Source organism: Tachypleus tridentatus, chromosome 8 (genome assembly GCF_004210375.1).
Source record: "Tachypleus tridentatus isolate NWPU-2018 chromosome 8, ASM421037v1, whole genome shotgun sequence".
Lineage (NCBI taxonomy): Eukaryota > Metazoa > Arthropoda > Merostomata > Xiphosura > Limulidae > Tachypleus > Tachypleus tridentatus.
The window spans coordinates 23,081,636-23,658,351 of record NC_134832.1 but is presented as its reverse complement, the minus strand read 5'-3'; the positions used below and the strand labels follow the sequence as shown (position 1 = coordinate 23,658,351).

Here is a 576,716-nt window from a genome sequence, read left to right as displayed (position 1 = left end):
TATGTATTTACCAAGATTGTAATTAAATGATTAATTTGTGGACATAATTGGTCGTAATCTACAATCTGGTTTATGAGGTTTGGGGATGCCGTATATTTGTGGTGTGCGTGAGTCGGTTTTACGTTGGTAGGAATAAAGTGTTTGTGAAATTGTGTTGGCTTTTTTCATTTTTAGTAGTATTTTGTCTAGTTGCGTTTCGTGTGTCTTTGTTAGATTTGTGTGTATTGGTTTAAATTTGTTCGTGTCTGATAGGATGTTCTTCATTTTTTGGATGTATTCATTTGTGTTCATTATGACTATAGCGTTACCTTTATCTGATTTTAGAATTTTTATGTTTTTGTCTTGTTTTAGGTTTTTAATGGAATTAATGTCTCTTTTTTTAAGATTGTTTTTTAGCTTTCTGTTTTGTGAAATTATGTTGATGATTTTGTGAGAAAATTCTTTGAAAAAATCGTTTAAGATGTTTTTAGGTGTTTCTGGAAAATATAAATTTTTAATTTTTTCTGGGAAGTATTGCTGTTGATGTCAATAAAATTGTCTAAGTTGTCTTCTTTCTGTTGGTTGTTTTCAGTAGACTTGTGATACTTTCTAGTTTGTTTGTTTTTTTACAATATTACATATAAGGGAAGTAACTTTTCATGCCCTATGATATCCTTTCATTAATCACGAATTTACATACTTTTCATCCAGCTAGTATTTATGTAAATATAATAGCACTGTCTGTTGTATATCTGTCTAACCACTTCGCAGGGTGAGGATGGATCTTTACCAAATTTGATATGGAGGTTCAGTGGGTCCATGAGGAGATACATAATATCAGTTTTACATTTTGTGGTTTTAATGACGTTTTTTACCACTACTTCCTTGTTTTGGCACAGTGAAAGAAAACATCTTTATTATCGGCTGGTGATGGTAACTTTGTTACTGAAGCTAGTCAGCTGTAACCTATAATAAAGGTTTTACCTTTCATTGTGCCAAAAATTTTTTGTTTTTTTCTCTTAGAATAACCTCAATTCAAATATTACTGTTGAAATAGCACAAAATTATTACGTGTTGTAGTTGAATGTTTATCAAAACAGCATAACTGTGTTATTTTGAATACCAAATATCAGTGGTTCCCAAATTGGGCGGGATAGTTCAAATTTTCAAGGGAAATACAGTAGTATTGACATCTGTCGAACACCGCGCGAACTATTAGCTCGAGGTACTTCACAGTTTTAACATTAGATCGCGCTACGTTCCTTTCGATGATGTTTGCGAAAGTTTGAGATATGTTTTTGTTTATTTGGACTTTCGGCTACGCCAGTAACTTCTCGAACTTTCTCTTTTCTTAGATTTCTTATAAATATCTGCCGACTCTCTGGGTCCGTCAGTAATCAAAAGAACTGAACGGTGTTGTGATCAATTGTTTGCGAGGTCTAGCGAAGTTTATTGATTTATTTTGCTAAATTTTAGTTCTTGTGCATAAAAATAGAAAGCGTTTTGAACATTAATAAGAAGTGTGGCAGTGAAGGAAAGGATGGCGAACTGCAAACCAGTGGCAAAGTTGTGAAGATACGGAAATATGACAATAGTTATCTGGATTTTGGTTTAACTTTGGTAGATGTCAATCATGAAGAGTGTCTGCAGCGTATATTATGCCCAAAAGTTTGGCATTTAGAGTGCATGCTTTCAAGTAAACTAAAACGCCACTTAAAGACCAATCATCCTAACATGGCTAGTAAATTCGGTAATTATTTTACCAGAAAGTTAAAAGAACTGAAAGAACAAAAAGGTACATTTTTGAAAGAAGCATCAACACGAAGCAATGCTTTGCTTGCATCCTACAAGATGGTATATAGAGTCGCAAAATGTAAAAAGCCTCACACCATCGCAAAACTGATTTTACCAGCTGTAGTGGATATGATGAACATTTTGGTTGGTAAATCTGTGGGAAGACTGCTTTCTAAGGTGCCTTTATCCAACAATGCTATCAGTCGTAAAATCCAATACATGGCCGAAGACTTCAACGATAAGCAAATTGAGAAAATGGAAAGGAAGGAATTCGGGTAATAACTAGATGCTCATTTGATTTGCTACATACGGTTCATGAATGGTGACAAAATTGTGGAAGACCTCCTCTTTAGTAAAATAGTACAAAGGCTCAAGACTTGTTTGAGATCTTTGACACTTTTACGTGTGAAAACAACTTACATTGGACTAAGTGCGTTGGCGTCCGTACCAATAGTGGTCACTTTATATCCAGCTGTTATGGAGAATTGCAAGCATTCATACGAAGCAAAGCTTGATGCATTGTGGACCCCCTGCATAATTCACAGGGAATCTCTTGCGTCAAAGCACCCGAGACCTCCACTGAATCTAGTCCTGGAAAGTATGCTGAAAGTGGTGAACTTTATAAACATTCGGCTACAGTTGGCGAGGTTTTTTAGAAACTGTGAGAATATGGGATCTGAGAACATTGTAAGAATATGATTTTGTCATAGTATATCACCTATGCCTGCAATGTGGGAATGAGGATGAATTATTTGCCTATATGAAATGGCTTGATTTTAGACTGTGTGTAGGAGTTTAAATCATTCCCACTAAAACAAGATCAAACTTTGCAGTAGAACATTTCGCTAGTTCATGAATGTCACAATTAACATTTAGGAAGATTCAGAAAGAGCAACTGAAGGACCCAGGTCTGGCATGAGTGCTCATTGCCATTCAACAAGGCAAAGCCTGGCCAGCACAAACAGAATAGTGTACTTTGTTGCTCTTTTATCATCGCCCCAGTGACACAGCAGTATGTCTGCAAACTCACACTGCTAGAAATCGTGCTTCGATACCCGTAGTGGGTAGAGCACATATATTCCATTATGTAGCTTTGTGCTGAATTCTTTTATCATCACTTACAAGTGTAGAAAGATGCACTGCATCATTGTTAAGAAACCATCAAGTCATGACTTTTATACTATGCTGCATAACAGAAACTGGATGTTATTAAGATATTGCCATATCCGCGCTAACAATAAATCATGGATATCCTGCTTACATTTAAGTTGAAATGTTTGGCTCTGTTATAGATACTGTACAGTCTATGTTAACCAGAAAAGAAACTGGCTAAGTTAAAGTAAACTCCAACAAAGTATTGTTGAATCACTTCTACAGAATATTGCCCTGGATATCACTGATCCACTCCTGGAGACAACAAGAAGTCTTTGATTCATTTTTTTTTTCTGAATTTCGCACAAAGTTACAGGAGGGCTATTTCGCTAGTTATTCCTAATTTAGAGTGTAAGACTAGAAAGAAGGTAGCTAGTCAACACCACCCACCGCCAACTCTTGGACCACTCTTTTACCAACGAATAGTCGGATTGACCCTCACTTTATAACGCCCCCACGGCTGAAAGGGCGAGCATGTTTGGTGCGACGGTGATTCAAACTCGCGACGAGTCGAGCGCCCTAATCACCTGGCCATGCTGGGGCTGCACTGATTCATATTCATTGGTTTGGGCTAATTTAAGAAGCATCTTTATTCCATGTAGCAGTCCTAAAAAAGTATCACACTCAAGATGATGTTGGATACAATGAAAATGTTCTATGAAACAGTTGATAACATCGTAACCCTCATTGAGAGTTACTCCTAAGGTTAATTTTACACTTAACTTGAATAGGACTTATGGTGCTCTGACATGAAAAAAGTGGAAAAATGAAATTATTGCTACGTTAATTATATGAAATATGAAAGGGAGTGGAATACGTTACAGAACACAAATGAGGAGAAATCCAAAGTTTTGTGATATTTGTGATAATTTTAAACAAATGTATACATGGTACAAGGTCAAGATGGGGTCTAGAAATATTTTGAGCTTGGTTAGAAGATTCCTAAGAATGAATTTAGAAACGTTAGGATAAACTATAGCAAAATGTATAAAAATTGGTACAGAATTAAAGTGACATGAATCTTGTGCTTCTTGAAAGATAAAACATTAGTTCCCTGGTAGGGTAGCAGTAAAGTTATTTACAGAATTACAATGCTAAAATCCATGATTCGATTCCTTGTGGTGGACAAAGCAGATAGCTTAAAGTGACCTTGCTCAAGAGAGAGAGAGAAAAAATGTAGTTATTAACCATATTATTGACGGTATCACATTCATAATTTTCAGTTATAAGATTTATATATTGCTGTAAACTATATTTTTAATGTTTTGATTTAGTTGATTGTTGTAGGAAAGTGCTGACATAATGATGACACTCGATTCTGAAACTAGTACTAGAATACTTAGAATGTTCGTTAACATTACAGATGGAGAGAAATATCTAGAAACAAGGATACATTATAAACACGATGATCAGTAAAGCATTAAATCAGATTTTAATTTATTGAATTATTGTTTGTTTGTTTGTTTGTTTTTAATTTCGCGCAAAGCTGCACAAGGGCTATCCGCGCTAGCCGTCCCTAATTTAGTAATGTAAGGCTAGAGAGAAGGCAGCTAGTCATCACCACCCACCGCCAAATCTTGGACTACTCTTTTACCAACAAATAGTGAGATTGATCGTAATATTATAACGCCCCCACGGCTGAAAGGGCGAGCATGTTTGGTGCGACGGGGATTCGAACCCGCGACCCTCAGATTACGAGTCAAACGCCTTAACCCACCTAGCCATGCCGGGCCCGTTGAATTATTAAATATTCTGATCAATGCGAGTTGTCGTGTATTTTTTTTTTCTCTCTATCAATTAGCCACGAAATTGCACAATTAACTTATTTTGAACATTAGTCGTTGTATCACTACCAACTAAATTTCTTTTGAAAGTGAAAACATTATTTGTGAACTTAGGCCTACAATTGTGTACTTGTGACAATAGCTGCAGCAAGCCTTAAAGAAGAAATAAACTAAGCTTTTTTTATGTTGATTGGGCTTTGCATTATTTTTATCATTTTTTATTTTATTTCGCGCAAAGCCAAACGATGGTTATCTGCGCTAGCCGTCCCTAATTTAGCGGTGTAAGATTAGAGGGAAGGTAGTTAGTCATCACCACCCACCACCAACTCTGAGATTACGAGTCAAACGCCCTAACCCACCTGGCCATGCTGCGTCCCAATGAAAAAACACGTTATGGCAACATCTTTCTATGTACCTAAGATTCAACTAATTTGTTGCTACTAAACTAGATCTTTTGAAGTATTGCGATCTGTGCTCGTGCTCCTTCCACTAGTTTAGATAAGGCATTTTCTCATCAGCTGTTCGCTTGTTTAAAAATACAAAATAAAATTTAAGTTCATTAATTTATGTATGTGAACAATGCATATCAAATTTTTAGGAAAAATAATTATTCAGTTATAAAATTGGGTTATTTTCAACAATATTATACATATTCACTGTGTGCTTCAGTACAAAATATTATTAGTAGAATCACAAAAAAATGCACGTTAAACACATTCATTTTCGCTTTAGATTGAATTCCAATTTTTAAGGTTTTCTTGCACGTAACAAAATTAGTAAGAAAGTACAATGCAATATATTCAATCAAAAGCAAAGTTTGGTAAATTGAAATATACTGTTAAAAACAATATTCTTAATATTGTAGTATAGATTTTTTCTAGAGGGCGCTTTACGATAGTCCTCGATATTCATGAATATTTGAGAACAAGCGGATGTGATATATATCGAGAATAAGGACTAGATTAGAGACAGAAATTGTATTTTTAGCGTTATAAGTATAAGGCTTAAGACTTACCGTTGAACCATCAAAGGCAAGTTAAAAGTGTGTATTTCGAATATTTGCTATGTTTTGCAATAATAAAAAATAATAAAATCAATGTTATTACTTATAAAATCTGCTCTCCTTTTCCAGTCAATATAAATGTTTGTTTGTTTTTAGAAAATCCCGTTATATTTGTATCTGACGTTTTATCAAGCTTTTTTTCTTTTATTTCATTTAATACTAAACGTGAATAAACATAGTTGTTTAGATATTTAGATTAGAAATGAAAAATTGATCCGTGATTATGTTCTTTTACTTCTCAGCGGCTTCTAGATCTGATAATACGGTGCTTGTTTCGAGAGCGAAGTCGTACGTATCACTGTGTAATACGGAACACTGGTGAGTAGTGTTAAATAACCTGGTACTTTACAGATAATTATGTTGAACTTGTGCTTCAGCGGGTGATTCTGTGTTGCTTATGAATTGTGTCTTCGCTGGAAAGTAGAAAGTCGAGGCGTTCAAATATACCCAAAGTTAACGTATCAATTCCACGATATAGAGATTAACGGTACTATTACTAGCAGTAGGTTTAGTCTTAACGAGTTTGGTGCGGAAGTAACTAAACAACAAAAACAAACGAACAGCATCAGGAAGGGGGTACAAAAGGTAAGTAAACATCGTAACGTCTAATGTTGAAAATAATATTTACTTTTTGCCAAAGTATGTGGCTTTACAGCCATCCCAAGTACATTTATTTATAACCAGAAGTGTTACTAGGTGCGTAAGTGATTAAGGACTCAGTTCCATTTTTAGCGATTCAGTATGATATCGATTAGGCTTTTTATCCTGATTTTTTCAAGATACCAACTTCTTGTTTGTTTTTTGAGTTTCGCACAAAGCTACTTGAGGGCTATCTGTGCTAGCCGTCCCTAATTTAGCAGTGTCTAGACTAGAGGGAAGGCAACTAGTCATCACCACCCACCTCCAACTCTTGGGCTACTCTTTTACCAACGAATAGTGGGATTGACCGTGACATTATAACGCACCCACGGCTAAAAGGGGCGAGCATGTTTGGTGCGACCGGGATTCGAAACCACGACCCTCAGATTTCACGTCGAACGCCTTATGCCACCAACTTCTAACAAATTCTCGACCTTTGGATATGGGAAGAACGTTCGCCAGTCTGCCTTTTCAATATTTAATATTTTTTCAGCAATTTTAACATCCAGGCGAACACTTCCTTTATATAAGATACTTAAATTTTGTTTGTTTGTTTTTGAATTTCGCACAAAGCTACTCGAGGGCTATCTGTGCTAGCCGTCCCTAATTTAGCAGTGTAAGACTAGAGGGAAGGCAGCTAGTCATCACCACCCACCGCCAACTCTTGGGCTACTCTTTTACCAACGAATAGTGGGATTGACCGTCACATTATAACGCCCCCACGGCTGGGAGGGCGAGCATGTTTGGCGCGACTCGGGCGCGAACCCGCGACCCTCAGATTACGAAGCGCACGCCTTAACGCGCTAGGCCATGCCAGGCCCAGATACTTAAATAGTAACCAGATTTCTCCAAGTCTCTTTGGTAGCAATGATTCGTAATTTTCTGAAAGAAACATCTCGATTTAATTCCATGTTTCCTTTATGGCCAGGTGGGTAGGGCTATGGTCTTGTAATCTTAAGGTCGCGAGTTCGAATCTCGTCACTCAAACATGTTCGCCCTCTCAGGCGTAAGGTCGTTATAAAGTTACGATCAATCCCATTATTCGTTGGTAAAAGAGTAGCCCAAGAGTTGGCGGTGGGTGGTGATGACTAGCTGCCTTCCGTCTAACCTTACACTGCTAACTTGTGGGAAGATAACGCAAATAACCCTCGTGGAGTTGAGTCCAAACATGTCTTGATTATTACAGATTCATTACGAGGTCGGTAAGCTCGACTGATCTCGTAACCTTTTTGCAATCGTGTATTTTATATCGTTAGTTCTTAAAACGTAAACAGAACTTTTAGTGAGATAATAATGAATACTGTAATAATATTCTTCTTTTACATTTACAAAATGTTTTTTCTTACTTGTTATAATTGTTTAGGCTTACTTGTTAAAGTGTCAATAAAAAGAACACTAGAATTATAAATAAAATAGTTTTCACTAGATTATAAAATAAAACATTCTGTTGTTTTGATAATTTGGATAGCTCAAACACCAGTGTAATATTTACGTTGTACTTTAACATTTTTAGTAAATATATGCACGGTTATTTTTATGTGTTTTTTATAGCACAGGTACTATAAAGATGAAGTGAATTTTTAATGTTTATGTTCGATAATGTCATGAGATTTTGTCAGTCTTGCTTTTTTTTTTTACCGCCCTCGGTGGCTCAGCAGAGAGTTTGTGGACTTATAACACTGATGTTAATGTCAACAAAAAATTCCAAATATGCAATTAAGGCTGTATTGTCATTCAGTCAGATCATCATATTAGGGATGATATGGTTAAATTTCCATTTTGACCACAACCAGCATTTAAAATGATAGCATAGTTGCTTTGTGCTATAAAACACCACCAGCTGTCTACTAATTTGGCTACTTTAATCGTTTTGATTTTTCCAGATGTTCCGAATGATGTCATCGATCGTTCAGTTTAGACAGTCTACATTAATGTATTGGCGAGTGGATAGTTCTGGTTCACTTGAAGAAGTAATAACAATGAACTTTTAGCATCAGCCAGAAGACCAGTTATATCAACAGTGACTTTTCCGCTACAATGTTTCTCTGGTTGTTTCACGAGCAACAATTTCCACACATCTTTCAAAGTCTTCATACAGATTTAGCTGAGAAAATTTCTTCATATTTGTTACAGTATATGACACCCTCTAGCAACCTTCAGTCTTTACCTTAGAGTATGGGGGATAGTGTATGAAGGTCAGGTTCAGCATCTTGATGGTTCATAATTATATTGGGCAGTATACTCATGATGGGCTACAGATAGTTGAATGGATTATATTAAAGTTATTTTAAAGCATCACCAGGTGGTAACGGCTAATGTTGTAATGCCCACTTATGCTCTATCTTTACAATAGCCCTAGAGCTTAGTTTCCATTACAGAAGCTCGGTTGTAAAGCTGAAATGGCCAAAGGAAGCAAGTCTTTTTCTCCATGCTTTCCATAATCTCAGTAGTACCCACCTCAACTTTTTGGTCGTGCAGCTACTCAGGTAATGTGGTTGCTTATTTGACTAGTACGTCTTCTTATTGTATAGCGTGAATACCTGTTTCATTCTCCAACCAGTTGAGGTATGCAATGATTGATTGGAAAGTAAAATTGGAATCCTAATCTTGTTGAAATCGTACACTTTTGGCTTTGTTTCCTTATAAAGTTGGTATTCTGTTTGGTAGAGAAAGTCTACATCATCGAGTTCACCTTCATATCTGTCTGTTGTCCTGTCTTGTCTCTTGTTCAGTATCTTGTGTTGCTCATAAATGTTTTCGAAAAAATTTTGAAACATGTTGTGTTCTATTTACTTGTCAAATATAGAACTTGTTTTATCAAACAATCCAAAATAGATACGTGAAAACTAAAAACAAAATGACTAAGAAAACTTGGTCAAAGCAAAATTCTATCAGATATATGTAGATAATAAAAATAAATTGTTAATTCAAATATATTTTGTGTAGAATAAAATTCAGTGTTGATCTATAAAACTTAAACATTTATTATGCATATATTTGTTATTAAAGAATAATAGAGAAGTATGTTTTACGTGACTGTATTTATAAATAGGAAGTTTAGTAGAAATGATTTGCAGTGCAGTTAGTTTAACCTTTGAACGTAAAGTTTTATATATCATATATTTTACGAAATCTTTTTGTTTTCCTTGTGTACATTGAACACAGGATAACCGTCGATAATCATTATTTGGGATTTGCTTAAACTTATCTGAAATAATAAGGTTGACATTTGAAGCTATTTATAAAAGTGAATCTAATATGTTTTTGCAAATTAATTTTCATATAGCTTTCCAAGTGACCAGTGACATAGAAGCAGTACCAGTTATACAAAATGGCAGAAAATGATTCCTCTCCTGTTGGTGAATTTTTTCCAGGATCGTTGCGTTCTGATCAACTGGCTTCATGGGAAAGGTAATTTTCTTTTATAATTGCCAAGTATTAAACGTCTCGAATTAATGTACAAATTAAAGCAGAGAAGATTCAGGAGAAGGTAAAATAAGAAGTGCCTACATGATCTTATGTAAAATGTTATCATTGTTGTTAAATTTTATAGAAAATTCTGTTATTCTGTAAGATATGCATTTTCCTTCATTTCTTTGATTATGTCGTTATACGCTTTACATAAAAACATACAACACAACTATAAATTGTAGCAGTTGTTGTACAATAAGACGACTTAGTCAAAGTAGCATATATATATATATATATTCAAATACTGTGTAAACATAACCTTGATAAGTATCCGTTGTAGTTAATTCAAATAAACAAATTTGGTATGTTTTAAAATAACATTGAGTACAATGTTTGAAAATATACTCACTCATTCCTCTTTTTTTCGCTTCCAGCGCAGTTAGCTTCATATATATGTATATGTATGTAGATAGGGTTAATCATTCGCGTAATTCCTGCGTGCTGCTATGGTTATTTTGAAATAAATACATAATCATATTTAATAAAGACAATATTCCTATCTATTGTGATACCAGAAAAAAACTCCACTGTATATAATCTACTTACAATTTTCCATCTATTCTGAAAAGTAAACACTTTGAATTTTAAAAACAGAAAAGAAAAAGCGTTGACAGAGAAAGGATGTCAATTGATGTGACAGTAAGGAAGTATCTCGTGATTGCAAAATGTACTTATAGCAGCTATATACGGAAATTCAATAACTATAGATCTTAAATTGAGGCATGCAATGGCCATTTGTTAAAATATGTGACCAAAACACCAACCTGTTCATCTTTCTTCTTGTTTCAGTCAACTACACATCTCTAAATGCTCTTGGGCCCGACATGGCCAAGTGGTTAAGACACTCGACTCGTACTCTGAGGGTCGTGGGTTCGAGTCCCCGTTACACCAAACATGCTTGCCCTTTCAGCTATAGGGGCGTTATAATGTTTCGGTCAATCCCACTATTTGTTGGTAAAAAAGTAGCCCAAGAGTTGACGGTGAGTGGTGATGACTAGCTGCCTTTGCTCTAGTCTTACACTGCTAAATTAGGGACGGTTAGCCCAGATAGCCCTCGTGTAGCTTTGTGCGAAATTAAAAAAAACAAAACAAAAACATGTTATCTAAATACTCATAACAAAATGTATCTGGCGGAACTCACAATTTAAAACAAGTTTAGTGAAACCATTAACTGCTATTCCCCCCAAAATCTCTTGAACTAGCTCTGTACACAGGTTGATTGTAGATTCTCTACCAAATATTATGTTTAGTATGAATAGAGGAACATTTGTGTAGGATCACAGTATAGTTACACTCACTAATACTTTCAATACATTCTCTCTCTCCATTTGAAGCACAAGCAGGGGCGTAGAATTCGTTTCCCCCCGACACAACAAAATTTATCTGAGGGACAACCAGTTTTACCATTATACTTCGCTCTACTTTGTCCATTGGACAAGTAGTTTTATGGTTAGTTTTGTTGTTACAAAAAATACTTATATTAGGTACCTAATGAACCACGTGTATTCCTGAAAATTCTGAACTGCAGAAGTCTAGTAGGTATTTAAGAACATGCACAAATGTGTACCTCTACACCGTATACCAAAAACATAAATGTTTATATACGTGTTTGTTAAATTAAAAAAAAAAATCGTCATTTATATACAAAGTAACAAACGTTTTTAAAGTGATACATAAATATTATCACAGTACTATGGAAGCCTAATAACGTTTGACTGCTGGCTCTATTATGAACCAAGATAAGTGTCAAAATATTTAGAAGCCTTACTGGATAAAGTGTTGGTCTGTAGACCTAAAGTTCCGTGGTTTGCGCCTTATTACCGTTTGAGAAAAAAAGATCGGGCTGTATGAGCAGTGGATGTGTTATGATAATGGCGGTAGAATCCCAGTAGTTTGACATGAGTAGCCCAGCAGTTGGGTGTGGGTGATGTTGCAATACATCTAGGTTATCACTTTCAAAATTAGGGATGGCTAGCGCAGTAGCGCACGAAAAGCGTTTCACGAAATACAAAGAACCGAATGAAAAGTACAAAAGTTCGAGTTATTGTCTTGATCGAAAATTAGAAAAACCAAGAAATGACAAGCATATTACTTTTCAGTTTTGTATATAATTAACTCATTTAGTATCACTTAATAAAATAAAATAAAAACTTCTATGAACGCTATTACATTTAATTTATTTTAATGACCATTTTATTACAAATTAAGTAAATTTTAGTTTTTTAATTTATTTCCCCCCACAAAATTTTCTCTCCTCTCTGCGTGGAATACCTGGCTTCGCCACTGAAAATTGGACTCAACTAATACTATTCTAAAAAAAAATAATCTTAATGTGAAAATCGAAAATATATATGTGTATATAAAAACTCAGTATTTTTATCGTGTTTCATTGTCACATCATTGAAAGGGTCAAATGTGAAATGAATTAATTCTTTCCCTTTTGAGAATTACACTTGACCTGGTAAAAGTATAATATAACGACACATCGAAATCTCAGATACACTGACAAGATAATTACGGTCTTCTTCTCACACAAATTTATAGACCACTCCATTTATTTGTGCGTGTAAAATAGATTCCTTACTTTGCGCATTAGATTATAGTTTGGGATTTATAAGAACAAATTTTCGATTTGGAGAAAGACTTGAGAATGGGTGCCAGTTTACAAGGGGTTTTAGTTAACAAATACCTTTTCTTTTATTGGCTGCTCACAGAGAAATGACATTTAGTCGAGTCTAACAGAAAGAGAATACGACTGTTGCTTCCATGTCACTGGTGACTGACAGAGAGACATAATAATTGGATAAGTTTATAAAGTGCAACAAATATCGGGCTATGTCTCAGTTGATCCAATTCATAACTCGTACCACTCAGTGAGGGCATAAATAAATCTCGCATAGTAACTTAAAACCAGCCAAAAAATTGGTTATCCCAGTTGCAAACAGTAAGTCATAAAATATGCTAAATGAATCTGTAGAAACACGTGATAAGATCTGATGCCATATCTAGTTCATTCAAATAATCATGCCAAAGGAATGTTCCAACTCATTATTAGGTGAGTGCATAATAAAGTTTATTTCAAAAATTTAATTTGTGATATTGCAAACACTACAACATAGAATAAAATTATGTTTATAACTTAGCTGTAAATACGAAAATCTAAAACGACTTAAGATTCTTAAAGACATTCAAATTGGGTATGAAAGCCTTATGGAATGGCTCACTAGATCTGCCTCTATGCAGTCAACATAGAGAAGAACTATACAGATAGCTAATAAGCACAATCTGCATTTGTCGTAATAATTCACTGTATAGAGTTACTATCATTATTATGACAGATCATTCTGGGTCCGTACTAGATTGACATTATCCCAATTCTTCACATAGGGCCTTCGAATCCCTCAGAGCTGTTTCTTGAGTTTCACACTTTTTGGCGTTAAGATCAATATCATCGCTAAACAACTTCCTTCTACAGTTGCAACTAACTTTCATATCTCCTGTTAATCACCAAATAAATTTATTGAGTGGCAATTCAGTCTGCTCTTTCTTGTTTATCTGAGTGGAATATAGCACTTGATTTCTCATTCTCGCTATCAAACACCATTTGTGTATATTTTTGCATCATGTCTTGATATTTACTTAGAAGGTGTCATAATTTCCATGGTGACTAAGACAAATTTCTTGGGGCTTCTATTTGCCCATAAGCTGACATTCAACCCACCACATTAAGCAGCTTCGCAAAAGCACTGAACATTCTCTGCATATTCTCTTCTACTTCTCAAAGAAAGAATAAACAAGTGTTCTTTGTTGGAGATCTGTCGTTCCCGTATTTGATCTAAACTGGACTATAAACCTATGGTCTATAATTCAGCCAGAAACTCAACTGTGAATCTTTTGAACCCTGTACATCATCAAGGGCTTCAGCTTTGCACAATTTTCCACTCCATAGTTTGGGTATAGAATTTTAGGAACTCGCATTTCACTTCAGACATTTCCAACTTTCTTTACAGCACATTGCGAATCTCCAGTGCTTACCAAAGCATTCCACCTTGCATTTGTATTCATACCTTGGTGAGCTGTGCTTTATGCAAACAGATGGTCTGCTATTCTTATCTTTGACCTTCAACTTCTGAATTAGTTAATTGACATTTAGTCTAACCATGGATGATGTTACAGAATTTGATTATTAGCTAATTCAGTGATGGCTAGTTACCATCCCGACTTATGACTTTTTGTTGAGTCATCTGATGAAGAACCAACTTTTCTGGAAACCTTTTGAACCATTCTTTTATTCCACTTTATGAGTGATTTAAAAATCATGTGACTTTTTGAATACTCATTGAATACTCTAGAATTATTTAATGTAAATTCCCTCTGACTATCAGAAAAGATTGGACCATTTTTCTTATTCTTTCATCTTTTAAGTTTTTTTTTTAATTCCTGGCTGTGTTGGTGTTTGTTGGAACGAGCTCACTGACAACACAGCAAAATCTGTCTGTTATGGGGAGATCACAGTCTTGCCTATTCCTCATATGGACTTCAGATCTTTCGTTAAAGCCAGTTGGCGGTCAATTTGGAGTTAGCGACATCACGCCAAGATATTCCAGATAAAACCTACTCTTGTTGTTTGGCAGTCTAGTTGACGTAGGAGGGAAGCTGTCTTCTCAAGGCTTCACATTGGCCATTGTCTCTGTACTTATTGGGTTTGTTTGTTTTACAAGAGACTGATCCACCATTGTATGGTCTTTGTGTTACTCAAGTAACAATTGACTAAGTTTTTCTTTCGTTCCGTCACTACAGCTGTCAGCGGCGGCATCATTTTAAATATATTTTATCTCGGATATTGTCTAATATTGGACTTTACCATTGGCAATGGTGACACAGTCTTGATTTATCGTGTTTCTAGCTATATACGAATCACTGGGCATTTTAATTAGTTTTTTATCCTTGTTTCAACAACAAAATCAAGGAAATTCTTGATGTATATTTAACTTTGTACTTAATTCTCTTCTTTACCTTTTTTCATCAATTTCTGCTTCTCTTGCAACACAGCCCCGTCACATTCACTCATTAAATGCTTAAAAATAGATCAGATGGCAGCAAAATATAGATGTCTTTTTTTAGAAATCCTAATCCACAAAATAAATGTAATAATATAGAAAATGGCCGAGCAATACAAAACGAAGTACACATTTAGTACATTCAGTCTGTGATGTGCATTTATTATATCAGAATTACAGTACTAGATATGTACACGTTTAACTTTATTTGTTCTTAATATCGCCTACTTATAACATTTTTCCTCTTAGGAATTTTTCTTTTAGGCCTTCACATATTTCCTTATTTTTCTTAAGTATTAATATTTTAGTTTCACTCTTCAATTTCGTTAAAGTCAAACCTCAATTTAAAATTTTGTTTCCTTGACAATTTAACTCTGTAATACTTTCACATTTTGTTCTTTGCGAACACTATTTAATTATAGTACATAATAAAAACATGCAGGTGGATATACATGGATGAGATTAACTTTGAGAAGATTTACCCGGTTAAACAAGCTCAGCAGAAAATGCTTCTACTGAGTAATTTAATATTTTATTAAATCTGTTTTGGGTTAAAATGAAAACAAATTAATTGCAAAGCTTTCAGTCACATTAATTAATGATAGTCTCACATAATTACATGTTGGCCTGGCGCGTTAAGGCGTGCGCTTCGTAATCTGAGGGTCGCGGGTTCGCGCCTGAGTCGCGCCAAACATGCTCGCCCTCCCAGCCGTGGGGGCGTTATAATGTTACGGTCAATCCCACTATTCGTTGGTAAAAGAGTAGCCCAAGAGTTGGCGGTGGATGGTGATGACTAGCCGCCTTCCCTCTAGTCTTACACTGCTAAATTAGGGACGGCTAGCACAGATAGCCCTCGAGTAGCTTTGTGCGAAATTTCAAAACAAACAAACAAAATAATTACATGTCAAATAACAAAGCTAGTATAAGATTACGGTTCTTTCTGCATAATTATATCTAAGTCGGTTAAAATGGCGAAGTTGTTTGGCACCAGGCATCGACTGTGTGGCCCTCAGTGTACGAGGCAACCACCCTAACCACCAGGCTAGGCTGACCCGCGGCTTATGAATTAATTCTATCCTTTAATAAATAGTAATCTAAAGAGTTGGTTATTGATACTGACAGTTGGTTGTGTTGCATCTGATTAGCAGTTCAGAACTAGGGATGGTAGCAGATAGATGATAGGGCAAACATATTTGGTGACAAGTGGAATGGAACCTGCGGGTCACAATAAATTATATATACATAAATGCACCAATCAGTTTTAGTAAACAATAATAAAATTGATCAATTTTTATACATTGGTCGTTTTATTTAGAGTAACAATAAAACAAATAATTTATAAAGTTATATATAAGTAGAGTGCAATTGCAACTAAAGCATTTTACCGATTCAAAATATGCTCCTGAGTAACTTAATTTTAAACTGTTTACCTGAAGATGTCAATCGTATTAAAGGACAAATATATATGCAAAAACGTCTTGTTTGGGTTGAGAAAATATTTTACATAGAAGAGCGAACGTTGTTTGTTTTTGCATATATATTTCTCTACAAGTGGGTTTTCTCGACATCACGTATTAAAGGACAGTAAAATTGCAAAATGTCTATAAGAAACACACAACTAGCTAAAAGTAAGACGGTTTGTCTCCTGTAATAACGATCACTTAGTTAAATGTAATTGATTAATGATCGCGATGATTAATTACTTAGCAGATCCGCTAATGCATACATTGGTGTTGAAAGTCATCAGCATAAATGGCCAAGTTTTTGTTGGCTTCTAACTGTCGAGTTTCGAACTGGGGATCGTACGTCGAATTTTTAGCACAACTGTATTCCATTAATTGCTCGTCACCCAAGTGTTCTACTCTTTCGAATGCTGAACCATCCAGTCTCAGAATAAGTTGTTGCATTCTTTTTCTCAGTGTTCAGCCCCGAAATACTTTATCAAATTGTTAAGGTTCTTCTTTGTAATACTCCTTAATATTGGAGGTCTGATTTCTTTTTACAGCACGGCCATTAGGCAGTAGCAGCAAATAAAAATTCGTGTGTGTGACTTTTCTTATTTTGAACAGTTACACAGCTGACAATGCACATGGAAACTTCAGCTGTCACTCTTTAGCTGCTATAAAATACAGAGTTCGTTAATGTATCAATATAAATGTAATTGTTTGAGATAAGCTGATAAAATTTTTTTGTACTCATTCAAAACTGGAAGAATAATTTCTCCATGAAATTGAAACCGTCGATCGCGCTATCTGTAGTAAAAAAATTAAGTAAAAAATTAATGTATTTATCCATTGAATCTCAATGAATTGGAACGTTGTCTCTATTGCCCCTTTGCAATAAAAATTAACAATGATTCTGAGTTTTAATAGTAATTTCAAATACACCATTAGGGTTCAGTAAATAGTTGTTGTTTGTTTGTTGCAGCTCAAAACTTACTAGAAAAGTGCCCAAAGGTATAAGGCAAAAAAATATAATTTTTTTATCATAAGGTAATGACGTTTTCTAAAGTGAATGCTTGAAAGAAAAAATATTGCAATTAACAAATATAATAAATTAAAACTGTAAAAAAAAATTCCGTTACGTTATCTTAAGTCCCTCTCAAAAAAATAGCCTTTCTTGATTAGTGCTGTCCTATATCGGAGCAAATATTCAACGCAAGTCACTGGCCTTACACTTCTTGATGGCGAGAAACCCACTTGAAATATAAATTTATCTCAGAACGGCTTGTATGGGTATTAACACTTTTGCTAATAAAACAGCGAACAACGTTTTGAGATACATCTTTAGCCTTACACTTGCTGTTTCTGCATTTCTTCATGTATGTTATTATACAGCACCTGCCAACCAATAGGATTGGTTTGAATTTTGTGCAAAGCTACATGATAGCTATCTGCACTCCACCAATAGGAACGCTACACAACTACTATCGTAACAGATCGCTCTTCCCACATTTATACTCATTAATTAATTTTTTCTCGATTGGCGTTAATATTCTATAGACGTGATTGTTTTTGCTCGCAAATCTCTTGACGTTTTTTTTTAAATCGTAAATACTTCGTTTTTTTTTATTTTTCGCGCTAATGAACCGTGAAAAGTTTATTTTTCCAACTTTTCATACATTTCATAAATTGTATTTTTGCATAAGGTTTGGAATTTTCACTATGTGCTTGCAGTTTTAGGTAGTTACAGCTCTTCCACATCATCGAACATATTGTCATCTTTTTACAGATGTATCCCTTTCTGCTTGAGGTGCATATCTCAATACTAATGATGTTTTGGGTCATTTTAACTGGCTGAATCGTCCTTACATATTAATATCTTGGTGTTGCTGGCAGTTCATCATGCACTGAGTCACTTCTTGTCAGATGTTTAGGGGACATTTGGTGATGGTCCACTGACAATTTCATAGTAGTGTATTATAACATCAGTCAAGGGGGTACCTTGCCATGAGACCTTCATTTCTGAATGTTGGATTTCTACTAATGGAGCCACAATAATCGCATTGACTTGCTAGCATGTGATATTCTAGACACTTCAAATCTGGTCATAAACCAGATTACATTGGTTCAACAAGATTCTCCAGACATCAATTCTCTCCAGAGTTTTTACCACACATCACAATATTTCCATTTTTAGTCTACTATTCCTTGTCCTTTGGCAGAAGTTGTACATGCTCTTCATCAGAACTGAAAAGGATTTTCTTGCCTGTTATATTCTTTTTCTTTGGCAGGTTATCAGCATAAATGGTATACTTTTCTCTGCTTGTCATTTCACCAATGATATAATCCTTCACAACCTATTCAACCACAGCTAACAACATTGTTCACTGATCTCTTTGTTAGAGGACTGTGTGTTTCCTCAATTACCAGTATTTGAGCAGAATTATTTTGCACATTAAGATTTAGTGCGTTTGTCTCTGTTTTCCAATATTCCACGTTGTCTTTGTTTCATTCGTTTTACCTTTCCTGCCTTCCTCAACCTGTGTCTTCTTTAGATTACACTCTGAACATTGCCCTTCATTCTCTCACTTTTCCTCCATTTGAACCTTCGCCTTCATGTTCCTATATCAACTTCTTTAAAATCACTATTCGTCATTAGCTTGTGGCCAGCAGTGATCTGAGATTTTTGGATTGATGCTTGTCGTTTGCTGTTCCACTGTTTCTATGTTCTCCTCTTTCCTGACCCTTCATTTTTGCCAAAGATGTCTGCTTCTAGGGAGGTTAATTCCACTTTTTCTCCAATTTTATTATCCTCCATTTCCATATTTATGATTATTCTGATCCTGAGCATTCTGTATACTTTTTTAAAGATTTATCTTGTGAACATGCCCAGTGTCAATTCATACTGCATACCCGATAAACAATTTCAGATCTCACCAGGTGTTGGTTGTGTGTCTGTTCAATTGTCATTTATACTGAAACAATTACATTATTGGATTAGATTACACACACCATAGAGATGGGGTGTTCTATAGGACTGCTAGTAATTCTCTGTATTGGTTTTTTGTTTCAAAAATATATTGATCTTAGACTGTACCCTCATGGACACACATGAATAAGGCAGACAGAGATTGCTACTCATCTCTGATGCTCCATGGCATTGCAACTCTTCATACTACTGACCTGCTGTGCAGTTCCAGATGTTGCTGGGTGTTAGTTGATTGATTCCATCGACATGGTGGCTGTGCTTTTCAAAATAGGTCACCTGCTACATTGTCTCTGGTAATGCAATCCTTTGCACTCTCTTTTCTTCTAGTGGAGTATGGGAGTCCTTGCCACTTACTATTTTTTAGCCACCAGGATGGCAGACTATGGAGGCCTGTCCTCCTGAGGGAGGCATAATATCATTCAATTGAGAGTAGGATGGTAGCATTCTGTGGGTGTTGAAGGTGTATAGCACTTCCTACTGCAGAACCAATGTGCAATTCCAGATGCAAGTAGTTTTTGGTTGTAGCACTATGCTGTATTAATATACATCTGGCAGATTGCTTTTTCCCATTGTGGCATTTCTTCTTTCTACCATCATCTGGATCTACATTTCTGGTGGGTCTGTTGTTAGTTGGAGATGGTCTGGTCATGATTAGAATTGTGTGTCAATGGCATGATGCTCTTCCTACTACTGACCTGATGTACAATTTCAGATATTGCCAGGTTTTGATTGAAGCACTCCACCATGTCATAGTGATATTAATTGCAGTTTGTCACTCAGGCTGAAACATTCCTTCTACCTATGTACTATCTGGGTGTCAGTTGTTGGTTGGAGATGATCGAGCAAAGCAAGTCCTCACATGTTTTCTGGCTGGTATTCCTCCTCCTGTTGTGGACTGGACAACAGATGCACAGTGCTACCAGGTTTTGGACTGGTGATAATGTAGTCCAGATTTGTAATCCCTCTTCCTAGTATCTGCTGGATGTCAGTTCCTGGCAGATCTAGTGTTCATTATAGTTTGGATGCAGCACATGCATTCCTACTTGTGTACAGTCAAGTAACCTCCTTCTACTACACACTGGAAGAAACATACTCAATGCCATTAGGCTAGGACCAAATATATTCTCTCACTGAAGTCTTAGACCTCCCTACCATCCACTGTATGTTGGTTCATGGTGGATAAGTTGTTGGTTGGGTTGAAAATGCATGTAACTGGAGGCAGATTTTAGTATGGGAGCTTGGCTTCCTTACCAGCTTCTGTTTTGAGGTAAAGAGGTAACTATTGTACAATAACAGATATCGCAAGGTGTTGGATGAGGTCAAACCACCACTATGGTCTGTTATGCTCTATGGATCTAGTTAATAGGTAATGCATATTATGGGATTTCTTCAAGTTTTTTTTTTACCTTCTATGTTGGTGACAGAGTCATAGGAGGTCTAAGAATATAACTGGATCAAATGTAGTGTGATAATTTATTCTTTGGTTCCACACCTTTTGAAGCTTCCTAAAGGGGAATATTTTATGACTGGCCATTTGCCAGTATAATGTATTATTCTAGGTATTCTGTAAGGATGATATTTTATTGTAAATTAAAATTTTCCTAAACTGAATATAGTTTTTTTGACAGGTACTTATCTCCCATCACATTTTCAACCCAGCCTCCCTACTTCCAGTGATATGTAGTGTAAGTCATATGACCATTCTTGAAATGACTAATGAGTGCAAATCTGAAGAGGGCACTGGTTACAGTACGGGTTGTGTTGCACTCCTATTGGTGGAGAATTGCTGCATAATTATTAACATGTGGATATGCATAATACAGTGGAAGGCTAGTGGTGAGTATTGAAAATTTGTGCTCGTAATGAGAGGATGCAAGTATTTATCGGAAATATACTCTTCAAAAAGAGAAACGCAAAAGGGATATTTTTGTTATTTTAAAGAGAAATATATGTAATAACGTTACAAACTCAGAGTATTGTCAGACCAAAATGACAATAAAAGTTGTGCACTTTGAAAACGGAGGAAAACATCAGATTTTTCGCCAAAACGCATGCGTGTCCAATAAAATTGTTTGGCAGATCTGCATGTTTTGCAAGTGCAACATGTGCAAAATACCTATGAAAGTGAAGGGTTCTCGGTTTCCATAGCTTAGTGTTAAGCCACCAACATGCAATACAGTTACGCCAAGACAGACTGAAGCACAATGCAACAACGCTGTTGGTCGCTTGGAAGCAGGCGAATCTCGATCAAATGTTGCCAGAGTTGTGAATGTCCACCCAAGCACCATCACAAGGCTATGGAATCGTCACCAACAACATGGATCAACTCGTGATTGTCCACGATCTGGCAGACCTCGTGTGACCACGCCCGCACAAGATCGCAACATCCGGTTACGTTACTTTCGAGATAGGACCACCACTGCGACGTCTACTGCTTCAACCATACCAGGGCTGCATAGGATTTCCGATCAGATCGTACGCAACCGTCTACGAGATTCTTAGGCCCCATGTGCAACCCATCATGGTGAACGTCAACGACGTTTTACAACATGACAATGCCCGTCCTCACACAGCCCGACTCACCACTGTCTTCTTGAGACACCACAACATCAACGTTCTTCCTTGGCCCTTCAGATCACCAGATTTAAACCCCATCGAACATCTTTGGAACAAGTTGGACCGACGTCTGCGACGGCGACAACCTCAACCGCAGACTCTACCTCAGCTTGCAGCAGCTTTGCAGGCTGAGTGGACAGCCATTCCACAGGATGTGATTCGTCATCTCATCGCTTCCATGGGCAGGAGATTCCACGCAGTTATTGATGCTCACGGGGGGCATACTCGTTATTGACGTTGAGTGACATTAAACTTCACCTAGTGAGGGTGGACTTCGCCTTTGCAGACTTTGGATGTTCAGCAGTGAATGTGCAAAGTTTCACACATGTCATACAGAACTACCCGGAATAAACTTGTTAACAATTTGTCTCATATTTTGCCTTTTGCGTTTTTTTTTTTGAAGAGTATATATTTTCAGGTTAGCAAAATGATGATTTTCATATTATTTATGTTTTCACTTGGGTATGGTAACTTATAGGCTTAATTGTAAGATTTTTTAATACAGTGTTTTGTAATTACCTGAGTTGTGAATTTTTGTGGTTGATTAGTTGAACTTCTATGAATTTTATTAACTTGTATTATATACATACAGACAAAAACATATATGTTTTTGTTTAGTTGCCATGAGATTTGTGGTACATTGTATGTTTAACAGTGCTTTAAATATTTAATTAAACTTGGCAGATCATAACTGAGTTACTATACAATAAGGTGACTAAGTAATAAGCCAGTTTAGTTTCTTTAATTATATTACTAACTTGTAACTATTTGTGAAATGTTTACATTGGACATTATACGGCCTGGCATGGCCAAGCGCGTAAGGCGCGTGGCTCATAATCCGAGGGTCGCGGGTTCGAGCCCGCGTCGCGCTAAACATGCTCGCCCTCCCAGCCGTGGGGGCGTATAATGTGACGGTCAATCCCACTATTCGTTGGTAAAAGAGTAGCCCAAGAGTTGGCGGTGGGTGGTGATGACTAGCTGCCTTCCCTCTAGTCTTACACTGCTAAATTAGGGACGGCTAGCACAGATAGCCCTGGAGTAGCTTTGTGTGAAATTCCAAAAATATACTGGACATTAGAGAAATAGTATTTATTATCTTATGTTGTGTGACTATAGGTATTAGTGGAGAAGCTACTAAGTTGCTATAGTGGAGTAAAGACTATATACCTTTTGTTAAGGTCTAAAGGAGGCATAACTGCAGGATGCGTCTTGAAGAACTTCTGAATGCTGAGGTAAGTCATCTGATTTTTGGCTTTTGTACTGTACTTATATGAACCAAAAATGTTTTAACTTAATGTGATCCAGAAACATGTCGCTCACTAAAAGACAGATGTTTGTAAATAGCAGCAGCAATACACGTTTCTGTTGGGCAAAGAAAAAAAATTTAAGTGCAGTACACCCACAGTGTGTATGACTTGAGAAAGATACTAGAGCAACAGTGTTATGTAGTGGGAGAGTGTATTAGAACGTGCTTCATTGGTGTTGTTTTTCCTTTTTGGGAACAATGAAATTAGTATTTTTCATGGTAGATGGTGAGGAGGGCTCAGAAATATTCCTGTGGGTTAGCACCATTCTTTGTCAAAGACAAAAAGGTATATACATGTATATGTTTTCACTTTTTATAAGTGAGGTCATGTATTATCTGGAAGAAATGCTTAACTATAGCTTGTGTTATTTTATTATTTTTATATAAATACCTATTTATGTATACTTTTATATATATTTGCATTTAAAGTGGTTTAAAATTTTGTTTTTAAACATACTAAAATACATTTGTGTATATAAATGTTCTTGTTGTTTTAAACACTATTTTTTGATAAAGATGAAAACACAAACACAATGATTACATTCTGTTTTGCCTTTTTTTAACTGAGACATGATTGATATATTTTAACTGATCATAATTTTGATATCGTTTCTATTCATGGATTAAATTGGGGCAGAATGATCCATAATGGAGTCTGTCTCTTGATAATTCAAACATTTAGTGTTTCTGGTCTTCTGACTGGAATGTCAAAATGGATCATAAATGGATCTCCTCAAAATCCCAATTAATCCACTATTTTTATTGCTGATTAATAAATCTTTTATTATGATGTTTACAGATTTTTCATAACATTAGGAAAAAACAATCTCGCTTGCTATTGAAATTGGTTGCTGTTCATGGAGATATTATTCTTCCTGGACTTGGTTTATGACCTACAGATATAACACGTATTGCAAATGAAGTTTCTGTAGTTTTTTCATTCTGCAGCTACTGTGAAATTTCATGAGCCTCTTTAAGTGAGTGCTTTGAATTTGTATCAGAATTAAAATAACAACTGTGTGAAACAGTTCCATATAAGTATGTAGCAGAAAGAACAATCAAAAGTTTCATGACCTCTTCAGTTCTCTTTTAAGTTATGTATATCCTTAATTGCAAGTAACTTGTAAAGTAAAGTATTTTATTTAGGATAAATACATTAATGATATTTAGTATTTTTATAATGTTTGTGTAAATAATATACAGAATATTATAAAATTATATAAACATATTATATCATGTGCCATGTACTATTACAGATCTTATAAGTAAATGAGGCTGTGATTTATTGCGTGAGTTTTGTGGAAACGTATTATGTACGACTTTACTGGGAGTAAAAGCATAGAAATAATGTAGTTTTTCAACTTCACAGTGACTTCTTTTATAGATAAAAATTCAACTTTTTATAGTCATTTTGTTTTACAGGCATTCTGTAGAGATGAATATAATAGGAACCCATAGGCTTGGGCAGAAGTCTGCCACAAAATGCCACATCTAGTGGTGAGTTTTACTGTTATATCCTGCAGTTTTAAGATTTTTAGAATTATTGGTTTCAGTATTATCTTTAAATCATTTGAAATATAAGCTTTTGAATGTAGCCTGTTTTCATGATTAGAAAGAAAAAAGTTATGCAACTCGGGGATTATGTGAAAGAAAAATTACCTTAAGCTTATGCACACATTTCTTAACATTTGTGTCATTCATATTAAAGTGATATATTTCAGTGTTCTGTACTATATCATGGTGAACTTCAGAAGTTGGTATTTTTGTTTACTTCTTGTTTGTCAGTTAACGGGTATTTTTAGTTTACAATAATAACTATATCACTATGCATGAACATGAGAAATTTGATATTTGGTATAATACTCTGATATAATATGTATAACAAATTCTGCTTGTTTAATATAGGTTGAGTATGGTCATTGTAAGTTTTGTATCTTTTAAAGTATACCTCTATTATTTATTATTCTAATTGCTTTGCAACCGAATTAAGTTTCTATTATAATATCTGCAACTGTAGAGAATTTTGCTTTGATATAATTTGTATTTAGATAGATCCAGTTTGGAAACATCTCAACTATAGTATGTTTTTTATTGTTTATACATTTCTTATGTTCATATCTAAGTTTACTAATGATAATTCTAATCAGAAGTTATATCAATCAAACTCAAACAAAATTTTGACATCAGAATTTCGTTTTTGTTTAGGTTGGATAAGTAATTATATTTAAGAAGCAATAACACTTGAAATCATAGCTTTCTTGTGTTTAAAACAGTGACAAGAAACCTTTTTCTATGCAAAACTTATTCATTGTGTATAATTTGAAATTACTTAAAGTCTATTGTGTTTAAGCTCTGAAGAAATCATTTTTTGAAAGAAAATGTAATTGGAAATTAGTTACAAATGTGTCGTGTGTCAATATATTATTTCTTGTAGAGAACTTTGTATTCATAACTACAAAGTTAAAAACTCTCTTCTATTGGGAAATGGCTCACAATATAAATCTTGATATTACTAACAAGTAACTTGTATTTAAACTATAGAGTTTCTTAAAGACAATATATTCAATGTTTACATTGACCTGTCTAAAAACATATAATATTATCCTTGTCCTGAGTAATTACTCTTTAACTTGCAGAACATGCTTAACCTCTGGAATATATTAATTTAAAATTTCAAAATGTTCACAAGCACTATGACAATCAAACACTTTATAAATGAATTCCATGCTAAACAAACAGAGTGTAGTTCACATTTTGAAAACTTGCTCAATAATTTACCAAGCACATCACAGACCTAAACCGGACCATCAAAGCTGTGTGAAGCAGCTCTCATCTTTCTATAGTATCTGTGATAAATTCTCAGCATTTCAGTCTTGAACAACAGATGACTCATAGAGTTGATGTTCAGAGTTTGTTTTCTAGTATCGCAACCTTTCCAAAACATTTCCATTCTTGGAAAGAATATGGCACACACTATATAATATTATACTCCTCCAGCATCACATGCAACTCTTTGGATGCAGTAAGTTACTGAAAATGTGTTGCAAAAGTAATTTCAGACATGTTTTCACAGTTCCATTTTGTGAAGATATGTCATATCCTGGCAGCACTTCTGGTTATCCTGAATGTTTCTACATGTACTGTCAGTTGTTCTTCATATTGTTGGATGGGCTCAGGTTAAGGTTCAATAAATCTTGTATGACTAGATATTGCTGTTACTTCAAGTATATACATTTCCACACTCCAAGCAGTTAATTATCATTACTTTCTCAAATTCACATAAAACGCAAAATAAAAGCATTTTGCACTTCCTTACATGAACTTGTTATAACCTGCATATTTTATGTGTCTTTGTATTTACTTTTACATACAAGAGTAATAGTAACTTTCTGTGCTGGTACAACAACTAAATGGCAATAAATATATGGCCTTTGAATTGTACATGCACAAGTAGGCTGCACTTGGAGCATTGAATTTGTTTACAATTACAGTCAGTTAACAGTCAAGACTATAATCTGGTGGCATATCCAAGTCATCAAAATATTAATGATATATTGCTTGCAGTTTATGATGCAGAGATGCTATGTAACTTGTAATTCTTTTCTGAGAAAAAAAAAGTGCAGGAGAAGCACTTCAGTCTGACCTGGCCCTACTTTATCATGATTCTCACTGAATGCTCTTGTAAAATGTATGGGGTATGTCAGCCACATGATCAAGGTTGTTAGAATACTTTTGGTTTGGAAGTATGTGTGCTGCCATTATTTACAAGTCTATTGAGTTTCTTCCATACATACATATTAATTCTGCAAGAGAATTATCTATGTATATTGGGAAGTCATTTATAAACAAGTTGATTTTAAACTATGGAGGATACTGTGTGTTTTTTCAGAACTGATTTAGAATGTATACTCTAGGGTTGTTTCTCTGTGTTATTGGATTTTCAACAAGGAAACTATTTCTTACAGGCACTGATTCATGTTTCCACAACTTATTGCAACTGTGACATTGATGAAGTGGATGAGATAGTTTATCCACCACCAGCAAACCCCCAGAAAATTATTGATGCCATAGAGTAAGTAAAACAATAAGATACCAACAATATTAACAATTTTGGTATATAGTACTGGAATGAAGAAGGAGGAGTACCGACTCTGTGGCTAAAATGAGTGAGAATTATAAAGTAGGCTGAAACTAAATGTAGGTGTGACTCTAGAATAAACATTATCATAAGAAATATTCAAAGAATGTTGTAATTTAATCCACAATATATGTATACACAAGCAAAAATGTATTTTTGTTTTTCTTAGAAAGATATTTACATTTTGTAGCATTTAAAATGGCATGTACAAGTCTAAAAATCAGTTAATGTAATTAGAAACAATAATTTTTTGATATTGGCACTATTATGTACTGAATATGGTATGTTAAATGTTTTTCTATCAAAGCAAAGTGGTTATACAATGAAATACCAACTTTAGTTTGTGCACCTCTAATAAGAATTAGATACAAGAATATTTTGGAACTTTCAGTTACATTACTTTTTTTGCTGTCTATTTCACTTAGATGGATGGATGAAGATCTGATAACATCAATCACTGCAAAACTTCTCAGAAATCATCTTAATACATATGCATATACCAAAGCACTAGCTGAAAACATCTTTGTTGTTGCCTGTTGCCATTATTTGACCCTCTATTGTAACAGCAGCATGGAAAGATCCACTTCCAGTATGATAAAAAAAAAATCTTTCCATTAATTTTTTGTTTTGGAGAATTAATGTTTTGATTGCTAGACCAAATGTAAACTGTTTCTGAAATTATTCAATTGGCTTTTTTTTTAAAAAAAAGCTTTTATGGCAAAAGTTTCTACCTATTTGCAATGTACTTTATAAATTACTTTGATGTCTTACATGTACACTGCTGGCCAAAATCTTAAGGTCAATGAACATAAAGAAAAAATATGCATTTTGCATTGTGAGACTCAACCACTTATTTGAGTAGAGCTTTGAAAGATGAAAATAAGAAAATGGAAAATAAAAATAAATTTTTTTAATATTTAATAGGGAAAATGTGAACACTATGAAATTAGCCTAAATCCTAGCTGCTCAAAAGTTTAAGACCATACTGAAATAAAGTGTTAATCGGTAAACATGTAACGAAATTTAGTCATTTGTGTTCAAGCATTAGCATTGTGAACATTTCCCACTGACATCTCCTGTGTTACATTGGGTAAAAATATGGCAAAGGCTAAAAAGTTAACAGAGTTTGAACATGGCAGAATTGTTGAGCTGCAAAAGCAAGGTGTCTTTCAACGTGCCATTGCTGGTGAGATTGGGCATAGCAAAACTGCTGTTTTAAATTTCTTAAAAGACCCTGAGTGATACAGAACAAGAATGTCAAGTGGTTGGCCCAAGAAAATTTCATTGACGTTGAGCAGGAAGATTCTACGGGTTGTCCAGCAAGACATCAGCCAATTGTCCAACCAGATTAAGGCCCTTACAGATGCAGAATGCAGCTCAAGAACAATAAGATAACATCTACAAGAGAAAAGCTTTAAAAACCATAAATGTCTTCAAAGGCCACCCCTCCTTCCACATCACTAAACAGCTCGGTTAAACTTTGCTGAGAAGCACCAAACATGGGACATAGAAAAGTGGAAGAATGTTTTGTTCTCTGATGAGAAACAAATTAACCTGAATGGTCCAGATGGCTTCCAACGTTACTGGCATGATAAGGATATCCCACTGGAGACATTTTCTACACAACACAGTGAAGGAGGTTCCATCATGATCTGGGGTGCTTTCTCCTTCTATGAAACAATGGAGCTTCAGGTTATACAGGGGTGTCAAACAGCAGCTGGCTACAATGGCATGTTGGAGAGAGCATTCTTATTAACTGAAGGCCCTCGCTTGTTTGGAAATGACTGAATCTTTCAGCAGGACAATGCTGCAATCAACAATGCCCACAGTACAAAGGACTTTTTCATGGTGAATAACGTGATTCTTTTGGACCATCCAGCATGTTTGCTTGAAAATGTTTGGGGGTGGATGGCAAGGGAAGTCTATAGAAATGGACATCAATTCCAAACAGTGCATGATCTTCGTGAAGCCACTTTCACCATTTGGAATAACATTCCAGCCAGCCTTCTGCAAACGCTTATATCGACCATGCCAAAGCAAATGTTTGAAGTTATTCACAATGATGGCCATGCAACTCACTACTGAGACCTCTTGTAGGTATGTTTTACTCTGTTTAGGACTTGTTTTTGGTATGGTCTTAAACTTTTGACCAGTATTTAGGCTAATTTCATAGTGTTCACATTTTCCCCCATTAAATGCTAAAAAAGGTTTTTATTTTTCCTTTTCTTATTTTTATCTTTTGAAGCACTACTCAAATAAATGGTTGAGTCTGACAATGCAAAATGCATATTTTTTCTTTATGTTCATTGGCCTTAAGATTTTGGCCAGCAGTGTATATTACATGAATTTTAGGTTCTTAACAGCTTGATAATTTAAAATATTGATTTGATTATACATTAATATAATAATTATTTAATTAAAAATAAGATGTTCTGCAAGTGTCAGTCAGAGCATTATTAACACAGAACTGCCTTGGTGAAATACAAAGCAAATTGAAATGAAATTTTCCTTCTTGGAAAAATGCATTTAAGACTTGTTTGAGGTACTTAGTTAGGTCACTTTTAAGTCATCAGTGTCTTGCTTAGAATACAGTTTTGTTTGCAGTGCTCATAACTGGTGATTATCTTAATTTGATGTTACCTATCCAGCCAAAATATTGATATGGAAATTTTATTTAATTTAGGGATGGATTGACAATTTTAATGGACCTTCAGGCTTCATTGTAGCAGTAAGTGGGATGATTATTTTTCATTTTGTTCTGTAATGTCTTGATTTCTACACTTCATGCAGGTGTAGTCCATGAAAGTTTTCAATTGAATACAAGAATGGTTAATATTTTGACCTCTTTTGCTTACACCTTCATGTGATCTAAAATAACAAAATTACTTTTACAGAATAAGAAATCTTGATGTTTCCATAAAATGTATATGATATGAATTTTCTACAAATGTAATGAAGGTTGATTTAGACAGAATTATGATTTAGGTAATTTAATTATTTATAAATTGTATTGAAACATGCTTTCCTAAATTGAATATTTGTAAAAAAAAATTTAAAAATGCCCATTCAGAAATTCAAATTTATTTCTTATGAGTGATATCAGAACAAAAACAAGCATTTGTAAGCAAGTTAAAACAGATAATGGAGCTAACATTTGTTGATGTTCAAAATTAAAATATTTTATAGATTAATTAACTAATTCAAAACACACACTCAAGAAATAAAGAATGAAAATTGGTTAGTTCTAGTGTGAAATCAATGAATTTCAAGTTGCCCTATTGTACATAATATACCTTGAAGAAATAACTAATAAATTATGTCAGTTTAAGTTTAAGAAATTTTCATATTTTTCTTGTACAAAATTGTGTTTGATAATACAGTGAAAGTTGTTTTATACTTTTAACCAATGGATAAAGAAACTATGGTTGTTTCAAATGTAAGAAGTACTTTCACTTATTGCATTCTAAACAAGTTTATATTTCTTGATACAGACAGGAAAGGGTGTGTTAAGATCAATGTTGTGTCAACCATGTGGAACGGCTGACCTTATACCTGTTGATGTGGTTATTAAGCTTGTAATTAGTGTTGCATGGTATACAGCTACAAAAAAGTAATATCATTCTAAACATGGCTGCCAGTATTGTGCCTTGACTATCTTTTCCATGTGTTTTTCACATTCAGGTAAAATATAATTGAAATAATATCTGTATATAACTGTACTGAACTGTAAATTTTACTTTAGATGAAGTAACTAGTATCACCACGTAGTATAAGTTAATTCTGTATGCCAAACATGGTATGTATATACATATATCTAGCTGGCATGGTCTAGTGGTGTGAGCATTTGATTTGCATCTACAGGTTATGAGTTTAAGTACCTCCACTGCATTTGCTTACCTTTTCAGTCATTGGGGCATTATGATGTAATGGTCATTCCCACTTTTCATTGGTTAAAGGGTACCTTTCCTCCTAGCCTATCAGTGTTAAATTGGAGATAGCTAGGGCATATAGACCTTGAGTAGATTTGTGTGAAATTTCAAAAACCAGCAATCTTCTGTGTTAGACCAGTCATCACAGAGTTCATAACTATACAATTGTTACCAGTCTATTGTCATAATAGTTGAGGTGACAGTTCTTACACTATATGGATATTGTTTCTTACATTGTGTGTGTGCATGTATATACACATACATAGAGGGAAAGAGAGAGAGTCTACTCAAATATCGCTCTATTATTTTTGTTCTGTACTTAACTGACATCAAAGGTGACTGTTTCTGTTGTTTATCAGTCCTACCTCTGTATATTCCTTTTAGAGTTCCTACATTATGATCTACAATTGCTCTCTCATTTTGTTTGCTTTATAACTTAACTAGCTTTATTTCTTATTTATAAATCTGTTGTTATTCTTCTTTAGTTTTGTATACTTTTTATCCATACTTTTATTCAATTAATAGTGAGTACTCACTATTTTTTAGTTTATTGTTGAATAGCATCATGATTTACAACTATTTTTCTTCTCCATAAATAAATGTATAAATTAAGGAGAACAGAAGACCTTTTGATCCATCTAGGTCTTCCCATAAATTAAACCTTAAAAGTAATTTTAAATATTTATAAAACCTTCCCTTAAACTCACTTAAATTGACTGCATCTACCAAATTTGAAGATAATGAATTCCAAAGGTTAAACATTCTGTTTATAAAAATAAAGTTTTCATAGCTGAAGATGACTTCAGCTCTGCTAAAATTTATATTTTTGTCATCTAGTGTTATCATTATCACCATTAAGTACAAAAAAAGATGAGACATCAACAGTATCACAATCTTGAACACTTCAATCAAATCCTTTTTAACTCATCCCTTTTAAAGAGAAAATAATTTCAGAGATCTTAACCTGCCCTTTTATGACCTTTCCATCCAAGGTATTATCCTAGTAGTCCTCATTTGAACCCTTTTCAACAATTTAATGTCCTTCGTGAGGTAAGGATCCCAAGATTGAACACAATACTCTAAATATGGCCCAAACAATGACATATACAATGAAATTGTAACCATTTTAGACTTGTATTAAGTATTTGTGTAAATACATTTTTAAATTATATTTGCCCTGACATTACCAATACCATATTGCTTCAGTGGCTTAACAAACAGATCAGTTAGAACACCAAGATCCTCTTCTTCTCTAACAATGTTAAACTTATTTCCATCAAAAGTATATTCAAAATTTAAGTTATGATATTCTACATGCATTACCTTACATGTGTTATAAATAAAAGCCACTCTGCCATTTATATGCTCAATGCATGGGTGTGGGAAAAAGTCAGGGGTATCTGGAGGTGGCTCTTAAAATGTTTTCAGACAGACAAAACGTCTTTTTCATGCACCTATGAATTCTACACATAACAGGACAAATATTTTCAGCAAAGTTTTGTATAAAACTGTACCCTGAGCCAAGTTTGGGCTCTCCAAGGTTTTGGGTTTCTCTGGAAACACTTTAAAAGCTACCTCCAGCTACTTTTATATTTTATCAATTTCTCTAACTCACAGCCAGCAACACCCAAAACCTTAATATCATCAGAAAATTTAATAATTTATAGATCATTCCTTCATCTGTCTCATTTATGTAATTCTAAAAGAGTAAAGGTACTAACAAGGAGCCTTGAAATATCCCATTTATAACATTAATCCAGTTTGACTGAACTCAGTTTATAACAACTCTGCTTTCTTCATTCCACTTACTTTTTTATCCAATGAGCCAACTTGTCCTTTAGAGATAATTTTTGTAACAAGTCTTTATGTGACACCTTCTCAAATGTTTTCTGAAAATTCTGATGCATGATCCAAATTCCTACCTTTATCTACTAATGGTTCCCAAAAGAAAAATAGTTGCAAGTGACTCGCATGCCCAGTCTAACCAGTCCTTAACTTTCTTTAGAACACTTGGAGAAATATTTTCTGGCCTAGAAGCTTTATCATTCTTTAAACTTCTAAATTGTTTCTTAATAAATTCAAAATTAGTATTATCATCTTGTTAATTCTTGATTTCATCCAGTAACAGTCTGTATGAGGATTATTACATAAATCTTCATTAGTAAAAACTGAAGAAAAAGTAGAACTTAATAAACAAGCCATGTCATATACATTAAATATTAGCTTTCTTGTATTATCTCTCATAAGCCCTACTCCCATCTTAAAATTCAGTTTACCCCTAATCTATTTTAAAGAAAGCCTTACTGTTAACTTTTTACATTTTTAGTCAACCTTTTGTCATATAGTTTTTTTTATTTCCTAATTTCCTGTTTGACCAATCCTCATAATCTTTCATAATTCCTCCTATTGCAAAGCAGATCTACCTAAGTCCTTCAACAGTTTCGTAGCAAGATTATGAGGCCCACTGAGGTGGTTTCAGTAATGACCACGTATGAAGGGGTAACTTCAAGCCAGCTTCTGGAAAAAGCCTGGAGAGATAACTATTGTAACTACAATTCATGTGACTTGTACTATTTGGTTACCTTCACTATGTTGATATTGAGGTATGCTGAGAACTAAGCAGTCACCCACCTGATTGAATGGATAGGGTATTCCCAGTCTACCCATGGTTTACATATTGATGATGACTCTGCATGGATGTCATCCAGAAAGGGAAGACTGAAGCATCTGCTTTGTTTGTGGTATGTTGGGCTGCTGATAAGTGAACTGTCTGCATCTTGCTTAGCAAAAAAAATCATCTAAGAGGTTATAAGTTTTAACTGATGGTTCAGAAAGTTCCAGAAAGCAAACAGCTACCATACTTTGTTGAACAACAAGGTGAACAGTTGTACTGCTTTTTACCAATGGCTCAATAGGTTCAGGAGATCCAGCATGTCATAAATGCTACTGCTACAACTCTAGAAAATTAACAGAGCTTAAATGTAATACTGTGAAATTTCCTGTCAGTTTCATCTCTACAATTGGTGAATTGATGTTCTGTAGAGGAGCTATCCAACATTAATGAAACCAGGCCCAGGAACAATGGACTGCATGAGTTATGTAGTTGAGTGAGTGCAGTACCTATATATAAGTAGTGTCTTGTGGTTTACTACAAACAAAGTATTGGGCATTGATACTGTGTAAAACAGTTATAGAAACAATACATGAAATGAACAAATTCCTGTCTAGAAACCAGGCAGGATTAGAGTAGACACTTATTTGAACAAAAAGGAATGAAGTGCTAGTGTTGTTTTACAATAAAGTGCAACTGGCTATCCAGCTGCATTCTGGAATAGTTATAGATATGGTAGACAAATTAAAGTAACTGAGACTATTGGCAGTTTTAGAATTGGATCTGTTGCACTGTGGCCAAAGGATTGTAATTGGCTACAAACACATCTGAGATTGTCGATTGAGGACTGTGAAAACAATTTCAACCATATGCAGTGAAAGTGACTTAGTGATAGAATATGCCAGTCTGTTTGTGAGACAGATGGTTTACTGAGTTGAGAAACAGATCTGTATTAGTTTGGCCTTATGCCATTTAATCTATGTAATGCACTTGCCACTTTCGAGAAGCTAAAAGAGCTTAAATTGAAAAGACTGCAATGGGAGAGATTCCTTGTTTACACTGACATTATTTTGATGTTTAGTCACACATTTATTTCTTTGACTTAGAATTTAAGAAAGGCATTCAAGTAGATAAATAAAGCAGGCTTCCTAGTGGAACAAGGAAAATATTCACTTAACTGCACAGAAGTAGAGTTTCTTAGTTATACTATTGGTGCATATGGAGTCTCTACAGACTTTGCTATGGCAACAGTAGTATGAAACAATTTTTCACTTCAGTTTTCTTAGTTTTACATCATATCACTGACAGTTCATGCCTAGCTTCTCCAAGACACCAGCACCTTGGATTTGAGCAAAGAATATAAGAAGTATTGTAATCTATAAAACTTGGTTAGTAGATTACCTGATGCTGGCATATTAGTGACAAGACAGCAAATTCCTATTAGATACCAGTGGCAGTGATAATGAAATTGAGGTGGTGATATCAGTTGCAGGACTGAGTGGAACATGTAATTATTTACACTGCTTTTAAAAGCAGATACTGTATGAAAAAGAATGACTTGCAGTTTTGGCCTTTATAAAACAATGTTGCTGCTACTTATGTGGTAGGAGATTCACCATATGAGTAATCATGCTTTGCTGAAATAGTTAGTAAACTTGAAAAATCCAGAAAGAATAACAGGGCATAAGAAAACAAAGTTGCAAGATAATGGCTTTGTTATAATGTATTGTCCAGGTCAGCAACATGGAAACATGAATAGATTATCTAGTCGCATGGAATATTCTGATCTTGAACACTGTGAAGAAGTTGAAACTATAAGAGTATGGGAGTGGTAAAAGTCTGACAATCAATAATTTGGAAAGGATGTTTGATGATAGAAGTGTTGTGACAAGATGGTAAGGGAACAGACATACTGGACTGAGTCTAGATGCGGTATGTACCAACAGCATGGAAACAGCTTGAATGTGACTAACCAGGTTTGTACATCATACTCCAATAGATTAGGCCATCTACATAAGAGTTACAGCAGACATGAGTTGTGTGAAAGCACATGGAGTAAATCCACAAGTTGTGCTTTTTCATCACAGAAGACACTCTTGTGCACTGACTTGGTCAGAAGTCTGAAGTTGAAATCAATAAGTCCCAAGAGGATAAGGATGCTATCTCAAAGAGTTGGACATATTTGTTTAGCCGTAAATGACAAACCAGATGAGGAAAAGCTGAAGCTGAAGCAAAAGATAACTCTAGTAGTCAGTGAAGCCAGTAACATCAGCCTCCTGATGAAAAATCTTAAAGGATGTAGCACTTCTTGCTTTTCAAGTTAAGTGATATTCACAAGACAAAGTGTGTTCTATACTGTCTATTTATATGATTATTATATCTACATATGTAGTTCAAAGAAAATCATTGACTGAAAAGCCACTATGACCTTTCTTTCTCAGTCTCTGAGTGAATTGTCTGACATTGTGAAAGAATCATTCTCTTTTTTTTTTCTAAGTGGTGAGAACTGGATAGAGTATGCTGTTTGGTACTCATTAGATTCTCTTCTCCCATATACTTGGAAAATATGCAGATTCTACTTGCAATGAGAGAATCAAGTTGAAAATAATTTTAGTCAAAAACCATAGCTATCAAAATCTTGTTTTTATAATTATAAGCCTACAGGTTTTCCACTAACCCATTTGGGGGCCATAGGATTTTTGAACATTACATAAAGTCATTAATTAGCATGAGTGGATCAGTTACACAAATAAAACTACAGTAAGTAACATGTACCTGGACACAAAGGATTTGCACGATCTGAGAGACGTTAAGACTTAGTAATAAAAAATTAATTGTGATTACTGATTTAATATATTTGGAAGGTATTATTTGAAAATTGAAATACTCAGCAGGCAGTAAATTTTCTTGAAAGATCCAGATGACTTGAGTCCAGTGAAAAATAACCATCCAGTGTCCTAGAGCAAGTACACACACCATGCTTCTTGTCTGTTGTCACACATCTTACCCATTCTCTTTATTTCTTACTTTAAAACTAAATCAGTGTAGAAATTCGTCATCATTTCATAATTCATCCTGCCTAATCTCCCATTATAAAGTGGATCTATCTAATACAGCTTGTCAAAAATAAGCGTATCATGAAAATAATATACCTGTATAATGATTTACCATGGTTTACAAATGTTTTTGAATTCTTTGTCAGCTTTATTTCTTCTTTGTAGGTTTGATACTTTGGTATATAAATATTTTATACCTTACCTTCCTATAGTGCATACATTTCATATCTACAAAATTTTCTTAACTTTCAAGTTGGAACATTTTAAATACAGTTGAGGTCAAGTGTTACATTTAGTTCAAGGTGAATTACTTTCTGTATTAGACTGTGTACTGTTTCATGAGATAGCCATATTATATCCTACTTTATCTTGCATATAAATAATTTCTTTACAGTTGTCGGCCTGGCATGGATAGGTGAGTTAAGGCATGTGACTCATAATCTGAGGGTTGCAGGCTCGCATCCCTGTAGTGCTAAACGTGCTCGCCCTTTTAGCCGTGGGGGCGTTATAATGTGACAGTCAATCCCACTATTCGTTGGTAAAAGAGTAGCCCAAGAGTTGGCAGTAGGTGGTGATAACTAGCTGCCTTCCCTCTCGTCTTACACTGCTAAATTAGGGACGGCTAGTGCAGATAGCCCTTGAGTGGTTTTGCATGAAATTCAAAAAACAAACAGACTTTACAGTTATCATACACAACATAGATACTTCCAGATTCTTGCAGTCTAGTTTTTTGATCAGTCAGCTACAAAGACAATGTGATTTTGGTTGTGCAATTTGGTGTTTTTAAGGCAATTCATTTTTACTTTGGCGTGCAAAGACTTAATTGTGAATTAAGTTCCATTTATGTTTACAGTCTTACAATTATTTCTTCTGTTGACTGAATTTATTTTTTGGCTTCTAGATTTTAACTTCTCCTGTTATTATAACACTATATAACAAATTTTGTTCCTGAATAGTATGTGTTATTTCTTAATTGCTTATGTTGTGAAAGTACAGAAAATGGCCATTATTCCCTTCAAACTTTGCTTTTGTGACCTTGTTAATGAAATTTAGAAATTAACCTACCTTGTATGTAAAAGAAGGCAAATTTGCACATTTTCATTTACATAAGGTCTGAATAAGACAACATATGAATCAAGATTTACATCTATTTATACTAAAATTATACAAAAATGAACAAAAATGTTCAGAAGTGAGTAATTTTTTGACATTTGCAACTGTAATGTGATTCACTTTCACATATCACATATCAACCCCCAAATATAGTCTCCCATCATGTTTTCATTATATGCTCCTTGGTAGCAGCGTTCAAAGTCCAGTATATCTTGATGGAGGTGCTCGCCTTGCTCCTCTGAGTATGCTTCCATGTTCTCCTTGAATTTATCAAGATGAGCATCAAGGATATGGAGTTTCATGGGCATCCTGCAGCCCATTTTGCCATTATTCTTCACCAAAGCCTCAACCAGTTCCACATAATTTTTGGCCTTGTGATTGCCCAAGAAGCCCCAAACCACTACGACAAAGCTGCTCCAAGCTTTCTTTTCCTTCCAACTGAGCTTCTTGGGGAATTCTGTGCACTCCAGAATCTTCTTTGACCTTTGCCTCAGACAGCTTAGGGAAGAAGTCTTGAAGATAGTTGAAGGCTGCAGACTCCTTATCAAAAGCTGTGAAAAATTGTTTCATAAGACCCAATTTTATGTGCAATGGTGGGAACAACATCTTCTGGAGGTCCACTAGTGGCTCACACGTGACATTGTGCCTCCCCACAGAGAGCTTGGTCATTTGTGGCCAGTGCTACCTGTTGTAGTGTGCTGTGGTGTCACTGCTGTCCCAAAGGCAAAGATAACAGGGAAACTTGGTAAAGCCTCCTTAGATACTCATCAGGAATGCCACCATTTTGAAGTCTCTGATAATTTCCCAGCCATACTCATCATACTTCATACCTGTATATGTATATTACTATGGAATGTTCTTGAAAATTCTCATAAGTTCTACAACATTCTAGAAAGTTCTTGAAAATTCTTGTAAGTTCAAGAAAATTCTATATCATCTACTCAACACTGAATCTATCTGGAATGTTCTGTAAAATGGATAAATTTGAAAATTTCATTAACCAGGTCACAAAAGCAAAGTTTGAAGAGAAAAATGTGTCTTTTCCATTTACTTTAGGCATAAGCAATTGGGAAATAACACTTTCTGCCAAGCAACAAGAGAAAGTAAAAATTTTGTTACATAGTGTAATTGGTTTTCATTTTCCATTAAAATGAAATGTTTTCTCTTTTTATTGTCTTCAGCATTGTGTCTTGTCTTTTTCAATATGTTATCCTGAATCAAACAAACTTCTACATTTGTCTTTTAGTAGAACTTCAAATCTATAGTTGTTGCTAAGATTGGATAATTGTGTTCTAGGCTTATCCTTGGAATTACCATAATGTTATGGTCCACATCTTTATATAGTATAGTTTTAATTTGTTTTTTCTTGCTGAGCATGCAACATCATGGTCTATTTATGTATTATGCTTCTTTCCTGTTTATGTGTTATTTTTATGTAAACTGATTTCCTCAAAGAGTATTATAAAGATCCACTATGTTACAAAAGGATCAGGAAGTGATACTGAATTTAGCTAAACTAGCTGAGATTGTGCAAAGAAATGAATAGACCAAATACAACATGTAGTATTCAACAAAATCTCTCTTTACTTAAACACACAATGAACATAAAGTGTGTGCACTTTCTCACAAATGGTGGATGGTCTCCTTTTACTACATTCATAAGTTGATTAGACTGTCTTTCTTCCCTCAATTTGTATTCCTGTAACCAATTCACTGACAAGTACATGCTTCTTACAACCTAATGCTTCTTACTGAATGGTAAATATCTAGTTTACCCATAGCAGTTACTACTGACCACATGACTGGTCATTCTCATTCAGATACAAGGGAGGCCATATTCTCAATATATTATCTGGTCTACCACTGGAGGATACTAGCTGTCAACATTTCTACACCACATGAATAATTACGGCAGTAACTCTCATAGAACATGAGTCTACCATTGGAGGATACTAGTTGTCAACATTTTTACATCACATGCAGCATTACAGCCATACCACTCATAGAACATGAGTTCTTTTTAAAGAATAACAAAGAAAGAAAGGCAGCTAGAATGAAGTCAACTTAATGACTTACTTAACCATCTTTTGTGCAAAAACTTAGAGTAAACAGAAAATTTTGAAAATTATACATTAAAATGATAAACAAGCAAATGCTTGCTTATCACTTTTTTGTAACCCAAAGGTTATCAAATGTATTTACATTATTTATCCATTTTTTAAACTGTTATTACTCTGTTTATTACATTCCTTTTTTTTCTCTTTAGGCCCAACAATATTATGGTTTACTATTGTACTTCTGGCTTCCAAAATCAGCTAACATGGGGAGAGCTGGAATTTCTTATTTTTCCTCTTATATATGCACATCCCAGCAAAGAAGTATTTCAATATCCTGGTGGTAGTTTTAAAAGTAATCGCTTGTGGAATGAAATTTCAGTATTCATCAATCATCAGGTTCCAGCCCAAATACTTGACTTTATGGCTAAAATTCTGGGACGAAAGCCAAAGTAAGATGATGTTATAGGTTTTAAAAAAATATTTACCTTTTTTTATATTAGTGTATAATATAACATATAAATAGAAAGTTTATTATTCCACAACTGTAAATTACTTTTTTCTGCAAAAATAAGGACATGCCTGTGTTAAATATTAAATTTCTTAGAAATTCCTGTTACTTTTTTCAGTTATCTAATTGTAATTAGTTGTTTGAAACTTTCTGAATAATAAAACATTTAAGTATGTTCAAGATCAATTAAAGAATTTTTTCAAACTGAAGTTTACACAAACTAGATAATATCAATCTTTATATAATATGTTTAAAAGTAGTTATGCAGGTCCATAAAATAGGTTACTACAACTGAAATAATCCCTGTAGCATATTCATATTGTGGCATTCCCTGTTACATGGCTTTCCTGTACAGTAGACATGGAGTGCTTACCAATTGAATGAATGTTAACTGAAATCAAAAAAGTTAAACACTTAACTTTTTACCAGGCTAAACCAAATGGCAGTGTTTGAACTTTGGAAGGTTCAATTTAAACATACTCTTACTAATGATAAATTATCAACAGTTAAAGCTCATGTTAAATGTTATTAAATAGAAAACTGGGCTTCTGTATAAATACATCTCACAAACACACACGATTCTTATCAGTTTTGAATAAAGCTCATTATCCAATTCATTGACAGAATTTGTTTTGAATTTGGTGCAAAGCTTCACTAGCCATCCCTAGTTTAGCAGTGCAAGACTGGAGGGAAGGCAACTAGTCACCACCACCCACCATTAACTGTTGGGCTACTGTTTTACCAACAAATAGTGTCATTGACTAAACATTATAATGCCCCCAAAGCAGAAAGGGCAAGTACTATTGGTGGAACAGGGTCACTGACAGAGAACATACTTTTTTTCAATTGTGGACATCATATGCTATCTTCCCTTTGGTATATACAAGCTTATGTCTTGTATTAACCAAAACAAGGTAAGTTGAAATGCATACTTGAGTGACACTCTGCTTTTAAACTGGAAAATGGAAAACACATCTTGACTAAGATGTGGAAATCACAATATTAAATAGTGAAAAGAGAGCAATACAATTTTAAAATCACATGCCTACTCTGATTTCCAAAATCAATTAATGTTGCTAAATCAATCTTGAGTAGTATACCAGATTAAAAGATAATGTATTGAAAGTTACAAAAGTTTCCCTTTAAATTTATCATGTTAAATGTTGAAAAGTTGTGAAGCATTGCAAATCAATAGGCTTAATATTTGTGTTGAAGAATCTAGCGAAACAAAATTTTTTCTACACTCATAATTTATTTTTAATGAGTTTTTACACTGAATGAAAGCAATTTTGGAAATGACTCGTGGCAAACAAATAGTTACAGATTGCATATACTTTTACACACCTTTGTTTTGAAATCCATAATGGACTAACTAAGGGAAATATGATAGAAAAATCTGCAGTCTAGTTTCATTTGTACCATAAATATCATAGCCATTTATTTCCAATTGATTTGCAAACATTTAACATTCATTGTTGTAGCATTAAATGGTTTGAGCTGTATATATATAAATACTGTCACAATCCAACCTATCTGATTAGTTCTAGTATGAGACAAAGGTCTCCTGGATGGTGACATTTGACAGACAAAAAAATAGACACAAAATGCTACTTTTTCAATGTTTAATTTGCAGTCCACGTTTTAGAAAGCAGGATAAAATAAAAAAAATGTTTGCAGTTCACATGTATTTTTTATCTTAAATATTAAGTTAATCTTAATTCAGCAGTAACTTAACATCAAGAATAAATAACATTTCAAATAGCAATTTTACCTTTTATTCATTTCAGCATGTAGGTTTTGGTTTTCTAAAATATATTATTTATTTTGAATATTATAGTTCAATTAGCTTTTCAAAATATTTTAGAAAGAAAACATTATTAAAATTGTGATTCCAAAGACTTCATAAAGCTATTGAAATAAAGAAGATTAAGTGGAAAATGAGATAAAACTCAAAACAGAACAGTAGAGCATACTTGAGTCAGCTAGTGTTTAGGGGCACATAACTGAAAGATTAAAACAAAAGCTATATAAACCTTCTCTTTTTTTTTTTTTGCTTAAAAAAACTATAGTATGGAAATTTTCATATGATTTTTATTTTTCAGTAAGGTTTGAAGTCATTTTTACAATAAAGATGTATTATAAAAAATTATTGTGTGTTAAAATTAAAACATTTTGCTATTTTAATTCTTTTTATAACCACTATTAATCAATTAAAAAAAAAAACAGGTTCATATATTGTAAACCATAGTCTTTTAAGCCTTTTCCATCAGTTTGCATGGCCCAGTTTTTGTTCCATCATTTTTTATTCTTATCATCAGTTGACTTATATTTTGTCAGTAAATATAGATCTATTGGTTTTTGTAGTTGTTCCTACAGTTTCTTAAGGATTTTGAATACATCTTATTAAGGTTTTTCTTTGTCTTGAAACTTTTTATTATCTCCCAAACAATTGCAGCCTGGGATTAGAAAGGTATGTATATTAATCGTTTTGACATCTGAAGGTCTCTTAATTTACATGTTAAGGAATTTGGTAACTAAAAACCATAGCTACATCTGTAGCTATGTTAATTATTATGTTAATTTTTACCTTATTTTTAATTATATATAAGTATCAACACTTAAGAATGGAGTATACTTTGCTGGTTACAAGTAGTTTGTTAATTTTTGAAGTTTATATATTTATCAACAAAACTCAACTTTTATTGAAATATTTGTATACATGAGTCATATATTGTTACTGGTAAAAATTAGGATTAACTATGAGTTAAGTGACAGGAAACACGCTCCATAAACTGTAAAGAAAAAAAAAAAGGTTTAAAAATCAACAAGTGTCCAGTACTTTAAAAAATGACTTATTCACATAGCTATTATAATTAGTTTGTATGTTGGAAATTCCTTTGTAAATATCTAAGATTATTTAATTACATAAAGATATTAAAAACTCTTATCAGCAACAGAAATGTTAAGTAATATTATTAATTTAAATTACAATACAAGTAACTTTGGTGTAAAAGACAAAATTTATTTAAACATTATGTAATTGATATTTAGTGAAATACTTTTGTGTTGTAACTTTTAGTGAACTTCAAGGATAAAAGTTTCCAATTCTTGGGTTGTTTCATTTTCAGAATTAATAGTTAATAAATTATATTGATGTACAATTACTTCAGTCAAAATCTAGAATTACCTACTACAAATACTGGAATCATCCAAATTCATCAAAATTTGTATCAGTATTTGTAGTGGGTGAGACTTTTTATAGTTTTTTTTGTCTCTTTTTTGTGAATCTTGAATGCATTTTAATAAATTATTCAAGAGATAAGTACTTCTGTTTTTCTGTATTTGAAATGTTTCTTCTAGTGAACTGTTTGAAAAATAAATTTGTAGTGTTAGAAGCTCTCACCCTGATAGGTGTAATTAACATCTTAGGTTGATTTTTGTTTGACTGTAATGATTTGAAAATGTTACTAATTATCATTTGCTTGTTTTTTTATATCTGTTCACAGCACTTTTAGTAAATGAAAATTAACTATTTTGTCTAGGCATTCTAGAGATATATACTTGAAAATGGTCTAGTGAATGATTACACTGGGGAACACTTTTTCAGTAACTTTGAGTTGCATTGGATATTTTAACTGATTCTGAAGGAGTTTTAGGCGCTGATTTCAAATCTGAAATTAGTTTTTCTCTACAAGCTCTAGTTTGTATGCAATTTGAGGTTAATGAAATTGTACAAATGTGAACTTGCATAAACCATGTATAAGCATTTTCACATCCATATATATAGATAGCTTCTAATATTTTGATCATTCTTCTTTTGTTTCAGATCAAACATGGCTTCCAAAAATAGATATCATTGCAGAAACAAGCCTGATGCCTTCTGCTACATATGTGGATGCTACACACTCAATCGTCAGAATGCTCCTCGTTTTTCGTGATCTCGGGTGCAACATGAGCATCAAGCTTCATTTTTTGAACAACCACCTTGATAAGTTCCCTGACAACCTGGGGGCTGTGAGTGATGAACAAGGAGAACGATTCCACCAAGACCTAAATGTCATGGAAGAACGCTGGAGCATTAAACGAGATTGTCCAGATGAAGTGTACAAACACAAATTCCTACCTGAATAAAATACACAAACAAATTGATAAGCTATTCGTATAATTTCCTATAATAACGAAAAATTAAAAAATAAATAAAAATGTCAAATTGCATAAAATCTGTAGCTTGCAGACAAAAACCGACTTCAGATTTGAAATCAACACACTCAAATTGACTATAGAAAGGTCTTTTTTTAAATGCAACAAAATGAGTGTTCCCCAGTGTTATTGGGGTCCCATGTACATTTTTGAGAAAGGAGGAATAAGTACAGAAAGCAATAATTACATTTTGTCATAAAGTTTAATTTATGTCTAGGAGTGAGCTGTGAGCAATTTTTTTTTTTTACATTTTTAAAAATTATTTTCATTTTTAGAAATTTGTATCTAAATGAAGTGCAGAAGGTGGAAAGATAATTTTGTTAAATTATGTTTTAACAAAATATTGAGGTGATAATTATTGCTACTTTTGCAGAATGGTTCAGCTGTATTCTCGAATCAACCGAGCTGTAAGTTGTTTAGAGTTCACAACACATGAGTGAACATTCCATAATAGCAATGCTGTGACATTATATGAACAGCTAGTAGGAGAAGACAAAAAAGTGAGTACTGCCTTTGTGATATTTAAATATACTGATTTCTGACAGCAAGGTAGAAGCATCTGCAATACACTATAGACTCTGGAAATGTTAAGCAGAAAATAAAATGAACATGGAGAGCAATGGAAAAGAAAACCCAATGTTAACAAATAAACACAGTTTATATTAATGAGTACATAAATGCTGAGATTTTCAACAAATTAGTTAGATTCAGTATTCATTATTGTGATTTCTATGGCTGCTGGAGTAGGCTGGAAGCACATCTATACAAGACAAAGACAAGAGCAAGTAACATGTTGATACCATACTTAATATTAGATAAGAACCCAAGTGTAATCCTACAATCCTAAATTAATTATGCCAGTGTTCATTCCCATCAACTCATGCTAACTTGTTTACATTTCCATACCACTCTTTGTAAGGAATGTGACCTCACTTTAGGAGACCATGACACAGAACAAGTGTTGTGGTATGTAACATTTATCTAAACTAGAGGATAAATACTTGTTTATGTCCAGTCCATATTCCGTTTTCAGACATATTACTTCTGTGTTTTGGGCAGGGACCAATTACATTTAGGGAAATTCTCTCAAAGAGAAAATTGTGACTTTCTGCTACACTTTTTCCTAGCTAGACATAATGGGTTTTCTCTCTGAGCAGTGAATGTGGTACAATTTCTACACAATCATATGACATCTTTGTACAACCAGAAAACTGATTTTAATAAAGCTTGGCACCGTGCAGTCCTTGCATTATGGAAAATCTGAAGTATCTGAAGTAGCTATGGAAATCATTAGTTACGTTACAGCGGCTCAGTGTTGTATAATAATGATACAAAATATCATCCTGTATTCAAATCCCTCTGAGCAAGTGCCAGATTTTTTGTGTCAGTACTACATTTTGCCATTTTGTGACAGATGCACTTCACACAGTGATACGTGGCAAGCAGCAACCAAGCTATGAATAATACCTTCACTTGTTCCTTCCGGACATACTAACTGTTCAGACACCTTTGGTATCCACTCTAAACCAGAATTTTTGCTGCTTTTATGATTGTTATCACAAATGCAATAACAACTTTGAATGCTTCATATGTTTTTTAGGATCTTCACTTTCAACTAATGCACATGATATTCCTGATGGCAAGAATATTTTGTGCATTTCCCTGTTGCTTGCCCAGATAGGGTTGCTTTCCATTATACAATCACATCTTTTAGATTTTTTAAATTCACCAGTCATTTTAATGCTTGTTCTATGTTGTAACAGATTTACAATTATACATTTATTTTAATACCTACGTTTGTTTCAGTTTGATTCAAGATGTTTCCCAACTTTAGAAGAACACCTCAGTCATGAGATTATTGATTGTATTAAGCCAAAAAGATAACATTTGTGTTTAAGCATTTTCACGTGCAATGTAATTTTGTTATTATAGGGTTATTTATATTAATTGTGTTATAAATTGTCAAGAGTTTGGAAATCGTATAATTCTTTAACATTGTATATATAATATATTAGCTAAAAATTGTCTAATGCCAATTTTTAATTCTCTAAGAAGGAAGGTGTAACAGGTTTTACCATTATGTGTTTATTTTAATATTTACACGTTTCAGTTTGATGCATGTGCAACATACATTGTTGAATGTGTATTATGCAAGTTCTACCAGTACTCTAAATTTGTAGACGATTCTCAAGAGCAAGAATCAACAATGTGGTTTATGAAAATACTAGCATGTTTTCGAACATTTGAGAATCTCGCACGATGAGTATATAAAAGTAAGCCATCACAAGAAGCCATGAGACAGAATATTGTTTTGCCAGCTTTCAAGAATCTTGCATGATTGGTATATAAAACTGATGAGCCAAAAGACAGACTACTATTGTTTTTCAGCTACAGTTAGTATACTATAATTCTTGGAAACTATAATTGTGATTAATGCTTATTAATCTGAAAACTGCAAAATTTAACAAGAAACTTTTATGAATTTTAAACATCATAAACTGTTTCACTTCAGTGAATTATTTCAGATGTTAGTATTTCTATGAGGACATTAGATACTGTAGTTGAGGAAAACTTACAGATGCTTCAAGCTAGTTAGCCATCAACACAAGTGTACAGGTGAATCAACAGAGTATTAATTTGCTCCCTCTGAGTGTTGATAAAAGATTCGGTTCTTGACCAGATATAAGACTCAGTGTTGTTTGTAAGCTTGTGAAACTCTTGCATATAAACCATTATCTGTAATAACTATTAGTAATAACCATTATTTTAAATTGTTGTTGTATATTAAAATATATTTGTGTTGAAAAATAAAACTGTGTGTATCAATATTGTTGGCAAATATCATAAATTTAATATTTATCAACATTTAATTAAATTCAAATTAAATTTCTGGTTATTTGAAATAGTAATATGTTAATATGTGTAACATAATAAATTAGAGATTAATTATAATACATAACAGAGTAAATGATGATGAACTTTGTATCATAATAGTTATAGCAACAATGTTGAACAAATATTATAACTACAATAACTTTCTTATTTGTTCTATAGTATTTACATGCTCCATAATATCCTGTAACTGAGATAAACCTGCTCCAGTTGCTCTGTTCCTGGCATCAGTAACCAGGATGAATCTTTAGCCATATTCATGATAAGCTAGCATCAGTGATTCAACCAAACCATGTTTCAAAAACTGGAAAATGTTTTCACATTTATGGATCTACACAAATTATGTGTCAGTCAGTGCAGGTAGTGGTGTGGTTACCTTGGGGAAATTGATCATAAGTCAGTAGTAATATGATGCAAATCCTTATTTAGAAACAAATTATTTCATTTTATAGTACTTTTCTCTTCCTAGGGTGTTTTAATAGACTTTGCTTGTGTCAGTAAGATATGTCATCAAAGCACATTCAGTGTTACCTAAGTTGTGATAGGTTTATTTCATAGCTTCTGTTAGTTGGTTATTGTTTCTGAAAATGCTCTTCTTGCTAATCACTTTATTTATAATTTTAGGCAGACATGTGTCTTAATGATTTACTACTTTTTGTTTGAAACAAACCGGACTTCCTAATGGTCAAGGAGATTCTTTTGCATTCTAGATAAAATGTTGTGATTCTGTTTTCTTCAACATATCAAACTATACATTTTCTTTTTAACATCTCAAAGTGTTCAAGGACATTTTTTTTTTCCTGCTTAGCATTAGATTTTAATTTTGCAGAAACATTATTAGTTGGAAAATTGTTACACTTTTACCAACAATAATCAATTTTTAAAGGGAATTATCAATAAGGATATATTTACTTGAACCAATATCACTACTATGCTTCTAGAGACATGTTTCTTAACTCAGTAATATATTTAGGTGAAGGCAGGCAATTTCAACTTATATTTGTTACCACATTTTCATTCTTTGACAATATTAAAGAATCAGAAGCTTTTATAACCCATGCATAGCAAATGTTTTAGAGCTTAAAACGTTTTGATTGCCTAACTGATAAACTAGAAACAAAGTAGTCACTGGTTAAATATTATAATTAAAAGAAGGAAAAACTTTATATTAATATTTATTATGCTATTAAAATATATTATTAATGCATATTAATATTGTCATACACTTGTGGTGTAGCTTTATTAAATATTAGTATTGTTTCTATAGAATATGTTTAATTACAAATGTTTATTTTATCACAATATTTTATTTCTCTTATCTGTTTCATTCTGTTTTATCCTCAGAATTTTGACTTTTCCATCAAAAGTCTTAACTGGCCATCATATTTTGAAGGTTATGTTCTAGGGACCAGGAAATACTTGCTGAAGGAAGACCCATCTACACTTCCAGCTGCCCAAAAGAATCTCAGAAGGTAATCTGGTCTCTTAAGTGTGTAATATTTTTAAAGCATTAATCATCATATAAATGTCATGCAAAGATATATGTATTTTAAACAGCTAATATTTATAACACAGGGACAATAGAATTTTATGATATACTAGTAAATATGTTGATTTAATAGATAGTTATTTTTTGGAAGAAAAAATTTACAAGGGCATGTGAAATTAACAACAAGGATATTTGAGAAGTTGTAGATGAAGCTGTTCTTGCAGAAGTTTCAAGTTTTTATGAAAGTAGATCAGGTGAACTGATATTGCACCTCAGTCTTAAAACCCACTTTTTTAAAAATTTCAATTTGGAAGATACTTGTGCCACCTGTGAACAACACAAATTCAACGCACCATCTTGGAGAAAATTGCGATGTAAGAACAAACTTATTTCAGTGCTGGTAAATTTTTTCTTCTATGTGGCTGCTTTGTTTGGATAGAGATAGTGTTCAGATGTTCTTGAATTTTGCTGAGGAACATTTTGTTCATGAATTTTCTGTGTTGAGCTGTGTACAAGATACAGTGTTGATCGTAGTTCATGATGTTGCTAGTCTAGTAATTGTATTTGGCTAAGGCAGGTGTTTGAGATGTAGCTGTGTTATATCTATGTGTTTATAAAGTCGTTGTCTCATGGTTCTGTCAGATACCAATTGAATACTGAAAAAACAAAACCTTAATTAACACTAATACCACTCTGTCTATACCATAAACTGGGATTAATTCTAATTTATGGGTACAGCTCAATATTGGGAAATCAAGAAAAAATAAATGTTTTCTTTTAGTTTTTAGCATTCATTTGGTTAACTGGAATGTGCACATTTCTTTAATTCCTTTTTGTAACTGCCTAAGTTAGTCCATCTTAAGATTGCTATATTATGATAAGAGCAAAATCATAATGTTTATTACAGATTTTCACTGTCCACCAAATACACAATTTCTTTGCATGTGTGAAACATAAAACAAAATTTTATCCCAATTTCAATAATTTTTTAAACAAACTATTTTAGGATGTACCTGTATAGTCAGCTGACAAACATTCTCTTCCTACTGGGCATCTGGAGACTTTTGATGATCTGGTCAAATATTACTAGACGTCTGTGGTGGTTCTTCCTGTCAGTATCAGTTCATTTCTACAGGCTACTTCCTGTGTCCTTTAGCTAATAAATGTTTCTAATGGCCCAGAGTGTAAAAGTTTTAGTACCTAAATTGAGAGCTGGTTATAAGCACTTTGTATTTACAAAAACTGTAGTAGTAAAAAAAAACTGAGATGTAGAAGTTAATCCACATACAACTTATATATTTTTTTAAAATCAACTTGTGCAGTTCTTTCTGAAAATTACACATTTTTTTCTTTCTTAAGAAGGATGAATAATTAGTGCCATTTTGTGATCTTTTAAAACAATGATGGTGGAAGGTAAGGAATAAATGGGTCAAAACCTTCTTTGTAAATTTTAGTCTTCAAATAGCACAAGCAAACAAATTATTAATGTTAATTAGTGGCTGCTATGTTAAACTACATGGTCTTAAACTAAATCAAACTTAATCCACTCTTTTGTGGTATCAATCTGTATTTTTAAAAATTGAAAAGAAATGTTGTAATACTTTCTTCAAATGGTGCCTGTGTTTTTGTTAGTTTCTTGACATCCTATTATTAACAAATACTATTCATCTGTTGGTGAATCTGTAATATTCTGGTTTGAAATGTCTAACACAAATATCTCTCTCTCTCTTATTATGGTAGAAATGCACTGACTGTCAACTGAAAGGTTGCAGTTGAAGAGAGACTTATGTATTCACACCTCTGTAGATGGAGCTACCTCTTATTATTTTCTAATACTGTAAATTGCAGTGTTGGTTTTAATGTTTGGGTGTCACCATATAAATGCAATTATTAATCATTAATTTAACACCTATCCTAAAAATAGTGAACTGAGAATAATACAAAAAACAGTAGGGGACCATCCCAAAATGTTTACATGATCACTGAAGTAACATTTCTTTACAGCTTTGTCCTACTGCCTTCAATATGATGACATTGATTATAAAGTTTAATGCTAAATATTTCCCAACATTACACACATCATTCAAACAAAATTTGTTTCATAAAATAAATTCATGCAGTTTATTTTAGCTTTACTTGCACCTATTACTGTATGAGTATACTTAATATATAACCTATAGAACATAATCCATGTAGAAAAAAATATTAAGTGTTAATGTTACAGTTAATTCTAAATTTTGTTTAAACTGAATTAAGTTCCTTATCTTTCCAAATGATAATTTTCTGCAGGAGAAGGATGACATACTTTATCTTATGGCACTTGAAGGCTAATTGCTTTGTAAAAATATTTTGATAAAGAAGTAACTATTAAAATAAAAAAAACAAACTGCTTTTTTCAGCTAATCAGAATTATTGGCATTTTGATAAACTTAAATTTTCCTATGCATGATTTTCATTTTTATATCTCTAGGATCTTTATTAAATCATTTTACAACAAGAAAAAAATTCTTGGAATTACTTAAAAAAATAAAATTAATACATTTTACTGTATTGTTAAAGTTCAACATAAAAATTTGGGCTAATAATATCATAGCCTTAGTTAACTGATTTCATGAGAGATTAATACAGAAATTTATGATGGACTTAAATCACTTTCAATGGAGTTTATCAAATAGGAACCATTCAATCAATGAAAAATCAGGCATTAATACTGTAACATTTTGAGAAGTACAATGTATTACATTTCTTAAAATACTTAAACACTAAATATTTCTACTTCTCATTATCAAAAATTGTTTTAAAGCTTACTTCTTTAGAAATTGGAAAAAGTAGTTTATATGGGAATTTCTTTTTTTTATATTAGCATTGGGAACAGGACCTTGAGAAAACCTGTATCAATTTCTGCCATTTTAGATTTTTTTTACAGGTACTTTGACAAACCTAATGTTTTATGTTAGTGTTTTTGCATTTGCATTAAGTCCAACAAATTTAAACTATATATTGTTTATAATTTTTTAACACTTGTGTTTAAGTAAAACAATATGCTATTAGACACTGAGTTTGAGTTAATATTGATAGTCTGTACTAGTCTCATATTCTTCAGTTTTTTTTAGTTATCTATCTGTATAATGAATTCATCCTTCTTGCATTTGTTTAGCCATTAACTATTTCACATCAGCTAAATAAACAAGACAGGAAAAAAAGGACAACATTCATTGAAAAATGAAAATATTTTGTATCATTTTGTCGGTATTACACTATCACTTTCTAACAAATCAGTTACAAGTAGAGGTCTTGAACATGCTACCATTTTTGTAGCACAGGCAGTAAAAAAATGCAAAAGTCTTAAACATATTACCCAATATTTTGTAGTATGTCAGCTATCAGAAACCAATACAGATTCTGTATAAGTTATCCGAAATAATGTTTTGTAAATGTCAGATTGAACTCCTGTATTAATATTACTAGAATTATTTCAGGAATTATGAAAATTAAAATTTCTTTTTTGGTTTTCATTTAATAAAACTATTGCAAATTCTCTGCTAGGTTAACATACTGTCAATATTTATTTTTTGTGTGTGTGTGAGAGCTTCTCAGAAGTCCTATTTTTAAATTTCAATAACTATAACAATGTTATAAAAAGAATGAGTTACACACAGAGTAGAAAGGTATGATTAAGATATGTTTTTAAGAGGTAAATATAATATGGTTACTCAGTAATGCAAAACTTCTATCGTACTTAAAATAATCATAATGAAATCAGAAAACTTTCATAGCTTATCAATAAAGTCTGAGTAATTTTGTGTAGTTTATTGTTGCTACACAAGGGGCATTGTGCCCACTACAAATATTTAAACCCAATTTGTACAATCACCACTAACTCATTGAAGAGCAATCTGTAGAGTAATGACAAACATAAAATAACCAACATTACTACTATTTTTTTACAGCATATTTATTTGTAAGGCACAAATTTCAAGCTGTTCTCCACCTGCAGGGTTATGTGAAATAACTTACAAACTTTCATAATTACAATAACTTTCTAAAAGTAGCTTTTATTCTATCATACAAAAAATCAAAATTTCATAACCATTTATCTTTTGAGCATGATTGGCTCCATGATTACTGTGAAAAAAATATTGATATATTCCATCAGCACATATGGTCAATAGCAAAAAATGTGCATAACTGAGTATATAAACATACATATGTATATATACCTCAAACTCATATTACTCCCTTTTCACTGGAGATAAAAGTTAATTCTATTTTAGTAAGTCCTTTATTTCTTGTTTTTCAGCTGCATCAAGATAACTGGTGCCATCTGGTGTGGTTCCACATTTGTTGGCACCCTATAAAAAATTAAAGGATAATAAACTTATTTCTGAAGCAATAAGAACTTTTTTAATATATAGTTACTGAAAATAAACTATGAATGGATATTAACACTGCTTGCATTAGGTAGTATGAATGTGATTAGAGAAATAAGTAAATCCTCTATAATGAAGTAAAAAACTCAGTTATTAAAGATAGCTTCTTCAAAGAAAACTAGTATTGGTTTGAGTTTATGAGGCATAGAACTGATACGAACAAAGTAATAGATAAGGAAATGGTTGCCAAATATTGCATTGTAAATGTTTATCTACAGAAACTAGTTGTTAAGTAATGTTGAATCATGGATGAGAAAGACTACTGGAAATTTAAAATCCACTTCAAATTCTGTGGTTGTTTTAAAGTTGTTACATTGTAAATGATTTTGATGATCACAACATGGTTCATAGATTTCATATTAAAATTTACAGTATTTTAAAATTTATCATTTACAACAAATTTTGTAAGGGTATGTAAACACATGCACGCACACACACCGATTTTGTATTTTTTCAAATACATCATTTGTATTATATTGAAACTCAAATATTAAAACAAATTCCGTAAGTTAACATTTATAGAACATAACACATTACACATATTTTGCACTCTCTGAAGTTATGTCACATTTCTGTGGTGCATTCATGTTTTAGTTACTAACAGCCCAAAATATAGCCAATCAAAAATTTTTTAATTCTAGATTAGATCTCACTAAAACTGAAAAGTGTGAAATACAGTGAACCACAATATATATTTACTGTAACTGAAATGTTTGTTCATATCCTTTGGCAACACCAATTCATTCACCTCATTCTTCCTAAAGACAAACAATAGTATTCCTGAAAGACTGAGACATGATGAGATGCAAGTAACTTTTCAACTTCCTTAGGGCAGGAAGCAATCTTTCAGCTGCACATGTAGTCACTGGAGCCACTATATATATTTTGATCAGGATGAAAACTGATGGACAAATGCCCTCTGGAATGTGATGTTTGTGCACTGCTTCACAAAAACAATATATGGAAATATTTGATGAATCTGGAAAGCTTTTGGAGATGACACTGTGAACTTGTTCAGTTTCATATTTCAATCACTCCTTTGATTTTAAAGTCAGCAGGTCATCTTGATAAATGTACATTTCATCAATATTAGTTGCAAATTGCTTGCACTGTAGTTTGTGCAAATCATCTGTATGTTATCTCACAGAAGCTGATGAAAAGTAGCTGCAAACACTGATTGGTATATACTTCCAAATTCAGCCTCTACAATTTGTATGTTTGGACCTCTGTGTAATGCAGGCTCTTCTGTGTCTATATAACTGAAAGTGGATAAAATGGATTTGCAAAACTGTGTTGCAATGCCAGCATCATTAGCATCCTGCAGAAACTAAGCCATGCATTTATTTTTTGAATGGACAAACTGCACTGAAACTTTAGATGACTATATCAGAATGTGCACTGAGTTATTATAAACAGCTTCAGACTAAGAAACACACAACTTGTGCATGCTAATAATAAACTCATGAGCTCTCATATGCATATTTAATGGCAATGCAGCATCATTACACGCATCTTCCGTCCAATCTAACAAACTGCCATACTGAGCTATAAATGACATTACAGCATTGCCTTTCAGAATACAGCATGTTGGACATAGATCTAAAATGCCAGAAGGGGCATTATCCATTGTAATGGTTTTGTATGGTGCTTTTCTACAATGGGGGTAGCTAATAAATGCAACCACCTGCCATAAAACTTCTTATGATTCCACCAAGTACAAATAAGAACTTGGATTATATTGGACTATCAAGTTCAATCCATGACCAAAACAGTAGCTGAGGGTGTTTGTGGATGTTCATTTAAAATAAATGTTGATACTCCACTTCAATCTTTTATTCTACTGGCTCCATCATTACTCTGTGCACAAGCTTTAGTAGTATCTAATCCATAGGATAATAGTCCTTGTTTGGATATATTTGTTACATTTTCAGCTGTCACATTACTGAGAAGAATAGGATATCCATTTCTCATACATATTCAAATCATCAATGACATATCTCACACACAAGCTCAATTACTTCTGATATGTAGTTACAAACTTCATTACAAATGATCCCAAAAATGATTGTTTTTAACAGTTTCCACAATATTACAGAGTACATTATGAGTTCCATGATTTCATTCTGCAAGACCTAACTGCATAATTTATTACACTATGTAACAAAATTTTTACTTTTTCTTGTTCCTGGGCAGAAAGTGTTATTTCCCAATTACTTATACCTAAAGTACATGGAAAAGACCTATTTTTCTCTTCAAACTTTGCTTTTGTGACCTGGGAGAATATAATGAAAATATAATGGGAGACTACATATGGGGGCTGATACATGAAAGTGATTTACATTAGTCTCAAATCTCGAAAAACTACTCACTTCTAAATATTTGTGTATAACTTTAGTATAAGTACATGTAAATTTTGATTTATATGCAATTTTAATAGGTAAATTTCTAAATTTCATTATGCAGGTCACAAAAGGAAAGTTTGAAGGGAATAATGGCCATTTTTTGTACTTTTACAACACAAGCAATTAAGAAATAACACATACTATGCAGGAACAAAATTTGTGTTACATAGTGTTATGGAAACTTCTTTTGTTGTCGTTTACCTTTGGGTATAAATAAATGCTTATTATCTCCAACCAACTGCAGCCTGGGATAAGAAAGGTATGTATATCAACCATTTTGACATCTGAAGGTCTTCTAAGCTATCATTTAAGTAATTTGGTAGCTAAGAACCATAGCTATATCTGTTTTGATGCTATTATATTAATTTTTACCTTATTTTTAATTATATACAAGTAACAACACTTAAGAATGGAATATGTTCTGCTGGTTACAAGTAATTTGTTAGTTAATGAAGTTTACATATTTATCAACAAAACTTTTATTGAAATATTTGTTCACATGAGTCATATTGTTACTGGTAAAATCTATGATTAACTGTAAAGAAAAAAAGTTTAAAAATCAACAAATGTTTCATGTGGTTTTGCAGTTTATATAGAACATTGCAGTACTTTTAAAAATATGACATTTCCACAGCAATCATAATTAGTTTTTATGTTGAAAATATCCTTTGTAAATGTCTAATTTGCTAAATGTGAAACTTAATGTAAATTACTATAATAATATAATCATTCAGAAAATGCAAATTTTTATCCTCTTTTTTTCAGGATTTGTCAGTAGTTCTCTCTTATGTTATATAAGTTATATTAGTTATAATCAATAAGAAGCCAAAGGTTTTCATCTATCAAATGACATATTATACTACTGTTTTCTGCACATAAAAATGTAAACTACTTTGAGATAATGTTTCGGTTCCCATGGGACTGCTGTTAGTAACTGGATAAAGTTTTAGATTTTTTTTTCTTCCAGAGATAGAAAAGCCTGAAAAATTATGATAGTTATGGGACATTCTTTTTTTCACATATTATTCTATGCCCTTTATTGCATTATTTTATTAAATAAAAATTTAGTGCACTATTGTCAAATTTTGTGGACATAATATATTAAAAGTTCAGAGTATCTGAACTATATGATTAACCCATGTGGAGAGAGATAATGTGATCAATAATTATATTTGTATGTATTTATTAGGTATAAATGAGGATATGCTGTAGCTGTATGTGTAACATTATATGTACACATAAATCAATTGTGTGTATACATGTCAGTAAGTGACCAATTAAATATTCAAAATGACACTGTTTCGTTGCATGATTCATATGGGGGATACATATATACACAATGTACATACTAATTCCTAAACATATAGCAGTGTTCACAAATGAATCATGATAATCATCCTGTCAAACATTCCATTTATAGGCACTACATTACATTTGCAACTGATTACACTATGCAACACAAATTTTGTTCCTGGAGAGTATGTTATTTCTTAATTGCTTATGTTTTAAAGTACAGAAAATGGCCATTATTCCCTTCAAACGTTGTATTTGTGACCTTGTTAATGAAATTAACCTACCTTGTATGTAAAAGCAGGCAAATTTGCACATTTTCATTTACATAAGGTCTGAATAAGACAACATATGAATCAAAATTTACATGTACTTATACTAAAGTTATACAAAAATGTTTACAAGTGAGTAGTTTTTCGAGATGGCTGCTTTCTCTCTGGCAGAGTAGGTACAGGGAGCTCAGGGCAGTGTGGCAGTGGGGTGATGGAAGGTCTGGATACATGATAACAGATGCATTCTTGCCAGCCCGACATTTGGAAGGAACCATCATGTAGAAGTAACAATTGCTTAAGTGGTCAGTGGGTTCCCACCAACTTCTTGGAATAGCAAACTTCATGGCTCTCTTTTCCCCTCTGTACCATCCTGCAAAAGAGCAAAATAAAAGTATTATGAAGAATAAATTTATTTCATCCACAACTAATGTGTAAGAGGTTCATGCAAAATATTATGATATTTTTTCTATACTATTGGTAATAAAAGAAATAAATTAAATCTACATTTTAAAAGGTCTAAAATTTGTGTAATATAAAATTTTACTATTCACACAAGCAAAAATTGTCTGTCTTACCTTCTAGTCTTTTTTTTTGCATTGCTTGCAGGTAAAATGAGGTGCCCAGGGTTTGTCTTGATCCCTGACAAGCATGCCAAAATATGGCTTGTAGGCTTCATACATTTTAGCAGATGCTGTCACAGAGTACTTTTTTGCTCTCGTTTTGATAGCAGAATACATCTGGAGAATGCTTGCAACTTCTTATGTCATCTCTGATAAAATCAGATAGGTCTACATATTCAATTAGGCAGCTAGAACTAAATTGAAGTGGTGGGTGGTTAGCCCTATATATATATATATATATATATATATATATATTACTATGGTAAGTTCTAGAAACTTCTAAAAAGTTCTTGAAAATTCTCTATCAGCTACTCAGCACTAAATCTACCTAGAATGTTCTGGAAAATGGGTAAATTTGAAAATTTCATTACCCAGGTCACAAAAGCAAAGTTTGAAGAGAAAAATAGGTCTTTTCCATTTACTTTAGGCATAAGCAGTTGGGAAATAACACTTTCTGCCCAGGAAAAGAAAAAGTAAAAATTTTGTTACATAGTGTTATCTGTATAGTATTGGTAACTTGCATCTCATATAAATAATGAATTAAACTGTCAAACCCATATTACACAAATGTTATAAATTAAATGCACACAGATGGTACTATTCTGACTTTTGTTTAGTTCATTACAATATTTGATTATTTGTTCATTATTCTGTGTGATTGTGGTATAAAAATATAAACAGATAAAATTTGTCAATAATAATGATTTACCATTCATTTCTCATAAAGCTGTTTAAATTCTATAAATTGTACTTTGAGCACAGGAAAGAAGTATTACACTTGGGTGTGCTATAAACATGCATGGACACAAGTAATTATATAAATGTTTATTGAAATATATTTTTTGTTGTAAAAATCACTTTCATATCTGAAAATTAATTGTCTGTATGAAGAAATTTTATTCAAATCAAAATAATCAGATGAATCAAATAAAACCTACAAATATTTGTTTAAAATAAATATCCATAGTTGTACATTGTCTTGTGTGATAAATAATGTTAAATTTGCACACTGAAGGTTAGTGATCAGAATATCTTAAGCCAATAAAGAAGTTTTTTATACAAATATCTAACTTAATCAGAAAAAAAAATTAAACTTTTCTTATAGACTAGACTAGACTAGACTACCCAGGTGCAGATTAATGGTATTTCCAGTGTGGATTACCACATACTGTGATATAATGCACATTGTGTATATTATGACAATACTAAATGCTACAATAATATAGTGGTACCAATGAATTTCTGATCACAAAATCTATAAAGATCACCATCTGAAGAATTGCAGAAATGGTGAACTGTTGTAAATTTTGATCAAATCAAAGACAACTTAGATGTGAAGTAAAGGAACACAAGAAAAGGATTCAGCAGGCAACTCAAAGGAATTAAATCAAAATTGGTAGGTGGCTGCATTTTTGTGTGTTCAACTTGGGGCAAGATGGTTGGTAAAATATAATATGTATCTTAGCTAACTATTGAATGAATATTTTCTACAAAATTCTTAACAATGCTACAAGAGTAGCTACCAGTTTTTATTTCATTCCTTCGAGTCACTTAATCATTTTTTTTTGGATGCACCTTTTCTTCACACATCTTTGTGTTTTTTTATTAGATGACTTTTTCAAAGCATACTAACAAACTATAACAAGTAAGAAAGTGAGTCATGATAGTAACTAATATTAGCTTTAGGATAACAACCCCTTTTTTTCAGAACACTTATTCTCCACAGAACCAACCAAATTTTATAAAATATGGTGATAGTCTCTCCTTTCTAAGAGTGTTAATAACTTTCTTTATAGTAATACCGTGGAAACTAGATTAATAGTTTGTTGTCGTCACTAGCACGCACTTGGTATGACTGTATGAAGCAAATTATTTACAATAATTGCTTAAGCTAACATCACATGATGCTAAATGCTCTTTAATTAGGAGACTTTCATGAGAGTTAGCAAATCTGTGCTTAAAAGTTGGCAATGAACAGTAAATAATAACCATCCACCTACACAATTCTTTTGAAAACTTGTATTAGAAACAGCTAATCGAGTTTGCTTGGCCTAACCAATGCAAGCAATTTCACCCTATAGTTTGCAATTCTCCATCAACCATCTTTAATCCAAATAAAAATATAAAATCCTTACATCTTTTACTCTTAGGTCAAGCTGTAGTAAAAATTGGAGACTAAAGGCTCATGTGATTTTTTAAATAGGTGTGTGCAAACATTTTGATCAAACCTGAGCTGTTTTTGTTGAATAACTTTACATGTCTGGCTTATATTTAGAGCAAATTTTACATCATAGGTGTCAAAGATCTATCAGTGTACTCTATAAAAAAAATTTTTTTCTACCAAATAAAATTTCTGTATTTTTTGTATGAAGAAAAAAAGAGAGAGAAAATGAAAATTGAAGATGTTATATCTTGTGTATTCCTTAATGGATTGCTTTAAAATCTAGTATATAAAGTAAAGGTCCAGTAGAGCTATAGAAAGTGGAAAACTGCAAAACTATCACTCCTGTGTGTCTTAATGGTATGGGATGTAACTTGTATAGTATTTTTAAGCTTTTTTTTTTAAGATCTTGAAGGCACTTATACACGTTAAACTCTTTCATTACGAGCAACTTTATGTTGTGATAAGCCATGCAGTTCTAGCATTATGAACTTTTAAAGCAGTAGAGCCACTTATTTTTTTCAGAAGCACAATTTTTTTTAGAGAACACTTTCCTACTAAAGCTAACTGCCTACCACATAACTGAACTAATGTATCTGCTTGTGTATGTATAATTTACTTGATCACATTAGATTCAAGATATTGTTAAATACTAAATTAGATTAACTTGTATTTACATATTTTCTTTAATCTAAATATTCTTAGTTGAAATTACAATGTAAGAAAGGAAAATTATTTTTGTTAATTGTTATAATTGGAATATTCAGAAAATTTGTATGTAAATAAAGTACAGAACCTGTGTCTGTCTGTTCATTTCCTAACTAATCCTATGTTGCTGGGCCAATCTCAATCAAACTTTATGGAATGTTAGTTTGGAACAAGGGGCATGTTACTGGGGAGGTTTCAAAATCCCCCAATTGCCCGTTATTGTTGTTATTTTAAAAATAAGTTAATGTTAACTCCATTAATAGATTCCACCACATTCTTATAACAGAAAAAAATTAAATTTACTATAAAACAACATGCATAATGTGGGAGGTCACACAAACATCTTATGTATCTCATAGACTGCGCTAGCAGTGTCTATATACACACAGGCAATGAAATAAAATAGCCAACACTATTGCAAAAGCTGAAGTTTCTACCTCAATAACCACAATAAGGCTGATAATGAAGAGCCATTTGTTCTTACTGTGGCCCATGACCTTTCAGTTTCAGCCAATGACCAACAATTAATTAATCACGTGAAACATTGTAAAAGGACATCAAGAGCTGGGTGTTAAAAGTGGGTAAGAGAAAGCACATCTACCACCATTAATTTAGCCACTACCTCTTCATACAAAGTCACCTTGACCATCACACAATGTATACCACATTTGAATATGTTCAGAGTTGTTAAAGTTTATACAAAACTTTTGATGAGGTAATAATGAAACTCTAAGGTTTTCTCATAAATAAGTTGTGTGAAAGTCAGGAATTTTGTGTTATTTATCATAATATCCATCCACACATTTTTAAAGTTCATAACAAGGACAAAGGATGGGTTTATCTTGGATTGTTGAATATTAAAATGAAAACCCAAATTATGAAAAATAATATTACATCAAATTGCTTAAATTATTTCTTTTTGTTTGTATTCCAAACAAAAGACAAGACAAAACTATTACAAACCTTTTCTAACATGAGCTTCACACAAGAAGTATGACCTTCCCATATAGCTGCTAACAAAGCACTGATACCATGCTTGTCAGTGGCCTAAGGCAAAACAATAAAAAAAGTTCAACTACCATCTCTTAATCCATCAACTTAGTTATAATTTGTTCTTCAACCTTTCATAAGTTATAACATTACACTGAACATGATGTTTGATACAAATTTAAAAAAAAACTAATATTGGAAAAACATCTCTTACAGTTGACCATTAGCTTTCAAATATACATGGTCATATTTATTTTGTAAAAACACAATAAAAAGAAGACAATATAAATCTTTTTAAAATATTTCCATTAAAGAGGAAGAGTTTTGAGACATTATTTCAAGCTAGATAATCAGGAATAAACCAAAAAAGTTAAAGTCGTTCAAGAGAAAATGCAAATTGTTAATGCTACTCCTATTTCTAAATGGCATGATGAAAGCTGTTCTGGAAACTGTAGATGAGTTACTATTTATTTCGTAATTGGAAATAAATTATATATAAAAAAAAAACTGATAAAAGAAGCTTTACATGATAAATTAGCAAATGTGAGCCACCATACGTTCATTACAGGAAACTCTTGACTTGCTAATATTTTACCTCTTTCATTTTTTAGGTTGTTATTTGTTAAGTGGATGATTGAAAGAGTGAGACCTTTATGTAATTTATAAGGTGACACTAAATTATCTTAGAAAATTTTACTGTTAGGACAGCAGTGAAAGACTACAAGACAATTTTTAGATTTGGAAAAAACAGGCTAGATTCCAGTTAAGATGTTTTCTTTTTCTTTTTTTTACACCAGGGCCATTGGCAGTACTGAAGTACAGTAACTTAAAGAATTTACTAGATGAATCAGTTATGTCGCCCCCCCCACCACCACAAAAAAAAAAAAAACCTTTGAAATTTAATACTTTTCTTCTCTGGGGTGGGTATGTATGGTCAGCCCCAAATACCAAAATTTGTGTGCTGTCCATGTATTGGGTGATCTTTAACATGAATTCTTTGGGAACTTTGGAAGTTTTAAATTACACTTTTATTTCAATATTTGACTTGCACATTATCTGTCAAAGTGTTTTCTATGTAAAATTAGTAAAATATTCATTGATTTGCACAAATTGTTCTTTAAATTATTTAAGTGGTATATTGTAATCCCTAAATAAGGTGTCTTTTTAAACATCTGGCTCCCTTGTATGCTTTTTTAAACAATATTTTTATAGTGTAGTTCAAGGATTTTAACTCCTTCCCAGCTTTTTAAATATTTTAAAAAAGTTATAATTTGTGACAAATTCTGAATTCAGGTATCCTGCACATTTAACAATTACAGACTTATTTAGGTTTACAGTTACCTAAAGTACATATATCCTCAAGTATTTGTATCTAAAACTATTAACTCTCACACAGCTACAGGGTTAATACCACACCTATGCATTTGCTGTGGTACATGTATGAACTTCCTACCCCATACTTCATCAATATATGATAGTACATCCCAAAAATTAGTCAATTGATACTTTATATTTTTGAAACTTTCAAACAAATAAGCATTTAAAATCAGACTAAATGTTTAAATTATGTACAAAACCAATGTTAGTCTTCCCTTAAAGAGTATTCATGTAACAAACAAATAGAAAATATCACTCACGTTTACATTAGCACCATTTTTCAAAAGGTAACATACCACTTCAGTTTGACCATAATCAGCTGCATAATGGATAGGTGGACGTCCATCTATAACCTGGTTGATGTCTACCCTCTGTATAAAAAATATGAAAAATCTAGTATCCACAAGTTAAATATTACCAAAGTATATTTTGTATAAAACATATTCCTACTCTATATAGTAAATAGTATGTTTGACTATTTAAGGGATTATACAAATACAAATCTGGCAGTTATTCTCAAGTTTGTCAGAAACACTGGTGGATTAGCAAAAATCCTCATTTCTTCATGTAGACAGTAAAGCTTTTAACAAGGACTTTGAAAGATAAGTTTAATAAATTTAAATAAATTCAACATCATTTTCAGATATAAATTTAGTTTTGAGAATTATCTTCCAGAAAAAAACAAGAGTACAAACTTAGAATATAAAGAAAAATGATTCTGTCATGCATATTTTTTACTTTATTCTGACCTCCTTTTCAGGGTAAGGATACAGCCAAAATTAGATTAACGTGCATTGTACGCTCATTTCAAACACTTCAAATGTGAAATAAAAGTTATTCTGTTATGAATCATTTTTTAAACATTCACTATCAGGAAGTATAATGAATCTTAAGTTAACATCTACAGATAATACTACAAAGCTCTAAATCTTTGAAAAACAATCCATCTAACTGTAAACTAGTCACAGGGAACCTAACATTTTATAAACCATATCATAATAAATCATATTCAGTGAATAACCTCTTCATATTAGAACCTTACTCAAAATAAATTGTTTATTTTTAAAAACACTTAACTATTTATACAGTTTCTAAGTTTTAGTAATCATAAACTAAATTATGGAATATCAAAAGGTGTTTTGGCCTATCAAGGATGTCCTAATTCCCATCTTCCCTGAGCACAAAGAAAAACAACCAACCAATCACTAGATCAAAATCTGATCTCCCTAATATTTATCAGCCCTTTTCTAACCTCTGTAAAGTTTCATGCCTCTACTACTCCAGATGGTAATTTGTGATGATGAGAAAACCCACTTGTAGAGAAAATTATATATGTAAACATAAGTAGAGAAAGTAGTGCTTTCTCTACCCATACCATCCATTTGTTACATATATAGATGGTTATTTGTTCTACAAATTTACTACCCTATTGAAGGAAAAATGTTGACTTAAATCTTAAATTTATGAATATTTGTCCTAATACTCTCAAAGCTAAAAATGTCTAAATCTTGACAATTCCACCAATAATTTTTATTATTCAATGAGATCACCTCTCATCCTTCTCAAGAGAAAGGGAGAGATTGTTAAAAGATCTCAAACTATCATCATTTGACAATCTATCCATCCCCCAAATCATTCTGGTAGCCCTTTCCTGAATCTTCTATAACTCAAAGTCCTTCCTAATATAAAGAATGCAATTTTGCACATAATATTCCAAGAGCCTTATGCAACAAAACAATAGCCTTTTAAACTTGTAACCAATATTTCTATATACACAACTCAAAACTGTTAGGTTTTCCTCTTGCATTAGAACACCTTCTTGAAAGGCTTAAGAATTATATTGCTCAATACCCTAATACCTCTTTCTTCATTCATATAAACAAGGATTCTTATTTAAATTATACAAGTAATAATATTATCATAATTTAATGCTGTCTGTCATGAGTTTGTCCATCTAGTTAAATGATGAGGGCAAGGGCTGTTAACTTTCTTTTATCTATATCAAATTAAATTAACAAAACATGCTTATATGACAAGGGATTAGTTCACTTATAATTCACATTATATCTTATTACTATCATAATTACAAAATTAATAAACCAAAATGCAAAAATAAGAGCACAATTATAATCCACACCATCATTAATGTTATATTGACAAATATTTAAACACCATTAAAAATAATCAATTCAGCAAGGAAGGTTATGTAGGTGAAACTTGGATAAATGTTCACACAAGTTCTGAACATACAATAAGAAAAAAAAAAGAATTATATGGAAACACAAACAATGACATTTTTCATCATATAAAAGATTCTCACTATTCAATTAGTTGGTTGGTTGATTTGGTGTTTTATGGCATAAAGCAGCTAGGCTATCTGTGACAAACATCCAGTAAAAAGTTAAAATTAAAGTATACTTAGGAAATTTATAAAAGGAATTTAAGGTAAAATGAAACAAAGTAAAAAAAAGCATAAAACCTATGTTTACATCTCGTCTACAGCATTAAGAAAAAAACTACAGTAATATAAGTGGTAGAGGACTTTCTGTAGCATAACTGTAATTATCTGAACTTGCCAGGAAGACTAACAGGTAAGTACAACAACCACTGTCAGTCACCTCAAGTTAGCCTTTCCAGTCCTGATTCTAAGTTATTTGATGCTATAACCATTTTCAAAAAGTAAAGTAATAAAAATTTTAAAAGGTTTGTTGCAAAATTTTAATAACTCACCAGGATGACTAACAGGTAGTTCGAACAACAGCGTTAGTCACCTGAAGTTGGCCTTTCCAGTCCTGCTTCAGAGTTATTTGACTTAACAGCCATTTTCTAATTTCAAATCAAACTAGATGGGCTGCGATTCCTAAAAGGGAATCTCATTAAAAAGGGTATAATGTAAAAATTAAAAAACTTACATAGCATTAAAAAGATTGATGGCCTTTAAAAAACTAAAAACATTTCCAAGGTGGACAGTGTCACAATCACCAATAACACTGTCTAATGTTATGGACAAACCTTGGGACAGAATATGGTGAAAATGGCACCATTGTTCAGAATCATAACGATGGCAAGAAAGTAAAATGTGGTTTACTGTGACCTGAGTGTCACAAAATAAAAATAAAAATTCTGGGTAAACTGAACACTTCCCAATGTTAGCTTACGTTAAACAGCTTTCTGACCTTATGTATCTTTCAGGAAATTCAAAGTTTTGAGATCACCCACGTACTGTTAATCAGTTTAACTGTCAAAAGGTTGTGCAAATGTGTCAAGACTAGTTCCCAACCAGGGGTGCAAGATAACATTTGTTTTGGCCACCTTCACCTTTATTCTTAAATAAATAATTACTGTGAGGGGTGTAAGAACATATTAAAATTTTTAGGGGTGCAGGGCAAAAAAGAAGGTTGGGAACCACTGCTCTAATAGAAAGACTTCCAACTGTTTCCTTTACTGTAGTTTTTCACTACCCATGCTGCTGTTTGAATCATATGACCACACTGTGCATGCATTACAGTTATTTGTGGAAGCTGAGGTCAAGATGATACAACAACTATTAGATCGGTTCAGTAGCCTACAATATAAGCACATATTGTAAAATTTATTTTGAGGATTCTGTATCCACCCCCAAAAACATTCCGAGTGCAAATACCCATTTGCCATCATTTCTATATCCAGCCAGACATAAAATATTTTTATGGCTAGCAATCTTAAAATTTTTGAGTTATGTTCCAATGAATGCCATCAATTTAAAAATAAATAGCTGTTTGTTTATTTTGAATTTCATGCAAAGTTGCATGAGGGCTATCTGTGTCAGCCATTCCTAATTTAGCAGTGTAATACCAGAGGGAAGACAGCTAGTCATCACCACTCACTGCCAACTCTCAGGTTACTCTTTTACAATAGTGTGATTGATGTTACATTATAATACCCAATGGCCAAAAGGGAGAGCATATTTGGTGTGGTGAGGATTTCAACCCCATGATCCTTGGATTGTGAGTTGAGCACTCTAACCATCTGGCCATAAAAAAATGAATAGCAGTAATTTCAGCACAGATCCCTGAAGCACAAAATTTGTAACATTAGTCCATTTAGACTAAATTTTATTAATACCAACTTCCTGCCAACCTTCAAACCATTTCACTTTATCTCCTATTCCACATGAGGTAATTTATGCACTATTATTTTCTGAGACATCCTTTATATATAAGGTTTTCTGAAAACTAAATTAAACCAAATTCACTTCCATCCAGATATGAAGTGACATCCTCACAAGAAAGTTAAGTTAATAAGGCAGAATTACCCCTTAGTAAAGGGATTACTTGTCTGAAAAAATAAATAAAAAAATTATCAAATTATCTTTGTAAAGTATCTTCTATCATGACTCTGAAGTTTCCCCCATCATCTTTCAGTATTTACAAATATCTTTATATAATGATATCTTCAACATATATGATATTGCAAAATGTTAAAGGACAGTTGTAGTATATGTCATTATATTTATACTATATGTAGGGCACTTAAATGACATCACAACATTCTCTGTAGTATCATGCTGTAAAATATTTTACTCTGATATAGAAAAAAAACTTTTGTATGTGGTAATAAGTTCTTGCAGCAACAAACTTAAACTAAAAAAACAACACAATTTTACTATTTCTGTACTCTAATACATTGCTACAAATCCTTGGCTGCTGAAGGAGTCATTTTTTATACTGTGTAAAACAAATCTTTATCTAAAGAAGTTTCAGAGATCTCTAAACTATTAATGTATCCAAAGCAAAACTTCAGTAAAAGAACTCACACAAAATGTTCTTTAAGAACAAGCATCAAATTATAAAAAATATAAAACCATCACTAATGTGTCCAACTGTTATGATTAAGTAAGTTATTTACTAATCAGATATTCCTGCGTAGAATGTAAATTTTCTTAAAACACTACTGAGAAAATTGTATGCGTAAATTAATTTACCTTGTTTTCAACATGGTCTTTCACCTGTTCTATATCTCCGTTTTTCAAACTCCAAATGAAATCACTCATTTCTAAAAATACACACACACATATATATATATATATTATTCAACAGTATTAAAATAATACTTTTAAAGTATTTAAACTAGAGACACTGGTACGTTCACTGAGTTCTCTAAGTTTTAAAAATAATTTCCATCAACTTGCTAAATATTGCAAACACTCTCTGTTAACGCCGCCCAAACGAGAAAGGGAGATAGAATGCCTATATAACTCTAGTGGCTTTAGGAATAACTAAACAATAATTGATTTAAATCTTAAAAAAAAAAAAAAATTCAGCTGAGTGGTATTGGGATGATTCCAATCCCTAAAGTGATATTTCATAGGCATAGGTTAAAATCCCTTAACCATCGAGAATTAACTCTTAACCAGAATTTAGATATTATTTTCTCTTGAGAAAAGAAGGCTAATAGGTGATCTAACCGGAGCTTATAAGATTATCATGAGCTTTACTAGGGTAAAATACTGCTAATGTTTTGTTCTGTATTTTAAAGACAATACTTTAAGATGATATAAGTTTCCTATTCAGAAAGTACAAGCTAGATTTCAGCGACGAAAGTTTTTCCCTCTCTTAAAAAATACAAAAAAAACAGTGTCAGTGTAATTGACTTATGAAATGTACTTTGTGTTTTCGATGCCTTCATTAAAAAAATAAATAAATTATGCTGTAAAGAATTAGGATAAGTGAGGATCAAATGAAATCGTCCTTGATCTTCGCTCCATGTCGGCTAGCTGGTCTAATAAAAACCAATAACTATTTTCTTGAATCAGGAACTTGAGATATATTTAAGGTAAACCTAAAGCCTGGAGGAGAAACTTTTCATAGATTTTACACAACTTTTTGTAAGCTTCAAGGTATTTTCGCACAGTTTCCAGATTCCCTTATGTTTTTCTGCTGTTTCTAGAGTTACATTTCTATTGACATTTAGTAAAAAACCTTCAATTTATGCCACATTTTTACTTTCACGTGAAGAGTCTTAGCGACTTGTAAGTATATTTTGTTTAAAGATATTGTTATTGTCACAACTGTCTCAAATCAGCAAGATTTAAAGTATTGTTATTGTGTTTATACACGGTAACTTGGAACTACTTTTGTACGTTTGTGCTAAGGGTGAATATATTTAAATTTTAGAATGTAACATTTAGCTCCACTATATAAAATTCAAAGCGTTTTTGAAGCTTTATTGGTGAAATACAAGTAAAAACTTAGACTACTCAAATAGTATTTACATAGTTTAACATAACATGATATTTAAATTAACTTGGGTACATTTTCTGTTAGAATTGTTTTCCCTTTATCTTTGTTCTTTTTTCTTATAAGCATATTTCATCTTTAGAGTTGTTGTAGTTCTGGGGCTTGCCTTGAGAGAACATTTGTAGTATTCTTAAAGTATTTAATTACATTAATCGCGAGCATCACTAGGATTTGGGGTGTTTGTTCACATCGAGAGTGACAAATTTAGTGCATCTTTGGCTCCACTAGTTAGGTTTAAAGGTAAAGTGTTCCTGAAGCTCTATTGGTGAAATAAAAGAAAATCTTGGAACTTAACTTGAGACACATTTTCTGTTAGCATTTTCTTGGGCCTTGCATGGCCTAGCGCGTTAAGGCGTGCGCTTCGTAATCTGAGGGGCGCTGGTTCGCGCCCGAGTCGCGCCAAACATGCTCGCCCTCCCAGCCGTGGGGGCGTTATAATGTTACGGTCAATCCCACTATTCGTTGGTAAAAGAGTAGCCCAAGAGTTGGCGGTGGGTGGTGATGACTAGCTGCCTTCCCTCTAGTCTTACACTGCTAAATTAGGGACGGCTAGCACAGATAGCCCTCGAATAGCTTTGTGCGAAATTCCAAAAACCAAACCAAGCATTTTCTTTCCTCTTCTCTCGTTCGCTTTAACTCACATGAACTGGTAAAATTTCACTGTTTTTCTAGTCTTCTTCAGTTCTTGTCAATCACACACAGAAACATGCTTAACATTAACACATGAGGCCCATGTTCTGATTCTGTTTGATATTGCTGCGAATCCCCCAGTTGGTGTCTTGAAAAAATATATTAGAAAAGCATGATCGATGTCATACTGAAAAACTGAAAGTTCATCGCTTATAAGCCCGAGCCCTAAATCATTTAAGTACCTAGTGATGCCTCTGATCAAACACTTACACATATACGATCACTGTAAGTGTATAATTGAGTATTGTTTATTGTAAAATTTGAGAAAGAAATACTAATTTTTGTGAATCATTGTCTTACCTCGTTATTTGTGACCTAACTATCGCAACCTATTGGAAAGTACACAGCCATGCCCGTGAACCCTCTGTTATTACTTGGCGTCACTTCTCTGCTCTGCTGGTTATCCGAGAGATACCACAGATGTCATATGAGCATTTAACCATATGTTAGTTAGTTGTTATGCTTATTCGTAGGTTAAAAATGTGTGTGATCGTTTGTAAGTGTATATAAATTAGTTGCAGATGTATTTTTAGGTACACAATGATTATTGTGATGCTACTTGTCAGCATAATAACGGGACAAAACGTGAATATTGTCCAAGTAGAAAATAAGGTAGGAATTGTACTTGCTGAATAAGGCAACTTCATTGTGTCAGGAGATAAATGGGTAATTGTAAAGATATTCTATTTCCACCATGCGTAAGATTATTGACACGTTTACAAGAAGAATTAGTAATATTCGACAAATTGTTTAATCGAGAATCTTGTATAAATTTTAAACGAAATGTGCACGAATAAATTACAATGTTTACAAATAAAGGAGTAGCTATGATGCGGATATTATGGATAATTCTTATAGGGTTGATAATTAATTATTCTACTTTAAATATTATGCTGGAACTGATGAATTGTTGAGCACAATAAACGATATCAAAAATAGTGTTTCAATTTCAGACCAACGTGGATAGAAACGTGTACTGATTAATTCAGGTAGAAGTATTTTAAGGTTAGCTTTTGGAACAGCAGCGACAAATAACTTGACAGAATTAAATAAGACAGTAGATGCCCAAAGACGAGTTTCTAAAGAAACAATACATTTAATAGGTAAGCAGGCGACTATAATGAGCTATGTGAATCAGACAGTTGAGAAACATGATGAATAAATCAAACAAGTGTCAATAGCTTTAGTAAATATTGCCAATGAACTAATTCCTGCAAAACTCGAGTAAGGATAAGTTCACAAAGTAGGAGTAGAAATGCTAGTTTTTAACGTTAGGGTTCAGATGATGTTTTTAACAAGATCAAAGAGCTATCTGCGCTCTGTCTACCATAGGGAATCAAATTTTAAATGGAATAACTTTAAAAAAGTACTTGCATTACATATTTATGCAAAACTACTAAGGATATTTGTCGCTATCCCTAATTTTGAACTACTTAACCAGTCTGCAAAACCTTACAATCTGCAATAATGGACTGGCTAGAACTCTTTAAATGTACTCACAGCTCAAAGTGCGTAGAATACCTGATGTTATCGCAAGGTTTCTAACCCTGCTGGTTATCTTTGAAATCTAGAGTTCTAATACAACACACATCCATAAAAACTTCTTAACAATGAGTTAGTAGCTGAAGAATAAGATGACCACTTTGAAAGCTGATTACCTGCATGTTTGTGTACTACACATACACCTAACATATGCAAATGCGAAAATTTAAGATAATTTTGGAAAAAAAACAAAAAAACGTTTCCCTTTTAAAGTCAAAATGAAAAGAAACATCTGGTAATTTCATGCAACACACATACAATAGGAAGAAATACAGTAGTAGTTTTCAATTAATTAATAAGTTTCATGCTTCTTTCTCTCAACGTCACAAAATAAACAGCAGTGCAACCATAGGAAAATTATATGATAGTGTTTTATAATAGGGTTCGCTCATGAATTTCACAACAATTCTCATAGAACAAAAGAGGAAAAAACATCTTAAGAAGTAGACTTGTTCTTGAAATAACACTTAAGACTTATGACCTTTTATCTCAATGGCTAAGGCTGCTAAAATATTGATAGTAGTCAAAACGTTGATTTTCCAATTGTTTGACAAAATTCGAAATTCATTCAATTGTTTTTCGTAATATTATTAATGATATTTGTTATTATTCTTTAAAAAGGTTAGAGTAAAACGCCTATGAATATTCTATTTAAATATGGGCAAACCTATTAAAATTTCCTACACAGGTCATAGTGTTACTTTCATGGTGATTCTTGAAAAAGAAGATGGTATTTTATTTTTCATCGTCCAAGAACCGAAGCTTACAGTAATAAAAGTTAAGTACTTTGTGCCAAAAGCCCTGGCCCGGCATGGCCTAGCGCGTAAGGCGTGCGACTCGTAATCCGAGGGTCGCGGGTTCGCGCCCGAGTCGCGCTAAACATGCTCGCCCTCCCAGCCGTGGGGGTGTATAATGTGACGGTCAATCCCACTATTCGTTGGTAAAAGAGTAGCCCAAGAGTTGGCGGTGGGTGGTGATGACTAGCTGCCTTCCCTCTAGTCTTACACTGCTAAATTAGGGACGGCTAGCACAGATAGCCCTCGAGTAGCTTTGTGCGAAATTCCCAAACAAAAAAAAAAAAAGTGCCAAAAGCCATGCACAATTACTAAAAAAAAAACTCCTGAGAAGGTTGTAAAGCTGTTTTGAAGTTGATTTTTAAAAGTACAGGTTTCCACTTTCTAAAATTTTCTAAGCATGGCAGAAATGTATAAACAGTTTAAGCACATTATAATAGTCGGACACACTTCGTTTTATTAGACTGAACAATGTGTATATTTATAACAATGTCTCCAGACTTATACAAAAAAGCAGCTACGAATATTTGAATGAAAATTGGACAGTAATAATGAATGCAGTATTGAGTATATAATAGAGTAACTTTTAAATTAATTAAAGCACTTTTATTGTTTTCGCCTTGAGGAATTTTTCTAAGTCCTTTATTTCTGCCATTGACAAAATCCAGTGTTTTACTAATGTACATTAATGTGAAAGTAATTTGTGTAACTTAAAGCGCATTAATTGGAACTGCCACATTGAGGAATCATCATTTCTTGAGTTCACTGTTCTTTTTTGTGGTTTTCGAGTTTGCGCTTCTACGTTATCTCTATGTGGTTTTATGTGACTATGTCAAAGAGTTTTTAACAGTAGAGAATTACAATAGTAGATTTCTCTACTTATCTGCACAAAGCTACACAAAGAGCTATCTATGCTCTGCTCACCATAGGTATCAAAACCTGGCTCCTAGCACTGGAAGTCCGCAGATATGCTGCTGTGCCAAGGGGAGAGGGACAAACTTGAGAAGCATCATGGACTATGGCCCCCATATTCAAGTACTCGGCTCCAGTCGACTTGAAGTGAGCAACGTGAAAATAAGATTTTCGAGATAAAACCCTCTATTAGACTTTAGCCATCTTGTTTCCGTAAGAATCGGAAAGAAGAAGTTGTCCTAACTAGACTAAGCATTGGACACAATTTTTTAACTCGCAGTTTTCTTTTATCTGTGGCGGTTTGCGTGACACTCAGGTCACAGTAGTCCATATTTTACTGTAATGCCATAGTTACGACTCTCAACGCTGGGTTTTACCTTTTTAACGCGATTTAAGTTTTTAATTCAAAAATTGGACTTTGTTTTCCTTTTTACGAATTTTAATAATTTTACTTTACTTTTAATTTTTTTACCTGTTGTTTGGCGCATATGACCTAGTTGCTTTGCGCCATAAAACGCCAGCCAACCAACCATATTTTCAAGCCTGCAACTAAGCAACGTAAACAAACTTGGCTGGAGATAAGTGTTTTCATTATTTTCTCAACATATAGATCCTTATTTTGAATCCACTAAAATAGCTATCTAATAAACCAAATGTTCCATGTTTTGGGGTATGTATAATTTAGTTGTTGATTATTTCTTTATTTAATTTCGCTTTGTTGTATAAAACATCCAGTAATTTACTATGTTAGAAAAACACGTAGGTTGAAGAAGTCTGGAGAGAAATAAATAAAACCCCTATAACTTGAGCGCTTCGAAGGTCGGACCTTTCTTCTTCATGGGCAAACTGAAAACGAAAGGTCCACCTTTTGAAAACGCTCGGGTTATAAGGTATTTATCGATTTGATTTTGCAGTGGTTTTATTAGATAAAATTCAAAAGTTCTACATGAAGCAAACAGAAAATCGTGATTTAAGCATTTTTTAAAAAAATACCCCAAAAATTTATTAAGAAGGGAAATTACTTATTGAGCATGATATTTATTAATGAATTGTGCAAAAACAGTTAGTGACTCACGTGAAAAGAAGTCATATTACAAGAACTGATACCTTAGTTTTTGGACTTTTAGATCTTTCATTACATTTTAGTATACTTAATGATATTATGAGGGAAAAAAAGGCAAAGATGAATTGTAATAATCACAAATACTGGATGTTGGTGATGTCATCGTGCACGTGTTTTAATGATGCGAATTATAGAAGATTTTCTGATATCAGCACATGTTGCTTTTTTCTTTTGTTTTCTCACTGTAATAGAAATGAATCTACTTCATAAAACTAGATGGTTACAAGTAACACTATAAACAATATATTGTTATTATAGTTTGCCGTGACTCTCAAAATTAAAGTGCATTTGTTAAATCATTTTATTTTACGATGTCTGTGTTCCATTAAAATGAATATTGCCTACTGAGTCTCAGCATGTACAAATTCACAATAATATTTTTATAGTACAATAACTAAAACTATTTTCTGTTTAGCGAACTATTTTTAGCAAAAAATACAATCTTAACTTTCATCAATGTATTTAATTAATGAAATCTCCTTTCATTTATACAGATTACTGATAAACGATATTAACTTGTATAACTATTGTAACTATTACATGTTCTCCTAACAAGCCAGAACAAGAGAATCATTCTTATAGGTTTCCGACTAAAATCCAATATAAGTACCATAAAACTTAAAAGAATAATCCAACGAGCTGAAAAACCCATACTTCATGAAAGGTTGTCCTTTTATAAAAAGAAAACTCAATATTTAAAAATAAAATCCTTAACTTCTTTTAAAGATTTTTGTAGTACTGACAGAATTATACATACAACAACTAAGTATGAACTTAACACCATGAAAGAGAGAAAAGTCAAGAAATTGAAAACCCTAATAAGTTTGTTTTTGAATTTCGCGCAAAGCTACACAAGGGCAGTCTGCGCTAGCTATTCCAAATTTTGCGGTGTAAGGCTAGAGGGAAGGCATCTAGTCATCACTACCCATCGACAACTCTTTTACAAACGCATAATGGGATTGATCGTATCATTATAACGTCCCCACGGCTGAAAGGACAAGCACGTTTGATGTAGATTCGATCCCAACATTCTCAGATTGCGAATCGTGTCCCCTAAGCACCTAAAACCTTTATAATAGCAAACCATCATAAAACGTTATATTATTCTACACTAAAAAAACAACAAAAACAGTTCGTTGTCAATGTGTTAACACTTTGCCACTCCTGTTAATTTGACACCGCCTACACATATTTCCGTGATCATCATTATCATTATTAAATTACTGTTTTATCATTTTTCGAAATTGTTATTGCTATTTTTTTGTGTTATTTTAATTTCTAAAATCCAATTTTTACCACTTTAATACTCTTTCCATTTTTAAAATGTTTATAGAATTACTTCAACAATGTTCCTTCGAGTAATATTGTTGGTCATGTTCTCCACGTGCTATGTACGTAACTTAGAATCTCTATATTCCTTTCAACGGTCCTAACTTCACTCATTCTAATCCTTTTTCTTCTATGTAAAACAGGCCTGGCATGGCCTTATTTCTCAATAAGAAATTATAGCCAGTGAAACTGTTTTGTTTTATCTTTTACTGCGTTATATAGTAACAGCTACAGAAAAATAAGACCACAGAAACGGTGACAGATGTGTACAGAGACGTGCCTAGTTTTGTTTTTTCGGCTTCTGTTTTCATACGTTATATTTGTGTTATTGTCTTGTTTGTTTTAGTTTTATTTGCGTTAGTATTACATTATTCACGTGTATTTTGTAATATTTTGTAAGTGTATTTCTCACTGAAGCTTTTCTGAGCCGTATTTATTTTTTTTAGCTTCAAACAACTTGCTGTAAAAAACAACAACTTCCTTTGTGTGTGAGTACGTGTTTTGAAATTTATCATACAAAGAAAAATTTAGAAAGGAATGCCACTGTAGCAATGCCACCGTTCATAGATTACATGTAACCTATAAGAGTATTTGGGCATGTATGTATTCCCTTGTGATTATGTAATAATATAAACAGATCTGAAGGTGATATTTACTTAGGGGATAAAAACAAGGCTTCTCGGTTTTAAATGTGATTTAAGACCAGTCACCCTTGTTTTTAGCCCCATTCATAAATAGCCAACAAAATTTTCTCAAATATGCCATTTTTATATACAAAAATGGAGATTATAATTATAGTCTCCTTACTTCTTTCTTGATCCTATCCTGACGTCATAACACCCCGACCCGGCCCTCTGGTGATATGTTTTATGAGACGAAGGAACAATTCGGGACAGAAACACAGAGACAACGAACAAACTTATAGGAGTAATTCAACTATTTTGCGACTATAAATTCAGATCAGTATGTGTTATATTACATTTCTGAAAAGCTAGGAAAACAACTAACTGATCGGAGCAGTCTAAAGGCGATAATTCGACCTTTTAGGATGGCCTAGCGCGTTAAGGCGTGTGCTTCGTAATCTGAGGGTCGCGGGTTCGCGCCCGAGTCGCGCCAAATACGCTCGCCCTCCCAGCCGTGGGGGCGTTATAATGTTACGGTCAATCCCACTATTCATTGGTAAAAGAGTAGCCCAAGAGTTGGCGGTGGGTGGTGATGACTAGCTGTCTTCCCTCTAGTCTTACACTGCTAAATTAGGGACGGCTAGCACAGATAGCCCTCGAGTTGCTTTGTGCGAAATATCAAAACAAACAAACAAAAAATCGACCTTTTAGGACAAATTGCCTAAGACTTCGACATGCACGACAACATAAATCTTAACGTTGTTATGTATACACTATACTACTAGTAGTAGTACAGTACTGTGGCATTGTGGTCATACAATTTAGGATTGTCTGAAAAAGTGCATGAATTGAACAAGTTCATGTGAGCAAAGCTAGTACTGAGTACTAGGCTTAACGTTAGTGGCCTCAGTTGCAATGTATTAGCATTAGGCCTAACGTTAGTGTTGTTATCTGAGAACTGAGTGACAATAATGTTAAGCCTACATACTGTAACTAGTTTAGAGTAAGTACACTGGAAACGCTACTGTAGCCTGAAAAAATGATGTGGACTATTTCCAATTAAGGCTGTCGTTTTGAATTTGCCTTCGCATCCAGGCATGTAGATAAAATTACAGACATATGCCTATTTTGTTGATGTATGGTTTGTTGGCTCGTCTAAAATCTTCATATCAAAACTGAGCTCTTCAGATAGCTGATTAAGATTAAGGCACTCTAGCCTAGGCCTAACTCAATATTTAGTAGTTCAATGTGCTGTAGAGTTTACAGTTTATTATGTTATGTATGTGTACCAGTATAGAATGATCACTGTGTTTATAGGCTACTACAGCATGTGTTGTTGATCACAAATTGTTTTGGAATACTTTTTGGCTCACAATGAATTTGCATATTACCATTGACATTGCTTCTTGTATACAGCTACCATAGCAACAACCTTAATGAAACTTTTGCAATGACTGAAAACCAGTTCTCCTAAAATGGATTGAAACCAGTTTCGAATGTTTTTCAACCAATCAGAATGCAGCAAATCAATAAAGGTATTTATGAATTCACCTTCATGTGCTGATGGACCTAGGTTCTGGGATAACATTCTGACAATCTTTGTCTAAATGTATATCTAGAGTTTAGTATGTTTGACTATCTTACCAACGTTTTTCGTTATGAATTTCAGTGTCTTTCTAATCATTATAACTATATATAATCCATATTCTTTTGTGTTTTTTATTTATGTTTCTGTATTTTTCAGACGTCAAGATGAAACGTGTTCAATTAAGTGGTATACAAAAGAGAAAACTGGCAAAAAAGAACCAAAAAAGGCTTTGGATTTAGTGGCCAAGTGTGGAAAACGGACTACTTTTTTCACTCAACTTACAAAACATGATCTTTCAAGTCAAAACCCATGCTCGCCATCAGAAATCACTTGTACTGCATCTGACTCTGACAAGATTGAAGCTGAACCAAGCTCCACATCTACAAGTAACCCTATGCCCACTTCAAGGTCAGAACATCATGATGACATTAAGGTGTCACAGGTTGGTTCAAGTCTCACAACTGATCTCACTTTGCCTCTAAATTCTCCTGATTACCTCTAGTGTTAATGTTGATGCAAGTTGCTCTTCAAGACAGTCTGAAGTTGAAATAATTGCTGGAAATGAAAATCGACTGGACTATGGTTAAATGCTTCAGTTTACAAAAGATGAAGAACTAAAGCAAAAAATCCAGGGTTGTGGCTCGATTTCTTTGATGATTATGTGGGTTATTGGATTGCTTGTGGATCCACTGACTGTCAACACCACAATGGGCCATTTGGAAATATCTTGCCGAACTTTCAATAGTGGCAAACCAACGAGATACTGCTCGCAAAAACTTTTCTTTGGGGTAAAAGCTAATGGTGAGCAATACAAAAGAGAGTGGCTATTGTATTCACCATCAACTTTATCAGTTTACTGCTTTGTTTGAAAACTTTTTGCCTCTAAAATTTCCTCGCGTTTTTTCGAAAGAGAATGGTTCAGTGACTGGCGAAATACTATTGTAATTGATCATCATGAAAGAAGCACTACTCACCGAGACTATGCTAACACACTTAACTCGCAGACAAGGTTTATGCTTTCAACAAGAGTTGGAAAAACAAATTAAAGAATAGTGCAATTAATGGGAACATGTCTTGGAGCGTGTAATAGCTGTTATTCGTACGTTAGTTGAACGTGGCCTGGCTTTTCGAAGAACAGATGAAAAATTTGGTTCACTGCAAAATGTGAATTTTTTTAGGGCTGCTTGAGCTCATAACTCAGTTTGACCCATTTTCAGCAGGGCACATTTCGAAATATGGAAATTCTGGAAAAGGAAATCCCTCTTACTTGTCCAAAAGCACCTGTGAACTCATTGAACCTACTTATTGTCGGGCCTGGCATGGCCTAGCGCGTTAAGGCGTGCGCTTCGTAATCTGAGGGTTGCGGGTTCGCGCCCGAGTCGCGCTAAACATGCTCGCCCTCCCAGCCGTGGGGGCGTTATAATGTGACGGTCAATCCCACTATTCGTTGGTAAAAGAGTAGCCCAAGAGTTGGCGGTGGGTGGTGATGACTAGCTGCCTTCCCTCTAGTCTTACACTACTAAATTAGGGACGGCTAGCACAGATAGCCCTCGAGTAGCTTTGTACGAAATTCCAAAACAAACAAACAAACAAATACTTATTGTCGATGAAGTAACTTCTTCTGGTTATTTTAGCTTGTCAGTTGACTCGACGACAGATCTATCACATATAGATCAGTTAAGTGTTGTACTTCGATACTTAAAGATGGGCAACCTATTGAATAGTTTTTAACCTTTCTGAAACTGAAAAGCCATACCGGTGAGGAAATGGCAAACTAGGTATTGCAGTACTTACATGAAGTTTGCAAACTTAATTTTTCAAAATGTAGGGGTCAGTCTTACGACAATACTGCTAACATGTCTGGGTGTTATAAGGGGATGCAGCAAAAGATTTTAGAAGAAAATACGTTTGCCATGTATGTGCCCTATGCAGCCCTTTCACTAAATCTGATAGGCCGAAATGCTGTTGACTGCTGTCAAGTGATAAAATTTTAATTTTATCTACAATGCATTTGCTCTATACATTTTTTTTCAGCCTCAACTAGCCGGTGGAAAATTCTTAAAACGGGTCTTGGAAATGAAAGTGTGTTAAAATCCCTCTTTGATACCAGATGGGAAGCACATGCTATGGCAACAACAGCAATTTTGAAGTCTTACTTTAAGATTTTGGAAGCTCTAGAATGTCTAGTCGAAGCCCAGTCACAAAAAGGAGACACTAAAAGAGAAGCAGACAATATTGTAAATAAGATGCAAGAGCTAGAATTTGTTTTTATGTTGATCATGTTGGATGAGATTTTGCAAAAGTTTTATAAAGCAAGTCAAGTTCTGCAAAATGAAAATGTGAACTTAAAAACATGTGCAGATCTGTATGGGTCATTAGCTGACCAACTACGCACTTTAAGGGATGACTTTGAAATATTTGAAGCAGTTGCAAAGGAATAACTACCAAATGTTGATTACAATGTGGCCCAAACTTACAAACGTTTCAGAAAGAAGGTACTCAATGACAGAGATACACTAGAAGTAGATCTAAATGCCAGAGATAAATTTTGTATCATCACCTTCAACACAATTGTTGACAAACAAGAAACCCAGATGAGAAGAAGAGGAGAGGTGTACAAAGAAATAGCAAACAGATTTTCTTTCCTAAATGATGTCACTTCATCTGCTGAAACTGAAAGGTGCTCTCAGTGTTCCCAAAAGCTTATTGATGCTCACCCAGAGCACTAATCTCTCTGCCGAGCTTCAGCAGTTTCACTCGTATGTACGCCATAAGTTCAGTGCAACAAAAACTGTAAAAATCAGATTCAGTCATGCTGAACTTCATAAAATAATTTCAGAAGACAAAATTGAGTGTGCGTCTCCAAACGTAGCCATTGCATTGCGCATATTTTTAACATTAATGGTCACAAATTGCACTGCTGAGTATTCATTTCTTAACTCAAGCATATTAAAAATCCCAACAGAACAACTTTCCGACAAGACAGGCTGGATGTCTTGTCTCTGCTAAGTACAGAAGCAGATTCGTTACGCCAAATTAGTTTTGAGGTCTTGACCAAATACTTTGCAATTAAAAAATCTAGAAGAAAACTTTTTAAAATTTAAATAAATATTAAGGTATAAGTAAATAATTTGATTACAGGGTTTTAACTTCAAAATAAGAAATTGTTAGCATCAAAGTGAAAATTTTTTAAATAAAAAGGTTTTAAGTAACTTTTTCATTTTTGTGAACATCAAAGTGAGAATTTTTAACATTAAAGTGTGAATTTGTTAACACGAAAGTGAGAATTGTTAACTCAGAGGGAAAACAAATATACAGTAAAAATAAATCTTTTTAATAATCATTAATCAAATAAGTGATTTCCTTCATCATTTCTAAATAAAAGGCCTCAGTAATTGCTTGATTTTGATCCATGTCCAATCTGTTAAATAAATAAAATAAAAAAGGTTTTATTTATTATAGTTTTGGGGTCTGACCTGGAAGAAAACTGAAGAAGAGTTATAAATTTTCAAACTTTTATTTCACTTTCAGCACTTATTGAGTCTTAATGTCTTGTCAGTTAAACAATGGAGGGGCTATGCTTAGGGCATCAGTTGTCCTTAATCCGTCTCTGTATAAAACTGTGTTGGAAATTACGCGTAGAGGTTGTTGAAAGAAATAAAGGAAAACGTTGTAGGTCAAACCACCTATAAGTTAACTATATATGTATGTGTGTGTGTATTATAGTCAATACAAAGTTTCGGGCAATGCTTTTCTTCAGTTACCACTAACTGAACAATAAATTTATTAATTTGAAAATATTTGAAATCGAAGGTTGCGTGACAATGTAACAAATGAACGTATATAACAATGCTACAAACATTCGAAACAAGAGGAAGTGGTACATATATATATATTTAAACTCACACACACACTTTTTCCCTATAAGTTGTTACTTATTATGATTTCTCTCGAACTAGTTTCCAACTTATATGTTACATAGGTTATATATTACGATTTCAAATAGCCGGAAATTTAAATTTAGTAGTTATCCGACTTTTCATGTGTATCAGATTTATGATATATGCCAAGAAAATTGATACCCACAGTTTTATTTTCTAACACAAATATATTTTAATACACAAAACACAATAAATTTATAATAACGGTTATTACAAATAATGATTTATATAAAACAATTTTACAAACTTTTTATACTGTCTTATATCCGATCTAGAACTGAAAATTTTATCGACGATTCATGTCCATGACGAGCACATTAATTGTGAGTTGATATTGTTACACCTCGTTCAAGCTTGCTACCTTGTTTGGCCTCACGCCACTGACTTTTTGCTGATGAAGATATTTAATATCCGCGAAGAAATACTGACATCCGAAGTTAATTGAAGTTCAACGGTTTGTAAAGTTCGAAATCTATCAATGTTCCTCGTGCAATTCCGTGTTTTTCCGATGAATAGGCTTTAATCACAGTTATAGCTTCCGAGGTATATAGCACACTGACTGTAGCTAACAACATTCTATTATTGTCTCTGGGCTAGCTGCTTTTGAACGAATCATGCGAGATTCTAAAATGTTCAACACTGTTCGAACATGCTAGCGTTCTCGTAAAACAAATATTGTTGATTCTTACAAGAATTTTCTACAAATTTACAGAACAGGCGGGACTTACGCAATACACATCCAACAATATACGTCATATGCATCAAACTTTGTTACATCAAATTTTTACCAAATGTAGGTAGTTCCTCAGCATAATCAGTTCGTTGATAGTGTCGGTGATAACTTTATGATACTTCAGTAGTAGGTCATCCCGAAGCAGTTTGTTCGACAGTAAGTCATTCAAATGACGTGAGCTTCCTAAAAGTAAATATCTTTACGTCATATGGCCACAGTTTCTCCTTTATCTGACAAAAATATCATTACCTGAACGAATAATTTGCAAGGCTTTGCGTTCTTCATAGGCAAGGTTGCACTTATAGTTCCATGCTTTGAAGTTAACACTATGTAATACAAATTTTGTTTCTGGATAGTATGTATTATTTCTTAATTGCTTATGTTGTAAAAGTACATAAAATGGCCATTATTCCCTTCAAACTTTGCTTTTGTGACCTGGATAATGAAATTTGGAAATTAACGTATTTTCTATGTAAAAACGGGCAAATTTGCACATTTTCATTTACATAAGGTCTCAATAAAACAACACATGAATCAAGATTTACATGTATTTATACTAAAGTTATACAAAAATGTCTAGAAGTGAGTAGTTTTTCGATATTTGCGACTGTAATATAAATCATTTTCTGGCTGCTTTCTCTCTGGCGGAGTGGGTAAAGGGAGCTCAGGACAGTGTGGCACTGGGGCGATGGATGATGATAGGTTCGGATATATGATAGCAGATGCATTCTTTCCAGCCCGACGTTTGGAAGGGCCCACCATGCAGAAGTAGCAATTGCTTGAGTGGTCAGTGGGTTCACGCCAAATTCTTGGAATAGCGAACTTCATGGCTCTCTTTTCCATTCTGTACCATCCCGCAGAAGACAAAATAAAATTATTGTAAAGAATAAATTTATTTTATCCACAACTAATGTATAAGAGGTTCATGCAAAATATTTTATATGTGATATTTTTTCTATACTATTGAAAATTAAAAAGTATTTAAATTTTAAAAGGTCTAAAATTTGTATAATATAAAATCTTACTATTCACGCAAGCAAAAATTGCCCGTCTTACCTTTTAGAGTTTTTTTTTTTTTTTTTTGCAGTGCTCGCAGGTAAAATGAGGTGCCCAGGGTTTGTCTTGATCCCCGACAAACATGTCGAAATATGGCTTGTAGGCTTCACACATTTTAGCAGATACTGTCACAGAGTAATTTTTCGCTCTTTTCTTAATAAATTGGCCATATACATAGCAGAATGCGTTTGGAGAATGCTTGCAGCTTGATGCTATCTCTGATAAAATCAGATATATCTCTATGTTCACTTAGGCAGTTAGAACTAAACTGAAGTGGTGAGCCCCTGTTTATATATTACTATGGAAAGTTCTAGAAACTTCTAAAAGGTTCTTGAAAATTCTCGTAAGTTTTACAACATTCTAAAAAGCTCTTGAAAATTCTTGTATGTTCGAGAGGATTCTCTACGATATATTTTTGTATATACGCATTAGTTTGTGTACTCACATTCACATAAATATACATCCGATATTTAATAGCGAGTATACATTATACGCATATAAATACTTAAATTTCAATAAATTTAAATTTATACATATATAATTTATCTAACTTTTGGATTAATTTATACGGCTGCTAGGGCCTACGAAGAAGTGTTACGATCGTCTAGATCCGGCACTGGAAATAGTTACATTAGTTTTAGTGGCGTCTTTCTCTCTGTGGAATTATTTAACATGCTATCTTCTATCAGTTGTGGCTGCAAATTATTTGAATACACAACACTCAGATTCATGATTTTTTTTGTCTTTGTGTCATAAAGAGCAGAGTAACATTATCTGCACTTGTTTTGCGATACTTATATCGTTTAGTTCATACAAACTCTGACAGTAGTAACATGTAATATTAGATTCGATGTTCGATAGTAGCATTTGAGTTAAAATGTTTTTGTTTACCGATTTACTGTCTGGACTATCATCAATATCTTTTAGTTTTTAATGCACAAGCTTTAGGTTTAATCACCTAAGTCGTTTACAGGTGCCCCCCGCTAGTACAGCGGTGATCTACGGATTCACAACACTAAAATTAGGGTTTCGATCCCCTCGGTGGGCTCAGCAGATAGACCGATGTGGCTTTGCCATAAACACACACTTTTACAGGTGTGAGTAAACATCTAATGGAACAATCCGAGTTAGACGTTGCCAAACAACAACTGAAATCAAGAATGTGTTTTATACCTCTTTACAACGATAAGCCTAAAAGAAAATTGTATCGACAATAGTATATATGTGTATATAATTTTTTATAGTTAACTTATTGGTGGGCCTCCATTGGCACAGCGGTATGTCTGCGGACTTACAACGATAAAACCGGGTTTCGATACCCGTGGTAGGCAGATCACAGAGAGTCCGTTGTATAGCTTTGTACTTAATTGAAATCAATAACCTTTTAGTGGTTTTACTTGCAACATTTTTCTTTTTTATTTCAGGCTTATCGTTATAAAGAGGTATAGAATACATTCTTGACTTCAGTTGTTTGGCAACGTCTAACTCGGATTGTTCCGTTAGACGTTTATTCACACCTGTAAACGACTTAGGTAATTGGGCCTAAAGCTTGTAATTAAAAATTGAAATAAATTGATAATAGTCCAAATATGAGTGTTCATGTTAAAAATTTGAAAAAATTACTTATCGAAACTTCAATTAACTTTAACCTACTTAAATATATTAGTTCATATTCCATTGATAATAGTTGCATGAAAATAAGCACGTGATTGAAAAAGAACTGCATGATGCTGTTTACAGTTAAATTGTAATTTATATGTTAAGACTGTAGATCAGTGTTAAACAGCCTCTTCATCTATTCCAAAATTTAAGTTTAATGTACAAAATATAAATCAAGTTTCCTTTTCTAAAATATAACGTCAGTCACTTTCAAAATGTCAAAAAATTATGAATACAAGAAAAAAAATGATATCAAGCCTAAGTGTTCGTTTAAAGTTTATTTAACTGAAGGAAATGTTCTATTCAGAGAAGGGAAATTTCAAAAGTCTCTTGGAAAATATAACTTGGTGAGATTCCAATTTCAGCTCATTATATTTTAATTTAAAAATAATCTTATACACTACTAATAGTATTACTATTACCAATCCAAGGCTTAACAAAGTTCATCAAACAGTTATGAAGTAGGCTAGATAATAATACCAATAGTATTGAAACGTAATGGAAAAAAAAATAACTTCATAAGTGAATGCCTACCTTAAGCCTATAAGTATAAACTAAAGTTTATATTTGAGGTATAAGCAAATTATTTTCAAACGGCAGGGTAACGTAAGCGAAATAAATTGAACTAGGTTAACGATATAGTAGTCTATATTTAAATACAAAGGAAATCCTTGTTGGGAAATAAGATGGGGATTGTACGCATGCGTGGAAAACGGTCATCGAGACTCGTTTCATTAAACAAAGTGGCCGCGTACGCATAATATACCTAAATAACTTGATCATCTGGATATAGTAGCTTTAAAAGGATATCATAAAAAGTTTTACAAGCTCGTATTCCGTGTTATCTGATTCATATAGTATTTTTTGATGGTAAGGAGATATGTTCAATTGGATTAATATCGATTATGGTGCAATTTTGCAGGCATCTTATCGAAAGTTAAAAATTTACACTAGACACTAATAAAAATTATTCTTTCTTGGAATAATTTACCATATTTTCAATACGTGTTGTTACATATTATAATTTATCCCGGACGAGCCCCCAGTTTATTTTATTACGTATTATAATTTATCTCAAACGAGTTTCTGATTTATTATGTTATGCACGTTATGTATTACGATTTCAAAATTTAAATTTAGATTTAAAAGTTAATTGAATGTCGAAGTGTATCAAAATTATGATATTTGCCAATTTCGATACACACAATTTTCTCTCTTAAAACAAATGCATTTTAATATATAAACAACATAATAACGGTTATAACAAATAATGACTTACATACAGAAGTTTTACAAACTTATATACAATACTGAGTCTTCTGTCTGGTCTGGGGCCCGGCATGGCCAAGCGTGTTAAGGCGTGCGACTCGTAATCTGAGGGTCGCGGGTTCGCATCCCCGTCGCACCAAACATGCTCGCCCTTTCAGCCGTGGGGGGTTATGATGTGACGGTCAATCCCACTATTCGTTGGTAAAAGAGTAGCCTAAGAGTTGTCGGTGGATGGTGATGACTAGTTGCCTTCCCTCTAGTCTTACACTGCTAAATTAGGGACGGCTAGCACAGATAGCCCTCGAGTAGCTTTGTGCGAAGCTAAAAAAAAACTGTCTGGTCTGTAACAAAATCTTTTATTGACGGTTCACGAAGAGCGAATCAATTTTATGTTGATACCCAGGTACATTTTTCTTGACGGGAAATGTAGCTAGCTCTATTCTTGGCTGGCCTCACGCGGTTTACAAGCTCGTTTTTCACCGACTAAGATAGCTAATGTCCTCGTAGAAATACTAACGTCCGAAATTAACCATCTGAAGTTGAACAATTTGCAATGTTCGAAATCTATAAACATTTCTGGTCAAATGTCTGAATTTTTCCTATTTATAAGTGTTCATCACAGTTATAGCTTCTGAAGTTTATCGTATATTAACTGTGTCAAACCAAAAGTATTAAATTGTCTCTCCGCATTGCATTGGTTACCTTTTATAAGCTTGAAAGAAGACTTTTTAGAAATTTCAGTTAAAGTAACAGTACTGGTATTTCTCATATACACATTGTACATTTTTAATTCTTACCCTCGATAATCTTCAACAAATTTTAATAATAGGTGGGACTTTCGCAATACACATTTAACAATATAAGCTACATGCACTTCTAAATATATATTTACATAAAACAAACATCGATATTAAGATAAATATACATACATATTAAACATTGAGTAAGCATTAGTGATTATCGAAAACAGTGTGAATGAATACTGCTAATAAAAATACCACATTATTGTGTCGCTCGAATGTGCTAGTTTATAGTTATTTCTAACTTCTGAATATATTATAAAAAGTCATAGATCTGAAAGTAACATAGATAAGCATAAGAACAGAAAATCGATTTATGAGCACATGGTACAATATAAAATTATAATCTGTCTTCTCACATTTATGTTCAGTGTCCGATTTCGCTCATCTAGTGAAGGTTGACACTGGAGGTGAAGGATAAGTTAACATCATATTTTAAAGTTTTTGTTATTTTACACCATAAAACGTAGTTTCTTTTTACCCCACATTTTTAGTACAAATTATTACGGATCTTTATGGATCTGTTAGAACTTTGAAGAATTGAAGTTTTTAACTTTTTTCGTAAATTTTCGAGTAGAACAATTCTCAGGCATGAGGATATTTACAGTAATATACAACTGAATATCTGTAAACCGGTGTTCTTGTGTAGGCAATTGGAAATGATGTCTGTGCAGTGTTTCGGTGCTTATATAAATATTTGATTATTTTCAGTCAACCTTAACCCTTTTTATTCTTTCAAGGCTGTCCAGGACTGTGTTATTAATATTAATAATTGATATATGTAATTTTTGGTTATTGATTAGTGTTTAGATACCTTACCTTACAATGTAAAATTCTAAGTCATCCAACGTACTTCAGATACTTACATATAAAATAGAAAAAGTAGCGACAAAAATAGTTTTAATTATGACAATGCTTTTTTTAAAAATTAAATTGTGTTTTCATAGAAGTAAAATCAGAAAATATCTATAAATTTAGTTAATTGTTCTTTGAATTTTCAAATATTATATTTTTATTGTGAAAAATAAATTTATAAGTGCATAGTTTTCGATTTTACTCCTGACTGACTGTACGATAAATAATATATATAAAATGGAGTGTGAAAATAATAATATTAATTCGATTAGTTCTTCATCAGTGATTCCAAACCTTTTTTACAATTGAGAACCACCTGATTTCGATCCCAAAAGTTTATGGATCGCTTTGTACCATATTAAATTATTTAAGGTAGTTTTAAGTTATACTGTTAAACATTACTTAAAATAAAAATTAGAGAATAGCTATATTTGTAAGCATACAGTTTGTTTTTAAATCGTCTTCATGTGTGTCAGATTTTAGGTATGTGTGGGATCGGTTCTTTACACTAGATAGCTATGACTTTTTGGCGATAAATTTTAACGATAAACAAACAGTACGCTGTCTACTTCTTTTAAAATAATACATATTAAAACAAATCAAACTTTCATTAAACTGTTAATCACCACAATTGACTCTAGAGTTTTAAATAACTCATTTTTTCATCAAAAGTCCACACAGGCCGGTTCAGTTATTTTAGAACCTAAATGAAGAGAAAAACCAACGAAAAACGAATTATTATTTTCTATTCTCTTATTACAAAACAATATGCGATCACCACTATATAAGCTTTACAGCTTAACTTACTATCATCCAGGTTATATCTATCTCCATATTTTATTTTTTTATTTTTCCTTAAATCTCTATTATATTTTGCTTGGATATTTATAAATATTTCAACTAAGACCTAGGATTTTCTACACACTATTAGATAATACTTATTTACAGCAAAGAGAAATATTCAGAGGTTTATAGCAACATGACATCAATTTAGAGTAACTGAGCCTCATAACAAGTGATCTATAAACATTTGTTTAAGCAAAATTACCATAACTATTACTTATAAAAATACCTTTAACGTTTGCATTGTATAAACTAGATAATATTATCATATTAAACGTAAAATAAACAATTATGTATGTATAACAATGTGAATCAGTTTAAATCTACTTATAGGCAACGCTATTGTCAACCACTAGTCTAGATTGAATTCATTATGGTTAGATTGTTCATAAATAAATGAATTAAATAAATAAGGCTTTGATGGCCTAGTCATCTTATCTGAAAAAATATTTGCTTTAGCTTATGCACAATTTCTTTTTCTACTGTGAAAGCATTCCAGCAAAGTTGTCATGTTTTTATTCTCTTATGATTTTGCAAAAATGAGGTGAATGCTGAACTTAGCTTCCCATTGAATAATCATAAATGGTTTTAAATATTTTGCAATAATTTTATGTTACTTATCATATTACAGCCATTTCCATTGCACACATTTCTTGAAATTCAAGATTATGTACCTTATATCTTACTATTTTCTGCAGTATATATATTTTTTATTTACAAAATTAAAAAAAAAATTAAGTTAGTTTTTGGAAAGCACTAAATTTGGTGAATATCATTTAATAAATTCAACTCAAAGTGGTATTTCGTATCTCAACTGGTCAAGACATACATCTACTGTATTGTGGGATAGTTGCATTGTGTCCATCTTGACGGTGTCGTTGGGAAATAGTTTGCATTTTTTATATGAGGCAGAGGTATTTCTACATCTCTCTTTTTTGTGGTTGGTCAGATGCAATGAATATTTTGTAATGAGTATGAAGTTTTGGCACTTTTAGGGTTTAGAGGAGACTGACTTCTGGCCCTAAAGAACTTAACACGTGCTATAGAAAATTTGTTCTTGTACACAACACTCTCCAGACTACTAACCATGTGTGCTTCCTTTTCTTGAGTTCACTTTACAGTTTATCTTTCCTTCGTACTTGTGTTTTAGAAAAGAATTTTAGTTTTTTTGTTCCAAATTCAACAAGGTATCTTGTCTTATATATTCCACCTATCACAAATCACTACACATTAGATCTGTGTTAACGCCTCTCATTAGATAATGTATTTAAAGGTAGCTGGAAACAAGTTTGCCAGCCCACTGATACTTGCTTTCTAGAGGCACGGTAACACTCATGGCAAGTATATAACTCACTCTCATGACCTGTACTCTGGAGGAGTCAGGACCTTTCCCATTACAAGAGAAACAACACTGACAGTCCGAATTTCATTTTGACAGACATATGTAGAGACAAAATTGCCATGAGAATCTCTAGCTTCAGCAGGTCACAAGGAGAAATTTGACTTGCAGTAAGATATGAGAATCCTGACCTCTAGACAGGAAACGATACCCATTTGACACCAACTGTAGCATCATTTTAACAAAGTGACGTATACGCTTTTAGGTTACCCTTGGTACAACCAGTAGAAAGCAGTGAGAAGAAACACATTATATCTCTATCTTTTAAGTATATGGCAAAGAAAGATTTGGATGACTTTACGAGTAGTTTAATAGGGTGGACTGAGAATAAATGATTAAACATCTGCAGCTTAGTTTAGATGCTCCAATTCTAGACACTGTTAAATACCCTCTGCAGCTGGTAAAACGTATTTGTTAAGTTGGATCAGTAATTGACCCAGTATAAAAACAAACGCTTTGCTGAGTAGAATTGTAGTCCTACAAATGTGGCGCCCACAAAAATCTTAACTACATAATACATTAAGTTGCATCATACATACATACAGTAAAGTGAAGAATGGGGAAACAGATGTAGAGGATGCCTTCGCTAATAAACTTGTAGAGGGATTCCTTTGTGAGTCTCTGTGATATCAGTTGGGTTTTAGACATCATGACTCCAAATTATGCTATTTTTTGGCAGTATGGTATGAAATTTTAACTCCAACCAAGTTACATAAGAGAAAGTAATCTGCAGCAGTGGCTGTACTGGAAACATAACACAAAAGTGTGATAGTCCCACATTAAAGATATCTGAAAGAGAAGACACCACATCAGGAAATGCAGCTCAATAATTTGGTTGGTCAACGGGGCCATTGATTGAGAAGGAAAGGTACCTCAAACTTGCCCTTGTTATTGCATTGGAGTTGTGTATTTGAAGGAAGAAATGATAGAAGGAATACATGCTATAGCTGTGAATAGTTTGGTTACCTCTGGCATGGTTATTCTTTCCCTGTGCCTATACAAGAGTCAAAATATTTGCAGAATAAGCCAAATAATCAACATTAATCTCGGGAAAGAAGACAGAAAGTAAATACTGTCAGATCCACTAACTGAAACTAGCAGATATTAGACCAAGTCTAAACACTGATGTGGGATTAATCAGCTATTGTGTTTGGTACAACATCTTTAGGGCCAAGTGTGGTTTGATTTGTACCTGTTAAATTACACAAATGTGAGGCAGAATTTTTAGATAATACTATTTCAGCTAAAATTCTGTTTGATTTCACAAGGCATCAGCCAGTAACATGTAAATTACCACCTTGGCCAATAACTATATACTTTTCCCTTGCAAATAATGATCAGTTGGCAGTAAATTCAGAGGCTCGATCCTGCATCACTATTGGTATCATTATCAAGCATACATAAATTATGATAGCATGTGCTTTTTACATTTTGGATTTACATTTTTCTTACATACTTTATCTGCTAAGAAATTGTGTATCAGGTGAACTACAGCTCTATCGTTAAACCATGAAATGCTGACTACAGTTTATTCAGAAACACTGACATATAGCAAGTAACGAAAAAGTGTAACTAAGAAAGAAAGCCGAAGATTTTCCAGCAGTACTATTTTCAGTAATAACGTTAGCTGAATCGCGTTTTAGATCTACTGAAGATTACTACAATTATTATGTGTCTCTTGATTAGTGCACTGTTTTGAAGGACCTTTACATGCAGAGTGCCAGGGAGTGGTAAGAACATATATTTTAGATGCAACTTGGGAACTTTTTCTTGATTTTTGAGCAGGCACTCTAATGTTCCCCAATCATTACAGTAGCTCAATCACAGCCGATGCCAATGCAGTCAGAGAGAGGGAGAGTTTCCATTCTCAAAAAGACTATCCTTGATGATTTGGAATAGGGCCTCATCAGTAGCTTGGATCAGTGAATAAAGCTCCTAGAAGTCAGGTACTATTTTTTCAAATTTATCGCTGAACTATCAGGTGCAGCTTGCTCGCAACTTTTCGACTGTCACATCTGTAGTCTCGTCCAGCATCAGAGAGAACATTTTTGCTTTGACATTCATCAGTCACTTCATCTCTGAGAGAAGAAACCAAGATGGAGTTGATCAGAGCTTGTGCATTTAGTATGACGAAAATGGAAATTTTTAGATGTTTCCTGTACCATTCTTGTTGATCGCTTCTCCTGCAATAATTAATAGTCAGGGTGGAACAGTGGCAGCATTTTAAAAGAGCCAACTCCGTATCTGCCCATTTTAACTCATCCATGAATTTTGGCTTCTTTGGGAAATTCAGTGTTTGAGATATTGGTGCAGAGTTGACAACTTTCTTATGCTGATTTCCCTGTACATGATTTATCAATGTCCTCCAATGTATTTATAGAGATTTCCGACAAAACGTGCAGAAGGCAAGCTTAGTATCCTTTTCTGTTCCTCTAGTAAGCCATTTGAATTATTTCTTCCAGGATTATATCGTATAACGTTTTCGCTCTTTTTCGTCATGATGCCTCTCCATTTTGCTTTCTTTCTTCATTGTCAGTATGTTCTGAATTCCCTTCTTTCTCCAAAGTTCTCGAATTGTTTTCAAACTTATTTTGACTGTTCATGGTGAGAAATCGTCCAGCCTGCAAGAAAAATAACAAATATGTTAATCAGTTTGAAAAATAGAGCAATTAGTTATTTCCCCCAGACTTCTTCAGATTTTGTCTGATGTCACAGTTGATCCCTTCTGTCACCAGGAGCTATGACATTTCACCAACCTTCCCAAATTTATAGCGAATTTAGCCATCTGTCAACATTGTTTAGATTCCAGACATAGTACTACCATGTAGTCCAAGCTCTCACCTCTTACAATAAACTATACGATTGATTCAGAATCTTACTAAGAAAAAAAAGTGCAAGAATAACAATTAAAAGATTTGGAATTAGTTGGGTGCTATTTGCCATGAAGGAAGGAAAAGTAGAACCATCACATGTATGTGTATGTAATATGGAGGCACGTAATCCATGAAAATTGCTTGATGAAGTTTAGATGCGGATGAGAGTACTGTACTGTCACTACAACCTACACAGATATAGTACCTAATTTTTGATGTACTTTTTAGTCTCAACATCTTTAAAAGCCAGATGTCTCCAATACCTGTATAACACACAAATTGAGGGACAAAAGGGAGAATTTCACACTATAATAAGCTTCCTAAGGTAATTTTTGTGGACACATTTCTGCAAAGATGTACGTCATCAGAGTAAATATATATAGCGATCAAGAAATATACTTCAACAGTCGACGTTTGTAAGGTAGTAGGTGTGGAAAATTCAAACCTCACTTGACCACTATAAGTCTGATGGTTTATCTGGGTGTCTCATCTAAACTGTGAAGTAAGTTTTGTACTTTGTGAGCTCAGATCAAACCAGTTGAGATTGTCATTTACTTCTCCTAATAATGGTATGCACACACCACTGTACATTAGACCCACAAACTTCTGGTTTTTAGAAGATAAAGTGACTGTGTGCAGTTGAGGTCGTTACTACCTCACAGTTATAGTACAACATCATATTAAAATTAATGTACCTCACAAAAGTGCCACAGATTTTTCTAAATTTCGTAGACTTTTTAAGCAACTTTAAAATTTCTAATATCACCAAATTTTAATGAGGAGGCTTGAACAAGATCACTGTAATTTCAGCAAACCTCATGAAAGGCTTTTTAATATAGAATATTTCACAATACAGCACAAGTGCTAACTTACATTTTTGTTCTCATCATCTCCATTCAATGCACAATACCTACATACATACGCATATGTACACACATTAGGCCAGCATAAGATGAATTAAATATATTAAAATCTGACCTTATAAAATACAAACACGAGTCTAATAAAACATATGCTGAACTGATGTATCTATTGTTCTGTGTGACAATCAAAAATCAGTTTTGGTATCACAATTTGAATTATTACAAGATATTTGAAATGTCAGAGATGCTCTATGAAGTATTAACCTTCACTGCAAACTCAAGCAGTATGCAAATCTGTGTTATGAATAGAAAATATGCTTTAAAATGCAAAATTTTAAGAATAGCAAGTTACTTTAGCTATTTGTCTTATGAAAAATCACTGTTATTTTGAGGTGTAGCTGGATTTTTGTGAAATTTCGGCCTGTGAGCACTTGCCAACATCAGATCTTTGTTACTTTAACCCAGTTTTATTGTTTCTTTTTAAAACACAGTTTTCATTCTCCAGGTGACAGTATTACTTTGGATTGGTTTATATCGTGATTCTGGAGTTTGCTGCTACTGTAAGTACATTGTTGTACAAATGTTTCTGTTTTCATGGAAAACATTGAAATGCTGTGTCCTTTAGCTGTACATTACTTAAATATTTAGGGAATTCAAATGAATTCCCACAAATAAATATTAATTCTATGAGTCATTTTATATTTATTTGCACTATAACAGCAAAATCGATATTCACAATTATAATTCACCAAAACGTAATGAGTGGTCAGTGTTCCATTTCTCAATAACATTGAATGGGCTATTATCAAATCGTTGTATGCAACACTGACCAGGCAAATACCTTATTGTAAAGTCATGTTTTAACTATGATAGAATTTTCATATTACTATTTACACTGATGTAAAGCGTATTTCGGAAGGCTTTAGCTGTTTGTTCACATTCACACATTTTTATACAGTTCAATGCAATACAATACAGTGTTTAAACAGTGCATCGCACTTATATATATAATAAGATGAAAAATACTTATTAAAACGGATTTCCATGTGTTTAATACTGACGTATAGAAAACTTCAATTAAATAATGAATACATAATTCAATTTTTTTTAAAAACTTACACAAACCATTATATCTACATAGCTTGTTTGTCATTTGTTTTTCAATACAATACATCCATATATAAGAAAAGAACTATGCACTATGAACAGAAACAGACTCTCATTAGAAGATCCTGGAGATGCCCAAGACATCATTCTAAACAATATTATTTCCAAGGAAGATTCTGAGACGTTGATCAAATCCTTTGTGTACTCGAGTGGTAATTCACTGGGAAACGGTAAGGAATTTCCTAGAAGCCAAACATGTAACTGCTGCAGTGTTGCTGTTGTTCACTTCTGCATTAAACCATTATATTAGTTTATCTGAATCATATACAAGTAAAGAAAAACACTTTTCAAAAAATGAAGTAAATATAATGGTGGCTAATATCAATCCTTCAAATAACACCACCCCATAGGCACAGTAGCACGTTTGCGGACTCACACCATTAGAGCCCGGGTTGTGATACCTGTGGTGGGCAGAGCAAAGATAATCCATTGTGTTTAAATCCAAACAATCATTCAATCAACCTTCAATAAACGGCGCAAACAAGATAGTAGGAATGGCATATGGATCATCCCTACATAAAAGCACAGACAAGATATAATATATAGCAATATATACAACTGCTAGCTGGAATACTCTTCCTCTAGATGGAAGTCATGTAAAATCATGGTTAATGAGATTTTACATTAGGAGACGTAAAGTTGCTTCTCTTATATGTAATTGCAAAAAAAAATGCCCATAAAAATAGCAAAACACAAAACGTGAAACCGAAAATTTGTATGTATCTCTGCATGGAACCAACAGACGTTTCTGCAAAATTTAGTAAAGATCCATCAGCAGGAGGCGAAATAGTTGTAAAAAACTAAAAAAACACTAATAGAAACCGCAAAACAGAACAGTTGTATGTCTATTAATTCAATGAGCCTCCATATCAAATTTGGTGAAGATTCATCTGCAGGTGGCGAAGTAGTGGTAAAAAACGCAAAAGCACCTATAAAACCCCAAAATTAAAAATGTATATGTACCATCACATGCATCTAATGAACCGCCATACCAGTTTTGTTGGAGGTCCATTTACTCCCTAGTAGGTAGTTAGTTAAATGACATAGGACATATAACAGACAGTACTATTGTATTTATATAGATTCAATCATGATTCAGCTCATTCATTCTGTTTTTGCCTGCTAACATTTAATCACACTCTGTGCCTGTGCTATTGCGTAGGGATGAGATAATTGCTATCTCTACTGTTTTGTTTGAAAGTCTTTGAAGGATTGTTGTTACCCACGTTTCATGCAATTACTTTTTGAATAGTGTTTTTCTTTACTTGTTTGCTTGTTTTTTAATACAGTGTTTCAATAGATATAGGAAGTTTGCATTTATAACCGAGTCCTAAATATAATGAGGTTCCAATTGTAATATTTATTCTTTATTTTTTATAAACTGGTAATTCCTGTTTCACTTTGTACTTAAGCTTTTTAAAGGAACACTAAATTTCTGTAAAAATAGCTAACTTCAAGGGGTAATGATAACATAATTTACACCAGCATTATGATTTAAAAATTAATATTATTTAATAGCATTTATAAAAGCGGATGCTCCGTTTAAAACTCTGTCGTATCAATGAAACTGGTTGACCCCGTTGTTTTTGGGGGGTTGTCATGTGATAAAAAAGAAGCAGTAGAAAGAAGAACAAGAAATTCAAACTTTTTGCAGGCCTGGCATGACCACGTGGTTAGGGTGATCGACTCGTAGTATGAGAGTTGCATATTCGAATCCTCGTCACACAAAAGATGCTCGCCCCTTTTAGCCATAAGGGCGTTATATGTGACGGTCAATCCCACTTTTCGTGAGTAAAAGAGTAAATCAAGGGCTGACGCGAAATTAAAGAACAACAACAAAATTTTTGCTATGATACGTGTAGTGTCTACAGTAACATTTAAAAGTAGTGTTCACAAAAGTTAAGGAAGGGAGAAGAGGTCGAATGAACCTGACCCTCCATGGTTTAACCACTACTCAAACACCAACAAAGAGACGAAAGATATTTAGTATTGTAAAGTTTTGATGACTTTGCCACGATATAAAAGACTCTTTAATGTAAATATTATTAATTTTATGAGTGAATGTTTTATGATTGTGTTTTTCGTAACAAGAGCGTTAGAGGAAACGAGAAACATAGTAAAGTCACGTAAAAGAGACTTTCGGACAGAGAAAGAAGCCTAATGGTTGGTGTATATTAGAGTGAGACTAAGGGCATTGAAAGATATAAGAAAAATAGTTTATTTCGTCAAAAAGAGTTCTAAAGTAATTGAACGTGCCTGTGTGGACTTTGACAAAAGTAGACTTTTATTTGAAGTAGGCCTAAATAAGAAAAAAAGGATAAGACGATTTTAGAAGTATAGGATACAACTATTGAAACTCGACGAAACGTAAGTGAACTATGCTCGGATAATTTGGCAAGAGAAATAGAGCAAAACAGTTTGGCTTGCCAACTGAAACTCTAAGGCCTAAGTGGACTTTTCACAAGAAGTGTTTATGACACGTCTATAATCGTCTATACTCTATAGTGTGAAGAATTTGTTGTACGTACATTTCACTAGTTCTGAACGTATATATATTATTTTAAGAACAAGTGAAGTGAGTGGTGTTCGTTTATTTGTTTCGAATTTACCGTCATGAAGTCACAGAAACGTACTATAGGAGAACTATAAGCGAACAACAACGACACTAAATATACTTATACTATTAAGAACAATAAGTAAAAGCCCTTTAATTGACAGACCTATTGATGAGATATTTAAAATTTGATTTCGATGAACAATTTGCACCATCCCTCCGTAGCCAGTGTTTATATCTGCGGTATAAATTGTAATTGTTCCCTGGGTAAAAAAAATCTTAACAATATTATATTTATAATACGTTATCGGAGTATTTCCACAAACACAACAAAAACTATGCCATACGATAATTACAATAAAATATTTTCTACCCTTAATGAACTTCTCGTGAGAAAAAGTAATATACTTCAGAGATAATACAAGCTTATGAATATCAACCACCTAATTTATGGTTTGCAGTTGTTTTGATAGAGAAATTTTGATCAACTTTGTAAACACTGTTGTGTGAAATTGATGGAAGAAGACGTGAAGTGGTATTTCAATGTAACTTCATCTGAGTGGTATATACAAGTCTTTAAGGTTATCTGGGTATCATCAAGGCATGCTTACTTGTAGGTGACACGTTGGTATGATCCGTTGTATGTATGTACTACAAATATCATGATTATTCAATTACCTGGTTACTAGTTAATTAAATGTTCTAACTGATTGTGAGTCCCCAACTTCTTTCAAGCTATTATTTCATGTTTTATTTATTTTGCCACATGTGTCGGGTATCACTTGGCCATTCCAAATGTGGTAAATGGTAGATAGAAAAGTTTATAACTTTAAGTGTTTTACAGTACAAGATGAAATATATAACACATGTTATATTAAAAGTCAAGTTAGCTGGCTCCCTTACTATGAGTTAAATTAATGTTGGAAAACAGGAGAAGAAACTTCATGACCATGCAAAGAAAGAATAGATTGTGTTAATATCATAGTTTTTATCAATCCAGTTCTCGTGTTGTACCTCGCAATTATAGATTACCAATGTTAGTGGCCACTCTCACTACACGTTTATGGAGAGCTCACATAATACCTCACACCAATTTGTACAAATATCCGTTTCACAACTAAGTGTGCTTGGCCAGGTAAGTAACCATTGTATGTAACCTTAACCTTAGGTAACGATTAAGCAAGCTTAAGACTCTTATCCTGCTTTAATTAAAAGCAGAAAATGTACATGAAACATTAAAAAATACGTGAGTGCACTAAATAACATTTTGTTATTTTAATTATGAAAGTATAACTTGGCTGTTTTTCTTCTTTTTGAGTCTCAACATTTCCATTACAAATGTTCTTGGTCGTACAATAGCATTTCAATTTAATTCTCATTTGTTATATTTAATTAGGATTTTGCATATACCATTGAAGTGTGTCAAAGGTATAATGTATGTGTGTATATGTTCTAAAACTTTCAATGAATAAGTTGGTGGGTCAATATCATACTTAACTGATGAATAACAATATCATAGAAGTTGGTTTCAGTACAAAACTATACAATAGACTATCTGCACTCTGTCCATTGTGAGGAATCAAACTTCCGATTTTAAAGTTGGTGGGTCAATATATGTTTCTGGAATTCCAACTTTAAAATCGGAAGTTTGATTCCTCACAATGGACAGAGTGCAGATAGTCTATTGTATAGTTTTGTACTGAAATCAACTTCTATGATATTGTTATTCATCAGTTAAGTATGATAGTTGCCTCTTGAATACATAGTTTTTATTGTTTTGTATGTCTTTTTTAAGTTACCTCTTTCCATAAAATGAGAGTTAACGATTCTATTCAGTTTCTCACCTGCATCAACAACCCAGTTCACATTGCAATGTGCCATGGTCTCTATCTACCGTAATATTCGCAGGATTTGAAAATAACTCAACTATACAACTCAAATTCATTTCTTAATATATATTACTAGAAACAATTAGGTACACTGTAAGTAAACCAATAATTCTTATTTTACTTAAAGAAAATATCGTGAAAACTATATACATGCTACTTGCCACAAATGTAAAATATTCGTACAAGAAAGCCAAATAAAATAAATGGCACACCCTGTTTTTACTTGTTTTGTTTTTGAATTTCGCGCAAAGCTACACGAGGGCTATCTGTGCTATCATCCCTAATTTTGCAGTGTAAGACTAGAGGGAAGGCAGTTAGTCATCACCAACGAATAGTGGGATTGACTGTCACATTATAACGCCCCCACGGCTGAAAGGGCGAACATGTTTGGTGTGACAAGGATTCGAACCCACGACCTTCAAATTACGAGTCGAATGCCTTAACCACCTGGCTATACTAGGCCTTTTTACTTGTTATGGTGCACTCTTTGTGATCCTTTGCCTTTCTGTCATACTTACGAATGTTTCAGTATAAGACCAAAAACAAACATGTTCTTTACAAGCGAAGAATATACCACGTTTTTCTCTCACTTTGGTTTATTTGATCTAGCAACAGCAGTCTTATTTAATATATATACATATCTCGTATTGAAGTTAATTCCTTTATTTTCTTTGGCAGTTGTAGTATTACTTTTATTTAAATCTATGTACATAAATGTACAAGCGCAGAATCCAATACTAACAGTCCTGACATCGTCATTGATCAGTAATCTAATAGTAATAACAACTAAAGCCAATACTTGTCAGTGTTTGCATGTTCTAAACCGTACTTAGCACTTTCACGTACCGTTTATTAAGTACGGACAAATACAACTTAAATGGCATCCTAAAAAATAAAAGTAATCGTGTTGAATCAACAGAAATACCTGTTCTTGTCATAATTTATTATTCAGATCATATTAATTTTTCTTAACCACGAATTAATGCCTGCATACAAGGTCTAATGCTGTGCAACAGAAGCATCAAGGGAAATAGGAACATTACTTTCTGCATCATTTCATAACAACTAACCTTTCCCAGAATGATTTTCACCCTACTTCAACCATTTAGGATGGGAAAACCTAGTACATCAGATCACGTGAACTATAACACAGAAAATGTAACAAAATGACACACGTTCTACTACATATCTTTATTGTCTATATCGTCCATAAGATCATTCACTGGTACTACACGGTACGTCTGCGGACTTAGAATGCTATAAACAGGATATCGATACTCTTGGGAACTGAGCACATATAGCCCATTGTGTAGCTTTGTTTTTAACCACAAACAAACCATACCAATTTTTTCACTTCAAGAAAACTGATATAAGCCTACTAGATCTACAGGTAAAACTTTGTACTACAACACAGTACAACACAACTATGTGCAAATGTACAAGTTACTTAGACAGTGGATGGTGATGACTAGCTGCCTTCCCTCTAGTCTTACTCTGCTAAATTTGGGACGGCTAGCGCAGGTAACCCTCGTGTAGCTTTGCGCGAATTTTAAACAAACGTTTATGTGTGGTTTACTAGTTGATCAACGGTAAGTTTACCGACTTTCAACACTATCATTCAAGGTTCAATTCCCCACAGTGGACACAACAGGTAACGCAATGTGACTGTGCTATAAAACAAAACAACATTTAATTATGTGACACATTTTTATCACAAAGTGTTATTCTGTATGGAATTATAGATCCAATGATTCAAAAATGTACTTATTTTTTGCGAGTTAATTGTTATATTTACAGAATTCTGTGATAAAGTGGATGAGCTAGGAATGGTATGCTAATGTGGAGAACGTGAAAAAGATTATTAAAAGAAACTTGCAGTCACTTAAATGTTGGTCTTAATTTTAAATATCAAAACACGAGTGTTTTAGAAGATCTGTTTACATATACATATCAGTACAGCAATTTGCGAAAGTGCTTACAGATGTTTTTGTAAGTGTTTTCGTGGAGGTGATAAAATTTCATGATCCTGTCTCTTAGGCATATTTCGTATCAGATAACGACAAACTAATGAAATATTATTGTTGTTATTTATGGCATAAACACACCGGCGGACGGGCACAAATGCAAAAGCGTGGCTTAAAGTGTAGCTTAGTGCTACTATCCTTAAAAGCGAATCCCTTGGATTTTAGCATTGTGGAAACATCGCTGCATATGGCTTTTTAAGGAGTGCCATAAGAAAGCAAAAACATATTTGTAGATTTTTTACTTACAATGTACAGTCCTATCACTGCAGCAGAACCATCACTTAAATGGGCAAACTGTATCTAGGGTACAGTGCCACTTACACTATTACCAGGCTTTTCGGCAACTTGAACAAGCTGTACTTAGGGTACGGTGTCACTTAGCTTTTCGGCGGCTTTAATAGCTGCCAACCCTTGTGGCATAGCATTCACCAGTGTTTTCACACTATACGTGTATGACTAGAAAGGGAAAGACAGAACTGAAGCTGAACTAATATGTGGAGCTTTTGTCAACCAATAAAAGAGAATATTTATTTTGTTATGTTGTTTTAACGTTATGAGTTTTTAAACTTTGACCAGAACAAAAATGCTACTACTTAAGTTTGCCTTATTTCTTTGTTACATGCTGCAGCTGCCAAGTCCCACGGTAAGTTTTCGAATTTACAATACCAAAACCAGGAGTTTGATTACCCTTGGTGGAAACTAAAGATAGCCCCATGTGGCTCTGCTATAACAAACACATACACACACATACACGCAACTGCCAAAGACCGCTTTCAGTAGTTTGCTCCCCAGTGGCACTGCGACATGTCCGTGGACTTATAACGCTAGAGATCGGCTTTTGATACCCATGGTTGGTAGAGCCTAGAAAGCCCATTGTATAGTTTTGCGCTTAACTTCAAACAAACAAACAAACAAACAAACAAACAAACAAACAAACAAACAAACAAACAAACAAATAAACAAACAAACAAACAAACAAACAAACAAACAAACAAACAAACAAAATCACTACAGAAGTACGTAGCCAACACAAACAGAACTGAAATTACTTCATGAAATAACATATGCATGTACAGTATACCCTCACCTATTCGCGGTTCCCATTCGCGGGTTGGGCTCTTAACCCTATCGCATCGTATGCGGACTAGCGTCATAACGTCATAAAAACGAATGCTCGGTAAACCGGGTTTTTGTAGGTCATAGAGACTAAAAGCGCTTTTCGAGGGTATGTCTGTATTTACTCTCTCAAGCAGTTTTATCGATTGACGTCTTTATCGAACAATTATTACTGAATTGTACTGTACTGTATTATTATTACCTGAACTGTGCATACTGTATTTATCTGTCTAAGTTTGCCTTTAAATTTGTTCCACTTTCTGTCAATTTTAATACATGTGTTGTACGCATAGAAAATGACTTTACGGTACAGTAATACAGTATGGGTAACTATACTATGTACGTTTCTTTTTGATTAAAATATTGTTGCAGTACAAAATTAAAATGTGTTTACATTATCATTACTACATTAGTGAAATACATGACTGCATGCAATATTACTACATTATTACTGTATTAATGAGTAAGAGTGTCTTTAGAAAGTGTCTGGGAAGCATTTAGTACCGTATATAATCTCATACATAGAAGTTTTAAAACTGCATCCAATATTCGCGGTTTTTCGCTATTCGCGGAGGTTACGTTCTTTAGCCCTCCGCGAATAGCGAGGGAATACTGTATATTGAAGATAATATGTTATAAATTTAGATTTATAAGTATACCTGAAATTATCGACTGTCTGCTAGCTATCATTTCAGGTTCTTTATGTCATTTCCACAACCTAAAATGAAGTGAATAACACAAAATATATTACAAATATTTCAATGTAGAATTCTACCCGACAGCTCGAAAAATAAAGGTCGCAACCCTCTTTCAAACTTTAGGTGTTTTTGAATCTCTGGAAATAATTTTCAGTCATCTCATACAAACTGTTGCTGTTCTAAGCATTATATCTACTAATATCAGGTTTACTAAGTGTTGAAACCTAGTTTAACTTTCTAAATTGTTTTTCTTATCATTAAAACTTTAACCCATATCTATTATGGCCACGAAGATCATGACCATAGAAAAACATGCAATTAAAAAACAATAGCAAATTTAACCAAACAGAAAGCAAGGTTAGCATAAACAAACACATTTTTTTGCAAATAAAGTGAACGCATAAATTAAACATATAAAAGCAACATTAGAATAAGGCTCTGTTTTAGATCTCTGGATTTCGAAATTGAGGAATTGTTATGAAGCCGTGCGATATCACAAAATATTCTCCCCCTTCCCCAATTTCAGCTGTGGGTGCGCTATAAAATTAACACTCAATTCCTTAATATGGATGTTAAGGCAACTGACTGCCTTTCTTTTAGTAAGTAGTTCGAGATTAGAGATAAGAACAAAGAGCTTTAGTAGCTTTGTCATATATCCAAAATACGAATTTAAATATATCTTACAATTTGGTATTCTGAATATGAAAAGTAATTTTTTGCGACACATAGGGCAGATATCCAGATAAGATATTACAGTTTTCAGGCATAGCGACCCATAATTGAGAATTCCTGAAAAGAGGGAAAACAATCATTTAATAACATCTACTGATAACAAAAGAATAGTGGGATTAATTGTCACTGTTATATTGTATTCGTAAGTTAAAATATAAAGATTGTTTAGTGGAATACCGTAGTATGCAGGCCTAACATGCTTTTGCTACTTTCTCATTTCAATGGAAAAAGTTTCCAAAAGTTTCGATTGTTCTTAGTAAATAAGTTTTTATATAATACTTACTAAGAAGGTTGTTAAGTAGATGTAGTTCTAGCTACTATTGTTCTTTGCTATTTCCGTGGAGATAATATGTGGTCTGCCCATAAGGATATAGCTGTAAACCAGCATCTTATAGACGAAGGTCAACAACAGTGTTTTCCAATGGGAGGTCAGGTGATATCGCGAGGTTGCAACCTCTCTTATACTTAATGGGGAATAACCATCACGTAAGCAGCACTAGTCACTATAGGTAAGTCTGCGTTATGACATAACCTATGTAACACGAGATTTAGTCTCTCTCGTACAACATCTCTACTCTGTGAGTGTGAAATATAATCTTAAGTGAGTCGATAAGTTTAAAAATAACTCTTGAGAGTAGAGCTAGCTTAATCAGTTCACAACTTCAATAAAGGCAACTGCCTATCGTATTTAATGTGACGTACATATGGTAATGAATTGTGTTGTGATACAATGCTTTTCATTGTTTATCATATTATGCCAGTCCATTTATTTCATAGCAAAGAGTTTTAGCACAATTCGTTACGTTTTTACAATTCTTCTTGTCAAACCTCCTGTTATATAATAGACCTATCTAATTTATCCTTTTAGGAAGTCAGTTTACCCAGAAATATTGCATATTGAAATCTACAATATACAGCCCTGTATGCTTAACCACCCAGTCATACTTAACCTAAGTTTAAAAATAAACAAGAATCAAAATTACATGAAATAAAAAATAAGTACATTTTAAGCATGGAAATTAAAACCAAAGCAGTGCTTTAAACTTATTTTTAATTAAAAATATAGAATGCATACAATGAAATTAGATACTACTGAAATGTAATTATGTACATAAATTTTAAAAAAAATCATACTCGGGATAAAATTTAAACTGTCATTTAACATAAACTATTAAAAAAAATGGAAGTACTTCTCTAGGGGTAATTCTGATTTATGTTTATATCTTGTTGAGCAGTAATCCAGGTTGTAACAACTAATAGCACCACTTAGGAATACGATACCAGTTAAATACACGGATTGATCATTAATACACATTTGTCTGTAATATTACTAGAATAAACTATTTGGAGAGTGAGTAATTTTCCAGTTCTCTGACGGTCTAGCTATAACTCATTGTGCCATCTGCAGAGCTGAATTTTCCTAGCAGAGACCTATCGTATAAGTTTGTTGTAGATTGTAATTCGAAATAGATCAAAGATATATTTACTGCTGATTCAAATTTAGCTCCTGACCTTGAAGGCATATCTAAATACACCGCTGTCATCCCTAAAATGTAAAATAAATCGGCATTTTGTTGAAGATTAAATTGAGGTTTGCTTATTTTATGGAACTAAAAGAATACGTTTGATTCGAAAAGATGAGACTATTCTTGAATACTTCATTGTCATTTTATTCTAGCGCTTAGAAACCAAATTCAAGGATTTCCTTTTGACTTTTAAGGCTTGTACTATCCCAGCTGCTATGCCACTCACTGAAGTAGTGCCATCTACAGTTAGTTGGTGATTGTTTAGTTCAACTTGATCATTTTAGCTGTTATCGAAGCCTAAACAGTAGTTGAAACATTTGTTGAAATAGTCTATGGCTTCTCTTGCTACTCTTTAAAATGCTGGTGGGCTTAAGTGTTTCCTAGTGTACTCCAAAGTTAACAGTGACAAGGTAGAATCCTCTGTTTTGATAATGACAGCTACTCCTTTAGGTAAGTCAGTTTGGGTACTGTACACTTGTTAACGTGGAAATTTTAATAATTGTGTTTCAGTGGAGCTAACAACAGTGTCACAGTAGTGGGTACATTATAACTTAGTCTTATGTGGGCTAAGTCTACTCACCAGCGCTCAGTCAGGCTGATGACTCGCTTTTCACGTAAGGTCTATCAATTGGACCAACTATATTCATGCCCATATGGAATATCAACTACTGTAAATGGCAGTAAGCTGGGAAAGATAGCTGATGTTTGGCAGATGCTTGAATCTTATCATCACATGTTGCGTCTTGCTTGTTTGCCAATATTTGAATTAAACTCTGGGAATGGAATCTTGAAGACGCCTTTGTTAAACTATATTTGACCAGTTCACGTTGTAACTCTGAGAATGACATTTGCAGTTTGCTTCCAACTCAAAACCTGTTGAAATGGTTGACTTGTGTTAATGGATGTAGTTACTATTTTCCCATATGGACAGGAGGTCAGACTGCTATGAGTTAGGTTCTTACAAACGTGCTATTTTGCACAGAAGTTCCCCTTGTCAAGTTTCTATATGCATCTTCTTTCCTAGTGTTTTTCATTAATCCTTCTGTGTCCAAATATCGTGTTAGATGGAGCTGTAGAATGGCTTAAACTAAAAGATAGAGACATCTAGAGAGCCATTACACTCATACTCAGATCAAATCTTTCTCTTGATGCCAAATTTACTTTTTCTTTATCTCTGTGGTATATTGGCTGGGTAAACTAATTATCATAACATAAGAAGTTTCTGAGATTTTTTTAGTGAGTGTTGAAGGAACATGACAATCAACCATTGGGTGGGATATCATAAACATGATTGTAATAAAAATGATATAAGATAAAACAAGTCATTCTGCAATTTTGAAGAGAAGGCTTAGTTTGTCTTTAAAGTTCTTACTAACTTGATTTGTACAATTTCCTCTGCTACACGAATCAATCATAGTTAGGGAATCTACTTAGTGACAGCTCTATCTTTTCCCACGACTGTCGGACCAGCAGTCGCAGAGTCAAATTTCTTGACACCAATCTTGACGGACCAATGAGAGATAGACCAGAGTTTTAACAACAAGATATTATAATTTTAGGATCAAGTTTACAGGTAGGCAACACAGAGTTTCTGAATAAGTGAATTTAGTGGTAAGAATGTATGGAAGAAGGTAGTTTGTGGTCTTAGATTTCACATCATGAGTATTTTTAATTCGAAAGACTTGAGCAACAGAATTACAAGTTAATGTGTGAACTGGGTTTAATAAGGTCAAGCGTAATTTCCTCAGACATATTCAAATAATCATTTTTCTGCGTTCCTCAAGTTGATTATTCAATACATATTGAACTGTTCATATGTATATGTGTGTGCGTATAATATAGCATCTTCAGCGTGAACTTGAATAACATCTTATTTCAGAAATATTAGTTGTAATTTACAAATTATTAGTTTGGTAGTGAGTGTGTTGTGAGCTGTTGCTATGGCAACGTTCTTCAGGTTAAAGAAAATCAATTGGCTTGCATGTGTGGATATTCCACCAAGTACGTGTTTTGTACAAGTATGAATGACCTGATCTGTTAGTTTATTGAAGTGAGATTTTCTAGTGACACCTGATTGAAATATAGTAAGTTCAGAGTAAGTTTTATTATAATCTTCAAACAAGATGTCTCTGTTATTTTTTGTTACTTTAAAACTGAAATATTCGTTTCGACTTATATGAGATTAAGAATCAAATCTATCCTAAAAAAACCTTTATGGAAAAGTAGATTTCCAGTGCATTTTAGTTTTTTTTAAATGTTTCTCTGTTTGGGTAAAATATAAATTATGAATTAAGAATGGAATGCACCTTCTGTCGAAAACATATTTTCTTGCTTTTTGCAAAAGTTGCAGGAATTTTAACGAAAATTAAACATAAATAGTTTTAAGACGAAGTAAAGATGTAGCTTCGAACAGCAAAAGATAAAAGTTTAGCTACGTTCACAATTGATATTTGATTTTTTTACTTAAAATCATACCGTTTTTTTCTGATCAATATGCTGCCAGAACCTCCTCGAATTAATGTTCAGAATTCCAATGGATGCAATTCAACGAACGTATTGTTTGTAGCAAATCCAAGTGTAAGAGACAACAGTAAATCGAAACTTGTAAAATGTTCTCGTACTCTCGAACCTTGTCCAAATGTTGAAACGCCAGTCAAAGAGCGAGTTTCAATGTTGAATATTGAAAAAGACAACCAAAAAATAAAAAAACGACTGAATTTGAAAGACCTTCAGTCCGAGAATCCTACATCAGAATCTACATTCTCTTCTCTCAGTATAGACTTTAATGGCGAAGAAAAGCGAAGAGAATCGATTTCGTCGGAACCACGCTCCCCACGTTCACCAAGATCACCTACAACTAAGCAACGAGCAGTTTTTAAAAAGTCTTCGTTGTTCATTTCTCAGCAGAGAGAGGGCGATTTAAATTCTGATAAGAACGAAAGAACCCCCATAGAGGGCGGGACTTGTGCATTAGAAGATTTCAAGAAAAATTTTTCAATGAAAGACGAATTTTATACTGACAAGGACCGTGCGGCTAGCGTGGCGTTTGGATCAAAGGACATCAAAGCCAGTTTACAAGACAAAGAGGAACGAGAAATTCGTAAGATGAAACCGGGCGAAAAGAAGTCAATAATCTGTCTAACCCAAGGAGAACATGAAATTCGACAAGGAAATGCAAAAAGTGCCGTTCAATTTTTTAACAAGGTAATAATTTGGTACTGTATTTTTTTATATTTTCGTGTGATTACTTAGGAATTTTTCGGGAATATTTTGTGAGAAATACTATATGGTATATTACTAATTTATAAGTGGTTAGTAACTGCTTTGTTATTTCAAATGCACAAATATTGCAGTGGGAGATAGCTTAAGAGATATTGGCCATAATTACCAGCTATTATATTTTTATTTCGAAAAAAGTAATTATATTCCTAGTTAGCATCTATTAACTTCAAAGACACTGTGGTTTTTATGTACTGAAATCTAAAGAGGTGTGAGATCAGGTGGAAAACGAAACATCAAGTGACTGACATTTTTGTTCGAGAGTCGAAGCAGGTGACATTTCTTCTGTGGCTCTTGAGAACTGATAAATTTTGTTCTTATATAATTAGAAAAAAGAACATATTTTTCTTCATTCAGGCGTACTCAAGAATATTTTTTTTAAAAACTTATGCAAATGTATTGAGCTCAGTGTAATCCCTTGAAAATAGAATGTAAGTAACAAATGTGATATATCTCTCTGATGGATCAGTGGTAAGTTTACGAGCTTATGTTGCTGAAATTCTGAGTTTTGTCCAAGACTTAACTAAGCTTTAGGACTGCCTACCCTTTGAGTTTGTACAAGTTAGTAGTAGCTGGAAGCTAATCTCCCCATATGTAATAAGAATGATTACTGACGCAAGTAACCTAGGATAGTGGGACATCATGATAGGATTTTCATCTGACTTAAATAAATACTCTTGCGTCTTCGTTGAATGGAAAAACTATCTAATTGCTTTATCAGCCAATGAAGTTAACTTATAATTATATAAACCAGACAACAATGTAGCAAGATCCAAACACGTTTTGTATATGTGTGTATGTATAAGAAATCAAGATTTTTGTTCTTTGTTTTACACTTGCGTTTGCATTTTTCGGCTCCTATCAGTACTTATACAAGCAAATACTTTCGATCCTTGTTCATTGCCAAGTTTGTTGACTCTAATTTTACCTGAATGCCACATATTGTGAGACTCTCTAAATATATAAACTACTTGTATTGATAATTACAAATATCTCAGTAAATAGAACAATTTAAGTATTCGTTTGAGCAAAGAAACGTTATTTATGTAATTTGATAAAAACAACAACAGAACCTGCCTCCTTTATATATCATTAAAAATTTATTTTTTTCCGTCGGAAAGTTTGTATTGAGATGAAAATGAATTGCACTATTGTTTAATTGTTATTGGATAAAAGCTTGAAAAGTAAAATATATTATTTCTTATATCATACACTCATGCGATTATTTCTAAACAATAATTGAGGTTGATATGAAGTATTTCTGTAGTTATGAAACAGGAAATATTATAATTTAATTTTATTCTCACAAACACTTAATGAAATGAAAAGAGAAAAACAAAACACTTAAATAGTCGCTGGATTCTCTGTTTATAGAGACACATTTAAAGAATTCTTAGCTCAAGGCATGAAAACTAATTGAATTATAATAGAATGGAAGTTTTTGAATAATTATAAATATAAAGTTATAAAGATATTTTTAATTATTTTGTATTATAAACACACCAATGTTCTCTATCGAATTAAGATAACGACAGGATCCGTGCTAGGAACCACTGGAAAATGAATTGCTCTACTGAAGTATGAATTATATAATAACAAGTCTGTGGCATAATAATATATTGATTTCGAGTGCCTTTAAATTATATATTTTTTAGGTAAATCTTTATTTGTATAACGAAAGGGGCATGATATTTGAGTGAATAAGAGTAAATGTAGATTAACACATAAAAACGAGACGTTTCTTTCACGTTTAAATATTTATTTCTTGCAAGATTTCGGTTACAATTTCAGCAGTAGTCTTTTAAATTTGGTGCACCTTTATTAAAAATGAAGGTAATGACACGTTAATACTTATGAACGAAATATCTTATAACTGCAAGGTATTTGGAATTTTTAACCTGAATGTTGTTTTTTCCTCTCATTATTCGATCTTTCATTTAGCTCTCCGCGTAAAAAGAAAAAAAAAAGAAGAGAAGAAGGCATGTCTCGTTATATTATTACTTTTCATCAGGATTTAATCCCTGAATAATCATCTTAAAATTGTAATTGTTCGTTGAATGAATCTATATACAAGCTGTGGAGTAACTTTTACATAAAAAGAAGTTTTTTGAAGGCATCTCAGAATTTTGTTCATTTTAATGTAAAAAACACTCATGAAAAACATTTTGGCGAAACAAAATGAACATTAGGGGTTGCTACCAGCTATTAACTTTTGTTTCTCTGCCATTTTAACCACTTCAACAATTCAGTGTTAGGGTTACAGAAACACAAATGATGAAACACAAACAAACTTTATTTCTAAAATTCTTAAAAACCTAAATCGATGTATCTTACAAAGTGTTCAGTTTGATCACTTCACTAACATATCTTTCTGTCCGTCTGGATATTTTTTTTGGAATTTCTTAACTTATAGAATGTATTTTTGTTAACCTGAAGATGACCTAAGAAGGTCGAAACGTTGTTTTGTACTTTATTTTAATTAAAGTCTTAATATCTATACCAGGTGTCTTGAGAATACATTGCAGAAGGTATTGTTTTTTTGTTCCTCATTATTTGTTAAAATCTTGTTACATTCTTCTATTAGTGCTATTCCTCGTTCATTAGTATCATTCACGACGTTCATAAAATGAACAGTGCGTTTAACACTAACAGAATTATGTTTCCTCTCTTTAGGTCACTCTTTTGCATCTTTTTCTAAATATAGTGTAGATAACTTAGTAACTGGTAGTCGCCAGAGCACAGATATCCCTTTGTGTTTCTTTGTGCTTAACTACAAACAAACAATTAGAGTGTAAGAGTGTACTCATTATTCAAACATTTGGACGTTAAACTGTAAGTTTGTTTTTTATACAAGGGTGATCAGGTAAAAGTAACTAAATAGTTACATTTATAACATAAGTGTAATTTCTCGTGTCTTACTCCGAAATAAACGTTAATTAAATTGGTTTCTTTTGTTTTCTAATATTTTCACTATTATCTACCGTGTACTACCAACTTGTCCAATCATACAGTACCAGCTGTATAGTGGTTTCTGCACCGCCCTGTATAATCTTCACTTCTTACATAACTGCGTTATTCTGTTGAATGAATATGGTTTGGGGCAAAAGTACATAGTTGTACAAAAAGGCTGTTCGTTAGTCATTTAACAGGTAGGACTAACATTTTAAACACTGTATATTTAATCTTCAAAAACTGTATAGTATACATTTTTATGAATTGATTTATAGCGACAGAGGGTTAATCACATTTTATAAGGACGGCTTGCATTCAGCACAAGTATTTGCTCCAAGGCAATTTCTGAACATTCATTATTGCAATGCCGCCATAGATAGATTTGTGTCTAAATAGATATGTCATAGCCTTCTTCGAAATTTTGTACATTTTAGTTCTAACTTGTTTCAACGAACATTACTCATTTAATTATGATGAAGCTGGACAAATATTTGAAGCTGGTGAAGGTTCACAGGTTTCCAGCCATTTTCATAAGAATTACAGCAATTCCATTCGACCACTTAGCTATCAAGACCTTAGATGTAGCTCTAATGGAGTTTTGTGACTTAGAATTGCTAAAGTGTGTTCCTTGAAATTGATGTCTACGTATGGTAAAATTTATAAAGATGACCTGGCCATCTTGTGCAGAGGCTTGCTATAGTGGATATTCTGATGTCAGATAATAGAACGATATCATGTTTAGTCAGCCTGTAGATCAAAGGGCAGCGAGGGACCTATAACATTGCAATTATAGTGCGATTAACCCTCACTGATAATTTTCAAATATCGAACATAAACTAATATTTGTCTCATTTAACTTATTCTAATACCGTATGAGAACACTTGAAACTGTTTTATTCATCGAAAGTATGAAATGGTTTATAAATAACTAATGTCTATTGAAACCTTCCTTTTCCTCTTTCCTTTAGATATTATCAAGGTCGAATAATTTAGCTCATTTCATACTAATTTATTTTTTTCCGTCGGAAGGTTTGTATTGAGATTTATAACAGGAAGTGTTCTCATTTTAACTGGGAATGACGAACATAATACGATCGGACTATTCCAGTCGTTGTAATGGATTAGGGTGTGTACACACTTGAGACAGAGGGGAACAATAAAAAAATAAGAACGCAAAAACAGTATGGATAACATATGCTATATCCTTCCATATGAAGAAACATTCCATATTTCAGAAGCAGTATCATGATATCACAATAATATAAAAAAATATTTTTATCGCGGTAAAAATATAGAAACGACGAAACAAAGCAAAAAACAACTGAGTATTTTATTTAATATACCACAGTCATCGAATACAAATTAAATGATAAAAGGAAATATTCATCTTTGTAAATGCAGGGAAGAATCTATATGAATATTAGCCATTTCGGTACTGCATATTGAAAATATGTATATATATAAAAAAATAAATATGTGTTGAAGTGAGTCCGCCCAACTTGCGTGATGTTAACAATGTTTCTACTGAACAGAAATAATGGTCTGCCCCAGTTATCGTAGTTAAAGGTAGTTTCGTACGAACTGCACGAAATCCCCTTATCACAGTATCACTTCGTCTTGAACTTTATTTTTGTACACATTGTGTTTATAGGAATAATGTCATCATTAATAACATGGACTTAAGAAGGTAAAACAGTTTGTTTAAAAAGGAAATACCTATAGAAACTTGACTGATGGTAAGTCAATAAAAGGTATTCTTAATGTTTTTATATGATGAGCATACCAAATAAACCTGGGCTTTGTATATCAATTTGTTGAAATTGTTTCCAGCAGCAGACAAACTCATACACTTGACTGAAAAATTAAGGTAGGTTATGTTATAGGGAACTAGGGGTAGTTTTTTCTAAAGGGTGGGTACCAAGAAATTCACAGTTTATAAGATTATAACATTTTTCAGTTGCGTCGTCAAAGGATCATTGATTATACTCACAATACTACGTTTAAATGCAACATAGGAAATAACATATAGTTCAAACTTTATCTTTTGGTAAAAACAATTCATTTAAGCGATTATTAAGCTATATAAATAAGTTTGAATACGTAGAATATATATCATATTACTTTAAAATAATATCATTATTTGGATTTGTTAAATAAAACCATTAGGATACATTTTAAAGGTAATATCTTAGAAGATTTTCAATTTTTCAAAAGACAGTTCTTGAGAAAATACGTTATTCATAATACATAATATAAAATAAACATTCAATAGTAGCTTGGTTTTATAAATAACACAAATGAATAACTTTATGTTTCAATAGGATGAAATTTAGTGCATATTGTTGTATGTGAATTAGACCACCTATAATATTTTCTTGGCTTTATAATATCGACACAATAATTATATAAATGTTTAATTATATGTTTTACATAGCCAGTTGGTTAGAAATTATTGGGGAGGCACGTGTTCCCCTATCTCCCATTCCCAGCTTCTATGCCCTTGTGTAACTGATAATTAAATATAACATTATGCAATGGATTTGGGTTGTTTTGAATTTCGTGCAGAGCTACACGAGGGCTATCTCGCTAGCCGTCCCTAATTTGCAGTGTAAGACTAGAGGGAAGGCAACTAGTCATCACCACCCACCGCCAACTCTTGGGCTACTCTTTTACCAACGAATAGTCGTATTGACCGTAACGTTATAACGCCCCCCCGGATGAAAAAGCGAGCATGTTTAGTCTGAGAGGGTTTGAACCCTTGACCCTCGGATTACAAGTCGAGTTCCTTAACCACTTGGTCATGTCGGGCTTTATGCAATGGAAGCCAGCTTTCAAGTTTTGCCTAATGATAAAAAATTAGATAATTTGTTGGCAGTATCTAAGTATTGCTAAATTTTAAGGTGTTGTTTCTTGTATTTAAATTAAAAGAGTGCATTTGGCTTAAAATAGTCGCATTTCCATATAAACATGTTTTTACATGGTTTAATAACGTACTTCTATGGAAGTAAATATCCTTCTTACTTCTTGTTCTTGACTTGTGATTCTGAGAATCATTAACTTTCTTAGACGTGTCTGAGCGCTTGAATAGACACAATTCCATTTATAGACAAAACAACTGCTAAAAGAAGGTGGAATCCTGACGCCTTCTCTCTGACCTCCCCCTCTCGCTGAAAATCGAGTTTTTAATACCCACAGTGGGTAGAGCACAGGTTAACTATCACGTAGCTTTGTGCTAAACAGTAAACAAACAAAAGAGAGATTCCACTCTAGTCAGTGTCACAAGTTGTTTGGTTGAGTTACATGACTTCAGTGGTGTTCCGTTACTTATTGAAGACCCTAATGGCTAAGTGCTAAAACCATAATGACAGTAAAGTGCATTGCTAACAAACAAGCCATACACTGGGCTATCTGTGCCGTGCCTATCACGAGTATTGAAACTCTGTATTTAGCAACAAACAGACAGTGCTTATTTAAAAACGTCCACTGCTTAATTAAAAAAATCTGAGGTTTACTAAGCTGCTTATGAACCGTCTGTTGACTGTTTTTGTAACCCCAAAGTATGATATACGTAAGGTTTAACTTTTACATCTGTACTTTACGATTTCTCAAAAACTAAAAGGATCAGAATCAGTGATATGATTGTAACTAGAGTTATAAACATAAGCATTCTTTTTATTGGTTTTACATTGTAAAAGTATATTGCTAGATATTTATTTTAGTTTAAACACATTAATAAGTAATTGGAACTCTGAGAAGTTTTAGTGGTCTAAGTGAAACCCTATAGTATAGTATGAATTCACCCAGGATACGACAACTTTATTTCCGATTTTTTTATATTTGAAGACATGTAACTACATGAAATTGTCACTTTACTGTGGCCCGGCATGGCCTAGCGCGTAAGGCGCGCGACTCCTAATCCGAGGGTCGCGGGATCGCGCCCGCGTCGCGCTAAACGTGCTCGCCCTCCCAGCCGTGGGGGCGTTATAATGTGACGGTCAATCCCACTATTCGTTGGTAAAAGAGTAGCCCAAGAGTTGGCGGTGGGTGGTGATGACTAGCTGCCTTCCCTCTAGTCTTACACTGCTAAATTAGGGACGGCTAGCACAGATAGCCCTCGAGTAGCTTTGTGCGAAATTCCAAAACAAACACTTTACTGTATGTCATATTTTTATAAGTATGTTTGATAACACACCTATTAGAATGTTCCAAACGTAAACAGGTATCACGAAAATATCATCTTTACATTTGACGGATGTCCAAACGAGATAAGAATAATATTACATCAATTATAAACTCAGTATATATATGTGTGTGCTATTATTTTCAGGCCCTAGACCTCCATCCCACTAACAAGGACTGTTTGATAGCACGTTCCAAATGTTACTTACAACTAGGAAACAGTGAAGCTGCTCTCCGAGATGCTGAGACAGCACTTGGTGAAGATAAGGACTGTGTTCGAGTAAGACCACTAGTTTAGTACGATCAATTTTTTATTTTATATTTTGCGGTGCATAAACAATCATCGAGCTATATATATACTTTATAGCTTTAAGGGGATGGGCCTATAGTAAGAGCGGCTTCTCAATAAACCACATATCAGTATTCGTATTTTTTCACTATTTTCAGATCTGATAGTTTTGTAAGCCTTGTTCGTTTACTATCCTCTATGGTAATTTGAAACACGAAACTACGTTTCAAGATTTACTCTGATAAAAATGAAAAATTAAATTCGGTTTTGTATTATACATATATTTGTTCACTGAGATTTGGCAGTTTGCCATTCACACACACACGCACACAAAAGAACAAAACGGCAAAATTTGTGCTTTGTTAATTTTAGATTTATCGTTGAACTAGATAAATAAAAAAAAGTATTTTATTTTTCTCAATATTCAACTTTAAACATGCATTTATTTTCATTCAGCTTAAAATTAAATTAAACTTTAAAGCTACAAATGAATCACGTGAGTTTTATAAAGGAAACGTAGAACTTAAATTTAAAGTTCGGTAGCTACAAATACAGTTAATACAACTAACATAATGGATACTTAAGAGTTATTGTATGTTGTCAGAAAGAAAATTATTATAATTAAGTGATACACCTAGCACTGTGGAAACTTGGGCGTTTATATACAGACAGAAAGGGAATGATAAGAACAAAACTAATATTGATCGAACGTGACCAGCTGTGAATTCGAGAGTTCATGGTTTACGACCTGACGCTATTCGGTCAAAGAAGAGTAGCCTAAGATTTGGCGGTGGGTGTTGTCCGTTAGCTGTATTACGTATAGACTATCAGTTCGAAAATAAGCACGGCTATCACAGATGGTCTTTATATAATTTTGAGAGAAATTCTGAAACGAACGTGTTAAAATTATCCTCAACACCAGCTCCGTGCTGTCATTCATCACATGTACAGAAATACAGAATTGGTTCAAATTTGAACAGCTGATGTTGTACTAGAAAAAGTAGAATGTATAAGCGTTAAAGATTTCAAGATTTCTTTTCATTAACGGTTGTTTGGTTCATTACACTGAATTCGTTTATTTTAGTTTAATCCACTGTGGAATAGTTAATTAATTAATTAATATATCGGATGTTGAATTTATTTTCCTCTTTGAAATACTTTTTAGTTTTTAATATTTCAGTTATAGAGTAACCGAACTGATCATTTAATTGTAAAATTTCGAAATTATTAAAATTACGATAGATTATTAAGTGTTATAATAAATTGTATTTCCTGAATAATGATAAAATTATATAAAAAGTAATTTGTTGTTATTGTGTTTATGTAGGCGCTTTATCAAAAAGCTGAAGCTTTGTTTACAATGGGAAATTTTGAATACGCATTGGTGTTTTATCACCGAGGGCACAAACTACGGCCTGAAATAGAGGAGTTCAAACTTGGCATTCAAAAATCTCAAAAAGCCATAGACAATTCCATCGGAAGTAGGTTCAAGTATGGGCAAATATAAAAGAATAAAGTAGAATCTATGTTTTTTCTGTTCCTTGTTGGTTCTGTGTTAAGCTTTAGGGCTTACGAGCCCTAAATATAATAATATTTAATACTATTAATATTAATAGTATAATACTAAAATTCAGGAAATTGTACTTTTGGTGGGCAAAGCACAAAAAACCTATTACAACGTTTATTCTGGTGGCGATGATTGAATGAAATCTGTGTTAAGCTTTAGGGCTTACGAGCCCTAAATATAATAATATTTAATACTATTAATATTAATAGTATAATACTAAAATTCAGGAAATTGTACTTTTGGTGGGCAAAGCACAAAAAACCTATTACAACGTTTATTCTGGTGGCGATGATTGAATGAAATTTGTGGTGGAATTTTGAACTAGGGATGAAGAATACAAAATAAGTTATATATTACAATAAAAATAACCGTATAAGATAAAGTCGAATTTCTTTCAGTGTATAAATATTGGAATTTGTCATTGTTTTAAATTTTTTCAAATTATTTATGTGTTTTTGTCAAGCGTAAAGTTACAGAATGAGCTCTCTGTGTTCACCAGAGATATCGAATCTAGTTTTAAGCGTTACAAGCATTCAGATTTGCAGTTGAGTCACTAGAGGGCTTCCCAGATGAAAGTTAATTATTTCAGTTTCAAGAAACAATCTTATCTATTTTTATTTTAACTTTTCTCAAGTGAAAATACTTGCTGCTAAACGTAATTAATCATATGGTTTGTCCCCAGTGGCTCAGCGGTATGTCTTTGGACTTACAAAGTTAAAAACCGGGTTTCGATACCCGTGGTGGGCAGAGCACAGATAGCCCATTGTGTAGCTTTGTGCTTAATTCAAAAAACAACAAAACATCATATGGTTTAAGGACTTGGTGCTCTTGTTTCCGTTACATTATAGGAATCGCATCCTTTACGATATTAATGGAGAATTTCTGAGAATGAGTTCATTAAAACTATAATATTCTTGTTAAGAAAAACAATTTGTGTCAAAACGTTTTACTGGTATACCAGTGGTTATTAAATACATTGCTGGCAATCTTAAGGCCAATAAACATAAAGAAAAAAATATGCATCTTGCGTTGTTATACTCAACCACTTATTTAAGTAGAGCTTCGAAAGATGAAAATAAGAAAAAGGAAAATAAAAGTAAAAAACGTTTTCAGCACTCAATAGGGAAAATAAAAATAAAAAACGTTTTCAGCACTCAATAGGGAAAATAAAAATTAAAAACGTTTTCAGCACTCAATAGGGAAAATATGAACAATATGAAATTAGACTAAATCCTAACTTGTCAAAAGATTAAGACCATTTCAAAAAGAAGTCTTAAACAGGGTAGGAAATGTCCAACAACAGGTCTCAGTAGTGAGTTGCACAGCCGTCATTGCGAATAACTTCAAACATTCGCTTTGGCATGGTCGATATAAGCATTTGCAGAAAGCTTGCTGAAATGCTTTTCAAGTGATGAAGATGGCTTCACGAAGATCTTGCACTGTTTGGAATTTACGTCCATTTCTATAGACTTCTCTTGCCATCCATCCAGAAAACATTTTCAATGGGGTTCAGTTCGGAGGAACACGCTGAATGGTCCAAAAGAATCACGTTATTTGCCATGACAAAGTCCTTTGTACTGCGGGCATTGTGGATTGCAACGTTATCCTGCTGAAAGATCCAGTCATTTCTACACAAGCGATAGCCTTCAGTCAATAAGGACGCTCTCTCCAACATGCCAATGTAGCCAGCTGCTGTTTGACGCCCCTGTATAACCTGAAGCTCCATTGTTCCATGGAAGGAGAAAGCACTTTAGATCATGATGGAACCTCCTCCACTATGTCGTGTAGAAAATGTCTCCGGTGGGATATCCTTATCATGCCAGTAACGATGGAAGCCATCTGGACCATCCAGGTTAATTTGTTTCTCATCAGAGAACAAAACCTTCGTCCACTTTTCTACGTCCCATGTTTGGTGCTTTTCAGCAAAGTTTAACCGAGCTGTTTAGTGATGTGGAAGGAGGCGTGGCCTTTGGAGACGTTTACGGTTTTTAAAGCATTTCTCTTGTAGATGCCGTTTTATTCTTCTTGAGCTGCATTCTGTGTCGGTAAAGGCCTTAATCTGGTTCGACGATAAGCTGGTGTCTGTCGGACAACCAGTCGAATCCTCCTGCTCAACGTCAGCGAAATTTTCTTGGGCCAACCACTTAAAATTCCTGTTCTGTATCCCTCAGGGTCTTTTAAGAAATTTGCAACAGCAGTTTTGCTACGCTCAGTCTCACCAGCAAATTGAGAGATACCTTGCTTTTGCAGCTCGACAATTCTGCCACGTTCAGACTCTGTCAACGTTTTTACCCAATGTAACACAGGAGATGTCAGTGGGAGATGTTGAGAACACTAATGCTTAAACACAAATGACTAAATTTCGTTACGTGTTTACCGATAAACGCTTCGTTTCAGTATAGTCTTAAACTTTTGACCAGCTGGTATTTAGGCTAATTTCATGTTGTTCACATTTTCCCTATTAAATGCTAAAAAGTTTTCTATTTTTATTTTTCCTTTACTTATTTTCATCTTTCGAAGCTCTACTCAAATAAGTGGTTGAGTCTGACAACGCAAAATGCATAATTTTTCTTTATGTTCATTGGCCTTAAGATTTTGGCCAGCAGTGTATATTGTTCGGCTTAGATCAAAAGGAAGTAACTTGCGTGAAGAAGGGCTTTTAATATATTAAGATTTATTATGATCTTTGCACATATATATAATTGTGTCTTTTATTTTATTTAATAATCTTAATTTATATTTCTATCGTCGAATGTTGTCATTGACATAGTTTCAAAATAAACGTGTCATTAAGGAGACTTAATGTCAGCCATGCAAGAAAACAGTTCTTAAGATACAGGAAAGAGAGCTTTTCGTGCAGCATACGTTAAAAACTTATTATATATGCATCCTGTAATCGATAACGTGTTTTCCATGTTAAATATTTCTAAATATAATTTTAGTGGAAACTCTTTTTACTTCAAATTTTTAGTAATGTTAAAATCCGTAAGACCTGATTATCGTTATTACTTTAGTAACAATACAACTTTATCATAATATACAATTTTATGTTGCTATCAGAAGAAGCGAGAATAAAACTTGGGACCAAGAGAGAGTCATCGAGCAAGGTGAGCAAAGAATCGTTTGTAAAGTTATTTCTTCTCACTTCTTTTGTTTCTGTTGTTTTTTTATTTATTATTACATAAAAGTGCGATACTTATCACTCGCTCTCATTCTGCAAATAAATAAGCAAATATCTTCGGCATAACCAAACAAAAGTAATTTTGAAGAATTTAAACTTCCTCTACTGCATATAAAGATATTCAAAATAATATGAATGTAAAAACACGTAACAGAGTAAATACAAAGTAAAACTTTACTGTAAGCTGTTATCATCATCCTTTTATTGTTCTGTATACAGGAGATTTCAGACTCATCTCTTGTACTGTTTTAAGGTTAAAATATGTTAGGAGTACTATTCGGTGTCTACTTCAAATGCGCTGTTAGTGGTTGTAAAAGTTTGTTTTCTTTTTTCGAAAAGTTGCAGCATAGCTTTATTTATTAGGTCAGAGATTTCAGTGGTTAAAAACTGGCTAAGTATTTTGTACCAAAACCAAGACAGATATACTATATGAAATACTGCGAATTGTTATGATCTATTTAAAAAGTTGATTATTTTTCACTGAAAATTGATTTAATTGGTTACAAATACGTAATATATGCACCCCCCCCAATGACACAGTATATCTGAGGACTCACAACGCTAAAAATCGGATTTCGATACCCATGGTGGGCAGAATATAGATAGCCCATTGTGTAGCTTTGTGTTTAAATTTAAATAAACGTACAAAACAATATAAGCGATGTTGTTGTCTGCAGCTTCTTTTCTACTCGACGCTTGTTAAACCCATGTTTGCATGAAACCTTAGCATAGAACTATTTGGCTCACTAAATAATGGTTGGAAAGAAAATAAAACAGCTAAAGTGAAAACACATGTAACATTCAACTGAATGCATATGTACGTATGTAGCTTAAAATTTATACTCCATGAATGGACATAAAAAAGTTTCGAATAAAGCTACACGAGGGCTGCCTGTGATAACCGTCGCTAATTTAGCAGATAAAAATTACAAGGAAGGCAGCTAGTCATCACCACCAAGCACCAACTTTTAGGTTATTCTTTTATCACCGTCACATTATAATGCCCTCACATTTAAAAGGGCGAGCATATTTGGTGAGACAGGGATTTCAACCCACAATTCTCAGATTGCGAATCAAGCCCCTTAACCACATTGCTATGCCTAAAAACAAAAAAAAACACCACAATTAAAAATTAATTTAAAAACGGACGATCGTTAAAAAGTGCAGAAACAAGTTATATCAAAATACAAATATTGTATTTTGAGGCCTACAACTAGCGACTGCAAAAAAGTGTAAACAAACTGGGCTGGAAATACAGTCTGCATTATTTTCTCAAGCTACAATTCCGTATTTTGACACAAGAGGAAGTGCGTATGAGTACTGTATAGCCAATTGACTTGCTTTTAAAAGAAAGTCAAACATCCAGCGGACTCAATAATTTTTCAGTATGAATTAGCCTCAATGTAATGTAATTTAGAATAGTTCGACATAAACTTTTATTACTTTTTTAATATTTGCATGTCTTTGTGAATTTTGGATGTCAGAGAGGAAAAGCATCAAGGTGTCATGGCAACTTACATACTTCTTTACTGACAGAAGAACATAAAAATACCAAACTACTTCTTGGTGAGCTCTCTGTGGATAAGATGTTTATTGAGAAATTACTCAAAAATAAAGGTGAGATATAGCAATGAAGAGTTAAATTTTTCTTTAAATGGTATATTATTATAAATCTATTACTAAACGTAACGTATTGTAGCGTAAGGTACAATACAATAACACTGAGGATTGTCTTCATACAGTAGAATCTAATCCTAGATAATTTTGTTCTTGTATATTGTAATGTAAATGCGAATAAAATATAAGACTTTTCGAATTTCATTAGACTTATCTAATTTCATTATCGGATTTTTTAGTTTTATAGATTTTCAGACCTGAACTGTCGTAAGAATTATGAGTTATCGCTAATTGTCGGTAACAGTTGTTGATTTTTATAGCTAAATTCTAGTAAGTTTTTTTGCTTATTCACCTGGTCTACTCTTTATGTACAATGTACTTAATGGCCAGGTCAGAGACCCCTGGTTTTGAACTGTGAATCGGAGAGAGAAGACAGCAGTCGGCAGCACTCTTTTCCTCAATTAGCTACTTTGAATCGTTGGGAGACTGGTTGTCACATTTCGTTGAGGCCAGTCTTGGGCTGACGTTTGCAAAACTTACAGTTTCGTGTTTAAATTTTAGCAAGACGTACAGGCTTGCGCAATATTTGTTGTATATTTTAGAAATTATGAATTTACAGACATAATGTTTTTCATTAGTAAAAGATATGCATTACACTTTTGTTAAATGTCTCCAGATCTGACTCGTACTGTACAACCTAAAAGTAAAGAAGTGTGTGAACATGCCCAGGATGCCTTTGATTTCCTTCAGTCGAGGCAAATTTTTTGGCACCAACAAAAACCTCTCTACGCTAGGGAACACCACCGTCGCTTTCTTCGAACACATGCGCAATCAGGAGGTAACAGAAGAGGAAATATAGTCAGTCAGCATGATAGGTTTGGAAAAGCTGAAGAGAAACGAAAACAACAAAAAGATCAGGAAGCGAGAAAGAAAGTAATAAAACAGGTTATGAAAATGTTGGAAGAGATAGACAGTGGTAAGTTTAATCAAGACTCGCTGTTAAGCTACTATAGTGTTTCGAATTTTGCACAAACTACAGGTAATCTGCACTAGCCATCCCTAATTTAGCAGTGAAAGACTAGATGGAAGGCACCCACCGTCAACTTTAGGCAATTCTTTTACCAACGAATAGTGGGATTAATCGCAAACATTATAACGCTCCCCATGGCTAAAAGGGCAAGCATATTTGGTGGGATAGAGATTCGAACTCGCGATCCTCAGACTGCGATTAGAGTGCCTTAACTATCTGGCCATACTGGGCCTGGAGGAAAAACAGAACTTGATAACAAAGGTAATTTGGTCAGCAGCACCTTTCACTTAAGGGTAACTAATCGACCTTAATCTGATAAATCAGCTGTAAAATTTAATGTCGATTTAACGTAATGCCATAAAAAACCAACAACAGCGCTTATAGAGAGTGTGAAACAAACGAACTAGGACCAATTAGTTAAATTCATTTTCCCTATTAAATGCTAAATTTTTTTTTATTTTCCCTTTTCTTATCTTCATCTTTCGAAGCTCTACTCAAATAAGTGGTTGAGTCTAACAACGCAAAATGCATATTTTTTCTTCATGTTCATTGGCCTTAAGATTTTGGCCAGTAGTGTATATACTTATTTTCTCTATTGAAGGTATTGTATATATATACCGAAACAGTGTACAGCAGTTATAGTTGTTACTTACAAAAAAATGTATTTCATTTATAATTTCTAGTGTTGTACAGTGAACAGTACCAGAAGTGCCTTGATAGGGGTAAGGCTCTAACAAAATTTCTTGACAAGTGTCCAGAGGAACATCTTCCCAATAAAGCCGAGATTTTAGCCTCAGTTTACAGCAACATAGGTTCTGCACACATGGAATCAGGTGATCTGGAGTCAGCCCTGCAGTTTCATCAGAAAGACTTGGAGTTGGGAGAGCAATAGTAAGTTCACTACATTCTACAACAAGCGTTTTATGAAAATTTTAATTTCATTTTCATAAGTTTTCTCAAAATATTTTCTGTTAAAATACGAAACATTTCATATTTACACTTAATTTAAATTGAAGCCACCAAATACTTCCACTTTCAAAGTACACTTTACATGTACAATATTTCGACGTTGTCACTAGTAGTTATCTCCAAGCCATTAATTTATACATTTTTCCCTTCCTCCTGTGAGCCCCATAGTGGCACAGGGGTATGTCGGCGGACTTATACCGCTAGAAACCTGGTTTTGATACCCGTGGTGAGCACAGCACAGATAGCCGTTTTGTGCATGATAAAAAATAAAACAAATCTTCCTACTGTCACGTGATATTGCTTTTACTTTTTAAAGAGAAAGAAGTATTAATCAGATATGAAGGGTCGTCAAGTCAAACGATTGATATTTTGCGTGAAATTTGACTAAGAAATAACGAAAACACTTCCAAGGTGTTTAACGCACGCTGATACGCTGAACTATCTTTGCCTCATAAATCACCAAAGACGACACATAATCAGTGCTCGCACATTTACTGCGGTTAACGATGGCTATATCTCGTGTAAGTAACATTTTGTCACGGCGTTTTCAAAACTGTAGAAATTATATATTTTTGATAGTAATGGATGAGACTCAAATATTTTTATATTGGCTAAAACACTATTTTTTAATCTCCCGAGGCTGGTTTACCTCTGGTAAACGTGGTAACAATGAAAATATGCCAGTATTTTGAATATGCAAACCGCTAATCATAGCTGATATAAAGTTGTAATTTCTACTTTGCTTAGCATTTTGTAGGTAGTTTGATTTAATCGATGTTGGGAAGAATATGTAACAACCTTTTCAATGCAAAATATTCTTACACTCAAATCATACTGATGTGCTCAGATTTAGATTAATAATTAATAAAACAGGGATATCCCTCGTACTTAAGGACATTAAAAAAAAAAGGAATATGTATGATCTTGTTACAGCAAGACCATCTAGAAAGAGATCTGCAGCAAGTCGTACCCCAGCCGTCGTAAACAAAGTTTAACGCCTTATAATACGTGACAATCCACCAAACACTGAGTTCAGTGACAAAAGCCGTCCACGTATCTCAAGTAGCAGTACGCAATATAATCAAGGATCTCCCTTTGGAAAAGCGATAGTTCTCACGTGTGAATACGTTGCTTCCATGACATATCTGTTTAACCATGTATACCTCAAGCACCTGGATAATGAAACGGATATTGAAACTAATACATAGGAAGACGTGCCGGTAAATTTACAGGACGCAACACCTGTGGATCACTGTGCGATCGGACTGTTAAAAGGGACGCTGTGATCCATAGTACTCGTACCTTGATGAATTATACATATCACAGACTAATAACGGAATGTTTTGCAATGAAAACTACGCTGCAGGATTATTTCTAATATGCACGGTCATCGAGTTAAGTATGACCGGACATGGTGACATAGACTGTAACGACATGATGAGACTCCAAAACAATTTTTATTTAACATACTTAGCCTTTGTAGGTGCGTATATATATAAAGAAAGAAAGAAGTAAATTAGCATAAGCTTTGTATTTCCTTTGTACTTAATAGTTAAAATGTTATTGCTTTTAAAAAAAAATCACTAGCTTTTCAAATCATCACACGTTATAATCCTCAGACTGGTACATTACTTTATGAAACGTTTTTCTTTTTTACTATGTAGTTCAGTTTTAACTTTTTCACGAGTTTCCTCTAAACATGTTCAATCGAGGTAGAATGAAAGACTTGCTTTTCGAAATAATCGGGAGCTTGTCTTCACAGGTGTTAAATTATTGTTTGTTCTTAGAAACTTTGTATTTTCTTTTTAGTAACCTTGAAGAAAGTCGATCTAGAGCTATGGACAACATTGGTCGAATATTTGCTTTGAGACATGAGCTTGACAAGGCCATTGAAGTGTGAGTTAAACAAAAAGTTTTATAAGTTCATTTTCTAAAAAAAAATTCTTCCAACTTCTTGTAGTTTGAAGGAACTTTCAATTTAGACATTTTTTCCATAGGCTCGCACTTAAGTACGATGCCCATGATATATCATTTAGTAAATATATCATTATGTTTTTTTCTCGAGTTTCTTTTCTTGTTTTAAGTCAATATAATGTTGCAAAAGTAAATCATTGTTTGTGTAGAGGTAATGAAATAAAATTACATTCACTCCAGGGAAATATAGCAGGAAGATTACATTTCCTCATGTAAAGTTGCATTCTGCATTCTCTCTTGAATATGTTTGTGTGTGTGTGTGTTCCCTTATAGCAAAGTAACATCGGGCTATTTACTGTGTCTACAAAGTGGAATTACCCCCCTCCTTTTAATAGTTTTTTATCATTAGTTAATTCACCCAATATGTTCACTTGCATTGGTCATAACTAAAGGAATATAAGTGGACCATGCATTCTTGATTACATCTTTACATGGGGAATGTAATTTTCCTGACAGCTTTCCCTTGAGTGAATGTAGTTCAATTTCATTACTTTTATCCCTGGTAAGCAACAATAGTGCATATTGTTTGTATATGCTGACTTAGAATAAATAACTATTTGTATAGATACGAATATGATAGTAACCTCTGAACTATAGTAAACGTTGAACGACAGGAGCAAAAACCATTAAGAATTTTATTCATCTAGGGAAGAAAAGCAGATGGTGAATTACGCTCCATGCAATATGAACTTTAAAAAGTATAACACAGCACTTAAAGAATTCCACTACGTCGGGTTGAGTTAAACTAAAAATACAATTACCCGTAGTTTATAAATACTGAATTATCATTATTTGATTTACTGATCAATACGTTATGCTCCTCGTACTATATAATGATGTTTAGTTCTTGTTTGTTTCACAGGTGGGAAATGAAAATCCCACTGTGTAGTTTGGCTATCGAGAAAACATGGCTACACCACGAGCTCGGACGGTGCTATCTGGAGCTAAACGAACACATAAAAGCAAAGGAGTATGGTAAAAAATCACTGGAATATGCTTCAGAAGCGAAAGATGTAGTCTGGCAGTTGAATTCAAGCGTGCTAATTGGACAAGCTGAAGGTGTGATCTGGTGTCTTCTGTCACTTTATTATCGTTAAAAAATGTGTAAATCAAGAGTACATTCTAAATTAATCTATGCAGAAAAATAAATCAAGGTTAAACTTCACCATTAGTTAAACTATTCCATAAGAACAGATAAATCTAGTTTATTTTTTACTAAACTGTTCCATGGAGAATAAACCACGGTTGGGCTTCACCATTAGATAAGCTATTGCATAACGAAAGATATATCGACTTTTTTTCTACTAAACTGTTCCATACAGAAGAATAACTCGAGGTTAAATTCTCCCATCGATTAAATCGTTTCATAGGAAGGATAACCTATAAATTACGGACAGCTAGCGAACATATAACTCGAGTAGCTTCTCGAGAAATTAAATAATACGTCTTTATTTTACAAAGTATATGGGTACACAACGTCTTTTAATCGGCTTAATTTTTCCATAAAATCGACACTAGTACTGAATGTTTGAGCTAATTAAGATTTGAAGGGTTTATTACATATGGCGCACTTTAGAAGTGCAGGTCACGTGTAACATCTTATGATAAATACATCTTACTGATGGTGGCGCTGAGTGATATATTTTCTGTGCGAGTAGTTTATGTTTATGTTTTTTCTTATAGCAAAACCACAACAAGCTATCTGCTTTGTCACCGAGAGAAATCGAGCCCCTGGTTTTAGCATCGTAAATACGAAGACTTACCGTTGTCCCAGCGGGGAACACGCGAGTAGTTAATCAAATTACTTGATTTTTAATAAAACTATGTTTACATTTGGATCTTTCAATATGTAATTAAATTTTGGTCTTAGAATCGCTTTTACTTTAATAAAAATTATAATTTTGCATAACTATGTGTCAGTTGTTAAAGTATATTACTTGGAGTATAGGATTCGTTTTAATTATTTTATAATTGATATATAAATTTCAATGTTAATAGATTGTATTTCAATATTCTTGTACTAAAATTAAGAAATTTTACTTTTTTACTGTTAGTTAACACACTTTAGGTATATATGAAAGATTTAGGCGCAAAACATTTCAGTGTAACTCTTGATTAAATGGTTATTGCTTTTAAAAGTACTTGGTATTTTGCGTCAGCGAATTGACCAATATATTTTTTTTAATTCACACATTTAGCCTTATTTCTACACAAGTTTAACGTTTTACTGGTTAAGGTTCAAGAAAGCAAAAATATAGATATCGTTTTACTTTAAACTTCCATTATTCTTTAAGAGCGTTATGGCTTTTAGTCTACGTATGCACTTGCCAGACGTAACTTGACTGGATATGGAGATTGTTACAACCTTTCTATTGATTAGTTGAAGTTCACATGCTTTGAAGAATTTATAATATTTTACTTTAAGCGTTGTATATAACGCCTATAATAATATATTTGTTTTATATTAATAATTATAATCAAACGGATAAAATATTTTTATTTCAATCGCGAGATATTATCGATGATTGGTTCAGATAAAATTGAACCCCGAAAACTTTCAACATGTACTTATTAGGATCCATCGCTCACCATTGGCAGTATCCATTACTAACTGATAAGAGTGAAGTTTGAGTGGTTCAGTTATGTAGAAATTGTTAAAATACTATGAACATTATTGTGATTAATACTGTATTATTTCTATAAAATAACTAGTAATTAGTTTTGACCAAATTATTCATTCATGTTGCAGTTCTGGGAGGGAACTTAGAGAAGGCATTAGAAGCTTTCGACGTGGCTTTGAGATTTGCCAGACAACATAAAGACGGTAGCATCCAGAGAGCCGTCAAGCTGGCACAAAGTAAAATTTTAAAACAGATAGAAGAATTTAAAGAAGGTATAATATACAATATTATACAATATATAATTAATTAGATTGTTACTTCGTGATATAATTAATATTTCACTTTATCTTAGAGAATAAATGCTAGACGTAGAAAAATTACTTACTTTGTATTTGTAATTAAAATTATCAGAACAAATTAGAACCATTGCAAGGATTAAATATTCATTAAATTCAAATACAAAATTAAATCATTTTTTTTAATTTCCGTTATTTTTACACTTTCATTATTTTTTCAAAAACGTATAAATTACTTTTGTATCTGACTAGGAAAAAGACTGTTTTTACACACTCAATATTATAATTGATTAGTTGTATTGTAACTCTAGAAAAATAACCTAAATATTCTAAGTATGTGCTTTTGATACCTTCATTCTACTAGAAATGCTTAATAATTGTTACGATATTGAAGTACAAATTATCTTGATTATTTTATCAACTGTTGTTAGTCCAAGAAAACATGTTTTAAACTTCAAGGTGATCAAATTTCCAAATACCCAAAACAACAACAGAAAAGTGCATGTATATATCCAGCCTTTGATAGAAGCTCCGACATCGTTAACAGGTTTCTGCTTACCATAAATATATATAAATGTATTGCGTGTGAGTGTGTGTGCATGTATGCGCGTTAAATATGCACGGCTGTTTCATTTCAATTTACTATGAGTATTAAATTTAGTATTTTTAAAGCGATAATTTAGCGAAGTTTGCTTATATAACTATTTACAAATTATCTGCTGTATATTTCATTTGTTGTGAATTGACGTCACGTTACTCGCACCTTTTGATTTTTTTTTGTTGCCTTAAGTGATTATTATTACATTATAATGCTTCAAAGTGTGTAGAAAGTTCTAGATCTCAGTCAGGCAATATATAAATTTGTAAGTAATCAAATTAGTAAAAGTTAAATGACTAAATTATCAAAGTGAAGTTAAAGTTAAGGTCAGTTTAGTCTCAATAAACGATTTCTAAAGTGAGTTTCACAGCTTATTTTGTAATTGTCTTGTCAAAGGATGTCCTAAAGAAAGCGAACCCACTTAATTAAAGCTCTGGATACAACTGTGATAATCGTAATGCGAAGGTTGCGGATTCAAATCCCCGTCACACCAAACATGCTCGCCCTTTCAGCCGTGGAGGCGTCATAATGCGACGGTCAATCTCACTATTCGTTGGTAAAAGAGTAGCCCAAGAGTTGGCGGTGGGTGGTGATGACTATCTACCTTCCCTCTAGTCTTAGTCTTACACTGCTAAATTAGGGACGGCTAACGCTGATAGCCTTCATGTTGCTTTGTGCAAAATTCAAAGCAAACAAACTTTCTGCCAAAGATTCACAAACTTCAAACCAGACAACTGTGATAAACAACAGAGTAACAAATTTTTAAACTTGGTTTTGATATATTATTTAAAAAAAATGGATTGTGTGTGCTGTATGTTTTTGTTGAACTTTATTATCAACAAGTTACAGAAACCTATTATATAAAAACCTTACATTTGGCGAGTCAGCCAAGAATAAACAGTGATAACCAACGGCAAAGGAAGATGTGAAAGACAGCGGAAGTAAGACTATATATCTACAAATGTAATGGTTTCGAAAATGAAATCACACTTTAAACTCAAGTCAAATGATTTTGATAAATGGATATGAAAGATAACGCCTTGGCTAAAAGATGGTAATTTATGAAAGTTTGATAAAACAACAACAACAAAATGATCTAGAGAGGGAAGAGTATGGGCAGAGAAGAGAGAAAGAAGGACTAAAAATAACAGGAAAGAGAAATATTGAAAAAAAAAGAAGTAAATGAAAGGTTAAAAAAGAGAGAGAGAATAAAAATATAAATCGAGAATGATGAAAATAAGAGAGAGGATTGACTAGAAATATAGAGAACAAGAACACAAATTAGGATTGCCAAGCTCACCCAACAGAAAGATGAAGGGCTCAAAAATGACAATGAAGTCAAGGTTAGCCGACACAAACTGCCCAAATTTAATGAACAGAAAGATGGCATGGATGTTTTCCTAGAGATGTATGAAAGATTCGCCTAAAGTCAGAACTGAGAAAGGTGACTGGGATGTATGTCTCAGCTCACAAGAAAATAGCTACAAGTGTATGCAAGCATGATGTCAGAAGATGCTACGGACTGTGACAAGTTAAAAGTTGTCTTGTTGAAAAGTTATGATTTACTGAGGAAGGTTTTCGTCAGAAGTTCAGAGAAATCAAATCTAACATTGGATAAACTGTATTTCAGCTTATGAGATATTACGGAGATATTATCTGAGATAGATTAATATAGCCAAGTATGAAAATAATTTTGAGGGACTGGCACATTTACTAATACGTGTACAGTTCGTTATCACTCGTTTCACCGATATGTCCCTATTTCTAAAGAAACTAGCGCCAAAAGACGTGAATGAGATGATTAACCTTGTAGAATAGTATAAGGAAGCCTATAGAGGGGATATAACTGGCAAGTTCAAGAATAACCAGTTAAATTTGAAATTAGGGTGGCTGACCAGAACTAGGATATTTATCAAAGGTGACAATAATTCAGTGGATAAAAAGGAAAAGACGTGTTATATTTGTAATAATGCAGGGCATATATGAATTAGTGCAAGTCTACCACCAACCAGCTACAGCAGAAACTTTAACATAAAGCAGCTGGGGCTACCTATAACGATAGGGCTGACAAGAAACAAGAAAAGAGAGACTACCACCATGGATGCTGTCAGCCCAAGTTAGCAAATGGATCAAAAGAGCTTGTAGTATTTGGATATGTCCAACAAATCACAACAGCAGGTGAAGGCTATATTGGGGATAAGTAAGTAAACGTTCTATAAGACACTAGATGCAATAGTGCAGCAGTGAGAACCAATCTAATCGATGGGACAGTAAGAAAGTTTCCTATAGCAAGAATAAAGGTGGAACCATGAGACCATGTGTATGAAGGTACACATCTAAGACTTGGTGATTGACAATATACTAGACAGTATAAGTTTGAAGGAACGAGACAGATAAGTCACACAGTGATGGCACATCTGCAATCACCACAAGAGTTTGAGGAAAAAAGAGCAAGAAAGCAAATAAGCCCTTTCAAGTCTCCAAAAGTAATATTTAAAATGTAGATTTACAGAAATTGAAGTAAACATAGAAAAAAAGATCTTTCGCTGAAGAATCTTTGGAACTGTGCCCAGAAGAAAGTCGAGCACAAGACCATGGAGTAAGGGACTTATAAAATAGAGGAACAGAAAGGAGTATTGTACCGGATCTATCAAAGCAGTTCTACAGGAGAAGTTAACACATCAAAGGTAGTCAGAAATACTTCCATGACAAAACGACCAAGAGTCGATGTTCCAAAGTTGGAAAGAAAATCTTGTTTCTGCTACATACAGAAACAACAACATCAACCTGCAATGGAAGGGACTTTTTGAAGTACAGGAAGGGGTAAACAGAAAGGACTGTAAAAGTGTGCAGTAATACCAAGACTTATCATGTCAACCTGTTGAAGAAGTACTTCGAGAGGAAAGAATACCTAATGAATGCAACTATTAAGGCACAGGTGGACATGACAAGTATAGCTCTCCTAGATGCAGAACCAGAAGACAATGATTTCGTCATAGAAAATGAAGACCTACTAGACCTAAGACCACTAGGTGGAGATGAGACACACACACAAGATGTAACATTGGTGAAGAACTGACTGATAAGCAGAAGAAGGAGCTACGAGACGAGATCTATTGTATCAATATGCGAATATCTTCACAGATAGACCAGACAAGACAGTTGTTTTATGTTGAATTTCGCACAAAGCTACTCGAGGGCTATCTGCGCTAGCCGCCCTTAATTTAGCAGTGTAAGACTAGAGGGAAGGCAGCTAGTCATCACCACCCACCGACAACTTTTGGGCTACTCTTTTTACTAACGAATAGTGGGATTGACCGTAATATTATAACACCCCCACGGCTGGGAAGGCGAGCATGTGTGATGCGACTGGGATTCGAACCCGCGACCCTCGGATTACGAGTCGAACGCCTTAACACGCTTGGCTATGCCGGGCCAGACAAGACAGACATTATGCAACAGAAGATCGAGGCTACAACCAGAAATCCTATCAGGGTTAAACCCTATCGGATGCCTTATGTGATGAGACCATCAAATGTATCTCAGAACAGCTGGTATGGGTATAAACACTTTTACTGTTAAGCAGAGAACAATGTGTCGACCTTCCTAGGTTATCTTCAGGTTAACAATAAAAGATTATCAACAAAAGTGTTAATACCCATACCAGCTGTTCTAAGATACATTTTTATTTCAAGTGAGTTTCTCGTCATCAAGAACATCAAATGTTGATACACACAGTATGAATAAACTTTGTGTAAGAACTGAAAACAATCTTTGTATATAGTGTGAAAATATAAATATTTTTCTTGAATAGAGGCTTATTGCTAGATATACACGATTGTTTTATTTAAATTTAATACCAGAGTTGCAATTTAGGTAGTTGTAAAGAGCGAGTGTTAAATTTAGTATTTATAGAAGCGATAATTTATCACACGTTTGTTTACATAACTGTTAACGAATTATTTGCTGTGTAGTTCAATTATTGTGAATTAACTTTCTGAATTTTTCTCGTTGCTTTAAGTGAGTATTGTTACATCATGACATCTAGTAGTTTATAGAAAGTTTTAGGCCTAAATTGGGTAATATATTTTTATATAGGTAATCAAACTATCGAAGTTAAGTAAATGAATAAAAGTTACATAAGTAAGTGAAAGTAAAAGTGAAGTTACACTGTTTGTTTGTTTTGCCATAATGGGCGATTTCTAAAGTGATTTGTACAGCTTGTTTTGTTATAACGGAGATGGAGGAGGATAACTTGTTTTATCAAAGGGTGCTCTCAAGTAAGTGAACCGTCTATATGGACTTTGACGAAAAAGAGACAGTCATTTAAAGCTCTGGATACAATTGTGATAACCAATAGAGTAACGACTTGTTGAACAACTTTGACTTGTTTTGAATATGTTATTTTTACAAGAAGTAGATTGAATGCAGTCTGTTTATTGTTGAAATTTATTGCCAACTGTTAAGAATCCACTATTACGAATTGTGCATTTCTAACTTGGCAAATTAATTTATTTGAAGTTTGTAATGGTCTAAGTTTATTAACCTAAGTTTTGATTAAAACTGTGTTTTGACTAGTTTCAAAGAGTAGATGAAACTTCAATCTTTTGAATTATTTTGTTAATTAATCTTATGCTGTATTAATTGAATAAGGAGATGTAAATCTAAAAGAGAATTTTTAAAAAACTTAAACGTATAACTAATTTCTGCTTTTCAAAGTGACAAGTTTGCATAGCAAAAGTCACTGCAAAAGTAAAGTATAGCGCAGCTCTGCTAGACGGTTATTTTATACATTCTGTGTATGTTGTTCTTAACTTAGTATTGGTTTCTACTAATAATATTCAGAAAGAATAACATTCCATTTTATGCAAGTCATATTAGTCGGCACATCACGTTACTTTTAAACAAATGCCACTTGCAGTTGTCCTTTTGTAGATGTTGACAACATCATTTGTCAACCGCAATTTATTTACAGCTAATACAAAATATTCTGTTTTTTTTAAAAATGTATGTCTAATAAAGTATTATTTGAAAATGTGTACTTACTGTATAAATAAAAACACTACGTGGACAAACTCTCTCTCACCCTTTAGAAAAGAGTTATCGAAATCTGAAACTACTTCTTTCGTATTTTCGCTGTTCACCGTTAAGCTTTTTTAACTTTTGTCTTCTGATATAAACACATCGTATTTTATTGTCAGTAATTAACCAGAGTACTTGATCCCATAACAGCAAAAACCCCACCTATGTCTGAGAAAAAAATGGAGTCGTCTTCAAATATATCAAAACCAGGTAAAGACAACTATGGCATAGACAACATCAAAACAAGTCGAGATGTTTGTAACAAAAAACTAAATAAAAAGGAAGACAAAGTTTTTGTCTAAGACATGATTGTAAAATATCTCACTAATGTATCACTGAGGTATGTATGTTTATATGTGGATATAATGAAGAACCTACATAAAAATCTGAATGTATTTTATTAAAAGATAATATGTATATCAAAAAAAAAAATTGTTTGGTTGAATATCAACTATGCATATTAATTTACTGAAATAGGTAAATAAATGCTTTTAATTTTTTCTCATTGGGGCTATAATAATTTATCTGAATTGTATTTATTTTTGTTTTTTGTTGTTAAGCACAATGAGCTATCTATGTTCTGCTCACTGCGGGTATTGAAACCTGGCTTATAGCTATGAAAGTTCCCCCAAGCTGGAAAGCTTAATGTGTTCCAAACTGTTCCGTCAGTCTATCATGGATATTTCTCTCAATAGTAACACTATTGGAAAGTTAATGTACTTACAACATACTGTGATACTTTAACGTTTTGATATAGTGCTCAGTTGCCAAATTAAATATTTAAAAAAAAAAGAATATTTTCTGTATATTTCACTGCAAGTAAATTTCTTGAAATTTAAATCGAATATAAAAAAATTCCCTATTAGGTAAAAGGATAAGTTTAAGTATCTTTTGTTTCAAATTCATCTTTACTGAAATTATTACATAACCTCAAGCATTTCAACGATGCAAAACCAGAACTAAAGCATTTAAGTATGGTATAAGGTGAAGATTTTAAATAGCATTTACAATTAACTATAACTATTAGTAAACAAATGTTTAGTATTCGCTAAGTCATTAATTTCTACAATCTGATTCGAAGTTTTAATGCCCCTCCCGGTAGCTCTAAAGTGAGGTTGAGAGTTTGTAACGCCAAAAATCAGGTTTTGATACAGATAGCTCCTTGTGCTTAATAACAATAGCAACATTAAAGTCTTAACATGTTATTTGTACAAATTTAAGGCTTAAATACAGCCACAGTCATTAATTTAATTGAAACTTTGTAAAGACTACCAAGTAACAAAATTATCTAAAAAAACGTAGAGGTAGCCTTGTTGACACATTACATACATATTAACATAGGGTATCTTGATAATCTAATATTTGATTGTTGTAAAAGTAGAGGTAGCCTTGTTGACACATTACATATGTTGTAAGGTAAAGTATCTTGGTAATCTAATGTTTGGTTACTGAAAACGAAGAGGTAGCCCAATTGATACAATATGTACCTAGTAACATAGGGTATTTTGTTAACCTAATGTTTATTTACTGAAAACGTAGCAGTAAATCTGTCTACACATCACATACATAATAACACAGGATATCTTGGACGCCTACGGCTTGTTTATTAATGTGGTGATATCAATGCAATTTAAACCCCTTAAAAATCCTATTTTTTAATCTCAAACTTGAAAAAATAAACTGATACTATGGGTTTTCTTTCCCTATTGTAAAGCGTAATAAAATCCAATGTAATTTCACAGTAAATATTTATTTTTATAATAATGTGATATACAAAATAAGAACAACTAAAAGCAAATAAAATGTTGAAGGTGTCCAAAAATAGAAACTATGAAAATTCAAAGGACGTATTTCAAGCCGTATATGAATATCAAAAGTATTTGTTACTCCTAAAGGGGCAAAAGTACAAAGTTAATCCTTAATAAGGTTTGCTTACTTAACAGATTTTCGAAGACATCTGTTTATTAATTATAATTAACTGCATACCCATTTCGTTCTGAATAATTTGAACTGAATGCAATTACTAATAAATGACAGATGAACTTTTGTTACGTTAAATTGTATTATTAATGGAAGAAACATTTCTCAGTATTAATGACAAATCTAAACATTTTTTCGTGTTCTTGAATTTTTATATATCGTTATTATTTGTTTTTTTGTGTGTGTGTGTGTGTGTGTTTAAGCGCATAGCTGCACAACTGACTGTAAGCGTTGTGCCAATCGTAGTGATTGAACTAACCTTTGAGTTTGTATTTTTGTTTACTTGAATAAACTTGAGCTGTGATTTATAATATTGTAGTTACGAATTACTACCGCTAGATGGCAACGTTCTGAAATGTTTAATCAACGTTTAAGTGGTTGGAAGTGTAGCATTTTTGATGTTTTCATTGAAATTCTAATACTAGATCAAATATTTATTTAACGATAACAATCCTTTCGATTATTGTCATTTAATTATATTAATATCATTACTAGTTTAAAAAAAAATTTTGCCAACCAGATTGTCAGCTAGTCATTGTTCGTTCCTGTACTTCAAATGCAGCAGACCTGTGAGTTGTGAAAGAAGCGTCTGCTATCTATTACTTAGATAACTGCTGTTTCAAATTTAAATTGTTCTCTAGTGTGACTTTCTGTACTGAAATTGAGAAACTATTAGTTTGTTTCATGTGGTAGAAACATTATCTTGAAAGTACAAAAATGCTTTGTCCACCTTTGTTCAATCTAATGTCACTGTCAGACATGTTTTTCATGGTACTACCTGTTATCAGCTTGACCTTGGAAGAAAAAGGTAAGACAAAAATAACGAATCTTTAGTTTACAACCTCAGCTATATCTGATGGAACTTACTAGCTTCATCTGTAGCCAATAATTTAGCTTGTGTTGGTAGGACATGACGTTGCATGTAGTACATTCAACCTTTGGTGATTATGAATGTCTTGATAGACAGTGTATTATATTTGTTTGTATAAATTTAAAGTAAAAACATTTTAATATTAATTGACTTAATGTATTTTAAAAATAATACTGATTCTATTGAATGATTGAGCTTAAAACAAATTAACATTGCTGAATAGTATTTATATAATAATGTAAATAGTTCTAATAATATTTGAAGAAAGATCACTTTCGACTTCACAATCTTAATATGAGCAAACAATATTAAAATAATCCAATTTGTTGTCTGGAGTTTATAATGACATTTTAGAGAGTAATTAAACTAAAAAGGTAACAAGTATATCTGTCAAGGACTGCAACATCACATTAAATTATTTGAGCAAACGTTAAATTTAAAAACTTCTTTTCTTTTCATGTAAGTTATGAGAAACATGAAAACTTAAATAACTAAGTCTGGGTGCTGTTTAAGATACTGTCTTTATCTATTTAAGATTATTATAAAAATGTCTATTATTTTTCTTAAGTTGATTGCTGCTCTATTTGTTGTCTAAATGGATACACTTTTGACTTGCTATGTAGCTTGTCTTAAGCCTCTTATTAAGAGGAACTTTATCTAATAGTACGCTCAATATTTTCTTACCTTACGCTGTTGCTGTTTAGTTTTTATGCTGCGTACTGTATTTTATTGCGGCATTCTTCATGAGTATATCGCTCTCAACCTTTATTCCTCAAACACTGCTTCAAATTTAAGTAGTGTATTTTTTAAATTCCTGAAGCATTATATACCTAATGTGCTCCTCAGACACATCCATCTTCATAAGGGTTTATTTGATTAATGATTTGTAAAAGTGTAGTTGGGTTAGTTTCTTTTATTTGTCCGAACATTTTTATACACGTCCTACTACATATTTTAGTCATTAAAACCTTCTACAAAGACATAAATGATGATGCACTTTCTGTATTAAACTTTCGATCATTACTTGTGGGATGATCTGATACATAGAGTATATCTAAATTTGTGTGTATGATGAGGTGACGCTGGTCAGGTAGACGTGTAGATTTCATATTGTATGCATAGACGAAGAAGAGATTGAGTTCTTTATTGTAATTCATGATTAAAATGATTTCCTGTAGGTTATAAATAATAAATATATCATAACCTAAATAATGGACATTGTGTGTTTCTATCGTCATCTAGAAATTCTAAATACATAAAATGTATTTGTGGCTGAGGTTGTGCTCAAGACTGCGCTGGGGTAACTTACAGGTCACTGTCACCTACAGAAACATTAGCTGGAAAGGGAGAGATATTCCCCCTACAGCGCCAGCGGCGCTTAGCTTCGATCTACATATTAAAATTGATTTTGTCAAACACAAAACAACATAAAAAACTCCGCCACTGGCTTTTCATATGCTTAGAGAATGCCTCATATAGCTACATATTCCTGTCAAATATTTGTGGACGTATTTCATTTAACTGATACAAATAAAGTGAGTTACGACAGTTGCATTCTATGAAGATTATGTTACAATCTAGATAGAAAGTGTAATAAAAATAAAATTATTATAGAAATATGCTGATAATGTGGTCTATTCAATCGCAATTGTGTCAGTGTGTTACACAGCTAATAAGTCTGCTAGTGCACAGCCAAAGATCATAACTGTCATATGTATATATAAGTATATATATATATATATTTCCTGAAAGTAGTTATGAATAATAAAAAAAACGTGAAGTCAATCCAGTGCTTTGGATGAGGACGTATGTATGATATTATTGTTTGACGTGCCAATTACAACCGTATTTTGCCATTTCACGCATTATTTCAATAATGAAAATTACACTGAATTTGTTTTTAAGCAAAGAAGAGAGACTGCAATACACTCCTGACAAAAATATTTAGATTGCAATACAAGGGGTGCGCCCATCACAACAGAGCGCTCACGTTCGTAAAGTAATTTCCGCTGAATGCCGTCGTACTTTGTCATTTTACCAAGCACAAGAAAAGCGGGTGCTTTTTGACAATTGCCATTTCGATAAAAAATTTCAAAAATATATATATATTCAATTAAATTCATACAGTTTATTCGACATAGTGTAATAAAATCATGCATGTATATAATGCAGGCATGAATATATGTGTATAAATATATAATATAAACCAAACAACAACAAAAACGAACTCAAACACGTTTTCTTATGTTTTTGTTCGGTTCACAATCCAATTGTGGAAATATTTATTCCAATAATTCAACGGAGGAAGTATATTTTTTTTAGTGAAATTCCCTCACAAAATATAAATATTTTTATTTTCAGATTGACCGTTCAGCAGATACGAAAAATGACGGCTCGTTGTTGATACCGTAATGAAATGTTAGGAATTTCAAAAAATGAATATGTTTAATATAATATACATTTGAAACAAAGTATTATGATTGAAGATTTTTTTTCCTACCATTGACTGTGCAGGAAATATAGGGCAAAAAAAAACATTTGTTTTAGGTTGTTTCAGAACAAATCCACATAGGGATATCTGCTGTGTCCACTGCGGAGAATCGAAACGCATATTTTAGCTTTGTAAATCCATAGACTGACTGCTGTTCCAACGGGAGACAACAAAACATTTGAAAGTTATATATATTTATATGTTTTCTAATTTGGCTGAATTATGTATACCAGTAATGAAATTAAAGTTCGTTATAGTATCTGAAATATTAAACAATCTTGTAGTGCAAAACAGTAAGAGTGATAATTTTAAATTACAAACTATTATACAATTAAACTTGTATTGTTATAATGAGATCAACTTGAAATATAAAGTGGAAATGTTAATATAAAACGTTAAATGATGAGATAATCTTGCAGTATAAAATGGCGAGACTGACAAATTTGTCAGATAAAACATTGATAATAATGTACACAAGGTAGTGAGACTAACAAATTTGTGTGTGTGTGTTTTTCTTTCTTATAGCAAAGCCACACCGGGCTATCTGCTGTGTTCACTGAGGGGAATCAAACCCCTCATTTTAGTGTTATAAATCCGTAGACTTACTGCTGTCCCTGCGAGGGACTACAATTTTTAGGGCAAAACATTGATAATGAACATAAAGTAGTGAGACTAACAAATTTGTAATATAAACTTTCAGAGTAATTAGCTTGTATATAAACTAGTGTAAAAAGCGTGAATAGTAAATTTACATTGCAAAGCAATGAGTTAAACTTGAAACACGATAAACAGTTGTACAAATGAACGTGTAGTTTAAAAATAAGATTAATTAAGCTATTGGTTTAAAGCAGTAAGATTAATTATCTTTTTATACAAAATGATGAGATTGACAAGCTGGTAGTATAAAGCAGGTTGTTAAACAAACCTTTAACCAAACATCGTGAGGCTCATATTTTCAGACAAATGATAATCTAGAATTAATAATTGAATTAACGAACTTTCAGCATATAACAATCAACTTGTTGAACTACAAATACCGTAATGCTAGTGAACGTTTAATACAGTACTTGTGCTATGAAGCAGCGAAACAACTAAACCTTTAGTGTGAAATACGTAGACCATTGAACGTGAAATTATAAAGCAGATAGGTAAACTTGAATGCCGCTCGACTGGGAACTCATAAAATAAAATCGATATTAAATGGGTTTTTATAAGACAGGCTATGACGAAGACATTGTTGTAAAGAAGTTGTATGAAAACATATAAAAAACGTAGAAAAATGATGATAAATATAGGAAGCAATAGAAAATAGTTTTATTCGTTTATTTTTCTAGTGTATATAATTTCTTGTTCTAGAAAAACTTGCTAGGAATAAGATATGTTTTGCTCAATAAGGAGTTAGTGAATATGTAATTTTACATGTTAGTGAACATATAATTAATTCCTTGACTTCCTGATAGGACTACCCCACCCCCAACCTCTAAGAGTACAAAAATTATGTGTTTCGGCCAGAACTGTGATAGGCGAGTAGCAGGTGAGAAGTTGTAGAAATACGGTTAATCTTGAATCGCCTTAAAAGTCGTTTTCTCCCATGAAAGTTATGCGGCTTAGCATTTTTCTTTGAAGCTGCAGAACTATTTACTAGTTAATTTAATATATATATATATATAAGGAAAGAAAGATAAACATCATTTACACTTTCAGATTAGAGTCAGGGTAGATTACCTTTGAACTTTGTGTTCAAGATAACTGCTCGAGATAAGTAAAAATTATTAAAATAGTTATTTGTGTAGAAATAGAGTCCATGAATAAAATAGAAATATATAATTTATAAAGACTCCCAGTGGTACAACGGTATGTCTACAGATTTGCAACGCTAGAAATTGGGTTTCGATACCTTTGGTAGGCAGAGCATAGCTAGCCCATTGTGTAGCTTTGTGCTTAATTGAAAACAACAACTACTACTTTTTGAATATCCAGTCTCCAACAATTAGATACTAAAAATAATTATATGTGAAGATCCTGTTTCCAATAAGTTAAATAAAAACATGAACTAATTGTCTATTAAGATTCAGTATTTCAACACTGAGAGACAAAGTTAAGTAAAAATATAAGTAAATTATCTATAAATATTTGGTCTTTAACTAAAGATCAAGTAAAGTAAAAATATGACTAAATTTTCGTAAAGGTTCAGTAACCAACACTGAGAGTCCACGATAAATAAAACATGACTAACTTATACTTAAAGATTTAGTTATTAACAACTAGAGACCAAGTTACGTAAAAGCATGACTAATTTATCTATGAGGATCTGGCCTTAACAAAGAGGGACGAAGTTAGGTAAAACTATGTGAAAATTGTTTATAAAGATTCGTTTCCAGCAACAGGAGCTCATATTAACTAGAAACATAACGACACTACCTTTGTCTAATTTGTCTATGAATAAAAGGTCTCGAACACTAATAGCCGAAGTTAATTAAAATCATGGCTAAATTCCATGTGAATACTTAGTTACAACAGCGACAGCTTAAAATAGGAGAAAACTCGGGTAAAAATATATTTTGCATATAACGCAAAGAACCCAAGATAATTTGCATCACAGTTGAATTAACTGAGTATTCTATTTATAGCAACGATAGACTAACTTAATTAAATAGTGGTAAAGTGAACATTATGGTTATAATAAGCGATAAAAAATATTTTCTAAATATAAAATGATGTAGGGATAATAATGCCATAAAGATGGCAAACAAAAATATCAGATAATAAAGCTATACAAATATCATTCCTGCGTGACTTTTAATATTAAAGTTTAACGTTTCACTGTAAACGGCATACGTAAATTAATGTTACTGCAGTTGAAGATATATATTTTTTATGTTAATATGCAGTTTTTTATCACAATATCTAGGTTATGTCAGGCATCAATGTAGTGTGACTAGGAGCTTAGGACTTATATACAAGGAAAATCAAGTTGAGTAAAAACATGTCTTGATCGTTCCAGACTATTACAGATTCGTTACAAGTCCGGTCAAATTGACCAACTTCGTAACCAGTTTGCATTACTCGTGCATTATGCCGTGTAAAATGAAATTTAAGTATTGAAAATATTGTAGAGATGATCTATATATAGCTGTGTCATTCCTGTATTCCTGTTTGCATTCTTCTTGGCATTGCCATCCTTACATTATTTTGCATTTACAAAATGTCTAAATACTTGTTTTGTGACGTTTTTTTCCTTTGATTTAAAGCAAGTGTACTTTATGAATGTGTGTGAAGCAAAATTTAATATTATGTGTATTGATTTTTCACTCCATCACTTCACCTATGTTCATTGATTATTGCAGATGGTTAAGATGCTCGACTCTCAATAAGAGGATCGCATGCTTATATCCTCGTCCCACCAAACATGTTTCCATTTCAGCTGTAGGGGCATCATAATGTAAAAGCAATCCCACTATTCTTTGGTAAAAGAGTAGTCCAAAAATTTACGATGGTTAGTGATGATTAACTATCTTCCCTCTAATCTTTCACTGCTAACTTAGAGAGGGTTTGCTCATATGAATCTGTGTAACTTTGCGCGAAATTTAAAACAAACCAAATCATTTATTATTGGTTGGCAATTCCTGTTTCACCCTGTACTTAAGCGTTTTTAAAAAACCCACCAAGAAACCTAACTTCAAGGAATAATGATAACATCGTTTATTCTAGAATTATGTTTCTTTTGAAAAATTACTTCTAGTTCTTACGACTAACTAATGGCATCGTATACTGCCTAGGAGCAGATATAGTGGATTTAGGTTTAAATTGACGTTAATGACAAAGAGTTGTAGAGTTATCTCTATTGAAAGATGAATGAAAAAGGTGAACAATTTGGTAACGTTATTGTTTGACATTTTAGTTTTTGGTTTGTTGGGTATAGAAACAAATAAAATGGGGTGGCAATCATCGTTTAATGTAAAAATCTATGTTAGTTTTTATTTTTAGTGAGCATATTTGTATTATGCTTATTAAATACCTTGATCATCCTTACATATACTGTCTACGGACTATATCATATTTATTTTAGAGTTGTCGCAATACTTGGATATGTGCATGCAATTTTGACAGAAATAAAAAGAATACGTTTTCTCATCAAAAGTAATTGAACCCACCTAATTGGGCATTGACAAAAAGCAGACGATTATATATATATATATAATTATTGGAAGTACAGGATAGATCTGCAGCAACTCGCTCAACAGTGTAAGTTGTAACAGTGTAACGGATAATACTGTTATATATATAATAGAAAAATAGTTCGGCTAGTCAACTGAAATATAAAGCAATTGGATTGGCTTAAGTGGACTTCTAAGAAAAAGAAAATAACTGTATAGTGTTTAAGATGCAGCTACGATCTCCATTGTGTAAATAATTTTGTATATACGTTTACATTTGGTAAATCCAAAATTAACTTATTATATACATACTATTAAAAGTTAGTTTTTAACAAATTATAACTTTATTTCATTTGTAAAGAACACGAAAATCCAGTTTTATGTATTGTACTGTTTATTGTCTAGGTCAATTTCATTTTTCTAGTGTAGTTACTTATCATCATCAATGACTTTAGAGCAGTTTCGCGTACATTGAGACCAGTAAGTCTTTGGGATAGCGTGTATCTTACTGTTGTCGAGATAATATTCACACATATTTTTACAACAAGGTCGTTTGTAAGATCTGTACTTGATCATTGTCTGTATCGTAAAGAACACGATTTTAGATATTTAACATCACTTTTGAGTGTTTTTGTTGTTGTTTTTATTCACAACTAATTATTTTATTACCATTATCCTCTTCAGACTTTTGAATACTCAAATTTTTGCATGAGATATCCTTGAACAACCAAAAATATTTATTTGTACACATTTGTCATACAGTTTTCCATCCGGAAGACCATAATAATGAGACTTACACTACTGTTGCTAGTCTTAGAACAAACAAAATACTGGCAGGTATTTCTGCTTGAGGTCTTCCGAGGAAAACTAAGGAAGACAGCCAGGTGTGTTTGGAAAGAGCTGTCATCCCCTACTTGAGGTTAAATTATGGGCTGGATCTTGGTTGTGAATTGATAATGTAAGTGGTAGGATTGATTTTAAGGGTTGGGGACTCGAAACTTAAATAAAATTAAATAAACGGCCAACCTCAGACTTATCACTCTTCAGGGTGGCGAGTATTTGTAAATTCCATGCCATATAATTTGATATAGGAGGAAACGGGAGTAGCTCAAGAAAACCCTCTGGTGAGGGGCTAGTTATAGTATGATGGCCTACCCTTTTATGAGTTGTATACTGGCCTAGCCTTTTGTGATTGGTTGGTCGGTAGTCAGTCTATAGACATGTGATTTTGATCTGGTACAGTCCATTTTCACATGATTAAAGGACATTCTAATTATACTTGTTTTTTTTTCTTATATCTCAAAACATTCTTCAGTAAAAACTATCCACCCATGAAATATATTCACAGTCATGTTCTCTAACAAGGAGTCATTAAAATGAGCTCCTGCCGTTTTACATCCTTGCGTCATGTGTACAACATACCATATTGTGAAGCCTGTAGTTAGTTCTTCGACGACTCAGTGCAGCCGACTAAAGTTAAAAGAAACTATCAAATAAAAGGCCTCTCTGTACTGCATGTCACAAATTCTTTACCAGAAGACATCTTTCACTTCCAGCTATGGTGGTAGCGATACGTTTTTCGTTATTTCTTTATAGAATACACATCTTGTACTTCAAGAACGAGCTTTTTATGGAGTTTTAAAATATTTAATTCATTTAATCGACTTGTCTTTTATGTTAATCAAAGTTAAACTTTCTGTTTTAAAAAGATGTTGTAACTACACCAGTTTAACTCATGTATACAGTTATACGATAAAAAGTCGAAACAATGTTTAAAATGCACAATAAAAACTTTCTCCCCTAATGTTTCATGTTTCGAGAGATTTGCATTACTATAATCAGAAGTACTAAACACACGCTAAGCAAGGAGGTTCACAAGTATGAGGGATAACTTATAAATTTTAAAAGAGTGGGGCGACTATGTATTGTGTTCCATAACAAATTAATATTTCTTCCCAAAACTGTATATTAACACCATCTGCTCCTTCCTCTGTCTTTTGGATTACTTAACTTACGACATAAAACATATATTATCTCTCTGGTATTATCTTCAATATTAGGTTATTTTATAATTATTCTTTAATTCCAACTGATGGAATAAGCAGTTTTAATAGTGTGTTTAACAAATGGAAAATTAACATATTTTTATCGTTTATTCAACTTTTCAGTTCATTAAGAGCCTTTGACGATGTTTTGAACTAAGTTTAGTGTCACGAATATTTTACTGTATTCATACCAAATTTCACATATAACCTTTGTGTCTTTAGTTTGTGGTTCTAGCTTCAATAACTTGTTTAAAGTAGAAATAAAGCTATGTTTGATAAATACATACGTAACTCGGGTAACGTATGTGGTAATATTACAATAATTACAATTTTGTATCATAGGCACTGGTTAATATTTTACATTGAATTACTGTACATGAATTATAATTTTTGTTCCATATTATACATTCAATGATGTAGACATTAAAACGTCTGTCATCAGCAATATTTTTATGTAATCCAATTTGTTTTTCAAATTCGTTGTACAGAAATAATTTTAAATGTTATGTCATTGGAAATATGAAAAGTCTCTAGCCTTTGAGAAAATGAATGACATGATCTTTCACGTGGTGGCGTATCTTGAAATTGCCCCCCTTGAGATTTGTAATAATTTAAAACTTCTTAAAAAGCTTCCCGCTTACCGTATATGTCTTTTATATCTTTATATAAACTTATATTTTAGTAATTTCCATCTAGACACATAATAGCTAAAAGCAGAGTATGTTTGTCTGTATTTTACAAATGCAATCCGAGTGCATCCAAATCCATATCTTAGCATGTTAACCAATAGGCCACGTCCGACCTAGAATAAATTAATGCTGCGTTATAATTCACAAACGTCTATTATATGAGTGTAAGTTATGAACCACTCATCCACCTGTAACCATCCGTTAACTTCGCAAATATAACTCAAACTTTTCATATGAATTCTTTCATAACTTCATATTGTTTTCACGCCTTTCAATTTTTTTGTTTATCTGACTATTCTACCAATTTCTTATCTGTCTGTGCTCGTCAGTAAGATAATCTGTCTAGCTATTTTTATAAAAAAACACCTTAGATGTAAAAAAAGGAATGAAATCAAAACTAGCGGACAAACTGATAGCTACACTTATAGCATTTTTATGCATTTCACAGATTTATTATATAGCCAGGCTGCATTTTTTGTTCAACTTGGGGCATGATGATTTGTAAGATAAAACATGCGACCTGAGTAATTATGAATGAAAATTTGTTGTAAAATTATTAGCAATGCTACAATTGTAGCTACCAATTTGACCAACAATTTTCGTTTCATACGCTCCCTTTCTTTGGCCGCACCTTTTTTACAAAACTAAGGTGTTTCTGATTAAATATTATGATTTTGTTTGTCAGTACACATCAACAAATCACAGCAAGTATAAAAGTAACACCTATTTGAAACCCATGTTAGCTTTTGCATCACAATCCTATTATTCGAAATAGACTTATGCTTTAAAGATGCAACAAGACTTTAAAATATATAGTGGTAGCTTTCCTCTGTAAAACAGTTTTAATAACTGTCTTTACAGAAACGCCATGAAATCTAGATTAACAGTTTTTTATCATCGCCCCCATGCATTCGGCATAGCGGTATCAAGCAGTTATTTACCTTAATTGCTTAAGCTAATATCATGAGACTATGAACATTCTTTAATTAGATGAATTTCATAAAATTTAGCAAATTTGTACTTAAAAGTTGATAATAACCGTCCACCCGTGTGATTCTTTTGAAAACTTGAGCTAAAGACAGCTAATCTAGTTTGCTTGGCCTAACCGATACTTGTGTATCTATTCACCCTATAGTTTTGCAGCTCTAAATCAGCCGATTCACTTTATACGTGTGTATACTTATAGTCAAACTGATTTTCTCTGAATTTTGAACTTGCTCTGAATGTTGTAATTAGAGACTGATCAATATGGTTATTAAATTAACGTTAAATTTAGGAGCAACTGTAGTTATAATTACACCAGTTTACAACGTCCAGTATCTTAACCACTTTTAATTGTGGGAAAGTTGTTTTTATTATATGAAAAATGAAAATGAGAAAGCGAAATAAGCTATGAGAAACTGTTCTCTAGAATGATATGTAAATCTTATTAGCAGAAATGGCGTCCTGCCCTTACGCTGGTCAAAACATATGTAAATATCATAATATAACTTTAGATGACAAAGTAGAAGCATGTATATATATTATTTCGATGTTTATTTTAAATGTAATAGCGCTTAATGGACTATCAGTATTGTGCATATAGTAGGGATTGTACTCTGCACTTTGGCGCTATAATCCGTTGAACTTACCTAGCTACCCGTGATGGAGGCTTATTATATGTTTTAAAAAAATAAATCCATGTAAACAAAATGTTGTTAGGGTAACGCTTAGAGTTATAAATGAAGGATCATAAAACGAGTAGACTGTGTAAGTTAACGTATGTGCAAACGCTTATGATTAATTTGGTATACATATTTGAGGTTAAAACAACCTATACTCTTAATAAGAGTTTTGTTATGGATGGATTTACCTGTAACTTAAACTGCAGTTAAAATACCAGTTTCATTTTATTCGACAGCCAAATAACACTTTAATCATGAAATATGAATTATTATTAACATGTCAATTTTTGGATTCCCGCTTAACGTTTAAACATGTCAAAACAATTGAAATTTAAACTATTAAGTTATCCAGAAAAAAATATGTCAGAATTCTCACAATTACATTTAGAAGCTGTATATTGAGTAAATTATCGTTGGTTGGTTGGTTTAATCCAACGCTTGTCGCTTACAAGGTGTCTTAATTATCTACTGTTTCAACTATACCCAGAGTAATTTTCGCAACCGTCAAGGCAGCATGGACAAGAAAAACTTTCGTTGGATTTTCCTCTACGACTTAAAACTTGGAAGAAAAGCTACCAAAACTACATGGAACATCAACCAGGCATTCGGTCATGGATCTGTTACTGAACGTACAGATTTCGACATGGAGATGAAAGTCTTGAAGACCTTGAAGGTCGTAGAAGGAAGCGACCTAATGTGAAGACACATTAAGGGAAGCAGCTGAGACAAATCCTCGCACAACAGTACTTGAGCTTGCAGAAAAGCTAGGCACAAGCAAATCAAGCATTGCCAACTACCTGAGTACGATTGAAAAGACGAAAAAGTTAGATAAGTGGGTTCCATATGAGCTGACTAAAGATCAACAAAATCGGCATTATGAGGCCTGTCAAGAATGACACTCCAAATTTTGAACGAACTTTGAATCGAGGTTCTGCCTCATCCACCTTATTACCCAGACCTTTCTCCTACAGATATTTATTTTTTCAAGTACTTTGACAACTTTTTGAACAATAAACGCTTTCAAAACCAGACAGATGCAGAAAAAGCTTTCAGGTAGTTTATTGACCTAGAAATGAAACTCTAATTTCTACAGCAGGGACATAAATAGCATCGTTACACGTTGGCAAAAGTGTGTTGAAGCAAATGGTGCTTAATTTGATTAAAGCATGTTTTAAAACACTGGTTCATATTTTTCCAAACCTGGCAGTTCAAAAACGACAATTATTTCTGGAGAACTTTATAATTAAACTTCTTCCAGATACACTTGAAGCTATTTGGAACATTGCTATTTATTTACTAAAATGGTTTAGCAGCAACACATTCGAATGTGTGTATTGATGCAATGATTGCTACATCTGTTGAGAGTTTTTGAAAGTATACATTGATTACTACCCATCTGAAGCATATCACAGGGTTGGACACACACAAACAAGTATTATAGAAAGGGATGTTGCATGTAATTTTCAAGAAGTTGTAAAATAATTTGTAAAAGTTATAATTAAAAAGTACTTTTGCCACTTTAGTAGATTTAGTAGAACGGGAGGGGCAGTTGTCCAGGGCGCAGCTGGAAGGAAGGCGCTGTCTGAGTGCTAAGCTTGTTATTCAATAATTTTGCAGAACTATACAGACTGGAGGGCAAATTGAAAACCTATCATTTGAACTTATCGTCCGAATTACAGAAGATAACTTGTTTTCTCTAACATTGTGTGGTTTTTAAGTTCCCGGCTTCATTTCTTATTCTTCAACTACGTCCTCTCGTTCTTAAGTTATAGTATATATCAAATAGTATATATAACATATAGTGTGTGTATCATATAGTATATTTTATATAGTATATAACATAAAGTAATACTTTGACCATAGATTAGCATAAAACATCAGCAAACAAGATAAATAAAAAATTATGAATTTAGAAACCTTTGCAGGGATAGTAGAAATATAAGAAAACAAGCTTAGAGATAATACTGTAAACATGATTTACTCAAACTGCAAACTCCTATTTTGGCTCCTTGCTGTTGCCTAAAATTACATTTCTTTACGATCCATATTTACAGATTTTAAGATTGCCAGTTTTTATTCATTTTCTATCAGTCAGAAAAATTTCGTTACTGCTGGGAACGGTTACGTAATTAGAGAAATTTTAAAGTTTTTCTTAATATAAATGAAACTCGTAGGATTATGACTAGGAATGTACTACACTGTCTTTTTACATTACTTATTGTTTGTTCGTTACTCATTCCATGCAGTGATGTGACTGTCAACGCCTTAAGAATTTGTTTTTTTAGAAGACGTTTTGTAGCACGTGGAATAAAAAAAACACAACCATTCCTTGGATTTTGTGTCAGTTATTAATTGGTGAGCTGTTCGTGCTTTTAAAGCTGCCTAAACACAGTTTCCATTGGCTCTCACATGTTGACATATTGATATTTTGAATGATTATTAGCATTGCGTGTCTTTCATGATAGCTTTGGGATTTAAGTGTACGTTTCATACTGAAATGTAAAAGACTACATCGTTTATTTATATTTTGAAATTGATATCACATGTGCTATCTGTTAAACTATACACGTATTTTGAATAAAAACAGGATGTTGGAAATAAAATGTATAAGTTGATCACCATATCTTTATTATGCTTATTTGTATATTTATGAAGATATTTGTTAAAAAGAAACGCTATACTGTGAAAATATGTAAACCTTTCACTTTCGGCTTGTGGATTTTTACCAAGCGTACGAGAGCTTTTAACCATAGTTGAATGTTTAATAGGCTAGTTTTATAATGCATGTCAGAATTAAAAAAAAAATCGTGCACATGTTAATTTAAATGTACATTATAAACCGATACGTCTGGCCGAACATTTTTCAATTTGGCGTTGAAAAGCTCCGCACGCAGGCAAAGCTCAACACTAACTTTTGAAATGATTGAAGAACACGCGTGAATAATGTTGAAGGCAAATTTAATTACGCAAACATGATGTTCTACACTAAACTATTAGGAATTAATCACCCAATCATTCACTGTTCAAAATATGATGTAACTTAAAGAATAAAAATGTAGGTTTACCGTGCGTTATTGTTGAGTGGCTTTTAACATGACTGAAATGATCAACAATTACTTTTTGCAATGGGCTGTATAAGCAGCTCAAAGTTTTGGTTCTGTGAAACCTAGAGTGCAACATAACTAACCTTTGTTAAGTCCAAGTGCCCGGCATGGCCAGATGGTTGAACGCTTGACTCGTAATCTGAGGGTGACGTGATTCGAATCCTCGTCACATCAAACATGCTCGACATTTCAACATTGAGGGCGTTGTAATGTCACGGTTAATCTTAATATTCTTTGGTAAAAAGTAACCCACTTTTGGCAGTGGGCGGTGATGACTAGATGCCTTCCCTCTAGTCTCATACTACTAAATCTGGGACGGCTAGCGCAGAGAGCCCTCGTGTAACTTTGCGCGAAATTCAGAATAAACAAACAAAGCCCAAGAAATAGCTTAAATTGGTAAATTAACTTAAAACTTTTATCGTTAGTGGAGACGAGTACTTTTACTTGTTTTAGATATATGTATATAAAACGTAGAACGTATATTCCTGACACCAAACTTAAAGTTTTATTGTTCTACGATTAATACAACTGTACAATCAAGTTACAAGCATTTATATATGTATTACATGCTACAGACAACGTTAAATCTTCAAAATAGCTAAACAATAATGATTTAAGATCATTGTAAATTTGCATATCCCCTTCACTTGGGTATATGTAAGTAATCAGTTCTCAGTATTTAATTTAAAAATAAAAAACGAAAAATATGCATATATTATAATCATACATTTTGCTGGAAGTACATTCAGATCTGTTTCGTAGAGTAAAAGATGTTCTTCCACTTAAAACTGTCGTTTTATATCTAATACACACACGGATATGTAAAACATTTTAATTATTTCCTGTTGAGGACTGAGCATGTTATTTTCTTGTTATATCGTTCACTCTTCACGAGAGTAACTCACCACATAAGTAATTTAAATTCATCATAAATAGGATCATAATAAGTCACGATACTAGTCTATCATCAGTATAGTCACATGTGTTAAGTGGCTGGTGCATAATGTTGGATTTAACTCAAATGTTAGTAGCACGTTGAAAACTTAATTTTATAATAAAATATTACGGATGTAGAGACGTTTGCCTTCTAAGTAATACGAATGGTTTATGTTAATAAACGAGTACAGGATTGTGATGTGGTTGTTTTCATAATATAACGTCTGTAGTGACGTATAAAACCTGTGTTATGCTAAAGTCAACGTATTTGACAGTAATATCATCAAAACTAATTTTAAGTCTGAAATAACAACAGTGAACATAAAACACCCTATTTACGTTTTACGTGTTGCTCTAAACCTAAATAGAATGGTTATTTATGGCTTCACGGCTAATTTTTAATTGGTTTACGTGTTGTACTAGACCTTAATAAAAAGGTTATTTATGGTTTCGCATCTAATTTCCCTCAAATGGTTTACGTGTTGCGTATAATATGATATTTAAACACTGGTATTTTCAGCTTAAATGACTTATTTTGTGACATGTGAATTAAAAGGCCAGGTCTGAGAATCCAAGATTTAGGCACACCCATCTCTAACTTATAACTACCGATTACAATAAATAAGTAGCACCTGCTTCCTATGCCATAGTTCTCAAGTGAATAGGGTGATTGACTGACGCATAAATAACACGCCCTCAAGACTAAAAGTGTTTTTTGATTTTTTTTTGGAATTTCGCACAAAGCTACTCGAGAGCTATCTGTGCTAGCCGTCCCTAATTTAGCAGTGTTAGACTAGATGGAAGGCAGCTAGTCATCACCACCCACCGCCAACTCTTGGGCTACTCTTTTACCAACGAATAGTGGGATTGACCGTCACGGCTGGGAGGGCGAGCAAGTTTGGCGCGACGCGGGCGCGAACCCGCGACCCTCGGTTTACGAGTCGCACGCCTTACGCGCTAGGCCATGCCAGGCCTCAGAAAGTACGACCAATCAAGAATTACATTTGGCCTCTATGTCACAGATTCTCTTTCCAAGTCCACCATTGCTGAAAAAGAAAAAAAGTAACATATATACATTAGAGTTGAATTCTTTTTTCTTTATAATTTGTTGCCAGTCCTAAAAATCGGCTTACAATATATTTTATCGTATTATTTGAAAAAATATTTATAGTATTTGTTAAAGCGAGAATAATTGTATTCGTACGTGACTTGAAAGCAAATTATTTAGTAAGTTCATGGTAGAAATTGGTGCTAGAGGGCCTAACAATGTAAAGTATTTGGATACTTCAGACCTCCTCCTCACTGAACATAATTTTCATGTAACACTGAGGTTAAGGTTACTTCAGGATATCTTTAAGTTGGAAACCTGTTTTAATCTTCAAATGTTTTTACAGCGTAAAGCGTCTAAAACACAACGAAAATTTCTCACGCAATCAACTGTAATTCTTCTTTGAAAAAATATATTTTAATCAAATAAATCTTGCTGACAAAACCCTGTTCTCCCGTCCGAGTTTATTAGCCATCATAGAATTGCGTAGGTTTCTTCTTTGAATATATAAGTACAGCAAAAGAAAAAAAAAAACAAAGAGAAAGAGAGGGAGAGCTCCAGTAACATAAAAAGAAAACAGTATCACGTGAAAACCTTAAAAATCTGGTTATTAAAAGTGTATTTACCTTTTTCGAAATTCAGTATGTGTTTAGTAAAAAGTATATTTGCTAATCTTTTGGGCAAACGTTTTATCGCTTAAATTTAAATTTTTTTCAATAATTTGATAAAGATAAATTGCTTTCAAAAAGGTATAATTATCAAACTTAGTGAAGCATAATGTGGTGGGAAAGATGTGTAATTCTTTTGTTAAAGTATTTGTAGTCATTCTGGTCACGTTTTTGCTCACTAAAAGAAACTCCGTTTTGATGGAAGGGAAGCTCCTTAAATGCTGTTTTATTTGGCCTGGCATGGCCAAGCGCGTGAGGCGTGCGGCTCGTAATCCGAGGGTCGCGGGTTCGCGCCCGCGTCGCGCTAAACATGCTCGCCCTCCCAGCCGTGGGGGCGTTATAATGTGCGGTCAATCCCACTATTCGTTGGTAAAAGAGTAGCCCAAGAGTTGGCGGTGGGTGGTGATGATTAGGTGCCTTCCCTCTAGTCTTACACTGCTAAATTAGGGACGGCTAGCACAAATAGCCCTCGAGTAGCTTTGTGCGAAATTCCAAAAAACAAACTGTTTTGTTTAGTTTTTATCTTACATTCTAAGAATCTTTGACTTAAACTCGTTTTCTTTCTTGGGTGGACTTATAACACTAGAAATTGAGGTTCGATACCCGTGGTTGGCAGAGCTTTGGCTTAACTTCAAACAAGGTTCTTTCTTGAGTTGTACTTTTAGTGACAGTGATGTTGACAATTAAGTTTATTTCTCTGTCTTTACTATCTGTGGAGATAGCCCTCGTGTAGTTTTGCACGAAATTGAAAACAAATAAACAGGTTTGGTATCTTGGGTGATACACTGCTGGCCAAAATCTTAAGGCCAATGAACATAAAGAAAAAATATGCATTTTGCGTTGTTAGACTCAACCACTTATTTGAGTAGAGCTTCGAAAGATTGTTTGTTTGTTTGTTTTTGAATTTCGCACAAAGCTACTCGAGGGCTATCTGTGCTAGCCGTCCTTAATTTAGCAGTGTAAGACTAGAGGGAAGGCATTTAGTCATCACCACCCACCGCCGACTCTTGGGCTACTCTTTTACCAACGAATAGTGGGATTGACCGTAACATTATAACGCCCCCACGGCTGAAAAGGCAAGCATGTTTGGCGCGACGGGGATGCGAACCCACGACCCTCAGATTACGAGTCGCACGCCTTAACATGCTTGGCCATGCCGGGCCTGCTTCGAAAGATGAAAATAAGAAAAGGGAAAATAATTATTTTTTTTTTAGCATTTAATAGGGAAAATGTAAACACTATGAAATTAGCCTAAATCCTAGCTGGTCAAAAATTTAAGACCATACTGAAATGAAGTGTTAATCGGTAAACATGTAACGAAATTTAGTCATTTGTGTTCAAGCATTAGCGTTGTGAACATCTCCCACTGGCATCTCCTGTGTTACATTGGGTAAAAACATGGCAAAGGCTAAAAAGTTGACAGAGTTTGAACGTGGCAGAATTGTCGAGCTGCAAAAGTAAGGTCTCTCTCAACGTGTCATCGCTGGTGAGATTGGGCGTAGTAAAACTGTTGTTGCAAATTTCTTAAAAGACCCTGAGGGATACGGAACGAGAATTTCAAGTGGTCGGCCCAAAAAATTTCTCCGGCGTTGAGCAGGAGGATTTGACGGGTTGTCCACTCGTCGAACCAGATTAAAGCCCTTACGGACGCCGAATGCAGCTCAAGAACAATAAAACGGCATCTACGAGAAAAAGGCTTTAAAATTTGTAAACATCTTCAAAGGCCACGCCTTCTTTCACACCACGAAACAGCTCGGTTAAACTTTGCTGAGAAACATCAAACATGGGACGTAGAAAAGTGGAAGAAAGTTTTGTTCCCTGATGAGAAAAAATTTAACCTGAATGGTCCAGATGGCTTCCAACGTTACTGGCACGGTAAGGATATTCCACTGGACACATTTTCTACACGACACAGTGGAGGAGGTTCCATCATGATCCGGGATGCTTTCTCCTTCCATGGAACAATGGAGCTTCAGATTATACAGGGGTGCCAAACAGCAATTATTCGCAATGACGGCAGTGCAACTCACTACTGAGACCTCTTATTGGGCATTTTCTACCCTGTTTAGGACTTTTTTTTGGTATGGTCTTAAACTTTTGACTAGCTAGGATTTGGGTTAATTTCATAGTGTTCACATTTTCCCTATTAAATGCTAAAAAAAATATTTTTATTTTCCCTTTTCTTATTTTCATCTTTCGAAGCTCTACTCAAATAAGTGGTTGAGTCTAGCAACGCAAAATGCATATTTTTTCTTTATGTTCATTGGCCTTAAGAATTTGGCCAGCAGTGTATGTACAGCAAATGGGAATGTTTAATGAGGCAAGGAATAAAATGGGTATAAAATGAAGATAGTATGGGATTAATCCCTTCTTTAGCACACACACACACACACAAAGAGTCACTTTTGATATTTTCCACCGTGATTGGCTGTCACACCAGCATGATACTTATAAAGGCAGAGGAAGTCACACTCTGCTGAAAGGCAATGGTATAATACATTTATGGCCCCTGGGACGTAAATGTCACATGATAAACTTATGAAAATCGAAACTGTACCTCAGAAGTTGCCATATGAAAACTTTGAAGAGAGTGGTAGTATCTTTTATGATAGAAGTATTAGAGGTAGCAATCCCAAACTTTTCAAAATTATGTTAAGTAACTCAGCTTAAGTTCTTTGAGTGATACACGACGACTTAATGGATATATCAATGATCTGGTTGTAAGTAGGTTAAGTTACACATTAGCACGAAGCAAAGAGAAAGGTTGAAATAAACCTCCGGCTTGAAACAACGGATTGCAGTGTTTTTCACAGATGAATCCAAAGTTAAAGTGTTTACCAAGAGTAAAAGACAGTTTATTCGGTGCGATAGAGGACAGTATTTCTATCAGTAATTTAGGAAATCTACACAGTATTGATGAGATTTTGACTGCAGACAGGTAAAGTACATTCGTAATTTTTTTAGCCTTTCACCAAAAAGAGAGCCTATTGAGCAGAAGTTCATCTTCCAGCATAACAGTAATCTACTTTACCCTCCACTCTTACCCTGCTAAATTAGGCACAGTTAGTGCAAATAACCCTTTAATAGCTTTGCGAGAAAATCAAAATAAACAAACAAACGAATTATTTGTGGAAAGTTACTGTTTTCAAGAATTCGGCCAAAAATTCGCAGCTGCTTGTGTGATGTCTTCAAGACTCGGCTAGAAAATAAATCTTTCAAGCACTGAAAAGGTAAAAATAATAATGGAAAACTAACTGATATAGAATTGGCAATTTTGTATTGTTCTTACTCGGCCATAACAATCGAATTTGTGAAATTGAAAACAAATATGGTGACATAATATTTCATGGCAAGGCTGGTGGAACTTTACAGTGAAAAACATAAAGAATAAAAAGTTGTTTCTGTTTTGTTTTTCACTAAGTATAGTTAACATATTTATTAAGAAGATGCCTCGCCCAAAATCTCTGTCACTGCTACCATTAAATATCCTTCAATGGCTGGAAGTAGAGGAATTATGACTGATATAACTGTTAACTCTCATGGAAAAGCTGAGAGAGATCATAAAATACGAAGGATTTTCATTTTTTCCGTGTTAATCCAACCTCGAATTTGATGCTTATATTCTTTAAACAGGCTGTAAAAGCAGTGATTTTCTACGACGTCTCAGTTTTCCCAAACAAACGCTCAACACTAAAATCTGTTGAACTAATTAACAGATAAAAATAATGGCAGTCGATTGCGAATATACACTGGTGAAATATGAAATGTACAGTTAATGAAAGCCGGTAGCAACAGACTATTCAAATTGAAATGTAAATAGAATGATAAAGGTTTACCTAGGATATTCCATATCATTACTTGAAATGCTATTCCAGTTACATTGCCCACCTCCTTAGCGTTTTAGCACATAAGTCTGAGAGATTATGACGGTAGAAAATCGGGTTTCGATATCCGCGATGGGTAGATAATAGATAACCCATTGTGTAGTTTTCTGTTTTAACAACAAAAACACAATACATTCTAACAAATTAAAGAAATATTTAGCGAATACGGTGGAACAAAAACTTTGAATTATAATGGATGAATAATTAAAGCATGGGAAATAATCCTAACGTCAGGCTCAAATTTAACAGGCTCGGCATGGCCAGGTGGTTAAGGCATTCGACTCGTATTCCGAGGGTCGCGGGTTTGATCCCCAGTCGCACCACACATGATCGTCCTTTCAGCTGTGGGAGCGTTATAATATAACTGTCAATTCCACTATTCGTTGGTAAAAGAGTAGCCCAAGAAGTAGCGGTGGGTGGTAATGAGTAGTTGCCTTTCCTCTAGTCTTGCACTGTTAAATTAGGGACGGCTAGCGCAGATAGCCCTCATGTAGCTTTGTGCAAAATTCAAAACAAACCAAATTTAATGATTTTGTTTTCGTTTATATTAGCTAGCTCTAGATATCGTTGCTTAAGGTACTAGACCATTTCTTTGTAAACACACTAAAGAAACATCTCCTCTCCTCCCACCCACACTGTATAAATGAGCGTAACCTAACGATTACCGTGCAGGGATGCGGATCAGAAGGTCCTGCGCTCGAGTTTCGATAAACCACTGAGCACACTCATCACTTTTATTTGAGGGAATGTGGTGATAGTAGGAGTAAATCCCATTATTCAGCTATTAACAACCGCATAGGCGGAAAGTATTATTGCTCTGTCTCTGGTCAGCAGTTAAAAATTAGTGATGGCTTGGTCATTAAGTCCATACGTCGCTTAATTCACCGCTCATATTGAACCACTACAGGTACTCCTAACCATGTTTCAACTCTTTAACAGCGAATATGGAATTTTAAGCTCATCGTGAGGACAAATCAGTACACATCAAAAGTAGTGAAGTTGTGTATTAGACATCTAACATCTAGAATTATAACCAAATATAATTTAATTCTGAAGTAATGTAAAATAACTACTCATCTAATGTTGTGAAGTTAGTTGTAGATTAGATATCTCATACTTAGAATACAAACAAACATAGTTTAATCCTGAAGTAACGCATAATCATTGTTTATCCAAAATTGTAAAGTTAATTGTAGATTAAATATCTGCCATCTATAATACAAACAAACAATGGAGTGTATTCCTGAATTGTTGTTTTTATTTATAGACCTGTTTCAAACTAATCACTTCTCCAAACAAAATCAGAAGTAGTTTTAAACTATATTTTAACCGTAAAGACGTTTAAAGTCTGTTTGCTTTTTTAACTGTGTTACTTAATACTCTTATAAATTATCTTTAATGTCAAGCCTAAGGTTAGTCAAGTTTCGGGGTGGCTTCGTGTGAATGCTTTAGGTTTACAATCAAAAGGTTCTAGGTTAGAACCTCGCTCGTGCCTAGTGCGTTCTGTCCTTGGAACTAAATAGCTGGTTAGTAAAAACGTGTCACCATTCTATTCCGCAAATACCACTTGAATCGAAATTAAATGAGCTCCAACTGTCGGTCTATTAATCTTAGCACAAAGCTAGACTTTGGGCAATCTGTGGAAAATCGAACTTCAAATTATATCGTTCATTTATCGCTGACCATCGAGAGAAATGGCTCTTCGTACCTTTAAGTTAAGGATGGGTTAACATTTTTTAAGGTTAAGAATGTCATGAATGAGCGTTATTTTTTCACGCAATACTTTTACCTCATCTTGGGAAGTTCAAACATTGCAGTAAATAGTAATAAAGTTAATCAAATGTAACTTCATTTGAAGTTGTATAACTTACAATACTAGTTTTTAACTATTTTACAGTTTTATGGAAAACTATCATGCGTAAAAACATAGCTGAAAAACTTAAAAAAACATCTAACTTGTGTGTTAACATTCTAGTTAATCTGTATAAACGTCTGAATCTACAACAAAAAGTTGGCTTTACACGAGAAAACATCTAGCTCGTGTGTAAACGTGCTGGTTAATCTGTTAATTTGGATCTGAAATAAGAAAGCTAGCTTTATGCTATGTGGTTTTGAGATGTGATATCGGCTTTAGATCAGTTTAATTTATTTTTAAAGTTGTGACTTTATTTCATTGCTTTTGACTTTCTCAGGTTCATTTGTAAATGACTAATTTAGGCCAACTTTCATTAACAGGAGTCCAGTGGCTCAGCGGGAAGTCTGAGGGCTTGTAACGCTAAAAATCAAATTTCATCACTCGTGATAGACTCACCGTTTACTCCTTGTCAAATCTCTTTTTCAACATTACTTTCGGGGAAGTTTCCCCCTTCTTAGAAGGGATTTGGATATTATTTTATCAGTTATTTATTTTATTTCACTGTTTCCTTATTTTGAGAACTTATGTTTGTGGTTTTTACATTTATATATTTAATCTAATTTAAGTTATTCTATTTACTTGCTTTCTATTTCTTTGCAAGTTTTAGTACAGTACACGATAAAACATCACGAGTACTTTTATCAAACAATAGTTTATGTACCCGTGCTCCACATGAACGTGTGTAATTAGAAACTCTGTATGTTCTAACCCTTCTTTCTTAGCCTAATTTCAGTGTAACAAGGTATTTACTGCCTGACAAAGAACGTCTGTCCGAAATGTTTCCCAAAATAAAATTTAAAAGTTTTTTATTGAGACGTATCAAGTTACCCTTTATTATCTTTTATCAGAGTACGGATAGGCTATTGTGTATCTTTTTGCTTCACAACAAACAATGACCATTTGTATCTATATATACATATGTTAAAAATGATTACATTCAATAAATAAAATATAACAAAGACTTCAATAACCATCAGACTGATTTAATCAGCTACTGGTCCATATGAAAAGTAGATTGTACTCTTAAACTACGCTACTTACTGCTGGATTTGTCATTACAAGATGTATTACTATTATATTGCAGCTTATCAGGTGATTTAACTCACTTAAGATGACCCTTTTACTAAGGTTGTTGTTTATCTCCGCTCTATCCGGCGCAAGTGATTAAAGCCCGAATCACAGCGTTGTAAGCCTATGAGATTACTGCTGACCCAGCACTGGACATCTGAAAAGGAAAGAATTTGACGAAATATCCTTTTCTTTTGGATATGAAACGATGTTGTTATTATAGAGCCGACACTAAGCTTACTTCAATTAATAAATTGACAGCATTACTCTGCTCATTTAACTCAGGTTTTCCTGTTGAATAATAGGCTCACTTTTATTCTCAAATCCTGTTAATTTTGGCCCTGGCAATCTATCTTAAATTATTCTCTATGAGTTAGTTATACCATTACAATACATATATCTTCGTACGAGAGTATGAACTGTTGTTTGGTGTAAACACCTTGTTCTGCTTTTCGCTGCAGCAACCAATTTGTAAAACATTGAAGTCTCTCTGTAAACTACAACATTCGTTATTGTATCACTAAACACTGTTTTGTTTGTACACTTGTAGTTGCCTGTATTTTCTTTGTTGTCTATATATTGAATTATTATTTGCTTGCTTCCAGAACCGTGGGACATGAGTATGCCTGAATCCCATAGGCCACTTGAGTTTTTAACTGGGTGGATTGGATAATAGAGGAAGTTTTGTGAGAGATGTTGTTAGCTTCTGAGATAGGAAGAAATGTCGAGTTTGGACAGGAAAGGGTAGAAGAAATATTCGAAGTAGGAACAGAAGATGATTGAGTGACTTAGAATAGGAAAACAATAGTGGGAGAAAGATACAGTAAATAATGTACTTGATGTTTGAGGTCAGGGTAAAAATACCAGAAACCTTGAGGTCAAGACCATCTTGTGCAAGAAAATTAGTGAGTGATATTAGGTTTGTTTGGTTAGTGAAGTTAAGTTTGATGTTAACTCTACGTAGGTGTTTGGTTAATTCATTAAAACGTTGAATTTTATTGTTAACTTGTTTAATTACTGTGCTGTTTCGTATGTTGTAATCAGTGAAAGCGTGTCTGTTCACATGTCTATATATTACAATAGAGATTTAACGTGAGGTCTGAGGCTGAAGATATATGCTATTGTGTTTTCAAGTTCTTCAGCTGTGTTATCAGATTGTTTAAGGTCGTTAGTACTAAAGTAATTTATAATAACTCTGTCATAGCTATGGTAACGTTTATTTTAACTCCAGTGATTGATTTTGACAGGATTTCATGTCTATTATAAATGTGGCTTTAGGAAGAGTATGTAAGATCACAAATCGAAAACTTTTAATTCATTTATTCATCAATTGGGTACCCTCGCTGTTGACAATATTTTTGGTCGTAATCCCAAGAACACCTTCTTAAGTTTTTCAATCTTCAAAATGCGTAAATTACACAGTTTTAATATCCCTGACAATTATTTAGTATTGTATTGCAAGCGTGTAATACATATTTTTAAAAACTGTTTCCTTCCTGCAGTAACGTATGTGCCATTATTCTTTCTTGCACTTACATAGTTTATTAATTAATTCAACCGTTAAGTGAAAACCAAAACTGTCGCCACATGTTGAAAACAACGCACATACATGTTTATATGTATATTTGTGTTAACATGTTATTTATTCCACGAGCTATCTAGATCAATTTAGAGCAGTTGGAAGCAATTTTATGCGAAGGCGTGCGCCAGCTGGGCGTTTTGAACCTGGATATTGGAGTAAACCAGTTTCTTGCCATTTTACTCGTTCACTGTTACACAGTTGTCACGAGTAGTTGATAACAGCTAATTACACGCTGTTCAATAACCTGCTTATAATTAGGAAGCAGGTCAATGGTACTCTCAGAAGCACATTAATTAAATTTATTACACAAGACAGGTGAACTTCTAATCTCGGCGGCACCTCGTGCTTTTAGGACTAATAATACAACTTACATGTTTTTACTTGCCTTTCTTAAATAATTCAGTAAGCTACTTTATATGTTTATTAAAAGTTTAGTTGATTAAGTTATTGCTTCTTTTGGTGGTTACTATAAAAAATAACGTAACTTTTCGAAACGTTCTATGTTTGCCTGGTCGTAATCACATTTATAGGTCTCTAACCGTGCTCTCTCTCTTACAACCGTGGTGATGTTATAATGTGACGGTCAATCTTACTATCCGTTGGTAAAAGAGCAGCCTAAGAGTTGACGGTTGCTGGTGATGGGTAACTCTAGTCTTACACTGCTATTTAGGGACGGCTAACGCAGATAGCCCTTGTGTAGTTTTCGCAAAATTCAAAAACAAACAAACCTAGTAAAGCCGGATAAATTCTAACGATCTGCTTGCTAAACTACAGGTTAGAAAATTCAAAGTTTGTGCTGCGATGTTACCAAACACTCTCCGTACTTTCAACTATTAGTGCATTATACAAGTGGCAGTTAGTCCCGTTAGTCATTTTAAAGCCTTGTGACATTGCTAATTATCTACCATCTATCTGTTAACCCTAGAGATCCCGATATGATCTGACCGTTTAGCCCATGTGCGCATAAGGTGTGGTCGAATATACAAGATAAAACTGAAATAAAATTATATTGATGTTATAGCATATATCATCTGGTTGGTATTACAGTAGATATCCTGTGGCTCATATTATAGCAGATATAGTGTGGTTGATATTATTGTATATATCGTGTGGTTGGTATTATTCTAAATATCATGTGGTTCATGATGTAATGAATTACTCCTCTTCAGTTTACTTTTATCATTGGTTGTAATGTTTAAAATATTTTATCATTGGTTGTAATGTTTAAAATATTTTTGAAATTATTTTTTACATTTGTGAATTTTATTTTGCGGTATTAATTTAATACAGGGGTTTAGTATGCTATATCAAAATAATTTTGCCTATGCAAGTCAGTAAGTCACGTTACAACCACAGCCTATATAAAATGGCGGTGAAACGAAATGTATCAAACTACATTTTGGTATTTTCATAAGTAATGCGATTGAAACAAAAAACTTATTACTTTGGAGAAGAGTGTGTGACAGTTTCTTCCAATGCAAAATGTCTTTATAGTCGTGGAAATCACTTGTACCAAATGGTATTCAAAAATAAAGGAACACGGACCATTTAGAAAGAGGCTTACAATGTGTTGTGACCTAGACGTAATGAGTAAAGTGTGACATCGTGTAGCAGATGAGAATCCATGAACACAAAGATTAGTAATAAAAGCCATCCACGAACCCCAGGCAACAACGTGCAGCATAATGATTTGGATTCTTGTCTGAAAAAGGGACACAAGTTGCTTTCAGTTTGGTATTTCTGTTATTTAATAAGAAGACATATGGATCAAGTCGTTCGCGCATTCACCTATGAAGTTTTGTGTGATTGAACTCTGAAACAGGCACTGGGAAACCATCGTCCTCGTATCAGATCATCCTATTAGTAATGCCCGAAAATTTAATACAAAAAGTGCATCATCATTTATGTCTCTGTAGAAGGCTTTAATGACTAAAATATATAGTAGGACGTGTACATAAATGTTCAGACAAATAAAAGAAACTAACCAAACTCCACTTTTACAAATCTTTAATCATATATACCCTTGTGAAAATGGATGTGTCTGAGGAGCACATTAGGCATATAATGAGTTTAAAAAAAGCAATAGTGTAGCAGAAACCACACGAAACATTCAAGGTGTTTATTATGCAGAGTCTCTCAATAAAAGAAAATGTCGAAGGTGGTTTCAGAATTTCAGATCAGGTGACTACAGCTTAAGTGATGCGCCACGTTCAGGTCGTCCTGTTGAGTTTATATGATGAGTAAGTGCTGGCTGCACTTGATAAAGATTGTGCTGTAACAGTTAAAGAACTACCACAGAAGCTTAATTCAACCCATTCGACAGTTCACCGTCATCTGCAACAGCTTGGAAAGGTGTCAAAACTTGGAAAATGGGTCCCACATGATTTGACAGAAGCCAACCTTTTTTGGACAGATTAGTGACTGGAGATGAAAAATGGACATTTTATAAAACTGTTACGTGCCGCAGACAATGGCTCAGTGCAGATAAATTGGCTAAAGCACAGCCCCAAATGGACTTCCACCCCAGGAAAGTCTTGTTAAGCACTTGGCAGAGTATTGTTGGTGTGAACCACTTTGAGTTGTTGCCACTCAATGTAACAATTACACCAGACTTCTATTGTCAACAGTTAGAGTGTGTGAATGTTGTACTGAAAGAAAAGAGGCTTAATCATAAAGTTGTTGTGTTACATCAGGATAATGCACGGCTCCATACAGCAAGGATCACATCTGCAAAAATTGAAGAGATAGACTGGGAAAAACTTCCACAAACTCATTATTCTCCAGACCTTGGTCCATCTGATCATCATATATTCCAAAGTTGGCAGAACTATATTGATGGAAAAGAGCTTGGAACACATGAAGATGTCAAAATTACCCTCTCTACATTCTTTCGTTCCAAACCCCAAGAAGTTTATAAAAGTGGGATTCAGAAGCTTGTGAATCGTTCACAGGAAGTAATTAATAATAATGAAACATACATTATTGATTAAATAGCATTAAAAATGTTTGAAATCCTTTCTCGCTTTTTGAATAGTGACACAGCAGAATGTCTGCGGACTCACACCGCTAAAACCCGGGTTTTGATGCACGTGACGGGCAGAGCATAGATAGTCCTTTGTGTAGGTTTGTGCTCAATTACAAACAAACAAATCATTATTAAATTCCCACTAATTAAAATGCAAACCTATAATGACAGAATAGTTATGTTAAAAAATTGATTATTTATTATGAGAAAAGAAAAATATAGGAGATACGTGAGTGTATAGATTTTAACAAAGGAACTAGGAACACTCACTGCATCAGCTATATGGCTATAAATAGTGTGGTTTTACTGGCTATTTAGTAAAGGTATCGCAGACTAAATAACCACTTAAAACATCGCAGTTTTAAAAAAAATCAGAAACAAATTAACACTTCTGATGTTTGCGTATAACTTAAGGGAGTGAAGCCTATTACTAATTACACAAAACTTATTATCAGTATAATACAAACGTTGGTGATAAAATAAAACTATTATTCACTTAAGACTACCTAAGCGTTAGCTTGTCGCTGCTTATGGAATTTCGCGAAAAACTATTCGAGGCAACCTGTGCTAGCTATCTATAATTTTAAATGATAAATTAGAAGAAAGACAGCTAATAAGCATCACTCACCGCCATCTCATGGACTACTCCAAATGAATAGTGAGTAGTAATCAGTGATGACAAGAAAACCCAGTTTTAGAGTTTTAGAGAAAAACGGCTGGTCTGGGTTGAGAATATTTTTATGTAGAGGAGCGAACAACGTTTCGACCTTCTTCGGTCATCGTCAGATGGAGAATAAGGATCAGTAAAGATATAAGCAATAAATTTTTACATCTAAAAGTATTTCGTGGTCTTTCTTTAAAATCCGGCCCGGCTTGGCTAGGTTGTTAGGGCGCTCGACTCGTAATCTGAGAGTTGCGGGTTTGAATCCCCGTTACACCAAACATGCTCGCCATTTCAGCCGTGGGAGCATCATAATGTGACAGTCAATCCTATTATTTGTTGGTAAAAGAGTAGCCCAAGAGTTGGCGGTGGGTGGTCATGACTAGCTGCCTTCCCTCTAGTCTTACACTATTAAATTAGGGACGGCTAGCGCAGATAGCCCTCGTCTAGCTTAGCGCCAAATTCAAAACAAGAAAACAGATAATTTAAATACCTTGCAAAAATATTATTCGCTCATATTTTTGTCTTTACGCTTTACTACACTGCAATTCATCATGATTCAGGTGGAAATGTTTAAGACATTGTGCGCGAGGAACATCTCTAGGAATGCCCCATTATTCATTTACGGTATTACAGTATATAATTCTGGCTTTCTCTGCTCATAACTAGTCAGAAATTCTTTGTATTGCTTTTGCTTCACACTTATTCATGCACTCTATAAACTAGTAGATTGATGATTATATACAAACTCATTAGGTTTCATTTACCTCTAACTGTGATCTAATGACTTTAACAGCTCCAGATGAAGCACCGAGCTGTGAGACAGTTAAACCTGTCATTCACTTTTGAAGCAAAGTGTATTAGATTTCACCTAAAAGTCGTATCGACAAGTGTATATCCTCTTCATACAAGGTTGAATGAAATGAATGAACGTAACGATAGTATTCGATTACTGTCAATAACAGTACTTTAAAAATCTAACGTCATACATTACTGCCATAAAAGAAAAGTATAAAGTTCTAGTTTTATGTGTTTAAAAACGGCTGGTATGGATAGAGAAATCACTAGTAGAGGAGCGAACAACGTCTCGAGTGTGAACCTGACGATGATCGAAGAAGGTAGAAACGTTATTCGCTCCTCTATACTTATCGAATATGTACAATATGTAGAATATTCTCGATTGTAAAAATCAGCAATATATGTGTGTACATAAGCAGTAGTGTATCGTCTCTATTATTGTGCGGGCTAAAATTTGTTGAAACTCGCCTCACGTCGATAAATGTAACCAACGCGACGCGCCAAGAGACAGTATATATTATTTGTTTGCTATTCTTAGTATACTATAAACCATGGAAGCTATAACTGTGATTAACGCTTATTAATAAGGAACTTCAGATATTTGACCAGGATTTGTTTGTTCGTTTTGGAATTTCGCACAAAGCTACTAGAGGTCTATCTGTGCTAGCCGTCCCTAATTTAGCAGTGTAAGACTAGAGGGAAGGCAGCTAGTCATCACCACTCACCGCCAACTCTTGGGCTACTCTTTTACCAACGAATAGTGGGATTGACCGTCACATTATACGCCCCCACGGCTGGGAGGGCGAGCATGTTTGGCGCGACGCGGATGCGAACCCGCGACCCTCGGATTACGAGTCGCACGCCTTACGCGCTTGGCCATGCCAGGCCTTATTTGACCAGGAACATTTATAGATTTAGAACATTACAAACCAGTTAACTTTATTTGATTCAAAGCGGACATCAGTGTTTTTAAGAAGACATTAAATAACTTCAGCGGTGAAAAACTCAACGTGTGATCAACGAGGAATACAGCTCCCTGTTAAATGAATTGTATCTACATCAGCTCGAAATTAAATCGCTCATCGTGAATACTCGATAAGATATTAAGGAAGTTCCAGACAACATAAAAGACTCAATATTGTTTCTAAGTTTGTAAAAGCTTTATACTTATATCATTATTTGTAATAACCGTTACTGTAAATTGTGTCATCATTTGTATATTAAACTATATTTATATTAAGAAAGGAAACTATGTATCAATCTTGTTAGCAAATATCATAAATTTGAGACATATCAACACCTATTTAACTTCTAAACTTAAATTATCATTTAATTCAGTTTCAAGATATTTGAATACCTAACTAATATCACAACTAAGAGGAAAGTTGGAGTCATAAAAACTTTTAACAATTTTTTAAACCTTAAATTACAGTTATGAACCTAAACCTGACATCCTCAGTTTATATCCTTAGTCCACAAGCAAGAAGACGAAATTATTTCATGAGAATTGACGGTTTGGTCCAAAATGTTTACTTTGTATTTTTCTTTTTATTATGTATTTTACCAAATTATAAGTTTAGTCTTCATGAGATTTAACATTCAAATAGAGAGCTAACCTGGAACGTGCACTTAACACCTACCCCTCAGTGGCTCATCGGTAAGTATACAAGGTTAACGACGGGTTTCAATATCTATGATGGACAGATAGCTCTGAGTACAACATCTAACAACTTTCGGAGAACGTCGACTCTTGCAGATGTAGCAACTAACAATCCAGAGTATTCACTGAATATTATCCGCAGATGACAGTGCATGCTAATATCTTGTTCAGGATATCTCTGATCTTCAGAATGGTTGTTATGTAGGTTGACTTCGTTTTGTTCAGATTGTAATAACTAACATCTACAAATCTTACAAATAGCGTTCGGTCCGACATGGCCAGGTGGTTAGGACACTCGACTGATAATCTGAGGGTCGCGTCACACCAAACATGCTCGCCCCTTTTGAGCCGTGAGGGCGTTATAATAAAATGGTCAATCCTACTATTCGTCAGACAAGAATAGCCAAAGAGTTGGGGTGGGTAGTAATGACCAACTGCATTCCCTTTAATATTACACTGCTAAAATAAGAATGGTTAGCGCAGATAACCCTCGTGTAGCTTTGCGTGAAATTAAAAACAACGACAGTGTTTCATTGGAAACCAGATTCAAAGAACACAAAAAGTCACCTCCACACGTTTTCGAACACTGCAAATCAAATGAACACAACATAACCATAAAAAACACCTAAATACTAAATAAAGAAACAAACATAAACAAACGCAAAATTAAAGAAGCCTTACTTATACAACAACTCAAGCCCAAAATAAAACAATACAAAGGAACAACTTTATACCTATATTAATAGATATATCCAACATCTAAACACGCCCTCTACATTCCTACACTCAATTACACAACCGCCTTCAAACATGTGGTCAGCTACCGGTCAATAACCCTTTTTTTCTTTGTGAACCTGACGATAACCGAAGAAAGTTGAAACGTTGCCTTCTCTACCCATACCAGCCGTTTTTAAATATATAATTTTCTCTACAAGTGGGTTTTCTCGTCATCAAGGATTATTATTTCATCACAGTTCTAGTTTTAATTCCTTGTCCAGCAAATTATAATCAATATTGTAATCTTCACAAGCTGTGGATAAATTCTGATAATAATTATTCAAATACGTTTTACGTAATCATTCATTTTAAAACGTCTTAATTTTAAAGATATTCCCCAAAATAATTAATTAGTATCTATCCCTTACATTCTTCAGCGTTTTTAAGACTTTCTACGGAATAAATGCACGTTTTTGACTTCCGTCTGGATCTCGTTCTCTGGGCTAGACTGGTTTTCAAAATACCACAATTATTCTCTAACTTAGGCTAGGCATAGACAGAAAATTTATTCTTTCTTTTAGCACGAGAAAGTGCTACTATGCAATATATGTGTGTGTATGCGTGTGCGAGTGTGTATATGTATATATATATATAATTGAAAGTATGGATTCACTATGAATTTTGACGCCAGGAGGCGTTCGTGACCTCAAAGTTGGAGGAAGTGTTTTGGGTGTAGTTTACAAGATGCCCTTTAATTAACAGTGTACAATGAACGATTTAAAGACGTGAGAAAACTGAGTATTATGGAAGAGTCTAGAAGAAAGTTACACCTGTTGAACTTCCATTAACACATCTTGAGTTAAATATTTTTCTAGACTAATGAATATATGTTTCATTTTCGAAAGTTCATATGACTTTTAACAAGACTGGGCTATTATAGCAGTGTAGGTGTCTAGTTTATTAACTGCTGTGTATCTGTGAACAGTAACTTTCACTAACATTAAAAAAAACGCACTTATTCACTCTTGTTAATATAATATTATTCCAGTAGTATGATCCATTTATACAGTACCACGTCAATTACAATATTTATCTTGTACAACACTGTGTGTATTTCATTAGTTACAATATGAAAATAACATGTTTATATTACTGTAAATCCAAGACATTATGAGAAAGATTAATCTGTAGCGTGTGCTATAACGATTTACAAGCAAATATATCGTTATAAAATGTATTCTAATGCTGAAATTTAAATGCTAACAAGAGAACGCTTTACGTTAAGAATCAACAAATTCTAGAATATATGGAAATATTAGTGATCGAGAGACTTTGCGGAGTGTCAAGAAACAAGACTGCAAATATAAATATGCAAATAAAAAGTAACAACGCTCTTTATTTACCCAGTAGTTTTTGGACTAAGAAACTGTCTTCGTTGAGGGTTTGAACTTGCGCTATTCAAATATAAACATATTTTTGGTGGTAGTGGTGGTCTAAGCAAATTTACATAAACTGCTCAGTTTCTGCTTTCAGATTTTATTTTATATAGGTTGTGGTTGTCACATGATTTGCTGAGTTGCATATGCGAAGTCGTTTTAATATAGTATACTAAACCCCTGTATTAAACCCCTGTATGTATACTTTTAATAGTGTCTTAGAGTAACTGAGTCAGTAATTATTTTATGATAGAATAAAAACAATAGCATAAGAGCTAAAACAACTTGTTCATAGTGTTGAAAACCTACATAATTGGCCAAAGAACTTCCAAAGCATAAACGTTATTTCATTACAAACAAACATGTTATTAGATGATCTTGTTCTTTCTTACTAGTTACTAACTTATTAGAACTCATTTATTAAGCTCTCCTTTTTTTTCACATTTGCAAAATAAACTCATTGTCGCTTGAATCCTGAAAATGTTGATGATTAGTATTGATAATAATAGTTATTTAAAATTAATTAATGAGCTTCATAGGTCAGGCTGAATTTTAAGTTGAATTTTTTTCTTGACTGAAAACATTATAAGACTTATAACGTGATTTCATTATTTTGACTAGCTTAAGAACTGCGCCATTTATTCACTGAAATGTGAGGTTTAAACAAATTAGACTTTTAACGTGATTTTCATTATATTTTTGGTTACTTTTTATTATTTTGTTTAGGAGCAGCGTGTCATTTCATTTTTTCGCTATTATAAACCTTATTAAACTAATGCTATTTATACACAGGTACACTTTCGGGTTTTCTGAAAGGTAAATTTTTATTGAAAGGATTTCTATAATGAAACTTTGTTGAATGGACGGCAACTGCTTGTTGTGAAGACACAAGTGTAGAGGACGACGTTTTAAAAGTCTTCCGCCTCTCGTCTTCAGGTCTATTTTATAAAGTTTCATCATGAATACTCTGCCTAAACAATGTATCAAAGGTTTTCCACAATTTTTAATTTAACCACTACTTCTCTCTTTTTTTTTTTTTACTTTTGCGAATTGGTTCATACTTTCTGTTGCTTCAATCATTTTACTTTACGCATATTTTTTACAATTATGTATGTTGCAATGATAGATAAAAAGTAAAATGTGATGAATCATATTTTTGAATGTCTTAAAAATCGACCAAAAGTTTTCTTTTTCTCTCTAAAAGAAAATGATTTGTTGTTTTAAAAATGCTAGTGAACATAATTTTGTCAGTGTATCACCACTGTATTACATTATCTGATAACTTTGAAAGGTAACATATGCTTCGTTTTAATAATTAACAAATTACGAAATTAGTGTTTTGGATTTAAACATATATATGAATAATATATGATACTAATGTATAACAGAAATACTGTTTAACTGTAAATGAAAATAAACTATAGAATATAAAGTTAACACAGGATTTATTATTTTGCATTTGTACAAATATATATAAATATGTATATAAAACTACCACAAATCAAGACAGAAACAATTAACACTTATGTTCCTAAAAAGCTCGTAGCGAACGAAACTTAGTGTATCTATAACCCCCTAGATGGCAGCATTATTAGAAATCGGCTTTAGTGAATTTGTATCGGTAACAATATATAAGACAAAGAATTGAAAGTCAGTCGACTATTTTTAAGTGTACTGATAAAAGACCAATAAATAACAATTTATTAAAGTTTCCCTTTAATTAAACACAAAGCTACTCGATGAGATATCTGAACACTATAGGTGTCGAAACCCTGTTTATGGTGTTGTAATTCCGCAAACACAAGATATAAAACCAAGTAGCTCGTCAATTCAAGTTCATAAATTTTGCATAAAATATGTTTATCTGTGAAACATATAAGTATTATATTTTATCGAGCAAAAGTACTTTGTGCTACATTTCTGTGATGTGATATTATATGTTTTTTGTTAACTTTCCATGCTGTGTATAAATCTGTTGCATGGAAAAATAAACATCTCTCATGGAAAACTGTATTACATTTCTGCGAGGAAAAAACATTGTTAATGATTTTCGATTTTTAGAAATATAACAAGCTGGTAGCTCTTGAGTATTGTATTGGGGTTGACAAGTATTTTTTTTTAAATATATATTATACATACACTGTTGTGTAAACACACAAGCGTTACACATACAGAATGCAAAAATAAAGTATAATAGCAACTACACAGTGAATTAATTAATGGTCCAAATATTATCCCAGAAAATAGAAATAAACAATTACGATTTGTACAACACACTAATATTTTGTATGTGAGCTCTTTGCTTATTTTGGGCCATTAAAGCTTGTTTTCATGCTACCACACAAATTTTCAATGATTACTTGTGAATATCGTATATTACCGATCACCCTATGATCTTCTTAATTTTTGCTCTAGTCTATACTGCATCAAGAATGTTTTTACATTGGAGCTTTGTGCAGGCCAAGCTGTGGTTGTGAATGGCCCATCGGCTCTTTCGCTTTAAAAATTAATTCTACAATGCTTGAGCTCATTTCCTTGCAAAAATATGTTTGTTTTGAATTTTGCGCAAAGATACACGAGGGTTATCTGCGCTAGTCGTCTCTAATTTAGCAGTATAAAACTAGATGGAAGGCAGTTAGCCATCACTACCCACCGCCAACTCTTGGATTACTCTTTTACCAACAAATAGGGGGATTGACTGTCACATTAATACGCCTCCACAGTTAAAAGATCGAGCATGTTTGGTGCGACGGGGAAAGAATATGAGAGAATATCACGATGGATTAGAATTTGCCTGTACTTATCAGTAGTCATAGTGCCATTAGTTTTGTGTAGATCACCGAAGACATTGGTTTAGATGCCGTCACATATTTGTTTTGATCTCTCACCGCACTTCATTGTAGATTTTGTCCACTGACTATCATGTCGTCATTCTCTCTGCTGTTGAATGAACTAATGAGCTGCCGGTAATTTTTGCACAGTATTCGATCTTTATTTCACCTATAAAGTACGTGCATCTTCAGCTTTGCTCATTCTACTGTTTGTGGTCTAAAGCGCATTTCACCCTTTTGGTTTGGTGACCCTTACTCAGAAGTAGTTTCGAGTATCTTTACTTAGATTAAAATCAGTTCTAGAAAATTTGTAACTTTCTGTTCTCGAAGTAGACCTCACGGTTACATTTACTGCAAAGTCGTTGGGAAGATGTGTATCTCGTACTGAACGTACTCTGATACTCATTGTCGCTTTGGATACTTTCGATTTAAAGCATATATTATTATTATCAGTGTCAGTTTCACGTACCCTCTGCAGGGTCTTGCATACAACTCTTACTGAAAAATGGAATCTTGCCAAAATTATTTGCGTCTAATAATGTTAAACAGTCATACTTTGATTTTTACACATTGTTATGCGGTATTTCAGTCCCAGGAACTGTAAATGGAATTACGCCACCATCACTACCACTTGAAGTGGTAGGAATTTTTGTATTGTGATATACTGGTTAACGAACTCTTATGCAATTCATTTTCACATTATAGTAAGAGTATTTGTCTATAGTTATTTACATTTTGGGATCAAAAATATCTGTGCTATATTTATGCTAAATAAAATTAAACACAAGTCATTCCGATCGAAATCGCTTTTTATTTCTCTCTTTATATTGATGAATACGAACATATTAATAGATATGGCCTTCCTAGGTGGGATTGTCTGAAATCGTTTCTTTAAGTGACTATGAAAGTTTACCTTTGACATTAATGTTCAATAGAATCGTGAAAAAGCAGATGTAATTTCCTCTCTAATTTTATTTTTTTATCAAAAGGTACATACCATTTACTACTCTGAACAAGTAAAAAAAAAAGACACGAAAACCGTGACATTAGGGCAGTTGAAGGAAATGAGAAATAATTAGTATCATCTTTATGAAATGACATCTGACACTATTCTATTGGATTGTTTGTTGGTTTCTATGTGCATATCAAATACAGAAGAAAACACGTTTTCAACCCCTTGACTAAATTGCCAGCAAAAAAAAAAAAAAACAATCACTTATAATACGTAGTCTTATAGAGCAAATTTTGGTAAGAAAGTTGTGAAACATTCATTACATGCTCTGTAGGTATGTTTTTTCAACATTCAAACTTCAAAAACCTTATTAAAATCCAACGAGATATAAAACGTTAACATAAGCGTCGTAATGCTTAAATACATATCAGAAATTAAGGAATTTTGTTTTTGTCCATGTGATCTGAAACCTCATTCATGTCTACTGTTTTGCAGTTTTCACGGGTAACCATTAAGGTCCCTTCTCACCATGATTTCGAAAGCAGATCGTATTAACATCAACTTGACTAGTCTGCTTTTTTGATAAACAGGTATACATTAGTAATTATATTTCCTGTTACTGATCCAAAACGCTATATCCTTCTTCCTCTTAATCACTACGGTGAAACTTGAACATCTTGCTTCTGATGTCATACCGTTTCTAGCTGACCTCAGCTTCTCATTGGCATTGCTGGAGAATAATTTTTAGCTTCATGAATTATTGTTGCACAGTTCAACCGTTTTTAGTGGGAGATTTTAGCCTCACATACTCCGCCATTTATTTAACAACATACAGTTCTTCTTAGAGTGGCAGGCTTTGACCTCAGGTCTTCCGTCATTCACTGAATGACATACAGTTCTCCCTAATCCTTTTTAATATCCAGTATTTTACATATTTCCTGAAACAGCTAAGTTCCGTCTTATCAGAATGAGATATCACGAGTATTCGAACACTCGAGTACAAGCAACTCTTTGACCATTTCTTGTATGAGTGGTTCAGCTGCTACTGCGTATTTATTGGGTTATTTAACGTATTTTATTACTTAGATAAACACGTTTATACTGATAGAATAGTTTTAACAGATAAAAACAATCTCTTTGTGAACTGGCCTGCAGTGAATGTGGTAGATGTGGTGTTGTTAACATATTTTTTTTTGCTTTCTTTTATAAGTTTTGAGTATTACGTTAAAATAACAGCGAACTCCTTGAGACCAAACAGTATATGTTAGAACAGTAAAGACAAACAGAATAATAATGATACTTTGGTAAGACTATTGTGTTGGTTCGATGAGTCGTTCCTACATTTCTTAAATTATACCCCTAAGTGGCTCAGAGTTAATGCTTATAACGCTAAATACCAGGTTTCAATACCCGTGGTGGGCACAGTACAGGTAGCCCATCGTGTTTAAAAACAGACAAATAAACAAAATAAGCTGTTAATTACATAGCTTTAAATTTCTTTTAAAATTCCATGGAACACTTTTTAGAATTTATGGTATGTCTAACGCTCTTTCTCAGAAATAAAAAAGCAATGGTTGGACAATCAAAACAACACAAAAAGACAGGCCTGTCAACTTTTTACGAAGAATAAAGAAAACACATTTTTGTATGTCTTAAAATAATTACCATAGAAAGCAATTGTTCAGAGTCTAGTTCGGAGACAACATTTCTTATTTTTTTAAATTAAAAAGCATCTTTTAAAATCAGTGATTCTCAACCTGTGTGCCGCGAGAGATTGGCAAGTGTGCGATGGTGTTTCTGAAACACATTCAACTTTCTTGAGATTTTACAAGCAAGTCGAACACATCAGTTAATAAAAACTACTATAGAGACACTCTGAAACCTTCCAAAACATTCGATGGTTTTCATTGAACTCGAGCACTGAGAAGTTCAAACTTAAATTTCATTCTCAACTGCAACGGTTTGACTTTTAGTTTAATTGTGGCGCAACAAGCGCTTCGTACGTCATAAATGATGCATCAAACTGCTTTCTGGAACACGTTCTCATTCTGCGGTAAGCTACAGCTACTACGTTGTAGGTAGGAATTTTATATCAACTGCAGGACTTCGTGCTTATCGTGTATGAATTAGCTTTATCATTTATCCATGGAAAAATATTTAAGTAAGTCTGGTGCTGCAAAGGAGAATGTGTTGAATCAAAAGAAAGGAATCAAACAAACAAACAAAAACGAATACATCGAATACGGTTTTATCGCTTTGGAATCGAAACATTCTCAATTACCATTCTGCCTACTCTGCAATGCAGCTTTATCGAACGAGGCGCTTGTTCCTAGCAAACTGAGGAGACACTTGGAAACAAAACATTCAGCTGTGAAGGATAAACCAAAAGAATACTTCAAGAATCTTGCGGTTCAACAACATGAACAATCAAGGAAGCTTGTGAACTACATGAAGCTGCCCGAAAAAGGATTGATTGCAAGTTATAAGGTTGCTCAATTGTTGGCAAAATGCAAGAAAGCGCATACGGAGGCCGAATCAGTCATTGCGCCAGCGTTAGCAATCATTGTTGAAACTATGCTTAGAACGGATGTCGCCAAAAATGTTAAGCATGTTCCACTGTCCAATGACACAATTTCGCGCAGAATTGTAGACTTGTCGTCGGATTTGAAGGATCAAGTTTGCGAATACTTCGTAGCGCCTGAAGATGAATTGTCTCTGTTATGGTCTCTTCAAGTTGCTGAATCTACTGACATTAGTGGAAAAGCTTAAGTTCTGGCTTTTGTTCGATTCATAAAAGATGGAAAAATCGAAAACGAATACTTATTTTGCAAAGATTTAAAAAGTACAGGAAAAGGCCAAGACATTATCGAGTAGGTGAATAAGAACATTTTGCTCTTCAAATTACAATGGAATAACTGTGTCAGCGTTTGCACCGATGGCTGTCCTTCAATGCAAGGAAAAAAGAAAAGATTCGTCACTCTGGTGCGCCAACAAAATTCAAACATTGGGATTGTTCACTGCATAATTTACAGAGAGGCTCTCGCCTCCAAATCTTTACCGAAAGATTTGCAGTCTGTTATGAATCAAGTTATTCAAGTGGTGAATTTCATCAAGTCTCGGCCACTCCAATCTCGACCTTTCTCTCTTTTCTGTAAGGCGATGGATTCAGACTAAAAAAGTTACTGTATCACACTGAAGTTCGATGGATTTCGAAAGGAAAGGTGTTAAAGCGCCTTGTCCAACTAAAAACTGAAGTAATTTCTTTCTTGGAGGTTGAGGAAGCAGGTTTTGAATTTTCTTTTCATGATGAGATCTGGTGGCTGAAGGTTCAATTTCTCTCCGACTTGTTGGACAAATTAAATTCTCTGAACTTAAGTCTCAAAGAACCATCTGAAAACATTAATACTACAACGTCCAAACTGAAGGCCTTCGATGAAAAGTTGACGCTGTGGAAGAATAAGATCTCAAAAGGAGTGCTTGATTGTTTTCCTTCTGTTAACGAATGTCCGTCAAAGAAGAAAACTGTCCCTCACATTTTGAACACATTAAGCGACCTACAGTTCGCACTAAAACATTACTTCCCGTCACTTGCTATCGACGAATGTAACTGGGTGAAATATCCATTCGGAATCAACGAGACAACAAATCTTACAACTGAGGAGGAAGAACAGCTCATTGATTTACGAAACGACAAATTTTATTAGTCATTGTTTCCCGAAAAGAGCTTGGATGAGTTTTGGGTCTCCATTAAAAATTCATATCCTGCAATCAGTTCAAAAGCAGTAGAAGTTCTGCTTTCATTTGCATCTTCGTGGTTTTGCGAAATTGGATTTTCAGCATTGACTGAAATTAAAGCGAGTAAGAGAGAGAGGCTTCTTACAGTCGATAATGAAATGCGAGCTTGTTTGTCTACGTTAGAGCCTCGCTTCAATTTTATTTACTCTCGGAAGCAGGCACAAGTGTCACATTGAAAACATATGTAAAAATTAAAAGTTTGGATTTTTCTGCTATACCACAAAATCATTAAAAAGCCTTAGAACGACACGCACGGCCAAACCAAGCGATCGTATTGTCAATGTGCAGATGGCATTAATACCTCTTGCTTTGGTCGTGATTTTCGTTTTAAGGCTTTTTAAGTTATATTTTCTGTGTTACGTGTATTTAAACGTGATGCACAATGACATTATTATCGCTTACTTTGGCCTTTATTTTCGTTCTAAGGCTTTCAACGCTTGCCGTATAACGTGTACATAAAAAAAATCGTTAAGGCTTTCCAGGTGTGCCGCAGGTCAGAAAAGGTTGAGAACCACTGTTTTAAATAATAAAGCGAGGGACAATACCAAACTAATTATAAACTGTACTTTAGACATACGAGTAAATAAAAATAAGTTAGTGCAAATTATCACAAGTAAAAGTGCAGATTAGTGGCATTACAAAAGTGGGTAAAATGACCGCCTGATATCCTAAAATACCTAAAGTTTCACTATTTTCTCATTATTCTAAAATAAACAGGACTTTTGTGTGAATTAATTAATATTTTTATTAAAAGAAAAGGTCCATATTTGTTTTTGAGAAAAAGATCTAGCGCTGATGTGTGGTCTACAAATAAAAATAAACTCTCAGTTCGTAATAGATTTTCTTTTTAAAGCTCTTGTTATACACTTTAAATGTCTTATCTTAAACGTTTTACAGGCTATTTTAAGAATAATGTACTCTGCTTTTTTCTCCTTGAAAACATTACAAACATGTACAAATTGGTTAAAAATGAATAAAATAAAAGGTAAAGTTCGTTCTAAAAAAATCGTTATAAGACAGGAGAAGTGTATCGATTTTGTTAGTTCTGTTCCTTTTTTTTTTAATTTTGCGCAAATCTGCACGAGGGTTATCTGCATTAACCATCCCTAATTAAGTGTGAAAGACTAGAGGAAAGACAGCTAGTCATTACCACCCACCCTTTTACCATAGAATAGTGGGATTGACTGTAACATTATAACGCCCTCACGGCTGAATGAGCAAGCGTGTTTGGTGTGACTGGGATTCGAACCCGCGACCTTCATATTACGAGTCGAGTGCCCTAACCACCTTGCCATACCGGCCCGAAGTGGATTGGAAGTGAGGAGGTGTGGCAGTCGAGTCGAGAAACTTGGCAAAAATGGCAAATCATTTGCATTACTTATTGTTTAAAGAAGTCCATTTCACATTTGAGATGTGGTCAAGATCTCTACTGTTCTGAATTAGGCACAGTTAATAGAATTTAATAATAACCTTGAATTTTGCATCAACTGAAAATTCTATTCTACATCAAGAAGTAATAAATATTCTAAAAAGTATTTCAATAGTGAAATACTCCTATAATTCAAGTTTAAGCTCTTATTATAATCCCAGTGTATATTGAAAGTTAAATGGTGTGAATCATAAAAGAGCAGGGAATGTAAACAGCGGCATTTAGAAAAAAAACCAAAAAAACTTATCTCTAAAAATATGATACATACTAATCGCTTGGAAACAGGCCGATGTTCTTATGTTCCAGAAGGAAGAAAAACAAGAGAATAACCCTGCAGATTGAGGCCCATAAGTCTAACAAACAATCTAGGAAAATTACTTGAAAGAATCATAAACAGTGGACTCATAAGTTACCTTGAAATTAAATCAATACTCCTAGAAATACAAAATGGGTTCCGAAAAACTACACTCCATTAAAGTAAAATACACTCTATAGGTAACTAACTATTTTAAAGTAAAGTAAAATACGGTCTTAGAAGTAGCTAACTAGATTCCATAAAAGTAAAATATAATCTAGATGTAATTACATTACACTAAAGTAAAATACGGTCTAGACGTAGCTACGTTCCATCTCATGAGCGAGTAATAAATATTTTAGCTGAATCGACAGCGATTTTCTTGGTGGTTGTTTTATACCAGCTCATGTTATTTTATGGTTCCTACAAACACATTGCTTATAACAAATTTGTAATTTAATTTTACTTCCAATATCTTTATTATATAGATCTATATTGTTTTAAGCTTTTCACGAATTATACAGAGTATGAAAAACTAGTTCAGGCAGCTATCAGAATTTTTAATATTTAATTCTTTTTTCGAAGGAGGGGCAACAGAGGTGAAGTTCAGCAAGTCACGAGAGAGAAAAAACAAAGATAAGAAACGTTACATAAATCCAATCACGACCTAACATTGCTCAAACTCGACGCCTCGGGTTCACCTGTGTGATCGTGGTTGGCTGTGGTATTCTCCCTGCAGCCATTCCCCGAACGGCTTGTCGCCCGCGTTCGCCGCCTTGGAGCCGGTATTATAACTAAACCAGTCATTAACAGCCATCGTTAATATCACCTTAGTTTTCATGTACGAAGGTTATATATCATTCTATCGTGTGAGATAGCACTTGTGGGCTTTTCAGCTCATAACAACAGATATTTCAGACTCCTCTCCTCTACCCGCTTTGACTTTCTAGAAGCTTCTTGCTTCTTTATGAATAGATTTTCCGGGTCGTGACTTTCGTCCTCATGAAAATCTTCTTAAGAAATGAATTTTAAACAGTAGCACAGCTGAAGGCTCAGTGAACACAACCACATACAAACACACTGGATACAGGTTAGACAAATGGAGTGTAAGAGTAGTTCGTTAGATAATAATTTTCAATGTTCTATATTTTAGCGAATTTAAAACGTATCCACGATGTGATCTTTTATTATTACCATAAATATAACAAAATGAGTTAAAATTTGTTTTAGAAACGAAAATAACATATTTTTTAAGAACGACACTTTTTCTTTTTTTTACTTACTCTGCTGAGTGGTAAACTTTAGCGTTTATAACGTTAAATTCGAGATTCGATCCGACATCGAGATTATTCCAGAACCACATCTTTTTTTTTTTTTTTTTTTTTTACTTACTTTGCTCAGTGGGCAGCTCTAAGATTTATAACACTAAAATTCGAGATTGGACCCCATACCGGACACAACATTGTGTAGCTTAGCGTTAGAACAAACAAGAGTGAATAACAGCTGTTAGCACTAACATTCATCGTGGATGAAGAAATGTTTTATAATTTAAACAATACTTAATTAATTACCATAATTTTTAAAGCATATACAAGGCTCACTTAACACCTATAGCTACTAAGTAACGCAGGTTTCTGGAGCCCAGACCAACTACTGTATTGATATAAATATTTAGTTATAATTAATAATATTTCGAGCTATATTTCTATTTTGTTTGTTATGACTCGTATTTACATTATTATTTTAGATTCATGAGCAGATAGGTGGTACCCTTGAAATTTCTTATTAAGCGAACTATAGTTACGAGTAAGTCACGCATGTGTAAGTACTACAAAAGGTTTAAATATTTACAGCAAAGATAATTTGTTTAAGAAATAATAGTAACATATTTAGATACTTTCATTAATATATATGTGTACAAAAACCAACGTTAAACAAAGCAAAAATTAGCTATTAACAAAATAAATCCACTTGTACCCTACCCTAGAAGCTGATTAACTATTAACTACCTGTCGATATGACATTTAAAACTTACTTAAAAATGTTTTTGTTGACACCATATTTTGTTGACAGCATTTTTTCTAGCTGGTAAAGATATTAAAGGTTGTAGCTGAAGTTACAATACTCATGTAAGACTGTATTGTGCTATAGAGGCTAAGTTTAGCGAATTAAACCTATAAGTGATAAAAGATTTGCCAGGCTTAGGGAGGACTAAAAGTATAAAGGTTAAGTTAAATATTTAGAGGGTAAGACAAGTAAGTAATCTAGAACTATAAAAACGAATATAGTTAAGGCAGAAATATAGAAATTAAAACAGATTAGATCTGCGGGGGTTAAAACTTACCAGTTACGTCTATAATATTCAGATAGATAATGCAAATCGACGGAGATTATGATAGGCAAATTAGATCAATACTTCTTAAACGATGTAGAAAGAAATTAACAAGGAGTTTGCATATGATACTGGTATAGGATAGAAGAAATTAATTTAATAGCACTCCACAAATAAATTTTGATAAAAACGGCGTTTAACACTATATATTAAGTTTTGTTGTCATGCCATAGTCAAGAAGTGTAGATAATTTTCAGTAGAGCTGAAAGTCCACATAAATGTTTTACATTGTGCTGGTTGGACTTTCTGACAAATTACTGCAGGCGTAAAATGCTCCTCGGACACTGTCAAGTATACCCTAGCTCTCGAGACTAGACAGGTAAATTGGAAAATAGGAAAGAAAGAGATAGAACACCTAAACTTAATGATACTGATGTTAAGTATCTTCATTTATACAGCTTTCGGGACAGAAGAAAAACTGCCACTGATCCCAAGCATGAGATAAATGACCATGTACCAAATGACAGAAAAGTGTTCAAATATACAGTATCAACGAGAATGGAATATTTTGGTCGTGTAACATTTATAAAAACCTTTACTTCGGTCTCCAAATGTTGTCAAGAAAATGAAGTTTGCTAAAAACTACAAAAACTTGACTACGAAAAGGGTGTTATGGATGGATGACTCTAAGATTGAAGTATTTGGTTCAAAGTGTAGATTGCACGTCAGGCATAAGAAAGGAAGATAAGTACTTCAATGCCTAAAACCTACCATGTAAGAAGACAGTGTGACAGTTTGTGGTGTTTTTGTTTTTTTTCTGCTGAGGAGACAAGAGATATTTGTAAAATATATGGAATAATGGACAAGCGCAAGTACCATCAGATACTGATCCCTCATGGTATACCCAGTGGTTTGCGTATTATTGGTAAAGGTTTCTATTACCAAGAAGATAATAACCCTAAATACTCGTCCAACTTATTTAGAAATTTCTTACTCAAGAAAGAAGCTGCTGGAGTCATTTAAACGATGCAATGACCCCCACAGAACCTCAACCTAATTGAGCAGCTCAGGCATCTGATAGATCAAAAACTTGACAAATCAAAAGCTACTTCCAAAGAAACTTTTATGGAAATGTGTTAGAGACATTTGGAGTAAAATCCCAAAGGACACTTTAATTAAATATGTTGCAACAATGCCTGAAAAACTGTCTGTAGTTATTAAAACAAAAGGGGACACACAAAATATTAACGGTTTACTGAACTTAAGCACTTCATCTGAGTATCTGTTGTACTAACTATGAAGACTAATACAATTTTAATGTTTTACATGTGATTTACTTTCCATCGTTTTGTGAAAGTAACCTGAAATCTACTTTTTGACTTTGTCTTAATACTTTTGTACAGTACTATATATTAATGTGCATTGACAACTGTGACCATTTAAATTCTGACATTGCTTGTACATGCAAAATTAGACATTAATTTTAAGTAAGTGCTTACCAATATATTCATGCCTAAATGATTAAAACTGGTTACTTAAGCGTTAGACAGAAGGCCAAAGTATTCTAGTTTATAATTTAGCTTTTAAAATAGAAATTAAATCATGAAAAGCCAAAAGCAAATCATGCGAACATCTTTTGTAAATATTACTGTATGTTATACTTTTTTTCTAAAGGTGTGAGAAGTCGTGTAAAATATAAGTAAATTAAGAAAAAAACTAGATACTTTCAACTACTAACTGGCCCGGCATAGAAAAGTGGTTAGGACGCTCGACTAGTAGTTTGAGGATTGCGGGTTCGAATCCCCATTACACCAAACATGCTCGCCCTTTCAACCGTGGGGGCATTATAAATTGACGGTCAATCCCACTATTCGTTGGTAAAAGAGTAGCCCAAGGTGTTGGTGGTGGATGGTGATGACTAGCTGCCTTCCCTCTAGTCTTACACTGGCAAATTACAAAAAACACTGAATAATAAACGTTATAAGCTGAAGTTACAGACTTTCTTATAAAACAATGTCTTAGACTCTTCACAATAGATACGAATATTGAGAACTTTCGTGCTGAGTATTCTACAGTTTTGTCTGGGATAATTGTTAACTGGAATGTATAATCTTTATATCTATCCAGGGGAGCCATTTTACAAAAGACATGAGGGAGGGTGGAGGCAAAGGAGGCTCACTTCTCCTGGCCTCCTCAATTCGGCTGGGAGCCCTATGCTCTACGGTAATTTGTGTATTTGGGCTAATCCGGTATGACTGGAAATGTCTCTGGGAATCGTTTTTTTTTAGGGGGGGGGGACAAATAGAAGTTTTCCCGAGGCATTTGCCTGTGTTTATATATAGAATAAAGTGCCTATTTTGTCTTTTGGAATACTTTTTACGCTTTTACTTAATAAAGAAAACCTTTAACATCATTCATACTTTAAAAAAACATTTAAGTTACACAATCGTTTAGAATCATTCTTGATGTGAAGTATATTTTAACTGTCTTAATGGCTGACGCTCAGGAATGCTTTCAAAGCTACCGTTGTTTATTATTTCCTTCTAATCTACTCTATTATACTTAGGTCGTTATTTTATTGTATTTTTTATGACCATTCCTCTGGTGTCAAAGCTGCGCGTGACTGATACCTTGTTGAGATAAAAGAAGAAATGCGATTGGATGAAGGTTTTAACGAATGGAATGCAGTCTTAGCCCAAGCCGCAACACGCGCGTGTCGATGTTTAATATCGCCCGAGGACATCCAAGAAAGGTAAAGCCGTGGAAAACATAACAATCCATTTTGAACATTTCATAACATTTTAACTTACTGGAACAAAATTATTTTCAGATAATATAATAATAATATTATCTTTCCACGTGTAAAATGAGTAATGAAAACGATCTTCTATGCAAGTCGCTTTTCTTTTTCAAAAACTGGAATGTGATAATTGTTTCTGCTGTTGGGAGGATTCATTTGGATTATTCTGTTAAATAATGATTCAAAGTCCAATTTGTTTAACAACAACAAATAATATATATTTCTTCCACTTCAAGTCCACGATAAGCGTAACAAACTTCCACCCATAAGTCTAGTTTTACAAATAAATTAACTTCTATTTCCTTGTTAACTTTATATCTTTTATTCGTGGAAATACAAACTCAATATTAGCACTTTTTAAACTTTTCGACTGACATGAGCGTCCACAGAAATATTTCCAAGGAGGAGCAAAACGTGTATGTAGAAGATCGGCATTCCCCGCTTTTACAACGCTAAAATCAGGAGTTCGATTTCCCTCGGTGGACACACCAGATAGCCAGATTTTCATTATTATAAGAAACACACACACTTATAGTTTAGGTCAACAGATTAAAGGAATATGTTTATGTGTACTTAAACACAAATTTACAGGTTTAATGAAAATTAACAAAAACGTTTAGTTTAACTACGATGTTAGTTTACATCATAATACACATATTTTTTTGTGAAATAAAGGCAGGACAAATGACCCCTTTTGCCCCTTCCACCTGTAAGAGGAGAGAGTAACATATAATAATTGCCATACTCCACCGAGTTTGTTTGTTCGAAATTTTCAGCAAAGCTACACAAGGGTTATCTGCTTTAGCTATCCCTAATTTAGTAGTATAAGACTAGAGGAGAAGCAGCTAGTCATTACCATCCACCGCCAACTCTTGGGCTACTCTTTTACCAACGAATAGTGGGATTGGACGACACGTTATAACGCCCCCTCGGATGAAAGGGCGAGCATGTGTGGTGTAACGAGGATTCGAACCCGCGACCCTCCGATTACATACGTAGTGAGTTTAGCTTCCAGGTAGGTATTCGTGCGCTATATTTACGTAAAGTATATTAGTAGGTTAAAGGTTAGTAGAACATATTTTGACGGGTTTTGTTTCCAGAAACCGATGCTTATAAATAAATAAATAAGTGTAATCATGTGTCCAGAATCGAAAGGATTATGTTAACTTTAATGAGTTTCATTTTCCAGATATTTACTAATTATATACAGTTTATATCCTTTTTTCAAGAAATTTGTGGATCTTATTTATTAAAATTCTGCTCCCAAGTACTACTGAATCATATTTAGCGAGTTTGTATTACTCAAATATGGTGGGACACACCGAGTGCGTTTCGGTTTCGAGAGACTGGTGGTTGGTAAGTAATATGTCTGTTATTGGCCAGGTGGTTAGGGTACTCGACTCGCATTCTGAGAGTCGAGAGTCGCGGGTTCGAATCCCCGTCATATCAAACATGCTCGCCCTTTTAGCCGTGGGGGCGTTATTATGTGATAGTCAATTTCACTATTATTTTGTAAAAAGTAATCCAAGAGTTGGCGGTGAGAGGTGATTCTAAATTAGAGACGGCTAGCACAGATAGCCCTCGTGTAGCTTTGTATGAAGTAAAATCAACAACAGACATACATATTTACACGATCTGAGATAAAATCGTATTTCCAGTTTTTTAAGTTGATGAAGAATTAATTTATAGAGACTCGATATCTTAATTTGTATATATAAAAAGAAACTCTGCATTTTAGACAAATGGATAGCTTCGTCTGCTGTAAAGGAAGCAAATTATATTCAGGCGAAATTCCAAAAGGATGAGTGACGGAGATGATACATCACGTGTTGATGGAAAGATATAAGTCATGAGTTGGGTTACTGTCACATGTTTCATTTTTCTGTTCTTTTCGCGTGCCTCATAAGCATTAGATTATAAAGAAACATTCTGCGAAATTCTTCCCCTTCGTGTCAAATAGAAATTATATATATATGTATCTGTTTCTCAGGTATAACTCATGACGATCCACCAAATATAAACAAAGTGTGTTACGTCTTATGTCTTCCACTCAAACTCTCCCCCCCCCCATCGTCGTCTCTCCAAGACGATTATACTTTTTTCCAACTAGTAATTCTCCTCCAGTAGTAAAATAGATGTAATAAAATTAAAATAATATGAAAATGAATGATAAAATATTTAATATTAACGTTTTATTAAGCACATTTTAGAGTTAAAAACATAAAGACATACCTTTGAGCTAGTGGGAAGGATGCTTAACTTCTTGACAAGACAAGTAGTCTATTTGTTTGTTTGTTTTGGAATTTCGCACAAAGCTACTCGAGGGCTATCTGTGCTAGCCGTCCCTAATTTAGCAGTGTAAGACTAGAGGGAAGGCAGCTAGTCATCACCACCCACCGCCAACTCTTGGGCTACTCTTTTACCAACGAATAGTGGGATTGATCGTTACGTTATAACGCCCCCACGGCTGGGAGGGCGAGCATGTTTAGCGCGACGCGGGCGCGAACCCGCGACCCTCGAATTACGAATCGCTAGGCCACGCCGGGCCCACAAGTACTCTATAAAGATCATTTCTGAACATCCACTCTGTAATGAGTAAATATATTTTCCTTAAATTCTTACTTATAAAAACTAGAATTAACAGTTTCATTGTTATGTTTCCTCGCTGTTAGCGATATTTTCGGCCGAAACTCCATTAATATCTCAAGAAGTTCTGTTAGCTTAGGTTAGTCCTAAATTCATATGGTGAGCTACAAACATGTAAATAGAACAATATGTCAATAGAAATGAATAGCAGATGTTTTTATCTCACAGATTCCCTCTAATTTTGAAGACAAATATTTTATCATATTTAGCGTGGTAGTTTAAACTTTGTTATTAACATATCATGCATGATGTAAGCATACAAATGTAAATATATGTTTTACACAGTTCACTTCAATTACAAATATATATTTTAACATGATACAGGTAAAAAGAACATTTCAAAAAGGAATATAAATGTAGGGATAGTTAATATAAATTTTTCAAAAACAATGTAAATAAAATAGTAGTGATAGATTTGCCACACCCCTACATTGCATTATATAGGGATGATGCAAATGCCATCCCTACTATCTTATTTACATTGTTTATGAAGGATTTATATTAGCTATCCCTATAGTTACCTTCTTTTTGAAAAGTTATTCCTTACTTGTTTGCTTATTTATTTTTTTGAATGGAGTGTTTCAATAAATATAGGGAGATTGCATTTATCACCAAGTATTAAATACAATAAGGTTCCAACGGTAACATTTATTGTTTATCCATGTTTAGCTGGTGATTCTTGTTTCACCCTATAAAAGGAAAAATAAGAAATAAGACAGTTAACATATTTGTTAACTTGAAGATGACCTAGTGTTATCACCCATACCAGCCGCTCTGAAATACAATTTTATTTCAAGTGGATTTCTAGTCATCAAGAAATTGAAATTTTTTTTTTCTACGTATGATATTTACAGATATTCCCAGAACTTGTGGCTCAGATATTGTTGTAAAAGAAAACACTGTACACTATTATAAAGTTCTGATTGCTTATTGATGAGATGTTTAAAATACTATTTCGATGATGAATCCGAACCATTTCCATCTAGACAGTGCTACCGCCTGCCAGAAAATTTATAGTTCTCATATGAATATATACTATCGTACAGACTCTACTCGCTGTTCATTCTTACTCTCTGCCAGTAGACACGTGTTAGTTTGGAATATGTTACCACTCTATTATAACGTACACTTATGTGATAGCCTTCTTTGTTGTTGAGGTTTGAAGCTGTTAACATGAACAAAATAGCGTGAGTGAAATTGACACGTAAACAGATGTTAACAAACCTGAAAGTTTTTCTTCTAAATAAGAGGGCAAAAACGCTAGTTGTCTCTGTTATTTAGTTATTGTCTGTATTTGTGTTTTATCTGATAATTCCTCGGCGATGTCGAGAATATTATGAAGAAATAGCTTCAGGCTGTTTACTCAGAGATAAATAAGACAGTTTAACTTGTGTGATTTTTTTTTGTAAACCCATTAAACACTGCATAAAATGTTGAAAACCTTTGAGTTATCTTTAGAAAAAAATTATTTGGTTAACTGGTAGCATTTCATGAAAACAGAAGATCACTAACTGGGTTCGCTGTTTTGATATCCCTCTTCCTATTGGCTAACCAACAAATAGTTCCAATAAGCAAGAATTTCAGGCCAAGGTACAAGGGTGAATGGCCACTATAACATATAATCACAAATAATAAATACTTATTCTGACGTAGGATCATCAACCGTAAAAGAATCGCAAACAGAAATAAAAATAAGAGGAGCGGGTTCGGTTTCTAATATAGTGTCGTCTGATCTTCATTATGGGTAGACTATGTTTAATTAAGCCTTTTGTGTTTCAAAGACAAAGTTTCGATGATCATTTTAGTTTTCTCTAAAGTCAGCAGAACAACTGAACAAATTTTTATATGTGTTGTCAATAGTGACCTTTTGTTTTCGTCATATTTTATAGTCAGTAGCTATTCCTTTAACATTTAGAGTTACGTATTTATATTTGTATACATCTAACTATCAACCCTCTCCAGAAAGTAAAGTAACTGTTGATATTTGTACAAAATTCATTTCCCAGTATCCCTGTAACTACGTATTTCCTAACAAACTTCTGTAAATCAGTCTGTTTACTAGAAAGCGCTGTTACTGAAGGACAAAATTTTAAAGAGATAAATCGATTTTTTTCACTTACGCTCATGTTTTATTGAAGAGCGACAATTATACCGTAACGTTTAGACAAAACTAGGTACATGTGGATATCCAGAAAGTAGGACTTACCGTAATATTTTGATAGAAAAACCTAACTATATGTAGATATGTAAAAAGTACGACTTTTTGAAACTGGACATTTGTGTCTCATGAAAGAAGATCAGCTTTCTAAAAACATTTTAAAAGTGATTAATTTTGAAGGATTTTTCTTGATAAAATGATTTCTGCTTAGATAACGTGTATTCTCTTGAAGTTCTTTTTTAGGGGGGAGCGAAAAAAGCAGCTTGTTTCCTTAAATTATCCGGTTTTAGCTTGTAGCTGCTCTGTATTTGTAATCGGTAGTCTGCGCATGACAGGCTTAGTGTGCTATATTGTCAGCGAAAGTTTTATATTAACCTGAATTTTGCAATGACTAAGCATTCTGAGGCTGGATCTTTCCACAAAGAAATCTGAAGTGGTTTTCTAAGATCACATGATAATTTACCTTTACATCACTCAGTATTTATATCTCATTTTCACATTTGGGTTTGCTTGAAACAAAAGCTGTTTAACGTTACACTTGCTGTGAGTCTGAAGTTATAAATCTCAAGAACAAAAGATTGTTGAACGTGATAGAATATTTCGCAACTGTTTCGTTGGAACCTTTATGCATACCACATACTGAAGAAACGTGAGTTGTCTGAATGCTACAGTTCGAAGGCGGATCGTTTCTCACGCTCTGTGGCGAAAACTCAGACAGAGATTGTTATTATCATTAAATAATTGCTTGATTCATGCCAAGGCTTTTAATGATTATCAGGATAACTAGCATTTTTCCTGTAAACTCATGGATACAGTCATCAACTAATGTGTCACATGTATAAAAGCGTCCTCAGTTTATTTCAAAACGCTAGTGTGGATAAATTTGAACTTGAAACCGTTTTTAATTTCTTGATGTTTCCAAACCACGGAAATTTAACAAAATTACAGCGGGGAATTTACGCTTCCACTTTTTTATTTCTTCAGGAAGCTAAGCTATTTTCAAGTCTACAAATTGTATTGCCTCTACATACTGGCTTCGTAAATGCTAGAAAAACTGATTGATTGATTGTTTGGAATTAAGCACAAAGCTACACAATGGGCTATTTGTGCTCTGCCCACCACGGGTATCGAAATCCGGTTTCTAGCGGCGTGAATCCGCAAACATACCGCTGTGCCACTGGAGAGCGCTAGGAAAACCATTTTCAAATACTTACAAAACTGTTTTCAGTGTGCTGGAGTGCCTTTTATTATTTCTCGTTAGACGGTGATTTGAAGAAATCGTACTGAGATCAGCTATAGTTGATACTATACACAAAGATGGCGCGCCTCATTTGTCTAGAGTATGTAATTACTTTACTGGCTCAAGAATTAGAATCAGCAGTAAAATAATGATCGATGGATCATACCTGATTGCCCGTAAGCATTTTTTCACGCCTTTACTGAAAATTACACAGTAAACAAGCCAGGGGTATCACGATCTGACATCCGACATTTCTGGAATGTTTACTATTGTGTTGACTCATCACTTTACTATTGTGTTGACTTGCAGATTAATGGCGATAATAATCACAAACAAAGACTTCATTAAAGCTGAGTCTGGCTTCAAATATAAATCGATGAACAACCGAAATTTTTTAAGCGCAAATAATACTAACCTTGACGACAGTATTCAGATTTTGTGTAACTGAAGGGTTTTGGTTCTCCAGTGTACAGAAAAAAAAAGAAACAATAGACTAGGTTATTTGAGACACGATGATGTTGTAGGAACGTTAAATAGCTGATGGATGCGTACCGAAGTCATCATTATGAAGATCAAAACGTCGCTACTACTTATAAGCAACGACTCTGAAAAACTGAAATGATTGTAATCCGAGGGTCGCGGGTTCGAATCTCCGTTACATCAAACATGTTTGCCCTTTCAGCCGTGGGGGCGTTATAATGGTACAGTCAATTCCACTATTTTTTGGTAAAAGAATAGCCCAAGAGTTGGCGGTGGGTGATGATGCCTTTCCTCTAGTCTTACACTGCTAAATTACGGACGGCTAGCGCAGACATCCCTGTTGTAGCTTTGTTCGAAATTCAAAACAAACACACAAAACGGAAATGATGTTTAACACAGGAACAAACGCTTCGTTTTCTTTAAATATATTTACTTCACTTTGTAATGATTAGTGGTTTGTTGAGGTAGGTATCAACAATTTTAAGGAAACGATGATCATCTAAGTTCCGATTTATATGGGACAGTCCTCATGTTGACGGCATTGTCTTATTGTCCCAAACGAAGTAGTAGGAATGCTCCAATGTTTCTAAATAATGTAAAGGGGTCAATTTACAGAAGAACATAAAAAACATTAAAGAAAACATCACTTACGTAATAGAACAATTACTACTAATTTTATTCAATTAATTCAAGATGAATTACAAATGTAATATGCAAAGCAATACTATTCAGTTTTATATAACACTATTTGATAGTCCGATATCGAACTTGGCTATTTCCTTTACTTAATATTTTAATCTAGACCTAATTGAAAGATGCATATGAGAAAATTAGGTAAGCTCTTTCTTTCCACGACGTACTAACGTCTTACTGCAGCTAATGACCTAAGGCCTGTTTTTCATCTTTGACTAAATATGGTTGCATTGATAGTACACCAAACATAATTGGCTGTAATGACTGTCTCAGCATTTGTTGAATGCTTTATTTGCTTTTCTTTTCTGGATACTTTTCCCTGAATATTATTATTCTATTTAAAAACCTTTTCATTGGATACATCGTTTTTTTCTCTCTGTTGTTTCAGACGGACATTTTATTATTAGAAACTTTAGTAGTGGCCCGCCTTTAAGTTGCTAAAACTTGTTCATTGTATTTATAAAACTGCTAAACCATGTTCGTTGTATTTATAAAACTGCGAAAGTAATAAAAAGATAAAAAATCAGACCGCAGATGACCGTAAACGTTTCTTTTTTTTTTTTATTATCAATGTATCCGGCTGAGGATCAGTAGTTTGATACGAAGTGTTACAAAACACACTTAACACTTACAGCTGTGGATAGATTTATAAGAGGGATAGTCATCCTGCTATTCCACTGAGAGTTGTCTCTATGGGCGTTTGATGCTACTGATTGGTTGGTTGTCTTACGTCTGATCCACAGCTCAAATTTCGGAACGGCTGTACTTGAATCATATAGGTTTGGTTTGGCTTGTTTTGAATTTTGAGCAAAGCTACATGAAGGCTATCTGCGCTAGCTGTCCTTAATTTAGCAGTGTAAGACTAGAGGGAAAGCAGCTAGTCAACACCATCCACCGCCAACTCTTGCGCTACTCTTTTAACAACGGATAGTAGGATTGACCGTAACATTATAACGCCCCCACGGCTGGAAGGGCGAGCATGTTTGGTGCGACCGGGATCCGAACCCGCGACTCTCGGATTACAAGTCGAGTGCCTTAACCACCTGGCCATGCATGTTCGGCCGAACCATATAAAGGGCTCTGACTTCGTTGTCTAACCATTTGTGGGGACAAGGTGGACAAATCAACAAAATGTAAGAAAATAATTGTTAAATTTCTTATTCTTTGCTGTATTATTTTGAAACTTAAACGCGTGGTAAAATTTATGTTTTATTATTTAAATCTACTGAAAACACTCAAAAGTGAAGGTAACGGAAAAGTGTAACAGTTTGAAAATGTCCAGGTCAAGGTAATGAAAGTTCATAAACAAGACTGGATAGTATAACGGCTTGTTTCTCAAAAAGACTAAACCCGATATGGCTAGGTGGTTAGGGCGCTCGACTCGTAATCTGATGATCTGGTGTTCGAATCCTCGTCACCTCAAACATCCTCGCCCTTTCAGCCGTGGGGACGTTAAAATTTGATGTTCAATCCCACTATTCGTTGGTAAAAGAGTAGCCTAAAGCCTGGCGGTGGGTGGTGATGACTAGTTGCCTTTTCTCTAGTCTTACACTGCTAATTTAGGGACGGCCAGCACAGATAGCCCTCGCGTAGTTTCGCGCGAAATTGAAAAACAAACACAAAAAGACGACACCTGATGTTCATTTTCCGTCCAAGATTTTTATAAACGGTTTTCGCTGAACTAAGTTGTTCTTTAAGTGTCTTCTTGAACACTGGCGGACTTTGTCTGATGTCTCCTCTTAATAACTTAAGCAGTGTTCAAACCTCGTCACTTGTGATGAAGCTAGGCCTTCCGGGGTTCACGAGTAATACTGATAATACATGTACATATTTAATTTATGACTCAAGAATTTTTTGAGCTCTATAACCCCTTTGGGGTAATAATTTTTACCCAGTGGCACTCATGTTATTAATGTGAGCATCAACCACACCTGTTAGTTGGGTAGAGGACCCAAAACTCGACAAATGATGTCATTTGTATGCAAGGATGGTAAGGAACTAGTATCATTAGCCGGCAACGAGTATGGTAAGGTCATTCGTGACTTCATTATTAGAGACGCGATATTCTTGTTAGTCGTCACCGCGTAGTTTAAAAAAAAAAGATAATCAACTGTTCTGACTTCCGAAAATCATTACAACGGTGAGGTACTGATCATAAGCTATACTTTAAGGTGTTAGATTATTACAACGGTATAGTATTTATTATAACCCATACGTAAAGATCAAAGTACGCTTTGGTACTGATTATAGCCTACACTTCCTTAGATTATTACAACAGTATGGTACCAATAATTACAATAATATAGTACCAATTATAACCCACGCTTAAAGTTTTTAAGTCATTACAACGGTGAAGTATGGATTATAATCCATGTTTAACATTTTTAGATCATCACAATGATAAGATACCGATATTACCCTATATCTGAGGACTATAGCGTCACAACGGTGAGGTAGCGATTAACAAGTTTTAAATAAATTTTAATACCGTGCGTCCTTCATGGGAAGAATGAAGTATATCATATTTGTATTTCTTAAATTGATTTAACGCTTTCATAATATCAGTCATGAACTTAAAGCTCTTAAAAAAAAAGGAGAAAGCATGTGGCAAGTATTATTAAAATAGTTTATGCACTGTTTATATCACAAATTTTTTTCGCTGAATTAGTTCAAGTTCAAATTTAATAAAGTCTTTGTGTTTCAATTAATATTTTTAATTTTTATGTAGAATTTGGAGGCCTGTCTTAGATTTAATTGTTATCTTAGAATCGGTTCGTCGAGGTTGTTGCTTGTAAGTTAAGATTGTTTTTGGTAAATCCTTTCTCCTTAGTCTTGCCAGATGGTTAGGGCGCTTGACTCTCAATCTGAGTGTCACCGGTTCAAATCCCTGTTCTACTAAATATACTCGCCCTTTCAGCCGTGGAGGTGTTGTTATTTGATGGTCAATTTTACTATTCTTTGATAAAAGAGTAGCCCAAGAGTTGGTAGTTGGTGATGATCAGTAGTAGCCTTTTCTTTAGTTTTCTACTGGTAAAGTAGGGATGGCTCTTGCAGATAGCCATCGTGCAGCTTTGCATGAAATTCAAAACCAACAAATTTTAGTATTGCTAAACATTTTAATTTTTCTTTTCTGATGTCTGGTGGTTATGTAAGTTTTATGATTGCTGGTTACTGTAAAAGCCAATAACCTGAACGTGGGCATCACTTAAGCTGTAATTACCTGGTCTAAACTTCTGAAACCACCTCCGACATTTTCTTTCATTGAGAGACTCCGCATAATAAACATCTTGAATGTTTCGTGTAGTTTCTGCTGCACTATTGCTTTTTTTTAAACTCATTAAGTATTATATGCCTAATGTGCTCCTCAGACACATCCATTTTCACAAGGGTTTATTTGATTAAAGATTTGTAAAAATGAAGTTGGGTTAGTTTCTTTTATTTGTCTGAATATTTTTATACACGTCCTACTATATATTTTAGTCATTAAAACCTTCTACAAAGACAGAAATAATGATGCATTTTCTATATTAAATTTTCAGACATTACTTATGAGATGACCTGACAGAAAGAAGATGAGAAAAAGAGCTATGCAAAAAACTATAATATTTGGGGTGTAAAGTCTATTAAGATTAAGATAGACTATAATATTTGGGGTGTAAAGTCTATTAAGATTAAGATAGACTTACAGATAAATCTTGATTTCTGTTAGTTTATGTTGTTAAAAACTTAACAAAAATTTAAAGCACCTTTTTAAGTTTTAAGAAATTTTAAGATTATATTTGTTTTAGATTAGCTCGTCTGTCCTCATAGCAGGAGGAATAATTAGTTTGACTTCACTTTAAATTTAGGGTATTTTCATATATATTGCAGACACTTTAACTAATTTCTGATCATGTTTAACCTAGCATATCTGTTTGTGTAGCTGGACTTAAAGTGAAATCTCCTTGTGATTCTGTGCGGTAATAGTTATCACCTTATACTGATATGAGCGTATTTCACATACTTAATTCCATACCACCATTGTAGGAGAAACCTTGTCATGCAACAACGAGAAATATTTTAAATCAAAAGGCTTAAGATGCTATTCAATCTCTATCAAACACTAATCTTTAATACTTAGACCATCAAGTAAAAGTGAAAAATTTTGCTCTTAAGGTCGCATGATTTATAAACAAATATTATGAATGAACTCATACTGGCACTAGAAGTCAGTTTTTCGAGAGTATACTATTTATATAGCTATAAAGCCTGCTCAAAGATCAAGGACATTCCCTAGTCCCAGCGAACAAAGTGCAGTTTAGTTGTTAGGTATTCTACTTACCCAGCCATGCACTGAGTCATATCAGTATATTATCAGCTAAACTAACCATAAAAGCTGATAAATTCATCCCAGGCTAACTAGATTCTGGGAAAACTGTGATATTCTCATATGCACCGATTTCCGGCAGAGAAGAATTGCAACCACTATAAAAATGGCATAAGATATAGTTCTAGGTAACTTGAATTCTGACCTAACTGAATATACGAAAGAGACAAACTTTACGTAAAACAAAACACTTTATTTCTATAGAGAAACAACCAATTTATGTAATTACACTTTACAAAAAAGAAGATGGAGGTGTAAGAAAAGAAATGGATGAAAAGTGAGAGTAGAAACCACAAGAAACTTGTTTGGATAAGGTTAAATTACTCTAAGTTAGTCACTTTCATTAACAAGAAAGTAATTAGATTGACAGAATTTTTAGGTGTTTCTAAACCTTTGCACAACTGAATTAATCAGAGAACACATTAGTACAAATCAAAAGGAATTCTACAATAGCACAATTTGTGAGAAGACACAGAAATACCGGGGAGGGCGTGATATTTGGGAATATGTTAATATTCCTATCAACATGTGTGTAAGAGAAAGATTGAAGATTTGATGAGAAAGATATGTTCACATCTCTAAACTAAAAGAGAAAGACACACCTATTATATTTCAAAACCACATTATTCCTTCGTTTCAATTTGCATCAGAACCTCCAGATATAATTTCTACTCACTGCAAACGCCAATGTTTTATGCATTGTATTTATATCATCTGCCATATTTGTATTATATTCATGCAGTCATAAGAGATTATGTGTAGACATCTTACCATTAATTGCCCTGTGACACCTCAGGAAGCAAGGAATGCCGCTTTCTTTCAGTAAGTCAACCATCATAAGTGTGCAACAACCAAAATGTTTATCAGTGTAATGTGGCTTTGGCTTTTCAACATACTAAACAATCTCTTATGCATCATGTGACCACTACAGACCAGTTTACTGGACTGAACTATTTTAGAACAAGAAGATAACCAAACTGACCAGCAATAGCTGCTTCCTTGCTACAGTTACGCATCCAAGCCACTCGAACATCTTTATTTCACATTCTTGCCATAGCACCTCTTCTACTACAAAGTGGTCTTAACTACTTAATAATGTGCCAATTCGTGCACATCAACTAATGCAGTGTTCAACCACTGCACCAATATTTGACATATCTGCACTAGCAGATGGAACTTACTTCTCTTTTACTCGTATCCTTATTTCTAGGAACATGACATGGCCAGGTGGGTTAAGGTGTTCGACTCGTAATGTGAGGGTCGCGGGTTCAAATCCCCGTCGCACGAAACATGCTCGCCCTTTCAACTGTGAGGGCGTTATAATGTGACGGTCAATCCCACTATTCGTTGGTAAAAAAAGTAGCCCAAGAGTTGGCGGTGGGTGGTGATGACTAGTTGCCTTCCCTCTAGTCTTACACTACTAAATTAAGGACGGCTAGCGCAGATAATCCTCGTGTAACTTTGCGCGAAATTCAAAAACAAATAAAACAAACTTAGTTCTAGGCCACAAATAAAAAAGCTTGACTCGCATCCGAAAGACTAAGCTCCATAGTATCTTGTTATGTTATATGACAGGTGTTCGTCCTATTCAGTTTGGCCAAATTCATAAATTTCGTAAGCATATACTTGATGGTCTGTGTTACCTGTTCTACAAAACTACTAACCTGTGGGAGATATGGAGATGTATGAGTCATCATCATACCCAATATTGTATAACTCGGAAGACAGTTAGGTACTCTGAATCTTGTGTTTCGCCAACGCATCAGTTAACAGCTGCACTAACATGTGAAGCAATGAATAACTTTTGGATCACTTTGTGAAATTATCAATAGTAAGTAGAACACGAGAATTACCCGTTTTGTTTTTTTTAAGTAGAGGATCAGCTGTATCTTTAATGATTTTCTGTAAAGAACAATATACTACAGTTTTCTCATAAGTGGACAGTACAGCATAACTACCCTGGAATGACCAGTACAGTATATAGCCCTACCTCAGGCAGTTATTAGAGGAAGATAGAGCCGAAATCGTCCTTGAGTTGGCTGTGTAGAAATATATTGGTGAGTGTAAAATCTACTTATAAAACTCAAAACTGGAAGACGACGTTTTGAAACTCTACGAAAGGTAAACGACTCTTGAAAGATCGTCCTCTCTCTATATATATATATATTCCTATATGTTTCATTAACAGGTAATATCCACCCATTTCAAGTCACTCAGTTCCAATACTCTACCTAACCTACCTATCAGATGATACCGTTCTTTGTAGAAGGGCGTTAACCAAAAGCAAGAACACTTGTATTCATTTTCTAAAAAAATATTTCTACCTGAAGAAAGAAATATTCCCATTTTAGCTGAGGAAACAACAACAACAAAAAAAAGCTGGAAGGTTTGAACTAGCGCATTTGTAAAAAAACAAAGTACATTTGTACAATAAACAAATAAAGATGTTTATAAGCAAAAAACGATGAAAATTGAAATTCTGTAATTGAACGAAATAAACTTGATGTCGATAGAATAGAATTTTACATTTCTTTCCCAATATCAAATTATGATTTAATCAAGGAGGAAAAGTGAAATTCAGTCCAACATTTTATTTTCCACATGTCACTGAAATTGACTAATTATCAATAATTACATCTTTTGTAAGTAATTCTTGCCAAGAGAAATCGAAACTCCTTGTCTGAAAGTTGTAATATTTAGAAGAGTGAAAGCAGAGATTTGTAGCTTAAGGAAATAATGTGAACACTATGTCTCAAACTTAAAGATTGTTTCTTTACTTTTTTGAGTGATTACATTTTCACTTTAAGCTATCTATCTTGTTTCTGTCCTTTTTAAAGTTTCCACACTTTTTAAATTAACAATTTTTAATAACCTTCTTTCTCTAATTATTTTATGTCCATCATGGACACAAATCTGTATAAAGCTACAATATGATGCTTTCTTGGTTAAAAATGACAACATTTGGATTGGCTTCATGCAGATTGGATACCTATTGCTTCTGATATATTTGCTACAATATTATCATTGATAGTGATACTGTATGCATGATAAATATGACATATGGCGATCAACATACCGGACGTTTATGCTTATGAAATATATGTAGCTACTGTATTTGGAGCCTGTAAACACTGGATTGGAAGGACCACTGAACTATACTGCAATAGTGCCTGAGCAGAGTTTTGTAACCGCATGAGTTATTTAGTTACAAAATTTCTGCTTCACTTTCGCCTAGAATCGCCATCTCATGCTTGCACGATTCTTAGTACTTCTTATGGTTCGGCCTGGCATGGCCAGATGATTGGGGCGCTAGACTCGCAATCTGAGAGTTGCGAGTTCAAATTCCCGTCCCACCAAACATGTTTACTCTTCCAGCCGTGGGGGCGTTATCCATCCCATTATTCGTTGTTAAAAGAGTGGTCCTAGAGCTGATTGTGGATGGTGATGAGTAGTTGCCTTCCCTCTTGTTTTCATTGCTGACCCCAGTGGCAGCGGTATGTCTTCGGACTTACAACGCTAAAAACCGGGTTTGATACCCGTGGTGGGCAGAGCACAAATAGCCCTTTGTGTAGCTTTGTGCTTAATTACAAACAAATAAATACCAATTTTCACTGCTAAGTTAGGGACGGCTAGCGCAGATAGCCCTCGTGTAGCTTTGAGCGAAATTTGAGACAAAGAAACAATTCTTATGATCAGCATTATTTATAAAATTTGCAGTCACGTACTGTTTGTTATAATTAAACACTTCCCATCAATCATCACCGTGACTGCGAATCCGTTGCTCAAAATTGAGCTTGTTATTATCTTTTAAATTATTCGGCTTAAAGATTTTTGTTGTCGGAGACAACCTAGATGTTAGTATAACATGGTCGAAATCAATCATGCAGTGGTTAAAACCCAAACTGTAATCCTGTCAGAAGTGTCGTGTCAAAAAAGGCAGAGACGCTATACATGAATAAATGATATACGACATCAAAATAGTTGCAAAAATAAGTTAATAATCGCTACGGTACATGTGTCATGTCTGTCACAAAATTCAACTACGTCCACGACCTGCACACAGTTATGTACGTAGGCATGTAGTAGATTATGAGGCTTTATGTAAACCACAGACTACATTACATTAAAACAATTGTGGTTCCGAGCATGGCCAGGTGGTCAAAGCACTCGACTCGTATACGAGTTTTTGTCAATAAACACATACACACACACACACAAACTACAACAAGTACGAAAGTAACATTTGATAGTAACGAAAATTCGCTTTAGGATAACTACGTTATTATTCGGAACAGACCTTTATTTTACAGAACCAACTGGTTTCTTTAAAATCTGCGGTGGTAGTTTACCCTCACTAAAACAGCATTAATAACTTTCTCTATGAGGCCCAGCATGGCCAGATGGTTAAGGCACTCGACTTGTAATTCGACGGTCGCAGATTCGAATCCCCGTTACACCAAACATGCTTGCCCTTCCAGCCGTGGAAGTGTTATATCGTTACGGTTAACCCCACTATTCGTTGGTAAAAGAGTAGCCCAAGAGTTCGCGGTGGATGGTAATGACTAGCTGCCTTTCCCCTAGTCTTACACTGCTAAATTAGGGACGGCTAGCGAAGATAGCCCTCGTGTAGCTTTGCGCGAAATTCAAAAACAAAACAACTTCCTTCATAGTAAAGCCATGTAATCTAGATTAACAGTTTTTTGTCATCATCTGCGTGCACTGGGTACAGATATCAAGCAAGATTTTTTACGCTAATTGCTTAAACTAATATCACATGACGCTAAACTCTATAATTAGAATAATCTCATAACATTTAGCAAATATGTGCTTTAAAGTTGGAAATGAATAATAACCATCCATCTGTATGATTCTTTTGAAAACGTGAACTATAAACTGCTAATCCAGTTTGCTTGGCATAATAAATACTTATTTATGTATTTGCTCGTTCTTTCAAATGTTGCTCTGTATTAGCCGTATTTAATCTGAATGACAAAAACTAAATATGTTCCACTTCTACTCTTCACTTAGGTGAAGCTGTAGCAATTGTTTTATACCGATAACTCGCATGACTCTTTGAGTTGGCGTGCGCAAAAAAATTCGTCAAAACTGAACGGTTTTTGTTGAATAATTTTACACATCTGGCTTATATTTATACCAAACCTGACACCTAGTGATGTGTGAACTATTCTTTGAAATACATAACACAAAACTATTTTTGCGATCAGTGATGTAAACACTGTTCTATGATTTGAACATAACGTTATTTCTTCGGATACATTTATGAAAGTTTTAAAGTAATTTAATTTTTATAATTAATTTAGTCTCAAACTACTGACATATATTCTTAGGTCTTTAGCTCTCGACCGTATGTTATTTGAACTGCGCGGTTGTTATTAAATTGTGTAAAAGTAATTTCACAACATGAAATTTACCAGTATAAATTTTCTCCTCACCCCCAACCCGTCTCCGCACTTACTCAGCGGTAAGTGTAAGAGCTGATGACGCTAAAAAGCGGATTTCGATACCCGTGATGGACACAGCCCAGATAACCCATTCTTTGGCTTTGCGCTTAACAACAAACCAACTCTTGTCACGAGAGCTTTTATTGATAAAAGATATTTTGTTTAATTGTTTCAGATATTTTGCAAAACTACAAAACTGTTATCTGCACTAACCATTCCTAACTTAGAAAATGATAAATTAGAGAGAAAGTAGCCACTCAATAGTAGTTAACGCTAATTCTTGGAAATTATAATCAAATGGTAAGGTTTTTAGGCACCTAAACGTTTGTTGCAGTAATTGGACGTGAATCATAGAACTCCGAAGTCGTAGTTAGGCACTCTAACTATTAGGCCACGCAATATGTCTAACTCGCCTAGAACTATTTATTATTAAAAGCTTTAATTACTTCATGGCTGGTCCCTTAATCCTGTTCTTCTTGAATACCGACATCTGTTTGGAGCCAGAGAGTATTTTAAACCCGTCTGTATATGTGTGTGTGCATTTGTCTCAGCTGATCGGCATCAAATGAAGAACTATTCTCTGTTTTTCCTTTCACACGGTGTCTTTTAATTTTTTGTATGCAAATTCCGTCTTTTATTTCCAACTTTTTACAATCACCCAGATGTGTACGTGAACAGATCAATAATAATAGAGACGAGTACCAAATGGGGAGAAAATCAAAAAAGGAGGAAATTACATAGGTTTGTTACTAGCTCTTCCAGGTGGGTATGTCTCTGAAAATCTTTCTATAGAATGATGAACTAAGATCCTACACAAACACATTGAGACACACAGATACCAAAAACAAAACTGAAACCAGACAGTCTGCGTTTTATTTATGTAGATCTGTCTGTTTCAATAACTTCTTCAGAATACCCGTCGCACCAAACATGCTCGACATTTTATAGTGGGGGCATTATAAAATGTAATGGTCAATCCCAATATTCGTTGGTAAAAGAATAGCCCAAGATTTGGCGGTGGGTGGTGATGACTAGCTGCTTTCCCTCTAGTCTCACATTGCTAAATTATGGACGGCTAGCGCAGATAGCCCTCGTGTAGCTTTGTACAAAATTCAAAAACAAGCAAACAATCTTCAGTTACGGCCATATAAGTAACATTTTGCTTTATTTTGCAAGAGCAAACAATACATTCTGAAATAATAATAGTAAAATTTTAAAATGTTGTTATAATAATTAAATTGTAAAACCATATATATAACTTGTTTATTCGATATTTTCTGAGAGAAATCCGCATGCTGAATGCTTAAAAAGGATTTTATCTGGAAATCTTTAAACATTTTACTTGTGATTTAGAAAAAAGCACCAATAGCGAAAAAATTCCCATTGAAAGTAGAGACTTTACGGAAATTCGAAGCAAAACAATTAGCTAACATCTAACAAGAAATTTCTCTTCCAAGGTTTGTTTGAATTTGCACCAAGCGTCCTGAGGTTATCTGTTGAAATAATAATGTTCTAATGTTGAAGTAATGGACTAGAGGGAAAGCAACTAGTTAAAAACACCCACCAACAACTCTTTGGCTGTTCTTGTCGGTTCAAATACAGAAATTTCACTGTCACTATTATAACGCACTCACGGCACCAAAATGCAAAGTGCAAATTTATTTCTTCATGATAATAGAACTGATCCTCAGCTCCACAGTCAGGCACATTAAATACTAGGCAATGCTCTGCCCTTTTTTTTTCCCAAGAAAACGGTACATTGGAAGTAGTAATGAAATCATCTAACATAATCTACCGTGATCTGATATCTACATGTTAACAATAATTATATAACAAAATATACAGTGATGTGTATCTATATGTTAACAGAATCTACAGTGGTTTGATATCTGCAAATTAACAGAAACCTCTCAACAGAATATTCTGTGAAGTGAAAAGTCTACAAGCTAACAGAAACTGCCTAAGAGAATATTTATGGAAATGATGTCTGAAACCTAATAGAAACCATCCATTTTATAATATCTAAGAAAATATTGTTTTTATTTAAAATTAACCAGCTTTAACATGTAACACTCATTCTCTGTTAGTGGTGGTTTACAATAAAGGTAGCACTTTTTACAGATCATGACTTCTAAAAGAAGTCATCTGATGCAAGTTAAATAATACACAATCAGCCTAATATCTCCATTTTCTGTATTTAAATTACATCTATAAACGTTAAAATATTGTACAACAGTTACAAAGATGCTAACAGCTCAAGAGATATTAATTTTCATCCGAAATAGATATGTATAATAAGATCTTAACTCGGGTGAGCAGGGTGTTTCGGATTTTCTCTTACACCCACTTTACACTTTTTAGTATCTGATGAGATTCACATAGCCCTCTGGGTCGTCTTAACAGAAACTGGCGCCATTCATTTGCTTTGTGTGTTCCCTGAAGACGAATGTACCTTTGAAAAGGGGAAGTTTTTTACACCCTCTTTGAATAGTCATGTGGTTTTACCTGACCAATGAAAAGGCTAGATAGAATTCTGAAATTCTCAACTCATGGACAATGGGAGCAGAAGACAGAAACGGACTTCGTGCGACAGAAGCAACGATACAGACGCCATTGAATCACTTTTAGTTATAAAAACAAGTTACACTTCTCTGCATATTCCGAATGATATTTAATAACATATCTTTACAATTTTTCCTTGTTCAATTACACAGTATAGAAAGTTACGAATAAATATAATTATTTAATATTACAATTCTGTATGAAATTTTAAATATTTTAACAATAACAATAATAGTATTATTTAAATAAAGTAGATTTTTATATTGGGCTACATTCTCTAGTAACAATATATATCTACGATGTAACATAAATAATATAGAATCTCCAGTAATGTAATATCTACAAGCTAACAAAAATAGGTAAACAGGATTTTCACTTATATATTATCTGCAACTTTGAAATCACATAACAGAATTTACAGTGATGTGATATTTACAAGTTAACAGAAACCACATAACAGAATATACAGTGATATGATATTTACAAGCTAACAGAAATCATCTAGCAGAATCTACCAAGACGAAATGTGAACAGTTTTGTTGTCTACTTTTTGTATTATCTTCAAGAGCTGTAGTTTGAAAGTTTAAACAATGCAAGAAGAACGTATTGCAAACATACATTGTCCATTAAAGCTGAGCGTATTACAGTGGTAAACAAGATGTGAGGACGCAGTGACCTTTGCAGCTGCAGAGATATAGATATAGAGACGCAGTAACCATTGTAGTTAAGCATCTTACAACAGTAAATAAGATGTTGTGACGCGGTAACCATTGTAGTTAAGTATCTTACAACATTAAACAAGATGTAGGGACTTAGTAACCTCTTTCTCTATGTACCGTATAGAAACAGGATGTTAGTAACTATGATCACAGATTTCTTCTCCTTGAAACACCAAGAATTTCCAATGTTCATACATTCATTAATTTCGACAGACTCTTGACATAAGTTGATCTCTGTCTTTAGCGATACAGCTATGACCAGAATTTCAATTTCTTTTTTCTCTCACAAAGTTCCGAGAAACTCCTACTGTCTTTTTTTATGTTAATCAGTCGCTTTCTCCTGAAACTTACTCTTCACAAAATATTTTTATTTACGGTGAGACTTGTCCAACACACCTTAAATATGCGTCTTAAGAACCACAACTCAACTGCTCCAATTTTGTTTCCCATTCTTCTCGATATTGTCCAACATACTGATGCATACGCGAGAACTGGTTTAAAATAGCAAGCCAACAATCCTAATTTCTTCTCTATAGAATGTTTATTATTTATCAGCAGCTGTTTAATTTTCTGAAATGCGTCTTTTGCCATCCCTATTCTTTGTTATATTTCATCTGATGTTTATCCAGCTTTCCAGGTAGTTGAATTTATTGACTTGACTCTCCTGTTCCTTATTTACTTTGACAATGGATACAGGAATGATCTTCTTTGTATTTAACAAGCATTTTATTTTCCTAAATAAATCGTCCTCGTATCTTATTAAAGATATTAATTTTACAAAAAAAGAAAACTTTGCAGCCAAAAGAACTACCCATACTGATTAATTTTGCAGGTTCACTTTTTTTATAAAACATAGTTGCTAATAAATGAAACATAGAACTTGGTGCAGAAAGAGCCCTTTCCAAGCGGCAGTCCGAACGTTTTAGTTTTTACGTTTGCCGCTAGGAAAGTACTCTGACGTAATAGTTGCCAAACAAACCGCCAACGCTAGCGCGTTGAATGTAAATAAACATGGCCAGTGCATACTGAGAAACAGAGGCGGAGTCTGTTTTGGCTTTGTGTTCTGAACAGTGTCGAGTAGCGCCATATCAATTCGAACCTACTCTGAACGAACCTAGAACAGTTACTTTTGACACAGATCTGACAAGTTATATTGATAAGGACAGTTCCACGAGCGAGAGTAGTGGAACTGTGAGTGATACTGATAGCGCCCAGGCCGGTTGCGAGTCGGTCATATCTCCATGAAAGAATGGTAAGCCTAAGTCATGACAACAAATATGGTCTGTATTATTTTACGTGCAATTTTAAGCATCTCGAAACCTGTCTGGTGTTTATAAATTATTGGTATCACAGACTGGGTTTTATTTGTCTATACTTTGCCGACTATGGTAACTAATACTCGGCCCTTCCACAATCATTGTTTCGGGTATTTATGACTCGTAACAAAATGAATTTCAATTATACGTCATAATTCTCTCTATAAAATCAAACTAGATGTAGCAGTCCAAATAGTTAATTTATCTTGAAATGTTAAATTTGAAAAATGGAATTCTTCAAACTTTTCCATATTTAAAAATGATAAAAAAAAAACATCTACAGAATGATCTACCAGCTTTTAAACTTGGAATAAACTCTATTTGGGATAGATTTGTCCACTGTCTAGACTAGGAAATCAAGATTTTACTGACTTTCAGGTGCCACAAATGCAAAACACGCTCATGAATGTGAAATGTGTATGTCTAGTTACATTCTTCAAAAACTTGTACTTTTCAAATTATTATATTATACTAGTTATTGTTTATCGCTTTATACTGCACACATACCTTTAAGTTTGTTCTTTTCGTGATGGGAAGGGATGGTTTCAGAGGGGTAAAACCTGTACGCTGCAGGCTGAGATCAGTCCTCAGCTCTACACGAGGAAAGATGGTGGGGACGATCCTGTCTACTGCCGATGGTTTTTTTATTCTCAACCTGCCTGGCTTGAAATCCACGGAATCCAAAACAGTGGGATCCGACACAAAACATAAGCGTTCAAAGTGATCTTTACAAAGCTTTGCATGGTGTGAAGGAGTCCAGTTTTTCCTATTGACCATCCGCACCCACTGTCGTCACCTTGCCGGTTCCTTCTCCTTGTACGGAAACGAAAAGAAGCTTTTGCCCGATGCCGAACCGTTTTTACAACCATAAGCAACGCAGTAAACCGTGTTATCATGAAACAAACATAAAGTAGCAATATCAAGGCAAAAAATAGTCTCACAAAGTATGTAATCCGAAAAAAGCACCGATAGATTTACATAAAACACCAGCACTGAAAGGAACACAATGGTCGGCGCGCAACGAAGCATGTTTGGCAACTATTATGTCATTGTTGTAAAACGTCACGGAAACAGCCGAATGACAGAGAGGAACTTGAGTTCGAGGACCCGCATATTTTGTTTCATTTTTTACTCAAAAACTAATGTGTTTAAAAATATGGCAACCACACAGGAATTATACCTAACCAAAGTACAGTTTCTAAGGCAATTATTAAATTTGTTGAAAATTCACCTTTAAAGGTTATTCCCAGCATCCTTTCAGCATGTTTTGTACAGATCTATAGTATAGATCTTTAGCTCCTCATCTCATACTTGAAATTAGTTTTTCAACATTCCACGCTGCCATTTTGACTGTTCTCTTCCGGTTGCAGACAGTAGCATGCTGATAGTTGTACACAGCTCTCCTTATCGGGCGAGGTGTTCTTCCCATTATTATCAGGGGCCTCTTTACGCCTTTATGAAGTTTATTTCCTTGATTTATGAAATACCATAAATTATGTTTGGGAAAATACTGAAATTGGTTGCCATTTCTTGCTCCATGTTGCAGTGCTTAACTAACTTGAGCAGGTCACTTCTATTGTCCCAGTTGCACCAGGGATCCGTCTGACATTTGACTGTCCTACTAGTGAAGGCAGTTTAACGTCATACCAAGAACACACTTACCAGATGTAGTGACGTAGTGATTATTGTCGTTAAGTTTCTTACTGCAGTAGTATATTGCACAAAGCGCTGTATACTGTTTGAACACTGGTGTGCAGCTCGTCAAACAGTGACGGGACAAAAACTATTACATTTCATCACTAGCTGAAATAAATACATTTTACCAATTCTAGGTTTACAAATAAAAAACAGAAGAGTGCAGTCAAAGCAGTAAAACGTCGCTAAATCCCTTTGTGAGACAATCAAATTTAAGATCATTCATAAAATGAGATCGTGGCGTATTCATAGAATAACTATTGGCAAAATTCATTTAACTTAAAAGCTTCTAACATGTACAAAAGCCAAAGCATTTTGGTAACACTGCGTTTCAACAATAACTTTTATGTCATGTTAATCTACACAATGATAAAATGAAATTTATAGATAGCAAGACTGGAAAAATGTTTTTTAATTTCTTAGTTTAAAGTTTCCGTTGATTAAATAAGTTTATTTTTGTTTAGAAGGTTGGTGATATAATAAAACATAATTTTATTCAGAAATGATTTAAGTTACGATATTTTTACTTTCCTGATAAATTTTATGCGCTTGGCTGGGTGATCCCACACTACGTCTTTACTTGAGGCTTATTTTACAAAAACTCACTACACTTACAAGGTTTCACAGCACCCAATCCTCCTAATCGCTCCATTGCACCACCGTCACTGAAATCGTAATGAGCAGACAATGATCGAACTATATTATCTGGATAAATGCATTTTGCTTTTATGACTCCCCCTACTTCGAGAAATCATGAGTGACGTGACATGCACTGGCTTTTTTTATATTGAAATAAGCAATGATGATAATTCATAATAATATGGTAATTGTCACTGACTGGTGACTTTTTTTACTTATTTTCACAGTTCTGATGGGTGGAATTGCATCAAAGTAGCCGGTACTGATGGGTGGGGCCGCTTCATACAGTAGCACCAGTAATTAGATCTAACAAGCGTCTTATTTCTTTTTATGTAATACGGCTTTGATAACTGTCCCCTACTTTTGGTGTTATCCGTAGCTTACAAGGGCGTGATGGGTGGTAATTATAAACAAGTGTCACTTTTCCACCCACAGTTGCACTGATATCCTCTGCGTCAAATATCTGTTGGCACGTGACATGATGATATATTGGCTTGCCAGAATCTTCGATTAAACTTTTAACACTGCCTGTTTGTTTTTGTTGTTGTTTATTGCCTCGTAAGAACTATGATTTATTTCCTATTTTAATTTGCTTAATTGTTATGATATATTATTTTATAAAATGGTCTTTATTGCAAGATGTTAGGTAGTATATTTATTGTGTTTTATGAAGTCGTGTTTAAAGATGTACGGTAATATATAAACAAGGTGAAACTTAAACATTTTTATGTATTGTATTACTATATTTTTGTTGCACGATAAAACGTATCGTAAATTATTAATAACATATTTATGACGGTGTATAAAGACATGTTGTAAGACATTACATATATGTGAGACAAAATGTGAATGTTTGTCATATATTGTAGAACCACAAGTTTATACACGATATAAAAGTGTTGTGAGATACACAATAATATAGATTTTGCAAAATATAAGCATTTAACTACATATACCAATGCTTCTGGTTATTGAGAGAAAATAATAACAATAGTAAGGAGTGAAGGAAAAAATCCCTTATCGTCTCATTCCGTACGGAAGAAATATCGTACGGACAACAAAGCATCCCGTTATTTATTACGGATTAGAGGATAACACACAACATAGGCAAGTTAGTCAGTATTTTGCTGTGGTATTTCAATCCTATTTTGTGGATTCACAGTGAGAGTAGAAATTTAAACCTTTATCACCCCTCCCCCCCCTTTTTTGTCTTTCTTACTAGTTTGGCTTTTTTTTTTTTTTTTCATCCTTAGACAAGTTTTAATGTTGTGATGAATTGGTAAAAAACATGTCACAATAAACACAAGTTGAAAGTTGTTAACCACGGAATTTATAGCCGAGCTTGATTTATGAAGTATCTTAACTATCAAGAGTATATGTTTACTTTACCTTCCACGTGACACATAGATTCGTTTCCTTGAGCTATAGCTGTTCTATAAAATAATGATAACAATAAAACTGTTTTTGCAGCTTACAGAATTTACGCGGGCAACTCAGAAGTAAATCATGAAATGAACAAATAGCTCTGGGAGATTACTTTCACATCAGAAGTCATTGTTATTACGGTCTAATTATGGAAATCATGTACATATTTCGATTTTGGTCTTGCACTAGTTAGTTCAAGCAAGATTGCTTTTTCTTTTTTTAATTATTGTAACAATAAAATTAAAATAAAGATAACACTGCACAACAATTTCTTTGAAAAGTTTTGCTTCCTGAAAAGTTTTTTGGGTGGTATGCACAAATATAGTTTTGGTTTTGCTTCATCACGTAGGAACTCTGAGAAATAGACAGTTAACTGTTTAACGGCAATAACGTATTTAACTGCGTTTATGTTTCTAATACGCTGTTAAGTTCAATATAATTAAAAGTGTTTTGCTCCTAATTTTCGTTTGTATTCAATGTCCGGTGCATCACGTTGCAGTGTCCAACAGTAGTTAGCAAGCATTGACAGATTCCAGTTGCCCTAATATCGTTTTTTCATTGTAGCAATGTTCTGGTGAAATCTTTCACCGTGTTCGTCACTGACAGCACCGAGATTCTGGGAAGAAGTCCAAGTGTGAGTGGAGGAAATGAATCTTGAGTGTCATGTTGCACTTCATTGTTTTGTATGCTTTGAGAAGTTTGTCTACCAGCTGAATGTAATGTGGGGCTCTGTAATTACCAAGAATATTGTCAACAACGTCTTTGAAGGCTTTCCAGGCAATCTTTACTGGCCCAACTAACAGATCTTCGAATCGTTTGTCACTCATAACATGTATGATCTGAGGGCCAACAAAAATGCCCTCTTCGATCTTGGCCTCAGTTATTCTTGGGAACATCTGTCTTAAATAACGAATACCTTCGCCTTCTTTGTTCATTGCTTTCACGAAATTCTTCATAAGTCCCAATTTTAAGTAAAGAGGAGGCAAAAAATCTTTGCCGGGTCGACAAGCGGTTTATGCGCCACATTTTTCTGTCCTAGAGCTAACCTTTTTATGGAGTGGCCAGCTCTGTCTAGGATAATGCGACTCTTTGGCTCGACTGTCCCATTCACAGATGAAACAACAGTGCTTTCTGCCGAGCTGCAGTCCTAGTAACAGAGCAACGACTTTCAGATCTCCACAGATATTCCAGTTGTACTTGCTGTACTGGATGTGCTTCAGCAACATTTCCATGTTCTCGTAGGTTTCTTTCATGTGTGCTGCATAGCCAACAGGTATTGAAGGGTGAACGTCGTCATTGTGTAACAGAACAGCTTTGAGGCTTAACATTGATGAATCAATAAAGAGACGCCACTCTTGCGGGTCATGGTCACAACCCAAAGCAGAGAACAATCCTTCGATGTCAACACAGAAACAGAGACTATCAACTTGTGCAAAGAAGGTTGTGCGTCTAAGGTTCATTCCTCTGGTGGTTTCGGAATTGGAAGATTGTCGTCTTGTGGCACGGTTCTCATTGCTAAAGACAGATTAGGGTATTCAACTGACTTCTTGTTTTGGGCAGAGAAACCAGACACATTAGTCAAACAGAAATAACAGTCCGTCACATGGTCTTTCTGTTCTCGCCATATCATAACGGCATTGTCCTTCGGGTGCCTCTGAGCTAAGCTCTCAGACAGACAGCACATGTTGCACAATAAATGTGAGGCGCCCATTTCTGGCCTTGATCACCAATTTTACAGCCGAAACACAGATATGCTTTCTTCACAAGAGCAGTCATTGAGCGTCTCTGATGGACAAGCGTATACTCGCCAAAAATATAGCAGAATGTATCGCGGTTGTTACGACATTGACGAGACATTCTGACCGACACCAATCGTCCTGTAAAACGTCTATAACAACTAACTTACTTCTTACAGTGCTACTGAGGCAATACTATATTCTGAAACAATACGTATACGCTATAAGGTCTATATTAATCCAATGAGCAGCATCTGTGTATGCAAACCATTTTTATAGCCTGCTGAGACAGTGTCAAGCTGGCTCCGGCCTGCACAGGCATGCCGGGGCTGCATACTTCCAGAGAACAGCTTCCAACCTGGCCTAATTTCATGCCTGGACATGCCCAGACTGCAAAAACATTGTTCGTAAGTCTCTTACAGAAACGAAAATTTTTGAACACAAATTATAAGAAAAAACATGAGAAAACTGAAGATTTCGATGAAACGGTACGTGATGGGCAAATTTGGATGTAATTTTCGTGATCAGCAGCCAAAAATCTATTTGAATAAATAATGCATTATGCTTTTATAAATACAAACATATGTATATATATAATCTTATCTCAGATTCATTTTTACTACATTGATATATGTACATATATTTTTCACGCATCCATTTCTATTACGATAATTTGTCTTTCACCACTAAAAGAAAGCGATATTACAGTGAGCTTTCCTGATGTTATTCTATAAGATTCCCCATATTACAATATATTGTGTTTACTTAAAGCATAAAGTTTATATATATATATATGTGTGTGTGTGTGTGTGTGTGTGTGTGTGTATTACTTACATATAAAACTAAGATTAAGACGGTTAAATGAATTCTTGAAGTTACTTTTGTTTATTCTTTTAGGTGCTAAAAAGCCCTTATGTTATTTATTTGATTGTACGAATTTATCTTAAATCATAAGAAAATTTTAAGAGAAGACGTCTCTAGAAAGGTTAAAAAGTTTTAATATTACGTTATTTAACATCTAAATGAACATAGAACAGTACCTTACACAAATCAGTTGTTGTAGACTACGTTAATTAAACAAAAATATTTTAAATACTTTTCACTTAATACTTTTATAATATAACAACATTTTATTTATATCACTATTTTATAGGTAAGCGATATAATCAGTCGGAATGTAGCGAAGGCCTGACGAGGTAAGTTAATAAAATGTATTTTCTGTGTTTCGCTCTCGATGAGAAATTCCAAGAATAAGAACAGGTATTTAGACTGAGATTACTACATAATAAATCAGGTAAGCTGCTGGTCTCTTGTTTGTGTATTAATTTTTCATTGTGGACTGCACTTCTTACGCAAAGGAATATAGCCACAAACAACAAAAACAAAAACGACACCGTTTCATGAAACTTATGATCTCACGAAGATTAGTTACTGTCTGAGTACTTCAGGTAGAATTACGAAATCACATCTCCAGAAATGATTAAACGGGAAAGGAGTTATGAAGATGGCAACCAAAATATGCATGTCTAGTTACGTCTGACATGAAACAAACTTAGTAAAGTTTATCCAGGATACAAACTCTCTTGAAAATGAAAACACTACGTTTGGAAAGGTACTTAACCTTTTTCTTCTTATCTAGTGGAAGCACTTAAAAAAAAGAAAAAATAACCACGAAGATCGATGAAAAGATGACACAAACATATACGTGTTCATGTATTGGCTTCAGACGACACAAACATTTACATGTTCACGTATTGGCTTCAGATGACACAAACATTTACATGTTCACATATTGGCTTCAGATGAGAAAACATTTACATGTTTACAAATTGGCTTCATAGCTAATAGAGTAACCGAAGCTTAAAAATACGAAACAAAACCAACAATAAATTTGACAGGTCCTAAAAAAATTACACATTGGTGGACATTTTGTTAATAAATAGTAGTTATAGACCAGTTATTCACAGAAAGTAAGAGGGAAGTTTCCAAAAATACAAAACTTATAGTGTAAATCGTTATAATTAGCCAAGAAATACTATTTAAGACAAAAAAAGCAATGCTGAATATAATCCAATACACGTATATGTATTGTACATATCTCATGGAACTACTATGTAGTAAATAAAACACTCTTGGAAGTCACTATCAACTTTCAATACATAATAACAAAAGTTAAATTAATTTTGAAACATTCCTGACATCTGACAATAATATTTCTGCTAATTATTTAGAAATGAATAATAAAACTACTTCTTAAACAGTCTTAATAATTTCAGTTAGTAAGTCAGTGAATATTCAGTTTAATATTTGAAAACTATTTCAGCTCTAAGATAATTAAAAGTGTACATAAATGAATTTAATAAAATATTGGTTTACAACAATTGTTATACTATGCCATTGGATTGAAGATGAAAAATACTAATATATTTTCTATGTATAAATTAGCGATTGTACTCACGTCTCGTGCATCATTTATTTTGTTGGTATTGAATGCTTCTTGCATCTGGTGTGACTATTAAGTGAAATAATAAAAAACAAAAATAACATAATCTTGAGCAGTTCATCCAATTGATCATTTTAAGCTCCATATTTAGAGGTCCAACCTCTAAGTTGTTGCTTCTTGAACACTGTTGGGTGTTCCTTATAGAATTTTGGCTGATGATCACGAAAATCACATCCAAATTTGCCCATCACGTATCGTTTCTTCGAAATATTCAGTTTCACCAGGACATTGCTACAATGGAAAAACGATATCAGGGCAACTAGAATCTGTCAATGCTTGCTGACTACTGTTGAACACTGCAACGTGATGCACCGGACATTGAATACAAATAAAAATCAGGAGCAAAATACTTTTCAATATGTTGAACTAAATAGCGTATTAGAAACATAAACGCAATTAAATACGTTATTGCCGGTAAACAGTTAACTGTCTACTTCTCAGAGTTCCTATGTGATGAAGCAAAACCAAAACTATATTTGTGCATACCCACCAGGTACCTGTCATAATCAGCAAAAACTTTTAAAAAAAATTATTGTGTAGAGTAATTTTAATATCAGCAAATAAGACTTAGAATCATGAAACAAAAGGACGCGTTAGTTAACACTGTAAAAACATAGTAAATCAATTAAATCATTTAAAGAGAGAGAGTATTGTTGACAATTCTACTCAGTATGAATATTTATGTCCAAAGTTGAGTGTATTTCAGGTTTTTACGTTTCTTTTATGCGTAGTAAATATTTGCGTTTAAACACTAGGGTTAAACGTTAACTCTGTACATCCTGAACTAATGTTCTAACTTCATTTTCAAAGTTTATTTTACACAGTGTGAATCTGTATTTTTAACTCTACTTTTATTGTTAATTCTATATAGTACACATATTTATGGTTTATGTTTATTTCCTTTGTGCTAACTTATAATACAAGCATACTTTCTCAATTTTTAGCTCTTCAGCTTATCACAAATATTCTGTATATTTCTCTAGTTTTGGTTTTATTCGGAAAACTTGCCCTTGCTTCTATGCAAACGTTGCTATGTTAAGTTGTTGCCAACCTAGGTTTTATTTGTTTTCCTACTGGTCTTTTGAGGCATCAAACTGACCTTTTGCGAACAATCATGTAGGATGATAGAGCCCCATTTTGTGATTGGTGTTCTTAGCAGTGACCATGGGTGAACTATGTTTCAGTTGTAGCGTGTTCTGACAACACTGCTAACGTTGTGAATTGTGCCCTTGTAAAATTATAATTTCGTTTTGACCTAGCCTTGTGTATAAGTATGTGATGTTGCCTTATTACTCTAGTTTTGTTTGATAATGTATAAATTTATTTTATATCATTATTAGTAAATCTGGTGTCCATTTGGGGTACTAGTATTCCCTACATTCCATAATCAACTGACTCCCCAGTCCTGCAAATCTTTCGTTAACTAGAATAATGATAGTGATGTAACACATACGAATCATTATATTTTCTATGTGATATATATTGCTGTATTTAAATCGATATTTGTTTTGCGTCTTCACAAGTTCCATTCTGTGGCGAGCCCCACAATAAATATGAAACTGTTTTTTGTGGTGGTATTTTTAAATAAGATCAAAGTTGTGTGTGTGAGTATTCACACAAAAATGATTATTTTGCTCTGTTTGAGTTTAGGTTTATTCCTGCACCGACACGACTTATTCAAATAACTTACCATCCACGCTACAACTCTGGAATGTGTTGCAGGAAATCTATTGTTAATAAATGTTTTAATATGATTATTAGTTAACCATGAAGAGGATTTCCACTGTGAAATAATTGTGTTAGTACAGGAATAAACCTAAACTCAAACAGAGTAAGATTACAGTTTAAAAAAATAGGTTTTCTCTTCATTACTTTTAACATAATATTTTTCCTACATCACTTATTTTCTTCTATCTAGACACCAGAGTAAGACGTCTTAAACAAATGAGTATTCACTTGCTAATTGTCTCCTGTTGGGACATCCGTAAGTTTAAGGACTTACGACGCTAAAATCTGAGGCTCGATTCGCCATGGTGGACACAACAGATATTTCAATGTGGCTCAATTGTAAAACAAGCACACAAAGAGACTTAGTGAATTATGTGTGGAGTTGTGAAACAGACACGCTGACGGCTAGTATAACAGTTAGCCCTGCCTCCTACTCGTCATCTAGTCACGGAACATCCATCTCGGGTGAATGTACATGCGTTTGACTCAACACCTGACCCAGTATGGGATGTAGCAGCAGACACACTGTTCACCAACTGCCTACCTTTTCTTTACATTACATTGCTGTCAAACAAAGATAAATGTCTGATGCAGGACAGCGGTAGTTGTTGTTTTTTTTTATCGCCAAACTATGTGACAACACGCATGCATTTCAGTACTACTATGAAAAGACAATTCTTGAACATAACTCGCCTTTACAACGTGCCCTTCACCTGTCTCTTTTACTTTGAGATGGTTTCTTTTGAAAGCTACTGGCCTGTATCAAAGAAAAAAAAAACACAAAAGAAGTATCCAATAGCCTGAACATATACACATATAAAGTAAGGACGTCATTCGTTCATTTTACGTTGATTTGACCAGAGTGCAAGGAAATTTATTTCCGTACTTGAAGTTGTTCAATAAACTTGTTTCTTATTTTCGAAGTTCTAAAATAATTTACACACAAAGGGAAATTATTCGGACATTCACTTAAAATAGGATTGTCCCATGAAGTTATATTCAGTACTGTTGAGCAAACTTCTTGCTCCACAGACTTATTGTTGGGCATGGCATGGCCAGATGATTGGAGCACTCAAGTCGAAATTTGAGGTTCGCGGAGTCTAATACCCATCGCACCACACATGCTAGCCATTTCAGCCATGAAAGCGTTATAATGTGACGGCCAATTCCATTATTTGTTGGTAAAAGAGTAGCCCAAGAGTTGGCGGTGGGTGGTGATGATTAGCTGCCTTCTCTCTAGTCTTACACTGCTAAATTAGGGATGGCTAGCACAGGTAGCCCTCTTGTAGCTTTGCGCAAAATATAAAAAAACAAACAAAACTTATGGTTGAGGTCATAATCAACGCTGAACTACAAACACTTCAAAACATATTCACAATTGAATTTATTAAAGGACAAATTATGGATCGCTTGATATAACTTCTCACATACACGTTAGCTATTACAGTTGAACATGGTTTTAAAAATAAAACACTGTTCAGGTTGTTCGTGCCGTCTGATGCATTTCAATGTATTTTAGTAAATGGCTGTGATCTTACACCACTAAAAACCAGGTTTCGATACCCATAGTGAGCAGAACACAGATAACCCTTGTGTAGCTTTGTGCTTAACTACAAATAAACAAACAAACCCTTTAAGGGTACCAAAATCAATTTCTATCGAGTTTCTGAAAATGAAGGTAGTTGTTGTCTTTACAGTAAAAATAGAAAGTAATATAAAATAATACTCCGTCCAACTAGATTTCAAAACAAAAAACAACCGGTCAAAGCCCAGCTATGTTCTGGCTCATGTTGAGGTTAAAGAAGATTAAAATATGATTATCGAAGAATAATTGTTTATATTATATACTTATATCGTATTACCCTAAATAAGAAGTTTGCTCTATAACATTCTTTGCACTCATTTTTGTTTGTTCGTTTTTTTAATTTCGCGCAAAGATACTCAAGGGCTATCTGCGCTAGCCATCCCTAATTTAACAGTGTAAGACTAGAGGGAAGACAGGTAGTCATCACCACCCACCGCTAACTCTTGGGCTACTCTTTTACCAACGAATAATGGGATTGGCCATTACATTATGACGTCCCCACGGCTGAAAGGACGAGCATGTGTTTGGTGTGACGGGGACTCGAAACCGCGACCCTCAAATTCTGTTTGTAAAGCTCTTTTCTCATTATATTGAAATATCATGGCAAGAAGCGGCTTCTGTAGATTAACCAGTAAGTGGATGGTTTTCTATTAAACATAAGTTGATCCTAGCCTATTCTATGATGTTCTACATTTCAGTAACAAATCAGTTATGCATTTTCCTGTCAATAACAACGAGCGTTCTTTTTCACTGAATATAGAGCGTGGTGATAAATTAATATGGCCTCCTAATTTTCCAGAGCAGTTTATTTCCAGCAGACCTATCAAATGATAACAGTATTCAAGCTTTCGTGACGAAATCTTTTTCACATTAAAACTCTTAAATCAATGATTGTCAAGCACATGTTTGGAAAGGTAATTGACATAAATATAATTTTATGCTATAAGTTTAAATTATTTAGTGTCAAACGCTACTTTTTATGATCACCTACCCCGAATCTCGAGAATCGTTACTTAACTTCGGAAACTCCGTATGATTCATAGGTATGTGAGCATTTAAGTTAATACATAAGAGACTAGCATGAGGCCTATGAAACAAGAAAATATAACTTCTCTTAGATGTGGCCTTGAGAATGCCTCCTAGTTACAGTAGGCGTATGTGTATTCATAAGTGAGTAAAATAGACTTCATAAACAAAGATAAACTCGGAACTTTTAAAGCAAATTTCTAGTTGATATATTTAATGCCTATTATGATCTTGTTTTAACTCGCACAAAGATTTTGGTTAATTTTTATTCTTTAATTGTGTGTACTGATTTTAAAATCGTATGTAATAAGAGAAAAGGAAGAAACTTTTCATGATGATACATCTTAAGTTTTAATCTTCCTTTTTAACATATCCTTATAAGGTTCCAAGTGAATGGCGAGATCCAGACATCTTATTTCACTATTTTTTTAGTATTCTGCAGTTTTACTACTTGACTAATTACATTCTAACGTTTTTTTTGTATATAGCTAAAACCGTGACAACGAACTGCCTTCAGGACCAAACACGGTAATTCGTTGAAAGTTTTAGAATTTAGTACAAAGCTAATAAACTAAAGGAAAAGCAACTAGCCAACAACACTGACCATTAACTCTTGGGCTACTCTTAGTTGATGGAATATTAGGTTTTTGACCGTTACTTTTATTGTTATTTTATAGCGCACTCATAACCCTAAAAGCACAGTACACTTTTGCGGCAATAGGACAAGAGCTGAGAGTTCAATGATTCACAGCCCAGATACCATGCCTACAAAAAATCTTACATTTATTAACAGAAAGTTTCATAATTTCCAGATTGGAAATATTAAGAAATTAAAAGTTTTTTTTTTAAATACTGATTCGAACTGATAGTAATAAAATAAAAAAATGTTTTACTGATTATTTTTACTTACTATTTCGCCTGTTTAAATATAATTTAGTTGGGTATAGAATATTACTTTGAAAATTACCTTTCTGTATAAAAGAGTTAGTCATGATATTTGTAAATTGATTGACTCAGAATGTATTAGTTCTTTATAATTTCTTGCATAATTTTATAGTAAGCGTTTCTTCTAAAGTATTCTATTTTGTGGTGTTTTATTTTTCTAAGTATATTTCTATTGAGGAATATATCTTTGACTTTCATAGTCTGTAAAAATGATTTTTAATTTAATTTCTTTTTTACTAATGTTAATCTCTTTATATTTTGAGTTTTAAATTGTATAAATTATAGTTATCTGCGTTTCTTTGTTTAATACGAGTTTCGAAGCATTACAATCCTGGTTCTACCCTAATTGAGTCTAAGTTCGGCCCCATCGACAACTGAGTGCGTGAAGTAATAATTAAAGTTATTGTATTGTAGTGTTTTTGCTTTTTTATTTATTGATCAGTGTGAAAATAGTGTAAATATTGTCATAAGCGTGAATTGAATGTTACGGGCTTTATGACAGTGAGGAAGTAAAGAGTGATAATTTTGTTCAGTTGTGAATTTTGATGTCCCTGTTTCCCTTATGTCTACTGTACAACTGCAACTACATCCACTCCTTTTTCTTAACTCTTTCATTGCCTGTCAAGTAAATCATTTAATTTTTTTTTGTTATGAAAGAATTTATAGAAATAAGAATACGACACTAGTACAAGTTTTCTACTAGAATAGATAATACTAAGTTACATGTATGTCATAAAACACAGTAGTATTTCGCAAAAAGAAATGGAAAACTCACCAGAAGCACAACTGACATCACTGCTTGTTACCTACCCCTAGAAATCAGAATAAGTTGTAGAACGATATTCCACAGTGGTACAACGGTATGTCTGCGGACTCCTATTGCTGAGTACCAGATTTCGATAACCGTGGTGGACAGAGTACCAATAGTCCATTGTGTAGCTTTGTGCTTATTTTTAAACAAACAAGTGAAAAGATAAAAAGAAAGCAAAAATGTATGTTGATTAAATCTGTTGCCGTGAAATAGGCTTGATTAAAGTATTTTATTTTTGTTCTGGCGTTGTTCAGAACTGTGCGTAGTCAATCTAACAGCCTTTTAAAAATATTTTATCCCATTTAAACCTAATGGAATTTTGTTCTTGAGTTACTAAGAAAATTCTTAAAATGGTACATTTCGAAAGACCTATTGCGTAATGCTATATCTTGAGTGGCTTACTAGACGTGTAACCCTTGAAACGAAGAACGTATGAGAAACAATTTGTTTAGTTTGAATTTCGCGTAAAGCTACACGAGGGCTATCTACGCTAGCCGTTCCTAATTTAGCTGTGTAAGACTAGACGGAAGGCAGTTAGTCATCACCACCCACCGCCAACTCTTGAGCTACTCTTTTATTAACGAATAGTGGGATTGACCGTCACATTATAACGCCCCCACGGCTGAAATGGCGAGCATAGGTGGTGCGAAGGGCATTCGAACCCGCGACTCTCAGATTACGAGTCGAGTACCTTAACCACCTGGCCATGCCGGGCTGAGAAACAATTATATAGTGAATATAAAATTAAGAAATGAACATGGTTTTTTTTCGAAACTAATTATATGGGTGTGTGATATATATATATATATATATATATATATATATATATATATATATATATACTGTAATAGCTATGAAACAAATGTTTTGCCACTTTTTCCATTTAAATGACATATCCGATGTGAGTATTTTAGGTGTTCTGTTGTATGGTGATATAGTAATGTGAAAACTAAGTACGAATATAGGCTGTCGATTTTTAGTATTATTTTAAGGCAATTGGTTACTGAAATTTCTGCTTGGGATCTTAGGATAATTTTTTGTTCACAGTATTTTCTCGGAAAATATTTTGAAAAATACATGAAGTGAAATTGCCTATGTGCGTTAGAATGAAATGTATCAGAGTTAACTACATTTTAACATCGTTGGACGTTTCCTAAGTACATAGTATGATGTTACCGAAAAGGTATGCAACAACCCTTTCCAAAGCAGAGCATTGGTAGTCTCAGATCATAAACATATGTTCAGATTAAGAATTTAAAATTTCAAAGATGAATATATCTCTTGTACTTATGACACCATAAAACAAAATATACTGTTTCACATTGAGCATCAGTATAATCCAGAAAGAGAACAGCCGTGATGAATAAAGTGTATTGTTTCTCATTTTGATAATTCACGAACATAAATGTTATGGCAAAAGATATCCGTCCGCATGATTGGACACTCCTATTCAACCATAACTGAATTCGTAACCTTTAGATATCACCTGGCCAACGGTTCAGTACACTGCTATTCGACCTTCATGCACCAGATGTAGATTTACCTGTGTATCTTCAATAGATAGACCAAATAACATTTGGGGAAATGACAAAAATAAAGGTAGTTAGGCCAAAGATAACTTATTTATTTTCCTGATTTTGTGTTTTGTGGAAATTTCAAATACCTAAAAAGTGGAAGGTTTTGAAAATTCCATATTAAAATAAGAGGGTAGAAAATGCATGGTGTGCCTGCATACCACACATTTCCTCTCCCCTTTGTTTCAGACTTGTCGACAAGCTAACAATAAATTACCACATTGAGCGCAAGAACGTAAAGCACATAAAGTTGATAAACAAAACAGGTTTCAAGTGAAAATGCTTGCGCATATGTATAAAGAAGTGAAGTTTTCCAGTTACTTTGTATGGAGAGATGGAATTCGTATTCACCCGGCTAAAATAAGCACAGTAAAAGATTTGCCTCAACCTGTGATCAAGTGAAAAGTATGCACTTTCCTTGGTTTCATCATATTATCAATGATTTGTTGCCAACTTCTCTAAGATAGCGACACCGTTATCTTCTTTAATTAAAGTTGAGATGCACTCTGGTTGGAGTAAGGAATATGACCTAGAATTTTGAACTCCATAGCTTGTCTTAGTGGAAGTTCCAGTGCTAAACTACCCATAGCAAGACAGCGAGTTCCATTTAGACACTGATGCTAGTGAAAACAGAATCAAAGGTGTTATCACAGCTGCAGGATGGGATAGAATGTATAATTATTTAGGATAGCCATATGATTATGGTTCCCAAATGCGTATAATGTATGATGAAAAATAAATTCATTGCAGTTTTCATCTTCGTAAAACACTGTCAGTACTACCTGTATGATGAGGAGGTTCATTGTCTGGGTGAACTGTGCTTCAGTAAACTAGCTGATGAACTTTAAAAATCTGATAGAGATTATAACATATTAAGTAACAACATTGTATGTATATGACTCTGTCAAAATGTATATCCTGTGTCCACAAAACAGAATTACAGTTGGACTATACTGTCACATGACGAGACTTCGTCCAATTGTGGAATATCTTCATTCTGTACAACCTTAACTATTTTTTCCCACAGCAAAGTAAAACAATGAATCGTGTAGCTCTGCTAGAGGATGAATGCTATGATTAACTACTCAGTAACTCTGGGAAGGGTAACTGAAAGAGTCCAACTAGTGTGGACGTCTTTGCCACGCCAAGGTAAAACCAGATCAGCACTAACACAGGAAAATAGCATGGAACCTATGGCACTTTTATTACTAGTTTTAAGTTCAGAAAGGCATGTCGTAATGTAACTATAAACCATAGACCCAGGGTAATCTGACTGTGCTGAGCTAGTCGCTTCCAGAGCTTTATGGAATGAATTTTTCCAGACTGTGTAGAACAAAAAGACTGAATGAAAACCAAGGTATCACCAGGATTTCTGCTGGCATGCTATATTTGAGTCAATAATTTTGATGTTGTTATTAATATTGTATGGTGTATGCCACCAAGAAAAAAAGAATTGGCCAGTATGGTAAACTCTAACAGAGAATCGTTGGATCTTCGCTGCTAAACACCCCTGCTTCAATTCAGAAACTGAGAGGGGTCATTGGTACATACTAGTTGCTATTGGTTCTTTGTGAAGTGAGCCTAGGCTTATCTATTTGTAATTAAACCAGCACAGTCCATTCCTGGTTTATAGATGAGCATTAGATAGCATGGTTTAGAGTACGAAGGAGCTAATTTCACCATTTTACTGTCCAATGACTTGTGTAAACTACTAGCATCGTGAAGCCACATACTTCATTTTATAAACTCATGTTTTATGATGTTGTACAATGAGTAATAGAGACAACAAGTGAATGCGTGTCAAATTAGTTCTTTCCAACCAAACTGAGTGGGATGAACACTTGCCATACCTAATGATGACATATACAGCAAATAATCAAAGATCTACAGGCTGTTCACCAAACACACTCATGTTCACACGGGAAATAATACTCTTTATTGATGTGATTTACACAAAAAGAAGTCCGAAAATGTCTATAAGAGTATGTGAATTTGTTAAAGTCTACCTTGGTTTATGCACACGAGTCTGTCCAAGAAAAACGGGAAATGATCACTCAAAGATGATAGAAGTGTCATAACAAGAGGGTAAAAAACTGCTCAACCAGTGTGGAGATTAGATCTTGTTGTGATACATACCAGTAGCAGATAAAAAAAATTTCTGGCTGAACTAATTCATATTTAACACTCCAGCAGATCTGTTTGTTGGTGTACGTGTTATAGCAAGTGAAACGCATATCAAAGTACATAGAATACATTAATAAACTGTGCACAAATATCACAGATGAAACTCTCAAACTCTTGCTCTAGAGTTTGAGTTTAGACCAATGAATCAGAGGATAATACCATCTTGGATCATACTGACTTATATGACTAGGAAGAAGGAGCTATTTGTGATAAGTAAGATGAGGAGTAACTAGAATTAGAGAATATGGATAATTTCAGAAATCAATGTGGTTGTTAATGTTGACTTCCCAACCAATATGTGTGGAAGCGATTGATCATTTATTTAGATCATCACTGAGACACATGATCTCTGACAGTAAAAAGTGCCATTCCTTGCTTTCTGAGCTATTAGGTAGAGTAATAATTTTATACAATGAGGGAATTGTTGGCATTGCTAAACTGAAGATTTTATGAGTTAAGTTGATACTCTGTGTGGCTAAATACATGGATAAAGAGGCATTGCTTTCCAGTACATCTTGCATGGAAGAGCTTACAACACCTGTAATCAGATCGCTCCTGGGGATACCAAGGGCTAAGCAGCCCCATTTCTTGGTTGAGAATCTCATCATTGTAAAGCCTCAGGACATCCTTGTTATGGAGGGTATGACATTGACCATAATTATATCTATCCCGGATGGGCCAAGACTTCAGGTAACCCAGATGCTTAATATGTTGCCTTGTTAATGCCATTGAAAATGGTACCAGAACCAGAAAAGAATAAATGAGATCCATTGGGTAAATGTCTCAACAGAGGGTGGGTCATCACTCTCCTGTAATAATGCCAAATGTGTTGTCACATATGATGGGCGCATTATGTTCTGGAACCTGAGAATATTTTTCTATAGCTTGGATTATCTTAAGGATCGATCAAAGCAAGGTTTTGAGTCAACCAGCCACACAGACATAAAAACCATCCAGTTCAATATATCTGCTGTAGCCATGACAACAACAGCTATTTAGATGAGCCAGCCAATCAGCTCATGGGCCTCCTCCACCGTCACTGTGAGCGAGAGGTCTTTGCTATCAAAGAGGGTGCTTCGAACTTAAGGATAGAATCTTCCCCCTCTGGGTGCTCAATGAAGAGCTAGTATGCCTCAGAAACTGTTAAGAGTCATCTATCAAAACGACTCTGGACCAGGTCCAGAAAATGTCGAGAGTGAAAACCTTAAGAAATCACAGCATGAGAAAGTGAGTTCTGATACAAAAAGGCACTGTAAGGCTTGGACTCTACAACAAAGATAAGTATCCGACGCGATAGATGGTATCACCTGTATTGCAGTTCGAGGAAAAAATGTGTCAACTGTAGGCCAAGCAAGTTGACAACAAGAGAATGCTTGGCAAGGTCTTGAAGAATCTCAAGGCCACCATGCTATCAAACACCAAAACAGCACTGGCTCTAGAGATTCTGCTTGAAGAGTTAAAGTGAGGGGAAGTGAAATATAAAGAGGTTTTGGATAAGTCTAAATTTTGTATATATTCCTTGATCTTAAGTGTGTATTTTATATTTCTTGCTTCTTTTATAAGTATTCATTCTGTATATTTGTTTATAAACATTCCTTCTGTTACATAAATACACGTATGTTGATGATAAGTGTTTCCCTATCAGTAATGTACTGATACTATCAATATAGCAGAAGAGCATGAATATTTATGATCACATGAGGTTATTCTCTTGTGACTTACTCTGTGAATAAATAACTTGCCAGAAGTTTCATTAAGAGAAAAATAGCCACGAGATAATTATTGAAATATACAGTTATTATTGTTTGTCACTTGGTATTATTATTGATATTGGAAGGTATTGTTTCATTGTTGTATTTGCTGTATTTTTTCTTGGAATTAGGTTTCTTCTTTCTGGTTCGTTTTCCTGATTTCATTATTATTGATTTATTAATATTTATAATAAATCGTTCATTAATATCGTTGGGAAATCCTTGCTAACCACTTGTTTATTAACTGTGTTGAATGTGTTTATAATTGTTGCTATTGTGAATATATTGTGTTTTGTTTTTGTTTACGAACCCTCAATGTAACAGGATGTTTATTTTAAACTGTTACATTGGCGTCCAAACAGGGACATTTTCATAAAGACTGAATTGTGCCTTTGGGTTTTTTTCTTTCTGAATTAGGTATGGAGTTATTAATTTGGAAATAATTTAAGCTGGGTTAAATATAAGTCAATAACTACGTTACGTTGGTAGTTATTGAGTCCGATGTGGCAAGCTTCAAGCAGTCTATGTCACTATTCACAGAACAGGTGGAAATGCTAACACACGCGGTGATTATGTATACTCAAGACGGATGGTATGGTATTAAAACTTTAATTAAAATAAAGTACAGAACAACGTTTCGACTTTCTTAAGTCATCTATAGGTTAACAAAAATACAAAGGTTAACTTAAAGTGGGTTTTTCTTCATCACACACGATGACTGATCTACTAACAAGAGAAGTCTCTCCCCTAAACCACAAATGTGGAGAGTCTATTCTACTTACAAACTCGTGGAAAATTCATCAATTTAAGTCTCTACAGTCAACCCAACATCCCTGTCCATTGAAAAGTTCGACAATAAGTCGAATTTTAATTTCTTACAGTTTCTTAAAAGTTTAGAAATTTGTTTTATATGTATCAAGTACCTGAGAATAAATGGGTGAAAACTTTGGCTTCTTGTTTGAGAGAAAGTCTAGTAGAATGGGGAAAAGCTTTTGGATCTGAAATGGCTTTAGAACATTGGATAGAATTTAAAGAAACATTGATGCAGAGGAGTCAGTTAAGACGTTTATTTTGAAAACTGAAAATTTATAAATTATAAAACCATGAAGGTACAGAAAAAGAAATTGTGAACTGTATGGTATCACAATTACACGTTTATTTATAAAAATACTTAGAATATCACTTTGTTATATCAGCTGCTCATGTGCTTAAATTTACAAAACAATATGAATATCTCTTGAATAATAAACAAACATTTAATAATGAAGTGATTAAACTGAGCACTGTAATAAACCTGTGTGATGCTGTACTTTTAACCAAGTAGGATACTTATCTACATACTGTCCCAAGAAAATAAAATATGTACATGTAAGTAGGAAACAAAGAAAGAAAGGATAACAGTCGGGAAACGAGAGCAGGTAACAAAGAAAGAGGTTTTAAAATCCGAGAAAGTACGACTTCCATTAACTGGTCCGGCATGGCTAGGTGGTTAAGACACTTGACTTGTAATTTGAGTGTCGCGTGTTACACCAAATATGCTAGCCTTTCCAGCCATGGGGGCGTTATAATTTACGGTCAATCCCACATTTTATTGTAAAAAAGTAGCCCAAGAGCTACCTTCCCTCTAGTCTTACACTGCTAAATTAGGGACGACTAGCGCAGATAACCCTCGTGTAACTTTATGCGAAATTCAATACAAATCAAACGAATCCATTAACAACAACCAAAACAGATCTGTCACACCGAATGGTGTAAAAATAGTTAGTTGTATAGATATTTGAAGTAAGGACAACTTGTGCCTTGGAGAAGAAATGATGAACTGTCAATCGTTAGGATATTTTGAAGCAAAACCATTAGTAAGAAATATTTAATTTTCTTCAAAGATTTGGCTGCATCTTGTTTAATTGGATTAGACTTCATTTAGCAAAAAGAAGAAACCATTAACTTCAAATAAAATGTGCTTGAATTAAATGTGCCATCTGAGACTGAAAATATACTGACTGAAGAAATACAATGTTCACAATTAAAGAATAAAGACCGTGAGTAATTAAAGCAGATTGTGTTGAAATATATCGATATTTTAAACAACAAATCTGACCTCACAAATTTGTCTGAACATGTAAGAACAACAGGAAAGTCAGTGTTTAGTATTCTTTATTACTATTCTCCCACTAAATTATAAGTGATACATGACGAAGTGAATGAAATACTTCGTGATGGGTTAATTGAACCATCCACGTCTTGAGTTTCTGCAGTAGTTATTGTAAAGAAGAAGACTAATGACTTTAGGTTCTGTGTTGACTACAGGAAGTTAAATCAAGTCTCAGAATCCGACTGTTATCCATTGCATATGAAATATATTTTGTATGCTCTGTTAGGATCAACCTGTATCAGTTCCTGAGAATTATCCAGTGAATATTAGCAGATACTTGTTAAGATGAAGGATCAACATAAAACTGCCTTCATAACAGATAACGGACTTCATAAGTTAAAAGTGATGCATTTTGGTCTAAAAAATGCACCTGCCACCTTCGAAGTGCCTTACAGATAAGGTTTTAGCAGGAGTAACTAAATATTCCAATGCTTATATTGATGATGATATGGCGTTTTCACACACATTTAAACAACATCTGAATGACTTGGAATTAGTTTTCTACAAGTTATGTATAGCTAATCTTGCTGCAAAAGGTTTTAAAAGCACATTTTTCTGATCAAAAGTATCATATCTATGATTTAAACTCTCTTTTGAGGGAATGCATAACAAAGTGAAAGCTGTTACAACTTTTCAACTCCAAGCGACTGCAAAAATTTGAGCACATTCTTGTATATACGTGCTTGGTACAATCAGTTAATTCCAAACTTTGCTTCAATTGCTGAACCATTTTATCAGTTACGAAGGAAGTGTGTCAAATGAAAATGGACCACCAGTCTGAAGACGCATTCAAGGAATTAAAGCAGACTTTATGTGAATTCCATTTCTTGCAACTTCCACTTCCAAGAAAAGGTGAATACTATTTTTTGCATACTGATGTTTGAAATGTTAGGTTAGGAGCGGTTTTGTGTAAAAAAGGTGTCATAGCATATGACAGTAGATTACTGAACTCTGCAGTAAGAAACTATACTAGTACAGAATATAGTATCAGCTATAAACATTCAAGATATATCCAGATGGAAAATAATTTAAAGATATAACTGTCCACGATACCTTGAAATAGTTAGATACAGCTCGTAAGTTAATTAGTAGACTAATGCATTGGTCACTAAAATTACAAGACTTAACCTTTGAAATACTGCACAGAAAAGGAAAAGAGAACCAGTTCCCTGATGCCCTATTTAGACATTCTATTACCCCTGCCCAGAAGAAACTCCATTAAGCTATCACCTAAGTTTTTTGCCATTGTCAATGTTAGCCCTCGAGAACAACTGGCTACTGAACAAGTTAAAGATGATGAACCTACGCATATTTACTCTTATTTGAAAACTGGACTATTACTTGGTAATTCTACTATAATTACAGAGATATAAGTAAATCAAAACACTATATATTAAACAGCATTCTTTCTTTATTACACAAAAAGGGTTGCTATCAATGGTGCGTTCAGACCAGTTATTCCCAAAACATTGACATTGGCAATGTTAATAGAATTACATGATCATCTTCTGGTTGCTCATTCAGGTGTCTAAAAAGTAAAAGATAAAGTATCCAGAAGTGGTTATTGACCTGGTGTGAAAAAATACATTAAAAATTATGTGTTGCCATGTCATGTTTGTCAAACCACTAAATTCATCAGAAGCAACCAGCTAGATATATGTAAAGTACTAAATTAATGGGGCCTGGTGAGATAATAAGAGTAGATATTATGGGACTTTATTCCAAGTCTATGACACGGAATAATTACTTGTTGGTCATAGCAGATTATTTTAGTAAATGTGTTGAATTATATCCTGTCAAAAAATAACTGTAAACTAATTAATGAATACGTGTGCAAATATGGTATTCCTAATACTCTTGTATCTGATAATGACTTACAGTTTGTGCCTAATATGATGAATGAAACTTGTAAAGTTATGAGAATTAAAAACATTTTTACAACTCATATCATCCTCAGTCTAACATTACTGAATGAGTGAGTAGAAATATTGATGGAATGATATCTGCTTATATTGAAAAAAATCATTGAACCTGGTATAAGCTTCTACCTGAAATTCTTGAGCCATTAATGCTTGTATTCATGAGTCCAAAGGTTACCCATCAACTGAACTTCACTTGGGATATGAAACCTTTATTTCTTCGGACCGACTGAGAAAATATCCGATAGCAAACTCAAACTACTGATGAACAAATGAACAGGCTCAGAGGTGACAGCAACAAACCTAAAATCGTACGAGAAGCCTAGACACATTTAAAGTAGGTGATTTAATATTATTAAGGACACATCCTATACCTTTTGCAGTAAATAATTTTATTGCAAAATTGGCTCTAAGTTGGAATGCGCCCTTCAAAATTACGAAGTGTGTTATTCCATTAATGTATCAATTGAAATATCATAGATCAGATACAGTTATCAAATAATTTCATATTTCTAATATAAAGATATATATAACTCACCAGTGACAATTGGCAGTTGCAGCAAAACGAGAGTGTTGGCTACAGAAGACTTGACGATTGTTCTCCCACAAGAAAAGTGTCTTCTTCTAGTGTGTTCGCTTCTCATTCTTCAAGGATCCCCTGATGACATATCTCTATCTCATTCTCATAGGGAATTGTGACCATGTCACAAAATTGATCATCCTAGTTAGCTGGTCTTTAAACTGTTAAACTTTTGATAAGCCGAGCGAAAGTCAGAAGATGTAGAAAATCTAGCTCAAGATACATAAACGTGAACTGTATTTTTCTTATGAGGTGGCCCGGCATGGCCAGGCGTGTTAAGTCGTGCGACTCGTAATCTTAGGGTCGCGGGTTCGCATCCCGGTCGCGCCAAACATGCTCGCCCTTTCAGCCGTGGGGGCGTTATAATGTTACGGTCAATCCCACTATTCGTTGGAAAAAGAGTAGCCCAAGAGTTGGCGGTGGGTGGTGATGACTAGCTGCCTTCCCTCTAGTCTTACACTACTAAATTAGGGACGGCTAGTACAGATAGCCCTCGAGTAGCTTTGTGCGAAATTCCAAAACAAACAAACAATCTCATGAAGTATTTGTACTTCAACTATAAAGAATTCATGATGCCATTATAAAGAGGGTGTTGAAAGTTAGGATACTGAATTTGGGATATTTTATACGAAATGATTAATGTCACCACTTCGTTTTTTCAAGGGGGAAGGAATGTGAGATAGCAAATTTTATTTTTGTTTTTCGTTCATTTACGATTTCCTCCTATCATTTAATTTATCTATGAATTTTTAGTTGAATTAAAATACATAAGCATTTGGTACACAATCATTTGCATTTTTAGTAAATATATGTGTGTGTATGATGAAACTGATACCAGCTTTACTTGTGTGACGCTCCGATACAATTAATGTAGCAGAAGAATATGTAAATTTATGATATCATGAGGCTGTACTCTCATGGCCTACTCTGTCAATACATATCCTACCAGATGTTTCACTGAGACAGCGGTGTGTCTGTGGACTCACGCCGCTAGAAACTGGGTTTCGATACCTGTGGTGGGTTGAATACACATAGCACATTGTGTAGCTTTGTGCTTAATTTCAAACAAACAAATATAAAGACGGTAATAGTTACGCGATAATTACTGAAGGATATTGTTTGTCACTCTATATTGAAAGGTATTGTTTCAACAATACATTTGCCGTGTATTTTTTTGGAACTAGTTGCATTTATTTTCCTGATTCAGTTATTATTGATTCATTAATATTTATGATAAATAATTTATTAATAGTGGTGAGAAGCCCTGGCTAGACGTTTGTTTATTAATTCGTATTCCATTGAAATATTATATAATCTTGTTTTTACAAAATATGCAAGCATTTTGGCCGCGGTTACATTTGCGTTGTTGTTATTTATAGTATGTTTTAGTGTGATATATTAGCTCTACACCTGCACTAGAAAAGGATTATTTTTATAATAAATTCTACTCTTTCTTAAACGTTTCTCATTTTTATGTCATATACAGTCTATTATATTGCCTCCACTTTGATTGCATTTGAAGATTTGTTTTACATACTTCTAAAAAGAGCAGTTACTGATTATAAAGTTTCTCATATATACATAATTTTCATTTTTAAATACTAATTTTATGTATGTATGTACTTGTGTTTTTTCATTAAAGGGGTGTTTCATTTATATTCTTTGCTAAATTGTTATTTTATGTATTAATTATTGGTAGAGGACATTTTTGTATTGTATAGTTTATTTATTAAAGGTTTATTTTGTATGTGTGTAAGCGTATTTAATATACTTGAATGAAATTTTTTCATTTTATTTTAATTTATTCTGTATCTTATGGCCTGGCATGACTAAGTGAATTAAGGCGTTCGACTCGTAATCGGAGGGTCGCGGGCTCGAATCCCGGTCGCACCAAACATCCTCATCCTTTCAGCCGTGGTGGCGTTATAATCCCACTATTCGTTGGTAAAAGAGTAGCCCAAGAGTTGGCGGTGGATGGTGATGACTAGCTGCCTTCCCTCTAGTCTTACACTGCTAAATGAGGGACGGTTAGCGCAAATAGCCCGTGAGTAGCTTCGCGCGAAATTAAAAATCAAACAAACTATATCTTGTCTACATATTAAAAATAATAGAATTTTAGGAAAGGTTTTACGTCTTATTCATTCTTTATTTTGACAGTATTCTTTCAGTTATTAAGATTAACTTCTGAAAAAGGGTTTTCTTTTTATAATTACATTTCATGGTGTATTATTTTGTATTTCAAGCTGATCAAGTCACTAAAATTTATTTCCAGATTGACAGAAGCTCAGTTACTTTGTTGAAGTCCTCCGCTGCTCCAGCGGTAAGCCTACGGAGATAGAACGCTAATTTCAGGAGTTCGATTTCCCTTGGTGGACTCAGCAAATAGCTATGAGAAAACACACACACACATACACACACGTTATTGAATCAGGTTTACCAACAGTGGCTAGCACTACCCACGAGGCTGGTTAATTCTACTAAAATATAAGGGAGTTTGTAAACGCAAAATGTCACTTGACATATTAGTGGAAGACATTGCTGTCAACCATTCTTGCACAATATGCTGTTTTACACACATGCTGCACTTTGTAATATCAGGTGTAACCGCATGATAAATAGAGCGAAAGCAAGTTAATTACTTTATTGACCACGTGCTCTGTTAAAACAGCACATGCAATAAATAAACGAAAAACGTAAAAAAATCCTGTATTAAAACACGATGGTAAAAAATGCATGGGATTCATTCATGTCATAGTTGTGTGAACTACTAATCAAATTGCAGCCCTAAGAAGACAGTTTTATCATTGGCATTTTTTTCTGTTGGAAAATCAAACCTCTTATACTTACTTGTTCAGAAATTCTTCATTCAACAATGGTCTGATCTGTCCTTGGATCCGATAATAATTTGTTTTGAAGGGCACAAGAAAACGCTGTGCTATGTAAAACACTTTATCCTCTGGAAACAAAATTTACACCAGGACACAGTTACAAAACTAATGTCTGTTTCCAACAAAGGACTGATTACTGTCAGATTTCTGAAGAGAGGAGTCCACCAAGTTCTTCTCTGACATTCTACTGTGTAGCCAACTGGCAGGTTGGAAGAAGTATAAGTTAGTCTTATTATTATTATTTTTGTTCCAATATTGCAGGTATTGCAGGTTGTTGGAGACCATGAATTCTCAACCAATGCAGAAGCCCCAAAGGAAAGGACACGTCGAAGTTTTCTGGAGGTGGAGAGGGCAGCGTTCAGATAATACAATTATTTTTATACACTTAAATCTACAGTTTACAAATTCGGAAATATATAAGTAACTTTTTATTTATATTTAAATAGAAAAATGCTCTTTGTGGTTAAACATAAGGCTACACAATGTACCTGTGCTCTGGCAGTTGCGGGTATCGAAACCTTATTTTAATGTTATAAGTCCCTAGACTTACCGCTGAGTCACTATAAAATCTGATTGGACATATATGTAGACGTAAGATAATTTAATATCAAAACTTACAAGGAATATTCACAAGAAAAAAACCGTAAAGACTTGTGCTATAAAAGTACAAAACAAAAGACTAATAATTCAACTTCATTTCCAACTATAGTCAGAAAATGTAAATTAATACCTGGAGATATCAGTCTTAAGGTATTTGACGCTGCATAAACTTAATTTTTAAACAATGTAACAACACCTGAAACGTGCAACATAACCTATAATATATGCCACAATACACAAAATACTCTACTTTTTGAACCAAGAATTTTGGGAAAAGGTATTAAAAGAGACGAAAACGATTTAGCTACTCTTAGAACTTAAGGTTGGCTAAAGAGGTGAAGCGGTATTGAGCTATTTATTTTTATTTTGAATTACTGTTTTTGTTTTGTTTTTTGAATTTCGCACAAGCTACTCGAGGGCTATGTGTGCTAGCCGTCCCTAATTTAGCAGTGTAAGACTAGAGGGAAGGTAGTTAGTCATCGCCACCCACCGCCAACTTTTGGGCTACTCTTTTACCAACGAATAGTGGGATTGATCGTAACATTATAACGCCCCCACGGCTGGGAAGGCAAGCATGTTTGGCGCGACGGGGTTGCGAACCCGCGATCCTCAGATTACGAGTCGCACGTCTTAACACACTTGGCTACTTTGAATTACTACTTTCAGTGATTAATAAAGCTTTTGAATCGGTGACATCTTGGTTTATAGTATTATTTAAAGCTTTTGAGTTTATGACAACTGGGTTTAAACTATTAGTTAAAACTTTTGAGTCTGTAACATTTGAGTATGAACTATTATTTAAAGCTTTTAAGTCTGTGACACCTGGGTTGAATCTATTATTTAAAGCTTTTGATTTTGTGACACTTAGGTTTAAACTATTATTTAAAGCTTTTGAATCTGTGACACCAGGCTTTAAATTATTACTTCACACGAAACCTAACAACATAAATAAAATGTCTTGAACATCAACTTGATACTTTGTACTCATGACCAATATCTATCCTTAGACTTATTTTTGCTGTTTCTACATCATCTTAGTTCAGAAACAAGAGGGAAATGTCAATAGTCGCCGCCTTTGAAATTATTTTGAGCAGATAAAAGTAAGTTGATATATCAAATATTATTTCTTCTTTTCCTTTTTATTAGCTATATTTTTATGCAACAACAATACCAAGTGTTGGGAGCGCGTGTACCTGATTCAGTTTTATTATTCATCAGAATCGCTACAGTTATGACCTCAAATCCATATTCTTTTCAGCAGAATTAGAATAAGTTAATCTATAAGACCTTGGGCTGGTCAAATACGTCAACCGAAAGGGTTTGACAACCTTATACCAAAATTGTAATTAAATCTCAAATCGGTCAAGAGATGACTGAGCTACGAGCAAGCCAAACCAGTGGCACAGCGGTATGTCTGCGGACTCACACCGCTAAAACCCGGGTTTCGATACCAGTGGTGGGTAGACCACAGATAGCCTATTGTTAGTTTTGCGCGAAATTCAAAAGCAAACAAACAAATTCTCAAGTAGAAACTTTTTGCTTATAGCTTGTTTGTGCTTAATTCTAAACACACAAATAAACAAGCTATGAGCAAAAGTTTGTACTTGAGAATTTGTTTGTTTGTTTTTTATTTTCGCGTAAAGCTACACGTGGGCTATCTGCCCTAACCGTCCCTAATTTAGCAGTATAAGATTAGAGAGAAGGCAGCTAATCATCACCACCCTCCGCCAACTCATGAGCTGTTCTTTTACCAACGAATAGTGGGATTGAACGTAAATTACAACGACCCTACAGCTGAAAGGGCGAACATTTTTGATGTGATGAGGATTCGAACCCGCGCCCGACGGAATACAAGTCGAGCGCACTAACCACTTGGCCATGTTAGGCCCGTACTTGAGAGATACAAAATAAAAACTCAGAGCTATTCTATGAGCCTCTACTCTGAGGTTAAACATACGCACAATACTTCATGAAATTGCAGTGCATACGTTTCTTAATAGCAAAATGAACGTTTTTACGAATGAAAATAAGCTATTTTGTCTGAATGGTTTTTAACGGACTCTAAACTTACTCGTTAAGTGTTCAAAATTATGCAATAAAACTTTGGGAGTTTTAGGTGTAGTTTTAACCCCCATTAATAAATTTATATATAACGTTGTATCAAAATTGAGGGCAAAAAATAATTTTAATATTGTTTTAATATACTTAGGCCTCGTTCTTAAAACCTTACACCTATTTCTGACATTAAGAGCAAAAAGTCCTTTAAGTAAACTATTTTATAACATTTTTAGGTGTGGATCCTAAAACTTTCACATGCATTTGAACTTGAGGACACAAAATGTTTTTAAGAAATCAGTCTGTAACATTTGACTAGCGTGAGTCCTGAAAAGTGTGTTTTTAGTTTTTTGTTTTGTTTGTTTGGAATTTCGCACAAAGCTACTCGAGGGCTATCTGTGCTAGCCGTCCCTAATTTAGCAGTGTAAGACTAGAGGGAAGGCAGCTAGTCATCACCACCCACCGCCAACTCTTGGGCTACTCTTTTACCAACGAATAGTGGGATTGACCGTCACATTATAACGCCCCCACGGCTGGGAGGGCGAGCATGTTTGGCGCGACTCGGGCGGGAACCCGCGACCCTCAGATACGAAGCGCACGCCTTAACGCACTAGGCCATGCCGAGCCCGTGTGTTTTTAAAACAAGCTCTTGTGAAATTAATTTGCTTACCATTGTATAAATATATATATAGCCAAATCAAAAATGTTAAATCAGTTATTTATTCACGTATTATGCAAGCATATTTGCTACGTTCATTATTCTATAGGAAATGAAAACAATATTAAAATATATTGCTTTTTTGTTCCGAAACTTGATTACTTCTGTTACGGTGTAAACATTTTCTTAAGCTTGCGATACATCATTACTACTGACTGTAACACGCTGTTAAAACTCGTGTTCTACATTACACAACATGTCAATTAATACTGTAACATGCTGTTAAATTTCATGGTATACATTACTTAACATTCAATTAATACTGTAACACGCTGTTAAAACTCATGTTTTACGTTACACAACATGCTGGCTTTACTTGAAAATTGTTGTTTGATTTCAGGTTCACAAATAATGATAATTACTAAGCTATTTGTTATCTTTTATGAAGTAAATTCAAAACTTAATAGATTTTCACTCAAGATTAATGAAAAAGACTTATAATCATTGCGATGGTAAGTTCGGTGACTTAGTTTTAAAAGGAAATTGTATAATGAATTCATAAATTGTAGGTTTTGTTTGTACCTAGAGATGAAAGAGAACTAAATATGTTGATTTGATTTATCTAAACATGTTGAACTTGGCTTCAGATAATATTGATTTCTACAAAATACAAACAACCAAAAAACGTCCAAGGACAAATTAGCCGCCAAAGAAAATATTTTTAGAGAATTTGAAAAGTTCCCATTGTTTTTCAAGTATACAGAAATCGACACCTGAATAAGTTATATATAATTAACGAAGGTATTGACGCAAAGCTAATTTCAGCAAGACTGTTAGTTAGGTGATTGGTTAAGGACAGTCTTGGTTTTACAGATATTCAGAACCAAGTTACCCAGCTAGTTTAACCCCCTCGGGCAGATCAAGTCTCCCGCCATTCCCTTCCTAGATGACGTGTAGCACACACACACACACACACACATATATATATATATATATTGAGAGGCTGGTGAGGCACCGAACCACATGATACGATAAAGTTCCGGAAAGCATAGAATCGTTCAGCGGTGTTCTACTTCTAGAAGTGTTTGTTTTGTTAACTTTGAACACAAACGGACTCCATATTATATATTTAGGTTTTCCTTATAGAGATCTTGGTTTCTCTCAGTCTTTTGGTTTGAGTCGATTTTACTTCAAGTTTAACACTTATACGAGCCAAGACACTAGTAATCAGAGTTGTAAGCAACGTAAAGTTAGTGAGAAACGAACCAGTTTTCTGCAAGAAAGATGAAATACGAGAATTAAGAAACACAATGTAAATGGTTGGATAATGTCACGAGAAGATAAATTATGATCCTGTTCCGACTCCTTGGGTTTAATGGACCTTACCAGATTTCTGAGGTAAAGAACCAGACAGTTAGTTTATAAAGTAAGAAAGCAGTATAAGTTTATTTGTTATTGATTGATGATGAAATACAGTTTGCTATTGGCTGCATTAATTTTCCTTCATCGATCGTTAAATGCTCTTTAAATTATTGGTCTTTTTTGTGTTATGTTGATTATTGAAAATCTCTGTATAAAATTAAGAAGTTTTTCTGAAAAATAAAATTTTCTAAATATGTTCTAATTTGAAAATATCGTCATTTTCTAACTGAAGATACAACATGTACATTTAGACGTTTTGATTTGCTGTTAATTTTAATCACCTTTTCGACGTAGTTAAGACTAAACATTTGGTTTGAAAAGCGCTTCCATAAATAAATGATTGTTATCTATAATAAAAGTGTCATTGCATTTGACTGTATATAGAAATACATGTTCAATTTAAGAAGTTTTCATGTCAAAATATATTTTACTGATTTTTTAATGCTCTTTAAAATTTACACATTTGGAACATTGTGTTATTCTAAACTGTAGAAAACAACAATAAAAAAACATTTATTTAGTTTTACGACTACTACAGCGTCGTTATCTTGTTTACGAGATTATAAGATGAGGTAAACAAACCACTGTGTCTGTTTCTTAGCTGCACAGGAGGCTCCTAAGTTTATTCTGGTTTAAACTCATCACGTGATTGCCCTATTTAGTTATTAGTTGTTAGTTGCTTTATCATTTCTGGAGACACCAAATGAAGTCGAAAGAGATCAAAGTGCTTTTGCAGCATGAATATGTTGTAAACAAATCAGCATGTTGAATAAAATGAAAGGTGCATGGTTTGTTTCATATATTCTAAGTAATTGTGTTTGGATGGTTAACTCGTGTAGTTTAATAATTATTTTCCATATAGTTGCTTTAAGTTTTATTGCCTCACACAACTTAACAATTACATATGGTATTATCAACTCAAGAAATTTAACAGGCTTTGCCACAGGAAAGAAGTGTTAAAGCAATTTCTGTGTCCGTTTGTACATACTGTATTCATTGAATGTTCCTCTGTAGACTTCGCTAGAGTATTTCAGATATTTGGTTCTTAGGCTGAAAGGTTGTCTAAACATAATTACTACGTAACACAATAGAATTAACCTTAGAACTTTCCAAAGGGAAGAGCTGGTCTAAATGTGTCATTAAATTTCTTATAATTATAGGAACTAATTTAAATATGTCTTTTAGTGTATTATATATTTAGTCTATTCTAATATAGCCTTCTCTACAGTACCTTGTTCTTGACTTTAAGATTACTGTACAATTTAATCGATAGTACAGCCATATCCTGATTTACATGTACCAGATTTTAAGACTACTCAATTCTGACTATAAATCCCAAATGCTGATATAGCTCAGTCCTGATTAGTTCTTCCATTCCTTAGACTTAGTCTGATTCATTCATGATATACTGCCTGAATCTAATTGCTTTAAAATCACATTGTAATCGAGCTATCTACAAGAGTTTAATACCAAATCTGAACACACACAAAATGCGAGGTTGGCGAAAAAAGATTCTGGAAGCATTTGAAACTGAATTCATTTTAAAACACAGAAGAGAGTTCAGCAACTGAATTTGAACAAGGTTTCAAAAGTGTTTCCCACTCGTGTTGGTTCCGTGGTAAGTTTGAGGGTTTATAATGTTAAAAATCTAGTTTTTATATGCTGAGCACAGCACAGATAGCCCATTGTGCAGCTTTAGGCTTAACAACAAACAGAATATTTTATTTTACTTTATATTCGATTGTGTGAATAAATGTAAGTAACTAACTAATTTAATATTCAGGCAACAAGTCGAAGTAAACGAGGTTATTTTGTTTTTGTTAAAACTACGAAAAAAGAAGGCCTTGAATGTTTAATTTATTAGCTAATGAACGTTCAAAATGTAGTTTAGCAAATAAAAGTTTCATATCTTATCAAGGAAATGAAGATTTTTAAGTTCAACAGCGCATTGTTATTTTATACTTTTCATTTGAAAATTATGTAAGAAGCTACGTAAGTAAATACAATACAGAAATATGTATTATATGTAATGTTACAGATCTTTTATAAGAACGAATTTGGAGTAAAAATTCTCCAATTTTTCTTACTAGTTTCGTGGCTTCTATCTCCAGATAACATCTGTACGCTTAAGTAAACGTATACATCTCGAGGCAAAAACATTGTGGTGTCAATCTCGTCAGTTACTTTCGTTAAACGCTTAGTCCGCTAGAGGTCAGTACTGTCAATCTTGTCAGTCCACTGATAGCTACGCCTTGTCCAGCAACACAATGTCGATTGCTTGATTTGTCACGCTGTAAACCCCTGCTGTTCCTTATTGTATGGTTTCAACAAATTGGCCTCCAGCTGTTCCTTGGATTCTTTGAAGAATCCTTCTATCTATAGAATAAAAAAATTCATTAAGTACTGAAAGAGAAATGGAAATGGTTTTGTCCTCCTTTTCCCATTCTTTACCTTTGAGATGCTTGGGATAATGTACTTAAAAGATACCACATGAAAGAGCTCCACCTTGCTTGAAGGCCTTCATATAGCGAGGTCTATTTTACATCATTAAAGAAAAGAGAAGGCCTTTCGGTATTTGGAAATGGGGATTAACAAAAAAGTCCAAACTAATGCCCTGTTAATTTTTTTAAATTCAAAATCACTCTTTAAGAAACATGTTTGTATGGAACTCTTATACAAGGATTTTGCTCTTCTGAAGTTTCACAGACTTCTAAATCAACAACTTCAGATATAACCATTTTACTTCATTGTATTAAAGAGTTTGTTTAAAATAAAGTTTTTGTATTCTAAAGATGACTGGTATGGGTATGAAAACTTCAATTAAATTGAAATACAGAACAACGTTTCGACCCTCTTAGGTCATCTTCAGGTTTAATTTAGGTTTTAATACCTATACTAGCCGTCTTTAGAATACATTTTTACTTCAAGTGGGTTTCTCGTCATCGTGAAAGTTTTGTTATATACGTGGAATGGACCATGCCATTAATATCACTTGAACGCTGACATTAGTAGAATATTTTGTTGTTTTGTCTGTTTCAGACAACTATATATTTAACAATTTCAAATTTTTCTGATAAATGATATAATTAAACTTTCTGTCTAAAATAAACGCTACAGAAATTAGTCCTTATACATGGTTTTACTATATGTAAGAAAAGTGAAAAAAAAAAAATTATACGTAACGTCATTAGAATGATCGAGAGTGAGTTTTAAAAACTCGATACGATGTCCTGCGAAGTGTATATGTCAGAACAATTCAAAGCCACAATACTGTATATTTGGTTTTTTAGACAGTTGGTTTAAGTTTTTTTGTACATGTTTTATACCTGCATAGCCAGCTTAACATTAAACTTTTAATCTATTATTAGTGTCATGAATCACGAAAAAGATAGAAAATCATATATTTGTTATCGATTTTGTTCGGTTCAAGTTTTACAAGCAACTTGCCCAACACAAACTAAAACTTAGGAATGAGAAATTAGCTAATAAAACATTTCTGCTGTTCTCCACTGTTGGTGTTTTTATACAAGATTAAATTTTTAACCTTTGCAAATAAGTGTTAAGTAAACACTCTGATTAATAAATATTTCCAGTATATAGCAACTAATTACTTTAACCTTTAGGGCAACGTCTTAACAAGTTGATATTTAAACATATATTTGTAAACCGACACGGAACACACTTGTAGCTGTAACCATACTTGCGTGTACAATTACTGAGTTGCTAACGTCACACCTGTCGTGTAAAGTTGCGCGTGAAGTGCAGGGACGTATCAGTCTCACGTGTCTAAATAGTGACAGTTAGGACAACATGGATATAAGTTTTTGTTTATAACAGCGTTTTAAAGCTCTCCAACTCTCTGACAAATTAGAAACAAACACGGAAAACTTGATAAATGTTAACGTAAGTTGTTGTTTATTTAGTTATTTTTAATTTTTCCAGAAGTCATGAAGCACTAATCAAACTCGGATTTATTTGCCAACACTCTTAAATTTACTGTGTGAAGTGAGAATTCTTGAGCATTTAACGTATTACTAATAATCTAGAACTCTCACCCAACAACTCCATTGAACATTTTGTCTGTAGTCTATATCTTTGAATATTTGTAAGTTTCTAACTTGAAAGGTTTTTGGTTTTATCTCCCCCCCCCCGAAAAAACACATTCCAACAACATAACATAATTTATAACTTTGTTTGTTTGTTTTTGAATTTTGCACAAAGCTACTCGAGGGCTATCTGCGCTAGCTGACTTTAATATAGCTATGTAAGACTAGAGGGAAGGCAGTTAGTCATCACCACCCACCGCCAACTCTTGGGCTACTCTTTTACTAGCGAATAGTGGGATTAACTGTCATATTATAACGCCCCCACAGCTGAAAGGGCGAGCATATTTGGCGCGACGGGGATGCAAACCCGCGACCCTCAGATTATGAGAACACGCCTTAACGCGCTTTGCCATGCCGGGCCTAATTTATAAGTGTTACAATAAACCCTTTCTGAACGAGAAGTGATCGAAGGACGACAGCTTTTTGTAATATGCTGTTAAATTCAGGTCTTCAGTTAATATATTTTTCTGATATTCACAGAGGACTTGATGTTGCTGTGAAATTTATTTGTGTATTGTTTTAGTAGTTAATATATTGTTGAACAAACATTTTGTAAAATTTGTGTAGCACCAGTGAACGTTTTTTGTGAGTAAATTAGTAGTTAGTTATATCCATCGAATATTTCTTTGTCAATCATCACCAACCTAACATCTAAAATTCTAGATCCAAACTTTCTATTTTATTCTCAAGGTGAATTATCAAACCTATTTTCTATGAGTTTGCAATAAACGGAACCTCACAAATCATTCTCCAGCAGCTCAGTGGTAAGCTTGAGGCTTTCTAACTCTAAAATTTGGAGTTCGATTCCAGCGGTTGACACAACACAGACAGCCAGTCGTGTAGTTATATGCAGTAAGTATCCAGCAGCTCAGTGGTAAGCTTGAGGCTTTCTAACTCTAAAATTTGGAGTTCGATTCCAGCGGTTGACACAACACAGACAGCCAGCCGTGTAGTTATATGCTTAATCCTCGTCTTTCTAAAGCAGTCACGAAAATACTTTGTATTAAAAATAATACACGACAAATACTTATTTGTTGCAACTGTATTCGAACTTTAAATACTTCGATAAATGTTTGAATTTATGGGGTGTTTGTGCCAGCAGATGGGCTAAGGAACTCTAAACTTAGAGTTGACGTATTTGCCTGAGATTAGAACACCAGGTTAGATTGGAGCCACATTGATATTTTATGTTTTTAGTATATAAAGTTATACTGTATTACGTTTTGGAATGAATCATATTTAATTTATTATTTGAGTCAACGCACTGTAATCTAACTGTAACGTGATACTGCTTTTGTAGCTGTTCGTACTTTTTATTATTTTCATAATATTGTTGTTAAAGTTACTTTGGCTTTGAAAATCGGTGATTAGTACTGTTTTATTTAGGAATCATTCAAACACTATATTTTTTCAGTAAATTCATAGGAAGTCCCTGTAATCCCTAATGTAGTCTATACTTTCAGTATGCTTTGTCACATAGGTATTTGAATTGCGCCATCTCGCATTTCAATGTTCGGATTTAACCAAGCAGCCTTATAAAATAGGATTATGTGTTGACTCCTGGAGTCCAAAATTCCTTTTTACTTTCGATAGATTTTAATCCGCTGTGTAAAAAAAACAACAAGCCAATCCCGTCCATCAGCTCAGGATTTGACCATCTTTCATCTGTGTATTAAAAAACAAAACAAAAACACAGCTCTGATTCAATTAATTAAATGTATTAATCATCCTTCAAGTTCATTTTGTTTTATAAAGGTAGTACACAGAAAAAATAAATGTTTGTAAACATTTTATTTTAAACATACTTTCCATTAATTTGAACGTTTTGCGCATGTCGTGAAGAATAGTTGAAATTTTGGCCAGAATGTCTATCAGGAAATTGCTATTTTCATGTGAATACATTTGAGTTGCACTGTTTTAGGAACGAAAAAAGCCAGAACGTAAGTATGCTAAGTGAGAATACTAAAAGGCGCAGAGTTGGAAAACATTGAAAATGTAATATTTCTGTCAAGTGACTTTCATCAGTTGTGTGTACTTAGACGTAAAAGCCGCTAATTGGTTTAACTCAAAATTTTCATAGCAGTAATTTTAACCGTTAATCACTGTTTCATAATTCATTCTCAATGAATTACCAACGTAGAATGCATAAAGTAAATAAATTGTTGAAAATTATATGTTGGTAGGAAACTAAATATTTTCTACTACAAATTCTCATTTCCTTCGGAATAAAACGACTTTAGTGTTGAAGAAAATATATATATTTAAGATTGACTTCGAGTGTTACACTGTTAATTTTTACCTTTATTATCATTCATGTATGCTTGATATGAGATAAATTAACATATAAGCTAATTAATATTCTACAAAACTAAGTTTCTATAAATACCATACAAATACGATCCTGAAAACTAATCTTATGTAAATTAGTACTTATTTTCTGAAAGAAGCAAGCAGCATATATTTAAATACTGTTGACTGTCATTTATTTGTAAATGAACTACAGCCTGTACTTTATTAAAGTTTATCAAATTTCGAGAAAAAATAGCTCTTATAGTATTTTTACCAAATATTATAAACTAAGATTGAAAAATCAAACTTGTCTTTAGTTAGAGAATATTTAAATGTATTTCAACATTGTCCTGTAAACTATTGTTTGAAACAAATGTACGTTTTTTTATGATATGATTCGATAAATGGATTTAGCTTTCTTAATAAGAAACCATCTCTTGTATCTCTTCAGTATAAAGAAGCTTAACCGGTTTTTAACAAAATTATGGGATTTTCAGGTCAGAATTCAACCAAGGAAAACAAACAACTTTTATATTTAGCTATTATATAAAGCAAAACAGTACAAGTGTTTGTACATTTTCGTGCAAAATAACTCCAATCTTACTGTGTGTATGACACTGACGATTAAAAATACTTCTTCACGGAGTGCCACATCTTTGATGTAACAACACTTTTACTATTATGTAATAATAATAATAGTAGTTTTATTTGAATTTCGCGCAAAGCTACCCCCAAAGCTATCTGGACTAGCCGTCCCAAATTTAACAGTGTAAGACATCACCACCCATCGTCAACTCTTGGGCTACTCTTTTACCAACGAATAGTGGGATTGACCGTCACATTATAACGACCCCATGGCTGAAAGGGCGAGCATGTTTGGTGCGACGGGGTTTCGAACTTGCGACACTCGAATGACGAGTCGAGTGATTTAACCACCTGGCCAGGCGGGGTATAATAATAATATTTTCTATAGAACTAGTTACTATATCCTCCCTTTTTCTTTTTTTTAGAAAAATGAATAAAAGGTTGAAGTTTAAAAAGAGCACAAAACAATGAAGAAACATCTTAAAGAATCTTTAAATTTTGCAACGTTTTTCACCAAGTGACTAATGTGAATTAACAGCACAATGAAGTATTTCAGCGACCATTAGAAAGAACGTGAACTTTGTGATATTTTTTCAATGTCTTTCCAAACTTAACACAGGCATATTTTTATGTGAAAGCAATAGACTTCTATGCTGTGTAATTTTAAGATTTGCATAAGTAATATCGCGTAACAAAATATTGTTACAGCTGATGATTATGTATCCTTACGTTTGATCACTTGAAGTAAAATGTAAATTTATACTATTATTTTCTGTGTGCCTAAGTGATAACTAATTGCGTAATAAATTATTTTCCGTTGGTACGTAGAGTTTCCCTCACAAAAAATGTTCCTCGAACTTTACAAATAACTAATTCATACTGCTCCGAAAAATATCCATGCTTAAGAAGAAAAACTGATCACAAAGTTATCCAATGTTTTCAGCAAGGTAAGAGTAGAATGGTAACGTAATTCCTAACAAGCTATTAGCTTTCAAGGATCTGCCTATAATGTGAGGCTGAAGTTATATGGTTCATGTTCTATTGCCAACAAAACATGAAGTAATTAATCACATTCTGCACTTTGAAACCGTAGATATATTATATAATTGACGGTAAAATCCAACTATTCCCTCTGACAATGAACTCAAATAGTTGGCAGTTGGTGGTTTTGACTAGTTGTCTTTCTCCTAGTCTAACATTTCAAAAATAACGATCACTAGTTCACATAGTCTTCTTATAGCTTGGCGTGAAATTAAATAAAACACACCAGCAAACTGATAAGATTTATATATTTTTTCCTGTTCTGGCTTTCATGAAATGTTCATTTTATAAGTCATGTGCAGTACTATCTGTGTATTAATCCCATATCTCAGACTGTTTCTGTAGTGCACCGTTTTTATTTTTCATGGCAAACTAGAGTATATGTAAACAGTATGATTTGATAAGCTTTAGATAAAATCCATTTTGAGTGCTTGTTTTATGAAGTGCAACGAGTTATTAGCGTCAACTTCGAATGGGTGAATGATCTCCTGTGGTGTGAAGTGTTTATGTTGTCGCTTTACTGAATTTATATCTGGTAGTATAAGTCTCTCCCAAATATATCATGTTATTTGGCACTTTAACATGTTATTTGATACTGTCTGTTTTTGTTCTTGCAACCTTTTCTATCAGAAGCTTTGTATTTTTTAGATATCCTACAATCTTCAAGTTTTTCATATCGAGAAATAGCTAAATTAGATGTTCTGTTGAAAAAATAGTTAATTAATTAGTGCACAAATGATTGATAACAGAGTAAGCAGACTGTTAGAAATTATATACATGTATACATTTCCACCTATAATTTCGCTCATAAGTAAACTGTTAGATACCAGCACTGTGTGGAGGATTGTAAGTTTGTTTGTTTGTTTTTTGAATTTCGCACAAAGCTACTCGAGGGCTGTCTGTGCTAGCCGTCCCTAATTTAGCAGTGTAAGACTAGAGGGAAGGCAGCTAGTCATCACCACCCACCGGTAAACAGTTAACTGTCTACTTTACAGAGTTCCTACGTGATGAAGCAAAACCAAAACTATATTTGTGCATACCCACCAGGTACCTGTCACAATCAGCAAAAACGTTTTAGGAAGCAAAACTTTAAAAAAGAAATTGTTGTGTAGTGTAATTGTTAATAACAGTAAAATTACCAGAGTGTAATGTCTGACAGAGGAGAGAAGGTTTTGATAAACTTCAGGACTTTCATAACCACCATTAACCACAGATTAAAAAACAACTCTTTAAATAGTTGCCAATATCAACTAAATATGTGCATCGGCAAATGAGACAACTGTAATTGGCCTATATAGTGATCACAAGGATTCATCGACTGAATTGATTACCAAACCTTTCAATCTACTCTGGTAGAATACCCATAACTTGAATTATAACTCTGTAATTATTAATCTCTGTATTTAAATTATTACATAATGCATAACAGCATATCCATTAAATACAAACTCTTCGGATGATCATGAATTGTACAGTGTTTAGGGACATCTCACTGCACACCCGTCTGTTACTCACGCAGGAGTTAGATCCTAGCATTCGATTAACAAAAACAAGCAATCATAAACCAAAGTTCAAAATCCTATAACTAAACATTAAAAGCAAGAAAAAGTCTTACCATAATGTGTGCCATTTGCTTATTTATACCTGACACAATGTCAAGGGAAAATAGGAATAGGTGGAAAACCTCAATTACCCTAGGACAGCCACATTTTACTGCTGGTAGTTTCATCTAAAAAAATAATGAAAGAAAAACTGTACGCAAAATATTCACCAAACTAAGCATTAAATAAATCAATAAGTAAGTGAACAACTCAAGGCTGTCGCTACTTTCATCATTGAAATGCAAATATGACTGTGCAATGCATATCACTTCAGTTCTGCGTCTCTTGCTTTCAATGATGATGAGACTGATATTGATATGTTTTTATTTTCGAAGAAAATTATAAAATGAAATTACTCAAAGCAGCATCCGTCGGCGGGGGGAGGGTGTGTGATAATATAATAATTACTTTTATGCTTAGACTTTATTTTTTAGTACTAAAGACCGTTGAGAATATTTCTATAGAATTAAACTGTTCTGTATTTCCTTTGTGTGTAGTAAAGACCGTTAAGAGCACTTCTATAGAATTGAACTGTTGTGTTTGTCCTTTGTATGTAATAAAGACAGATGAAAGTATTTTTTTATAAAATTGAACTGTTGTATATATTCTTTGTACCTATACTGTTTGAAGCGTCTCTATAGAATTAAATTGTTGTTTATATCTTTTGTACATAGTAAATACCATTTGAAATATATTTATAATGTTAAACATAATCATGATATTGTATAAAACAAAATTTAAAGTGTAGTAATAGCTCAATATTGAACAAAAACCTAAGTGTTCTTACTTTTATCGTGGAATATTGAATATAAGCTTAAGCAGCAAAGGAATTAACGAAGTTTAGAATATCAGATTAATCTCAATAAAAGCGTAGACTGAAAAGGTATAATTTTACATAGCCAGAAGTTTTAGAATTCGTGCATAAAATATAATTTGATAACTAAAACACACTTATGTCGTGAGTAGTTGGAAATAATACATTCCGTTTCTATACTACAAGTATAAAGGAGTTTTAAACAAAGAATCAGAAAGTACACCCTCGTGCAAATTAATTGAAACAAGACGGAAAATTACAATTTTTTTTTTCAATTTTTGCGTTTTATTTCTGAGAATCCAAAAATTACTCACAAATTAATACATGATATGACCGCCTTTGTTTTTCAGAAAATCATTAATCCGCTTTGGTATCGAGTCCATGAGTTGACTGCAATCTTTACTAATTTTTGGATCGCGTTACCACACCTCAATTATGGCCTCAATTAGCTTATCTTTCGTAGTACAGTCTTTTTCACGATGTTTTTCTTTACAAATCGTCCAAAGATTTTCAACAGGATTTAAGTCCGGAGAGTTTCCAGGCCAGTCCAGCATCTTTATTTGCTTTGTAGTCATAAAATTCTTTACAAGTTTCGATGTGTGGCACGGAGCCAGATCTTGCTGAAAAATGTCAGATCCATCTGAATATCTCTTTGCATTTCTGGAATGACTCTTCTCTGCAAAACTTCGATGTACTGTGGTCCTCGCATCATACCTTCTACGATATGTAAGCCTCCGACGTCACAGTAGCTGAAAAAGCACCAAAACATCTTCTTCAAGGGATGTTTTACGAACTCACTGATGTGAGATTCTTGAAGTTTCTCCTCTGGAGATCTGCGAACATGCAGACTTCTTTGACCATGTACGAAGAAATGAGTCTCGTCACTAAATGACATCTTCCTCCATTGTTCTTGTGTCCAGTTCTTGTATTTCAGACTCCATTGATACCGTTTTTTCTTCATTGAGTTGGTAAGAAGTTTGTTTCTCTACTTTTTAGTGCTCCCATTCCTACTTTTTAATTTTTTCACTTAAAGTTTTTACACCTGCCTCATAGTTTCTTGACGCTAAGTCTCAAGAGTGATTAGTTTCTAAACCTTTCCTTCTTGTAACTTTTTTTAGAGTTATTTCTCGACATTTTCTGGCTTTTGTTTATATCTTTACTATAGTTTTCTCTCATCTAGCCAGGGTAGCAATCTTTTCTTTGATTGGATTAATGGCTAAGGCTTTTTTTTTGCAAACTTAGCGGTACTGTTTCTGACATTTTTTCTCTTCTTGCAACAATGTTCTCTTTGCTGAAACAAAGATTTTAAAGGTTATCAATATAAGATCTTCTCATATTCTCTCGTTTTCTTTTCTTGAAAGGCATATTTTAAAAATCGCAACTTACCAGTTAAAATTTTAGAATTTAATAGGTCACACTTATTTTGAAAACAATGCAAAGGTAAATTAGATAGTTTATTCATGTTTTCTGTCCCGAGTACTCGAGCGAAGTTGTATCAGTCTTTTACAGTGGTAACGTTTGTCCTCATGTAGGAAACTCTCATATTAGGCATTTACTGCTATGATACAGCTACTTTGTCCAACAGAGAACCATCGAGTGAGATGTATAGAACTGAAATCTTTGCTTTCAAATGTTAGACCATAATTAGAACCTGGTTCTCTAGAATCTATCTAATACACGTTATTTTTCTTTTTGTTGTTTATCTAGCTAATACAGTTGCAGACTGATCACGTAATGCAATCATGCATCTACACGTAATATGAGGACAGGTTGTTACTTGGCAACCCAAGGTGTGCTCGTAATCAGAATGTGGTTAGTAGTATATTTTTAGCTCATTAGTAGTGTTGCAAAATGCTTATTGTTTGTTATTACCATCCCCCACTGCAGATAGCCTGATGTGTCTTTGCTATGAGAAACAAACTCAAAAACACATGATATTGTTGCCAAGGCTATAAATAAAACTAAGAAAAATGATTTTAACGAATTGTAAATCGTATGTATAAGGTTAAGGCAGGAGAGAAAGTTGTCTTTACAAGATCGTTAGTCAGATTGTCAAATTTGTGGATTTGTAAAATTGTTGTTCTTGCTCTACCAGCTTTCTCAAGCACTTTGGTGCCTTTTTTACTTTGCAGTTGGTTTATTTACTATTCAACATTATGTGTAAAGCACTTATAAAGTTCTGTTTATATGTTGTTTGTTTAACATTTTAACTTATATTGCACATCATACCCATTCGTGTTACATGTACTACTATACTCATTATAATCAATGCGCTTTTTTCGAATATTCAATTTTTTATTTCACTAAGAAGCTTGTTACGTAAGTATACACGTAATTAGATTCTTGTGCTCATTTTTAAGGACAAAGCTACATCACTGATATTATAAAATCCTAAAGCTTACTGCTGAACCACCAGAGGCTGAGATATTTGTGCTTTCTTATGGCCTTTACAACAAATTGCGAGTATTTTGAATATATGCAGTAAATAGAATTTAAAATGGTGTGCAATCGCTCCTTTGATTCCCATTGCATAAATCGTGCTTTGAATAAAATTAGTGTTCACGAAAACAAAAGTTGTCCCACTTGTTCTTTGCTTTCGTGGATGATTTGAAGGAAAGATTTCTTATACGTTATCATCATATATTTGATGATGTTTGTAACACAATGAACTTGTTCAAGGGGCGTCAGATTTGTATATTGAATGAACTGATGGAAATTTCAAAGATTAAACGAACAATGCTTCGTGTGAAACAACTTATTATGGCGTAGTGTTTAACGTTGAAAAACGCATATTGAATTGACATGGTACAATTGTTCAAATGCTTCCAACTGTGAATCCAGATGCAGATGTTGTCAACGGAAGGTAACCGACTACTTTAATCATATATATATATATATATATGTATATTATGATCACGTATCTAGTGGGGATTCGAAGCAGGATTACTGTGGTGTACTCTCAATTTTGGAAGCTTTGTATATGTAACTGCATTGCATAAAGATTTTCTGCAAATCAAAAAACTATTCATGCAAAATCATAATGCAAAGGTTTATCAAATGCACGAGTTTACTGTTGGATATTTACGACTGAAAATAAGAAATCTAGTAGCAATTGTGCAGTAAATCCATACAGATACCAAAGATAGTAAGAATTTGATTGATGCTCATTTTGCTTGTTTAATGGTGTATGTTTTTAGATGTGTGAACATGACAGATAATGATATATCTCATTACAGTTATTTACAGACTTCGGTGCAATGGGACACTTAGGAAATTATGTCTCAGTGTTATATACACTCAGTCGTGAACAGCAAGCAGTTTTCAATAAAGCTAATGAAAAAAAAGTTCTTTAAGATATCTTTTACTAGGTATAAGGATATAATTTTTGAGAAAGGTAAAAAGGATCACTTTAAGAAATACTCCTTCAAATTGTTCAATTGCAGCCAGATGTATCGAAACTCAAAGCGTTGCAGAAAATGAATTCGAAACGGAAGTTCAATACGAAGGTGAAGTCGAACTAGAGAATGACATATCAAGATCAAGTCGAACCTGAAGCTCATAATAACAATGCTGATAGTATAACAACTGCTATTGGGCAATGTATCCATAGAGATGGTTTTGATCTTTCTTGGTATGCAAGGAATATGTGGTAAAATTGAGGACGAAGACCTAGTATTCTCTGATGTGAGTAATACGGGTGATACAGACAACGAGATTTGTAATGAATGCGATGTCATTCACGATGAGATAAATGAATTAAATGACAAAGAAGGCATGTCACCACCCAAAGAAATTATTATCCCTTGTACAAAGGTTGTAATAATTCTATCAACTGAAATACGGCGCCAACAGGGGGGGGTGACGAAGAAACTCCAGATCTTTAGGTGCCTATTGACGATACTATTATAATATATATATGTATAATATTTGCTCAATTTGGAAAATAATATTCTTCTCACTGATATTTTTTTCAAAGTCATAAATGCAAATGACCACCTGACAACATGATGCCATATCGTTTGCAGGGTTAGAGGCAAAGAAACTAAATGATGGAGGATATGTTGAATTTCTTAAGGTATCGATAATGATAATTTAGTTGTAATTTTGTTCGTGAGCCTAAAAAAAAACGTTACAAATCATTTCAGAAAGATTGGGCAATAAGGCCTGTTGAAGGAAAGACTTGTGGAAAAAGTATATAAATCATTATATAAATTATGTGAAGCAAATATATAAAATTGGAAAGCAAATGATAAAAAAAAGGTCCTGGTCGCATGGTTGAGAAGCTGTAAACGAAAACCCACTACATTGTATCTACCATCTGAGATTCAATCGGCAATCGGCGCTTTCATTGCAAAAACAAGAAAGAGCAGCAAATGGCCAACTTTCAACTCATACGTTTTTACAGATGTGCTTTCAAATATCATTAACGATATTCTTGACGCAAACATTGCACCAAAGGCATGCTTTACAGTGGTCCTGAAAAATATCGAACAGCTAGTTCCCTGATGAGAGGAAAATAAAAAGCGAGATCAGCCAAATCGAACAGAAAAAGAAAGAAAGACAAACCACTGAAAGAGGAGTCCAAGAAGGTGTTTCATTCGGTACTTGTTGGAAGGTCAGCTGAAGTATTCATCCAAAAGACAACGAAATCGTAAAAGAATTATAATTTATTTGCATGGAAGAAAGAAGGAAAAGAAAATAGAAAAAGGCCCAGCAAAAAGTGCACTTTTCCGGAAAATGTAGTCAAAATTGCAATTTTCAAACGCTCATAAAATTTCGAGTATTGATGCCTACAAAAATAAAGAATAAAATCACTGTTGAAAATATTTATTTGTCGTTGATCAATTTTAGTAGTGGACCCCCCTTGATGGACTCAGCAGATAATCCAATGTAGCTTTGCTGTAAGAAAACACAAACACAGACACTAAACTCCCTATTTTATTGCTCAAATTCCACAGTTAATGTTCCACAATAATCGGCAATATATCAGGAAATTTGCCACCCCGATGTATGCATTACGTGTTAGAAGGTCCAGAGAAACAGTTTTTGAGTGGATTGTTTACAGACAACAGGTGCATGATGATGACCACGCGAATGATCGAAACGTTGGAATAAAGTTAAATAAAAATAAACAATCCACTCAAAAGCTGTATCTATGGGCTTTGATTTGATATGTCGGGAGGAAACGCGTTATTACAGAAGTTTGAAGTAATCGCAAGTTATAGGTTCTTCTACGTTTTTTTCATGAAATGTTAACAATCAAATGAAAAAAGAGCTTTTATCAACCATATTTTTCGCAAACAAAAAGAACTCTAGTGAATTTTCTACAATAATTTAAAGAAGGATTTGTTGTTAGGAGTCTTGAATAATTCATATACTGAAATTGACGGTTTTTCATGTTACTCACAGACATTACGCAAGGTAAGCATATGCAAGTAAATTATCACAATTCAGTCATATCCGTAGAGATAGAAAATATATGTTAGTTATTACTACAGGTGACCTTTAACTAAACAACGTGAAGGTTTGGCTGGTCTAAAGGACTTTGTGGTAAGCCGCTTTTTTTTTGGTGGGGGGGCAGTACGCGATTTCATTTACTGCTACGTGGCTATTTTTAATAAATGTTTCTTTAAGGTAGCATCTTAACATAACAATCGTACTGTGATTGTGTTGATATGACTTAGATACAAGTAGCTACACAATAAATTGAAATTACCGTCTAAAGGGATTTGTACATAAATAAATAAGTATATTGTCGTTTATCTATATTTATTACCTTTCTCTGTTTTTCTCTCTCTTTCGTGCTTAAGCGGTAGAATGCTTTGACGGACCAACGATTTTCACTAAGGAAAACACTCACATTCACACATATAAAGAAAGAGTGGCTACGTATGTGTATTTATATACATGCTTATATGTGTATATATATATTTATTTATACAGAGTGTTTACTTAAAGCGTTGTGTTGGAATAAAAAACTGACAATAACATTCTACTCTAAGGATGAGGGTATTTGCGTGCTTGAAGAGGAATAGGGGAAAAACTGAAAAAAAAAAAGAATCTGACAAAGTACATTCACTAGACAAAGCGCGTACGTGTAAAACGTGAAAACAGGTAGGAACATATAATTACGTTCTTCCACATTTGGATTGGATAATGTAGGCAACAACTGAAAACAGCATCAGCATACGTGCTAAATAATTTAACGTTAGGTTACGTAGGTAAGGTAGAGCTGTTCACAACATGTTTAGGTACTATAGCGTTTACTTAGATTGAATGAGAATTCAGTTTTCCTTACGGAAACTGTTGTGTTATTGTTTTATAAATAACAAATACAGAGTTCAAGAATTTTCCTAAACGTGATACTCTCCTAAAATCAGTACTGACATAACCAGTTACACTAATATACAACTTGCAGAGCAGCAATGCTGAAATATCCAATACAAGATTATACAGTTACAAACAGAAGCGTATTAATTAAACATTAACATTATCTTTACAACCTATTGTTTGTGTTAAACTCAAAAAAGGTAAATATTGATTTTTTCTCTTCTTTCCCTGCTTGATATGTATGGATATATTCATCGGTTTTTTGTTTTTCTCGCAGAGCTGTATAAGAGCTATCTACGCTAGCCGTCCATAGTTTCGCAGTGTGAGACTAGACGGAAGGCAGCTAGTCATCATCATCCATCGCCAATCCTTAGGCTACTCTTTTTTACCATAGAATAGGGGATTAACCGTAATATTATAACGTCCCTACGGCTAAAAGGACGAGCATGTTTGGTATGACGGGAATTCGAACCCTCTATCTTCATATTACGAGTCGAGCGCCCTAACCACCTGGCCATGCCGGGCCTACATGCATTGGAATAATTCGCGCAGTGAAATCATTGCTAGTACTTTTACTGGGCCCTGCATGGCCAAGTAATTAAGACACTCGACTCGTAATCCAAGGGTCGCGGGTTCGAATCCTCGTCACACCTTTCAGCCGTGGGGGCGTTATAAGGTGAAGTTCAATCACATTATTCGTTTTTGTTTTGTTTGTTTTGGAATTTCGCACAAAGCTACTCGAGGGCTATCTGTGCTAGCCGTCCCTAATTTAGCAGTGTAAGACTAGAGGGAAGGCAGCTAGTCATCACCACCCACCGCCAACTCTTGGACTACTCTTTTACCAACGAATAGTGGGATTGACCGTTACATTATACACCCCCACGTGGAAGGGCAAGTATGTTTAGCGCGACCCTCGGATTACGAGTCGCACGCCTTACGCGCTTGGCCATGCCAGGCCAATCATTATTCGTTGGTAAAAGAGTTGCCCGAGAGTTAACGGTGAGTAGTGATAACTAGTTCCCTTCCCTCTTGTCTTATATTGTTAAATTAGGGACGACTAGCGCATATAGCCCTCGTTTAGCTTTGCGCGAAATTCAAACCAAACCACTTCTTTTTAACAACAATCCATTTTTTGCTGTATTGATAGTAGTTTATTACACTATCGGTACTTCAACGGGATCCCAGAAAATGGATAAAACCACGTTATTAAATTAAGAATAACAAATATTTTTATTTCTTGCGTTTGAAGTTCATGTGACATGTTGTGTTGTAACCTACAGAATGTATCATTATTCTTGTGATTCATGACTTGCACACGTTTTACTAACGCAATGCTCTCCAGTGGCGCAGTAGTATGTCTACGGAGTGATACCTCTAGAAACCGGGTTTCGATACCCGTAGTGAGCAGAGAAGAGATAGCCGTTTGTATATTTTGGTGCTTAATAACAAACGATATGAAACTATACTGACGTCATAACAGTAGAGACTACAACATTAAGTGTCCTTTATGTGACGTTATTTTGGTGTCTACTGACTGACTGACAACACACTACTGTATATTAGGGAGGAGAAATCAATATTAATAATGATAACAATAACGCTGGGCATATTCAGTAGGAACACCCGGTAATTCCAAATTATTTTCATCAGAAATCGTCTTTGAGTCACCAGGAGATAAGCGATAGATATCAAAAGTTCATTGTCCGGTTGATTTTTCAACCTTCGTATATCAGATATGTGAAATCTCAAAACGCGTAGCACTTGGCTGATATGTTCACCCCTCACGTTAAGTATAGGCGTTAGTGGGTCCATTATGACAAACTGAAATTGTGTTTATGGTATCTCCGTTGGAATAATTTCTCAAAGCTGTCGCAAATTGTAGGGTGATATCGAACTTGGAATAATTGTAGATACTCTCACACGTGTTGAATGCTTTTCTTATAAATTGGCCATTGGAGATAATGGGACTGTTTCCTTCAATATATCTTTAGTCAATGTTGTTAAGAGTTTACCTAAAGTGCGTACAACCGTAGAAAAAAAATTGTATAGTTGAGTTTATTGTTAAGCTTAAACACAGTAAGCTATCTTTGCTATGCCCACAAATTTTTTCAACATAAGCTATAAAGGTTTTCGCTAAACCACACAGAAAGGGCTAATTTTTACAGTTATTTGTGGGTGGAGAGTAAGAACGACAAAACACCGAAACTTTTTACTCTTCTAGTGTTTCATAAAAAATACATTCGACATGTTGTTTATTTGAGCTACTTTATCAAAACACTCTCGTACCAGAAATTATTCGTAAAGAAACTAAAATCACATTTTCAAGCTACGAAAGCATCGAACTTTAAGGTTCTGTTTATTGTGAGCACAAATAAAATGTCGAACACACATGCATACGTCATATAAATCTAACGTATACTGAAAGACAGCTTAACAAACTGAAGGTGTCAGTGAACATACGATAACTTTCTTGTTTCTCAGTGGGCAACGGAACATATGTTATGTAGGACTAAGCAACGCAAAGATAACCACTAAGGAAACGTGTTTCATACAACGTGCCAAACTGTTTCCCATAGTTTTCGATGAATATGGTGTCATTACTGAAAGAAAGCAGATGAATATCGTAATTTGACTAAAATTTACCACTTTCACGTGATTGCATAAAGTTCCATATTAAAATATATGATAAACTTCCACTTTTGTTTCTCAAACAACAAAATGCAAATTGGCAATGTCAAGCGCTTTTTAATTACCTAGTAGCTGAATTAGGCGTTTGTTAGCTTTTATGGTATACCACACATTTTATGATTAGCAAATCACAACCTAGTTATACATATGATCCGGCATGGCCAGGTGATTAAGGAACTCTACTCGTAATCTGGTGGTCGCGGGTTCGAATCCCCATCGCACCAAACATGCTTGTCCTTTCAGCTGTGGGATCGTTATAATGTGACGGTCAATCCCACTATTAGTTGGTAAAAGAGTAGCCCCAGAGTTGGCGGTGGGTGGTGATGACTAGTTGCCTTCCCTCTAGGTTTACACTACTAAATGAGAGACTGCGAGCGCAGATAGCCCTCGTGTAGCTTTTTTCAAAATTAAAAAACAAACAATTATATACATATACAAATAATTCTGGAATACGTAGGTTCGTATAGGTATATATAAATGTACCTATGCTTTAAGAGATTACCTAATAAGGCAAATATTCTAAGAGCAGTGCTTGTAATTATAAGTCGTTATGCATGCTAATCTTGGTCAGTAGAATATATCCTGTTGACGTTTTAGTCGCTTTTCGATTTCTTGCTTGCTTGGTTATTGAGAAAGTGCCACTCCCTTTCTTAACATAGTGACACCACCTTTCTCTCCGCTACTAAAATCATATCTCAACGTTTCACTATTAGAAGCAGCTTCACTGACGAATCTGGAAGGGTAAATTATGTTTGTTTTCTGAAGATTAATTTTTTTTTATGTAGTTGTGTTGAATGTTGCTCAAGCAAGGTCAAACTTTTGAGTTTAATAACGATGGAATTAATGATTTAACATCCACAACTAATCCAGATTACCGTAGTTGACAAAAGAAAAAAGTCGAACTTATCTTATAAACACATGTATATATATATATACTTGAGAAATTTATTTTAAAACGATTTTGAATATACAAATTAGCAAGTTACACGATTTATACAGCCGATATAAAGTCGTGGTGGAATGACATGTATCAGAAGTACATTGCGCATTGTTTGCAATTTATTAGTTAGTGTGATACTCCCCCAAAATGATCGTTTTTGGAAAGGGTTTCTAAGAGTACTTTCTGAAGTACTTTCAGATATGTTCAAATTGGTATTTAGAATTTTCGAGATGTGTTTGTCCCTTATACTTATGGAAATTTGAAAACAAAGAAATATAGATAAACTTGTGGTACAAAAACCATCCAGTGAGACACATGCACCAAGTTGTACCCTATCCATAATGAGTAAAGTGTCTTGTACCAAGTGAGAATTCGTGAAAATAAAGATCTATAGCAAAATTCGTCCAAGTGTACACAGTTTGCTTTGACCACATATATGTTCAACCATCTTCTACTTCATGCAGCGACCGAATGGAACAGGTCTCCACGCTGTCATATTAGAGGACATGGTGCCTATGGATTTCTGGAAGATCAGATTCTTGAAAAGAGTGATGGAAAAAACAACAACATTGTTTTCGCGCACTAGATAGATTATGGGCATCAGCAGGGAGAAGTGGTGTTTTATACATGACAATCTCACGACGGACCTTTTTGCAATGAAAACTGCAATGCATGGATGTAGTGAAGATGCATGGCCGTCAGGTAAAGCATTACGTTGCGACATGGACTTAAGCTTCGTTATATGGCTCATAAATTAGTTTACAATCATTTAATGAACTTCTGTTTAATATTTCTATACGTAAAACAACAACAAACCTAGAAATATTTGCTCTATGAAAAACATGGACATCTCTCTGCCAATAAACTTTTTTTTTTTAATTTCGCGCAAAGGTACACGAGGGTTATCTGCGTTAGCCGTTCCTAATTGAGCAGTGTAAGACTAGAGGGAAAGCAGCTAGTTATCACCATTCACCGCGAACTATTGAGCTACTCTTTTACCAATGAGGCCCGGCATGGCCAGGTGGTTAAGACACTCGACCCCTAAGTAGAGGGTCGCGGGTTTAAATCTCCGTCGCACCAAACATGCTCTTTCTGTCATGGAGGCGTTATATCCCACTATTCGTTGTTAAAAGAGTAATGCAAGAGTTGGCGGTGCACGATGACGACTACTTGCCTTCCCTCTAGTCTTATACTGCTAAATTAGAGACAGCTAACGTAGATAGCCCTCGTTTAGCTTTTCACGAAATTCAAAAACAAAACAAAAATTTTACCAACGAATAATGGGATTGATCATGACATTAATGCCCCCATAGTTAAAAGAGTGAGCATGTTTGATGAGACGGGGATTCGAACTCACGATCCTCAAATTACAAGTCAAGCGCCCTAACCACCTAAACCTGCCGGGCCCTGCCAATAAACAAACAGAATTTATTCTGAAAGGAATTTGCGGCCGTTTTAGATGCTTTTACAAACAGAAGATTGACAGACACTGCTGCAGTAACTGAAGGAGATGATGCAGCATTTGTTCTAAAAATCTGAAGTCTATATGTATTGTTCATGCTGTGTTTTTTATTGTATTATTTTTCCGAAACTAGTCTTAAATAAGTATTTCGTTATATAATTATTGTTTCTTGTAACCTTAAATAAAATAAAAATATTTTGTTGTGTTGTTAGAACATATCTATCAAATTCTACACGGTCTTTTGTCAACATTAAATAAGCATGTATTGTGTTACTGAGCATGCTTTTTTACACTTGCACAAACGTTGCTGTTGCCAAGGGTAAAATACCTTTCACTAAAGTGATTCTTCCTGTTGACAGCTTGGACAGTCCTCATTGCGTCGTCCATCTTCTTTTTTCGCTGTAAGGATTCGACATTCATGAGACATACGTTTGAAAGAAGATATTCTTATGTATGACGAAGACTGATTCTCTTTGCTGTGATATAAAGAATATTGAGGGATTTGATTCCTCTCGGTAGACTCAGCAGATAGCCTAATGTGGTTCTGCTATAAGAAAACACACGCACACACAAAGAATATTTACTTACAAATATACTAATCTTAACCTGAGATATGCATATGTATTTGCTAGATGTCGCACCTGCTCGTAAAGTAGCCATACGCTAGTTTTGCTGACGTTTTTCTTACAGACATTTAACCATTTCTAAAACAGTTGTATCAATAAAATTTTAGTTTTAAAACAAAATTGTAATCAAAATGGGGTTTGATATTGTTTTCAAGCTCATTACAAAAAACTAAACAAATAAAAACGAATTGGTAGACAGCTGAAAAGAAAGCACGATTATAGTTGGATATATATATATATATATACACACACACACACACTCATACATACAGATTTTATTGTGCATTTCTTTCTTTCTGAGGCATAAAACTGCTTATGACTATTGGGGCACCTGAGGTGCTTATGTATCATCGATGATTCTTGGGCAAGTTTTATATGGTAGCCGTCAAATATTGGTTATTCCTTTACCACAAAGTAATTCATTTAACCGTAACACAATAATGTCCACATGGTTGAAAAAGCTCGCACGTTCAGCGACGGGGATTCAAACCCACGACTTGCAGATTGGTAGTTGAGTACCCTAACTAACAAGCCATGTTAAGTTTGAGTTTATTTTTACAGTGTTTTTATTTTGTAGAGAAACTCTCTGTCAAGGAAAAAGTATTTAGAGTCACTATAATTGTCGTTTAACCTAAACGTACCCACCATAATTGTTTCGTATTTTACTGTACTGTGATTTTTTCCTCTGAGTTTCATTCTCACACTCTATCACATTGTAGCTACATTTTTTTGTTACTTTAGATGATTAAATGCGCACTTGCTTTCGTAAGTCAAGAAAAATTAAATACGCAGTTGAATCTTTAAAATATGTTAATTTCTCTTTCACTCTTAGGAAATTCATTTAATGTGTATGTTAACTGAAATTATCACTTAAACAAACAAAAAAGACCTTTATAACTTCGAGTTGTTTGGTTATTTGGAGTTAGCTGCAAAGCTACACAATTAATTAATTATCTGTGCTGTGCCTCCACCAGGTATCGAAACCAGATTTCTAGCGTTATATGTCCGCAGGCTTAACCACTGTGCCACTGTAGGGATTTATAATTTTGATGCGCCTAAAATATACATGTAGTAACTTCTTGCATACTATGTAAAATATCCGAGACCACAAATAATTATGATATAATACTTAGTCATGTTTTTCATTAAGCCACCAGTAGTTAAGCAATTCACACCAAAGCCATGCTTTCCTTTAGGTCAGTGGTTCCCAACCTTTTTTATGCCCCGCACCCCTAAAAAATTTTAATATGTTCTCGCACCTCTCATAGTAATTATTTATTTAAGAATAAAGGTGAAGGTGGCCAAAACAAATGTTATCTCGCACCCCCAAGGGGCGCGAGCACCCCTGGTTGGGAACCACTGCTTTAGGTTATGCATGGATAAAAGTAGTCGCGTAAACCGCGGGTAATTGGTTGCTTTTTCTGGTACCGCCTAAACCGCATAAAGTGTTTCACAGGCTGAACATACCAGATACTTTCCATATCTGATTATCTGAAGCAAAACTGTATTTGGTCTGTCTGATTCACAGCGTTTCTTAAATGTAGTTTACAATGAAGCTATATTGCATACGTGTGATGCAAAACATTACGTATCATTTACAGGTAACATGTTTTACGTGTTATTTACAGTAAAACAATATTTCTCACTGTTTCGTACTATATTTTACACGTCATTTATAATAACCCATATTTCTTTCTGTTGGTGCAAACTATTTTTTACATTTGATTTTTATAATTTTTACATGTGATTTACTGTAAACTTGTATTTCTTCTGACTGATTTATACGTTTCTTTTAAGAAATTTGCAGAATGACTGCGAACCTCAATACGCAGTATTAGTTCTTACTTGTCATATACCATAAAAACCGCATTCTTTGTTCGCGATTAAAATCATTACTCACATGTTATTTACAGAAAAACCATATTTGTTTCCACTGGTTCATAGCATTTATTTGAAGTAACTTACAATTAACATGAATATCTTCTTTTACTTTGTAGGATTTACTACATATCATTTATAGTATTCCTTTATGTTAAGTAACTGATTCATAGAATCTCTTACACGTCACATATATTAAAATCATATTTCTTGTTTTCCACGTGTACAATTCGTTACACGTTCTTTAAATTAAAATAATATATATATAATTTTATTGTTGCATACCGTTCTTTTCATTTCCAGAAAGCCATATTTCTGTTGAGTGACTAGTATAGTTTGTTACATGCCATTTATAGTATAGCTGTATTTATTCTGAGTAATTCATTTTGCTTTTTACATTTCATTTAGAGTAAAAACATGTTCCTTCTGGCTGGTGTGTACCATTTCTTATGTCCTTTACAACAAAACCGTCTTTTATCGATTAGTTCCATCAAAGTCCCTTTTGTTTTTGAATAATTTATTGGAAATCTGCCTTCTGGTTCCTTCATAACAATCTTAATTTACTTCTCATTGTTTGAAATAAAGCTGTCTTTCAGAGGTTAATTTATATCTTTCTGTCTGCTTAGGATAGCCCCAGCAATAATTGAGGTCACCAAGGCCCAGAACTTAATTAAAATTTAAAACTAAATGTAACATGTTATTTAGTTTCACAAATATATGGAAAAGGTATACAGTATGTGCTTGTGAATGTTTGCGAAATCATAAAGAAACATATTCAAATAGAATATCTATTGAATAAAAATTGTTCGTTGTAGTTTTCTAATATAACTACTTCGTAAAGGTTCAGATGGAAAATTCAACTTAAGAAGTCAACTATCAATTAGGAAATAAATAAATAATTGTTATGGTTTATTTAGGAAATGTTTTGAATAGCAGGTTGCAAGAGCACGTTCTCACGTTGAACCATGCATAAAGTGTTCTTGTATATTAATGTGATCCTAGGTTGATGTTGATTACGAAGTTAAGTTTTAAACATAGTGAAAATAAAACGTTTAGCTCGGAGATGTGTGCCGGTTATATAAATCTGAATTGTTGAAACAAATTAAATATGAAATTGTATATTCACAACTTGAGCGCATGGCACACTTTATACAAATTATTTTTGTAAATATACCCATACTTCATTTTGATATCTGCATTGAGCTTACGAAAAATCCTTATATACAGGTCAAACAAAGGTTGTGTGAGTTTGTGTGTTTTCTTATAACAAAGCCACATCGGGCCATCTGCTGAGTCAACCGAGAGGAATCGAACCCTTGATTTTAGCGTTGTAAATCCATAGACTTACCGATGTACCAGCGGGGCACGAAGGTGATGTGGAGCGCTTACCATTTTATCAATATCTAAGTTTATGCTCTCTTACAAAGTGCCTTATTTTCCTACGAACGTCCCCCGCTGGTACAGCGGTATGTCTACGGACTTACAATGCAAAATTCAGCGGTTCGATTCACCCCAGTAGACTCAGCAGATAGCCCGATGTGGCTTTGTTATAAGAAAACACCCACCCACGCTATTCTAGAGAAAGTTATTTTTCTGGATGACTAATTACTGCTTAGGCATAAAATAAGAAGTTTTTAAACAAAAAATTAGTTATGAACAGCATTTTCTTTTTTCAATAAAAGTAAAGTATCTGTTGTTTACAGTATAATGAACTAAAACTATTTCAGTACCTTTGTTATTCACAGTACAGGTGACCACGTATTTCATTATTACTGTTAATTGCTCAAATACATATAACTTAGTGTTTTTCTTAATTTGTTTCTCTTCAGTACCTTGATGAGAACATAAAACGCATTCACACACAATATAAATGGCAGGTTTTCTAATTGTTCTAAGTATAGGGTAGATTTTAACAATCTCTTATGTCTGAATATGACGATAGCCAATCAGACGTTAAACGTTCAGTAATCAGATGACTTCGTCGTTTTATCATATCTGAATCGTGTTACTTGAATTTCACTATTTCAAGTTAGTACAGATGAAATAAAGCACTTAAAGTTGGAAATATAACCCGAAAACACAATAATACTTAAACTGTAGCATTGTTGACAGAAAGATAATGTGTCGGCAACTTTCAAGTATTGTAGCAATTTTATAATGGTTTTCAGTAGGTTATTTACAGGCAAGATTAGCTGCATAATGACGTCGTTATTATAAATGTGGAGAATGCTTACAGCCTACAGATAATTAAAATAACTTATTATTACGAATAGTTATCAAGCTGAAAAACGAAGAATGAACAACTTTCAGACCTGAGGCATCAAATAGAATAAATTATTGTTTTTTGACATATTTTATGCATTTTTATGAAGGGTGACGCACCAAGATACTTTCTATTGTGAGGCTCCTTGTTAAAACTAAACAATACACGACAATATTAACACTAACCTGAAGATGATCCGTTCTTTTTTGTGTTGCTAAATCAAGCTTTTTCTACTGAAAAGCTGCTTTTTATATTATTGAATGTGATCTTCAAACAATACTGAAACTTTGTTTTATCTCAAACATACGGTTCTAATCTTATTTAGACACATAAAATTCATAGTGTATCACAAGAAATGAAAAACTAAAACATTTTGTTTTGGTTTTACACGTTCGAGTTATGATTACATAAAACATTATTATACATAATTTTACATGTACTGTTCATTTTTACTTAAGAAAAGCAAATGAGTTTGATTTTTCACCATTTCTTGCAGTGTCAGCATATAGTACCAGTTCAACACAGGTTTCTTTCTCCTTCAAGAGACATCATACGGAGAAAAAGTAAATGTTACTCAGTGTAAGAAAAAAAAGAAAGATAGAAACCCCAAAAGCATTACGTCGGTTAGAAGTGCTAAGTCTCATTTGAAAAATCTGTTCTTGTGGCACAAACAATGACTTCAGAAATAAGGTGTCGAAAAGAATCAGTCTCTGCTCAAGATGAACTTGGACAATCCGAGATGACACTTCTGATAAGTCACCGTCATGCAACACTTCGTAGTTTACAGTAAACATTTGTGTTAAAATGGAACCCTGTAAAGACTACAGCTCGCTATTAGTTCTTATTTTATGACAACTTTTTTCTGTTATGTAAACTGTGCAAATACGTTGAACATATACCGTGTGTTTATAACAAAATTGACTGCACTCGTATGAGAACATCCCGCCAAAAACTACTTTCTTCTGTCCCTTTAATTCGTTGGTTTTATCAGCCAGTGTTGGTGAAGCGTCTTGACCGGAATGAATTACAGAATGTACTTTGAACAAACAATTATTGTTTCAGGTTCATTTTTTTTGCTGATCGTATGGATGACAACCGCAAATATTCAAACAGAGAAGCAAAGAAAATGTTAGCAGAGTTTGTACATTATTTGTTGTATTCTTAATTCACTTTTCAAAAGTTGACGTATAGACATAGATTACCAGGTTCACTTACTGTTGTAAAGATCGAAGGTAGGTGGTTTACTTCTTCATATCTTCCAGGCGTACGTCAGAGCAGTTTTTTTTTTTAACTCGACCAGTGAAATGTAAGTATAATTATCTACGTAATCTAAAACCCGAGAAACAGTTTAATAATAACTTTCACTAACCAACCAAACATTTTAGCTTTTAACTTAATTGGCAGAAGTATAAAAAAAGGTTTTTAGATGTTGTCAAAGTTTTGGAATGGAATTATCTAGAGACACGAGAAATTAACAGCCAAAGATACAAGTATGTTGTTACCTCCTTATTTTTTAAATTATTTTGGCAGGCATAAATCAAGTCCCTCTGTAGGTCAGCGGCAAGTTTATGAACTTAAAACGCTACAATTCTAGGTTAGATTCCTGTGATGGACACTGCACAAATAGTTCATTCTGTACTAAAATCAGCAGTAGATATATTTTTTTAGAAAACTATTGTCTCTTTTACATTTAAAAAATTTTCTTTGACGTGACTAGGGGACAGCATGTGTGAAATCACCTACGGTAGAAACTTCGAAAGCGAATATTGTCCCTTTTATTTTATTTTCCTTGCAACATTAAGAACATAAATCTCAACAAGAACTTTTGTTTCCATTAGACGCCCTAGAAATGCCTCTAGAAAATTATGATAAGTATGAAGAGTACTTAGAAATAACATATTTTATCATAACGGTGCGACAAGGTATACTGAGAATGCAATCGTTTTCAACTGTTAAATATTCAAGTTCTATGGTCAACAGGTGGAATCACGAATTTGTTTGTTTGTTTTAGAATTTCGCACAAAGCTACTCGAGGGCTATCTGTGCTAGCCGTACCTAATTTAGTTGTGTAAGACTAGAGGGAAGGCAGCTATCATCACCACCCACCGCCAACTCTTGGGCTACTCTTTTACCAATGAATAGTAGGATTGACCGTCACTTTATAACGCCCCCACGGCTGAAAGGGCGAGCATGTTTGGCGCGACGGGGATGCGAACCCGCGACCCTCAGATTACGAGCCGCACGCCTTAACACGCTTGGCCATGCCGGGCACGGAGTCACGAGTATCACTAAATTTCTTGATTAAGTTCAAAGGTCTATTTTTTATGTTTGTTCTACTTTGCTACATAACAGAGAGTCCGCGCATTAACCATCGAGGGGAATCGAATGGAGAATTTTAGTATTGTAAGTTCGTTAACTTATCTCTCATCCAACGAGGAACTGGATTTTGTATACTATAAGGTTTTTCCCTTTACAGTAACCTCTCTCTGTACAAATTTTAGTTATCTAAATCTCTGCAAGCAAATATCTCTTTAAAATTAAAAAAAAAATCTTCCTAACTATGTCACTTTTTTCCTTATAGAAAAAGTTATTCCATTTTCAATATTACCACCTCTTACTATTAGCTGATTGTTTAATTAATAAAAAGATTGTGAAATAATTGTATAAGTTTCTTTTTGTTTATTGTAATACTTGTTCATTGTTCATTAATAAGTTTGTTGCACGTCTAAAATCCTCGAAAATTTAAGTTTTAGATATTAAAGCTGCAACAAAACGTATCGCCTTTCGTTAATGAAACTCCAGTTGGTTAAAGATAGAAAAAATCTGTTCATAGTTCTAAAATTTCCATAAAATATAAAACCAAACATCTGAAGAAAAATTTGTGAGATCTGGCCGTTCATTACATCATAAACATATTTGGGCTTTGTAAATAAATTTTCCTTATTATTTATTTTTATCTTCCTGAAGTATGTCTGGGGACAAATCACCGATTAGCTAGACGCAGAGACATTCAAAATCACTACCAGAAACTTCGGGAGCGTTACACTAATTGTACATACGTGGAAGGAAACTTAGAACTGAGTTGGTTAGATGTAAGTATATATATTTTAGTATGTTTTTAATTACTTTAACAAGTGAATATTTTTATACGCTTATAACAAGTGTCATAGAAATCTTGAAAAACAACTGACAATTAAATATTTAACTCTGTTCATAACAAATTAATATAATTATATACAATGATGTATTAACAAGATTAATAACAATTGTTAATTTAAAATAAGGCTATAGGGAGCTCCTAAAACTTACAGACAAAAGGTAAGTAGCTTAAAGTAAAAATGCAATCACAAAGGAGTTTTGGTTGTTTAAAACTAAGCTCAAAGCTACACAATGGGCTATCTGTGCTCTGCCCACCACAAGTATTGAAATTCCATGCCTACATTTGTAAGTTTACAAATATATCGCTGTGCCAGTGCGAACACGCAAACAAAAAGTAAAAAAACAAGTTGAAAGTTTAAGCATTGTGGTGACATTATTAACTCACGTTACAAATCCCTATCTTGACGATCCTAAATATTACAGCTTTCAGACATGAATTCAAAATAGGAATCTGGAGCTTAAAGAAACAATGTCAACACAATGTCTTCAACCTTAAACTTATTTGTTTATTTTTTATGCAATTGCATTTTTACTTTAAGCTATCCGTATTTTTTGTTGTTGTTGAAAATCCTTATTCTTCTTTTTAAATTAACAATTTTTAATAATGTTGTTTGTCTAGTTCTGTAATGGCCATCATGGACACAAATATATATAATAACAATTTAGTTTAATGAAATACGTTGTTGTTGTATGATGCTCTTTCGGGAAACAACGTTTAATTTATTTAGCTTATTTTGAATTTTGCCCAAAGCAACACGACCCTAATTTAGCAATGTAAGACTAGAGGGAAGTCAGTTATCACCACCTACGGACAACTCTTTGACTACTGTTTTACCAACAATTAGTGGAATTGACCGTCACATTACAACGCTCCCACGACTGAGAGGGCGAGCATATTTAGTGTGACAGGGATTTGAACTTGCGACCCTCAGGTTACAAGTCGAGCACCCTAACCACTTTGCCATGCCAGGCCAGGAAAAGGACGACAACCTCAGGATTGGTTTCTTGCAGATTGGATGGCTGTTACTCCTGATATCATTGCTGCAATGTTATCACTGGTACTAATAGTGCATGTATAATCACTATGATGCATGCTGATCAACATACCACATGTTGTGTGTATGCTTGTAAAATATACACAGCTACTATTTTAATATCTTGTAGCTAAATGTAGAGTTAGTAAACACGGGGTTGGAAGGACTACTGAACTATACCGGAATGGTGCGTGGACTGGATTTTATAACCGTGTAATTTTTATAGATCCATGCACATGAAATACATATTTCATATTTCTTATAACTGTTAATACAGTCTTGGCCAAAATGTTTGCATACTTTTCTGTTTTGATGTTATTGTCTACATACATTGAGTAGTTATTAAGTAAACACCCGAATAGTAAGAGAGAAGGTAGCATATGATTGTATGAACATGTACAAGTTGTTATTCTGATCTCTTTTGTATAAAAGGATGTGCATTTGGGTATAATCTTTTTCTAAAAAGATCAGTGTTTTGTTTAGGCAATTTCTTTGTAGTTGATGTAAAGTCAAGACTCGTCACGTGCCGTAAGTTATAGGTGTCAAATTATTCCCTTACCGAGAAATGGTATGAATCAAACGGGCATTTCTAGTACGGTAGGGTACCCCATTGTTCTGTATCCAAAATACTGAAACGTCATCAGACCACGGGAAACGTTGTTTTAAGAAAGTCTATTGGCAGACCGAGATGAACATGTTTTCATTAGGTTAAAACACCGAGGTTGAATGAAATATTGTAACACCTTACAATAGGAATGACATGAACACATTCATTCCAGTGTGTCCAGAAGAATAATGAATTGAAGACTGACCAAACAATGTTATTTTACAAAAAAACGATATTAACCAGAATTTAACATGTTACTTGAGCAAGCCAGCATATGCTAACTTACAGTGAGGACATTGGTAACATGCCATATTTTCAAATGAATTATGTTTCTGGCTTGTTAAAGCTGATGGTAGGATTCGTGTTCGTCTTTTGTCTGAAAAACACATGAGGGAAGATTTTCTTTCCCACAAGCACATACTTTGCTATCTCCTGCGTATTTCTTGTGGGAAAGTTATTCATCATGGTGGATAACGGCTCTTCGTAATCTCTTACAGGCACCACATGGAGACGATTTTGTTGCTATATGTTAGGGCAAGGCTTGGCAATAATTTTTGTTCCAGGATGACAATGACTCTGTCCACAGTGCACGTGTTGTACAGGATTATCTCGACCAGGAGGATATTACAAGAGTGCAATAGCGAGCAAAGTCTACAAATTGTAATACCACTGAGAAGTGTTGGGCAGAATGGAACCTGGAATTGCTAATCACGACTCCGAACCAGCTACATTAGTTGTGTGAGAGCGCCTTCTAGTGAGAAGTTAGAAGGTAATTACCGTGGATTACATTAACAACCTCATCTACAGCATGCCATTTTGCCTTGTGGAAGTTATTAGAGTTCAAGAAGTACGAACAGAGTACTAAATATTTAACATGAAATGATATTAGGTTACAGACGTCATTTATAACAACGTGATGTTATGTGTTGTCATTATAAATGTTTTAGTAAGATTTCGTTGTGGTAGGAGAAACGTTGAATTACACACCATTGTACAGGTGTCTGATAAAATGTTTGCTGTTCTAATAAAAATTTTTTATAGTGTCTATAGAACATGTCTCGTTGTACAAGTTGCATATCTAGATGATTAATATAATATGTATTTCTCAGTTTGACAGTAATTAGTCTATCTATATTTCATTGCAATAATAATAATCATCTTATTTGTTACAAAATGTACAAATATTTTGACCAAAACAATTTAACTCTTCCTTCTCCTCCTTTCTGTTGGCCATGCATAACAAGGCCATTCACGGTTTTACTGCAGCTAACGATATTTTTTCTCAAAGTGATATTCTGCAGACTCTTCAAGGTCGAAAACGTGTTAATTAACGAACGATCATGAACTGATTATATTAATATCCCTTTCTCTCCTCTATTTATTCGACCTTTTTCAAACTGTAACGATTCTAGACACTAGAGGGTCGTCGCTGCTGCATATTTTGTCTGAAACTAAATATTTTCTAAGTATAATGTAGAGCTACAAAATGTTTGCCTCACTTTCGCCTAAAGTTGCAATTATTTTCGTCATCTTCTGCTTGCACGATTCTTGCTACTCTTTATAATCAGCTTCAGAAATGGCTGCTTTATCTACAGTATCTACAAAATTCACAATCATGCAGTGTTGGCTATAATTCGACACTTATCTTCACCCATTACTGTGACTGCCAAACTGATGCTCGAAGCTGAACTTATTGCTATCTTTTCAACTACGGCTTAAAGATTTCTTTTGTGAGAAACAGTCTACACGTTTGTGTAATGAGGCCGAAATCGATCGTGCAGTGGTAAAAAACAAACAACTGATCTTGTTAGCAACTTCATGTCTGAAAGGACAGGAATCCTACGCATAAACAAACGATCCACGACATCGAAGCAGTTACAATAATAAGGTAATAATCGCTATGATACATGTGTCATGCCTGCCAATAAAAAATAAATTGCATCCACGGCCAGGTTTTATTGCAATACTCACAGCAATTTTTGATGTAAGTTGACGGAACAGTATGAAATAATAATGAAAAGAACAAATGGGCGATTTCTATTATGAACCACTACCATGGTTAGTGTAGGACTCTAGATCCTAGATCCTGTGGTTCGCTTTCCATTAATCTACTCTTTCATGTGGATGTGTTTTAAGAGTGACTGTAAAATTCCATTATTCGATTATAATAGCTCGCAAGTTGGTAATGCGCGGTGTCTATAACTTCATAGATAAGTATGATGGGTGCCAATAGCCCTCTAGTACATAAGTACGAAATTAAACAGAAAAAAACTGTCTATCCGTTCATTTGTTTGTCTATTTCAATTTATTTTGTAGTTTTTTATTATAATGTTTCTGTCTTTTTAACTGTTATTACTAAGTAAAATTGACTTTTAATTTTTAAATACGTTATGAAACCCTCCCTTTAAAGTTTTTAACGCATTTTCAATTTTTAATTTTATACGACCAGTTGGGTTTCATATATGTATTTCACTTTTTTAATGAAAGAGCGTTGCTTTCCCTTTTTTCTATACGATGAGTTATGTTTCATAGATAGGTTGGTGTTTTGTTTTTTTCTACTTACATTTTCTATTTTTTTTCTTTCTTTCTCTTTTTTTGTAGTTTCTTGTTCTTTGTATGTACTATGTTTCATAAAGAAGAGAAAAAAGCCAGGCAAATCTAATTAACAGTCATAACTATAATGACGATAACAAATTTCACTTTTTTTTTGTTTTGTTTGGAATTTCGCACAAAGCTACTCGAGGGCTATCTGTGCTAGCCGTCCCTAATTTAGCAGTGTAAGACTAGAGGGGAGGCAGCTAGTCATCACCACCCACCGCCAACTCTTGGGCTACTCTTTTACCAACGAATAGTGGGATTGACCGTAACATTATACGCCCCCACGGCTGGGAGGGCGAGCATGTTTAGCGCGACTCGGGCGCGAACACGCGACCCTCGGATTACGAGTCGCACGCCTTACGCGCTTGGCCATGCCAGGCCCCCAAATTTCACTTGAAGTTACGAAGAGTGTTCACTAAGTTGGACTTTGAAGATGACTCTGATTGGATATATTTCTCTTATTCAATTGTTTTAGAATGGTCAACTTTCTCTTTATTTTTGGAAATAAAATGTGCCTTTTTATTAAAAGCCTCTGAATGTAAGAAAGTACAGCATAATTTTAAACTATTAAATATAAGAACTTATAGCTACGCAAAACATATACTGTTAAAAATTTGCTAAATGTCTTTACACGTTAAAACGTCTTAATTTCAAGTGATCTTCTACTGATAAGGTAAACACCTTCAGAAAATGTTTGCGAAAACATTACTTCGCTCTTTCATTTCACTCTCGTCGTTGACCCACATTTTCTCGTTCCTTCAACACAATGTAGGTAGCGTTGTACAGTATAGGTGGTGTGTTTGGTCAAGTTAACTTGATGTTATAACTTTGAAGTACTGTACCTTTTGACTACTCAAAGAAAACGTGTTAGAATGATTTATATAGATTTCATAAACAAATCATTAACGTTCAAAACTGCAGGTGGTCCTTTAAATCAATTTCTTCAAGTAATCTCACATAGCACGAAAGTATAATTACCGCTGACTTTTAAGTTGATGAAAATTAATGACATTGTTTGAAAAGTAACCCAAATCTTTAAGCTCGTTTTTATGTGTTTGTGTATTTGTGACCATAAGTGTGATAAGAATATAGCATTACATTGACAAAAAATAAAAAAATAAGTTTGTTTTTTTAAAGAACTTTCTTTGTTTTAAATCATAAATGACTGTAATGTAGACAGGTGTTTCTCAAATTTCATCTCAGTAGGTGGAAATATACCAAGACCATACCTCAGATAACATACAAAAATTTCCTCTCAAAGCGTGTAATGACGATTACAAGTTTAATGCCTTTGCTGAGGTTTTGTTACGGAACTATTCTTATCTAAACCCGGTGTATCAGTTTTTCAATTGATAAAATATAGTTTTACGTCATGTTATTTTGTGGTAACCTTTCGTCTCCAGCTATACAAGTAAACGAGGATTTTAGCATATTATATTTAAGAGTTTTTTGTTTGTTTTTTGTTTTTCCAGTCGGTTTAATACGACCCCCAGTGGGACAGCGAAGATTTCAAATTTACATCGCTGAAATTAATGGTTCGTTTCCACTCGGTTAATGAATCAGATGTATAACGAAATAAACATTGTGCAACATTCTTTTTTGTTCTAGAAATACTTACTATTTCCTTAGTTTGAATAAGGACACTGTCTAAAATACATTTATATAAAATTTCATTTAATAGTAATCTGTTTAAAATGTAGATGATTTTGCTCATTCATCTCGATAATTGAAAAATCTCATAGGTTAATATCAATACCTTTATTATTGGGAACTCGCATAACATACTAATAAAAGTTAACTAATTTCTTGGAGAGCAAACTGTCATGTATTTGTCATGGTATGTAATGATATAAACAATCACCTCATTAGCCAGGCTTTCAATAATACCATGTTCGCCTTGTCACTTGGCAATGGTTTGACACTTATTACTGGTAGATACTTTAAGTGAAGAAATAGATAAAATCACTTATTGAGTATATTTGGAAATATGTTTTAAGGTTTTAGTACAACTGTATCAGTCCTTTCTTTATCTGTTGCCTCCTTTCTTTTTCTGTTGCTTCTCTGTGGCTTGGCCCGGCATGGCCAAGCGTGTTAAGGCGTGCGACTCGTAATCCGAGGGTCGCGGGTTCGCATCCTCGTCGCGCCAAACATGCTCGCCCTCCCAGCCGTGGGAGCGTTATAAAGTTACGGTCAATCCCACTGTTCATTGGTAAAAGAGTAGCCCAAGAGTTGGCGGTGGGTGGTGATGACTAGCTGCCTTCCCTCTAGTCTTACACTGCTAAATTAGGGACGGCTAGCACAGATAGCCCTTGAGTAGCTTTATGCGAAAAACAAACAAACTATCTGTGGTAAGTTTGGTTTATAATGCTGAAACCGTTTTTTGATATTTGTGGTGAGCGCAGAACAGATAGCCAATTGTATAGTTTTATACTCGACAACAAATGTTAAGGATTTTTTAAATACTAAATTTGCTAACCGTTCATTAATAATTTGTAAAAGGAGTTTTTATTTATGTATTTTGAATATACTTGTGCAGGAAAAAAGTGATCTTACTTTCCTCCATGACATTCGAGAAGTCACAGGTTATGTCTTACTATCGCACATGAAACTAAAGAAAATGGCACTGCCAAACTTAATGATTATTCGTGGTCGTAACTTGTTGGTGCTGAATGGTTTGTTTAAGAAGAAGCCTTTCGCATTATTTGTTGGTTACAGTTCTATAGAGTCACTGGAACTTCCAGCACTCAGAGGTATTGATTCTATTTATAATATAATTATGCCTGTTTTCTATTAACATCAATTTTAGTTTTAGTATTTATTGTATAAGGTATTAATTAAAAAATATTTTAGTTATCACTCCCTGTTAGAAAATTTATCTTTGCATACATTAATTAATATAATTGAAGGCTTTCTTACCATGCTTTTGAAACTATCAAAATGAAGAGAAACATGGTAATGATGGTAAAATTATGTAGCTCTAACAAAAAATAAGTGTGTTGTGATTTATACTGTAATAAACTATAAATGCCTGCATTTTGAATAAAACATTTACATTCACATAAGAATTTAAGCAACGAATGGATTACAAGTAACGCAATTTTAATGGATTTCTATGAGAATATCTTCTCTAACTGAAATTTGATGCAATATTATCATGTTAGTAGACCAATAAAATGTACATTAATTTATTACTTTGATTCTGAAACAATTCAGTAACGAATGGAAAGACATTAATAGTTTTCAAGTTAAGTATATGTATAAATAGCTCATGTATTCATCTTAACTTTTTTCTAGAGATTGATTATTAAATACGTAAGGTTTGATCTAATCATAAACTTATTTGTTATATACAACCAAAAGAGATGTTTCTTTTTACTGTAATAGGCTGAAATACATATTATTATAACATTCTTTTACATTCATTTAGACATTTTAACTGGAAATGTGGGCTTCTTACACAGCTATGAGATATGCTTTATTCACACAATAAACTGGAATGAGATTTTAACTGGACAAGGTTCAAAAGCAATTTTCAAGTATACCACAAAACCATCAGATAAGAAGTGTAAGTATAACTGATTTAAGAAAGTTCATTATGTACTGGTAAAAGAAATTTATTATGAAACATTGCAGTGGTAACAGCATATATTCTAACTAAAACTGCAAATTTAAAGAACTGCAATTAATTTAAAAATAATAAGGATATTGTTAAATTATTATTAGTTATTATTTTGGAAATATTTTGGTTACAAAATAAAACAGTGTTGTGTTTAAACTCTTCTTCTTTGTTAAAATATCAGCAATGAAGCATCCTTAGTTTAAAAAAATATTACACTTATGTTTTTAGGCTTAAAAATTAAAAATACTAAATATATCTTCTTGTGTTTTTCCTGGATTATAAGTGTTTGTAATGGGACATTTATTTCTTGGTACTTGCTACTCTTAGTTTATTTTTCATGCTTGTATTATATTCTTTTGAATAAATGAATATGTTATAATGTAAATAATAATAACAACATTAATCTGTGATCATATTTTTTTTAGGTCCACCTTGTGATGAGTCTTGTACAGGTGGATGTTGGGGAGAAGGAGCTAAAAACTGCCAGAAGTTTTCAAAGATTAATTGTTCACCACAGTGTTATAAAGGACGATGTTATGGTCCCAATCCTCGTGAATGTTGCCACCTCTTTTGTGCTGGAGGGTGCACTGGACCAAAGCAGAGTGACTGCTTAGTAAGCTAAAAAAGAGACTATTCCTTTACTTTATATATATATTTTAACTTTAAACTAAGTCACAGGGTAAAAAGAAATTTGTCCTCTTTAATTACTGTGGGTATAGTCATCTATGTGTACTAAAAATATGTATATTACTCATATTTAACCACTTTTATTAACAAGTAAGTCACATTAAATATATTTTGATATTACACTAATAAAACTTTTCATATTTAGATCAATATGAAACAATTTTATTGTGTTGCAACTAGTTTAACTTGTATCCAGATCTAAATATTTTTGTCACCATTTCACACATTTACATTAAAATATTGTCATTTTATATTAATTATTTGGTTGTTTTTAATAATATGAATAATATTACCTAGGAGGAATTTTTTGTTTCATCTAAGAAAATTTGTGATTGTATGGTCTATAATACTTTTAAGGAATGTTCATTAATCATTTTTGTGAGTTCAGGAAGACTGTTTTTGTCTGAAGAATAATATCCATCTCATTAAGATTTTGTTTTTTTGTAAATGTGTGTTTTGCAGCACTCGTTTTTCTTTTTCTCAGTACTAATTTCACATGTAGTGTTGATACACTTGATTGATATTTGAATTAAAAATTATTTGTCATATTAAGACACTAACTTTGTTATACTTGCAAGTATGCTGACTATTTTAACATTATGGTGGTATGATAACTTTACTCTAAGTAAATGGTTAGGAAATTTAATTTGCAAATTTATATACATCTTTTTGTATGAATCTTTTAACTTGATTTTCCCATCATTTGATGATTTTTTTAAAACTAAAATATGGTTTATTTACAGGCTTGTCGCAATTTTCATGATGATAATGTATGTAAGCAGGAATGCCCTCCAATGAAAAGGTATAACCCATCAACATATTCCTGGGAAAATAACCCAAAGGGCAAATATGCTTATGGTGCTACTTGTGTAAAAAACTGTCCAGGTAACCTAGAGCACTTTACTGTGTATTTCACTTTAAATAAACTATTTTACAAAAGGAAAGTTATCTGTTATATATTTTTAACATAAAATCAAACCTGGTAAAGAAATACAATGTAAACTCGAAGATCAACTACTATACACTCAGACCATACTCCTTTGAAGAACTTAAAACCCATTTTTTACATTTTTAAATTTATGTAATGCTGACTGGTGTATATCATATATAACTACAAAAATATAAATAAAATGGTTGTGAACTTTCTAAGTAATTTTATAAATTGTTTTATTTTCTCAGCTTTATACTTTTATCACTCAATAAAGATATACCTCTGTAGTTCCAAATTAGTATGGTAACTGTGATGTGTTTGATAATACTGACAATTCTATGCTCATTATGAAGGGATAAAGCAAAATGTTGAATAAATAAAACAACCCTTAATATTCTCTGGAGTTAATGGTAATTTTATATATTTGTTAAAATCTTTTATTTTGTTTAATGTTCATGAATTTCTATCTAAAAAATCTAGAATAATTTTTTACAGCCATCACAAGTTTTTGCTGGAAGTAAAATACTTTAGAAAAAATAAGAAGGGTGTGATACATATTTAATATTTAGAATGTTAATATTTATAAAGGAAATATATGTATAATGTTAATGTTCAATAATGAAAGAAACTGAAAAGAAGTTTATCTACAAACTCTATGTTTAATTCAGTTTCTATTGTCAATTGTACTGTTGTTTGGGTCTTGTATGTCAAGGTTTTGTATATGTGAGCTGGGATTCTTCTACAATAGGTGTCTGTAACTTCTTAACAATAAATGTGGACAATAAACAGACAGCACATAATCCACTTATTTTAAAGTAATATATTCAAAACAAGTCAAACATGTACAAAAACTCGTTACACCATTGGTTGTCGCCACTGTATCTAAATTTTTTTTTCTTCTCGAAAGCCTATGTGGGGTAATTCAGTTATTTCAGAATCCAATTGACAAGACAAATTATTTTTCTATACTCTGTTTCTTCCTATATGGTCTGTGATAAATTCACTTAAGTTACTTTATGGATTACCATAATTGTATCCAGAACTTTAATTAATTTTCTCCTTTTTATCAAATTCTACACAGGTGGGTTCTGTTACTTTAGAACACCCTTTGAAAGATAAATTATCCTCCTTTTTTCTGTTAAAGTGTGAAACTCACTTTAATTTAAATATTGCTCATTATGGTTAATCACTTGCACACTGACTAACTTTGTTTTCTTTCACTTATCTTCTTCAAAAATTACCCGTCATGATTAAACTGCTAATTATTCAGTTTAGGTCTGTCTAATTATTTCTCTCACTTAACTTGCTCTCTGTACCTACACATATTTATAACTTACAGCAGAAAAACTGAAAAATATCTAGCCATCTAGTAGTAACAATATTACATATAGTTAGAAAAACTTGGAAGTTTCAAGTAAGATGATTCCAACAATATTACTAAAAATTAGTAAAACAATCAAACTGCATACACAATGTAAGACCCTTATAGGATTAGGTAAAGAAACTTGTTGTAAGTGTCATTTTTAAAATAATCAACTTTTACAGTTGTTGTAATACTAAATAACATTAAATATTAGATCATTTAATGAACTCAGTAATTACTCTTGCAAAAAGAAGTTTTATATTGAACAAACTCATGCTACCACCTAACACAATATACCTTAACAGCTTACAAGACAAAGAATTTCATTGTTATAAAAGTAAAGTATTCATACCTTAGAATAAAAAAAATAATGACCAAAATATGATGTTTAGTACACTCAGTAAAGCTGTAGCTACTATTGTTTGTGACGAGTGTGGCAAGTGTAATTTATGATACAATATAACATTATTTAAGCAAATATCCAGTTAGAATCTCATTTTACTTTATAAAAATATGTGATCTTTCTTTTTTTTATGTAATTTCCCCAGAACACCTTCTGAAGGACAATGGAGCTTGTGTTCGGTCATGTCCACCCAACAAAAAAACTGTGAAAGGAGAATGTGTACCATGTGATGGCCCTTGTCCAAAATGTAAGGTTTTCATGAAAATCTTCTATGGACAAATGATAGAAATGCACTTATGCACTAGAAGTAGATATGCATCATTTTAAATCTATTTTTAATGTTGTATGCAAGATGAATTCTGAGATATCTTGGATATCCATGTTTTATTTGTAACAGAAATTTTTATTTTTGGTGTATCACCAAAACAGGTGCTTAAAAAGATTTGGATTGTTGTCCAAAAATACTTTCAACATTGAGAGTTTTGGCTAGTTAGATAAATGAACATGAAAAGTGTGGTTTAATTTGAGTTAATAAGACATTAAATAAGATCTTAACACTATATAAAGTTATACATTGGAATTTGTAAACCACATAATTGCCAGTAGATAAATTTTTTGTGAAAATGACAGTAAGCTGTATTTGAAATGTTTCTAACTTTGAGAATGTAAAATCACTTTTTTAGTGTCAGATGGGGATTTATTCTGTGTGAAGGTAAGAGTATCTTACTGTCTGATGTTAGTGAAGAAAACAGGAAGTAAAATCCATCAAATTCTTTCGGTGTAGGCAGAGCTTGGTCATCAGCTTCCTTGTTTTTATTGTGGTCGAGCTCATGGTTGGTAATAAGGGTCACTAATTTTGAAAACCAGTCTAAACCAAAACATTATGTTGTACATGATAATATCACCTGAACACCTGTGGTATAATAGGGTAACTGCAGTGAGAAAAATGTTAAAAATGCAAATAAAACAAAATGAATTGAATTGGAAATCCATAGCATTGCTATTAGTTTCTATTATTAAAACCTAGCTTACTTTGATCAGTTATTATTATTATATAATGTATTCCAACAACTTCCTTTAAGTTTTTCAAATAAATGTTATACATAAGGCATGGCTAAAGTAAGGTTTCTAATGAGATGTCACATTTGTGTGATTTTGAATGTATATACAGTGATATACTTGAATCTTCTTTTTATATAGCTTGCACTGGTGTTAAAACATTACATTCAGGAAATATTGAGAAATTTCGAAACTGTACCGTCATCAAGGGATCCATTACCATACTTGAATCAACTTTTACTAATTATACCGATTTTGAAGAGTAAGCAATGAATCCTTAATATAAAAAAATGTTTTGTTATTTTTAAGTCATATTTTGTGGTAGAATTATGGGATTATGAAAGCATTCTACTCACATTAGAAAAACACTTTACTCACAAATGACATGAAGTGAATTTTAAATTATTACCAAGATAAAGTTTTCCCAAAACAAAAAACTTGTGTAGCAAGATTATATGATGAACAAATTAAAAGCTAATCAAATATAAATGTTGAGCTGTGCTTCACTTGGAAATGTTTAACTAAAAACTAATTATATTGTTAATGCATTAGGCTAGTAAGATCTTTTATTTTATGCATAAAAAGTAGTTAGAGGGGAGAAACTTTGAATATGGATTGATCTGAGGTTATTAGTCAGAGAGTCGTAATGTTTTCGTATGTTTCTTATCTCACCAGATTTGATTGTGTTTACAAGCATCTAAAATTGTTATTTTGAGTGTGTTTCATAACACTTACTGTAAAGAAAAAAAGAAGAATGCAGTGTTTCATTTACTCTAGCTACATTTACAGTTCTTTAAACTAAGTTGAGTAACATTTCTTGGTCATACACCAGCATTGTCATTCTGAGTGAAGGTTCTTTGTTTTCAGTTATATAATTATTTCAAGTTATCAATTTACTATGAAACAGACACTCAGTAAAAGTGATTTATGTTAATATTTAAACTACTTCATATGTTCTCATAAATTTTCTGGATGTTGAGAAAAATTTCTTTTAATTCTTTGAAATAGGCTGGAAACAAGAATGATAGATAAACTGGCATGTTTTAACAACTATTTTTCCTCTGGTAGATCTTACAAGAAATGATTTTAGTGTAGAGTGATTTCAAGCAATTAGTGATATTAGTTGTCTTTTACTTGTCTTTGGTCTAAAATCTGAAAACTGAAAAAGTAGTTACTTCCAAAAACTTGGTTCCAATACATTACATTCAGTCAATAAACATAGGTACAACTGTCCTATTAAACTTACTTTTGACTAACTGTGTATATTACATAAAAAAATCTCATTTGGTAGACAAGAAGCAATTTAAAGTATGTTTTTATCGAGGTGATTGATAAATATAGCAGTGTCAGTTCAATTCCATTGCATATTTTAACAAAACAAAAGGCAACATTTTCAGAAATTTCTTTTGGAAAGTGAATGAAAAAAATTGTTATTTACACTTGTTTCAAAGCTGAACATTTTATGTACTTACACTGTATATTCTCTTTGCCTTTATCATTTTCTTCGTAGGAATATTTGGATGATTAAATTTTTAATTTAAATCTTTTTTTTTTTCAAAAGAGATTTATCAGGTAAAGTTTATCCAGCATTACACCCTAGTCAGCTAGAAGTATTCAGCACTTTAAAAGAAATTACTGGTTACCTCAGCATTGAAGCCTCAAATCCACATTTCAAAAATCTTCATTGCTTTCATAATCTTGAAGTGATTGGAGGTCGTCAGACGACAGAGTAAGTTTTTACTTTTGTTGTAGTGGCATAAAGCAATATAAAATTATATGAATCAACTTATGTAATGTCTGAATCAGTGTGCCAGTCCCTGTTTTGGACATTATTAGTAATGCAATTTTTTTCATACAAAAATTTCTCTCAACATGGATAAATTTTCTTGTGCAAGGTCTTCAGTTGAACTTAAAACACAATACTGCTGAGTGATTCAGTACTTAGATGTATTATACATTCTTATTAGGTTTCTCATAAATTTACAGCTTTTTTATGTTTACTGATATTAAAAACTTATTCTAAGACATATATCATTGTGCTACTTTATTTCTTAATCTATTTTCTTTACCACAATATGAATTTGAGAGAAGATAAGAACATATATATATGTATATATAGAAATTGTGTATTTATTTCTGTTTTGTTAATTCTGATTATCAACAGTATAAATGGCTGTTGAATGTACTTGATTTTGATTGTTTTTTTGGTAGGCAGTATGTTTCATTATATGTTCTCAAGACATCACTAGAAACTCTAGGCTTGAAGTCCCTGAAGAGAATAACATCTGGAAACGTGATGATCCTTGAGAATCACAAACTTTGTTTAACGGAAACCATAAAATGGGACAATATCATGATGTATAATTCAAATAAGGCATTTCTTCGAGATAATGCTGAAAAGGAATACTGTAGTAAGTATAGTACATTCAAATGCATACATACATACATATACACACACACATATATGCAACTTTATAAATTAAATAAATATTAATTAATTGTTAAACTACACAAGATTGTTTTCATAAATGCAGTTACATGTTCATAACAGTCTTCTTTGCAAAAAAAAGATCTGTCTTTTATATTGTACAGTTTGAACCATGTGGAAATTTAATATGTAATTTTCTTTCTTTATTTACAGAAGACAGAGGATTAGTATGTCACAATCAGTGTAAAAATGAAGAGTGTTGGGGACCTCGTCCAGATGAATGTGTATCTTGTCAAGCTTACAAGCTAGGAGATATTTGCATGGAGAATTGCAGTGTGGTAGAAAGGTATGTTAATCTCAGGGAATTCACTGCATTTTAGGGCAAAAATGAAGTTTACCATCTTTTTTTTTTTAACAGTGTAATACAAAATTTTATTCTGGCAAAACAGATTTAAACCTAGATGAAAGTATTAAAAATAAAATGAATAATTAAAAATATAGTGATTTAATGCTGCAGGAACATTTTGGAACTTGGAATTCATTTTCTAAAACATAAAGGCTTACTTGACAGTAATTAAGTATTTGGTGAGTATATTCATATAATTATTGTGTAGCATTTTACACATTTGTTTCTTAAGTCTAAATTTCCAAAATATGAAGATGCACTCGACAGTAACTAAACATTTGATAAGGATGTTTGTATAGTTATTGTGCAGTATTATACATGTATGTTTCTGAAATTTAAATTTATAAAACATGAAGGCGTAGTTGACAGTAACTGAACATTTGTTAAGGATTTTCATATTGTTATTGTGCAGTATTGTATATGTATGTATCTTAAGACTAGAAACTTAGAGTTTATGCTTTATTCAGCAAAATTAGTATTAAGCAAAAATATTTAAAATAATATTACTAAATATAATAACTGTAAACCAAACAGACATGCACTAGAAAGAACTAAACCAAAAAAGAAAAACTGGTTTACTTTGCAATACACCTTTTATGAAAAGCACAATCTTTCACTATTTCAGAATAAATGTGATGAATGTTGTTTGTATGAAATATTGACCATTTTTTGTTTTTCTTGCATATACATGCCTTATATATTCTCTTAGATTGCTTTGATGTGATACATATAAGGTGAATCATGCTTGACCTTTTTCGTCTTTCTACTTACAATGATTTTAAATGTGTTTGTATTTTTAGTTCAATGACTTGATGAGAGACAATATTTTTAATTTAGGTGTTGAAAACAAAATAATAAATTTTAATGCAGCTTGAACATAAAGATTATCCTTTCAAACAGATCACTTAATTAAATGCTGTTAACATTTTGTGTTTTTATAAAGTGCAGATTGACTCAAAATATGCATGCTTTGTTATTAAAGAGATAAATGTAATAAATTTTTGAATATATCTTTTTCAGTTCGTATGATGCTGGAAATAACACATGTAAACACTGTCACAGTGAGTGCTTAATAGGATGCAGTGGTCCAGTGAGTTGCATTTCAAATCATAACTAATTAATTAAATAATGATGAACATAATTGTTCAATATAGTCAAATAATAGATGTCGTGACATGCTCTATTGTTGAGAGGATTCATTTGAATTAATTGGTAAAAATGATGTGAAGTACAGTTCTCATAAAATTAAATTTATTAATTTATTATAATATTTGTTACAAACTGTGTTTTATATCAAACAAGTTGTATGTCTATATACACAAATAATGTTTCAACAGTAATTCCTTGTTAATGGTAACTATGCTTAACTTATTTATATTTGGTCAGTAAAGTAAAAAGTAATTCATCAAGTAACTGATCAGCAAGATAGATGTGATAATACTGAACTAAAACACTATCTTACTTTTTATTACTTATTGACAAAGCTTCTCAATCAGTAACATTTATGAAATTCCAGATGTTGCAACATCATGATTAGTAACTTCCTCTAACAAAGAGACATCTAAATCAAAATAAGGAAACTATAGTTTACAACAGCATGATTGTGAATTTCTTTAATGAAAATTTTGTTTCTCTTTTATTATCAATATGTAAGATATTTTAATAATACAGGTTCTAAATAAAAGTAGATAATGATGACACTTAGCTCTGTTTTTGAAACAGGTTTGTATTCTTTGTTACAGTATTACATATACAGCAAAGGTTTGTTGTTATATAAAGTGAAATATTCTAATGATTTTCTATGCATTTTCAGTTTGACAGAATGTACTCTTCCACGAATGTATTCTGCTATTATAACAGTCCACATAGAGAGTAGAATGATCAGAAATCAACTGTTCATTGTCTGTGATCAGTTCATGTATATCAAAGCACTTAAAAGCTATTCAGCACCTTTTTTATAAATCTTAACAGTATACACCCTCCAAAGGGTTTTCTCAAAGAAATACAAAAATAGTAACATTTTTTTGGAAAATACTACCACTATAGTTAGTTACCTCAGACAGGACATAAATATAAAAGTGATCCTATCATAAAAGTTCAATTATTGTGAATTTGTAGATGTTAATTAATCTGTTAGTTAAAAGTTAAATATGTAACTGAAAATGTGATAAAAAAGAATTCCAAAAATAAGTCTATAAGCATCTTAATAAAGTCATTATTATCATTCACACACGCAAGGTATCATCATCTTTCTTAAAATATAATGTTTGTTTTGTTTCATTCATAGGTTTCCACAGAATAAAATAATGTTAGGTTTGATTTTGAAGTAGGTGTTAGAATTAATCCATGGTTTGTGTAGTTTTAAATGTACTCTGTTGCAAAACTCAGGAAAAGAATCCAAAAAGCCTTTGATAGAAATAAAGGAGACTCTGAGCCATTTTCAGGGTAAATCGAGCCATAAGTAACCAACTATGGACTTTTTTGTAAATGTAAAAGTCATTATTAGTTATTTTGGTTTTATTTATTTTAAAATATTTTCAAAGGACGTACATTTAAAAAAAAAGAAGAAAGTCTATCATCTATCATCCTCAATCCAGATAGCTAAAAATAAATACTTGTGTTTTTCTTTATTACTTTTCTAAACCAAGTTTCTGTCTTTCAGGAATCAAACAACTGTAAAAAATGCCAAAACGTTAAAGATGGTCCCTACTGTATCTCTAAATGTCCTATCACTAAATACAGTGATGACAACAAGGAGTGTAAATTGTGTCATGAGAACTGTATTTATGGGTGAGTTAACTATGTATTTTAGTTTTAACATACAGTTTATATCATATTCCATTAATAAGCTTAAAACATTTTAGGAAAAACACCTGAAATTAATGTTGGGGATTGTAAGTAGTTATGCTTAACAATAAATTACATTTTTACTACCTTAAGCTAATAGTTCAGATTGTTCTGGATGTGTAATATTTACAACATGATAGACAAGTCATTTCCAGGTATAGTGAATAGTACTTTTTAAATTAATATGTGTGAGTGAAGAAAAGTAATTAGTATTATTAGTTGTGCTGTTTTTAAGATAAGCTATATAGTGTTTATACTGGTGCATGAAGTAACATGGGATGTGTGACTTAATTAATTTTGGTAGGGTTGTTTTATCTATGCCATTAAACACCTTACTTACCTTTGCTCCCATCACAAACAGTTTAGTTTGGTAACTAAATAGTAAAGTATCTTTACCATCTAATATGAGTTAATCAAAGCTAGATTTTACCAGTCATTATAGTTGTTGTCATCATGCTGTATTTTTCTCTTTTTTTATCATTTTTCCTTTCTTTTTGTGTATATAAACAAATGGAACTTTTAATTAGCAATATTATACTTTAATATTAAAATTTACTTTAATACTTCCTGTTTATACATTGAACAGTTCTGCATTATTCATGGTTTATAATATTTATTGAGATTTTCAAATTTTTTAACACCTTTATGAATTTTATATTTCATTTAGCTTATATGAATTTTCTGTTAGTTAATTTAGTGTGTTTTATCTTACAGCTGTACTGGTCCCAACAACACTCTTGGTCCTGGAGGATGTAACTCATGTGAGAAAGCAATTATGAAAGAAAACAGCTACAGTGAGGTTGTAAGTCATTCTTTTGTCTTTTAATACATCTGGAGTCTAAAGACGCTATGGACATTTTAAAAGACTGTTTTGAAGAAGCTATAGGAGCATGTATAGAAATGCTGTTGCTGATAATGTAATGCTTTTGTGCCATGTAGGTAAATGCATTGTTCTGAGTTGTGGTTTGTTATATAATAAACAACTTCCTTTTCATGAAGAAATTTCAAACTAGTAAACATAACCTGCTTTGATAAAAAGCTTATGCACTTCTAAATATGATTTTTTATTAAAATTGTGCATAATTACTTTATTTTCCAATGTTTATCATTCTAATATTTAAATTTAAGAATGCAAGAAAAGTGTACTTAATTAGTTATAATCATTAAGAGGTTGATTTTTAGTTTTTCTTTTAGCTTGCTCTAATTGGATGCTAATATTAATCAGAAACTGAAGTGCCAAAAATGCAGTTGATGTTCAATGTATATCTTGAAAGTACATTTTCCAAATGTCTGTAAGCTTTTGATCATGGTTATATTTACAAAATTGTTTAAATTATTGCAGTATGAAAATAGAAAACAAACTTGTTTTGGTAAAACAAGTAGATTTGTAGAATTATAAGTTATCTTTAAAGCTTGTATAATTGTAGATTTAATTACAAACCTCAGAAGACAGTGTATATGAAAAATGTGTAAATCAATGATTGTTAGAATAATGCTACTTTTTGGATAAGGTGCATTTGGTTCCTAATCAATTATATTTTGTATATGCTTTATGAAATTATGAGAAATTTAGGAAATGTTTGTGAGAGATTGAGTATATTCTTTGCTCTATTATAAGCAGTGATCAGTTAAAGGGAAATTATTAGTTAACTTTACATTTCACTTATAAACTGTGTAATTCAAATTTTGCTTGCTGACATGTTATTGCAGACCCACTATTTTTAAATGTCATGTAACCAAAACACTTTTTGTCTAAAACTACATCAGTGTTCATAATTTTTATGTTTTTTCATCTTACATCAGGAATGTTTGTCTGTTGATGCAACTTGTCCAGAAGGATATTTTACAGAATATATTGGGCCTTTAGACACAGACTTGAAGGAGTTAGTTGGGAAACCTGTAAGTGAACCTTTTTTACTGTTCTTTTAAATGGTTCAGTAAATTAAAAATAAAAACATAGATGTGAAATTAATTGTATATAAATTTAGAAATATTGTTCTAAAGGAAAAACTGACTGTATCTTTATTTGATTACATTTTGATTGTCATCAGTCAAAACATTATTCTTAACTATCTCCATATTGATTTCCAATAGAAAATTTGTATTAGCTTTTCAACTATACTGTTCATTGTAACTAGGTCATTGCATTGAAAACGTTTGCTGTTCAGTCAAAGAATTTGTCAAGTTCAACTCACTTATAACACTTTAATCTTGTATGAAGCATTTTTGTATCAGTTATCTCTAAGCTTAAAACTAATGTTCTCTGACATACAATGCCAAAGCTTATAAGTACCATTCTTAACTAAACTAGTACAGATTTTCAGTAACAAAATAAATTTAGAGGCATTTTGATGACACTTTGTTCATTGTAGATCACTACTAATGAGGCTTTGGTATTCTTAGGTATGAGATAGGGTGTGCTTTAACAGCAGGAAACTTGTGAAGTAACTGTGAATTCTCTAGGGTACTGAATAAAGAGACTATAGGTAGTGCTTTGTCCTACAGCTTTTGGTTTTTCAGGATTGATCTCCACAGAATTGTAACACAATGCTCTCAAAATAAAGTTTTTACTCAAAGATCTTCTAATACAACTGAACTTATAAAACATGCTTAAATTCCATAGGTAAACTCAGTTTCTTTATCTTGTTGACAGTATTACCTCATGATCTTGTTTTCTCACAACATTTCCTGGCTGTAATATAAATATGTCATCCATTTGACCAGTAAAGGCTATTACAGTCGATGAGTCTTTAAACATAGATACACAACATTACTGACACATCCCTTCTACCAGGAGATATATACTATACAGAACAAATATAAAAAATAAAAACTATAAAAAGGGCAACCACAGTGGGTTTCTGGACCATGTATTTATGTTAAACTACATAGAAACTGGATAACACAAATTTTTTCAATTCTCACATAACTAAAAACAGGTAGAAAACATATGTTATGCTTGTGTGTCACAAGACCTTGATTTTTCTCAGAGTAACATAATTTTTTATATATTGTTTTGAGTTTTTATAACTCCTTCAGACTAATAGTTTTTGGTTGTCAGTTATTCAATGATAAAAATTAAATGTAGCATTATACTTTCTTTTGAATGCCAACCAGTAATGGCTAAATTGAGAATTATTAGTGTTATTGTGAAGTTTTCTCAGATTTGAAAGTTTAGTTAGTGTCAAGATGTTTGTTTTGAAAGTAAAATTTTTAACTGTTTAATCAGTATGTGTATTAGGAGTATATTTACTCCTATTTCTTGTAAGTTTGTATATTATCATTATTTTTAATTTGTAGGGCTTCCCAATAAATTCTACTTTTCCCCTATATTTTCACTACAGATGCTCTCCATTTTTCCCCTTATTTTTAGGTAAAATTTCTATTTTTTTTACTCATATTTCAACATCACTTTTGATCAGTTGAACACAAAATATAAAACTTGTCACAAAAACACATATAGCCATATTGTGAATATAGTCTAACTGCTTTTCTTGCATTTAAGATCTGGTTATTTGCACAAGTTATAACTTCTTGGTGGCATTAGAAACAGACACTTTTCTTTTGCAGGATGAACAAACTATTCTCTGCTTTCTTGTTAGTAATTTTAGAATGAATATATAACCTCCATCCCAGTGAAGAATAAGTGAGGGATGATCAAATGCTCTTTTAGCTCAATACATTCTACATTTTCAAGCTGAATCATGTGAACCAGCCTTTGATATAGATGTGAGACATCATGGGCTTGAGCCAATGTATTTCACTCTCGTAGTTTCTATTTTTTTATCATTCATGTGAGACTGGCAAATGGAAGTTAAGATTGATATATTGTGTATTCCACCTCAATATAAGTTCTACTTCTGCAGTTACCTCAAAACCCAGGTCATATTTCATATCCTACATTATAGCCTATACCTTCAGGATTCTTTTAAAGTATGCAGCATCTTTGCTTTGTTTTTTGATTAGGCTAGTTTTTGTTCATTTAAATGTCATTTATCATATGTTTTTAATGCAATTCTTCCTTTTGATTTTATTTTGCTTAACTGTTTAAGTATTAATTTTCTGTATATGTTATAAAATATATGTATCAAAACCTAGCTTGATAGAAAAAATCATAGTTAGCACAATGGTTTTTTGCTTGATGTTCTAACTATGCATGGATTATGATTTGCAAGTTAAAAGTTATTTTTTTTTATTACATGTTTAGGTGTTTCGACCTTGTCACTCTCAGTGTCTCACATGCACAGGATATGGAGTCCACAAATCAGTGTGTAATTGTAAGGATTATATGTCAGGTGAACAGTGTGAATCAAGCTGTCCTATTGACCACTATGCCAATAATGCAAGTCGAACCTGTGTTAAATGTGCTAATGAATGTCGAGAATGCATGGGTCCAACAACTAGAGACTGTAAAGATTGTCGAAACTTTAGAGTATACATGAATGATAACAAAACAAGTGTAGGTAGCTATTTAAGAAACCTGAAAATATCAAACAGAAAAGCAATTCAATGCTATTTTTGAACTATGAAATTTAGTGTTATTACAAGTTTACTGTTAGTGTACTATTGTTATCTGGTTCTTTTATCTTATGTAAATTATAGAAAGTCTAAGTCGTTTAAAATGAGTGCAGGCTGATCTATGAAAATTTTATTATTGATAATTAAAAACTGAAAAAGGACCTTACATTTAAAAAAAATTCCAAAATTGTAGAAAGTTATGGCAAAATGATAATTTGTTAGTCATTGATGACATATGATTATCCAGTTTGTAATATGAAAGTAATTTTTAAACCTGTAATTGTTAGAAATAAAGTGAACCAAGTTGTGTGAAAAAAACATTTTGTTTATATAAAAAGATGCAAACTGTTGCTTGACATTTCAAAGAAGTAATTTTTTTTCTCTAGTTCAACTGCACTGCTATATGCCCACCTGATAAGCCATATAGAATTCTACAAAAAATTCCATATTGTTCGACTGTGGATCCATCAAAGTTGGTTTTATTTTGTTATGAGTTCTCTCAAAAATTTTCCCATTAAAGTTTTCTAAAACTGGCTGTGATTTCTTTTCAAAGACATTATCTTTCAACATATTCTTCATTAGAGGGTGATAAAATGTTTTTTGATTTATTATAATTTTTATCAATTAAAAAATAAATATTGTTAAATGCTAAAAACATATTATGAATAAAGGCAAATGTGGTAACAATTTTTTTGGTAGAAATGTTGAAAAATTATTTTGTTTTTCTTCTTTTTTACTATACTTCTTTTTCTGGTTGTCATACTTGTTGTACGTGTATTTAATTATCTGTCTAAAATTTTTATCAGAATTTTTACTAACATACACTGAATTTATTTATTATACATGTTAAAATAAATATCTTTTAGAAAAGCTCTTAAAATTGAAGTGCTTGGTCAGGCAATAAGAGTTCTAGTCAGGGCACCATGCTGTTAATATCATAAAGAATATGCTTATGTTTGCTAGCCATTTTTGTTTCTGTAAGGATTAATTAATATGTTTGGTTGACACAAAGTTTGAAGTAAGACATGTTTATCAGGCCAGTTTGTTATGTTTCATATCACACATGTAAACCAACCTGGTAGAAACAGCAAAACTACACAATAGGTTTTAAATAGTTAGGTGTAAAATTATAAATTATTAAGTAGAGACAGATTGTTGAATATTTCAGCAGTTTCAAGGAAGAAAATAATAAACGAGTGATTCTGGGTGTCACAATTGGACCCTCCCTGGTGTTTTTTATACTTGTTGCTGGCATAATGTACTGGATACTACAACGTATTCATACAAAGAAAAATACTGTAAAGATTGTAGAGGTAAGAAAATAAGGACATGGGATAACTAATTTTCATAATCAAGCTCATAATACAGAGTACTTAATAATCTAAATTGTTGATTTCAACAATATTTAGTTGCTGTATAGAATTTAAAATTAAAGCTGTCATTCAGTATAGGAATTTTTTTATTCAAACCTTTTTAATATCTGTGTTTTTTTAAAAAGATATTTTCAGCTTTTTTAGCAAACTTATTTTCTTGGGATGCACATTATTTATTTGTACAAGTTATGGTTGTGATTTTTGCTTCATTTTTATTAAAAAACTATACTTGGTGCATGTTAGAAGAAAAGTCAATGAGCATTTTAGGTATAGTTGCAGAGGTGGGAAGGGAGAAATGTAAATTGCTTGAAGTGATGGCAGTGTTTAGTGAAGAACTTATTAAGCTTCTACACCTGATGGGTGCAGTTGGCAAATAGGATTTCAAGGGAACTAAGAAGGAAAATAGGGCTTGGAATGTAATACATTTAGGGTCAAGGATGAGTGTGGTTTTAGGTTGAGCAACTGGTTCCAAGCACTTGCTAGTGATGAAGGTGGTGAAGCAGATAAGAGAAAAAGATTATTACAAGGGGTGATAGTGTGAAGGATAGGAAAATTATAGTTGCTGGTGACTCTCTAGTTATGCAAATACACAGAGTGAATTGAATAGGAACAAAAGAATATGGCTACACTATCCAGGAGTATGAGTACAGGATATAACTGATAGAACCAGAGAGATAGTTAAGGGTACTAGTAGCAATACAGTTTTTGTGGTACACAGTGGGGCTAATGATGTAAGGAAAGATGGATCTGAAGAGCTTATTGATAAGTATAGAATAGTAAAGGCATTCAGCCCTTTTGTGATGGGTTTAGTATAAAATACATAAGGTCATATACACTTTTGCACATGTTAAGTTTTCATACTATGATTTTTAATGTACTAACTGTACCTTCAAAAAAGTTTATAGTGGTGGGTGTATGGCTGAATTGATCACTTAAGGTTCAATGTGTGTCATAAAAATGTTGGTTAGTATTGGTGACACAGGATTTTCCATACTTAAGCCATTTATTTGTAGGTAGTTCAATAACCAAAAGGTATGTTGATGGTACAATTGCTGGATTGACATCTACAGAATACATACTTAGTTTTTCAATTGCGTTAACTTGATACACCCCAACATTAAGCTCTCTCGTCTCGTGAACAGGAAAAAACTAACCAAATAGCATTTTTTAACCTCAAAATCACTAGAACTGATACACAATTCAAAACAGAAAGTCATGGAAAAATCACCCATACTGGATTATACATTCCCTGGGACTCAGCACATGAAACAAAACTAAAACTCAACATATTAAGAAACCAAATAAACACAGCCTCAAAACTATGCTCACCAGATAAAATTAAAATGAAATCAACAAAATTAAACAGTACTTCATCAACATTGACACATTTCCTCAAAAAGCTGTGGAAAAAATATACCCACACAACTAGACCAACAACAAACAAACAACAATAAATCTCAAGATACAACAAACTACAAAACCTTATACTGCTGCATCCATATGTTCTAGACATCAGTGAAAAAATAACCAACATTTGGAAAAAAACTTAAAACACAACATTCAAGTAAACACAAAATTTATTCAAGAACCAGGTACAAAACTAAAGTCCATACCATGTAAAAACTACACTGACAAACACAACACCAACATAATTTATAAAATACAATGCAACAACTGCCATGACTTCTATATTGGAGAAACAAGCAGGAAAATGGAAACTAGATTCAAAGAACACAGAAAACACCTTCACACGTTTTTGAACACTGTAAATCAAATAAACACAACATAACCATAGAAAACACCCTGATATTAAATAAGGAAACAAATATAAGCAAACGCAAAATCAAAGAAGCCCTATTTATACAGCAACTAAAACCAAGATTAAACCAGTATTTTGGAACACCTTTATACCTATACTAATTAATAGTGTATTAGTATGCAATTTATTAATTGTGATAATAAATAACCTGCAATGCCCCTTACAATCCCGTACCAATTTATACTCTCATCCCTTAGACGTTTCCATCAATGGTCACATTCAAACTCTCTCTTTCTTAACCTGAAGATGACCTAGGAAGGTTGAAATGTTGCTCTTTTCTTATCAGTAAAAGTGTTAATACCCATACCAGCCATTCTGAGATACATTTTTATTTCAAGTGGGTTTCTTGTCATAAAAAATATGTTCTTTTCAGTTTTTTTGAAGGAAGGTACATGTATTATGCCTCAACCAGAGCACTTAATATATGGGAAAAATATAGAGGTAAAAGATATCATTTTAAGTTCTGAAATTCTAAGAGAAAAGTTGGAAAACCTTAAAATTGATAAATCCTCTGAAACAGAGAACTTTTATTTTAGAGTTTTAAAGGAACTTAAAGATTTTATTTATGAACTAATAACTAATATTGTTTATAGGCCATTGAATAATGGAAAAGTATTAGAAGATTAGAAGTTGGCTAATGTTCGTTCAATATTTAAAGTAGTTTTACATGAGTACTTGAAAGGTTTTGGAGAGTGTGATTAAAGATGCATTGCAGAGTCACTTATAGCAATTTAATATAGTATTACAAAGGGAATGTCTTGTTTCACAAATCTTCTGACATTTTTTGAAGATGTTACTGCAAGATTTGATGAAGGAAATATTGTGGATTTGATTTACCTTGATTTTCAGAATGCATTTGATAAGGTGTCTCCCAAAAGACTTGCTATAAGAATTAAGTCTATGGGTGTGGGGGAAATATTATTAAGCTTAATAGAAACATGGCTGGAGAGCAGAAAGCAGAGAGTAATAATAAATGGTTGATATATATCTAACTGGATTATACTTGCAAACAATTGTCTCATGGTTCTGTGCTGGTTCCTCTGCTGTTTGTGAGGTGTATTGATATCAACTCTGGAATTATTAACAAAATTTTGAAGTTTGCATATGACATTAAGATTTTTGGTGTGGCTAACTGTGTTAAAGATGTTGCTAACTTACAGGGAGGTTTAGATCATTTGATGCATTCGGCCAGTACTTGAGAGATAATGTTTAACTATCCAAAATGTAAGGTGATGAATATAGATTTTCACAATTCAAATCATTGCTACACATTAAGTGAGAGTACTTTAAATACTGTGGTTGAAGAAAAAAGATCTTGGCTTTGTAATTGAAAATTACTTAAGTATTCAGCTAAACAGTGTATTGTACCTAGCAATAGGGCTAATAGGATTTTGGGTATCATCTATAAAAACATTGAATACAAGACAAGAGGTACTTTGCTTCACTGTATAGATCACTTGTAAGGCCATGTTTAGAGTACTGTGTACAGTTTGGGGCTCCTTTCCTTAAGAAGGATGTTCAGTTGTTGCAGAAGTTTCAGGGAAGAGCCACTAGGATGATACATGGAATGGTGGGATTGTCCCATGAAGAGAGACTAAAATCTCTAAACTTTTTTCTTTTTTTTTTCTGGAGAGGAGGAGGATCAGAGAGGTTTTGTTTGAAGTGTTTAAGATTATTAAGAGTATTGATAATATAGATCTATGAAACCTTTTTTTGTGTTTAGCAGTGTAAACAATAGGACAAGAGGTCATAAAATAAAATTTTGGCAGAGTAGAAGTCCTTTGCAGTTTTTACAGTATTACTTTTTAAAGAGGGGGTGGGTTTTTATAATGGGCTACCTTTAAAGATGATGGAGGCAGAAAATTTAAGTTCAAGAAAATATTGGAAGAATATTTGAATATTAAGGGGTGGTTATAGTTAAGAGCTGGAAGGGACATCCTTAATGCACTAATATCCTTTTAAATTTTTATGAATTTATGTATAATTAAATAATAAATGGTTTGGGCTTCATGGTTTTTTGTTTATTGGTACTTTATGAATTTGTAAATAAATACCTCATTAGTCCAATACCAATCAGCAGTGACAGCTACATGCTTTTGGTCTCATTTTCATTTAAGGACTTAAATGTAGTTCCAAAAGAACATCATTGAATCATTGACTGTGTAATAAATGTTTGAAAAAAGGAATTTAATAAGTCTGTTCCCTTCTCCCCCAAAAAAAATAATTATACTTTCTCATTATTTATAAATTTATCATCAAATAAATTGCTTACTTATTACTTTTAGTTGCAAAAAATATTTATAAATTTTCATTTTACAATCAAAGATTGTGATAGGCTCTTTTAAGTAACTTTTATTTTGTGTTTTATATGTATGTGTGTTTGTGTGATCTTTATGTGGGTTTTATATTACATTTTTCAATAAAAACTATCATGAAAACATTTAACATATAACTTACACTAATGCATTAAAGTAACAACATTAAGTAATCCTGAATGTGATGTTACTGAGTAAGTGAAGTAGTATTTGAAATTATAACAAAAAACAGAATTATGTGTATCTGACTATTTTTGCATATGTGTTTGTTTCTGTGTGTCAAAGGTTAAAGGTGTAGTAGATATGTAATGTAAGATATTTAAAAATAATATTAAATTCATTTATAGCTTTATCCATACTATATTTTAGTATTTTTAGTTTGTATTGTTTTCATAGTTGTTCTCTGTCATAATATAAAATATTTTCAGTGTACATATTATTAATTTAATTATTTTGTGAGTGAATATTCTATGATTGTGTATTTTTCTTCATAACAAGAGAGTTAGAAGCAGTCATTTTAAAGTAAATGTTCTGACAAGTTTTATTTACATAAGTTGGTAAAGCTAAGAGTCGTACATTTTATAACTCATTGATGCAGAGATTATTGAACATTGTGGGAAATTTATTGATATCTAGGATATCACAACCAAATGATTAGGTAATAAACGTATAAATAAATAGTTTGAGATGAGTTGTGAAAGTAGACAGACAGAGCAGGTGAGAAACAAAGTAAAGTCACATAGAAGAAGTGTTCAAACAGAAAAGGAAGGCCTAAAAGTTATTACAAGCCTAATGATTGATATATATTAGAGTGAGACTGATGGTGTTGAAAGAGATGAGAAGAGGAGAAAAATAGTTTATTTTGACAAAGAGAGTTTTAAAGCAACTTACCTGCCTATGTGGACTTTAACAAAAAGTTAAACTCTTTATTGGAAGTAGGCATAACTAGGAAAAAGGAGAAGACAGTTTTAGAAGTATGAGATATAGCTATGGTAACTTGATAAAATGTAAGCAAAGTATGCATGGATAGTTTGACAAGAGTAATAGAGGAAAGTATTTCAGCTTGTCAATTGAAAGTCTGAAGTGGCCTAAGTGGATTTTTCAAACAAAGAAGAAAACTATATAATGTGTTTGATAAACCTGCGATCATCTATAGAATTGATTATGTATGTTTAACTAGTTACCAGTATATATATATTATTATTTTGAAAACAAAGAAGTGAGTGCAGTTCATTTATTTTTTTTACCTTACCCAACAACAACAATACAGTATATGTATTCATACTATTAAGATATATAAGTAAAAGCCTTTACTTGAAAATTGCCAAACATAACACAGCTTTAGCATTTGACATTCTCATTGTTTTGTAAATATACAAAACAAATTACAAAGCATTGTGACTGAATTGTTTATGGTTAATACAAGTATGAACTATAACAAGGCATCAGCTACTTTTAGACTTTAATACTAATATGTGGAAGTAGCTAGGAATTAATAGAGAACTTCATCTTATATTGATCTAAGAACTTTACCTATCCAAACAATATGTTTTAGATAATTTTAGATAGGAATTAGGATACAGCTTTATTATTATCTTGATTAAGTATTCTGGTTATTGTACATCAACTGTTTCTAAGTATTTGATTTTTCTAGAAATTTACTGAACTTAACAATGAGAGTGAACCAGTTATTCCATCAAATGTTATGCCAAATCTGGCTCAACTTCGGTTGATTAAAGAAGCAGAACTTCACAGAGGAGGTATTCTGGGGATTGGTGCCTTTGGAACAGTGTATAAAGTAAATTGTTAATTTTTATTGTTTTATAGAGTAATTAGATGAGTTTTGCTGCTATCTACAACATAAATCTGCTATCATAAATTGGAAATGAATTGATTAATCATAGTTATTTTATTGCTGTGATTAAAAAACTACTGTTGTAAAGAATGTATGAAATTTAAATATGCATTAAAATTTATCATTAAAATAAGCTATTAAAAATAGTGCTATGTTGACAGCACTAGTTTTCTCATTTACGTATTGGATAAAATAACTTTTTTCACAGTTTTAAGCTCTTGATTTTTGCTTATTTATGTGACTCTAGACAGTTAAAACCCATGTTGTAATTTGGAAACAGAAAAATTGTTAATATTGCATATAAAAGTTTCATCTTTTGCTCAGGAAAACTACTAGTAATGTTTAATCCATATCTTTGTAATGCAGTTTTTAATAATTCATTTATGCTTATCCTTTGAACTTTTTTCTATTTTTCTGAGTTTATTCTGAACGTAATTGATTAAGAAAAGACAACTAAAGATTCATAAATGTATTGTGAAAACTGATATTGAACAAAGTAATTGGTAAGGGTTAGGTGAGATAAAAAGTTAGTTAAATATCTGCATTAATAGTAAAAATATTTTATTAAGTATCATTGTTATTGTTTTTAACGTTTATTCTTTAACTTTTAGAAAACACCTGTTTTTTTGCTGTTTTTTTTTGTAATTTATTGGACATACTGATATGGTAACCTTTTTCTTATTACTTTGCTTAATCTCTTACAATGAAGTAGTTTGTATAGATACCATTTCTTTTTACATTACAGTGTGTTAACATTTTAAGAGATGGTTTTGAATTCGGCCTGAGAAATACATTGTGTTCTGCATGTGCAAAATTGAAGACCTGTTACAGTGATCAGTGTTTTGCCTGACAATTTCTTTAAACACAAAATATATAAACAGAACCATTCAGTCAAATTTTGAGTACCTGTGAGTTAAACTATTTTTAATTAGGAATAAGAGAGATATTATTAAATTAATAACTGCTTGCAGTATATTAATATTAAGAGTAAATTGTTTTTAGGGCTTTTGGATTCCTCAAGGAGAGAATGTTAAAATTCCAGTGGCTATTAAAGTGCTGAATGATGATAATTCTGGAACAGGACCTTCCAATAACAATGCCTTCTTAGAGGTAAGTATTTTAAAATTTTTATAATTATACTGAAATTAATATTATAGCTCTTGAGTTTACTAAAAAATTAAATGTTAATTCTCAAAAGGTGGAACCAAAACAATTACTTACCTGAAAATTCTTAAACTATCTTGTGATGAAGAAAATGATTTGATGTAAAATTAATTAAAATTAAAATTATTAATTAATTAATAAATGTTGCTTAATAAAGGTGATGGATTATATAAAAACATAGTATGTACAAAATGTTTTATAAGAACAGATTTTTGTAGTCTAAACAAGATTTACAAATTACCTGAATAAGGCTAACCCTCTGTTTTTATTCAGTATATTGTCACTATAAGATAATCTACTTTTTCATATCATATAGATCAAGCATATTGACCAAATGTTTTCATAGTTACTATGCTGAGCCATCTATATATTAGAGAAGGAATGTTGACTGAAATTCTGAATTTATATATCTATGCAAAATGTGACAAACTTTTAATAAAATGTCTGAGTTAGTTGTACACATAAAATCAAATGTGTTACAAAAGTATTTTTATTCAAGATATTTCTCTAAATTGGTGATATCAATTGGAATCAGAGTCTGTTCAATGAGAGAGCAAGGTGATGTTAATATGAAAAATAGAAATACTTTTCCATCATACTGTTTGCATATTACATTTACATAACCTTTAGAACCTTTGAAAAACATCTATAGTTTTTCAGTTTCCTTGTATCTTGCACCTTGTATTTACTTTCCTTTACCATACACTGTTTTCAAGTTAACAGCATAGGGTAAAATGAATAATTGATAACTAATTCTAACATCAAATTCTAAATCCATATTAATTGGTATTCTGTAAAAGACCATGTATATGCACTTTGACCCCAACTTGTGCACTTATAGTTAATGCAAATACAATAAAAACATTAACTTAGGATTTCACATTAAAATGTTTAGGAAGTGTTTGTTTTGAATTTCAAAATTAACTTCATTTGTGTTATTAATATTGAAATTATTTTATCTGTTTTTCATGAAATTATGTAAATTAAGACATTGAAAAAGAAAATGAATGAACTGCTAAATGTCTAATGTTAACATGAATTCTGTACTTTTTTTGATAAACAAAACAGTTCTTGCATGGAAAGTTGGATATTGTTTGAGTAGGTTAAAAAATGTTAGATGTTTTGTAGAAATCTTACATTTAGCAACATTAGGCAGTGTCTATTTCATCTGAGTAGCTAATACTTTATATAATTCTGTCATTTTTTAATTTTTTATTTTTCTATAAATTTAGGAAGCTAAAATAATGGCTAGTGTGGACCATCCCAATGTTTTGAAACTGCTAGCAGTCTGTGTTGCATCCCAGGTCATGCTAGTCACCCAGCTCATGCCCTTAGGCTGCTTGCTAAATTATGTCCAGTACAACAAGAAGAAAATTGGTTCTAAACCACTTCTCAACTGGTGTGCTCAAATAGCCAGAGTAAGCTGAAGTGTTTAGAATTTCTATTTGAAAGTATAGCATGATTAAAGATATATTTGATAACTTATTTTCCCATGAAAGGAGAGGTGTGTTATCCATGTATCTATAATTTGCAATTTAATATTCTGGTTGAATTAGTCAAGAAAGTATATTCATTACATGTATTTTTGTCAGGAATGAAATTTTAAAGTTTGATTTTGCTCTTATACAATTTGACCAGTAGTCTCAAAAAAAAAAAAAGTTTTCTAAATAAGTAAAACTTGTCTAGACCTTCTTAACACTAAATTTACAATATAACTAGATAAAGCATTTGAGAAAAGATTTAGATTTCTTTGCCATTTCTCCTAGAATATTAAAATGTAAAAAAGAGGGAAGAGAAGGTAAATGTAAACTAAACCAGTGAAAACTAATAGATGTTTTTTTAGTAGCTGTATGCAACTACTTTTATTACCTTAATCATCTTGTAAAATAAACAATCCTATGAATAATTGTTGACATGATATTTATCAGTTGTTTTTTTTTACACTTTAGTTAAACAAGACTGGAATGGTATCTGGGTTTTATTTGGAAATAATACTGTTTTTAATCATTTATAGTATGGAGACTTCAGATGTATTGACATAAATAACATGATTATAACCTTTTTTTCATTCATTAATCTTGGTAATCCAATTAACAACAAAACCATTTTATATTTTACTGTGACTTTGATAAAAAAATGTCTACAGCAATTATGTTGTCTTATTGTTTCTTCTACTTATTGAAATAACTTTGTATTTCTATTTATTAATAACAAATACTTAAAATGTTATCATAATATTAAGAATCTAAAGCTTGGTGACATACAATCTCTCTCTTTCTTAACAGTTGTTACTTTTTTATCTCTAATAAATAATTTACTTCAAATATGTTAGAAATGTTTAATTATTTTGATCAATTTCTTCCCTCTAATTAGGGCATGGCATATTTAGAGAAAAAAAGAATGGTTCATCGAGACCTTGCTTTAAGAAATGTACTTTGTAAGTCTTTTATTTTTGTTTTCTCAATGATTACCTTAACGTTCAATCATTTATTTTCATAAGAATGTTCAATATAAATTTTCAATGTACCCTTTAACAGATTTACCATTGTACGTTTATTTTAATGCTTATACTTATTTCTGTATAGTTTTCTTTTCTACATGTGATGCATATTCTTGACTGTGTGTTGATGAAGTTTTACCTGTTTTTGAATTTTGTAGAGAATTCTTGAAAGTTAGAATGAAAAATATTTGTTTATGAAAACATGCTAGATTATTGTTGAAAATTCTAGAAATTTATATCATTGATATATAAAAACCAAAGCACCGAGAGACAAGAGTATGGCTGTTATTTGTTAACTACAGTCAGTCTGCTATACGCCTAGGAATTCTTACCTAAACATTTGCAATTAATATTTTGAGCAAAATGGAAATTTCTAAAAGTGATGTAAAAATAGAATTATTTAACTTTATGAGAATTACACAAAAATGCATTGTCAGTGCTGTGCATAATTAAATAACTTGTAGTTGTTAAATCTTTCTTTACAAGTTATATATAGGAAATATAGTAGAATGAGCCTGTAATGAATCATATTGTAATCATGTGCAATTTCTTCTAGTACATAATCCAGGTTGTATAAAAATCACAGACTTTGGACTAGCTAAGCTGCTTGACGTCAATGAGGAGAGTTACAAAGCTGAAGGAGGAAAGGTAAAATGTAGAAACTTTCTGATGCTCATTGCAGTATATCCTGTAAATATTTTAAAACATAATTATCATTTCAGCAAGCTTTATTAATTTAAATTCATATACACACCTTGTTTTTATTTTGAGAAATACTGTAGAGAATGGCCAGTTGAGGAAGAAAACTTTCAGTATATATATATATATATATATATAATCTACTTCAAATGATAATACACCATTTAAGATTATTAATCTTCAATTGAGATTCTTACCAGTGATCAGATTTGTTCATTAAAACATAGCCTTAACTTTGACAACACTCTTAATACCTTCCTAACATTTTACTTTATGACAAGCATAGAAATTAAAAGCCAATAAAGCTGTTAAAATAGTAGTAGAATCACCAATGCTAAAACTAAAGCACTATAGATTTAGACCTACATTTATCTAAGGCTGAGAAGTGGACTATATACCAATTAAATGTAGTTCCAAATATTGTTATATTATCATTTGATAAAGGAAGTGCTATTGTAGCTATGAATAAGAAGCATTACAACAGCAAAATGTTTTTTCTGTTAAATAAATCTTTCTGTAAACAGGTTAACAAGGATTGTACAACAAATCTTAAGAAAAAATTGAATACTCTGCTGTATGTTTCAAGCAAAAGAAGGAAACTTACCAAACATTATGTAACAAACTAAGGTTGCTAATTTACAGTGTATCCAAAACTAAGAGAAATGTTTCATTCAGATCCATAGTCTGATTTATCAACAGCTCTACCTATAATGTTGTGAAACATCTTGTTATGCTTGTGAAACCATTAACAAGTTATATCAACTACAATACAAAAGGTTGAATGGACTTCTTCAAGAAAATATAAGATGCAAGAATCAGTTCTAGGGACACATGTTAGTTTTAATGTCATTTCTTTATTTGCAAATTATTCTATGTCACTAAGTACACAACAGTTTCAGAGTAATAATATGGTACCACATCATATGACCTGTTGTCAGAATCATATTCCATATGGACAACAGTATGATGGATGGTACACCAATGGGTTCTCTTCCATCCCTTGTTATCAGTGAAATTTTCCTGCAAAAATTAGAGAAAAAGTGTTTTGCATACTGCATTATACAAACATTCATATTAATAGTGAAACATTGATGATACTTTTCTAATATGGGATTGTGAGCATAAAGGAGCATTAAATATATTTGAACCATCTTAAATGAACAGTACTCTCCCATTCACTTTACAGTAGAAATAAAAAACTAAGAGAAACTTCCCCTTTTTTGACATCATCAAAACTAACCAAAATCTTTTCATCAAAATTTACAGAAACTAATGCACATCAGCTAGCAACTAAGTTTCACCTCATATCATTCAGTTCTAATCAAACATTGTATTATAACCAGTTTACAAAAAAATGCTATTTAACCCCAAGTTTCCCAACACTAATCTTAAACACGTTATGTATTCCACAAATGGTTATCTCTCTCACATTATTCAAAAACAAACCACCTTGTAGTGGAGCAGACAGCAAAACCACTACCCAAAAACCTCCCCTCAGGGTGGATTCCTGTATGTGGTGAGGGTCCTCCCAGGGAGGGTTCTGTTCTTTTAGATTACCTCCTCTGGGATCTAAACATCCACCCACGTATTTGCCATGTGTGGCAACCCGTGAAGGGGAGGAGAGGATCCTGGTGGATCCTTTGGCCTTGAATTCTGTAGAGGGACGGCCTTAGGGTGGCCCCCCTTGGGTCAACTGGCTGGTCCACTCAGGCTAGGGTCAACCAAGTACCTGTGTTGGATGTTCTCAACAGGTATTTTGAACATTGTATCTGATGCTGGTGTTTGGGTATAGTGCTCACAAAACCCTGGTGTTGCTGCAGTGTTCTTGTTTGACATGGTGGGTGGGGTCAATGGGCACCGAAATTTTCCTTTTTTCATTATGGATGCTCCAATTAAAAATCTTAATAAAATAGTGAAAAAACAGTTTATAGGTAAGTGACCACATCTTGAAGATTCTGAGCACCAATCCTCACCATCTTTAACCACCTGTTGTACCTCATTTTCTTATATTGCATTCACTTTCAGACAAACCTTTAGGGCAAATGTCTTCCTTTTTCATTCAGAAGGGAATAGAGGGACTTGCTGGCTCTCTAAAGACAGTAAAGAAGCTTCAATCTGGTGGCATTGATGGAGACATCCACATCTCACCATAGTGAACTCCTCTTCTATTCAAAGGCAATTGAGGATATACCTATTGAGGTTGCACCTTATGCTATTTTGAATTCATCACAAGGAGTTACAGTTAAAAGGGATTTGAAGAACATCCCCAAGTCAGAGACTCTTGCTGGTTTCTCCTCTCAAGGAGTTTCTGCAGTGAGACGTATCTCCACTCGCAAAGATGGAATTGTGATGCTGACCAATGTCCTCATTCTCACATTTATGTAATCACGTCCACCTGCCACCACCAAGGCAGGTTATTTGAATTACAGAATATGGCCATACATTCAAAACCCTCTCCAATGTTTCCAGTGTCAGCAGTTCAGTCACTCAAAGACATCATGTCATGGTTCCTCGACATGTGCTCCTTGCAGTGGCAAAACCATGATGCCTACGAGTGTGAAACAGACCCTCATTGCATCAATTGCAATGGCTCTCACTCTTCCTACTTTCATTCTTTCCCTAAATGGTTGGAAGAAAAAGAGGTGCAACATTTGAAAATGATTAATAAGATTACTTATCCTGAGGCTCGCAAGTTGCTGTCCATGACCTCATCTGGGACGTATGCTGCTGCACTTCATTCCACTACTACTGTAGAAGTGCAGACAGACCTCTTTGTGCCTCTAAAAGAATCGTTCTCAAAACAAATGAAAAGTCTTTTGACCTCCATGGTTAAAAAGTTGATGAATCAACTTCAATACCCATCTCTGTTCCTTACATACATTCCAACAAATCCCAAGATCCCCTTCCTTTGGTTTTAGGTAAGGCATTTCCTTGAATACATCTTCTTCTCCCACCCCACGATGCAAAACGATCATTCGTTCATGTCCTCAGTCACTGGAATCCTCTTCCAACAGCAAAGACATGCCAAATCAACCTAGGGCAGGATCCATGGAGGCCGATAGACCTCCCTCAAATAAAGACAGTAAAGTAAAAAAGATGTGGTCATACACAGAAGGGTTCTCTGTCTAATTTACCTACATGTAAAAAAAATGGCCACCTTGATACAATGGAACTGTCAAGGTTTACATTCTAATCTGGATGACGTCAAAATATTGATTGCTTCCTACCATTCTGTATGTCTCTTCTTACAGGAAACATTTCTGAAACCTGCTGATATGGTCACCTATTGGCAGTTTTCTTTATTCAGAAATGACAGGCTGTGTAATGGACGAGTGCATGGAGGGGTGGCACTGTTGGTTTATCAGCATGTGCCAACCCTGTCTTTGCCACTCAATACACCCTTGGAGGCCATAGCCATCCATGTTTCCTTTGGTTGTACCATTGCTACTTATTCTCTTTACGTGTTGCCTGGGGAGACCTATGATCAATCAGACTTTGAGTTGCCATCTCCCTTTTTAACCCTGGGAGACTTTAATGGACACCATAACCTCTGAGGAAGTGCTGATGTTGATAGGAGGGATTGCTCCATAGAGTATTGTGTGGCAGCAGTAACTGACTGTATTATGCAGGCAGCTGCTCAGTGTATTCCTAAAACCTCAACACGTTTTCCACATTATCCTTGTCCGTGGTGAAATCCTGCTTGCCACATGGCATGGAAGGCCCAAAAACGCGCCTGGGATACTTTTCATAGGTTTCCCACACTCTCACACTGCATTGCTCTCCAGCAGACCCATGCACATCCTTGGTGCATAAGATGTCAAAGCCAGAAGGAATTTTTGATTAAGTTCGCAATCAACATATCTTCTACTACCAGCTCCAATGTCATATGGGACAAGATTCAAAAGGTCAGTGAGCAGTATAATTCTGTTCCCCTCTTGATCTTGCTCTCTGATGACCAGGAAATAGCTGATACCTGGAACATCACTGAAAGCTTTTACTGGGTATCTAGTACTTCTGCTTTTTCCTCTACCTTCTTAGCCATCAAACTCAGGCAGAGCAAACACCTCTGTCCTTTCAAGCTGATTGTCTCTATGACTATAATTGTCCATTTACACTGGTGGAACTTAAACTGGCCCTTTATTAGTCTGGCAATACATTGGTTGGACCTGATGATGTACACTATGAAATGTGAGACATCTATCTCCTGCTTCTCTTACTATTCTTCTGCTTATTTTTAACCAAATCTGGCAGGAGAATGTTTTTCCTGATGCCTGGCACCTGGCTATTGCCCTACCTTTCTCCAAGCAGGCTTTGACGAGCTATCTCTGTAAGACCTTAGAGAGGATAATTAATGCTCGTCTCATTTGGTTCTTCAAATCAAACAATCTCCTCTAGCCCACCCAGTGTAGGTTCCATCGGCAGTGCTCCACCATGGACTGTCTGATTCGACTTGAAACGTCCATCAGAGAAGCCTTTCTCAAATGACAACATCTTGTATCAGTATTCTTTAACATTGAGAGGGCTTGTGATACAGCTTGGAGGTGTGGCATTTTGCAGGACCTCCATATATATGGGTTACGTGGCCATTTGCTCATTTTTATTAAAAAAATTTTAATGGACAGATTCCAAGTTCGTGTGGGTTCAACGCTTTCCCGTTCTTTTCTACAGGAACTTGGAGTCCCTCAGGGCTGTATTTTGAGTGTCACACTTTTCAGTATAAAGATTAATACCATCACTGAACAACTCCCTCTTACTGTTGCAAACGGGCTCTATGTTGGTGACTTTCACATCTCCTGTCAGTCGTTGAACATGAGGTATATTGAGCAGCAGCTACAGACTGCCCTCAATCGTTTACTGAAGTAGACCACTGCAAACGCCTTTAACTTCTCTCTGTCTAAAACCGTTTGCATGTACTTTTGCTGCTGACGGGGTATTCACTCTAATTCTGAACTCTGTACTGGCAAAGTTGTGCTGCTTGTGGTCCCTAAGACAAATTTCTTGGGGCTTATCTGTGACCGTAAGCTGACCTCTATACCACACATCAAGCAGCTATGGGTCAAATGTGAAAGAACACTGAACATCCTCCATGTCCTCTTTTCCACCACCTGGGGAGTGGATCGATGTTCTATGCTAAAGATATGTTGTGCTCTTATTTGTTCGAAACTCAACTATGGATCACTAGTCTATGGCTATACCAAAGCATCCCACCTGGGATTGTGTTTTCCTTCCTCAGTGGGCCATACATTTTCAGAATAGAAGATCTGCCATTGCTTCTATTGGCCATCCTATCGATGCAGAGTTGGATGAATTGGGTCTGTCCTTAGATAACATTGCTGTGTCCACTGGTCAGCCCATCCCACCATGGCTTTTTACAGTCCCCAAATGTGACCTATCTTTAAGTCATCTAAGAAAGCAGACACTCCCGATTGGAAATACTGTCTGTTATTTGCTGAACATCTTTTGAACCATTCTTCCACTCCTATTTATACAGATGGTTCAAAATCAGGTGACTGCATGGGCTTAACCATGGTTTGTTGTGGTTTGGTGGTTGCATGCAGAATACCCTCTCTAGCTTCTGTGTTCACTGCTGAACTCTATGTCCTTTCTTTTGCCCTGGATAACGTAGAAGCTAAGCAGTATTGAAACTGCACTATTTATACTGACTCACTTAGTTCTCTACCGGCCCTGGAATCACTTTACGTTAGTTCACACCCTGTTCTCGCTGATATTCAAAACCAATTGGCCCAATTATCTTTAACACCTACTTCTATCCAGTTTTCCTGGATACTGGGCCATGTTGGTATTTGTGGAAACGAGCTCGCCAATGCTGCAGCAAAATCTATCTGCTCTAGCACTATCACAGCTATGCCTGTTCTGTACATGGACTAAGGTCCTGTATTCAAGGCTCAGCTCCGTGCTAGTTGGCAGTCGACTTGGAATGAGCAACATGACAACAAGCTTTTCCAAATAAAACCCTATATTGCACTTCGGCCATTTAGCTTCCATAAGGATTGGAAAGAGGAAGTTGTTCTAACTGGACTATGCATTGGTCACAGTTTTTAACTCATCGTTTTCTTTTATCTGGAAGTGATGCACCATTATGCAGTTTGTGTGATATTCAGGTCACAGTCACATTTTACTTTCTTGCCATCATCAACGACGGCACCAATTTCATCATATTCTGTCCCAAGGTTTGTTTAAAATGTTAGATAGTGTTATTGGTGATGGTGACAATGTCCACCTTGGAAACTTTTTCAGTTTTTTAAAGTCTATCAATCTTTTTAATGCCATTTAAATTTTTTAGTTTATACATTAGACCTTTTTTAATGAGATTCCCTTTTAGGAATCACAGTCCATCTAGTTTGATTTGAAATTAGAAAATGGCCATAAAGTCAAATAACTCAAAACCAAGACTGGAAAGGCCAACTTTATGTGATTAATGCTGTTGTTCGAACTACCTGTTAGTCATCCTGGTGAATTATTAAAATTTTGCTACAAATCTTTTACAATTTTTATTACTTTACTTTTTGAAAATGGCCATAATGTCAAATAACTTGGAACCAGGACTGGAAAGGCCAACTTGAGGTGACTGATGGCAGTTTTTGTACTTATCTGCTAGTCTTCCTGGTGAGTTATGATAATTATAGTTATGCTACAGAAAGTCCTCTACAACTTGTATTACTGTGGTTTTTCTCTTAATGCTGTAGACTAGATGTAAACATAGGTTTTATGCTTTTTTTAACTTTGTTTTATTTTACCTTAATTTCCTTTTATCAGTTTCCTAATTTTACTTTAATTTTAACTTTTTACTGGATGTTTGGCACAGATAGCTTAGCTGCTTTGTGCTATAAAACACCAATTCAACCAACCATCCCAAATATCTAAAAGGGTAAATCTACTCTCAACTATTTTACAATATATATCAGTCTTCTTCAAAAACATACAAAATCCAGACTTCTTTAAAAAGAACTGAAAAAAAATATTTTAAAAGTAAAAAAATCCTGTACCTGTCTGTTAGCAGAAACATGTCATTCATGGAGTTAAGTGAAATATGGCAAAAGGTATCCCAGAGAGACAAAAAAAAAATAAACATGTAACTCCAGGAGAAGTGGTGACTATCATCTAATTGAATACCCAACCATGTCAGAATTCAGGGGTGTAGATCCTGGGGTGATGGGTAGGATACATCCCTCCTTCACTTTAGGTGGGGGTATGGTGCATACAATTATCCCCCTTACAGTTTGGTCTGTTGAATTGTTTTATTGCATCACAGGACTACAAATTGTGTGTTTGTTTTTGTGATTCTAGTGTTCTTACCAATCAAATTACATAATTAGGCCTAGATGTAGGCTTTTAAAGTAGCCAAAATGTACATCTTTAATATAGGCGTGATTCAACGCTTTTTGATTTAAGCGATAGTTCGTAAGTATCAGTCAGTAGGCCTAAGTATACATGCAAGGCTTGCAAGCACTATCACAGAATCTACCTATGTTTTGTACATAATGTAAGATTAAGTAAAATTTTCATCACAACAGATTGAACAGAGCATGAAATTCGAAAATATCACTCCCAAGCGTAAATTCCTGTGATCTAGATCCAGCAGGCCATTTGTAGCTTGTAGCTGCATCAATCTTATGTGTATATTGTGCAGTTTTCCTACACCATTTGTTCTTATGCATGTCTAGCCGGTTTTATTGTCGAACGCCTTATTCTCCTCAGCTGCCGAATCCGCTGACCATAGTGTACGTTTAGTGTACAGTTAATGACAGGTTTGGGCCGCTCAGATCCAGAACGCACCCTACATCACCCCCCTCCGCTCCCTTTAGTCTGAGCCTTGATTTTACAACAGGGTGCATTAAACATATGTTTGTGGCCCTCATTAATCCATGAAATTTCAGATTATCACCTCCCTCTAATAAAGTGCTGGTGCTTTATGGTAAAAGAACAATATGTTCTCTTACTATAGATAGTAAAAATATTGTATTTTCTTGTATAATTAGAACACAAAAGGAGCAATTTCAATGACCTGAAGCCTCTACTCGAATTGTATTGCTCATTTTTTTTTAAGTGTTTTTATTTAATAGACGTGCTTACAGACATTATATCACAACGTGTTTACCTTTTAATGATCTTTATCAGGAATATAATGTATTTGTGATTGTTCAAGTATTTTCGAGAAATTTGCAATTACTTGTGTTGTAACTAACATACATTATTGTCCCAGTGATGCCCAGGCAGTCAGTCGGCTTGGTAGTCACTGTGAGGTTCGTGCGTTCGACTTAAATACATTGTACAATTTAGTCCTACTTCCATTCTGTTCTATCTTCATTTGTTGTACATTAGAGTTTTTCAATAAAGACTGTATTTTAGCCTGTTGAGTCATCTGGGAAACAGATTCCAACTATGACAAGCAAGCGTCTGAAACTTTCCGATATTAGACAGTTCTGCAAGCCAGCTACTAGTACTACAAGTGACAATGCAGATGCAGATAATCCAACAACCTCAAGCTAAGGAATAGAAACTTGCCATACAGAGGAAATACTATGTTCATCATAGAACGAGTCTGAAAATGCTTGTGCAACTATTGCACATCATGAACCACCAGGTAGTTGTGAAACAAGTTTGTGCAGTAATGAAAATCTGACACTCTACAGATACAGTGTGGAAAGCCATATCATCCAGAAGCACAACTAATACCACGACAGAAAGCAAAATCTCAAAATATCAACTTCCATTTCAAGTGGTTTGATGAGTCCCCATGGCTGCACTTCGACAATCAGACTCTAAAAGGCATATGCTTTCATTGTGCCAAGGCAGAAAATAGAGGCCTTTTTACAGGGAAATTGGAGAGGCCAGTGGAGTATACCTTCATATCCACCGGTTTTTCAACTGGAAAAAGGCAAAACAGAAATTCAACGAACACCAATCTTCCCATCAGCACAGATTCACTATATCTCCAGAAGGTTCCAGTGACTGTCCAGCTACATGATGGAAAAAAGAAGCAGAAGGAAGAATACAAAAGAAGTCTAACCAAAATATTCAGAAGTTTACATTTCTTACAGCGTCAAGGTTTAGCATTACATGGACATACTGATACGGAGGGAAACTTCCTGTAGTTAATAAAGCTCCTGGAAGAGGAAGATCCTGAGTTGATGGCCTACTTGTCAAAGAAAACCACATTCACAACCCTCCCTGGCTCAGAACGAAATAATGGAGATTTTCAGCCATCAAATACTGAGTTACATCACACATGAAGTGCAGCATAGTAAAATCTTTGCATTTATGGTTGATGGCACTCAAGATGTTACAGGTACTGAACAGGAACCTATCTGCAATTACATGTGCTAATGATCACTACAGTGACATTGTTGATTCTTTATCTGAATTAGCAAATGAAAAATCAGATGTTGCAATGAAAGCATGAGGTCTGCTGGACAGATTTGACAGATTTTAGGATTGTTGATGGCTCAGCATCCATTAGCTGCATTAGAGGAACTAAACCATGCATTCCAAGCAAAATCAGCAACAGTATCTGACATGACTGAAGTATATGCAATTGCAGATATTGCAAACAGAGGAAAATTACAAAAAGATATTTGATGAAGCTGAGAGAAAGGTAACTTCCCTAGATCTGGTGCCTATTGAACTACCATGCATTTGCAGACCCCCCAGAAGGATCACAGGTGATGGCTCAGCACACCATTCTGCAACAGCTAGAGATTACTACAGAAGCCAATATTTTGAATTTGTGGACACAGTCATAGAACATCTGACCACAAGATTCAGTGCAGACAACAATGACTTGAGACAATATCTGGCACTGGAGAACATGATCACATCTTGCAAGATTGACAACTCGGTTATAAACTTCTATCCAGAAATCTCTGCACAACAGCTTGAGTTTCAGTTGCCCATGTTCAAATGAACAAGAAAAGCAGTATCTCTGAAAGGTGTGAAGGATGCTTACTGTAAAATGCATGAAACAAGCCAGCAGATGTTTAGTGAAGTGTTTCTTTTCATGAAAATTTTGATTGTATGTCCAGTATCCAGCTGCGAATGTGAACGCAGCTTTTCTGCATTAAGACGGTTGAAGACGTGGTTAAGGTCAACTATGTCTCAGTGCTGCCTCAACCATGTGGCAGTTTGTCTCACTCACAAAGATGAGGTCGACAAGATAAATATAGAAGATCTTATGAAAGAATTCATAAACAGATCATCACAAAGGAGGTCTGCGTTTGGGAACATGTAGACTAGAGGACTAAGTGAATCTTACTTCAATGAAAAGTATGAATAATTATGTGCTACATTGTATTGATGTGTAATTTTCAAGAGTTTGCAAAAACATTTTATGTATTTTTATCAAACAACATGAACAGTTTTTCAGTAGATATAAACTTATCAAGGGTAATTACTGATTTTATTAATATTTGAAAACGTAATTCATGTAATGAAAGTTATTAGTGACCTTGTCAAGTATAATGGCCATCTTTTATACTGTGCAGTGTGCAGGAATAAATTCATATAGCAGTTAATTTGTGACACATTTGTCTTTATTCTATTAACATTTTGAAAACTGTTCACAACACCTCACTTATACAAACCTACATGGAAACCTTGAAGTATTGTGGCAACAAGATTACTCTGTGACTGCATGTTTACAGCTTTCAGGTTCACGTAATCAGTGATTACCAATTTGCAAATTGAACAGTTCACATAAGTGGTTGCAAAAATCATGCCCCCATCGGGTGTAAAACATCTACGCCCCTGTCAGAATTCATGGAATGATGAATTCTGTGTACCAAAGACATTTATTGGGAAAGTGCCACAGTTTTTGTATGAGGAATGTAAAGATTCAAGAAAAAAAAAGTCCCTCAAGTGAAAGTAATAAACGTGGGTCTGGAAAATGGAATCAGTTGAGGTAAGGAATGAGTGATAAACAGCACCATTAGGTATATCTTAATCATACTGGGAAAAAGCCCTACTGTCATCTAATTTTGAACAGTAAATAAAATTCAGTGGACTCTGAATAAACACTGTACGGGATACTATGTTTCTTTGAGAAATGTTTATTATTTCCTTTACTACTTTTATACACTAAAATTATATATGTTTTAACTGTATCTGTATGAGTTGTGTTTAACAAACTTGTAAATTTACTTGTCATGAATAGATAGATTTAATCAATAATAAAGATCTATACAATATTTTTGATGTATAGTCTTATGATTTCCTCACATGATTGATTTCTATTTTTTAAAATTATTTTCAGTTAGTGTTATAATTTCACCTGATGGAGACTCTTTAGAGAGCTGAAAAGCTTTATACTGCACTGTGGTACTTCAGCCTTTGTTAATTTACACCACGTATAAGTAACATTAAAGCAATATTTGTTATACATTATAACTTCAAGGTACTTTTTTTTGTCAGTAGTATTTGTTTGGTAGTAAAGTTGATGTTGGAAAAACCACTTTGTCTTTTTATTTATTTTGTAGTTTTTTTAAACATGCAGTGTTTGTAAATGAAAGAAGGACGTAATGCAGTTCATTAAATAGTAACATGTTGAAGTTACAGTAGTCCATATATATGCAGAATTTGTATTTCATCAAGGGCGAACAGTGATATGGAATTGAGTAATAGATATTAATTTAAATGTAATTCAGTTAAGTATATTTTTTTCTCATTTTATACTTATTGTGGGTCTGATTGAACACCAAAGTGATAAAATTATTAATTCATCTTTAGTGAATGGTTTTTAAGAAACATTTGTTACTCAATGAATACATCTTTTATTTTATAACCTAAGCTGTTGACTTATTTATAGGGCTCAGTTTAGGAAACGAGTTGTTTCATTGTGATATTGTTTCAAGTTTGTCAAGAATTAAAAGTTGCTTTTTTCTTTTGAAGACTTTCAAGATTATTTGAACAAATAGTGTAATTTTTTTTTCATTTTCAGATGCCATTGAAATGGTTAGCTTTGGAATGTATACAACATCGTATCTTCACCCATAAAAGTGATGTTTGGGCATTTGGTAAATTTAATTTTTCCCATAATTATTCTTTGATTAGAGAATTACAGTTAATAATTAATTATCACTATCTTTTATTAAGCCAGATTAATTTGAAATGTTGATAAATACAGGTCATTAAGTGAAAATTAACCAAATATTTATTATATAAGTTCATTTATGACTAATTTAAAAAAAAAAAGTGAATCAAATTATTTGTACTCAGAATACCTCTAAATAGCTGACTAACATTAGAACTATTAATGTATTGATCCTTAGCAGATTTTTAATTATATTTTATGCACCATTTTATCGATATATCAATGACATTGTTGGTTATAGGACTTGAAATTATGTACGAATCACACACATGAACAAAAATTACCAACACTATTGCAGTTAATTCCATTCATAACTATTGAGGTATTTTATGTATTATACATAAAAGTGAGTGATTTCTGGTATGCTCCTTACACTAAGTATTGTGACAGTACTAGGTATGTGAACACCACCCATTGTGAACAGTATTTAATTAAACTAGTAATTGAGGATTCAGTTTATAAACAAAGAAGGTGTGTAAAGTACAGCATGTTATTTGGAATATTATGATGGTAAAATCCAGAATTTAAAAAGTTTCAATTAATCGGTAAACAATTTTAAGGAATTTTATTTTAAAATACAGACATTTTGCATTTAATGCTCCTGGTATAAATAGACTCATAAAAAATATGGTGTTTATTAAACTTGATGTAGAAGTTTAAGAAAATGTAATTTGAGTGGCTTACAATTTTAGGCAGTTATAATTTTCTGTATGCATTTAATTGCATACTATGAAACTTGACTGTATTGCATTTTTGAATGTTGTCTTGGAAATATTTGTGTGAATTTTCATACAATTATTGATACAGAGTTGCACTCATGGTTTGTTTCCTATTTTAAAATATCTAAACAGGTTTAAATGGTATTGTGGTTGATAAAATATATAAATGTTATGCAAGAGGTGTTTTCTGTGATTCATTGTCATATATCTTGTTCTCATGCTTTGCCAAATAATGTGTAAACACTTTAATATTGTCTTAATGTACTTAAATGATTTTAAGGACAATAAAAACCAGCTTTTTACAATCTGCATATTCACCTTGTTCATTGTATTTATCATGGTCTGTGAGTACTTAGGTTTAATCCTTGACCCTCTTGTTGGAATCAATTTGAAGTGTGGTGATTCCCAAGTGAAAATTGTGCCAAAATTTTCTATATTTTAAACTATTATATTGTAGAACCATTTAATACATATTTCTTAAATTTCACAACAATAAAAGCATGCAAAATACGAAATTTTAGAATTTCAGAGAAAGGAAGACATTGTAGTATTGTTGAATCACATTAATAAAGGTGGGGAAGCCATGATTTCAGTAGTTGTCTACTAGCTTTTGATATAGGAATTTTTAAACAGTTTTATTTATTTAGCTTTTGTGGTTTTAATATGAACATGTGGTCTAGAAAAACAGTGAAAATACCTTGTTCTAATTGCTTTGTTTCTGTGTTCTACATGGCAGATAATATTCATTCTGTTTGTGGGGATTTTTTTGTCTACTTGCTTACTTGTTAGATGGGTTAATAATTACAATGTATTTAGGTGACCGAATAGAGAGGTGATGCTTGTAAATTACAGGAGATGAGTGTTGTGAGAGAACACTGGTCACGTGGTGATGCCCTCACAGGAGAAAGAATATGAAGCTTCTTTTAAACTTGAAGAACCTTCATTCTCAGTTCCACTTTTTTTTTTTCGTATCATGACCAGTTTGCCAGTTACCTTTTGAGAGGCAGAACACTGACTCTCATCTTAATGATTTCTTAGAAGCAGATGTCTTATTGTTTGCTCAAGTACACATGTTGAGTTTTTGTTTTGTTCAGTTGTAATAAAGATTATGTTTGCTAGTTATTATTATTTTACACATTAAAAAGCTCAGTCAGGTTTGCAAATACAAATTAGTGGATTACTCCACAAATTTCCTGCATGTTTTTTTTTCTATCTACTTGTGGTATTTTCAGGTGAAATTGATTTACATACAATTAGAATACAATTAGGAACAATGTTTGTGCCATGACAACAAGAATCATTGCAAAGTTTCTGTTTTGGTAATGTGTATACTAGCATTTACTTGATCTTTTGTGTCTGTTGAGTTTAAAGTAACAGTTTTGCAGAAGGAATAGCTTATTTTAGAAGTACTTATATGACCAAGAGTAATAGTTTATCAGTAAAGAACAATGGTTGTCCAAAAGAAATGTTAAACCTAAGAGAGTGCAATAAGTCCATTCCTTCATCTAGGACTTTCATTGATATGAAGTTCTGTAGCTTTGTTCAGCCTGCAACTACAGATTTGGGGATTTGTTCATGTTTTAAGCATCCAGAACATTAAAACATACTATACCCCTGAGAATTTATACCAGTGGAATGGAAGCATAAATTAGTGAGGGTTGCCCAAATGGAATGATGCCTGGTAAACCCAAGACCACTTTGAGAGGTCTCTACAGAACTCTTAGGTTATTGCTAGTCAGAGAACCATGACTCCATCTGTGAGATAAACCAGTGGAGAAAGTCTGAACATGCCATTGAAAAATTCTGTAATAGCAACTTGTAATAATAGGTGGTTGATCCCACAACAGAGAGGCATTGGCCATCTGCACAGTTTTTTGTGAGAAAAGCCAAACAAAGCATGCCCCAATATTCAGGAAGATGGAGTAAGAAGACCTATACCAATTTCTGAAACATTTCAGGCAGGTTTCTACTTGGAATGAATGCATGAACTTGAGAACAGGTTATGAAAAGCCTGTTCATGAATTTACATGGTTTTTTCCTCAGTGGTGTTAAACACTTGGATGGACCTATTTACTCAAGTATTTTCACTATGTTGGGCTACATCTGTACCAAAGATTAACCTGTAGTGCAGCTACACAGGCTTCCTGTGAGTGGGCAGGGTTATCAAGACCTATTAGAATACATGCAGCACAAAGTGCTAGTTCTTCCACATCATTCAGGAACATAATAGTGAAGTGCATTCCTTTTGCTTGTGGCTTGTTGGGGCACTGGTAAAATTGTCATTGCTTTGCTGAGTGGCAGAGGTGGCAGAGCTCTCCGTTTTATCTGACAGCTAACTTACAATATCAGTACTTTGGTAAGCAGCAAAGTTAGCAAGGTCATAACTACCAGCCACTGAATCAGAATATTCAAGACAACTAGCAACACATGGTGGACATTGTGGCAAATGTTCTGGAAAAGTGACATAGTCTTAGTCAGGTTTGATCACCAGTTTGGAGGAGTACAGTGAATTGCTTGCACCAAAACATTTAGTAGTATGCTCATCCCTGTCAGGACTGTGTGAAGATTGGTATATGCCAATGAGTGTACAAGCAGAAGAGATCAAGTCCCTGGTAGACACAGAAGTGACAACAACTCTAATGCATCTAATGATGTTTTAAGCCCTCTGAATGAGACTAACATTATGGCCAAAGGATACCAATTTTATTCCAGTGATAGAGGAGGGGTGAATCTTCAGCTTAGTCTTAAAAATGTCACTCACAGGTGGAAAGTGGTAACTTCCAATTTTCGACCTGGAATTGGCATACTAAGGATGATTGTAATGCAAAGACTTCATCAATTTTAACTGGTGCAACAAGTGAGATAATGTTTCATGGAAAAGTCATAGAGTGTTGATAGTATTTAGCCCTGGAATAATGAATTGCATGAGTATATGGAGTGGAAAGAATAATAGTATCTCCAAATACACAAGTTGTGTTCCAGGGTTTAGTCTGTGCTGTTTAACAAGATTTGAGAAGTCATGCATGATATAGACAGTTTCCTATCCAGAAAGCAGACAGGATTAGCTTTGATAGTTATCTGTACAACAAAGGACAAAGTCCCAGTGTTACTTTGTAACTGTGGCCAAGGGGCTGTCTAGCTGAATGTTGTTATGGTCATAGGTACTGATAGAAAAATAAAAGTAATTAATTGCATTTCAGCAAAGAGCACATGTTGCTGAGGTTGTTGGTTTAGAATTGCATTAATAATATAGACCCATCAAAATTGTAGCAACTCAGTGACTTTATTGAATATACCATTGTATTTATAGAACCACATGTGACTAGACATCAGATAAACACTGGTAATGACATCTGATAATGCTAATGCTGTGTTGATTTTGCAAAAGCACTAGGGAGGTTACAAACATTGAAATGCAGTTGGTTGGTGCTCTGCAAATCAGAGTCATGCAACCTTTGGAGAGTGCTTGGTCTTCTCCAGCAGTAATAGGAATTAGCAAGATTCAGCAAGTGTCTGTAATGAGTAACTCATGCTTACACCTTCCCTTACTCTGAACAAATGAATATCTAAATACATTAGAAGCTTCTGATTTTTTAAACTCGTGATCCCTAGAGCTCTACATCAAAAAATTTTCTGGACTTTGCACAACATAAAGGCTGTAGGACACCAAACTGCAGTTTGCACTAGATTTAATACTTGATAGGAGCTCTTCCTGCAAGTGAGTTGAGATGTCTACCATTAGCAGCGTATGTGCTAGCTGAAAGCAGGATAATGTGATTTATAGTACTATGAGAAATACACATAGATTATAGAGACAACTTCAACAGTCAGCTGCTCCCTGAGTTTTGCAAAATGGTAGGAATAGTTAAGATTCTTATTTTACCTTTTCATCCCCCATCTGATGATTTGTCAGAATAAGTAATGCAAACTGTCAGGCAGATTCTTGGAAAGTTTTGTTAATCCTGAAAGGACAGCTGGGATGGAATCATAGTATGTAGAGATGGGGGTAGAAACATTACCAGCTTCAACCAGATGACAACACCAGACTCCCAGTTAATATGGATGAGAGTAATTGGTAATCAAAGTTAGGATGGGCATATAATCAAAAGATTGCTGATGAAAAGGGGTGTCACATCCCTTATTTTTAGAGCCTTTGAGTGATGACATGTTATATTCTGTAGTCATCACTCACATGATAGCTGAACCAATAATTGGTTCAAGTTGCCAATGATTAAAAGGATGTGGCCTTACTTCCTGTTCAAGCTATTGGGTAGTAATGGCTATATTTCACAACTATTACTAAGTTATCATCAGCTAAACAAAAGATTGCTAATTGAAAAGTGCTATAACACTTGCTTTCCAAGGTAACAAATAGAGTATCAGACACATGTATGTGTATGAAATAAAGTAACAATTTTTTTTTTAAATTGAATCAATCCACAGGTCTGAATATTTATTATAGTTATCAAATATATTGTACAATTCATATATGTTTTTTATAGTGAGAAAATGTTGATATGATTTCTTTTTCAATATCACCCAAGTTGTTGAAATGATAACGTTTTCATATAACAGGAATAAGCAATCTATTCATTTCTACTTCTATTATTATTTTCAGACAGTTAAATGAGATTTACTGATTGTTTAAAAAATTACATGTTATTCTACTACATTGAAACTTCAGACTTTTTTATTGTTCTAAACATCATTATGATTTATACAAACTGTTATTAATATTGATAAAATTTTTGGGTTTCATAAAGTTTTTATTCTTCTAGGAGTGACTGTTTGGGAGCTTTTTAGTTATGGAGAAAAACCATATGAACATCTAAAAGCTCGTGATGTACCAGACCTTCTGGAGAAAGGAGAGAGGCTACCACAGCCAGCCATTTGTACAATTGATGTATATATGATAATGATAAAATGTGAGTTGTTGTTTCATGCTGTAATTCGTATTGAACAAAAAATGTAAATAATTAGGTTTGAAATTTAAAATGTCTTTTCTTATCCTGAAAAAAAAAGCTTATTAATTATATTTAATTATCTGTGTTTCCTAGTGGTGTTTGATTATGACTCTTAGTTACAAAACCTAATTTCTAGACCTGGAGTTTTGACTCTGCAGTATTTGAAAATTGTCTCTTTGTAATATAAATTCTTGCATTAGAGTACATAATGTTGAAAAATTAAAAATCTGACATCAAGGAAATGTTCAACTGCTTTCCATAAGACTAACTAGTACACAAAAACAGTCACATGTTTTTTGTACTTGTTTTATCTGAACAGTAATACAATTATTCTGACAACATCAGAGTTTTCTTATGAAATTTCACTCAAATATAATGACAGGAGAAAAGATTCCCAAATAATGGTTCTATAAACTCCAGAATTATAGTTAATAAACTAGTGTAGGTCCCATGTTGTTAAAATAGCATGGTTAAAGAATGGAGATCAATGAAATAAAGAAGGAGAATCTTTCTTTTACCAGGAAAATATAAGAAATAAAATTTGAGTTTCACTTGTACAAAGAAACTGCTGTGTAATAATACAGCATGCTAATAAATAAGGAGAGAGTACCACAATTCCAGTAAAGCATTGAAATAGAGGTGTTGGGTCCCCCTCTGCATAAATAAAGGACTAATGTTTTATTTTTATATAAGGAAAATGGTAGAAAAGCAAAGTATTGGCTAATGAAAATGTTTACTATCCTTTCAGTGTGAAGGATACTAATAGTACATAATATTGATTTCTTTATCTTCCTTATTATTTTAATTTGGACAGTAAATCTTGCAAATATAGCCATGTACAATTATTTAAAACAATTTGAAATGCAACTGTATTAGAGAACTAAAATACTTGTTACATGTTTGGCAAATCTACAGTGATAATTAATTATGCTTGTTGTAAGACAAGGGTGCTGTTTCATTTGCATGAAATTAATTGATATTAAATCTTTAAAACCAGACACAAACAAACCATGTTAACGTACTGGTTCTGTAACTAATATAATAAAACGTAATTTTGAATGCATGAAATGGGAGGTTTTGTGTTTAAAACTGCTGCTGAATACATTTTTAATTTTCAACTAAGGGTTGAATAAATCCCATTATTCAGTTTTGTTGTAGCAGATGATGCTGACTGGCTGCCTTTCCTTTGCATCAGTAACTGCCTTTTCTTCAGCATCAGTAATTTAAAATTAGGGATTGAAGTGTCAGAATTGTAGGGGTCTCTGACTTGGCTGTATACCCCATGTGTTACAAAAAATGCTGTTCAGATTGAAAAAAACTATAAAATTTGTATTCTAATAAAAAAATAAAAGTAGAATACTGTTTTTATAAACTACATGCTTTTCTCTCTCTTTGTTTTTCAGGTTGGATTTCTGATTTGTTTATACTTACTGTGTTTTCATATTTTATTGTTTGATTTGATTTTCAGTTTTTCACTCTCAGTTTATTTTTTCCATCCATTGAGGTTCTATGCTGGCTTTCTTTGGTTTATATTTTCTAATTAATTGGGTTGGATGCTAGATTAATTTGGTTACTTCTTGATCACATTATTATATTTTTGAGCTATTTTTTCCTTTCCATTGAGGTTAGATTGTTTGTATTATTTAGTTTCAACATTATTTTGTTTAGTTAGTTATTCATATCTATTCAGGTTGGATCTTAGATGCAGAATCTCGACCATCTTTTAAAGAGCTGACTGATGAATTTTCCAAGATGGCCCGTGATCCAGGACGCTACCTGGTGGTACCAGGGGATAAGTTGATGCGGCTCCCTGCTTATACTAGACAAGATGAAAAAGATCTTATTCACACTTTGAGTATGATCAAAGAAGGTCCTGAAGTGATCATGGATGCTGAAGAGTACCTACAACCAAAAACCAATCTGTCCAATGTTTCAGACTGGTCACCTCCTTTAACACCCATTGAAGTAAGATGGATACTTTTATGCCATTTATTAAGTTAAGTTACAATAAAAACAATTATTTGTGAAAGGTTTATTTAAACAGAAAACTTGTAAATTTTCAAACAAAGTCACATTTTAACTTTCAACTCTGTAACCTCTGCTGCTTTTATTATATCTTAGGATAATGTTTTCTTGATAATTGAACAAACCAGCATTATTTTACTCGTTTATTATCCACAGAAGTTCATGTTTGATTGTGGATTTGAAAGCTATTCTTGCTCACCAAATATGACTTCTCAATTTGACTTCAGTGAGCAGTTGCCATCTTCATCTTATAAATATTGTACTCAACATGGCACAAGATGTAGATGTTATTCTATGGATCCTCTTCAAGAAGGTAGAAGGAGTATTATTTGTATTTCTCTAATCACATTTTTATATCAGCAGTTGCTAATGTTAGGTACATTTAGAGTAGATTGGAACTGTTCTGTAGATTCTGTAAATGTAATATGTTTTCATAGTAGATAAGCATATATGTGTTATCTTGGCAATTCTGAAAACAAAATGTTTTCAAGCAAAATTTAAATAAAGTTGACAATAAAAAAAAGGTTCTCAATTTGATAAATCCCTGATTGGAGTTGGAATTTTAACATCTTTATTGCACAAGCAATAGAATGTTTCTTTTGTACTTAGTGAAAGAATTTAGGTTTTTGTCATCTGGTAAATAGGCATTGAAAGCAAAATATGTAGGTGGGGGCCAGAGTTGTGTGGTGGTATTCCTTAGTTATTTATTAATTATTATTCCTTATATATTTTCTGTTTCTTCTTTCCTCTAATGTTTACTTAAAGTGCCTTTTACTTTGTTTATATATGTTGCTAGCTCATGTCCCTTAGAACTGCCCCTCGGTGTGGATTCCTGTATGTGGTGAGGAAACCTCCCAGGGAAGGTTCTGATCTTTCAGTTTACCTCCTGGGATATAGACATCCACTCACATGTTTGCCGTGCACGGTGACCTGTGAAGGGAAGGTGAGGATCTTGGTGGTTGAGGGATCCATCCCTAACACACCACTTTGGCCTTGAATTCCTGTAGACAGGTGCCCTTGGGGTGCCCTCCGTGGGTCAATTGGCTTGTCCACTTGGGCTAGGGTCAACCAAGTACCAGTGTTGGATGTTCTCAACAGGTGTTGTGGACATTGTATCAGATGCTGGTGTTTGGGTATCGTGCTCACAAAACCCTGGCATTGCTGCAGTGGCCTTGTTTGACATTGCAGTGCATCCTCTCGTAGGGCTCCATGGGGTCAGTGGGCACTGAAATTTTCCTTTTTTCATTATGGATACTCCAATTTAAAATCTTAATAAAATAGTGAAAAAAACAGTCAAAAAAACGTCTTGAAGATTCTGAGCATCATTCCTCACCATTTTAACCACCTGTTGTACCTCATTTTCTTATATTGCATTCATTTTCAGACAAACCTTTAGGGCAAATGTCTCCCTTTTTCATTGAGAAGGGACTAGAGGGACTTGCTGGCTCTCTAAAGTTAGTAAAGAAGCTTCGATCTGGTAACATATCAGTGGAAACATCCACATCTCAACACAGTGAACTCTTGCATTCAAAAGCAATTGGGGATTTACCTATTGAGGTTACATCTCACACTACTTTGAATTCATCATGAGGAGTTATTGTTGAGAGGGATTTGAAGAACATTCCCGAGTCAGATTCTCACTGGTTTCTCCACTCAAGGAGTTTCTGCAGTGAGGAGTATCTCCACTCTCAAAGATGCAATTACGATGCCAACCAATATCTTCATTCTGCCATTTACATTGCCACATCCACCTGCCACCATCAAGACAAGTTTTCTTAATTGCAGGGAATGGCCATACATTCCAAACCCTCTCTGATGTTTCCAGTGTCAGCAGTTTGGTCACTCAAAGACATCATGTTGTGGTTCCTTGATGTGTGCAGTGGCAAGGACCATGATGCCTATGAGTGTGAAATGGACCCTCATTGCATCAACTGCAATGGCTCTCAACCATCCTACTTTTGTTCTTGCCATAAATGGTTGGAAGAAAAAGAGGTGCAGAATTTGAAAGCGATTCATAGCATTACTTATCTTGAGGCTCGAAAGTTGCTGTCCACCACTTCATCTCGGACGTATGCTGCTGCACTTTATTCCACAGCTACTGTGGGAGTGCAGACAGATCTGTCTGTGCCTCCTAAAGAATCGTTTTCCAAACAACTGGAAAGTCTTTTTACCTCCATGGTTAAAAAAGTTGATGAATCAACTTCAACACCTATCTCTGTTCCTTATATACATTCCACCAAACTCCAAGACCCATATCCTTTAGTTCCAGGTATAGGCATTTCCTTGGATCCATCTTCCTCTCTTATCCCAAGATGCAAATCAATCATTCGTTCACATCCTCAGTCTCTGGAATCCCCTTCCAACAGCAAAGATCTGCCCAATCGACCTAAGGCAAGATCCATGGAGGTCGATAGACCTCCCTCGAATAAGCTAAGTAAGGAAAAAAGATGTGGTCTTAAACAGAAGGGTTCTCCACCCATTTCGCCTACATGTAAATAAAAACAGCCACCCTGATACAATGGGACTGTCAAGATTTATGTTCTAATCTGGATGACATCAAAATACTGATTGCTTCCTCCCATTCTGTATGTCTTTCCTTACAGGAAACATTTCTGAAACCTGCCAATACAGTCACCTTTCAACAGTTTTCTTTTTATAGAAATGACAGGGTGTGTGCTTGACAAGTGCATAAAGGGGTGGCACTGTTGGTTGATCAGCATGTGCCCACCCTGTCTTTGCCACGTGACACACTATTGGAGGTCGTAGCCACCGTGTTTCCTTGGGCCATACCATCATTGTTTGTTCTCTCTACCAGTCGCCTGGAGAGACATATGATCAATCAGACCTTGATGCTCTCATTGAATAGTTGCCATCTCCCTTTTTAATCCTGGGGGACTTTAATGAACATCATCCCCTCTGGGAAAGTGCTGATATTGATAGGTGGGGTCGCTCCGTAGAGGGTATGTTCTCTGATCACAACCTTTCTCTTTTCAATACTGGTTCCTTTACTTATTTTCATCCACCTAGTCAGTCCTTTACTGCTTCTGATCTTTCAGTTTGCTCTCCATCATTATTTTCCCATTTTTCATGAAGGGTTAACAATAATCCAAGAGGCAGTGATCATTTTCCTTTAATCTTGAGAGAGACTGGCCGTGACCAATGCCTCCAGACCCACGTGTCCCAGTGGAAGCTGGATCAGGCAAACTGGCCCTCTTACACTACTCTTGCAGAACTTGATCCTGCCATTGTCTGTAAGCCATCAATAGACGACTGTGTGGCAGCAGTAACTGACTGTATTATACAAGCAGCTGCTCAATGTATTCCTAAAACGTCAACACGTTTTCCACTATATCCTCGTCCATGGTTGAATCTTGCATGCCATATGGCACGGAAGGCTCTAAAAAGAGCCTGGGATAATTTTGATAGATATCCCATACTCTCGAACCACCTTGCTTTCCAGCAGGCCCATGCACATGCTCGGCAGGTAAAGTGTCAAAGCCACAAGGAATCTTGGATTAAGTTCACAACCAGCATATCTACCAACAGTTCCAAATTCATATGGGACAAGATTCAAAAGGTCAGTGGGCAATATCACTCTGTCCCCTCTCTTGCTCTCTGATGGCCAGGAAGTGGCTGATACCCAGAACATAGCCGATACTCTAGATGAAAGCTTTTGCAGGGTATCTAGCACTTCTGCTTCTTCCTCCACCTTCACGTGTTTTCTTTCAAGCTGACTGTCTCAATGACTATAATCGTCCCTTTACACTGGTGGAACTCAAATTGGCCCTTCATTGGTTTGGCCAATGTTGGACCTGATGATGTACATTATGAAATGCTGCACCATTTAGTTCCTGCTTCTCTTGCTATTCTTCTGATTGTTTTTAACCAGATCTGGCAGGAGAATGTTTTTCCCTTTGTTCTGATACCTGTTTTATGATTGTATTTAATGACTCATTTGTCTTAGGGAGTCTAATACTAGTTGTAAAAGTATGTCAAGGTAGTTTTATGTAAGTAATATTTTAATCTGTGTGATAAGAATAATGGGCAACTAAAATGTAAGGCTAATACATCATTTTTTGTTTAATTCCATAGTAAAATTGTTAATTACTTTCAGCAAACTGACAGTGTAAAACATAAGTGGATATGTATTAAATAATTATGGGCCTAATTGTGTAAATATGTTTCTTTAGAAATGAATTGTGATGAAGTTGATGAAGCAAACCACAAGAGCACAACTTTACCTAGGGGTTTCAAAAAGCGAAAACCAGACTGTTTGAGACTCTCAGTTGATGAAGAAGATTATCTCCTCCCTTCTCCCCTTGCAACTAATCAGCTACCAAACTACATGGATTTGATTGAGGATAGTAAGTTCTTTGATCCTTTTCTGTGTGTGGAAAAAAAGTAGTAACTTTCCTTTAAACATTGTATATTAGAAAACAGAGGTTTCAATTAATATATAGGAATTATAGTTACTTTTTTCCGTTTGTTGTAATCTTAAAATATTTAATCCCATAGTTCTTGGCTTTAACTACTAACCATTCTTGGGGTATGTTTATAAATGTATATGCAGTTTTAATGAGAATCTTCATATTCTAATTTATTTGATAAATCATTTTCATTTTTGCATTAGTTATCAAAGTTCAAAACATCCAGTAATAATTTATATATCTAATGTGAATATATTGATAGTTCTATTAATCTAAATTATTTTTTTAGCCACAATGTTACTATGTATTTCATAAATACACTACATGCACATGCGCACACACACACACACGACTAAAGTTTTTTTTTCATCAAAGACATTTTCATGAACTTGAACAGTTATCCAAATAATGGGTGATTATTTACTGTGAATTTCAGATTTTGTGCTAAGAAATATTGAATATTTTCATTTAATAGAAGAAAGTTATTTAGAAATTGCATTCAGTAAACATTTACTGATGAAAAATTTGAATACGAGAAAGTAGGTAATAAATATTTACTCTAAAATATTCATAATTTTTTGCAACAATATGTTTATCAAGTAAATAATTAGCAACTAATTATAATCCAGTAGACATTTAGAAGTGGCAGAATGGAGAACTCTGAAGTTAAATAATGGCCTTTTATCTTTCGTTTCTCTTCTCTTCTGGTAAAATGGAGAAAAGAACTTTCAGCTAACATGTCATTCACCTTCTGTCAGTAAATATAACTGATCAATAACCTTTGATTGTAAAAGACCTGCAAATTATATGGTTAGAAAAAGAAACAAATATTCTGAAATTTTACTAGACAACTCAGATTGTCAGTGAAACCCTCTCATCATGTTGCCATATTAACACATCCTGATAGTGAGAGGGAAGAAGGTGGAAAGAATGAAAGTCTAAATGAAATTTAGTTTAGCTAAACAGAAATAAAACTGTTTAAAATGATAGCAATTAAATTAAAGAAGTCCATTAATAATGGTCAAAACAGCATACAAAAGTTGTGGGATGTTAAATGTAAAGTGATAGAAGTAGAAAATGCCATCCTGCCCCATTTTCAATACTGTAATTTAGTAAATTTGAATAACTTTTAAAGTAAAATGTATACTATTTAAAATTATTTTTATCACAAATTATGTAATGTTTAAATGTTTATTTGTATACATGTGTTTGTTATTTAAACCCAAAACAGTCAACAAGAACACATTGATTTACTGTTTATTTTCAGGTCAGAGACCTCCCAGTTATTCTTCATGTATAACAAGTTCTTGTCAAAATATCCAACAGAATGGGCTTGATAACCTTGAGTACTTACTGTTGAATAGTAACCATGATAACTCTGAGACAGATCTGCCTTCAGAAAACAATATTTCTCGAAGCACTAATGAACAAGAGTTAAACCCTGCTATGTTTGAATGTAAACAGGAAATTTTACCATTAAACCAAAGAAACAAAGAGTCAGCATTATAAAATTTGCTATAAGTGACTCACATGTGGTTTATTTATAGAAAAACTCTATTTCCGAATTATATAACATACTATCTTAGAAGACTTTTAAGAACTTGATTTATAAGTTGTTTTTTTTAACAAATGTCATGGAGCATATTTCTATTTTGTATATTTTATCTGTTTTTGTATTATATTTTGTTTCAATAATGTACTTCTGGTCTGAAGAAACAACAGTTTAGCTTTTATATATAGTAGTGCAATGGTTCCAAAACGTTTCTTCAATGTCATTCCCATTTCAGACATCTCAAATCTGTGCAACCCCATCTATCCAGCCCATTCAGCTTTCTTTCCTACATATAAACTTTTTTTGTTACTAAACTCTTGACCCTGCCCAACGGGGGCTATGACACCAGATTTGGAAATCATTACCTTGGGTGTTTTCAATCTTTTGCAATACAAAGCAGACTTAGGCTAAACCATATTCTAATTTTGACTTAAATTTCAAACTATCAGTGAATGAGTGTATTCATTGCATTAATATTTTTATATAAAGCATATTGTGTAATAAAATGTTAATTAGCTGAAATAATTATATTTTGGATACATCAACTAATAATTAGGACACAAAGTAATGACAGGTTTATATTTTCATAAAGAGGAATTTGAAGGAGAAATATTTTTGTATTTAATTCTTTAATTGTGCACTGTATATCTTAAATTATATTTTATGAAGTTTTTGGCAAAGTAATTGTCTTGTTATGAAAATGATCTCTACTTACAACCACTTTTTTTAAGCATAAATGCTTACAGTGGACCAGGCCAGGGAAAGGACATTCAGTATTATTCCTGCCCTAAATATGGGGTCAGGATACCCTGGTCTCTTAGGATAATAGGATTTTTCTGCTAGATTATCGTGAATTAAGAAAAGCCATACTATGATAAGACCTGTTTCTTTACAAAGATATTTGACTCCCAAATGCTATTTTGTAGGCCATACTGTGGAGAGTCAAGTGGCTTATTATGATGTATGTATGATATTGGAAGGTATGTTATAGCACTCATTTACAACTTCTTGCTTTTCAAACTAGACTAAATATCAGACTGAAAAAAGATGCCTGGCATTGGGGTTTAATTTCAGAACTGGAAACTCGTGCAATTAGAAAGCTGAATGCATTGTATGAGTGTACCCCAGAATGAATTGTATGAACTTAAAAAAACTTTGATATAGTATATAGATCTGCACAATCTACTTACAGATCTTATGCCTCTCTGATTAGCTGCATTAAATAAAGACAAGAGATGGATATTTCAACCTTCTGCTGGAGACTATTGAAATAATATAAATTTATTAAACTAAATAAATCTTGAGAATCGGTTTGGAAGTTAACTACTTAAATTTAATGTTATGATGGAAAATAATGTTTGTTTCTTGTTAAGTGCAAAGCTGCATAATGGGCTTTCTGTACTTGCCCATCACAGGAATTGAAACCTGGTTTATAGCATTATAAGTCTAAATACTTTGTGGTGTATCACTGGGGAGTTTGAAAATAATTAGTCCAAATTATATGATATAAGGTGTATTTGTAGGCAAAACGTTTATTTAAAATATGATATAATTATGAATCTATATAGTTGCAAAAGTTTTTTTGTATGTGCCTTAACATTAAACTGGTATGTACAAACAAATATTTTTACAGTTTGGTCAGTTTCTATGCTTTTGTTGGTAAATTGAAGAGGTATTCAGTGTGCAGTTTTGGTTGTTCTTTTTTAGTATTTTTAATAGTATGATTAGATTTGGACGATTTTTACAAAACCTTTTAATATCTAACATGCATATGTGTATATATATACACACAAACACATACATACATAGATCATAACAGTTAGTAATATGTGCCAAGTCTTTGATATTTTTTATTGTTTATGACTTCTTTCCTGCCTGTTTCTTATTGAATCATCTTTTTGGATAATGCTGTAAATATCTTGTCATTTGTCTATATCTAGATAGTAGGATGTTCATGCATATTTAGTAAATCACAGATGTATGATTTTGCTTGTATATAAATAGACACGTGAAAGTTGATATATAACCTACAATAGATGTCTAACCAATTTTTAAATAAAAAATAGTCATAACTTATACATGAATGTCACACTCACAAGATTTAATTTTCAGTGTTAATGGTTTAGAAAGTGTATAGGTATAACATATCAATAAAACAGTTTAACTGGTCTGTTTTAAAGGATCTTTTATTTACAGAGTATGACAAACATCATGTATAATTCTAATTTATTTTGTAGAAACCAACTTGTATCATTTTTATAACAAGCAACTACTGTTAACATAGACAGAAAACTGTGTGTATAAATCTTGTTGACAAATATGAAAAATTTAATACATATCGACATTTAATTAACTTCTAACTTATAATTAAAATTTTCAGCTATTTGAAATTGTAATATAATGACTGGGGTCTCATGTCTGAGATCTGAGTTCCCCGCTAGTACAGTAGTAAGTCTACAGGTTTACAACACTAAAATGAGGGGTTCGATTCTCCTCAGTGGACTCAGCAGATAGCCTGATGTGGCTTTGCTATAAGAAAATACTCTCACACTCACTGAAATCTGAATTAGAGACAAATTCGTTTTAAATTCAAATCATAATTCAATTTATATTCATTAGCGCCAACAAGATTTGATCATATCTGATGATCAATATTTTCTTATATCACCTTTTCTCAAACAACTAGAAAATTATAATAAAGCTGAATTATTCAAAATTGACAAAATGTTAGAAGTTAAGAAATCAACGAGAAAAAATGAACTAAGAAGTTGTAGTACTGAGATTACTTGATGACGATTTGTTGTCTGAAATAAGTTAGAAATCCACATACATAAACCACGTGGGGGAGATTATTTTAAAATGAAACAAATTGAATTGTAAGACTTACAATAAGAAAGCTATGATAATTTAATTGTACACTATGTGTGTATATAACTCATCTGTGAATCACAAAATAATCCAATATAAAGCCAAATAGTAACAACAGAATTATTCACCCTTTGTTTTACCATGAGTAAAATATTCCTTATCAATTCACAGATTATATATATATATTCTAACGGAGTTACTGTTGTACATTTATTTTAATATCTGTGTTTGTTTCAATTTGATGCATATAACACATATATTGTTGTATGAGTATTGTGAAAGTCCCACCTGTTCTCTAAATTTGTAGATGATTCTCAAGTGTTCAACAATATATATTTTTACAAAAATACTAACGTATCTTTGAATACTGTTAAGCATTTGAGAATCCAGCCGTAAAATATATAAACCAACTAGCAGAGAGACAGTTATAGAATATTATTGGTCAGCTACAATCAGTATACTAGCCTTGGAAGCTATAACTGCGATTAATGCTTATTAATCGGAAAACTACAGAATTTGACCAGAAACATTTATAGTTTTGAACATTACAAACTTTAGTAAATTATATTCGAACATTAGATGTTGTTGGGGGGCTTCTGTGAAGAATAGAGCTAGATTGCATTCATGTAAAATGAAGTCTATCTGTGTATCAACATACAATTAAGCCTCATTGTGAACGTGGACTGTCAATAAAATATTCTTTTCCAGATCAGATAAAAGACTGAATATTATCTGCGAGTTTGTAAAATTTTTGTACATGAATAATTATTTGTACTAACTGTTATTGTAAATTATATTTTTTTTGTATATTAAAATGTATTTGTGTTAAAAAAAGAAAATTTTGTGCATCACCTTGGTTAGCAAATATTTGGTAATTTACTGTGTAAAGGTAAAATGTGTTTGTTTTGAATTTTGCTCAAAGCTAGACGAGGGCTATCTGCACTAGCTGTCCCTAATTTAGCAGGGTAAGGCTAGAAGGAAGGCAACTAGTCATCACTACCCATTGCCAACTCTTGGGCTACTCTTTTACCAACAGATAGTGAGATTGACCACAACATTATAACACCCTATAACATTACATGACATAGTAAGACATCGATATGCCTATAGTGTATAATAATAATATTCCTGGTCTCAAAATTTTATCTTTATACAGTAAAATTATTAAGTAAAATAATTTTTTTTCTATAGTATATTGAGACTGGAGCCACTTTTATTTTAAACATATGTTTTTGTTTTTATTTAATACATCTGTGTTAAATTAATAGCAACTGTTTACATTAAGGGGTTGAGATTAATGCAAAAGCTTAAGTTCTTGGCTTTCCAAAAATATGTAGTTTATTAAACATTAAATGAAAAGAAGCACAGCTGTTTTACTAGCATTTTTTGTTAGAGCAGCAACTGTTATACTTGTTCTTTGTACATTGTGAGTACTGTATTAAAACCAGTATTTTTATATATTGTAAAATGTTCTTATTTGAAATCGAATCAGTTACATTTGGCAAAGGAGTGGTAAGTTAGTTGGATAAAGAAACTGAATATGCATACACAGGCATATAAAATTTTAAAACTCCTTGATGCCATTAAAGTTAATTCATCCATGTATAATGCGTATTGAAATTTGGAATTATTAATGAAGAAAATAGCAGCAGAAGAATTGCAATTGATTAAGTGATGTTTCATGTTAATAATATGAATATTCAGTTAAATTCATACATGTTCTTGTATGAAGTGAGATACCACAAATATTTATTTGTATGTGCATACAAACTCCACTTTCTGTGATGTCTATTTAAGAAATTATTTTAAAAGGCATCTGGAATATTAGTTCTAGCAAAAGACGAATTTTGAACAAAACATTGTCACCGGGAATTAAACGATCATATTGTATACATTAGTTTTACATATCAGCAACAGGAGAAGCTAGGTAGAACTTTCATTAAAAACTATCACACAATGCCAATTTAGTGTAAAAGATAATGTGCAATAACTGTCCCCACTTCTACCCTATATGTAGATCCTCCACACTTTCAATAACCCTCAACCGTCTATGTATTTGCATGAAACACTGCATGTTAAAAACACATTTAATGCTTTGTATGTCTGTTGTGTGCTGGACTAGGTGTGCTGTTCTCACCACAGGTATCGAAACCACATCTAATGCTGCTGTGTTTAATCAATCCAATTCTACAGTTGTTACATGAGATTCATATGTACGATATTTTTCAGACATTGTAGGTGCTTTATGATTTAAAAGTAGAAACTCTAAGACAACACAAGTTACAGCTAAATATCTAAATTTTATTTCTTAGTAAATAAGTTAAACTGAATTTCTTTTAAACCATTTGGTCCATTAACAAATGAGTTTTTCTTTCTTCTCACAATTTAAATCCTTATAAATTCAGTTAACAATATTTACAGATCATCATTAATATTAAAGCAAACAAAATATTTCATGTTATATTTGTAATGAAACTACATAAAGTTTTGGATACACTCATGATACAAGTGGTTTTTATATTAATCAGTATTTTGATGTGCACTTACATAATTTTCTATTATTTATTTATTTCTATAAATACACAATGTATTTATTTATTATTGTAAATAACTGTTCACATTAAACAGTAATTAAATATACTGTTTTTTTCTGTAACATAATATAATGTTTTTACATGGATTTCAAATTAAACTACGTTTAGAGCAAACGTGGGTGCATAGAATTCAATCCAAGTTTGTAGTTCTTGAAACTTCTTTAAAGTCTAAAACAAAAATTCAACAAATTTTTCTTTATTTTACATAAAACCTATACTCTGAAAATTATAAAAACTGTAAGAGTACAGTTACAGAATTAAGAAACTCACATATAACAAATTTTAAAATACAATTTAAATGAAAGGATGACTAGTTTTAAGCTTTTTGGTTTTAACAGAAACTGTAAAGTTATCACCACAAATTTAAGATCAAGCTAGACCTCTCAAGCAACAACTCATGCATTTTTGTTCTACTCATTAATAGTTTTCATGGAATATTACTGGCAACTTAGTGAAAATCTTTCATTAGTGTTGCTCAGGTACATTATACTCATAATGAACACATTTTTAGTAACTTAAAGTTTCAAGATAAGGTGTTACATGTTTAAAAGAACAATTTCTGACTAAAAACCACCTACAGGAAATAACAAATGTTGACTTTCATTTTACCATGTAAAATTTAAATAATATTTTATACCTTTTATGAACCTATAAAATACAATGAATTTTTGTAATTGTTTTATTTAAAACAAATTCCAAGAAATGAATCTAAATTTACCACAGGTATAATTTTGCAAGATACATATTTGCAAATTCAAAAAATACACTTGCATTAAATTACAAACATTTTAGACTCAACCAATGCATAAGAAGAGACTGTTGCTGTTTCAATAAAAGGAGATTTTCAACAATTATCACAACTGGTTTGATCTAGAACATCCATATCATTTTAGTTTTAGGGTGTAAATAATTTAACTTTTAAAGTCATATCCATTTAGATTCTTTAATTGCATGATTTACAGTTACTTTTGTAAAGTTTCATAATGTCAATGGGTGTCAGCATGCATGTCAAATATTAACTAACATCAAATCAGTTTCATGAACTTGCTCTAGTGTTGGTAATAATATTATCACACCATTGTATTAAAAATAATCTATTATGTATAAACTTGACAAAAATAAGACTATACATGGAACACTTAAATAACTATATACATGTTCTTTCTCTATGAAAAGTAAATATTTTATCTGCTAAGAACCTTATAATGCTCATTTTATGTTTTATTTACTTCTTTTATATGATTTATATTCTTATTAATCTCAGTTACTTAATACATACATATATATATATATATCATGTGTTTACACTGTACAAAGTATCTTAAATGTCTAGCCATGAAGGTTATTTTATGTTATTACATTAGTCTTTCTTAAAAAATTGAGCTGTTGAAATTCAAGGTTATTCTACACAAGTAAACCATTTTACTCTGCCCAGCAGTTGTGTTTGTACATCACTTAAACTGTAGGGTATCATCAAATACTTTCTTTCCTAAAAATAAACATAACTTGTTAAATAATAACAAGTTTTTTAAAATCAGATTAATCTTCAAGTAAATGTTTTTTCTTACTCGATTATGAAAATTTAAAATATTCTTTTATTTGGTACAGAAACAGTTAAATTCAGTAAACAAAAACAATTTTTATTAGTTAATTAAACTACTGAGTATATTAACAAGTAGGATCCACATTATTCACTGTTAGTCATAATCTTTTTTATCTATTTCCATTGTACTTTCAAATAGGTAATTAATACATGCAAGAAATGTATTACAAAAGGACGAAAATTAACATAGCACTACCTACTTTTATATTGATACATAAATTGAAATAAATAACATTTTGAATGAAATAAACTAGATTGTTGTCTAAATGAAGGGAATATATTTTACACATTAAACCACTTAACAATTGATCACTTATGAGAATGTACCATTAACAGATATTATAAATGCACAGTATCTCAAAGTGAACAACAAATATTTTATTGTAAAATTACTTGCTTCTACACTAACTTAAGGTACACAATAAATTAGAAAACATTTTAACACTAAGGAAGAGAATAAAGTTGTAATTATATGAAGCTTTCTGATTTTAATAAAACAAATTCAGTTAATAGTCACAATAGCACTCTTAAATAAGAGCCTGAATATATTTCTTAATACAAGTGTTTAATGTATAAGAATAACCCTAAAAACGTTTTGCCAAGATATCTCATTCATATTTTGTATTTCAAAGTAGCAACTAATTAAAAAAATTTAGTATGTTATATCATTTTAACAAGGATGCTACAGAACAAAGTTACACATCTTAATAGAAGAGATGACATTAAAATATGATAATCTGATGTTAAGAGTACATGACAAAAGTTATTGTAAAAGCCACTACAGTAGAAACAGACATCAAACAACAATTACACCAACAATAAGAACTTGCTGTACTGTTAATGTTTTTGATGCTATCAAACACAAATTTTCACTAAATTTCTTAAGACATGTGAATACAACATAGTTAATATTTTACTAGAGAAAGTTTACACAAACAGATTATTTAAACACTTGAAACTGGTCTTTAACAATTCATCCATCTGCAAAGTTACTGAAGTTTGTCTATTGCATAGACAAAGTATTGATATGTTCTTTTTGTTATGTAGAAATAATTCGGATCAGTCCTCGCTGTAATGTTGATATTTATTAAATCAGAATTAAGGGTCATTTGCACAGAAATATTCAAATGAAAAAGTTACTTTTGCTCACCTTTTTCTATTTACAATGTTATTTCTTCTAATTACTTTTCATAACTTTGAAACATAATTTGATAATTAATTCTTGTAAGATCTGAATAAATTTAAATATTGTAAAATATTGACATTTGTGAAATATTTATATGACAGTTTAGGGTGGAAAGAGATATATACCCAGCTGATCAGTAGACAAAAGGAAAGCAGACAAATGTCACTTAAAACACAAGAAAACACATTTTAAATGTAATATGAGGTGTTTTCTTGTCTTGTATTGTTTAAGAGGATGAGAGCACAGTAGGAATATATATGTACAAGTTAGTTAAAACTGAGATTGTAAAAGTACATCTTATCCACTGTGGGTACACCTGTATTGAACTACATGTCAATTTCAAATTCAAAATAAAGATTTAACTCTTAGTTATAGAACTGATTACTAAATATTTATGTGTGTGTTTCATGGAAAACTGATACTAAAAATGTACAAAATACCTTTCAAAATTAAAAGGAATAAAACAATATTCTTGGGACATACTTCTTATTAAAGCTTGTCATAAATTACTAGATTAAAGTATACATGAATTAAAAGTAAAATAAAGATGTTACATTTTCAAATTACAATTAAATCTCTGTATATGTTTTTCATCTAAAACTAATACTAAAAACATATACAAAAACCTTTCAAAATTAAGAACAAAATGGAATTATTGGGAAATATTTATTGGTAGATCCCACCATAAAGTTCTGGGTTAAAGTATATATAACTTAAAAAATACAATATATTACATTTCCAAAATATCTTTGTTGTAATCTATTTTGTACAACTGTATTCTAGCATGATATCTAAAACAAGAACAACATGAGTTTAAATATTTGTTTCTAAAACTACTTATATTTTATACTACAGAAAAAATACATGACTCACAGTTGTTATGGTAACTTATAATTTAAAATTGTTGACTATGAAAACCTTTTACATTATAACCTACAGAGATAAGTAATTGTTTTATTTCAATAAATACTGGCTTTTACATAATATTTGTCACATTGTAACTTGTTATGACAAAGGACAATTTCAATATATGCATGAAAGAATATACTGTGTTTTTGTCAATACAAATCGAGTAAAGAAGTTTAGGTTTGTTTTAAATCCATTTCTATTTAATATCTGAGGTAATATATCCACTTTTCTTTGCCTTCAGCAGCAGAATATTCTACACTGACTATTTTTGATTAATGCTCATTTTTTATCTTCACAGTAAAGTGATAACTAATATCACATTATACTACCATAATAATCTGACTTTATACTAATAAATGGAAGGTACTATTTAAATATACACAAAATCAAATGTATACACTTGTACATGTAAAATACCCTAGTTATTCTTAACTACAAACTTCTCTAGAATTCTTTGCACAAGTTGCTAGACAGTCCTTTACACCTTCGGAGAGTTTCTGTAGGTGCATGGGCAGTCTTTCGTAATAGTTTTCTAAAGTCATATGGCCCAGTGCTGCTGTCCCGACGTTCTCCAGTCTTGTCTAATACGCAGTCTGGAGGAATCATACTGTGAATATGAATTGGTCCCTGATAATTTGCATTGCTTTGGCTAATAGGTAGTGGAAGGTTATAAGTCTGTTGTGGAACAGCACACAGTTGAACAGGGGATTTTGGACTAGCAGTAGGTAACGCTTCATTCTCTTTTCTACTTTAAGAGAAAATATCATTTCCACAAAGATTACATACTTTTCATCAACCTCTCATTTTCACTTGCATTTCTAGAAGTAAACATTTTTTGAATATTTATAAAAGATTTATAACTTTCCAAAGCCATCCTATTTTTAGAGCTATTAGCTCAGAAATTTCTCCATTAATAGTTTATAAAAAAAGAATTAAAAAACACTTTTTAAAAACCAAAAATCAGTCAAATATTAAAGGTCAAGGTTTTGTAATCACGTAAAAACAATTTCAAATGGAACTGATAAACCACTCACATCAAGCACTTAGATGGAGGTCAAAGTGCACAAGCCATGACCTTTTACAGAATGCCATACAACATAGCATTATGTATTTAATATCAGAGCTATCAACTATTTTATTCTACACTGCTGATTTACCAACAGTTCATGTCAGAGAAGAGTACATACAGTATACAAGGACGTGTGAGAAGAGGTATTTATCAAAAATACATTTTCACTGTAGGAAAAGATTAACCTCACATAATAGCTAGGATCCCACTTTGAGCCAGGATAAAAGTTAACAATACAATCATTCTTTGGAAGTTGCTCATAAGAATACACGGAGCGTGATACTCTGACTTGTAGCATTCCACTACTGGGAGACTGCACCCCATCTGTACCAGCTATATTCTTTGTCCGTTGTAAAGAAATATGCCATTAAATTGGGTTGAAATGATGCACCTCTAATCTAAACATCACCACTCTACTTTCTTTTGAGTGGAATCAGTTATGCTCATAAGAAAGCCTCCATGGCTCACCCTCTTAGTGGTTAGGAAATGGGTGTCTGGAGGAATGCAATACTATAATACAGTGCAATGGGTGACCACAAAATCCCTATTTTGAAAAGCAGTCATATCTCAGGGTATTCAACTAGGACAAGAGATATGCTGGGCAGTGATCCTGTCACTGCTTTACTCATGATAGTCCATGAGTTGGTACAGTTTGGTGCAAGCTTTATTTATGAAGCTAGATACAGCTAGCCAACCTGCTGTAATATTCTGGAACACTCCATCCCATAAGTGAGTGTTATAGACCTGTATGGCCATATGGTGAAAATTTACATTTGAGTATAACTGGACAGGCACCACTTGCTATAGAACAGGATCCTGGAAAGTAGAAAGGACCACTGGAAAGGAAAGAAATAAAAGGAAGAACTTACTTTTTCTGAGTTGCAACGATTTATGGAGAATGGTTACAGGTGGCAAGCAATATCCAGATAAGAAGATGGCCAAATGGTGCAGGTAGTGAGCTATAAATATGTGAGGGATGGTTCCAAATGCCAACTTCCACAACCTCTTTTAAGGGACAATGTAAGTAGGCAGCCAAGTAAAAGATAAGGAGATGTATTTTATGGGAGGAGATTTGGAAAATGGAATGAAAATCCTTATATAACTATGCATAAGCAACACAACTAAGATAGCAAATCCATCCCATAAGGGTGTTAGGAAAAAGATAACAAATAGAGGAAATGTTCCATAGTCTGAAAAGAGAGGAATGGGATCCATAAAAAGAAGCAGTGCAGGCAATATAATAATGCAGAGCACATACTGAATAAAGAAGACGATCAATACTGGAACAGAACTACAAATGAGAACTGTATTGGGGGGGGGGGGAGAGAATAGGAGTAAAAGTGATGTCACCTTCACTGCCACTGATATTCTGGGGGGAAAAAAACTACAATCTGGATAGAGGAGAAGATAAGTTCAGTGATAAAGGATATGAGAGATACTGAGAGGAAAAATATTTGATCTACAACAACCACATGCAAAAAAGGAGTAAGAAATATACTTTGAGGGGCCAAAAAAGAGAAATGGCAATAGCACAATGAACCACACTGAGATTTCGATCTGGTATGGGAATCAGGTGGGGTACATAAATCAGGGAAAAGAAACAAAATAGGAGAGAAATGATATGAGAGGGAAAAATGAAAGGTATTAGACAAGTCTGCCCTATAACCCATAGTGGTGGAAAATGATAAACCATTGTCAAAGAACCAAGTAAAGAAACTGGAAAGGTGGAAAACTCTTGGTTGGGAAGATGAGAAATCATGGTGCAAAGATCAACTCTGGAAAAAGTAGCATTTCCTCTGGTAATTTTTAAAGAAGAAGGAAAAACTAAGCAAGAAAGAATGGAAACTATCCATATAGAGTCTAGATAACTATACAAAATCCAAGCATGAAGCCAGAAGGTGGGATGTCAGGATGAAATATAGCAAATTCAGATTGACATATAAGGAATTATGAAAGTGGAAGAAATACGAGAGAAGCTCATTGAAAGAGGTTAAGGATCAGAAATCATGGTTGAGTTGGCCAGAATGGGATGATTAAAAAAAGCCAACATGGACTGGCTTTGATATGGACCCAATCCTGACTGATAGTATCCACTACCAAAGCCAAAGGGCACAGAACTGAAGATCAAAGGAAAAGCACTTTGGTATTGAGATTGGTGGCAAATACACCCACAAAAGGAGTACCATACAAGAAATGTAATCACCAAAACACTTAAGAAGCAAGAATCTTGTGAGAACTGGGATAACCAATCTTCTATAACATCCAGGACATTTGTGATGACGAAACCCACTTGAAGTAAAAATGTATCTCAGGACAGTTGGTTTGGGTAATAATGCTTTTACCAAAATAAAGCAGAAAACAATGATTCGAACCTTCTCTGCTTTATTTTGGTAAAAGTGTTAACACCCATACTAGCCATCCTGAGATACAAGGTTCAGAATACCATAAACATTACAAGCAAGAAGACAAACTTGCTAAGACTAAGCCCACAAAAGGAAATATCCTTTGTCACTTGATGTAAGATATACAATGGTCAAATTGTCTGAATGGATCATGACCAAATGGCCTCATACAAAATGTAAGAAATGATCCAAAGCCTGAAAAACTGCAAGAAGTTCCAAAAGGTTGATAAGGAGGAAACTTTGACCATTTCCCAATGAATAGAGATCTCCTAAGAATCCAAGTATACTGCCCACTCTGTAAAAGAAGTATCTGTAAAATGGTGCAAAATAGGATTGGGAGTAAACAGAGGAATGCCAGCTGAAGTGTTGTCTCTTCTGAGCCACTAAGTAAGATCAACTCATAGGGAAGGAGGGAGGAGGATGGTAGAGTCCACAGAATCCTGAACAAGATTCGTGTGATCATGCAACACCTACTGAAAACAATGTATGTATGCCACACCCTAGGGAGCCCAAGTCCCCAAGAGAAAGAAACTGGCTTTGAAAAACATTAATTTCAAAGAGGAGAACACTGTTAAAAATATCCACAAATGTATAAGATACTGCATAGGTGTTAAATAGAAATTTCCCAGCTTGACAAGCCATTTCACATGAGATGCTTTCTGTTGAAGGAAATGGGTGTGATCTTGAAAAACTTGAATGCCTGAATTCCCAAATTTGAGAATATAAAAATGGAAATTTCATCTTATGATAAGCCAAGACATAAATGGGTGTTAAGGAATGGTGGAACCTGAATGTAATTGTATAATAAACTGTTCAGTAAGTAATGAAACAAATAATCCTATGAAGGAGAGAGGGGAAGGATCATAAAACACGAGGCTAAGAGACAACAGGTAACATACCTGGGAAATCATGTCCGAAACACCAACGAAGAAAAAGGGAAATCCAGAGGGGTAACATAGGATGAAGCAGCAAAGGTTGGAGGTGGGAAATGGATGTCCAAATCCCTTTATCATGACCCGATTCCCCTAGAAACAGAAGACCTGGATGAGGTTCTGAAAATATAGCAAGATAGTTTTAACTTACAATACATCATGGCCAAAGCCTCAGCTGAAAGTACAGAGCCCAAAGCCACATAACTAGTAACTGGAAGTAGGTCAATAATGGCTTGATCCATAACAAAAGTCATTATTGTAATTTTAAAGTGAGAGTCCATTATGTGGAAATAAAAAGAAAAATATTCCACAAATACCATTTATTAACCACAAATAAATGACAACTAACTAAATGTTGTCAAAACATAATGCATACAAGAAATGTAAGAACAATGAATAAATTGAGCACAACTGCACACTGAAGTGGAAGATTGACAAGTGATAATAGCGCTATACAGTACAGAGAGAGTCAGCAGCTTTAGCATGGTGTGTCACACTCCTGTTGGTGGAGGGTTGTCACATGCCTGTTTGCATGCTGCAGTGCAACCATACTACAGGAAATTATGTAGGAGTTGGTGAGAGCATCAAGGTGAGCACAAATTGCATATATAGAGAGTAGAACAATTTGAGAAAAGTTATTATGTGAAAAGTGGTAAGGTATTGTATTAAAATTATACATTTTACAAAAAGCTTGCCATAACTCATTTAGATACATGTAATAAATTTGGAATTCAATATTTTTTCTCCAAAATAGTTTCAGCCCAGTGGACTAAACAAATACTTAGATCATGCTTAAGCATTAAAAATAGATCAATACAATACTAAATATATTGTTCAAGTGAACACGATTTATAGTCACTATGAGAAAAAACCTGTACACTGAACATATGAAGAAAGAATTATACAGCTGATATATAGAAGGTATAAAGATAAACTATTATTCAAAATATTATTCAATATCAAATTCTATGTTAAAGGGAATACTAAGAGTATTCATTATACCTACTATTGTTTAACTATATAACGTGAAAAAATGAATAGTGGCCACTGACACTTTTTATTAACTCTCCTATCCAGTGTATAGATTTTTTTACAATGATTACAAAGCAAACTCACACCAATAGTATGTTTGATACTCTTCACTATTATACAGGTTCAGATTAATTCTCTTTGACTTACTTGTCTTCAGTGTTAGATACAAAGAGTGGAATTATCTGAAACTAGTATAACCCAATAACAAACATTTATCAAAGAAAAAATTGACCTGGACCTCTCTTGAATTTAAATATTAAAAAAGTTAAACAATTACTAAGTTTATTTATTAATACAATACTAAATATAATTAGCAGGATGTAAAATAAAAAAGGTGTAACCATTAAATTTCAGCACTTCTGGCAGACAGATGAAATGTCCAAATATCTAAATATGGCTTAATCGAATAGAGAACATAATGAAAAAAAACTGATACAAATAAATATAACTTATATTTTTTATGACTTCCCAAAAATGCTTCCCCTATACCTACAGGTATAGCCTGAAGAAAAGGAAAGAGATGATCCTTCTATGTGTTTAAACATACAGTCCCATGTTTATGTTACTTGGAGTACAATGGTACTTATTCTATTTCTATTTGGTATTTTAACAATTTTAATACCATAAAGCATGAAACGAAATTAAAAGTTAAGCTGTTAAGTACAATCCCAAAATTTTTCTAAGATGTCATAGAGATACAAATAAAAAAATACCAAGCAATCCTCACCTTTTTAGCTCTTCACCCTTTTGCCACCAGGACTCTATTTCCAACATAGTTGGCCTTTTACCATTACGTGCTTCAATTGATGTGTCAGATTCTAAAGCTGGGCAGAGCTGTTTAGGAGGGGGGGACTGACTTTCATTTCTTCCTTACAAACACAAAACAAGAAACAAACATACTCACTACCTTTGAGTTATAACATTAAACAGATTGCTTAATATTTAATTGTTTTAGATACAAACATTAAAGCTCAGAGCTGCTACCTCATTTCCAGTAAATTTAATACAAAGCAGATAATAACAAGAAAATTTAAGTTAATCATGAAAACATAGATCAGGCATGTGAAAGCATGCAAAAACTAAAAGTACAAAATTCAGACAAAAAAAAACTACTGTGTTTAAACAGTTAACTAAGTTTCCTCTTACATTTTCAGAGTTATTTATAATTTATACAAGTAATTAATTTGTTGTGAGGAAAGGAATTTCTCCATACATTTCACATGTAAGTCCATAGATAAAGCTTCTGAGTAGATTATTTACTCTTTCTTTAACTTTATTACAATGTTTGTGGACCACTTGCGTGGTCACCATTAGGTAATTATTATCTGTTTATGATGACCACAAAAAATAGTCTAAACATTGTAATAAAGTTAAAGGAAATATAAAGATAACTTATCCACTCAAAAGTTGGACTTTTATTTAGAGTAATTATATTTTTTGTGGCAAAAAAATTGCCACCACAGTAATGTTTTAACCATTACTTGTTATCAGGTGCATAAAGCTGCAAATTATTTGGCTACTTAAACACTAAGTATACATATTCTTATGTACATTATCAATACATCTGAAGTAAATAAATCTGAATTTCCAGAGAACTATTAATATTCACTCTTATCATTAGGTGGTTTTAAATTTTTAAAAGTTCTCTGAAAATTCTATGATAAAGTACACGTTAGTAATTTCAATATAAGAAAACTAACAAAGGATTTGAATGCTTACTTCTGTTCAATTCTGCTAACCATTTTTTGAATTTATTTAAAAAAGTGTATACACACACACACACTTGAAGCTCAATCTCTACAAAAGCCACGTATATAACCTTCTATGATTTTATTTTCAAGATCTGTAGTTAAGATTATTTAGTGGTGACTTAAATATTCTGTAGTTGATTTTACAAACTTTTTATATTAATTTCCATGAACAATTAAAAGTTAAATGAGGCTGTATAAAATGAGAATACATAAATGTATTTAATATTACAGAACTTTATTTTATGGCACAAACATAAAACAAGTGACAGACTAAACAGAAGAAAATATCTCATATACTGAAGTGTCAGAAATTTAAACAAAAATCTAAAATTCATCATTCATTTCAAAATGTGTCTTTTCATGCTTACAGTTACAAATTAAAGTGTTTTGCTCTACCTTTATCACCAGTACTTTGGGTCAAAAGACCCATCCACTTTCCTAGAAGTTGGTTCTCTCTCTCTTTGTTCTCCCAAAGTTGTGATTTTAAGCTATTCCTTACCATCCCCTTGACATCAAGTTCTGTCACCTGTTTAGTTCTGTTTGCAAATTAATAAAATTAAGCATTAGAAACAGTTTTACTACTACTATGATAAATGTTTCATATGAAATGAAATCAGCAAGGCCTTTCATAGAATTATTTGCAGGATTTTATAACAAGGATGTTTTAATAACTGTGTTTATTTATATGTATGTTTATATGAATACTTTTTTAAGCCATGTGATCATATTTCACTTGCCAAATAATTTTAATAAAAATAATAGAGCACAAATATCATAATGGTTTAATACCATTCAGTAAAACAAAAAAAAAAAAAAAATTAATAACTAGGATTTCTTTGATGCTACAACTGGATGGTGATCAAAATTTAACACCAAATTATAAAGTTTGCTGTACCTTTTTTCCCCTATATTTTATGCAGCTAATGATAAACTTCCTATGAACAAACTAACTGTCAAGGTTTTGCTTTTGTGAGCATAATGACTCAATCATAACTAACTAACATTCAAAAGTCACAGACTTTACTTCAAGATTTATACAAAATATTCAATCATTCTACAAAAATAATTTCTTATAACTGATGTTCATTCAGGATAACTGTATTGTATAATATTATATCTTATGAACATTAAAATTAACGAATTACATATTTGAGTCAATATTATCATATACCCAATCCCATGAATGTGGTTGAATTATAATAATAAGTAATAAGTTTAGCTTACATTTTTAATAATGTTTTTTGTGCATGAAAACAACAATGATAACTAAGTTACTTTTAATATGACATGGTGTCAATTTTAAGAAAATAGTTAACAGTGTCAGTGAATATTTACAAGTTAAAATGGAATAAACTTTTCAAAACCTGAAATAACACTTTAAACATTAAAAGTTGTTTAAAGATTTGCTAGTAAAAAACGAATAAAAATTACTCAGTAAATTAGTATTTATAACTGTATTTTAGTTATGCTGCTAACCCAACAATATACTAACATATTAGGCTTAATCTTGGCCTCAAAATTCCGTAGAGGTGCATCCCATGGCTCATCAGAAGAAATGATCTCACTCTGTTCATCATTACTGTTAGTGCAGCATGCAAAAACATCAAAATAACCACACTACTATATAAAACTGAGTCATCATAACTTACAATACTAAAATAAAAGATCTGAACAAACAACATTACCACAACAGAGGAGTACAAAATCATATGACAGAAATATAACCTTTAAAAATATTACCCATAGCAAATTCATTCATGATAATTTAAATTAGCACTTTGATTTCTGAAGTGTAATGAGTCAATAAATATTTTTAAGACACCAGTTTTAAAAGCTGCTAAACTGAAAATTAAAACAAATGATACACTGAGTATTCATAAGTATTCATAAAGTATAATTACTTTCCACAACCAGCTACATTTTTCACAGAGCATAATCAAAGTGTATTTAAAAGCTAAAGGTTAAGTAAAAGTTTAATACATATTTACCAATAACATTTTAAAATAGCATAAGTATCCCTAATAATTTAAAACTCAACTTACCATCTACATATTAAAACACTATAACAATAACAGATTACATCACACCTAATATAATATGCTCTACGTACCTACTACTGTAGAATTGGGTTAGATCATCTGGATACCCATCACTTAAAGAACTTGGTGTCTCAATCTAATGTAGAAAAACAAAAACATCTAATTATGATATTTTTATTTTTTTCAGTACAGCATCATATACAAGTATTTGTTTGGAATACATCAGGACTTTAACTTAGTCCTAAAACTAAGTCTTTAATAGCTATTTTTTAAATATAAAAAATACCAAAGATGTTCATAAATTTTCACAAAATGTATTACAGGTGCATACTTTAATTAGTCTTATGAAAGACACAGGATATTTCAACAGTTTATTTATGTCAGTAATTAACTGATAAATAGTTAATTACGATAATTTTCTACAGTTTAAAAAAGGAGAGGTTAGTATTTAAAATTTCCAAAATTCAGAATTAATCTTATTATTGGTATGTAATATTTAACAGAATTCACAAATATTTTTAACACACTCATTCTCTAAACTACATTTTTCTTGTTTTTGTAAAGGCTATAATTGGCAAAACCAATTTAAACATCAAGGGGCATATAAAAATGTATCTCAAGATGACTGGTATGTGTTTTAAAACTTTCATTAAAATTAAGTAGAGAAGAACATTTCGACCTTCTTAGGTTATCTTCAGGTTAACAGAGTTTGCAACTAAAGAGTGGCATATAAATCAGAAGAAAAATATAATTTTCTTATTTTTCTTAAATACAGTTGCTCAGGTATATTTTGTTAACAAAGTAAATCAAATAGATCTAAACTGTTTTTGTTTGAAAATGAAAGACAAATTAGAAATTTGATTTAATCAGTTACAATATGTCAAAAAATGTAAGATATACAGAAAAATAAATACTTTTCTTCAGTGAATACATCTTTTCCCCATGAAAAAGTAATTAATTTCAAGATGAAAAAAAGATAATTAAAGGTTACACCTTACTGATCTTCCACATTAAGATATCGTTTTCAGAACCTAGTAAAATCTTCAGATTAATAGCATTATGTATATATATTAGAAGAAGCTACCTCATCATCTGTCCTTTGTGCTGGGCTCTTACAGCCACTGTTTTCTTCATGCCAGTTTAGAAGGAGTGGCAGTTTGTGAGGCCTGTCATTAACAGAAGTCTTTGGTCTACTGTCCAATTGATGAGGTAGGATGAAATGACCAGGAACAGGTTGAATGACCTCTGGGCTGGTAGGTGGTCTGTTTCTTCTAAGGTGTTTCTGGACATCTTGGTTATATTGCTGAACCTACCATTCAAGACATGTGCGAAAGAGCCATAAGCAGTTTAGCCTATAACAATTTAAATAACAAAAAGGCCATAAAACAAATCAATAATTAACCCTCATATTCACCACTAGAAATGTCTAGACCTTCAATTGATTTCTACACAAGTGTTAGATAGGTCCACTTTATAGCGAGAGGAAAAATCAGAAAAAGTTTAAGGTATTAAAGTTTAAATAAAGAACTACATGTATACTAGGAAAACAAATAGATTGGACATGTGATGTAAAGTGAAACACAAAGGAAAAACACAATGTGTGTACTTGTGTAGACACTAGACAGCCACATCCCGAAGTGTCTTTTAATCAGTTAACATCTTTTTATTTCTCATAAGATGTCTTTCTGGTGACTTATTCATTGTGTTGACCAATTAGAACTGTTGTGAATCCAGTTCTCTGAACAAACAAAAAAGATTGGATTTACTCATAATGATATGCATTACAAAAAGATTGGTCATTATAATATCAGGTTATCCCTTAAGTAATGTTCGCTTTTAGTTTCAGAAAAATAAAAAGGATTTCAAATGCTTTTAATGTTATTTAATCAATAATATATGCTCCATTATTATTAATTACTTCCTGCCAATGATTCACAAACTTCTGAATAACATTTCTATAAAATTCTTGGGGTTTGGAGGAAAAGAATGTAGAGAGGGTAGTTTTGACATCTTCATGTGTTTCAAGCTCTTTTCCATCAAGATACTTCTGAAAACTTCAGAACAGATGATAATCAGATGGGGCAAGGTCTGGAGAATAAGGAGGATGTGGAAGTTTTTCCCAGTCTAGCTCTACAAATGTGCATTATTGTTCTGAGGTTGGCTTCTGTCAAATTATGGACACCCATTTTCCAAGTTTTGACACCTTTCCAAGCCATTGCAGATGATGGTGAATTGTTAAATGGGTTGAATATGCTAGTTCTTCAACTCTTACAGCACAATCTTCATTAAGTGCAGCCAGCACCAAGTCATCATTAAACTTAACAGGACGACCTGAACATGGTGCATCACTAGAACTATAATCACCTGATCTAAACTTCTGAAACTACCTTTGACATTTTCTTTCACTAAGAGACTCCACATCATAAACACCTTAAATGTTTTTTGTAGTTTCTGCTGCACTATTGCCTTTTAAGCTCATAAAGCATTATATGCTTAACGTGCTCTTCAGACACATCCACCTTCATAAGGGTTTATTTGATTAATGATCTGAAAAAGTGCAGTTGGGTTAGTTTCTTTTATCTATCTGAACATTTTTATACATGTCCTACTATATATTTTAGTCATTAAAGCCTTCTACAAAGACAGTAATGATGATGCACGTTCTGTATTAAATTTTCGGACATTACTTATGGGATGATCTGATAGAATACAGTGGTTGGTTGGTTGGTTGATTTAGTGTTTTATGGCACAAAGCAGCTAGGCTATCTGCACCAAATGTCCAGTAAAAAGGTAAAAGTAAATTGAGTAAAATTCATAAAAGGAAATTAAAGTAAAACAAAACAAAGTTAAAAAAAACAAACATAAATAACATAAAACCAATGTTTACATCTAGTCTACAAGTTGTAAAGGACTTTCTGTAGCATGATTGTAATAATCATAACTCGCCAGGAAGACTAACAGGTAAATACAAAAACCACCATCAGTCACCTGAAGTTGGCCTTTCTAGTCTGGTTTCGAGTTACTTAATGCCAGTTTCTAATTTGAAGTTAAAGTAGATGAACTATGATTTCTAAAAGGGAGCCACATTAGAAAGGTGTAATATGTAAATTAAAAAACTTAAATCGCATTAAAAAGATTAATGGCCTTTAAAAAACTAAAAACATTACCAAGGTGGACAGTGTCACCATCACCAATAACACTGTCTAACGTTATGGACAAACCTTAAAATGGTGTTGTCATTGTGAATTGTAACGATGACAAGAAAGTAAAAAGTGGCTTATTGTGATCTAAGTGTTACATAAACTACACACTGGTGCATCAGTTACAGATAAAAGAAAATGATAAGTTAAAATATTGTGACCAATGCATAGCCTAATTAGAACAACTTCCTCTTTCCGATCCTTACAGAAGCAAGACAGCCAAAGTCCAATATAAGGTTTTATTTGGAAAAGCTTGTTTTTGAGTTGCTCACTCCAAATCGACTGCCAGCTGGCATGGAGCCGAGCCTTGAATACAAAACCATAATCCATGTATGGGACAGGCACAGTAGTAAGAATGCCAGAGCAGATAGATTTAGCTGTGGTGTTGGCGAGTTTGTTCCCATGAATACCAACATGGCCCGATATCCAGAAAAACTGGAAAGAAGTAGATACTAAAGAGAATTGGGCCAGTTGGTTTTGAATATTAGTGAGAACAGGGTGTGAACCAATGTGATGCAATTCCAGGGCCAGTAGAGAACTAAACAAGTCAGTATAAATCGTGCAGTTTGAGTACTGTTTAGCTTCTATGTGATACAGGGCAAGAGAAAGGGCATACAGTTCAGCTATGAACACAGAATCTGTAGAGGGAATTCTGCGCACAACTACCAAACCACAACAAACCATGGCAAAGCCCACAAAGTCACCTGATTTTGAACCATCTGTATAAATAAGAATAAGAATGGAAGGATGGTTCAAAAGGTGTTCAGCAAATAGCACACAATATTTCCAATCAGGAGTGTCTACTTTTCTCAGATGATTTAAAAATAGGTCACATTTTGGGACTGTAGGAAGCCATGGTGGGAAGGGCTGACCAGTGGATACAGCAATGTTATCCAAGGACAGACCCAATTCATCCAACTGCACCTGGATATGAAGGCCAAAAGGAGCAATGGCAGACTGTCTGGTCTGAAGAAGGATGGCCCATCGAGGAAGGAAAACACAACCCCAGGTGGAACACTTTGGTAAGGAATGAAGTTTTGAAGCATATAGTAAAGACAGTTGCAAACAGCAGAGGTGAAAAGAAGGTTCATGAAACTCTATGTATAAGCTCTGAACTGAGGAAGTGTGGAAAACCAAAGTGCAGAGCCAAAGTCCTCGATGATGAATAATGTCTAACACCTTTAATGCCGATAATCTGGCAGAGCCATAGACCAGTGATCCATAGTCGAGTTTTGATCAAATAAGTGTACGACATATCTTTAGCATACAGAGATAGCTCATCAAAGCAATTGGATGGTAATTTGAAGAAATCTTGGTATCCTTCCCAGGCTTGGAGAAAAGCAGGACAATAGTCTGGTGCCAGGCATCAGGAAAAACATTCTCCTGCTAGATCCGGTTAAAAACAACAAGAAGAATAGCAAGAGAAGCTGGAGATAGATTGCGCAGCATCTCATAGTGTATATCATCAGGTCCAACCGATGTACTGCCAGACCAATGAAGAGACAGTTTGAGTTCCAACAGTGTAAAGGGACAATTATAGTCATAGAGACAATCAGTTTGAAAGGAAAAAGGTGATTGCTCTGCCCAAGTCTTGATGGCTAAGAAGGTAGAAAAAGAAGCAGAAGTGCTAGATACCCTGCAAAAGCTTTCACCTAGAGTATTGGCAATGTTCTGGGTATCAGCCACTTCCTGGCCATCAGAGAGCAAGAGAGGGGACAGAGTGATATTGCCCACTGACCTTTCAAATCTTGTCCCATGTGAATTTGGAACTGTTGGTAGATATGCTGGTTGTGAACTTAATCCAAGATTCCTTGTGGCTTTGACATTTTACTTGCCGAGCATGTGCACTGGCTGCTAGAAAGCAAGGTGGTTCAAGAGTATGGAATATTTACCAAAATTATCCCAGGCTCGTTTTAGAGCCTTCCGTGCCATATGGCATGCAAGATTCAACCATGGTCGAGGATATAGTGGAAAACGTGTTGATGCTTTAGAAATACACTGAGCAGCTGCTTGTATAATACAGTCAGTTACTGCTACCACACAGTCGTCTATTGATGGCTTATAGACAATGGCAGGATCAAGTTCTGCAAGAGCAGTGTAAGAGGGCCAGTTTGCCTAATCCAGCTTCCACTGGGACACGTGGGTCTGGTGGCATTGACCACGGCCAGTCTCTCTCAAGATTAAAGGAAAATGATCACTGCCTCTTGGATTATTGTTAACCCTCAATGAAAAATCATTATGATGGGGAGCAAACTGAGAGATCAGAAGCAGTAAAGGACTGACTAGGTGCATGAAAATAAGTAGAAGAACCAGTATTGAAAAGAGAAAGGTTGTGATCAGAGAACATACCCTCTACGGAGCGACCCCACCTATCAATATCAGCACTTTCCCAGAGGGGATGATGTTCATTAAAGTCTCCCAGGATTAAAAAGGGAGATGGCAACTGTTCAATGAGAGCATCAAGGTCTGATTGATCATATGTCTCTCCAGGCAACAGGTAAAGAGAACAAACAGTGATGGTATGACCCAAGGAAACATGGATGGCTACAACCTCCAATGGTGTGTCACATGGCAAAGATTGCTGATCAATCAACAGTGCCACCCCTTTATGCACTTGTCCATCACACACCCTGTCATTTTTATAAAAAGAAAACTGCTGAAAGGTGACTGTATCAGCAGGTTTCAGAAATGTTTCTGGGAGGAAGCAATCAGTGTTTTGATGTCATCCAGATTGGAACATAAACCTCGACAGTCCCATTATATCATGGTGGCCATTTTTATTTATGTGTAGGCGAATTGGGTGGAGAACTCTTCTGTTTAAGACCACATCTTTTTTCCTTACTTAGCTTATTCAAGAGAGGTCTATTTGAGAGACCTCTATAGATCTTGCCCTAGGTCGATTGGGCAGATCTTTGCTGTTGGAAGGGGATTCCAGAGACTGAGGATGTGAATGAATGATTGATTTACATCTTGGGATAAGAGAGGAAGATGGATCCAAGGAAATGCCTATACCTGGAAATAAAGGATATGGGTTATGGAGTTTGGTGGAATGTATATAAGGAACAGAGATAGGTGTTGAAGTTGATTCATCAACTTTTTTAACCATGGAGGTAAAACGACTTTCCAGTTGTTTGGAGAACGATTCTTTAGGAGGCACAGAGAGATCTGTCTGCACTCCCACAGTAGCTATGGAATAAAGTGCAGCAGCATACGTCCGAGATGAAGTGGTGGACAGCAACTTTCAAGCCTCAAGATAAGTAATGCTATGAATCGTTTTGAAACTCCTCACCTCTTTTTCTTCAAACCATTCCAACCATTTAGGGCAAGAACGAAAGTAGGATGGGTGAGAGCCATTGCAATTGATGCAATGAGGGTACATTTCACACTCATAGGCATCATGGTCCTTGCCGCTGCAACGAGCACACATCAAGGAACCACAACATGACGTCTTTGAGTGACCAAACTGCTGACATTGGAAACATCAGAGAGGGTTTGGAATGTATGGCCATACTCTGTAATTAAGATAACCTGCCTTGATGGTAGCAGGCAGATGTGGTGACATAAATGTCAGAATGAAGACATTGGTTGACACCATAATCCCATTTTTGTGAGTGGAAATACGCCTCACCGCAGAAACTCCTTTGGTGGAGAAACCAGTGAGAATCGGGGATGTTCTTCAAATCCCTCTCAACAATAACTCCTCATGATGAATTCAAAGTAGCATGAAGTGTAACCTCAATAGGTATATCCCCAATTGTCTTTGAATGGAAGAGGAGTTTACTGTGTTTAGATGTGGATGTTTCCACCAATATGTCACCAGATCAAAACTTTTTTACTGACTTTCGAGAGCCAGCAAGTCCCTCTAGTCCCTTCTCAATGAAAAAGGGAGACATTTGCCCTAAAGGTTTGTCTGAAATTGAATACAATATAAGAAAATGAGGTACAACAGGTGGTATGGATGGTGAGGATTGGTGGTCAGAATCTTCAAGATGTGGTTGTTTACCTATAGACTGTTTTTTCACTAGTTTATTAAGATTTTAATTGGAATGTCCATAATAAAGAAAGGGAAATTTCAATACCCACTGACCCCACCCACCATGGAGCCCTACGAGGATACACACTACAATGTCAAACAAGGACACTGCAGCAATGCCAGGGTTTCATGAGCACTATACCCAAACACCAGCATCAGATATAATGTCCACAATGCCTGTTGAGAACATCCAACACTAGTACTTGGCTGACCCTAGCCCGAGTGGACCAGCCGACTGATCCAAGGGGGGCCACCCTAAGGCTGCCCGTCTACAGGAATTCAAGGCCAAAGTGGTGTGTTAGGGTTGGACCCCTCAACCACCAGAATCCTCTCCTCCCCTTCATGGGTTACCACACATGGCAAATACGTGGGTGAATGTTTAGATCCCAGAGTAGGTAAACTGAAAGAACAGGAATCCACACCGAGGGGAGAATACAGTGAAAACTTTAACCTCTAGATATCAACCTACATAGCCAGTAAAGGACTTTGCTGTCACTGATTTCATCTGCACAATGTGCAAAGTTTCAGCAATACTCCCATAGACAAAGTAGATACTACCTGTTTGATAAAACAAAAGAACTTTGGTAACTAGAACAAAAACAACTAATTGTTTTTTAAACCACGTGTTTATGTGAAAACTGCAAAGAATGGGATTACATGAGAATTTTTTTTTAAATTCCCATATTAATAAAATAATGTAGAAAAGCACAATATGCTTGCATACTACAATACCAAACCTGACAGGAACAAAGATCAGTATCTGTTAATTGAAACTTCTTCTATCTGTTTGAATCAACAATAAAAATCTGTACCTGTTGAGACATGTGAACAAGCTGACTAGCATGTCGAGCTCTGGCTAACTGAATCCTCTCTGATACATTACTGTTCTCATGCCAATTCCTCCATGTGGCTTGAATCTTCACTGCCGCTCTATCTTCCTCAATTTGCTGTCCCTCTATTTAAAGACATTATGATATGGTAAGCTAATAATGAATGTTATTTTGCATTGCTTTAAACTAACAAACATAAAATAACTGAAAAACAAACAGAGATAACATTCAGTAAGTTAAACATATAATCTAAGTTATTGTAAAATTCACACAGTATAAACTATATTAACAGATAATATCGGATATCAATATAACATCAAAAACAAAACTTTTTTTTTATAATATCTATACAATCTTAGCTTCAACAGGATAACAGGTAAGAATGGTAGTCTTATTTGGGTAAAAAAAGTTGCAGAATAAATGTGCTGCTAAAACTGTGAATATTTGGCTTCAAGTTGACACTTAACTTTTCATCCAACTGAATTCCACTGATAACTGTACTACTCTGTTTTGTGAAATTGTACAGTTGTGAAATACTTAAAAAGAGGCTCAGAACAAAATAAAAATGACTAATACATTAGACTAGTAGTTCCCACACTTTCATGCCACAAGATTCCCCACTAGAACATCCTGAATTCTGGTTGAGGTCTCCTACCTACCAAATCTAAGTATCTGAACAGTACTGTGTATCTATTATGAAACCACTGCACTGACATTTTCCTATGACCCTAAGTTTGTGAATCTCTGAATTAAACAGTGATAGATATATAATTAGGGACAAATTAGTACTGCATGAAATAACCACCAGGTGAGGGTTTTATAGCAAGTCTACAAAAAACAACTTGTGAATCTGTGATCCACACTTACAAGGCTGCTATAATACAAATGTAATGCATGAATATTTTTCAGTTTTTCAGTTTAATGATCATTGCTGATATAATTGGAAGTTACAGATGGTAATTAAGAGACTTACATACTTATGTGTTCTAATGGAAATCAGTGCCAAATTTGGGATTTGCTTTTAAGGAATTCCTGTAAAAGTGTTTTTTGGATATAGTTGGGTTTCCTAAAGGATTGAGTGAAAACTTTCACCTTCGTGAAAACTTGAGGCTGAAACAACTTATTTGACACCCCCCAAGTTTCTCAATGGGTGGGTTGAAAATGTTTACTTGTTTGTAAACCTCAGGACCAAGAAGATTTGTTTTATATCACTTATAAGTGAATGAGACCTGAGGAGTTATGAAACCTACACACACACGTACACAGAATCTTATTATGTATATAGATATTAGACTTAATATTTACATACTTAATATTCAGACTTAATGTATTATGTTAATTTATGCAGTCATAATAATAAAAAAAATGTCTAAAACAAGAACAAAAACGTGATTGTACCTTCTAGCTGTTTTTTTCGTTCTGCAATGAGCAGTTGAATTTTTCTTCTAGTTAGGTAACTTCGTACGTCTGTTGAAACACATTTTTGTGAAAACAATCAGAACCTCACTTCATGAAAATAATGATGTGTTAAAAGATATTTCACTATGGGAGTTAAATTTCAATTGTAATACAATTATAAAATCGATTACTTGTCCATGCTTGGTTTGATATTTTTTCTGGAGGTTACAAAATCATAAAAGAAGATTTATGCACAACCATCTGGGCAAAAGGCCTTATTAGCACTTGATATTGCAAAAAGTGAAATGACATCTTATTGTATTATTTTCTTTACTTTCACTTATAAATTATTATAACATACAATTGATGAACAGATACATGTTTTTTTTGCTATTTTTACAATTTATGATTAAGACATTGCTTAAAGCTTTATTAATGGGTTTCTTTCATAAGTTTTCTAGAACAATAACAGCTTTTGAACAAATATTAAGAAGTTTATTTACTAATGATCTATGATTAATGCTCCTATATTTACTTACACAGCATTGGGAAAATTATGTAAGTAGTGATTATAAAATGTAGCTATTATTGAAATTCAATCCCTCTGCTGTGTGAAGATGAACTGTACTAGAATCCAATCACATATTAACAGTTTACATTGTAATTGGTTGTCTTCCTATCAATCAAAAAGTGGCACACCAGTAAAAGCCTAAGAAAGTACAGGCAATCATACTGTGCACAACAGTACTGATAGTAGTTTGAATTCAGTCATGACTCCTATGATTGAAGTATCACATGGCAAGCATATAGAAATCAAAGTTTTTGTTGGTAAACTCCATGCTAATAACTGTTGTAAAACTGCAATTTTCAGAAGCAGCTGGAAGTAAGACACTAAAAACAGCATGTGAAATGGGGAGTTTTAATAACAGAAGCAGTTGGGGTAAAAATTAAAAGTATTAAAGTGATGTCAAGCATGATGAAACTTTGTAGAATGGACAGTAACTGCCTGTTGTGGAGACACAAGTGTAGAGAACGACATTTCAAAAGTCTTCCGCCTTTTGTCTTCAAGTCAGTGTGTGTTTTGGTGCTGATGGTCTTTTGTAGTGTCCTGGTGGATTGTGGAGAGCGTGTTGTAATTGACTGAATTATCACTGTTTCTGATTGGAGGAGAGACTTCCTGTAGAATCAACCAATGGCAGTCACAGGTTACTCACCTCTAATCCAGAATCTCTGTTAAGTGAAGGTTTAATATTATTATTATAAAATGATTCTTTGATTTTTCTTGTCTTCCAGAATTTGTCCATGTTGATGATTCTAGTTTTCTCCCAGTTTATTCTGTGTCCAGTTGACATGGCATGCTCTGCAATGGCTGAATTTTGTGTTTTTGTGAGTCTGGTATTATCTTTATGTTCTTTTCTTCTTGTTGTGAGTTTTCTTCCCGTTTTTCCAATGTGTGTATCGTTGCAGGAACACAGAATTTCATAGATGACATTTTTGAGATTCTCTTTGGTAGGTCACTGTTTGTTTTTTACCAGAATGGAACTGGGAAACATGACTCACTGGACAGAGATTTATCCTCCAGCATGAAAGTTGCCCCACGTACACAAGTGTGGTGAAATTATATCTTAACAATAAATAGGCCAATGGAACACTCAAAAGCATACTTCAATATCCAGTTTTAGCATTTCTGAGTTTGTTCTAGCTTATTAAAATCTAAGAAGATCAAATAGTGATCAAATACATTGACAGAAGTGATATAGAACACTGGAACAATATTCCATAATGGTACATTAGTAATATATGAACACAAGGTGTACTACTCTGTGTAAAGTAAAGGGTTCACCTATAAAATATTGGCAGACTACATAACTTGTCCTTTCTTTTGTATTTTCTGTGATAATGTCTATGCCATTAATAAATTCATCACTGTTTGCAATTACTTGCTATTTATGACTTTTGTATGTGTATTGCTTGTGTGTTTCCATAATTATGATCATTAATGTTTTAGCATTTCCAGTAACTTACATCCAATTGCTTTAATACTAATGTAACATTATCTTTCTGTTGCACATTTAATAAAAATAAAATAAAACAACAGTGTTCACTGGAGACTCTCTCCCACTTTTTTACATTTTTGTATGGTACAGGCTGCCTCATCAGGAGTACAACTGTGAGTATCACTTGCTGGGCTCTCTGACCTAACATCATCATCTGGTCCTGGGCTAGTGTCCCTTCTCCATGGAGGAATTTGAGGTCCATCACCTAGTAAGTATGTTTCCAGGTTCAAGTTTCAAACTAGTATATTTGTACATACAAATAATTCTATTCAAACAATTTGTCACAAACAAAACTCTTACATGCACAAATAAAGTGCAAAACCATGTATTTTAGTAAAAATAGTTATGGCTAAATAAATTAGGCTATTCTGGTCTTTACTTTATAAGTAAATATTGAACATCTTTGCATATTTAAACCATAAACCTAACATCTCTGCAGCCTTAAATAAAGTGACAATTGAGAATATACAAACCTAAATTCAGCATTATCATAGTATATTTCAAACATAAGTATGGTGAAATAATTGATACTTACTTGGTATAGACAATGGTTTGGATGTCTCTAAGTTCCTATTTTTCCTTGCTAGCCAGCCTCTAGCATCTAGAAACAAGTAAAAGGTGATTACACAGTGACTAGAATTTTATGAACGTCAAGTATTGTAATCATAACAAAAAAACTATAAATACTATGTTGGTTGTAATATTCAGAATTTAAACACTTTCTACAAAAGATAAACCAATTCAATGAATGATAATGTATCAAAAACACATCTTCTCATTAAGATTTTTCAATTTGAAAAATCACAGAAAAACTAATAATAAAACTCATAATAAAGTACAAAACAGTATATATCACAACCTACATTTCTGTAGTATCAGAACACTCTTGGCAACTTGCCATCTCTCTCTCTTTGCCTTCTGTATTGCCAACCACCTTCGAGCAGCTGCTTGAACAACAATGATCTTTCTGATCTGCTGTTCATATATGTGGGACAGGTATTCCACATGATAATACTTTAGAAACACCTGAGTAAAAGGAAAATTAACTAAAACTTTATATTTTGAACTGATTCTGTATTCACAGGTAAAACTCCTATTAATATTAGCATTATGCACAATGAACTTAAAGAACAAAAGAACCCTGAAATACACTGTTCTTTTTACTTTCTTCAATCCTAAGTTGCTTGTATCTCAGATACATGTTTATAAGTAATTTAAAAATACTATGCACCTTTAGTAACAAAAACATAGATACCAAATACTAGACATTTTTTTATTACCTTTGTTTTTCCCAATGCCCAACCATCCATTTTTAGCCTTAGCAGTAAGAGCCGACAATTTTCTCGTGACACAACAACCCTCTCATCAAATCCAAAGGCAAGAAAACAGTATCTAACATAGGAACACATAAAACTTTAGGTCATAAAGGAAAAGGCTTATGTAAAAAAACCTATTATATGTTAAACTTGTAATTACACTAATGTATAATACTTACACTACTTAGATTTCATGAACAAGTTAACTTTCCAAGCTCTTACTAAGTTAGAAATTATTTTCACAATTCCATTTTATCCCATTGTTTCTGGTCTGAGCCTACATATCCTTCCACATTAATTTTACAATTTTAATTTAAAAAATGTATCATGAAAATGACATTGTTTAAATTTCCTTCACCACAACATCTAAAAGTGTGTATGTAGTGATTTATATAAGTTGTCCAAAAATAATCTTGGTACTGAAAAAAAGTTTGAAAGTTTTCATCAAATACAATCTTCACTACTAATTTTATGTTTCACTGTAGCTTAAAGAAAGCTCACAACTCTTTGATAAATTTTTATCAGCACTCCTCATTTAAAAGAAGAGATTTAAAAGAGTGTAATTAGCTACTGCTATGTAAAAGTTTATCAGCATACAGAAGATCCCACTAATACAACTTTGTTTAATTTATTAAAATAAGACAAGCTTGGTCAAAGGAATCTAAACTGTGTTACTCAAACATTACCTCCTCAGAAACTCTGCAAATGTTAGCCGGTGGGAATATCCCTGTTGACGAATGTGAATAGTTTCCAGTATGCCTGTGTAACGAAGCTGCTGTACTACTTTCTTCAAGTTAAAATGTGCTGGAAGTTTTTCATCATTTGGTTTAATGCAGCGAACAAAGTGTGGAACACCACTGACCATTTTGTTAAGAAGATCCATCAACGAATAACGAAAATAAGTCGCAACAGTCTGTTGAGCCCGAGTCTGGCTAATTAGGCCATGAGTATTGTACTGAAAAAACAACATTTATAAAAAAAAATCTTTACAAAACCATGCTGAAGTGACAGACAGCTCTAAAACTTAATACCAATTTATACTTTGAGATGTTATTTGTTCGTACACAAATCTGATCTTCTTTATACATTCTGCATTTTTTATTACACCTGTAATATATTCCGAATGTTCCTGAGGTAAATATATATATTGCAAAGTATCATGAATTTTTGCAGCAACACTCCACTGAAGGAAAACAAATTTTAAAAGTTATAACAAATTTTACATTAATTATTATATATTCATTTCAGTCATTTCAGATTTCATAAAATTTTTAACACAAAGAACAAACAAACAAAACATGCTGAAAGTATCACATACAAGAAGCATACATAAAATACTATACGAAAGTTAATTATGAAAATTAAAAATTTAAAAAATGTGTAAAATAAAAATATATTTAGACAAATAAAACAACAAAAATTAAATACATGTATTAAAGGGAAATAATAATAATTTACATTTTCAGAAAGCCATATTTGTGTATGTGTGTAAGACACATTTGAGCATTTTAAAAACAAAACCAAAACTGTTATGTTTTAGAAATTGAAAGCACCATTAAGCTCAATGTTAATGTTTATAAATAGGCTATTGCTGAATAAATTGAAAACTGGCAGATCAAATACAGGTTTGATGGAGAAATTTCCCATTAATTACCTTGTTAAGATTTTTATATAAAGAAAAAATAAAAGGGTTACATAGCAGCTTAAGTGCCAATTTTCTGTGTTACAGATGTAAAAATTCATCTTAAGAAAAAGTAACTCAGGATTATTGTAAGCAACACAGAATTGTTTTAAAGAAAACTACTTACATTGCTATCAGTACTGCATAAAATATACATTTTCTAATTCTGAGCAATTAAAAAAATAAATAAAAATATACCTTAGACATAATATTATCTTTCAACAAAGGTTTTTGAACAGTACAACTGGCTTCAGGATTGAAGAGATGACCCGTCTTAGTTAATGGCATTCGAAATAATGTTTGAATGATGATTAGTGATGATTGTCGCAACAAGTGAATTATCTTAGGAGGTAGAAAATTTCTGTTTTTTTGAAGAAAGTTGTGAGCATTGTATGTCACCTTGATACAAGAAAACATTGAAAATGTGTAATTATATAAAACTATCCAATAAGAATTTCCATGAATCATATATGTGAAATAATACTAACCAACTCAAAGAACACATTACTCATTAACTTTTCAATGTTAGGTGTAAAAGCATTATCACAACCAGCTTCTATTTAACTGAATGTTTAGAAAAGCATGTTAATTGTTCCTATTTATCTTCAGTACTTTAGTCATTAAGGAAATTCAGTACACACTCTGTGCTTTTGGATGTTTTATAGTATTAACAAATTCTAGGAATTGATATATGACACATACTGAGATTACATATAGTAAATGTCATTTTATTATTTCAAAATGACAAATAATATTATTCAAAAATGTATCAATAAAAAGAAAAATTTTCAAAAATAAAACGTAGAATAATGCATGTATTATACTTACAGTAAAAAGTGGTGTACTGACATGTTATAACTATTTAGACATGGCATAGACATAATTGCCAAAATTATTATTTCACCATACTATATTGTAAGTATATACCAGTTTAGTAACAAAAGAACTTCATGAGAACTATTCTTTGTTTTAACTTACTAAAACACACATTGTCTTGTATCTAAAACAATAAAGAAGCCTCTTTTAAATTCTTTCACTTATATTTACCTTGCCAGCATAGTGTTGTATGTGAAACTGTAATGCATTGGATTTGGGCCGAATATAATACCTGGACTTAACATTATTATGAAATTTTTCTGAAAATAAAAAATTCAGATATTAAAAACAGTTACACTGCTATACCACAGTGTTTAAGAGATAATCTAAATTTTTTTTAACTATATATTCTAAGGTCTCTGGATTTAGATTTTTTTTAAACATACCTTAAAGTTCATAATTTTCTTTTATACTAGGGCTTACCAGTGTTTCTAATGGGTTACTTGTATTTAGTGTTTGTTATTTATGCTTAAACTAGAGTAGTTAAAACTAGTGTAGGTATTAATCACTCAAAGTTTGTAGAATGCAGTAGATACAAGGAATGAGATTTATAAGGGAACTCAGGACTGGAATGCAATTTTAATTTAGTTAGCAGTAAAAATGTGCAATTTGTTCATAGATTTTTACAGGCTGGAAAAGAAACTAGAGGGCTATCCTAAAAAGAGTAGAAACATCAGATAAAAAGAACTGTGAATCATAGAAAATTGCAACAGGATTTCAAGAGGATCTTAAGCTTTTATAAGCAAAATATATAATAGCTTGTAATGATTTCCATGAAGTTAGAAACATTAATATGAAGGCTAAAAATAGTAGCTTTAAATGTAATTAGCAGGTACACTTAAGTAACAAACTTCAGCCTATATCTTGTGCAAATAAGAGCCTGTGGTAGGGAAGGAAAACAAAAATAACAGAGAAGGATGGAAATGTAAACCTTAAGAAGGATGTAGTTATTGGTGAATATTTGGTATGGCATACAAATAGGATAAAATAATTAAATATAATTAGATTTTATTATCCATGAGCAAGAGTTGAAGATATAACTGGTGGAGGAAATAATATAGTAAAGGGTGCTAGCAGTAATACAGACTTTCTCATGCACATAAAACTTAATGATGTAGAGAAGGGTAGGTCAAAAGATCTAACTTACAAGTAAGAGACAGTGATAAAGACATTTAGAAAAATAAACATAATAACGTAATTCTGTTAGTAATACTGCCAATATGTAACTGCACAAATGAAATTATGAGTAGGTCACTAGGGCTCAATGCTAGGTTTAGGATAATTGTAACTATGAGTGGCCAGTTATACTTATAGAATCAGTTAAATGAGAACAAATAGAATAGAGGATAGCTTGTTTGCCAGTGTTATTAACTCAACTATGTGGGTAGCTTTAAATCAAGACTAGACAGTAGTGAGGACCAGAATGGTGAAGAAATAATAAGAAGCAGGGAAAAGCATAGTATAAGAGCAATGTACAAAAGTAGTTCTAAAGATAGGCTGAACTGTTAATGTTGTAATAATATTACAATATTGAAAAATAAAATGAAGAATTTAGAGCACTTGTAATTTTTAGAGCACAGAATATTTTGATATAATGGAAATAACTGAAACTTACTTAAAGACAGACAATGTTTTATGAAAGATATCTGTTTGAAATACAATGTTAAATTTATCTAATAGGGAGAAAGTACTAAAAAGATGGGAAGGAATGTTATTTATACATAAATTACGAGCTATGTCTTGATCAAGTTGAGGATATGCAAGTTAACAGAAAGGGTTTAAATCTTTTTTTGGTTGCTGTTATGGCAGTTTAAATTCAGGCATAAATACTGGAAAATCTTAGAGTAAATCTATAAGGGTTTTTAGAAATTGTTCAGGTTAGTTTTCTTCACTAATTGGTCAAAGAACCTATTAAGAACAATGATATTTTAGATTTACTGTTAGGTTTTAATATCTAAATGGGTAATACGGTGAAAATTGCTTAATTAAATTTGATGTTTTACTACATATGAAGATAAGAAATAATGAACTTGGTTCCAAATAAAAAATAAATAATTTTGAAAGTGTGCAACAAGAACTAAATGTTGCAAATTGAGCAGCTTAATTAATTGGAGACACTAATAAAATGTGGAAAATTAAAAAAATATATATATTACTTTATATATTCAAAATGGACACAAAAAAGGTAGCTGCAAGAAACAAAAAACAGAGTGGTTGACAAAAGATAAAATTTAAAAAAATATATCATAACTTTAAGAAGTTTAAACTGACTGTTATTGATTACCAAAAAATTAAGAAACTCAAAAGGGTGAAAATATAAAATTAGCTGTAAGGGTTTTTTTTAATTCATTAAAGGTAAGCAAAATATTAGGATGGGAGTAAGGCCTTTGAGGGATGATAAAGGAAAGTTCATATCTGATGATTATGGATCATATACTTTTCAGTTTGTTAAGAAAAAAACTGGAAAGTTTTAAAGAATGAAATCTCCTAGGCTAGATAATATTTACAAAATGGTTTGAAGGAAATTCATTATCACATGAATGAAATAAGTATTCATTTATATGCAAAAACGGCTCGTTTGGGTTGAGAAAATATTTTACATAGAAGGTCGAAACATTGTTCGACCTTCTATGTAAAATATTTTCTCAACCCAAACGAGCCGTTTTTGCATATAAATTTCTCAACAAGTGGGTTTCTCGACATCACTGAAATAAGTATTCACTATGGCACAGCTTATAAATAAAATCCAGTTTTCTCTTAAGAAAAAATAGATAACTAATGACAGCCAGCTAAAATACCTTTTTCATGAATGAGTTAAAATAATTTTTGTTTATGTTTTTCTAACTGGTAATGGATTATTTATATACAAAACGAGTACAACCTTTTCATGTGGTACTTTGAAAAGTTATGAGTAGATCAACCCTCTAGCTTAGGTAAAAAAACACTTACTTGGCATGAAAGCTCTACTGTTAATTTTGTATTCAGAAGATTAACAAAATGTCGGTTTTTTAATAATATATAACACTTATGTTATTGTCTGGAAACTCTGCACCTAAACATTCTGCCAAGTTTTATGGAATAGCTGCTTGAGAAGAAACATATAACCTATGTGAATAACATTATAAATCATTGTTTTGTCTCACAATGCAAAATTAATACTGGTGTACTTAAAACAACATGGTAGAAACTATTACATGTTTAATCTTAAAAAAAAAACATCTTTATAAAGATTTACATAAAATTTATCTATCAAACGTTACCAGTAAGAGACTGATCAGTGGCATTAGGAAAGTGGCTTTCTTCATCTAGAAGACACAGAAGACCCATTGGTTTTTCTAGAAACATATCCAAAACAGGTCTGTTATCACTGTAATTCACAAGGTCTATGTCTATTCCTTCGCTTCTGTATTCTTGCTGTAGATGAAACAAATTAAGGTAATAAGTAAAAAGTTATGCTTTTCTTTTTTTACATATTTTAAAACTTTATGTGAGTTTCTACATATCAGTGAATTTCAAATATGATACCACCTTAAGCTTTACTTATGTGAACTAGTTTCAAGTTGATTACATGTGCATGCTTGTTTATTTGATATTTATTTAAAGAACCTTTTTGAAGAATATAAATGGATTACCTTGTTACAAAGGGTGGTTGGTAATCTTAGGTTTGCATATATACAAACTAATTTAAGTTGACTTAACTCTAATGGTAAATCTACAAAATACATATCACTCAAGAAGTATTTTGTAGGTTAAATGTTACCCATATAAAATCAGAAATGTCTACTCAATAACAGTGAATTAAATAAGTGGTTAAAGTATTCCACAAAAGGTATTTTCATTTTATTGTAAGATAATTTTTAAACGTTTCAGTTTTAGGGTGCAATAATTACTGTGTAAAGAGCATATACAAAAAAGGATAAAGCACTGTTAAGGATAAAGGATAAAATGTGTACTTACTTGTTCCCAGGTAAAAATGTGCTGATTAAAGTAGTATTGAATTTGTTCATTAGCAATATTGATACACAGTTGTTCAAAAGAATTTTCTTTGAAGTCCTCAAATCCAAAAATATCTAACAACCCAACAGACAGTTGCTCTCCACTATAAATAAAAACAGAAAAAAATATTTTGGCATTTTAATTTAATATTCAAATAAAATGACTGATGTATATATATTAAAAAAAAAAACAACACCAACACTACACACACATACTTAATCAATTATGATTAAGCAAAATTATGAAATATAAAAATTTCTACCAAATAGAATCCAGATGTTATTAGTGTTTCAAAAAGATTATTACTATTAGAAAATTAAGAACAACTGTAACAGTACTTACTACACTATATGACCCAAAGAAAGGAGTCTGTTAATTTGGTTTACAATCCAGTCAAAAAGTCTGCCATAAAGGGCTTTTGCCATAGCATCTCTTGTGCATTCAGCTTCCTGTACACTGTTAGGTCGAGTAATTGTCTCACCTCTCATGACCATAGTTGTAGTAGTTAAGGCATTAGTTAGGCAGTTAGTGTCCACCCCTAACAACTCAGCCACTAATAAATATGCAAATATTTTCATGTTAATTACAACAGTTTTATTTATAATCAAAAGCTATAAAACATATTTTTATGTTCTCTTTTCAAGCTAATATCAATCATTTACAAAACATAAATTAAAAATATACATTTCTCTTTTTACATACTTAAGTGATGCAAATATTTATGCATTCAATTAAATTAGGAAATCTCTCTGAAATGTGCAGAGCTTACAAAAGATGTCACAGTCATTACTGTTAACATTCAAACAATACTATATCAAGCATGGCTAATTTTACTTTGTTCTATTATTATTCAATGGGAAAGTGAACAATAACTATTTCTCAAATCCTTCAATGTTTTCAACATTGAGAAACTTTGTTCACAATGTAATCTACATTCACAATATAACTGGTTTCCTTGAACCAAAGTTTTTAAAATAATTCAAAATGATAAAAACGAAGTAAAAAACATGATTTTACTTAAATATTTTATCTGGTTTACATCATCTATCCTGATTTCTATAATTTTGAATAGATGCAAATAATTTTAATGCTTTATTGGTTAAGTTTAATGCTAGAATGAAAAAAGGTTGAGTATGTCAAAAAAGATTTTGAATATGCAAATCAACAAATCAAATAACAACCAAGTTGTGGTGGAACAGAATGTAATGGAAGTATATTTTGACATCAATTGACATTTTGTAAGTAGTGAAATGCAATCAACAACTAACCACATTAGGAAAGAAGTTGCACTGATAACACATCTGCTCAACTATGTATCTCAAGAAGCTGAAGAGTAAAACGATTATTCATAATATGTATATACGAAGATATATTGGTAAAGTTGTTGGATGCAGTGCTTAGGAATTTAATTGAGACTGGACTTTTAAAACTGGTGATGATAACTGTACACATTGCAGCATTATGATAGGCTTTTGCAATTGAAATTACAGTGTGGGCCATTGACAAGATGCAATGTCATCAGACAGAGCATGACTAGACAAGGTGATATGTACTGTAATCATGTATTGAGTGTCCAAAATCATTTTAATATACTGTGCTCACACTATTCTGTTACTGTTGGTCTTATAAAATTCACTAGAGTTTGGTAAGCAATCTCATGTAAAGACATCATTCCAGAAACTAAATAAAGGCCAAAGGAAAATAAGCCTCAAGTAGCAACCTTATGCTAGCCATTTAGCAAAAGTAAAATCAAACTACAACAAAATTGTCCTCCTCAAATTAAATATTGCAATTATTTTTTTAGGTGTTTCATAGATAAAGAAATGGGGCTGAAGTAGTATCCTTATGCTGGCCATTTAGCAAAAGTAAAACCGAACTATAACAAAACTGTCCTTCTCAAATTAAATATAGTAATTATTGTTTTGGATATTTCAAAGATAAAATAAGTTTTAATGATATCTCTTAAGAATGTAAATTCATAGCAGCCTCTTGCAATTTGAAAGGTTTTCTCCAATTTATGCAAATAAAAAGAGCTACTGAATATATACACGCATAATGATAAAAGTTAATATTATGGCATGTAATTAAAAATATACAGTAATAATTAACACAAATGCTGATATTTTAACAACTGTTAACCATATGCTATATTTATTAAAAGTGACTCTGTTTATCATCATATTGTCATGGCCTTATTTATACCGAACTCATAACCTCATAATTATTAGCAACTTGTTATAGCTAGCCAAACTTAAAAAAATAAATAAAGACAAATACAAGACTAAGAAAAATACTGTTTATTTGAGAATTCTCAGAAATAGCCAAGTCCTTCCTTGCAGCTTCGATTGCCCTCTTGGGATCACTGACCAATGAAATCATAAGCGTTATGTGTTGTAGAATAAGAATCATTAAAAACAAAAGATCTGGCATTGTTCACATCAGGCGTCCGCACATGGCTTTAATGAAAAAGTGGGGACGGAAGAAGATCATCTTAAATATGGAAAAACAAACTTTATAAATTTACAAATTATGTGGTAGACAATTTTACCATACAAAGATTTCAGGCTTAAGTGAAGCATACAAGATTGAAATTCTATTACTTTGTTTGTTGTATACTTTGTGTTATATACTTCTTTCTGATACATGACTACAAAACTAATTTTTAATAGTTTTGACCAAAACAATCAACAAAAATGCCCAAAACACAAACTGTTATGAGGTTGATTTTAATTCTGAAATTTTCCAAACAAATTTGGAATTAATTACAAATATGCATTTTATTCTGTACAACAAGCAGTAACATAATAACTGTAATCTTACCAATATGAGCTTTTTCTTTATTTCTCACGAGGCTTTTATTAGAATTATGTTCATCTTCTACTTCTCTAACAGCAATATCTCCTAAATGAAGAACAGCTGCGAGTATACAGTAGATAGTATCAATCTCCTGAAAATAGACAAATATTTACTTTATAAAAGTAATTGTTTGTTTTGTTTTGAATTTCACACAAAGCTGCATGAGGGCTATCTGCACTAGCTGTCCCTAATTTAGCAGTGTAAGACTAGAGGGAAGGCAGCTAGTCATCACCATCCACTGCCAACTCTTGGACTACTCTTTTACCAATGAATAGTGGGATTAAGTATCATATGATAACACCTCCACAGCTTAAAGAGCGAGCATGTTTGGTGTGACAAGGATTCGAACCTGCGACCCTCAGATTACAAGTCGAGTGCCTTAACCATCTGGCCACACCAGTCTCAAAATTAATTTTAAAAAAAATAACAGAATAGAGTTCATAAAACAGTCACAGGTTAACATAAAAAAATGTGAAAATAAGTTAATAATGTATTTGTGTTAAAAATTATCCTGGAAAAGTAGAAGTTTATGGATCAAATTTCCTGGAAATAAAATTAATGGTATTTTTAGACAAATATAGTAAATCACCTGCAAATAGAATAAAATAATCAAATTCTTGACAAAATACTGGGAAATAAAACAATCATATATTAACAAAATAAATCTCCTGAAAATAAAATAATCAAATTCAGTAAAACCTGTCTAAGCCAGAAACATCCCTTGGGGCAGAAACCTGTACAAGCCGGAAATATCAAAATTTTGCAGCATTACCTTAATATTTCTCTTATAAAAGGCCCTCTATATGATGGAACCTGCATAATGTGAATGGAAAACTATCTTTCACCTACCTCATCTATCAACAAGTAGAAGAATTAGAACCTGAGTAAGGCAGAAAAATGTTTTTGATTAAATATTAATAAATTCTTGTTTAATTAATAATTTATTTAAATATTAATAAATTCTCAGACATTTTGTTAGAGTAAGTATTGGTTAAATATATTTGTTCTTTTTTCTGCTGTTATTATTTTTGCAGTTAAATTAAACAAAAGAAAGGAACAAGAAAATAGAAGTATTCTACTTTTCCTAGATAATGCAACTTGTTACCTAAAAGTTCAACTTTCAAATGTTCATTTAGTCTTTCTACCTCCATGTACAACATCAGTTCTACAGCCACTAGATAATGGAATTATAAAGTATATAAAATTGAAATGCAAAACATTGATGCTTCAGCATATTATTGCAAACATGGACGACTATAAGAGAGCATCTGAAATGACCATGAAAATTGACGTGTTAGATGCAATTGCATTTTTAAGTCATTCAATCAAATGCTTAATAAAGTGCTTTCAAAACTGTGGATTTATTCTTGAAAATGGTGGAGATTGTACAGAAGTTGTTTGTTACGACGATTCTAGCGAAATCCAAATTCTGATTGAGAAGATTGATGCAGATGATTCTGTGAACGCGGAAAGTTTTGTGAACATTGACAAAAATGTTTTAACAGAAACTGATGAAATCGATTTAAAATCCATAATAGAATTGCAAGATGATAACAATGTGAGAAATTCAGAAGATGAACAAAATGGAAAAGATAGTAAGGAAATAAAAATTCTTCTTCATCGCAAGTGTTAAGTTATATTAACGCTATCAAATTATATACAAAAATGAAGTGAAAAAATAAACCTCATGAAAAAGTTGTAGAATTGCCATTCTTTTTAGCTGCATGAGAAAGCCCATTAAAAAAACGAAACAGTTGAAACTGAACACTTTCTTCAAATAAAGTTGATTAAGATTTTGTGTACTTATGTATATTTTGAATGTCTATTTTTATTCTTATTCTAATAAATATACCATAAACAGTATAATAACTTTATTCACAAAAGTTTTACTTCCCTTGAGTCAAGCTCAAAAATTATATATAATTAAGGAAATGCATGCTCACTGTCTAAGCCAGAAAACCTGCTTAAGTCGGAAATTTTACTTGGTTCTCTGCAATTCAGCCTTAAACAGGTTTTACTGTATTTGCAGATTTAAACCTATTGAAGATTGAAAAAATCAGATATTTACAGAACAAAACCCTTCAAAATCAAGCAACCAAATAGATAATGAACAAATATACGAAGAATAAAACAATAAAATCCTTACAACTTAAATCTCCTGTAATAAAACAATCACTTATTTATAGGACACAATCCCAAATTAAGTCTCTTATATCAAAATTAATTTTTAAACACTGATATAAGAACATACCAATTAAAACAATTTATCTACTGCATATTGTTAAATGGTGTAAAAGTATTCAAAGAACATATTATACCATTACTCTTTTCATATAAAAAATAATTTTTGTGGTAAAAATTTGAGCTCATTACTGAACATGTATTTCTCACCAACCCTCAATTTTCTCCTTACCTTTAGACAAAAACCTAAGAGTTGAAAGCCTTGTTTGATATTATTAAATGTTTTCACATTTCTCTCTCTACATGAAGAGTTGGAACTAAATTCTTGTATGTACCTAAACAAAAAAAATCAAACAATGTCACTAAGCAACTAAAATACTTAATTAAAATATATGTAACTACATCTTTGTTATAAATTGATATGCATCTGCACGTCTGTTTGACCATCACTAAAATTTTCCAACTTCCTGATCTCTTACCATCAAAAACTTTCATGAGTTCTTGAATGTGCCCCATATCTATAAGTGTGACAGCCATTTGAATTTTACTAATATAAATCTGCTAAAGGGAAACTCTTACAAAATTGAAGTTGAAATTAATATAAACAACTAATGAAAATAATTACCTATGTTGATGTCTTTCACTGTGGTTTAGATAGTAATCTGATGTCTTTCCTTCAGATTCCAAGCCATCAAAAAGGTAATAAAAAATATGAAAGTTCCTCTCACCCCTGCAAGGAAAGATTAAAAATGGCTTACAAATAGAGAATAGTACTCGCAATATAACCATTTTGAAAAATTTCTAAATTAAAACTTACATGCTATCAATGATACAACTAAATTGAAGTAAATGAAATTAAAATATAATACAAATAAGTATGGAAACAAGCAAAACAACAAATCATGAATTTATTAGAGAAGTCTATCAATTTTGATGCATAACAAATGTAATACTAAACAGTTATAAACTTTGAAAAGTAGTAAGGATCTATTTTTAAACCGAAACTTTATATCAAAACACACACACACACATACATACATACATATACTGCATTTTACTACTAAAACATTGTCTTGCATCAAATTCAGTGTTGCCATCTAGTAAACCTTTAGACAGTGCTATTAAATAATATTTTTAAAATACAATTACATTACAAAAAGTGCAAACAAAAAGAAAAATGTCAGCTGTATTACATAACAAAAATCATCTCACTTACACAGCTTGTCTAACAACTCGTGACTGTTCCAGAAGGTAGACTGAAAGTTTGGCTGTCATAAAAAGAAGCTAAGTTTGAGATATAGTTTTCTGGTAACAGAACTAATTTTTATTAAATCTTTTTAAAGGAAAAATACATGGTTACACCATGAAGTTAACATTAAAAGTAGTAAATGTGTTCTTAGATAATTAAACTTTGTTACTGTAATAGTGTATTCTGCAACCAGATTGATTTAAATTATTTGTTATAATGATGAGTAATGTAACGTTTTTGTTAGATTTCATTGTTCTAATTATGTTTAAAGATTGCTGTTCCACATATCTAAATGTAAGAAGAATATATGCAAAACAAAATGTTCTATCTAGTGGGATTAGTTTAACACCATTATACCAAACTGAATAAAAGTAATAAAAATTTACATCTTATATATTCAGATAGGTTTCGAATAGTTTAAGAATTCAGGTGAATGAATGTTTTCAAGATAAAATTTGATAATATACAGTGGGAAGTCTTACCACCAGTCACTTTCCCTAGTTGAGTGAAGGTCAAGTCCAAGTATTTACCAAAACGACTGGAATTGTCATTTATACCAGTTTTTGCATTTCCAAATGCCTCCATAATTGGGTTAACTTGCAAGATTTTTTCTTCCAAGTTGCGGTTTGGTGCCTATACCCGAAAATAGAAGGAAAACCAAAAATCCTTCTTGATTTAATGCCAGTTAAGAAGTTTTTAGTAATGTAATTTACCCTAAAAATAATTAGTGCAGTCCATAAGCATTTTAATCTTTAAAAATTCAGAATGTAATATATAACATCACATACATTTAATAAAAACAACGCTTTCCTTTTCAAATATAATTTTGGGAAAGACTTTACAAATTTATTAAGATAGGTTCAGAGGAGGGCTACCAGAATGGTTATGGTGATGGAATTTTTAGTTGTTTTTTTTAATACAGTTAAATTAAGATCTCTTTAAAAAAATGATATGAAGTGATCTAATGAAGTCTACAAGATTACCCAGAGGATTGTTAGAATAAAGGTTTTTGCTTTATTTGTGTTATCCTGAAGACACCAGAACAAGATGACCCAAGTTTAATATTTGGAAAGACAGCCTATGTTCCAGTTAAGACAGTTTACTTCTTTTAACACAGAGACTGGCTTATAGAATTAACTGCTTTTGGTAGTCAGCACTTTAGAAAAGTTTAATGGATAATTAATATTTTCCAAGAAATAAAGATTAAGGTAGAATATTTACTTTTCTCAAAGTCGGTGTGTTAGAACAGTTTTCAAGGACAAAATGGTCTCTTGTTGTCCATATATTAAAAATTAAATATATGTTACACATGATGAAATACTCAAAACTCTTTACACTTTTTTAGATCTTACAATTATAAAGATAGAAGACAGGAATAAAGCATATAGTGAAATTCTACAAACCCAACTGTAAACATACTTTCAGTGATAATACCATAATCTACAACATATACATTTCTGGAGATCAGTTTCACAAGAAAACACTTAACAAAACTGTTTCTACAGAAAAAAAATCTTTCAAGTTATTCAACAACCATATTTTCTAAGATTGTCACACCTACCCTGAAGACATGTCTCACTAATTTCATTAACATTTTATCAGGGGATTTTAAATTTACAAATTCACACTCAGGAATGTATGAATATTTGATTTAAAATACAATTTTTCATAAGTAGCATAATAAAAAGGAAAAATAAAGTAATTACTTACCATTCCAAGAGAAACCATTTGTTTTAGTAAAAAGTTAGCACTTTCTGTTTTGCCAGCTCCACTCTCACCACTGATAACAACACACTAAAATCAAAAATAAAACTCCACTAAGCCTTGCAATGTACTGAACTGTTAAGACTGATATTAAATGTGATGATACAAAAACATAGCCATATGTTTTCAATAATTATAACTATGTAAACAGTTAATCATTTAGGAAGGTTATCATCTTCTTACACTGAAAATAGATTTCTGATAGATACTTACCTTCGCTCAAGCAATAGTTTTCCTTGATCGTCCACTGCTCTCTAACACATCGGAAAGAAATTTTCATGTTTGACAAGCTAGTCTTTATATCCCATAAGTTGAAGCTTCTCATTTACCATTCACAAAATATGTTACAATCCTCCACCAATAGGAGCATGACATACTCTCCTATAGTAGCTGGATCCCTCTGTACTACCTTACATGAACTTCACTTTTAAGATTAAGCCCAAAAGAAACAGAAGAACACTGAAAATGGAGAAGAAGGGTAGGAAGTGTGCAACTGGAGGCAAGTATTCATCGTAAATCTATTTTCAGTGTAATAAAATGATAATTTTTGATACAATACATACCTCAACTCACACAATAAGTAAAATCCCACACTACAAAGCAGGATGGGTTTGTGTAAGATAAAACAAGAGACCCCCTGTGGAAAGCATTTGTAGAAAATTGAAAAGATATGCTTTATAAAGAAAAACAGGTCTGATATTTTCCCACAAAGTATAGTGTTGTGAAATGGGCAGCAATGAGGCCAGAAGCAAGTAAAAGAAAGACCTCAAAATATAAGGTAAAAGGTGGAAAAAATCAAAGTGAGTCCCACTCCATCTACAACCATAAAATTATATAATGATTGGGAACAAAGCATCTCCAGTAGGACAAGAGCCATTAGTAGCATAAAGAAAAAACTTGATATGATAGGTAACTCCAAACCCACACATAAATAAATGGCTATATAAGCTCCAACATAACCTTAAAAATAGGGTATCATCCTGTACCTGGTTTTACAAGCATGAAAATAACAATTCCAACTTAACCAAAGAGAAAGGAAGAACCATTGTACATCCAGCATTATGAAGAGGATGTGAAACACCTATGAAACTGAAGGAACACAACATTATTCATCCCACAACCAGCAGAATGATACAGATAAAGTCACCCAAACTCAACCATAGGAGCAGGTAAATAAGACATTCTGCAACCAGAAAGACCAAGAAAGAAGCATATTCTGATCTCAACCATAAGAATAGGGTGCTATCTACCTGAATCTGTTGGTCTAGTTACCCCCAATATCAGAACACCTGGGATTAAACCTCCAGAAAGTAGAAGGAAGAAGGGTTCCCAGATTTACCCTTTTTTCAATTGAGTGAAGTAATATATACAGCTATGGTGTATTTTCTATGCTCTTAAAGAAGCCTCCATAGTCCACCACCCCAGCAGATAAGAACTGTAAAGTGACAAGGATGCCCAAACTCAAAATGAAAAAGGAAGAGGTAAAACGTACTTGGGAATGTGGAGGAACATCACACTGGTGAAAGTGTAATTGGTTAATGCAAAAGCCTATTTTGAAAAGCAGATTCCTCCTAATTTATTTAATTAAAGTTGTAGCAATTCCCTTTTGCTCATAAAGAGTGATGGTCCACCATGCACTTACAAGAATTCTATATTGATAACCAATAGTGATCTTGCAGAACACCTTATCTCAAACTTATAAAACTTAATGGTATTTGGTGTGAGTCTATAAGAAAGCATATCTGATCAGGCAGCAATTGCCACTGAGTGAGAACCAAATACATACAGAATAAAAAAGAAGACCCTGAAGGAAGCATGCCATGAATAGACACTAATCAAGTTAGGGTTGAACTGGCATGTGTAGTATAGTCACAGGATATAGATGATATCCATTACAGGAAGATACAGCCAGATGGTGTAAGCAATAAGTGAAAAATGTATGGAGAGTAGTCCACATTCAAACCTGGATGATCTCCTCTGGAGGGAATAGTAAGTTAAAATAATAAGCTAATAAATACAACCTGTAAGATGATGAAAGAGAGATCACAGAAGGGTTCTAGGGAATAAACAAATGGGAATAGGAATCATGAAAGGTTGCTGTATGAGCCATATAGCATCACAGATCCAATGCAGGACAAGGATGTGATCTGGATCAACCTGAAATAAATATGGGAAATAGAAGGGATGAAGATAAGAATGGAAAAGGCAGAATCCTTCACAAACAGTGGAAGTCTTGGAACTTCTTTGACAAATGGTCTGGTGTACCACAATATAATAACTATGATAAAGCATAAAAGAAACACTGATCACAAAAATGTCAAACCTATGACAATCACAAGCCAGGAAAAGAATTGTTGTATTGTTTGTATTTTGAATTTCTTACAAAGCTACATGAGGGCTATCTGTAGTAGCCATCCCTAATTTGGCAGTGTAAGACTAGAGAAAAAGCAGCTAGTCATCACTACCCACTGCCAACTCTTGGGCTACTCTTTTACCAACAAATAATAGAATTGACTGTTACATTTTAATGCCCCATAGCTGAAAAAGCAAGCATTTTTGTGTGATGAGGATTCAAATCTGCAACCCACAGATTGTGAGTCAAGCTCCCTAACTGCCTGGCCATGCCAGGCTGCAATGATAAGAAGGAAATAGATGATATAGGTAACACAAAGCCAAAGGTTTAAAGGGAAGTTGGGAAAAGGCAAAAAGAACAACAGTGAGATTCCAATCAAGCACAGGAAAGGCACAACAAGGGCAAAGAAAATGAAATGGCCAGAAGAGGCAGAAAAGGATGACAATGAATGGGAATGGGTGAGTAGAAGAAGTTCAAATGAGGTCGACAAAGAAGAGAAAGAGACTGAGGAAGGAGCAGAGGTGATAAGAACTGCAGAGGCCTCAGGAAAGGGAACCAAGACAAAGTCAGCAAAAATGGAGCAATCAAGAAAACTCAATGCAGAGTAGTATGAATGAAAAGACATATGGGTGGGAAAGCATAAATCTGAACACTCTCTAAATTTCCTGACTGAAGAAATTTATCCCAAAAGTCTGAAAATGAGAAACCAGCAACTAGAAAGACAGCAGTTTATTGTTCAGATGGGTGGTAAGTGTATCTATGTGCAGGATTTCCAGATGAAAGCATAATACTGGAAAACATAGGATCTATAGACCACTTTGTTGGAATGATTCTGTGCAGACATGATAACCAATTTGAAACAAGATTCAAAGCACTGGGAATATGGAACAGTTAAGAGCTGTATATGGCGCGCATGACCAACACCAAGAAATCTCATGGGTATCGAGATATGCACCCTACCCCACAGAAGAAGTGTTTTTGGTTTTGAAATTCACACAAAGCTACTTGAGGGCTACCTACACTAGCCGTCCCTAATTTAGCAGTGTAAGACAAGAGTGAAGGCAGTTAGTCATCACCACCTACCACTAACCCTTGGGCTACTCTTTTACCAACAAATAGTGAGATTGACCGTCACATTATAATGCCCTCACAGCTGAAAAGGCGAGCATATTTGGTGTGGCAGGGATGCAAACCCACAACCCTCAGATTACAAGTCACATGCCTTAACCCACCTGGCTATGCTGGGCCCAGAAGAAGTGTCAGTAAAAGGATGTAGATCCAGAGAAGGAGATAAAAGAGGAGCATCAGATATAGTATTGTCACTGTCCAACCACCAAACAAGGTCAGTCTGAATGGAATAAGGAAGGACAACTGGTTGAACTAAGAGATTCAAGCTTAAACTCCATTGACTGTGGAATTTCTAGGTTGATGAGATCTTCCTATGAAGCCCACACCTGCAAAAGGTGTAGAAGTGCATCAACTGGAAAGAGAATGAGAAGATAGGACCTTGATACCCAACTGCTGCATATCCCAAAGATGTAGCAGAGTAGTCTGTGGTTGACTGAGGTGGGGATTGTAGAAAATCCCCAAGTGAACTAGACACTGTGTAGGGTAAACAGTGGACTTTGATTAGCCAACCACATGAGCTGCCTCCTCCAGGAGCAAATTGGTGTGGTCAGCAAAAACCAAACAGGAAGGAGATAGAAGAAGCCAGATATCTATGTAATGATGAGACAGGAGTCCCAAACAATGTAGATATCAAATGAAGGTCTTGACTACCTTACAAAATGCTTAAGAACCTGAGACAAGCCTAAATGGAAGAGCTCAGAATTGGAAAACCCAGCCCTCATAGACAAACCAAAGAAAACGATGTGAGGATGGAAAGATGGGAACATGAAGGGTATGCATCTGTTATGTTAAACTTGTTCATTCAAAAACCTGGAGTGAAAACTCAACAATGAAACAGAAACGACTCCATGGAAAAATAAGAAGGACTCAAAAGTTAATAAAAGGTCTCCAACCTCTGGTTTTCTTGGAGATGCCTCAAGCCTGAGAGTAAAAACTGATTGAATGAGGAACATCAACTCAGTAGCTTCTTTGAGAAGATGTCTTTCACTGCCTCAGACAGATGACTGACTGAGATAAGAAGGGCACTGGAAACAAGGAAGAAAGTACTGACCAAAACTGAAAAGAGATACCCTCTAACAAAACTCATAAAATCCACCAATTGATAGTGATGGTCTTCCAAACACGGAGTCTGACTCCCACAGGATCTGATCCCAATGTGTAGTCACCTATGCTGCTATCAGAGTTCTGGACAAAGATGGGAAAAAAATGAAGATAAGGACAGGAACATCAAAATGTGGTGAAAGGATGAGGCATGGAATTGGGAAGATGGGAAATGAAAATAGGACCAGGAGATGCAAAGAAAAAAAGGCTGAGGTAAACAATTAGCAAGAGAAGGTAGGGAAGTATGCAATTTAGTTGCATAAATATGGGACTCCTAAGAATCAGGATGGTTCCCCAAAATGGGATCTGATGCCTGAAAAATCACCTGAATAATGGTGAAAGGCCTCAAACAAAAGTTGTAAAGAGGAGAGGTGACAAAACCTAAGTGTAAGATGAATCTTCAAAAATTGTGCTTGTGAAAATGATACAGAAGCCACAGGATTAAAACCCCATTAGGGTAAAAGCACATTTTTTATGTGAAAATGGTAAATTAAAGTCAGTAACACACTAGAATGCAAGAAAGTGCAAAAAATTGCAAATATAAACAAAGTTAGAAAAAAAATTAGTGAAAACTGAAAGCAATTGAGAAACACATTCAACTTGTATTGTGCTAATTGAGAAAGTGAAGTTTATTTACAACAGTACAGAGGAAGCAAGCTGCTCTAGGAGGGCATGGAAAATTGTCACATGACCTACGCCTGCTTAATGTGCAGCTCAATCTTGGGGTTTATAAGGGCTAGAGTGTCAAGTGAGAAAATGTCTTTCAATGTAATAGAGTGGAGGTATGTATCATATCAGAAATTGTGTATATTTGTCATTTAAGAACAAAACAATAGCAATTTGGTGACACTTATGCCTCATATTGCAGTATTATAATCATCTTTAATTTTCTGAATGAAATTGCATAACAATATAACCGTATTTCACAATACCAAATTCTTTAAAGTTTATAACTGAGACAAGTAGCAAACTTATTTTAATTGTTGATTCATAAAAATTTAAACAACTAAAGGATACCAACCTGATTCTGCCTCTGATGAAGCATTGAATGATAAGCACTGTCAGCAATGGCAAAGATGTGGGGAGCATTATCTGCTTTGGCATGATTACGGTAAACAAGAGATATCTAAAGTAACACACACACACATAGAATAAATTATCATATACAATGAAACAAACTGAATGGAACAAAGCAAACTGAAATCATAACATGACATTAAAAGAAAATAATAATAATTTCAATTTTAAGATGACGTTTTCTTCTTAAAGTGTACAAAGTTTGTTTTGGTAATGAAAATAATTTTTTTTAAGTTTTAAATACAGTTAGCACAGTGCTTGTAGGAAACAACTAACTACCTTATCTGTGTAAAGAGGGACATCTTGGAAAGGGTTCACAGCCAATAATATATCACCAATGTAGGTGTAGATCTGATTTTGGCCATACCTCTTCGCTAGCTGTTCTACAATTATGTCCTATATGATAAAACAGATAAAATTCTTGCTACTTTCCAAAAGATAAAAGAATATACATGTTTACAAGTATCAAGTTGAATAAATGTATTTCTTTCTAAGACTTATCAATCTGGTATAATACTGTAAAATTCTAGACTTTACAAGCAAAATAAAAGAAGCAAATAAATAAACATACATGTAAAAATAACTTCTTTCAAACTAAAATTGCAAAGATGCAAAATGAAAAATTATCAACAGAAAGCTCATAACTACATCATAAAAACCTTTAAAACAACAGTATATAAGATATCATATGCTTTCATTAATTTAAGAATTATAATACAACAGTATTTGTCATTTTAAGAGTTAAAAACTTATTGATTTGTATACACAAACAAAAACATCAAGTTTGAAGTATCATGTTAAAATTAAGGAATATACCAAAAATTATAATAAAAATTAATTGTGCATTTTGTAGATTTGTAAATATTGATTTTTATGCACTTTTACAATAAATTTGGATCAGTTTTTAAGCTTACTTCTGTCAAATTCTCCAAACCAGCCAGATCATCCATCATGATAGGTTGAGGACGAGATTTTCTATCAGTTTTCAACTGGCCATGCTTGGTAGTGACTTCTGGTGGTCTTTTACAATAACCTAATTCCTTCTGTTTACACATGATTTCTTTCAATTGTAACTGTATCTGGAAAAAAGATTTTTACCATTCTATTTCCTCTGTACTTAGATGGATGAAAACAAACTTAATAAACAGTTCATGTTATTTTAGATTTTTGTTCATAAGAAATTAAGAGAAATTTTCTGTTGGAAGGAAGAATGAGTACTTGTGTCATGTACTACATTCTGATAACAAATTAGGTATATATTTAAGTATAAAATAGTTTACCTCAGTTGGTTTCACAGGAACTTGTTCAATAAAGGGATGTCTCAGAAGCTCAGAGACCATTGGTCGCTCCTCAAAATCTTTGATCAAGCACCTGAATTGCAATCACGTCAGATACTAATTATATCTTGCTATTAGCTAAAATCGTTTAACTTTTAATTAAGTATGTTTTAACCTTTTCACCAAGAACAAAATTATACGAACCATTAAGTCTTTAACTCAAATAGATAGATTATTACAAAAATAATATAACCAACTCAAGTTTACTGCATATATAAAAGTTACTGAATTGATATACATTTATTTCCTCCATGTTAATTCATACAAAATACTAGAAAACAAGTATATTTTAATCATATGAAAAAAACTCAATGTATCTTAAAGTTACTGGTTATGTAAATAAAGGTAAGATTGTTCCTCTGGTATATCTGGACTTTCAGAAATTATTTGAAAAGGTGCCACATGAAAGACTTGTAAAAATATTCATTTCAGTAGTTGTTGGAAGAAGTTAGCTAATTGGATAGAAGAGTGATTGAATGAAAGAAAGCAGACAATTGTTATAAATGGAGTTCATTAACTGGATTAATGTAACAAATTGAGTGCATTAGGGTTCAGTCTTAGGACCTTTGCTCTTTCTGATTTACATCAGAAACAGAGATAAAGGAATGGTCAATAAATTACATAAATTTCTAATGATATTAAGGTCTTGGGTGCTGCAAGCTGTGAAGAGGATGTTGTTGATTTATAAAAGGAGTTAGATCATTTAGTGAGTTAGGCAGATAAATGGCAGATGGATTTTAATTATAATAAATAGAAGATAATGCATGTGAGTTATAATTTGAATAGGAATAATCTTAACAGTGTTATTAAGGAAAGGGATTTTTGTGTAAAAGTCTCCAAAGCCAACTAAGCAGAGTGCTGTTGCTAGTGGTAGGACAAACAAGATTTAGGTTGTATCTACTGAAATGTTGAATACAAGTGTAAAGATATTATAATTATAGGTTAGAATACTGTGTTCACTGAGTTCTTTACACTTGGAACATCAAATTTGGAAAAGTTTACATGTGAAGTTGAAATAGTGAAAGGCTAAAACCAGAATTGAGACATAAATGATAGTGGGACCAGGAGACATAAATGTAAATTTTGACAGAGTAGGATTTATCTTTAGTTAAGGCAGTTTCATTTTTCTAATAAGGTGGTTGGTCTTGGTTGTCTTCAGATATTGTAGAGGCAGTAAACTGAAGTGAATTTAAGAAAAAGATTGATAAGTATATGAGTGATAAGGGCTGACTTTAAAAAATTTTTATTTCTATTTATTTGTTTAATTATTTTAAGTTTGTTTACAGGATGAAACATCTAAGGTGGACTAATAAGTCCCATGTTTTACCAAAATTCTATGTTAAAGAAATTAGTTTTACAAGGAAAAACCAAAAATTAAAATTGTTTTCCTGTAATGTTCCTGAAAAATTGCTTTTTTTTAAAAGTAATCAATAAAGTATACACAGGAGTTAATCTGAAACAATTTATTTAATTTTTTTTTCATTACAAGGCTAGATGAAAGACAAAACTTACTCAGAAATGAAGTCATTGAAAATTTCGCTCCACTCAAGTTCTTTCTTCAATTTTGGTGGAGGATTTCTGAGACAAAAATTAGAAAGAATAAAAAAAAAAAAAAATGCACAAGACTTGTCAAAGATTAATACGAAAATATAAATCAATTGGATTAATGCCAGTGAAGAAAGTGTACCTTGGTATTTGAAACAATGCTCTCATTGGATGAACATCAGCAAGAGGGGGTTCTCCCTCTGCCAGTTCTATCGCAGTTATCCCTACTGACCAGACATCACACCGAACATCATATGAGTAGTCTAACTGTTGTTCACAAGCCACCACCTAAAAACATGTAGATTCTGGTAAACTAGTTTGTTATTAAACATTTCACATATTTATGTCCAAATTATAGATACATATCCAAGATATGAAGTTCTCTTAAACAATATTTCCTTCCACCAAAGGTAAATAATTGCAAACTTTTTGGTTATTGCTTTATGTTCCTCTTTACATTTTGTTCTGAAGACTCTACTTAAAACTTTGAATCATATCCATATATTACCTTTAATCAACATCTATTTTCAAATCTTATCAATGATGTGTATTTAATCTAGACTTTACATTTTTTTAAATTTTATCACAAATGTACAACAAGTAAGAAGAAAATACTTCAGTTTTTCAATTTTCTAAAATGCATATTAACATTTCAAAGCTGCTATAACTAACAACAATATTCAAATTAAAACACAAGAGAGATTATAAAAATTCAACATTTATTGATTTTTGATTAGCATATTGTTATCCAAGTTCTATATAGTTGTGAAGAGCAAATTAAGATATATCAATCCTTATATACAACATAAAAATATCAAAATAAGACTATTTCAACAAGAAACATAATGATGTCTTTATTACTATATGAAGTTAGAGAAGGGTAAAAAGATTTTTTTTTATTAAAATAAAATAAGGATATGTAACAAGAGAAAACATTATATTAATTAACAAGCAATACATGTAAATTGTCCACTCACTTCTGGAGCCATCCAGTAAGGGGTGCCCACAGATGTATTTCTCTTTCCCATGGTATCTTTCAAATGTGAAGATACACCTATTACTCAGAAATGAGATACAATGAGTTATAAAAGCAATTATATAGGCTATTACACACTTAATTATATGACAATATGTTTTATGAAGTCAAGAAACACATCAACTCATCTTCACACTCAAAATATTTTATTTTATACTCATTTAATGAAAGTTAACAAGTTATAAACTTTCTGAAAAAGAAAATATTCAAATATATATATGTGTTCAAAAATACAATAAATGTGATATAAATGTTAAAAAATACACAAACACACACACACACATATGTATATTTATGGCTTTTTCAAGAAATTATAAACCATACCCTTACCAAAATCAACAAGTTTCACATTAGCATCTTCTGTCAGTAGAATGTTGTGTCCTTTGACGTCTCTATGCATACAATGATTTCTATGAAGATAAGCAAGTGCCTGTCAAAGAGAAAGGGACAACTAATCAATAACAAATAATATATATTTCATTGAAAAAAATTATTAACCAACTATTTATGAAATTTGTCACAATATTTCAAATGTTAAAGAAAAGTTTGAATCACCAATAAAGAAGCACATCTTCTCTCTCATTTAGAAAAAGAGAAAAAAAAAGGTATCTGTAAAGTAAGAAGACAGAAAATGTGTCAGAAAACATCTGAGAAATATGATAATGTGAAATTCAAATAATTAAATGCACAAAATTACTAATAAAAATCATTATAAAGGTTATCTAGAAAAAAAGGGTGGAAAGAAAACATTGGAGTGACGTTTTTCCTTAGTTTGTCTGTAAAGAACACCATTATAACAAACTTGTTCAAATAACTGACTGACTTTTTAATGCAGAAATTCACAATATAGTTTTGAATAAAAATATCATTAAATATCTGTTCAGTATGAAATATTCAATGAGGCAACAAAATACGTGTAAGTAAAAAAAAATTGCTTATAAGGAAATGGTTGCATATAAGCCTATGTATACTTGTGTTATAATACATTGAAAAAAATTACAGCAGCATTACTTCTCTGATAATTTTAAAACCTTAATAACTGCAAATAACTATTAATTATCAGTTATTTAAAAAAAGAAACACAAAAACTCCAAGAAAGTTTGTTTCTAAAGAAGTTTCACTAATCAAGTAATCTTAATAACATACATTTAGTATAACATCCTGTTTCCTGTATAATTGTGATACAATTTTAACTAATTCCTCAGTCATAGATTATTTCATTTTCATTACACAAACATACAACTACACTAGTAGTACTTAATCTTAGTGGACTTTTATATTTGTAATTTTAACACTGATTGTTATTCAATGGAGGAAAACACCTTGATGTACTAAATATTAATAGAAACTGCACACTTTTCTTTAAAAATTGATAATCTTATACTTGTGAAAGGACCACATTTTACCTTTAAAAACAGGTTGAGTTGATCAATAGGAAGAGCAAATTCTAGATCAAGAAATATGTCAAGTCTCATCACAAGCCACAAAATCTGATATCACTGAAAAGTCTTAGTTCTTATAATGTAAGTGTTCTGTATCTAATTTCTTACAACCTTTATGATATTAACCCTTTTGCTATGTAGTTTGGATATATCTGTAATGGTGTTTTATACCCACTGACTTCAAAATTTGGATTTACCCTATGGCTACCAAAAAAGTCCTTCTACTGCAACATATGGGAATATCCCTCTGTACTTGAAACAACTGCCAAACATGTATGCGTGCTGCCATCTGTGTTCTACGCTGTAAAACCTGGATGTTTATATGTCTCATTATGAAATTGCCAAATTTGAAGGAACACATAGAATCTATATAAAGACAGTTTTCTATCCTTCGTATATTGTTATCTCAATAATTTGTTTTATATTTTGTACTGATTTTGGCCTCTTATTAATTTAGATTTGCATATATTTATGTCATTTACCAAAGAGTACTTTTCTTCTAATTTTCCTCAATATTTCGTTTAAATCTTTATTTTTCACTATTTAATAAAGTTTACATAAAATATTACTGTTAGACATAGAACACTGAACAAATAATATAAAGGGTCAAGTTCACTTTTATTTTTTGATGGAAAATAAGCACTTTTTGTGAATCAACCTGAAAATTACTTGTGCAGTAAAATGGTTAATACACATATTAATTAAGAAATAAACATACTGGAATCTGTATTAGTTGATCCAGCTTAATACATATTTGTCTGTAATGGGTTCATTGGATGGTGTGTATTAATAACCATAAACTAAACTGAAACCTCAGTTAATGTACTCACATCCATAGTTTCTCTCAAAATAAAGGTAATAATTAATTCTGGAAGTCTCTTGCCTCTCTTTATTAAACTTTGTACAAGATCTGTCACTGAGCCACCTGAACACAGCTGGAACCATATGGTCACATAAATAAAAACACAATAATACATATCATTATACAGTTCTTTCTTGAAGTGGATTCTCAATATAAACAAATCATCTTCTATTAGAAGTAAAAAAATCCTTTAAAAATACAATTAATGATACAACAAACATCTGTTTATATTTTTAAGTTTAAACATTAATTTGTTTGTTTTCAACTATAGTAATCCAAATTCAAAATTATCTTTTATAATGCCATTAATAATAGGCTGAAGTCAATATTGAAAATCTCTAAAATAATGATTGCATGATAAATTATTGCAATAATTGTGATTATTGTGCTGTTTTATCAGTGAGATAATAAAATTATTTTGTCTTTTTTTTTTTCAAACTGAAACATTTATTACAATTTTTTTGCACCTCTACTGAATTAGCACAAGAATTTCAGTTATTGTTCATTGTTTAATCAATGTAAAAATCTCAATTATATTAAATTTGTATGTATATTTTGTAAGATAGTTAGAGGGCAAGTAGATTTTGAAGAAGGAGAAGATTTTTTTGAGAATTTTGTCACTTGAACAAAGATATTTTTCAAATAATGTACATCTCTAATTAATGTGTTAGCAGTTCAGAACATATAAACACATTTCGATACCAAACATTCCATTGAGAAAAGTGCTTATCTTATAAGGTACATTTCTGGATGGAATCTGATATGTCATGAATGACATTTTACTTTAAATTATAAGTGTTTGCCTTCAAAACAGCAGCAGAAATCATATGTCACAAGAACAACAAAGTTTTCATAAATAAATGTACACTGAAAACAAATGACACATGTACCTTGCCTTTTATAATTACCATATTTTTAGTGTATAAAATGCACTTTTTCCCAAAAGAAGGAGTCTCAAAATTCCCCTTCATCCAAAAGAATATTTTGAAAGTTTTCATAATGAATGAACAATGTTTTGATATAAATGTATACACCAAAGATCAAAATTTTATGTCAAAATATTTTCTCCTGAAAATAGCTTTAAAAATAGTGTGTCCCTATGGCAAGTAAGCAGTTTTTTGTTTCCTTAATGTGTAAAACAAACAAAATAAATTATAAAGTAAAAATACCAAACCTTTTTTATTCTTCAAAGTATGGAAACTGTAATAAAGGTATGCTTGATGGCTTGTAGGTACACATTATTAAATTGCTAAATGAAAGTGGCTGCACATACTAAACATTTTAAGTATGTGTATTGTTCCTAATATTAAAAAAATTGGCACGAAACACAAGTGGAGATTCTAATCTGTAACCTTCAGATTACAAGTTGAGCTCCCTAACTACCTTGTCTATTTATTATACAATATGCTAAAATTAATATTTTATTGTTTTTTCACAATACAATATGCTAAAATTAATATTTTATTGTTTTTTCACAATAAGACACAGTAGTAGTTTTTTTACAGTGGAATTTTATTTTTGTGACTTGTGTTTAACAGGATAATATTGACTTATAGCAAATTGTCACGATCATACTTGATATCTTAATACACTGCAACAGGTGTTATTTCAACATGGGCTGTGTAAAAACATTTATAATTATCTCATTGCATACTTTTATTTTTCTTTTAACATTAGCTTCACATACCACAAGTCATACCAGCTGACAAGTTTAAAGTGTTTTATGACCCAAAGACATTATTTAGTTAGAATTTATCTTTTAATCATATGCACCTCCATAACAAACCAAAGCTGGTCTTCTTCCCGCTGTGTCCCTGGTTTTAAGTAAAGTCCGTTGAACATTGGAATGTTGGGATGCAGACATAAATCACGTAACACAAGATACTCCTCTTCAATCTCTTCCACACTGTCTGCTATGTTCTCCATTATTTTCACTGCCACCATTCTCTCTGTACAACAACAAAATGACATTTTTCTCTGCTTAAATATTAATATTACAATCATTACAAGTATATCATCAATGTTATGGAAATGTTGTTTATAAATGAAAACTAAGATAAAATTTAGATGAGTAATAAGAAGTATTTTGTTACTGTTTTTGTATAAATTGAAATAATCAAAATATCTCAAAATGTTTGCTTCAGAAAATTGTTTTTCCAAATGACAAGTTCACACTGTATCAATATTAAATAATCACAACAATAACTTATGACCGATCCAACATTTTATTAACCATTGTCATTCCAGTTTTTTTATGCAGCTTATCATTCAAATGGATACATATCACACCAGTATATCTAAATTTCTAACAATTTACATCACAAAGTAATTTTATTAAATACATAAATTATTACATGTTTGGACTACGTTGGACTTAATTATTGTGCAAGTCTAGCATTTCAGTATAGTGTACCAAAGTGTTTCAGCCCAACTGACAGACACATTACTAGTTTATGGATAGTTCTTATTCACTGCAACTTAATCACAGTTCTTAATTATGTCAGAATAAAACAATATTTGCTTAACTAGTCCTACAAACCTTAAATAAATTCAGTCTTTTATGCTTCAAAAGAAAAGAGATTTAAAATTCTTAATGTATTTAATTAAAAGAACTAATTACTGGTAGACAGAAAAAATAATACAAGTTATTAGTCCTCTAAACACAAATGTTTCAATTCAATCTAATGCACTTCAACTTCAAGATATTAACGTTTATGATGGAAAATATGTAACTTTTTTAAAATTAAAATTTGTGATTCTGTCCACTCAGAGTATTAATAAACTATTTTAAAATAAAAATGGAAGAAAATCAGTGCCAATTCAAGCTTACTGACTGTAAAATAAAGGTATACTTTTCTTGTCAAAAATCAAGTTTTGCTTCTTTTTTGCCACGCAGACAATTGTCCAGATACATTATATAAATATACATATAATAGTCTTTGAAATTAACCTGTTGTTAAAGATGTGTTCTGTACTAGTGCTCAGAAATACATTTTCCTGTTACCTTAAAGAGACTTGATATTTCTAATTCTGAACATTGTAGTTTACTTTTCTCTTTTCTCTCTTTTCATTATAAACAGTCTTTTGATTACTGCCTTCAATTTTAAGCTAAACAACTTTTGGCATCATTAGTGTAAAAAACTACAAGATTATGGTAATGTAAAAAACAAAACAAAGAAAAATAAACATGTAATTGTCACATAGTTAAAATTACAGAATGTTACAAATCACTATCCAAAAACAATCTAAAGTACAACACTGGAGCATTTCTCCTGAAATATACTATTGTCTTATAAAGTATAGCAGTATTTTTATCTCTTTCTGAAAGTTATTAGAGCATAAACAGTTAATTAGAACTAGCTTTAGCCTATTTGGTATAATGATAAATACTTTCTTAGGACCTGAAAATTCCACAGAAAGTATTTGATTTTCAAAACAATCAACAAATCACAGCTGTGAATATTACAGATTTAAACAATCATGCATGTTTAAAAATTGAGTCACAAAACAAAACCACTGGTATCACATAAAAGTGCTGGCTTTTGAACAGCGAAATTAATAATCTCTAAAAATACAGTTATGTATCAGTTTTAAAATTTAGGATACCACTAAATATATTCTATTTAATAACAGAGAAAATAAGTAAATATTATAGAAAGCTAAATATTTAAATGTAAAGGTTTGAGTGTTTTTAATGCTTCAGTTATAAATGCAAAAGGTTTCACTCAATTTTTTCATGTTAAGATGGTAAGAGATTTAGAATACCAAATAGTTTGTAGCTTCACTGGACTAAAATGAAGTGAGAGTTGTTGCTTGGAAAAGTATAATGATACCAAGCATGTGCAAGTGTCAGATATTACACAAACCAACCATGGGTCAGACCGTTAAAACATGACAAAATTCATTAAATAAGTAACCTGTGAACATTATGTATAAATACACATTAATACACTTACCATTTAAATTATTTCTGGCTGCAAAAACTTCTCCATATGTTCCTTCTCCAATAACATGCTGTAGATCAAAGACATCTGTAGGATCAGGCAAGCTCAAAAAGTTGATGTTCTGTGATAGTGAAGAATAATACACCTCCCTGCTTCCCTCTACTACAGTCATGTCCTTTGTATTATTTTAACTTTCTACAAAAATAAACTTCAATGTATGTTATGAAATTTAAAAAAATAAAATAACAAATTGTAGAACCATGCTTGAGTGGTGTAATGTATGTATTCACAATGTCAGATAAGACTGCTTTTTTTGCCAACAAAGTATAGTAATTTTATGGTATATAAACAATTATCAATTTCTTATTAATTACAAAACTGTGCAGATGTATTGTGGTTTCCCAGCCTGATATGCATTACCGTGTCACCATTGCATCAAATCACAACTTACTTTGCTGTAATGGTTAATATTTATGTGATTTAATAAATTTCTAGAAAAGTGAACTAACTAATTGTCTTGTAGTTTCATACTCACTTGATAGTAAACAATCCAGTGCATTTTTAGAAAATTAATGTTTTGTTACACTAGATGGACATAACAATACTCTGAAATACATAAAAACTGTGCTTCACTACAAAAAATTAATCAAATGCTAGTGAGTAGTAGAGGTGAAAACCTGCTTCATTGTTTTATTTTAACTTCAAATGTTCATTAGTTGTTATGAGTCATAAAGTTCATAACTGAACTCCAGGTTAATACATATATCATAATATTGTATTTGTAAGATTACAGTTGTATTACAATCAATGAATGATAAATCAAATATTTTTTCATGTTTGGTTAAAAATTTGACCTAACTTGCGTGATGCCAGCTAAGGGGTAGCTGGATTACATACTATGTTGTACAGTCTGTTGGAGGTAAGGATGAGCCATGTCGAAAGTGGAATGATATTGTGAGGGTCAGCATGTGTTTGGAAATTAAACTCTGTTAGTTCACTACATACAGCAACAGTTTTATAAAACTGATATAAACTAAACATCTGTGGGTTGTGGGTTCAATACAAAGTCAAGGCAGCTTTCTTAATAAAATTACTGCACTTTGCACACGTTGGTATATTTAAATACCTGTTACTGAAACAAAAATAATATCTTACATATAGTTTCAACATAAAGTCCCAAGATTTTTAACTATTAATAGATGTATAATTGAGATTACTAAAATTATTAAACTTTTATTCTCATTTTATAATAATGAATAACTTGCAAGAAGTTTTATCAGATGATGACAAACTGGATAATCATTTCTTCTTAAAACACATCTCAGTATTGTGGATAATTTTACCTTAACTTCAAACTTAAAATTTCAAAATATTAAACTTTATGGAAAAGTAAACATCATTCTTTTTATCTTTTCATTTCAAGGTTTTTCACTTGTATGCTCTTCAATGAATCACCTGTTATTATATCAGGTTTTCAACTGGATATAAACTCAATTTAAATAAAACAAGAGTTACCCTTGTTTTGCTCATCAGTCTTGACAAAAAATACTTATTCTTCACGATTTACATTTCTGTAGACTTCACTTAACCAGCTCTCCATAACACTGACTATATTACCTTATTAAAAGCAGCAAAAGCTTTCATGCACCAGACTTCTTATAAAATATTCAGTCAAACCTGATGTCTATTACATAGTTATTTATTGTGAAATGGGCAGCTCAGTTATTTGAAAATACTGATTAAATGTGGAAAATGTGTAAGGATAAATTTTTAAATATTCAAACTAAACATATTCCTTATAGAATGAAAATCATGGCTGCAAGTAGAAAACAAGGTTGGGTCACAAAGGTTATAACAGGTAAAGTTAAAGAAAAACATCACAAATTTAAAAAATTTAAATTGATTGGTATGATGGAAGCTTTAGAAGATCTAGACTGGTGTCCGGAAAGAAGGAATTGTCCTGTAAAGAAAGGTTGAAATCTCTCAAATTGTTTTATCTAAATAAAAAGGAAAGTTAGGAGGGGATCTGAGTAAAGTGTTTAAGATTATAAAAGGAATCAATAGTGTTGATGCATCATCTTTTTCATACTCAAAAGTGAGAACAGAATGACTAGGGGATAAAAATATAAATTTTTGCAAAATAGGAGTCATCTTCAGCTAAGAACAGTTTTATTTTTCTAACAGGGTGGTTACCCTCTGGAATGGGTTATTTTCAAATGTTGTACAGGCAGTAAATTTAAGTGAGTTTAAGAGAAAGCTTGATAACTACATGAATGGTAAGGGCTGGCTTTAAGTTTTAGTTTTGTTTTTAATAGTTCAACGTAGAGGATAGGACAGCCAAGATGGACTAGTAGGTCCCTTGTTATCCCTAAACATTATGTTATAAAGTATCCATGGTACAGTAGGTTTAAGAAATGTTATGCAGTGATACTGCATGCACAGGCAGCAAAGGAGAGACAAATACACAAGCAAATAAACAGATATTCTTTAGGCATAAAGGGTATTGGTTGCTAACTTACCTGTTTCTGTTTGTTTGAACTCAAACCAGTTACTGGAGCTGGAGGGAAGGTTTCTCAAGATGTCCATAGAGGACAAAAACTCAAGAAAAATAAATTAAGATAAGGACAGGAGTAAAAGTATTGCAACACCACATCTTCAAACCAGACAAAAGGGTCAGATTAAGTGTGTTATCTTATGAGCTATGGATTACTTCAAGAACTATTTCAAATAGCACACAAAGTAGAGAACTCCAAACTCATGTTAACTTTTATAATCATTTGTTTCACACTTTGAAATGACTGAGCCTTGTCCCAAGAAGTTGACACAGGGTTAAGCTGGTTCAAGTTTCTATGAGATAGTCATTTGTCATACATTATGTAAGCTTTACTTAAGCAAAAGGACTGAAACATGTTTATGACTACTGGACATTTGATTTACAAGATGTATATGAAGAACACCTTCACAAGAATTTCAAAAATCACTTAAATATATCTTATACAATCATTATAGATATATTCTTAACTTGTTTTGGAAGGGTATATTAACAGTCATTTCAAATGTAACACTAGTATTCAATTTTACTTTTATGTAATGAAGTGAATGCCACAGTAAACAACTTATTCTGCAAGTAAACACAACAAAGCTACAGAAAAAACCTTTATTCTACCAAGGCTTCACCATTCACCTTCTCCTGCATAAAGTGGTTTAAAGCAACTGGTACAGACAAGCCTTGGTAACTAATAGTAATTAGCCATTTGTTATAGCTCCTGGAACTATTGATACTAGCTGCTTAAAGTGATTTACCCATAAGCTGAACAATGCCAGAAAACAAGTATTTACCCAGATCTTATGTAATTTTTCTTTTAGTATTTAGGTCAGATAAAACTGAAGTTACAGTTACCTCTTTCAACTTCCAGAACAATATTTACACAATAAAGCATTATCTTGATAATGCATCCACACAATTTCTACCCATTATTTTTGGCATAATATTCACACACTTTATAAGAAAGATTAAACCTGGTACCTAATACATGTCAGGTTGATACTCTACAAACTAACCTACCACACTTTTATAATTCTATTGGTTGACCACCTGTGTAAAATTAAATATTATTCTAGTTTTCAAAAAATTTCAATTTGCAAAATAAAATAATAAAATGAAAATCTAATACAGTCCAATTATTGAAAAAATATGAATTAGTTTGTATCCTTTATAAAAATGTCATTGCTTATCACCTCAAACCTGACTATTTATTATTCTAAACATTTGGTTATTATAAAAAATACAAATTGGTATCTTCAGGGCATTCACCCAACAATTACAAGCCCAAAACACATTACAGTTCTCCTTAAGCTATGAATATTTACCTAACACCAGGCTAGTTGCTAAGCTTAGCACATAATAATATAGGTGGGTTGCCATCCTCTTGATTCTAATGACTTTCTGAGACGTGAAAGTTACTAACTTCTATCTACTGCAAAGCTGATGCTCTTCCAATTAAATTAACATACTTATCATTCAAATAAAACATTCTCCACTACCATCATTACAGCATAAAATTTAAGAAAGTTACAACAAATGGTCGTAAACACACACTTTTTTTTTTCTTAGGGAGTACATCAAATTTGATTTCATTCTTCTTACTCAGAGTGTGTCTTCACTTTACTTTGAAATATGTTTCAAGTAACAGCCTCCCTAAAAATACCTAAAACAGTTATAACTGTGGTAATATAAATTATTATTGTTTCATATCAAAGTCAAATCTACATACCAGGCAAATTATACACTAACAGAGTTGAAAGGTAAAGCTCACTAATTTTAGGAATATCTTAAATGAAAACTGTAAACAATTATATATTTTAAATATAATTTAATTAGTTTTTAAACCAATTTTAACTAAAAATTAGAAAAATAGGTAACAATTTCTATTTCATTTTCAGTTATGATTTAATATATACTAGGAGGGAGGTTAGCTTGCTTTTAAGGCAAATAAAATTATAACTGAACTAAAAGGAAAAGAAGAACAATACATAAATTATAAATGAAATAAATAAATAAATATATAACATAAATATTAAGACATCAGGATCTCCTAGCAGTGATGCTAAGTTTGTGACTGATTATGTAAAACCAACATTAAGTAGTTAGTCACGTTATAATCTTATTGCCACACAAGACAATAAATACCTTTAAGAGTTGAAGTTTGACAGAGGAGAGAGAGAGGGAGGGATGTTAAGTTAGAAATTTGTAAAATACACATGATATTTGATTCCTTAAAAGATTCAGTTGCAAATACACATTTGTTCTTTTATTTGTGATTTATTGTTAATTCTTTGAAAAAATTCTAATACTATTATTATGACTAACCTTGCAAATCAAGGTTTCCTTATTTTGGTTCTTTTTTCTTTTCCTGATTCATCATTATTAGTATTAATTTGATATGGTCTATTTTCCTTTCTTGGAATATTTCTATTTCTTTGATTTAGAAATTTAGTACTTTTTGCAAAGTCTTGACCAAACACTCCTTCATTATTGATTGATATTATGTTTTATATTTAGTAAACCTTTGATATTTTGTATACTTTGGATGATTTGAGTTTCCACAAATACCAATGTTATAGCTTTGGAAAATAAATATTGGATGATAACAACATACAGCTATTCCATCTTTTGGTTAAAACAGGTAATTTTAAAATCATATAGAAATATTTGAAGTAATATTAAAGAAAAGGTTCCAAGATGTCTTCAATCAGTATTTTATGGTGTATATAATGCACCTTTTTTCAAAAAAAGGAGTCTCCAAACCCCCCTGTGTCCTATACCCCAAAGGTCAAAAATCTTATGTGTCTACTACTTTTCAAGTATTCCAAAGAATAAGAAAAATTATGCTGATGTTGAACATAGAAATAAATGATAACTGTGGAAAATATTTTCTTTTCCCTGAAGATAACCTCGAAAACTGTGGTGTTTCTTATACAAAGGTGTGTCTTATACACTGAAAAATATGGTATATAATTCTTAATGGCTGCCTTTCTACAGTGTGGTTTACCAGAATATGCAGATATTTGAGTTGGTATTTTTTCTAAGGGCCTCAACTGCTTAAATGGTGCATTTTATTCAGACCATTCACAGTTTATATATATTTTGACAACTGTCTAAGTCAAAACTAAATATTTTGCTGAAATAATAAAACTGAAACTTCCTTACTTATAGTAGAAAACGACCAGTTTCAGAAGCATCAAGTATTCAGGTTTGATTCAATTTATTCAAAGAGAGCCCTTTTAGAGTTTACATGACACTCAAAAAACCTATAAAAGCAAAATGTGAAAAATATTTCACTTTCTCTATATCATCAATTTTGAACTCTAACTTGGTTTTTGTTCATTATACAAGCATTATATGTAGGCTAAAAAAATGGTAAAAATTAATCAGTGACTAAATAATTGCAACAACTGTATACTTCTATTATGCATGCAATATTTTGTATATAGATTTATACTTTTAGGGTAAATTTTACAATGAAAATTAAATACACATTTTCAATTACATTTAAATACACATGAAACTTACTTTAGATTGACTGACCTTATTTGATAATAACTAAAGAAATCTCATACCATTGCGATAACATATAATAATTTTTTGATTTATGTAAATTTTAAACGCACAGCAACAACTTTATGGCTTTGGATGAAGACTATACAGGTAAATAATTAAAATTTATATTTATATAAAATTAGGGAATAATTCTTATAAAATAAAATGATGAAAATTTAATGTTCCATATGATCCACTTTATGGATTTCATGTTGTTGTTCTTCATTAAAGTAAATTAAATATATGTATTTTTTGCAACATTCATCCTGTTTCAAATTATTATGTTTATGTTAATAAAGCTTTATAATTGGGTGTGAATGAAATTGAGTGGAGTAAGACTAAGTAATGCTATTCATTTTCCCTTTTAGAATGATAATTGCTTTGGGACAATATATGTTATTAAGATATGCAACTCAAGGAGAGTTTCAAAATATTAAGTTCACAAAATTACACTGAAATTGATAAAACAAACAAACAATAGAAAAGTGCAGTACTTTCAAAGTCTAGTTCAATAGGTCCATCATTTTTTAGTTATAAACTGAAACCAAAACTAACACATAATAGAAGCTAACTAAACCACAAGAAATAACCGTCTCAAATGAAAAATTTAACAGTATAAACTAATAAACCTTTATCAATATCATACTATATAATAAGTTCATGGATTATGTGTTTTAAATTACTATTGGTTTGTAAAAGTAGTTGATTGGAAGGTGCTAATATTACTGTCTTTACAAGGTAAGTGAAAAGTTGTCTCAGTAACTATAGGTCTATTAATCTTATATTAGTGATGGGAAATGTTTTGAAAGTGACAAATGATGCTTTGCAAAGTCATTTAACAAAGTTCAACATTTTATTACATACTCAGCACGGTTTCTCTAGGGGATATATCTTGTCATACTAATATTCTAACATTCTTTGAAAATGTTAACGCATATGTACATAAAAGTGTGGATTTGGTGCACCTAAATTTACAGGAAGTATTTGATAATGTGCAATATAAAAGACTTGTTAAAAACAATTCTATAGGTATGGGGGATAGATTAGCTCATAGGATATAAAACTGGTTAGTTGAAAGAAAGAGAGCTGTTATCAATGGTGTTCAGTTAAGTTGGATTTATGTTATAAGTTGGGAACCTCAGGGCTCATTATTAGGGCTGTTGATGTTTTTAATTTACATCAATGACATAAATGAAGGTATTGTCAATAGATTATTTAAATTTCCTGATTATATTAAAATATAGGGTGTTACACACTTTCAGGTGGATGCTGCTGCTATACAAGATTATTTGGCAAGTTGGATGGATAAATGGCAAATAGGATTTCAGGTCATTTAGACTTTTATTCGATGTTTTTGTAAAAATAGGTTATAATGTCATTAGTTAGACCACATTTAGTACTAATAAAGTACAATATTCAGTAGTTAGTTCCTTATTTTGGGAAAGACATTGAATTATTGTCAAATAAGTAGAGGTTAGATCTCTGAAATTGTTTTCTCTTGTAAAAAATGAGTTAGTGAAGATACGATTGAAGTGTTGAAAACTGTAAGAAAAATTGACCATCTGTTTTTTTTCTTTTTGTATTTAGTGGTGAGAATGACAAGGCAAGAGGACACAAATATAAATTTTGGCAGGGTAGGAATCATCTTCAACTAAAACAGCTTTATTTTCCTTCTAGGATAGTTTGTCTCAGATGTGGTAGATGCAATTAATTTAAGGGCATGTAAGGAGGGTCTTAATAAATACTTGAATGATAATGGCTGATTTTGAATATTTTAATTTTGTTTTAAAGTGTAGTACAACCTATTGGATGATCTAAATGGGCCAATAGGTCTCTTGTCCTTAAGTTGTATGCATGTAAGCAATCATTATTCTTTTAACTTCAGCAAAGGAAATGCTGATGGCTGTAATTTGTCATTATAATTAAAATTAAAGAATACAGAAGTGCCCTCATACTCCTTTACATCTTTTGGGAGTTGCTCCTATTTACATCAATATGTTTTGAGTAGCATTGGTAGACAATAAATAAAGAAAAACTAATTTTTTTTGGCCTAAAATATGCATATATATCAATACATTACTACTACTATTATGTGAATATGATATGTGATGAATTACACCCAACTTTTTAGAAAATATATACATCTTCTTTTCCAATAACTACATCTTTTTTTATATAATATAGCAATGGACTGTAAGTATAAATAGAGAAAGTAAAACAAAACCACCTACATTTTTGTACAATGAAAAGTGACCATTGACTACAGAACAAAATTTCATTAATTGTACTCAATGTTTCTTTTCTATAACTTCTTCAGGAGCAACCTAGAATACTCACTGGGTTAAACTTACCAACTTTTTGTGGTAAGTTTTGTGTTCTCAAAATAGCTGGTATTGGTATTAAAATTTCAACTGAAATAAAGTACAAAACAACGTTTGGACCTATCACAAAAGAAATCATGAAGATCAAATAAATTTGTAATTTCAATGAAAGCAAACTTGAAGGACTGGCAGACCTACAACATATGTTTGAACTGACAGTTACTCAGTTTTATCTCTAATTCATTCAAAAGTGCTTCACAGAAAATTAAAAATAAAATGGTGATTTTTCACTAGTTGTAAACAGGATGACACACACAACATTGTAACTTGGACTATTCCATACATCGGCGACAGACGTAAAAAGATCTTTACAATCAGCCCCCCCCCTTCAGGGGCACAGCTGTATGTCTGCAGAATTATAATGATAAAAAACTGGATTTCGATACCTATGGTGGGTAGAGCACAGATAGCTCTTTATGCAGTTTTAAGCTTAATTACAAACAATAATAACAACATCCTTTGAATGAGTTGTAGAAAATATAAAGTTACCATTAGTAGGGCTTGTGCAAAAATCGGACAAACCCTTAGACAAATATTAAAACATTCAACACTGTACATACCAAATTACAATAGAGATAATGTTTATATATGTAAAAACGGCTCGTTTGAGTTGAGAAATTTTTGTATGTAGAGGGAGGAGCAAACAACGTTTAGACCTTCTTTGGTCATCATAAGGTTCGCTCCTCTACGTACAAAATTTTCTAAACCCAAACGATCCGTTTTTACATACACATTTTTCTCTACAAGTGGGTTTTCTCGACATCACTGATTAGAGATAATGCTTGCAAGGAAAAGAAACATTCACTAATGACACGATACAACAAGTTTTATAATCGAGAAACTTCTCGTGCATCAGAGATTTGTAGGACACGTAGAGGCAAGGTACAAGTGCATCAAAATCAGCAGCTGTAACAATGGTTTTAAATTTTAAGGCAGTTAGATGTCAGTCTACCAAATTTTTCTTCCACTTCAGCCAGATTCCAGTATTCGCCTTTAGGCCATGAAAGCACTTAAGGTCTGGATTCAATTTTATACATTTTGCTGCTTTTCACGTCTATAAATATAAGGAAACCTTATTTATTTCTAATATTAAGCTACAAAATAATTGTGCCGCAAGACGGGCATTATAATCGTAGATCTTATGTTCCTTCTTTAGTAAACTTCACTTTTCAAATAAAATTTTTATATTTTATTATAATTTCTTTCAATTTATTTTATGCTCTGTGTCTCTTCATGTCAATATATAAATTATTGTCACTACAACTTTAGGTTACACATCTAAACTTGTGTCATTAGACAATGAGGATACTTTATATATTTTGTTATTTAATATTAATAGTATCATGAGATACGAATTGTAAACCTTGCAGTTTAAGTACTGAAGTTCTAGAAATAATCAATGAATCCAATTTGTTTCTTTGTTTTTAAGCACAAAACTACACAATGAGCACACCACACGCATCGATATAATCTTATTCTTATATCCATTAACTCCCCTCTTCCCACTAAGAAAAAAGAAAGTACAACACTGGTAACATTTTTTCTTACTTTTGGCCAAAAATACTTGTAAATCCAAAACTTTTTCCAAAAAAGTATAAAAAAGCGTTTTCCTTCTGATACTGAATTGTCTGCAGAAGTATCACTTGTGCTCGGTTATGTACATAAAATTACATTTAAAACATATTTTTGAAGCAGAAGAATATATCATAGTAAACAACTAGAATTACATTTAAACAAAATTTTGAAGTACAGAAAAACACTACATTTCTGTTAAAGTCGTTAGCTAATTAATAATTCTCTCAGATTTAGTATTGTGGATAGAAACTAAAATTATGTAGCATGTAACAAGTGAAAACAGTCGTTTTTGTTTCTTCGTTTCAGCTTTATATTTCATTTAATATTTGTATAGTATATCTTTAGTGTGTTATTAATTGAATACATGTTGGAAATATCAGGTTTCCCGCTTTTCAATTTGGCCAGGTCCGGCATGGCCAGGTAGATTAAGGCGTTCGACTTGTAATCTGAGGGTGACGGGTTCAAATCCCCATCGCACCAAATATGCTCGCCCTTTCAGCCGTGGAGGCGTTATAATGTGACGGTCAATCCCACTATTCGTTGGTGAAAGAGTAGCCCAAGAGCTGGTGATGGTTAGTGATGACTAGCTGCATTCCCTCTTGTCTTACATTGCTAAATTAGGGACGGCTAGCGCAGATAGCCCTTGAGTAGCTTTGCGCGAAATTCAAAAGCAAACAAACCAGGTACAAGTCGGGAAAAGCAGGAAAATGTATAAAATTGAATCCAGACCTCAAGTGCTTTCATGGCCTTAAGGCGAATTCTGGAACCTGGCGTTAATGTATGAACTTATGGCTCACATTCCCTCGCTTCGCTCGATCAATTTAATTTCCCCCCTATACCTCTAGAACTGGTAGTTACTTATCATCAGTGAACTGTAATTTATTCCTCTGATAATAAAATAGATCCTTGTCCAACTTGGTTGCTAAAATTGGTTATTTCATTCCTTGCACATTAGAAGAATTCTTAGTGTAACTTAGTTATTAAAAATGTATAAGTTAACTCATACGTAATTATTCCTTTTATACGAGAGTTTCTAATCAAACCCAACTATTACAATCGTTTAAGTTACCTCACCTGAAATAATTCTTTTCACACTAGAATAACCCTCAATCTTTTAGTCATTCCTTTTGCACTAAAATGTTCGTAGTGTAACGTAGTTATTAAGATTGGTTAAGCTACATATGTAATTATTAATTCAATAATAAAGGGTTTCTAATCCAGCCCAACTATTAAAATTGTTTAAATCACTTCACTTGTAATCATTTCTCTCATACTAGAATAGTTTTTAGTCTAACGTAAACATTAAAATTGTTTAAGTTACCTCATTTTTAATCATTCCTTCACATTAGAAGAATTCCTAGTTTAACCCAACTACTTTTAAGACACGTTGGTAAGTACTCACACAACTTTACTCTTACGGTAAAACCTGTCTAAGGCTTCCGAGACGAGTAAAATTTCCGGCTTAGACATGCATTTCCTTAATTATATGTAATTTTTTAAGAGGAACGTTATACAGTAAAATCTGTCTAAGAATGAAACTGCATAGGGCGGAAACATATACAAGCCGGAAATATCAAAATTTTGCAGCATTATCTTAAGATTTCTCTTATAAAAGGCCCTCTATAGGGCGGAACCTGTGTAACGCGGACGGAAAACTATCTTTCACCTACGTTATCTATCAGCAAGTGGAAGAATTAGAACCTGAGTAAGGCGGAAAAATGCTTTTCATTAAATATTAATTTCTCATTCAATTAATAATTTCTTTAAACATCAATAAATGTTGTACATGGAGGTAGAAAACCTAAATGAACATTTGAAAGTTGAACTTTTAGGTGACAAGTTGCATTATCTAGGAAAAGTACAATACTTCTATTTTCTTGTTCCATTCTTTTGTTTAATTTGTTAAAACATTCCTCCAACATAGCACTTGTCATCCACGTTTCATTATTCGCTTTCCATTTCACAAGAAGTTGATTATTTCTTAAATTTTTGAAACAGCGCCGATTTTTACTTTTATCTGTTACCCATGTAAATTTTCCCTAAATTTTAAAATTAGGGATGATATGAATTTATTTTTCGTGAGAATTATTTAAAGACTAGAATTTTGCACTTAAAAGACAAATATATTTCTACAAATCATGAAACTAATTTAACTGAAAAAATAATGACGGCAGAAAAAAGAACAGAATATATTTAACCAATACTTACTGTAACAAAATGTCTGAGAAGTTATTAATATATAAAAAATTATTAATTAAATAAGAAATTAATATTTAATTAAAAGCATTTTTTCCGCCTTACTCAGGTTCTAATTCTTCCACTTGCTGATAGATAACGTAGGTGAAAGATAGTTTTCCGTCCGCGTTACACAGGTTCCGCCCTATAGAGGGCCTTTTATAAGAGAAATCTTAAGATAATGCTGCAAAATTTTGATATTTCCGGCTTGTACAGGTTCCCTCCTTTATATATGCAGTTTCCGGATTAGACAGATTTTACACTATTATTTTTTCACCATCAGTCAACTTCACCAACCGTTATTGACTTCACTTCGGGGTTGGCGTTACAGGTATAACGTTACTTATTCGGAGCCTTTTTTTTGGCCCATATAACACAAAAGATGAAGGTTATTAGTATCAGGTATACACCCAATCATGTCTGTCAATAAAACCTTCACGCGAAGTAGTTGATAAAGTTTCCTAATTTTATTCCCGAGAATCTTTCTCTTTAGACAATCAGTTTTATTATGTTTATTTTATAATCGTCTGCAACAGTCATCGTCGTTTACAAAGCCCGAGACATTTCATATCTTCCTTAACGTCTTAGATTATCGTTAAGCCAGCGTACCTCACAGCTTGTGAATGTGTACATATTGATTTTTTGTGTCAACTCCTTACATATAGATATATTTATTACGTACTAATATTTAAAATATTCCGCAAATAACAACGTAGATATTTACTACTTTCTTGTTTTTAACACCATTTATAATAATTAGTTTCTCACATGGTCTAAAAACATTGACATGTCTAATAAAAGCAGTTACAGTCATGTGAAAAAGTTAGGACTCCCTATGAAAGCCTGTGTATTTTTGTAACATTTTTGGATAAATAGATATTTAATCTCAATTTTAACAATACTGAGAGATTATAGGAATATAACTAAACAATTAAAATTGAAGAAAAGACTTTTCAAGATTGTTTAGTTATATTCCTATAATCTCTCAGTATTGTTAAAATTGAGATTAAATATCTTTATATCCAAAAATATTACAAAAATACACAGGCTTTTATAGGGTATCCTAACTTTTTCACATCACTGTATATTCCATGTTTGATATAATCATTATACGTAAATATCTTGAATTAGCTACTAAAGTACAGTTAGTTAATACATAAAGACTTAACCTCGAGTCGTAAGACTATATTTGGAATTATAGTGTAAAAAGAAAGATTTAAAGAGGCAAAATATTAATAATTATTTAGGCAATAATTATTTAATAATTATTAAACAATTATTAAAATTGTTTAAGTTGCCTCATTTGTAATAACTATATGGGGAAAAAAGTTGTTCTATTTTGACAGTTGTATTTGGACAGCATTTTTTAGCACAAATTTGATTTTTCGTGTTATCTGTGCAACACTCTGACGTCAAGTCGAGGACGAAATCTCCGACTTTTGAATGCAGTATTTTACCTCCAATGTTTATGCTACTTTATGGTAGTATCAAAGAAATAATAATAAATGCATTATAATAATATAATTAAATCCATAATTATTATACGCTATAATAATGATAGAGATTACCCTTGAACTTGCTTCTTTGACATTTGAACTCCTCGGGTCGCGGGTTTGAATCTCAATCACACCAAACATGCTGCTCTTTCAGACATGGGGACGTTATAACGTGATAGCTAATCCCATTATTCGTTGGTAAAAGAGTAGCCCAAGAGTTGGCGGTGGGTGATGATGATTAGTTGCTAAATTAGGGACACCTCGGCTAGGGCAAATAGCCCTCGTGTAGCTTTGCGCGAAATTCAAAAAAAAAAAACTTCCAATTTTAGGGTTAAAGGAAAAACGTCAAGTTATGGAAACATTATCTGACGTTTTTTATTTTTACTTTTTGTGCACTTCAAATTCATCTCAGAAAATATGTTCCATAAGTTAAGAAACAGAACAACACTGCAGTTTCAAGTTCGCATACTACCACAACAAAAACAATAGTGCGATGAACGTGTACACTACCTAATTGCAGGAATTGTTTGACAAATATGTGAATCGTATAATATTCTAATTGTAATAGTTGAGAAAGGTATTTACAATTTACAGCAATTAACCCGTCTGCTCACCGCCCATAGGATGCTGCTTGAGAGTTACATAACTATTACATAGTATGCTAACACCTGAAGGTTACATAATTGATACGTAAATAAGCACCAGATTGCGCGGCTTTATTAGGGAAGAGTTGTCACCATAGTTCCACCAAGTGGCTCCAGAGGATTATGTAGATCATGATGTTTGAACTTAAAGTAACAATCAGTCTTAAAATTAGTATTTTATCTAATTCATATAACGTTGTGTTTACAATTATCAGTACTGAAAACTTTTAAAATCACGATTACAGTTTCATCTTATAAGCAAAAAAGTTATATCCGTTATTTTAATTTTATCAACTTTGTAGTTTTCGCTTCTATATTATCTACCGCTTACAAAGGCAGATGGTACTACTGAAGCTCTATAGACGGACGGTTTTACTAAGATTCTATAGATGGATGGCCTTACTTAGGTTCCAGAGACAGATAGTGTTAATATACTTCAGTATCATGAGATACAGATTTCAATTTCATGTTTATGATTTTAATTTATAGATTCATTTGTATTACATGTATTTAAAAGAGATCGATAGTCTTATTAGGAGAGCAGTATTACTATATTTTCGTTGTATAGCTTTAAAAATCTACCTCTCCCGCACTTTGTATTTCCAACAATTGGAGTTTATCGAGCCTGTCAGTAATTGTGCAGTTGTAGTCTCAGGCAAATTTGTCAAATGGGATGTGTCAGCAACAGAATTGGAAAAGTGACCTTTATCTCCAGTAAACATTCGTATTTCAAAATGGTAAGAATAATAATTACCAAGCCTAAATACAAGGTTTCAAATCAGCAAGAAACAACTTCTACACAGAGATTTGTGAACATATTTACAGATTAATAAGAATTGTAATAGTTAAATGTCACTATTTACGTATATACTTTAAACTTTAGTGAAACAATTTATAAAGCTAAACATGAAATTATTGCATGTTATTTAGGGATTTATGGTAATTAAATTTTATACATTATATTGATTATAGAAACAAATTATTTCTATAAGTGTTCAGACTTTCAGACTTCAGTACATTAAATGCATACTAAATTGATACTTGAAAACATAATTGGCTGCACTAACTTTCTTGTACAATATTTTTAAAAAAACGATACATTACATATGACAAAATCTTTCAATACAGATAATTGTAAAAGCATGTAAAGAAAATTCCTTTCCATGCTTTATCATTTGCCTTATTCAGATAATATTTAAATTAAGATTGTATGTATGACAAAAATTAACATATGTAACTGTTATTTATTATAGTTGTCTGGTTAGAATAATGGTTTTACTTGTAACTTTTTCGTACGTGTTATTAAATCTGGACTACAATGCTTTGACGTAATCACATGTTGAGACACAATGAGACACTCTTCGCTGTGCTCGTCATGAACTATTTATTTATAGAAACGCCATAGTCCCTCAGTAACACAATCCACACAGTGATATCCTCCTCCTTTGTAAAACATAAGTAAGACAGTTAAATTCATAAATTAAAACAACAAACACAAGCTGAGACATGTTAAAATCTTTATGACAATACTATGAATGTATATCAACGCTGACCACTTATAGAACCTTAGTAAGACCATCCGCCTGTAGAACTGTTGTAACACCGTTCTCCTATTTAAAATGTACAGAATATAAGAGTAAAAACTATAAAGTTGATGAGGTTAAAATAGCAAATTCAGTGTTTTCGTTTATAAAGCAAAACTTTAATTGTGATAAAAACATCTTGTTTGAATATCTTCTAACTTCTATCAAGTCTTCAGGTTTTACTATTTTGCAGTGCTACTAATATATTGGTTCATATGAAGAACATTTACTGGTGAGAATCCACATTTGCTTTCCAAGATTTGGACAGCTGGTTGTCGAGCGTATAAAATAGAACGTTTTCTTTTTGTACTGCTATTAATGAAATAGCTTTATAGTTTTGCTTCGTCTGCAATTAGTTAAGGCAGCCTATAAACAGTTCAACGCTCGAGCCTAGATAAGATTAAACCTTAACTTTTAAAATCACTCAATGAAACATTTTTTTGCATGAGTATCAGTCAGAGTGTTTCGGTCGCTAACTGTGCATCTACCTACCTGTGCTGGTTTTAGTATATCCAATTAAAACACTCGGAAGTCAGTAGGCAAAACACCTCTTAGTGAGTTACAGGCACATTATCAGTTTGAAAACTTAGTTTTTATCATTGAAAGTTTCATACTAAATAGCATTTTAAGTAAAAAAAATAAATGCAAGTTATCCTCAATGCAAAATTTTCAAATTTCATACTTTCTTTTACGAGTTTCTCCAAAACGGTGTTAGGTGATAGTGGCATATATCTATGAAAATAATGCCATTCACACACTAGCAAAGTTAAAACCAAATATGAAATAGGACCTTGCTAATTGTATCAGAACATTTTATTTATTTTGTAACGGCAGGAAGTTCATGCGGAAAACTTCAAATGACCCACTTAGATAAGTTAGGTATGCCCAATTTCTAAATTAAATACGATTGGTCTGTGTATCAATCAATCATGAAAGTATAATAAATCTGTTACCCCACTCTCATGTGTATGTATGCATTGTGATACTGGATGCGATGATATACGAAAAGAAAAGGTACAATACATTGAATTTTAATATAGTACATAGGCTTCCGTATCCAACAAAACGAATAATTACAAACGTTATATGTATATAATCTGATGATTGTACACCACAAGTTCATTGACCTAATTTAGAACTTGAGATTTCTATCCATTTGTTTCTGTGCTTTTATATATCAGTAATTAGTGAATTTCTATCTGGTTATCTTTTAACTATATTTTTATATATTTTGAAATATATGTCGATAAGGGAAGGAAAGTCATAAAAGATAATTATTTTCTAAGCAAACATCATAAAAGCCAGAAAAATATGCTTGTAATTTTAACATTTATTTTAATAATAAAATAAAACGCGAACGCAATAACAAAAAGCATTTATTAGATGTTTTGGAATCGTCAAAATTCCGTCATCAGCAACATAAGGTTATTAAACAAACAAACAATATTTGTAAATATAAAAGAAACATTAATACAAGCATAATTAAATATTTTGAATATACAAATAAAATAAGATAAATTGGAAATTTTATTTCTTCTGTGTGTATATACTTCTGTTGTAATTACAAATATTGTAAATGATGATGAAATTTTGGCGATTTAGAAACGTCTGATAAAGGTTTCTTATTATTAGGTTCGTGTTTTATCATTAAGCTATGTTTTGCAAAATATAAGTTTATTACTAATATTTATTTTAATTTTTACGGTGTAGAAAGACGATGCGTTCGTAGCTTTATATATATATATAATGCAACACATAACTGATGATAAAAAATCATAAAAGCGTGTGAACTGGAAGCCATAAAATGTATTTTTAGCAATATCAAAATCTATAAATTACTTTTTTCAGTAATCGATGGCCACAATTATTATCGTTTTCTTTTACTTTACAATAAAAACTTGGAAACAAATTTCGAAAGAAACTGTAATAAATACATCGCAAAACATAAAAACATCTAACTACCTCAAACGCAATCTCAGAAAGTTTGGGATATTTTCACAATTTATATTGATTAATATATTCCTACTAGATAATTGGTTGTTTTGTAATGAGTGCGACTTTTGTATTTTGTTTAAATTATTTTTCCGCCAAATGTTTTAACAACGAAGAAAAAAATCTTAAATCAAACTAAACTAAGTTTTTGTAGTTTTTAATTGATAATTTTATTTCAATATTCCTTCACGAATGAATATGAAAATCTTCTAAAAATTGGTTGGTGATGACTAGTTGCTTACCCTCTGGTCTTTTACTACAAAATTAGGAACGGCTAATGCAAACAACCCTCGTATAGCTTTTCGCCAAATTCAAAACAAACCAACTCAAACTGAACATCGACCAGATCTTATTTTAATTTCGACTCGTAATCCGAGTGTAGCGGGTTCGAATCCCCGTCGCACCAAACATACTCGCCCTTTCAGCCGTGGGAGCGTTATAACGTGACGGTCAATCCCACTATTCGTTGGTAAAAAAGTAGCCTAAGAGCTGGTGATGGTTAGTGATGACTAGCTGCTTCCCTCTTGTCTTACATTGCTAAATTAGGGATGGCTAGCGCAGATAGCTCTCGTATAGCTTTGCGCGAAATTCAAAACAAACCAAACAAAATATTGTTTTAATATTTTTTTCATCGTGAATTTCTTTACAGCAAAGATAGTCTACCTTTCTAGCCTCAAGAATGAAACATTCAATGAAAGTAACCACGAATTCTAAGAGGATTAGTAAAAGTTTAACTACACAGTAAAAAGAAAATGTTAACATGAATTCTTTAGATATCAAGATTACTAAAAAGAAATTCAAACGACGACTGTAATTTGCAAATATATTTACCCTCTTTCATTCAATAAATAGTTCTTTGTTTAGGAAGCACGCATGTATGTTAACATTTATTTTCATTTTAATTATCCCCATATCAGACTCAAAATGTCCTCTGGGGAATACTAGAACTGCTAGTAGCCAGCAAGGGAAGGCATGGAATGCCAGAAAACTCTGTAAAGGTGGCATTAAAGAATATATAAATTGGAAAAGACCTGGCAATGAATAAATATGATTGGAAGAGAGCAGCACACGTAAAGGATGTCACCTCTGCTAAAGGGAAAAGCCGAAGAAGTGCCACAGAAAAATGTTTGTTTGTTTTTGAATTTCGCGCTAAGCTACTCGAGGGCTATCTGCGCTAGCCGTCCCTAATTTAGCAGTGTGAGACTAGAGGAAAGGTAGCTAGTCATTACCGCCCATCTCCAACTTTTGGGCTACTCTTTTACCAACGAATAGTGGGATTGACCGTCACTTTATAACGTCCCCACGGCTGAAAGAGCAAGCATGTTTAGTGCAGACGGGATTCGAACCCACGACCCTCAGATTACGAGTCGAACACCTTAACTCACCTGGCCATACCGGCCCCGCCACAGAAAATAATCGATTAATCAAAATTACGATTATGGTGGGTAACGCCACGAAACGAAAAAAACAAACTAATTACAGTAGATGTTTCCATTATGAATTTTCATAATCATTTTATATTATCACTTCAAGGTTGTTCACTTCAATAGATTAACATCAAACCTCACAAAAAGAATTACCTAAACTAAATTAATGCTTCCGATTGTTACAACTACTTAAATCTAATAGGAATTAGTGGAATGTATTAGATTACTAAGCTCAGCGATTTACAGCTTATCAAATTCCACTAATTAAACAATTCTGTAATAAAAACCACCTGCCAATCGTTTACCAGATTGGGGGGGGGGATTCACTCATTTGTAAGGAAAAATCGAACCTCGGTGAAAAATGGAGTGAAACGTGGAGAAAAGGAAAATAAATAGGGGCTAATGCTATAAATTGAGAGAAGTTTTCATTTCATTTCCAGTGATCTCCTTTGAAATGTCACATAGTGTTTTCATGAACTTTTAAAATATTACGTCTGCCGGTAATGGGCATCTTCATTAAACGTGCCATTTTTCATTAAGTTCCATCATAAGATAGTTCCCTCTCTTTCTAAAATTAAACACAATTCTAGTATAATGAACATAAAAGATGATACGTAATGTGCAATTTTGTATGGCTTGTGATTCACGAAAATAATTTCCTTAAAAATCTGTACCGCGCGTCTTGCAGTGTTATTATTAAAACAGTGCTAATACAAATCGTCATGAAACAGCAAACCGTCAGTGATCTAAGCAAAACAGCTGTTTCAATCTAATACAGTTAGTCCTTCCTGGCTCTGGCATAGTATTATTGGTTAACTTTGAAACTAATTCTTAATTATAATCATATAAAGAATTTTTCTCCTTCAGCAGTGGTCAGCTTTGATTTCGAAAAGTATCTCAAGCACACAGCTGCTACGTACTTATTCCTTACAAGACTGCCATTGAAACAACGAAAGGAAATTCCAAGGCTATGCTGGTAAAGATGGCTCACAAATGCCCAGCTAGTGTATTAGAAGAACTTGCCACGCTGCGCCCAAAAGAAGCCCTGTCACAAATAAAAAAGGCCCATTATATGTCTTGCATAGCAATTCCAAGCCACATGTAGAGACATAAAGCATACTCAGAAAGAACAGTCCTTTCTTCCATAGATACACCTTATAGAAACTCGAATACAAATAATCCATATCACTTCAGGTATCGATTTTAATTTCTAAAAAGTTGTTTAATTTTTGGAATTTCTCACTGTTGTACCATTTAGTACGTGCAAGAACAGAAGTCAAACGTATAAAATGAATAATTAAATCTTAATCTTCAGGTGTAAATAAAATAAATATGTGAGTGTGTGAGTGTTTGGAATTACACACAAAGCTACACAATGGTCTATTTGTGCTCTGCCCACCACGGGTATCGAAAACCGGTTTCTAGCTGTTTGAGTTCTCAGAGTACCGCCATGCTACTGGGGGTGATTAAATATGTATTGCTTAAAAATAATTACTTCACATGTAAGACATCAGATATATTCTTACAATTATTACTCTGAGAGTATCCGTACATTTTTTACATGAAAACGACAAAAATAAAGTATATTTGATCTTCATTATAAGAAGAAAGTAAGGAATAATTTACTGAAAATAAATCAAAATTAATCGAACTCTATAGCACAGTTATATACAAAATAAAAATTCACCATTCCCACCAAATATTTACACTTATAGGTTGTATTTGTGTGCCAAACAAACGAGTTTGCTAGACTAAGGATAAACTCCCCATTTGTATGTGGAACTCGAAACCATGGGTTAAAAACTGAATGAAATGTGGGGAAGAAGAAATCAAATAAGGGCTAACACTAAAGACGGAGGGGATGGTTCATTTCCTATATAGTGACCTCCTTTCAAATTTCTCATAGTGTGCTCTCGACCTTTCACAATATTAAGAGGCCTGGCGTGGCCAGGTGGTTAGAGCACTCGACTCGCACTCTGAGGGTGGTGGGATCGAAACCCCGTCACATCAAACATGCTCGCCCTTTCAGCTGTGGGGGCGTTATTACGTGTCGGTCAATCCTACAATTAGTCGGTAAAACAGAAGCTCAAGAGTTAGCGGTGGGTGGTGATGAGAAGCTGCGTTCCCTCTAGAATTAAACTTAGGGACGAATAGCGCAGATAGTCCTTGTGTAGCTTTATAATTTATCAAATGTAAGTAGACTAGTTAATAATATATATGCAACTCCTCCTCGCCGGTACAGGAAATTAGTAAATGTAGGTGGGGGGTTGGCGTAGCATCTGGTAAAGAAAGAGTAGTCATAGTTGGAAGATTCAACCAAAGCTGTAAATGCTTTCTGTCTGTGTTATAATAGTTCTTAAGCGAGTAACAAAGACGAGTGTATAACTCACTGTTCTAAAGCAGTTCATATTAGAGTAAAACATTAAACTATATGGTTTCGTAGATTATTTTGTGCCACCTTTTAAAAGTTTGTGAGTTAAGCCTACAGAGAGGACTCGAATTCTCCGTTTTCCAAGTAATTATGAATACCAGTTAAGTTACGGAAAACTGTTGGAGACGCAGGTGAATGAATGATCCATTTTAATCACTTTGAGATTCCAACGTCTATAGGTAACAACACAAACTTTTTTTAATTGATGGAATTTTTTAATATTTTGTAATATTTTAAAGGTCAAGTTGTTGAATAAGACCTTGTTAGTTTAAAGCTTTTTTATTAGATAAGTATAAACTAGTGGTTAACATGCTCGAGCCTCCCGCTAGTACAGCGATAAGTCTACGGCTTTACAACGCTAAAATCAGGGGTTCGATTCCCCTCAGTGGGCTCAGCAGATAGCTCGCTGTGGCTTTGCTATAAGAAAACAAACACGCTGGAATTGTAAATCAGAAAAACACATGGTTCGTGCTCCTTGCCGTGAACTTGTACTTTGCATTTTGGAGTCGTGGGTGCACTTAAGTAGTAACGGTATAATCTAATATTATGTCAAACGAGAGAGGAACAAGAGTTGACGGTAGACGTTGTTGACTAGTTGCTTTCAACGCGCAAATTTTTCAATATAAAAAAAAAAGACGTTGAACTATATATAAATTAAATATCAAGTTTCAAATTTTACAGTAACACGATATTTCTTTTAAATGTATTAAAGGTACTTCGATTTGTTGCTTGCTTTTGTTTTAGGTTACTTGCTCTATCCACCGCGAAAAATCAAACCCCGGATTATAGCGCTGGGAGTCCGTAAATTTACTGCTGTCCCACCGGGGACAGGCATTCCGAGTTAGTTATTACATATCTTGTTATTATTAATTCAGTATATTGTGGCTCATATTTTATGAGCATACCTAGATAGCTTTTCTTTTACTCGCTTAATGACTGGTTAAAAAGTAACACAATACGTGCGTATGTGTACGTGTTTCGGGTGTTCGCGCCTAGCAACCAAAGAAGTGAAACTGCTGTGCCCGTCCTTAATTTTAAACTGATATAATGGAGAGAAAACAGGCAGTAAACATGATCAATTAGTAGGCCTCTCTAATCAAAAAGCGGGATTTGATCGTTACTCTTATAATGCACCTACAGGCCCAACTGGAGCGCAATTTTGTAGTAACAGGACGTAAATATAGTTTGGCACGTTAACTCTAGACCACACCTAGTCAAATAAGCAAAGTTAAAGGTAGAAAAATATAACATGGGCAAAATAAAAACTATACATGATTTATTACATCGTATAGAGACAAGATAATTTCAAAACCGGTTGGACACTTCTACCTAATGACCTCATACAGAGATTTCAGTTTGATTAATATCAAATGATTTTTTTACACCATTTCTTCATAGTGGAAAAGTTTACAGATACATAATAAGCTCCAATCGTTTACTGTATTTACTTTCTCAACACAGAATCTTTTTATTTACACAATTAATGAATATGTGATTCACATGACAGTACCTACTTTTCGATACAAGTAAAAATGCCATTTTTTGTCTGATTATATGTATTCTTATATTTTATTTAACATTAATAAAAATATATAACACGTTTCCTTTGTGTTCATGTTTCACCACCAACTGTTGTTGAAGTTTTAATTTAATTCAGTGACGAACTGTGACAAATAATGGAGGTGGGAGGACAAAAGTAACCTAAATCGTGTGACTTTCTATATGGACGGTCCCTTACAAACTACTTCAAAATTTTGAATAGTCGGCAACTCTAGTAAAGCTTGACATGCGTATGTTAATGATACCCTTGTTCATCTTTCTTAAGCACTCGAGTTTTTTTTCAATCATTATGTACCTAATTTTACATAAGAACATAAGAATATTGTAAGATTCAAATTTAATACACGTTCCGAAACAAGCAGAGTAAACAAAAAGTAAGAACAACAACAAACACTACGACTCAATATTATCACGGGCAAAGTTTGTATTGAAAATAAATTTTACAATGAGTTGGAAGTCTTTCCTTGTCGCTTACTTATACAAACGAACTTCACATCGATGTTGCTCCGCATATTATTAAAGAAAAGTAACATTATTAATTTATCACATTGACTTGGCGCCTGTCACTGCCATTAAATAAGAGATGACTTTAATGCTTTAATCAAAAAGTTACTTTTCGAATTGAAAGGGGGGGTAAAATTGTACGCGACCGGGATGCGAACCCGCGACCCTCAAATTATGAGTAGCACGCCTTAACACGCTTGGCCATGCCGGGCCTTCTGCATTAAGACGGTTGAAGACGTGGTTGAGGTTAACTATGTCTCAGTGCTGCCTCAACCATGTGGCAGTTTGTCACACTCACAAAGATAAGGTCGACAAGATAAAGAAGAGATTATGAAAGAATTCATAAACAGATCATCACAAAGGAGGTCTACGTTTGGGAACATGTAGACTAGAGGATTAAATGAATCTTACTTCAATGAAAAGTATGAATAATTTAATTATTTTTATCAAACAACATGAACAGTTTTTCAGTAGATATAAACTTATCAAGGGTTATTACTGATTTTATTAATATTTGAAAACGTAATTCATGCAATGAAAGTTATTAGTAACCTTGTCAAGTATAATGGCCATCTTTTATACTGTACAGTGTGCAGGAATAAATTCATGTGGCAGTTAATTTGTGACACATTTGTCTTTATTCTATTAGCATTTTGAAAACTGTTCACAACACCACACTTATACAAATCTACATGGAAACCTTGAAGTATTGTGGCAACAAGATTACTCTGTGACTGCATGTTTACAGCTTTCAGGTTCATGTAATCAGAGATTACCAATTTGCAAACTGAACAGACCACATCAGTGGTTGCAAAAATCATCTCCCCCCTCCATCGGGTGTAAAAAATCTACGCCCCTATTTAAAACTAGTTAGATTTGTGAAATTATTTTAAGCACTGGTATAGGGAACCACGGATCTGATAGGGATATTCCTTTCGGGCAGTTTTACAAGTTCGTAGTAGCTTGATTTATTTTATATTTCGCGCAAAGCTACATGAGGGCTATCTGCGCTAACTTTCACTAATTTAACAGTATCAGACTAGAGGTAAAGCAGCTTGTTATCATCACCCATCGCCACCTATTGAGTACTGTTTTGCCAATGAATAGTGGGTTTGACTGTCACATTTTTATGCCTCCACAGTTGAAAGGGCGAGCATGTTTGGTGTGACGGGGATTCGAATCCGTGACTCTCAGTCGATCGCCCTAACCACCTGGCTATGCCAGGCCATTCCGCCTGGAATTCATTAAGTAAGCTTTAGCTGTGGCTTAACAAAGATTTAACATAGTTGTTAAAGGTTTTGTTGGGACCTGAGTTTAGGATGGTAAAGCTGTTAGAATCAAGGAAGCCGTTTATTTTATCGCGATATTCTTGTTTTTCAAGTACAACAGTGATAACTGGGTTACTGTTCTGTTTATTAAATTATCATTTTTAATTTCATATTTTATTACTTCAATCAGCTTTGACTCTTTTATCTCCATTTTTAGCCTATCGGTCTCGGAAGAATGTTGAATCATTTTAGGAAATATATAATATTTGTTACTGAGTCAGATTCAACATTAAATACTACCTCTATATCTATTGTAAAAAATTTAACGTCTTTACATTTAATCTAGAATTTTTTTTGAGAGTCTAGTTATTTCATCTATTGTTTAACAATATGTATATATACTTCATTTTTTAATGACCATGGTTTTCCCTCAATTTTGTAATTAGAGAGTTTTTCCAGCTACTGACGGTTTCAAGTATCAATTATATATGATATACATATATTGTAAATCCCGCAATTTCATAGAATAATCGGCCAACATCTTACCAAATGCGATACTCCTTAACAAGGTTGGATTATTGGCCCCAGATTTTTCAACTTATAGAGGCCCCTCGATACAGAACCTCTACGTGTAATACATTTATAGTTATGGCTTGAGGCTCTCTAATGAGTATGAGGCCCTCGGCTTCAGCCCAGTAATTCTATGCTTTAATCCGAGGTTGTTCCTCAAATGCATAGATTTAAATATCACAATGCAAACATCTCGAGTAGTACTTCTACGATGTAGAATGTTTCGTTCCGTTATCCTGTTTACTAATGAGTTTAGTCTTTTTTTTTCCGTGTTCGTTAAGGAAACCAGTAACTATAATTATATAATATGCTTTATGAGGTGTCTTCGTTCAAAGGAATGTGTTGCATTTCACTCTTTGAGCAACTTATCAACCTATCCATATTTTCTTAAACTTATTTGTTTGGTTGCAAAATTTAATTTATAATTATACTCAGAACTTAGTTATACATATATAATACAAGTCATACTCGTAATTAAAACAAGGTGCACAGAAAATTACATCAAATATTCATACTTGAATTAAAATTATGAATTATTTTTAAACGTTTGGCTAACAAATAGCTGATTCATTTACAAATTATTCTAAAAACCTGGAAGGTATGAGTCAGTTACTTGATGCTTAATGGATAAGCAGAATGAAGTAGTTATATTACTATTAACAGTACATTTAAAGATCGCGATAATTGCTAGCGCTTGTTTCACGTTACTAATACCAGCAGTAACACGAGTATCATCTTATAAACTACACGTGGACTATAAATTTTAGCAAAAGTTATAAAACTTACCTCAGGTAGAAAAGCGCTGGGGTAACAGAAAGTTGGTGATGATTGCAAACTTTCAGACGTTTTGTATATGGCATACTTAGGTAACTACTTTTTGAGTCATGGAAAGCACAAGACAGAACATAACCTAGTCAATAAATAAGCTACTATTCTCTGTACGAGTACCAGTCACAGCTGGCTTCACCGCTGCAAATGAGAGATCTCGCTGATAAACACATATGTAACGAGAACGCACGAGAAGAAGACCTGTGTATGTGTGACACACATATATATATACATATACAAATACAATTTTACCGTGTGCTTTCAATATAGTATATTGATATCTAGGTAACTTCACATTTTCTTTCGAAAGTTATGAGAGTCTTGAGAACATAAAACTGTAGGAGGTTGCATAAAGAAATAAAATGACTAAAACTACTATTTTTCTTTTCGATCGGTTAATTCAAGAGACTAAAAAGGCTATTTAAATATCCACTGGTAAAAAGACAGGCCAGCAGATTTTTATTGCCAAAATATTTCAAAATTTATTCTTTGATGTACAAGTTGAATTAAAGTATTATCTTAAAAGTTTTTGGTTTTTTTCAAATACACTGTAAATTTCTCTTCTTATATATGCTTGTATTTTTGTACAATAGTAAATGGCGACGTATGACGTGAGTGATTTGTACAGTCAGTAAAAAAAATTAATCTTTATCAAGGCAACAATATATCATTTTTGTAACTTCAAACCTGTAAGTTTTATTGGTTCATTTTTAGTATTTTAACAATACTTCATAGATGTCGTTAGGTGCTGGTGCATTGAGTCCCATTGGCTCGAATTCCAAGTAGGTATCTTGAAAAACCAGAAAATAAAACCACGATCGACATCGGGGCGAAATCCGTAAATTCATGTCCCTGTGTGTATACAGGAACGATTCTAGACTAATTACTATAGTTTTGATTAATCAGAATATTATTTATAAGGACTTTATACGGTATCATATTTTCAAAACTTTTGTTTGTTTGTTTAGAAATTTCGCACAAAGCTACTCGAGGGCTATCTGTGCTAGCCGTCCCTAATTTAGCAGTGTAAGACTAGAGGGAAGGCAGCTAGTCATCACCACCCACCGCCAACTCTTGGGCTACTCCTTACCAACGAATAGTGGGATTGACCGTCACATTATACACCCCCACGGCTGGGAGGGTGAGCATGTTTAGCGCGACGCGGGCGCGAACCCGCGACCCTCGGATTACGATTTTCAAAACTATTTGAATTTTTTTTTTTTTTAGCAAAAGTAAGTTTATTAGTTTCATCTTCATCAACCTAATGTAAACAATAGCTACTAAAAATATCCAGTAGCTACTGTTTGTTTGTTTGTTGCTTAAACACCAAACTACACAAACTAGGCAATCTGTGCTCTTCCTACCACGCGTATCAAAACTCGGTTTCTGACTTTATAGGTCCACAGCCATGCCGCTGTGTCACTAGAAGGTCCGGTAACTATTTTTGTTTCGTTGTTTAAAATTAAGCACAAAGCTATACGATGAACTGTATGTGCACTGCCCACCACGGGTATCGAAACCGGGTTTCTAGAGGTGTGAGTCCGCAGCTACACCGCTGTGCCAATGGGGGGCCCACTAACTGTTAGTCGCAGTGTTGGCAAAGGTGTATTTGTTTAAAGAAATGCGAAAACTGAAATATTACATAATCTACAATATTCTTCTACAATTGTTTGGCTCGGCATGGCCAAATGGTTAAGGCACTCGACTCGTAATCCGAGGGTCGCGAGTTCGAATCTCCGTCACAACAAACATGCTCGGCCTTTTAGCCGTGGGAGCGTTATAATGTGATGGTCAATCCCACTATTCGTTTGTAAAAGAATAGCTCAAGAGTTAGCGGTGGGTGGTGATGACTGGCTGTCTTCTCTCTAGTCTTACACTGCTAAATTAGGAACGGCTAGGGCAGACTCCTTCCTGTAGCTTCGCGCGAAATTCAAACCAAACCACAATTGTTTCACACTGCCGTTTTGACACCGTCACCAGACAACATACTTAAAATCTACAAAATGTACATTAGACCAACAATAGAATATCCATCACCTGCCTGGATTAATACAGCACCCACACATGTACAGAAACTTCAACGTATACAAAATTCAGTACTAACTTCAGCATATAAAGTACCACGTAGCACCTCAACCACATTCATGCACAAGTATGCAAACATAGACACAATATCTGAAAGACTCTTGCATAATTCTCTAAAATATGTCAATAAGAATTGGAATAAAAATGACTTAATGTGTGATCTCGACAGATATCACGTACATGATGTAAATAGTCCTAAATACCTCTCCCCCTTTAACATATATTTAAGAAATGTAACACAAGCTGGCCACTATGCACTAGACACTTAGTCCTTGTTTCTTTTTTTATTATTATTATTATTACTTTCTTTTGTGTGTGTGTGTGTGTTACTACAAGTAGTAGTAGCATTCTCTCTATGAAGAAAAAGGAGAAATATACAAAAAGAAAAATATATATATATATATAAATAAAAAATGAAGAAAAAAAACACAAGAGAAATAATAAAAGGGAAAAGGCCCGGCATGGCCAAGCGCGTAAGGCGCGCGACTCGTAATCCGAGGGTCGCGGGTTCGCGCCCACGTCGCGCTAAAACATGCTCGCCCTCCCAGCCGTGGGGGCGTTATAATGTGACGGTCAATCCCACTATTCGTTGGTAAAAGAGTAGCACAAGAGTTGGCGGTGGGTGGTGATGACTAGCTGCCTTCCCTCTAGTCTTACACTGCTAAATTAGGGACGGCTAGCACAGATAGCTCTCGAGTAGCTTTGTGCGAAATTCCAAAAAAACAAACAAAAGGGTGAAAAAAAAAAACAAAAAACTTCTTGTTCGTCCATGCATGGACTGTGCCCTGAAATGGGCCTGAGTATGATGTTATACTTTTACTCTGGCCCAAAGCTTAAAAAAAACAAAAAAACCTAAAGACAGACGCTATAATCGTTCGGGAGGGAGGAAGAGGTCAAATGTACCTGACCCTCCTGGGTATTTAACAACAATACCCAAATACCGACACAGTGAAACCTGGAATTGCCGTTTTGACTTGAAGAAAAAACAAAAACAAAACAGGATGAAAAGCATGCTGATTAAAGAAAATATGTTTACAATGAGTCATTCACGGTAGTTGCATAAGTAGCTAAGTGCTTATTTTTAACAAGCAGTTAAGCGCACTCGACCTATTTGAACAACAGCAGAAACATTTTCTATTGGAATTTCAGTGATGCCATATTATATCATATAAATTCCATTGTCACTTTTCATGTTGTTATCAGCAAGAATTTGTGTGTAAAAGTAAATAAAAGTGTAAAATAACCATACTACCTGATAATACTGTGACGTTTGTGTCAGGAGTGTGTGTCATTTTGTAACATTTTTGGCAAACGTCAAGAAAATTTACTGATATAGGAATCGCTGCGTATAATAAACTTATAACATTTAAATCACCTGTTTTTAAGATATTTCAAAGTGACATGTAACAAAATATTTCAACCATCGTGGGAAGAAACTGAGAGATGCTTTGGTGTTTTCCTCAAAGGAATATGATATAATAACGTAACTGCAGTGAATATTTTTTTTCTCGGTTGGCAAGCACATATAGCTAGGCCTACATAATTAACTGCAATTGGTAAGAAAGTTGGAAGAGTTGTACTTCTCTAGCGCGATTCAAAATCTAATTACGATTCACGTACTAGGAAGGAATATAATGATCATTGTACTTTCTAAAGCCATTTATGTGTATGAGCATTAGAAAATGTGCGATCAAGATATTCTTTCCGTGATTTTTAAGTTATATAAAACATCAAGCATCACCTTGAAGCCATTAAATATATCATTCTATGCTCACACTCTGAGAACCATCACTCAACATATTTTTATACAGAGTATGTAGAAAGATTAAAGACACGGGTTATGCCTCTTGTGATTTTCCTCCAGAAAGACTTAAATGAGCTATTGACAAGACTGGGAGTGGCTATGATGTAAAAGCTAATAAAATTGGATTTCATCATGGTGGCATGGCATGACTGTGCTGCAAAAAATGGACTATCTCTAAAGTTAAGTAGGTGTTGAGAAGCACCTTGTGCAGTAGTCAAAAGAATCAATCATATGAATTATAGAATTCAGAAGAACAGGTGGTCCAAATCCGATGTAATCGTGAAGAACTTTGGTGAAAGAACAGCCAAGTGGTTAACTTTAAAGAAGACTTCACGAAAGGAAAAGAAACTTATCAAAGAACACGAGATTCTTGAAGAGACAACTTCCATAATACACCCAAAAATGAAGCCACCAATTGATTTACAAGACCCTGTACCGAAAAAAAACACTCCATCATTAACAGAGGGCAAGTGTTGGTAAAGAGCGAGAAGTTATTCCATCTTCGTACCTTAAGCCAAGGAAAAGAAAACCACCAAAAACACTTGGTAACTGGAGATTTTAGGAATAGTTAACGAGGAAGGAAACAAAATAATTATTTGTTAATCAATAAGAAAATTTATATGCTACCTCATTCTCCTCAATGAACAAGTGGTAAGTCTAAAGGCTTATAACACTAAAAACTGGGTTTGATATTTGCTAGATTGCCATGTGCTGTCCCCGATGGATAGCGGTATGCCTACAGACTTAAAAAAACTCTAAAATCCGGGTTTGATTATTCGCGGTGTACACAGCAGGTAGCATAATGTGTCTTTGTTCTATAATAAACAACCCAAGCCACTGTTTTTATTTTTCATAACAAATCTAAACATTCTTACACCATGGTAAAAATTACAAATCTATATCGTTTTAAATTAAAAGAAATAAGCAGCAAAAAATTAGAATATATTAATGTAAGGAATGATAGCAGATATATTAATATTTTCTGAAGATTTTAATATTTGTTTGAAGTTAAGCACAAAGCTACACAATGGACTATCTGTGTTCTGCCAACCACGGATATCGAAACTCACATTCTAGCGTTGTATGTCCACAGACATACCGCTGTGTCACTGGGTGGATTAGGGGAGCAATATTTAAAGTAGCATTGCTATACACAGCATTAAGTTACAACTAGTGACTGAAGAATTTTGGGGGACGTAAATAAATTTTGAAATGAGGATGTGGTGGTCTAAAATTCTGCACCTGTGTTCATAGGTTTACTCCCAGTTCGAGTGAAATACTAGTTTTAATAAGTTTACGGATGCTATATACGTCAGCTAAAGTTTTTGGTGTTCAATATGTATGTGTATAAAGACAGACAGCAAGAAATGAGCTTAGATGCATGTGATCAGCTGTGTGCAAAATATTAACAATTATTCACTTTTTTAAGCCCTGTAATATATCACATATATTTGGGATATACTAGATTAGGAATCGTACTTTTATTTAGTTTCAGTTAATGGTGAAGTAAACACGCTTATAGTTTTATAAAGTTTCAGTCTCCCAATAGACTAAATATAGCTAATCTCACGTATCTCAGAACATATTTTGGTGGCTTCACTCACCCTTTATCCAATTAAGAAGACATATAACGATACTTAGAAGTGTTTCAGGTAACACTGACAGGTTTCAGTAAAGCTTATATGGATTCGCTTAATGTTGTAAGCTCGTGACCAAAACGTGACAGAAGGAGATTCTAAAGACACGTGTTTTGAATAGTTTGTTTGTTTGTTTGTTTTGGAATTTCGCACAAAGCTACTCGAGGGCTATCTGTGCTAGCCGTCCCTAATTTAGCAGTGTAAGACTAGAGGGAAGGCAGCTAGTCATCACCACCCACCGCCAACACTTGGGCTACTCTTTTACCAACGAATAGTGGCATTGACCGTCACATTATAACGCCCCAACGGCTGAAAGGGCGAGCATGTTTGGCGCGACCGGGATGCGAACCCGCGACCCTCAGATTACGAGTCGCATGCCTTAACACGCTTGGCCATGCCGGGCTTGAATAGATCAGTAGTTTTTTAAGCATGAGCACGGCTAGAGTTCGGGCACGTGTGTTTATCTATTTGATTGTTCATTCATCTTTGCAGTTGCGATTTTCATGGTCTATTAATTGATAAAGACACGGTGAAAAGTTAAATAAAATAATGTAAAAAATAAACACTAATTACATTAATCAAAGATCCGGTCACGAATGTATTGGAACACAAAAACTGCTACGTCATTAGTCAAGATGTGATAAATTATACAGCATTCAGTTACTGAATGCAGTAACTTCAAAGTTTTTGTTAAACTTATAAAATATTTGTTTATATTCTCAACTTCAACGTTAAAGTTTATTACAATAAAATAATAATGCTTTCGTCTGATCTGGACAAATCAGGATGAGCATTTTTCATTGTATGCTAGATGGTAAGAAGAGTTATAAAATGTTTTAATAAATTATAACTTTCTTGTAAACAATTTTTTTTGTGGAATGTCAGAGTTCAGTGACACTCGTATAGCTAAAATATTCAATTGGTAAAACATTTGACATTACTATATTTGTATGTTGAATACATTTTAATAGTATAAAATAAAGTAACGAAATAAAAACTACCATAATGTATTCAGTCGTCTCAATTTAGGCAGGACTTCATTCGGAATTAGTTTATGACTACAGTCTTAATAGCTGTACGGTTTTCCAGTGGGACAACGGCAAGTTTTAAGGAGTTACAACACTAAAATGTGGGGTTCGATTCCCCGCGGGGGACACAATAAAGAGCACAGTGTGACTTGGCTCTAAGGAAAACAGATAAACAAAAGTTTATAAGTAATGTTTAACGTTAACACAGCAAATGTGACGAGACCTGATTCTGAATAGTACTTTGTGAAGGACAGAATTGATACTTCCAGGGAACGTTGTGCACATGGAGGCATTAGTTTGTATTTAAAAATGAAAGCTCTTTAACAGTGTGTAAATATTACAGTTTATTTCTTTGTTTTGGCACAGGACAAAGATGTATATATTGAGATGGGTCTGCTATTTAAGACAAGTTTCTTTTTACCTTAAAAATTGTTAACGATTGACAGTTAATGTGCAACGAAACCCATTTTGAAAAATATTAAATTACATTTTTCCCTAGTTGTCCTTAATTTTGAAATGCTAAACTAGAGGGAAGTCAGCTAATCAACATCAGCCACTGTAAATTCTTGGGCTATTCTTTAACAACTTATAGTGTTTTAACCATCACAATATAACCTTACCGCTAGATTGCAAGTGGAATGCCCTAACCACCAGACCATAGAAGGTATTCTGAAAAAAGATTAGCAACCGTTACCATGAAGATGAAATAGTATTAAACACTATCTGTGTTGATGTTACGTATACGTGGCCCGTAAGATAATTTCATGAATAACCTATTTTGTGCAAAGTAATTTTAAAATATTACCTACTGCATATTTGTAGGTCAAGTCCTTGGGTGTAAAACGTGTATACTACATTCAGAGCGGAGGCCATACATCGAATCGCAGAACAAATTGATTGGCTTTACTCGCAATGAGGCATCTATATTTGGTCACTGTGTTCACATTCCTTATACTCAGTATGATGGTGGGTTTTTCGTACCAACAGATAATTAAAGCGTGTGCCGTTAGGCCATGGTATAATTAATTAACAAAAGAATATAAAAAGAGAAAAAGTTCGTACACACAAAGAACAACGAATAGAAGCCATGCTGCTTTCCTTCAGGAAACGACTAAATGTCAAATAATGGCAACGATCAGGCTTAATAAACTATGAATGATATATATGTTAGTTATCTATTGGTGGATCAATAAACCTGTGTTTCATAAATAAACTAGAGATGTAAAGTTTAGGTGTTAGCAATAATGTTCCATATAAAAATGATTCATTCTTTCTTTATATATATATTTTTATGTATTTATCTATCAATTAACAGAGTGTGAGTTTATAATAGTTTCAGTAAGCTGACAGGTTCCAAAGACAGATATAGACAATTTTGGAATTTTTGTCTTTTTTCAATTTTCAGCCAAAAAAGTACAGTTTGGAGTTTTTGTGAACTATTCACGTATATATTAACCAACATATATGGGATTTAGTATTAAGATTCCTTCTTACAAGTTTCAAGAAATGATATGGATAATTTTTTTTTTTTTTTTTTTTTTACCTTTCTGTCTGGTGTCAAAATTGGCCATGTTGCGATTGCGTGGCGGAGCCATGTTGCATTCGCCCGCGAATGTTGGCCTCTTTGTTTTGTTTTGTTTCAGACATTCAACCAAAGCTACAAAACTCCTACTTGCTCATAACCGTTCCTAATTTTGAGCTAATAGAGCAGAGAGAAGAGAGCTAACCAGCATCACCTACCGTCAGCTCTTGGGCTAATCTTATCTAACCGCATAGTGGATTTTCGTAATCACTCTTATAAAGCAGCCGTGGTCTCAAAGTGCAGAGTGCGAACTTGAACCCTCGGATCAACAGTCCAGCCGCGCCGAACCCACTACGTTTATAACTATGTATTTTAGCGTCTCATAAAAGATGACTCGAAATGTATTTTATTAATACATTATTTTTTCTAAACTGATAATCCATATAAAATATTAAATATTCTGTTTAAATGTTGATTTTGACATTAAGCGGATTATCTAACAGAGAAAAATGCAATATGTTGTCATATTGATGCGCTAAATCAAACAAAATAGTTGAGAACTTATTCAAATTGTGATATATATGAAATGAACCAAAGACAGCCTGTGAAGGCTCATAACTGTAACAAAACATTGTTTAAACTTACATGTGCGATACGGGGCTAAAAAGAATAACACACTTTACTTTATCTTATTATACACATATTACCGATATAAATACTTGCATATGTATGCATGCATCTACTCTAGAGCGTCCTAGGAGAGTTCATTAAAAGAAAATAGCACTAATAAATAAAATAAATGTTAATAATAACAGTTATTAGCTCTTAGTTTATTATCATATTTTAATATTTATTTTTAGTTATAAAATAAATAACCGAATGAAATATATTTTTCCATAATGAAACTACCATCTAAATACTTTTACAATTCACATTAAAATTAATTACACAATAAGCAATGAAAATTGTTTCAATTTTGTAAAATATCTCATGTTTTATAGGAACAACAACAAACATATACAAATCGTTATTTGACTAAAGTTTAACGTTTTCGTTTACTGTTTAGTTTCACACACTTTTCCTTTTAACTGGAAAAGGAAACCAAACAAGTCAAAATATCGAGCATATGATTTTGTAACATTTTTTTTCCTAATACTAATATGGGATTCTATTGCACGACAAACTGTGAAGTAAAAAGTCAGTTTCGACAGAAATATTCATACTTTATTTAGCTTCATACAATGACGTAACGTATCTAAAACCAACACGCCTCATACGTTTAATATTTTGCTCGAGAAACGAATTACCGCACTTTACGGTGTATGAGACGTACTTTTTTCCAAAAAAAAAAAAAAAAAAAAGAGCGTTCTATACACCGAAGGTAAAAAAATTTATGCCTCCCTAGCAGGGGCGGAGATCCTGGGGGGATGGGTGGGATACATCTCCCCTTCATTTTAGGTGGGGGTATGGTGCATACAATCATCCCCCCTGCTATTTGGTCTGTTGAATTGTTTTATTGCATCACAGGCCTACAAATTATGTGTTTATTCTTGTGATTCTCGTGTTCTAAGCAATCGAATTACATAATTAGGCCTAGATGTAGGCTTTTTCAGTAGCCGAAATGTACATCTTTAATATAGGCTTGCTTCTAAGCTTTGCGATCTAAGCGATAGTTCGTATCAGTCAGTAGGCCTAAGTATACATGCAAGGTTTGCAAGCTCTATCACAGAATCTACCTACGTCTTGTACGTAGTGTAAGATTAAGTAAAATTTTCATCACAACAGATTGAACAGAGCATGAAATTCGAAAATATTACTCCCAAGCGTAAACTCCTGTGATCTAGATCTAGCAGGCCATTTGTAGCTTGTAGCTGCATCAATCTTATGTATATATTGTGCGGTTTTCCTACGCCATTTGTTCTTATGCATGTCTAGCCGGTTTTATTGTTGAACGCCTTACTCTCCTCAGCTGCCGAATCCGCTGACCATAGTGTACGTTTAGCGTACAGTTAACGACAAGTTCGGGCCACTCAGATCCAGACGCGCCCTACATCACCCCCTCCGCTCCCTTTAATCTGAGCCTCGATTTTACAACAGGGCTCATTAAACCTATGTTTGTGGCCCTCATTAATCCATGAAATTTCAGATTATCACCTCCCTCTAATAAAGTGCTGGCGCTTTATGGTAAAAGAACAATGTATTCTCTTATCATAGATAGTGAAAATATTGTATTTTCTTGTATAATTAGAACACAAAAGAAGCGATTTCAACGGCTTGAAGCCTCTCTCGAATTGTATTGCTAGTTTTTTTCAGGTGTTTTTATTTAATAGACGTGCTTATAGACATTGTATCACAACGTGTTTGCCTTTTAATAAGCTTTAACAGGAATATAATATATTTGTGATTGTTCAATTACTTGTGTTATAACTAGCACACATTATTGTCCCAGCGATGCCCAGGCGGTCAGTCGGCTCGGTACTCACTGTAAGATTCGCGCATTCGACTTAAATACATTGTACAGTTCAGTCCTACTTCCATTTTGCTCTATCTTCGTTCGTTGTACGTTCGAGTTTTTCAATAAAGACTGTATTTTAGCTTGTTGAGTCATCTGGGAAACAGATTCCAATTATGACAAGCAAGCGTCTGAAACTTTCCAATATTAGCTGCAAGACAGTTACTATTACTACAAGTGACAATGCAGATGCAGATAATCCAACAACCTCAAGCTAAGGAATAAAAACTTGTCATACAGAGGAACTACCATGTTCATCATAGGACGAGTCTGAAAATGCTTGTACAACTATTGCACATCATGAACCTCCAGGTAGTTGTGAAACAAGTTTGTGCAGTAATGAAAAATCTGACACTCTACAGATACAGTGTGGAAAGCCATATCATCCAGAAGCACAACTAATACCATGACAGAAAGCAAAATCTCAAAATATCAACTTCCAGGGCAAGTGGTTTGATGAGTTCCCATGGCTGCACTTCGACAATCAGACTCAAAAAGTCATATGCTTTCATTGTGCCAAGGCAGAAAATAGAGGCCTTTTTACAGGGAAATTGGAGAGGCCAATGGAGTATACCTTCATATCCACCGGATTTTCAACTGGAAAAAGGCAAAACAGAAATTCAACGAACACCAATCCTCCTCTCAGCACAGATTTGCTTTATCTCCAGAAGGTTCACTTGATGTAACTCCAGTGACTGTCCAGCTACATGATGGAAAAAAGAAGCAGCAGGAAGAATGCAAAAGAAGTCTAGCCAAAATATTAAGAAGTTTACGTTTCTTACTGCGTCATTACGTGGACATACTGATACGGAGGGAAACTTCCTGCAGTTAATGAAGCTCCTGAAAGAGGAAGATCCTGAGTTGACGGCCTACTTGTCAAAGAAAACCACATTCACATCACTCCAGGCTCAGAATGAAATAATGGAGATTTTCAGCCATCAAATACTGAGGAACATAGCACACAAAGTGCAGCAAAGTAAAATCTTTGCATTTATGGTTGATGGCACTCAAAATGTTACAGGTACTAAACAGGAAGAAATATGTGCCACTTATCTGCAATTACATGTGCTAATGATCACTACAGTGGCATTGTTGATTCTTTGTCTGAATTATCAAATGAAAAATCAGATGTAGCAGTGAAAGCACGAGGTCTGCTCGACAGATATGACAAAGGAAAGACAGTTTTAGGATTGTTGATGGCTCAGCATCCATTAGCTGCATTAGAGGAACTAAACCGTGCATTCCAAGCAAAATCAGCAACAGTATCTGGCATGATTGAATCATCTGCAATGACACTTGAGCAATTGCGGATATTGCGAACAGAGGAAAATTACAACAAGATATTTGATGAAGCTGAGAGAAAGGTAACTTCCCTAGATCTGGTGCCTATTGAACTACCACGCATTCACAGACCCCCCAGAAGGATTACAGGTGATGGCTCAGCACACTATTCTGCAACAGCTGGAGATTACTACAGAAGCCAATATTTTGAATTTGTGGACATAGTCATAGAACATCTGACCACTAGATTCAATGCAGACAGCAATGACTTGAGGCAATATCTGGCACTGGAGAACATGATCACATCTGGCAAGATTGACAACTCGGTTATAAACTTCTATCCAGAAATCTTTGCACAACGGCTCGAGTTTCAGTTGCCTATGTTCAAAGGAACAAGAAAAGCAGTATCTTTGAAAGGTGTGAAGGATGCTTACTGTAAAATGCATGAAACAAGCCAGCAGATGTTTAGTGAAGTGTTTCTTCTCATGAAAATTTTGTTTGTATGTCCAGTATCCAGCTGCAAATGTGAACGCAGCTTTTCTGCATTAAGACGGTTGAAGACGTGGTTAAGGTCAACTATGTCTCAGTGCTGCCTCAACCATGTGGCAGTTTGTCACATTCACAAAGATGAGGTCGACAAGATAAATATAGAAGATCTTATGAAAGAATTCATAAACAGATCATCACAAAGGAGGTCTACGTTTGGGAACATGTAGACTAGAGGATTAAATGAATCTTATTTCAATGAAAAGTGTGAATAATTATGTACTACATTATGTTGATGTGTAATTCTCAAAAGTTCGCAAAGACATTTTAATTATTTTTATCAAACACCATGAACAGTTTTTCAGTAGATATAAATTCATGTGGCAGTTAATTTGTGACACATTTGTCCTTATTCTATTAACATTTTGAAAACTGTTCACAACACCTCACTTATACAAACCTACATGGAAACCTTGAAGTATCGTGGCAACAAGATTACTCTGTGACTGCATGTTTACAGCTTTCAGGTTCACGTAATCAGTGATTACCAATTTGCAAATTGAACAGTTCACATAAGTGGTTGCAAAAATCATCCCCCCATCAGGTGTAAAAAATCTACGCCTCTGCTCCCTAGGAATACCTACCTTGTAGAGCAAGGACTAGAAACTAGCATGATCAACCTTTATACTTCCCTAGGCTTGTTATTTCTCTCTCATAGGTTAAAGAAAATAGGTTATTATGAGAAACAACTGTAGAACAGTGTTCTGTTATGAGGACCTTTCTTTAACTGAAATTAGACATTGTACCAATAATACTAGAGTTATATCCATAAGAACACAATAAACACATATAACTTTGGAAATTGATAGTAATTGTGAGCACAAAACTCTATGCGAGCAGCTAACCATATTTTTTTTATTATGGACACTACTCCTGAAGTATTCTAAATAATAATAAAAGATTATGCAGATGTTGAACAAATAAATTAATGATAACTGTGAAAAATATTTTTTTTACCTTAAGATAGTCTAGAAAATAGTGGTGTGTTTTATACACCGAAAGATACGGTACTTTCCATAAACAATACTTTATGTAATTGTGCCATTTTCAATCTGTGGGTAAGGGCGTTTTAAATTTAAATTGAGGAACTTTCAACAAAGTTAAAATATTGTAAACAAAAAGGCCTCCTGTATGAATATGAAGTCAGGAAGATTCAATTGATTTTCTGGGTGATGAAAGTTGGTGGGTCAGATTAAAGACCAAAGTAATTCTACAAGCTAACTATCCAATGAAATAGGTCCTTTTATAAATTAGGCGTTGTTTAGAGAACTGACAATAAATCGTTTTTCTTTATACCAATAACAGTATATTGTATTTTGCTTGCCAAACCCTAAAATCTCTGTGTTGTTTGTAGAAGGGAATAGAGTAAATAACATAAAAGTAGACGTTTATATACACTATACGAATTGTTGTTCAAGTTGTCTACCTTTTTTGATGATGTTCCGCATGCACACTTACCTGTACAAGGATGTCAATGGTGACTTCGAAATCACGCAATGGAAACTAAGCTGCCCTCAAAGTGTTCTGATCTCAGCTAACTATGGGCTTAGGTTCAGAAGAAAACCAAACTCCATCGTTAACCGCCAGGCGGTACTGTACATCTACCACATTAACAGGATCAACGGAGCATTTCACTAATCTAACATAGCCTTGTTGTCATCACGTGATGCACATAGCCGGAAAACCGTGAAATGCAACCATCGTGAAAATAAGACATTGTTGGCTGATTGTGTCATCCGAAGGTCATCTTTCGCATGCAGAAAGTGAATACATATAATGTCAAACAAAAGACGTGGTCCTTCTAGCTGTAACCCTAAAACATCAGTCAGCTGTTCCAATTCGTATATCAATAGTTCATATTTCGAAACGTTACCTTTTAGCTGTGACCAGCTACGATAATATGATATATTTTCACATCTATCTGAGGAACTACAAATACTAAAACATGTACTATGCTCTCCTATTATACCTTTTAATTCTATGCAGATGACATTGCTCTAAATTCATACAAGGCTTATTTATAGTAAAATCAACTCTTAATATATTTCGTGTTTAATCAATGCTAAAAAACATTTGTAAGTCTTCAAGAAAATTTTGAAAGTTAATCTTTCAATCAACTTATATCTTCAGCATACCTTTTGTGATGGGATTAACGAAAGCTATTTATGTAACTTCTCATGTGACCACTAGTGGCATAGCAGTATGTCTGTAGACTAGAAATCGGGTTTCGATAACCATGGTGGGCAGAGCGTAGATAGCTCATTGTGTAATTTTGTGCTTAATTAGAACAAACTTCTTATTTTAAGTGTTTTTAAGAAAATTAGTCTATATGTCTATTACAGCGTCAAAATATTGAGATCAGCGCAATACAATTCTTTACTTAACTATGCTAATTATAAATGTTTTAAAATTTTGAAAAGTACTGAATTTCAAGCTACATTAGTGATTATCTAAATGTACAAAACGATCTCTTAACACTAATTCTTTAAAATATCATATGAATTTGAAGGAACTTGTATGTAGTAGATTAACAGTAAGTTTGTTAAAAGACATTATCAAAATATCCGATTCATGATTTTGATTTTTACTGGACTTCATTTTCAAAGTTCTAGAAAGAACTATAGGTAAAGTGTTTTGTACTGAGTATTACAAAAATATTAGTCGACACGTGTTTCATTATCAACAATTATACATGTATATAATAACAAAGTATCTTGCTCAGAAAACTATAGTCACTAATAATTGTGCGCATTCAGGCACTGTGGATTAAAAATGTGATTTAAGCTAATAAGGGTAGTATTGAGGAAATTTCATAAACTAAGAGATCCTCTCTGATGGCTCATCTAACTATAAAAACCATGCGCGAAAATTCAGGCGTGACAAAACTTTACGTCCATGGGCGACCTTTCTTGGTGATTTCGTGATGTTACAATGCTGCAGTATTAAAAGCTTCACTGCAAGCAACTACATAAGATTCTAAAAATTGAAGTAAGAGTGTCGTAGGAAAATCATCTGGCCAAAATCTTAAGACAAATGAACAAAAAGAAAAAATATGCATTTTGTGTTGTAAGACTCAACCACTTATTTGAGAAGAGCTTCAAAAGATGAAAATAAGAAAAGGGAAAATAAAAATAAAAAACCTTTTAGCACTCAATAGGGAAAATGTGAACACTGTGAAATTAGCTTAAATACCAGTTGGTCAAAAGTTTAAGACCATACTGAAACGAAGCGTTAATCGGTAAACACGTAACGAAATTTAGTCATTTGTGTTCAAGCTTTAGCGTTGTCAACATCTCCCACTGACATCTCCTATGTTACATTGGGTAAAAACATAGCAAAGGCTAAAAAGTTGATAGAGCTTGAATGTGACGGAATTGTCGAGCTGTGAAAGCCAGGTCTCTCTCATCGTGCCATCCGTAGTAAAACTGCTGTTGCAAATTTCTTAAAAGACTCTGAGGGATACGGAACGAGAATTTCAAGTGGTCGGCCCAAGAAAATTTCGCCTGCGTTGAGCAGGAGGATTCGAAGAGTTGTCCGGCAAGACATAGCCGATCGTCAAACCAAATTGAGCCCCTTACGAACGCAGAATGCAGCTTAAGAACAATAAGACGACATCTACGAGAGAAAGGCTTTAAAAACCGTAAACGTCTCCAAAGGTCACGCCTCCTTCCACACCACGAAACAGCTCGGTTAAACTTTTCTGAGAAGCACCAAACATGGGATGTAGAAAAGTAGACTAAGGTTTTGTTTTCTGATGAGAAACAAATTAACCTGGATGATCCAGATGGCTTCCAAGATTACTAGCACGATAAAAATATTCCACCAAAGACATTTCTACACAACACAGTGGAGGAGGTTCCATCATGATCTGGGGTGATTTCTCCTTCCATGGAACAATGGAACTTCAGGTTATACAGGGGCGTCAAACAGCAGATGGCTATATTGGCATGTTGGAGAGAGCATCCTTATTAACTGAAGGTCCTCGCTTGTGTGGAAATGACTGGATCTTTCAACAGGACAATGCAATCCACAACGCCCGCAGGACAAAGGACTTTTTCATGGCGAATAACGTGACTGTTTTAGACCATCCAGCGTGTTCGCCCAAACTGAACCCCATTGAAAATGTTTGGGGGTGGAAGGGAAGGAAAGTCTATAGAAATGGACATCAATTTAGTGCATGATCTTCGTGAAGCCATCTTCACCACTTGGAATAACATTCCAGCCAGCCTTCTGCAAACGCTTATATCGACCATGCCAAAGCAAATGTTTGAAGTTATTCGCAATGACGGACGTGCAATTCAATACTGAGACCTGTTGTTCGGCATTTCCTACGCTGTTTAGGACTTCTGTTTGGTATGGTCTTAAACTTTTGACCAGTTCGTATTTAGGCTAATTTCATAGTGTTCACATTTTCCCTATTAAATGCTAAAAATGGTTTTTATTTTCCCTTTTCTTATTTTCATCTCTCGAAGCTCTACTCAAATAAGTGGTTGAGTCTAACAACTTAAAATGCATATTTTGTCTTTATGTTCATTGGCCTTAAGATTTTGGCCAGCGATTTATCTCACACTTACAGATGGTTTTGAGCACAAGAAAGCTTCTTTGTGTCTCAGAAATAGAACTACAAGGTGATTATGAGATTTAGATTTAAGCATTTTGTACACATCTCCAGAACAGATATTGGCTGACTGCTTAAAGGCGTATTTCAGTTTATCAATTATCTTTATGTTACTGAAAGTCTTTGCCACACTTCTAGTAAGTTCATGTTCATGTTAACGTTTAGCATCTCCTCTTCGTTGGCAGAGTAATTACATGAGGTGTACATCAACCGAATAAAGACTGAATGCTCTAGCTTTATACAGATAACACTATGTAACAAATTTTTTTTCTTTTTCTTGTTCCTGGGCAGAAAGTGTTATTTCCCAATTGCTTATGCCTAAAGTAAATGAAAAAGACCTATTCATCTATTCAAACTTTGATTTTGTGATCTGGGAGCGTATAACGAAAACATGATGGGAGACTATATGTGGGGGTTGATACATGAAAGTGATTTACATTACAGTCGCAAATCTCGAGAAACTATACTTCTAAACATTTTTGTATAACTTTAGTACAAAAACATGTAAATGTTTTTGTTTTATACGTTGTTTTATTCCGACCTTATGTAAATGAAAATGTGCAAATTTCCCCGTTTTTACATAGAAAAAAAAATTAATTTCTAAATTTCATTATCCAGGTCACAAAAGCAAAGAGTGAAGGGAATAATGGCCATTTTCTGTACTTTTGAAACATAACCAATTAAGAAATAACGCACACTATCCAGGAACAAAATTTGTGTTACATAGTGTGATCATCACGACACTATTATCATTATTATCGTTCGATTTTTACATAAGAATCAGCCTTTTATTAAGAACTTTTAATTCACCGAACTGATACTCGAAATATTAATTTACTCAACTGCTTTACGATAATATTTCAATAACTGATTGTTTATATTTAAAATTTATCTGCAAAAACATTTCTTTAATTACTGAAGATGATGACAGCAGATTTTCGTTGACAATTTATAAGTTTGTTTGAATTTTGCGCGAAGCTACTCGTGGACTATCCGTGTTAACCTTCCCTAATTTTAAAGTTATCGACTACTGAGAAAGCAGCTAGTCATCCCTTCACATCACCAATACTTGGGCTACTCTTTACTAACATATAATGGGATTGACCGACACATTATAACGCCATATGTAACGTACGTTAAAATAAATTTATTTGGCAAAACTTATTCTTCATCATTTTCAACTGAAATTTTACTTATGTCAAAATGACTGGATTATTTAACCTCTAAATACTTCAGAACACTATCCGTCTTACTCACTATGGAACCATGGCGATGTTCATTCACCCGCTGTAATGTTAGTAACTTCTGATTAAAGCAAGTTTGCTAAATAGTTCAGAACTAATATATATTTCAAAACGTAACGTAGCTAATTTTATATATTGTATTACTGAACAGTATTCTACATTATACATACTAAATTCACAAGATAAACTTTACTACTTGGTTTGATTTGAATTTCACGCAAACCTACACGAGGGCTATCTGCGCTAGCCGTCTCTAATTTAGCAGTGTAAGACTAAAGTGAAGACAGCTAGTCATCACCACCTACCGCCAACACTTGGGCTACTCTTTTACCAATGAATAGTGGGATTGATCGTGACTTTATAACACTTCCACAGATTGTGAGTCGGGTGCCATAACCACCTGGTAATGTTAAGCCAGCTTCACTGTTATCGCCATTTTTGGCGTGATGCATAATCTCGATAACATCAAGTTGAGACTTAAGTTAAGAATTAAGTTAGATCTAAACTTATATATTAAAATAACAATGAAAGAGTGCAATGCGTTTCTAAGTAATAACTGATTCCTAACTAATAATTATAATGAGGTTTTTTAAGATTAGCTGTTTGATATATTTGTTTCAGAAATTTCGCGCAAAGTCACACTTAGGGCTCTCTGCTTTAGCCGTTCTTAACTATGTAAGTAGCTAGACAACAGCGCCCACTACCAACTTTTGGGCTTCTCTTGTCTAAACGAATAGTGGAATTTGAATGCCATTTTCATAAAGCATTTAAAACACTATAGTGTAGTGAGCATTTTTGCGTCAACAAACCACGAATCTTTGAATTCACATACTGAACACGCTAACCACCAGGCCACGCCCGGCACGTTTAGATGATTTATAGCAAATTTTTACTACTTTGTTGTTTTAAAACGCTTTCCCTTTAGCCCCATCTGTAGTTCGCTCAAAGAATTAATCAATAAACATTTAACGGCTGGAATCTGAACAATTAAATCAACATTTCATCAGCTCTGCAAGAACTCTTTAAAATTTGTCACAAAGTATTACAACATGTAAAAAATTAGTTCATTCATCTGAGTTTTATTCTTTAAGTTTCTTAAAGTGAGCATTTTTGTAAAATATTTTCGTAGCCGTAAATTTTTATTATTTATGTAATATTTCTAAGCAGTATACAAACTTTAATTTCAACGTAGCTCAAAACAAATTACTTAAATGTGTGTACGTGTTTGTGGTTTTCATAGAAGACCTATTTAAATGAACTCTTCAAGAAAGATACAGAGACCTCAAACAATTCAAATGGCGTAGAATAATGGAAGGAGCTGATCTTGGATAAAAAGTTTTAGTAGACAATTTCAGTGGTTATCGTCAAATTAACAACAATGCTATTACAAACAGAACCTGAACCTTAAACAAAATTAAACAAGATATTAAAAACTCTAAAACAAAAAATAATAAAACGACAAGTTCTTCACTAAAATTTGCAGAACTTAATATAATCATGCTATTTGACACTCCCTGAAACGAATATCAAATTGCACGTCTTAAATAGGCCCAAACTTTGCCATAACGCCACCTAAACTACTTACAACCGACATACAACTATGTTTTACAGAACTAAGTAGAATGCTAATTTTGAAGGTGAGCCAAAACAACTCAAATGATCAGCAAACTGACTTATATAAACAAATAAGTTCAGAATCCGTGATGACGAGAAAACCCACTTGTAGAGAAAACTATATGTTTAAAAACGGCTGGTATGGATAGAGAAAGCACTAGTAATTGTTCGCTCCTCTACTTTGAAGGTTCTGTAGATTGCTAGAAGTGTATTTTTCCGAAAACAAAAACGCATTCCATCAAATAATGTTCACAAATTAAAAATAATCTTAAAAACTTAAAATAGAAATATAGTATCCCAAAAAGAAAACGCCAATTAACAAAGCCGTCCCAACCTCATCTTAAAAAGACAGACAAATATCAACATATCGTTCTAATTAAAATATCTTACTGATGAATTAAGAATTAAATGACTCCAACAGATATTTAAAAATGTATGAAAGACTTCAACATTCTATTCGAAAAACAAATAAAGAAACTTCTAAAAGTCCTTGAAAAAGTAGGTTACATAACCCTTGAATTTAAAAAGTGGTTGCAATGCACCATTACTAAAACTCCTCAACTCTACGGACTGCAGAAAAATTCATAAAACACCGACGAAAATGCGTTTCACATTGTCAAAATGTTATTTCATTTGTTTCTGATATATCTGCACACTTTCGTTAAAAATTGTATGTATTATTAGAAAAGCTGCTTTGAAGTATTTGTTTGTTCGGAATTAGTCAGAAAGCTGCCCAATGGGCTATCTGTACTCTGTCCAACGCGAGTATCAAAACCCAGTTTCTCGTGGTTTGAGTCTACGTACATATCATTGTAGTACTAAAGGACACTTTGAAGTAAAAAGTTTACGGTTAACAAAGCATGCACTTATATTTAATTTTTACTATTTAACTACTATAGAGCTCAGTTGAACCAAGAAAAATATCAAGCTAATCTAACCCAGTGTTGAATTCAGAGGATGTATAGGGAGAATTTCCCTCTGTGCAAAAGATTACACTTCTGAAGTACACTATTTTCTATTTTGTCGAACTTGAAGTCTAAATAATCTCTTCCCCCCGCTTCATATCTCTCCCGGGTGAAAAGGTCTGGGTTTAACATTGGTCTGACCGCAATAAGTTTTAAACGTGAATTAAACATTACTATGTCCTTTTAAAGTCATATAAGCTACATTATGTCTTAAAAGCTATCATAACAATTTAAGCACAGTAAGTACGGGTTATGTATGAAATATCATTATACCAGTATGAAGCTAATGGATCTGAATTGTAACTTTAATAGTAATAAACCTGAAATGTGTTTTAAGTATTAGTGTATAACTTTGATACTAATAAACTTCAATTGCCTTACTTTGATACTAATAAACTTGAACTGCCTTAACTGTTACTGAACAAGTATTATGGAAAAAGTATCGCTAAATAAAGAAAGTATGTAGGGCTGGCTACAGAACTAGAAAAAATGAACCAAAAAGAAATGGATAGAAGTAGACACATCACTTGATCTGGTTAATGATCACACGGCAGGCTAAGCCGTTTCAACTTTACATGGAGAATAGTATCCATGTAATTCTAGATTACTTGGAGAGTTAGTTTTTGGATACATATAAATAAGTAATTATACAAGCCCTATAAGTGAAATATTAAATGTTCTTTCAAATTATTGAACTAAACGTTTACCATTCATTAGATAATGGAATACCTCTGTTGATAAAATATATATTTATATTTACTTATATTTGTACCTTGTTTTTAAACATCTTAGATGCAAACCGTAGAAGAGCCAACTTAAAGTGTCTGTTTTGTTTGGTTTTATTTAGAGCTAATCATATCTGCTGTGCTATCGCGGCTATCTGTTGTGTTCACTGTGGGGAATCGAACCCCGAATTTTAACGTTGTTTGTCCATAGATATACCGTTGCTTCACGGGGGGGGGGGCAAATATAAAATGTGCGTTGTATTTGTCTTATCAAAAAATATTTTTTATCAATAATTACATGTCTAATCTTACCTATCTTTCAGCTACACATGTTCTGGATCTCTTCGTAAATGCCAAGCGTGTTAAGACGTGCGACTCGTAATCTGAGGGTCGCGGGTTCGCATCCCCGTCGCGCCAAACATGCTCGCCCTTTCAGCCGTGGGGACGTTATAATGTTACGGTCAATCCCACTATTCGTTGGTAAAAGAGTAACCCAAAAGTTGGCGGTGGGTGGTGATGACTACCTGCCTTCCCTTTGGACTTACATTGCTAAATTAGGAACGGCTAGAGCAGATAGTTCTCGTGTAGCTTTGCGGGAAATTCTAAAACAAACAAACAGACCTCCTAACTTTCACTGTTGGCACAACACATTGCTATCATGGGGAATTGAGGAGGTAAATGATTAGGACATTCTCTTTAATATCTAGGTATTATTTAAAAAATAAAACATCAACATTTTAGTGCGTTTCGAACTTTTAATGAAGAAAACTTTCTAAAACGTAATTCAAAAACAGGTAGACAATTATTACTTTTAAAACTATGCCGAACAAATGTTAACGAAACATTTGTATTTTAAATTTATTTTACGTTAGTCCTACGCCTCTGTTGCAGCCGGCTCTACATATTTTTTGCCTCTTGCACATAAAAGCTTGTGTTTCCCATCACAGAGTATAAGAAAATTAATTTTACATTGAATAGATTAATAATAATCATCATCTTAAGGGTCTAAATTTTTAATTGTCTAAAATGATAATTGCTCACAATGAAGAATATCTGGTGGTATTGTCTTACAGGAGAAACCGTTTTCATACACATTCTGGCTTATCCTTAGTTTGAGATATTTACATACAAGAACGTGTAGCACAGTCTATGTTTTCTAACCAAGATTTATACAGTTAAGCATGCAGGTGTGTCTCGAGAAAGTTTTCAGCTCGCAGAGTGAATCTCCTTATCTCTAGCTTTTATCAAGAATCAAAGTAAGCGCCTCTTTCCAAGCTATGGCACAGAAGAAACCCGCCGAGATCGCCTGTCAGTCCTACAGTACAACTTGTAGGATTTGTAGGGAGACGAGCCCTTGTTATCAGAACTTTTGTCACTCACATCACTGTTCCTTCCTTCGTCTCTTTCCTTGGATAATCAACATTTATTCTTCCAGAATATACTTTTTTTCGTTCAAAGTGAAGCCACGCAGTCTACCGGAATCGTTTAAAAGCAACTAACTGAAAAACTAGAAAAACGAACCAATTCATAATCTTTTAAAAAGGAAAGAGAAAGGAAGAAATCGTCAAAAGCACGATTCTCGTCTTTAACATTTTCTTTCAAGATTCAAAACAAAAGTAATAATCGTGTTAAAGTATAAACTTTCGGTGTTGTTTTTAACTTTTTCTAGTTTTTGATAACCGATTTGAAATCGTTATTAACAGAGGTTTTCACAATTTGTACTATAAACCGAGTGGTTGTTATGTGAGGAACATGACAGGAAATTCTTTTTTAAAACTTGATGTGTTTTTCCAACGACACTCTTCCCTTAAATCCCATTAGAATTCAGTTGTTAGGTTGGTTTTCTTTCATATATTTGCTTCCTTAAAGAAAGAAATACGTGACATTGCAAGTGCCGTGAATGAAAAAAAAGTATGTTTACTACAACTCAAAATGACTGGCAGGTGTTAAAACAAAAATATTTTCAGAAGTATCGTATGCCTGGTACTTAAGTAAGTATCATACAGTTTGTGTAATTGGCGTGGTGTCTTGTTGCGTGAAAACAGCTGAAAGTAGAATTACGGCCGACCTGACAAAATAAGGCATGGCGTATGTAAGCTGTTCAATGTCTCCTGTTTGTACATTAACTATAGAATAGAGAAAGGTGAATACTCATCAGACTTACTCTAGAATGTTGTTAGTAACCCTAAAGAAAAGAAGAAAAAACTGTTGCTAGACATTAACAATCTGGTCCACTTCAAAAATCTACAGTTTAAAATGTGGTTAATACCTACCCTCCCTAAAGGGTCAGAGTTAAATATTAACAAATTGCTCCTAATTAATGGTTTACAACTTAAAATTCAGTTAAAAACTAAGAAAAGGTCGTAGTTACTTTTACATATTTTATTTTGCAAACGTTCTGTCCAAGCAGTTGTTACCGTTTCTTATAATTCTATGCTACTCGTGTTACCCTTTGTATCTGTGTGCATTTTAATTACATGTGGTTTGAATTTCGCACAAAATTACTTAAAGGCTATCTGCTCTAGCCGTCCCTAATTTAGCAGTGTAAGACTAGAGGGAAGGCAGCTAGTCGTCACCACCATCCGCCAACTCTTGGGCTACTCTTTTTACCAACGAATAGTGGAATTGATTGGAACATTGTAACGCCCCCACGGGTGAAAGGGCGAGCATATTTGGTGTGATGGAGATTCAAACCCGCGACTCTCAGATTATGAGCCGAGTACTTTAACCACCTGGCCATGCCGTACCTAGTTACATGTGACTACTTAAAACACTTATATCCGAATATTACATTAACACTATAATAATATGGGAAGCAGACGGGTATAAGATACACCTTTAAACATCAGTAGAAATATATATATATATACTGTGGCATAAATTTTAATATTTCTAAAATTGGCGATCTTCACACAAAGATTTTTGTTTTCAGAAACAAAATCGAGTATTTCCCAAACGTTATAAAAATCTTTAGATGGCGCCACAGAGACCATGCAGTGTTCAGTTAATATTCATATAGTAACTTCTGAGTAATTCAACTCTATAATCCCCTACTGGTTTATTGAAGTTAATCTCTTCTGTGACCGTGGGAGAGCTTGACTTCTCACCTAACTTTTTTTATTACATCCTGTTTTGTCAAAATGTTTTCAGTTAATATGGCTGTCATTTTTATGAAAATATTTTTTTCTGTAATTCACTACAATCGAAACAACTGCACTAGTCAGTTTATACTCCCATTTTTTATGTTTTTTTTAAATGAAAATCAAAAGAAAACTAATTTAACTGTCTTCGACAAAACATCATCGTATAAACATAAAGTTCAGTTTGGCGAATTTTACAGGCATTTTTCGACACGAGAATTTCATGCTCTTTTGCTGTTCTTGATTTTAAATAAAACATCAACGCCCTTCACCGGCAAGTGAATATGTACAGTCTCACCTTTTGTTCTAAATTAGAGCCAATGAATTTTCAGTGTGTAAATATTTATTCTTAGGATGTGTAAGCGAAGAAATGACGCCAAATATTTTGTTTATTGGTCAATTGTTGAGCGCATGAATTGTAATGATATGGTGAGAATGCCTTGTTTTCAAACATACACGAAAATAACCGAAAAAAATTAAAGCGAAACGACAGATAGAAGGAGAAGTTTGTGTATTATTTATTTTACATATAAACTTTATTGAATAAATGTTTTTATTTTTGAGCTAAAGGTAACAGTCATGTTGATTAGTACTTTTGAACAACTACTTTTATGTCATGAAAGTTCAACTGATTTGTTCAGCGACCATGTGCCTATTCATCATGACAATTTCTAGTGAAATAAAAAATAAAGCCACTTCTCTTTTCATTAGATAATACATTTTTCAAAATGATTTTGGCTAAAATATATTAATATATGTTAGTAATTTACCATATTTCAAAAGAAAACTAAGTAATTAATACAAGTTACGAAGCATTCACAAATTTTATTTAAATGTAATTCTAATTATTTACAATGGTGTATTCTTCTGCTTCAAAAATGTGTTTTAAATGTAATTTTATGTACATAACCGAACACAAGTGATACTTCTGCAGACAATTCAGTATCAGAAGGAAACGCTTTTTCATACTTTTTTGGAGACAGTTTTGAATTTACAAACTTACTTAACCGACTTAGCCATGCCGGGCCGTAGAGAAATAAACTTGGAGATAAATGTGATGTTTCAACCACGTGCCTTAAAGTCAGCTACACAAACAAAAAACGCAATGTTTCCAGATACGATGCTTATTGAAACTGAAAAACAGCTCATCAGCATAACGTTATATCTGTAATTATTTCCTTTGAAGTGCGTTTGCTGTAAAAATAACATGTAAGGTTTAAATAAGTATCGTGGTCTATTATGACAAAGATTTATTAACTTCAAGTATTGAAGTGTAATTAAAATAAGTAGAATGCGTTCGTATTAGGAAATAAACGATTTGGTTTGTAAAAAGAATAAAATTCAGTGGTTCTTGCTACAATCGTATTCAAACTTTTATGTTCGTTATGATTTACGTTTGTCTTTGGAACAGAAAACGACAATAAATGTAAACTACCTATGTAAAAATTTAAAAAAATAACGATTTTATTTTTCAAACACCATGATTTTCGAGCGATAAATTATACATAGGGAACGCATCTATTCAACGACACCCAACGAATGGTGAGAGTGGCTGTCATATCACAACTACTTAACGGCTGAAAGAGAGAGCATGTTCGGACTGAGAGCCTTAACCACTAGGCCGGGTTTCAAGAGAAAAAATTCTGTAAATGAAGAAAGGATACAGCTGATTTTTAGAGATCAGTCAGATTCTATTTATCTTTACGTGCACGGGTGGTGGCCAAAGTATCCATACCCCGACCTAATGATGAGACCATATTCCACCTGATATTAGATGTTTAATATCAGCGTAAACAGCAATTCATGTTAACTTAAATTATTGATTTCGCAACAGTTCATGTTAGAGAAATTGCCATACACAATAAATAGTTACACTGTAGCTGTGAACTAAAGAGTTATAGAGGTTATATCAGATAAAATTTTGTTATTAAAGGTTATTACAGACTGAATATTGTTATTACAAGTTATGACAGATTAAATATTGTAATTAGATGTTATGACAGACTAGATATTCTTAATAAGAATTATGAGAGACTAACATTGTCATTAGATCCTATGACAAACTAAATATTGTTGTAAGAAATTATGAGAGACTAAATATTATTAAACGGCATTACGACAGACTAAATATTGTTATTAGATGTTCTGAGATATTAAATATTTTTATTAGATGTTACGACAAACTAAATATTGATATTAGAAGTTACGACAGACTAACTATTAAAAATATTTAGTCTGTCGTAACGCCGTTTAATAATATTTAGTCTGTCATAATTTCTTATAACAATATTTAGTTTGTCATAGGAATGTTTCTCATTCCCCAAGTAATCTGGCCCGCATGATTATTATGTTCAATACTCATAAGCTAGAACGAAAGCTCTCTGTAAAAGACTTAACACTAAGGATGCCACATTAGCCATGTGGGAGTAGCATGCAATACACACATATAATAAAAAACAAACAGAATACAACCAATATTTTTATTTAACAAAAGGTTATCAAAGAAGATGATATTAGCAAAAACAATTGTCACATCGCACATAGTGAGTACATATTTGAATTTCACTAAGCCGCAAAAAAGTTAGTGAGATTTATGAAATTGGCGTTTGGCTTTGAAAATATCTTCAATGTTCGGTTTTGAATTGCTTCATTCAATCATTAGAATTGCTTTCAAATGTTCATCAGTCAACCCTGATTGATGTACCGACTTCACATACTTCATTTTTGAAAATGCTTGTTCACAGACATAAATTGTTCCGAACACTGATGCCATACCAGATGTGAACTGCTTCAGCTTTGGAAAATCATCTTCAGGTATGCAGCTGTAAAACTCAATAAGTTGCCCCTCTCTGTGTTTTGCTTTCAACAAGTCATTTCCTTGCAAATCGATGACCTCCAGCTGAAGTTCCACTGGCACGTCATCAATGACACAATCAAAAGGATTCTGAAAAAGGAGAATGTCACTTTCGATTCTGTCGAGATCTGAAAATCTCTCTAAAAATGCTTATTTAAATCACCAATAATTTTTTACTGAAACTCCAGGTTGACATCTTCTGTGATTCCAGCATGAAACTCATTGAAACACTGAAAATGAGAGGTTTCCTCTTTCCAAATGTGCTTTAAACAATGATAGCTTTCTCCAAAATTCTTTAATGATTTTATAGAGATCACAGACAAGGTTACTCTTCCCCTGAAGTTTCAAGTTCAATTCTTTCATGTGGGATGTGATGTCAACCAAAAATGACAACTTTGACAACCAGGTTGGATTCGACAGAAGTGGATCGGCTTTACATTTCTCGATAAGAAATATATCTATTTCTCTTCTCAGCTTATAAAAACGAAACAAGACTTTACCGCAACTTAGCCACATCACCGCCATGTGATAAGGCAAGTCACAGAAATCCGAATCAATTTCTTCAGGAAACGCCTTGAACTGGCGATGATTAAGTGCATGACCCCGAATGAAGTTCACTGCAGAAATGATTGGTTTCAGTACGCAAGAAATATCTTTTCCACAGAGTGCTTGCTGATGTATGAACAGAGAGCTTGGGAGTTGAAGATCTTCCAACTATTTCCTGATCAGCCCCACCAGACCCGTCTTTACTCTAGCCATGTTTTTTTACTCCATCAACCGTTACACCTCTAAGCTGATTCCACTGAAAGTTATAGTCTTGTCAAAATTCACTCCACGAATGAACACGAAGTTGCCGTCAGTAAAAGGTTTCCCTCGCTCTGCCATCCTATGCACTATTTTGTAACATGTACAACTGACAGATTCATTTTCAGCAAACTTTTTCGTGAAGAGATTCTTTTGAGATTCATAAACACGTTTCATGATTCAAATTTCTCAGAACGGAACTTTCCTGAAAATTTCAAATATGTTGATAGATATTTTGTTTCATAGTGACGCCGAAGATTGAATTCTTTCAAAACGGCAACACTTTCAGTGCATATCACACAAGTAGCTTTCTGTTTTTTATTTTCACAAAGAATTACTTTTCTTCCCATTCTTCATTGAAAGAACGACATTCAGAGTCCACTTTTCTTCTTTTAAAAGCAGCCATAACGATGGATGAAAAAAAAAGCAGGATCTGAAAATGAAAAACACAGAATGCTGTGAGAAAAGTATTGTACTTGTCCAAGAACGCACAAACAAAATATATTGAAACGTACGTTTCCACGACACTTACCTAAGAACGAGTTACGAAAAGCGCATAACCCGAATAATAAGAGAAATGAGCTTGCTGAAGCGGTAACCCTCGGCTGCTGAATTTACAAGACGAGTCGACAGGACGAGGGTCAAGTCTGTACTTGTTTCCGAAATCTTAATGCTTTCATAGATACATGCCTCGATATGAATAAACGGGCAGCAAGAACGAAAGAAGAATTTTCCTATTGGTTAAAAATGCGCGTGACAGCCTTGCTTCTTTTTATCATAACGTCTTGTGTTTGCCAGCTTAAAGCCACTATCGGTGTGATTTATTTTCTTATGACAGTCGGACATTTGATGAAACGTCACTTTTTATTACCTAGCGGTAACCCTTGCATTAAACGAACAGAAAATACGCAGTGTGTCCGTCCATAAAGGACATTTACATAAAATTTGAAAAATGTTTCATCAACATATGACCCATTCTTTTTTACTAGTGGACTGTTATTTTATAAAATACAGTTACAATTCGGTTAGAATACATTACATATGTATATATTATTACTATTTACAAGACGTTCTCGGATTTCAGCCTGTTATAAATTATGACATGAAACCGCAAATGTTTAGTCTAAATAGCTTAAAACTCGTAATATTATACATATATTTCATATTTTTATTTTATTGACTTTTCAGGCATGTTTTACTAATATTACAGAATTTGCCATGATGTAGCGCAAGTACACTTATGTTACTTTTTCCAATAGTATAAAACTGGCCCTTTCAAAGTAATCCGTCTTGGCTTTATTCTAATGAACCAGTATTTTGTAAAATACAGTAAAATATCGGTTATAATACATATTATTGCTACTGACAAATAAGTTCTTAAATATCTGTTGTTTTTCTTCAAACATAGAACAGTAAACAAAGAAGTATCGAAACAACGATCTTTTGTATTTACAAAATTTATACTCGCTTGGTATAATTTTTTAAGCCTTATCAAAATTTCCCAGCTATTTCAACTCCTTAAAAAGACCTTTACTTACACATTAGTAGCTTTAATCCAGTTGAGATTCTTAAAGAAACCAACAAATATAAATACCATGTAATTCCACTATAATTTATCAGACTTAGTAAAAAAGCTGTATTTGGGTAAGAAAAAAACACGATATTTTGAGTTACATATTCTCCCACATTTCCACTTCGATTCTACCATGAAAAGGAACGTTTTTCTTCTCGCGTAAACAGTTTGTATAGGCTAAGAAAGCCATATACCTATACATATCTGTAGTTAACTTCCTGGTAGTTTGACCTACAACGTTTTTCTTTTTATCTCTCTCAACAACCACTACACGTAATATCTACAGAGTTTTATACGAACTACAGTAACACTTTACCAGCTGAAATCCATTTCAGGTCCTTGCAAGTCCTTTAGGAAAAATTTGGTAGCTCTAATCTATATAAGATTCTCCAAATAACCATGAGGTACATATTACCAGCTCAAGCCCATTTCAGTTACTCAAGAAACTTTTACTAACACAATGGCAACACCAATAATTCTCAGATTTTAACAATACTTTTAGTTACACATGACTATCTCAAGCTCATTTCAAGTCCTTAACAGAATCTTTACTAAAATGACTATAGTTGTTGCCTACCTAAAAGTCTGAGCAGGATCATTAGTTACAAATAACTAGCTCAAACCCATTTCACTTAAGGAAAATGTTAGTAGTTAAAATCTCTCTTAGATTATAAATAAAAGTATCAGTTACAAATTACCAGGTAAAACCAGTTTCTGGTTCTTAGTGAGACATTTAATAGCACATTAGTCTAATCCACTTCAGATTATTAACACAATCTTTCGTTACATATTACTAGCTCAAACCCGTTTGAGGTCCTTACCAAGACCTTTAAGTACACGTTTATAAGCATAATGAAATATTTTAATAGATACTACGTGTTTCAACAGAGCATTGGTCTCTCTTCTTCAAGTATGATATAAATCCATACAGAGAGGTTCATATACCGAATATCATGCCTCTAGGGAGTATGAGCAGCAAGATGACCGGAGGTCGACACTCTACAGAATGATAGCTCCTATGTATTATTAAGAAATGGCCTTACTTGTAAAGTTCTTACCAGCATTAAAAATAACAAACGTGTTAAAGCATGTCACATTTTTACAGCTAACCATAACATTTCTCTTATTCCCACCTACTATTACTTCACCCCGTTTCTATGCTCTTCCAAACATATACAAGAAGAATACATGACACAAACTTACTGTATCTGGCATTGCTTCACCTTTACAAAGTGTTTCTAATTTCTTAAGTAAAAATTTACTTCTTTATGAAAGACTAACACTTTCTCTCTTAAAAATTCCAGACTCTTCATGAAAAGAATCAAAAACATTAGCCTAGAGAAAAAACATTTTAGTATTTTTGACATATAATCTCTCTTCACTTCTATACATATTGAACAGCTGTTTAAAAGCTAGTGTGGATTAAAATAACACTGATACGAAGATATAAACCACCTTACTAGCCTAACTGAATACTATGTCAATAACACTTACTTTACCTATGAAGACTATTTCTACAAACAAAATGGTGGTTTAGCTTTGGGATATCCCCTCTCTACTTAGTGATCTATACATGACTGTGTTCGAAGAACTTTTCGGACATACTTTCTCACATACGCACAAAACTGTAATTTGGCTACATTACGTGGACGATATTTTTAGCATATGGCGACATGATAGACACGTATTCTCAATTTCGTTCAATTTCTAAACAGCATAAGACAGCATATTATAACCTTTACATAAGAAGTAGAATCTGAAAACTGCCTTCCCTTTTTAGATGTTAAAGTTAAAAGAGAAAACAAGAATATAATCACCAATGTGTACAAGAAAACTTTGCTGTATCCACACCAAAAATCTATCAAAAACATTCTGCATAATAAACTCTCGTAAACCATGTATTAGAATTCTGCACTCACAAAACGGACTTGTATATTAAACCTATCTACTTAAAATATGTTACAGTACCTAGGAGTTTTAGCTCTGATATCATAGACAGAGCTTTTGGTTGGTTGGTTCGTTGGCATTTTATGACGCAAGACAACTAGGCTATTTGTGCCAAACAATTGGTAGATTAAAATAACAATAACATTATTATAAAGTGTAGAAGTAAATAAAGCTAAAACAGTGGTCTAACGTCAGATAAAAACTTAAATAACGTTAAAAAAGCTAATGGCTCTTGAAAATTAGAAATATTTGTAAAGTGGACAGTGTCACCATCAGCAATGACACTGTCCAGCGTCAGGGCTGAATCTATGGACGAAACATGCCTAAAATGGTGCCATCGTTCAAAGTCGTAATGACGGCACGAAAATAAAATGTGGGCTGTTGTGACTTGAGTATCACACAGACTACACAATGGTGCATCAGTCCCAGATAAAAAAGGAAACGATGAGTTAAAAAGCTGTGACCAATGTGTAGCCTAGTTAGGACAACTTCCTCCTTCTGATCCTCACGGAATCAAGTTGATTAAAGGCCAACAGAGATTTTATCTGGAAGAGCTTATCACATTGCTCACTCAAAGTCGACTGTCAACTGCCAAAGAGCAGAACCTTGAATACAGAGCCGTATATAATCTCTCTTCACTTCTACACTTATTGAGCATGCCCTAATCTGTTTAAAAGCTAATCTGAAATAAAATAACACTGATCTCAACGATATAAACCATCTTACTAGCCTAACTGAATATTGTGTCAATAACACTTACTTTATCTATGAAGAAAACTTCTACAAACAAAATAGTAGTTTACCTGTAGAATCTCCCCCACCCCCACCCAGGCACAGCACCAGAACATACAGGCTTAGTTGCGGTGTCGGCTAGCTCGTTCCCGCGAATACCGACGTAGCCTTGTATCCAGAAAAACTGAATGAAAGTAGATGTTAAAGAGAAATAGGCCAGTTGGTTGTGAATATCGACAAGAACAAGGCAAGAACTAACGTGAAGCGATTCCAGAGCCAGTAGAGAGCTAATGAGTCAGTATAAATAGTACAATTCGAGTACTGCTTAGCTTCCACGTGATCCAGGGGAGATAAATGGCGCCCAATTCGGCAGTGAACACAGAAACTGTAGAGAGTATTCTGTATACAACCACCGAACCACAACAAACCATGGCAGTGCCATGCTCTACATAGAACTTTCTCTATCCATACCAGCCGTTATTACATATAAACATACCATTAATTTCTCATTACTACCTAAAATCAATTTCAATTTCTTATCAAACCTTTAGCAAAACATCGATATCTGTAATCCTTCTCTGATTTTAAACAGAAATATATCAATTATTCATTATCAGCTCAAACCCATTTCCAAGTTTTAGTAAGACCCTTACTAGCACATTGGTAGCTTTAATCCATCTCAGTTTTATACATGACAATTAAACACATATTATCAGTTGAAACCTTCACATCTAAATAGGAACATCTGTTAAAGATTATCAGATCATGCTCATTACAAATCCTTAATGAATCATTTACTAACACATATATAGCTCTAGTGAACCTAGATTTCAACAGTACCATCGGTCGCACATTACCAGTTCAAGCCAATTTCATGTCCTTAACAGAACCTTTGTTAAAATGTTTGTAATTTCAATCCACCTCAGATTTTTCTCAGATCGAAGGGTTTCACATTATAAGCTCAAACCCATTTGACTTCCTTAACCAACCTTTAGCAAAATATTGGTAGCTGTAATACATCTCAGATTCTAAGTTGAACTTCCAGTAACACATTACCATCTCAAACACACTTCAGGATTCTTAATAAGACTTAGTTAACACGTTGGCAGTTCTAATTAATTTCGGATTTTTAACAGAATCACCAATTACACATTGCTAACTGAATCCCGTTTGAGGTACTTCACAAGACCTTTAGGCTCGGCATGGCCAAGCGCGTTAAGGCGTGCGACTCGTAATCTGAGGGTCGCGGGTTCGCATTCGCGTCGCGCCAAACATGCTCGCCCTCCCAGCCGTGGTGGCGTTATAATGTGACGGTCAATCCCACTATTCGTTGGTAAAAGAGTAGCCCAAGAGTTGGCGGTGGGTGGTGATGACTAGCTGCCTTCCCTCTAGTCTTACACTGCTAAATTAGGGACGGCTAGCACAGATAGCCCTCGAGTAGCTTTATGCGAAATTCCAAAACAAACAAACACAAGACCTTTAGTCACACTTTAGTAATTCAAAGCCATCACAGAGTATAAACAGGACTATCAATTATAAATTACCAATTCAAGACCATTTTAGGTCATTGAACACATCTAGTGACACAATGGGAGTTTAAACCCATCTTATATTATTAAGTGAATCATCAGCTCAGACCCGTTTGATGTTTTAATTGAGCAAGATTCTAATAACACGTTTTCCGCTGTAACTGATCTGAGATTCTTAAGAGGAGGTATAATTATACATTACCAGCTCAAGCCCAGTTCATGTTCTTTACACGACTTTAATTAAAACATGGGTAGCCATCATCTATCTCAGATATCATCAAAGACGTTGACGTCATAATTCCACAAAGTGTAACAGAATGCATGTTACTAAGGCGTCATGAGGGACGATCATGACGTCATAGCTTCACAAAATGTCACCAGGGGCGCAGATATCTTAGAGAGGTCGAAACTATAATTTGATACCAGACATGTGACTATGGTATAATAGTTACACCAAGTATAGAACGTGTTTCTAAACTGCTGTGATGTCATAGTTCCCAGCATGTATCAACATAACTATAGTTAATAGAGTCGGTTTAAATCATGTATTCATTTCCTGAGCACTTATATGTAAATCGTCCTAAAGAAGACGCTGATCAGTAATTTATTAATTCTACACATTTACTGATCAGTTATATGCAAATAATCCTGAAATAGAACACTTAATACTAATTCATTATTTCCATACATTTACTGACAATTTATATTTAAATAATCCTAAAAGGACGATATCATGAAATTACTAACACTTATTGTTTTATTCTTTAATGCCCCCTGGTAGAACAGCGGTATGTCTACTGATTTACAGTATGTTAAAATTAGAGGTTTGATTCTCCTCAGTAGTCACAGCACCACGTGGCTTTGCTATAAAACAAACACACAGAGATTCTTTAATTATAAATCAAGTGATTGTTTCAAAGGTTTTTGGCGATTATTTAATATTAGACAAATTATTTCATTTTACACATGATATTTTTATATTTTTATTTCATATTTTACAAAGGTGGATGGTATTATACATATATACTATGTTATTAAAGCAAATGTTTTAACGTGTCTCAATATGTGAGTATATCATCAATAAAATAGTTACTAAAGGATATGCAATAATAAACTTACACTTAATAGTTTGACTTTATCCTATAACTTGACAAAATATTTCATTTTACACTTGATACTTTACTCTTATCTTACACGAGTTCTACAAAAGCGAACGCCATATTTCCACACATAGTCAGTGTCATTTATATTTAAACCATGAATTAGCCACTGTTTGTATGATTTTAATAAATTTTAACTGTGAAAATGTTAACATACTTCCATATATGATTACATCGTCAATGTCTAAACATAATTATGTTAAAACCATTATTTTCCCTATTTTAATGTCTGTACTGGTACAATTTGTTACACCTAAACAGAATAAAGTTATGACTTATTGTTTATCCATTCATTTTCTTTAGAATACTTCCTTGTTGATTAAAATTACATAAAACTTTGAGACTATCTAATGCAATTTCTCACTGGCAAACACACCTGCAAACTTCTTTCATAAGCAAATCTTGTGAAAGTATGGAATACTTTTTCTAAACTGTTCATAATTTCTTTTATACAATGTTCTGTAGGGCATTTACTTTCTCGCTTTCACAAGTAAAACATAGATATTATTTTAATGAGACAGTTGGAATTTGGAATTTCCACAAAGCTACTCAAGGGCTATCTGTGCTAGCCGTCCCTAATTTAGCAGTGTAAGACTAGAGGGAAGGCAGCTAGTCATCACCACCCACCGCCAACTCTTGGGCTACTCTTTTACCAACGAATAGTGGGATTGACCGTCACATTATACGCCCCCACGGCTGGGAGGGCGAGCATGTTCAGCGCGACGCGGGCGCGAACCCGCGACCCTCAGATTACGAGTCGCATGCCTTAACACGCTTGGCCATGCCAGGCCTATGAGCCAATAATTTACGCTTATCATCCTACAAGTAAATGTAATAAATTAATGACTTACTGTTTAATTTTACTATTATTCAAAATACTAATTGCATGAAACCTTGGGACTGTCTAATACTAAGACACTTTGGAATTCACATGGATAGAATTTGTACACCAATGTCACTTTGTTAGGGAATTAAGCTTGTATTAAGAAGAGAAGGATGAATCAAACTATTATAAGTGTAAATTTAATTATTGCATAACATTTACTAAACATTTTATTGATGGTGTAGTCACATGTTGAGACCCATTAAAAATTTGCTTCAATAACATGGTGTATACACTGCTGGCCAAAATCTTGAGGCCAATTAACATAAAAAAAAAAACATGCATTTTGCGTTGTTAGACTCAACCACTTATTTGAGTTGAGCTTCGAAAGATGTAAATAAGAAAAGTGAAAATAAAAATAAAAACTTTTTAGCACTTAATAGTGAAAATGTGAACACTATGAAATTAGCCTAAATACAAGCTGGTCAAATGTTTAAGAATAGTCCTGAAACAAAGCGTTAACCACTAAAACCCGTAACGAAATTTAGTCATTTTTGTTGAGGAATTAGCGTTGTCAACATCTTTCACTGACATCTCTGTGTTACATGGGTAAAAACATGGCAAAGGCTAAAAGGTTTACAGAGCTTGAATGTGACGGAATTGTCGAGCTGCAAAAGCCAGGTCTCTCTCAACGTACCATCGCTGGTGAGATTGGGCGTAGTAAAACTGCTGTTGCAAATTTTTTAAAAGACCCTGAGGGATACGGAACGAGAATTTCATGTGGTTGGCTCAAGAAAATTTCGCCGGCGTTGAGCAGGAGGATTCGACTGGTTGTCCGGCAAGACACCAGCCGATCTTCAAACCAAATTAAGGCCTCTACAGACGCAGAATGCAGATCAAGAACAATAAGACGACATCTACGAGAGAAAGGCTTTAAAAACCGTAAACGTCTTTAAAGGTCACGCCTCCTTCCACACCACGAAACAGCTCGGTTAAACTTTTCTGAGAAGCACCAAACATGGGACGTAAAAAAGTGGACGAAGGTTTTGTTTTCTAATGAGAAAAATTTAACCTGGATGGTTCAGATGGATTCCAACGTTACTGGCACGATAAGGATATCCCACAAGAGACATTTTCTATACGACACAGTGGAGGAGGTTCCATCATGATCTGGGATGCTTTCTCCTTCCATGGAACAATGGAGCTTTACGTTATACAGGGGCATCAAACAGCAGCTGGCTCCATTGGCATGTTGGAGAGAGCATCATTATTGACTGGATGCCCTCGCTTGTGTGGAAATGACTGGGTCTTTCAGCAGGACAACGTTACAATCCACAATGCCCGCAGGACAAAGGACTTTTTCATGGCGAATAACATGATTGTTTTGGACCATCCAGCGTGTTCACTTGAATTGAACCCCATTGAAAATATTTGAAGGTGGATCGAAAGGGAAGTCTATAAAAATGAACATCAATTCCAAAAAGTGCATGATTTTCGTGAAGCCATCTTAACCACTTGGAATAACATTCCAGCCAGACTTCTGCAAACGCTTATATCGACCATGCCAAAGCGAATGTTTGAAGTTATTCGCAATGACGGCCGTGCAACTCACTACTGAGACCTGTTGTTCGGCATTTCCTACGCTGTTTAGGACTTCTGTTTGGTATGGTCTTAAACTTTTGACCAGTTAGTATTTAGGCTAATTTCATAGTGTTTACATTTTTCCTATTAAATGCTAAAAGTTTTTTATTTTTCCTTTTCTTATTTTCATCTTTCAAAGCTCTGCTCAAATAAGTGGTTTAGTCTATACCATGCATATTTTTTCTTTTTGTTCATTGGTCTTAAGATTTTGGCCAGCAGTGTATGTAGAACATCATCCACCCTTGTAAAACATGAAATAAAACTACAAAAAATATCATATGTAAAATGAAATATTTTTTCTTTTATATTAAATAATCGCCAAAAATTGTTGAAATTATAAATTTATTTACAATTAAAGAATTAAACAGTGAATTTTAATTAGTTCATAATATCGTGTGTGTTTCCTTATAGCAAAGCCACATTGGGCTATTTGCTGAGTCCACCGAGGGGAATCGAACCCCTGATTTTAGTGTTGTAAATCCGAAGACTTGCTTACTGCTTAGGATGATTTAAATATAAATGGTCAGGGAATTTATGGAACTAATAAATTAGTATTAAGGAGTTTGTTTTTCAGATCGATTTAAATATAAAATATAAATGACCAGTAAATGTGTAGAACTAATAAATTAGCAATAAGGAAATATAATTAACTAATAAATTAGTTATAAGGGTCCTTTTCAGGATGATTTAAGTATAAATGCTAAGGAAATATAATTAAGCAATGAATTAGTGATTTAAACTGACTACATTAATTATAGTCATCTTGGCACATGCTCATCAAATTTATTCTGGTCCCAAGTAATAAAATTTTGACGTCATAGCCACCTATCATGGCGGCCTAGTAACAAGTTTTCAACTCCATGTAACTAAAGTCATATTCATATGCAAAAACGGCTCGTTTGGGTTGAGAAAATATTTTACATAGAAGAGCGAACAACGTTTCGACCTTCTTCGGTCATCGTCAGGTTCACAAAGAAAGAGGTAACTGACCGAAAGCTGACCACATGTTTGAAAGGGGTTGTGTAACTGTGTGTCGAAATGTAGAGGGCGGTATTAGATGTTTGAATATATAATTTTATTTATTTTATTATATTAATATAGGTATAAAGGCGTTCCTTTATATTGGTTTATTTTGGGTTTAAGTTGTTGTATAAGTAAGGCTTCTTTAATTTTGCGTTTGTTTATGTTTGTTTCTTTATTTAGTATATGAGTGTTTTCTATGGTTATGCTGTGTTTATTTGACTTGCAGTGTTCGAAAACGTGTGAAGGTGACTTTTTATGTTCTTTCAATCTGGTTTTCATTTTTCTACTTGTTTCTCCAATATAGAAGTCGTGGCAGTTATCACATTGTATTTTATAAATAATGTTGGTGTGGTGTTTGTCAGTGTAGTTTTTACATAGTATAGACCTCAGTTTTGTGGCTGGTTTTTGAATAAATTTGGTATTAACTGGAATGTCATATTTTGTTACTAATTTTTTGCCAAATGTTGGTTATTTGTTTGCTGATGTCAGGAATATATAGTATACAGCAGTATATGGTTTCGTGGTTTTTTGATTCGTGAGGTGTATTTACTTTAGTTGGTTGATTTTGCTTTCTGTCTAGGTGTGTGCGTATAATGTTTTCTACTGTTTGTGGAGGAAACTTATTGATGTTGATGAAGTATTGTTTTATTTTGTCTAATTCATCGTTAATTTTATCTGGTGAGCATAGTTTTATGGCTGTGTTTATTTGGTTTCTTAGTGTGTTGAGTTTTTGTTTTGTTTCATGTGCTGAGTCCCAAGGAATGTATAGTCCAGTATGGGTGATTTTTCGGTGGATTTCTGTTTTGAATTGTGTGTCAGTTCTTGTAATTTTGAGGTTAAGAAATGATATTTGATTGCTTTCTTCCTGCTCACATGTGAAGTTAATGTTGGGATGTATAGAGTTAATGTGATTGAAAAAATTAAGTATGTGTTCTGTAGATGTGAATCCCGCAACGGTGTCATCTACATATCTGTACCAGTATAGTGGTGGATGTAATGCTGTGTCAATTGCTTGTGTTTCAACTTGTGTCATAAAAATATTGGCTGGAACTGGTGATACTGGGTTGCCCATGCTTAGGCCATTTGTTTGTATATAGTTTTGGTTGTTGAACATGAAGTTTGTCTTTATCGTGGTGAATTCTATGAGGGTTGCTAACTGGTTACTGGGAATTTCTATAGTTGGGTTAGGGTCTCGGATATAAAGTTCTAAGGCTATCTTGCAGGCTTCAGTGGTTGGAACTTCTGTAAAGAGGGATATAACATCGAAACTGGCCATTAAGGCTTTATGATTAAGTTGATTTAGATTAGACTTGAAATTAAAAGAGTCTTTGATGAATGAGCTGGCTGATGTTACATATTTGGAGAATGCCCATGCTATGTATTTACCAAGATTGTAATTAAACGATTCATATGTGGACATTATTGGTCGTAATGGACAATCTGGTTCATGAGGTTTGGGGATGCCGTATATTTGCGGTGTGCGTGAGTCGGTTTTACGTAGGTAGGAATAAAGTGTTTGTGAAATTGAGTTGGCTTTTTTCATTTGTAGTAGTAATTTGTTCAGTTGCGTCTCGTGTGTCTTTGTTGGATTTGTGTGTATTGGTTTAAATTTGTTCGTGTCTGATAGGATGTTATTCATTTTTTGGATGTATTTATTCGTGTTCATTATGACTATAGCGTTACCTTTATCTGCTTTTAGAATTTTTATGTTTTTGTCTTGTTTTAGGTTTTTAATGGAATTAATGTCTCTTTTTGTAAGGTTGTTTTTTAGTTTTCTGTTTTGTGAAATTATGTTGATGGTTTTGTGAGAAAATTCTTTGAAAAAAATCGTTTAAGATGTTGTTTTTAGGTGTTTCTGGAAAATATAAATTTGTAATTTTACCTGGGAAGTTTGGCTGTTGGATGTCAATAAAATTATCTAAGATGTCTTCTTTCTGTTGGTTGTGTTTGGTTGTTTCCTTGTTTTTCTTCTCTGTAGAAAGTATCACAAGTCTCTTGGCTAGGTCTTCTAAACATGTTTTGATTTCTATGGTTGGAATGTACCTAGGTGCTATTGCGAAGTTGAGTCCTTTTGTTAAGTACGAGGTCTGTTCAAAAAATACGCGGACTGTTTGAATTGCGCGGTTCCAGTTGGTTCCAGTGGAATCCGCTTGGTGTCGCTAGGTTCGCACAGATCAGCTGATTACGACACCATTTCTCGATTGCAGATATCTTCATTTGTGTATTAGCTACGCGGTTTTAAGTGAAGTGCGATTTTTTCGTTTGGCGGATTTCAGAATGAATGACCTGAAGGAGCAACGACTTGCTGTGAAATTTTGTGTTAAACTTGGAAAATCTGCGACTGAAACTTTTGCTATGCTTAACACGGCTTACGATGATGTTGCTATGAAGCGTACGGCATGTTTCAAGTGGCATGAACGTTTTAAGGATGGTCGACAGTCCATTGAAGATGATGAGCGTCCTGGACGTCCTTCCACGTCAACTGACGACCCACACGTCGACAAAATCAACACCCTGGTGCGGGCAAATCGACGTCTGACTGTTAGGGAGCTTGCTGAAGAGTTTGGGATATCAGTTGGATCTTGTTACGAGATTTTGACCGAAAAATTGAAGATGCGCTGCGTTGCTGCGAAATTTGTGCCTCAGAACTCGTGCGTTTTTGGCCAAACACTCGATCACTGTTCTTCCCCACTCCCCCTACTCACCTGACCTTGCTCCTTGCGATGTTTCCATGTTTCTCAAACTCAAAAGACCCTTGAAAGGAAAAAGATTTGAGACGATTCCCGAGATTAAGGCAAATGCGACGAAGGAGCTGGAGGACATTACAAAAGAAGCGTACCAGGACTGTTTCAACAAGTGGAAACACCGTTGAGATAAGTGTGTGCGTTGGGGAGGAGAGTACCTTGAAGGGGTCCCAGACCTGTAACTTCTAAATAAAGTACATTTTGTTTTATGACGTCAGTCCGCGTATTTTTTGAACAGCCCTCGTAGATGTTTCTCGTCTGTGTTTAATTGACGGTCGGATCTGTTAATTATGAGGTTAGTCAACGGTTTGTCGTTTTGGTGTCTTTTCTGTTGTTTGCATCTTAGTTTTTCTAGTTTTTTGTTGTGGCAGATCTTTTTGTCTCTGTCGTTCTTAGTATTGATTTGGTTTATGTTTCGTTGTATAAGTCCGTAAATCTCTGGTTTAATGCAGCATGCCAGTTGATGGTCTAGGTTCATTTTTTGTTTTTGTAAGTCATGTAGTTCTTTGTATTTTGTGTTCAACATGGCTTTAAGTAGTTTTTTCTGTAAATTTTGGATAATGTTTGTGTATGTATTAAAATTTTTTGAAAGTTTTACATTTACAAAATTAGGGGTTAGTTGTTCTTTTCTACATTGTTGAATAAAATAAATGTCACTTCATCTATTAATAATTCGTTGGTTTAAATTTCTTAGTTTCTTAACGATCGTGTGAGCGTGTACTGTTAATAGTGGTGTACGGTATGCTAGTTCAGACATAATGGTAACAGGTAAGTACAAATACACTGAGAAAAACTTACACTTCTCGTACAATCGCCGTGATGAAATAATAATCAGTGATGTCGAGAAACCCACTTGTTGAGAAATTTATATGCAAAAACGGCTCGTTTGGGTTGAGAAAATATTTTACATAGAAGAGCGAACAACGTTTCGACCTTCTTCGGTCATCGTCAGGTTCACAAAGAAAGAGGTAACTGTGTGTCGAAATGTAGAGGGCGGTATTAGATGTTTGAATATATAATTTTATTTATTTTATTATATTAATATAGGTATAAAGGCGTTCCTTTATATTGGTTTATTTTGGGTTTAAGTTGTTGTATAAGTAAGGCTTCTTTAATTTTGAGTTTGTTTATGTTTGTTTCTTTATTTAGTATTTGAGTGTTTTCTATGGTTATGTTGTGTTTATTTGACTTGCAGTGTTCGAAAACGTGTGAAGGTGACTTTTTATGTTCTTTCAAAGAACATGCAAGTCAAATAAACACAACATAACCATAGAAAACACTCAAATACTAAATAAAGAAACAAACATAAACAAACGCAAAATTAAAGAAGCCTTACTTATACAACAACTTAAACCCAAAATAAACCAATATAAAGGAACGCCTTTATACCTATATTAATATAATAAAATAAATAAAATTATATATTCAAACATCTAATACCGCCCTCTACATTTCGACACACAGTTACACAACCCCTTTCAAACATGTGGTCAGCTTCCGGTCAGTTACCTCTTTCTTTGTGAACCTGACGATGACCGAAGAAGGTCGAAACGTTGTTCGCTCTTCTATGTAAAATATTTTCTCAACCCAAACGAGTCGTTTTTGCATATAAATTTCTCAACAAGTGGATTTCTCGACATCACTGATTATTAATGTCATATTCGTCTGTCTCCCATCGAACTATAAGTTGAAGCTACTCTAACACAGCTACGCTGTCTGGTGGCAATTTGTGGAACTATAATGTAGTCTTTCTTGGATGATATCTTCCCCTTTCTTGAGATAGCCAATCAGCTTATTGTGACATCGTTTGGACATAGAAGTAGAGGGATAACTTTTACAAGTGTTTAAAAAGACTTTTACTAACACATTGACGATTCTAATCTATCTGACATTTTGGAGAGGACAGTCAGTTTCATATTACCAGTTCAAACCCATTTCAGGTACTTAAGAAGACTCCTACGAACACGTTTATTGCTCTAATCCATTTAATCCATTATAAGATTGTTCATCAGTTCACTTACCAATTCAAGTCAATTTGAGGCCTGTAGCAAAACTTTTAATAACACGTTCATTATTTTATTCCATCTCAGTTTCTTAAAAGGGCCATCACTTATACACAAAGAGCTCAATTCGATTTCAGGTCCTTATCTATATGTATACCACATGTTGGTAGTTTTAATCGATCTAAGATTTTTAACAGGGCTATCAGGTACACATAACGAGTTCGAATCCATTTAAGATCCTTAACTAGAGCCGTACTTACCAGAATATCACTTACACAAGCCAATTTCAGATCCATATCAAGAGTTTTACTAGCATGTGACTAATTTTACTGAATATCAGGTGTTCAAAAATAACAATCAATTACACATAGAAAGCTCAACACCATTTCAGGTCCTTAACATAACCTTTCCTAAAACTGTTTTAGTTCTAACCCATCTTAGGGTGTTAAGATGACTATTAGTTACACATTACTAGCCTCATTCGATTTCAAGTATTTAAAAGAACCTTTGCTAAAATGTTGGCAGTTGTAATCCATATCAGATTTTAAATAGAACCATCAATTACATTACCAGCTTAAGCCCATTCCTGACCTTTAACATTTACTAACACGTTAGTAGCTTCAGTTCATCTGAACTCTTTAAAAATATAAAAATTACATTAATAGCTCTATTCTGTCTTTTCTTCACAAAATAATTGCAAACATAATATACCTCTCTTTCCTTTCAGTCTTTTATCAGACTTTTACTAATATAATAACCAGTTTTGTTCATTTTAAGGCTTTTACAGCGATAGTCTCTGATACAGTGTTGACTTTATTTTATCTCCATTAAAGAATAGGTTAAATAACCGCCAAGCTTTTATACTTTTACTTTAAAAGGACGACATTTTGAGCTAGCGCTCTTCGTCAGATCGTAATTTTGATATCTTTGTCGACCATGCGGTTAAATACATACTTCTATATTATCTCAAGTCCTTAAAAAATCACTAAGATACTGCTAATTCTGTGTCATCTTATGTTTTTATTTTTCCCTAAGACATACTTTAGCTTTGCCTGTCTTATAGTACAGAAAGTACTAACTACATTTAACCCTTAAACCTAACTTGTTGGATTTGTTCTCACTTTAATATCATTGAAAGCTTAATGCACTCAGCAGTGACTAACAAAAAAGTGTTAGAAAAACACGAACGAGAAATTGACTCCTGATACCACCAGCATGTGACTCATCCTAAAACTGTGAATCTCTATAAATGATAGAGAGCTGAAATTTCAGTCTTCATAAGTTAACTCAAGCATCTTGCGCTATTCTTACTTTAAATTTATATTCTATTCATTTGTAATATTATTAATTGATTTGTATGTTTCGAAACCCTTCTTTTACCAGTGATATGACAACACAAATATTTTTAAGCTTTAAATATAATCTTGAGCATAGTATGATTTTATACAACAGCAAAGACTGCATTTGAATGTAAGTCGTTGCTTCTAAAATACTTTTTTAATTTTTTTCAGTAATTGTGGATGTATTAAAGACTCGAGAAATTAAAGAAGTTGTTCTTACAAAGTGCTTTTAATATCTTTCATTCCTCCAGTGCGACACCATTACATAACGTACGTACAACAAATAACAAACAATTTCTTCAATTATTATATATCTTTTCAAGTCTTGATTTTAATGTGACACTTGCTTATAATGCGCTTTTTAGCCGAGCCATAGCAGCCATAGAATGGTTCTATATCTTTTGTAGTTTTTTTTCAAGTACAAACTTTTAGCTCATAGCTCTATCTCTTCACAGATTTCAGATCTAATTATAGCAGTGGCTATTGAGGATTTCCTTTTGTTTCAACATGTCAATAATCGTGGCATCTTTCACAGGATGCCACAACGTTAAACGAAACGATACTGGAATTTTTTGTTGTTGTTTGATTGAGAGCAGAAGTTTCACATCTTCTGAATTAGGTACCTTAAAGTATTTTTAATACTTCATTCCAAAAGGCAGACTGCAGAAGGTAAATAAATGAACTAAGTTAATTAGCATGTGCGTACATAAAAATCAAAGAAACTTGGAAAAACTTGAGATTTTGCAAACAGCATACTGTTAAAATGAAATACTTTTAAATACAAAATATACTCAACAGTTAAACTCTAAATTAGAATATTTATATGCTTGAAGTGCTTTTTTCTCAGTAACCTTTAATTCACCTTTACAGTCGTCGAAAATACGTGTGTTAACTTTATCTCTGTCTGGTTGACGATAGTAAAGTACGTGGTGAAATGAAAATTTAAAAAAAAATATTTTTCCAAAACTAAAGCAGTGACAGTCTATTCCTTTTTAGGGAGGTATTTATGCGCTCACAGCTGCTTAAGTATTTGTAGCAATGAATAGATTTGAGTTAAATTATGACCTTGAGGACAGATTAGCTTGTCAGACAATTGTTGCTACTTGTAACCAGGACATCAATCACCACAAAGACGTATTTTTCTCTATCACTGTCTTTACGAGTTATCATAATCTGTTTGTTTCTAAGGAGCGAGTGTCGGATATGAATTACGCTGTCAAAGTTTAAAAAGAAATCACGGCCTTTGGTAATGTAGTTTAGTCATTTTCGTAATAAAGCAATAAAAGCATTTTGTGTGTAAGAGAGCTTGTAAAACAGGAAGGGAAACTGAAAATGGAATGTGCACATTTTTCATCTTATAACTATTCCTTTAGAAGCCCTTTACGTTTTACTAACTTGGTAGAATTGTCTATAATTTCGCAGAATAAGTTAGTTGCCCAGAATGCTAAAATAAAAACGAACATCTTTCGTTTTAAGTAGCAGAAATTTCCTTAAAAATTATCAACCACTAATTCTATAGCACATTATATATTTTTGCATTTGTGGATAACGGATTTACTAATATATATTTATTTTAATATCAATGTTTGTTTTAGTTAAATATATATTTAGAAAGGCATGTAACTTAGATTGTTAGATGTATACTGCAAAAGTTCCACCTATTATCTAAATTTGTAGAAGATTCTCGAGTGTAAGAAGCAACAATGTATGGTTTACAAAAGCACTAGCGTATCTTCGAATATTGTTGCCAGCTGAGCTTTCAAGGACCTCGCCCTAAAAGTTAATAAATCCACGAGCCAAGAGAGAGTTTGAAATTATTGATTTGCTACAATTAAGCTATAAACCCAGGAAGCTATAACGTTTATTAATCGGGAAACTATAGGTATTTGACTAGGAAAATTTATATATTTCGAAAATTACAAATCGTTTAATTTCAGTGAATTAACTTCGGACGTTAGTATTTCTACGAAGTTATTTGATATTTTCGTCGGAAAAAAGTCAGCTTGTAAATGGCGTGAGTCTAGATAGAATATTCAGTATTGTTTGAAAAGCTCTTGTATATAAACCATTATTTGTAATAACTATCTGCAACAACCGTTACTAGAATTGTATTATTATTTGGACGTTAAACTATATTTGCGTTAGGAAAGAAATGTGTGAGCAAATATCATAAATTTGATACATATCGACATTTAATTAACTTCTAAATTAAAATTAAAATTTCAGGCTATTGGAAATCGTAATACTAACATAATGAATAGGAAGCTCGTCTGGGATAAGTTATAATACATAACGATTGTAATGAATTAATAAAAACAATGATACAAAAATATATTCATTTAGTTTAAATGTTTTCTTATTGAGTTTTATTTTAGTGCACTATATAATAGAAGTATAAAGAGTGTTACTATTATTTTTAATTATTAACCATTATTTATAAATAATTTATCATTATTTATTTATATCTTTGTAGTAATTGTTAGAATTACTACCACAATAATTTGAAATTAAAGCGCCTTCTCATGAAACATTTGTTATAAAGTACTATAACATACCTGAAATACCGTGGACATAAATCCTTATTTTTTCTGGCTTTGCAACTAAATACCCTCCCTTTTAAACGATAACTAATTTATCTGATGGTTAAACTATTAAACGTTGTATTAAGTAACCAACACTCTGTGTATCTGATCATAAAGACGTTTACAGTTATGCGACAGAGAACTTTCTCTTCTGATTTATAAATTAAACTAAACTGTTGACAGTTTATGTAGTTTTCAGCTCAATGTTTTACGTTATCTTCAAGCAGTGCTCAAATTGTAAGTACTTAAGATGGGGAAGTCCGTAAATATAATGAGAAAATTGTGCTCTAAACTGATACTCTTACACACATAAATGCTCCCTAATGGCACTGCGAACTTACAACGTTAAAATCCGGGTTTACATACCTGTGGTGGGAAGAGCACAGATAGCCCATTGTGTAGCTTTGTTCTTAATTTAAATCTACAACACACACATAAATATACTGTGCATTTGATTAGCCCGTTGAATCGTTACTAAGTATATCAAAATTAAGACTTAGGAAAACAATCTAATAAACATTACAAGAACATTTAAAATCAGTGATTGATTGAGACAAAACGAATGAATAAAGTAGTTTAAGATGTTGAAAAACGGCTTTATCTTCAATTCATATATTTTTTCATGCCACATTTCATTTCAAGGCGATTGTCCTACTATATAAGTGTTCCACTATTGATTTAAATGGTTTGTTACTAAAGCAGTTTTTAACATCTCAAACTCACGACCAAGGCCCAACCTTGTACTTTATTTATGGATCATGGGTCGGCCACATGTTGTGTGGCGACATTGTCGTCTATTTAATTGCAAGAACAATATGTATCTGTCAACCCGTATACAAGTGAAAAATTAAACAACGTTTAACGCTCGATGTTACACACAAGTTCAAAAATACGGCGTTTATAACATTAACTATAAAGGCTATTTCAATAACACAAACAAATAAGCAAGAAAGCATATTAAGTTTTTATTTTTCCAAGGCTCAAAAATGACGCAATATCATTACATATCTTAATGCTAATTCCAACAGACACCTAAAAATCGACAATTAGATTTAAAATTTAAATACTCTTCGGACGGAAAGAACGAGTTCATTCGCTATATAATCTACGGCAGTTAGCCTTAATGGTAGTTAACTGGAACAACTTTATTCACTTTCAATGCTGTACTCTTAACACATCGCGCGAAAGAAATAATTACAGGTTTCAGATAATATACAAATATGATTTACATACATATACACAAAAGAAACTTAGAAAGAAATAAAAGCAGGACAAAAGTCGACTTTACACTTCTTAATACCATAATTTTAAACATTAACTATCTTATAACAATTAGGCTTAAATGTTAAACACGCTTCTTACTAGCTCACCCGCTAGGGTAAAAATTATTAATTTTTTTCTGTTACCTTGGGCAGCGTGCTCCAAGATTTACTAATGCTCTAAGGAAGAAGTATATATTAAAAAAAAAAGAGTTTATATTATTATTAGAGGAAAAAGTAGTAAAATATCGAATAGCGACAAACGAAGACAGATGATGTTCATTCTTCTTGTTTATAAATTTGCTAGTTCATAACGTCGCGTTATTAAAAACTTGATCAAGAAACAATCTCACGATCTTAGTCAAAGATGGTGATTATCCAAAGAGCTTATACACACAATTCTGTGTAAAGAGACATATTTCGTTTATAGTTTTTGTATATTTTTACACTTATTTACTTTAAACCAAAATATAGCAATTCAATATTCACCTAAGAAGGCTTTTGTTTCATATATAGTTCTCATCATGAACCACAGTAAAGGTTCATAATAGGGATCACTCTTTTGTTGTTCTTTATTATTATTTAATATCGTTACTCCAGTCTACAGCAAAAACGGCTATGAACATTGTAATAAAATCTGGACATTATCACTGAATGCATCGTTGTGCATTGTGTAAAGTAGATTTTAAATTTAATTGATACCCTAGCAAATAAAAGCAGCTGTATAACTATTCACACTCAATCGTTTTAATGTAGTCTGTGGTTTATTGGAGCCTCGTAATCTACTACTTGCATACATATGTTGTTGCGGAGCTGCGGGTAGGCCGTGAGTGTAACTTGATGTTCATATGGCAGGCATGTATCATAGCAAGTATTAACTTGTTGTAACTGTATTAAATTCACATATCACTTACTGATGTATAGAGTTCCTGCTTTTTCAAACAGTTTTTTTACCACTACATGATTGATTTCGACCATGATACACAAACGTCTAGGATGTCTCCCACAACAAAGATCTTAAAGTTATAGTTTAAAATATAAGACCGAGCTCCGTTTCGAGCATCGAATCGGCAATCACAGTGATGGCTAATGGTAAGTGTCTAATTATAGTTAATACCGCGTGATTGCGAATTTTATAGATACTGCAGATAAAATATCCATCCTTAAAGCTGATTAAAAGGAATTGCAAGAATCGTACAAGCAGGAGATGGCGAAAATTGTGGCGATTTTAGGCAAAAATGAGAAATAAATTTTGTAGCTATACATTTTATTTATAAAATGTTTAGTTGAAGATAAAATATGTGTCAGAGACGGCCCACCATAGTTTAAGGTAATCTCATTGGAAGAGGGTCATAGAAGTGTCACGACCCAAACTCCATAAGAAATATAGGCGGTGTGTGTGTGTTGTTTTCTAGCAAAGCCACAAAAGCTATCTGCTCAGCCTACCGAGGGGAATCGAACCCCTGATTTTAGCGTTGTAAATCCGGAGACATACCGCTGTACTAGCGGGGGGCAAGTATAGGCGGAAAAGGTATATTGATATCATCCTGTAAATAACACATTCTCGACCTTTAGAGCATGTAGAATGCCACTCTAAGAAGAAATATGGACAACTGCAGCAAAACAGTGACTGGCCTTAGAATGACCAACTGAAAGGAGGAGGAAAAGAGGGGGAATATAGCAAATGTTAAAAATGCTTGCTTCTATGCATATCCTATTATATTATAATACATTGTCTTATATTTGCAATTAATATATATGCATGCAACAAAACAACTTGAAAAAATCATATGGCTATTTATATATACGGATTTACAACTTTAACAAATGTATAATGTCTGCTTATATATATATATAAATACTAGCCAACATTCATTGGATGGCATGCATATATAAAACTCATGCAGTTACAAAATTCACCACATGCACTATTTCGGTATAGTTCAATAGTCCCTCCAATAAAGTGTTTATAGACTCCACATATAACTACAAGATATAAATATTGTAGTTATATATATATATGTTACAAACATATACATAACATTAGTGTGTTGATCACCATACATCATGGTGATCATACATAGAGTATCACTATCAATATCAGGATCAATAGTCATCAAGTCTGCATGAAATCAGTTCATGTCTAAACGTTACGAGACTTAGAAGAGTACCCCCCAGTGGCACAGTGGTATGTCTGCGGACTTACACACTAAAAACCGGGTTTCGATGCCCGTGGTGAGTAGAGCATAGATAGCCCATTGTGTAGCTTTGTGCTTAATTCTAAACAAACAAAATTTAGAAAAGTCAAAATAGAAGTTTGTACGTCGAGGAAATGACATCAACACCGTGTCTCAAACCTTAACCTTTTGTTTTCTTATTTTGTGCGATTGCATTTTCACCTGCGCATGATTTTATAAATATTTATTTTTTTATTAGTTTTTTTAATTTCGTGAAAAACTACACGAGAGCTATCTTCGCTAGCCGTCTCTAATTTTGCAGTGTAAAACAAGAGTTGGCGGTGAGTGGTGATGACTAGCTGCCTTCCCTCTAGTCTTAAATGTTAAATTAGGAACGGCTAGCGCAGATAACTCTTGTGTAACTTTGCGTGATATTCAAAAACAAACAATTACTGTTTTTAATGTATGAAGTAACTATGCTTGTTTCCATTTATAATCATTATTCATTTCTTTTATTTTTAGGTTCTAAATTTATGATTATTTTTTTTTGCATTATCAAAGAGATATGGGACTAACTTAACTCTAAGCTAACCGAACTTCATCCGATGTTGAATTCATGACTGGTGAATTAATGCATTCTAATCTTGTGCATTAATTCATAATATTATGTACTTCTTGCCACTTTGCAATATAAGATTGGCTTCTTTAATTTGTAATTTATGATTTAGCTCAGCTTTGTTTCCTTGCTTGGACTTTTCGCGCAAAGCTATGCAAAGGGTTATCTATACACAACGTCCGTAACTTTGCCCCCACAAACTAGACAGAAGAACACTAGCTAACCAACAACATTGATCAACACTTCTCGCCTGATCGAGTAGCGAGAACATGACAGTCACTCTTATAGCGCAACCAGAAATATGCCAAATAGATGTTTTTGAAATGAGTCGCGAACAGTGATTCTTTAGATTCATAGTCTTGGCACTCTAACCAATAGGCCACGGCCAACCTAATTTTGACCTGTAGACTTAGTTTATTATTGATTAAAAGCTACTAGTGGTCAGATTTTGCAAAGTAGAAAACCTCGAAGTGTCCAATACGTACAGTAGGTATAACAATTAAATGAAATAGTACCATAAAGCTTTAGTTCAAAATAGAGTTAGCACTATTACCACGTGCATAAAACTGCAACTGTGAAGAATAAATTTCTTCGTGAAGCTTCAAAAATTTATGCAGCTATTTGTGACAATTACAGTTCTACGCTACAACTGTAATATTACAATCGAATATTCTGTTAAGTAGGAATTAATTTGAAGCGAAACGTTACCACTCATGTGATACATGATATACTGCGCTTATTGCTTTCAATCTTTTTAATATTTTTCTTACGTGTCGAATTTGATATTGTATGGATTTATCAAATTTACTACATGAACTTTCAACTTACATTCGCAGAGTAAGAGTTAATAGTTATGGGAATATTTGTATTGAAGCTTCCTTTTCTACAATGTTACATACAAAGATCTTCCGTTTTCGGTAAGTTTGTCAGTTTGAAAGATGAGCGCTAAGATTAAGGTCATATTGCAGTAAAGATTACGAGAGCTACATTTCTATAGGAAAATAGATATGGTAGTAAGAGGTGCTGTTGAACCTGATCTTTCTAGGCTAAAGTAGATCAGAACTCCAATCCTGATAGATATATTGTAATATACAAACGACAATACAATTTGTAATAATGATTATTGCAAATAATAATTCATATATAAAAGTTTTACAAACTTATAAACAACACTAAGTCTTCTATCTGGTCCGGAAATGAATATTTTATCGACGGTTCACGAAGAGCGAATTCTTTGCTGATATTGTTACACTTCACCGTTTACAAGCTGACGTTTCTCCGACAAAGATATCTAATAAGCTGCACAAAGTGCTATTGGTCAGTATGGGTAAGGTTTGAGCCAGTAATACTGTTTTTCTTATATTTGATATTCCTGTTGGCCCAGGGGTGTGGAAGAAACACGACTCCAATCAGTGACATAAAAAAACTCGAGCCATATGTGTAAGTACCTAGGACAGTGTAAATAAAATTGCCTAAAGATTATTTGCATCCAAAATAATGACACAAAAATAATTTTGTCTGAGCATATTGCCACAGTAGGAAAGTAAGAGAACAACCATAAAAGATTCCAAACTAATCAACTTAAACTGACTGGGTTGGTTATGTCAAAGATTGAAACCTTTGCTATGCCGAAGAGAATGGTGGTTAATTTAATTAAACTTACTCGAGTACAGTGTTGTAGATATTGATAAAGATGTATAGAAACAAGGTAACACTTCTGAAAAACATAACGTTGGGTCTTTAGTAAATATTTCAGTGAATTCATCATTCATGTCAGTAAATACTGACTTTGGACTTGGAGAATGGAGAAAAGTTAGGAAGGAGTATTTTGATTTTACCTTACACTCAGTACAACTTTAGACAGAACAAAAGTAGTTGTGATTTATCTCCTTAGGAGCATCTGTATCCTACGGTTAGACCTATTGCATAATTGTCTGTCAGGAAGGTCCACAGTACAGAAGGAGAGTCATTCCTGGTGACGAGAAACCCACTTGAAGTAAAAATGTATTCTCAAGATGGCTGGTATAAGTATTGAAACTCTATTTTAATTAAAGTTTTAATATCCATACCAACCGTCTTGGGAATACAGAAAGAGAGTCGTTTCGTAAAAGGGTTAATGAGAGAGAGCAAAGAAGACTGACCTCGCCTAAGCCCGCCACTTTAGCTGGGGTTCTTAAATTATAACGTACTTTACATATATATATTAATCCGGCATGACTAGCCCTTCCCCTTCCAAGATGGAAGACTATTGACCGTGTTGCCTCCCCCTCTTCCCCCAAATGACGCCCTTTTAGCATAGCTAAGTTGCAGTTCTGTGGGCGTGGAAAGCCTCTCTTGCTTACCAAATAAATTCCAAAAATAATGGACTGCTGGTATGACTTAGAGAAATAAGTCAGCATTTCTCCAGATTCACAAATAATATTACATGAGAAGCTTTGGTAATTATAAATAAATGGATATAAAATTACTAGCTTGTTTATTTGTAAGCCGATGTTTTAAACAAATGGTTTTACAGTTGACTCTAAGTCGCCCAACATTTCACTTCTGTATAGTTGTCTGTACATAGAAACTTAAAGCTACTTATTTCCATGCAAAATTGAAATTACACTAAAAATAAACACGAATTGATACTTTTAAATCGTAACGATTCGGTTACTATATCAGTTGTTTCTTATTTTATTGAAATAAGGAGACAAAACAGTAAGTATTTAATTTGAAAATGTATGACTCAAGCATAGACTTCAAATATAGTTAGAATTTACATTTGTAAAAGTTGAAAAATATAGTTTAAAACAGGGAGAATTGGTGGTTAACTTATATAAGCATATGTAGAGAACTTTAAAAACGTTGTTCTTATTGCACACGTCTAATCTAAGTGATGTAAATTATTGCTGTCCTTTTCTTTTACTCAACGTCAAGTTCTCCATAGTTGTATGCTGTGATTTGTTGGATAGATGAAAAGAGGTAGACCGCGTACCTAATGAATGTAGGAACTCAACAAGTTTAGTAATCCATTCTATTGTTATAGCGAGATTATAAAAGAATGTTGGAACATTTCACCACGAGGCTATATTTTCGTCCACCATTATTAGTGTCATTCACATATGCTGTGATGTAATCAATAATGTTAAAAAAGTTTCCTTACAGTTATCTGTTCAACCATTTGGAAAAACTGTTATAACTTGAATTGTGTTTTATTTCTTCATTCTGTTTCGTAGAATCAAAAGATGAAGAGCATTGTTGGTTAAATATCTTCACAGTATATGGTGCTAAAATCTATTATATGCAGTGTTAGACCATGAAATAAAAATCTTTTTTCGTGATTTTCCCAAGGACTTTATAATGATTTTGTTAATCTGAATTGTTTTAAATCTACATACCTTTAACTCTTTTATATTCGGCAATAAATGAACCAACTATTTGGCTCGGTTTAAGTTTTTAATTGAAAGACTTTCTGTTGTTATCATATCTTATTCACTATCGACCTTAACCCTTCAAGGTATACTGATTAACAGGGCTTGCTTAACTAACTTCTTACTAGAATCGCCTATTTCTCAGTGCGTGGTAAGACACATGGATTTTTTATTCTGCTAAATTCCAATTAGATGGTATAGAAAGACACATATTCTTTAAATAGTTTTAGATTACTTGATGTATAACTTCTACTGGAAATGCATTTTCAGAAGGAATTCCCAAATATTTTTATCTCGTAAAAAAATTAATATTCACTGGTTAACTAGATTTTTCTTAAAAGACAGCGGTATATAACTTTGAAACTCAAAATATAACACTGTCTTCTTAAAGAAAATTTATTGATCAAGTTTACCGTTTTTATTTTTAATATAAAGTTAGTGCTCATGTTGGTGTTCAACAAGGAATTTAACAGTGTGATGGGTACCCTTAAGGTTGTACGAAAATCTAAACATGCTCGTCCTCTATACTTATGTTTCTGCAACAGGCAATTGTCCATTCAACTAAATTTCATCATGAATACTCTGCCTAAACAATCTATTGAATAATGTTCATCTTCTTTTAAAATAATAAAGGTATCATCTACATATCTTCTACAACGTAGTGGTTTAACACATACAAGACGTTCCTTTAATAAAGATTTTTCATGGTGATATAGGAAAAAAATTAGCAAGTGATGTGGCTAATCAAGATTCTACTTAAAATTAGTGATGAATATCTTTGTTTAAAAGTGATGATCTGTGGTAGCAAAACTCGTCAGTCTCTGTAACATTTTTTTTTAGATTTCATTTGTTTATATTAATTTTAGTACAAGAAGCAAACTATGTCATCAAGTATATTATAAAGTGGATTTGATATGTATGTCTAAACCTATATGTAGATTTTTTTCAGATATAAAGGTCGTATACCTGTTTACAAAAGTTTTAATATAATGAATATAAATGTTTTAAGTATTCTTTAAGTAACCAATCCAACCACTTGGTGGCTAACAATCCGCACACAAAAACATGCTGATATAAAATCCACGTCATATTCAAGTAACAAAAGATATGGCTGTATGAATGTAATGAGTCCATGAGTAGAGTACAATTTAATATCCTTGCAAATAATGAACAAGAACTGACACTAAAATAAAGCCTATTAATTAATGAGCAGAATATTGAGGTTCGTTTATTAGTGAATGGTTTTAACATTAAGATGTTAAGACTACAACATTTAAAAGATTCTGGGTAAAGTGAATTGAATTTATGTTTTACAGTCGTTATAACTGTAGGACTTTTGTTCATTAACTGTTAAATAGTTAATCTATATGCTCTGTGAAATTGCTAGTATAAATATGTAGAGTATTTTTCAGACTGAAGATGTAAAGCTAAATTGAGTGCTTTTTCTACAGCAAAACCTTTAATCTGCTTAAAGAAGATAGTAACCTGTATTAAAATGTTGAATGTTTTAGACCAGACCCAGCTTTCCTTACATGGTTAGAACCACCACAATTTGAAATTCAAATACCTATGGTGTAGCATATATTGCTACTGTAAATAATACTTACAGTTTGTAATCTGTTATACTATGATTTTCGTGGTCGTTTGCATTGGCTTGAAGGTCATTATCAGTTTTTAAGTGCAAGCTACACATTGAACTGTCTCTGCTCCTTGTGAATATCAAATTCCTCTTCCCTCTGTGTTGAGCAAAGTTAAAATATATTTTTCTGAATAGAATATGGAGAGCATATTGATAGTGGAACAACAACAATAAGATGTATGGCTAAAACTTGTTTCTCGCTAAGTTCTCATAAATGTCACCATGATTTATTTTGTAGCAAAAATATTATTAAGACTGTGAGGTTAATACAACGAAGATGGCTAAAGGGCAGCTTTACCTAACCTATGCCTCAAAGAATGTCTTTTCAGTGGAGTGAATGTGTATGTTTAACACTGTTCTTCATTCAGTGGGTATGTTAGATCTGTAAAACAGGTGTGATAAAATATTGTCCAGTAGTGTGAACGTGTATTTAACTCTTCTGTCACTAGATGCAACATGTGTGCCATCACATCGTTTGGAATTCTCGTTTGTTGTGTCCATAAAGGTCAGAATTATTGGCTCATGATACTTATGAATTTATCAAGTGGTACTTGAGTAAATATAATTTGAACCCAAGAGAGACTTAAGATAAAGAAGGTTGAAAGAGACGCAGCTGGTATAAAGTTTTCTAATTTCTAAATTCGTTATAATTCATTTCTGATATCGCAAGAGCATAACAAACCTATGATTTTATATCTGAAACGCAGTAAATTCGAGGAGAGATAACCAGTATTTGTTGTACTGAATATTAGCACTACATTTACATAAAGGTAAGTGTGTTTTCTTATAAGTTACTTCTTGTGTAATGTAGAATTGTTGCTTAAAATGTAAGTTCATAGTTTAAACAAATATATCTTTATATTTAAGAAAGTAAAGATGTCTTATAAAGCTTGGCTTTAGCTTAGGTATTAGTTGATCTTAACAGCGTAATTGCAATAACTTTGCAAATATATCTCTCATCTGCTACAATTGGAAAACTTCCACAATATCAATACTTATGAAATATCCAGCACCTTTGAACTTGGAATAAATATTCTTTGTTTCTGGCACAAACAACCTAGTCTCATAAATAAGTTTATATTTAATAAAGCAATTCTGTTGTAGGAAAGGCCCATCATAGCCTGATGATTAGTGCGTTTGACTCGCAAATTGTGAGTTCGAATTACCCTCACTAAACACGCTCACGCTTTCGATCATGGGGCATTACAACGTAATGCTAAATCCCACTATTCTTTATAAAAGAACAGTCCAAAAGTTAACGGTAAGATGTATTGACTAAGGTTGCCTTCCGTCTTGTTTATCACTGCTAAATTAAGAAATGCTATAAGAGATTGTCCTTGAGTAGCTTTGCGCACAATTCAAAAGAAATAATTGCTATAGTATGTTTGATCCCAAGGTTTGCGAGATTTTAACAGCTGATATTTTTATAACACAGTAGGAATACTGTACAATAATTTGTTGTTATCTAACTCTTTTCCTCGTCCCTCCCTATACATAACAGTTCATGGTTGCAGACCCAGTCCTACTGTTTGTATTTAGTTCCATGGAATCGATATTATCAAAATCCTAAAACATGCAGTTAAATTACAGAAATAAGATCATTGCTATAGCCAAGTTAACAGATGATACATTTTTTCACTTCTATGAAAGAGTTATTATTAACTTAATCTGTGGTGATTACAATATTATATCAAACTTTAGTCTGTAGCACTGTTTTCCTGTATACTTAACTCCAAACAGCGCAGATTTGCTGAAAAATTTTGTCATATTCAATTTAACAAAGAATATGCTACCTAAAAATTTGTGTGAATATATAATAATTAAAATCAAAACATACTGTAAGAAAAAAGAGAGAGAGAGCAATGGTCAACATTTATTTTTTCACACCATTTCTAATCATTTTGTACCTTCATTTGTTTGTTACTTACATCTAGCAATGCATTTATTAAACGATTTTGAGTGGCTTTTTTCGTCTCTGGTGGGACAACGGTAAGTTTAGAGACTTACAACTTTAAAATCCGACGTTCGATTCCAGGACCTAGCAGATACCCAAGTTTGGTTTTGTTCTAAAGCAGAATGGTTTGTTTGATGTAGAAACCACATTCTTTTGTCTCAGAAAGTTTTATTATATAAAGATGTGTAGAATCAAATAGAAATCTCGAGAAAATTAAAATGTCACTTATGCACAATTTTTAAAAAATGCGTTCATCTGAATAATTTAATAACATTACACAGAAAAAGGTGAACTACTTTTGACATATACCTTATAAAACATAATGTCAGTGATATTTTCGTAAAGGAAAGTTAATATAGATTTTCATATGTTACTGCATGTAAAAGAAAGCCAATTCCAAGATATATATATATATATATACATACATATGGGTACATATTGTATTTTATATTTTGAAGATAAGGGTTGAATAAACACACAATATGAGCTGTACAAGTCAAGGTTAAAGCGTCTCTCTGTAAATGGGCATGGGCGGGATTTTCTGTCTTTCTGAGGTCATGTTTGTGGTTTAACCGGTTCACATTATTTCCACCAGACTATTTCGTGGAAACTTTGGTTAAAAAGAAACCTAAACCCATAATTTCTTCACTTGTGTGGCATAAAAACGTTCGACGTGTACCGGTATAGTACGAAACAGAGAATTTATATATAAAAAAACGATTTTTAAAAAACGTTTTAGGAAAATTCTTTTCCTAAAAGAACGGGCCTGGCATGGCCAAGCATGTTAAGGCGTGCGACTCGCAATCTGAGAGTCGCGGGTTCGAATCCCCATCGCACCAAACATGCTCGTCCTTTCAGCTGTGGGAGCGTTATAATGTTACGGTCAATCCCACTATTCGTTGGTAAAAGAGTAGTCCAAGAACTGGCGGTAGGTGGTGAAGAATAGCTGCTTTACCTCTAGTCTTACACTGCTAAGTTAAGGACGGCTAGAGCAGATTGCCCTCGTGAAGCTTTGCGCGAAATTCAAAAAAACAAACACAAACAAACCTAAAAGAACAAAACGAAAGTGATTTAACAAGTAACTCACGTGATAGGGCCCGGCATGGCCAAGCGTATTAAGGCGTGCGACTCATAATCTGAGGGTCGCGGGTTCGCATCCCCGCCGTGCCAAACATGCTCGCCCTCCCAGCCGTGGGTGCGTTATAATGTGACGGTCAATCCCACTATTCGTTGGTAAAAGAGTAGCCCAATAGTTAGCAGTTGGTGGTGATGACTAGCTGCCTTCCCTCTAGTCTTACACTGCTAAATTAGGGACGGCTAGCACAGATAGCCCTCGAGTAACCTTGTGCAAAATTCAAAAAACAAACAAACAAACTCACGTGATAAGTAAACTGACTTGGCAGCAAGTTTTAACTTTTCTAAGCACATTTTCTTTTAACATTTAGAATCGATAATTCATATAAACTTGTCGTTGTTATTAAACTGTCAGATTATTTTTTGTTTCTGAAATATTATAACTTTAGTTTTCTTAAGTTTCATAATAAATTAATAAGATGACCCCTTATGGCTTGTGTCTCTTCCTGCAATTTACCTACAGGATTCGCTAAATATTCAAGAAAAATATCAATTTGATTTGGAAATGTCTAGTGTATTAAATGTGCGTTTTCTGTGCCATTGACGATTTCAAAAATGCAGTTTGCTTTGATCTATCACGATTTTATACAAGTTCACATAATCCATTATATTTTTAAATAACTTACATTAATTTAAATTTTATGAAATGTGCTATTTTATCCCATCTGTAAAATGATGGAGTGTATTAGGAGTACTTGTATCTCCTTCGTTTATTCTCGAATAATATTTATGTTTTGTGAAGTATGAAACGTTCCATAATTTTTCAGATACAGTTTTAGATTACTTTTTCGTTAGAACGGTTTAAAACGTACGAATTTTAATTGCAATAAAATCACATGTCTGTTGAAATTTACTCAAAATGGTTGTCATTCAACATTCTCATTTTAACCCCCTTATAATAAGGATCATATTAATATTTGAAGTAAAAACCTCTCTGCCTTAGACTTGAGTAAACAGATGGAAATTCACATACCTGTACGTTCGTAATTCAGTCTTTATCTATATAAAAACTTTAAACCTATCCATTTGTTTGTTTACTTGCTTGTTTGTCTGTCCGCCGCTTTTACTACGCAGGTCACACGTCTCTGAAGTGGAGGTGCGCAAAACGACATTCTTCGTTAATATACTAGTCTATCGTCTGCTATCGAACCGGTAATTTCATTGTTAACACATGCATTACACAAATAAATTCAACGCACACTTTACATTATTTGGTAAGTTTGAGTTAATATTCAATTTAGAATATAGAATTATAGGCTTATTTAGTTATAGATTATTAACTATACAACTACTAATGTTTGTTTGTTTGTTTTTTGAATTTCGCACAAAGCTACTCGAGGGCTATCTGTGCTAGCCGTCCCTAATTTAGTAATGTAAGACTAGATGGAAGGCAGCTAGTCATCACTACCCACCGTCAACTCTTGGGCTACTCTTTTACCAACGAATAGTGGGATTGACCGTCACATTATAACGCTCCCACGGTTGAAAGGGCGAGACATCTACTAATACATCATACATTTAACCCCATATACAAAGAAAATGATACAAAATTAAAACGTCACGTGTGAGAAAACAAACAATAGGTCTAGCCTATAGTATAAGATTGTTTCGTCCGCCATTAAAAAAAAAAAAAGACTAAGTGAAAAGAGTAAGGCTTAAATTATAATACTTTGTGTTTGTGTTTTTCTTGTAGCAAAGCCGCATTGAGCTATCATCTATGTCCACCAACGGGAATCTAACCCATGATTTTAGAGTTGTAAATCCATAGACATTATAATACTTATTGTGTATAATACGATTAAAGTAAAGTCAATGTAATTAGTATACACGAAGTGGAAGATGGGTTGAACCTGGAACTTTTTTTATTATTATAAATAGACAGGCCTAGTTAGTTATAGGTTATTTAGTATTTAAGGAAGGATGACGGGAGATGGGGGAATAGAGCTAGGCTTACCATCTTCATCAGAACATAATTTAGATATTTTCCATAAGGTCTTATTTAATTTTGCCAGTGAAAAAAACCGAAAACATCGTTCATATAAGCGCCCTGATTTAAAACAGTTCGTAGCTTATTTTCAAAAATCAAAGTTAACTTGTCTTCTGTCTGTGTGTGTGTATTTTTGTGGGTTTTTTTTTCATAAATTCATAAAATATGTTTGCCTATCAAAGTATGGAACGGGGAAACAGAGAGATTAGGTTTTGTTTTTTGGAAAATCTAGGCAACACCAGGTAACGCTGTTAGTTATGAATAATTCTTGTTGAATATAGAGGTATTTAAGTCTCAGTTTCTAAAAAACAAAAGTAAAAAAGAATTCTATGGTATGGTGACGCCCCCCAGTGGCTCAGCGGTATGTCTGCAGACTTACAACGCTAAAAACCGGGTTTCGATACCCGTCGTGGACAGAGCTACATTTTGTAGCTTTGTACTTAATTCAAAACAACAACAACAGTATGGTGACTCCTCCTATCGGATGCAACGTCAACACCAACAATGCTGCATGCGATTTTCATTATATGCTCAAACATGCTCGCTCTTTCATCCGCGGGGGTGTTGTAATATTACGGTCAATCCCACTATTCGTTTGGAAAGAGTAGCTCAAGAGTTGACGGTGGCTGGTTATAAATAGGTACCTTTCATCTTGTCTTAAACTTCTAAATTAGGGAGAGGCTATAGCAGATTGCCCTCGTGTAACATTGCGCGAAAATTCAAAACACAACAACAACGACATCATTATATGCTTTTGTTTTTGAAACATTTAGAGGACGAACATGAAACTGGTATAACAAATCATTACACTGGAAAGGTATAACACATGTATGTAAAACATATAGATTTTTAACTTACAATAATTTCTATTAATATTGTTATATTTGTTTAGGTCGTCCACCAGATGTCACCACGTTTAGGAGAAATAGAATTATGTCTTGGAACTAGTAAACATGTAGTGAAATAAAAGTTTAGATAGAATCTTTATTTTTTGTTTTTAAGTTTCAATGAAAACTTGAGAGTCGGTCGTTCTTTATTAACAAAAACTTCTGACCCATCAATCTATGAACTAGACCGAAAACACAAGATAAAAAAACACTGCGGAAATATCAAGTTCCTAACTAGCGAGTCAAATCGTTTGTTGGCTGTTCAACTTCAAGTTATTACACTAGTTTACTATGTCAGTATTACTATATTAAGTTATTACACTAGTTTAGTAATTCAGTGTTATTATAGCTTTAAATAAAGTAACTGTAGGCACAACATAAAGGTTCAAGATGAGAGACAAAAACCAGTGTATTATCAGGTGTGTAAAAATATAAAAATCCGATCACTTTTAACATTTCAAATAAACAAACACAGACTGAGCAGTTTTTAGGACACTCATTCACACGAAAATGTTATACGGACAAAAGCATTGAACAGTTTTTGTACACTCATTTATAAGAAAATGTAAGACAAACAAAAGAAATAAGCAATTTGTGGTATACTCACTCATAATAAAGCGTTAGACACAAAAAAGCTTTGAGCTATTTTTGTATACTTGTTAATGGAAGAATTTTTTTAGATAAATAGTTGCACATTGAGCAATGTTTGATATACTTACTCATAGAAGAGTTGTTGGACAGCAAATAGACGTTGACTAGTTTTCTATATGCTTGTTCATGAAAAAAGGATTTAAACAAACACTCGTCAATGGAACACTGAAACGATTATTCACAGGAGAGTAAAAAGCAGTAATAACTAAAAGAGTGAGTAAAACTTTTCAAGCAAGGTAAATTAAGAAGAAATGTTATAGCTACTCACAATTAATCAAATTTCAATATAAACCTTTTCAAACATTATAACTCGATACTTTTAAGCATCATTAATTAGGCTAACTAAAGAAATGTCAAAGAATCCAGATAATAAAGGTGAAGGTTTAGAAACTATTTTGGAAACAGATTTTGATATTTTATTAAAATCTGTTGAATGTTCTTTCTAGTTATAAGAATCATGCGGCATTTTCTAAGTAAATTTCTTAAATAAAAACAGAATTCGATAAATAAGAATATTAAAAGATCAAACATTTTAAACGTACCAAATGCTTTTTTCTGAAGCTTCAAGTCAGTTGAGATAAAAATATATCGAGGTGAAAATATTCAGACATAATTGAAACAGTATGGGTACTTTATATATGAGAAACATGTTTCTGGGATTTATTTTCTGTAACATGAAGCCCATCTGTCGTCGCTTAAAATATCCTATTGCAGTCAACTGCAGCTGCGCTTACCATAAAAATAAAGTTCACCCACAGATATCTAGTTTACGAATTTTCTTGATTTTCTGGTTCATTAGACAAGGATCTTCCACTATCCAAAGCATATTCTTTAAAATTTTCATCGTCTTGTATATTTTAGAACGACTCTTAAACCAAAACATGGGTAGTCGGTGGTTCAAATCTGGCATGGCCCAAGGATCAGTGTGAGAGTTTTGGTCCGTGTCTTATTGCCATAAAAACATTTCGCGCTTTGGGATGAGATCAAATATTATTATTCGATTAGGTAAAAATACACTAAGAGTTAGGGTTTGATGTGCTGCCTTCCCTCTAGTCTATCAATTTAAGTCTCCGAGGAGCACAACGGTAAATCTGCAAACTTACAGTGCTAAAAAACCTGTGGTGGGCAAAACACAGATAGCCTATTATGTAGCTTCGCGCTAAAGTACAAACAACCAATTTAAATCATAAACGTCTGAGGCAGATAGCCCTTGTGGTAGCATACATTTAAATATTTATTAGGTAAATAAGGTAATTTTATTTGTTTGTTTATTTTCTGATATTTGTAACAACGGTGTTATTATCCTACCCAGATCTGAAATTATTGCTGCTTGTCTATAAATCTCTACAATAAGATAAACACTAGCCTCCTGCTTCCCTTGACAACTATGTCGCAATTTGAAAGCAATGTTTTTATTGTGCTTAACTTTCCTTAATTCCATATGCAAACACCAACAGACCAGGCCGAGCCCAATAGCCTTGGAAGGTGAATCTGAAGCTAATTAGCCTTGGTCAAGGGCACATACCGCTCATACCAAGAGGGCGCTTTACCCCATCACTTCTGTTCGTGTAATCTGTCTAAACTACTTGTGCTGCTACTTTTTTGAAACATTTTCAGTTGTTCGAGAAAGTAAAAGTCCAGTCTACCTCAGATAAGGTACCGTGCAATCCAGGTATATCATACATGAAAAGTAATAATTTAGGAAGTTACATTATAAATACATAGGGTTATAGTAGATGTTAACCATATTCGCAACGCATGGTCTTATCCGTCTTGGAAGTGTGCCAATTTTTCTAAAGGAACGGTCTGTTAAAAAAACAGGCTTCGCTTTCTAAATCTATGTGGATATACTATTATCTACAGTCAGTGTTTTTTTTCTTTGCTTTTCTTAACGCTGTGTTTGTGTTTTTCTTATAGCAAAGCCAAATCGGGTTATTACTGTATTCACAGAGGGGAATCGAACCCTCTGATTTTTGTGTTGCAAATCCGAAGACTTACCGCTGTCCCATCGGGGAACCTTGACAGAAAATCCCTATGCAGGTTCGATTGAAAGACAATGTTCTATACGTAAGGGATGTTTATGTATTCTTAGTCTCTTCTCGTAAATATTTAAAGAGAAAGTCTTGAACATTAGCATCGCGTCAGTTCATTATTATCATTTCGACATTTTTGTGGTCAACAATAAATTATTCGTGTAATAAAGGACGTTCATTTCTTACATCATTTTTCTCATTTCCGCTCTTTCATCATATGCTTCAGAGAATAAACCAGTATTTAGCTATATCCCAAAGAAAATATCAAAATGAAAATCAGACGTTTTAACAGCTTTTTCTCAAGACTAAGATGACTTCGGATGACCTCTCTAACTTTATTATTTGTTCCACTTTGACATGCCTAGTGTCCTTTACCATGTAATGCTCTGGTAGAGTGCTAATTTGTTGGTAAACTAGTGGCGCCAAGGTGCCTATCTAAACAAAACCGACAAGTACCTGATGTCATAACCAAGTTGACCAATAGATTTTTAGTACTTAAAGTGGGAAAAAAAAAGACAGTCGCCATATCACCTTGGAGACCCCACAGAAGTCATGGAACTCTGGAGAAAAAGAGATTTAGGGCTAGATATAGTTATTACCCAGTAAGGCTTGTTTTCCGAAAAGTTAATTGGTTTACTTTGCTTGCTACATTTCCTATAAGTAACTTATCTAAACAACTATAACACTTTTTCTGTTTTGCTCTCTGTGTCTTCACATGTTAATTACCCATCTGGGGATTCGGAAGTGAGACTTTTACTATCTGTGCATTTCTGAGGATCCTGATGTCGAATATTTGATCATTTTACCCAAATAAATGAAATACTCGGCTGAGAAAGGATAGAAAGAAAGAAGCTTAAAAACACTCATATTAACTTTTCTAACTACTAAACCCCCGTCGCATCAAACATTCCCGCCCTGATCGTGAGGGTGTTATAATCTAACGGTCAATCCCATTATTCGCTGATAAAAGAGTAGCCCAAGAGTTAGCGGTGGGTGGTGATGACTAGCTGCCTTTCTTCTAGTCTTACACTGCTAAATTAGGTACGGCTAGCGCAGATAGCTCTTGTGTAGCTTTGGTGAGAAATTACTCTCACAGTAATAGTACTGTGAGTACTAAACAGAGTACTAAACAAGTTATTAAACAAGTTAAACGAACTGATTAGCCATATTTCATGTTATATTCAATCAAACAAAATAACTAATTTCCGTTCAAAATATTATAACAGACAATTTGATGATGTTTTTCATCCATAAACAACGAGTCTTATTATGTTAAAGACATTCTTGAAGAAAATACTACATAAATAAAAATAAGGTGTGCAAAGATAGTTGATAATTGGCTCATACATTTCTAAGGTTAAAAAAAACGAAAAGAAAAACAGAAAATTAATTTTGTAGCATTTTATTTCCAGTTGAGAAATAATTTAAAACGTTTTCCCACTGAAGCCGTGCAACAGACGAAAAAATAATAAATTGACTTATTTCTCCGTGTATACAGGGTTAATTAACAGCACACTTAATACCTACTGGTTATTATGTTGTCGAAAAGTTAACGTTTCGTTGAAAGCAGCACCGCTAAATGACTAAAATGACATTCTTAGGGTATCTTTCGAGAGTACTCAAATGTTTATTGCTACGTACGGCAAAAAAGAAACATATACATGTATATTGTCGCTTCTAACAATTCAACAACTCAGATAACTTAGATCCGTATTGGTTTTATCCGATATAGATACAAACTTTTATGGTAACTGTTTCGTAATAAACTGTGAATTAGAGATTAAACGAACTATCTTGTTTTAAGGTACAACTCGCGGAACTAGCCGATCTGTGTAAACAGTTAAAAGAATTCCCAGGATGGTCGTTCAGTTTAGTTAGTGAGTGATGGCCGACTATCCCACACAGCAGGCGGGTTTCTCTCAGGTAGAAATAGTTTCAAGATCAAAACTAAGATAAAGCGTCGCTGATGGGTATATGGTTTCAAATTACTCTTACGGATTAAGAGCGACGCGGCAATGGCTAACACAGGGAGCAGCCCTATAGTACCGACCATCATAGAAATGGCTTTGTTATTTATTTTTTGATATAGACTAAGATTATTCTTTTCTCTCATAGAGTTTATTGAACTGGCATAACCATTGCTGTTTTTTTGGTTCTTTTTAGGTTTACTAAACATCAAAAAGACAAATATTTCACTTTACATTACTATGTATATATATATATATACATAAATAAAAGATATAATTTTCACCAAAGTGAGAAGAAGGGAAACTCGTTGGACCATACAAGGATCTAGAAACTTTAGAGAAGAAAATCCGAAAATTATTTTAGGTAAGATCAAGCCTTCTGAATGAATAGTACTAAATAAACAAATAAATCTGATCAGTGCTCGTAAAGTAAAAAATATTTATATGAAGTAAAATTATATAAATATACAGTACTGATTTTATATATCCGAAAGTACGATTTGCTTTGTTTGAAGAAGTGAAGCATTTGAGATAACTTTAAATCAAGAAAGAGTGTACAATAATCAGTTGTATCTGTAAGAGTGAGTGTGCGTTTTCTTATAACAAAGCCACATCGGGCTATCTGCTGAGCCCACCGAGAGGAGTCGAACCTCTCATTTTAGCGTTGCAAATCCGTAGACGTACCGTTGTACTAGCAGGGGGCGTAGCTGTAAGAAAGCATGTTTTAAATTCACGCGTTAACTTTGGTTGGTATTATGTTCTGGACGTAGCATGTGTATCAACATAGTTCCTTTTGTACTTAATTTTTTCACTTCATGTATCCCCTACTGAGAAATTTTGTATCGTAATTGTTTCATAAGAAACTGCGAAATAAAAATTAAAAGTACACCATGTGAAACTTACTGATTTAAAAACAGTTGAAAATATTAATGTTTGGCTTTACTAGTAACTCTCCCATCGATTTAACCAATTTAGAGCTATTATGGTGTCACTTTTTAACAGCTGTTTAAACACACATTCCTATGAAACAACTAAACTTCATATAGTTCTTTTAAATTGGTTTGCGTTGATTATAAGAACTTTTAACTTCTTACTTATTTTTCATTTATGTAAAATGTACCTTTTCTGATGACCGAACCTTAAATTTATGATAGAATGTAATGTAAAAAAAGATTGTGCAAGTAAGCACTAGTGTAACTTAGTTAATAAAGCATTCCATTCAGTCCTGGGTTTAAATCCTGATCAAGGGAATCTTTTAAATAAATAATAATAATAATAAAAGAATTACCATAAGTAAACCTGGCGTCTAATATGGATCCATCTCACGATCACGAGATAAGGGCCTGTTGTTTGTGAGTGGGGAACAGTGTGGTAGTTTGAGTTGTCAAAAAGTGCTTTAAAGTAGTGAGTTATCCTTTAGCCCAGTCGAAAGAGGACTCGACGTAGTGTGAGGCGTTTCGGCTTTAAATCTAGCTTGAGGGAGACGAAACAAAACACTGGATTCATACAGAAAAAACTGACGCTTAATATGGGGCTGTCTCATGAACTTGAGATAAAACCTTGTTCGTGAAAGAGAAAAAAAGTGGTGGTTTGCGTTGTTAAATAACGTATAGCAAGTAAAAGATAACCCTTTACCTTATTTTGTAGAACATTCGTATGGAGTCCTAGGCATAAATCCTGGTCGAGGCAAATGAGAAAGGGAATAGATATTTTGTTATTGTATAGTGGTAAGTCTCTATTTGAAATTTTCTAGAATTTTATGACTCATAATTACTTTCTCCTGAATTTTCATGTTTCATGGAGATATTTTAAGACGTGTACATATGAACTGTTTTTTACAGTGTTTACCTACAATAATTCTAACAAACATTCAGTATACATGAGTTGACTCATATTTTTTGTACAAAAGCTGTCATCGTTCTTAATTTTGAACTACTGTTTGCTTGTTTTGAATTTCGCGCAAAACTACACGAGAACTGTCTGCTCTGATCATCCCTAATTTAGCAGTGTAAGACTAGAGGAAAGTCAGTTAATCATCACCACCCACCGCCAACTCTTGGGCTACTCTTTTACCAACGAATAGGGGGATTAACCATCCCATTATAACACCTCCACAGCTAAATGGAACGAGTATATTTGGTAGGACAGGAATTTGAATTTGGGGACCGCTGGTTGCGAGTCGAGCACCCTAACCACTTGTCCATGAAAAACATTGAACTATTGATGAGAATTAATATATAGCCAGTCAATAGAACTTTACAATGAACGCTAAAGTACTGTGTCACTTTAATAACATACTCACAGCTTACTGTGAATCATATTTTATGTTATCGATGACTTGAATACGAGTTGAGAAGAAGGCTAGTTTATTACAATATTTTCCTAGAATATTCTTCAAAATAAAACAAAACAACAACAAAAAAGAATGTTCGAGTGATCCTATACTGACTAAACATTAAAAATTAAGTAAACAGGTCCTAATATAAAGATTGAAATTAAGTTAAATATATCTGCATTCTTGTAGATTTATTAGTTTATTTTTACTTCTGTGTTAGGTTTTATTCAGGCGGTCGACATACCACTTCATGAGCATTATTACACTACTTAACGTTGTCTTTACCTGAAAAATAAATATTAAGCTCTAAAATAATAATAATTAAGCAGAGAATAATACAGTTATTTTATTTAAGTAATCAACTTATGACTTGATTCTGGGTAAACGTACTGTTTCTGGTTTGGTTTTGTCCACTGGTGTACTGTAAAGAATTGCTTACAGTACTGTTCTTACACTTCCGTTTACTTTTATAAAGATTTTGTATTCTTACACAAACAAATTATAATAATGAACTACGTTACTGTAGGTAAAATTCCAGCACGTGAATATAATAACACCTAATTTATAATCAAACAGTAATGAATAACTGGTAAAGATGGTTTATTATCTGTTACAACGACAACATTTGTTTCCCTCTTTGCACAAAATTTCAAAAGTTTATATTTACTGGTTATGAAATAACAGAATGTTCTACTCTTGAAATTTCAGAATAATAGAATGGCCCTTGGTTGTATTTCAAGTAGTTCTCGGGCAAGCGTGAGACAAAGGCTTATCTGAAACAATTCTCAATGAACAACTGACCAGTGTCCGGCTCCAGATTAATTATAGAGCACCGTGCAGGAAAAGAGAGATAATTTTGTGGTCAATAAAGTCCTCTACTAGGAGCGCGCCTCAAGACAAAGCTTTGTGCTACGATTATTGTCTTTCCCAGACAGTAGTAGATAATACATTTTGGCTTCAAGTACCGACACTGTTGGTTTTTCAAACGTTCCAACAGCGAGCCACATAGCGCGCAGCGGGGGCTCCCCTTGTGTCGACCCCTCGTTCCGCTCGGTAAGTTCTGTATGTTGGGAAACAGTAAGAGGAGGTACTGGTAATGTCAAAAGCTCCGAGGGAGGTCGCCACCATCGTTTGCCCGAAGGTATCTAAATATATGGAACAACATCTTGAACCACCGACCACTAAAGAAAACGAAGGAAAAGTGCTGGTTGCTTCTTGCTAAATAAGACATAAACATAGTCCGTGTCCTCGTGCTGGCTGTATAAAACCCAGGCAGACGTGTTTCTTATGTAAATATAAAATACATGTAGGTTTAATAGATCAATTACTCCGTCAACCGTTTCTGAATCAACAAGGTATTAAAATAATTGTTTAGCAACAAATGTCTCGGAAGAGCAAACATACCTGACTGCACCTTAGATTAAAAGGAGAAATTGTGAATTAACTAGTTTGTTTGAATATAAATACCTTTCCCCTCATTTCTAGAAAACAACTTAAGTTTAGGCAAACATTATGTCGAAGCAAACTGACCAGATGTGGACAAGGGGCAGGCTTGTTGTCCAATTCGTCACCTTCTATGGTATAATGTCTACTTTCGTTACACACTTTGGCCACCCAGTGTTCGGGAGTATTATTGAAGGTAGGTTTAATCAAGTATTATTTAATTATTTTAAAATTAAAGATGATATTGAATTTAACTTTTTTAAATATCCTACAAAATGCTATTTATACTTCTTTTAGCAGCTTTGTACTATATATTTAAGCACGAGCATACTATGGATGCACGAAATTTATAATCGTATGAAATATTAAGAAAAGAAGTTTAAAAAAGTGTTTTAATTCTGCGTGATTCCATTTCTGTCGTACTTTATATGTTTAAGAATAATTTTAAAAACTCTAAAACAATGTTTGCTTACTGAAAAGTAACGGTTTTAAGTAAGAAAAACTTAAAATTAGACGTAAACTTCCCAGATTTTTTGCAAACATATATTTTTTATCAATACTATATTATTACTGAAACTTTTTTACTCAATATTCACGAGCTAAAAATAAATTAATTTTAACAATTTTAAAAAATAATGTATAACTATTAATTAATCATTACTGCACTGAGGAAAACATTTTATGACTAATTAAAATGTTATGGATTCAAATCCTAATGGCTTTATATTTTAACCAAGGTTTAAGTAAATTAAAAATAAACACGTAACAATTTTATTATATCGGTTCTGTTTCATATTTGTACATTAAGCAACAAGAATGCCTTCGCCCCAGAGAAATTGTTGCCCCATTTGCTCGCTACCAGCTGCTTAACTTACTGTCACATAGTTTTAGAAAACAAATGTACTCTAGAGCTCGTTGCGAAAAGTTCAGTAAAATCTAATTCATATAGAGAGATCAAATAGGGAATTTATTCATTCTTGCCCCGGTTAAAGCTTTTGTTCACAAATCAAACCGATTCCACGATGGGTATCTTCATCATTAAAACAGGAAAAAAAACAACTTATCTTTATTAGCACTTTAATAACATTCAGCAAACCTAGCACTGACATGAAACTTGTTTGTTTAGAACAAATTAGCGAAATCGATACGTTGTATGCCCACAAAATATATCTTGACCAGTGTCACTTCTTCTGGCAACTTTTCAATCTGAGACAAATTAATCAGTAATTTATGAACTGTTATGATGAATTATTAATTAAACATAAACGAGAAATAAGTTTTTCGAACGTAAGTATAATTTACGGTGAATTTTGTGAGCTTAGACAAGAAATAAAGTCAAAAATATAAAACTGAAAAGGGAAGCTATGGGCGGATTATTTTAAATTATCTAGTGAAAATAATTCAAATTCCAACCCACGTAAGCTATAACAAAGTAATTTTTTCTTCTTTAATGTCTCTGCACGCTTGTACACTACGGTAACTTTTAGACCATGTATACAACTGACGCTAACTACTATTGGGTTAAGGAATAATTCGTGAGCGTTTTTTCAAGTTAAAAAAATATATTCATAAATGAAACGCTTTTGCAAAATATTTCATGTTATTTGGTAGATAATTTTTTGCTCTAATAGATGGTGTGTTTGATTTTCATATGTCTTTAATTTTTGCTTTCATTTTCAGCTCATTAAATGGAATGTCAAGTGGACAAAATCGAGCATTTTCGACACCATCTGCTTTTCGCATTTAATTTCTTGCAATTTCGTTTAAAACAATGCATACTATATACCTAGGTATTACATGAAATAAAATATCATAATAAATGTTTTGGGTGTAATGTGTTCATGCATTGAAGTATTGTATAGTCTTGCATGTAATGCTTGAATGAAATTATTTAAAAACGCTCACGAATTATTCCTCAACCTAATAATATTTATGTCAAAATAGATTCATTTGTACTTCATGACAGAAAAAAAACTCTGGTTGATTAACTCTAATGTCTTTTTAACTATCTCCTTTATATCCTCATATTTATAGTCCAGCTTCAAAGACACTAGAAGAAACCTGATGTCAATGTTTTAAGAATATACGAACCGCAGCTTCCTCTAGCTAACAAAAAATTAGAACATCAAAAATATCACTTACACACTGACCCCCTTTCTGGATTGTGAAGTCCCTTAAACTGTCCTAGTGCAAAAAATAAAAAATAAAACTACGTTAAGTTGTTTATTCACTAAGCCTCCTTTTGAGACCCTGGTATAAAAATAGGATGACGTCTTGACCCTTGTTGTTACTGGCCATGTTCTCGTTAGGGGAATTCCTAGATAGGTTTCAGACAAATCCACTGGTGGCTCCAACCTTGGTGATCATCTAGAAGCAGTCTTGTCAGGAACTCCGAGCTACTCAACAGATTGTGTCTTCGCTGACAAGATCTTCTCTGAAATTACATAGTTGTCCGTCTTCTTACCGACATTATTTGAAAGAATACCATGGCAAATAATCTTTGGCATGCGTGACCTATCCTCCAAACGTTTATATAACCTTAGAGTTTGTACTCTTTCGACGAGAATTTGTCAGCCATACCATCTTACCTCTATTTCATTCAGTTTTATCAGCACCTACATACACCTATCTTTCGCTAGGTACAAATTATTTCTGACTTCTTTATTTTTAAAATCCAGGAAAGTTTCTCCAACTATTAATCACTCATGACATGCTGAATTATTTGGTACTATTAAGCCGGAGTCATTACATGAAGAATTATTACTGTCAACTCCTAATAGAAGTACCTCACTTTTTGATGGTACAAATATCGTTGTCACTGCTCAAACTCAAATGTAGTAACTGGCTTGTAGTACAAAGGTATTTTTCTCAGCATTAACTGTAAAGCTATCTCAAGCAAACCTAATTTCAGATCTATATCACTTCGCGAAGTCAGTTTCCAATATGCACATTTTTCAATGTCCATTACCATTAGGCATATAGAAGTTACCTACGGTAAGGGTAACTTTCAACTTCCTTTTTACTGGAGCTTTATATCTACTTTCCTTTTGCATTAGCCCTTCTCATTTCTTTATTTACGGAGGCAAATCGCAGCCTTTTATTAATAATCAGGCCGAACAACTGTAAATGTGAAAACAGCGCCAATCAGCATACTACAAGGTTTTCCATCAATATAGCTGTGAACTCATTTTCCTCAAATGATGCACTTCTTATCTCATTTCTGGTAAATGGCGTATTCCCAATTGTAGGTAATGACCTTATTTTACACATTTATTTGTGGTATCTTGTGAGAAGAGATTTTATACCACACAGTCCTTTGCTCGTAGTTCCTGGCATTACGCCTTTTCAAGTGTAACTTGAAACCTATTTTCTTGCGATTTGTTTCCCCTTTTTAACTAGTTGTCTAATTCATTCTTTCACTTCTCCTAGATTAGCTGTAGAAGGAGTTGATGTTTCAATACTAAATGATCTGATATTCACGTAACTTATAGTTGACTCTATTAGTAGTTTATTTGCAAATTTAACAAATTCCAGTTTTATCTTCAACTGCAAAGCATTTTTTAGAGGTGAAAACTTTCTTCGCTTCAAATTGATCCTTATGTCCTCGTCTGTTAAGGCATTTATAAAGTGGTCACCTGCCAAAGAATCCATTACTGCAGGAAGAGTGCCTTGGTAAGATCACCATGTGAGCTTTTCCAAATTTTTTGCCTTATTATTATTTTAATTTCTCTGTAAATATCCAATAGATTTACCAATTTTGTTGTTAATCATATTTAAATTTGATGTTAATTCTTTAATTATTATGCCTCTTTCTTTAAACTCTTCTCTTATTACCTGTCAAGCTCTTCTTGATTATCATTCAGTTTTCTATAAATATCTTCTCGTTATTTTTTATTTTTTTACATCGTGGTCTTTTTACCTGCCGTCTCTGTGGACTCAGCAGATAGTCCAATGTGGTTTTACTGTAAGCAAACACACACATACTCTTACTTCCAACTTTTCTGCTCCTTTCTGCTTGTTTCTGTTTCTTTCTTATTGCGTTTCTTTAATTTTTCTGTCCCGTTTCTCATGGTCTTAATATTTTTATCATCTCAAGTAACCCTTAAAAGTAACCTTATAAGCCTTAAAAGGCTATAATCAATGAAAAACAAAGTGTTAATTTAGACAAGGACTCTATCTTCGGGTCTACAATAATGTAGTAAACTATACTACGCACTTGTTTTATATAAAAGTGGAGGAACGTCGAAAGGAGATCAGACACAATGATGAAACTAAAAAGGTATTCGTTCAACAAGTTAGCTGGAAGACACTCGTGTAATATGTATAACTAGACTAATACTCGTTTAACTTTTAAAAGTCACATATAACAACCTTAGTTATAATGTATATTTACACATATTTGGAGATTATTGTTTAAAAAAATATAATCGTGCGCCAGATTAGATGCCCCATATATAAAAAGATGTAGTTTAAATCGAGGTTATTTTAACCGAAAACATACCTTGATCATCGGCATTGTTTCTTTCATTTGTATCAGAATAATATTCTACAGGTTCTCGTCTGACCTTGTAACGCACTCCAGTGGAACAGCAGTAAGTTTAGGAAGTTATGACGCTACAATCCAAAGTTTAATTCTCCGCGGCAGACAAAACAGGTAGTCCTTTGCGGCTTTGCTCTAAAACACCCCCCAGTGACACAACGGTATGTCTGCGGTCTTGTACTGCTAGAACTTAGGTTTCGATACGCGTGGTGGGCAGAGCACAGATAGCCCATTGTGTATCTTTGTGCTTAACAACAAACAACAACTGCTCTGAAACAAACACACATTTTAACACTGAACCTGCGCATGCACACAACGCTCAATAGAATACTTTTCAACACATTATTACTTTACCACAGGAGACAATGTAACATAACAGCAGAGGAGGCCCGGCATATCCAGGTGGTTAAGGCACTCGGCTCGTAATCTGAGAGTCGCGAGTTCGAATCCCCGTCGCACCAAACATGCTCGCCCTTTCAGCTGTGGGGGTGTATAATGTGACGGTCAATCCCACTATTCTTTGGTAAAAGAGTAGTCTAAGAACTGGCGGTGGGTGGTGATGATTAGCTGCCTTCCCTCTAGTCTTACACTGCTAAATTAGGAACGGCTAGCGCAGATAACCCTCGTATAGCTTTGCGCGAAATTCAAAACTTTCACTAAACAGTTCTTTTTGTGATACAAATGTGACTTATTCTTTGATTAACAAGTTTTTTTGTTGTTGCCTTTGAATGTTCGGTGAACATAATTTAAAGCCCATTCTACTTAAACTTTTGACGAATGAGTTTCTTTTCACCTTTAATGTTTCTATAAATTAAAATATTTTTACTGTTGTAAATTTATTGTTGGCCTACGTTACAAATAACGCTAACTAATTTCAATATGTGTTGTTATAGTAAAGCCACTTCACTGTGTCCATCTGCTGTTATTCAGAGGACAAATAAATCAAATCAATTTATTACTTGTTCAAAGCAACGGGGATTAGCTCACACACTGACTGTTTCACACTATCTTGAAAAAGTACTATACTATACTCTTTCAGTACTATTTTGTATATATATATATATAACTTGCTTTCGAAAATGCTGGAAAACTTTGTCTGAAATGTTGAGTTTTCTTGCAGTTTTAGACCCATCTCAACTTCCAGAAATTAGTGTTGTCATCAACAACCTGCAGCTCCATCTATCTAACAAACAAGTAAAATTACTTACATAGCTTACAACCATGTAATAATGAACTTAACATTAATTGCAGTACGTAGCCCGACATATGCAAGGTAAAAGCATTATTCTATCCCCTCCCCATCATCAGTTCTATGCCATGATTGACCGATATTATATCAAGTGTTATGAAACATTTTTCACTATTACCTTGAAAGCCGAGCAACATTGAAGCATGAATGACGTCGAAGTAGGTCTTTGAAGAAAACATTTTCCACGTTGATGTATTTAGGCAAGCTGTGCAAAGAGCGTCGAAAATCTCTCCAGCATTCTAGGCAAATTTATATTAAAGTCAGACAATTGCGTACTCTATACGTTTTTTGGTATGATCGCATATTTATGGACTGTTATATTTTGAAAAGTAAACAGTTTCTAAACTTTATTCATTTATTTTTTATTATTAATATGAAATGTTGAGCTTTCAGACTTAAGCGTAGGTCCGGGGATATAAGCTAAATATACGATGTCAAAGCGCAAATAAATTAGTAAATTTGGATATAATTGAAAACAGAATAGGAGAAGGTAGAATAAAACAATTATTGACTGGTGGTTTAGGGTAGCAGATTGATCTGTTGGCTTCATAACTAGTCAATAATTGTGTTCACTGTATTAGGTGCTAAGAATGTAGGTACCTCAACATTATACATCGGTGTGAGAATTAAGTTAGCCTTGAAAATTTCAGGTTACAAATTAGTAAACACTTAGAGCATACAGCGTATACATGATTATTAGAAAATAACCTGATTCTAAACATTTCAGGTGGCTATAAACAGAGTAAATTTTAATATTCAGTGTTTAACATAATAACGTATAATTTTAACGTTTACCATTTACGTAAACACATCCAGAGTTACCAAGATTTAATCATTATTTCATTTAAATGTGTTGTACAAACTGATGTGTTCTGAATAAAAACTTGCACGGAAACTGAACTGTACCAGAATTTTAAGTTGCTTAACCAGTTTTGAACATTTATGAATGAAAATATTATAAAATATTTTTGTTTTTTCAAATTGGCTTTATATATATCAAGGACTGATGATCTAGAACACTGAAACAATAGAAAATCCTTGGACGTCTATTTTAGGTAGCTCTTATCATTTACATTTATCTCGATTGTGTCTAAACAGTTTTCCAATACTTGAGACAGGTCTTGTAGACGAAATAGGTTCGAAGTACTTATTTCACCATTATTACACAAACAATCTTGTGCGAGAATTTTTTTTCAGTATAAATTCATTTTTCTTGTCTTACATTTTAGGTTTTCTTCGCTTTTGACGGTTAGAAAACAACGTGTTGAATTAAACTGAAAACTGTAGGATAATCTTACGCGAGCCTTTCAAACACGCACTATAATCACTAAAAACACAGTGTTAATTTAGACAAGGACTCTATCTTCGGGTCTACAATAATGTAGTAAACTATACTACGCACTTGTTTTATATAAAAGTGGAGGAACGTCGAAAGGAGATCAGACACAATGATGAAACTAAAAAGGTATTCGTTCAACAAGTTAGCTGGAAGACACTCGTGTAATATGTATAACTAGACTAATACTCGTTTAACTTTTAAAAGTCATATATAACAACCTTAGTTATAATGTATATTTACACATATTTGGAGATTATTGTTTAAAAAATATATAATCGTGCGCCAGATTAGATGCCACATATATATATAGATGTAGTTTAAATCGAGGTTATTTTAACCGAAAACATACCTTGATCATCAGCATTGTTCCTTTCATTTGTATCAGAATAATATTCTACAGGTTCTCGTCTGACCTTGTAACGCACTCCAGTGGAACAGCAGTAAGTTTAGGGAGTTATGACGCTACAATCCAATGTTTAATTCTCCGCGGCAGACAAAACAGGTAGTCCTTTGCGGCTTTGCTCTAAAACACCCCCCAGTGACACAACGGTATGTCTGCGGTCTTGTACTGCTAGAACTTAGGTTTCGATACGCGTGGTGGGCAGAGCACAGATAGCCCATTGTGTATCTTTGTGCTTAACAACAAACAACAACTGCTCTGAAACACACACACATTTTAACACTGAACCTGCGCATGCACACAACGCTCAATAGAATACTTTTCAATACATTATTACTTTACCACAGGAGACAATGTAACATAACAGCAGAGGCCCGGTATATCCAGGTGGTTAAGGCACTCGGCTCGTAATCTGAGAGTCGCGGGTTCGAATTCCGGTCGCACCAAACATGCTCGCTTTGTCAGCTGTGGGAGCGTTATAACGTGACGGTCAATCCCACTATTCTTGGTAAAAGAGTAGTCCAAGAACTGGCGGTGGGTGGTGATGACTAGCTGCCTTCCCTCCAGTCTTACACTGCTAAATTAGGAACGGCTAGCGCAGATAGCCCTCGTATAGCTTTGCGCGAAATTCAAAACAAATTAAACAATAGATGATACCAAGTTATGAATAATACAAGTAAAACAAAATTTTTCTGGGGGAAATATTTCTATTAGATTGTATAATTCTATTACAGAAACTGTTCATTGGCCATTCTGTAGCCGAATCATCATAAAGCCTGCTAATAAAAATTGTTTACTCAAAGAAGGTGCATTTTTTCTTTTATTTTTAAATAACAAGTTCATTGGTAGATACAAATATGAATTATTCTTTGATATTTCGATAAATATTACGAATATTCAAGCGTTCTATGAATTCCTTAACCAACTATAACAAGTTTGTCTCAGCTGATGTTTTTCTTATTCCGATGAAAAGACTAAAAAGAATCTGGAAAAACCAGCTCCAAACCTTTTTTTTATTTTCGAAAATAGTCAACAGTACAAATACATCAATCAAACTTCCTACAAAGCGAAAACAAGTCAAAACAGTAATATTTTAGAATGTTTTATTCGAGAGATAGTGTCTGTTATATGTTGGTGGTTTTATTTATTTTTATTGTGAATTTTTTTTGTCATTTGTCAATAAAATTTAAAATATTCATTTCGGCTAATCCGTATAAAGTCTCATTTTTTATGAGATACTTCAATAAATATTTTTATCACCTTTATAACGTGTTTTTTATGATGTAAACAATCAGTTTTAGCAGATATAAAATAATTTTTAAGGTAAGGTATATGCGTTTTGTTTTAGTTTTTATCTTTTACAAGAACAATTGGTAAAGACATCCTTTATATCATGATAACTTGAAAAATTGGAGCACAATATGTATTTCTGTGTGGAACTACTATGCACAGGACTCCGAGAACAGGTTTATATAGGAACAACGCGATATTTAGCATTGTGTCAACTAGATGCGAAAACGTAATAATGAAAAGTCTCTTATCTATCACCAATTAGAAACCGGCTTCACGACAAGTTTTAATCCTTTGACCCAGAAACTGAAGTTAATACGCAACTCAAGCATTGTCAGAGAAATGTCGTAATTAGTATAAAAATTAAGAGCTTCAAAAACAGAAAGGTTAGGTGTAGGCTTGGACTTTTTTATGCTTCCAAAATTTTCTTGAGAGTTAATAAATTTAGCTACTTTTACTAAAGATTAGCAGCTCAAAACTTATTCTTAAGTTTAATGTGCTCAATGATACGCACGAGTGATAACAAGCTAATCCTATCATATGTTAGCAACACTTGGCAAAGTGTAATAAGCTGCTACTTTTTTACTTGGAGTAATAAAATAATTAACAAAGAGTTTACCTAATCTTTTAATTTCATTTTTCTATTGCAAAATTAAGAGCAGGAAAAACTGACATTCTAACGTGTACATTCATTTAAAATATGAAGTCAACCTAATAAATTGCTTGCATTGTAACTAAATACTTATACATATACATTATCAAACGTTAAAACATGAAAATGAATAACTCTTTTGTTATTCATTGATCAAAGTAAGCCATGGTAAGTACTCAACTAGTCTGTATTCATTGCAGAAGTTAAAGCATTTAAAACTGATACTCCAAACTGTATTCATTACATAAATTAAAGCATTTAAAACTGATGCTACAGACTGGCTTCATCACAGAAATTAAAGCATTTAAAACTGATACTCTAACCTGAAGTGAATGTATAAGGTCCTGATGTAGTAGTAACACGAAATAGTTTTTAAGATTTAAACCTGTGTTACTTGCTGTGTTTAATAACATCCAACATATTTAAATTACTCTTAGTGTTCGTGTTAACATATTTTTGAAACTTTTCATTATTAAATTTTTCCATATATGGTGAAAAGGTTTGTATTATTTACGTAATTTTATTTTTTGACATAATCAGTATGTCCTCCGCTAGTAGAGTGATAAGTCTACGGATTTACAACGTTCAAATCAGGGGTTCGATTTCCTTTGGCGGACTCAGAAGATAGCTCGATGTGACTTTGCTATAAGAAAATACACACATAATCCGTAAATTAGCTGTTGATTATTTATTGTTATTAATTATTTTTACAGTGAACCGTTTTGGAGCAAGTTTTTATTTTTTTATAATAACAGAAGAAATAGAGACACCATTTCACACACATACATTTTGCAAAATTTAAAAGGAAAATAGTAAATAAAAATGTTATATTAATCTACAAATCATTATTTATTTCAAATTAAGGGTAATGAAATGTGTTAACACTAGTTACATTGCTGTAGCTGATATATTGTTAAAATGTCTATCTGGGGTCTTAGAGCATAACATAAGAAGGACATTTTTTTTAATATAGAAGGCCAATGGGTGATCGTTCAAGAATACTTGAGTATATTTTAGGATTAACAATTTCAACAAGCAGTCCAATTTGGTCGTGGGAGAAGCCGATGGGAAATATTTACCCTCATGATAGGTCATGTTTGTAAAAGTTAACATGCTATTGTAAATTCTCCCCTGGGGTTAGGTACGCATAAAGACTCGCCTACGTTGCATTTATCGGACCAAATAAATTTAGCACTGTCAAAATCAATTTTCAATGCTTCTGAATTAACAGTTTACTATGTCACATATATCATGCCTTTTCTGTTTGACATTGGCAGACATCCAAGCCTAAAACTAAACTGCTAGAAAACTTCTACCGTCACAGCATCAAACATAGTAAAGTGTTTTTCTCTGTAAAACAAGTAGTTTTGTGAGTGATTAAAAACATGTACAAAACGCACATCAATCAATAGTTTTGTAAATCTTGAACAGTTTAAATGTTAAGATATTCGTGAGCATATTTTAAAATAGGAAGATTAAACCAGCTTTATCAAAAGTTGCATAAAATTGCACACACTAAAGGGTGAAATGAATGTTTTTACTATATTAAACACCTGCCCCTTATTTTAAATAGGATGGATTACTTTTCTAGATTTTTTCATGCAAACATTAAGCCCTCTAATTGCCTAATGTTAACATTTAGAATATTTATCTAAAAAAATCTGGGGAAAAGGGAGGTATAATTGCTTATTGTGAATAACCCTTGTTTGTACAAACATACAAATAGTTCCCAAGAAAACGTGTCTTGTTTTCCCCGCTTTATATAACGCCGTACAGTCTTAGTACTTCAACTTTAATTACGAGTAAGTTAACTTAGTTCATGAACATGTAACATGATACTACACTGTTCATTTTGTTTTGCAGTATAAAACTGATTCATTTTGTTTACTCTCTAAGTGTGTAATGTGTTCAAATGACAAAATAAACTCATACTATAAGTTACACGTGTCTGAGAGCTAAGGAGAAAGTTTGCGATTATGTTTAAGGCAAATCATTGAAGAAAAAAAATTGTTTCTTTTTGTTGAATTTCACGCAAAACTAGGAAAAGAGCTAATCTGTTCTAACATATGGAAATGGGGCATGCGCAGAAAACAGTTGCAGTTCAAGAAGTGTGCTGAAAGAACGTATACAAGTACGTAAATTATTGAAGACAAACAGCGTGCTTTTAAACCGGTTTCGTATTTAGCATTTCAAATTTTAGCTAAGATGAAAAAACAAAAAAGTCGACAGTAACTCTGTACATATATCCATCAAGTGTCTTTATTTATTTGTAAAGAGAGCTCTCATTTTAACAAAAGGGTGGAATATATAATTATTATTACCCAAAACCTGAAAAATGTAAGAATGTAATGTTTCAGTTGGACATCCAAAATAACTACATTATTGTAATGAATGTGTGGAAGTGAAACTAATAAAGTTTGACACTTTGGTCGGCCCTTATGGCCAAGTGTATAAGGCACTCGACTCGTATTCTGAGGATTGCAGGTTCGATTCCCGGTCACACCAAATATGCTCGCCCTTTCAGCTGTGGGAACGTTATAATGTACGGTCAGTCCCACTATTCATTGGTGAAAAAGTAGCCCCTAGAGTTTACGGTGGGTGGTAATGACTAGCTGTCTTCCCTCATACCTTGCACTGTGCAAAAGAGGGACGGCTAATGCAGATAGCCTTCGTGTAGCTAATTATCATTTTTATTTCATATTTCTTCTATTATTTCATAAGTTATTATTATCTTGAATAATTCAAATTATTTTATTAAGATATTTTCATAGAAGCTTGACAAAAATGTAATGAACATGTGGACGGATAAGTAACAAAATAAAAGAAAAAAACCACAATTTATTTAACAATGAATATTAACAGAGTAATTCTTCGTAACCTTTCTTTCCAATACAAGTGTTTGGTTTTCACTACCAGGAGAATATATTGCAATATCTATTTATTCTGTGTTCTATTATTTCTGCTTTGTACAACATAAGCTATGGTACATGTAGTCATGACTCTTTCTTACAGCCTGTCATCACATGTAGCATAGCGTTTAAAAAACTACAAAATCAAAAACAAATAATCGCTCAACTCTTTTTTGCTGCCATCTAGTGGGTGAAAATATTACATTGGCTCTTAATATATAATCTTTTAATATTACCCCGAGGAATCTCCATTCACAAATAAGTTACTTTCCACTCTTAGAATCTTCAAAAATATTATAAAACTATTTTTATAGAATTGGATGTTTGTCTGAAAATACTAGAAAAATGGTTACTCATTTATTACTGTACACGACAGACGTTACTATTTTTTGTTATCCACTGATCCGAATCCTAACACGCACCACGGGATAAACCTGTTATTTCTAAACAACATAAAACGTTTTAAAAGATTAATAAGGTTTCTTTGTGAGTAGGAAAGTAATCCAATTACCAATGTTTAACTTTATTAATAATAACGTATATAACGTCATAACAGCATTGTTTGATTCAAGGCCACAATTTACTCTTTCCACTTATATCAAAACAGAAAGGGAAACGTTAGATTTACTTTGAAATTATTCGTTTTTCCACTAGTACATGCAAACAAAAGCTATATATTTTTACACCTCGAATAATTTTTGATGATCTGTTCTTATTAATTATATTGATTTGTGGAGACAGAACTGTCTTTCATATTTCTGTGTTCTGATGGGATTACTACTACACACTCTTTCAGTACTCTTTAGTTGATTAACATATTCGTTAGAGTCTTCCAGCGGAGTTAAAGGTAATTAGTTACTATTCAGTTCTAAAGCAATTGGATTTAGTTGAGAGTTAAAGTTAACTGTGTTAGAAAAAAGAGCAATGTTTCTTCTTTAGTTGCATTAAAAAAATTTAAAAAAATATTATCGTCAAACTAACTTTAAGAAGGATCCATGTCTTACCTCCATACTGTTTCAACGTTTTTTGTGAGCACTTGTGAGGTTTTTTGTTGTTGTACTGTAAGTAAAAATACTTAATTATTTACAAGCTACAATGGGTTTTGTATGCTATTGTATCTACGTGCAAGTGTCAGGAGTTCATTTTTTCTAGACAGGTTCTTTATTACAATTGTTGTTTTGTTAAGCCTAAATCTTTGTTATTAAATTATTCGAGTTAATCGCAACACAAAAGTTTTATATTATTGCTACTGAGCATGTTCTTTTGTGTTTCACTGAGAAAAAGCTTCTCGACACTTAAAAATATATCATGAACGTTTAGGTTTACCTCAGATTACTAATATAGCTTAAATTTGTGTTTTAAACTAAATCTTTCCTCTACAAAAAGAAAGCTTTCTGTATCCTTAATTTCGGTCTCGCTAATTTCAATCGAACAAATGCAATAAAAGAAAACAACAAAAATCGTGGGATATGTGGATAAATTAGTCATGCTTAAATGTATGTATATTTATTCCTCAATAAGTTAAATGAACGTTTGAAATATATGTACGTACAGAATAAGAAATAATAGTTGTCATAGTTATCCCATAGGCCTTCTTTTTGCACATTCTGATGTGTAAGCAAAACAACAGGAAATAAAAAAAACAGTTAATAGATCATTAAAAGTTTACGACTTTGTGCATTCAGTATCATATCTTAAGGTATTTATGCCGTTTACAAGGTGTTGATGTCGCATTAAAAATTATTTAGCCAAAATGAAGATTCAGTTCATTCATTTTGTTTAAGTAAAATGACAAATGTATGGTTACGATAGTCTTTTATCTTTAGCATAATCTCAAGGTTCATAAAAGGTTCTGAACACTGTTTCAAATTCACCAAAAGGTAATTTTGTCTTATGGCTTTTCGTTGCTATTAAACGTCTCGCACCTGTGGAAGGTTAAGGGAATTGAACAGGAAGCTTCTATATTAGAAATATGTGGTGATAATCCAAATAAATTACTTAATAGAAAAAAGTAAGTTTTGTCTCAAGCTTAAGTTTAACTCACTGATGTTGTTTATTTAATAAGTTACTGTTTCAATTTCAGGTTTAACCCGTGAAGAAAACTTTACTATTTAGTCAAATACTTTAACTATCAACAAGATCTAATACACAATACTCTGCAAAAAGTGTATTTTTGTTACAATAAAATTGGTAGATAGTTGTTGTTAATTATTTTAAAACTGGCGAGAGTTAGTTATTTGCTTTGTGTTTTATACTGAACAATTGGAACGATTAAATTACAGGTGAGTCCTATTCCACTAAAATTTCGTTGTAACTTATTCAGAATATATATGTTTTAATAAGTCAAAATCCATACCTACTGCAACAAGCTGTGTTATCTTGTTCGATTTATTGTGTTTACTGCCCTCTTGGGGTCTGCTTGAAATTTGTAGACAGCGCGTGCAGAAATCGAGGAGATCGAGTTTCAGCTCTAAGTTACAAGCAGGAGTAGAAAAAAAAAACCCTGAAAATTCAATATTAGTCCGCTATTCTTTATCTGTAATACCGTTGCGAACATATTGATAACGGATCTACAATGCAAAGTCATGCTTCTAATTCTTTGTTAGCTCGCCCCTCTAACGAATCGAGTTTGGATCTTTATATATTCAGAATTTGGAAAGCGAGAGCTACACAGATTGGTGGAAATTCTGCATAGTCATGTTTTTTGTTGTTGTTTTTTTTTTAAAATGAGGCTAACAAACAATTAAATCATTCAGTATCTCAGATATTAAAACTACAACTTCGAATATGTTGTCTTTAAGTGGTGCATAATCGGCCTTTTATTCTTTGAAGGTCGAATAGTAGAGGTGTTTACGAATTATGGTTTACTACACGAAATTCGTTATAACTAGAATTTTTGCCACAACCCTTTTAGTGAGAGGCCAGCGTTCTTATAATAATTCCCATTTCGTTTTCAGCAACACACACGAGCGTGGCTCTGTGGTTAGCGTGCATGAATTGTGAAGCTGATACTCCATGATTTGTGATCTTCTTGCGGCAAAAACGTGTTTCACATTTCAAGGTTGCGCGTGGACGCGTTGTCAGAGTAACGATATAAACCCACTCACTATTCGATCATAAAAAATTAACCCACAAATTGAAGTCTAATCTATCACTTGCAAATTATGGATGCGCACAGATGGATCCTGTGGTGCCTTTAAACAAAAAACTGAAACAAACACATGAATGTTTTACGAAAATTTCCACTATAAAAGGAACAGCGTATATACTTTTTATAGGTTTGACCTATTCTCTTGAATTTCTGTTTGGTTTTCACGTAATAACACGAGATGAGCTAACTAAAAGTTTGCAGTATTTATTGTATTGTTTTTAGCTATCTGATTGCTTAGCTGTCAGTTTTTGTATAGTTGTCTAAGTTAAGCAACAATGAAAATGTATTCAGTTTTACAAAAATGACTACCCCATCCCCTTATGTGTAAAACAATGGGGACACAATAATAAGACACAATAATAAACATGGACTGAGTTGCACGTGATAATATGAATATTAACTTCATGTTGTATTTCTGCTGTAAATCATGCTGTAATTTATCAATATCTTATGCGTCTTACTGGGGTAATAAGATATTATAGGTTGTACGGCACACTTAAAGGCGTGTAAAAGTTCGTGACAAATATTGGACTTGGCGTTGACAATGTACAGATGACTTTTGAATGTCAACTCTTATCACAGGAATTATATTTACACCAAATATACTGACGGTCAAATGTGACGATTTGATGAGCAAAATGTATATTAAGTGCATTTTAGTCCTCTCATGTTCCTATCTTGATTATACGTATAGTTTCAAGTTGATATAAACTAATTTTAAATTGGAGACAATTTCTTTGTTTATTAGAAACAATAAAATCACAACTGATTTTTTTAGTGGTTTTCACGAAACGAGTGTATATAATCCAAACACAACAACATATAGACTCGATTAAAATTTATTACTTTTAGTGTAGATGAAATAGTACCAACCACACTTATATCTAGCTGCAATATTGTCTTCATACGTAAAAAAATTGTAACAAGAATATATTTAAGTATATTTATAGTAACGTATAAAGTTCAAACTTTTTGTTGTTGTTTTTTTTGCGGTTAGAAAAGGTAAGAATATTATTGTAGTAACGTGTACTTCTTCTGTTGGAAAGTTTAATTATGAAAGAATAAGTTTATTAAAAATAGGTAGACGCAAATTACAATAAACCAACAATCTTGAATAATTTTCATCTCTAGTTTTAATAAATCCATATACTGAGTCTGTCAAGAGCGTCCCCAGTGGCACAACGGTATGTGTGCGGACTCACACCGCTAAAAACCGGATTTCGATACCCATGGTGGGCAGAGCACGGATAGCCCATTGTGCAGCTTTGTGCTTAATTCTAAACAAAAACAAAACCTGTTAAAAGCATCAGCCCGACCTCTAGGAACGTTTAACAGCACTAGCTGTAGTAGTAGGATTAGTACAACGTTACAAACATAGAAACATCTTTCTGTCCAAATATTGAGACTTTAAACAAAATATGATGCCAATCTCAAAATCGGATCTGTTTTGTCTCTCCAGGCAACGCAATATATTTCTGCTCCAACTAATTTCTTGCAGAGGGTCCATTCCCCTCCTGTTTCCCACTTCCGACGGCACAGCGGGAATTTATTTTAAGCGACTATCAAACGATTTCCTGACTCGTAATCCGAGGGTCGCGGGTTCGCGCCCGCGTCGCGCTAAACATGCTCGCTCTCCCAGCCGTGGGGGTGTATAATGTGACGGTCAATCCCACTATTCGTTGGTAAAAGAGTAGCCCAAGAGTTGGCGGTGGGTGGTGATGACTAGCTGCCTTCCCTCTAGTCTTACACTGCTAAATTAGGGACGGCTAGCACAGATAGCCCTCGAGTAGCTTTGTGCGAAATTCAAAAACAAAACAAACGATTTCCTAATGGACCCACCTGATTATAAACATTGATGAAATGCTTTATTTTGGTCACGAATAATCCAAACATTTAATGAATTTTGTACATACAAAAAGTGGTTATGGGTCCATGAAATTGAAAATGATTAACAATGAGTGTCCTAAAAACATTAAGTCTGTTAATACGATGCGGTTTTTGGATCCCCACCGATTAATGCAAGTAGAAATATATGAGATTCGTCCTTTGCCAAACTTTTATTTTTCTTTCTTTCTCGGTGTTCCTTTTAACCTAATAACAATCACCAGGTGCTTACGAAGAAGAGTGATACATGAGTCCACCTACTGGCAAATGGTTAATGGCGAAGTTGTGAATTCTTTCTTCGTTGCGTAAAAGTTGTTTATAGACTTGTCGATAGGAGCCGTCGACACTCCAGTTCTTATTAGTAAAATATGATATATCTAGATTCCTTTTACAAACGAAAGATGGGCGAGTTTTATCGAATGTACAGAGAAGTATTCAATCAAAAATGTGTGCTATATTTCAGTGGTGTAGAAAGCTGGTTCCGTCTTTTTTCCTTTACTTGGGAAGTCTCAGTCGAGTGGCTTTTTAATGACGAACAAAGACAGTAAATAATAATAAAAAAATGTTTGTGGTGGAAGGTGGTGCAGCTGTTCAAATCGTATTGTAAACATCTTAATTAAACAAAGTAGTTCATTGAAAAGAATGTCATGTAATCTGACAGCGACGCTTATCTTGTTGTGTGTGGGCTTATGCCCCCTCCTCTGTCTCATAACCATGGTAAAAGAAAAACAAACAAGCACCCTATATATTTATTTCGTTCTGTCGAGACGTCTCTCGTCATACTATAATACAAGGTTAAAGAACTGATGTTAACGAATGATTCAACATGTTCTATTGATATATCTGATGCAGTTAATTCTGTAGAATTCTGGAAGCCAAAAAACACCAACAATGCTGAGTTTCTTTAAGGGTATGTATGTTTCTTTGAGAGCAAAGCCACATTAGGTTATCAGCTGTGTCAACCGAGAGAAGTCGAATCCCCGGTTTTAGTGTTGCAAGTTCGTAAGCTTACCACTATCCCATGGAAGACTTAATCGACTTTGCTGCTTTAGGATGAGCTTAATATTAAACTTATTAACCGATTTTTCGGTTGTGAGAGAAACACATACTCTTTATTTTATAACGGCCATATAAACTTCTTGTTCTGACAAGAGTGGGTGTAAACTTCATTTTATATTACTCTACGTGGTATTGTGTACGTACTGGTTATTAACCGATTTTTCCGTTTTAGAAAAAAAAAAGTGAGTATATCGATATTGCTGTTGATACACGTCTTCACCATTCAGTTAAAAAACAACCTGAAAAATAACGTGTTTCAACATCAGTTACAAAACTCTTCGTCTCCGAATTTTGGTAAAACAAATAACTGTATAAGTTAACAATCTAGAAATAGGCGGAGGAACAAACAATAAAACAAAGATGAAAAAAGGGAAGGAAAGAGTTAATAAATATTCCACCTCATTGATTTACAATATTTCCTGTTGTTCAAAATTTTTATTTTAAATGCTGTTTTTCTTAAACTATGAAGTCACGAACTTTTACTAACTTCAAAATTATCGTCTTAATATCGACGTAGAGTTTTGTAGGGTTTTACGCTTTATATTCAGATTGTCTTGTTGACTATATTGTGGCTTTGAACGTGTTTTTTCGTTATATTTTTTCACTGCGATGCTTTTAAAATCGGACAAAGGTTTGTAATAAAAAACAGTTTGTCAGAAGTCACTGTTTCACACACCTTTGCTTCCCACCAAGTGGCTGAACGATAAGCTCAAAGGCTTACACGCTAAAAAGTTTCGATACCCATGGAGAGCAAAGCGCAGATAGCCTATATTGTATTTGTTCTTAAACACAAACAAATAACTATCCTAGACATAGAAAAAACTACCTTTAAGTTTTGCCGTATAATTTGAATTTCGCGCAAAGCTACACGAGGGCTATCTGCTCCAGCCGTCCCTAATTTAACAGTATTAAGACTAGAAAGAATGCAGCTATTCATCGCCACCCACTGCCAACTCTTGGACTTCTCTTTTACCGAAGAATAGTGGAATTAACTACCACTTTATAACGCCCCCTCGGCTGAAAGGGGCCAACCTGTTTGGTGTGACGGGGATTCGAACCCGCGACCCTCGGATTACCAGTCGAGTGCCTTAATCACGTGGCCATGCCGGGCCTTGCCTCATAAACACTAAGGAAGAAAAAAATAGTGATTTCTTTTTTTTAGATATATTTCAGAAAATTCTTAGACAATAGCAGTTCTTATAAAACATTATACGTATATATTGAATCACAAAGCAACCTAAGTGCGATAAAATTTTATCTGTGAAACTCCTTAGTCTGATTAAACCATTTTATCGTAAAGTCGCAACATGTTGTAACTGTCTTTCTTTATTATGTTACGCACTTTTTAAACGTACAAAAACGTAGCGTCGAAAACCTAAAAACACACTTGAGTATGGTGACCTTAGTTTCTTAGCACATCCTGTCTTTCTGACGTCACTATTCCATCAGCTGGCGTCAAGATAACTTTTTGTAACCACTATAAGCCATCTAAATAAGAAAAACACAAACGTCCTAACCCTGCTTATCTATATTCCTGGACAAGTGTTAAGGTGTTTGATAACGGTTGGAAGGTTTTGATTTAAAATCTCCTTTTTAAACCGGAAGTATAACACCAAACTATCGGCGTTCATGTACACATATTTTTCCATATAAAAATCAAAATGGAATACAGGACAGTGTCTCTTACATGAGATTATATTTCCATGCTTTTAAGATAGAGAACATGATTATATTTTTCTCTTTGGTTTGAAAGCATTGCGTTATTATGAGTCACTTTGTGACTCACGATACATCCACTGTATTTTTTGATAAACACTAAAACAATCCTGGACCAACTTTATTAACATAAACACGTATGGTCTTAGATCGTTATTATCTTTCTCACTGATACAGATACTGTACATATTTCCTTAGTTTTGAGCAAGCTTTCGAGCCTCTTCTCTGGTGTCGACATACACCTTTCGTCCACATTGAGATTTATCAAGCCGCTACTGTTTACAAGAAACAACAAAAATGACGATATTCTGGTTTATGTTTTCGCGGGAAGCTTTCCCATTTTGTTTACATTTAAATGACGTTCTTAGAAAGTTTACAAATGCATGTTTTTGATAGATCTTTTATTTTAACTAAAAAAATAACTAGAACGTTGCACTTTGTTATTCTGTGTTCGAAAACAACGAACCAGCCTTCTGGACGACGGAAGATAAATATATGCTCATTTATACGTTTGTTCCTTGGATCAATTACATTATTAAAAATAATACGTAAATGCAGGACTGTTTTTAAGAACTTTATTTGAACGATTATTACAAAACCAAACCAGATACAGTATTGATCACGAAAGAATACAATGTTGAAATTCTCAAAAAAAAAAAAAAAATATTACAAGTTGCAATAACCTCACGCATAACATAACATGATGCTATTGATTGGTGAGCTTATACTGTGAATCTGAAGGTTTATGATTCGCTTCTCGCTGACGTAAGGAAATGTTCAGTACAATGAGGTTTTGGGTGCGATATAAAAATCCCACTATTCGGTTAGAAAAAGTAACCTACGAACTGGCAGTGAGCGCTGCTGTTCAGTTGCCTCTCCTCTATTCTATCAATTTAAAATTAGGGACGGATATGCGTAGTTAGTCCTTTGTAGCTTTAAGCGAAAATCCTTATATAAACAAGACTCCAGTTTGAAAGAAATAAGCTATATACGAACTCTTATTGTGAAGTTGAAAATTACCTTTACCAAGAGCCCCCCATTGGCTCAGCGGTATGTCTACGGACTTACAACGCTAAAAACCAGATTTCGATACCCGTAGTGGGCAGAGCATAAATAGCCCATTGTGTAGCTTTGTGCTTAATTCAAAACAACAACCTTTATCAAGAAAAGTACAATTAAACTAAAAATTGTGAATTCTTTAGATGGTTAACTGAAATAAACAAGCCTTCACTTTTAGGTGTTGCGTAGGGCCTTGCATGATTATCGGGAAAAGCCGATAAGCAAGGCGAGACCTCTAACGACAGCAAGCGTCATTGAATCACAGAAGTTGAGTATAACAAGGACGTTTTGTTTCACTGGCATTTGGCCCGGCATGGCCAAGCGCGTTAAGGCGTGCGACTCGTAATCTGAGGGTCGCGGGTTTGCATCCGCGTCGCGCCAAACATGCTCGCCCTCCCAGCCGTGGGGGCGTTATAATGTAACGGTCAATCCCACTATTCGTTGGTAAAAGAGTAGCCCAAGAGTTGGCGGTGGGTGGTGATGACTAGCTGCCTTCTCTCTAGTCTTACACTGCTAAATTAGGGACGGCTAGCACAGATAGCCCTCGAGTAGCTTTGTTCGAAATTCCAAAACAAACAAACAAGCAAATCACTGGCATTCAGATAAAACAAGTTTCAGACTCTTCTACTAAACAAGGTATCTTACAAAGGATGAACAATTGTAATTACTTCTAGACAAAAATTTTCGTTTCTTAAGGAGTTTTAGATGCATGCAAAGTCACGCTCTCTTTACGTGCTTGATACGCACGTGATTTTATTTATTGGTTGATGATGCTCTTACATTCAACGATGTCGATTAATTTGTAGTAGTGTAGAAATGAACATATCATATCGCAGTTTATAATCTCGCTCCCCCTTAAAACAAAGTTTTAAAACACAATTACTGTACACCATGATGGTTTCAGATGATTCTATAATTTCACTTTTTAACATCCAAATTACCGTTTAATATTGGTAGAATCTACATATTGTATTGTATTGACTAAAGAAATAAGAGAAAAATAATAATTTTGTACAATATATGCAGTAATTAGAGGGATTAATTGCAATAGTGGTGGTGTTTATTTTATTCGTTATTATTATTATTACTGTAAACCATATATGTTATTGGGGATCCTGTAACCAAAAAACCACTAACCCAAAAGCAGGTGGATACATAAGTATTTTGAAAGGCCTTTAGTTAAAGTCTACTTAGCTTTTGTTTTTTGTCAATAAATGTTGCTGTGATTTCTCATTAGAAACAGCACTAACTTAGATAGAAAACCGATTTTCCTGTTATATTGGTAAACGTTTGTAGTTAAACCCGAAGCAACACAATGGACTATCTGTGCTATATCTACCACGGGTATCAAAATCCGAACTATAGCGTTGTAATTCCGCAGACATACCGCTGTATCACTGGGGGGCGTATTAGTAAAATGCTTTCACTTAACCAAGCGATACTGACAAAAAAATTGTCTAATTACTTAGTACTGCTAATGATATAATTAAAAAATTGTCGGAAACATGATAATGATACCATTTGATAGATGACAAATATCAGTTGTTTCTATGACTTTTTATAAATGACATTCCCAATGTTTATCAGTAGTAGCGTCAAACACGTTGTGATTGTTGAAAGTATATGTTCTTTTTCAGCTTAAAGTATATAGTACTTATATAATTATGAACATTATGTTCATTAAAAACAGTGCAGCTAGACTGTGGAAGTAATGTCAATGTTTAGTTTGTCATCAGATTACAAAATTGTTCTTACATTTTTTCTTTAAGTTACATGCAACAAGTTTAGCTGTACAGCTCTTGATAACATACATATGTCTAAACTTATATTTAAGTGGTTGACTCCCTATGTCGAAGTGTTCAGCCACAAGGAATATAGACAAACTACTATCCTATCTCTCTCTCTCTCTGGTATTTGGGTATATTTATGTGTATACCCAGGAGGGTCAGGTACACTCGACCTCTTCCTCCTTCCATGACTTTGCTGGAGTGGCCAGATTAATATATATTTCGATTTAGATACAGAATGGATGGAGTAATGTCATAAATTTAGTCTGGTCCTTTTCAGGACAATATCCATTTATATTGTTCTTTTATTATTTATTATTATTTTTTTAATTAATAAGTCTAGAACGGAGGTGGCCTGTTTTATTTTATCTCTATTCTAATACTACTATTATTATTATTATTTTAAATGATTTTGTCTTAATGATCTAATGTATAGATTTAACGGGGAGAGGTGTTTAAGTCTCTCTTCATCATATATGCAATACCTGTCTAGTTCGCATAACAACTCATTTTTTCGCCAATTTTTATCAAAATATTTTATTGTACTCTGCAGGAGTCTATCTGGTATTGTTCGTGTATTTGAGTAATTATGCATGAAATTTAACAAAGTGGTTTTAGGTACTCTGTATGCTGATGTAATTAGTGTATTCTGTAATGTTTGGAGTGTGGTTTGTATTTGTTTTATACTTACATTGATCCATGCAGGAGCTGCATAGTCTATTACAGGTCTAATGTATGTCTTTTATATTTTAATGATGTTTTCTGGTGTTGTTCCGTAGTTTTTACCAGTTAAACTCCTAGCATAGTTTATTCTTCGCCAAATATTACTTTTTATGTTATTTACATGTTTTATGCTATCCTATCTGTGCACAGCCGTAGTTGATTTTGAATTGAAAGACTAAAGGGAAGGCGGCTAGTCAACGACATTCAACCACACTAACTCTTGTCAGACTGAATAGTGAGTAAATTAAACTAAACTAACGTGGCAGGGGTTCAGTTTAGAGAGAGAGAAATCAGAAGAGTTCTCTCCCCAACTGGGGTGTTCAGGAACTTTGTAGTTCCTCTTCGTCCCCTTACATGAGAAATGTTTTAAAATATCCGTGAAATTATAAAAACAAGAACTGAAGTCTGAATTATTTAAACAGTGAACAGACAGTTTGTTTGACATATTTTTATTGCAATGGTTCTTGACCAACATGAGGAATGCCTTTACATTTGTTAATTTCAATAGTGAGTGATATTTGACTGTTACCTTTATAGCAGACCCACAGCCCTAAAGCTCAGAATGCTTTTTTTTTTTTTTTTTGCGGGAAACATACGCGAGTTCCACATGCCTGGATTTACAGTATCGCCACGATAATCACTTGACCATGTTCGGTCCTGGAAAGAGAAGGACAAGCGACATTTAAGGGTGGGGATAAGCTTTATACACTGGTAATTGTAGTTTGAATGAATCACTACAGGGGTGAGATTCAGGTTACAGATAAAAGTGGTAAATAACATTCCGTGTAACTCGAACTAGAAGACAAGAAGTAAGGAAATATCATTTTTGATTGACTGGAAGTAAGAAAAACATGTTGTTTAACTTGTTTTTGTAACATCAGTATGTTGAAAGAACAGTTCAGGTTTTTTCCTAAATTGTTATGGTTTTCGATAATAAATCAGAAAGTTACAAAAATAAGAATTAATAAAAAACAATAATTATTAGAAATACAAGTAAATAATCATTATCCAAAATTGAAAATGAAATGGGTAACGTGTTATTATTTCATAACATAAAAATCGGGTTCTTAGTATTGGTGTATACTAAATTTCGAACCTCTGTCTTTAGACCCAGCATGCAGGTGTTTTGGGTATTTTATGAGTGTAACCCAAGTTACCGTCGAGCTTAATCATTGTTTCCATGATTCATGGTCAAAAATTATTTTCAAATGTGACAATTTACAGAAATACTGTTTTTCTTTAACCTCAAGTCTTTACTGAGGTATTTTTCCCAAACCTAGTTAACTTTAAGAACTTAAAATTTGCGAGTGTGCATTCCAGTGAGATTTTTGTATTTCAAGAATGTTTTTAAGGTTAGAAGCTCCGCATGTGTTGGTTCACGTGCTATTCAGTTAGATGAGCAATAGTTTTCTTCGTCGGAACAGTTGTAAGCAGCAATCCGCCCATGGTTTAACCTTGATAATGTTACATTCCAGCCTGGCCAACTTGTCGTGCTTACGTGATCTGGAGCAACCACCAAATGCCAGACAGGCTTGTTGTCTCAAGCAGTAGGTGTGTTTGACCGTTCGGTCACTATCTAGGTTAAGAAGTTATAAACTAAACAGAGAAACAGCTCTTCTCATTACAATTACGACGTCTTATCTATGTGAAGAAGGCAAAAGAAACTCATATAAATTTATATTAAACTATAGATACTTTCATTAAACACTTATTATAGGACTATCGTATAAATCTATTGAAATTTTGAAGTTTATTACTTGTCGTAACATTGTAGTTTTGAATGTTTTTTTAAACAAACTAAATATAACTTACCAATTTCCTTCATTATCGCGCAGATTTTCATGGTGTTACAAAAGAAAAGGTCGTTTAATTGCTAAAATAAGCCTTAATAAATATAGGATTGACACTTGAAATTTTTTTATATCTCACTAAACAGTATTAAACATCTAGTCGTCGTTTTTGCTCAGGTAACTTTCGTAGTTAGTTTGAAGATACGATGTTCTCTACCATTTGCCTATACCTAAAAAAAAAACAAATTTCTGTATCGTTGTTCTTTCATTAACAATTTTTTTAACTATCTTGTAAAAACAATTTAAAATCCAGTCCAGTTAAACTATAACAAATTAGTTTATTTCCGTCTTTGACGTTACTACGGCTTAAAAGCTCGAACATTATCGCAAATTGTTGCAAGCCTATATTACCGATGACGTTACAACCTCTATAACAATTTAGTTCGAACGTAATATAAAATAATGTTACTTGCACATAGTACCAGCGATAGCCAATTTGCTGACTGATTGACTCTACTATCTTCTTGAAAAAAATTCATTACATCCTTTTTTAACTATCTCACATTTATAACCCAGCTTCAAATGTACAACGAAAACTATAACTTTCAAGACTATGTTAAAGTTGTCATTAAAACCTGCAGCTTCCACTCGCTAACAAATTAAAAGATTGCTTAGAATTATATTGCGTGTAAGTAACTAAAGAATTTATTATTCTTTAACGAGGAACAGCTACTGTTATTTTAATCTTAAATGAAAGTTAGTATTCGCTGAAACTCTTTTGTTCCTTTGCACAGAAACATCTGTTAATTTTCTCTTTGATCTAATTGCTTATTTGTTTTAAATATTGCCACAAAGCTACGCAAATGTTACCTGTGCCGGCTGTCCATAGATTTTGAATTGATAGACGAGAGGTAAGACAGTTAATCAAAAACACTCACTACTGGCTTACAGATTACTTATAACAAATAGTGGGATTTAACAGACATTCTTATGAACAGTCTATGGCTCCAAAATATGGTTTGGAATTTGTTTTTGCAGTTACAGAATACGAACCACGGTTTATTGGATCTACAATCCGGCACGGTAACGTATTGACTTGATTTAATCATTTAATAAAACATACTACTGGACTTTTCGGTAACATTTGGTGGCATACATTTCGACTAATCACATCGGTCAAGATAATATTATAAAATAAAAAATATATAGTTTCTGACGACGGTAAATCTTCTTTAAAAATATACTATTTATTCCTACGCACCTCATTGTTATATTTATAAATATGCAAATCGAAAAAGTTAAGTAAAGTTATTTAAATTTCTTACTGACCATATATCGCCTATGATGGCAGCCTTCCCCATTGACTTATGCTTATGCTACGGTGAATACTTAAGCATTTTAATAATCCTTTGTTACAACTTCTTAGACATGTTATTATAGTATTGAGCGTTCGAAGAATAGGGTTAAATACGATGGTACAAGTTTATTATAACATAGTTGAAGGCTTACACTTCCATGGAATTTAAAACATCCCACCTACTGTTAGAAACAGTTGAAGTGAATCGTGTAAGGGTTTATAAGTTATAACATCAGTATATCATTACAAATAATTTATACTATTTTTATATTATTTAATAACCTTAAATTGTATTCTGTAAGTCCAGCTTTCTGTGTAAATAAGCAAAACATTTTAAAAGCCAAGGGAACTTCTCAGTACGACTTATAGAGTTTTTTTTAGGAAACTGTTTTCTTCATGGGATCGGCTCGGAGAGAGATGTTTATTTGCATATGCTTCAAGTGACAGTAAGATATCAAAATTATGTTTGTTTCAATTATTTTGCGTTAGTGGTTTGAAAATATTTTAAGGTGATTTAGATTGAGAAACAAAACTAATTATTAGTTAATATGCTGTATAAGTTTTGAACGTAGTATAAAATAATGAATACCACGAATATCATATTTAATATACTAACAAGCTTTGGTGTAATCTTTAACTAAAAGTTATTTCTTCCTCAGTTTTTGGCGGGAATAGTTTGTTTTGGCCTTCAGAGGCGCACAGTTCAGAAACCTACATGCTCATCGAATGAAAATGCAGTTTAGGGATAAGACTACTGGGCATGCGTGTTGATAACGCCAATGACATGATTAGCTACGTTGTCGGGCGGCAGAGCTATTAAACTAGAACAGTTATACAAATAAACCGTTTTTGAATAGACAGCCTTTGTCACTTCACACATGACAAAAAAAATAGCTTTTTTATAACGTTTAGCAAATAAAAACAAAACGTCGTTATTTCATCTTTTTGATTTATAAATAAAGTAAAAGGAAAAAAAGAACTGTTTTGCATAACAGTTAAATGATGTGTTTCATCCGTTCATATGTACTTTACAACCTATCGACAGATATGCTTAAACAGAGAAGAAAACTATTATCGCTTGTGTGCTTGGATAAAAACACATTAGAAAATGATTTAACAGATTAAATAAACTAAACACTTTAAAGTACTTGTAAACAATGGTATTAAAGAATAATTAATAACTGTTTACGCATGAATTTGAATTGCATTCAAAAACCCTTTGGTTCGAGCGTTTCTTGGTGTTCAATATAATGTGAAAAAAGGGAAGTTGTTACTTAGTCAACAATTTAGGATTAGACGCTTAAATCACTTATAAAAACAACAAAAAACGTTGTGAAGTTGCTATAACAGCCTCTTCAATCCGGCGATTTGTAGATCTATAGTTCCAGAAGTTTTTTATTTGTTGGCTGAAAAAATAAATAATACAAAGATATAAGATTGTAGCAACTTTAACCTGTCACGGCGTATAGGTGTTGTTAATTTGGCCATTGCTAATAGTTTATTTGACAAAAGTTTTCAAGTATGTTTTTAACTGAACTGAACCTTTTGATCTGTATATATAAAGCATCATGTTTTACTTGATAATCATTTAGATAAACTATTTAAGGGGTATTCTGTATTGTAACGTACAGTTGTGTTTTCTTGTTTATATGATAGTATCGCAGATGTAAGTAAAAAGCGATACTGATATTCAGTATTATCATGTTAAGAGTCAGCAATAGAACACGCTCCCCACATTTAAAAATAAATATGTATCTGGAGTATATCCATAAATAATCCATGTATGTAAAAATATCGAATTCGTGTTTTAGATAATACTTCCATAGAAGATCCACTGTATTATAGGCAACGTTTGTAAATCAGGGAACCTCGACTCCAGCTATACTGTATACTAAATTTATAAATAAAAGAGCCCTGCCTTCAATTATACACTATACTAGATTGTTAATCAAAGAACCCGAGTTTCAATTATATAGTATATTCAATTTTTTAATCAAAGAACCCGAGTTTCAATTATATAGTATATTCAATTTTTTAATCAAAGAACCCCAGCTTTAATTACATAGTTTACTAAATTTGTTAATCTAAGAATAATTAAACCAAGAAGCTTTATTTCTGAATATTGCGTGCAGATAACTTTGAATTTATGACTAGTAAATAGTTTATAAAACCTGTACTTTCAAAGCTAATTATCTTGAATTTTTATTTCTTTCAAGTTGTATCTTCCAGTTAACGCAAGAAGAAGAAAAGTAATGTTCTGCACTTTTTGTTATAAAACGTAACAATGCAGAGTTCTTACGATTTATTTTTTGAACATTTTATTTTGGTATAGAATTACCGAATAAACGCTATTTAGGAATGGATAACGCAGATATGTAGCCCTTGTGTAGTTTTGCGCCAGTAGCTGAAACAAACAATCAAGCCACATACTGTTTCCAATGGACTAAACTTTGAGAATATTTACGCATGTGCAAATAATTATCATGCTAAGAAATATATAGAAAAACCACGCAACAAAAGTAATTTAGTGAAAACACAAATTTAGTTCTGATGTTTTTTATACACACATATGTGTTGCAGTAAACATATATACAAATAATAATAGTAGTTACAAATAAGTCTTTTTTTTTCGCAGGTCGGCCAATCACGTGTGAGAATGAAGGAGAAGAGATCCGAATTCCATTTATTAACAGAGAGCAATGTATTTCCTGCCGTTGTCAGGTGAGATAAGTGTTTTCTTATACTTCAAAAACGCACCAGTGCAGAATTTGCTTTTAATATTTTATTTTGCTATAGAATTACTGAATCAATACTATATTAATAATCCACGGATAAGAAACCTCAAGCAAACGATAGCCATGTATAGCAATCCTAAAAATAAAACAACGATAATTTACCAAAATCTTTTACATACCGAAAATTTAGGTTGTTTTGAATTTCGCGCAAAGCTGCACGATGGCTATCTGCGCTAGCCGTCCCTAATTTAGCAGTGTAAGACTAGAGGGAATGCAGCTCGTTATCACCACCCACCGCCAACTCTTGGGCTACTCTTTTACCAACGAATAGTGGGATTGACCGTCACAATATGACCCCCTTCCCGGGGCTGAAAAGGCGAGCATATTTGGTGTGACGGGTGTTCGAACCCGTGACTCTCGGATTACGAGTCGAGTACCTTAACCATCTGGCCATGCCGGGCCTATACAGAAAGTAACGACTATAAAAGTAATACACACTGGCAAGAGACTTTATAAAAAAATTACGCCAGGAAATACATTATAATACTTAAAAATAGTCCATGAATTAGTTCCCCCGGAAACAGATAATATTAAATAAAGATGAATATTAGATATAAACTGTATAAAATATTTAGAATCAGGTCATAAGGATTTAAATCAGTCTGGAAAAGACAGACAACAACTTGTTAATCTCTACAGAGAATAGTGATTTATTAATCTCCAAAACTCAGTAGTAACAAAAAAAAAGACTTTTATTTATCTCTAGAATTAAAAAAAACCGCAGAATAAAGAACAATAGTATAAATGCTCTTAGAAACAAGAAACAATTAAAATATATTAACGTTATGAAACCTATTGCACTTGTCACTTTAAAACCAGGTTTCCAGTTCAAGTATAAGTTACAAGGTTTGTCCTGAGCAACTACTCACTTTAGACCTGTATTAGCTTGTCCCAGATAAGTATTAACAGCTGACTATAATAATAAATAATATTCTAATATCACTTCCTAGTATTGTCTTATTCGTTTTGATTAACAAATACGTAATAATAATGCTATCTTTTTAAGAGAAAAGGGTTATTGTTAATAACAATAACAAAATTTATTAACTACTTTAAATAAGAGGTGTAGTTTATATACGTATCTTATAGCCTCTTACTGTGTGTGTTTTCTTATTTTTTGTAATAATTCTTTTAGTTTCAATGTACGTCGGTATACACTCTTCATAGAGAAGTAAATATTAAGTTATGTTGGCTTGTTTGGAATGGTTGCGATAAACAAAAATTATAAAAACTCATATGAAACTCGTCGATACTGAATTTATTTGTTGTTGTTACGAACTAGGCTTTGAAAAAATTTTTCAGATAAATTATGATGAACGTGTTTAAAGAAATTGGCTTTAGCAGAATTTCTCTAATCAATAAGTATTCTGTGAGATCAAATTAAAAATTAGACTGATAATTAATATTAATTAGCTTAAATGTCTGGTTTAAAACAGTCTTGTAGACATACCTTATTTTCTCCTTCGTGCAAATAAATAAACTTATGTTTGAATAGACATAAGCGGTATAAACAGCTAGCATAAAATGAGACAGACGTACAGAAAGCTAAATAAAACTAATAAAAGGACAGATATATGTTGCACTTATATTTTTCTTAATATTTATTTCGTCTTTACACCTTACAATAAACCGATTGGCGAATATAAAGTTGGCTTATTTGAAGGACATTACAGTAGGCACAATTTGAACATCAATTAAGGTTTCTATAGATTAAACATTTTATGATGGATACGACCTCCAGAGCCTAATCGTGCTTTGAAGAAAGGATAATGACCTTTAAATTCTATAAACACAAACTATCATCCTTTGACATTCTCCCAAGCTGTTGGTTATCTGCCTGTGTGCTGTAGGGTTTTGTTTTGTTCATCTACATAGAAACGACTAACTTCCACCCATTTTTATCATTGCATACTAATGTAATGTGCATAAATTATTAGTATGTCGTCTAACACACAACCTTAATGGTCTCATAAATTCAGAATATGTTGCTTAGTCATTTAACGCCTGCATGAACACGTGGCTATAAATGTTGGATATGTTACCTCAGGCGAGTTGATCAAATGTATCCTAGCCATAAATTGGGTGTATTATTATTTCTTTCTTCTGACGTCATGTTCAACGTTATCAAGCGGGAACCACGATATATATATATATTTATGTATATATCATTGTAACTTCCAAGGTAATGAATTTCTTCACGTTAGGAATTTTTCTTCTTCAATAAATTGACGTTGTGGATGAGAGTTGTTTGTAATTGAACTATAACATGAAAGTAATAATAATTACTTAAGATAATAATAATTACTTAAGATAATAATAATTACTTAAGATAATAATAATTACTTAAGATAATAATTACTTAAGATAATAATAATTACTTAAGATAATAATTACTTAAGATAATAATAATTACTTAAGATAATAATAATTACTTAAGATAATAATAATTACTTAAGATAATAATTACTTAAGATAATAATAATTACTTAAGATAATAATTACTTAAGATAATAATAATTACTTAAGATAATAATAATTACTTAAGATAATAATTACTTAAGATAATAATAATTACTTAAAATAATAATAATTACTTAAGATAATAATAATTACTTAAGATAATAATTACTTAAGATAATAATAATTACTTAAGATAATAATAATTGCTGTCTTTATTTATTTTTGTGATATTTCACAAATCGCAGGCGTTGAAAGTCGACCTAAACTTTAACAATATGGGTGAGTGTGTGTCTGTAATCGTTTGTTTATTAACAGTAATTTTCTGACAAAATAAATTATCATCTACAAGTAAGGGTTTCCCTCCTTACGTATAAAAACAAATTGACCTTTGCTTTATCTCAAAAACAGTGTTGATTGTTATATACACAAGTATGATTCGTTTTACACTGTTTGCTGAGTTTAATAACTTTTTATGATTAAGTGTTATGAGTATAAAACCCATCGCATAAAAAGCTGCATTATTGTTATTCCTCAAATTACTGATTTGTTGTTACATCGGAGTGGTACACATATTACATCACATTAAGTCGTTCTATTGTAAGAACATGTGAATAAAAGTAAATAATAGGTTATGTTTACCACAATACATTAGCTAGATCCAGTGTCGAGTACTCCAATAATAGCGTCAGCGGGAGAAAACAACATTTGGCAATCTAAGAACTATTTTTTGGTTTGTTTTTTTCCTGAATAAAAGGACTGGCCAATAGAAGGTAAGTCAGAAAAAGACAGCCGTGGTACAACTAAATGAATAACAAAAAAGATGAAGAACTTATAGACAAAAAAAATTAAAATGGTAAATGATAAATAGATGTTTTAATATTCACAAGGTTTCGATCCGAGACGCCATTATTTTGGTGGTTTTAAATTTTGATTGTTTCGTTGTGAATACTGAAATATCCGTGTATCCTTTATACGTTTTTTGTCATTCATCTGTTATTATGGACTCTGTGAGCAAAAAGTAATGAGCATATACAGTCTAGAAAAATGTGTTTTAAAATCAATGGGAACCCACCGTTAATTCTAAGATTAAACAGCACAACTCCTAGTCATACATTTGCTTATGAGAAAAAAAAAATATCTAGTTCTTTCTTTATAACAAGGGCTCATCGTAAATAACAATTATAGACAGGGAAAAAAAAACATAACACCAATTTTGATACGAAGTTGTGTAATTAACAAAAAGACATTCTCAAATTCTCATCCTGAAGAAATTACCATTATTAAGCAATTTTACGAACTTGAAAAATATTGAAATGCTAGATTACTGGTATTTATTTGGATTGTACTGCTAATACCCATCTAAAAGACTAGTAATATTCTATAAGACAGATCCTGAGAACTATATGGATAAAAAAAAATAATTTGATGACGGTAATACACAACTAAAAATCAGCTATATATATATTTTGCCAGGGAAATAAAGTATAAACAAGAAACCTTTCGAACTATTTAGGTTTTAAAAATAAAAATTTACTTTTAAAATAGCCTGCTTATTATATCTTAAAAAATCTGTGATTTGAAAAATAATGTTACTGTTACTATTGTCATACCAACTAGATCACGGTGGGTTTTCTCCACTTTCAGTATAATCTTAAAACAACTTTCTATGCTTTCAATTTGATCAACCTCTCCAACCGACAACTTGACATTCTTTAAGACTAAAAGTTAGGCCTCGACAAACTTTCTTCCTCAGCAGGCTGATACAAGCAGAAGGACATCCAACCCCCTTTTATTGTTATTTCAGCAAATTTTAGCTTGGATTGAGTATACAACAGCAGCTAAGTAAATATTTTCGTATAATGAATTATGGACAGACACATATCTGGTTTTAGCAACAAAAAAAAGCACACAACATCTCAATCGTACCAGAATGAATACAAGTTATGGAAAGATTTTTGTAAATAATAGCTTTAGAGCATTTATACTGCTTTAATGGTAGATAGCTATCATGTGACGTCAAATAAATTTGTGTTATTTTAGTGTTTTTAATACAGTCTGCCATATTTTAAACAAGTAGTTTAACAAATAATCAAATATTTTCAAAAGTCTAAAATATACGTCGTCAGGCCTAACTAAAATGCGTAGGTATAGGAGATTGTAATTTCTTATTATTGTTTAAATGAAATGAACAATAATAAAATAACTATATTTACCTTTTCCACGTGTAAAGTTGCCAGTCCTGATTAAAATACTAGTAACAGATATTATATTTATTATATTTTATTTCATTGATATTAGTGCACTCGACTCGCAATCTGTGCGTTGTAGGTTCGGGTTCGAATTCCCATAACCAAATATGCTCTTTAAACGGTGGTGTGTGTAATGTGATGGTCAATCCAAGTATACGCGGGTGGTTTGATGTTGAATAATTGCCTTCCCTCTGCCCCCCGCTAGTACAGCGGTATGTTTCCGAATTTACAACGCTAAAATCAGGGATTCGATTCCCCTCGATGGACTCAGCAGATAGCCCATGTGGCTTTGCTATAAGAAAAACACAAACACACACAAACGCCTTCCCTCTAGTTTATTTCCGCTAAATTAGGAACTTATAGCGCAGATAGCCCTAAAGTAGCTTTAACTGAAATTCAGTGCAAGCAAACAAAAATCTCACTTTTTTCTCATAACTTTTCTAAATGACACGTTTACTTACCGTTAAATTCCATCCAGTTTCAAACTTAACTCTTACAGTTATATTCAAATATTTAATAATTTATTCTACATCATAACCGAAAGATTTCCACATTAAAATATTGGGAAAATTTTGTCACTTAACATTCCCAAGAATTTCACGTTGAAACAGTGACCTTATTGTTCTCTGGCTTTCGTTTTGGAGAGCCCCAATTAAAAAAAAAAGTTTATTTCCATCTCATTTTAGTCTCGGACATTTAATTTTTTATTATGTTACATTTTAAAGTTTTTTACATTCCTCCCATTTCGTATATCAAAGACTCACTAAACTGAGGCATTTTTTTATATAAAGATATTTTAAAGGATCTGTTAAAGACAAATGATTTGGAAACATAAGGCATCTCTATATCTCTCTTTTTTATCGTTTTCCATTTGTGACTACTTTCACAGCCAGAAGACTAAGTACAAAAAAAAATAAACTGACTCCTGTATTAATTTTTTAAATACCAGTAGTAAATTACAGACTATTTTATATAAGAATCCGCAGTGTTGAAAGTACCACATTATAAAGTCGACAATTTTCTACGTGTCACTTACAGTTTGGATTCCCACTGATCACTTACTCCTTCCTTATATTTCAACTCTTTACGTTCTTGATAATGAAGACTGACTGATTTTGTTAAGCAATGATATAAAATATGGAGTAGTTTCACCCTCCACAGTTTCTTTTTCTTTCGGAGTCCCTGGTTCCGTATGGCCAGGTGGCTAGGACGTTCGACTTGTAATTTGAGGATCGCGGGTTTGAATTCCCGTCAAACCAAACATGCTCGCCTTTTCAGCCGAGGAGGCGTTCTAATGTGACGATCAATCCCACTATTCGTTGGTAAAAGAGTAGCCCAAGAGATGACGGTGAGTGGTGATGACTAGCTGCCTTCCCTCAAGTCTTACACTGCTAAATTAGGGACGGTTAGCGGAGATAGCCCTCGTGTATGTTTGCGCGAACTTCCAAAAACAACTTTTTAGACTTGATTACGAAAAAAACCTTCACTTTATGGTGTGAAATACCAATATATCAATTTCTTTAAATTTATTGAATGACCGATACATGATCTAAAGGTCAAACTAGCAGAATTTTTAAACAGAGGATTCACTGTTCGCTACCTATTACCGCAAAAACGTGATCTGCCCTTCATGGCCGTGGGTATGCTATAAGAGTGATGGTAAACCCCTTTAAGAATAACTAAGGAGTAGGTGGTGAGTGCTGTTGAATAGTAGATTTACCTTTGGCCTATAAGTTTGACTATACATAAACAGTTATTGTGTACAATTGCGCAAAGTGGTGAAACAAACAAGTATATTTAATGGAAATTAAAATGTGCCTCATTTCTGAAGATACCAGAAAATTTGCAAGCTAGTACCTTTCCGAGAAGTTCACCCAGTGAATCAGCGTTAAGTGTACAGGCACACTTCGCAAAATTCCTGGGCTCGATTCCTCGGTTTTTACTAAGAAAACAACTATCCTATAATAAGTATGTACCCGCTAAGGTAGCTTTTCGATATTATGTTAACAACACGTGAAACTACGAAGCTTTGAAAGTGTGTATATGGAAATAAGTTTTTCAGCAAACATATCGGAAAGAGAGAGAGAGTTAAGTTTGTGTTGTTTTTTTCAAGATATAAAATATATATTTTTAAATAAATAGAACATACAATGTATATATATATGCCTTTTAACACTTTTGAATATCAAAAGACAACAACAAAATCTGTTGTATTGAACAATATTATTTTGATCATGAAACAGTAAAACAAATCAAGGAAAGTTTCATCACCAAATTTCGCTAACAGGCGCTAAATAGATCTATAAAGATATCGATAGAATAATTATACTTGTGTTCCTTTTTTTCACCCTCGGTGGACTAAGCAGATAGCCCGATGTGGCTTTGCTATAAGAAAAAACACACACATTCCTTTTTTTTCGTTGGAAACTTTATCTTGTGAAGTTGTTTGAGCCTTGAAAATTGATCGGATAAAAAAAAAGGGAATATTACTCTTTTACCAACGAATAGTCCAAAAGTTGGCGGTGGATGGTGATAACTAGCTGCCTTCCCTCTAGTCTTACACTGCTACATTAGGGACAGCTAGCGCAGATAGCTCTCGAGTAGCTTTGCGCGAAACTCAAAACAAACTCGGTTAGAAAATACACCTTACTTTTACACTTATCATTTAAAATATTTGTGACATTGTAATGAGCCTGTATTATGCCAGGAAAATATTTTTTTGTATTTTTAAATAAGGAAACGTTCAAAATGTTGGAAGGTTAACATGGATGATGGCTACAATAAGCTCGTAACATTGGGGCACTTGACTTCCACACTACGAAATTGCAGCTACATCAAATTATTAAAGAAAAATATTGGAGGTGCATTTTGATTCCTCTTTACTGTTAAGAAATGTATAAACTTTATCAGACTTTATAAGATAACATCGTAAATTCGAGAACTCACAATTCTAAAATATAAACTTGACATACATACACGAAAATTACGGGATTCCAATGAAAATCATCACAAGTGCCTTCAGCATATATAAAACTGTTCCAAGAGTTATTGATCAGTAAGGATATCGCACCTTATTATTTTTGTTCATAATTTATTTCTTATAGCAGTATGCTTCAGTTCACTATTCTCCAGACGCATGTATTTAGTTATGTTTTACCTACTTAAACCATTTAGTGCTTTTTTGTTAAGTTATAAAGTATGCTGTTTAGTTACGTTTCTCACGAATTACGGGATTTCATTAGTTTTAATTTAATCAACTTTTTAAATCCAATAACCGAAAGATAAATGCAGCATATTAAATTAGTGCATGAAGTGTTGTGTATATGTTCGCTATGCTTTAATTTTTTAATCTAAAGATCTATGCTTGCCTTAAGTGTTTTTTTGTTGGGTTTTTTTTGGAATGTGTTGAGTGGTATTTTACTAGAAATTTTATGGTCTGCTTCATGGCTGAGAAACCACTGCAGAAATACAGAACTTGTATTAACGATAACATAACTCGGCAACCTTCTTTTGGCCAGCTTCATAAAGCTTCACGTAAAGTAAACATTCCTCAGCAAGAGGAAGGTTATTTATTCCCTTCCCATTTTTGTTCTAAAGAAGATCACGTCAATAAATTATCCTCCTATGTGCAGTAATTACCGCTCTGAAGGGGATAGGGGGTTAACATATCTTCGAGGTCCTCTCACGGTCACCGTGCTTGCAATCTAATACTCCCACCAACTCTCAATGGCCGCAATTCGAACAGCTATAAGGGCGTTCATTAAACTGATAAATAGCGCGTGTCTAGTGGTGGTAAGAATAAAATTCCAGAACAATCAACTCTTAGTATATGAATAATAAGGAAAACTAACAAATAAATCAAATGTAAATATAGAACTTTGATCACCTTCTAGTTGCGTTGTTTGATAACGACCATATTTATTTGTTTGTTTAAATTTAACAGATACGAGCTATTTTTCAGTATTTTGTTTTTTTTAAATAAATAAATGTTTAGATTATCTCAAAATACATTTTTCCAGGTTACAAAATAGGTAAATATGATATCAGCCAATTATTTTACACCATAAACGCCTCGCAGTATTTTAATGTTGTAGACTTCAGTTTTGGAATTTTTATTTATGTGTTTTGTATTGTTATAGAGAGTTCTGACAAAACGAAGCAATAATGTGTGATGCTTAGAAATTTTCCGAGAGTCAATATTTGACGTGACATTTCGAATTTTCATGAGACCTAGGGAAAAACAAATATTATACTATAAAAACATTAGAGACTTAAATAGAGAGTTTCTTAGTTTATCTGTTGTCAGATACTTTTACATTTGTGTCTTAAATACGAGAGGACATTTATAAAGTAAAGATGGTAGCTTTTATAAATCTGTTTGAGTGAGAATTTTGAAAAATCAGAATTTTATTACGCGGTAAGGTTTTGCCAAGGCCAAAAGCGGCAGGTAGCCTTCTAAGGGTAGCCTTTTTAAAAGGGTTTGTTTGTTTTGGAATTTCGCACAAAGCTACTCGAGGGCTATCTGTGCTAGCCGTCCCTAATTTAGCAGTGTAAGACTAGAGGGAAGGCAGCTAGTCATCACCACCCACCGCCAACTCTTGGGCTACTCTTTTACCAACGAATAGTGGGATTGACCGTCACATTATACACCCCCACGGCTGGGAGGGCGAGAATGTTTAGCGCGACGCGGGCGCGAACCCGCGACCCTCGGATTACGAGTCGCACGCCTTACGCGCTAGGCCATGCCGGGCCTTGCCGCCTCAGAACATTGGTTATTCAGTGAAGCAAATTGGTGCATTACCTGGATCATTGTGGTGATGAACTGCGCATTACGGAAACCACTAATTTGGCCAAAACACAAAGATGATGCGTGTGGACGCGAAAACAAGCCAAGTTGCACGAGTGTCGAACTCTGAATAAGTGACTCTTCAGTTGTTTTTTGTGAGTTACACCTATCGCGTGGGTACTGTTAGTATGTAAAATCAGAAAAGTTTAAAATTTTCAGCGAGTTCAGATAAAATGCTTTCTTTTTTTTTTTAAGTGACAGGATTTTCCATTGTTTTTACTGTTTTAGGTAATCTAGAATAGAGCATAAATAATAATCTCACCAATTGTGTTTGGGTATTTTGTAAATTTTGTGCAAAGAGATATTCTACCTGTGGACTCAGTTACGTCTCCTTCCGGTGTCCCAGCAGTAATTTTGTGGGCTTATTTAGAAAATATTTAGAGTTCGATATTTGTATTCGTAATTTCTTCAATATACGTAACTTTTAAATAAAACAGTTACATATTTAATTCAAGTCTTCCATAGATTGCATCTGCCTTATAAGTTATTAGGAGTATCAAATACATCAATTTTTAATGTTTCTTACAGGAATATGGACGCTTCATAACAAAAGCCGAGTACTTCATAAAAGGCACATTTATGGAATTTTTGGCTTGTATATAAGACTCTTATATTATACTTTTTGCTCTGTCCTCACTAATTGAAAGCATTTCTCTGTGTCTGCTTGTCTCTGTGGCCAATTAGATTCTTCCTGACCCACGGTGTCAAGGCTCCAGGATTCTAACACTCTAATATTTAGGCTTAGGCTTCTGTTGTTTATGCTGTGACTGTCGTTTTGATTTCTTTAATACAAAATGATCGGATATTAATGAATTCGCTTTTTCACATAACCAGAATTAAAACACTGTAATGACAAATTTTGTCTCCAGACGCTGTAAACTTGATGAATGTAAATTACAATAAAATTCGATTTACTTGTACGTGATCATTCTCATATAACTGAAAGATAATGTAGAAGCTGCTGTATAAGACACAAAACAAAAGTATGCCTATCCTACATAGGAAATATGAAATGCAACATATATATGATTAAATATGGTAGTACTTAATAGTGATACTAGGATTCGTGATGAAACAAAATGGTCGCCATGAAAATCCCTCGTTGAAAACCACCTTTAAAATGCCTGAATACTAAGAGTGACTATTTCATAGTATTAGTTCGGCAAAACTGAACTTTTCTGTACTTATAAAGTGAATCAAAATTTCACTATTTCAACGACTTTTCTTCGAAGTGACTTTTCCAAACAAGCGTACAGAAAAAACAAAACAAAAAACGACATATGGAGTTTTGCCACAAAAGGTCGAAATCCGGCCATAGCAAAGTTTCATACTGAAACCGAAAGGAGGATGGTCAGTATTATTCATAATCAAGTTTTTGTACCTCTGAAAGATACGAAAGTTAAAATACATGAAAATAACCCCATCTAAATAATTTTAGAGTACATTTAAATACACTCACCTAAATAACGTAGCACACAGGTTTTGTGTTTCAGCTGTTTCCATATAAGTACCAACTGGCACACGGTTTTCAATAAAAGAATACTTTGATACAACCATATTCTATGAACAGGCTTACTAAAATTCATGGACTGTTGCCATATTGTATGCCGAACGGTTTTCAAAGTAACGCCATCCAACGGATCAGGTGATAGGGAATGCACGTGTGTCAGCGGCTGCGTACTGCAGGTATTTTTACGGGAAGACCGAGAACACCAACCAATATTTATAACGAAACCATCATATTTACATTTGGGCAGCAGAGCTATTAGCTTTTTGCCACGATTTTGTACTAGTGTTAGGATGTTTACTTGTTAAGAAAATAGCCCCAGACGCATAAGCTTTCAAATTTTGCAAATGGGATTATTAGTGCTTTAGACTCACTGGATTAGTGGTTTCGTTAGCACTTTAGACTCGACAGTGTACTGGAAACATCAGTGCTTTAGGCCTTCTAAAGTAGTGGATTCATTAAAATCATAGATTCGATAATGTATTGGAAGCATCAGTGCTTTAGGCCTTCGGAAATAGAGGGTTCATTAGCACTTTAGAACTGACAAATTACCAGAAACATTAGTGCTTTAGGCCTTCGGAAATAGAGGGTTCATTAGCACTTTAGAACTGACAAATTACCAGAAACATCAGTGCTTTAGACTTTCTGAAGTAGTAAGTTAATTAGCAGTTTAAACTAAACAATGTACTGGAAGCATCAGTGCTTTGAACCTTTTGAAGTAGTGAAGGTTTGTTTGTTTTTGAATTTTGCGCAAAGCTACACGAGGGTTATCTGTGCTAGCCGTTCCAAATTTAGCAGTGTAAGGCTAGAGGAAAGGCAGGTAGTCATCACCACCCACCGCCAACTCTTGGGCTACTATTTTACCAACGAATAGTGAGATTGACCATCACATTATAACGCCCCCATGGCTGAAAGGGCGAGCATGTTTGGTACGACAGGGATTGAACTGTTAATAACATTAATGCTTTAGGTTTGGTAATTTTATTAATAAATTTGTTACAAACAAATCTTGCTACTTTTATGATAATATCCAGTTCATTTACCTCATAACAGCAGGAATTCTATTAACATTTTAACAGGCGTTTTCCAACTTTCATTCTCTTGCAACCATTAAATGTGTAAAGGCAAAATTCATTTCGGCTAATTTAAAGCTATAAAAATTATAAAATTAATCATTTTAGATATCACTGTACCGATATGCATGAAAATAAATTAAAAAGTATAAGCAACGACAATGTGTAAAGTCAAGACAAATTAAGAAAAAAATATGAAATTTTATGTAAATTCCGTTAATATAGATTTAGTACTTTTGTTCTATTGCTGATCACACTTTTGATTTATTCCTTAAAACACGGAATTCCACCTTGTTTTAATTATGTGTAATTATCCATTAATCTGCTGTGAGGGATGCTTAGGAGGTTTAGTAGTTGCAAAGATGTCAGACCTTGGTTGCAGCTCAACCGGTTCGCGCATTTGTTCGCTGTTGCAATCTGTTCGCGAGATTTTGGTCTACTGGCGCCCACCATTAGCTAAATGAGCTGGAATCTTGTTGCTCTTACTTAATGGCTTTCATTTTAAGTGTAAGTACTCACTTTCGTTTCAAAACGAGAGGAACAACTAGAAAAGAAAACAGATTGCATCAAACAGTTGACCACGGAACCATAACCAGCACGTGCGACTCATCTTGTCACAAGCAATTATCTTGCGCAGATGAGTAGAGAAATCTTCAAAAGTCAAATTAGTCATGCCTTTCATACCAGAGTAAATGCACCATTTATGTTGATAACCCTCAGTAACCCTGAGGCAGAGCTTTGTTTTGATTGACCCAAATCTAGCTTTGAACAATATTATTTTGACATGTTTCTATTTTGTCTAAATAAATATATATATATATAAAACCACGCTTGTGCTTCACTTTCAGAAGTAAACTTGTCAATAACAAAAACAATCGTAAGTGTTGGCGTAAGTGGCTTTTACATTAAATATAACCAAGTGTTTTTTGTTTGTTTGTTTCCAGAGTATTATTGGTATATCATTAAAATGTCTGTACTGAGAACACTGGGCAAATTTTCTTTAAACGCATACTGGAGCACATATACTAAACTTGAAACATTTAGTGGAATCGTGTATTTGTGTTCGAATAAAGTCACAATAGGCTATTTGCTGTGTCCACCTCGAGGAATAGAACCGCGCACTTTAGCATTGTAAGTCCATAGATTTACCGTTGCTCCACCAGAGTTAATAATGGAAATGATGAATATTAATTAGAAATACATCCTAGGAGCACTGATTATTAAGTTGAAACATATTATTTATGAATGTTAAATGGATGTAAATACAATTAATATTTGTAGCAAAGGTAGAAAATGGCCACGAAGGTTCGTATATTAAAGGTTTAACCCAAGAATTTCACTACTGCATACCTGTTTCTTTCTCAATACAAAATTGGAGCACTGAGATTTTCAATCATTTTGATATTGAAAAGAAAAAAAATATATCGTTCATAGAATACTTTTTATTGTTATTGTTGATTTGAGTATTAATCTTGTGGCACATATATGAGTTTTGTGCCTCATATTTCATGGTAATGAGCTTTCGTGCAGGGCATATAATGTTTAGTAATTTAAAATCTGTTTTAATATGATTATTCAGAACGGCGTATTAAACTATGCAAATCAACCAACAAAGCTCCAAGATCTAGATCATCCCGCTGTGAGTCGTTAATTGTATTCAAAACATCGTTAGAATGAGTCAACTTATCAAGAAACATAAAACCACTTCTTACACGTGTTCCAACTGTATATTTTTTCACTGGTGTCTATATATAAAGTCATATTTTAGAATTACATGAATAGAGATGCAGTTTTTTGTATGTTAATCAATGTTTATCAATATTCAAGTTACTGACATAAAACAGACAGTCGTAGCTGCGATATGGATAGTGAGTGCTGTTGTGTTCTGATTAAAAATGTCCATATTTATTTGTAGTATAAGCACACAGCTATACGATGGGCTATCTGTGCCCTGCCTACCACGATTATTAAAACCTGTTACTAGCGTTGTAAGTCCACAGATATATCGCTGCGTCACTGGAGGGCGACTTTCATTGTCCGATGATGTAACGGTGTCCAAAATGATTGATTGATTGATTTATTTGGTGTTTTATGGCACAAAGCAGCTAGGCTATCTGTCCAAATGAACCAAATGACGTTCGTTTGCTTCGTACTGTAAAGTCACAATCATGAACGACTTTTATTACACGGTAACAAAAACAGATAAAAGTACATAAAACGCATAATTTCAAAATACAGTTTGTTTTTTATTTCAAGACGAAATTCTCACATTCTTAGGATTTTGTTTTAACAGTGGAAAAATGTTCGTATCTACTTGTGGTTTTAAGTGGTTTAATTGAGTTTCGTGTTCTAGAAAAAGGATGAGTAGACAGATCATGTGTATTGATGTAAACATTTATATAAAATAAGCACCGATATTGAACTATTGTATATTATTGTATTCTTCAACAGAATAGAAGGGTTGTATGCAAAGAAAAATGTCAATATAGCCATAGAAAAAACTGCTACTTTCTTCTGTATGATCAGAAACGGAGCTGTTGTGATGTTTGTAAAGGTGAGTAAAGCACAGTCTGTTGTGATGTTTGTAAAGGTGAGTAAAGCGCAGTCTGTTGTGATGTTTGTAAAGGTGAGTAAAGCTTAGATTGTAAAACAAGGACATTTCGTAGACGATGAACTATGAGATAGGTATACTTTATAATATATTTTCATATGTCATAACCAACTTTGAATAAGTAAGAAACTTGGCAAGGAAGAAAAAGGTTACACAAGTCAGACTCAAAATAACATGTGGACTGAGCAAATTGGAATGTCTGTTTATACAGTAAGGGAAAGTTTACACTTTTAAAACAGGGGACGACCACCTCGTTATAGAAACGTATTACCTGGATAAAAATAGCACACTGGAGTCATCTAGAAATAATCTTTAATTATTTCAGTACGTGTTATACACTGTTATGGCATTCTCAACTCCGCCATATAGTTAGTAAACAGATGCTGTAATTAAACTAATTACACGCACCTATACAGGTGGGAGTTCAGCCGAACTTTCTATGTTTGTGATATAAAATATTGTGCTTATATAGTTATACCACAGCTGTTTATGGTATTTAACGTTTTCTGCATAGCCTACATTATTCTGCTGAAACATTAGCATTTTATAACTTTAAATAGTCGTATACAATGGCTTCTGTTGACACTTGGCAGTTGGATGAAATTAAGCACAAAGCTTCACAATGGATTATCCGTGCACTGCCCACCACGGGTATCGAAACTCGGTTTCTAGCGGCATAAGCCCACGGACATACCGCTGTGCCATTGGGAGGTCGTGGCAACTGGAATACGAAAGCCGTATTGTTACTGTCAGGATTTGTAGACTGGATTTTTTACATTAGGTTCTAGGGGGCATGACCCCAAACCTTCGAAGCATTAGTATGCTTTGAGTTTATGTGTTAGGGTTTGATATCATAAATTATTACTCAATCCTCTTAAAAACATTCTGCTTATGGGCCTGAATTATATTTACTGTAGGCTCTTCCCGTCGCACCAAACATGCTCGCTCTTTCAGCCGTGGGAGCGTTATAAGTTACGATAAATCCCACTATTCGTTGGTAAAAGAGTATCCCAAGAGTTAACGGTGGGTGGTGATGACTAACTGCCTTTCCTATAATCTTACACTGCTAAATTAGGGACGGCTAGCTCAGGTAGCCCTCGTGTAGCTTTGCGCGAAATTCAAAACAAACCAATTTATATGCAAAAACGGCTCGTTTGGGCTGAGAAAACACTTTACATAGAAGCGCGAACAACGTTTCGACCTTCTTCGGTCATCGTCAGGTTCACAAAGAAAGAGGTAACTGACCGGAAGCTGACCACATGATAAAGTGTTTTCTCAGCCCAAACGAGCCGTTTTTGCATATAAATTTCTCAAAAAGTGGGTTTCTCGTCATCATTCAAAACAAACCAAACTATAGGCTCTCAAATTAGACTGCGTAGAGACTGAATTTATCATACCAACATACACAGAGACATTTGTAATGAATGGATACCGCAGCAGTGGAAGAACTTGTAGAAACTTTATAAGCTTAGTGATTATATCTACATAATAATTCTACTAAAACGCTTATTTAAAATGCGCTGAATTCAGTACTATTACTTATGTTTTGTTTTGTTTTAATGAGTACCTCAAAATGATAATTTTGTCAGTTTCAATACTGTTCACTCAGTATTTATCAGTTTTAACGAATATCACTTCCACTACATAAATATATACTGATTGTTACGATGTTAGTGTCAGTTAGTCTAATTAAGACGTGCTGATTATTAAGGTGTCAGTTTTATGTACTTACATAAAGATCTGTTGAATTTTATGATGCCAGTTTTGCATAGTTCTATAAATACCTGCTGCTTCTTAAGACGTTGGTTTCATTTATTTGTGTGAAAACTTATTGCTTATTAAGGTGACAGTTTCATATGGTTATATAAGTTCCCTTTCCTTTTTAGGGTGTCAATTTTATACACTTCGATAAGCACCTGCTGAAGTATTTGTTTCAAATTGTTACGTAAAGACTTGTTGAACCTCATGATGTTAGTTTCTCACGAATAATTTTTAATTTTTATCATTATGTTTTATTAAATTAAATAAAGAGTTGCTGATCTTTAGGACGATAGTTTTATATAGTTTACACAAAGAACTTTGATATTTAGGATGCGAAATTCAGTAAAATTACTTTAAAATGATTTGTTTGTAAAGGTGTCAGTTATAATCAATACGTTTTTGCTGAAATGTTTTCGCATTAAGAACCACAATTTTAAAACTATAATATTAAAGCACACTAAATTCCTACCTTCAGTATTTTTTCTCTAAATAAATAAATAAGATTAACAATACAAACTTGAACAATAAATAAACGGTAAAATTAAATTACTGTTTTCTAGACTGCTTTATCAACGGTACAAAATACGAAAGCGGGACAACTTGGATTGATTCCAGTGATCCTTGTCGGACATTTTCATGTGAGGTAATTATTTAATATTTACTATTCGAATTTTACAAGGTCATTAAATTTTTGTTTAGTTTAAAGCGTGCACAAAAATAAAGGCTAGAAGAACATTTTATACATAATAATGAAGAAAGTATTAGTGACAAACCAGATTTCATAGACTTACTTTTTACATTAAATACGTTATTCTCGCAAATTTAATTTTATAAGTCTTCTTTAATGTATATTTTAAATATTTTCATATCATGTGTTGGGCTTTGCATGGTGTATAAGTTGCCCGAACTGTGAATCCGAGGGTTCATTGCTCTCACTCCACACACTTGAACCTCGAGCGGTGGGAGTGGGTTGCACTATAAGAATAAAGGTCAAATCCCACTATCCAGTCAGACAAAAATAGATCAAGATTTCTGTGAGTGCTGTTGACTGACTCCCCCTTCTATAGTCTGTCAGTTCAAAAGAAGGGACGAATATACGCAGATAGTTCTCATGTAGATTTGCACGAAACTTTTAAGACAGACAAAAAATTCTAATAATACGTGGGTAATTTAGTAAATATAAACAACACTAATAAATTCCAGTCGGGTATATTAGTATAACAAATTGTTTATAAATAATCCAAAGTGAAGCACAATGCGTTTCGACCTACCATCTTACTAATCTGTATAATATGCATTTGTGTGAAGAAATGGAAATAGGATATATGTGGCGATAAGAAAGCTTCGCACTAGTAGCACTATTTTTTAACGTACACAAACGGTTAGAACGCTCGACTCGTAATTTGAGAGTCGCGGCTTCGAATCCTGTCACACCAAACATGCCCGCCCTTTTAGCCGTTGGGGCGTTATAATGTACGGGTCAATCTCACTATTCGTTGGTAAAAGAGTAGCCCAAGAGTTGGCGGTGGGTGGTGATGACTAGCTGCCTTCCCTATAGTCTTAAACTGTTAAATTAGGATCGGCTAGTGCAGATAGCCTTCGTGTAACTTTACGTGAAATTCAAAACAAAAGCAAATAAAAATGTAAACAAATACTGCGAGTTCCCAATCTTAGTAAAGAGGTTTTAAGAGAGGTAAAATCCTTATGTCAAACTGACACAAACAGTGAAATTCAATATATAACATGCTTTATATCTTGGACTTCAGAGTTACACAAAATACACGCACTAGACTTGTGTGTAAAAGGTGTGCTTACCCGCATGAAGAGATGGGCTTAACCAAACGCAAAAGAGGTCTTGTATACATACAAGCACAAGCAATTGTGATCTAACTTGGTGATGATACGGTTTAGTGGACAGATAAAGTTCCTGTTTAATATTTTAACGCTATAATTATTGTAGAAATAACATCTTGCATAACAGAACTAGTTAGCTGCTATCAAACGTTCAACTTCCAGTCCTCCAGCCTTATATGATGAAGTGAATTATAGCTACATCAAAAATATGCATACATTTAAAAGTTGTTTTAAGCTGTTCATTATATTTGAAAATTCAATAAGATAAAATGCATGTTTTTATGTATGTGATGATTTCATATATGTATAAATATTCATACGGTTTAGATTCATCTTAGAATTGTGAAGGGGAAATCGCGGTTTTCCAGCCTCGAGCCATCATTTGTCACGTAATATTTCCAGTAATTAGGAGTTATTAAAATATGATTAGTGTACATTAATCTACAATTATTGTACCCTCTTCCTAGCAATACAGCAAACAATTAGTTACATGCTATATTTACTAGCAACATTGATGAATCTTTTGAACTTTACCATGTTCTTATTGTTACGTCAGTCTGGAGTACTCACGGAAGCTAAGAATTACTGCCACGTTCCATGCCGTAATCCTCATCCCCCGTCACCTGGTGAATGCTGTCAATCTTGTGAGGGTGAGTTGATGATATTCTTACGTCTTAGGCTAAAGTTGTTCTGTACTTTATCTTAGTTAAAGTGCTAATACCCATAACAGCCGTCTCGAGCATACGTTTTCACGCCTTATCTGTGTCATTAATACTTTTTAATATTTTTCAAACTCTTATGCATGCTCGAAGATATCTAACTACGCATGCACGCGTAATTTCATTTCAACGGATGTAGATATACCTTAGTAGAAATTGTGTACAACAACATCTTAAAAGTTCATACAATTTTAAGAAAGGTCTAACGTTAGGTCGTAGAAGGGGAATAAAATATCCCAGAGTACCCCATTTGAGTAAGATTTGTCTTTTAAATATATTAAATTTCTGTCACAAAATTTATTTTATTTTTTATCCGATTTTGAGGGATCAAATAATGTCTTTTTTGTGTGAAATTATTTCTCAGGTAATGCATGTTAAAATCTATATAATAAATGAAGCCCTAAATCTGTGTAAGTATGCTGTTTCAACTATTCAAAATTTTCTCTTACTCTTTACCTTTTAGTTTGTTTTATATAAAATACGATTTTTATTACTTCCGCTCGTATTAGGAGCCTTTACAAAGTGGTATTGATTGTAATAAAACATTTACAGTTATGATAACGTCTGGTCTAGACTGACATTCTAATTGTGTCGCGTTAGGGCATTTGAATATATATAAATATATTAGTTATTTGCTTCTTTGTTATTCTGGATGTAAGTGTTACTTCATTGTATTCCATCATGTTGACTCAATTGATTTACAGTATCGCAACAAATAAGGTACTACAAGTTCCTAACAAGGAATTATTCAGTGATGTATAATGTCCAGATATTGTGGTCATTAGTACCAGTTTCCTAAACTTAGTCATAGACTTTTCCGGCCAATTATTCTTCAAAAAGGGTAGACTTTGCAAAGCATCTCAACGATTAGTGTGTTTGTTTGTTTTTTTATCGGAGATCGTAATATTGCTTCGGTAAATGTTGTTTTTGTCATAATTATTACTATTTAATTTTTTCTTTTAATAATTCTAAATTAGCCACTGATGTAATTCTTTCATCCATGACGTCATAGATAGATTAGTAAGAAACAAAAGTAGTCTTTGGCAGATTTAGCATTAGGTCTTCATAGTCTATAAATTTGGTTTAACCCAAAGCAGATCTTATTTCTATCATGTGTCTTGGAACCTGAGATCCAAAATTTATTTGGGATTTGTTTTAAAAGCTAAAGATCGAAACGGTATAAGTTTAAGATGCCATAGTTGCATTTCGTATTGATATCCGACTAACATAGATATCTAGATTACTGAACTCCAGTACCATCCCAAATAAAAGTCTCAGTAACCTTTAAATTATTGTATTTCAAATATCAAAATACCCCATCCCAATCTGAAACAGGAATCCAATACTTTTCCTTCTTCTAAAAATTAATCATTACGCTAGAGAAAAAGAATTTTAATAAATGTTTGTCTTCAATTTGAACATTCAACTTGTGTTATTTAATTAAACATTTACTTCTCTGTTTATTATTTAGCGAATTTTTCCAGCAACCAAGACACATAATGACAATAAATAATAATAATTAAACTGTGAAATCACTGCATTACATTTAAAGGTGCATCTTTACAACTTTTATAGCCTGTGATAAACAGATCCATTTAAACAGTCTAACATTATGTACAACACCTAGGCACAGCCTTACAGGACCATTGTATGTAATCAGATACATGCAGATAATTCTGCACTTCACGTTTTAGCTAATGCTGAACTGCGTTTACGTTGAAGTTAGGTAAAAGTTTTGTCTCTTTTTTTTTTTTTTAATAAAGGTAAATGTCGTGAGGTAGCAGTTAAAACTGACTGTAGACATGGTCTATGTACGAGTAAATATGTGTGTATCTTCATATACAATTCCGTATATTTAAGATGAGAGTTCTGTTTTTAAAACTGTAATTAGAAATTAGTCACAAGAAAAATGTTATCGGCAGGGATATTTCTGAAAATTTTGTACTTTTCATGTTTATAATCAGTAAAGTTCCTTTTCATTTTTTGGATATCACGAATTTTTTGTCTCTTCAAAAATTAGACAATCTGGTTTGTTCAGGGTAGCCATAACATTTCTTTATCAGATTTAATTATACCTACTTTATCACTGTTTCTAAGATATTTTATAGCTATTCCTTGTACTTTACTAAGTTTAGTGGATTTATACTTATGATTACAGACCATATATATTTTGTTTTGAAACACGTAAGAATTGCTTAAAATTTAAATTATAATTTAGAACAATAAATTCATAGGAGTAACTAGAAAACATATTAGTTACACTGTTAGGATGATTAACAAATATTGTTATTTTTCTGATGTATTGTTGGTTAGTTAGGTTTAACGAAATGGTTTGGTCTACTTTTCACTAATTTCCCAGTTTAGTAATATTTTTCAATTGGTCGAGATGAATAAAACTATACGTGAAAACTGTAAAATATTAGGTATAACATTATTATTTTTTGCACTTTCACCTAACTTGATGAATGTTATATTTTTCATATAAATGTAATTTAACAGATTTCTTTAAGTTTCTTAAGTCCAGATTACTAACATCACAACACAGTCAAACGATTTCATCAATTTAATTCAATAGCAAAAACGTCGTCCCACGGGAAGCTGTTTGTACTAGTAATTACTAATTGTAGTCTTCATATCTCGTTGAAAAAATGTAGAAAAGTGAATATTTTCTTTTTTTTTCTGGGAAATACTGCATTGAAAAGTGTACAGATTGTGTTCTTTAGTCAAACACAACTCACTGCATCAAAATGATTCAATGTAAAGAGCTTAAAATTTTTACTTATTTTACTGATATAAATTGTAATGTTTTTATATTAAAAGTTTATTGAGAAAAATAACAGTTTTTAAGAACTCCAGTTTCGCAGTACTACATTTAAAAAATTAAATCAATAATGATATAATCAAACCTTCATGTACAACCTCAATGAAAGTCCCGTTTTTGTTGTGAGGAGAGTACTTTTATTTTAAATTGTGTTCTATTATAAAGAAACGGTTGTTTTCCTAACTGTCCGAATCTTAAATACCCAATATTTAAAATTAGTGGTATTGATTTTTATTTGTGGTTCAATTAAATATATGGAGCCACATTGTATTTATTATTTCGATTGTATGCATACATGGATAGATAGCCAACGCTATGTCCATTATAATAAGATAATGTAAGAGGAGTGTATCTGATGGAAAGTTATCTGTATTTATTTTGTCAAATATTATAGATTAGAATTTTAATCACCATCATGTTTATTTATTTATTCCCTGGAGGGTCAGAGGTATGTTTCAAAGGTATAATCTGGGGCTCGATTCTCCTCATTACACGAAGTGCAGAAATTCCATGCATTGTGAAGCTTTCATTAAACAATCAAACTGTCATTTAATTCACGCTATGCTATCAATTTTGTCAGATTACATGCTGCACCAGTGTAGCCATTGCACTCCAATATATGTTCAGAGCTCCAAATAAATAAAGAAAAACGAGTTCCACAGTTTGTCCATTTCTCCTACACTATACATACGATAACTTGAATTGATTCTTACCCTAATTCCATGTACGAATTTTAAAAGTTTAGTTCATGATCAATGAATGTGTAAAATGTGGAACTTTAAAATATCTCTGATACTGAAATTGATACTTTAGTTAAAAAGTGGTCTAAACTAATTATATTAAATAGAATATAAAGGAATAATAAGTGTATCTAAAGAAGTTATACAAAAAATAGTACTAAACATCAGAAGGAAAACACTCGAGGGACTGAAATTATATCCCAGCAGGTGAGACATGGATATTCGTGTACGATACTTGATATACTTCATTTGTCAAGATATACAGTTTAGGTGTCATAATACAAATATTCTGTTGTCTGAAAGTGAGTCTCTGGGGTGGAAGAGTCTGGAAAAGATATTGGTGTAAAAGTACCCAAAACCTTAAAATGATAGACAGTAAGGAACATCATTTCTAGGTTCCATAAAACTTTCAAAATCTAAATAAAATAATATTTATACTGTATACATAAATTAAATGGGGCTTGTGCATATGTAAATTATCACAACTAGCTGTAAATTTAAACAGTTACACATTAAATAAAATTGCATTTTCTATATAATACGCATATTTTTCCAACTAAAATTGTTTCGTTTTACACATAACCCTAGTAACATCCGCCACAAAACAAATTCAAACTCTAGCTCCTAAGACCTAGCATACAAGAAGATAGTGTGCTGGATTCACAATTTGCAGGTTGCAAGATTGAAACTTGTTATCGAACCTGCTCGCCTTTACAACTGTAGGAGCGTTATAATTATAATTTTATGGGGAAAAGAGCAGCCCAAAAATTGAAGGTGAGTAGCGTTAACGAGATTTATTCCCTCTCATAGATAGTGCAAATAGACGTCGAGTAGTTTATCGCGAAATTCAACAAGTAAAGAAACTCGATCTTATACTAATTTGTTACATGTATAATGATCAATAATATACAGTACTGTACAAAAATGTTAGGACAAAACAATATTTTGTCATTCTTTCCATTTTATGGGACTAATTCTTTATGTCATTACAGAATGTAAATTTTAACACTATGATAACACTTCACTGATCCTTATTGACAATTGAATGAGCCAGGGTTAGAATACTTATCATACTTTAAAATTCCGATATACTTGTACCAAGAGAATGACATAATGGTAAGTAAGAACATCGCTATAAGTGTAGATCCAGAACCTTATCTGTATTTTAATTTATGTCTCTGAAATGTTCCAGGGACCCTTCTTGTAATAATTTGCTGGTTTTTCCTATGTATAAATTTGATGACTAGCTAATTTTCCTCTGGCTGTTAGTTCAAAATTAGGGCGTGCAGGAGATAGCGCAAGTACCTTTGACGTACATATAAGTTTGTTTTGTGTATTTTTCTTTGAGAAAGAAAAATAGTTGTCATTTATTTAGTGTAAGTGTAATCTTAGTTTTCAGAAAATTGTCGAATCATACAATATACATTTTGTTAGATTTTATATTGTGATAATTATTCTTGTATGACATTGTGGATTATATAATTTAAATTGCCGATTCAACAAATAAAAAATACAAAATGCTTTGGGAGCTTTGCTTGTTTCAATGCTAAAAGGTGCAAATTTATTGTTTATTTGATCATGCAAACGCAAACTAACGTGGCAGGGGTTTAGTTTAGAGAGAGAGAAATCAGAAGAGTTCTCTCTCCAACTGGGGTGTTCAGGAACTTTGTAGTTCCTCTTCGTCCCCTTACATGAAAAATGTTTTAAAATATCCGTGGAATTTTTACTTTATTTTTAACATTTCAAAAAATGGAGTGGTGTATTTGTGAGTGAGAGGAAGGACGGGAGAACTGGACGAAAGCAGCGAAAGTGAAGTGAGCCAGACTTTAGCTTTGCTGGAGATTCCAGTATCGGGAATTTGATCATGAATTCCTTAATCCGAATATATTTTAAAGTGATTTTTGGGTCTAGTTTTTTATGCGAAATTAATTGCGTTTGTTGTCCATGTGTAAATGTACGTTCTCTTTATTTCCCATTGACACGTCAGCGTTTACTATATTTATGACAGTCTGTTTAATTTTTTTTTCCTTTGTGGTACGTGGAAAGCACGTGTGTGAGTGCTATCCTCCTGATCGATATACTCAGAATCTCAGTGGGGATGCTTACCTGTGGGCAGTGTTTGTAAAGAGGTGAGCCAGCATCGCACTTTGCTGTTGATAAAGAACAAGTGTGCTTAACAGTGGATAAACATGTACTAGAGAGACTCTCGTGAAGTACTGACTGTTTGAAAAAACCGTTGAAGAACCACCTGTCTTTTTAGGTCTTGAGAGAAAAATTCTTGAGTGTCATCATCTCATCGAATTTAGAAATACGTTGTTGAATGTCATCTTTGAAAAGTTTCAAGTACATGAGGAAGATCATGCAGGATTTTTGGTTTTGGCCAATCTGAAGTAGAACAATGTGAAACATTTTTAAATTTAATAAAAAACAATCAAAATTGCTTTTACGGGCATGAATTATCAAATAAGAAAGTTATTATGGTCTGCTAGTACAGTTTTTAAAATGATGTTACACTTTTTCATCATCTAGCTTCTCGCCTCAAAACATTTTTCCTAGTGTTTGTCTCTTCCGTCCTTATATGACCATAGTTAGGGTATAATTTTTAAAAAAATATTTGAAATATATAGAAAATGATAATTTTCTTTTTACACTTCATAATCATATGTACAGACCAAACTAAAACAGTTTTATAAGTGGCAGGAAATGAAAAACTTAGAAAACACGAGTCAAAAAGTACACATTTCATGTAATATTAAAAACTAACTAGATAACACGTTATCTATGCAAAATAGATGTTACATAAATAAAATGAAACGACATCCTGAGATATATTTTTAAAATACTAACATAAAATATAGTGCATTTGTCTTCGACACTAAAATACTTTTTGTTTAATACATTGTTAGTTCAAAAACTTAATAGTTGTTTACTATTACAGCCAACTGTTTGCAGTATGTAGCCTATTTAAAATAAGAAACTCCTAAATATTTGCAAAAATTAAAGAAACAGTATCTTAAAAGTTGATGTATTAATGTCAATGACAGCCTATAGAATTAATATTTTTTGAACTAGCTTATTGACTTTTTAGATTAGGCTACTCCTGATTTACGTCTCGGTGTCGAGCTTACAAAATTTCACATAAGGGAAGCAACATCTTGGTATCAAGTATTTCACGACGAATGTGCATTAGAGCATAATTTGTTAATAATTTTGAATCATTATACAGCGTATCCAAGATTTAAGGCATCTCGGAGCAGGAAATCATTGTTCCGGTAACTCAAAACAGAGTTGGATCAGACTGTCAACCTTTTTTAACAACTGTCGGGTTTGTGGCTGTAAGGTGTTAAAAATGAGCTAATTCAACCACATTATTCAAATCCTATTTTCAGAATAAATTACCTAAGGGTATTACCGTATTTTTATAATTATAGGGCAATCTCGAATATAAGGCGATTCCCATTTCCAGAAATCATAGGGGAAAAAAGAAACAAGATTATTCTAACGTCCGTTTTTGGTCCGCTCAATCAGTACTGTAACTGAACAGCTTGAAGATGGATTAGTTACAGGAATTAGCGATGACATCGAGTGAGTATATGGCGTGCACTTTTTCTGGACATTCAGGATGCAACAGACTTGAGTAGGGCAAGGAACCTGTTGTTGGTCATGATTATAAGGCGACTATGAATTCTACAGTAATTCTTAATCAAAGACACATTGTCTTATAATCGAGCCAGTGCGGTAGTAACTGAAGTCGTAGCCTCTGCACATTGATCTCTTGTGATAATGGAGATAGTGTGCCGTCCTTAAAATTCCAGACTGGGACATTGTTGGGACCAAATATAGCAGGGCTTTCTTTCTTTGGACTACAATATACATGGTCCTTGGTTGAAGTGTTGTTGAGGCTTGGCCGCCACCATATCTAGAGTTTCATGAAATTCACGTTTCCACGATGCTTCAGAAATTCCATACAAATATCACCTAATTTCGTCGTTTGTCTGTAATAGTGTGGTGCTTTACTTATAGCTTTTGGCTGAAATTCCTTTAAATTACGTTTCAGTACAGCACGCTGTGCTTTGTTAATCAACTTAAGCAGAGTTTTCTTGTATTGGCACCTCTTTACTATGGTTAAAAGAAACCCAAGACAGTTTTATGTTTGTTTTATTACGAAAGATATTCATATGGGTTAACCGTCAATTATTTATGCTCTACAATTTTAAATGTGTTTTTGGAGGATACAGAGATTTAATGTCGTCAGATGGTGCTGATGTGACCAATGATAGGCTGAATAAAATGAATACTTGTCTATAGATTGCAATTTATAATATTAAGTGGTCGAAACATTAAATTCCAGCACACACACGGTCATATTGATTCTTGACTTCCTTGCAAGCAGTGCAAATACTCTAAACTAGAGTTAACGAAATGTACTGCTGGAGGCCCGGCATGGCCAAGCGTGTTAAGGCGTGCGACTCGTAATCTGAGGGTCGTGGGTTCGCATCCCGGTCGCGCCAAACATGCTCGCCCTTCAGCCGTGGGGGCATTATAATGTGCCGGTCAATCCCACTATTCGTTGGTAAAAGAGTAGCCCAAGAGTTGGCGGTGGGTGGTGATGACTAGCTGCCTTCTCTCTAGTCTTACACTGCTAAATTAGGGACGGCTAGCACAGATAGCCCTCGAGTAGCTTTGTGCGAAATTTCAAAACAAACAAACAAAATGTACTGTTGAAGTTAATAATGAAAATATATATTTAACGAGAATGATAAGCAGCGGTGACAGTACATTTTCCCTTGACAGATGACCAAATTTAATCAATACAGTGGGTTCCTTCCACATTCAGCTGACCAAATGTGATCTTTCAAGGGGATCTTTCTGTATTTAAATCACCATGTTCTATCGTCAGATGATCAAAAACAACTTTTCCCAGGATTTCTGCTATACTTACATCTACAGTCTGACCTGTCTTAAGTGTTTATTCAGTATTCAAATGACCAAATCTAACCTTTCGCTATAGTTCTTGCTGTACACAGATGATAAAATGTAGCATATAGCCAAGGTTATTTCTTTTTATGATGATAACCTTTTCCCACAGTATTTTCTGCAATAAGATGACCATATACAATTCTTTCAACTTTCGTTCTGTGTTCATATAGCCACAGGTTATACCTGTTTACTGTGTAGTTCTTAACCAATCCAATCCAATACGTAATTTTTGCCTAATAGATTTTCGTTGGTTACATGAACTGAGGTAACATTTGTCTCTTGTTCTTTGTGCTTTCAAATGGTCAGATGTAGATTCCTCCTCAACGCCGACTTTTACATTCAAAAGGTAATAAACAATGTTCTATCGGTACTTCTTTGTTCAGACAAACGTGATATGACTTTCCTGTTTGGTAAAATCTAAGGTAGATTGTTCAGTATCCTCGGTTGAATGAACAAATCCTGAAGCATATAACAGTAACTATAAAAAACGAAAACAAAAACAAAAAAACAGAAGTTATGAATAAATTCATTATTTGGTGTATCAATCTTTCCTTTGTTAGAAATATTTTTCCGTTACAGATTTTACACTGTAAATAACGTTGAATAATAACTAATCAATACAGATTTACAGACTACTTTCGTAAAATGTTTTACAATAAGAATTAATTTTGTAGATCTATTTCGATGTAAAGTTTATAATTGTTTAGGCGTTAACATGGGAATGAGTTAACATAAAGTAAGTTTATGTTCGTAATTGTCACAAATATAAATGTGCTGTCATGCGTCTTTTTAAACTTGTTTTTCATATTTTGTTTCAGTTGATTTAATAAGCCCCTTTTAGTGATTTTTAGTACCAGTAAATCCCGAGTAATGAAACACCTGCATCAGTAAAAGCTTTTACTCAGTCATGAACCAAAGCAATTTTTCTTCACTCCGTTAAAGTCCTGGGGAGAAAACAAAGAAAGAGAAAAAGGTATTTGTTGGGCGTAGTTTGAAAGAGAGCGACAGGAAAGGCGGCAAAGTCTAAAAGAAAGAAAAGAAATAGGTTCATGAACATGCTATAATTTATAAGATCGTTCCAACAACAAACGAAAGTCTCGATCCACGGACAAGAATATTAAACCATGCTTTTAGCCCTAAACATAGAAGCCTTAATAATCAACAGTTTTAAGGAGTTTTTGCAAGCAGTAAAAACAAGTTTAATAGTTGTGTAGATAACAGAAAAACAACAACAAAAACTACATGTAATATCTCACCAAATACAAAAGCTGTACGAAACTGTTTTTCAGACGTTGCTGCTACTAAGATATGAAATTATGGTTTGAATTTCGCGCAAAGCTACTCGAAGACTAACTGCCCTAGCCGTCCATAATTTAGCAGTGATAAGACTAGAGGGAAGGCAGCTAGTCATCACCACCCACAGCCAACTCTTGGGCTACTTTTACGAATGAATAATGGGATTGATCATAAAATTATAACGCACCCAGGGATGAAAGGGTGAGCATATTTGGTGCGACGCGATTTGAACCCGCGACCCTCAGATTATAAAGCGAGTGCCTTAACCATCCGGCCATACCGAGCTTAGAAATAAAATACACAGACACATATAATACTGATAAATTTGATAAGTAAACTATACTGGCACAAAAAAAAAGTATTTAAAATAAAGTTGAATTTCTAAGTTAATAGTAATGGATTTCTGCTATATAAAATTCTTGCATAAGCTACGTTCTAAATAGCTCTATCATAGACTTGTTATAATCTGATGTCAGCAAAAAGGCCAGGCGTGGTCTATTATGGAAGTTCCTGAACTGTGAATTTTAGGATTCGTATTTCGTATTGGGTTTCCGCGAGGACTCAATCAGCACTCTACGGTGTAAGAGCGGTGGTTAAATTCCACTTTTCGGTCGGTGAACAATAGCAAGTTAGTGACTAAACCGAACCAAGTTGTAATTATGATGTCGCGAATTACCTACAAATCTCATTTGTTTATGTTCTAATTGTCAAGAAAGGGTTTCAAGGATTATGACGATGAAGAGCTATCACAGCTGGAACAGGAATATTTATATTTATGTTCAGTAAAACAATAAATGAATACAACAGCGATGCAAAAACGATAATTTCATGTTTCAGATAGGATAGATTAAAAATTAAACGAGTAAGAGAAACAAATTAAATAACACAACCTATACATATATTAACATATAAATGTGGTTTGCATGTGATATAAGCCTAAAGCAGTTATAGATAGAGCCGAATTAACAAAACGTTTGTTAACTTTTTAATATTGCTCATTTATTGACACATCCAATACTGCCATCACAGGTTGTACCGTGGGTGAACGCATGTATTCTGAGAATGAAGAGATTGACATTACTGAGAGTGATCCTTGCGTCAAGTGTATCTGCCAAGTAAGTGTGTATAAAATATAGCATTATGTAGTGGATGTTGTATTAGATACGTTTATATGATATGGTGATTATGTAGTGCATACTGAGTGAGATTAAACTTATATAAAATCTACTATTATATAACGTGTATAGATAAGGAAAGGTGTGTATAAGATGAAGTGGTGTGTCTATTAGATCACACTAATTTGTATAAGATGGAATGTCATGTCTATTGAAACAGACTGTGTGTATAAGATGTGGTATTATGTAGTTCATAATGGAGGGTCAGACTAAGTGCATAAAAAGTAGTAGTATACAGTGATCACTATATTAGATTAAGTGTACAAGATGCAGTATTACGTAATGCCTGTTAGAATACATTAAGTATTTATAAGATACAGAATTATGCAGTGCCTGTTAGATCAGGTCATGTGTATAAGATACGATACAGTTTAGTGCCTATAAACTGTGATTATGTGTGTGTAAGATGTAGTATTATGTAGCGTCTATTAAATCATACTAGATGTGTATACGATGCACTATTGTGCAGAACCTGTTAGCTGGGATTTAGTGTATATAGGATATTTTAAAATGTAATGCGTATTAGGTCAGCACGTTTGTTCATAAGATGTAGTATTATGTAGTGAGTATTAAATCCGTTCATACCATGTGAAGGTGAATATCAAGTCTTTGTTGCAATATACCAGACTCGAACGAAATAACTCAAAATCCTTTTGATAAGAGCGAAAGTGCATATTAAAGCTCTACTACGTTCTAGTGGCATGGATTTCAAACCTATACAAAGTGAGCAAGTGAATGTCCATCTCAACTAATAATTATACGAGAAATAACCTAAACAAGACGAGTTCTGTCTGAACCTTAACAAACTAGGAAGTTCAGTTTGTGTAACAAGTTGATTATAAATTATTTGTGACGTTAACCAGGAGTTTAATGGGAGAACACAAATGGGAATTTCTGTAAAATACTGCTAGCTAGACCGTATTAACACGTATATATATATATATATATATATATAAATTACACTATAGCATAGGGCTGTCAGCTGAATTTGAAGGTATGGCGAGGTCAACATTTGTCTTCTACCCATAACATTTTTGTGAAATTACTTTTCTGATTTAGCTTCAAACCTTAAAATAATTTTAAAGCTATGGTTATCCTATCATAGCAACTTTATGACTAAAGCTTTATGACATGAGAATTGTTATGCATTAAAATATATTTCGGATAACTCTCCGCTTATTTAGGTTACGTACGTTACGTATTACTATTTTAAATAACCGGAAATTTTAGTCTTAATTTAAAAGTTAATTAAATATTAATATGTATTAAACTTATGGCATTTGCCAACAAAATTGATACACACGTGTCTTTTTTAACACAAATATATTTTAATATACAAACAAAAAAACAGTACAATTTATAATAACAGTTATTACAAATGATGGTTTATATACAAGAGTTTTTTACAAAGTTGCAAACAATACTGAATCTTATATCCAGCCTAGAACTGAATTATTTAACATTTTTTGTTTGTTTTTGAATTTCGCACAAAGCTACTCGAGGGCTATCTGTGCTAGCTGTCCCTAATTTAGCAGTGTAAGACAAGAGGGAAAGCAGCTAGTCATCACCACCCACCGCCAACTCTTGGGCTACTCTTTTACCAACGAATAGTGGGATTGGCCGACACATTATAACGCCCCCACGGCTGAAAGGGCGAGCATGTTTGGCGCGACAGGGATGCGAACCCGCGACCCTCAGATTACGAGTCACAAGCTTAACACGCTTGGCCATGCCGGGCCTAAATTATTTAACGACAATCCACGTCTACGGCGAGCAAATTAATTCTGAGTTGATATTGTCATATCTCGCTTAAGCTAACTGGTTTGGTTGGCCTAAAGCCGCTTGTAAGCTGACTTTAACCGACGAAGATATTTATTGTATCGTAGAAATAATAACGTCCGAAGCAATTCACTGAAGTTAAACGGTTTGTTATGTTCAACATCTATAAATGTTCCTGGTCTAATTTTGTAGTTTTCCGATTAATAAGCGTTAAACATAATTATAACGTCCGAGGCCGACAGCACACTGAGTGTAGCTGGCCAATAATAATTTTCTTCTGTCTCTCGCTTAACTGCTTTTATACCAATTACGTGATTTTCTCGAAGTTTCAACAATATTCTAGTGCGTTTTCCTAAAGCAAATATTTTTCATCCTTACTCCCAAAAGTCTCTATAAAGTGCAAGAACAGATAGGACTTGCGCAATAGACAGTCAAGAATATATACGTCACATGCAAAAAAGAAAAATATTACAAAACAAGTGTAGGTATTAAAATAAACATATAATGGTAAATTCGTTAACCTTCCTCCTTAGAGAATTAAAAATTGATGTTAGACAAATTTTAGCCAAGGTATTACTTTCATATATATATATATACATTGGTATCAATCTATCAAAGAATTATACAATTTAAAAAGTCATAACAATATATAATACAATTAATATAAATAACCTTATGATAATAAAATTACATAACACTTGAAAGTGCTTAAACACAATATTATCTTTTTGGCTTAACACAATCAACAATCATACGACTGAGGTGTTGTTGAAAAGCTGGGATGGGTTTCAAAAGAGTAAGAGGAATTTTCTTATTGGGTTTTTCAACCAATTGACATAAATGACAGGTTTTACAAAAATGAGAAACTTTTTACTTGATTATTGGCCAAATGAAATGTCTCATAATTTTGTTACATGTCTTGTTGACATGAACATCCCATTTTTGCAAAAGTAACCATTTGGAACTTTCTCCAATTCATCTTATGGGAGTGTATATTTAAATAGTGAAAATATATGTGGATCATTTTCTTGCTCATCGATCAGTTTGCTTCTAGCAAACGGTACATCCCTAGCTGAATCAGATCCTTCACGTTCATCATTGTCACTAACCAATAAATTGTCAGCAGGCCAGTTATTTTCAAGACCCCTGTCAGGTCCGTAAAGTGTCTATGACAAATCTATCATGTCGTCCTCTATTGTCAATATACATAGAGTTACACTATCTATCGAAATCTCTTTTTCATGATCAAACTCCATATAAGTTTGGCTATCTTGCCTGCGATAACCTCAAAGCTTTTGGCGATAAGCCTCTGGTACTAACTCGTAAGCTTTGAGGATAGCTGCTTTAACTTTATCATAATTGGTGCAATCTTCTAGAAAGAGAGCAGCACAAGCTTCTTAGGCTTTACCAATCAAAACACTTTGTAACAATAATGATCATTTCTTGGTCGGCAATGGGCAACGTTTTAGAAAAACGTTCGATTTTGTTTAAAACACAAAACTCTGAGTATAAAGTAACATCACTGGAAAACACTAACGACACTAACCCTTACAAATGAGAATGAGACAACATAAACATTTGAAAAGTTTTAAGAGTTTCAAATGAAGAAAACAACACGAAATATTATGATATGTAAATGACAGTGCCCAACAGGCAGTTAGGGTTAACAAATACTGCTACAACATATTTAATTGTTTGCTAAATAGCCACAGTGAAACATTACTTGTGAAATGAAAATAGAAGTATGTAACTATAAAATGGAATATTAATATCATAAAAAAAATCGGAATACATAACTTCAGAACATTTGATATTGGTTTAGAACTATATCTTTTGACAATATTAAATGATAGTCTGCTATTTTGAAGAAAATTTCCCTTAGAAAAGAGATTGTATAACAGAAAAAAAAACTTTGGAAGAAATCTAATGCTGATGAAAAGTTACTTTAACCAGTTTATCTCAGATTTTTCTGGCGCTAAGTGTCTTACGAAGAACTATCAGCTCGAGCGATGAGACACTGAATTATGTTATCAATGTGTTTTTAATATTAAAGTAATAAAATAGTTTTGAATGTGTTCAAAACTTGACATTTTGTTCAGCTAGTACAGTTGTTTTAGTATGGTACCGAAAAAACTTTCCCATACAAAAAAATTTCATTTTGATTTCGCATAGACCATATTCTAACAGGAAAAAAATAATGCGATCTTTACAACTTCTTAGATGTGTCTACAGCTGATAAACACTGCTTAATTCTTGGCTAATTGTAATATGGTGTTTATAAGGACTATACTGGCAGTGGTATTCTATGTGTTATGTGCAGTGAAAAAAAGGAGTCGACTAAAACAAACAAACAAACAAACAAAAAATCACTATTGCAATTTAGTCCTGTTGAGCTTTTCATTTAAAAATTATCATTTATTCATAAATTACAGAGTTATGAACATTCGACTTTTATTATCTTGATATGTATATTTTTCAAAAATTAACTTATGATTTGTTTTTACCGCGAACAGAACGGAAATATTGTTTGTTCGAAGAAGGTCTGCCCCGTTTTGCCTTGCCCTGAATCCAAATATGTAACCAAACCTGGAGAATGCTGCCCACGTTGCAGAGGTGAATATTTAATTTGTTTTTCTTCCAAGAATGATTCTATTGAATACTTTAGACCAGGGGTCACCAAACTTTTTTCACAGGGGGCCAGATTACTCTGGGAATGAGAAGCGCGGGCCGCAAGATCATTGTGTTCAATACTTGCAACGCTAAAATCCATGGTTCGATTCTCCGCGACGGACATAGCAGATAACACAGTGTGTCTTTGCTCTGAAACAAACAAGCACCATTATTGCACACTTGCAAAATAATCTGTTACTTAGGCTCTTAAAACTTTTTCTTGTTGTTCTTAATCAATCTTATTCAAACATTCATTATCTTTACCATTTCGTGGAGTTATTACGAGTTACAGCTATTTAAGTCTGTAGACTTAATATTTAGAACAGTTGCTTCTTTTTTTTTATCAGAAACATTTTAGTGCGTGGTAATCTCTATACATTTCCCAATAGTTAGACTACAAGACTACAGTGAATCTAACTGAATTATATTAACCAAACTGATAAAGCTTGGTCACTTCTTTATTGATAGTAAAAAAGCAACTTGTGATTATTTGAAAACATGAATTCAAAATAGTAATTTTACTTTCAGGTAGCCGTAAAATCTACGACTTCAATGGAAGATGTTTAGTCGGAATGACCGCAATCAAACAAGGGCAAAATATTATGCTAGATCACTGCACTCACTGTACGTGCAACGTGAGTATTTCTTTCGGTATCATATTATAAATTTGTTTTCAATTTCACTGAAATTTTCGTTCCTAACTCAGATTTACAAAGTTGGTGCGATTAGGACCAGTTATTAATATCTAATTACATGACTTAGGTTTTATAGCTAGCATCTGAACACATCTAATCTGGGCTAATGCCTCTTAAAATATTGGTAAATTTCTGATAAAAGTTAAGAAAAACATTTTTTCTTCTTTTTTATCAAAATATGTAAATCTCTCCAGTATGTACTGATAATTTTGAAAGACAAAAATTTTAATTTCTGTTAATCGTTTAGTTTGTTCTACATTTATAAAATATAAAGAAAAAATCATAATTCTTTATATTATAGTTATGTTACTCTGCATATGTTTCTGCTTATGGTTATTAGGCGTACTGGTTCATTTACTTCGTCAGTTTTTAGCATTTAACACCGTCAGAAAAATGTTTTATTATATGCATCAGTGTCGAAAGAAGCACCCCCTGTCTTTTCAACCTGTCCAAGTAAAAATACATCAAAATTAGGATACTTATTATCTAAAAAAGTAAAATGGATAAAATTTAATCGTTAATCTAAGAACTTCGAGACCCTAAGGCGAGCCCTGGAACCCGGCCGTAATGGGCGTGGTTGTGATGCAAATTATCTCGCTTCTTTCAGTCAAATAAACCTAGGTCTTTCTACTTTTAATTTGCTTCCTACATCTCTATTTTTTTTATATAAATATGTTCATGTATTCTTAAGACGGTACTAGTTTTTCACACTTCTGTGAAACCTGGAATGACTTTTTCACTGTGTTTTGATTGGAGTATATATAATACGTAGCAGCTGAGGCGTTTGTTTGTTTGGGAATTTCGCACAAAGCTACTCGAGGGCTATCTGTGCTAGCCGTCCCTAATTTAGCAGTGTAAGAATAGAGGGAAGGCAGCTAGTCATCACCACCCACCGCCAACTCTTGGGCTACTCTTTTACCAACGAATAGTGGGATTGACCGTCACATTATACACCCCCACGGCTGGGAGGGCGAGCATGTTTAGCGCGACGCGGGCGCGAACCTTAAGATTTTTTTTTATTAATACTGAGTTTTATTTAAGTTAGAAATTACTAGATCAACTCAAAACTAAGATTATTAACCCAGGAATAACTCGAGTAACTAATTTATGTAGCTTTACTAACGAATTAAGTTGATCAGATGTAGCCGTAAGAAAAAGGTGGCTGGTTTTGTCCCCCTTTCCACGCATTCTAGCACAGAGGAGTTAGTTATAAATAGGAAATCAGATTGATAATTTTACCTATTAAATAAATATGACATTAAAATGGCTCATAGGAAATCGTATTTTTCTGTTAATTTTGATTTTCTGAACCTACGTGTTTTTTGTTTGTTTTTTTAACATTGTGAACGATGTTATTGACCAAGTATAAACGATTCCCTTTAATGAAAAGTTTCCACATTTTTTAAATGTTTTTAAACAATCATTAAATCAACAATAGTGGGTGTGTTTGAAGGAGAGTGGGGTCAACTTAACTGTAATCTGAAATAAATGAGAGGTTTCATTGGTAATCATATACGAACATTTTTAGAACTCTACTACAATTTGCCAGAGGACAGTTTGCCCTCCAGTTCACTGTCCACCTGAGTTTCAAGAGCTGTTACCGAACCTTTGTTGTTACAAATGCCGTGACCCAGAAAAGACTAAAGCAGTGTGCATGACTGACGGTCGAATATACCAGGTATTTGTTTTTGTTGGGTTTTTTTAAATGTAAAACAGTCGTTAACAAATAGCAAAATGAATAACGGTACAACATTTTTTCTCTCTTTTTTATTTCTGTTGTCTAAAAGCTATTGTAAAGGTTGTTTGAAATGTTTTAAAATTTCACATGGAGAATAATTGAATAAAAACTCATTAAATTTATTTTGCAATATTCACTCTTTTTTTTTTCAAAGTTCCAGCTATGTGTAAAAAGTTTGATCAGTAATAGAATTACTGTTATTAATTTTTACTGGAGAAACCGATTTCAGTTAAAACTTTAGTTACTTTCAGTTGCCATCATCACACGTATAATTGACTTTGTGAATTTCTTTCAGTAGATTATATATTTGCTTTGAGTTTCTTTTTTTGATTTTCGCATGATAGAATGGCGAAAGCTGGAAAAAAGAACGATGCACTTCATGTTCGTGCAGAGACGGTGAGGTAACGTGCGAAGTGATACAGTGTTCGGAAAAATCCTGCCACAAGCGGCACAAACTTAAACTAATACCAGGAGAATGCTGTGCGACGTGTGTAGAAGGTAAATGCATGAAAATCTGCAACTTAATTCATCATTCATTTTTTATTCATAATATTTTTGTAAACATAAAAACATGGAAAGAGTTAAAAATATAAAAATACCTTGTTAAGGAAAATCGATTTAGTGTTCTAAAATAAACAATAAATAATAATGTAGATGTTTTTAATTCCTTACAGCTTCCACGCACCATCTGTTATACTGAATGAAGAGAATATTTGTCGTTTATTTTGTATGTGCGATATAAATTTAGAGAAAGTCGCGGAATAAAATATCGGAGGAAACAAAACTAGTGATTATTAGTCATATGTGGTTTATTTAATAATATCAAATTGTCGGTAAAGAAAATAATGAAGTTTGAATTCTTTACACTTTAGGTACAGAGTATTAAAAAAAGTTACATTGTATAAAAAAATGTTAAAAAGGTAGGACAAAGCTATAATACTGAAATTAAAATCACCAGTGAGTAATTTTAATTCTTGACACATTATGTTTTCCCCGTTTCTATTGTTAATCTGGTCATGACGTATAAATATGTTTTTATATTGCACTGTAAGTTACTAAATAATAAATATTAAGTATTCTGCAGGTTCACAGCAACTTATAATTAGAGCACTATGAAGTTTCCAGTTGTTTTGTGTCGTAAAACACCTTTAGTGAAAAATTACCGCTTCGTATGCAACATTAAATTGCTATTAGTAAATCAGGTTAGTCACATCCCACAGTTTAAAACCGGGTTTCAATACTCATGGTGACCAAAGCACAGATACTCCTTCGTGTAAATTTGAGCTTAATTTCAAAATCTAACCACATTTCGAGTTTTAAATCGCTACAAATTATCTGAGAAATCATTATTGTAATCAGCTTGGTTTAAATACTAGTAGGTTATACCCAATACCAAATTACAGAGAGCTAACGGTTTGAAATGAAATGAATTTTCTTGCATGATTAAGACACTACAAATATTGTTTTTCCTTCTGTAGACGATGGAGTGTGCTCTGTGTTCGGTGATCCACATTACCGAACGTTCGATGGACGAATTTTCAACTACCAGGGCTCTTGTAAGTACCTCCTGGCCAAAGATTGTAAGGGAAATAAAAGCTTCGCTATCCAGGTCATCAATGATCCTCGACATTCAAAGACGTTCTCTTGGACGAAAGTTGTGAAAATGAAAGTAGGTTAACATCAACCAAATGTACAGTTTAACTCTTACAGGACAATTCTAATCATATATATATATTAACTCTATAAAAGTTATTATTAATTATCTAGTTATATTTACAACTCTATATCTATAGTGATAATTGCACTTTCAGTTGCAATACGCGTGTATTTGTTTTAGGATATTCTCATGCCCACAGAGTGTAAAAATAAAATCCATTAAACTATTAAAAGGACAATGTGGTTTACATAAAATATAAAAACTTTTCTATCGACAGCTAATTTATTATCATTTGAAGCTCTCTAACTGCAGTGCGTCACAGATAATGGCAGATTTACGTTATGTGAAACTGTTTTTATGAGAAGAGACAAAGCCTCCAAAAATCACCGTATTACTAGTTTCTGTTCGTCCTGATCTACAGTTGGATTTCAAATTAACACAACTTTTAAACTGTCTTTTTAGTTGACTGAAAATCGACCATTATAGAAAGCTATCTCTATAGTCTATACTTTGAAGTGATATATTTCTGTTTGTCGCTGTAATTGCATTTGGGTCGGTACGTTTTATATGCAGCGTTTTATATTAGTTCTATAAAGTTTTATTTACGAAACTAAATTTCTTGTAAAAGATCATACAATTCCAATTTGTTCTGTGAAGTTTTATTTACGAAACTAAAGTTATTGTAGAAGCTCATGCAATTAGTTCTGTAAAGTTTTATTTATGAAACTAAAGTTCCTGTAGAATCTCATGCAACATGCCAGTCTTGTTTCCAATATTGTAGATGGGTCAAAGCAAAATCCGAATGGCTCGATTTATGAAAGTGAAGGTGAACAAGAAAAAAGTACATCTTCCATATGTTAAACTGGGATCGTTCTCCGTAGTTCAGGAAGGTTACAGCATTGTTACAAGAACTAATATTGGTAATAACTGTGATGTTATGGTACTATTTAATCTATTATGTGCTTTACAACCTGTAGCTTGTAATCGTAATGAGCTATTTATACATGTAGTACTAACCTAGTTTGCATCAAGAGATATATCACTCATTTAGCTTTGATGTAAGCTTTCCAATATAATAAAACATTTACTTTATAATGATTCTATTTTCTTTCATAAGTTAGCCTTTTAGGTTTTTCTCCCATATGCATTAGCAAAACTTAATTTGTGATTTTGATTGAAACTCGAAAAACGAGCGATGTGACATTCTGTCAGTTTAAAACAATACAAGCCTTTCTTGAGAGGATCATAATCGATTTTTTATCACTTTGTTCCAAAAGTGAAACAAAAAGTTAAAGTGAGTCTAGAATCAATGTAGGCCTGGCATGGCCTAGCGCGTTAAGGCGTGCGCTTCGTAATCTGAGGGTCGCGGGTTCGCGCCCGAGTCGCGCCAAACATGCTCGCCCTCCGAGCCGTGGGGGCGTTATAATGTGACGGTCAATCCCACTATTCGTTGGTAAAAGAGTAGCCCAAGAGTTGGCGGTGGGTGGTGATGACTAGCTGCCTTCCCTCTAGTCTTACACTACTAAATTAGGGACGGCTAGCACAGATAGCCCTCGAGTAGGTTTGTGCAAAAAACAAACAAAAACAAACTAGAATAAATGTACAGTAGATGTAGCCTGATTTTAATTGATAAAATAATACTATTATTTTTAGAATATTAATCACGTCATGAGTTTCAGCTGCTTTCATGTAAAAATATTGTGAAATTGATTTTCGGTCTTTCAAAAAATTATGAAATCTCTACCAAACTTGACACTTACTCGGAAAGGTTGTTCTTGCAATTATCGAATACTGCCTCTTTAAAGTTCAATTACTGCTTGTGTGAACTAGAATTACAGATGTTTAACTATAGAGTGTAATCTGTAAGGCCGTCAAATGAGCTTTGTAGTTTGTTTTTGAATTTTGCGCAAAACCACACGAGAGCTATCTGCGCTAGCCATCTCTATTTTAGCAGAGTAAGATTAGAGGGAAGGCAATTAGTCATCACCACCCACTGCCAACTCTGGGGCTACTCTTTTACCAACGAATAGTGGGACTGACCGTCGATTTATAACGTCCTCACGGCTGAAATGGTGAGCATATTCGATGTGACGGGGACGCTAACCCACGATCCTCAGATTACGAGTTAAGCGCTCCCTAAGCTCTAGAAGTATGTAACATCAGATGTAACCAATATTAATTTATATTTAGAAGTATTTCCTGTAGTAGAAAAATGTTTTGATGAAACGGTTGCTGCACTTCATATAAACGTATTTTTTATCATTTTGTATTTTACATTACAAACCAACTACACCTAAATCTGTTATTAATGAATATATTTCGATGACTGAACAGGGGTCAAAGTCATGTGGGACGGTGGTAGTTTTGTAGAAGTCTCTGTTCCACCAAAGTTTAAGAACCAGATGTGTGGACTCTGTGGAAACTACAACGACGATTCCCAAGATGATTTCATTACAAGGAAAGGGAATATAATAACGGATGTTGAAACTTTCGGGAATGAATGGAAAGTATGTATTGACTTATGTAATGTACTTCTCTCATTAATAAGATGTAATACTTTTTGAAGTGAAGGACATTTGTTGAACTTATAATTAAATAGTAATGCAATATATCTTAGGAAATATACGATTTCAAACAAACGTTTCTTTTTATAAAACATAAATAGGATACAAAAAAGGCGCCCATGAATATCTAATGTATTTAAAACTTACTGCTATGATTACTAAGAAAAAAATTATCGAATTATGCCATCTACAAGAAAACGCAACTTTGTGTGTTTTTGCTAGTTCAGCATATATTTCTGATTTTTGATTTATCATGTTTTGAGTTTGTTGACTGCGAGATCAATCTCTAAATTCTATAGATTGTCAATTTGCTTCGGTTACGAAGACACAAATGTTTAATTGAAACGATATTTAGTTTTCGAAGGTGTTTTAACTCGATATTACCGAATAATAATTAAACAAACGACTTAAGAAATACTTTACTTTATTCTCTTAATATTGTTAAGTACTTAAGAGTAAGTATCATAATGAAACAAAATGGCGGCCTTAAAAATCGCCTGTTTAAAACAACCTTCTGAAAGACTAAATATTAAAAATCACTATTTTGCAGTATTGGCTAAAAAAACTGAAGTTTATTGTAGTTACATATCTGCCTCATTGCTATATACATCTTTATTGAGTGAGTCAAAATTTCCCTATTTCAATGAATTTTCATCTAAGTAAGAACAAAATGGGAATCTTATTGTTCTATATACATTGCTGGCCAATATCGACCATGCCAAAGCGAATGTTTGAAGTTATTCGCAATGACGGCCGTGCAACTCACCACTGAGACCTCTTGTTGGGCATTTCTTACCCTGTTTAGGACTTCTCCTAGGTATGGTCTTAAACTTTTCACCAGCTAGTATTTAGGCTAATTTCATAGTATTCACATTTTCCCCATTAAATGCTAAAAAGGTTTTTATTTTTATTTTCCCTTTTCTTATTTTCATCTTTCGAAGCTCTACTTAAATGAGTAGTTGAGTCTAACAATGCAAAATGCATATTTTTTCTTTATGTTCATTGTCTGGAAGTAACTCTAAGCACGTTATCTTTGAGAGGATCAAACTAGGGAAGTCATAGAGTGTCAGGAGTACATACACGATCTGAACGGAAGGTTCATTTCAATCTTTCGATTAAGATCATTCCACAAAAGAAATACAAGTCCTCTCATTATCATATGACTAGATAATGTATTCTAGCATTACACGTATGTTGACCTATATGGTTACATATAATAAATATATTTCTGTTTCTTTCTGAACATACGCATATTACTAAGTGCAATTCTTACGATTCTGTGAAATAAATTTTGAAAAACCCAAATGATTTCACAACTTACAAGTAGGTTATTTTCAGTACCTACTCGATATTGGTATGGAAGACATTCCAGATGCGCTGGATTAATCGAGTTACAGTAGTTACTTTGACTATCTATATTTTGACATTTATTTTATTTTTAAGTTATAGATAAACTTGTAATATAATGTACCTTAAAGTAAATAAAAGTAGGACCTCAGTGTATCTTATATTTAGCTAATAGAGATACAGGTCGTTATTGTACTTAAATCAATAGTAACAAACTCCAGTTTATCTTTAAAACATGAAGCGCATTAACTTTCATTGCACAATAAAACCGTGCACAAGTCCAGGGGAATGATTCGAGCAAAGTTATAAATAAGTTTATAACTTATAAACCGATATTAAAAATAAATCCATATGGATTTTACGTTTTGTAAGTTACTTTTTTACTATTGGAAACAAAGTAGTATTGTAGTTCATTATTTTTTATTATATTTGGACTTTAGAGAGGTAGCAAACGACGATGTAAATCAATCTTTTCAACAAAAGCACAAGAGTCATCATCATGCAAACAGAGCTGGGAATCACAGATTCGTGGAATTCGAGAATGTAACGTTCTGAAGGTTACCACTGTGTTGATTGATTGTCACGCTAAAGTCGATCCCCTGCCTTATTACCAGTAAGTCTCTTCGGAACAATTAAACACTTATGGGTATACCTTATTACCAGTAACTTACTTGTTAATAATTGGATTTTGACCACCATGCCTTATTACCAGTAAGTTACTTGTTAATAATTAAACATTGATGATAATGCCTTATTACCAACAATTTACTTGTTAATAATTAAACTTTGATCACCATACCTTATTACCAGTAGTTGTTATTAATTAAACTATGATGACCATGCCTTATTACCAGTTAGATTCTTATTAATAATTAAAAGATTATGACCATGTCTTAATACTAGTAAGTTATTGTTAATAATTAAACATTGATGACCATGCATTATTATCAGTTAAGTCTCTTTGGAATGATGAAACACTTATTACCATTCCTTATTACCAGTAAGTTACATGCTAATAATTTAACTTTGATGGCCATGCATTGCTACTAGTAGGTTAATTGTTAATATCAAACATAGATGACCATGTCTCATTACCAGAAAGTTTTTAATTATAATTAAACAGTTATGGCCATACCTTGTTACCAGAAAGTTACTTTTTAACAATTAGAATTTGATCACCATGCCTTAACACCAGTTAAGTCTCTTCAGAAAATTAAACACTTCATGCCAGTAACTTACTTGTTAATATTAAACATTGATGACCATGCCTTATTACTAGTTAAGTATCTTCAGAATGATTAAACACTTATGGCCCTACCTTGTTACCAGTAAATTACTTCTTAATAATTAAACTTTTATGGCCATGCATTCTTACCAATAAGTTACCTGTTAATAATTAAATTTTGATTACCATGCATTCTTACCAATACGTTACTTGTTAATAATTAAACTTTGATCACCAAACCTTATTACCAGTTGTTACTTATTAATAATTGAACTTTGATGACCATAATTACGAGTAAGTTACTTATTAATAATTAAATGCTTATGACATTTCTTATTAACAGTATGTTACTTATTAATAATTAAATGCTTATGACATTTCTTATTAACAGTATGTTACTTATTAATAATTAAATGCTTATGACATTTCTTATTAACAGTATGTTACTTATTAATAATTAAATGCTTATGACATTTCTTATTAACAGTATGTTACTTGTTAATAATTAAATTTGATGACCATGTATTATTACCAGTCAGTCTCTTCGGTGTAATTAAACCCTTATGGGCATGCCTTATTACCAATAAGATACTTGTTAATAATTGAACATTATTAACCATGCTTTATTACCAGAAAGTTACTTATTAATAACTAAACACTGATGACTATGTCATATTAACACTAAGTTACTTGTTAGTAATTAAAATTTGATGACCACTCATTATTACTAGTAAGTTACTTGTTAATTATTAAGACTTTGATAACCATGCCTTGTAACCAGTAAGCTTTATATTAATAATTAAACACTTATAACTGTACCTTATTAACATTAAGTTACTTGTTAATAATTAAACTTTGATGACCATACTTTATTTCCAGTACATTACTTGTTAATGTTAAATATTGATGACCATGCATTATTACCAGTATGTTACTTATTGGTAATTAAACCTTTTATTCGATGTGATATTGCTATTAAATTACTTGTTAATAATTAAACTTTGATGACCATGCATTATTACCAGTAAGTTACTTGTTAATGATAAACATTGATGACCATGCCTTATTACCAGTAAGTTAAATGTTAATAATTGAACTTTGATAGTCATGCCTAATTACGACTAAGTTACTTATCAATAATTATACTCTTGTAGCCCTTTCTTATTACCACTATGTTACTTGATCACCATGCCTTATTACAAATAAGTTATTTATTAATAATTAATCTTCGATGATCATGCCTTGTTACCAGTAAGTTACTTGTTAATGTTAATAATTAATGACCATGCCTTATTACTAATAAGTTGCTTGTTAATAATTAAAGTCTTATAACATGCCTTATTGCTAGTAAGTTACTTGTTGTTAATAATAAATTTTCATGACCATGCCTTATTACTAGTAAATTTCCTAGGAATAATTAAGAACTGATGGGCATGCTGTATTACCAGTATGTTACTTCTTTATAGTTAATATGTGATGACCATGCATTATTACCAGTAAGTTACTTGGTAATAGTTAAACTTTGATAACCATACTTTTTTACCAGTAAGTTACTTGGTAATAATCAAACTTTGATGGCAATGCCTTATTACCAATAATTTACTTTTTAATAATTAATCTTTGATAACCATATCTTATTTCCAGTAGTTGCTTGTTAACAATTTAACTTTTTGAGCATGCATTATTACCAGTAAGTTACTTATTAATATTTAAACGCTCGTGATTATGTCTTATTACCAGTATGTTCCTTGTTAATAATTAAATTTTGATGACCATGCAATATTACAAGTAAGTTACTTGTTAATAATTAATTTCTGATGACCATACCTTATTACCAGTAATTACTTGTTAATGTTACACATTGATGACCTTGTCTTATTATCAGTAAGTTACTTGTTAATAATTAAACTTTTATGACCATGCATTATTACCAGTAAGTTACTTGTTAATAATTAATCTTTGATAACCATGCCTTATTATGTGTTAAGTCTCTTTGGAATGATTAAACATTTATGGCCATACCTTGTTAGTAGTAAGTTACTTGTTAATAATTAAACTTTGTTGACCATGTCTTTTTATCCATAAGTTACTTGTTAATAATGAAACTTTGATAACCATATCTTATTTCCAGTAGTTGCTTGTTAACAATTTAACTTTTTGGGCATGCATTATTATCAATCAGTAAGTTACTTATTAATAATTAAATGCTCATAATTATGTCTTATTACCAGTATGTTCCTTGTTAATAATTAAAGTTTGATGATCATGCAATATTATAAGTAAGTTACTTTTTAATAATTAAATATTTTTGACCATGTTTTATTACTAGTAATTTACTTGTTAATAATTAAACTACGATGTCCGTGCCTTATTACCAGTAAGTTATTTGTTAATAATTATACTTTTGTAACCCTGCCTTATTACCTGTAAGTTACTTACGAATAATTAAACGCTTATGACCATGTCTTATTACCATTAAGTTACTTATTAATAATTAAATTTTGATGACCATACCTTATTACCAGTAATTTATTTGTTAATAATTAATCTCTTATGATCATGTCTTATGACCAGAATATGTCTTCTGAATTATTAAACACTTATGTGCTTGTGTTGTTACCAGTAAGTTACTTGTTAATTAATCTTGAATGACCATGTATTATTACTAGTAAGTTACCTGTTAATAATTAAACTTTGATGACTATGTCTTGTTAAGAAAAACATTCACCCACTTGAGAATCAAATAAGATTAGTCTTTCTCTTCTACTTAGTGACCTCTAAATGCCACTTTTAAACAAAGAACTATTTGGGAACAAATTCAGGCCCACCAAGATAAGAAATTTGTTTAAGATACGTAAACTTAATTAAACTATTTGTGTTATAGCACTATGTTTGGGTTAACCCAAACATCATATGTGGGGCTTGTATCAAGTCCCAAAACAGTAAAAAGTATTATGTTAACCCTAATCTTTCACCTTTCAACAATGCAAGACACAACAGATTTTTTTTCATTCCCTTTTTTATTTTTGTGACGATATATATAAACTTTGTATTGCTTAGCACAAATCATGTCTGAAGAAGATAGATCTATATTCTGTCGAAACATGTAGCATGTGCCACCATCAATAAAACCTTTCCTCATGTTTATAATTCACTGGTTGCCTACCTGTTTTCAATCTTGTATTATGTTGAAGCATAATCTTAAAACATTTTGGTATTCGGTATACGTGTTGGCCCCTGTTGGTCCAAGGTAAGTCTGAGGGCTTATATCGCTAAAAATCGAGTTTCGATACTCGCAATGGACAGTACATTTATAGCCCGTTGTATAGATTTGTGCCTTTATAATAAACAACTTACAATTTCGTACCATTATTGATGAATGTGTAAATGAATGAGTTAAACGGCCAAAAAATGTGAGAACTGTGACTGATCGATTTTGGCTCTCATTTCAAAAAATGTCAATTTTAATGAGAGGTACGCTATTTTAAAAATTCATAATCTGTGAATTTTGTGAAGCGGCCATCATTAAAATAAGTGTGCAAAAATTATAATACATATTGAATTATATCTTTTATAATCGTGTTTGTAAAACAATGAATAACACCCTTTATAGCCCACATTTTTAGGTTTTGCTTAATTCCATAACCCAATGTCGTTAGATATATAACTAGATAAATAAAAACTTAGTTTCACATAATTTTTTCCCAAAGTTATTATATGAAACACTAAGTGCGCGCATTTTTAAAACTAAGGAATTTTAAATGAACTTCCAATGTATCTTCATAGATCCTGCCTTATCGATATGTGTGAGTGCCCTCTGGCGGAGAGATGTTACTGTGAAGCTCTCCAGGCTTATGCAAGGGAATGTGAAAGGGCTGGAATCATCCTTGATTGGCGGAAGGACACAGGCTGTGAAAGTAAGCAATTACAATTCTTTACTGAATTTTACTATTTATGTATTACTACCTGAAGTATCCGTCGCTGAACGGAAGTTATGTAAAATAACGATTAATAAAAGGTTATTGTAAGACTTGAAAAGTTGCTTCTATTATATGTAATTGTAAATAATACAAAAAATCGCCCATAAAAACGGCAAAACACAAAACTGGAAGTATGTACGTATATGGACTCAATAAACCTTCATACCAAATTTGGTGAAAATCATCAACAGGGAATGTAGTAGCGGTTAAAAAATACAAAAACGCCCATACATACTGCAAAACTGAAAGTTTGTATGTACCTAACGTGTACCTAATGAACCTCCATACCAATTTTGGTGAAGATCCATCCACACTCTGAGAAGTAGTTACACGGACGTATAACAGTACTTTATATTTATATAGATACAGCAATTTAAATAGTCTACTTGTACATTTTTGCAAAGTAAAGTAGACAGAAATGTAAAAGTATTTATTAACACTTTAGAATGTGAAAGTAAAAGTGTTTCGATTTTCTTTTTATTCTGACATTTAAATATATATTTTGTAACATTATGGATATCTAGATTCCTATTGTTATATACATAAATTACTTATAATTCTTGCATTTCTCGGCGTTTTTAAGTTTAACATTACTTAAAGAATTTGGATAGTCAACGAATATTTGTTTTTCAATTTAACTATAAAAGAATAATCACACATACATTTTTTTAACTTCATAGAAATGGGTGATGGTTGGGTGCTATACTAGTCTACTTAGATAATTGGATGGGACTCTTCATACTACTATAATTGTTTACTGGGCTATCAGTTAATGTCTTTATACCATAATGGGTCTGGAATGCTAACTTCAAGAGGTAAGTTTTAACTAACCCCCCCCCCCAACTGGTAGTACCTTATTTTTTTATTCTTATTTTTATTTTTCAATTAATTTTTACTTCTTCTTTACTTTGGAAAGCAGTCACCTTCTTACAACTGTCTGCAGGCAGTGAAGGGTGATATAGATGTGGAACGTTGTGGGCTTGAGCTCCCACATCTCGTTCTCATAATTTCTATTTCTGTATTTATTGGTACTTCTTTATTTTATTTCTTTGTGATACTGGCGAATGGAGGTTATGACTGATAGACGGTGCATCCCCACCGCAACGTGAGTCCTACTTTCGCAGTTATCTCCAAAACTTAGGGTACATTTTATATCCCACATCATAGCTTGTTCCCTATGATCTTTTCAATTAGTGCAGTTCTTTTTGTTCATTATTTTTTAATTTATTTTTGTTTCGGCTTGTTTTTAGGTTATAACAAACTAATATAATTAATTAGAGGTTTAGATTTGCTGTTTTTACGTAGTCCTTACTTTTGATTTTGTTTATATAACTTTATTAATATTAATTTTCTGTGAAATATATACATACACCCTTTCTTTATATCCAGATGCACATTGTCCAAAAGGCGCCGTGTTTACAACATGTGGTTCCCCGTGTAAACAAACCTGTCGAAACTACAGACGGAACAAACCCTGTAGGAGGCGCTGCAGACCTGGTTGTAATTGTCCTGTGGGAACTGTTTTGTTCAAGAATCGTTGCGTTTCGATTGATAAATGCCATTCTTAACATTTCGAGAAGACTGCTTTTACGCAAATTAAGTAAAATGGATTTGATCTCTGTTGATTTCTCCTCTAGGTGACACTAGTTGTCGCTTAAGCAAAAGGATTTTTATGCCCCACCTGTTCACTAGATGAAACAACCTCCTGACTGTGACAGTAACGGGATGAGTTACCAATGGTTAGAACAAAGTAAACATTACGTTTTAATGAATCAAGTGACCAGTAATTAAAGAATTGTTTTTGTGAGTACAAACAGTTTTGCTCCAAAACGCCTGCATAACAACTGTTCGTAATATCAATGATTGTCTGTGAACAGTAGTCGGCGGTGGAACCTCCATTACCCCGTCAGTCACTAACTTTGTTTCAGTGTTATGACGTCTTGAAAATATTTGATCTTTTTTTTTTCACTACAGATTTACTAAAGAGTTCCAAAGTGAAATGCAAGTGGATGAGATCTTGCAATTTGCTATTTTCAAAACTATCTATAATTCTGTGTGATTGCACTTCGAAAACAACAACCATAAGATGGGTAGATATTATACTTGTCTTATATACATTTTATTGTATGTGTTAGCAAGCGAGGTTTTTCCGTTTTCTGCTTCTTTCGATCTTGTAATAATCTACCATTATATACATTTCAATGTTAATTTTCCTATCCACAAAACTGTCTATTCAAAAACAATCGGTACCACCGCTACTCGTTGTGGTGACACAGCTGATTCCATCACCAAACTTTTGTGAATTGAAAACAAGAAAAGAATCATATCTCGAATTTTATGGAAATTGAAAACTACATGTTCACAACGGAATTGCAAAAGTATACATGGGTTGAAACAGTACTATAATTGTATATAGATATCTATTCATAATTTTTTTACTATGCAACGTATATTGATATAGCTTTAATTACTTTATTTTGAAAGGAGAAATCGACTCTATTTTTGTTCTATTTTCTTTTTGAATATTTGAGGGATCAAATAATGTCTTTTTTTGTGTGAAATTATTTCTCAGGTAATGCATGTTAAAATCTATATAATAAATGAAGCCCTAAATCTGTGTAAATATGCTGTTTCAACTATTCAAAATTTTCTCTTACTCTTTACCTTTTAGTTTGTTTTATATAAAATACGATTTTTATTACTTCCGCTCGTATTAGGAGCCTTTACAAAGTGGTATTGATTGTAATAAATCATTTACAGTTATGATAACGTCTGGTCTAGACTGACATTCTAATTGTGTCGCGTTAGGGCATTTGAATATATATAAATATATTAGTTATTTGCTTCTTTGTTATTCTGGATGTAAGTGTTACTTCATTGTATTCCATCATGTTGACTCCATTGATTTACAGTATCGCAACAAATATGGTACTACAAGTTCCTAACAAGGAATTATTCAGTGATGTATAATGTCCAGATATTGTGGTCATTAGTACCAGTTTCCTGAACTTAGTCATAGACTTTTCCGGCCAATTATTCTTCAAAAAGGGTAGACTTTGCAAAGCATCTCAACGATTAGTGTGTTTGTTTGTTTTTTTATCGGAGATCGTAATATTGCTTCGGTAAATGTTGTTTTTGTCATAAATATTACTATTTAATTTTTTTCTTTTAATAATTCTAAATTAGCCACTGATGTAATTCTTTCATCCATGACGTCATAGATAGATGAGTAAGAAACGAAAGTAGTTTTTGGCAGATTTAGCATTAGGTCTTCATAGTCTATAAATTTGGCTTAACCCAAAGCAGATCTTATTTCTATCATGTGTATTGGAACCTGAGATCCAAAATCTATTTGGGATTTTTTTTTTAAAAGCTAAAGATCGAAACGGTATAAGTTTAAGATGCCATAGTTGCATTTCGTATTGATATCCGACTAACATAGATATCTAGATTACTGAACTCCTGTACCATCCCATATAAAAGTCTCAGTAACCTTTAAATTATTGTATTTCAAATCTCAAAATACCCCATCCCAATCTGAAACAGGAATCCAATACTTTTCCTTCTTCTAAAAATTAATCATTACGCTAGAGAAAAAAAATTTTAATAAATGTTTGTCTTCAATTTGAAGATTCAACTTGTGTTATTTAATTAAACATTTACTTCTCTGTTTATTATTTAGCGAATTTTTCCAGCAACCAAGACACATAATGACAATAAATAATAATAATTAAACTGTGAAATCACTGCATTACATTTAAAGGTGCATCTTTACAACTTTTATAGCCTGTGATAAACAGATCCATTTAAACAGTCTAACATTATGTACAACACCTAGGCACAGCCTTACAGGACCATTGTATGTAATCAGATACATGCAGATAATTCTGCACTTCACGTTTTAGCTAATGCTGAACTGCGTTTACGTTGAAGTTAGGTAAAAGTTTTGTCTCTTTTTTTTTTTAATAAAGGTAAATGTCGTGAGGTAGCAGTTAAAACTGACTGTAGACATGGTCTATGTACGAGTAAATATGTGTGTATCTTCATATACAATTCCGTATATTTAATATGAGAGTTCTGTTTTTAAAACTGTAATTAGAAATTAGTCACAAGAAAAATGTTATCGGCAGGGATATTTCTGAAAATTTTGTACTTTTCATGTTTATAATCAGTAAAGTTCCTTTTCATTTTTTGGATATCACGAATTTTTTGTCTCTTCAACAATATATTAATTGTCAGACTTGCTTCTTTGACCTTGATTTATCAAGCAAGAGAGTATCATTTTTCATCACTCAACCTCGAAATAATCTTAAACTTTGACTTACTGTTAAGTCACATTCATCGAGAGTTTATAACGTACACTTCATTTGTTAGCGCTACGGTGTGAATGTCTTTTCTAAGTTGAACAAGTATTGCTATAATTAATTATATTTGTCATAAAACATTAGTACCATCCTAGAATGTGTGTGTCATGCATTATGCACACTCCTATTTGTTTACCAATAGCGTATTGGTCAAAATAGCTGCACAAATAGTTAACATGTTAACTATTTGTAAATTGTAAAAATCTTAATAAACGACGAGATAATTCATAATTAAACGTACTTATGTTAAAAATATATATGGGTTTACAGGACAACTTCTTTAGGTACTTTTGGTACCCTGTACAAAATACCCGGATAATAACCTGATAACTTAATGCAAGAATATTTTATCGTGTTAATATCCTATCTTTTTGAAGTCAGCATATAATTCTGTAATTTAATTATTCTGGGATCTATCTTTAACTTAGACGTCATTGTATTCATAATTATTTCTCTATTTTAAAGTTATTACAGTTGTCGTGCCGGCTAAGTGCATGTGGGAAATACTGGGACCCTAGGGGATGACAATAGGAGGTCAGATCTGAACGCTGATTCATCTGTTTCACTTATTAAGGGCTCTATGGGTGTATGGTAGATTTGATGATAATAGGTCCAACGGTTTGCCTATCATGAGCAGACACAACTCATGGGAAGACATACGGGACCCAAAGAATGGCATTAAGAAGGGAAGCAGAACTCAATGCCAAATACTCTATGTTACTCCCCGGGGAGTCTTAAGGATGTATGCCAAGTTTAGTGACAATCGGTTTATCGTTTCGACAGTTATAAACGGTCACACACACGTAGATGCACACTTTTGTCAAATAAATATTTAGATCAGTGACTCTCAAATTGTGGTATGCGTGTCACTGGGAGTACGTGGAGCCCAATTTCGTCTTCCTGCGCACAGTGTACATACTTCTCACTTCTGACCTGCATAGACCCGTCAGTGGTTTTCTCCCTTCGAATAAAAAAACTACAAATGTTTTATTTGTGCCAGGAAGACAATCACATCCTTCCCATTAATGAGTAGGTGTCAAAAATATTACTATGCACTATTAGATTTATTTCGCTTTAAAAAATTGATTGTGGTTTGTATCACAAAAAGTCCCCCTCCGGTGGAACAGCGGTAAGTCTTTGGACTTAAAACTCTAAAATCAGGGGTTGATTCCTCTCGCTGGACACAGCAGATATTCAAATGTGGTTTTACTGTAATAAAAAACAACAAAAAACGCGTATCTCAAAATAAAAATCTTTAAACAAAAGTTTGAGAACCCCTGGATTAGACAAAACAAATTCAAACTCTAGCTCCTAAGACCTAGCATACAAGAAGATAGTGTGCTGGATTCACAATTTGCAGGTTGCAAGATTGAAACTTGTTATCGAACCTGCTCGCCTTTACAACTGTAGGAGCGTTATAATTATAATTTTCTGGGGAAAAGAGCAGCCCAAAAATTGAAGGTGAGTAGCGTTAACGAGATTTATTCCCTCTCATAGATAGTGCAAATAGACGTCGAGTGGTTTAACGCGAAATTCAACAAGTAAAGAAACTCGATCTTATACTAATTTGTTACATGTATAATGATCAATAATATACAGTACTGTACAAAAATGTTAGGACAAAACAATATTTTGTCATTTTTTCCATTTTATGGGACTAATTCTTTATGTCATTACAGAATGTAAATTTTAACACTATGATAACACTTCACTGATCCCTATTGTCAATTGAATGAGCCAGGGTTAGAATACTTATCATTCTTTAAAATTCCGATATACTTGTACCAAGGGAATGACATAAGGGTTCTGGTAAGTAAGAATATCGCTATATTCTGCACTCAACGGCCGTATTAGTGTACAATACAACCGATCTTGAATGAAATACTGATTAAATTTGGGGTCTGAAATAACTGCCATGATATCCTATATAGTGTATTAATTATAGAGGTAGAAGCTAGCAAGAAACTAGCATATCGTACCGGTTTATGCTAGAAGAAATCAAGATAATAGCACAGTACAAATAACAGTTTGTTGAAGCAAACAAATAACTAAACTCACTAGTCTCTTCCCTATAAGGGGGCTAATGTGGGCTAGACACAAAATTGAAAGGTCTGTGCTGCATCTGTTTAGCACATAATTTAGTGTTTAGGAAGTACACAGCTTTAATACTTAACATTCTTCGTTAGGTTTGGTCGATTCAAGTGAAACTAAGACACATTTTGGGGTAACTTAAGTTCCAACAATCACTTAATATTTTTGCCATTAATACTTGTAGAAACTGTAACTTTAAGCAGGAACTATTCCACAAGACTCATCAGTTTTTGATGCTAGATACTCTTAATACCTCCTGTTTTCTATCCATAAACAAAAAGTGAGTGAGATTTATTGTTACGGCATTCGTATTTATGCACTGTGTATGAAACGTATTTTTTCTGCAAATAATCTTACCGAGTGTAAGACACAATACATTATAAGAGATGTATGAGGCTGTTATTAACGTTAACACAAACAATAACTCTTCATAGTCTGTCTAAAATACTCAAATTTGTAATCTGTTTACATACTTTAATCACATGAAAACACGACTGTAAATAATTAATTAAGAAGTGCTTCAGAAAAATGTAATATTTCAAAATAATTTGCATGTGCAAATGTGTAAATGGCCCTCGTGTAGTTTTGTGTGAAATTCCAATAAACCAATCAACAGATGAAGATAAGGGGTTACATTTTGTGCCCTTTTATAGATCTTATAATAAAATTAATAATATATTAAAGGTACCTCAGTTGGATCTTCTAACTTGGTTTGTGTATCTAATATCTCCACTTTTTATTGCTGGACTGTTTTTATAACTTTCTTATGTGTTGTTTTGTTTACATTAGCAATATCTTTGTTATAGTTGTCTGTATAGAACTGTATGTACTTTGTATGCAAAAAAAGTGACAACTATAACTTTTTTATGTGTTGTTTTGTTTACATTAGCAATATCTTTGTTACAGTTGTCACTTTTTTTTGCATACAAAGTACATACAGTTCTATCTGAACTGTACTTTTAGTATCATTGGTTTTTGGCTGTTGTCTATCAAACCATATATTATTCAATGACAGAATATATTTTGTGTACCGCTGATAATATCCACATTTTTCGGAAGAGGCTGATTATTCTCTAAACAAAGCCACGTCATGCAGTCGGTGAGTTCCGTCTTTGGAAACGTACTTTTACGCGACCTAAAGTGTAACTTCGTGGTTAATATAATACACGGAGATTTTCAGGTTATTTACTATCCTAAGAGAAACTGTTTTATTTGTTGATTATTTTCATCTTTTTTTGCAAATGAATGCTATTTTTTGAAAGGCAAATAAACAGTTCAATAAGAATAATACAAACAACACATTAGACACATTCTCTGGTTTATTTTTTCATTGACAATCTCTTGAAATGTCGTCGAAATAAAGATATCGTGTAGTGTAAAAATAATGTTTCACTGGTGGAAAACCGAAATAAAAATGTGTAAAGGTAGTGTAAAAACAGTGTTTTACTGTTTAGAAAACCGAAATAACGTTGTCGTGAAGTGTTAAAAGAATGTTCCACTATTGAAAAACCGAAATAAGGATGTTGTGGGGTGAAAAAAAAAAGAGTGTCCCACTGTTGGAAAACACAGGAGCAAAAGAATTACGGTTTTGGGTTACATTGACGATTTATTTCTCTTATTGTATGACAAATACTGATATTTTGTTTCAAATTTAACCGAAGACTGTATTAAAGTCTTTTATAAACATTGCTTATTATTTTTGTCATGGTATTTTCTTCTTATTACATTTAATATTGTCATATTATCATGGCCACTTGAGATATTATTTTTTATTTTGTATCTCCATAAACATTAGTTTTTAGTTATACTGTTTGAAAATTACAACTCCTAACTCGACACGGTTTAAACTGTAACACGTTTAACGTTGCCACAAATGTAACTCAACGCTCGCGTTATACACTAAGACTGGTTTAATGAGTTACATCAAAAGCTTATAGGCGGAAGTGGAGAACAATGTTGCAATTACATAAGAAATCTACTTTTGCTATTAGTTTAAACCAAAAGCTAGTTTTTTCGGTATTCCCTCGTTAAGGTATACTATATTATTTATTCATTGTTACTTTCAAGTATTACTTCAAAGTTAGCCTATCGAATATCTTTACTTTAAATTTTAGCCTATGGTTTATTACTATACTTTTATAATAAAGACTGTTCTGAATTATTAGCTTAAATTATGTGTTTAGGACTAACCTGGGTTTCCTAAAGTGGCCGAACTTTATTGGATATTATTGGGATTACGGCCGAAAATATTGTTAGCAGTGAGGTCACCCATATGATGAAACAATGCATTCTAATCTTTATAAATATAAACGTGATTACACTATATTTAATTAACTGCAATACTGACCAGATTGATTTTATTGCCTCTAAAATCATCATTAAAACTCTCTATTAAAAATGGAATTGTGCTTCTTGCTTTGTAGTTGCGCCAGTAACAAGAAAATAATTCGTGTTGTATAGAGAGTCACTGCCATTGTCCTCTGTCAACCAACTTTATGTATGTACTTAACTTGGCCGTCGGAACTGCTGTTCTTCTCGATATATTTACTGTGTCTTTATGACGTTCACGTTTCATACTAGCTGCAAAGTTATTTGCCTAGATGGGTAAAACTGTAAACTCTTTAACCACATTCATTCGTAAATACATGAGGAGTTATTATAAAACTGGCCGCTTTCTACTATCTTCCTTGAACTGGGCCCCCCGCTAGTACAGCACTAACTCTACGGATTTACAATGCTAAAATCAGGGGTTCGATTCCCTTCGGTGGGCTCAGCAGATAGCCCAATGTGGCTTTGCAATTAGAAAACACACACATACACCATTGAACTGGTCACTTTTTCCCTTTACCTCTGCATGTTATCCACACACACACACAATTTCAGTAGTAAACTTTATATTTCTAACCACGGACCGCATAGATTTGGGACTTCTGAACAGAGTAGACTCCCCATTAAATAAATTTTCTCTAGTACAAGTAATGACTTCTGTTAGGCTTGTTTTAATTTATTTTAATAGGTTCATTCACTGGCTCTACACTAAATTTTGTTTGTCTCTACGTGTCTTAACACTTTAATATAACTGCTTATGGCTGCACAAACATTTCATTTTTCATACTGTTATCTGTAAGTCCTTCCTTTTTGCACTTACTGTAGGAATTCTCTAAAATAGAACTTTGTGTGTATCTCTAAATGTTCGACAGATGTCACTACAAGATCATTCTGTGGCAGTGTTGTTAATCAATAGAATTTATTTTATTTTATTTTTAATTAAACTGAATAAACCAGTGCTTCTCAACCTTTAGCAGTATCTTTCACCTCTATAAGATTTTTCACAACAGCTCACTCTCTTCACTTCGAAAAAAAAAGACAAAAGTAATAAATTAAAATGGAAAAATTCTTTATT

At 33.2% G+C, this 576,716-nt stretch overlaps 6 protein-coding genes across 28 annotated transcripts; 4 read left to right on the top strand and 2 right to left on the bottom strand.

Annotated features, from left to right (window-relative positions):
* The first annotated feature begins 5,620 nt into the window (after nucleotides 1-5,620).
* Nucleotides 5,621-53,149, top strand: LOC143258678 (fatty acyl-CoA reductase 1-like). Of its 7 annotated transcripts, XM_076518070.1 has the most exons (12): nucleotides 5,621-5,751; nucleotides 6,015-6,090; nucleotides 9,698-9,822; nucleotides 21,002-21,209; nucleotides 23,168-23,221; nucleotides 24,718-24,792; nucleotides 27,261-27,367; nucleotides 27,859-28,022; nucleotides 30,117-31,114; nucleotides 40,409-40,648; nucleotides 44,534-49,271; nucleotides 50,295-53,149. In XM_076518070.1, exons 6-9 carry the CDS (start codon nucleotides 24,778-24,780, stop codon nucleotides 30,125-30,127), a joined length of 297 nt encoding a protein of 98 aa, XP_076374185.1. In that variant the 5' UTR covers nucleotides 5,621-5,751; nucleotides 6,015-6,090; nucleotides 9,698-9,822; nucleotides 21,002-21,209; nucleotides 23,168-23,221; nucleotides 24,718-24,777; the 3' UTR covers nucleotides 30,128-31,114; nucleotides 40,409-40,648; nucleotides 44,534-49,271; nucleotides 50,295-53,149. The 7 variants fall into 7 exon arrangements, with proteins under 7 accessions (XP_076374185.1, XP_076374184.1, XP_076374182.1 ...); XM_076518069.1 differs by lacking the exons at nucleotides 5,621-5,751; nucleotides 6,015-6,090; nucleotides 9,698-9,822; nucleotides 21,002-21,209; nucleotides 23,168-23,221 and adding an exon at nucleotides 24,044-24,272 and having other exon boundaries at nucleotides 27,859-31,114; XM_076518067.1 differs by lacking the exons at nucleotides 5,621-5,751; nucleotides 6,015-6,090; nucleotides 9,698-9,822; ... (3 more) ...; nucleotides 27,261-27,367; nucleotides 27,859-28,022 and adding an exon at nucleotides 28,059-29,530 and having other exon boundaries at nucleotides 30,117-30,161; nucleotides 44,534-44,810; nucleotides 45,281-49,271.
* On the bottom strand, nucleotides 48,589-68,762 carry LOC143258679 (myotrophin-like). 4 transcript variants are annotated; one of them, XR_013032456.1, is made up of 5 exons: nucleotides 68,502-68,762; nucleotides 63,799-63,909; nucleotides 62,135-62,218; nucleotides 57,813-58,052; nucleotides 48,589-53,640 (listed from the first exon to the last, which is right to left on the bottom strand). XR_013032456.1 is itself a non-coding variant. In XM_076518073.1 (4 exons), exons 1-4 carry the CDS (start codon nucleotides 68,568-68,570, stop codon nucleotides 53,554-53,556), a joined length of 351 nt encoding a protein of 116 aa, XP_076374188.1. In that variant the 5' UTR covers nucleotides 68,571-68,762; the 3' UTR covers nucleotides 48,589-53,553. The 4 variants fall into 4 exon arrangements, 3 of the variants coding, with proteins under 3 accessions (XP_076374188.1, XP_076374189.1, XP_076374190.1); XM_076518073.1 differs by lacking the exon at nucleotides 57,813-58,052; XM_076518074.1 differs by lacking the exon at nucleotides 57,813-58,052 and having other exon boundaries at nucleotides 63,835-63,909.
* Nucleotides 68,763-108,777: 40,015 nt separating this feature from the next.
* On the top strand, nucleotides 108,778-141,640 carry LOC143258677 (outer dynein arm-docking complex subunit 4-like). Of its 3 annotated transcripts, none has more exons than XM_076518064.1 (12): nucleotides 108,778-109,618; nucleotides 116,973-117,104; nucleotides 118,441-118,594; nucleotides 121,741-121,787; nucleotides 123,346-123,478; nucleotides 124,155-124,454; nucleotides 125,192-125,399; nucleotides 127,287-127,373; nucleotides 128,314-128,510; nucleotides 129,135-129,239; nucleotides 130,201-130,344; nucleotides 141,261-141,640. In XM_076518064.1, exons 1-12 carry the CDS (start codon nucleotides 108,908-108,910, stop codon nucleotides 141,263-141,265), a joined length of 2,223 nt encoding a protein of 740 aa, XP_076374179.1. In that variant the 5' UTR covers nucleotides 108,778-108,907; the 3' UTR covers nucleotides 141,266-141,640. The 3 variants fall into 3 exon arrangements, with proteins under 3 accessions (XP_076374179.1, XP_076374177.1, XP_076374178.1); XM_076518062.1 differs by lacking the exon at nucleotides 141,261-141,640 and adding an exon at nucleotides 136,199-138,333; XM_076518063.1 differs by lacking the exons at nucleotides 129,135-129,239; nucleotides 141,261-141,640 and adding an exon at nucleotides 136,199-138,333.
* Nucleotides 138,545-335,049, top strand: LOC143258676 (epidermal growth factor receptor-like). 3 transcript variants are annotated; one of them, XM_076518059.1, is made up of 30 exons: nucleotides 239,979-240,375; nucleotides 267,519-268,150; nucleotides 269,990-270,114; nucleotides 276,957-277,170; nucleotides 277,848-277,985; nucleotides 278,465-278,652; nucleotides 279,470-279,611; nucleotides 281,569-281,670; nucleotides 282,624-282,744; nucleotides 284,044-284,211; nucleotides 284,694-284,893; nucleotides 285,124-285,256; nucleotides 286,337-286,406; nucleotides 287,979-288,106; nucleotides 288,878-288,965; nucleotides 289,967-290,062; nucleotides 292,371-292,622; nucleotides 293,068-293,153; nucleotides 293,853-293,994; nucleotides 299,843-299,986; nucleotides 301,046-301,153; nucleotides 302,440-302,625; nucleotides 303,581-303,644; nucleotides 304,264-304,355; nucleotides 316,360-316,435; nucleotides 322,010-322,156; nucleotides 323,886-324,160; nucleotides 324,377-324,533; nucleotides 328,411-328,584; nucleotides 329,915-335,049. In XM_076518059.1, the coding sequence occupies exons 2-30, from the start codon at nucleotides 268,042-268,044 to the stop codon at nucleotides 330,154-330,156; spliced, it is 4,167 nt and encodes a 1,388-aa protein (XP_076374174.1). In that variant the 5' UTR covers nucleotides 239,979-240,375; nucleotides 267,519-268,041; the 3' UTR covers nucleotides 330,157-335,049. The 3 variants fall into 3 exon arrangements, with proteins under 3 accessions (XP_076374175.1, XP_076374174.1, XP_076374173.1); XM_076518058.1 differs by having other exon boundaries at nucleotides 239,980-240,375; nucleotides 293,850-293,994; XM_076518060.1 differs by lacking the exons at nucleotides 239,979-240,375; nucleotides 267,519-268,150 and adding an exon at nucleotides 138,545-138,836 and having other exon boundaries at nucleotides 293,850-293,994.
* A 569-nt stretch (nucleotides 335,050-335,618) lies between these two features.
* LOC143258674 (myosin-IIIb-like) lies at nucleotides 335,619-432,430 on the bottom strand. 7 transcript variants are annotated; one of them, XM_076518051.1, is made up of 36 exons: nucleotides 432,314-432,430; nucleotides 391,859-392,041; nucleotides 389,676-389,851; nucleotides 387,871-387,975; nucleotides 385,929-386,028; nucleotides 385,540-385,616; nucleotides 384,705-384,850; nucleotides 384,530-384,595; nucleotides 382,961-383,051; nucleotides 382,595-382,759; nucleotides 381,960-382,076; nucleotides 381,625-381,729; nucleotides 375,968-376,051; nucleotides 374,740-374,890; nucleotides 374,225-374,276; nucleotides 373,634-373,738; nucleotides 373,241-373,343; nucleotides 370,792-370,918; nucleotides 368,314-368,524; nucleotides 367,933-368,074; nucleotides 367,236-367,389; nucleotides 364,147-364,235; nucleotides 363,298-363,498; nucleotides 362,105-362,373; nucleotides 361,383-361,494; nucleotides 360,966-361,128; nucleotides 360,638-360,703; nucleotides 360,176-360,307; nucleotides 358,046-358,114; nucleotides 356,630-356,772; nucleotides 349,669-349,893; nucleotides 348,656-348,720; nucleotides 348,038-348,124; nucleotides 346,942-347,081; nucleotides 345,522-345,663; nucleotides 335,619-340,107 (listed from the first exon to the last, which is right to left on the bottom strand). In XM_076518051.1, the coding sequence occupies exons 2-36, from the start codon at nucleotides 392,016-392,018 to the stop codon at nucleotides 339,804-339,806; spliced, it is 4,644 nt and encodes a 1,547-aa protein (XP_076374166.1). In that variant the 5' UTR covers nucleotides 392,019-392,041; nucleotides 432,314-432,430; the 3' UTR covers nucleotides 335,619-339,803. The 7 variants fall into 7 exon arrangements, with proteins under 7 accessions (XP_076374166.1, XP_076374168.1, XP_076374167.1 ...); XM_076518053.1 differs by having other exon boundaries at nucleotides 335,619-340,104; XM_076518052.1 differs by lacking the exon at nucleotides 432,314-432,430 and adding an exon at nucleotides 418,399-418,581.
* Nucleotides 432,431-485,551: 53,121 nt separating this feature from the next.
* LOC143258673 (BMP-binding endothelial regulator protein-like) lies at nucleotides 485,552-571,063 on the top strand. Of its 4 annotated transcripts, XM_076518049.1 has the most exons (19): nucleotides 485,552-485,589; nucleotides 485,830-485,997; nucleotides 487,281-487,360; nucleotides 489,454-489,607; nucleotides 518,952-519,037; nucleotides 533,698-533,800; nucleotides 536,179-536,261; nucleotides 538,029-538,122; nucleotides 549,058-549,143; nucleotides 553,496-553,595; nucleotides 554,181-554,287; nucleotides 555,876-556,025; nucleotides 556,430-556,583; nucleotides 557,564-557,754; nucleotides 558,524-558,662; nucleotides 560,077-560,249; nucleotides 562,094-562,266; nucleotides 566,665-566,795; nucleotides 568,248-571,063. In XM_076518049.1, the coding sequence occupies exons 4-19, from the start codon at nucleotides 489,481-489,483 to the stop codon at nucleotides 568,424-568,426; spliced, it is 2,076 nt and encodes a 691-aa protein (XP_076374164.1). In that variant the 5' UTR covers nucleotides 485,552-485,589; nucleotides 485,830-485,997; nucleotides 487,281-487,360; nucleotides 489,454-489,480; the 3' UTR covers nucleotides 568,427-571,063. The 4 variants fall into 4 exon arrangements, 3 of the variants coding, with proteins under 3 accessions (XP_076374164.1, XP_076374165.1, XP_076374163.1); XM_076518050.1 differs by lacking the exon at nucleotides 487,281-487,360; XM_076518048.1 differs by lacking the exons at nucleotides 485,552-485,589; nucleotides 485,830-485,997; nucleotides 487,281-487,360 and having other exon boundaries at nucleotides 488,566-489,607.
* Nucleotides 571,064-576,716: the final 5,653 nt, after the last annotated feature.

Excerpts from the sequence above, each read along its gene's own strand:
- LOC143258678 (XM_076518067.1), top strand. The coding sequence starts at position 40,501 with ATGCACATCCCAGCAAAGAAGTATTTCAATATCCTGGTGGTAGTTTTA. Across the intron at positions 40,649-44,533 it reads ATTCTGGGACGAAAGCCAAA|ATCAAACATGGCTTCCAAAA; the intron begins GTAAGATGATGT and ends CTTTTGTTTCAG. Across the intron at positions 44,811-45,280 it reads CGAGATTGTCCAGATGAAGT|AATGGTTCAGCTGTATTCTC; the intron begins GTACAAACACAA and ends CTACTTTTGCAG.
- LOC143258679 (XM_076518073.1), bottom strand. The coding sequence starts at position 68,570 with ATGAGTGATTTCATTTGGAGTTTGAAAAACGGAGATATAGAACAGGTG. Across the intron at positions 63,910-68,501 it reads AAGACCATGTTGAAAACAAG|AGGGTAGACATCAACCAGGT; the intron begins GTAAATTAATTT and ends TTTTTTATACAG. Across the intron at positions 53,641-62,134 it reads TGAAGCTCATGTTAGAAAAG|GGTGCCAACAAATGTGGAAC; the intron begins GTTTGTAATAGT and ends AATTTTTTATAG.
- LOC143258677 (XM_076518062.1), top strand. The coding sequence starts at position 108,908 with ATGCTGCCAGAACCTCCTCGAATTAATGTTCAGAATTCCAATGGATGC. Across the intron at positions 109,619-116,972 it reads CCGTTCAATTTTTTAACAAG|GCCCTAGACCTCCATCCCAC; the intron begins GTAATAATTTGG and ends TATTATTTTCAG. Across the intron at positions 117,105-118,440 it reads AAGATAAGGACTGTGTTCGA|GCGCTTTATCAAAAAGCTGA; the intron begins GTAAGACCACTA and ends GTGTTTATGTAG.
- LOC143258676 (XM_076518058.1), top strand. The coding sequence starts at position 268,042 with ATGAATTACAGAATGTACTTTGAACAAACAATTATTGTTTCAGGTTCA. Across the intron at positions 270,115-276,956 it reads TAGAACTGAGTTGGTTAGAT|GAAAAAAGTGATCTTACTTT; the intron begins GTAAGTATATAT and ends ATACTTGTGCAG. Across the intron at positions 316,436-322,009 it reads AAGTGATGTTTGGGCATTTG|GAGTGACTGTTTGGGAGCTT; the intron begins GTAAATTTAATT and ends TTATTCTTCTAG.
- LOC143258674 (XM_076518051.1), bottom strand. The coding sequence starts at position 392,018 with ATGACTGTAGTAGAGGGAAGCAGGGAGGTGTATTATTCTTCACTATCA. Across the intron at positions 384,596-384,704 it reads GCATTGTTTCAAATACCAAG|AAATCCTCCACCAAAATTGA; the intron begins GTACACTTTCTT and ends TTTTTGTCTCAG. Across the intron at positions 382,760-382,960 it reads TTCCTGTGAAACCAACTGAG|ATACAGTTACAATTGAAAGA; the intron begins GTAAACTATTTT and ends TCTTTTTTCCAG.
- LOC143258673 (XM_076518050.1), top strand. The coding sequence starts at position 489,481 with ATGTCGAAGCAAACTGACCAGATGTGGACAAGGGGCAGGCTTGTTGTC. Across the intron at positions 533,801-536,178 it reads CTGTTGTGATGTTTGTAAAG|ACTGCTTTATCAACGGTACA; the intron begins GTGAGTAAAGCA and ends ACTGTTTTCTAG. Across the intron at positions 554,288-555,875 it reads GCACTCACTGTACGTGCAAC|AACTCTACTACAATTTGCCA; the intron begins GTGAGTATTTCT and ends GAACATTTTTAG.